Genomic DNA, 576,716 nt, shown 5'->3' with positions numbered 1-576,716 from the left:
GACACGATCACAGGCGGGCGCGGAGCCGATAGCTGCCAGCAATCCAGACCATGCCACCATTTTGCGTGGGCGGGCCAAATAAGGCCCGCCCAGCGCATTTCACACTCCCGTGGAGAGCGGGATTTTAAAAGTTGCAGCAGGCGTGTACAGACTGCTGGTTCCAATGGGGAACTGGCAGTCTGTATAAAGAAAGGCCAGGCAGCCTCCTTTAGGCTGATCACCATGGCCAGCGACAGGTGCAGGGGTCTGCACAGCAGGCTCCGGTGGAGGGAAGACCAGAGAAGGAGGGCAGGCTGCAGGGTAGGCCAGCGGGGGGGCCAATGTGCCCCTCGCTTCTCTGATGCCTGCCTTGCTGCCCTTCTTGAGGAGGTGGCAGCGCGGTGAGAGGTCCTGTTTCCCGGGGATGGGAGGAGGAGGAGGGCCCCCCACGTTACAAAGCGGGCCTGGCAGGAGGTGGCAGAGGTGGCCAGCTCCATGGATGCTGTCTGTTGATCATGGACCCATTGCCGCAAGCGTTTCAATGATTTGTTGCGCTCTGGAAGGGTGAGTACCATGTTGGCCTTGGCCATTTAACTCAGCAGGTAGCCTTAGCCTTTGAGGCGACCCTCCACGTCTTAGTGTCATTACTGCATTGGGCATTTGGCGAATGCTGTGTAGGCAAGCAGATAGTGACCATGCTTACATCAGCCTTAGTGGTTGAGGAAAAGATGGGTTCTCCCCGCAGAATATGTTAGTTTTTGTCGCATTTGAATAGTCTGGGGGCAACCTGCAGGAGAGGCAGCTCGACACATACTCAGAACTCCAACACATGTCTTATTGATGGTGATGAGATGGTGGAAGGGGAGCCTTAAGGTGTCATGGCCAAGAGCCATCTGCTAGCCTTGGCACCGCACCCAGTTGTGCCTCCTTGCCATGGGCGCTAAGACGCGTGTGCTATTGAAAGTGAAAGTGATGGACGCTCAATGTGTCTAAGGTGGCCGTTGGGGGAGGGGGTTGGGAGCAGCCGCACTATATTTTGGTGGCCGATCACCAGTAGTGTGGACAGGAGCCACTGGAGGCCTCAGATGGGCCACTGTGATTGGGGTGCGGCGTGCGCGTGCAGAGTACATGAGCGATCAGCCCCAATAAATGGTGTTCTCTGTTCTGCAGGCGAAAACTGAACACAACACCCAAGAGCGTTTGCGCACTGGTGGTGGCCAGGCCATGCTGCACACACTGACCCACTTCGAAGGACAGGCCATGGTCGACAGGTATCGGTGAGGCTGGGGTGCAGCGGCCAGGTATTTGAGGGCCACAATCTCATCCACTCTCTCTGCCCACCATCCAAAGCACTGATGGTTGCTGCATTCGTTAATGCAGCAACACTGCTCATTCACAGACTGATACAGTCAGACGTGTGGGTCATAAACAAAGGTCCCTCAGCCCCTTGAGGATGCACATCCCTAGCAACTTCAAAAGTCACCTTATCCCATTTCTGACCACTATCCCCATGGCCTAACATGCCATGGCATCACTGCTGCACATTCAAATACTTTTTGCATCTTAGGAGGGTTTGTACCTCCACCACCCTTTCAGCCAGTGCGTCCCACATTACTCTGTCCAAAAGGTCCTCAGCACCTCACCTGTCAACCTCATGGCATTCAACTTAAATAAATGCCACCACGTTAGTCATCCCTACACCAAGGGGAAATGTTGCCTTCTGTGCACCTGGTATATGCCTCTCATAACGGTATGAAGGTCAGTAATGTGACCTGTCAATCTCCTGTGCTCCACGGCAAATGTCACAAGTGTATGCAATGTTTCCTCATAACTCCAACTCTCCAGGCCATCATGCATCCAGGTCAGGAACCTCTGCACTCTCCCCACTCCAATGCCATCCCTCCCATGAAGCGCAGGTCACAACTGGACGCAGAAGTGTAGATGTGGCCTCGACAGCTTTTTCTGCACTTGCAACACGACCTCCCTTTACCTACATTCTATTCCTCGGCTAATAAAGGCAAGTCTGGCTTTTACCTTGTTAAACGCCTTATGTTCCTGTTCTGCTACCTTAACGGGTCTGCCCAGCAAGGTCCCTGTAATCGTCCTTACTTTCCACGGTCCTACTTTTTCTCCTGTATTCCCGTACCTTGTTTGTCTTTCCCAAGTGCATAACCTCACACTTATCCACATAACATTCCATGTGGCATTCCTTAGGCCATCTGACCAACCTGTCTGTACGCACATGTAATGTTTGGGCCTCCTCTTGACTATTTACCACTCCACCAATGTTCGTCTCCTTAGGTTCTTGAAGGTTGAGCACATTATGGGCCTGAGTGGGGGGGAAAGGGATGAACTGTGTTACTGACTGAACGCTAACTGATCCACTGTCCTTGTTGTTAATTTCAGCATCACCACCGCATGGCCGCCAGGGGGACGTCCACAGTTCCCCTTTCACATCTGAGGGGCCTCAATTGGCACGAGCATCACATCATTTCAGCGAGCCAGGCACCAGCGCAGCGACTACCACATCGGTGGTGAATATAACATTGGCTAGTGTCCCAGGACACAGTGGAGAGGGCACTTCACAATCGCTGGAGGAGATGGCACGGACAGAGAGTGCCGACGGTGCCAGCAACCAGAGGACTGCAGGGGACTAGGCACATGCTGAGTCCGGCAGTGATGATTTACCTCTGGAGATGTCAGCCAGGCAGCAGCTGCAGGACAAGCGGCCGGGTGCGCAGGAGCATCTGGCAGGGTTGCATGAGGGTGTGCTTCACTTGGTCTCTGTGGTGGAGGAATCCAGGCAGACTGTCAGTGATGGCATGAACCTCATGTCAGAGCGTCAGGCTTCCTCCATTGAGAGATTGGCGACTCTCATGGAGAAGGGCTTCCAATGGATTGATCAGCATCTGATTGGTTTACGCTCGGACCTGCAAGTCCTCACAGCGCTAATGGCCACAGGTGGTCATTCGCAATGTGGGAGATGTTCTGGGCACCAAGTGTTGCAGCTCGGTGCCCATCCACCTGCGGTGAGCAGGGAGGTCCAAAGTGACCTCACGTCGATGCAGCAGCTGCCTGTCGTCGCTGCGAGCTCCTCTCAGGGCGCTCTGGATGAGGGTAGCAGCTCCTCCGCCCCTCTGCCAGTGACCGTTGCATCCGCTGAGGCTGCGACAACTGGGGAGGTGCCAGTTCTGGAACTGGCCACTCCCTCCCAGGCGGGGCCATCACAGGTTCCACGGGCTAGAGGACGCCCGCCAAGGTCATCGAGGCCAATAGGACAGCAGAGTCAGCAGGCTGTCTCACAAGCCACTCTGAGCGATGGGGCGGCACCAAGACAAAACATCTGCAAACATAAGCATAAGGCACGTTAGGCACTCCACGGGTTTCTCACTGGTGCTTTTCTGTTGCCCCTAGATTAGGGAATTTATATTTGTTAACGTCGGAGCAACGTTTTGTTATGTTTTTGGTGGCACCATCTAATGGATGGGAATAAAGTCCACATTTGTTACCATGGCTGAGGGTGTCTCCTTTGTGCTGCATTTGTCTGTTTCACAGACATATCATAAGTGTTTGAGTGGACATTGATGTTTATGTACTAAGCCCTTAGTTGCAGCTGATGAAGTGGAAGATGTAGCACTTAAGTGCTGTGAATGGAAGTGCCAGGCAATGCTGGTCCTGCTGATCTATTTGTGTGGAGCTAGCTGAGGGTTCATTGGATTAAAGTGTCCCAGATGTCCCTGCCTCCTTGGTGTAGTAGTGGGTCGGCGTGCTGCCCCTCATCATCGCCCTGTGCTTCCTCATCCTCTGAGCCACTGCTGGATTCATCATGTGCAGCCGCATCCACTGCGTCAAGGTCTTCATTGTCAACTGCGTCCCTCCTTTCCAGCGCAAGATTATGCAGAGCGCAGCATGCTACCACTGTCACAGAGACGCGATCTGGGGGGTACTTGAGTGCGCCCCCTGAGCGGTCCAGACATTGGAAGTGCATCTTGAGAAGACCGATGGCTCTCTCCACCACAGCCCTTGGTGGAGCTGTGGCTCCTATTATAGCGCTCCTCAGCTTCTGTTCTTGGATAGCGGAAATGCATCATGAGCCACCTTCTGAGGGGATAGCCCTTGTTACCCAGCAGCCATCCATCCAGCTGGGCTGGAGCACTGAAGAGCCCCGGCACCTGGGAGTGTCTGAGGATGTAGGCGTCGTGGGAGCTGCCTAGGTACCTTGCACAAACTTGCAGAATCTGCATCCTGTGATCACACACTATCTGAACGTTCATGGAGTGGAAGCCCTTCCTGTTGACAAAGGCACCAGGCTGGTGCCTTGATGGCTACATGCGTGCAGTCTATTGCACCCTGGACATGAGGGAAGCTGTGCCTGATTTGCCTGGTCGCAGCAGAAGTGGATGAAGGTCAATGCACGTCTAAAGTTGCAGATCCTGGTTTATCCCTACTGATCCTTTTGAATTAAGTATTATTGCCATTACAGAGGGAAACCTCTGAAAGCACGGTTCAGAGGTCCATACAAGGTATTAACAGGGTTAGTAAAGTAAATTATTTGATAAATACACCAGCTTGTCGGAAAAAGAATTGGCTGTGTCATATCAATATGTTAAAATGATACCATCGTCAGGAGGAAGATAGGAAAGAGCAGGTATGTCATTTTGTAAGCAGGGTGGAGGACGAAAGAGACAGTGAGAATGAGGTAGAAGGAGACTTAAACAGTTCACAAATTGATCCTCCTACTATCCGGTTAGCTAACACTGAAATATTAAACAAAAACAGAATTACCTGGAAAAACTCAGCAGGTCTGGCAGCATCGGCGGAGAAGAAATCAGTTGACGTTTCGAGTCCTCACGACCAAAATATTAAAATGGTTAAATACCATATTTTCATACTCAGAGGTAGGACAATGAGAAGATCTAGTCAGGTTTCTTACAGAATTTAAAAGGATCAGTAGGGATAAACCAGAGTCTACAACTTTAGCCAGACATGATGTGGATGTAGGGGAATTTTCTCCTACAAAGCAACATCCTTATCGATTAAGTTCAGAGAAACAAGCAGAAGTGACAGCAGAAATTCAGTATATGTTCGAAAATCACCTTATTGAGCCTAGTCAAGGCAGTTGGTGTTTTCCAATAGTGTTAGTGCGTCAACCAGATTCTGCATAGCCTATAGAAAGGTTAATGCAGTAACAAAAATGGATTCCTACCCAATCCCTCGCCTAGAAGATTGTATTGGCAGCGTTGGTAGTGCCACATTCCTCACCAAGATAGATTTGTTGAAAGGAAACTGGCAAGTATCTTTAACATCGTGAGCTAAGGAGGTATCAGCTTTTGTCACACCAAATGGGCTATACCAATGACAAGTAATGCCATTTGGACTAAAAAATGCTCCAGCCACTCTCCAAAGACTAATGAATCAGGTATAACATTCTAATATTCCTAACTGTGTAGTTTACTTGGGTGATTAATTGATTTACAGCAACACATGGATAGACCTTTTAAAACAACTGGATGCCTTATTTAAACAATTACAGTCAGCAGATCTAGTAATAAAGCTTGCAAAAAGTGAGTTCGCAAAAGGAACTTATTTAGGGCATATCATAGGGCAGGGACAAGTCTTGCAAAGAACAGTGAAGATACAGGCTTTGATGGAATTCCCTGTCCCTAAAACTAAATGGGAAATAATGAGATCTTTAGGGATATGTGGTCTCTATCATAAATTTGTGCCAAACATCAACACAATAGTGGCTCCACGAACAATTTTATTGCAAAAGAAACCTAAGGTGGCATAGTCAGGAGAGTGCCAAACGGCTTTTGAGAAGCTGATGGTGATTCTAACTAATAAATCAGTATTAGCTGTCCCTAATTTCGCTAAATCCTTCAAGCTGGCAATCGATGCTAGTGACTTAGGGGTGGGTGCAGTCTTATTGCAAGATGATATATCGGGCATTGAGAAGCCAGTGGGGTACTTTTCTAAAAAAATTAAATCAGCATCAATAGAGATACCCTACAGTAGAAATGGAAACCCTGGAATTGTTACTGGCTCCTAAGCATTTTGAGGTATACATCCATCATGGCTGTAAAGAAATATTAATATATACTGACCATAATCCTTTGGCCTTTGGGGAAATATTTAAGACTCAGAATGACAGACTGTTCCGATGGAACTTGCTAATACAACCTTATAACTTGAAGATTGTACCTATTGCTAGAAAAGATAATAACATTGCTGATGCATTATCAAGAATGTAATTTTTTAATAATTGTCTGGAAAGCAATATAGTCAGAAAATTGAACAGTTTCTGTATAAGGAGCAAATGGCTAAGTGAGTACATGTTTGAATTCTGTTTATATGTTATACATATCTTTTTTTCTGTATACTTTGCAATAAAACACATTTGAAAATGGTGTTTCATCCCTTAAGGGTGGAGACACGTTGGAATCACATCTCTCAAGACTGAATTTTTCTTTTACAAAATGGAAGGGTTTGGCATGATCTAGATATGTCGATGCTAACCTTGGGATTTTTTTTTAAAAAGATCATAAGTTCACCTTGGAACTGTCAACAAGCAGGTCTCTTCCAAGAAGTCACCTGGCCTATATGGTACTTGAGAAGGGGTTGTTTGTTTGTATTGAACTGCAAAGCGCATTAATTAATGAAAAGCTGGGAGATAAAAAGGCAATCACATGGGAGAGAGGAAAAAAGCTTAAGCTGTGAACATGTTTGTTTTGAAGGCAGTCTTGTTGGAGAACAAACCGAGAAAGGAAGGCTACCTTGACTGGCTCCCCCTCTCTACCTTGCCTAAAATTCTGTGTGGCTATCAACCTGTAGCCGGGGAACCCTCATCTAACAGTAACCAGTCTGCAATGGGACCTGCGAAGCTGGATCAGTTAGTGAGAATTTCCAGGCATCCACCGGGACCAGCGTCTTCACTCAAGAGAACTCCAGGTCGACAGCGTCAAGATTCTGTGGACGTTATCTTTTATTTTGTAACGTCCATCCTCCAAAGCCCATCTCTGCAGGGCGACTCTATCTATTTGCCCTTTGTTTTCCCTTGTGAGTGTGTCCGTATATGTGCTTGACAAATTCTTTAGGTAGACATAGATAGTTATACTTTTCAATTACAATTGTGTATTAACCAGTACTTACAACTTGTTAAAAGAAGTTCAGTTTTAAAATAAATTAATCATTCGGAGTTTTTGAAAGAAGCCTGGTGAAAGTCTCTTTCCTTCTGGGTACTAGATGTATGTGTACACAATTGGCCAGCTCAGTGAGAAAACTAAACATTTAAATTAATGGTACAGCCTGCAGAGTAGTGGGACTTGATAATTCGTGCATTCCTCCCATCCCAGTCGAAACAATCTGCCAGAGCTACACATTATTGGGGCCTACAAGGAGTCTTTTGATGCAAGCTCCAAGCAGCTCCAGCAATTGGAAGTGTCAGTATAATTTCCAAGGGCAGGTAACTATGTATTTATTTCTTTTAATTCCTGTGGGCCATCTCTTTCCGATGCGAGTCGGAATTTATGGCCAATGCCTTTATTACTTCCTACTTGTCACAAATTCACAGGCTTTCAAATATAGATATATATTTTCTAAAATGAGGAGTTATTCTGAGATGAGAATTTTCTGGCTGAAGATGAACATCTACTTTGGACTGCAGGCAATATAGGAGAAGAGAGAGAGAGCGAGAGCAAGAGAGAAAGAGAGAAAGAGAGAGAGAGAGAGGTGCAATCTTCCTTTACACTTTGCTCCCAAGGCACAAATTGAATTCAGCGACATGTTCAGATAGAACTTCGTCAAGGCCAGGTGTTTTTCAGCCAATCAGCAGGAGCCCACTGCCTAGCAACAGCAGTTTTGCTTTATTTTAACTCAAGTAAGCAAAATAGCTCTTATCTCCCCAGGTGTCTTGCTGGTCACTTAGCTGAAGTCATGTGATTCCTTGGAAAAAGCAGCTTGCTCATAGACCAAAGTGAACTTGTAACCTCTTAGAAAAAAATCTCCGGAGAGTGTCCAAATAATTCAACATCTTTCCAATTTAAAAAAAAAACATAGAGTTCTTGGATTTATGAATTCCTAACTCTCAACCAGGTGCCTTGTCTTGTCCTAGTTCATCTACACAGTGTTACCACAGTAGCTTCAATATGGCTAGTGAAAGCCTGTAAAAATGGTTAGAGATTAGTTTGTGACCCAAATACAGGTAGGACAAGAAATACAGTGAATAAAGTGACATTTATTGAGTAATAATGCAATACTTAACAAAGGCAGTGATTAACAACAATCTTCAGTTCCTGCTCCCTGAATTGTTGTGCCACAGGCAATGTCTTCATTGGCCTCTGCTTCTTCTGTTCTGCTACTTCTGTGTCTTTGATCTGTGTTACCGAAGTCTTTTTAGCTTCCTTCTTTTATCCCTCTTTTTAGAGTCATTCTATACCATATTTGGCCATATTTCAACTTTACTCATTTGATTGGTCAGGTATGAACTCACCTTTCATACCATGTTTCTTCCTTGATTAGTTAAGAGTGTCTCTTTCTTGATTAGTTTAAACAAACTTTATCTCAGCCCCACTTCTGCCAGCTCAGTACATTCCCTGAATGCTTACTTTCACATGATTTGAATAGGGTTAACAGTGAAGCTTTGCCATTTAGCCTTAGCATAAAAGGGATCATTAAAACTTCTAAAAACATCATTAGAAACCACCCACTGTCACCCCCAAAACCCATTAAATCCTACAAAGTGGTTAACCTTCACTGGGGAGACTGCGGTGCCCTTGCAGGGCAAATGTGAGCAGCTCTGCCCCTAGAAAACTGGGCTTCAGGCTCGCCATCTCGGCACATGTAGCAGTAGTCTGGGCTGACTGGTTAACAGGCAGCAGCAAAGGCACTGGCAGAGTGGCGTTGGTGGAAAAATGAAAGCTGTTTTCCTGTGACAGGACAGCAGGTTTGTGCACTAAGGAACTACTGTCACTCCCCTAGTAATCTGTTGGAGGGCTGTTTGCTGGACTGCTGTGAGACCCTTCATGTCCTTTCGAACACAGTTGCGAGAGTTATGTTCCCACGAAATGTTTGCAAACAGAGAAATCATGAACAATGAACATATTTTAAAATGGGAGTCAATTAGATAGGTTCCAGCTATCCTAAATTTGACATGTATAAAGGAATGTAATAAAAATTATGCTTTTAACACATTTATAGAGAAAATTACTGGAGAAGTTGTTCAATAAAACAAGAACAATGTAAAATTTGTCACACTTACAGTACTTGAGAGTGGAGGTGGACTGTGGTCAGGAACTAAATCGCAGCAACAAGGAACACTTATGTTCAAACAATAGCAGATGCACACGCGCAGTGCGCAATTTCTACTGCAGGAAATACGTTATGGACACCCTTTTTTAATTTCATTTAGGTGTTTGTTTTTTTGGCATTTTCTAAAGTTGGCTTCTATTTTTTACTTTTAAAACTGCGGATAAGCAAACATTTGGGCTCACAATGGACAATCTGGTGTACAAAGACTTTTGAGCGGCTAAGTGAATTTGCAAAAGAGGAAGTCACAAATGGTGAGACTTTACTGTACTAATCCATAATCATATGTGCATCCATATTGGAAGCATTCTGAGTTAGTGTTAGAGCAGTTTAGGTTAGTGTGGCAGTAAGCTGATCTAGCATGACTTCAGGCTGAGATTCCACAGAGGCATACAGGTGTTGGATGGCTGCAATGTAAACTGAGACACAACTATCAGATGCTGCATTATGATTGGGGTCTGCAAGTGCTGTCACGGATTTGGACACTGCTTGCATGTTGGAAATGATGGGCTCTAAGGTCTGTGCAAAGCCCTGTGTCAAGTTGGTGCCGGAATCCTCAATGCTCTTCCAAGCTCGTTGACATTTCTCACAGGCTTTCTGGCAGGCTTGCCAATGCACTAAGCATTTCATGATGAATACCCATCAGCGTTCTTCTATAGGTCACCTCATCAATGTCCTCAGCTGAGTCCTCTGTCACAGAACTTATATGTGACCTCATCATCTAGTGAACCAGCAACTGTGTAACCCTTTTCCACAGCCCTGTCCACACAGGTGTCTCACCATGTGAAAATCCTGCCAATTAAATACAAGGTCAGCATCTGAGCTGGTGGCCGTGCGTGAGAGTGACAGCGTTTCTTCTTCATCGCTACCTTCCTAGCCCTTCCACCTCTTACTTTTCTATGAATGCCTGGCTAGGTTGCACCTCTTGGGTATCTGCAATGGGAAAGACACAAGGGTTGTAGTGAGGCAGGTTGGGATGAGGGGATGGTGGGGAAAATTAGAGTTGCACATTTACAATATCTGTAGCTTGAAAATCAGAGAGATTGTACAATAAGGGGAAATTGAGATGCGAGAAGGAAAATTAGGTCTGAGGATACCATCATCATTGATGATTTCAGCCCTGACGCAGGCCAAGGCCTCAATTTTGGCTGCTTCAATGATGGCAATCTCGACCTCCTCCATCAAGTAAAGACATGGAGCCGTGCTTGTCCACCAGCAGTTACTTACCATTGCTTCCAGTATGTGCCGCCTTGTCATACAAAAGAGGGGGAAGCCTGTCAGTGAGTGAGGTGCAATATGTTTGGTTGATGTGGGTGTCATGGTTGAATAACTGGCAGTGTGTGCAAAGTGCAACATGTGAATGTGAGGCTTGTAATGGTGCTAAGTGCGTGAGATCAAAATTCACACAGTACTCTAAATGTGGCCTAACCAAACTTCAATACAGGTTTAGCACAACTTCCCTATATTTCAATTCTATTCCTCCAGAAATAAAGCCAAGTGCTTGGTTCCATTGTTTTATGGCCCTGCTAACCTGTGGTGCTACCTTTAATGGTTGGTTTATAGTACTCCGAGATCCCTTTGTTCCTCTACCTTGCCTAGGCTTGAGCCTTCCAAGTAATAAGTAACCTCCCAATTCTTCCTAACAAAATGTACAACCTCACATTTACCTGTGTTGAACTTCATTTGCCAATTATTTGCCTATTCAGCAAGTCTATTAATGTCCTTCTGGAACTTGTTGCTTTCCTCCTCAGTATTGACTATCTGTCCACGACCACCCCATACCCAACACCCCCCTCCACACCACTCCCCAGCCCCACCCTATTTGGTATCATCTGCAAATTTAAAATTTGTACTTATGATTCAAGTCCAAATCATTGTATATTGTGAACAACAGTGGTCACAGCATGACTTCTTGACACCAACTATCAACTCATTCTGCTACTTGTCCCCTGATTCCAAATTCACTAATCTTATGCATTAGTCTATTAAGAGGCACCTTATCAAAGCCCATTGTGTCACAAATGATATTGCTGAAGAGTAGCACATAGATGAGGAAGAGGATGAAGCCAAGATACAGTCTTAGGAGAATCTGAATGTGACAGTGTGGAGGAGGGAAAAAAATCAATTGCTAGAGATGTGCTGCCTATCTGAGAATGCCAGGCAATATTCCCTTACAGATATTTAAGTATGAAAAACCCAGTAATGTCACACAAGGCAAACTGCTGTAGCTTCAATAGAGGTGTACCACATGACCTTTACCCTATTCCACTCTACTATGGAGTCCACATCAGAATAAAACTTTAAGTGGGGGATTCTGTCATGGTAATGCCATTGGACATCAAGGGGCGATGGTTAGATTCTCTCTTGTTGGAGATGGTCATTGCCTGGCGCTTGTGTGGCACGAATGTTACTTGCCACTTATCAGCCCAAGCCTGGATATTGTCCAGTTCTTGCTTCATTTGGGCATAGACTGCTTCAGTATCTGAGGAGTCGCGAATGGTGCTGAACATTGTGCAATCATCAGCGAACATTCCCACTTCTGGCCTCATGATAGAAGGCGGGTCATTGATGAAGCAGCTGGAGATGGTTAGGCTGAGGACACTACCCTGAGGAACTCCTGCAGTGATGTCCTGGAGCTGAGATGACTGACCTCCAACAACCACAGCCACCTTCCTTTGTGCTAGGTATGACTCCAACCAGTGAAGAGTTTCCTCCTGATTCCCATTGAGTCCACTTTTGCTAGGGCTCCTTGATGCCATACTCAGTCAAATGCGGCCTTGATGTCAGGGGCAGCCACTGTCACCTCACCTCGCGACTTCATCTCTTTTGTCCATGTTTGAACCAAGGCTGTAATGAGGTCAGGAGCTAAGTGGCCCTGGCGGAAACCAAAATGGGCATCAGTGAGCAGGTTATTGCTAAGCAAGTGCCGCTTGATTGCAATTTTGATGACCCCTTCCATTACTTTACTGATGATTGAGAGTAGACTGATGGGGCGGTAACTGGCCAGGTTGGATTTGTCCTGCTTTTTGTGTACAGGATATACCTGGGCAATTTTCCACATTGCCGAGTAGATACCAGTGTTGTAGCTGTTCTGGAACACCTTGGCTAGGGGTGTGGCAAGTTCTGGAGCACAAGTCTTCAGTACTGTTGCCAGACTATTGTCAGGGCCCATAACCTTTGCAGTATCCAGTGCCCTCAGCTGTTTCTTTATATCACATGGGGTGAATCGAATTGGCTGAAGATTGGCATCTGTGATGCTGGGGACCTCCAGAGGAGGCCGGGATGGACCATCCACTCAGCACTTCTGGCTGAAGGTTGTAGCAAATGCTTCAGCCTCATCTTTTGCACTGACGTGCTGGGCTCCTCCATCATTAAGGATGGGGATATTTGTGGAGCCTCCTCCTGCAGTAAGTTGTACAATTGTCCACCACCATTCACGACTGGATGTGACAGGACTGCAGAGTTTAGATCTGACCGGTTGGGTGTTGGATCACTTAGCCCTGTCTATCACCTGCTGCTTATGCTGTTTGGCATGCAAGCAGTCCTTTTTATTATTTGCTATTAGGGACACCCCTAATGAGTCAACAGGGTTCAGTTCTTTTGAGTTAATTTGTGGTCATGAAATGAGGGGACCACACAAACTGATTTAGCAGAAATTAGTGAATCAGAGTTCTGAAACAAATCTCCTGGATTATGTGACACAATTCAGAGAGGGATTGAGTGAATTAGTGAGAAAACATTTAAAGATATCTCAACAATTGATGAAGGCAAAGGCAAACAAGAGGGCAAAGGCCTGTTGTTTTATGGCTGGGGAAAAAGTGTGAGTATTGTTGCCAGTGTCAGGCAAACCATTGAAGGCAATGTTTAGTGGACCATACCAGATTAAAAAGAGACTGAGTGAAGTAAACTATGTAGTAAGTATGCCAGATAGAAGGAAAAGGCAGCTAGCGTGCCCTATAAATATGCTCAAAAAATACTTCAACAGTGAGAATAGACAGGAGGTAGTACTGGTAGTTGTAAGTAAAGAAACAGAGGTAGGAATTAAAGATGCTGAAATTGATCATCCTCTGATTAAATTAGACAATGGGGAGGCACTTAAGAATCTAGATGTAATATTGGATTACCTTTCAGGAAAGGCTCAGAGTGATTTAAAAGAGCTATTGCATCACACAAAGCAATTTGTGGAAATAAACTGGGGAAAATAGATTTAGCTGTATATGATGTTGATGTGGGAATTCAGATTCAATAAGGCAAACCCATATAGATTAAATCCAGTAAAAATTAGCTCAAGGGCAGAAAGAAATTGAATTCATGCTTCAAATGACATCATAGAGCTCAGTTACAGTAATTGGAGTTCGCTTATTGTAATGGTGTTGAAACTGGATGGATCACAAAGACTATTAATTGACTACTGGAAAGTGAATGCAGTAACAAAAGCAGATTCATATCCTATTCCACGATTGGAGAATTGTATTGAAAAAGTGGGACAGTCAATATTTATCACTAAAATTGACATGCTGCGAGGATATTGGCAAGTGCCCTTATCGGAAAGGACAAAAAAGATATCAGCTTTCATATGGATGGTCTACACCAATGCAAAGTAATGCCTTTTGGTATGAAAATGCACCAGCAACATTTCAAAGACTAATAGAGTGACTGAAGGACTGAGCAATTGTGCTGTTTATATTGATGACTTAATAGTATTCTGTCAAACATAGGAAGAACATTTATAACACTTAAAGAAACTGACCAACTGTAGGAAGCCAATCTGACTGTGAATTTGGCTAAAAGTGAATTTTCGAAAGCATATTTAGGCCACATTGCTGGAGATATCTACTTCCTACAGTTGAACAGTCAAGTGGCCCAATGAGACACAAAAGTAAAAGCTATTGGAATTCCCGGTGCCTGAAATAAAATGGGAAGTTTTGAGATTTCTGGGCATGAGTGGATTTTATCGGAAACTCGAGCCAAACTTCAGCAGTGTAGTTGCTCCTCTGACTGAATTATTAAAAAAGAACAGAAAATTCCAATGGGCACAAGAGTGACAGGGTGCATTTGACAGCTTGAAAGCTATACCAACAACTACACTTGTTCTATCAGCACCTGATTTTACAAAGGAGTTTAAGTTGTCCAATGATGCCAATGATATCAGTATTGGTGCTGTATTGTTGCAAGAAGATGAACTAGGAACTGAGAAACCAATAGGATATTTCTCACGGAAATTGAATGTACAGCAGAAGAAATATTCAATTGTAGAGAAAGAGACCTTAAGTTTGGTGTTAGCTTTGCAGTATTTTGAAGTATGTGTTGCAAACAATTCTTCAGAGACAGTTACATATATTGACCACAATCCTTTGAAGCTCCTGGAATAGTTTTGGAACAGAAACACAAGACTGTTTCGGTGGAGTTTATTATTGCAACTGTTCAATTTACAAATTATACATGTGGCTGGATGAGAACATTTGATTGCAGCTGTGTTGTCAAGAGTTTAAAATTCAAAAGAACTTGGATATTGGCAAATGGGGAATGGACTGGAATGAATTCTATTTTTACAAAAGACTTGTGTATATATTTTCATGGTTAACTCATGTACACTATGGAGTAATAGTTTGTTTGTATAGTTAAATGTAGTAAGCAGTAAGAAATGGGTTGAAAAATGAAACCGCCTTTTGAAATAATGATGGTTCATTTTTTTTGTTAAGGAGGGAGATGTGAGAATGGATTTTTTAAAATATTTTGGGAAATATTGTAATATTCTGTAAAATGGCTGTGTGTGTGTGTGTGTGTGTGTGTGTGATTTAATTAAGCTGGGCAGTGTTGATAGGATTCAGGTTGTCTGGGGTTTGGAAACATGAAAAGGATAAAGGTGTTAAGTTTAAGGTACAAGTAAATAGTTTAGATCTAACATTTGCATTTTTAGATAAGTTGAAAGGTTGTTTGAATTTCAAAGGGGAGTCAGAGATAACAAGGAAAATCTTTGCATCTTACAGGAGTCCATAGTTAAATAGTAGTGGGGATATTATAGTTTTTATTGACCCAAAAGCAAACACAAGATGGAAATGTGAAATATCATATATTTGGAAGGGTTTGAGTTTCAAAGGAGTGTGAGAACAATGGGACTGAGATGAAATGGAAAAATGGTATATTAGTGTTACTGTGGATAGCTGGTTTTTAGCTATTGAGCTGTACAGATGGCTGTATAGCTGGTAAGCTGGAGATGGCTGGAGATAGCTGGAGCTATCTGAGCTGTTGAGAAGTCTTGGGTTGCAGCAAGCAGTTTTATTCTGAAGTGAATTCTATAGCAGAGTAGAAGAGGGTAAAGGTAATGTGGTACACCTCTATTGAAGCTACAGCAGTTTGCTTTGTATGATATCACTGGATTTTTCATATTTAAATATCTGTAAGGGAGTATTGCCTGGAAAGTGTTTACTTGGGGGTTTGATCAAGTAGAGAGTGTCAGGGGAATGTTTCGTAAGACTAACCATAATTGTGTAACTGTAACCTTGTATGCTTAAACTTTCTTTTCTTTCTTGTTAATAAAACTATTACTTCTAATTTTTAAAAACCCAAAAGTGTTACTGGATCTCTTACTACTGAGATCGGTGCGCCGCCTTTTCGTTATCGGAATACAAAAAAAGATTGTGGCCTGCAAGCCAAGTTTCTGGGATCAGTTTTGTGCAGCAATTAACACTGTCTGTGGTCATAACACAACCTAAAAAAAAGGAAGTGGAAGAAACTGAGTCAAAATATCAATATGTATCAAAAATCAGCTGGTAAAAATAATATTGCTGTCACTCAAGTCAGAAACATATAAATACGTGACCACAAGGGCAGGTCAGAGGCTAGGAATCATGAGACGAGTAACTCACCTCCTGACTCCCCAAAGCCTGTCCACCATCTACAAGGAACAGGTCAGGAGTGTGATGGAATACTCTCCGCTTGCCTGGATGAGTGCAGCTCCAACAACACTCAAGAAGCTTGACATCATCCAGGCCTGCTTGACTGGCACCCCTTCCACAAACATTCACTCCCTCCACCACTGACACACAGTGGCAGCAGTATGCACCACCTACAAGATGCATTGCAGAAATTCACCAAGCTCCTTAGACAGCACCTTTCAAACCCATGACTGCTACCATCTAAAAGGACAAGGGCAGCAGATACATTGGAACACCACCACCTAGAAGTTCCCCTCCAAGCCACTCAACACTCTGATTTGGAAATATATCGGCGTTCTTTCACTGCTGCTGGGTCAAAATCCTGGAATTCCACCCCCCAACAGCACAGTGGGTATACCTACACAAAAGGGACTGCCGTGATTCAAGAAGGCAGCTCACCACCACCTTCTCAAGGGCAATTAAGGACGGACAATAATTGCTGGCCTAGCCAGTGACGCCCACATCCCGTAAATGAATAATAAAAAGAAAAGTTGTGCAAAGTAATTGTTATTCAGGAAGCAATCAGGTAATAGGATCGTCAACAAATATGATAGGGATAAACATCAATTTCTATTATATAGTGCCTTTAATTGCAAAGCAAGTCACAAAAGCTTTGTCAAACAAAATTTGACCAAGTCTAATAAAGGAAATATTAAGGTAGATGACCAAAAGCTTGGTCAAAGGGATAGGTTTTAAGGAGCATCTTAAAGGAGGAGAGAGAAACAGTGAAGTCTAGGAAGGGAATTTCAGAGCTTAGTGGCTAGGCAGCCAAATGCATGGCTACTAGTGATGGAGCAATGAAAATTTGGGATGCCTGGAGACCAGAATTAGAGAAGTGGATAAAACTCAAAGAGTTGTAGGATTGGAGGGGGTTACAGAGGAAGGGAGGGGCAAAGCCATGGAGGAATTTGAAGACAATGATGAGAATTTTAAAATCAAAGCTTTGTCGGACCAGGAGCCAATTTGAACTAGGGACCATATGGATGATGAATAAACAGTATTTGGTGTGATTTAGGGTATGAGCAGCATAGTTTTGGATGACCTTAAGTTTATGTAGGGTGTAAGATGTGAGTCTGGCCTGCAGAGCATTGGAATGGTCAAGTCTAGAGGTAACAACAGCATGGATGGGTGTTTCAGTAGCAAATGAGCTGAGACAGAGGTAGAGTCAGGTGATGTTAGGAAGTTAGAGGTAGACAGTCTTGGTGGTGCAGCATATATGTGCTTGGAACATCATCTCAGAGTCAAATATCTCACCAAGATTGAGAACAATTTGATTTAGCCTTAGTATTAGATGACAGACAGACGGACAGTGACAAATGACAAAGTGGAGTGTCGAGAAGGAATGGTGAGGTAAAGTTTGGTTTCGCTAGCCTATACATGGAACCTGAAATTGTGTTTTTGGATGATGTCATCAAGGGGCAGCAGATGGATGAGAAACATGAGGGGACCAAGGATGGACCCTTTGAGGGCTCCAGAGGCATTGGTGAGTGAATAGGATGAGGAGCCATCTCAGGTGATTCTCCGGCTATTAATATATGGATAAGAATCAAATCAGGCGAGAGCCATCCCACCAAGCTAAATGATGAAGGAGAGGCATTGGAGGAGGGTGTTGTGGGCAACCCTGTCAAAGACTGCAGAGTTCCAGAAGGAAGAGGGGGGATAGTTTACCATAGTCGTAATTACATAGGACATCATTTGCGACTTTGACAAGGCACATTTCAGCACTGCGGTGGGGCAGAAAGTTGATTGGAGGAATTTGCAAGAAAGAAAGGCATGGATTTGGGAGGTGACAGCATATTCAGGGCTTGGGACAGGAAAGGAAGGTTGCAGATGGGGTAGTAGTTTGCAAGGACAGAGGGGTCAAGGATGTGTTAATTGAGGACAGGAGTGATGATGGCAGATTTTCAGGGCAAGGGATTAGTACCTGAGCAGAGGGAACTGTTAACAGTTAACATGGGAGCCAGGAAGGGAAGCTGGGTGATCAGGAGTTTGTTGGCAATAGGGCCAAAGGAGTAGGAGGTGGGTCTCATGGACAGGTAAGCTCAGAGAGGGTAGAGGGGAGACATTAAATTGCAGATCTCTCATCATGCCAAAATTTATCCTTCCTATTTCTGATCAACCAACTCCACAGGTCACCACCCAGAAAAGCAACAAGTTATTTTTTTTAGGACTGTTCAATTATTTTGTTGTAATATTTTGTAAAACTTATCATTACTATTTTAATCTGTTTATCATAAGTTAAATTAAAAGTCACTAGGTTAGCAAATTGAAAATTCTGTCTATAGTATTTGTAGTAATCATGGTTTTATTTAGTGTGTAATATACATTTAAGAATAATACTTATTAGGAAAGATCACATGATCTGTAGTAACCAATAGGAGAGAAGCATGGGCTACCTCAGCAGACAGTGTAGAGATAGAGTTGGAGTTGAAAGTACACAAATAGTTCCTGCTTGGTATATTGTATATAAACTTACGGTTTCCACATAAGAAGTGTCTGCAGATCAATTCTATTACTAATAGTGCAACTCGGCCACCCTACACCAAACTGGCAATGAGGATAAAACAGGGTTGAACAGAAGAAATCAAGTTAGAGAGAGATCGGCACTGTACCTCGTCCAGTGATTGTAAGTAGCAAGCTCCGTTAGAATTGAAGAAGTTATCCTCTCTCAAAATTACACAATTTGGGAGGATTGATCCTTTTGAACCAGCCACAGACAGCTGGTCTCAATACATAGAACGCCTCACATTCTTTTTTCAAGCGAACCAGATTACGGGGGAAGAGAAGAGACAAGCGATCCTCTTGAGTACTTGGGGGAGCAAAACCTAGTTTGGTTCAAAGTTTGATGGCACCCAGCGCCCCAGATTCGAAGAATTTTGATGAATTAGTGGACCTTGTGAAGGGTCACTTTCAACCCATCCCACAATCACGATGCAAAGGTTCAGGTTTAATTCACAAAACAGAGCCCCAGGTGAGACAATTGCATGCTACGTGACAAATTTAAAGCAGCTAACGGAACATTGTGAGTTCGGTACGACATGCTCAGAGATCGTTTAGTGTGTGGTTTGAAAGAGGACACCATTCAGAAAAGATTATTGTCCGAAGTGAATCTGGATTTCAAGAAGGCCCTAGAGATAGCGCTGGCCATGGAAAGCACAGTAAGAGATTCAAAAGCAATACTCAATGCTCAAAATGGCACCGTCCTCCACATCGGATGGGAAATCTCAAGTGAAAGTGGTGCAAAAGGGCGAGACTCTGTCAAGAAGCAGGAAACAATCCCCGTTAGCCAAAGAATAAAGAAAAATAACTTAGCAGTGAGATCAAAGAATAATTTTAATAGAGGTGGAAACAATCAGTCTTTTAGCAACTGGTAGTTTAAAAAAATCGAATGCTACTATTGTCACAGAAATGGACATATAATGAGGCAGTGCAAGGAAAGATTCAAGCAGGATTGTAAACAAAAGAAGAAGCCCAATGAAATCTACAATGTAGAAGAGCCTGAAACAACAAATTCTGACCTTTACTCATTGTTTAATGTACAAGTTGGAAAGACAGAACCAATATTTGTCACAATGAAAGTAAATGGCAAATTTAGAAGAAGTCTTAAAACGTTCCTTGTAAGCTGGAGTGCATCTAAGAAAAGAAAAGTGCATGTTCCAAGCGAGGGAGGTAATCTATTTGGGTCACCAGGTAGACTCACTGGGCCTCAGTCTGGTTGAGGGGAAAGTGAGAGCCATAAGAGAGGCACCTGCGCCAGAGACGCCTCAGAGCTCAAATTATTTCTAGAAATGATCAATTATTATGGGCAGTTCTTACCCAATTTGTCTACAGCGCTGGCCCCCCCTGCATTCTTTACGCAAAAAGAATCAACGTTGGTCTTGGGAGGCACCCCAGAAAGAAGCTTTCATAAAGATGAAACCATTGTTGCACTCATCCAATCTATTCGTGCATTATGACCAGCCGAAAGAATTGGTGCTGACATGGCATCTCCCTACAGAATGGGAGCAGTGCTCTCTCATCAGATGGATGACAGCACAAAATGGCCAATAGGTTATGTATCAAGGACGCTCACCACAACGGAAAAGGAAAACTCACAGATAGAAATAGAAGTTCTATCCATCATCTTTGGTGTCAAGAAATTTCACCGGTACGTACACAGCTGCCATTTTACAATCATTTCAGACTACAAACCACTGCAAGGATTGTTTAGTGAGGAAAAGGCTATACCACCCATAGCCTCATCAAGAATACAACCATGGGCCTTAATTTTGGCAGCATACGTATACACTTTCGTACAGGGGCCTGACAATCAAACTGTAATAAAAACAAAAAACTGCGGATGCTGGAAATCCAAAACAAAAACAGAAACAGAAATACCTGGAAAAACTCAGCAGGTCTGGCAGCATCGGCGGAGAAGAGCACAGTTGACGTTCCGAGTCCTCATGACCTGTTGAGGAGTCATGAGGACTCGGAACGTCAACTATGCCCTTCTCCGCCAATGCTGCCAGACCTGCTGAGTTTAATCAAACTGTAAACGCTGATGTCCTTAGACATTTGCCTTTACAAGAAAATGATGAGCACGTTCCAGTTCCACAGGAACTTGTTTTACTGTTAAATTTCTTAGATTCCTCCCCAGTATGTGCTTGAAAGATCAGAGACTGGACAAGTCGGGACCCTATCTCCAGTACATGAACAAATGCAACGTGGTTGGCCACAGGAGCCCGTATCTGATGAAATGAAACTGTATTTCAACAGAAGACATGAAATAACCAGTGAGGATGGTACCTTATTGTAGGGAGCACGAGTGATAGTTCCTCCAAAGGGAAGGAAGCCTCTTTTAATTGAATTACACAGTGCCCATCCAGGAATTTCCTGAATGGAGACCATACCACACAACTATCCATAGTGGCCAGGGATGGATGGTGAAATAGAGAGTATGGTAAAGCATTGTGGGAAGTGTCATCAACTGCAAAAGTTGCCAGTGACAAATCCATTACACCCATGGGATTGGCCAGGTAAACTTTGGGTGCATTGACTACGTTGGACCTTTCCTGGGAATAATGTTTCTGCTCATTGTCGATGCCCATTCAAAATGGTTGGACATATATAAGGTGAAGTCACCAATGTCGGGCAGTACAATTGGGAAACTACTTCAAAGTTTTGCCATTTACGGACTACCAGAAGTAGTCGATTCTGATAATAGCACGGCATTTACGAGTGCTGAGTTTCAATGGTTTATCAGCCTCAACAGTATCACTCATGTGAAAACTGCACCTTACCATCCTTCCTCAAATGGACTGGCTAAAAGGGTGGTTTAAATGTTCAAGGCAGCCATGAAAAAGCTAACTGGTGATTCCTTGGCAACCAAACTAGCACACTTTCTTTTTCATTACAGGACTACTCCTCAAATAGCAACAGGTGTCACACCTGCGGAGTTATTGTTGAAACGCTGTCTCAGGATGAGATTGAGCTTAATAATGCCAAATTTAGAGGGAAAGGTTGAAAGGAGTCAGGGAAGCCAGAAAACTAGACACAACTGGCATAGTCGCGAGAGGAAATTTACTATGGGAAAGCGAGTATATGTGAAAACTTCGGGGAGGGACCAAAGTGGTTACTGGGTGAAATAATTGTGATGACTGGACCTCTATTTTACCACATGGAGGTGGAAGGTCAGATCATCTGTAAACATGTGAACCATTTAAGGAAGAGTGAGACAAATCATCAAGATATGTTTCCTCCAGTGACCATGACCAGGTGTGCGTTTTCTGTTGAGGATGCTCAGCCTAGGACTGACATGTCTGATGTTCCTCTAAAAGTTGAGGATACAGAACTGCAAGTGCCCACCGAAGCACCTGATGTTCAGGCAACTCCGGAAAAGGAGGTTCCTGACGAAGAGTCTGAAGTTGTGGAGCTGCGACATTCCATGTGTACCAGGAAACCACCTAAAAGTCTGAACTTGTAAATTCCTTACCCAGTGTAAATATTATATTGTCTTGAAAAATATGTACTTATAAATATAACATGTGTAACTGAGTTAAAGGGGGAGGAATGTAGCAATTATGGTTATATTTAGTGTGTAATGCACCTTTAAGAATAATACTTGTTAGGAAAGATCACATGATCTGTAGTAACCAATAGGAGAGTAGCGCAGGCTACCTAAGCAGTCAGTGTAGAGATAGAGTTGGAGTTGAAAGCACACGTGTAGTTGCTGCTGAGTATATTGTAAATAAACTTAAGTGTCTGCAGATCAACTCTATTACTAATAGTACAACTCGGCCACCCTACAACAGTATTTATCTATAATTTTTCTGCCATTTTATTTCCAAAAATAATCAGTAGCTCCTACTCCTACTTTTTAAATTCATTTAAACAAAAATAGATTGACCTGGTTTTGAAAAGCTAAAACATGTTCAGGTTTTCCACATCTTCCAAATCATCCAGTAAACCTTACTAAATAATTCATGTCATTTCCTATCAAACCTCTTAACAAAAAACTCTCAACTGTACAATAATATCAGAAAAATTTTATTCAGTAGGTTCCCGAACATCAGCGCAAACAGACAGATCTGTGATGAGATCCTTCTACCTTGGGAAATATACAACACCTGAATAGTATGGAGATTCCTAAAATAAACTGTTAAATTTCCTTGAAAACAGAAAATGCTGGATACATTCCGCAGATCTGGCAGAGAAAGAAACACTGGGCAGGATCTCGTGAAGCTCCCAGGAGCAGGAAACAAGGCAGGCTTACTCACTTAATTGTGTAGGAGGTGAAATGTCAGTTTTCTCATGGTGGGATGAAAGTTGGGAAGTAAGTTGGAGACAGATAAAGGTGGATCATGGTTCATAACGGCAAAATGCAGGAGCCTATTTTTAATGCATTAGCATGTCATACATCCTCATCAAAACATATGATCAGCAGATTAAATTGTACCTTTGCGATTAAGTTGGCAGCAAACGAGAAACACATACCTTCAGTTTCACAACTGGTAAAAGGTGGCATACAGCAGGTGAGATAGTCTTCCTGATGGATGTGGACTGAGTAGGAGCTGCTTTTCTTGTATCGGGAACCTTATTGAAACAGGGGAGAGGAGGCTAAGCTATTGCGTTGAGCTTGGGTGGTGGCTGTCCAGGAAGGTCAGGGCATGGCTATCCATGGGAGAGAAGATGACAGCTGCAAATGCTGCTGAGGCAACAACTTCTGAGGGGCGATACTAAACTGAACTGGACTAGCCATATAAATACTGTGGCTACAAGAGCAGGTCAGAGGCTAGGAATGCTGTTATGAGTAACTCATCTCCTGACTCCTCAAAGTCTCTTCATCATCTACAAGGCACAAGTCAGGAGTGTGATGGAATACTGCCCACTTGCCTTGATGAGTGCAGCTCCCACAACACTCAAGAAACTTGACACCGTTCAGGACAAAGCAGCCCGTTTGATTGGTACCACATCCACAAACTTTCACACCCTCCACCACCGATGCACAGTAGCAGCAGTGTGTACTATCTACAAGGTGCACTGCAGGAATTCATCAAGGCTCTTCACACAGCACCTTCCAAATCCACAATCACTACCATCTAGAAGGACAAGGGCAGCAGATAGATGGGAACACCACCACCTGCAAGTTCCCATCCAAGTTACTCACCATCCTGACTTGGAAATATATCACCATTCCTCACTGTTGCTGGGTCAAAATCCTGGAACTCCCTTCCGAACAGCACTGTGGGTGTATCTACACCACAAGGACTGCAGCAGCTCAAGAAGGCAGCTCACCACCACCTTCTCAAGGGCAATTAGGGATGGGCAATAAATGCTGACCCAGCCAGCGAAGCCCATATCCCATGAATGAATTTTTTTTAAAAATAGGGGGCCAGCAACATATGCTGGCTTGCTAGAGAAGTTCCAATGCCCTGACCTTTCAAAGGTTGACAAATAGAGAAACCATCATCTGTGAAGAAGCTCAGATTTGCCTCTACTTCCAAGGCTCAACAATAAATGGTATGTCCATAACATCAGCCATCATAGAGTTTCAATGAAGTGCTATGCCCTCTATGCCTACAATGTCATGGAATGCTTGGACACGCATGCCATCTTTGTGCCATTAAAAGGTTTTTTGCTTATGTTTTCTACCACTATGCCTTGATGCGACTCTGACATCGGCAGCTGAGGTGCAGGCAGCCTGCTGCTGAATTCTATGCCCTGTTACCTGTCACCTTGGCAGCCGTCCTTTGGTTGTCTGAGGCCTAGAGGGCTCTGGTCTACTGAGCATCTCATGCACAGGTGCAGGTGCACCCTCAACAGCCTCATTTACTAGTGGCACTGGGGTCACTGGCAGAGGGGATGGGGTGCAACAGCTCACTCTTGGAGTGCCCTGAGTTGACACCTCTGAGGTTGATTGCTGGAACTCCTCCTCCCTTTTGGTGTGCAATGGCACCACTCTAACTCCAGTAGGAAAAGGGGCACCTCCCTTGCCCTCCTCTCGCCCAGCAACCACTGAGTAGAGCCCCTGGCCAGAGTGACGGAATGCAGGTCTGAGCAGGTATTCAGCAACCACTGACTGTTCTACTGGACCTGGCTCTCCATGGTAGTTGGCAACCTCTCCATAGAGGAAGCTATTCCCTCACATGCTGGAGCCATGACAGAACTCATGGCTTGGATGGACTCTACCATTTGCTCAAGGTTGCACATAGCCTCTGGCATCTCTGCCAGATGTTCCTTGCATGTCTCTGCATCTCCAGCAGGTTTCTGTTTGCAGCTGGATCCAAGGCACGTCATCAGCATGGGGTCAGCATGGGCCTGGTCTCCAGTAGTCCTCTGACTGTCAGGGACCTCAGCGGTCACATCCTCCATCAGCTGCTGTGACAAGCCAATGATGTGGCATACCTCTCCATTCGCACATTTACATTGCTTGCTGCTCTCATGTGTGTCACTTTACAGTGACTATATCATGCCAGTTACCCTTGCAGAGTTGATTCTTTTCTGGCATTGGACCCAGTTTTGTTTGTGGAACGCAGGACTGCTAACCTTGACTGCAATCTCCATTCAGGCCACCTTGGTCAAGCAGGAGAGTCCCCTGTTCATCAATGGGAAACAGGACTTCCCTCCATTCCTGAACAGCCTAGGAGAACCTGCAGGTAGGATTACTAAACTGTGGGGGCACTTGTTCTCTGCGCCCAGACATTTGTCCACTTTCTATGGGGTGAAAGCAGGTGATCGGGATTGACAGGTGAGCAGGGGGTGGCAGCACCTTCATTTCAAATTCCTCCCCTCAGACACGGAGAATGATGCTGCTGGCTTGAAGGGAGTTGATGCCTGTCTGGGCGCCTGGATCTTCAACCCCATGAGGTAAAGGCAGGGCTGGTGACTTCCTGCCTGCCCCTGCTGCAGAATTGGCCAGGCCCCTCGGCTGTGTTTAACTAATTTACTGGTCACCGTGTGATTGGGCATTACCAACTGCCCCACCTCCAAGTCCCACTGCCAGTCCTGCTCACGTCTGGTTCCACTATTGGATTACTCACCACTGCAACAAGATTCCACCCAGAATTAATGATGACCCTTTGTCAGAACTGGGAGTGCTTAGAGATGTAACAGTTTTTAAGCCAGGCAACAAAAAAAGGAAGGGAGGAAAGAATAAAAGGGAAGGTTTGTGTTAGGAGGGAAGGCAGGAGAGATTGAAGGGCAATAGGGGTGATAGTGAAAGGCAAAAAGAGATGGTAATGGAACAAGTATGGAAATGGATAGGCAGAATCACCACCAACAGCTGCTACCCAAAAAAAAGGCGGCAGAGATTATGAAATAGTTGAACTCAGTGTTAAGTCTGGAAGGCTATAAAGTTGAAAGACGAGGTGCTATTGCTTGACCTTATGCTGAGTTTCATTTGAACAGTGTGGGAGGCCGACGACGGTAAGGTAAGAGTGGGAATGCAGTTTAGAATTAAAATGACAGGCAACCAGAAGCTCAGGATCATACTTGGGGACTAAATAGGAGTGTTCCGCAAAGCATCACCCAATCTGTGTTAAAAGCTCATGGGATCTAAGGGAAAATGACAAGTTGGATTGACTCAGTAGCCGGAAGCAAAGGGTTATGGTCAACAGGTGTTTTTGTGATTGCAAGGCTGTTTCCAGTGGGATTCCACAGAGATCAAAACTAGGTGCCTTATTGTTCATGGTATATATCAATGATTTAGACTTAAATGTATGTGGCAAGACAAAGAAGTTTGCAGATGAGGCTTGCTGCAAGTTAAGACAGGAGCAGCAGAGTATTGGATGACCTTAAGTTTAAGAAGGTACAATGTGGGAGACCGGCCTGGAATGCATTGGAATAGTCAAGTCTACATGTAACAAAGACATAGATTAGGGATACAGCAGCAGATGCGCTGAGACAGGTGAGAAGTTGAGTGATGTTACAGTGGTGGAAATAGACGGTCTTATAATGATGGCACGAATATGAGGTCCGAAACTCATCTTGGGATCAAATGTGACGCTAAGGTTTTGGAATGGCTTAATCTCAGCCTGTTGCCAGGAAGAGGGATGGAATTAGTAGCTGGGGAACAGAGTTTGGAGCAAGGACTGAAATTTCTGCTCATTCTATACTAGATGTTGGATAAGCAATCTGATAATTTAGCAACAGTAGAGGAGTCGAGAGGTGGTGGTGACGTAGAGCTGGGCGTTGTTGTTGTCTAGGCATTTGATGGCCTTTTAGAACCAACACTGAGTTCAACAATTTCAGATCAGAACCCCCTCCCCCTTTTGTTTTGCACAGCAATTGTTGGTGGTGCTTCTGCTTTCCCATTGACCTCATCTGGACCCATCTTTCGTTTATTTATTGTCCCATTGCCACCTCTTTTTGCCTTTCACTATCAAGCCTTTTGGCATTTAATCACTTTGTTTTCCACCCAATCACAGGTCTTCCCTTTTGTTCTTTCTTCCTCTCCAACACCGCCTTCCTTTTCCCGAGCGGGGAACAAATACAAAGAACAAAAACACCTGGAAAAACTCAGCAGGTCTGGCAGCATCTGCGGAGAGGGACACAGTTAACGTTTCGAGTCCGAATGACCCTTCAACAGAACTAAGTAAAAATAGAAGAGAGGTGAAATATAAGCTGGTTAAAGGGGAGGGTGGGACAAGTCAGTGGGAACAAGGACAAAGAACCCTGGTGAATACTTCAGGAGCACAGAGGCACCTCCTGTTCGATCAGCTCACTCAATTCAAATAGGGGCCTTGCTGAACCAAAGAACCTTCATAAGTCCAAAACACTGGAGGGTGCTTTCTATTGATTGTCTCTTTTATTTAAATTTTTCAGAGACATTGGGTTGCCCCAATGCTGTCAAACCAGGAATCATATGAAAATGTTCTCTTTTTAGAGGGGCACAACTAATAAAATCCAAATCATTGAAAGAGAAAGGAAATTTAACCATTTAAATAATAATAACTCCGACCCCTGGGTTGAAATACACATACATTCCTAGGGTGCCCAATGGTTGCACAAGTCCTTAATCATGCTCCTTCTGCAGGGCCAGGGCCAGGGCTGCATGCTCCCCGCCCCCGCAGTGGGGCACAGGCAAGGCCAGGGCAGAAAGGCAGCAGACTACCTGGAGCTGTGGCTGGACACCTCCTTATTGAACGTCTGGAGTTAATTCTCTGCAAGATTTACTTCTCTATTTCCCGGCAATGTGAGCCTCCGGTCTCTGGAGGGCAGTCCAATTTTGTTTTTGCTTATTGTCTGGGGCGAGCAAGCCCCTCTTGTTTAAACTTTGGCTGGTGATCAATGTTGTGCGGGGGTGGGGGGGTGTAATGGGTGGTGTTTGAATTTGGCGGAGTGGACGAACTTTGAGTAGCTGATGTCGAAGAGGAAAGCGGAAGATATTCTGTGTTATCGACCTCGTAAGCGATTCGTTTCCCTGTTTGTAGACAGTAAGAGTGTGAGGCCGGCGCTGAGGCGCGACAGCAGCGACAAGAGGAAGCTGCAGGCGGACGGGGAAACGGAGCAACTGCAGGAGCCCGCGTGCAAGAGGCTGGAGAGCGCGCAGCGCGGAGCGGAGCCCGGGGACCGGAGAGCGCGCAGAACGGAGCCCGGGGACCAGAGCGCGAGCCGGGCGGAGCCCGGGGACCGGAGCGCGAACCGAGCGGAGCCCGGGGACCGGAGCGCGAGCTGCGGCGGGGACTGGGCGCGGGGACTTGGTGTCGGGGAGCCATGGGCCATCCGCACCACCACTGGCAACAGCTGCAGCAGCCTGACCGATTCTGCACAGGTAAAGACATTAATCACACTCACACACACACACGCTGCTTTAGAAGGTCACTTTTATAAATAAAAGCAAAATCCTGCGAATGCTGGAAATTTGAAATGAAAACAGAAAATGCTGGAAAAACTCAGCAGGTCTGACAGCATCTGTGGAGAGAGAGAGAAAGTTAACATTTCGAGTCCGTATGACCCTTCAGAGCTAAAGATAAGTGGAAATGTGATGAAATTTATACTGTTTAAAGGGGCGGTGGAGCAGGTGAAGCTGGATAGCAGATCAGCAATAAGTGGGGGCAAAGGAGAGACGGGTCGGACACGGCTGAGAGCACTGTCAACCACAGTGGGTGGGAAACCTCGCTTAAGGAAGAAAGAAGACATATCAGAAGTGCCATTTTGGACAAAAGACGAGGAGCGTTAATGGTAGTCATGAGGGCTGAAGAACGGGCTCATAGTGGCATAAAGGTAAGAAAGCAGAACAAGGGTCAGCACTCTGAAAGAACAACATGGAACATGGGGAGGGATGGGGGCAGGAGTGGTGGTTGTGGATAAAAGAATAGAAATAGGGATAAAAAGGGAATAAATATTAAATAAATAAAAATAATGGAATAAAAAATATTTTTTTTAAAAAGGGGTGAAGATAGAGGAGAGAGTTCATGGTCTGAAGTTGTTGAACTCAGTGTTAAATCCAGAAGGCTGTAAAGTGCCTAATTGGAAGATGAGGTGTTGTTCCTGCAGTTTGTGTTGGGCTTCACTGGAACATTGCAGCAGGCCAAGGATGGGCATGAGGGCCAGGTTGGTGTGTTGAAATGGCAAGCAACAGGAACGTGTGGGTCATGCTTGCAGACTAAGTAAAGGTGTTCTGCAAAGCGGTCACCCATTCTCGTTTTAGTCTCCCCGATGTAGAGGAGATTGCATTGGGAGCAGCGAATGCAGTAGACCAAATTGAAGGAGGTGCAAGTGAAGTGCTGCTTCACCTGAAAAGCTTATTTGGGCTCTTGGACAGGGAGGAGATAAAGGGGTACATGTTGCACCTTCTGCGATTGCATGGGAAGGTGCTGTGGGAAGGGGTTGAGGAGTTGGGGGTGATGGAGAAGTGGATTGGGGTGTCCCGGAGGGAACGGTCCCTACGGAATGCTGACAGGGGGGAGGGGAAGATGTGTTTGGTGTTGGCATCATGTTGGGAGTCGGCAGAAATGGCGGAGGATGATCCTTTGAATGCTGAGGTTGGTGGGGTGAAAAGTGAGGACCTATCATGGTTCTGGGAGGGAGGGGAAGGTGTGAGGGCAGAGGCACGGGAGACGGGTCGGACATGGTTGAGAGCCCTGTCAACCACAGTGGGTGGGAAACCTCGTTTAAGGAAGAAAGAAGACATATCAGAAGTGCCAGTTTGGGAAGTGGCATCATTGGAACAGATGCGCCGGGAGGCAAAGGGACTGAGAGAATGGGATGGAGTCCTTACAGGAAGCGGGGTGTGAGGAGCTGTAGTCGAGGTAGCTGTAGGAGTCGGTGGGCTTGTAATGAATATTGGTGGACAGTCTATCACCAGGGATGGACATACAGAGGTCAAGGAAGGGAAGGGAAGTGTTGGAGATGGACCATGTGAAGGTGATGAAGGGGTGGAAATTGGAAGCAAAATTGATCAATTTTTCCAGGCCCAGATGAGAGCATGAAGCAGCACCAAAACAGTCATCGATGTACCAAAAACGAGTTGTGGGAGGGGGCCCGAGTAGGACTGGAACAAGCAATGTTCCTCATACCCCATAAAGAGACAGGCATAACTGAGGCCCATGTGAGGTACCCATAACCACACATTTTATTTGAAGGAGTGAGACAATTTAAGGAGAAATTGTTCAGTGAGAGAACAAGTTCAGTCAGACACAGGAGAGTGGTGGTGTATGGGGATCGTTCAAGCCTCTGTTCAAGGAAGAAGCGGAGAGCTCTCAGACCATCCTTGTGGGGGATGGAGGCGTAGAGGGATTGGACGTCCATGGTGAAGAGGAGGCGGCTAGGGCCAGAGAACTGGAAATTGTTGATATGCTGTAGGGCATCAGAGGAATTGTGGCTGTAGGTGGGAAGAGACTGGACAAGGGGAGAGAGAATGCAGTCAAGATAGGAAGAAATGAGTGTCATGGGGCAGGAACAGGCTGACACAATCGGCCTACTGGGACAGTCCTGTTTGTGGATTTTGGGAAGCAGGTAGAAGCGGGTTGTCTGGGTTTGGGAGACTTGAGGTTGGAAGCTGCGGGGGCAAGATCTCCAGACGAAATGAGGTCAGTGACAATCTTGGAAACAATGGCTTGATGTTCGGTGGTGGGGACATGGCCCAGGGGTAGGTAGGAGAAAGTGTCTGTGAGCTGGTGCTCAGCTTCTGCGAGGTAGAGGTCAGTGCGCCAGACAACAACAGCACCGCTCTTGTCAGCAGGTTTGACAAAGTCACGGTTGGACCTAAGAGAATGGAGTGCAGCAAATTCAGAAGGCGACAGGTTAGAGTAGGTGAGAGGAGCAGAGAAATTGAGACAGCCAATGTCACACCGACAGTTCTCAATGAAAAGATCAAGGGGGCAGGTGGAGGGAGAATACTGGAGGCAGGTGAGAGAATCTGTTGGACGGGGGGAGGACTCCTGCCCAAAGAAGTGAGCACGGAGACGAAGGCGGCGGAAGAAGAGTTCAGCATCGTGCTGAGCCCGGAGTTCTTTGAGGTGGGGGTGTAAGGTTATGAAACTCAGTCCTTTTCTGAGTACAGAAAATTGAGCATCAGAGAGGGGAAGGTGAATACATGGAAAGGGCTGGGATTAGAAGAACGGATGGGGTCAGAGGGATAGAAAGGGGTGGAGGGTCCTGGATGGGCGTTGGTATTTATTTTTATTTATATTTTATTCATTTATGCATTGTTTTATCTCCTTTTTTACCCCTATTTTTATCCCTATTTTTATCCTTTTTCTCCAACCACTGCTCCCCCCCCCCCCCCACCCCACCCCCAAAGGGCCATCTGTTACTTGCTCCGTGTTGTTCTTTCACTGAGTGATGACCCTTGTTCTGCTATTAACACCTTCTGTTTTCTTACCTTTATGCCACTATCAGCACCTTCTTCAGCCCTTACCACTACCATTAACGCTCCTTGCCTTTTTGTCCATGACATCTTAGTCAATCTCTCCTTAACCCCCACTTATTGCTAACCTTCTATTCAGCCTCACCTGCTCCACCCCACTTAAGCAGTATAAATTTCATCACATTTCTACTTCTCTTTTGCTCTGAAGAAGGGTCATATGGACTCGAAATATTAATCCTGTTTCTCTCTCCACAGATGCTGTCAGACCTGCTGAGTTTTTCCAGCATTTTCTGTTATTATTTCATTTTTATAAATACTTATTCACACACAGTACAAGCATGCAGCACCTACCACACTTCCACTCTGCTTCTTGAGATATTGCTTGATCCAACCAGCAGGTTGCTAATGAAGAGGAATTGGATCTGCTAAAACACTCACAAAAATTAAAAACTTTAATAGGAAATGTAGTCAAATGAAGGTGGCATTTCCAGTGGCGATAATGCACTTAAGCACCCTCTCACCCGGTGGCTGCCAGTAATGGGCGGCCTCGAGGGGAAGTGGAGTAGGAAATACATGGACAGGCAATATAAAATAAGGGGTGAAATTTTGAAAGGGGTGCAGGACCAGAAAGACCTGGTGTATATGTGCATAGATCATTGAAGGTGGCAAAACAGGTGGAGAGAGCACTTAATAAAGCATATAGTATCCTGGGCTTTATTAATAGGGGCATAGAGTACAAGAGCAGGGAGGTTATTTTGAATTTATATAAGACACTTGTTAGACCTCAGCTGGAGTATTGTGTACAGTTCTGGGCGCCACATTATCGGAAGGATGTGAACACATTGGAGACAGTGCATAAGAGTTTTACAAGAATGGTTCCAGGGATGAGAAACTTCAGTTATGAGGATAGAATGGAGAGGTTGTGACTGTTTTCCTTGCAAGAAGAAGACTAAGAGGAGATTTTATAGAGATGTTCAAAATCATGAGGAGGCTGGACAGAGTATATAGGGAGCAACTGTTCCCACTCATAAAAGGATCAAGAACAAGAGGGCACAGATTTAAAGTGATTTGCGAAAGAAGCAAATGTGTTGTGAAAACTTTCGGGCCTGGAGTGCACTGCCCGGAAGTGTGTTGGAGGCAGGTTCAATCGAGGCATTCAAGAGGGCAATAAATGATTATTTGAATGGAAACAAGGTGCAGGGTTACGGGGAAAAGGCAGAGCACTAGGTCATAATGCTCATTTGGAGAGCTGGTGCAGACATGATGGGCCGAACGGCCACCTCCTGTGCCGTTTTAAAAATAAAATAAAAAGAAAAGAGAACGGGCGGACACTGCATGCTCCTTCTTCAGGAAGATCTGGGTGCAGACGTAGCTGTGCAAAAAATGCAGGAGTCCAGTTGAACAACCCTCCCCCCATCTACCACCCGCTGCAGAGTCTTATTGCTGTTAGGGGGCTGATGGAAATAACTTCCTTTGGCGTTACATTGGAATTGGCATATCCTTTTCCTTTTTATTAATGCAGCTTAAAGACAGCAAATTATTGTTACCAGAGTAACATCCACCCAGGCACTAAAATGATAAAGGCACATGCAGCCTTTAGCTCTCCTCATTAACACCTGAGGACCTGTACCCAAAGTTGGGAGAGCTGCCCTGCAGACTTGTCAAACCTGGTGCCATAGTTGTATACAATTGGGAGGGAGTTTCCAAAATTGATTTTGGACCCCATGGCATCAGGTCGAACATAGGCAGAAACTTCCTGATTACCACCCTCTGCCTTCCCTCAACTGATGATTCAGTACTCCTCTATGTTGAATGCTACTTGGAAGAAGCATTTAGGGTAGTAAGGGCACAGAATGGTCTCTAGGTGAAGGACTTCAATGTATATCACCAAGAATAGATTTAATAGCATGACTACTGACTGAGCCCTGAAGGACTTAGCTGCCAGAGTAGGCCTGAGACAGGTGGTGGGAGAACCATCATAGGTTATATGAGCAAGGAGTAGGCCATTTGGCCCCTCAAGCCTGCTCCACCATTCAGCTAGGTTATGGCTGATCTACCTCAATGCCATTTTCCCACACTCCCCATATTCCTTGATGTCTTTACCATCTAGAAATGTATCGATATCTGTCTTGAATATACTCAATGATAGCCTCCACAGCCCTCTTGGGTAGAGAATTCTAAAGATTCACCACCCTCTGAAGGAATTCCTCCTCATCTCAGTCCTAAACAGCCTGCCTTTTATTCTGAGACTGTATCACCTGGTCCTAGACCCCCCAGCCAGAAGAAACATTCTTCCTGAGTCTACCATGTTGAGCCCTGTAAGAATTTTGAATGCTTCAGTGAGATCACCTCTCTTCTAAACTCTGGACAATATGGGCCAGTCTCCTTGACCTCCCTTAGAGGACAATCCCACCATCCCAGGGATCAGTCTGGTGAACCTTTGTTGCATTCCCTCTATGGTAAATATATCCTTCCTTAGGTAAGGAGAGAAACCTGTACACAATTCTACAGGTGCAGTCTCACCAAGGCTGTATGCAATTGTAGCAAGACTTCTTTAATCTTGTACTCAAATCCTATTGCAATAAAGGCCACATACCATTTGCCTTCCTCATTGCTTGCTGAACCTGCATTCTAGCTTTCAAGTGACTTATGAACGAGGACACCCAGGTCCCTCTGGACATCAACACTTGCCAATCTCTCGCCATTTAAGAAATACTCTGCATTTCTGTTTTTCCTACCAAAGTGGATAACTTCACATCTTTCCACATTATATTCCATCTGCCATGTTCTTGCCCACTCACTTCGCCTGTCTAAATCCCCTTGAATCCCCTTTGCATCCTCCTCACAACTCTCATTCCCACCTAGTTTTGTGTCATCGGCAATCTTGGAAATATTACAATTGGTTCCCACATCCAAGTCATTGATATAGATTGTGAATAGCTTGGGTCCACTGAACCATGCAGTACCCCAATAGTCACAGCCTGTGAACCTGAGAGTAACCCATTTATTCCTACACTTTTTTTGTCCTTTCCCCAATCCTCAATCTATGCCAGTATATTACCCCCAATCCCACGTGCTCTAATTTTGCTTCTTAACCTGTGTGGGACCTGATCGAAAGCCTTCTGAAAATCCAAATATACCACGTCCACTGGTTCTCCCTTATCTATTCTGCTAGTTACATCTTCAAAAAAACTCCTAATAGGTTTGTCAAATATGATTTCCCTTTCAGAAAGTAAACCATGATTTAATTCCTTTAAATGTTAGCCATTGCTTGTCTAACAGGAGAGAAAAGCATACTTGACCTTGTCCTCATTAATCTACTTGTCACAGAGGCATCTATCCATGACAGTATTGGTAACAGTGATCACCACACAGCTCCTCAGGGCAGTATCCTAGGCCTTTCCTGCATCATAAGGTCAGAATTGGAGATTTGTGGATGATTGCACAGGGTTCAGTTCTATTTGCAAGTCCTCAGACACTGAAGCAGTTCATGCCTGCATGCAGCAAGACCTGGACAATATCCAGACTTGGGCTGATGACTGACAGTCATGCCACCAAAGTGTGAGGCGATGGCCATCTGCATTTAACCATCTCCCTTTGATGTTTTATGCCCTTCCTAACAGGACTCTGGATGTACCTGTACCACATGGACTGCAGTGGTTCAAGAAGGCAGCTCACCACCAGCTTCTCAAGGGCAATTAGGGATGGACAATAAATGCTGGCCTAGCCAGCAATGTCCACACCCCGTAAATTAATTTTAAAAGAATTCAACGGCATTATAATGATATTTTATTCAAGAAACAAGTTCACCATCTAAAGGCTGAATAGCAGTGTAAATTATATCAACAAATTCATGGCATTAATATATAGAGGGAAGATGGGACAATCATAATAACAAAAATAGGCATTCAAATTCAGCAGGTAACAGGGAAGTGGTTGGCAGGATATTAAAAGAAGGAATATTGAATCAAAATTATATTAAAATTACAAACCAACACACCACTCCTACATTACAGGCATTGAAGTATATACGGATTTCATTACCATTACAGAATCCCCCAGTGGAGGATTGCCATTGTCCAGAAATCCAACTGGACTAGCCATATAAATTCTGGCTACAAGAGCAGGTCAGAGGCTGGGAATACTGTAACGAGTAATTCACCTCCTGACTCCTCAAAGTTTGTTCACTATCATTAATGCACAAGTCAAGGCTGTGATGGAACATTCTTACTTACAGTACCGATAGCACACAAGAAGCTCAACATCATCCAGGACAAAGCAACCCAGTTGGTACTCACACCACCACTGACCCACAGTGGCAGCAGTGTGTACCATCTGCAAGATACACAGCAGCAACTCGCCAAGGCTCCTTCAACAGCACCTTTTTAATCCGTGACCTCTACCACCTAGAGGAACAAGGGGCCATAACTTCCGATGGAGATGCAATTGAGTCAGATTGCCACTCTGTTCGAAAGTGTTTACCTGGAAACCCAGGTGATCCTATCTCGCCCAACCTTCCAATTCAGACCAGGTGAGATCTGTGCAGTGCAGCTCGCTCCCAGGACCTACCACGAGGGCAGTGGGGGTGGGATGGGGGTGAGAGGGAGTCCTGTGGGGGAGGGGGGGAGTAGAGGGGGAACCCTGCAGGGTTGGGGTGGGTGAGCCCCTTGAGGGGTGGAGTAGTCGGATTGATTGGGAGTGTCCTCTGAGGTTGGGGTAGTCCTGTGGGGAGGCGGGTAGTCGGGGCAGTGGGTGAGGGCTGTCCCATTAGGGTTTGGGGGTTGACGGGCTCCGTAGGGGGAAGTCCTGTTGGGGGGGTGGTCTTGGTCTGTAAATAGTTACCCTTCTAACTTTTCCTGGGTAACTTGATGTAACACAGTCATAACCATCTGAAGTTTGCGATTTAAGTCGTATTTCTGGATGGATTCCAGTGCAGGGCAATTGCCCATTGCAAGTTTGCACTTCCTGGGCAATTGACGTGCAACCCTTACCTGGGAACTTCCGGTGGTGGCGGCGGGGGGTGGTGAAGGGATGTTCCCTTCGCCTTTGGGGTACCTCCCACTTACACTGCCCTGGAGCTCAGCAGTTAGGGCCCAAGATCTGCATGCGCATGGGAACACCACCACCTGCAAGCCCCCCACGAGGCACACACCATCCTGAATTGGAACTATGTCAACACCTCCTTCATTGTCGCTGGGTGAAAATCTTGAACTCCCTCCCTAACAGCACTGTGATGTACCTAAACCACATGGACTGCAGCAGTTCAAGGCGGCGACTCACCACCATCACCATCTCAAAGGCAGTCAGGGGTGGGCAATAAATGCCGACCTTGCCAGCAATGCCCATATCCTGGGGAAGTAAATAAAAAATTCTCCACAGGCAAAACTTCAGCTGCCAAGGCCCTAACCATTGGAACTAACCTCCTTAAACCTTTCTAACTCTTTCCTCCTTTAAAACTCCTTTCTAACTCTTTCCTCCTTTAAAACTCTTCTTAAAAGCTACCTCAGTGACCAAGCTTTTCATCATTTGCCCTAGTATTTCCTTATCTGACTCATTGTTAAATTTTGTTTTGATAACGCTTCTGTGAAGTATGGCATGTTTTAAAAGGTGCTGTACAAATGTAATTTGCTGTGTTTATTCATATTTTCAGATATGTTTTGTTTGCCTTTTGAATAGCTAGTGGTTTGCACTCATTCACTGGGATTGTTTTAAAATAACTTTTATTATTTCCCTTCCAGAATGCACCATTGGATGAAGTATCTTGTCAATACAACTCATTTCAGTTTTGGAGAGTTCCTTTGCCTATTGTTGAGTTGGCTGAGATTGAGGATTTTGGACAGCTGAAGATAGCTGAAGAAATGAATTATGAAGACCCAGAAGAGGCAGCAGAAATAGAGATGGAGCTTCAGAACTGAGATTGTCATTAAAAATTTGTTTGCATATTTTGAAATTAATTAATAGGGTTAGGAGTTATCCTGGAGGAAAGGGGAAGATGCAGTAGACATCCTCAGCTTTTGTAAAAATGTTGATTGTTGTGAATGATCTGCATTTCCTGAAATCTTTTTCTTATGGTTTGTCTGGGGTAAACATTAAAGGTGCATAGGCTTTCAAAATAATCAGGCTGTTCAACTATGCAGGGTACAGTTTAATAAAATTGTGATTAAATGTATAAACATTTATCTGATAAGAGTTGAAAAGATCTGGGAAATTCACACACCCCGATTAAATTCTGTTGACCCTGGCCCAGCGAGAACAGAAGTCCAGTGAATGGGCAAACAGCAGTCTTAGTCTGGATTTAGAATTTTGGTAGGATTTGGGTTAAGTTGATCTGATCATTGGTATGTGGCAGTTGATACACTGACAGAACAAATAATATTACGGTAATAAGCTAGCCGGATATCCCAGGCTCTACCTTATTACTGATAAATCTAAACAACAAAAGTATGAAAAATATGGGATTTACATTTTTAAAAAAAGTTTACTCCTCTCCTCCTCTGAAAGTGTTGATCACGGTTGGGTGTGATTTCTCTGGATTGCAGTGGCATCCTGCAGTAACTCATCCAAATGGCCAGGCTTCATGTGTGAATTTTGAGTTTTTATTGGTGGGTCCCTGATCATAAAGCACCACAGCTAAGTATAAATATGAAAATAGAATGCTCTGTTGACCTGCTAATGGGAAAGAAGAAATAATAGTTCATATCATCAGTCTTAATTCTGAGCACCATAGCTGGTTTGAATTCTTTGGGCACTGTTGGGCTTCCAGTGAGTATTTGTTGGCAGAAAACTGCTTTTGAAGTGATTTGTGCATGAAACATTGACCTCTGATGCAATCAGGGCAGCCTTTGCAATCCAAATTTTAAATAAAGGACGAAGAATAGCAGGTGAGAGCAGGAGAAAGGAGGTGACACAAAGAAAGTGTTGTTTGTGCTTAAGGTTTTGAGGGTTATTATACTGCAGTAATATGCCTGCTGAACGTTTGAGTAGCCGTATTATTTCAAATTCTTTATTGCATGAGGTGGAAACAATATAACTGGTTTATGCAGGTATACAGGAGTTTCCCTGAACCTGCTGGCAGTAATGGGATTAAAATTTATCAAAATGTGAGAGGTATTAACTAATGTGAGTTCTTTGTTTTGCTCCGAGAGCTCACCAACAACTGTGGGCTTGAATAATCTCAAATTACCACCAAATGTATTTGTATCTTTGTGTATGTTATCTGATATTAAAGGGGAAAGAAACTCCAGGGAGAGTACTTTTTGTTCAAAGTACTTATTTTTGCTGATTAGTGCAGCCTGGTACTATATCGTTTTAGTGCAATTTCCTTAACTGGGAGTCTGCTGTACTTGCTAAGCTGAAGTGATGTCACCTGCATTCTATAGCAGGCCCATAGAAATCAGGTATCGTGATTTTAGGGCTTCCAAGAACAGATATTAATTTTTTGGATCTCAGGAAACTATGTTATAAGACGGAAATGCAGGCTAGGCCTTGGCTGGAGGTTCCAGTGAAACTTGGACTTGCCTTTAGAGTCACAACCCCAGCTGATGTGCATGGAAGAGCTTCTCATTGGTGATGTCATTAGTATGAGTTAACAGCCAGGAAGCTTCATGTCAAGGGCATCCATCTGGGTAAGAAAATTTGGGTTTAAAAAATGAAATTTTCCTGAAGCTATTACTTTCTAAAATAGGGCATATCAACAAAAACATTTCTCACTAGATGATTCTTTCCTCTCTAAGTTAAATAGTCCAGACATAAAGCAAATCTGGTGATCTTTGAAGGGTATTTTCACCATACATACAGACATACAGCTAGTTATTTTGCCAAAGTGCTTAAGATTATTATTACATATTTGAATTGCAGAATTTATGTCTTGCGCATGAGTCCATTTACCATCAGTTTATTTTCACCTTTCAGCTATTAGAGTCAAATTGTGCTATACAAGGGGTTCTACAAGCTACAAGTTGGACAAATTGAATTCATATTCTAGGAATATTCCTAGCATTGAAAGTATTTTTACTTGCCAAAATATTTCCTTTTTCTACCCTGTTCTCAACCACCTGTTCCACCACCACTTCCCCCCCCCCCCGTAAGGTTTTGTACAGGTAGGGGAGGAGGGATATGGGCATGGACTTCTTGATAATTCTAACCGGTGTTCACAATCTGATTTGTTATTTTTCTTTCTGCTTCTGTCAGTGGGTAAAATGATGTTATCCTCACAAGCCAGAGCACTTTGCATATCCAATCCTGAATCATCAGGACAAATTAGTTAGGTTTAGTTACATTTGTTTTAATGTTAGTTGGCAGAAGGATGGGGTAATGCACACTCTATCACTAACATAAAATTGGACAGTCACAGCTGGTACTTCTGGCAGTTTCTATTTCTGAACAATGTGAAAGTCTTACCTGTTGTGACAACTTGAAATTTTTAGTGGAAGGAAAAAGGTATAAATTTGTGTTGTGCAGTGTGTAAATAAATCATAAGTATGCCAAGGTAAGTTTTTTGGGGGGAGATGAGAAGTTGAACCTAGCTATGAGCAAGCAGTTTTTCTTTCCATGTGTTGATGCCTCTGAGCTTCGATTTTTGTTTTTCCGAACTGTTTTGTTTCTGTTGTAAATGGTACGTGTCATTAGCAGTTTTATTTTTTTGTGTTACCAGGCACAAAATAAATTTCACATTGAAGGAAAAACCCATGGTTCTATATAGAAAATGAATGATGCCAATGCTGCATCTTTTGCTGTTTGTGCAGTCTTCAATACTTTGCTTTATACAAAATTTGAAAGAGTAAAATATTTTCTATATTTGTATTTTAGTATTTTTGCATTCTTTGCTTTACTTCAAAAAGAAGCCTTAGCCTTCTGAAAATTCTCTTCAGTTTTCAATGTTGGAGAACTATAATGAATCTGTCTGTCTAACCTCTTGTGGTGGCAGGTTCCACAGATAAGTATGGGATATACTGTAATCTAATGTGCCTTTCCCTAATTTCTTTAACATTTTGTTATCTAATTTTATCTTTTTAAATCATTGGTAACAACTTTAGTAGCTTTGTAATGTAATGCCTTCCATATTTTGATAGTGCTCTGTGTGGATAAAAATCTTTCTTCTTTCTTCCTTATATTTTTAATATGCCCCTTTATTTCCTGAACCTTTTTGGGGCACTTTGTTATAAAATGTATAATTAAAATGACAATATTTTAAAAATATTATTAGATCCCAGTCCTAGTTTGCTCCTTGAGAATAGGCGTATGTTATTTAGATCTTGTGCCTGTTAACACCATTCAGTCAGATCATGGCTGATTTCTGACCTGATTCCACATACCTATCTTTGCACCACATCCTTTAATATTTCTGCTTAACAAAAATCTTTCAATCTCAGATTTAAAATTAAGAAGTTAGCTATCGTCAATTGCCATTTGCAGAAGACTGTTTCAATTTTCTACTGCCCTCCTTGTGTAGAAGTGTTTCCTGATTTAATTCTTGGAAGGTCTTGCTCTCATTTTTAGACTATGCTCCCTAATCCTAGATTCCCAAACCAGTGGAAATAGTTTCTATGTACCATATATGTTCACAATACCTTGAAAACTTTGATCAAATCAGCCCTTAACCTCCTAATTTCCAGGGAATACAACCCTAGATCCTAGATATTGAAGTAGTTTGTTCTGTCATACAGCAAGATCTGGACAATACTCAGGCTTGTGCTGACAAGAGACAAGTAACATTTGCACAACACCAGTGCCAGGCAATGGCCAATTCTTAACAAGAATCTAATCATCTCCCCTTGGCATTCAACAGCATTATAATCCTTGAATCCCCCTTCATCAACATCCTAGGTGTCACTACTGACCAGAAATATAACTGGACCAGCTGCATAAATGCCATGACTACAAGAGCAGCACAGGTATCTCACCGCGACTCCCCAAAGCCTGTCCACCAACTATAAGGCATGAGTGAAGAGTGTGATAGAATACTCTCTACTTGCCTGAAGGACTGCAGCTCCAACAAAAGAAGCTCTTTTTCAAGACAAAGCAACCTGCTTGATTGGCACCCTAACCTCCATCTAAACATTCACTCCCTCCACCACAGGTGCACCGTGGCTGCACTGTGTACGAACTACAAAATGAACTGCCAAAGCTCCTTCACAGCAATTCCAAACCCCCCAACCTCTGCCATCTGGAAGAATAAGGACAGCATGCATGTGGAAACACCACCAGCTGAAAGTTCCCTGTGTAGTCACACACCATCTTGACTTGGAAAAACCTCATTGGTTCAGTGTCATTGGGTCTAAATCCTAGAACTCCCTCCCTAGGAGCATTGTGGCTGTACCTACACAGCATCAACTGCAATTATTCACAAAGTGGCTTGCCACTACCTTCTGAAGGACAATTAGGGATTGGCAATAAATGCTGGTGATGCAAACATCCAATGATAGAATCCACTATTAAAGAATTAGCTGGACATTTAGGAAATCATATACTGTCAGGCAGAGTTAACATGGTTTTGTGAAAGGTATATTGTATTTGACAAATTTATTAAGAGTTCTTTAAGGATGTTATAAGCAGGGTGGATAAAGGGGAACCGGTAGATGTGGTATATTTGAATTTCCAAAGGCATTTGAAAAGGTGCCACATAAAATGTCACTACACAAGATAAGAGCTTATGATGTTGGAGTGATAGATTTGCAGGATAAGGGACTGGCTAACTAACAGGAAACAGCTGAGATAATGGATCATTTTCAGGATGGTAAAACATAACTAGTGGAGTGCCACTGGGATCAGTGCTGAGCGCTCGACTATTTATGATCTATGTTAATGATTTGGATGAAGGGACTGACTATTGTAGCCAAATTTGCTGATGATATGAAGTAGGTAGGAAAGCATGTTGTGAGGAGGATATAGAGTCTGCAAAGGTGGAATCCTGATTTTTGGATCATGGAATTTTGCCCTTTTAATTTTTTCCTGATGTTTGCCTGGCCTGGGTGAGCCATCACTCAGCCCCTCTCTTCAATCTGCCAGCAATTTGATGGACTTTCTGTCTATGGGAGATGCAGAGGCTGCACCCCAGCAGCTGCTGCTCGAATTTGTAGCATCCAGGGCGCCTTCCTGCATTCGACTGTCTTCCTGGTGTCGCCTCTGTTGCGGGAGTTGCTTCCTCTGGTGCAGAATAACTGAATTTTCTTGCCCAATCCAAGGCCCCATTATCAATGGAGCAACTGCCCTGACCTACTCACAGCCCGTCGCTTGACCTCAGGCTCTGGTTCTGTCTCTGAGATGGAGGGAGATACCAGACTACTGGTTGCAACCACATCCACCCCTGGCAGCAGTCGCTGCGTTTTTCCACCTCTGGCTTGGCCTACTCAAATTAGCAATGTAATTTTCTTCATTGTCTAATCAAGATATTTGCTTAAATTAATTCAGAGCCATTTCCAAGGCAAATGCATTTTACAATACCTCACAGTTAACAAAGAAATGGTATTGTCTTCTAAAGATTGGATAAAACTAGTTCAAGGCAACTGCATTCTACACCTCAGAAAGTTAGCAAAGAAACTTTATTGTCTTATCAAGATTGGATGTAACTAGTTCAAATTATCTCCAAGGCAACTGCATTTTTGACACCTCAGAAACTTAATAGATGTAGTCATCTGATGTGTAATATACCTTTAAGACAAATGTTGTAATGTAAAATCACATGATCTTACTTAATAGACAGAACAAACTTTTTAAAAATTCATTCACGGGATGTGGGCGTCATTGACTCGGCCAGCGAATTTTTAATGTCACTAACTAGGATTTTAAGTTTCAGAAATTACTTTATGTATTCAGATATATACATACTCTGGCTGAATGCATTGAATCATTCCGTTTCTTACGGCACTGATCCACTATCCTAGGCACAATACTGTTTGCATTCAAAATTGCTACAACCTGTTTCCACGCCATGCTCTGAAGTTTCCTTGGAGGTTTAGATTTTCCATGCCCTAGGATGTACATGCACCTTACTTCCACTTCCCTTAACAAAATATTCAATTCATGATCTGTGAAGTTTTGACTCCTCTTCTTCACCACATTATGGCTTTGACAGAGTTGCACTTCGCTGGGCCTGCGAGGAATCACAGAATCTTCAGTACATTGAGTCTGCACCGATACGTGAGAAACACCCGGCCTACCTACCTAATCCCATTTACCAGAACTTTGCCCATAGTCTTGAATGTTATGACATGCCAAGTGCTCATCCAGGTACTCTTTAAAGGATGTGAGGCAACCCGCCTCCACTACTCTCCCAGGCAGTGCATTCCAGACTATCACCACCCTCTGGGTAAAAATGTTATTTCCTCACATCCCTCCTAAACCTCCTGCCCCTCACCTTGAACTTATGTCCCTTGTGACTGACCCTTCAACTAAGGGGAACAGCTGCTCGCTATCCACCCTGTCCATGCCCCTCATAATCTCGTACACCTTGATCAGGTCGCCCCTCAGTCTTCTCTGCTCCAAGGAAAACTGCCAACTACCCTCATCTACACAAAGATAAAAACAAAAAGCTAAAAGCTACTGCGGATGCTGGAAATCCAAAACAAAAACAGAATTACCTGGAAAAACTCAGCAGGTCTGGCAGCATCGGCGGAGAAGAAATCAGTTAACGTTTCGAGCCTTCATTGCCCTTCGGCAGAACTGGAGCATAGTTAGAAGAAGGGAGAAATATAAATTGGTTTAAGGTGGGTGGTGGTGGGGGGGGGGGGGGGGGGGGGGTGGAGGGGGGGAAGGGACACATTGAGGGTGTGGTGTGATTGTGGAGATGAGCAGATAATCAAAAGGTGTCACAGACAAAAGGGTCAAAGAGGTGTTGAAGGTGGTGGTATTTGTCTGAGAAAAGTGCTAATTAAGAATGGAAGACAGGATATTCAAAGTACAGCTCTAGTGGGGGTGGGGTGGAAAGACTAAAGGTTTTAGTTTTAGATTTAAAAATAATGGAAATAGGTGGGGAAAGAAGAATCTATATAAGTTATTGAAAAAAAAAGCTGGGGGGGGGAAAGAAACGGGGTGGGGATGGGGGGAGGGGGAGTTTAAGATCTAAAGTTGTTGAATTCAATATTCAGCCCGGAGGGCTGTAAAGTGCCTAGTCGGAAGATGAGGTGCTGTTCCTCCAGTTTGCGTTGGGCTTCACTGGAACAATGCAGCAAGCCAAGGACAGACATGTTGGCAAGAGAACAGGGTGGAGTGTTAAAATGGCAGGCGACAGGGAGGTTTGGGTCTTTCTTGCGGACAGACCGCAGGTGTTCCGCAAAACGGTCGCCCAGTTTGCGTTTGGTCTCTCCAATGTAGAGGAGACCGCATTGGGAGCAACGAATACAGTAGACTAAGTTAGGGGAAATGCAAGTGAAATGCTGCTTCACTTGAAAGGAGTGTTTGGGCCCTTGGACGGTGAGGAGAGAGGAAGTGAAGGGGCAGATGTTGCATCTTCTGCGTGGGCATAGGGAGGTGCCATAAGTGGGGGTTGAGGAGTAGGGGGTGATGGAGGAGTGGACCAGGGTGTCCCGGAGGGAACGATCCCTACAGAATGCCGTCAGGGGGGGTGAAGGGAAGATGTGTTTGGTGGTGGCATCATGCTGGAGTTGGCGGAAATGGCGGAGGATGATCCTTTGAATGCGGAGGCTGGTGGGGTGATAAGTGAGGACAAGGGGGACCCTATCATGTTTCTGGGAAGGAGGAGAAGGCGTGAGGGAGGATGCGCGGGATATGGGCCGGACACGGTTGAGGGCCCTGTCAACGACCGTGGATGGAAAACCTCGGTTAAGGAAGAAGGAGGACATGTCAGAGGAGCTGTTTTTGAAGGTAGCGTCATCAGAACAGATGCGACGGAGGCGAAGGAACTGAGAGAATGGGATGGAGTCTTTACAGGAAGCGGGGTGTGAAGAGCTGTAGTCGAGGTAGCTGTGGGAGTCGGTAGGCTTGTAATGGATATTGGTGGACAGTCTATCATCAGAAATTGAGACAGAGAGGTCAAGGAAGGGAAGAGAAGTGTCAGAGATGGACCATGTGAAGATGATGGAGGGGTGGAGATTGGAAGCAAAATTAATAAATTTTTCCAGGTCCCGACGAGAGCATGAAGCAGCACTGAAGTAATCATCGATGTACCGGAGAAAGAGTTGTGGGAGGGGGCCGGAGTAGGACTGGAACAAGGAATGTTCCACATACCCTATAAAGAGACAGGCATAGCTGGGGCCCATGCGGGTACCCATAGCCACACCTTTTATTTGGAGGAAGTGAGAGGAGTTAAAGGAGAAATTGTTCAGTGTGAGAACAAGTTCAGCCAGACGGAGGAGAGTAGTGGTGGATGGGGATTGTTGGGGCCTCTGTTCAAGGAAGAAGCTAAGGGCCCTCAGACCATCCTGGTGGGGGATGGAGGTGTAGAGGGATTGGACATCCATGGTGAAGAGGAAGCGGTTGGGGCCAGGGAACTGGAAATTGTTGATGTGACTTAAGGTGTCAGAGGAATCACGGATGTAGGTGGGAAGGGACTGGACAAGGGGAGAGAGAAGGGAGTCAAGATAACGAGAAATGAGTTCCGTGGGGCAGGAACAGGCTGACACGATCGGTCTGCCAGGACAGTTCTGTTTGTGGATTTTGGGTAGGAGGTAGAAGCGGACCCTCATCTACACACCTGGTCACCTCCTCAAAAAATTCAATCAAATTTGTTAGGCATGACCTCCCTCTGACAAAGCCATGCTGACTATCCCTGATTAAACCTTGCCTCTCCAAGTGGAGATAGATTCTTTCCTTCAGAATTTTCTCCAATAGTTTCCATACTACTGATGTGAGACTCACTGGTCTGTAGTTCCCTCGCTTATCTCTACAACCCTTCTTAAATAGCGGAACCACATTAACTGTTCTCCAGTCCTCTGGCACCTCTGCCGTGGCCAGAGAGGAATTAAAAATTTGGGTCAGCGCCCCTGTGATCTCCTCCCTTGCCTCCCTCAGCAGTCTGGGACACAAATCACCCAGACCTGGAGATTTGTCCACTTTTAAGCCTGCCAACACCTCCAATACCTTGTCACACCCTATATCAATTTTCTCAAGAGCCTCGCAGCCTCTCTCTCCGAGTTCCATACCTTCATTCTCATTCCCTTGGGTGAATCCTTCGACGCAGGCCCCAAGCACCTCCCAGGATCGGAAGGGTGGGCGTTAATTTGCAGGGCAAGTAAGTATCTATTTTTTGTTGGATTTGCGGCAGAACGTCTCTTTTTGGCAGCAGTTGGAGGTTACAGCCCAATATCATTTTTACAAAGTGCTTTAAAAACACATTTTATGTATTATTATATGTTGATCTACAACACTCAAACTTTAATAATTATATAATGAATGTTACTATGCTGCTTTATTGCTGTTTTGTTTTTGCTGGTGCCTGGGGTCATGTTAATTTTCAAGGGTTTTATTTTACATGTATAATTTTTCATGGGATGTGGGTATCGCCAGCAAGGCTAGCCTTTGTTGCTCATCCCTAATGTCCCTTGAGAAGGTGATGGTGAGTTAAAATGGAGTCACATTGAAAAATAGTTCGCAAAGCACAATTATAGTCCTTTGCTTTGCTTCACATATACATATTCCAGCAAAGTCATGTTCTATTGTTAGTATGGACGTCATCCTCTATTACATCTACCAACTGCATTGAATGCTGAAGTGCTTTGGTCACTTTGGTGATTTTATATAAATGCATTGGTCCATAGTCTTAATGGTAATAGAAGGTAAACAAAGGGAAAACTAATGTTTCTACCCACTTAAAGTCCAATAATTCCATCCTTTTGAAATGGCTGAGAGGCATTTGCATCTCACTACATATAATACAAAGTGCTAAAATTGCATTATTCCTTGTCACAAAAAATTTTCAGACCTTTTTGTCTTTGGCCACTCTCACCCTTGAAAGGGATATGGATAAGTTAAGTGAGTTGGCAAAAACTTGGCAGATGGAGTATAATGTGGGAAAATGTGAAGTTATCCACTTTGGCAGGAACAATAGAGAAGCGGAATAATATTTAAATGGATGAAAGCAAAAAACTGCGGATGCAATCCAAAACAAAAATAAAAATACCTGGAAAAACTGAGCAGGTCTGGCAGCATCTGCAGAGAGGAATACAGTTAGGATGCTGCCAGACCTGCTGAGTTTTTCCAGGTATTTTTGTTAATATTTAAATGGAGAGAGATTACAGAATGTTGCAGTGCAGAGGGATCTGGGTATCCTTGTACATGAATCAAAAAATATCAGCATGCAGGTACGGCAATTAATTAGGAAGGCAAGCGTAATGGTTGGCCTTTATTGAAAGGGGGATGGAATATAAAGATAGGGAGGTCTTACGACAACTGTACAGGGCATTGGTGAGACCACACCTAGAGTACAGTGTACAGTTTTGATCAACTTACTTAAGGAAGAATGCATTGGAAGCAGTTCAGTGAAGGTTCACTAGGCTGATTCCTGGGCTGACAGCTTTGTCTCATGAGGAAAGGTTGAGCAGGTTGGGCCTGTACTCATTGGAGTTTAGAAAAATGAGAGGTTATCTTATTGAAACGTATCAGATCCTGAGGGGACTTGATAGGGTGGATGCTGAGAGGGTGTTTCCTCTCCAGGAATCTAGAACTAGAGGCACTGTTTAAAAATAAGGGGCCTTTCATTTAAGTTGGAGATGAGGAGGAAATTCTTCTTGCAGAGGACCGTTGATGTTTGGAATTCTCTTTCCCAGAGACCAGTGAAGGCTGAGTCATAGAATATATTCAAGGCAGAGTTAGAAAAAATTTTGACAGACAAGGGAACTAAGCCTTATGGTGGGCAAGCAGGAAAGTGGAGTTAAGGCTACAATTAGATCAGCTATGCTCTTATTGAATGGCAGAGCTGGCCCTAGGGGCCATATAGCTTATTCCTACTCCTATTTCTTATGCTCTTAAGTAATAATAAAAATAATGACTCTCCTTGTTACACACCCTCCAAGGCTAATATATCTTTCCTAATCTGTGGTGCTCAGAATGCTCGCATTACTCTTGGTGTGATCTGACCAGGTTTTTTTAATAGCTTTAGCAAAGCTTCTACCCCAGAACATTCTATTCCTCTAAATGTAAAGGTCAGTGTCCTTTTAACTTTGTTGTTTTTTTCTCTGTACCTTCCATGACATTTTAATGATCTATATACGATCTATTAAGATCTATTAATGATCTATTAAGTCTCTTTGAACCTCCACTGTTTCTAACTTTTTGCCATTTAGAAACTACTCTTTTATCATGTTTAGGCCCAAAGTGGATAATTTCATATTTGGCTACATTCAAATCCATTTGTTACAGTATCACCCATTAACTTAGTCTATTACTATCTTTGCCTATCAGAAGACTGTGGAGGCCAAGCCACTGAATATATTTAAGAAGGGAATAAATAGACTTCTAGACTCTAAAAGCATGGGGAGAGAGCGGGAGGAAGGCATTGAGATAGAAGATCAGCCATGATCATATTGAATGGCAGTGCAGGCGCGAAGAGTCAAATGACCTACTCCTGCTTCTATTTTCTATGTTTCTATTTGTAATTTTGTACTTCTATCTACACTACTTATACTGTCATTGGCAAATCTGGATGTGTCTTTCTATACTAGATTGCAATTGTAGTTCCATATCTTTTATCTTTACGACGTATATTTAAATAATCAGTATTCAAACTGATTAATAAACAAAGAAAGGGTAGGGAAAGGAATAAATGCAGCAATCTACTACCATGGTGTTATTTACTTTACATTTCTTAATGGCAGGTGCAGTTAAAACAGAAATTGTGCGTTCAGCGAAGCACAGGCACCTGTGCTTTTGATGCATTTGCCCTTAGACCGAGTATTAAGAGAGAAATGGAACAAGTTATAGTGTCAAAAGGACCCATTAATTCTTGTAGCTTATTGTGTACTGATTTTATTTTTTAAAAACAGTTCTGTTATTTGGAAATAGGTACCCTGGAAGTCAGTGGATACTAAACAGTCTCCTGGCAATGCTACCTGTACCTGAATAATTATTGACAAAGCAGCCAACTTTAGACATCATAAGAATTTGCCTGAGATCCAGGAAGTGGTCAGAATCTTGTAGGCACCTAAGCTACTACATTTTTTTTAAACCATCAGTTTTGCCACAAAAATGTGGATTCTTTGTTACTTGATTCCGTAATTTAAAAGCACAGCAACCTTCCATTCTTCACAACCGTGTTTTCCTTTAAGTGTGACTTACTGATGAATGATATCAATTGATGGCAGGGAGAGCCGTGCCATAGGGCAGATGGAATGGGAAAGAAATAAGGGTACTGAAGGAGTGTGCGTGGCTTGGATTGCGTGTGTAATGTAAATTGTTAGATTCAAACCCAAATTTTGTTACTTTATGTTGCATTGAGTGTTGTGCACTGAACAATGGTATTATCTATCTGCCTTTCGATTTCACATTTTATACAGTGCCACTGTTGCAAGTTCAGAATGGATGCCATCAAAATATATTTTAAAATTACGATATAATGTACTGTAGTTGGCAGCACTTATATTCGACCTGCAGTGTTCCTGTACTTACATGTGTGCTCTCTCTTTTAGTGCAGTTTATTGTTAGTAACAATAACATTTATCATTTTATTTAGTTCAGCACTGAATGGCATTGGAACTTTCAAAAAAACCTGCTTGATAATAATACCTACAAACATTTAAAACCTTGAAGCCATAATATTATGAAATCAAAATCAAAATAGGCATAACACAACATTTGCATGGAATGATATTAAAATGCAACTTCGCATCTATTCCATTAATTAATTTGTTCCTGAACCAAGAACAGAAGGTTCCCTTAATTTTTCTTTTTAGTGAATTTGGTGATTTTTTTTCCCCCTCACACTCAATTCTGCATATATCATCATGGGTACCTTGAACAAATATGCCAGTTTTACCCTGAAGTCAGCCACGTAGCATTGTCAGCAGCACTCAATGTTCATCCATGTCATGTCTCTAAAGCATGCAGGAACAGGAGCTTACAGGTGGCTGATCTGTACTTCAACTCTATTTATCTGTCCTTGTTTCATATCTTTTGAACATATATTCATCTCTACTTCACTTTCACTTCAATTATACCATGTTCTGTACCAATGGGAGATCTCCTATTCATTCGTTTTCTTACACGGATAAGTTAAAATCAAACACTGGCACCTTTTCTAATTATCAACTCTCCATGCCCGTGTTGGTGCCACAAATCTATTTATTTTCGCTTTAGTTTGTGTAAACAATTGTTGAGCATTTGAAATTCTGTGGATTTCTCCTGGTGTCCCTACTGCTAAGTCAGTCTACTTTTGGTTATACCTGGTTGTTTTCCTGTCAATTATATCTCCTAATTGTATTAGCATGTTGATGGTTGAGGGTTTCTTTGCTAGTATACTTATGTTTTCTTTTTCAAATCTCTGAATTTCAGTTTTCCCATTATTTATTTTCAGGTCCACTTTTGAATTACTGTAGTATTCCACTCCATAGCCTTTCCTCATATGCCATCAATGCAGTACAGTTAGTAGGCTGTATTCCTAACACTACAGGTCCTACTTGTAGATGTCTTGTTCTTGTGATTATACAAATTTTCAGCTGATATTGAAGGGATATGAACAAGGATGATTGACCTGATCTTTGTGGCACATTAAATTCAAGAAGAGTACCACAGAGCAAAGACATGGTGTTCATTGAACTGACCAAGACATTCAACACAGTAAATTGTGAAGGCATATGGAAGGTGCTGTATAAATATGGCTGTCCTGAAAAAGTGATCAGGGTCATCTACTCATTTCATGACAGTGTAATGCCAGTGTGATGCAGAATGGTGCCTCATCAGATGCCTTTCCTGTCACTGATGGCACCTAGCAAGGCACTTAATGGATCCAGCTCTACTTTTTGGTCATGCTCTTCTATGCAATTAAAGATCTCAAAATTGAAGTACACATTCAATTCAGCATAGACAGCAAACTCTTTAATCTTCAAAGGCTCAAGGTTCTCACAAAGATCACAGGACAACTATTGAATGAACGACTGTGCTTTCATAGCACTCACTTGAAAGGACATTCAGATACTTGTTAACCACACTGCATAAGCCTCAGAACACTTTGGTATTACAATAAGTCTGAAAAAGACAGAGACCTTGTACTAACCTGCCCCAACAACAAATTCCAAGAGCCATTTCACAATCAATGATACATCCCTCAACTCAGTTCAGAAGTTCTGCTATCTTGGGAGTATCCTCTCCAACAACACGTTGGATGATGAAATCACCCATTGGCTGGCATAAGCAAGCTGTGTTGAGTAGGTTCATCCACAGGCTTTGGAGTTTGTCTTAAAACAAGGATCAAAATCTACTGGGCAGTGGTTCTCACAATACTACTCTATGGTTGTGAGGCATGGACAAGCTATCGGTGTCACATAAAGCAACCCGATGCATTCCACCTTTGTTGTTTAAGATCGATCTGTAACATCAAGTAGCAGGACAAAATGTCCAAAACCATTGTTCTTACAAGGATTTGCATACCTGTTTTTGAGAGCATGCTCAACAGTGGTTCATGTGGAGGATTCCCACATACCAATGATGGAATTATGCAGCCAGCTGAGCATGAGAACCTGCACCATCCCAAACTTAGCTACAAAGTTATTCTGAAAGCCAATTCTGTACCCCACTACATGGGAAAAACAACCCTGGACAAATTTGAATGGAGAAGTCTCTGTCAGCAAGCAATCTCAACATCCAGGGAGAACAGAGTCAGGTCCCTGCAGGACAGTTGAGCATTCTGCAAAGCCAGTGCCTTCACCCATCCCTCCAACAGTGACTTCATATGTAATACTTGCAATCAGATCTGCAAATCAAGACTTGGCTTAACATCACATATGAGACCACAACAACCTAGAGGGTGAACAACTGGTTTTTTAGCTGAACACACTAATAAGACCATAAGACATAGGAGCAGAAATTAGGCCATTTGGCCCATCGAGTCTGCTCCGCCATTCAATCATGGCTGATAAGTTTCTCAAACCCATTCTCCCGCCTTCTCCCCGTAACCTTTGATCCCCTTACCAATCAAGAACCTATCTATCTCAGTCTTAAATACACTCAATGACCTGGCCTCCACAGCCTTCTGTGGCAATGAATTCCATAGATTCACCACTCTATGGCTAAAGAAGTTTCTCCTCATCTCTGTTCTAGAAGGTCTTCCCTTTATGCTGAGGCTGTGCCCTCGGGTCCTAGTCTCTCCTACTAATGGAAACATCTTCCCCACGTCCACTCTATCTAATCTGTGGAAGTGACGGGAGAATCCATCACAGATCCTATGTTTGACTTGGTGCTGGTGATTATACTAATTTTCAGTATGGTACTGAAAGGATATGGTAGCCACATGTGTCTATGACTGTACTTCCACATCCAACTTGAACCATTCAGTCCCCATTTATGTGATACAGAGGGCTCTTGGTGGGGGGAGGGGGCTCCATTTGATCAGCATGGATTGACCCTCCGACTTAGAAAATATTTTTATTTTGCAAAATTAGTTTGAACAAGTATTTTCCAACTCATAGGCACTTTTTTCTGGATACTTACATGAGCATCCAAAAAGCCAGTTGCTTTTTTAAAGCAATTTTTAAAAAATCTCTTAATAGTAACTTGTATGGAAAGAAATGGGCTATTTGAATATTTACTTGACTTTGCGACCCATGACTTTATTAGCTTAACGAAGGGTAAGCCTTTGGTATGTTTGCACCAATAAATATAGACCGTAGTCTATTAAAAAGCTTTTGCTTTTGAAAATGGGGTGATTCTTGTGATTTTCAAGGTTAGAATCACCCACCATTTCAGATTTAATATCGTTCTGATAACCGAAGAAGCTTATTGCGGAATGTGTACATCAATTTGTCTCAGTGTTCCGCCGATTAATATTGAAAATGCGATTGTAACATTTATATTGGTTCTTGGTGTTGCCAATGATCTTTGATGGCTTTGCATGCTAACTGTTGTACTTTCTGGAAATGTCCATTGTGACTACTGTGTTCAAAACACAGATAAGGTATCTCCATGTAATATTGTTACGAGAAGTAAGGTACGTTTGTCTTTACAATTTATGTACTCCCTTACTATTTGGTTGCTGTTCCATAAGCTTTTCTAAATTGAAATGTACTGCGTGTGTTTCGGGTGATGAGCGAAATTGACACCAATCCGACTTTAGTACATTGTACATTCCAGAATAAAATTACCATTTGGGTGTGATTCTGCAAGCAGGCTCTAGGCGGCATTGAGCAAATGGCATCATGTACAGTATCTTTAAAATTAATCTCGCCACTTTGTAAAATTATGGTTCCTGGAAATGCCTTCGGGCTCTGAACCACAAATCTAAATCACCGCGCCGATGTCATGAAAAACTGCCGTTATATTTTAGAAGTTACAGAGCGCCGCCTTCTTTGTGTTTAAGTTGAAGAAGCGTTTACTTTGTGTTCATTTTAAAATGAATGCTTTATTCTTGCTAATACTGAAATTCCTGCCTTGAAAATTGGCTATGTGGATCAGAGGGGAGCATTAGACTTTCCAGCTTAATGACCAATGCAAATTCATGTTTGAATTTTAGTTTATGCCGTTAAACATGGTAAGTTTTTAACTTTTTGTTCAATTTAATGGTGAAGATCCAGGTTGTTGGTAACAAGAGGTGCTGGAATTTTCTTTTTTGAAATTGGTTTTAACATTTTACGCTGCAATATTGCTTAGATTATCCTACTCTAGTACATAGGTGATTTAATAACAATTTGATGTGACAATCATTTTTATTGAACAAATTGCTGTCATTTAAATGTGGATACTTATAAGGGTATAGACACCCATAATTTGGGTTATTAAAACATTTTTTAGATTAGATTTACAAATTCTTGTATATTTTGGTGATTTAGAAATTTTACATTCTTTGTCACTTTTTAAATTTAAGTTTATATTGACTTGATTATGTAAAGTCAATGTAAACAATGTTACAATTCTCCATTGCAACATCTGAATTATAAATTTTGCATTTGCATTAATCATAATGAGGTGAACATAACAGTGGGAGACCACACACCGATGGAACACACACAAAAGTTCAAACAAGTTTAGAGCTGATTACCAAAATAAACCCTATAGCTTTTTTTAATAGTACATTGTATTCATAAAGTAAAAAGACAAAGGGTTCCCACTGCCCCTTAATATGCTGAAACCATGGTTCCAGTTTCAACTTTGAGAAGAAGAAATGTTTGATTCTCTGTGATAAATTATTTATTCTTCTGCAATGTTACTTGGAACAAGTGCTTCGCGCGCTGTGAAACCAGTGATGTATGATGCAACCAATGATGATGTACTTTCCCAATGCATTCGGGCCACAGTCTACCAGAGCGCTTTGAATTATAAGACATTCCACCCAGAACAGCTTTAAGGTGTAACTGTCTTAAATTGCGAATTAAAACTCCTTCTCCCCACAACTGCCAGCATTCATTTAAGCAAGATTTGCTCACCAAAATACCAGTTATGGCCAGTGCTGTTATGGCCTAAGAAGGAGAAAGGATATGTCTTTTTTATATTCTTTCACTGGCAAGGCAAGCATTTATTGGCCATCCTAATTGCCCTTATCCTACAGATCAGACAGACAGATCAGTGATGGAGTCATATGTAGGCCTAAAGGACATCAGTGAACAAGATGTTTTTTTTATGACAATTAATGATAGTTTCATGGTCACCCTATTACTGAGGTTAGCTTTATATTCCAGATTTAATAATTGAAGTTCACCAACCACAGTGGTGGGATTTGAACCCAAGTTCCCCAAAGCTTGGGTTTTGGAATACTGGTCCAGTGATATTACCATTTCACTATTGTCTCCCCTCAGGTCACCAAGCGGTAGATTCCTAAAACAATTTTACTGCGTTTGTGCCTGATACATAGTGATCAGTTAGTTAGTAAATGGTTGGGAAAATTAACATTATCTAAGCCAAGACACCTAATATTTAGTATCAACAGAAACAGTGATATTGAGTTCCGTTTTTGTTACTGATGTCTTCGGTTACATTTGAAGAAGCTATACATGTCCACAAAGGACCGAAGGTAGAAGCTCTCACACTGTTGCCACCATAATTGCTATTACAACCTGGTTGGCTGGGTCTATTCGTTCTGTATGTAATCAGTTGACAGCGAGAGAAACGGCAGGATAAAAGTTAGCTCTCTCAGTCTAGAAATATGTAATTGTTTAGAAACTTGATTACTGGATTACATGAAAGAGAGAGCTAATTCCAGAAATTACCAGCCTTTTGTAGCTGTGTTCTAGCCAAGGTGATTGACAGATCCAAGGTCCAGGTCCACCTCACAGAGATGAATATTAGTGATAACATTTCACACCGGAGTCTGCATGTATTGAGAAAATAGAAAAAGTTATGAATCTCTTGATATTTTCTACCCAAAGTCTAATACAAAGAATCTTGATTTCTGATTAATGTCTTTTTTATTAGGCTTTTGTAATCTAGAATTTCGGAGGAACGACTGGCTGGCTAGATTACCGGAATGCAGTAAATGAGCTGGGAATACACTTTCAGAATGTGTTTAACAAAACGTTCTGTGATTAAAATGCAGTCATTGCATAAGGAAATGGATCAGCATGGTTTAAAAAAGTTGATTGGTAGATGTGAAACAAGTAGGGCAATTAGGTTTCATTTGGATTGGAGGAGAGATAATTTGGATTTGGGCATAACAAGCACAATTGCAAAGTTGTCGATGATACAGCAGTAGAACATTTGGTAAACAGTGAGGGGTACTACAAGAGATCAGGAGGCTACCGACAAGTTAGCAGAATGAAATAGCAAATAGGAGATGAAACTGAGAGCAGAGACGTATAAAGTAATGCATCTTGGAAGTAAAACAAGAAATTCTACATTCAATAAAAAGTTGGGAAATTATCTCTCCCTCCAACTGATCAGGAATTCCGCTCTGAATCATAGAATTTCAGCATGCCCCAACAGGCTTATGGTGGCTCTCCATAAAACGACGACTTAGTTTCAAACCCTTTCCCGATACTCTATTAATATTTTTCTTTTTCAATTATTCATTCACATGCCATGTATAAATTATTATGGATTCTGCTCCGACCACTGCCAGTTTCTATCAGGCCTCTGTGTAATAAAAAACCTCGAACCCCTCACCTTGCTCTTTTGGAGAAGACTCTAAGTGTAGGCCTCTAAATTGCTGACTTGCCGACCAGTGGAAATAGACTTTAGTAATTAGTAACTTCTCGTTGCTTTCCCTCGTGACATATACTAAAAACGTGCTAGCCATTGTAATATAAAAATCTAGAAGGTTCTTATCCTTTTCCATATTTGGTTTATTGCTTTTATTTTTGGTGGCGAGACTATCCAAACTGGCAACAGCAGCTGATGCTTCTTAGTTACAAGTAATTGGACTGCTTGCTACAAAAAAATTACACTTATTATTTAATATTTCAAGCTACTTGAAGGAATTAACGTGTGATGTGTGTTGGAAATGAAACTATTATACGGGTACACCTTTTTATAAAACTATTCATTCCGGTCATTAAAAAAGCGAAGATGCTGAACAAATTTGTTGATGACTCCAGGAACTCCAGGAGAGTTTTTTTTTTAAAAAAAGTATATGATTTATTGAATCTTGCATCGCGAAATTGGCCAGTAAATTTTTATGAGTCATAACCTGAAAGATACAATTATATTCACATCAGACCAATAACAGTGAATGTGACAGCTCGCCACCGCCGGGGTTCAAGGATCAGTGCGGTGCAGTCAATCCCCACCAGTCTTTAAGTTGTTGTGTTATGGTGGCACTGTGTGGCTCGGGGTCTCTGGAGAGATTTTTCTGTTTGCTAATGCTTTGTAAGTCGACGAGGTTTCATTTTTGCAACAGAGTCATCAGAAGGTGGCTCTTCCCTCTCAAGCAGAAGACGACGAATTAAATGAAGGTTCAGTTTAAGGTACCAAATCTTGTCATGACCTGGAAAGCCAGGTCACATCCGTCTGGCGTTCGAGTAGCAACAATCTTAAACGAACTGGACTGTTAATGTTGAACAGTAGTGCAGTATCGGGGCACTATTCTGTAGTGCAGGGTCGCAATGTTTGTAGAAAATGTGTAGAACTACTGGCGGGTTCTCGTTTAATACTTAACCTGCACGCTGTTCGCCTTCTGTGATTCCAAAGTCCATTTCTTGCCCCGAGACAGCTCGACGGCCCAATTTCTTACCCAGGGAGCACTTAAACACCGCGTTAGGGCGCAATGGACAGGGCGAAACGAAAGATGCACGTGTGTGGAAAAAATACAACAAAACATTATTTTATTTAATTGTAAGCTCAGCGTCGTCATGCGTATGTTTTGATTTGTGGAAAAAATGCATGTACGCAAATAAACTATATTGTACATTCATTTAAAACAAACGGTGTAAATCAGATATTGTTTTATTTGTTATATCCAGACGCATAAATGAGTTAGAATATCATTCCTGAATGGTACCGTTTGTTTCATGTGTACACATTCCACTAAAAGCCCAGAAACCCTTACATTTTAACTGCCGAGTAAAGTTGTTTATGTGCACCATTGCAAGTCAGACCTTTGAAGCAAGTTACAGATTCACTTACTGCTGTTACCTTCAAAGGTTAGACAATGTTCCCAGAAGAGTTGACTCAATGAATAACTTCTTAACACAATCTGGTGATAAGCTGCACCAAGGGCAGCCTAACTCATAAACTTCATTAGAAAAATTGCACAAAAGCTGATAATTAATGCTTATCCATCTTAACATGAGAAGAAAAGGCAGTGTTTGCTTGAACGGGTTATCGGGAAATGTATTGGGGAGTGTTCCTGGGAAATCTAGTCCTGCTCACCTGATGAAGTGCCTGAGGGGAATCACTGTCCCAATGATTGAAATGCTGATGAGCACTTTGCAGGCTGCTTAAAATGGTAATGATAGTTTTGGGGTGGGGGTGAGCTTAGTCTCTGGTTGAGCTGGATATGTAGTGGTATTGTTGCTTGACTAGAGTTCCAGAGACCCAGGGCTAATGCTCTGGAGACCCAGGTTCAAATCTTGCCACAGCAGATGGCGAAATTTGAATTCAGTAAAAATCTGGAGTTACTTTTACGATTGTCATAAAAACCAAATCGGGTTCACTATTGCCCTTTAGGGAAGGAAATCTGCTGTCCATCTGGTCTGGCCTACATGTGACTCAAGACCCACAGCAATGTGTTTGACTCTTAAATGCCCTCTGAACAAGGGCACTTAGGGATGGGTAATAAACGCTGGCCTAGTCAGCGATGCCCACATCCTATGAATGAATAGTTTTTAAAAAAATCTTACAGATAATGCCACTACTGACTGAGCTGGCCGAGCTGCTAGGCTGGGTCTGTGGCATGTAGTGAAGGAACTAACAAGAGGGGAAAAAACATACTTGACCTCATTCTCACCAACCTGCCTGCCGCAGATGCATCTGTCCATGACAGTATTGGTAGAAATGATCACTGCACAGTCCTTGTGGAGATGAAGTCCTGCCTTCTCGTTGAGAATACCCTTCATTGTGTTGTGTGGCACCACCACCATGCTTGAGATTGGGCTTTGGCCATCAGAAGCAGCAGAATTGTACTTGGACCAATCTGTAACCTCATGGCCAGCATATCCCCCACTCTACCATTACCATCAAGCCAGGGGATTAACCCTGGTTCAATGAAGAGTGCTGGAGGGCATGCCAGGAGCAGCACCAGACATACCTAAAATTGAGGTGTCAGCTTGGTGAAGCTATAACACAGGACTACTTGCATGCCAAACAGCATAAGCAGCAGATAGACAGAGCTAAGCGATCCCACAACCAACGAATCAGATCTAAGCTCTGCAGTCCTGCCACATCCAGCCATGAATGGTGGTGGACAATTAAACAACTCACTGGAGGAGGAGGCTCCACAAATATCCCCATCATCAATGATGGAGGAGCATATCAGTGCAAAAATAAGGCTGAAGCATTTGCTACAATCTTCAGCCAGAAGTGCTGAGTGGATGATCCATCTCAGCCTCCTCTTAAGTTCCCCAACATCACAGATATCAGTCTTCAGCCAATTCAATTCACTCCACGTGATATCAAGAAACAGCTGGAGGCACTGGACAGTGCAAAGGCTATGGGCCCTGACAATATTCCGGCAATAGTGCTGTAGACTTGTGCTCCCTAACTTGCTGTGTCCCTAGCCAAGGTGTTCCAGTACAGCTACAACACAGGCATCTGCCCGGCTATGTGGAAAAATGCCCAGGCATGTCTTGCACACAAAAAGCAGGACAAATCCAACAAGGCCCATTACTGCCCCATCAGTCTTCTCTCGATCATCAGTAAAGTAATGGAAGGGGTCATCAATAGTGCTATCAAGCAGCACTTGCTTAGCAATAACTTGCTCACTGATGCCCAGTTTGGGTTCCACCAGGGCCACTCAGCTCCTGACCTCATTACAGCCTTGGTTCAAATATGGACAAAGGAGCTGAACTCCAAAGGTGAGGCGAGAGTGACTGCCCCCGACATCAAGGCCGCATTTGACCGAGTGTGGCATCAAGGAGCCCTAGCAAAACTGGAGCCAATGGGAATAAGGGGGAAAACTCTCCGCTGGTTGGAGTCACACCTAGCACACAGGAAGATGCTTGTGGTTGTTGGAAGTCAGTCATCTCAGCTCCAGGTCACCACTGCAGGAATTCATCAAGGTAGTGTCCTCGGCCCAACCATCTTCAGCTGCTTCATCAATGACAGTAGGGAAATTTGCTGATGATTGCACAATGTTCAGCACCTTTTGTGACTCCTCAGATACTGAAGCAGTCCATGTCCAAATGCAGCAAGACCTGGACCACATCCAGGCTTGGGCTGATAAGTAGCAAGTAACATTTGTGCTACACAAGTGCCTGGCAATGACCATCTCCAACAAGACAGAATCTAACCATTGACCCTTGACGTTCAATGGTATTACCATCACTGAATCCCTCACTATCAACATCCTGGAGGTTACCATTTATCAAGAACTGATCTGGACTAACCATATAAATACTGTGGCTACAACAGCAGGTCAGAGGCTAGGAATCCTGCAATGAGTAACTCACCTCCTGACTCCCCAAAGCCTGTCCACCATCTACAAGGCACAAGTCAGGGGTGTGATGGAATACTCCCCACTTGCCTAGATGAGTGCAGCTCCCACAACACTCAAGAAGGTTGACACCATCCAGGACAAAGCAGCCCATTTGATTGGCATCATGTCCACAAACATTCACTCCCTCCACCACCGACGCACAGTAGCAGCAGTGTGCACCATCTACAAGTTGCATTGCAGAAACTTACCAAAGCTCCTTAGGCACACCTTCCAAACCCATGACAACTACTATCTAGAAGGACAAGGGCAGCAGATACATGGGAATACCACCACGTGCAAGTTCCCCTCCAAGCCACACACCATCCTGACTTGGAAATATATCGCCACTCCTTCACTGTCACTGGGTCAAAGTCCTGGAACTCCCTCCCTAACAACACTGTGGGTGTACCTACACCACAGGGACTGCAACAGTTCAAGAAGGCAGCTCACCACCACCTTCTCAAGGGCAACCAGGGATGGGCAATTAATGCTGGCCCAGCTAGTGAAGCACACATCCCGTGAATAAATAAGAAAAAAGCCCGCATGCCTCTGCCAACAATTTTAATTTTCAACTAGCTAATTTGTAAATCAGAGAAAAATCCGCCTTGTACAGATATTCAGCCAAAGAGTTAAGCCCACCATCATCGAGTTAGCTCCAGCTGTGTGGCTGTCTGTTTTTTTTTAATTCCCCCAGTGGAAAACCTTCACATCTTTCTCTGTGTGCTCCATAGCCAGGTATAATCAAATAACAGCAGAGCAAAGAATAAAAAATATTGATTTTTTTTTGCTCCCCTTTATTATGTTCAACAACAGCATCACAAAGGGACATGTTTGATCTCCATTTTCCATTAGCTTTTACATAGGCCAGAATCTTCGGGTCGGTGTGCGGGGGCGGGCCCTGCTTGCTGACACGTAAAATGACACGCGGTGACGTCGGGCGTGCGTCCCAGTGTCACCGCACGTCATTTCAACTTTCAGTTTGGTGGGCGCGCACCGGAGTCGGCTGCCCACCTGCCAAACTGTCAAAGGCCTATTAAGGCTATTTAAAGTTAAAGGTTATTTAAAAACTAATTAAAATAATTAACGGAGCTGCCCGCCCAACTTTAAGGTTGGCGGGTAGGCGAAGAGCCCAGGCGGCCTTTGCATTTATCATGAAACCTCATCCATGGGCGAGATGAGGTTTCATGAAGTGTTTATACATTGAATAAAATGTTTTATTAAAGTTCATTGACATGTCCCAGCTCATGTGACACTGTCACATGAGGGGACATGTCTTAATTTTTTTTTCTTTATTGAAACTTTTGATAATCAAACTGATCTCCCTGAGGCAGCTCTGTGCCTCAGGGAGATTTCTGTGCTCTTTTGCGTGCACGCCGACTTAGTCTACTCCCCCCGCCTGCACAGGGAGCGCTCAGTGCTTCCGGGTGCGCATCACACTGGGCGGGCCTGAATTGGCCCGCCGACATAAAATGGCGGTACGCAGCCGATCATGGGCGGCGATCGGCTGCGCGCCCGCCTGCGCCCGCTCCCACTCAGCACCCCCCGACGGGGAGAAAATTCTTCCTATACATTTTGCTCCTGTTACCATTTTTAAAAATCTGAAGATATTCCTCATTGATATTTCATTTGTACTTATTATGATCATATTAACATACCTCAAAGATAAAAAGATAACTCATTTCACTATAAGGGAAGCATTGAAAATTTTGCTTGAATTGTTATGACTGCAACAGTAAGAACATAGGAGCAGGAGTAGGCCATTCAGCCCCTCAAGCCTGCTCCAACCAGCTCATGGCTGATATTTTACCTCAACATCATCTTCCCGCACTATCCCCGTATCCCTTGATGTCATTGGTATCTAGAAATCTATTGACCTCTGCTTTGGACATATTCAATGACTGAGCCTCCACAGCCCTCTGGGGTAAAGAATGCCAAAGATTAACTATACTCTGACTGAAGAAATTCCTTTCCTTTCAGTCCTAAATAGCCTTCTCTTATTCTGAGACTGTGTCCCCTGGTTCTAGACCTCCCAGCCAGGGGAAACATCCTTCCAGCATCTACCCTGTCGAGCCCTGCAAAACTTTTGTACACTTCAATGATGTCACTCCTCATTCTTCTAAACTCTAGAGAATATAGACCCAGTCTCCTCAATCTTCCCTCATAGGACAATCCCGCTATCCCAGGAATTAGTCTGGTGAACCTTCATTGTACTCCCTCTATGGCCAGTATATCCCTCCTTAGGTAAGGAGACCAAAACTGCACACAATACACCAGGTGTGGCTTCACCAAGGATCTATACAACTGTAGCAAGACTTCCTTACTCCTGTACTCAAATCCCTTTTGAAATAAAAGCTAACATTCCATTTGCCTTCCTAATTGCTTGTTGCACCTGCATGTTAGCTTTCAGTGTCTTATGAACAAGAACACCGAGGTCCCTTTGGACATCAACATTTCCCAATCTCTCACCATTTAACAAATACTCTGCATTTCTGTTTTTTCTACCAATATGGATAACTTCTCATTTTTCCACATTATATGACTATTAACATGACTACCAATTAATGAGAGATAAATGTTGTTTTGGGACAACAGTTAAAGGTGCCAAAAATGTGTTACAGAATGTATCAAGAAGAAAACACCTGTCTTCAAATCCACTGTACTCGATATAGGTTTTCATTTAGAATCTGTTAGTGTGATATTACAGTCTTCTGCACCCTACCTTTTGCTTACTGGACCTGTTTTATAATAACTTTACTTGATAAGCAAGGTACTTGTTTGAAAAAAAATACTGCCGATGGGCTGTGCTGACAATGTGTGGAAATGTGTTCCCATACAGGCCAGAATTTTCCGACTGAAGTGCGGGTGGCGGAGCCCACACGTCAGCGCTTAAAATGTCGCGCGAGCGTGCCGACGTCAGCGCACGGCATCGTGATATTTCAGTCGGCGGGCACGCTCAGCAGCAGGACACTCGCCCGCCATTAATTGAAGGCCTTGTTAAGGCCCTTAACTTGCCAATTGTCCAGGATTTTGAGGGGCCCGTGCGAACTTGGGGTCGGCGCACGGGCCCAACAGGCAGGCGGGTAGCAGATTTTTTAATAAAACTCATGCACTGGTGAGATATGTGGGCTCAGAGGGGTTGTTCATGTTTTCCACGAAGTTTTAATTGCAAAAAGTGTTTTAAAGTTGCCTGTTTGATTGTTAGCAGTTCTCATCGATTTCCAAGAGCTTTTTGTGTACTTTGAAACCAGTTTGCAGACAGTAATCTTTCTCGGGCCTGCAGCTTTCCGGAGGCCTCCATTTAGCCTGGGGGTATGGGTTCTGACATCTCCACTGGAGGCAGCTCCCGTGAGGAGGAAGGGAGGGATAGAATAAGGAGGAGGCCAGGACAGGACAATCAGCCTCCAGGGGAGCCACCTTTGGGAGGCCAGGCGCAGGCACAAGGGGCGAAGGGCCAAGAGTTTGTCCAAGGTGGAAGGGGCCGCAGAAGAGGCCACTATCCTGCTGCCAGGGTTTACAGGCGGTGAAGCAGCTATCTCGATATGACTGAGGTGCAGTGCCGAAGGAGGCTCCGACTCTCAAGGGAGACAGTCAACTATATCTATCAGATGATTGGCCCTGAGATCTGCGCCAACTGTATGGGTGTACACCCCATGCCAGCGGCTCTGAAGCTCACAGTTGCCCTCCATTTCTATGCCTCTGGCTCCTTCCAGGCATCGGTGGGTGATCTTTGCTGTGTCTCCCAATCAGCTGTCCACACTTGTGTCAAGCAGGTTATTGACGCTCTGTTCCAATGGGTATTGACCTTCATCCATTTCCTTTGCGACCAGGCAAGTCAGGCACAGCGAGCCAGAGGCTTCGCGGCCATTGCTGGCTTCCCCCGTGTCCAGGGTGCTATAGACTGGACACATGTGGCCATCAAGGCACCAGCAGATGAGCCCGGTGCCTTCGTCAACAGGAAGGGCTTCCACTCCATGAACGTGCAGATAGTGTGTGATCGCAGGATGCTGATTCTACACGTCTGTGCAAGGTACCCAGGCAGCTCCCACGACACCTACATCCTCAGACACTCCCAGGTGCCGGGGCTCTTCAGTGCTCCAGCTTGGCTGGATGGATGGCTGCTGGGTGACAAGGCTGCGAAGGTGGCTCATGACGCCAGTACGCTGTCCAAGAACAGAAGCTGAGCAGCGGTACAATAGGAGCCATGGCACCACAAGGGCTGTGGTGGAGAGAGCCATCGGTCTTCTCAAGATGCACTTCTGATGTCTGGACCGCTCAGGGGGCGCACTCCAGTACCCCCCAGATTGCGTCTCTCTGATAGTGATAGCATGCTGCGCTCTGCACAATCTTGTGCTGGAAAGGGGGGATGCAGTTGACGATGAAGACCTTGACGCCCTGGATGAGGCTGCACATGATGAATCCAGCAGTGGCTCAGAGGATGAGGAAGCACAGGGCGATGATGAGGGGCAGCACGCCGACCCGCTACTACACCAAGGAGGCAGGGACACCCGGGACACTTTAATCCAAAGATCCTTCAGCTAGCTCCACACACATGGATCAGCAGGATCAGCATTGCCTGGCGCTTCCGCACGTGGCACTTAGGTGCTACATCTTCCACCTTATCAACTGCAACTAAGGGCTTAGTACAGCAACATCAATGCCCAGTCAAACACTCATGATATGTCTGTGAAACATACAATTGCAGCACAAAGGAAACACCCTCAGCCATGGTCAGAAAAGTGGACTTTATTATGTCCAAAAAAAGTACACATACTTCTCCATTGCAATAAGAAGAATCTTGTTCCCTATTCTAAGGCCAACACAAAATCACCAGTGACATACCCATTGAGTGCCTAACGTGCCTTATGTTTTCGTTTGCGGGTGCTACGTCTAGGTGCCGCTCCATTGGTCAGAGTGGCTTGTGAGACAGCCTGCTGACTCTGCTGTCCTGTTGGTGTTGATGACCTTGGCAGCCATCCTCTGGCCCATGCAGCCTGTGATGGCCCCACCTGGGAGAGAGTGGCCAGTTCCAGAACTGGCACCTCCCCAGTTGTCGCAGCCTCAACGGAAGCAACGTTAACTGGAAGAGGGGCGGAGGAGCTGCTGCCATCATCCGGAGTGCCCTGAGAGGAGCTCGCAGCGACGACAGGCAGCTGCTGCACCGACGTGAGGTCCCTTTTGACCTCCCTGCTCACCGCAGATGCGTGGGCACCGAGCGCCGACACTTGGTGCCCACAACATCTCCCACATTGGGAATGACCACCCATGGCCAGTACCGCTGTGAGGGCTTGCAGGTCAGAGCGTAACCCAATCAGAAGAATTTCCATCCGATTGAACCCCCTCTCCAAGAGAGTCGCCAATCTCTCAGTGGAGGAAGCGTGAAGCTCTGCCCTGAGGTTCATGCCTTCACGTGCATTCTGCCTGGACTCCTCCATTGCAGAGACCAACTGAATCATACCCTCATGCAACCCTGCCAGATGCAAACGCCATTCCTGGCGCTTGTCCTGCAGCTGCTGCATTGGTGACAACTCCAGAGGCACGTCATCAGTGCCGGACTCAGCATGTGCCTCGTCCCCTGCAGCCCTCCAGCTGTTGGCGCCATCGGCACTCTCTGTCCCTACCATCTCCTCCAGCGATTGTGAAGTGCCCTCTCCACTGTGACCCAGGACACTAGGCGACGGAAACTTCCCCACCGAGGTGTTTGTGTCTGCGCTGGTGCCTGGCTGGCTGAAATGATGTGCTGCAAGTTGCACATGTTGGGCCTCAGGTGTGGAGTGGGGGCTGCGGTGCCTATGGGCATGGCCATGCGGTGGTGATGCTGAAATTAACAACAAGGATAGTGCATCAGTCAGCGTACAGTCAGTTCAACCTTTCATCCCTTTCCCCCCCAGCCTCATAAGTTGCTCACCCTTCAAGAACCTAAGGAGACGAACATTGGTGGGGTGGAAAAGAGTCAAGAAGAGCCCCAACCATTAAACGCACATGCAGACAGTCTAGTCAGATGGCCTCAGGAATGCCATACGGCATGTTATTTACCATTGGAGTGGGGAGAGTGCAGAGGTACCTGACCTGGATGCATGCTGGCCTGGATAGTTGTGGTGCTGAGGAAACATCGCGAACAGTAGCAACATTTGCCGTGGATCACAGGAGATTGAGAGGTCACATTATTGACCTTCATTCCATTAGGAGGGGCATAGACCGGGGAGAAGGCAACATTTCCCCTTGGCGCAGGGATGAGTAACGTGGTGGCATTTATCTAAGTTGATTGCCATGAGGTTCACAGCTGAGGTGCTGAGGACCTTTTGGACAGAGTAATGTGGGGCACACTGGCTGAAAGGGTGGTGGAGGTCCCAAACCCCCTAAGATGCAATAAGTCTTTGGCTGTGCAGCAGCGATGCCATGGCATGTTAAGCCATGGGGATGGTGGTCACAAATGGGATAAGGCGACTTTGGAAGGTGGTGGAGACGCGAATCCTCAAGGGGACAAAGGACCTTTGTGTATGACCCACACGTCAGACTGTATCAGTCTGTGAATGAGCAGTGTTGCTGCATTAACGATTGCAGCAATCATCAGTGGTTTAGATGTTGGGCAGACAGAGTGGATGGGACTGTGGACCTCAAATACCTGGCCGCTGGACCCCAGCCTCGCTGCCCCCGGCCGCCCTGGCCTCCTGCCTCCTCCCCAGCTCCATGGCCTGCTCTTCAAATGGTGTCAGGTGCTGGAGGAGGGTGTGCCCACCACCAGTCCTCTGGCGCTCCTGCTGATTGTGTTGACTTTTTGCCTGCAGGACAGAGAAGAGGATTTATTGGGGCTGATCGCTCATGTACTCTGCAGGCGCACACTGCACCCCAACCACAGTGGCCCGTCTGAGGCCTCCAGCGGTTCCTGTCCACACTACTGGTGATTAGTCCTCAGAAAATAGTATGGCTGGTCCTAACCCCTTCCCCCAACGGCCACCTTGGACACATTCGGCGTCCATCACTTTGAATAGCACACGGGTCTTGGCGCCCATGGCAAGGAGGCGCAACTAGGTGCGGCGCCGATGCCAGCAGATGGCACATGGCCACAACACCCTGAGGCACCCCTTGCACCATCTCATCAGCATCAATGTGACATGTGTTGGAGTTCTGAATATGTGTCTTGTGGCCTCCCCTGCAGGTTGTCCCCAAACTACTCAAATGCCACAAACACCAACATATGCTGCGGGGAGAACCCTTCTTCTCCTCAACCACTAAGGCTGATGTAAGCATGGTCAGTACCCATTTGTCCACCCAGCTTGCACCAAATGCCCTATGCAGTAACGACAGCAAGATGTTGGGGGGTTGGTGGGGGGGGCGGGTGTTGAAAGGCTAAGGCTACCTTCTGGGTCAAATGGCCAAGGCCGACATGGTACTCACCCGTCCAGAGCACAGCAAATCATTGAATCTTTTTCGGCACTGGATGCCAGTGCACATCATCATGAGCACTGACAGCGTCACCCACCTCCTCCCATGCCTGGCTGGTAACATGGGGGGCCCTCCTCCTCTAATCCTCTGGATACAGCAGGTGCCGATGGATGGATACCTCTTGGAGGAGGACAGCAAGGCATGCACCAGAGAATTGGGGGGCACAGCCTCTGGTCTCTCCTGCAGCCTGCCCCCCCTCTTCCTGCTCATGCTGCTGTCCACTCGGACCTCCCTCCCTCACTCCCCAGTGGCCATGGTGCACTGCCTCAAGCAGGCTGCCTGGCCACTCTTTATGCAGGCTGCCATTCCCCATTGGAACCGGCAGTCTGAGGCCGCCCACCACGACGATTTTCCCATTCTCCACGGGAGTCGCTAACCTGCTGGGCGGGCCTTAATTTGTCCGCCCATAGAAAATGGCAGCGCGGCCCGTTTCGGCAGCGGCAATCGGCTGCCTGCCCGCTGCCGAGTTGGTGGGGTCCACCCGCCCGTCAAACGGAAAATTCTGCCCATAATCACATACCTTTCCTTGAAAAGCTGTTAAGATTGAGAATTTGGTATAGATTTTACCCAGAAGCATTCATCGAATGCCAGAGAACCTCAGGAAAAACTGTAGAATGAATGTTGAGATTGAGTGCCTTCCTGGCTTCATTGTAGAGTTTCAGTTCTTTGCAAGGCCAAGGGAACTGAAGTTGAAACTTAAAGTTAAATCTGCATTTTGAATATCATGACATTTTAAGTCAGCATGGGCCTGCAGACAGATATTAAGCAAGTTACTTTGTAACACTGAACAGAAGGCCCATAACGCTATATCTTATTGAAAGTCACAATAGTAATTATTCTTTGAGAGGAATATTTTTCTCTGATAAGGGGGAATGGAAGAAACAGTGCGGCATTACTATGACAAAAGTAAAGGCTCATCTTGTTCCGTATTCAAAAACATCTGTATTATATTTGTTTATACAGAAATTTTATGCATTGCAAATTTAAAATTAAGCTCTGTTTGCTATTTTCTGGAAGCAATTATTTTGTTTGTTCATGACATCTTTGTCAATCCCTCCTTTGTCCCAACCTATCGCTGTCCTTCTATCCAGCTCTACCTGCCCCACCCCCCCTTAAACAGTATAAATTTAATCACATTTTCACTTCTCTTCAGTTCTGAAGAAGGGTCATTTGGACTCGAAACGTTAACTCTGTTTTTCTCTCTCCACAGATGCTGTCAGACCTGCTGAGTTTTCCCAGCATTTTGTGTTTGTTTCAGATTTCCAGCATCCGCAGTATTTTGCTTTTATTTTGTTTTTCTGTTTGGTGGGCAGTGAAGAGTATCCCAGTATGTGTCCAGGGACAGACACATGCTTGTGAAAGTTACTAAGTCAGCCAGTTTTGTAATGTAAATAGCCTAAACTGACAAGTTAAATGCATCTTCAACTGCTTCAGGTATTCGTAATATTGAATGAATATGAAGTTTCTGCAGTACATCTGTAGATGGTGTACACTGCTGCTGCTGTGCGTCGGTGGTGGAGGGAGTAAATTTTTAAGGTGGTGGGTGGAGTGCTAATCAAATGGGCTGCTTTGTCCTGAACAGTGTCAAGCTTTTTGAATGTTGTTGGAGCTGCACTCATCCAGGCGAGTAGAGAGTATTCCATCACATTCCTGACTTTTGCCTTGTGTTTGATGTACAGACTTCGGGGAATCAGGAGGTGAGTTACTTGCCACTGAGTTCCCAGTCTCTGACCTGCCCTTGTAGTCACAGTATTTACATGGCTGGTCCAGTTCAGTTTCTGGTCAATGGTAAACCCCAGGATGTTGATAGATATTTCCTGCTGCTTCCGCTTCTGAGCTTTGCGTGAACTGGAAGCTGGCAAGATAGTGGAATCCAACGGAGTGAAGTGGTGTGAGTGGGAACTCCAGGGGTGGTGCACGTTCAGATCATGAGGCCAGAAAATAATGGCCAGTGACACTGAAGCTGCCTCTCTTATAAATGGGGGTGATAGAGGAACATAAGAACAGAAGTAGGCCATTTAGCTGCTTGGGCCTGTTCTCCAATCAATGAGATTATGGCTGATCTACAACCTAACTCCATATACCTGTCATTGCCTTTGTCTGATATTTTATTCACCTTTTCATTGATTACTGTGTTTTTATTCTGGTCCTAATATCTCTTTTCCCACATTGCTGCTGAATGCTGCATCTTATTCTCCCTAAGTGCATGAGCACCGTGGGCTGATATTGGCATGACTCTTTCAGGTAACAATAGAATAAGGTTTAGTGTTTCATCGTGTGAAAGGTGCTTTGCAGTTGGGTGGTGGCTATTGGAACCAGAAGACACCTGGAGGAGTGACAGACACCAAGTAGGATAGAAAACCTGCTGTTTCTTGTAGGGGTGCTTGGAGCATTGGAGGAACAGGCAACCTGGGAAATTAGAATAACAGCAAGACTGAAGAAAGGAGCAGTGAGCTTCAGGGAACCAAGCCTTATGTCCACATAATATAGATATAAAACCAGAGGAATGGCAGTTTAGGGTCTGTGACAGCGATTGGTACTTCCTTGACCCCCAAGATACCCTTACAGTGCAGGGAGAAGTTTCATGACCTCACTTGAATAGCTAAGGTAAACTTCATGGTCACCGTCACTTCCTTATAGTCTCTTTATATGCTTGGCACTCCTTCATTTATTATTCTCACGGCACCACAGGACTCAGAAGCGAAATTATCTGACAGTGGGGAGTAGAAGCTCTATGAAAGCCTGTCCTTGAATCCTGAGCTCATGGACTCAGATTTCTGGGTCCCCACTTTAAAAAGAAGCATGCTGAATGAGTATTGCACTCACATTGCACCACCGAGGACCATCTCAGAGGACCTAAGAAAGGGTGGCAGGGTAACGGAGGAGCATTGGTGCAGATATCCAGGGAGGATATATTGCTACTTGAAGCAAATGATAGCACCAAGAACATTTATATCTGTCCCTCTACTGCCTCCTCAACAGAGAGGCCTCCAGACCAGTCAGTGCATCTAAAGTCAATACTTTGACAACTGGCCTTCTTGCCTTGGGGTATCATTTTTGGGGAACAATAGAAAGTAGCTAATGAGAGCTTTATCACAACATCGCCCAGGGTTTGCAGGATGTAGCTGATTCTGCTATGCTCTCACTGATCTATCAGCAGTCAGTTCCAGGATCCTCTATAAATGGTGTGAATGGAACCTGCCTTCACTTTGCTTTCCTCTCTTTTGATAATATCCCATCTGAAATTTTCAGGCCATATTATTGATCTCCATCAGCCACTGACTGCAGCCAAAGATTTATGCATTTAGCAACTAGCTTTTGCTTTCTACATGGAAATATAGAAAATTTACAGCGCAGAAGGAGGCCGTTTGGCTCATCATGTTTGTGCCAGTTGAAAAACAGCGATTCAAACTAATCCTTTCCAACTTTCCAACACTTGGTCCTGTAGCCCATTAAGCTACAGCATTATTTCGGAATCATTTTTGAATCTGCTCAGCTAATTTCCTATTAATTCAGTTACATTTATTTTACCTGTAATCACACTTGTTGAACTTTATCAGATGCCTTCCAAAAATCTATCAGCAAGCCAATTAGGCATGACATCATTGTGACAATTATAGTCCTAACCTCTAATCCTCCTCAAAGGCTCACCAAATTCTTTTCTTTTAGCAGGAAGTGGCTGATTATAGTTCCATATTGCACAGAATGTATATTATGACAACTTCAAAATTGCAACAGATTTTTTTTTGTAGATTGTCACTTCAATCACATTGTTTCATGTTAAAAGTTATAAATCCTCACGTAACCACACAGTAAGTAATTAAATCATTGTATATGCTGGATTTAAACAATCAGTCTTAGTGATAGTGTGATTCTAATCAGTGCTTAGCTGTCCTATATTTGTAAATTTCATGCAATTCCAATAAAATGCACTAACAAAAACAGGTTTATTCTGGTTAAAGTCAAGACTCAGTTGTGGAATGCAGGTATACCTGTATTTAAGTGGAGGGAGGGAGGTTTAACCTTTTGTATACACAGCACCCTTCGCAGCTTTCAGTTAAAGCACCTTTTCTTTTATGTAAGAACCTCTGTCAAAGTATCTGCTTGTTTGAAATACTGGCTATTACAACAGAGAAATGGGAATCTACATATACATATTGAAGACTGAGCACTGTGATCATGGACTACTTCCTTAACAAACTGGTGCAAGTATTTCTACTGTCCTGTAAGGGTTAAAACATATTACTGGATGTGCCCTTGACACATTCACTTTCGATACAAATCTTACAGATGTGAGGGTATGTAAAGCCTTTCCTCGTTTTTCAGGTACAGCTTTCTGAAGGAAATTTTGTGAAAGGCAAACAAGGAGTAAACAGTCTTTTATAAAATATTTGTTTTTCTATTTCAGACTACATACTTTTGTGTAGATCTGTGCTCATAGGTGCTAAAACTGAGCAAAGTATTTGCTGCTATGCAGCAAAGTTATGGCAGTCTCTTGCTCATGAGCACATGCTAAGCTTACTTTACTTTTTCAAGGAATAGGGAACTTTAATAAAATTGATTTTCTCAATCGTTAAAATATGGTAAGTTACTTTGTTTGAATAAAAAAAAGATACATTTAGTGTTGATAATCAGCTTTTGTTGGTGTCAGTACATATGTATATATTCACTAGTGTGCTTTACTGATACTTCTGTAATTATATTTGTATTCAAATATAGTTATTATAAATATAGTCTTCATGCTGACAGTAAAATGTTAATAGTGGAATATTTGGTGATGTGATATGCAACAGTTTATATTAGTGACTGCCTACTTAATTTAATCATTTCTAACATTTAATCTTCAAGCTTATTACAGTGAAATGTCAATATTCATCTATGTTGGATAAAATACATAATGGCTTTCAAAAGTATTTAGACAGTTCTCTATAGAAAGAACTCCAATTATGTGTTACTTGTATCACTTACTTGATGGCAGTGGAAATAAAAACTGTCTTTCCACAAGATCAGCATCAACCAGAGCAATACAATGATTTGTGCTCTATTAATGCCATTTCCATGGGTTACTCTCTCAGGACTGTCTGTGAGTGAGAAGTTAATGCTCAACTCCAGAGCTTGGACACATAATTCATGTGACACTTCAGTGCAGAGGGAGTGCTGCATTGTTGAAAGGCACTGTCTTTTGGATGAAATGTTAAACCAGGGCTGTTTAGACATTATTCCAAGAGGAACAGAGTGCTCCCCTGGTGCTCTGGTCAAGGTCTTTCTTCAATTTAATCTATAAAGAAACCGGATTATCTGATCATTCAACTCATTTGCTGTTTGTGGGACCTTGTTATGGAACCATTAGCTGCTGTAACAACTCACAGAGCAGCATTTCAAAAATCATTGGTTAAGTAGCACTCCTGTGAATGGGATAAAGTGCTAAATAATGTAAGTTCTTCCTTCTTTCCTTAACTTTTTCTTTCTGTGTTTGTATTCCAAAGGCTTGTTCCTTATTGAGACACTCCCCTTTCTCACCCTTAAGCTCATAACAAAAACAGCAATTTGTGAATTATTTCTCCTTCAATTCCTGCTAAAAGAATGCAATGGACATCAATTAGAAATTGTTACCAATAATGAGGGATGAGATTGAAAAAAAAATGGTTTGCTCATAGTGGCACATAGAGCAGAAATAGGAAGTTAGCATAGTTTGAGGCATGGTACAGGAGGGAGGGCTTCAGATTCTTGGAGCATTGAGACTAGTTTTGGGACAGGAGGCACCTAATCAAAAGGGATGGATTGTGCCTCAACAGGACTGGCATAAGTATCCTCACAAGAAGGTTCACTAATATGGTTGAGGAGTGTTTAAGCTAAATTGGCAGGGGGATGTGTACCCAGTAAAAAAGAGAAATAAGGTGCATAAAGGAGTGAGATGTTGGATAGTGCTGGAGAAGGACATAGTACCATATTGGTTCGGAGCAGACTAAGATGGACTATGAGGAATGCAAAGAAAGGTTAGAATGCATATATGTAAACACACAAAGTGTGGTGAATAAGGCTGGGGAGCTACAAGCACAAATAGGTGGGTAGCGATATGATGTAGTGATAATACAGAAATGTGGCTTAAAAATGGTACAGACTGGACGCTTAATATTCAATGATACAATGTTCAGAGAAGATATGCGTAATGATTGTAAGTTAAACCATTTCTTACTGTTATGAGAATCATGTGACTATATAAACCAATCAGCCCTAAGCGCGGGGAACTGTCGGGGTGGAGCTTTATAGCCTTGGTCTTGGAACAAGCATGTAGCCTCATCTGAAGTCTGTTGATAAAGTTCACTGTTTCTTACAAGGAACCCATCCTGCACCCTCCAAGTTTATTACAACTGGTGATGAGGATAAATAGCATCAATGCAGCACCTCGCCTCGCGACTGTATTCCGATTTTTAAGGGAAGAAAAGAAGTATACTCACCAACAATGCCTCACTTTGGTAGAATTGACTCGTACGACTCATCCGTCGAGGACTGGAGTCAATACATTGATTCGGATTCTACTTTGTAGCTAACGAAATAACGGCAGAGGAGAAACAGAAGGCAATTCCCTTAAGTGTCTGTGGGAGCAAAACATATAACCTGATCCATAGCTTGATGGCTCTGACCGCGCCAAATTCCAGATCCTTTACTGAGCTAGTAGACATCGTGAAAGGACATTTTCAGCCTAAACCCTCAGTTATCATGCAAAGATTCAAGTTTAACTCTCAAGTAAGGGCCCCCTGTGAGTCGATTGCAACATACATCACGAAGTTAAAACAGTTAACGGAGCACTGTGCCTTCGGTCACTCTTTAAACAACATGTTTCGAGATTGTTTAGTTTGTGGCACAAACAACGATGCCATTCAGCGCCATTTGCTTGCAGAAGTTGAGATAGACCTGAAGCGTGTCATGGAGATACCACTAGCAATGGAGAGCGCTGAGAGCGACTCGCAGGCTCTGCAGAGTGTGCAACACGGCGCCGTTCTGTGGCTAGGGTGGGAACCCGCCACTGGGTGTGGTGCGAAGATCAGGAAGGCTACAGTGAAGCAGGACAAGGTCCCTACCGCTAGAGAAACAAAAGGCAATGCTGGAAGCAGCTCACCAGTAACCTAGAAGTTAAACTGTTACTGTTGTGGGGGAAATCATGCACCCAGAGTCTGTAGATTTAAAGAGGCAGAAGGCCACTACTGCCAATAAAAAGGGCACATTGTTAAACAGTGCAGAACTCGATCAAGGCAGCCATTCAGACAGCAGGTCAAGTTAAATGAAGTGTACTGTATAGAAGAGCTGGAAGTTACTGAGGCTGATGTTTATTTCCTACACAATCTGAAGACCAGGAAAACTGAACCAATCACTGTTACACTTCAAATAAATGATAAGCCTCTGCTCATGGAAGGGGACATAGGAGCATCAACCACAGTGATTGGAGAACACATCTTTAAATATCTCAGAGAAGGTACCCAGCCATTGAGTTTGGAGAAAACTGCTACTCAGTTAAAGACATATACAGGAGAAGCAATACAGCTGAAAGGCATCACCTCTGTGCCTGTATCATACAGGCAACAGACGGCTCAGCTGCCAATAATTGTTGTAACAGGAGACGGGCCTAGCCTTCTGGGCCGTGACTGGTTGAAGGAAATCAAGCTAAATTGGTCAGAAATTTTTCAGGTTAGGACTGGAGGGCTCCCAGAGTTGCTGAAAAAGCATGACCGAGTATTCCAGGATGAGTTGGGGAAAATCAAAGGTCTGCAAGCTGAAATATAGGTGGACCCTGAAGCAACACCCCAGTTTTTTAAGCCAAGACCTGTGCCTTATGCTCTGAGAGAAAAGGTTGATGCGGAATTATGCAATTGGAGAAATTAGTAATAATACAGCCAGTCCAGTTTTCAGAATGGACAGCACCCATAGTCCCTGTGCTAAAGCCAGACCAAACCATTTGCATCTGCAGGGATTATAAATTAACAGCAACAAGGCTGCAAAATTAGACACCCAGTCCCAAAAATTGAAGATCTGTATGCTAAACTTGCAGGAGGAAAATCTTATACTAAACTGAACTTGAGCCATGCGTATCAGTGGATAACACATCAAGAAGTTATGTCACCATAAACACACACAGGGGCCTATACCAGTAACATGCCTACCCTTCAGTGTGTCCTCTGCCTGAGCAATTTTCCAGAGAACCAAGGAAAGCTTACTATAAGGACTTCCCTGAGTTATAGTGTACCTGGATAACATCCAAATCACAGGATCCACAGAAGCAGGGCATGTGGCAAACCTGGAAGAGGTTCTGAAGAGATTTTTAGAAGCTGGCATTTGTTTAACAAAACAAAAGTGCACCTTTCAAGCAAAGGAAGTTGCATATCTGGATCATCGAGTGGATGCCCAAGGGTTGTAACCATTAGAGGAGAAAGTCAGGGCAGTCAAGGAAGCGTCGTTTCCTTGTAACGTCACGGAGCTCAAGTCTTTTTTGGGCATGGTAAACTATTACGGTCGATTTTTGCCTAATCTATCTACAGTGTTAGTTACTTTGCATTTATTATTGAAGAAGAACCACAGATGGTCCTGGAAGGCTCAGCAAGAGGAAGCTTTCACAAGAGTCAAGAAGCTTTCACACTTGTCATGTCTGCTAGTGCACTACGATCTGTCTAAGGAATTGTTACTCCCTTGTGACACATCTCCCTATGGAGTGTTATTGTCATCAAAAATGGAGGATGGATCTGAAAGACGGATAGGATATGTATCCAGAACCCTTTCTGTAGCCGAGAAATGTTACTCACAAATTGATAAGAGGGCTTATCTATTGTATTTGGAGTAAAGAGGTTCCATCAATATTTACACGGTCGACACTTCACCATAGTGTCAGATCATGAACCACTGTTAGGATTGTTTACTGAAGATAAGGCAATCCCACCGATAGCCTCTGCTAGAATTCAAAGATGGGCTTTAATTTTGTCAGCATGCAAGTACACTTATATGCACAGTCCGGGTGTGCACACAACAAATGCAGACAGACTCAGGCGTTTCCCTTTGACTGACAGTATTACACATGTTCCAGTACCTCAAGAAGTAGTACTTGCATTGAATTCCCTGGACTCCTCAACAGTCTGCGCAAGACAGATAAAAAATTGTACGAATCGGGATCCAATTTTAGCAAGAGTCCTTGAACAAGGGTTGCAAGGATGGTCAAATGCACAAGTTCCTGAAGAATTAAAACCATTCCTTGTTATGCAGATCCGAACTGAGTTGTCAAGATGGTATCTTGTTATGGGGAGCAAGAGTCTTTGTTACTGTGCAAGGAAGAGAACCATTATTAGAAGAAATTCATAGTGCACATCCTGGTGTTTCGAAAATGAAGATGCTCATACGAAATTATATCTGGTGACCAAGTATAGACAATGATATAGAAAAAATGGTGAAACACTGTCTTCAGTGTCAGCAACAGCAGAAGTTGCCCGTTTCAGCTCCACTGTATCCGTGGGAGTGGCCTGGTGACGCTGGGTTAGACTACATATAGACGACATAGGTCCATTTCTAGGTACCATGTTTCTTGAGATTATCGACGCACATTCCAAATGGATGGACGTGTTTGAAGTGAGATCACCTACTTCGTCTACAGCCATTGAAAAACTGCTCGCGAGTTTCAGTGTTCATGGTTTACCTGCGGTTACCCAATGGTACTGCTTTCACTAGCACTGGATTCCAACCTAAATGGGATGAACCTAAATGGGATTAAACACACCAGAACAGTACCGTATAATCCCTCATTTAATGCCTTGGCAGAAAGAGCAGTACAAACCTTTAAAACGGGTGTGAAGAAACTATCAGAGGCAACATTAGAAACACAAATTTCATGATGCCTGTTCAGCTATCACACAACTCCTCATGCGACCACTGGTTTAACACCTTCAGAATTGTTATTGAAGTGCCGACTTCATACAAGATTGAATCTAGTGTTCCCCAATTTAGAGGGGAAGGTGGAGAGAAACCAGGGGAGTCAGAAAGTAAATCATGACGTTCACAGTAAAGGTTGAGAGTTTACTGTGAGAGAGACAATTTTTCTACGAAATTTTGCAACTGGACTGAGATGGGTCCCTGGTACAATCGTCTCTGAAACAGGACCTTTATCTTATCAAGTAGAAGTGGAAAACAGGATTGTTAGAAAACAAATGGATCATCTCAGAAGTCGAGAAACCCTCCAACAACCAGTTAATCCACTGAAATCTAAGTCAAAACTTTGACACCTAAGGTGTCAGATCGATAAAGATCGACATACCTGATGTCACTGTTGGAGTAATTAATTCTGAACTGCTAGTGTCTAGGGATGTCTCCGAAGCTGCAGATCCTGTTCAAATTGATCCAATGGAAGAACCTTCAGTTGTAGAGTTGCGGCATTCTACCTGATTCCAAAAACCTCCTCAAAGACTAAATTTATAATGGCATGAACTGTATATAATTGCATATAATATGGGTTAAGATGTTTTGTAAATAAGAGGGTAAAACAAAAGTAAAGAGGGAGGAATGTAAGTTAAATTGTAAGTTAAACCATTTCTTACTGTTATGGGGATCGTGTGACTATATAGACCAATCAGCCTTAAGCATGCGGAATCTTAGGGGGCAGAGATTTTTAGCCTTGGGGGAGAATCTTCTCCCCGCTGGGCGGGCCAGTCAGGAGCGGGCGCGGGTGGGTGTGAAGCCGATCGCCACCCACGATCAGCTGCGCGCCACCATATTATGTGGGCGGGCCAATTAATGCACGCGAAAAAGCACAGAAATCTCCCTGAGGCAGGGAACTGCCGTGGAAAAAAAAAAGATGAAATTATTCAGGCATGTCCCCTCTTGTGACAGTGTCACATGAGCTGGGACATGTTTAGGAATTTTCATAAAAATTTATATTTAATTAATGAAACCTTCATGAAAACTCATCCCGCTCCTGGATGAAGTTTCATGAAAAATGCGAAGGCCGCCTGGGCTCTTCGCCTGCCCGCCAACCTTAAGGTTGGAGGGGCAGCTTTCTGAATAGGCTTAATTAGTTCATTATTGGCCTTAACAGGCCTTTGACAGTTCGGCAGGTGCGCAGCCGACTCCGCTCCCCGCCAGCCGAATGGAAGATCAGAATGACGGATGGTGTGAAGTCATCACACGTCATTTTATGTGTCGGCGTGCAAGGCTCACCCCCTCATGACGAACATAAGATTCTGCCCTTGGTCTTGAAACAAACATGTAGCCTCCTCTGAAGTCTGTTACTTAAGTTCACTGTTCCTTACAAGAAACCCATCCTGCACTCTCCAAGTTTATTACAATAGGGCAGGTAAAAAGGGAGGTGTAGTGGCAGTACTGATTAGGGAAGGTATTATAGTGTTGGAAAGCGAGGATGTCCTTGAGCGGGCAAGGGCAGAATCCATTTGGTTAGCGCTGAGGAGAAAAAGGGTATGATTGAGTTATGTGGGGTATTTTAGCAACTTCCAAATAGTGAGAGAGAAATAGAGGAGCAAATCTGCAGGGAAATTGCAAAGATGTACAAAAACAATTAAGCGGTCATATTGGGCAATTTAATTAGAAAGTGGTTATTAAGAGGTGGCATGGGCCTATTAGGGACAAAGAGCGGAATTTTACGCCGGCAGGATTTTACGGTCCTACCGAAGTCAGTGGACTTTTGAACAACTTGCCTCATTTTCAGCCCTGTCCCTGCTGCGACGGGGCCATAAAATTCCACCCATAGAGGGCGATATATACTTAGAGGTGTTGGACAAAGCCAGAATGCCTAATGAGTGCTTTGCGTCGGTGTTTACTTAGGAAGATTATGTTGACAAAATATCAGTAAGACAGAGATGGTAGAGCTAATTAATGGATGGGATGCACTGGAAAGGCTGCCTATGCTTAGAGTGGATAAGTCACCTGGTCCAGATGGCTTGCATGCAGGTTACTAAGGGAAGCAGGGTGAAGGTAGCGGAAAGGCTTGCCTTAATCTGCCAATTTTCCCTAGATACAGGGGAGGTGTTAGAGTAGCGGAGAATGTGGCAAATGGGACACCCTTGTTCAAGAAAGTGTATAAGGACATTTCTAGTTATTTCAGGCCATTCAGTTTAACATCAGTTGATAGGTAAGGTTTTAGAAACAATAATAATGGAAAACATTAACAGACACTTGAGAAGTTTGAGTTAATTCAGGAGACCCGTCATAGGAACATAGGAACAAAGGAGCAGAACTAGGCCATTCAGCCCATTGAGCCTGCTCCACCATTCAATATGATCATGGCTGATCATCCACTTTAATTTCTTTTTCCCACACTATCTCCGTATCCCTTTATGCCATGGGTATTTATAAATCTGTCAATCTCTGCTTTAAACCTACTCACAGCCCTCGGGGGTAGAGAACCCTCCGAGTAAAAAAACGCCTCCTCACCTTGGTCCTAAGTGGCTTCCCTCTTATTTTGAAATTGTGTCCCCTGGTTCTAGACTCCCCAACCAGGAGAAACATCTTGCCTGCATCGACCCTGTCTATCCCTTTAGGTATCTTGTAGATTTCAATGAGATCACCTCTCATTCTTCAAAACTCTGGAGAATACAGGCCTAGTTTCCCCAATCTCTCTTCATAGGACAGTCCCACCATCCCGGGAACAAGTCTGGTGAACCTTCATTGCACTTCCTCTTGGGCAATAATACCCTTCCTGATGTAAGGGGACCAAAACTGCACACAGTACTACAGGTGCAGTCTAACCAACATTCTATACACAGACACATAGCTTTCTATAGCATAGATTTGTGAAAGGCAGATCATGCTTGACTAATTTAATTTTTTGATGAAGTAACAGAGAAGGCTGTTGAAGGGGAAATAATAGATATTACCTATATGGATTTTAAGAAAGTGTTTGACAAAGTGCCACATCAAAGGTTGGTTAACAAAATTGAGGCTCATGGCATAGGAGCATCAGTGTCAGCTTGGATAAAAAATTGGCTTCAGGACAGACAGCAGTGAGTTGTGGTAGATGGTTATTTTTCATACTGGAGGATGATGGACAGTGGTGTTCTCCAAGGGTCAGTGCTGGGATGACAGGTCTTTTTTGGAAATCACTTGGATTTGGAATACAGAGTACAATTGAAAAAAATTGCCGATGGTACCAAACTTGGTGGTGTGACAAACAGTGAGGATAATACCAATCAACTGCGACAGAACATAGATAGGCGAGCAGAATGGACAGAAAAGAGCCATAAATTGAGGTATTGATTACAAAAGTAGGAAAGTTATGCTCTACCTTAATAAAGCTCTGGTTACGCCACAATTAAAGCATTGCGTTCAGTTGTACAGGGATGAGGGATTTTAGCTACAAGGTTAGGTTGGGGAAGCTCAGGTTGTTCTCCTTGAAGCAAAGGAGATTAAGGGGAGATGATAGAGGTGAACAAGATTATAAAATAGGTTTAGATAAGATAGATAAAGAAAAACTGTTCTCATTAGTTGATCGTACAAGGACTGGGGGCACAGATTTAAAGGTTTAGACAAGAGATGAAGTGGAGATGATCATTGATTTCAAAAGGAAATTGGATGGGCACTTGTGACAAATACAGTTCTGAAAAATGCAGCCTTATAACCATAGAAGGCACCAAACAAACACTTGTAGAATCACAACAATAGCCAGAAGAAATCAACCAGCAACCAACCTCCAGGCAGTTGATGATCCCTTTGAGTAAAGCTGGTGGTGGAGCTAGTGTTGTCCTCCCAGCTGCTTAAAACCTATTCAGCTGTTCAAGGTTAAGAGAGGGCATTTGATGAAGTGTTCAGTTCCAAAATTAAACTTCTGGGCCAAGTCAGTGTTGCACACTGATTGACACCATTATCTGCTTACTCTGAATATTTCCGACAGAGGTTTATTACACATATGCTAATGCCCTCACCAATTTAGCATTCAACACGATTCGCCCTACAATTATGCATGTATCCCACAAACACCATTTTGAGACTCTAAGGGTGCTCATAGCACGTAAAAAGCTCGATTTCTTGTCCAAAATTTAAAACATCTATTTGACAACTGCATATAACAAAAACATAAGGAATGACATGCAAGATTGAGGGTGTCTTTCCATTTCTGCATCAAGGCTTTTAGAAACATAGAAACTAGGAGCAGGAATAGGCCATTCAGCCCTTCGAGCCTGCTCCGCCATTCATTATGATCATGGCTGATCATCCAACTCAATAGCCTGCTCCCGCTTTCTCCCCATATCCTTTGATCCCTTTTGCCCCAAGAGCTATATCTAACTCCTTCTTGAAAACATACAATGTTTTGGTCTCAACTACTTTCTGTGGTAACGAATTCCACAGGCTCACCACTCTCTGGGTGAAGAAATTTCTCCTCACCCCAGTCCTAAATGGTCTACCCCATATCTTCAGACTGTGACCCCTGGTTCTGGGCTCCCCCACCATCGGGAACATCCTTCCTGCATCTACCCTGTCTAGTCCTGTTAGAATTTTATCGGTTTCTGTGAGATCCCCCCATATTCTTCTGAACTCCAGCGAATATAATCCTAATCGACTCAATCTCTCCCCATATGTCAGTCCCGCCATCTGAGGAATCAGTCAGGTAAACCTTCGCTTCACTCCCTCTATAGCAAGTACATCCTTCCTCAGATAAGGAGACCAAAACTGCACACAATATTCCAGGTGTGGTCTCACCAAGGCCCTGTACAATTGCAGCAAGACATCCCTGTTCCTGTACTCGAATCCTCTGGCAATGAAGGCCAACATACCATTTGCCTTCTTTACCGCCTGCTGCACCTGCATGCTTACCTTCAGCGACTGGTGTACAAGGACACCCAGGTCTTGTTGCATATTTTGATATCATAATAGCATAAAAAAGCAAAGAGTTTGTAAAAAAAATGAACGGCAGTGAATCATCAACTCATTTTACACCCTACTCGAATTTCCACTAAAGTCAATGGAACAGGGATCAGGTGAGTTGTAAAACAGGCTTCTAATTCATTATCACCCTTTTTATGTTACTGCCAAAGATTAATTTTGCTCCTTTAGATTTGGAGGGGGGGAGACCAGATGGACCAAAGAGCACAAGTAATTAAGTAGAAATGGCAGCAATGCAGACAGGAAAGCCAGCTTAGGACTACCTCCAGAAGCTGAGGTCCAGAAGCAATGCCATCCAGAACCTGCATACAAAATCTAACACAGTTTATTCCTGGAATCAATTGAGAGCGAGAGCCCTCTACCAAGTAGGATGATTACAGTACAGAATACTACTAACTACAATTGTATAGTATTATTTAATTTATTTTATTAAAACTGTAGTCCACTGTGTAGTGTATGGCCCTTTTTAAGCCATGTACAGCAAAGACCCCCGCCCCCCAACCCCCCAGAGATCCTAAGTGTATCTGTAGGTTCTCTCAGGAATGTTCTAACAGATGCTACAGAGACCTTGAGCTGCAGTAGCCATGAGTCTACCAAATCTGGATTCACAATTTTCCCACACAGATCACACTGTAATGTTGAGGAAACACCCAGCAACAGGAGCATTGCAGGAGTGGGCACAGCTGCAGAAAGCGTTTCTCGCAGTGATGTAATCTGCAGTGATCTGCACTTCTAACCACTTCATTCGTCAGCCACTATAGCTGCTAGTGTAGCATCTTGGGCATAAACCTGGCATTTGCAGAATGGCTGACCATTAGAGAAACTATAAGATCTTTGTAATAAGACCATGGAGATGATAAGTTGAAATTTTTTCCCATGTTACAAGTGGATCTGACTTTGCATACCTGTGGCATTCCTCCTTATTCTCTAACTCTTTGAGAACAAAAGGAATGCTCATAAAATGCCTACTCTACCATTATATGGTGCTTAATGAGAAAGTTAAACTCTCCACAATGCCAAGAAGGTGAGAAAAGAAAGAAATAATACCAATTAAAGTCTTCAAAAAAGGCAGAAAATTGAAAAACGAACCAACAACTCTTGAACTTACATAGCACCTTTAATATAGTGAAACATCCCAATCCCCCTCACAGAAATATTATGAAACAAAATTTAACACCAAGCCAAATAAGGAGATATTAGGGCATATGACCAAAGGGCATAGAGGTGGGCTTTAAGGAATGTCTTACCGGAGGAAAGACAGATGGAGAGGTTGAGGGAGGGAATTCCTGAGCTTAGGGCTTTGACAGCTAAAGGTACAACTGCCAATGGTGCAATTAAAATTGTGTCTCATGAGGCTAGAACTGGAAGGTTGCAGATACCTCAGGAGGGTTGTATGCTGTCGGAGATTACAAATAGGGAGGGCAATATCATGGAGGCATTTTTAGAATGAGGATGAGAATTTAAAAATTGAGGCATTGCTTAACTGGGAGCCAGTGTAGGTCAGGGAGCACATGGGTGATTGGGACTTGGTGTGAATTAGGACACGAGCAGCATAATTTGGACCTCAAGTTTACGTAGGGTAGAAAGTGGGAGGCCAGCTAGGAGCAGGTTGAAATAGTCAAGTCTAGAGGTAACAAAGGCATGGTTGGAGGCTTCAGCAGTGGATAAACTGAGGCATGGGCAGAGTTAGGTGGAGTAACAGAGGTGAAAATAGGTAGTCTTAGTGATGGTGCAGATATGAGGTTAGAAGTTCATCTGGTATCAAGTATGACACCAAAATTGTGAATAGCCTATGCAAACCACTGTATCCAATTAAATATAACAAAACAACCCAAAAAACCTATTCAAATCCATTGGAATGCTAAAATACACAATAACTAACTTGCACATTTTCTCATTTCTAGACCCAGCAATCCTGGATTGAAGGAGTTTTCTATAAGCGAGAATGTGGAAAGATTATAACCAGTTCAAAAGATTCACACAGGTCAGTAGAGACAACTTTTATCACATTCATAAAGTTTGCAGGGAATCCCCTGAAATCTAGTTAAGCAATAATCATACAACATCAAACACAACCCATTATTGCAGTTGATTGATAAATAATTGTGATTAATATTTTTAATTACTTTGATAAGTAAACTTTTACAGCTATAAAAACAAAAAGCTAAAAGCTACTGCGGATGCTGGAAATCCAAAACAAAAACAGAATTACCTGGAAAAACTCAGCAGGTCTGGCAGCATCGGTGGAGAAGAAATCAGTTAACGTTTCGAGCCTTCATGGCCCTTCGGCAGAACTGAAGCATAGTTAGGAGAAAGGAGAAATATAAGTTGGTTTAAGGTGGGGGGGGGGGGTGGGGGGGGGGGAAGAGAGAAGTTGAGGGTGTGGTGATTGTGGAGATAAGCAAGCCGTGATAGGAGCAGATAATCAAAAGATGTCACAGACAAAAGGATCAAAGAGGTGTTGAAGGTGGTGATATTTGTCTAAGAAAAGTGCTAATTAAGAATGGAAGACAGGACACTCAAAGTACAACTCCAGTGGGGGTGGGGTGGAAAAGACTAACAAGGTTTTAGTTTTAGATTTAAAAATAATGTAAATAGGTGGGGAAAGAAGAATCTATATAAATTATTGAAAAAAAAGGGGGGGGGTGGAAACGGGATGGGGATGGGGGGAGGGGGAGTTTAAGATCTAAAGTTGTTGAATTCAATATTCAGCCCGGAAGGCTGTAAAGTGCCTAGTCGGAAGATGAGGTGCTGTTCCTCCAGTTTGCGTTGGGCTTCACTGGAACAATGCAGCAAGCCAAGGACAGACATGTTGGCAAGAGAACAGGGTGGAGTGTTAAAATGGCAAGTGACAGGGAGGTTTGGGTCTTTCTTGCGGACAGACCGCAGGTGTTCTGCAAAACGGTTGCCCAGTTTGCGTTTGGTCTCTCCAATGTAGAGGAGACCGCATTGGGAGCAACGAATGCAGTAGACTAAGTTAGGGGAAATGCAAGTGAAATGCTGCTTCACTTGAAAGGAGAACTTTTACAGCTATTGGACTTGATGACAGGAGAGGGTATATTTTCTGGAATCAGCTAAAACCCGGTGCTGAATGCAGAAGAAAGTGTAATGCCCATCAATTTGGAGAAAGGCTGACCTCATGGAATATCCTTTAATTGTCCCTAATTAAATTTTCAAGCAAACTATAAGTCTATATTGGGCCTGGGGTATGGAGAGATATCTAAAAGGAAGAGGATGTGGAAAACTGTAGGACTCATGCTGCTTTAAAAATTTAAATAGCTGTGATTACAAGGTAGGCAGTGGGACAGTGGTAGAACTCTTGTCCGTCAGCCCAGAGGGTTATGAGTTTAATTCCCACTTTGGAAACTTCAGCACATGATCCAAGCTGATGTTTCAGTGTGAGAGTACTGCACTGTTGCAGATGCTGTCTATTAATTGAGACTCTAAACTGAGGCAATGGAAAGGATTTCTCAGCACTATTTTGTAAAAGAGCAGGAGAAGTTCCCTTGGTGTCTGGGACAATATTTAGCCCTCAATCATCATCACCAAAACAAGTCATCTGGTCGTTATCTCATTCTATTTTGAGGACCTTGCTGAGTGCAAATTTGTTGTTACATTTCTTAGATTACAACAGTGAATACACTTCAAAATGTTGATGTAGCTGCTTTATGGAACAAAATTGTCTATGTTGCGACATAAGACCAAGATGGCTCAGAGACTTCCAAAAGACTTTGTTGCCAAAGTTACCAGTTTTCAGTGATTCATCATCAGCGGCCAAAAACAAGTGTATCTATTATGCCATATAGGCAACATGGATGAAATGCGTGTGAATTTTAATATGCACAACAACCAAATTGTGCAGTTGGAAGGTTCAAAAACAGTTCTAGTGAAAACCACAAGACACGAGAAGACAAGATTAATGGTGGTACTAGCCTGCATGCTGACAGAATGAAGTGAAAGTCAATGGTAATTTTCAAATGTAAAACTATGCTGAAAATTAAGTTCTTGGCAAGAGTTTATGTCCATGTCTACGACAACAGTTGGATAGATGAGGACGGAAGGAACTTATGGATTGATGATGTGTAGAATAGGGGTCCCAGTGGCCTTTGTAAAGAATGCAGCTTGTTAGTTCAGGCCATATTCAGATCCCATATAACTGATGAGATCAAGAGGTGCCTGTGAAGCAAAAAACACCCACATTGCGGTTATACTCGGGTCTGACATCCAAAGCTCAATGTTTGGATTTGTGCCTCAACAGCCATTCAAGGATCATGTTTGCACCAAATGGAGTAGATGGTTCAGGGAGAAAAAACTTTCACAAAGAGTGAAACTATGCAAGCTGGCTCGCTTGATGTTTTGTCTTGTTTCATCATCAAATCGTGGGATGCTATCAGTGCACAAACTGACATCAGATCATTCAAAAACTGCAAAATATCCAATCCAATGAAGCGGAGGAAGATGATTTGTTGTAGAGATATGATTCTGAAAGTGAAAATACGACATCTGATCCTGAGTGGGGTCCTTATGATGATGTCATGGCCAAAGTGACTCAGAATGAATCTGGTGAACTCTTTTGCACTGGATGTCGAAGACAATTAATTTGATGGGGTTTAAAACACTTTCATTATGGTTAAAGGTACCTTTGTACAATTAATTTATTCATTAAACCGTGACATTAATTTAATATGAATTACTGATGTTCTGCTTTCTCTTCACTTTTTAAAATGGCAAACACCCACACCTACACAAAGTGGTTCATATTTTGTACTTGCCATATAAATCAACCCCCATTTTTGGAGGCTTCAAAGGTCGACTTATACGCCAACATCTACTGTATATAAATGCAAGTTCTTTCTTTTCAATATGAGGACACAAATTGTTTCAGTCTTTTTTAAAGGTCCAATTCTTTCCTATGCATTTTTCAACCTTTCTGAAGGCTGAAATGGCAAAAGAAGTGGCTGGTAAAAGCCTGGAGAAGGAAAAATAAATGTGAAGGCAGGAAGTGGTGCATGTTGGCAATTGCCAGAGCAACAAATCACCCAAGTTCTCAATTAATTGACAGTGAAGTGGAAATGCTGCCAAGAGAGGTGGGTGTGAAGAGGGCTATTCTGCTTGATATTCCAAGGTACATTGTTACATTGCTGTACAAAAACAGAATTACCTGGAAAAACTCAGCAGGTCTGGCAGCATCGGTGGAGAAGAAAAGAGTTGACGTTTCGAGTCCACATGACCCTTCAACAGAACTGAACAGTTCTTCAACGCTTCTGTTGAAGGGTCATGTGGACTCGAAACGTCAACTCTTTTCTTCTCCACCGATGCTGCCAGACCTGTTGAGTTTTTCCAGGTAATTCTGTTTTTGTTTTGGATTTCCAGCATCCGCAGTAGTTTTTTGTTACATTGCTGCGCTTGGCAAATGGTGGCATAACATGATGAGAGAGGAGGTGACCTTGACTGCCTCATCATCATGGCACAGGCTGGCTGCAAGTGCCCTGGCAACTGCTGGCATAGATCTCACATGGCTCTGTACAAAGCTGCAGCCTATGGAACCTGATTTTCACAATCATTGCCAGGTAGATGTGTGGCCTGCAGATACAGGAAAAGTGATTTTCCTGGATTCTTAAAGACCACAGAAAATCATAACATCTTTCATTTAAATGAAATCATGGCTCCTTTTCATTGGACCACCTTTGGCCCGTTTAAAATGTCTGCTGGAAAATATTTCAGATGCTAAAGTGATGCAGGTTTGGGCATATAAATCTGAACCAGATTTCCCTAACGCCTGGCCCCTTGTACCCGTTCTACTCCAGTGCCTTAGGAACTGAAAATAAATCCCACTAACATCTTTAGCACACAGTTCTGTCTCCTGTGGGCCCCAAGTTTGTATTCAGTCCAGCCTGGTAGGATGAAATACTTTTTCTTCTGCTAGCACAATAGCAATCAGAGAGCCTACAAGGATGGTTAGTGTGGAAAATAGAAATGTGGTAGCGAGGGAATGATTGCTATTCTGAGGTTGGTGCCAAACTCTGTTTGGAACTGTTTGTCTCTATTTGGCTCTGCCAGAGATGTTTGGCTCTGCCAAAGATGTACTTTGTAAAACAATATTTTAACTAATTTAAGTGGTTCTGAGAGCGTTATTGGGAAGGTGTTTTATTCTGGAACGTGGAACACAGATTCACCAATGGAAGAAGCAGAAAGCCAATTTACAACTACCACTGATTTTTAATAGTTTGTGGATAGATTGGGCAGTGCACAAAAATATTAAATGTTAAATAAATCAAATTCTTATTTATGACAGGTGCCTTCCAGGATGTCAGATTTGCCAGAACCTGGTGAGGTAAGGCAACTTTCTAATTTTATTATTTAGCACAGAGTTTTATAAAAAAAATATGAAGTCTGAAAGACAAATGAAGAGCTCAGAAATCTTCTAATGTCTTGCTTTCCTATAAGCCCGGCAGAGTGGAAATGCTGTTCTGCTGCTGGTATTGTTCCTTATTCTAATAGAATATCCAGGGTAAGGATGAGGTTACCTACCTCAAATAGTCTTAGTTGCTCCCCATCCCATTATGGCCATACCTTAGATGCCTGCTTGGGAGGGAGTAGGAGCGTAAGTTGTTGCAAACTGCTGAGTGTGGTGGACGGGCAAAGTGGACACCATTGGCTTCAAATAACTCTTTATAAGTTGGTTAAAATTTCCAGGACGCAATTTTCTTAAGTTATCCAGGCCATTACTTTGTTCTAGAGATTCTGATAAGAAATCCCAATTCTTCTACAATGACCTGCATTCTGGCTTCTTCCCAATGTTCAAATTGGTGGATGGAAAGGAGGCAGGAGCCATGCAAAATCCAATGGAGGAAGCCCTACCACTGGATTCAACTCCTTGTGATATCAGGGATCTTCGATCGGGCAGTGTTATGATCATGTTAAAGACCATTAACATTTAAAGAAGAAATCCAAATACCCAGCAATTAACTGACAGAACTATGCCACAAGTTTTAACAAGAACAAACTTTAGTATATATATAAAAAGAAATTAAACAAAACAAACACCATTAAATTAACACTATAGCTTATAAAGACTAACACTATAAATACAGTTCTACTTTTAACTGTCCCCTCTACCACACCGCAAGAGTCCCTTTATACATTAAGCAAACCTTGAAAATTCATTCACTTCTTCTCTGGGACCAAAGAAAAAGTCATTTCACTGGTCTGTGAAATTTATTTTACTTCTCCTTAGTATCCCAGCTATTCTCCAAGGTACAAGGTTTCATAGGTATCCTTCCAATAACTTTTGGCTAAGTGACCCTTCAATTTTTTTTATTGACCTCATGAATCTGTAAAACGGATGATAGCAAGTCGGCAAGTTGTTTTATATCTTTCCCAATTTTTATTTCCACTGACTTCTGGCCATGCCTCAACTTCCTCCTGACCTTGGGTCATCTTGGCTTGTTTAATCTCTTTATTGCACCTCAGGAACAAAGAAAATTCAAGGCCAAACTGTTTTATTTATATTACCTGATTTTACAGTTAAACTGTTTAATGAGGCAAGCTTATTGTTTTATGCTACAGTATAACCTGAATTAGATAATATTATGATATTCAGCATGCACTCTACTCACAGAAAGCAGTTTGATTAAATAGGAAGGGTGGGTTACCTTAATTTTAAACTCAGCAACTTGGGGGAGGGGTGTTTTCAACATATTCTGATTTTCATTGTCACCAGGGCAGTTCCAGTGTATATACATAGAACATAATTGAAGCAAAGTCTTAAATTATCAAATTATTGTAGCAGTGAAGTGGCACGTCACAAATATCATCATGGAGTGCTGAGATGTGGATTCAGGCTTGCATTTTTTGTACAGGCCTAAGTTACTGATGTTAACTAGATGGGCGTGCTTAGAAGCAAAGACCAGGTACTTTCCAAAGAATCAGAAGGAAAATTGGGGACAGCCTTGGGTAATGGCGGGTATCAAAATTTCTGGACAGATGTGGCGGAATTGTATGAAAGGTACAGCTGAACTGGTGTTTGCGCTTACCTCCCACTGCCCCCACGAACTCTGGCAAAGTTCAGTGTTGGAGGGCACTATGGGGCGCAATTGCCACTGTGATTACAGCCTGTGAAATTATAAGGCCTGAGATTTTTGATGGGGATTGTCTTTAGTAGCTGTAGGTAGCGAGTTCCACATCTCTCCTGACTGAGTACTGAATGAAAAGGTGAGCCTGTATTCTGCTGTAGTCACTTTGATGCAGGGGGAGAATGCAGGTGAACAGGAATGCACAAATACACTCACAAAAGGACACCTGTTTGAAGAGAAGGTAATGAAAGAATATGTTCTTTTCAAAGTACTCCTTCATCTCTCTGCTCAATCAAAATCCCATTTATTGGCTGATTTTATTCTTTTCTCTCAAGAGAAATGAATAAAGTTCAGATATCCAGGTTTTACTGCAAAATTTACAGTCTGTCCCAAACACACAAATTGCCCTGCTGAACATAATAAATTTTAATATAAAATAAAAACATAAAATGCTGGAAAAACTCAGCAGGTCTGGCAGCATCTTTGGAGAGAGAAACAGAGTTAACGTTTCGAGTCCGTATGACTCTTCTTCAGAACTTTCAGCTCTGTTTCTCTCTCCACAGATGCTGCCAGACCTGCTGAGTTTTTCCAGCATTTTATGTTTTTATTTCAGATTTCCAGCATCCGCAGTATTTTGCTTTCATGATACATTTTAAATTGGACTGATTCACCACTTGAATTTTTTCACCTATTTCATACTTAAAAAGGATAAGGTACTTCGGCTAAATATCTGAAGGTACTCTGTTGTAGTATAGGCGTCTGGCACATATAGGGTTAACTTGGGACTGAGTACAGTACCACCCACACAGTGATGTAAGAGTTCACATGACCTGTACCTAGGCGTAAGTCTAGTGTTGGAGACAGCTGTGTGCTAAGCAAGCATGGAGACAGCTCCTAGCTTGAACCCTGTACATAGTTCTTTTGGTTAATAAACACATACAGTTAACTTACTTAATACTATGACAACTTGATTATGACCTACTGGACAGTATCCTACACCCTACAACAACTGTAACCTTTCCCGCCTGGAAATTTATTGCTTGGAAGCACAGGTTGTCCGGAAATTTTTTGAGCAGGTCCAAGCAACGTTTTACTACAGCACTTTGAGAGCAGAAAGACAGAAGGTACAATATTTGGATAAGTAAAACAATCATGTTCCTGCTTTTTTATCACTGGTTCATATTTCAGGTAAATATATGTAACTAGGTTTATTACGTTTTACACGTATTTAGGCATTCTAATGTTATTCTATAATCCAGAAATTTGAGTACTGCTGAAAAAAGACATTTTATCGAAGCTCTTTGTCTTGCACTCATCAGGACAATGTCCCCTGACATTAATATTTTTGTGATTGTCCTGATGAGTGTAAGACGAAAAGCTTCGACAAAATGTCTTTTTTCAGCCAAACTCCAGAAAATTCCAAAATCCAGAAATGACTTGGTCCCAAGCATTCTGGACTGGAGAGGTTACAGTGTATTTTATGCAATAGCTACTATAAGCAGACTTAGGGAACATCTAGTATCTCTGAAGTTGCATCATTCAAAATAAAACTACAGTTTTAATATTGATTTTAATCCTTGTACTTTGAACACAGATGTTGCTGTGGTCGGCTAGTTGGAGATCACCCTGGCTTAGATAACAAGTTACCAGTCTATTTATCAGCTCATGACGATGGGCAGGAGGAGTGGTGTGTTCACAAACACACCATAGCAAGTCCAACTGATGCCTTTGGTACCGTGGACTTCCAGGATGGTGCTTATTCCTATCGTGCTAAGGTTGGTTGCATTTCACAGGTAGTAGATACAGGGGACAGGGAATCAGTCAAGCTGCTAACGTCTCTCCTTTGCATTTAATGTTCCCAGGCAATTGTCTATAACTATGACAATCAGTTGTCCTGATTTAAATTAACCCTACATGGAACAGGCAGGGAGGCAGTTAAAATTAGGGCAGTCAGTTACCCCCTGTAACCCAGCTGCCTACCCACCATATCCCCATGTTAACCTACTCTTTTGTTCAGGCAAGTGAGACAGCCACAGGAAGGATGCAGGGTGCTTTTTTACATATGTAAATCTTGGGTCAGGTCCTAACTGCACTTTTAACTGGAGGCTTAATCTGGCAAGCAATGACAGCTTCCCCATTGGTCCAAACCTGTCAGGAGCTGGACTTTGGGTTAGGAGAGGCCAATGCAGACAAGGTTTAAAGTTTAATTTCATATTTTCTTGTGGGCCAGAAGGAGCAGGAGTGCTCCTCCAGTCCTCATGAAAAGTACTTTTTTAGTGCTGTGCTTTTATCACAGATGTTTTTCAATATTGCTGAGCCTTTTATTAATGGCGTGATAAGTTTAATAATTTAGTTCTTCCAGTGCAGAGTTTTGTGTGACAGAAGCATATATTGGGATTCTGGTGCAGAGGTTAATGTAAGAATCTCCAATTTCCATCCATATGTAAAGTTTAGCTAAATATGAATTGTTGGGATAATGGGGAGGATTTTTCCTATGGTGGGTGGGCTGGGCAGGAGCAGGCTTGGGTGGACACAGAGCCAATTAAGGCCCGTCCAGTGTAACGCGTGGCCAGTAGTGCTCAGCGCTACCTGTGCGGGCAGGGGGAGGAGGGAGAGTTGGGGCCTGCGCTTTTTCACGCATGTGCATGGAAGAGCACAGCAATCTCCCTGAGGCACAGAGCTGCCTCAGGGAGATTGAATAGACAATAAAAAACTTTAATAAATGATGTTAAAATTTATTTAAATATACCCCCTCATGTGACAGTGTCACATGAGTTGGGACATGTTTGTAAAGGTGGGAAAATTATTTTATTGATTTTATAAAAGCTTCAGGAAACCTCATCCCGCCCGTGGATGAGGTTTCCCGAAAAACGCGAAGGCCGCTTGGGCTTTTTGGCTACCTGCCAATCTTACGATTGGACGGGCAGCATTCTTAACTATTTTAATTACGTTCTTAATGGCCTTAATAGGCCGTTGACATCTTGGCGGGCACGCAGCCGACTCTGGCGCACGCCCGCCAAACGAAATATCGAGATGACGTGTGATGACATCGGGACACATGCCCGACGTTATCACGTGTCATTTTACGCATCGGTGTGTCGGGCCTGCCCCCGCACGCCAACTGGAAGATTCAGGCCAATTTTTTTTGTGGGGGCAAATTTTTGCTTACACAAAACAGTAAGTTTATTTTTAAACGTTGCAAAAATAGTCTATTATTATTGCCTAATAGTGTCTAATATTTCCCTATAAGTCACCCAATATTGAAAGATTTACAATACTTCAATAGAGCAAACAAAAAAGGACACTTGAAAAAGACAAAAGCAGTTAAATTCTGATTACCTGAAATGTTGACTCTGTTTCTCTCCACAGATGCTGCCTGACCTGCTGAGTATTTCTAGCATTTTTTGTTTTTATTGCAATTGAAAAAAAGCCTTTCCAGTAGCAATTTTCACAGGAATTTAGGGAACCACAACATCCACAGGAACCTTATATCTTCCCAACTGGCAGAGGTTCCTGCTCCTCCCTTCTACCTCCCACTTACTCTTCCTTGCCTGTACACTGTCACTCACATGGGTGCTGCTTTCATAAGTTCAGTACCAGTATCATCCACAAAGACTAGCTGTGTGTGTTGAAGAAGGATGCAGGGTAATATGTGATGCCATTATATTCCAGGCCAGTGGCAGTTGGCTCAGCAAGTCCTACAAGGACAGAAAAGAATTTTACTGAATCACTTAGGACAAGTTCAGAGATGGGGTGGGTATCAAATGGGAGCAGATGGCATTTGGCTGCAAGTCCGACATCTTTATGTCGCTTCCGGATTTTACCAATGACATGAACAATGAAGGGCGGCCTTCTCACATTGATCTGACAGGACACCGATTAACATAGTTGAAAGGCCAATTCACTGCAAATTTAGCATTCTACTGATGCCGCACAGCATCATGAGGCTTCAACGAGGCGGCAAAGAAGCCATAGGGCTGGCACTCTCAGGAAGCTATCAAGAGAGCCAGTGCATGGTGGCTGAAAGCGTAGCCCACAGAGGGCACTGCCGGATGCTGGCAGAAGGGGTGAGAAGATGCCAGCACTGAGGGAGTGGGCTGCCAGGGCCACATGGGGCAATGGCACTTGCCCAAAGGAAACGACTCAGGGAAAGTTTGTGGGCGAGGGGGGATTGTTACCTGGATAGAAGGCCTAGAAATAATAGAAAAGCTACCTGCAATGGGCCTCATTCACCCAGACCTCAGGGCCCATAGCAGGTAGCTTTTCTATTATTAAGAGGACTGGTCGCTCAGAAGGAGGGCGGTGCAGACACTGGCAAGGCCACCTCAGTACCAGCAAGAGGGCCACCCTGATGTGGCATACCACAGAGTGACGTGCCATCAGCCACCTGCTTGCAGAAGAGCCTATCCTGAGGAGACAGTGTACCCTCAGAAGTTGAACTATTTCAAGATGTTCAAGCAGCAAGTTCAGTGAAGATTACAGCTGACCAGGGAGGCTGTCGCTGATCTCTGTGCTTTGCTGCAGAACAAACTGATTCCCATGGGAGATGGTGGACACCCAGTGCCAGTGGTGCTACAGATCACTGTGGCTCTGAACTTCTATACCTCTACCTCCTTCCAGGGATCCACTGGGAAATGTGTGGGATCTCCCATGTAGCTACCCATTGGTGTATCATGGAGGTAACCAATGTAATGTTCAAGAGGGCTGGTTACTACATGTGCCACAGGATTGATCCGGACAATCAGTCAGAGAAGCCCATTGGGTTCGGGGCCATTGCTGGATTTCCCCAGGTGCAGGGTGTCATCGGCTGCGCACATGAGGCCATCAAGGCTCTCATGAAACAGCCAGTGATCTCCATAAACAGGAAGGACTTCCATTCTATCAATGTCCAACTGGTATGTGACAACCAAAAAGGGATCCTTCAGGTGAGTGCCCAACTCCCAGGAATCATCCACAATACCTAAATACTTTGACAGACCCAGGTGCCACAGCTTTTCTGCCTATTTCCCCATCTCCCATGTGCCTGCAGGGACAAGGGCTACTCAATAAAGACATGGCCACTCATGTCTGTGAGGAACTCACGCACAGATGTAGAGGAAAGATACAATGCCTGTCATGAGTCAGCCAGAAGAACCAAAGCAAGCCTTTGACGATGTGATTCAGGTTCTTCAACCAATCTGGTGGAGCCTTCAGTATGCCCCAGCAAAGGTCTCTTCTATTGTGGTGGTCTCCTCTACACTGCACAACCTGGCAATGCAGAGTGGGGAGCCGTTGAATAATGAGGACATTGTTGACGGTGAGGCTGTGGGGGAGCCAGTTGACCAGGTGATGAATGATGAGGGACCCTTTCAAACACAGACATGGCACAATGAGGTATACACAAGGGAGGGTCAGGATGCCTTAACACCTAATCCCCCATGTTTGCTGTGACCCTTTTGCCTTTTCAGAAAGATTCCGATAAAACCTTCCCTTTAATGAGACCTGCCGTTGCCTCCTTCACTGCACTCCATTGCCTGGCACCCAGTTGTTCAGGGCACAGTGGCAAGGCCGAGGAGCTGAATGGATGCGTCTTAATCCATCACCTCAAGCCCACTGAGGAAGCAAAGGTGTAGATGATGGTTTACAAGAATGGTTTCAGGGATGAGAAACTTCAGTTAAGAAGATAGATTGGAAAGGTTGGCACTATTGTCCTTGGAGAGAAGAAGGCTAAGAGGAGATTTGATAGAGATGTTCAAAATCATGAGGGGTCTGGACAGAGTAGATAAGGAGAAGCTGTACCCGCTCGTAAAAGGATCAAGAACGAGAGGGCACAGATTTAAAGTGATTTGCAAAAGGAGCAAATACGATGTGAGAAAAAACTTTTTCACACAACGAGTGGTTCGGGTCTGGAATGCACTGCTGGAAGTGTGATGGAGGCAGATTCAATCGAGGCATTCAAGAGGGCATTGGATGATTATTTGAATAGAAACAATGTGCAGGGGTACAGGGAAAAGGCAGGGTAATGGCACCAGGTCATAAAGCTCATTTGGAGGGTCAGTGCAGACACGACGGGCCGAATGGCCTCCTTCTGTGCGTTAAAATTCTGTGATTCTTTGATTATAATCAGCCCAAAATGTAATGATGTTAAGTAATAATTGGTAACATTTTCCAAACAACAAATTCACAATGCTTTATTTTGTATTCACTGTGAATTCTCTTCAGTATATTAGAGTCTCATATGACACTGAACTGCACCAGTTGCTTCATTTGATGTTGAAGGAATGGCTGATGGAACTCCCAAAGCTACTCATATCTGTCCATGGAGGTAGCCAGAACTTTGAACTTCCTCCAAAAGTTAAACAAATCTTTGGGAAAGGACTTATCAAAGCAGCTGAGACTACTGGGGCCTGGATAGTGACTGAGGGCATCAACACAGGTAAGTTGAATTTTATTTGTTACAGTTGATGTTCAGATGTTGGAAAGCCAGAACAACTTAATTATTTAACAAATGTGAATTTCTGTAAATACTGTGTTGGTGTGTCACAAGGTAACTATTTTTAATATATCCATGTTACCCCAAAACTTTGCGAGAAATTTATTTTGACTCATTTACACAGTCATATTGACAGAGGAAGCCTTGGCCAGTTGCTTGATTGCATAAATGACTGTGGAAGACATGGACTTATTCAACATGCAGTAGAAGAGAAGTGGTGGTGAGGCAGAACTCTGATAAAAATGGTCCTGTATTGACTGAAACAACAGGATGAACTAGGTGGCCAGAGGGGCCTTTTCTCCTTTCTATAGTCTCAGGCTCTTACAATGGGTGTCCTCTACCCTTTAGTTTGATCCTCTCATATAGACTTCGGCCCTTTTTTGTTTCCCATTTTGGGCCGGAATGTTAGGCATCACTTGGACAGAACATTCTTCTCCATGGGGTGTGGGCATCGCTGGAAAGGCCAGCATTTATTGCCCATCCCTAATTGCCCTTGAGAAGGTGGTGGGAAGCTGCCATCTTGAACTGCTGCAGTCCATGTGATCTAGGTACACCCATAGTGCTGTTACGTAGAGAGTTCCAGGATTTTGACCCAGTGACTGTGAAGGAACGGTGATATAGTTGCAAGTCAGGATGGTGTGTGGCATGGCAGGGAATTTATAGGTGGTGGTGTTCCCATGTGTCTTCTGCCCTCATTCTTGTGCCAGCTACTGGGGACCTCTGACATCCAGAAACAATGACATCATCAAGCAGGCTCAGCAGCCAATCAGGTTAAATAATTCTCCCAGAGAGCAAACCAGGATGTAAAAAGCACTAATCATCAATCACTTTTTCATCATTTTACAGAGAATGAAATAAAGATTGGGACATACACATAGGATTAAAGTAGAAAATGGAATATCTTAAACAAACTTTTTTCAATTTTAATATTCTTTGGAATGTTTATCAAGGCTACTGACCAGGTGCTGGAAAGTGGGATTAAAATGAGCAGCTAGTTTCATTTTTTTTGGCCAGTGCAGACACAATGAGCTGAATGGCCTCTTTCTGCGCCATAACTTTTCTATGGTTCTAAATGGAGAGAATAACCCTCCAGACTTCTAAAGTCAGTTTTTCAGGGTCAGAGAGGTGGTTTAGAAGTAATTTTGGTTTAGCACAATGTTAAAACCTCAGTTACACCTCTCAACAAAGCTTAACGTTTTCAATGGATTTTACAGTGAGAATAGTGTGCAAAGAAGTTGAAGTTTCTACTCTGATCTACATTGCATTTGTGCTTGGGGATCTTCACTATGGCAGCCCAGGTATCTGCCTGAATCAGGCAGGAACTTAACTGATGTATTCAAATTAGAGTCCCATGATAGGACTTGTACCCCAACTCCATTTGCTGTGGCAAAAGTAGCAGATAGTGCTGGACCTGCCCAGTATTACTGATTGTACAGTCATGAAACAACAGTTGGAAGTACTATTTAAAGGGACACTCACCTGCAAGCGCTCAGATCATTGGGTGAAATTTAATGAGTGTGACGAGGGTCTCGCCCACTGGTTGGAGAACTGTGTCACTTCTCTCTGGGAGGCTTGATCCAGCTACTTGGTAACCAGGCACTTACCTGCATAGCCTTTGGCCTCCCATCCAATTAAGGCCCTAGTAAGACGGAATTCCCACACCCGAGAGCTGTCGGCCAATTAAAGAAAGCAAGGGTGAAGAGTGGCTTTCAGCGCTCGCCCTCCCCTTCTCTTCCCTTCCCTTTGCTGGATCCCTCAATCGGGCACAGAGTGCTTGTCAATTAGGGATGTCCCGCTCACCCAACCCCCATAGACACCTGGTAGGCCGCTGGAAAACCGACAGAGTTTGCTTGGTGCCCTCTCCGGAAGGCTCATGCCATGCTCGCCAGTGGTTGAATACCAGTGGTTACTTAGGGGCCTAGATTGGCCTCTGGGTGGTAAGGTCGCCCTGCATCCTTCCTACCCTGAGCTTGATCAGGATGGAGTTGGGAAGGCAGCCACCTTCGCGCCACACCACCCGTCCACCTCCACCTCCAAACTTGCCTCGGCTGCGTCGTTAATTTTCCACCAATTGATAGACTGTGCAATTTTCCTGATTAGACTTCTTCACAAGTTTTTCCACTGAAATTCACTTATTTCAAGTATCCTTTGACTTCAAAACCTTCAAGAGGCTTAGTGTCAAGATGTCTGTCATCCTGGCTACTCCACTCTACTGATTGAAAGGAGAACAGCAGCATCTGAATGGGGTTCTGAGAAAACCCACATGGGGAGGGTTGCTTTACAGTGATCTTACTCACAGGGTCCATGGACCCGGAGTAACTTACTTCCACAAGGGGTGGTGAATCAGGAGGCTGCACTTCTCCAGAAAGACTGTCACAGGGTTATAGGGTAGGATCTCCCCTGCCCTGCAGAAGTGAGTTTGGAGGCTGGACCGAGAGCCTCCCTGACAGATACCCATCTCAAAGGGGTCTTGCCAGAGACAGGGTCAATGTGGTATTGGCAGGTAGCCAAACGGATGGATTGGGGGGTAAGTTGCTGATGCCCCCGAGATCTTCCCAATGTTGGGACAGCCCAGGCCCACTGCCCCCTTGTTGAGTCGGCAGCAGCTTGGAGTTTACCGAGAATGGCCTTCGGGCCTCCAGTCGCTCAGCCTATGAATGAGCCTCTGAAGCACGAAGGCTGTAGTCCTGGCCACAGCCCTTCCTGTGTTTTCCGTTCTTGTGAATATTATTCAGGTTTCCGAAGGTGCCTTCCTTTGAAAGTGCCCTCACACTGTCCTACCTGCCTCTGCTGCACCCATCTGGGGCTGCTGTCCATCCCAGTGCGATGGGACCTCCCATTGCATCTCCCATCTTGGAAATGTGCCTGGCCAAATTCCAGAAGATTCCATCAGTCAGCACAACTCGGACATCTGCAGGGCAGGGGCGCAGACATGATTCAAAGGGCATAATTTCCCATCCATATTGTGCATTCTGAGAGTGGGAAGCAGTAAGTTGCAAGGAAGGGATGTTGATCATCTGCAAGAAAGTGGCTCCAATCTGAAATGTGAAAGTAGTTAGCAGAGGTGAAAATGCTTAGCAGTTGCTACTAGGTAAATGTAGAACACAGTTAGTGCCTGTTGTGAGGGCAGCAGCAACAGGCAAGTGTGTGACTGACTTGATAAGGTGAGATGGTACAGTTCCCCTTTAAATTGGTGAAGAAGCAAGAAAATTAAGAGAGAATTATTTGGAGCCCTGGGGGAAAGTGCAGTGCCTGGGATTAATGCAGAGAAATAGAGAATAGGGGCTTGGATTTTTAACCTCAAGGCAGGTAGGGGGAGTTGGGAAAATTCCCGGCTTGGCCTGCCTGCCTCTGGAGAAAGTGCCCACAAAAGCAGGATCTTAGTTGCTAGGGGAGTGGGTGCAGGCTGGAGTTGGGCTCAGTGACCCAGGAAGAAGTCTGGAGGCAGCCACAAGGGCTGTCGGGTTTGGAGGTGGACTGTTCAAAAGGCCCATCTTGGGACTTTGTCCCAATTAAAATAAAAGCACAAAGGCCCTCCATCCCTCACCCCTCACACTGGCTTCATCCTCCAAACACCCGATGCCTCACCCATGCCTTCTCATGTCCCCCAGTCACCCTCCAAATAGCTCTTCATGTGCCCAGACTAAGTTCTGCCCTTTCACCCACCCCCATGTCTCCTCATGCCTCTCTGCCAAGATCTGTCCTTACCCCCATCCACTATGGACCCTTGTTCCTCCTGTGCCAAGCTATGGCACCTCCATGCCTATTGAGCCACTGTACACTTTCTAGAGCTAATGAACTTTATGGCAGCATTTATATGAAAAAAAGCTTTGATAAAACATAATTCATTGATAACTTTCTCCTATATTTGAAAAAAAGTCTGTGTTACAAGCTAAAAAAAGTGTCAATCATCCAGGCCCTTTAAAGTCTCAAAAACCACAAACCCTTGAAAACACTTAACATGTGTAAACAAACATTGTGAAATTGACAGCAGAGTTCAGAGAGCTTGAGCTGTCATTCAATGTTTCCTCTGGGGAGCAGCCTTTCTAGTCTTCTAATAGTCCTCTTGGCTCTCCTCATTAAGGACCCGCCCACCATTTTTAAAAGGCCCCCGAGCCAACCCAACTCAATGAAGATCCAGACCAGTGTCATTCCCACATTAGCTGTCACTTGCAACACCGAATTCATATCCAGGATAATGCTGTGGTCATTGACATTGTTTAAGGCTTTCTGCTATTCCAGGCTAACAAAACCAAGTGAATAAACCTCAATCAGAAGATCTTCTGATATTAACAACTTGAGATATATGCAATTTAGTAAAGACTTTATCTGTGATCCCCAAGGCTCTCTGATATGCAGCTGCATTGGCCACGGTCAAAAGCTTCAATAGTCTCAATGTGAAACAACTTTCAGAATCTTCTGTTATTAATGGTAAACAGATAAGATCATTAATCTTATGGCACTGAGCAGCATGCAGGGGATCATGGACCTATCACTTAATGCCATGCTCACCTCCTGCCACTGTGCTTGGCTAGGACCTTTAGGTGGCCTTCTTTCAAAATTGGATATCTCTCTCTATCTCTCTCTGTCCCGCTCTCTCCCTCTGTCTCTCATTGTGACTTGTGCCAGCAGTACTTCTATTTTTGCTTCAGAAAATCTTGGAATTATGCACCATAATTTACCATAGTAAACTTGAACCATCAGTTTACAATGTCTCACCCCCTCCTTATCTCTGTAACCTAATCCAGCTCTACAACCCGCCATGATATGTGTGTCCCTCCAAATCTGGCATCTTGTGTAACCCCTATATTTGTAGCGCGGCCATTGATGCCCGGGCTTTCAGCTGCCTAGGTCCTAAATTAGAGAATCATGGAATGGCTTCTGCACAGAAGGAGGCAATTCGACCTGCAAGAGCAATTTAGGTGGTCCCATCCCTGGCCCTTTCCCATAATTCTGCAATTTTTTGAACTTCAGGTGTTTATTCAATTGCCACAATTGAATCTGCTTTCATCACACTCTCAGGCAGTGGATTCCAGATTGTAATCATTTGCTGCATAATTTTTTTTCTCATGTTGCCTTTGGTTCTTTTGTCAATCATCTTAAACCTGTGCCCTCTGGTTCTTGACTGTTCCGCCAAAAGAAACAATTTCTCCCTATTTGCTCTGTCTCGATTCCTCATGATTTTGAACGTCTCTATCAAATCACGTCTCAGCCTTCTCTCCAAGGAAAATCCAGCTTCTCCAATCTATCCACTAACTGAAGTCCCTTATTCCTGGAATAATTTTCATAAACCTTTTCTGCACCCTCTCTAAAGCCTTCACATCTTTCCTGAATTGTGGTGCCCAGAATAAGACACAATAATCCAGTTGATGCTGAACCATTTTTTTAATATAAAGGTTCATCATAACTTCCTTGCTTTTGTACTCTGTGCCTCTATTTATAAAGCCTAGTATCATGTATGCCTTATCATCCACTTGCTCAGCCGGCCCTGCCACCTTCAATGATACTCCCAGGTCTCTCTGTTCCTGCACCCCTATAGAATTTTATCTTTTATTTTATATTACCTCTCATTCTTTCTACAAAATGTATCATTTTACATTTCTCTGCATTAAATTTCATCTGCCACATGTCCACCCATTCCACCAGCATTTCTATGTCCTCTTGAAGTCAATCACTATCCTTCTCACAGTTCAGAATATTTCTAAGCTTTGTGTCTTCTGCAAATATCAAAATTATGTCCTATCCACGCAAGCCCAAGTAATGAATATATATATATATATATATATCAAGAAAAGTAGTTGTCCTAGTACTGACCCCTGGGGGACACCACTGTATACCTTCCTCCAATCCAAAACACAACCAATCCCCCACAACCATTTACTACTAATCTCTGTTTCCTGTAACTCATCCAAATTGTATCCATGCTGCCATTGTCCCTTTTATCCCAATGCCCTCAACTTTGTTGACAAACCCATCATGTGGCACTTTATCCAATGCCTTTTGAATGTCCATGCAGCCCACATCTACCGCATTACCCTCATCAATCCTCTCTTGTCCCTTATCAAAAAACTCCAATCAAATTGGTTAAACCCATTTGCTGGCAGGCTTTCATTATTTCTTCTACAGCTGTACAAGTGACTGTTAATTTGTTGTGGATTATCATTTCTAAAAGCTTTCTAACCTCCAAGGTTAAGCTGACTGGCAGTAGTCGCTGGGTTTGTCCTTACACCTTTATTTGAACAAGGTTGTAACACCAATTCTCCAGTTCTCTGGCACCTCCGCTCTATCAAAGGAGGGTTGGAAAATTACAGCCAGTGCCTCCACAATTTCCATCCCTACTTCTCTCAACATCCTTGGATGCATCCCATCCGGTCCCAGTGACTTGTCAACTTTAAGTACAGTGCGCCATTCTAATACCTCCTTTTTATAAAATCAATTTTTGGCCCATTAGCATCTCAATTACCTCCACCTTCCCTATATCTTTGGCAGTATTTCCTTCCTTGGAAAGACAGATGCAGAGTACTCATTTAGTATCTTAACCATGCTCTCCTCCTCCATACATTGATCACCTTTTTGGTCTCTAATCAGTTCCACCTCTCCTCATATTACCTTTTTACTATTTGTTATTTATTTGTCTGTAGATGACTTTTGAATTCCGCTTTACGTTAATTCCCAGCCTCTTCTCATGCTCTCTCTTTGCCTCTCATTTCCTTTTTCACTGCCCTTCTGAACTTTACATAGCCAGCCTGGTTCTCACTTGTATTATCAATCCAATGTCTGTCATATGCAACCTTTTACTGCTTCCTCTTACTTCCTATCTTTTTCGTCATCCAGGGAGCTCTGGCTTTGATTGTCCCACCATCTCATCACTAAAGGCACCTCATTGTTCTGTTACAGTTTTGCCTGCCAATCTTTCAATCCAATTTACTTGGGACAGATCAGTTCTCAACCCACTGAAATTGGCCCTCCTCCAAGTATTTTTACTCTAGATTGCTCCTTGCCCTTTTCCATGGCTAAACTAAACCTTATTGATCACTGTTCCCTCAATGTTTCCCTACTGAGACTTGACCTATTTCATTCCTCAGAACCAGATCCAGCAATGCCTCCTTCCTTGGTTAGTTGGAAACATACTGATCAAGAAAATTCTCCTTAACATGCTTTAGAAACTTTTTTCCCTCTCTGCCCCTTATACTGTTGCTATCCCAGTTTATATTAAAATAATTAAAGTCCCCTACTATCACTTGTTTTTCCATTTCTCTATAATTTCCCTGCAAATTTGCTACACTACATCTAGTTGGTACCTATAGAACACACCCAGAAGTACAATAGTACCTCTAATGTTTCTTAACTCTAACCAGACAGATCATGTCCTTGACTGCTCCAAAACATCCTCGCTCTCCAACGCTGTAATATTCTCCTTGTTCAGTACGTCCTTCCTTCCTTCCTTCCTTCCGTCCTCTTACCTTCCTTCCTTCCTCTTACCTTCCTTCCTTCCTTCCTTCCTTCCTTCCTTCCTTCCTCTTACCTTCCTTCCTTCCTTCCTTCCTTCCTTCCTTCCTTCCTTCCTTCCTTCCTTCCTTCCTTCCTTCCTTCCTTCCTTCCTTCCTTCCTTTTACCTTCCTTCCTTCGTTCCTTCCTTCCTCCCTTCCTTCCTTCCTTCCTCTTACCTTCCTTCCTTCCTTCCTCTTACCTTCCTTCCTTCCTTCCTCTTACCTTCCTTCCTTCCTTCCTCTTACCTTCCTTCCTTCCTTCCTCTTACCTTCCTTCCTTCCTTCCTCTTACCTTCCTTCCTTCCTTCCTTCCTTCCTCTTACCTTCCTTCCTTCCTTCTTTCCTCTTACCTTCCTTCCTTCCTCTTACCTTCCTTCCTCTTAATACCTTACTATTTCTTACTCTAGTGCTTTCTCTCTCTCTCTCTCTCAATCCTTTGTGCACCTTGTTTATTCTTCCTAATGCAGTATCCCAGTTCCCACCTCACTGCCAAGTTAGTTTAAACCTCCGCTAACAGCAATGGGGAGTGCATAGGTCCCAGTTCTGTTGAGCTGCAACCTATACAGGTTCCTCCCCCACATCCCCCGCCCCCACTTTCCTTTCCAGAACTGGTCCCAGCATCCCAGGAATCTTAAGTCCTTCCCCCTCCATCATTTCCTTAGCCACACATTCATCTGCTCTATCATCGTATTTCCATAATCACAAGCATATGGCACTGGGAATGATCTGAAGATTATTACCTTTAAGGCCTTGATTGCTGGTCTTCCTTGCTCCCTAAAATGTGCCTTAAGGACCTCACCCCTCCTTCTTTGCTACCAGTATGGGCTGAATCTTCCCCTCCCCCCGTCGAGGGGGTTATACCGGGGTGGGCGGGAGCGAGTGCAATCCCAATTGGCGCTCCCGATCGGGTCCGCGATGCCATTTTACATGGGCAGGCCAATTAAGGCTCGCCCAGCGTGATGCTCACCTGGAAGAGCTGAGCACTCCCTCTGTGGGTGGTGGAGGGGGATTCCCTGAGCCAGGGCCTGCGCTCTTTTGCGAAAGAGCACAGAAATCTCCCTGAGGCACAAAGGGAGATCAGTTTAAGGCTTTAAAATTTAAATAAAGGAAAAAATAACTTTCAAAACATATCCCCTCATGTGACAGTGTCACATGAGCTGGGACATGTCAATGAATTTTTAAAATAATTTTTATTGAATTTTAAAACACTTCATGAAACCTCATCCCGCCCGTGCTTGGGCTCTTCGCCTGCCCGCAAACCTTAAGGTTGGATGGGCAGCTCATTTTACTGTTTTAATTAGTTTTTAACAGGCCTTAATAGGCCTTTGACAGTTTGGCGGGCACGCAGCCGACTTGGCTGCATGCCCGCCGAACTGAAAATCTAAATGACGCGCGGTGACGTCGGGACACCCGCCCGACATCACTGCACATCATTTTATGCATCGGCGAGTGGGCCCTGCCCTTGCTCACCAAACAGAAAATTCTTCCCTATGAATCACAATCTCTGGCTATTCACCCTCTCCCCCCAGAATATACTGTAGCAGTTCAGTAACGTCCTTCTTAACCCTGGCTCAGGAGGCAACATACCATCCTGGATTCATGCCTGCCTGTCTCGCTAACAATAGAATCCCCTTTCACTATTATTTTCCCAATCTTCCTTTTGTACTCCTGTCCTCCCATACAGATGAATTGCCCATGGTGGTGCAGTAGACTTGGCTCTGAATGTATTCCCTAGATAAACCATCACTTGTACTGAATGATATTCGGAACTGAATACTGGTTGGAGAGTGAGATGCACTCAGGGGATTCCTGAAGTGCCTGCCTGGTCCTCCTTGACTGTCTCGTGGCTTCCCATTCATTCGCTACCCGCACACTCTTAAGCCGTGGGGTGACCACATCTAGAAACGTATTATCCACATAGCTCTCAGCCTCGTGGAAAGATCATTGGTACTAACTGTTGCACAAGCACCACCAGCTGACAACACATATTGCACATATAGTTTGCCAAGACATGACAAGCTCCTGGAATTCCCACATGGAGCAGGATGCACATTCCACAGGACTGAACCTTTATTTATTAAGTAACTAAACTGAATGGAATTAAACAAAAAAACTTAACTAGTTCATTCATTTAATAAATAATAGTAAGATACAGATTTTTAGCTGTGAGGTTGACACAACAATGCCTCCCTAGCATAAAGAACAAAAATAAAACTTTAATACTCACTAATCCATCATCTATCTGCTGTCTTGTTGTGTCTCTTCTGGATTTTTTTTTGTTAGTTTTAAAGCTCCCAGGTCCCAGGCTTGGCTTTATCTCCTGCCACTCCTCTTGCTTTCCTGCAGGACACCTTTGACCATGTTTTAGGTCATTTGTCCCAATGTTTCCTATGTGGCTGAGTGCCAAATTTTTGTAATGCTCCAGTGCAGCTCTGCTGGTAATTTGTTTAACCTTAAAAGTGCTATATAAATGCAACTAGTTGTGTGGCCAAACATTTTGATTAGATTTAACAAGAACAACTGTGTTCATTTTCTCTCTCTAGTTATGGGATAATTAACATCGAATGTTGTGTTTTTTAAATTAGGAACTTCTAGACATGTTGGGGATGCAGTAAGAGATCACACTTCCCCGTATTTACGAAAGATCTGCATAATAGGAATTACACCCTGGGGAGTCATAGAAAACCATCGAGATTTGATTGGACAAGATGTAAGTGACCTGTGTCTGATTAATCAACCCATTCTATCTGATAATCAAGTAGTGTTTGTTTTTTTTTATTCATTCATGGGATGTGGGCATTGCTGGCAAGGTGAGCATTTATTGCCTATCCCTCATTGCCCTTGAGAAGGTGGTGGTGAGCCGTCACCTTGAGCAGTTGCAGTCTGAGTGGTGTAGGTACATCCATAGTGCTGTTTGAAAGGGAGTTCCAAGATTTTGACCCAGTGACAGTGAAGGAAAGGCAATATAGTTCCAAGTCAGGATGGTGTGTGGCTTGGAGGGGAACTTGAAAGTGATGGTGTTCCCATGCATCTGCTGCCCTAGTTTTCTCGGTAGCAGGGGTCGTGGGTTGGAAGGTGCTGCTGAAGGAAATTTGGTGAGTTGCTGAAGTGTATCTTGTAAATGGTACACTCAGCTGCCACTGTGCATTGACAGTGGAGGGAGTGAATTTTTAAGATGGTAGATGGGCTGCTTTGTCCTGGATGGTGTTGAGCTTCTTGGGTGTTGTTGCAGCTGCACTCATCCAGGCAATTGGAGACTATTCCATCACACTCCTGACTTGTGCCTTGTAGATGCTGGAGAGGCTTTGGGGAGTCAGGAGGTGAGTTACTCCCTGCAGAATTCCCAACCTATGACCTGTTCTTGTAGCCACAGCATTTACGTGGCTCGTCCAGTTCAGTTTCTGGTCAATGGTAATTCACAAGATGTTGATAGTTGGGGAATTAAGCGATAATAATGCCATTGAATGTCAAGGGGAGATGGTTAGATTCTCTCTTGTTAGAGATGGTCATTGTTACTTATTAGCCCAAGCCCGAAAATCTTTTGTGACATAATCCCATTTACCTGTAATTAATACATCTGATATGTTTGTACTGACTGCCTCCAAAAATATGGACCTAAAAATGCATATATATAAAAGTAGAACACTAGAGTGCGTGCTTTTTCAACTAATGCAACTGAGACAGTAAATTTCACTGTAATCTAGGCAGTCTATAGAGGACCACCTGTCCAGTTTCCACTTTGAGTGCAATTGGTTATCTGGGCAGAAAGTCTGCCCAAAATTGCACTAGATTTCAGGAGTGTTTTTTTTCTCAAGTTTCTCCCTAAATTTACTTGCATATCACTGATCTTAAAATCTATCATGAACTTGTGCAATCAGGCAGTGTTTTAGGAAGAAATTTTTAATTTAAAATTTTTGCTAAAAGAGACTTTTTGATATGATTAAAAACATTGACCAGAATTCCGTTTTTGAAACTAAATGCGGTGTCGGGCGGGTTCTGCAGCGCATTTCCTGCCGGTTGGAATGGCGGAAAATCGTGCCTGATTTAGTGCTTGGAAGCTCATTAATTATGCACAGGCACGGATCTCTCTGAATCACCTGGCGGGTCAGGAGCTGATTCGTCTGCCCCAGTGTTACCTGGTGGTGTCAAAGGTCTGGACACCATATTTAAACCCCAGCTGGCATACACATCTCACTCTCTGCAGTCCACCTGTTTTCAGGAGACATGTCGAGATGCCTGGACACCACAAGAAGAAGGCAGCAAACCACAAGAAGAAGGTTGCATCCTGCTTCTGCTCTGATGCCCTCAAGGCATTGATACAAGGGGTGCGTGAGCATAGGGATGTGCTTTATCCCAGGGAAGACTGCATAAAGCATACCAGCCTCACCTCTTCGGCCTGGGAGGCCATTGTAGAGGATGTTAGCGCGACTGGCCACCGCACCTGCAACGCCATACAGTGTAGGAAGACGATGAATGATCTCGCCCACTCCACCAGGGTAAGTCATCCTTCAGCTCCCTCCAATATCAAACTCTCATCATGGCATCACATACTCAAAGGGCTGCCCTCTTCAGGGATCTTGCACAACAATTAACGGAGGACACATATCACCGCCGATTGTCTCATGGAAACTTTCACCTCACCACCGTATCATCTATCGTGCTGCTTACACTCCATACCCAGCCCCTTCTGGGGAGGGCTCACCACAGACAGGGAGCAGGCATGTTTCCCAAACTCTGCTCTATCCCTTCTCATCACGTGCCTTTCTTTTGTCTTCATCCAGGGCAAGCTTTCCTACAAAGACGGGAAAGATGCCAGATCGGGAGAGGGGGCGGCCAACCTGGTTGCCCTCACGCAATTTGAAGAGCATGCCACTCAGCTCACCGGGGAGGACAGGGATTGCTCCTGTGGGGAAGGAGAGATTGGATTGTCCCAGCAACCTAGTACAGATCACACCTCCTTATGTTCATCACATCCTGACATTCACAGTGAATGACATGCAATCATGTAATCTGTCTGCTGAGGAACTAAAAGACTTCTCTCTCTCATAGGCACCAGCAGATCGAGGCCCATAAGGCTGGCCAACATAAGCCCCAGCCCCCAGACCACGCGGATGAGGAAGCTGAGGAAGAACCATGATGCACCCTCCGCCAGCACAGAGATGCACACCTCAGTGGGGCATAGCTCTAAATTAGGCTCAGGCTCACCTACTGGAGAATACCTGACTGACATGTCCCCACAGCAGTCAGAGGCAGGGACAGCCCAAGTCTCCGGCACTCGGAGGATTGCATGAGACCAGCCACCTGCTCGGTCCGAGTCAGATAATGAGCCTCTGGAAGCGGCCGCCAACACAATACAACAACAGGCGGTGGAACAACAGACAGAGATTCGGCAGTCACTCAGCAGACTAGAGTGAAGGATGGAGGAGTCCATCCGAGTTCCGTCTGAGGTCATGGTTCCGACATATGACCACCTCCAGGTCACCATGGGAAGGTTAATGACCACCATGGAGACCATAGTCCAACAGGTTTTGTTGGATTTGCACTCGGCCTTGCACTCCATGGCAACACACACTGGTGGGCACCATCAATGTGTAGGTGACAGGGGGATGAGGCACCTTGACTCCCCCCTCCAAGTGCCCCTCCTCCTCAAAAAGGGCCCTTGGACACTCACAGGGAGGATGAGCATCAGCTGGGCACTCAGGACACTCTACGGGTGTCCAGCCACTCAGAATCCCCTCTGCCTGTGACCCCATCCACTCCAGCTGCTCAGGCTGAGGAGGGTGCATATGCCCCTGAGCAGGAGATGCTTATCAGGCTGGGGCCCTCCAGGCCTCGTGCCACCAGAGGACATCCACCAAGGTCATCACAGACATCAGGGCGCAGTAGTCAGCAGACTGCCTCCACCTTTGCTGCATATGTCGGGGCTGCACCCAGGCTTAGTGGAAGGGTTAGGAAAGTTAAGAAATATTGATATCACTTTTGGGTCACGGGTGTGCAGCCACTGTATAAATTTTGTATTTTGGTTAATACATTTGATGTTTATGTGAATCGCTTGGTCAACAGTAGGCATTGTGATGATGTATATTTGAATCCTCTTATTTCGAGGTTTAGCCATCCTCCCACTCAATGATAGCCTCCCTTTGTGGGATTCACAATCATACCTCACTGAAGGTAGTGTCTGCACCCTAGTGTGATGTCATGGAGATGTGTTAAAATCTTTACTGAAAGTGTGTGATAAAAGCACTTGGGACCCTTTGTCTTCACAAAATACTATTGTGTGAGGGCAGCTTAGCAGCCTTGAGGGGTTGGCGGCAGCCGACTCTCCTCAGTGGTAGTGCCAAAGGACAAAACCTGGACAGGAGGATGATATCCCCAACCATGTCCTCATCTCACTGGCGGCTGTAGTTTCCCATTGATGTGGCGACGGCTGCATCAAGTTCTTTGATGTAGTGTTCTCACTTTCACTGTGTCAACAACAAAGTGTCAACTTTCACTTTGCAGAGCGAGCGCGCCACTGACCTTCTTAGAGATCATGGTCTGCTGAATCAGGAGCCTCAAATGTGCAAGTCTGAATGCTGAACTTGCTCTCAATATGACTGGTTGGACATCCCTTTCAAAGCAGTGGAATGGCATTTAGGGCCAGGAGAAATGTATCCCGTAGCCTTCACTTTACTCCCCCTGGAATCTGGTGGCAATTAAAATGGCACAGGCACATCTTCCATGTTCTGCTTCCTCATGGCATCATCCTGTGGAAGCTGACCCTCATCACCTTCTTGAGGTTCCTGGGCCTTCTACTCTTCATCCTCTGAGGAGCACTCCTCGATTTCACCCTCTGGCAAGGAGTCACCACTTTGCAGTGCCAGGTTGTGAAGGGCGCAACACACAGCGATGATACAGGAAACCTTATCTGGGGTGTACTGCAGTGTCACCTGAGTGGTCCAACCATCAGAATGCCAATGGTCTGCTCGCTTAGGGACCGTGTGGAGCTATGAGCTGTGTTGTACCTCTTCTCCGAAGCACTCTAAGGCTGACGTACGGGTGTCATGAGTCATCGTTTGAATGGGTATCACTTATTCCCAAGCAGCCAACCCTGAAGATGTTCAGGTCCTTCAAATATGTGAGGCACCTGGGAGTGACTCAGGATGTATGAGTCATGGCAACTCCCCGGGTACCTGGCACAAATGTGTATTATGTGCTTCTGATGATTGCACACCAGTTGAACATTGATAGAACGATGGCCTTTATGGTTGTTAAACATTAGGGGCTGCTGCCCTGGAGCCCTTAAGGCCACATTCGTATAGTCTATTGCACCCTGTACTCTTGGGAAGCCTGAGATAGCTGCAAAGCCATTGAATCTCACAGCCTGCTATTTTCACTGAGAGCAAACCTCACATTGTGATGTGCCTTCCTGTAGGGGGCATCTGTGACCTCCTTGCTGCATCTCTGTGTTATGGACTGCCTCACAGATCCCCTGTGGATCTCTGGAAGAACCTGCAGGCAATGAAATTGAACATGGCGGCCACCTTCAAAGCCACTGGCAGGGGATGGCCTCCCATTCCAGGGGCCATTAGGTCTTCATGAATCATGTGGCAGATGTGATCTACCAGAGCTCAGGACAAATGCAGACGTGCACGGCATTGTCTCTCCTCTGTAAGTAGGTGAGTCTTCTTCGATACACCCTAGGTATAGTGAGTCTCGTCCATGGTCTGGATCTATCCCCCTGAACCTCATTTTCTTACTGTCGCTCCCCTGCACCCTGGACCTCAGGTGGGGCCTCCTCTTGAAGCTGTTCTCGGCATTGCCTCTCCCTTCTTCTCCTCCGCCATTGTATTAGAACCCTCAAGAAGGCATAATTGAGCCTTAGATCCATATTGTTTTTTATCCTTCTCTCTGAAATGACAGATTGAATAGATTAATGAATAATGGGTGAACATAGTGAAGCTCACAATCTGAACAAATAGCAACTGCAATGGTCTATAGTGGCTTCTGCCCTACTAGCCCTATCGCTGATGCAGCCTTGTATCTGAGGTGCTAACAGAGACATTGAGGTGACCAAGATGCCATCCCTGAGACTGAACATCTGAATCTCACAGTGCTTGTAGAAGGTTTGAATGACATGAGTGGCCTGACCTAGCCCAGTGCTCCAATCTCAGATCTGGCATACTAATTAGCAAGAAGTTGCTCATGATTAATGACTGGATGCCCTTTAGCCCGTTAGGAATGCCAATTCTGGAAAGCACATGACAGTCCTTCATTGGTGGGATGCCAATATATGCTACACCCGTGCCTCCTTAATGGTTGCCTACATTCCCAAATTTCACATTCCTCTGTGTTAATGTAGAAATGCAGCTACTGATGTTAAGCCAGTGACTCCTACATTTCCCTGTTACACTGCTGCAAAAGGCATGGGTTCCAATGGCTCGTTTCTCAAGGAGGTTTTCCTCCTTGCTCTCAGCTCAGAGTCCCGTTTAATCTTGTGGCATCAGCAAGTTACAGGGTACCCCCAGAAAGGGTCTCTTTGTCCATCAGTATGCTCCTCCCACACTGCCTCAGACCTCTCCCATTCAGATTTTCTTCTACTTTGATTCAAAACTGTGCCTTTGCTTTGACAGTGCGAGATGGTGGTTCTGAGCTATTACTTCGAGACCAACTTTGACACTCCCTCTCTTACTGTCCATGCCCCAGAAGTTCACCTGGAACCTCACGATGTGCAGGTAGATCTCCGTCCTGTTATTCTCCAGCCTTCCCCAGTAATACTGGATCCTATTGTTGTTGTAGTCAACATTCCAATTGTTCCCGAGCCCATCACTGTTGATGTGTCCATGTCCCATGTGCATCTCATCCCTCCCCATCCAGAGGTTGTATGTTCGGTCACCTACAGAGGAGACCACACCCCATGAAAGCTTCACATGCCCACCTCCACCCCCTGTAATGTTTTCCCTAAATACAGGCTGCGGATGCCTCCCATAACCATTACCATCCCATCTGCAGCCCAATACAGAAACAGACATGTCCATGGACACTGACTGTGAAAATGCCCTGCACACCAAGCTATGCATTATTCCCATTGAGCACAAGGCTCTTGCTCCTCCCTGGAGCGGGAGTGCAACGTGCATGCCATGAGTAGCCCTGTAGCATAGCCTGCTGCACCCCATGACTGTCTGAACTTTCTAACTCTTGTCTTTGAGGTCCACAGAGCCCCAGGACTGTTTCTACTCTCTCACTCTGACCTGCTGGCCCCAGACCAAGGACTTTGACTTTGAATGAGTACCCCATTGCCCTCATGCCTGCAGACTACAGTGTCTCCCTTCCCAACCCCCATCCCCCTTATGAGTATCCACATGGCCCATCCCTCTTGTGCTGCACTAACGACCCACTTTTCTTATTCCAGAGTCCACGTGCATCCCCTCCCATTCATACATATTCTATCCCATTCAACCCCTTTTTTTCAGTGTTTCAGTTTCCCATGTTGGGTTGCAGCTTCCCACTCAGTTTCCCCTCAGTCTGCCATTGTTCCCCCTCCTTCTCCATCCCCTTGCAAGCCTTCCCCTGTGTGCTGTCCCTTCCCCCAATCCCTACCAAAGCTTTTCTGCCCCTTTGTCCCCTCCATGAGCTTGTTATCCCTCCCTCCACCTCCCCGGTCGAAATGCTCGCCCCTGAATGTTCAGCCTTGTCTGAGTACTGCTGCGCAGTGGTGTTCTTCTCATTACGGAGGCAGCCACCTGGAGCAGACTCCCAGCAGTGTGGCGTCTCACTGGCATCGCAATGAGACCAGTGCGGCACCGTGGCAGGTAAGCTATGTATGTTGTGCTCACCTCAAAGTCACGAGCAAAGTGAGGTCCGACCAGTGCATGCCACCCTTTTAGAAACGAGACTCAGCTGCAAAATATGTATCACAAAAATAAGAATTTTTAATTAGAGGAGGAGAAATTTGTTTGCGTAGCGTTGCTTCTAGCGGCATTATGCAGACTTACCTCAATTCTCTGGATCAGGCATTACGCGGTGCACTGCAACATGCTTGGCTCACCCGACATTCTTCAATAATATCAATGAAGAAACGCAGCATGAGCAACACAGGTAGTGACTCGTATGCGGCTGCCTGTTCCAGCGAATCAAGGTAAATGCAGCACTACACAAATGAATTTTTTTCTCCCAGGGTGTCTAGTCCACCATTTTAATTGTTTTTACATATGATTTAAAAAAGGCAGACCCATTTGCTAGTTACTGTGTATAGTAGTCAGTTTCTTAGTAAGTCAAAAAAAATCAAAAAAACTTTTCAAAAGGTGCCTATTATGTCATTACATCGCAAAAAATAACTTAATTTTAAGAGCCTTCTTGAAGGCCTGCAAACTGATGCAATTAGTGGAAATTCGCCATGATGATTAGTTTGAGGGAGTGTGGCCAGTATTATAGGCAGGCCAGCTCCTAGCACAATGTTCTTTAAAGTAGTACAAAGATTGCAGGAACCTGATTTACACTGGATGTAATTTGCATTTAAATTTCCACAATTTTGCGCTAGCTTGGCTGATTGTAGGCAAGCTGCGCTAAAAATAACAATGCCACTTCGCAGAAACCACAGCCTGTACCTGCAGTATATATCTGCAGTTTCTGTGAAATGTTTTGCACCCAGCTTGTATAGGTATTGTGGAACCATCTGCACTATGTAGACTCACTCTATTACAGGTTCACACTGACAACAGTGAAATGATTATTGTGCAAGGGTTGATTTCTAAACCTGAAAATTAGTCTTATAAGTGCCCCAGCATCTACCACACTGTATTTTAAGCTTTTGGTTATGTGGACTGGCAGCATCATAGACAGCTCTACACTAATTTTGAAAGCTCCCCATCAACATTGGGGTGCTAGTGAGAGAAGTTCTTTGCATGTATTTAAACTACTTGCAGCATAGCATTGTTTAATGGCGTGTTCTCCAATTTAATGTTTTGTCAACTTACAGTCAGGTATCTCTATATGACAACTTCATAGATATATCAATATAATTCAGCAGCATTGATATGTGTTTAAAAATATTATCTCCGTTTTACAGGTATTTTGGACTGTTTATATGCTGTAAAATACTGAAGTTTTTATAATGTTTTTAAGCAGCTTATGTATATTGTATTTCCTTAGGTAGTATGTCCCTATCAGACACTTGGCAATCCCTTGAGCAAGCTGACCAGTTTAAATAGCAAGCATTCGCACTTCATTCTAGTAGATGATGGGACTATTGGCAAATATGGGAATGAAATGAAGCTGAGAAGGAAGCTGGAAAAATACATTGCACTTCAGAAAATCCATACTCGTAAGTACAGGCAGACAACCACTGTGCTAGTGTTTTGGGTGAAGGTGATCCCCTGCTTCTCCAGCTGCATGAATAGCACTTGCAGCTAAGGACCTATTTCTTGACCTTTGACCCTGAGGAACATCCAATAAAAGCCCATTTTGCCAGGCCCCTGCTAATGTTGCCCCAGGATTTTGCAGGCTTTCCTGAGGCAGTGTGGGGGCAGTAGAGAATGGGTGGGTTGTGGCAAACATTCCTGGCCTCACAACTTCATTTTCCCATGGCAACGATCACTGAGGTCACTGCTGCAAGGATTTGCCGTGAAACATGGCAGCAACATAAATGAGTTGAGATGGAGTGTGGCTAGCCTCCTGCACCATTTACATTGTAGAGTTCATTAAGCATTTGCTGCAAGGGTGTCTTGTGACACTACGGGCTGCCTCCAGACCTACTCTGACAAGAGTGTCTGCCGAGGTTCCAAAGGTATACAATATTTAAGTCAATGTTTTCTTTCAATGCTAATAGCCTTGTAAGATGTCTTAATGCAATTAAGGTTTTCCTTTTTCCCAATATAGGGATGGGCCAAGGTGTCCCTGTAGTGGGGTTGGTGATTGAAGGTGGACCCAATGTTATCCTGACGGTATGGGAATATGTAAGGGATGTTCCCCCTGTGCCTGTTGTTGTGTGTGAGGGAACAGGCAGGGCTGCTGATCTCCTGTCTTTTACTCATAAACACACTGCAGATGGTGGGTATGTTCCTTGTTCATATGTTCTTTTATATATTTATATACAGTAAGTTGCAGGATATATGGGGTTTGTATTATAACAACATTGTTGTTTATGCTATTAATGATTAATATTAGGGCCACTGATTCGCAGTGATTGAATAGGTTAAATCCATTTTTATTAAAATGGTATTCTGAAAATGGTATTGAATTCCATGTGACAGTTCATTCTACCATGAAAATAGTAAGTGGCCTTTATTTTCTATGTAGATATGCTATTTAACATATATGCATTTAATTTTTTGTAATGCTAGTTTTAAAGTTGAGAATGCACAGGAAATTTCCATGCAAGATGTATTAGTTATATATCTGAGATGGGATTTTTGCTTAGCTTCCTATTGCAGTGCTTGAATTATGTGAGTGTTTGTGTTTGTGTGCCTGTGTGTGTAGGGGTGGGGGTGTGAAATGGGGCCAGAAGACACCCTAAGGAAAGGCAAATATCTAGTACAACCCTGGTAATTAGGATGACAGCATGGCTGAAGAAACATGCGTAAAACTTCAGGGTTCTGGACGTGTACCTCCACATTAATAGAGGTATCAAACCGGAAGGATTGGCTGTATGGGGTCAGGGGTCAAGGATTGATATCCACTTCGAGAAAGGGTTGGCTGTGACAATGATGTGATACCTCCTTGAACCCCAGGACTCCTTTGCAGTGCAGAGGTTATGGGCCTCCCCAGTTTAGCCAAGGTAAGTTGCTGCTGCCTCAATCCTTCATTACAGTCTCTTTCTAAGTGTTGCACTCCTTCATTTAGTACCCTCATGATGTCGCAGGAATCAAAGATGAAGATTGAATTTGACAGTGGGGATTGAGGTGCCACACTGATCAGCACCTGGCTCTTGGGTCTTTGGATTCAGATCTCTGAAATACTTCTCTGAAATGAACATGACAATCATTTAGAAGCACTAAGGACCTTCTTGGAGGATTTAGTCTTCATCATGAAAGTAAATAATTAAAATAGGGTGCAACGTATAAAGGTTCTTGGAGAGCAACCAAGTACAAAAATCGATCCACTAATTTGTGTTATAAATAATTAATATGGGTTTTCCTTTTTGAAAATAAATATTACATATGGAGGCTAAGGAGGGTTTAGCAATCAGAGAGAGCAAACAGCTTTTGAAAATAATATTCAAACTTAAAAAATTAAGATGATTAATTTATCTGAGCTAATTAAAAAATGCAAAATGTGTCAAAGAAAGAGATAGCAGGGCAAGTTGTCTCTGCATTGCCATGTGACCAGTAATCCAAAAGCAAAATACTGTGAATGTTGGAAATATTCTGCAGGTCTGGCAGCATCTCTATGAAGAGAGAAACAGAGCATTTCCAGCATTTTCTGTTTTCATGCCTAGTGACCAGAGCTTGGAACTACAGTAGCATGGACTGTCATATTAAGGGGAAAATCCCATTAAAATCTTAAACAAAAACAGAAATACCTGGAAAAACTCAGCAGGTCTGACAGCATCGGCGGAGAAGAACAAAGTTGACGTTTCGAGTCCTCATGACCCTTCAACAGAACAAATAGGAGAGGGGTGAAATATAAGCTGGTTTAAGGTGGGGGTTGGGGGGAGAGAAGTGGGCGGGGGGGTGGTTGTAGGGACAAGCAAGCAGTAATAGGAGCAGATAATCAAAAGATGTCACAGACAAAGGAACAAAGAGGTGTTGAAGGTGGTGATATTATCTAAAAAAATGTGCTAATTAAGGATGGATGGCAGGATACGCAAGGTACAGGTAGCTCTAGTGGAGGTGGAGTGAAATAAGACTAAAAGAGTATAAAAGGTATAGATTTAAAAATAATGGAAATAGGCGGGAAAAGAAAAATCTATATAAATTATTGGAAAAAACAAAAGGGAGGGGGAAGAAACGGAAAGGGGGTGGGGATGGAGGAGGGAGTTCAAGATCTAAAGTTGTTGAACTCAATATTCAGTACAGAAGGCTGTAAAGTGCCTAGTCGGAAGATAAGGTGCTGTTCCTCCAGTTTGCATTGAGCTTCACTGGAACAATGCAGCCAGCCAAGGACAGACATGTGGGCAAGAGAGCAGGGTGGAGTGTTAAAATGGCAAGCGACAGGGAGGTCTGGGTCATTCTTGCGGACAGACCGAAGGTGGTCTGCAAAGCGTTCGCCCAGCCTGCGTTTGGTCTCTCCAATGTAGAGGAGACTGCATTGGGAGCAACGAATGCAGTAGACTAAGTTGGGGAAAATGCGAGTGAAATGCTGCTTCACTTGAAAGGAATGTTTGGGCCCTTGGACGGTGAGGAGAGAGGAAGTGAAGGGGCAGGTGTTGCATATTTTGCGTATGCATGGGGAGGTGCTGTAGGTGGGGGTGAGGAGAAGGGGGTGATGGAGGAGTGGACCGGGGTGTCACGGAGGGAACAATCCCTACGGAATGCTGCCAGGGGGGGTGAAGGGAAGATGTGTTTGGTGGTGGCATCATGCTGGGGTTGACGTAAATGGCAGAGGATGATCCTTTGAATGCGGAGGCTGGTGGGGTGATAAGTGAGGACAAGGGGGACCCTATCATGTTTCTGGGAGGGAGGAGAAGGTATGAGGACGGATGTGCGGGAGATGGGCCGGACACGGTTGAGGGCCCTGTCAACGACCGTGGCTAGAAAACCTCGGTTAAGGAAGAAGGAGGACATGTCAGAGGAACTGTTTTTGAAGGTAGCGTCATCAGAACAGATGCGATGGAGGCGAAGGAACTGAGAGAATGGGATGGAGTCCTTACAGGAAGCGGGGTGTGAGGATCTGTAGTCGAGGTAGCTGTGGGAGTCGGTAGGCTTGTAATGGATATTAGTGGACAGTCTATCACCAGAAATTGAGACAGAGAGGTCAAGGAAGGGAAGGGAAGTGTCAGAGACGGACCATGTGAAAATGATGGAGGGGTGGAGATTGGAAGCAAAATTAATAAATTTTTCCAGGTCCCAACGAGAGCATGAAGCAGCACCGAAGTAATCATCGATGTACCGGAGAAAGAGTTGTGGGAGGGGGCCGGAGTAGGACTGGAACAAGGAAAGTTCCACATACTCCATAAAGAGACAGGCATAACTGGGGCCCATGCGGGTACCCATAGCCACACCTTTTATTTGGAGGAAGTGAGAGGAGTTAAAGGAGAAATTGTTCAGTGTGAGAACAAGTTCAGCCAGACGGAGGAGATAGTGGTGGATGGGGATTGTTTAGGCCTCTGTTCGAGGAAGAAGCGGAGAGCCCTCAGACCATCCCGGTAGGGGATGGAGGTGTAGAGGGATTGGACGTCCATGGTGAAGAGGAGGCGGTTGGGGCCAGGGAACTGGAAATTGTTGATGTGACGTAAGGTGTCGGAGGAATCACGGATGTAGGTGGGAAGCATAAATTTCTGTGGTCTACCTGTCAATTTGCTATGCATGGGCAATGTCCAGTTCATCTGTTTAGCTATCTTCTCAAATGAAATAAAGAATGCTTCAACATCCCTTTCCTCAAATTTTGGAAGAGCTTGCACAAAGATAAACATCTCCCCACTGGGCTCCGATCTGGAAATAAGCCCTGCCACATTTTTAAAAATTCATTCACGGGATGTGGGCTTCGCTGGCTGGGACAGCATTTATTGCCTATCCCTAGTTGCCCTTGAGAAGGTGGTGGTGAGCTGCCTTCTTGAACCGCTGCAGCCCATGTGGTGTAGGTACACCCACAGTGCTGTTGGGAAGGTGTTCTAGGATTTTGACCCAGATACAGTGAAGGAGCGGAGATATGTTTCCAAGTCAGGATGGTGAGTGATTTGGAGGGGAACTTCCATCTGTCTGTTGCCCTTGTCCTTTTGGATGGTAGTGGTTGTAAGTTTGAAAGGTACTGTCTAAGAAGGCTTGGTGAAATTCCTGTAGCGCATCTTGGTAGATGGTACACACTGCTGCTACTGTACGTCAGTGGTGGAGGGGGTCATCTACTTTTGTCTCTTTTTTAACTGACAGCATTTTAAGCTGGAATTCTCTGTCTTTCTCTTTTTCTCTTTCCGTTCGTTCCTGGTCAAGTTTATGTTTCTCCATTTCTAATCTCACCATTTCCAACTCCCTTTGAAATGCTCTCTCTCTTTCCTTTTCTTTTTCTTTCTCTTCCCTTTCTGCCTGTTCCCTTTGGAATGCCCTTTCTCTTCCTTTTTCTTTTTCATCTGCTTTGAGTTCCATTTTTTTTATTTGCAACTGAATTTGAGCCCATTCCAATGACCCACCCCTTGGAGAACTTGATCTCTCATGTATTCCTTCTAATTTCAAATGCTGTGCCATCTCTTTGATTATCTCTGTCTTCCTAGCTTTGGCAGGCAACCCTACTCTTAACGTGCTTGCCAATTCGACTAACCTGGCTTTTGAGATACCTTGTAAAATCGCCAGGGATATCTCTTCTACTTGCAGGAAAGCTTTAGCAGTTTCCAGTGCCATCTTATTAGTGACAGTACAAACCTGGTGTTTCCTTTTAGCTTTTATCACTTACTAAATCTACACCCAAATTGTCGTTGTCTTTTGTTCCAAAATATCCCAGACCTGAGCCCCCAAACTTTGTCACAGCTCACTAGGGATAGTGCGCTGCAATATCAAGCCCCAGTGCCCCCCGAGCTGTGAAAAATGTGAAAAAGCTTGATCAACGCAACTAATTGTTTAATTTTGGTTAACAGAATATGAGCACCAGGTTTGTAAACTTAATAAGTAAATAACTGTTTATTGAACAAATTGTGTTTAACCAGTGGCAAAAGAAAGAAACCTGAACTGCTAATTTCTAACTCTATAACCTAAACTTTACCCCTTCTCAAATCCCTATACACACACATACAAGTTACATAAGACACACAACAACATGGGGCAGGATTTTACGATCGGCATGCGGCTGCGTGCCCGAGCGTAAGATGACACGTGATGATGTCGACCGTGCGTCCCGACGTCATCGCACACTCACGTGATATTTCATTCGGCAGGCACATGCCGGAATCGGCTGCATGCCTGCCGATAATTAAAAGGCCCATTAAGGCCATTAACAAGCTAATTAAATTCAAATTTACTCTGCCCGTCCAACCTTATGTTTGGCAGGCAGGTGAAAAGGCCAAGTGGCCTTTACATTGTTTAGGAAACCTCATCCACGATCATGAAGAGGTTTCCTAAAGCAAATAAACAATAAATAAAAATTTTATGAGGGAGCATGTTTTATTAAGTTTTTACTGTCTTTATTAATTTTTTAAAAAAGCATTTCAGTCTCCCCAAGGCAGCTCCGTGACTCGGAGATTGAAGTGCTCTTTCGCGTGCATGAGTGAACTGTGTACTAGACCCATCTCTCCCTCCTCCCTCCGTCCGCATAGGCAGCGCTCAGCACTGTCACTTAATTGGCCCGCATGCGTGAAATCACGGAGCGGAGCCGATTGTGGGCACCGCCCGCCCCCTCCCGCCCTTGCCAAGCACCTCCGGCAAGGGAAAAATCCTGCTCATGGATTTAAAAGGTGGGATAAAACAGTTCAATAGCACCAATTCTGGAGTACAGGATTTGATGGGTTGATTTTGATCGATGTCTTCCAAACTCCTTTCAGTTCTTTGTTGATGACATGAAGTGGTCTTCCGGCACTTTCAGTCTTTAGTTCATTGGTTGAGCACTTGTCTTTCAATGTCTCTAACAGTGATTCTCCCCTTTGCCTCTTGACAGGGACTTTCAGAGAGAGAGCAGGTTACAGAGATATGAGGAGAAAAAGCCAGCTAGCTATTATTGTAGAATTACTGGAATCTTACATACACAGCAGAGAAAGGTTTTAGGTCTTTTTCCTTTCAGGCTAGGAGCTATTCTGCTGCACTGCCCTCACACAAACCCTGGTCACCTGGTCAGTTGTTGCCAGGCAGTCCCCCATTAGACCAGACTCCTCCTCGGCACCATCCCGTCTTTCATGGCACACTCTGTTCCAGGGCAACAACATTGTATGTATCGCTCACACTGTTCCAATAGACATGTCCTTAAAACTGCAGCCATTGTAATTTTAATCCACAGTCCAACAGAAATAAAAAGATATGTTCTTTATGACAGTCCAACAGAAATAAAAAAACATATTCTTTACAGTATCAAATTCCCTTTTTAAAGATACTATTGCCTTTGTTTAGGTGTCAGCTGTGACTCAGTTGGTAGCACTCTCACCTCTGACTCACAAAGTTCAGGGTTCAAGTCCCACTCTCGAACACAAAATCTAGGCTGACACTGAGGGCGAGTGGATTGTCATAGGTGCAATCTGTTGGATGAGACATTAAATGAAGGCTCTGTCCGCCTTCTAATATCTATGCAAAAAGGCAGTATTTTGAAGAAGAGTAGGGGAGTTATTCCTGCTGTCCTGACCAATTTTCAACCCTCAATATTTATCCCTCAAGCAACGTCACAATGTGCTTCCTACCCTATATTACAACAGTAACCTGATGTCAAAATGTACTTTGTTGGCTATAAAGTGCTTTTCGACATCCTGAGGTCATGAAAGGCATTGCTGTTGTATATAAATGCAAGGTTTTCTTCTTTTTACTACCACCCTTTCAGGCAGTGCATTCCAGGTCACAACATCTCTCCTTTTTAAAGATAATGGAGGAACTTGCAGCACAGGAATTATTTTCATTGGAACTTGGAAGGAGAAGAGGAGGTTAAATAAAATTTTTGAAAATTATGAATGTTTTTGATGGAATGAATAGGCAAAGTCATTTCTCCTGATTGTGGAGTCAGTGATGAGGGATCATTAATTTAAAATTATGACTTCAGAGAGTGCGAAGAAAGGTTAGAAGTAATTTCTTTATGCAGCCTGTTGTTGGATGAGGGAATGGTTTGCCACAGGGCTTGGTTGAGGATGAGATTCCTACATTACTAAAAGGCAAAAATTGCATAAATATTTGAGTGCAGAACGATACAGGTCCTTGGAGAGTGGGCAGGGAAATGGGATTAGTTTAGGATTGCTCTAGCAAAGAGTCAGCAAAGAAATGATGAACTGAATGGTCTCTTTCTGTGCTCAAGCTTCTTTGGTTGGTTGGTTAGCCAGCTCTGTGCTTTCTGTGTCTGCGTTTGATGTCCTCCGGTTTTATTTGCCTGGCTATCTGGAGATTAAACAATCTTTGCCTGTTTGTCTCTGGACCAAAGGTGATGTAGCATTTTACGCACTGTACCCAATTGTTTATTATTTTTAATCATTGTAGTTTTTTGTGCACTCCCAGTGGGGAACCTTGGTGGCCGGTCATGCATATCTGGATATAGTGGGCCTACTGCCTTCAATTCCCCATTCACTATAGGCCACACTTGCGAGCAGCATACCCACAATTTCCAGATATGTGTGGCTGGCAGGTGCTAATATCCCTGGGAGCACATGATGACAGTCAACCCTTGTATGTAGATCATAATGTTTTAAGAGTTCAGCCCTGCTTGCATTTAATTAGATTTCCTCCGTAGATAGTTTTAAAGTTTTTTTCCTAAAGTTCAGACCTAATATTCAGTGGTCACTCAAACAATTAACAGTGACATTCATGGCTTTATTTATCACAGCAAATTGTATCCTGGCTTGGAAGATGAACTAATATTAATGATCCAGAAGACCTTTAATTTTGGCCAGAAGCAATCGGATCATTTGTTTAAAATTCTTATGGAATGCATGGAGCACAGAGAATCTGTGAGTATGTTCAAGCCAGCAGTGAAAATATGGAAAGTTTTTGCAAAGGCTCGATGAAGGTTAGTAATGCAGACAGCTCAATACAGTGGCAGTTTATTTACTTGGTACTTGCAGTAGATCAATTTTGTTAAATTGAGCCTTCAGTTCATAATTTTTTGAGCATATACATAGAAATTTTGTAATCATTGATATAAAGGTCAATAGCAGTGAATGGAATATTTTTCCACCTTGGCATCAATAATCTATTTATTTTGCTGAATCACTTCAGGAAGGAGAGACTGATGTTTTAGGCTGGGGCTGTGGAACCTGTTCTCTTCCACAGGGTGAACTCCACAACCCTGGGGGTACGGAGTAAATATCATTACACATATGCAAACTTGTTGATGCATAGATATTTGAAAGAATAACCCATAACTGAAGGAACTTCTCTAATGGCTGTAGGAGATTTGTAAAGCCCTATGGTTGACAGAGGTGCACCAATGGCCTGTGCAGTTAGAATGAGTATTTAACTTGCCTGCATCAGGATAAGATGCCTGCCTGTTGTTGGAAGCATTGTCCATAGCTACTCCTGGGACAAGTGTATAATCCACCTACTCTTACAAAAGAGTGTTCTCTGACTTGCCCCATGAACAAGTATGGATTTACATTTTTTTAACAGTCCTCAAAGCACTGAAATAAAATTTAAATAAAATCATCAGAGGAGTTAGCTAAGTAAATGGTGGGAGACGGTGGCGATGTGGCAATGTCACTGGAGTAGTAATCAAGAGACCCAGGCTAATGCTCTGGGGACACGAGCTCAAATCCCACCATTTAACATTTAAATTAAATAGATAAATCTGGAATTTAAAAAGTGAGTCTAATGATGACCATGAAACCATTGTCGATCATTGTAAAAGCCCACCCAGTTCACTGATGCCCTTTAGGGAAGGAAATCTGCTCTCCTTACCTGGTCTGGCCTACATGTGACTCGACCCACAGCAATATGGTTGACTCTTAAATGCCCTCTGAAATGGCCGAGCAAGCCACTCAGTCATATCAAACTGCTACAAAGCCTACAAATAGCAATGAAACTGGATGGATCATCTGGCATCAACCTAGGCACCAGAAATGACACACAGCCCTGTTGACCCTGCAAAGTCCTCTTTACTAACATCTGGGGGCTTATGCCAAAATTGAGAGAGCTGCCCCACAGACTAGTCAAGCAATAGCTTGAAATAGTCATATTCATGGAATCATACCTTACAGGCAATGTCTTAGACACCACCATCACCATCCCTGAGGTGGCAGCACAGTGGTATACAGTCGGGAGGGAGTTGCCCAGGGAATACTCAACTCCTACTCTGGACCCCATGAAGTCTCATGGCATCAGGACAAACATGGGCAAGGAAACCTCCTGCTGATTACCATGCACCACCTCAGCCGATTAATCAGTACTCCTCCATGTTGAAGACAACTTGGAGGAAGCACTGAGGGTGGCAAGGACACAGAATGTACTCTGGGTGGGGGACTTCAATGTCCATCACCAAGAGTCGCTCGGTAGCACCATTGCTGGCCGAGTGCTAAAGGACATAGCTGCTGGACTGGGAGCCAACAAGAGGGAAAAACATACTTGACCTTGTCCTCACCAATCTACCTGTCACAGATGCATCTATCCATGACAGTATTGGTAGGAGTGACAACTGCACACTCCTTGTGGAGACAAAGTCTGGTCTTCACGTTGAGGATAATCTCCATTGTGGCTCTACAACCATACGAAATGGGATATATTTTGAACAGACCTAGCAATGCAAAACTGGGCATCCATGAGGCGCTGTCAGCCATCAGCAGCAGCAGAATTGTATTGAACCACAGTCTGTAACTTCATGGCTTGGCATATGCTTCACTGTACCATTACCATCAAGCAGGGTCATCAACCCTGGTTCAATGAAGAGTGCAGGAGGGCATACCAGGAGCAACACCAGGCATACCTAAAATGAGGTGTCATACGAAGATACAAACATACGAATTAGGAGCAGGAATAGGCCACTCGGCCCTTCGATCCTGCTCTGCCATTCGATAAGATCATCGTTGAATCTGATTGTAACCTCAATTCCACATTCCCACCTACCCCCAATAACCTTTCACCCTCTTGCCTATCAAGGATCTATCTACCTCTGTCTTAAAAATATTCAAAGATTTCGCTTCGACTGCCTTTTGAGGAAGAGAGTTCCAAAGGCTTACGACCCTCTGAAAGAATAAAATTTCTCCTCACCTTTGTCTTAAATGGGTGACCCCTTATTTTTAAACAGTGACCTCTGGTTCTAGATTCTTCCACAAGAGGAAACACCCTCTCCACATCCACCTTGTCAAGACCCCTCAGGATCTTATATGTTTCAATCAAGTTGCCTCTTACTCTTCTAAACTCCAGTGGATACAAGCTTAGCCTGTCCAGCCTTTTCTCATAAAACAACCTGCCCATTCCAGGTATTAATCTAGTCAACCTTCTCACTAATGTCCTGTGTAACTGAAGCATAACCTCCCTACTTTTGTATTCAATTCCCCTCGCAATAAACAATAGCATTCTATTAGCTTTCCTAATTTCTTGCTGTGCCTGCATACTAACCTTTTGCAATTCATGCACTAGGACAGCTAGATCCCTCTACATCCCCTAGCTTTGCAATCTCTCACCATTTAGATATTATACTTTTTTATTTTTCCTCCCAAAATGGACAATTTCACATTTTCCCACATTATACTCCATTTGCCAGATCTTTGCTGACTCACTTAACTGATCTATATCCCTTTGTAGCCTACTTATGTCCTCTTCACATCTACCTATAATTTGTGTCATCAGCAAATTTAACAACCAAACGTTTGGTCCCTTTATCCAAGTATTTTACATAAATTGTAAAAAGTTGAGGCCCCAGCACTGATCCCTGTGGCACACCACTTTTTGCATCTTGCAAACTAAAAAAGAACCCATTTATGCCTAACCTGTTTACTGTTAGCTAGCCAATCTTCTATCCATGCCAATGTGTTACCTCCTACACAATGAGCTCTTATTTTTTGTAATAACCTTGATGTGGCACTTTATCAAATGCCTTCTGGAAATCTAAATACAGTACATCCACCTGTTCCCCTTTATCCACAGCATATATTACTTCAAAGAATTCCAATAAATTGGTTAAACATGATTTCTCTTTCACGAAACCATGTTAACTTTGCCTGATTATCCTGAATTTTTTCAAGTGCCCTGCTATTAAGTATTTAATAATAACTTCTAACATTTTCCCTTTAAGGTAACTGGCCTGTAGTTTCCTGCTTTCTGTTTCGCTCCCTTTTTAAATAAAGGAGTTACATTCGCTATTTTCCAATCTAATAGAACCTTCCCCAAATCTAGGGAATTTTGGAAAATTAAAACCAATGCAACAACTATTTCACTAACCACTTCTTTTAGGACCCTTGGATGAAGTCCATCAGGACCCAGGGACTTGTCAGTCCACAGCACCAACAAATAGTCATTGGGTGGTACAGAACTTGAGTATTACTGAAAAAAGAGACATGTCTAATCTTTCCATCTTGAACTCATCAGGATACTTCACAAGAATACCAATATAAGTGGAAAACACCAATTTATACTGTATGTGAAGAGACTGCTGATTGGTTGGCAAGTGGAATCTGATTGGTAGAGACGTTGCCATAGAGAATGCGCCAGTGATGGTTACTGATAGTTAACTGCCAAGCATAGTACCGTGCAGATCTACCAGCATTTTACTTAACGACTGTAAAATTGTCTGTGGTTCCCAACCATGTGGAGTTGGCTAGCCCCTGACTTTTAAGCCAGGAGGCAAAGCCAGCTACCCTGCAAAAAAATGTTGGCCTTAATTTCACTCCTGAAAGATCTGGCTCAAAATTTGACTATGCCCCCTAGTCCTGGACTCCTCATCCAGTAGAAGTAATTTCTCCCAATCCCCCCTATCTGTTCCCCTTTATGTCTTGAAAACTTTGATCAAATCATTGTGTAACCATTTAATTCCAGGGAATACAATCATAGTTTGTTCACAGCTTAACCTTGGGAGATCAGGTATTGTTCTAGTAAATTTAATCTACACTCCCTCTAACTCCAATATATCCTTCCTAAGGTGTGTGCCCAGAACTGCTCTCAGCACTGCAGGTATATTCTAACAAGGGCTGTGTATAACTGAAGAATGACTTCTATCCTTTAGGTATTCCTTTAGATATAAAGGTTAGCATTCCATTACCCTTTTTAGGTTACTTTTTGTATCTGTTCATGACATTTTAATGATCTGTGTACCTGGACTGGATTTAGAGCTGGGCCATTCAGAAGTGACATCTGGAAGCGCATTTTTCCACAAAGTATCATGGAAATGTAGAATTCGCCCCTCCAAAATGCAGTGAATTCTTGGTCAATTGAAATTTTCCACGCTGAGATTATTAAGTACGGTGTCAAGCGACATGTTTCAAAGATGGATAAATGGAGTTGAAGTACAAATCAGCCATGGTCTTATTGAATGGCAGAACAGGCTTGGGAGGCTGAGTAAGCTACTCCCATTTCTATGAGTCAGTCAAGCTGGTTTCTGTACAGCTCACGACTGTAGCTGACTGCTTAGCTGTGATATACCTTTTGTCAAATAATCTGCCAACACTGGCTATGAAACCTCAGACGTGCAGAATGACCACCCAGTTGGTGAAATCATATCCCAAGATGAAGCCCATGTCTTTAAGGGAGAAAGGCAGAAGATTGGTAATAAATGGAGGGAGAAGAAATAGGGGGAATTTAAAATAGCCACAAAATGAGAAAGAAAATAAAGCTGTGGTTCAGAAAAAAACTTGCTTGTTAAGCTTGTGCAAGAATGTATGTGGAAGGATGACGGTTCCATATTCTCTTGTGAACACAGATTACAATTTTTGATGCAGACTCTGAAGAACAGCAGGACATTGATTTGGCAATATTAACGGCTCTCCTCAAAGGTAGTCAGTTCCATATTAAGTAATTATACCTTCCTTTACAAGAATCTTACTTCATTTCAGAATATTTAAATTATTTTTCTTTCTAAAGGCACAAATACTTCTGCATCAGATCAGCTAAGTTTGGCACTGGCATGGGACAGAGTGGACATTGCTAAGAAAAACATTTTGGTTTATGGACAACACTGGAAGGTATTCACTATTTTAATAATATACAGTATTAAGAGGGGGTGTTTAGCTCAGTTGGCCATTTGGCTAGCATGTGCTCTAGAGTAAAGCCAACAGCACAGGGTTCGACTCACTAGTCCAGCTGCGGTAGACTTGGTGCCTGCCTCCTTGCCCTGCCTTGTAGTAAAATCACAGCATAAGCTGATTGGCAACCCTCAAATAATTGAGGATGCTATCTGAAGAAGAAGATTCAGTATTAAAATCTGAAAGACACTTTTGACAATCCATATTTTAAAAACAATGCACTCTGAAATTTGGCTCCTTGTTGTAATGCCAGGAGTCACTGGCAGAATCCCCAGGGAAAAGGCAGAGACTCAGTTGGATAAGTAGCTGAAGGGGAAATATTTACTGGGTTATGGGCCAAAGAGCTGGCGAGTGGGACTAATTGGATAGCTCTTTCAAACTGGCAGAGGCACAGCCACGATGAGCGGAATGGCCTCACTCTGTGCTGTAAGATTCTATGATTATCCAAATCTATACATTATTAAAATCTCCAAGCCTTGTAATGTTTCCATGATTCTATGATAATCTGGGCACTGAGTAACTGTTGCATTGTTGGAGGTGCCACCGTTCAGTTGAGATGTTAAACCAAGTCCTTACCTGCCTCTTCAGGTGGGCATTTAAGGTCCCAAGCACTTTGCAAAGAAAATGAGTTGTCCTGTAAACCGTCTTCCTGTGCCACTGTCATCAAAAGCAGATTAATTGGTCGTTCAACTTAAAATGGGACTGCAGTGTATGTAAAATATTGCTGCATTCTTCTAGCTAACAACATTAACCACAATTCAACAATAATTCATTATCAATGAAGCGCTTTGCGACATCCTAAGATTAACATTAATAAGTAGGCGATGTCAGAAAGCAAGGATTACATTTAATACAGAATTATCTTGAAATACATATCACAAAACTTCATGATAGAGCATTTGGAAGAAAAGCCTCTGAGCATAAAATGAGTGTAACATTCTATTCAAAGTAGCACACCTGCAAATTCTAAAGTAACAAATTTTGTGTAAAATGCCTTCAATGGTAAGAAAATGTCTTGATACTGCTGAGTACAGCCTGTACTATGCTAATTGCCCAGCTCCTAATCTTTGTGGAAGTCTATAACGTGCAGGCAAAAATCATACCATGGATCAGTGGTTTTTGTTTAGTTGTTTCCAAGGTCATACTCGCACAATGAATACCTTCTGGGTGAAATCTGAACAGCTAGTGTGTACAATAGATAGTACCTGTTTTTTTTCCCCAAAAGAAAATCTTTTGCTGTGTTTATTGATTTCTGCACAGAAAGGGAAATTCAACTTCTACAACCTGTTACTTTTAGCTCTGATGTGACAAACCTCTCTGAGACAAACAGTCGCTGGCAATTTCAGCCAAGACCTGTGAGGTGCTTTTTTCTCTCCTCCCTCCCTTCCTGAGAGGGGCCATTAACTACCTAACTGATTAACCTTTATTCCTCGACAACTTATGATGTGAAAATCAAAAGGACTTACAAAATTATGGGGATCCCTGAAATAACTGTGAGTTCAATTTTTCTCCCCACCATTTCCTGCTCCTCTAGAAGGGGTGAACTGGCTCCCCTATATTCAACCTCCTTGGCTGGGCACAACAAAGGTTTCAGTTCCTTTATCACGAGGATGTGCCTTTTCTGAATCCAAATATAGTTAATTATTTAAGCTATAAGCAATAAGGAGCCAATCAGATAAGGTTTTCTTGAGTCAAAGCAAGAGCAAAATTATTAACCACTAAACCCGAGAAAAAAGTAATATAAAAGCAGCGTCAGTTCAACCCTCGGGCAGCCTTCAGACCCACACGCACACATGCACGCACGCACGTATCAGAGAAAAGGGGAGTTAGAGTTCAGTGAAGAATATATGGTTAAGAGTCCTTTGATTGTTCTTGAGGCATAGATTTTAAACTTTGAATTAGGTTTAGGTTAGCTGGTTTCTTGGATGTGGTCATATGTATAAGATGTTGCAGTTATTACGAAATCTCAGTTCGCTGGTAGGTTTCTGGTAACGTTGACTTCTTGAACCAGGTAATACACTTGTTCCAAAAGAGAGAGAGAGAGACTCTTTCAGCCTGTCACTTCTGCTGAAAACTTTCTTGCAAATCTCTCTGCAGTGGCTGCAGCCTGGCCTGTTATACTTCACCCAATGTGTATTTCCAAGGGGTTTTGGGTGGGTTTGTCCGTGGCAACCATTGTCCCAATATCCAGCACTTTGTATTTTAATGTCGCTTCCTTGGACACTGACTAGTTTTGATGAGTCTCTGAATTATAGGAAATGTTAATCTCTTCACGCTCCCCCAAGGGTCACTTGTTTGTTTTTGAACTTCACATTGGAAGGTGGCCTTGCATTTTTAAGTAGTTCTTCTGTCTCATTTCAAATTGCAAATTTTCCAATCAGTTGAAAGTTGAAAAATTATATTTTCAAAATTAAAGGGGCATAACCTCGTGACATACTGAAAGTGCTGAATCTGGCTGGATACTTTTCCACAATTGCCAGAAATCCTTGTTCTTCCTATTGAGCTCCATTTTCATCAGTTGGCTATTTGTAGCAAAAAAAAGATAGAAGTGGGCATAAAGCATTATACTTATGTTTACCTTCTCACTAAAACTTGTGAGGAAAGAAGAATATTCCTTCTAGATAGTGGGTATTAAAAAAGCTATTTGACTATGGAAAGTATCACAGCCAAGCCTGATTCCATCACCATCTGACGGCCACAGAGCAGGCTTTTCAGCAGGAACCATTGAGTAATAAAAGGTGGAAAGTTAAAGCTGTAAATAAAAAGTACAGGTTAACATATAGTGGAGCAGAGTACACATCTGGCCAACCTAAATGCTACAGATCCTTACCCAAGTCTGGGGGAAAAGTCATTTACATGGTTTGAGGTGAGCTGTGCTGCCTGTAGGCTTGGCCAATGCTCGGATCAGAATGACCTATGACTCTCTAATAGGGCATCCTATTCCTGGTCTAAGAAAACATTTGATTTTTGCTCTTCAGCCTCTAAACGAGTCAACATGTTGTTCAACTAGTGTAACGAATTCTGATACTTACTCAAGTTTAAATCAAAGTCGCAGTTCAGGAACTATAGTTCCCCGAGGGCCTTGGGACTTCTGCGCATGAGTTGGCTAGGAAATGGCCGCACATGCGCAGTCCGTGGTTTTTTATGATCTTCAGGCCTTCTGCGCATACGCTGGCTGGAAAAGAGCCGCACATACACAGTTCATTTGTTGTCACGAATTCAAGCTGGGAACCGGCCTTGCGTGCATGCATGGAAGAAAAAGAAATAAAGAAGTGAAGCAGTGCAAAAAGCATATTAGGTGACCTGAACCAGAGCACCATTCCACAGAAGGTTCCCAGGGAGCAGGGGACGGGGACTGGGAGAAGATCACCAACAAGAAGATGGTCCAAACCAGGGAGTGGGACAGAAAGAGGTCCCAGAAGAAAGTCCCAGGCAGGGACAGAGACAGGGATCAGAGATAGATCCCACTGAGTCAAGACAAATGGCAGGAGCAGAGAAAAAGGCTCCAAGTTAAAGAAAGTGCTTCAGGGAACAGACTTGAAGCAAAAACAGAAACAGAAATACCTGGAAAAACTCAGCAGGTCTGGCAGCATCGGTGGAGAAGAGCACAGTTGACATTTCGAGTCCTTCAGGGTCATGAGGACTCAAAACGTCAACTGTGCTCTTCTCCACCGATGCTGCCAGACCTGCTGAGTTTTTCCAGGTATTTCTGTTTCTGTTTTTGTTTTAGATTTCCAGCATCCGCAGTTTTTTGTTTTTAGACTTGAAGCAATGTGTGTTTGAGAGAAGCCCTGAAGATCCGAAGTTTGGTGACTCCGTGCTGAGGGCCATAGGGGCAGAAGTACCTTTTGAAGCAATGGTGTTCTGCTTGGCATGGCCATAGATCTGAAATTGTGCTTGGAAGGCGAAGCTTGAGTATACTCGGAGATCCAGAGGAAAGGAATCTCAGAAGGTGAGAGTGAGACCCTCGAGATGGATCCTTGTTGAAGCCACCCGAGTAGGTGCGACGTTTGAAGAGAATTCCAACATGAGATCTTCAAATGTGGAGATTGGAAACCCTTGTGAGAAAGACAGAGTTTCAGTGAGACCAGTTGACTCATAGTGTGACAAGCATCTGGGTGGGTTGTTGAGAAATCCATAGAATCTGCTTTGGTCGCATTTGTCATTTACTTTGGAGTGTTGTGCATCTGACCACAGTTCACCAGTTCACATATACTGCATACTTACTCTGAATGTTAGAGAATAAGATAGATATGGTAAATTGTTTTATCTTTCAATTTGTATGTGTCTGTAACAATATAGCTAGGGTTAAGGAATAGTGAATTGTTTTCTTGTGTTTGTATTGAGATCTTTCCAACCTTTTGTCTGGTGTAACATAGTTCATTTTTCTTGTTTAATAAATGTTTTATTCTTTGTGTTAAAAGTTCATCAGCAGACTCCTGTGAATTTGTTCAGTAACCCTCCTCCATGGTTTCAAAAGAAAAATTAGGATCTATCAAGCCAGGTTCCCCTCTGGAATCTGATTTTTCCAGCAGTAACATCAACTGGGATCATGATACTAGCATGTGTACTGTCTGCTGCCTTAATGATATCCATGCCAGAACTCTAGATGGCAATAGCTACATTGAAACCTTACAAGTGTGCAATTGGTGCCAATCCTGGGAAAGCCAAGGAATTTCCTCAGACATGATCCAAATTCCAATACCGGAATTTCCTCTGCAGTTTACATGAAATGAAACCCTGTCAGAACAATTCCAGCCCCCAATTAGCAGTGTGACAGAAAAGACCCAAGAAGACAAATTCAGAATTATTTCTCTGAGTTTAGAGGAGCAGGAGTGCTTCTCCACGTTCCACAAGAATACTGTGGGCCGTGTTCAGTCCTGCCATTCCTCTCCGCCTCCTCAGTTCTGTCTGGTTGCTGGCTTGCTCGCCTTACTGGCCAGCTCAGAGTTGGTGAGCTGCTGGTGCTAATAGGTCTGTCGATGGCGTGGCAATGAGGTCTGGCCCCCAAAATGGCTTAGGCTTCTCGTTGGCAGGAATGGGCTGTTGTCCACCTTTTTCTATGTCAGGAGTGAAATTTGCTTCCATGTGATAACTCGGCATAAGCATTAATAAAGTATTAAAGAGGAGAATAGCTTTTGAATTAAAACCACCAACAGTTGTAACCTGATAGAGAGCAAAAGCAAACGTATGAATATTGGAAACTTGAAAAGAAAATTGTGAAAGGCTCAGCAGATTGATCAAGTTAACACTTCAGGTGTGACTTAATTTTCCCTTCCACATCCTTATTGACCTGTTATGCCCTTCAGAACTTTAACTTTTCCTGCTTACACAATTGACAAGCATTTAAAGCACATTGGATTTTATGTATTTGTACTTGAGCTATATGGTAGCTTTGCTTTGGTATAGCTAGTCGATGGTTTTAATTGAAACATGTTAAGGTGCAATTCATGGATTTGGCATTGCATTGAGAGATTCAACTCTTTCAACATGTTTTATTTGATTGTGCTGTAGGTGGGATCCTTGGAGCAGGCCATGCTTGATGCTTTGGTAATGGATCGGGTGGATTTTGTGAAACTGCTCATTGAGAATGGTGTGAGCATCCATCGCTTTCTCACCATCTCCAGGCTTGAGGAACTCTACAACACGGTCTGCACGCCATTTATATACTTTGGATCCATACATACATGTTACCAAATAGATTTATCAGCACAGCATAGCTACAACAAAATGTTGGTAGGGATACCAGAGACTGCTGTACACGCCTGGCTGCCTCAGTCAGAAACTTTTGGACTTGACTTGCTCAAGGCAATTCCCAAGTCTTGAAATAAGTATTTTAAAAACTCAATTCAGTATTCTAAAACTCTCAACTCCCTCTAGCTAAAGATATTGGGACTGATAAATCTGCAAAAAAAAAACAATTTTTCACTCCTCCTTCACCTCTGATTTTTTTTCTTGCAATTTCTTCTCTATCCATGTATTTCTCACTTTTCCCTCACATTCCTGTCTCTCCTCCAAGTTTGCTTCTCACCTCCCTCACTTTTGTCTCCCTCATCCCTTTCATTTCTCTTCCCTATCACTTTTTACTTTCCATTTTTCTTCTCTTAACTTTTCCTCATTTTTGCCTCTTCAACCTCCTTTTCATTATACTCCCTACAGTGGGGGTAGATGAACAGAAGTTTACTCCAATTAAACATTTGGAAGGCCCTGCTACAAATTCTGGATGTTTTAAAAAATATTTTTGGAGAACATTGTGTTATTCTGTAAAGAGGATATGTGTGTGTATGTGTATGATGTAATTAAGAAAGACCCAAACCTCCCTGTCGCTTGCCATTTTAACACTCCACCTTGCTCTCTTGCCCACATGTCTGTCCTTGGCTTGCTGCATTGTTCCAGTGAAGCCCAACGCAAACTGGAGGAACAGCACCTCATCTTCCGACTAGGCACTTTATAGCCTTCCGTACTGAATATTGAATTCAACAACTTTAGATCTTGAACTCCCTCCTCCATCCCCACCCCCTTTCCATTTCTTCCCCCTTCTTTTTGTTTTTTTCCAATAATTTATATGGATTTTTCTTTTCCCACCTATTTCCATTATTTTTAAATCTATACCTTTTATGCCCTGTTAGTCTTTCCACCCCACCCCCACTAGAGCTGTACCTTGAGTGTCCTGTCATCCATTCTTAATTAGCACATCCGTTTAGATAATATCACCACCTTTAACACCTCTTTGTTCTTTTGTCTGTGACATCTTTTGATTATCTGCTCCTATCACTGCTTGCTTGTCCCTACAACCACACACACCGCACCCCCCCCACTTCTCTCCCCTCCCCCGCAACCTTAAACCAGCTTATATTTCACCCCTCTCCTAATATTACTCAGTTCTGTTGAAGGGTCATGAGGACTCGAAACGTCAACTCTTTTATTCTTTGCCGATGCTGCCAGACTTGCTGAGTTTTTCCAGGTAATTCTGTTTTTGTTTTATGATGTAATTAAGTTGGGCAGAGATTAATAGGAGACAGGTTGTTTGGTGGGTGTAAAACACAAAAAGCTTAGAGGTGTTAGGTTTGAGGTACAAGTGAATAGGTTAAATCTAACAGTTGCTTTTTTAGATAAGTGGAGAGTTTGCTTGAATATCAAAGGGGAGTCAGAGGTACAAACAGACATGCTTGCATCTTGCAGGAGTTTCATAGGTAAATAGAAGTGGGGATATTATATTTTATTGACCCGAAAGCAAAGACAAGATTAAAACATGAAAGATCTTTGGAAGGATTTGAGTTTCACAGAGGTGTGAAAACAATGGAATGAAAGGGAAAAGGGTATTTCAGGGCTGTTGAGTTGGAGGTGTGAGATGTAACAGCTGGAGCTATGGCTGACAGAGGATGCAGTTTGAATCAATCATTCATTCAAGCACTTTTTTTCTGAGGTTTGAATTTTCACATCAGAGTGGAAGAGAGTTACAGGTCATGTGGTGTGCCTTTATTGAAGCTACAACAGTATGCCTTGGATAATATTACTGGGTTTTAAAAATTTAAACATCTATAAGTGAGTGTTGCCTAGAAGGTGTTTACTTATGGGTCTGACTACGTAGAGAGTCTTTTTGGGGAAATGTTTTGTAAGACCAAGTTTAACTGTGCATCTTTAATCTTATGTGCTTAAGTTTTCTTTTATTCTTGTTAGTAAAACTTTTACCTTTAATTTTTAAAATCCCAAAAGTATTACTGGGCTTCTTATTGCTGAGATCAGTACGTACCCTTCTCGTTTTCAGAATTCAAAAAGAAGGGTATGGCCCATAAGCCAAGTTTCCCTCTGGGATTTGGTTTGCGCAACAATTAGCACCAGCTGTGGTCATAACACCCTCTTCCTGACAATTGTCTGAGGCTGAACCAGACTGTCCGTAATCTTGGTGTTATATTTGACCCTCAGGTAATCTTCTGATCACATATCCTTCCCATCACTAAGACTACCTAATTCCCCTTTAGCCACATTTCTTGCCTCAGTTCATCTGATACTGAAGCACTCATCCATGTCTTTGTTACCTCTAGACTTGACATTCAAGTGCACTCCCAGCCAGCCTCCCACACTTTTCCCTCCACCAACTTGAGATCATCCAAAATTCTGCTGGTCCTAACTCAAAGCAAGTTCACCCGTCACACCTGTGCTTTCTGGTTAAGCAAGGCCTCGATTTTAAAATTCTCATCTTTCACAGCTTCACTTCTCCTCATCTCTGTAACCCCCCACCCCTCCCCGGCCCCACAATCTTCTGAGACATCTATGCTCATCTAATTCTCATGAGCGTCCCATTTTGATCAGTCCAACATTGGTGGTCATGTCTTCAAATTCCAGGTTCTAAGCTTGGGAATTGTCTTTCTAAGCTTTCTACCTCTCCATCTTCCTTTTCTTTTTTCAGATTCGTTAAACTTATCTCTTTTGACCAAGCCTTTGGTGGTTTGACTTAATATCTTCTTATGTGGCTTGGTGTCAAATTTTGCTTTATGTATCACTTCTGCCATGTACCTTGGGAAGTTTCACTATATCAAAGGCACTACCTAAAAACAGGTTGTTGTGTTTGTTAACAAAATAAGACCAGTTTTTGGCTCTATCTCTGCTGGGTTTTCAAGAATGGGAGACATTTGCTGAATCAGCTGCCCTGTCCCCAATTTTTAAAATTCATTCTCGGATGTGTGGCAATTCTGTTAATGCCACATTTATTTCCAGTCCACAGCTTCTCTGATAATGTAATGGTGGACCTTCTTCTAAACTGCTGTGGTGGTCATGCAGATACTGCCCAAATAATGGTGTTAGGCAAGGAATTCTGTGAATTTGACCCAGTGACAATGAAGGAATGGCAATATGGGCTAAAATTTATCTTGGGCAGTAGTCAATGTAAACTAAATTTAGTGGAGTGTAAAATTACCTGCCAATTCACTATTGTGCATTTTGTAGCCCACTCAAGAGGAGTTTCAACCCCTCTGTGCCCAAGTTGGGATGTTGTATGACTTGGAGGTAATGATGTTCCCATTATCTTACTGCTCTTGCCCTTGGCGATAAAGATCGCAGAGCTGGGAGGAGTGATCTTAAAAAGTTTGCTGAGTTGCTACAGTGTATCTTGTAGACAGTATGTATGTACACCATATTGTGACATAGAGGAGCTGGACATTGAGACCAGTGGCAGTTCCGATCAGGTGAACTGGTCAGTTCTGATTAGTGTCTAGCTGTTGTTGGGGGCTGTGCCCATCTGAGTGAATGTACGTATTCCATCATACTCCTAAGTTAAGCCTTGTAGATGCTGGAGAAACTTTCATCCTGAGACTGCACTGAGGTGATAGTTAATCTTTAATATTATTTTTTATCTGCACATTAATTGAAAATGTATTGACTTATGCATGATTTACTCTACAGAAACAAGGTCCAACTAACCTCCTGTTGCACCACCTGGTTCGAGACATGAAGCAGGTAAAGTGACTGTGCAGTACAAGTAGTGTATGTAAACTGCTGCCAAACTGATTTTCAATTCTGTAGAGATCTACAATTCGAGTTTGAATGGCATGCTTATATGTCCTTAAGGTGTGTGATCATATAAACCCTCTCAGCAATTCCTATCCTTAGTGGTCAGCATTTTCCTCCAGGAATTGCCTTCCTTCCTCCTTTATTGTGAGACAACTAGCTGCATAGGAGCATAGCAACAAGTGTGGGCTACTCAGCTCCTTGGGCCTGTTCCGCTATTCAATTAGATTATGGCTGATCTGTACCTTAACTCCATCTACCTGCCTTGGATTTGTAACCCTTAAAACCCTTCTCCAACAAAAAAACTCATCAATCGTAGTTTTGGAATTTTCAATTCAGCTAGCCTCAACAACTTTTTGGGGAATGAGTTTCAGATTTTCATTGTCCTTTGCTTGAAGAAGTGTTTTCAGACATCGTCCCTAAATGACCCAGCTCTAATTTAAGATTCTTCTTCTGGACTTCCCACCAGAGGAAATAGTTTCTCTTCTCCTACCATATCAAATCCTTTAATCATTTTAAGTATCTAAGTTAGGTAACTTGGTCAGTGAGTTGTGTATGCAGCTGATTTCAGGCTTCCCACATTATGCTATATGACTTTTTGAGGGCTGTTACTTCTAGTTTCTTTTATCTTGATTTTCCTAATTCCTCTGCACATGTGATCATTTGGATGTGTGCAAAATGGAACTAATTTATATTCATCTGCAAACCTCTGCCTTTGCTCTGAAAAACTGAGACATGTCTATTTTCCATGAAAAGATGGTAAACATATGCACTTTTTTGGATTAATTGTAAATTATGGATAGAAGGCTTGGGCTCACCACAAAGTTGTGTCAAGTTACTTTAATGAAAGTTTTACAAAGTGAAGACAGATCTTTGAGCTGCATTCCATATCAAAGGGAAGATCCTAAAGCACTACGAGGGGGATAAAGATTTGAAAGACAGCGTTAGTTAGCTTATCTGGCTGGCACCAACAGTGTTATTCCTGCTTAAGAACATAAAGACATGTGAAATAGAAGCAGGCATAGGCCATTCAGCTCCTTCAAACCTGCTCTGCCATTTAGTAAGATCATGGCTGATCTCCAGTTCAGCTAGACATTCCTGCACTATCACCATATACTTTTATTCCCTTAGTATCCAAAAATTTATAGGTCTCTGACTTGAAAATATTGAATGACTGACTATCAGCTCCCTGGGTTAGAGAATTCCAAAGATACACAGCCCTTTTGAGTGAAGAAATGTCAGTTCCTCTCAGTGTTAAATGACCAATCTCTTATTCTAAGATTGGAACCCCTTGTTCTGGACTCTACATCCAGGGGAAACGATTTCTCAGCATCTACCCTGCCATGCCCTTTAAGAACATTATGAGTTTCAATGAGATTGCCTTTTATTCTTCTTGGGAATATAGGCCTTTTCTGCACAATCTTTCCTCAGAACAATCCCCTTGTCCCAGGAATCAGCTTATTGAACCTTCATTGCACTCTGTCCAAGGGACTTAAAGATCTAATATCCTTCCTAAAGGAGACCAAAACTGTACACAGTGCTCCAGATATGGTCTCAAAACGACCCTATCCAGTTACAGTAAGGCACTTTATGCTTGTACCCCAACCGTCTTGCAATAAAAAAAAAATTCTTTCGAGTTATCAACAGTCACAGATTGCAACTCTTTCGAGTACAATCACAGTTCTTGGTTTCTGGGAGTGGGACATGAACCCACAACCCTCTGATTCAAAGGCGAGGGTGCTATGAACTGAACCACAGCTGACACCTCTCCGTCTTGCAATAAAGGCTAACATACCATTTGCCTTCCTAATTGTTTGCTGCACCCGCATGTTAATTTTCTGTGATTCTTTGATTCAGGACACTCTGACCCTTCTGAATACCAACATTTTCCAGTCTCTCAGCATCATAAAATACTTTGCTTCTTTATTTTTCCTACTGAAGTGGATAACATCACATTTCTCCACGTTACAATCCATTTCCTTTTTGCCTACTCACTTAACCTGTCTAAATTATTTTGCAGTCTCTGTGCAGCCTCTTCACAGCTTAATTTCCCACCTAACTTTGTATTGTCAGCAGGCTTGGATACATTACACTCGGTCCCATTATCTAAGTCATTGATATAGATTGTAAACAGCTGAGGCCCAATCACTGATCCATGCTGTACCCCACCAATTGGGCAGAATTTTATGGCCCCGTTTCAGCAGGGACGGGGCCTTAAAATGTGGCGAGCCATTATAAACCCCATTGACTTCAGCGGGAATGTAAAATCCCGCTGTTGTAAAATTCTGCCCATTAACTCCTGTGAGCCCAAAAATCCCCTGCCTTTTTCTACTCTGTTTTCTGTCCATTAACCAATCCTCAACCCATAGATTTATGTCTCTAGCTAGTTTACTCTCATATCCTATTCTCTCTCTCTATCAATTTTTGGTGATCTTTGCTAAATTTTAAAATGCCCCTAATCCCCAGGTTTACTGCTCTTTCAGGCGACATTATAAGCTTCCTCCTTTAATCTAAAAGTATATTTAACATTTTTTGGCTACAATGTGCAGGTACAGCGTCTCAAACCCGGCTATCCAAAGGCCTGAATCTTTCCTGCATCGGGTAGGCTTGGCGGGAGCGGGCAGGGGCGGTTAGGAACTCGACTGCTGCCTGCGGCCGGGTCCACACCGGCATTTTATGCGGGCAGGCCAATTAATGGCCGCCCAGCATAATGCATGTCTCTGGCATCAGCGTGAAGGGATGGGCAGGGGCAGGGGCTCAATGTCCACCGGGTCCAATGGCGACCTGGTGGCCGATTCAAAAACAGCGCAGTCAGGCAGCCATGTGAAGGCTGCCATTGACTTTACAGTACCGTAACGATGCAGAACATCATTGCAGAACAGGGCAGGCAGGTTGGTGGGGTAGTCAGCCCCGAGGTTTACTGATAACTGTCTCGCTGCCCTCCTGGAGGAGGTGGCAGCACGCTGGGATATACTTGACCCAAAGGACGGGAGGAGGAGGCCCCCCCCACCTCACCAAAAATGCCTGGGAGGAGGTGGCATCCAGGGTGAGCTCCCATGATGTGGTGAGGCACACATGGGTGCAGTGCCGCAAGCGCTTCAATGACCTCCTGCGATTGGGAAGGGTGAGTACCGCGTTGGCATAAGTCACTTAGCACAGCAGGTAGGAGCGGTCCACCCCTCGCTCTCCACCTCCCCCCCCTCCCCCCCACCGTGGATCTCAGAGGTCTTAGAGTGTGAGTGGCAAATGTCAATGAGGCAGCATCTGGGCAAGGGGGTGAGCCCTGGCTGCTTGGAATGAGTGTCTTGCGGCTCCACGGTCACGAATTGGCTAAGCCCTGCAAGGTGTTCCTCAGGTGGGGGTGGCCAGGCTGCAATGGTAATGCAGGTACAGGGTGAACTAATCAATGCTCTTCTCTCCTTTCAGGAGAAGACAGCCCACAATAATGCAGAGAGGTTGCGGACTGGCAGAGGACAACCCCACTTTCTAATCTTGAGTAGATACGAGCAGGAGGCACTGGAGCTGGAGAGGCGCCATGCACCTAGGTCAACTGGCCGTGGTGAGGTTGGGGTGCCACAGGGAGGTAAGAGTGCAGTGTTTGAACGTCAGAATGTCTGTAATAGCAAAAATTCCACTGTTGATAATGGAAAGACGAGGGCACCATGTTCCGGGTGTCAGGCATGCACAGTAACAGTAGTAATGACTTCAACTAATGACATATCCTTGTTCTTCCTTTCAGGCTCACCAGAAGACTGTTGGGGTCAGGAGCCTGAAGGACTGCCGCTCGCCCCAGAGGACACAGAGAATATAAACACACCAGTGTCACACCCTCTCAGCCAGGCAGGCATCAGAGCAGATACCAGCACCTCGGTGGGATTTAGATCATCGGCTATTATCACGGTGTACAATGGTGAGGCCAATTCACACTCACTTGAGGTGCAGGCAGAGGCAGAAGGTGCCCAGGGCGCCGACAGTTGGAGGAATGCCGGAGACCAGGAACATGCTCAGCCGGTGGCTGATGATGAGCCTCTGGAGTCCCTGAAGCAGCAGATGCTGAATGTCCAGCAGGATGTACTGGAGGATCTGGCGGAGATACATGAGGGAATGTGTGCCGTGGTCTCCGTTGTGGAGGAGTCCTTGCGGAGCATGAACAATGTAATGTCCCTCATGGCCGAGCGCACTGCCTCCTCCATTGAGAGAGTGGTGACTCTCATGGAGAGACTCCTCCAGGGACTCAATCGGGGCTTCCTGGGGATGCGCTCGGACCTGCTAGCCCTCACACTGGCATTGACCTCAGCTGGTCAGTGTCAGTGTGGGAGATGGATTGGGCACCCAGTAACCCAGCTCAGTGCCCATCCATCAGTGGTGAGCAGGGAGGTCCAAAGCGACCTGACATTGGCACATGAGCTGCTTGTCGTCTCTGTGGGCTCCTCTCAGGGCACTCTGGGTGAGGGCAGCAGCTCCTCCGCCCCTCTGCCAGTGACCATGGCATCCGATGAGGCTGCAGAGACTGGGGAGATGCCAGCCATGCCATTGACCGCTCCTTCCCAGGCAGGGCCAGCACAGGCTCGTCGGGCCAGAGGACGCCCACCAAGGTCATCAAGGCCAACAGGACAGCAGAGCGAGCAGGCTGTCTCCAATGCTGGTGCCAGCGAAGGGAGAGCACCTAGACATAGCACCCGCTAGCGTAAACGTAAAGCACCTTAGGCACAACACGGCCTTATCACTGGTGTTCTTTTTTTGCCCCACTTTTAAGTTTTTCATAAGTAGGTGTGAAGGAGAACACCTTTACATATAATTTGATTTATGTATGCCAGGCACCACACCATTAAATGTGTTTTATGTTCAACAAGCCTCTGGGTGCTTCATTAGTTCTGCAGGTGCAGGGTAACCCATGATGTTATGAGTGACTTGTTTGTCATTAAGCCATTTTGAAATGGCACATAGTGTATGTTGTTCACCAAGTAAATGTTCCTGTCAGGTATCTAGTATGGAGCCTGTAGTCCTGGCATGTGGTGGTGGTTCATCTTTGGTTGGCTAGCTGAGGGAGAGTTGGATCAAAGCCACCTGGGTGTCCCTGCCTCCCTGGAGGTTGCCCGAGTCGCCGTCTACCCCCTCAGTGTTCTCCTGAGCGTGCTCACCTTCAGACTCACTACTGGACTCATCATTTGCTGCCAGAGCAGCTGCGTCAACATCTTCTTCCTTCACTGTGTCCCCCCTTTCCAGTGCCAGATTGTGGAGAGCGCAGCCTGCAACCACTATCAGTGACACGCGATCTGGGGGGTATTGCAGTGCGCCCCCTGAACGGTCCAGGCATTGGAAGCGTATCTTAAGAAGACTGATGGCTCTCTCTACCACAGCCCTTGTGGAAGCATAGGTCCTATTGTACCACTGCTCGGCCTCTGCTTTTGGATGGTGGAGAGGCATTTTGAGCCACCTTTTGAGTTGATAGCCCTTACCGCCCAGCAGCCATCCATCCAGCCGGGCTGGAGCATTGAAGAGCCCCGGCACCTGGGAGTGGCTGAGGATGTAGGCGTCGTGGGAGCTGCCTGGGTACCTTGCACAGACTTGCAGAATCTGCATCCTGTGATCACACATTATCTGCACGTTCATGGAGTGGAAGCCCTTCCTGTTGACGAAGGCATCGGGCTCACCTACTGGTGCCTTGATAACCACATGTATACAGTCTATAGCACTCTGGACACGGGGGAAGCCAGCAATCTCTGCAAAGCCTCTGGCTTGCCCCACCTGGCTGGCCTTGTCCATGCGGTAGTGAATAAAAGTCAATGCATGCCTGAACAGAGCATCTGTAACCTGCTTGACACAACTGTGGACAGCTGATTGGGAGACTCCACAAAGATCACCGACCCCTGGAAGAGCCGGAGGCATAGAAGTTGAGGGCCACTGTGATCTTCAGAGCCACTGGCATGGGGTGTCCACCCACACAATCGGAGCTGATCTCAGGGCTGATCATCTGACAGATGGAGGTCACGGTCTCCCTTGAGAGACGGAGCCTCCTTTGGCACTGCACCTCGGACACATTGAGGTAGCTGCTTCGCTGCCTGTAAACCCTGGCAGCAGGATAGTGGCGTCTTCTGCGGCCCCTTCTACCTTGGACATCCTGTTGGCCTTGTGGCTCTTGTGCCTGCGCCTGTCTTCCCACAGGTTGCTCCCCTGGAGGCTGAATATGGACTCCTGGCCTCCTCCCCCTTCTGGCCCTCTCTTCCTCCTCAGAGGAGGTGCCTTCAGCGGAGACCACAATCCCCATTCCCAGGGTAAGGGAAGGCTGCCTGAAACCTGAAAGGCCCCAAGTGTTATGACTCCTCCTGAGTCCTGAACTGAAGCCTGTTATTTCTGTCAAAGCAGCTCTGATGTGAAATGAAGTTCACACAAGCAAGTAGCAGTCAGGTATAATCTAAAATACTAACAACTCGCATTAGTGAGCCCAGCAACCCCTCTTACCTCGCCCGTGGATGAGGGTTTTGAAAATGTGGCCTATCCGCCTGCCCTTTGCACCCATGTGACACCCTGAAAATTGCAAAATCAAATTCAATTGGTGCCTCAAGGGCCTTATCTGGCCCATTAATTAATGGCGGGGGGGCCTCCGTCCTCATAGCACACCTGCCTACCGGAATATCGCGATGGTGCTCAGTGATGTCGGGACGCACGCCCGACGTCATCTTGCATCATTTTACATTCCGGCATGTCGGGCTCGCCCCCACACACCAGATGTAAAATTCTGGCCAAAAACCGGAGTTGTCTGCAAACCAGACATTTTTATAAGCTGCCATGCATGAATTTTAATTATTAAATGAGTAAAATTATTTACCGGTTTGTTTGACTAGGTGCTGTGTCAGCGCGGTGGCATGCTGGACTGGTTATTGGATTCATGCACCGGTCTTTTCTTGCACTCTGAGTGGACCCCACCTACCTGACTCAGCCTGGTGTGGCCGACTCGAACTGGCCTGACCTTCCCAACACAAAAACTGGCAAGATCTGAAATGCAGCATGGTCTCGGTCCCGAGGTTGCCAGTTTTGAGACACTACCTGTACTACTTTTCCAGTGGAGTTTTTATTCCCTATGGAAATGTGTAAGATTTGCAAATGATCCACTAATTCTTTGAATGTTTTCCACTACCTATCTATTGTCACACCTTTGAATCCAGTTTCTCCATCTACTTTAGCCAACTTCCCTTCATAATAGCTTAATTTGCTTTGTTTAGGTTTAAGACCCAAATTTCAAACTTAACTAAATCACTCTCGCACCCAAGATAAAATACTAGCTTTTTATGATCACCCTTCCCTGGAGGCTCCTTTACTGAAAGGTTAGTCATAACCCTGCCTCATTGCACAATACTAGATCCAAAATAGGCTGCTCCCTAGTTGGTTACTATAACTAGGGAAGAATTTTCCAGTCAGTGAGCGGGGGTGGGGCTCACTCGCCAATGTGTAAAACGACGTGTGGTGATGTCGGGCGGGTGTCCTGACATCACCGTGTGTCATTTAGATTTTCAGTTCAGCGGGCATGCAGCCGGGTCAGCTGCACGCCCGCCGAACTGTCAAGGGCCTGTTAAGGTCTGTTAAAAACTAATTAAAATAGTTAAATGAGCTGCCCGTCCAACCTTAAGGTTGGCAGGCAGGCGAAGAGCGGTGCAGACCCGATTGGGGGCACTGATCGGGTTCGCACCCGCTCCCACCCGTCCCCACACAACCCCCTCCCCCAATGGGGGGAAAATTCTGTCCCTACAAAAACTATTTTGAATGCATTTGATGAATTTGTCCTCCACACTATTACAGCAAATTTGATTCTCACAGTCTATATGTAGATTAAAATACCCCATGATTACCCTTGTTACATGCACCTCTAATTTCCAGAGTTATACTCTGCCGTACTCCACAATTACTATCAGAGGGCCTATAAAATTAACACAACAATGTGTCCTGTTCCTGGTTTCTTTGCTCCACCCTAAATGATTCTACCTCTTGAGTTTCTGAGCTCAAATTCCTTCCTCTCTACTGTCTTGATCCCATCCTCTATTATCAGGCAACCCCTCCTCCTTTTCAAATTTTTCTATCACTCCTAAAAGCCAAACAGATTAGAGAATCATTTTGTGGGGAATGTTAATCATATATAATGAACCAATCAATTGGCAAAGATGAGGCTTGATTTTCAATCTATGGAAATTATTTCCACATTCCAACCCTGTGCGGCATCTGCTTTGCTGATGCATGCTATTTTAAAATGAAATCCCCTAAGTGGACCAGAGGAGGCAAACTCAGCACCCAATTAGTGGTACTGGGTGACTGACTCAGGAGCGCAATGCTCAAAGGCAGATGGAAACCATGACTGGGCTTGCCATTGCCTTGCAGAATAGGGAAGTTAGGGGATCAGAAGGCCGGCAGCCTCACGATGCTGAGAGGTGGCCAAACAACCAATGAAAAAGTATTAGACCCACTCTGTCTGAATAAGCCTTTTTTTCAACAATTTTATTTCAGCAGAAACATCAGTTAATGGCTCCCTGCATTGTTCCTGACAGCTGTACACTAACAAACAACAGACTTTTCACTTTTCCTGATCAGTGATTTGAAAATTGCCTCCTGGCTTTTCCCAGCCCATTAACAAGCTCGACAAGGAGCTTAGCATACCAATAATTGGAGGTGAATGGGTTCCCAGCTCTCCGCCCCCTGCTCTCGCTTTGAAAATAGCAGCGTGTTCTGGAGGCGTCGAGAGACTGACATGCCATCCAGGAGCACTGTTTTCAAAGTGCTCTCACATCTGACCTCGGCCTTGTGGGTGTTTGAAAATCACGCCTGTGGCCTGGAAGATGAGTTTGTAGAATGCTTCATTGACAGTTTCCTGGAACAATACGTTGCGGAACCAATGAGGGATAAAGCTATTTTAGATCTAGTATTGTGCAATGAGGCAAATTGAATTTGTAGTCACATTGCTAAGGGTCCACTTGAAAAAAGTGTGATCATAATACAATGGGATTCCATATTAAGTTTGAAAGTGACCAGTCCCAAACAAGAATCTTAATATTAAACAGAGCCAATTATATAGGAATAAGTGGAGAACTGGCAAAGATTGTTTGGGTAAATAGACTAAAAGGTATAGCGATAAATGTGCAGTGGAAAACATTTAAGAAAAATATTCAAAATGTTCAACAAATATACATTCCGTTAAAAAGCAAAAATTCAGTAAGAAAGATCCGTTCTCGACTTATTAGGGAAGTTAAAGTTAGTATAAGATTAAAAGAAGAGGCTTACAATGTTACAAAGAATGCTAGTAAGCCTGAGGATTGGGAATGTTGTAGAGAACACAAAAAGATGACCAAAAAGTTGATGAAAAGGGAAAAGATAGAATGTGGGAGTAAATTAGCCAGAATATAAAAAAACAGCTTTTAAAATAAATATAAAAACTAACAGTAAACAAGGTAAATACTGGTCTCTTTGAGGCAGAGATGGGAGAAATTATCATGGGGAACGATGAAATGGCAGATATTTTGTGTCTTCACAATAGAAGACACAAATTACATACCAGAAATAAAGGGTAATGAAGGGGCTAATAAGAATGAGGAACTTAGGATAACTAATATTAGCAGAGAAGAAGAATTGGAGAAACATAAGTCAATAGAATCAACAAATCCCCATGACCTGCTGCACTGATTCAGTGTCAGGTCTCGGCTATTGGCAGGGACCATGGGAACTCCCAATTTAACAAATTTCCACCCATAGCCCTGGTTTGGTTCAACGGAATGGGCTTCTTAGGAGTGGGTGAAAGCTTTATCCCCACAAGACTGTACAGGAGACTTTGCTCTGCTGCCTGGGCTTGATGTATGTGGCTGTGATAGAGTTTGTGGCTGTTTCAGCAGATCTCACTGAAATTCTACCGGAATCTGCAGGTATGGTTCTGCATTTTGTGCCCTGATATGCCATTTCCGCTTCAGTAATTAACTGTAGAAATTAAACTGAAATGAATCACGTCAATAGTGATGGCAGAATTAAAGAGAATTTTACAGCAGAAATGAAACGATACATATTTTACTGAGAATTCTGATACAAGCTTCTGTTTCTAGAGTAACCTTCCTCCTGGTTACAAGGTTACTTTGATTGACATTGGATTGGTGATGGAATACCTGGTAGGAGGTACATACAGAAGTATCTATACTCGGAAATCCTTCAGACTCCTGTATAACAGTCTCTATAGGCAGCACAAGGTAAGAAGCAGGATACTACTCTCATGTCTCATGGGGGTGGTTCTGTTGCTATATTGGTGGTGTCACATTGGATCATGAATTGCTGTTAAGTTAACATTATCTTAAACACTTTCTTTCGATAACTGGATCTCTCAGCTCTGCAATAGAAGAAAGCAGAAAAAGCTAACCTTATTAAGATTATTTCTGAAGTCATGATTTATTGACATGTGAACTGACCTCTGCACAGGGGGCTTTCCTGTATGGGCTGCCGCTGCACACCCTTCAATTCCTTGCCCTCGTCAACTGTCCAGACACGCCGTGGCATTCTGTCCTGTGATCCAAATGTGGTGGGGGTCCTCAGTCGAGGGCTAACTACTTGGGAGTCCTCCCCTTTTCCATCGAGGATCTGGAATGGAGGGTGTTGCACGCAGCAGTCCCATACAATCATAGGTTAAGATAGTTCACGGACTCCCAAGCCACTTGTATTTTCTGTGCGTTCCATGTATACATAGATTGTCAGAGGTTGCAGCCCCTTTTCTGTAGTTGGAAGGGGCTGTTCTTCAGCTTTTGGTTGTCCTTCATCCCCACGCTCCTGATCTTTGGCCACCCGGTATGGAAGGGGGCAGGCAGGGAGGAGGGCCTTCTTGTTAGCCTGCTCCTGGGCCTAGCCAAGGTGGCCATCAACAGGTCCAGGCAGCGGGCAGCTGAGGTAGTCATCTGGCCTGATTGTTTTCCCCTTTTCTGCAATCACGTTCACGCCCAGGTGTCCCTTGAGTGGGAGCAAGTGGTGTCCAATGTAATGCTTGGGACCTTGCGCTACTGGAGGACACTGCTGGAGTGCATCATTAGTCCCCAAAATTACGTTTTTATTTTATCAGATAAGTTTCCTTTAACATTTTGTCTTTTGTTACAGTGCCCTTTAAGGGGCTGTTTCTCTGTTAATTAATTTATTTCATTTGATTTACTGTTGGTAGAGACGCTGAGGGGGGCGGCGGGGGGAGGAAAGCTGCGCAGGAGTCAGAACTTTTGTGGGAGGGTCTGATGTCTGATGTTAAAAGGAGGCTGCTGATGGGGAAGGCAACCCTCACACTTCACGCCTGAGGCCTGAATATGGTTCATTTTCAGGCTTCCTCCACCGCTGAACCTCTCCTGCCAGTCTGAGGCTGGGTGGGAAATGCCTCTTAAGTGGTCAATAATCGGCCACTTAAGGACCTCAATTGATGCAAAGGCAGGCAGCGGGCTGAGGCCTCGCCCAGCCAAGCATAAAATTGCGGAGAGATCAGCCAGGCGGGAACTGGGTGGGAAAACCATCCGAAAAATTGTATGGTCACCCCCCCACCTACAAAACCGCCAGCAGGGGGGAGGTAAAATTCTACCCCTTATATTAGAACTTGTAAAGTTCCCATCTAGTGATTAACTGCACATATCATCTTGTGCCATGTCAGGATATTACCCCACTATTCTTTAATACGTTTCTTCTATGTTAGTTAGAAACTATTGTGAAATACAGAGAGATATACACATGCATACACACACTCACACACAGTCCATATGTACACAATACTGTACACAGATCAGTGTTAGCAAATTACACGTGGAGATAGGGCTTTAATATTTTCCTTTTATAATTGTAACTAAAAATATAATAGATAAAACAAATTGATTTTCAAGAATATTACCAGTATACTTGTAGATATATTACTTATACATGTGGCTAAGAAAGAAATGTCTCTTCAACAGCGAGTTAGACGTCATGGGGTCACCAGTTTCACTCAAAGCTGGAGCAACCATTCCTTACACCAGAACAGAGAACCAGCTCCCAGGGTGGGAAGTGATGAGCAGAGACTACATTCCCAGTTCATTAGAACAGCTCAGCCATACAAACGCAAGGTACAGCATTCTTCTTCTAAGTTTATTAATTATTAACATTAACTTTAAATTTACTTTGCAATATGACATGAAGCATGATGGTGATAAAGATATGAATAAACGGAAATTTTCCCCAATCTTTTAATAAACAGTTTGGTTTGTCAAATTCGGATTATTCAGGACATATGGTCAGTTTGTTGCCTTACAATTGCCAAATTTATATGAAGCATAGCATGGATAAATAAGAACAATGTTAGATCTGTCAATATGCCAAAATAAAATTCCTGCTTGTAATGGCTTCATTAATAATTGGAAAAGGATTTTTAAATGAAATCAAAATTGTGTTTTAGTTGGGTGCATTGCGCTTTGTAAAATTTAAAACATAACTTGTGGATTTGATCATTACCAATTTGAACCATTGCAGTAAGTTTGGTACAAATACCACTTTACCTCATATTTTTTTGCTAAGTGCAATTTCAACCCATGTTTCTTAATACATCACAAAGCACATATATTATTGAATTCTGCTACTAGGTGTTTCTAATATTTTTATTAAATAAAATAAACAAGTTAGAGACACAAAGAAATAGAATGTCACAAATGCACCGACTTTTTCTACATTTTGATTTCTTGAACGCACGTAAATTTGTGCCTTGGATTCATGTAATTTAGACTTGGAAGTTCTGTGTGGAACTTTAATTGGATAATTGTATATCTGAGTGCTTGGGAAACACTGGGAAAATGTAACTGAAAAGCATTGAAGGAAGTTCCAAAATTCAAACCAGGCAAAAGTTAAGGGATTGTGAAGATCAGAATTTGAAGCATTTTTATTTGGAACTTCTATATATTTTATGCTTGTCTATGCTCATGTACAATTTGTGGGCTCTTCCCCTTATGGAAATGGACATTTGTGAAAAAAAATCCTCTTTTTTTCAATCACATACTTTGGCGGTTTAGGTAGGGCATGCATCTGAGTATTTTAGAAATCTAGTCTCTAAGTTTCCTATTACTGATCTGGTGTGGAATGTTGGATGTGTCTAATTTCCTTGGACATTCAGAGGGTGGGACACACAAAGCACAATTTAATGAATGTGTACTTCTAGTGGGAAACTTTGCCTTATAATATACTTTCCCCATAATTCACTGGTAGCTACTCTTGAGGGATGAGGCTCCACACCAGAAATGAGCATTTCTAATACTGGCACCACAGAGTTCCATTTATCAATCTACTTTATGTTAAACTTGCGGATAGTACACACCCAATTTTAAATGGTCTTGAACTTCCACAGACCAATGGAAGAATTCTGACATAAATCAATTGGGGGTGCACCCTGGTCGCAAGGAAATTGGTTGGGATCTAATTATTAGGTACCCATGGAAGTTTCATTTGGGGGCAGGTTAAGGCTGAAGCTCTGACTGCCCCAAGCCTAAAGGCCCCTGGCATCAGAGTAGGAAGGGCTGAGGGAGACAAATTCTCATCCCCATATTTCCATAGCATGGCCTCTCTAAGGTCCACTGACTTAGATGCCTGGATCAACTTGTTTGATTTGAGTGGTGGAAGTGGAACCCCTGCACGGTGGGGTGAGGGGTGGGGGGGGCGATGTATCCAAGCCTGGGTCCTGGTCATAGGCTTCCATACTGGAAAGCTGACAAATTTTAGAAAGGCCAATTGAGCAGCTTATGAGCAGCTGGCCAATGCTGCAATCATAGACATGAGGGACCTCCTTAAACCCAAGTTGTCCAGTAGATTAGAAATGGAGGTAACCAACTGCCAGAGCAGGCCCAAGGACTTTCATTCTCAATGTGTCTGTAACACATGGAAATCTGTCCCACATTTTGATTGGCTCAAATTTCCCAGGAACCAATCAAAAACACTGTCCTACTAAATCTTTTGGTTCACTATCTTTCACAATGGCCTCTGCCTGAACAGCCATATAAATGCAATGGCTTCAAGAGCAGGTCAGAGGCTGGAAATTCTGCAGCAAGTAACCTCACCTTCTCACTCCCAAAGCCTGTCCACCATCTACAAGGCACAAACCAGGAGTGTGATGAAATACTCCCCACTTACCTGGATGAGTGCAGTTACAATAACACTCAAGAGCTCGACATCATCCAGGGCAAATCAGCCCATTGGATTGGCACTCCATACACCACCTTAAAAATTCACTCCCTCCACTCCCTCCACACACAGTAGCAGCAGCGTGTACCATCTACAAGTTGCACTGCAGCAACTAACCAAAGCTCCTTTGACAGCACCTTCCAAACACACGGCCTCTACCTAGAAGGACAATGGCAGCAGAGAGCAGCAGAAGGACAAGAAAACCACCACCTAGAAGTTTCCATCCAAGCCACACATCATCCCAACTTGGAACTATATCACCGTTCCTTCACTGTCGCTGGGTCAAAATCCTTGAACTCCCTCCCTAACAGCACCGTGTGTGTACCTACACCACATGGACTGCAGCGGCTCAAGAAGGTAGGTCACCGCCACCTTCTCAAGGGCAACTAGGGGTGGGCAATAAATGCTGGCCCAGCCAGCGATGCCCATAGCCTGTGAAAGAATAAAAAAATCATGAAGATAGCCACATGAGATCCAGCCTTTTTGATAATCTAAATTAATCTGACATATAAACTCTAGAAGAAAGTTTTAATAATTTAAAAACTTCACCTGAGTATTATTATGGTCTTTAGCTCTCTCACTGAAGTTTAGACAGGATTAAAGAATTCCATCTAGCCACTGACGAGGCTACAGCTTGGCTCTGTGACTATGTACAGTACATGCTAAATAAAATGTAAATAAATTGCAGTTAATGCTGGATATATGATATATGCTACCCATTGGTCCAAATCTTCCTGTCTCTGAATCGCCAGAGATAGGACATGCATTTGGGGATGCACATCACGACCTTGCGGAAGTCCTGACACAAGGACATGCATGAAGTTTAAACTTTCAATGGACTGATTTCCCTGCTGTCTAGGAACCTCTGCGAATGTCTCTGATCCTGAACCTAGGGTGGAGACTTGGGTCAGATACGCAGGACTTATCCTGCATACTTACCTTGGAAATGTTAGACTGTTTAAACTCCACAACCCAACCCTCCAATCTACCCCCCCACTGACCTGACCTGATGGCCCTCCAACCGCCTGACTGTCCCCTGACCTTACCTGACTACCTCTGACTACCTGACAACTCTCTTCACCCACTTACCCACTCACTCACTCATGCATTCATGAACCACAGTCTTTCATTAAAAGACTTGAACCTTTAAAAATGTACCTGAATACGGCAGCTAGTACTGTAAAAAAGGGGTGTGTCCATCCCTTCCCTCCTGACTTTGCTCCACTTGCTGGACATAGACGACAGGTGTCTGGTAAAATCCAGCCCTTGGTATGCAATGAATTTGCTAATTTCTATTCACTTAAAATGGTAATATTTTTCACAGGAGAAATCGGTTTCACTCTGTAAGTCAAAAAGGAAGCAGAAAGAAGATTTAAATTGTACAGAAGAGCATGATTCTGCAGGTTTTATCTATCCCTACAATGACCTGTTGGTGTGGGCTGTGTTGATGAAACGGCAGAGAATGGCCATGTTCTTCTGGCAGCATGGAGAAGAAGCCATGGCTAAAGCAGTGGTGGCCTGCAAACTATACAGGGCAATGGCTCATGAGGCTAAGCAGAGCAACATGATGGATGACACCTCGGAAGAGTTAAAACAGTACTCCAAGTAGGATTACTCACTACTCACTTTCTATTTTTCTCTTCAAGATATTAATATGTTGAAATGGCTAACAATGAAGTTGAAAGCAATCTAGAAGCAAGTTGTGTTACCCTGTGTGTTCAATGAGAAATGTCTATCATAAGATCGAAAGACCATAAGAAATAGGAACAGGAGTTGGTCATTCGGCCCATTGAGCCTGCTCCACCATTCAATAAGATCATGGCAGACCTGATTGTGGCCTTAGCTCCACTTTCCTGCCTGCCCTCGCGCCCCCATAACCCTTGACTCCCTTGTAATCTGTCTAACTAACCGACTAACTAAAAATCTGTCTAACTCAGCCACTGCTGTCTATGGAAGAGAACTTCAAAGACTAATGACCCTCTCAGAGAAGAAATTCTTCCTCATCTCTGTCTTAAATGGGAGTCCTCTTATTTTAAAACTATGCCCCCAGTTCTAAATTCCCCCAGGAGAGGAAACATCCTGTCAGCATCTAGCCTGTCAAGGCCCCTCAGAATCTTATGTTTCAATAAGGTCACCTCTCATGCTTCTAAATTCCAATGATTATCAGCCCAACCTGTTCAACATTTCCTCACAAGACAATCACTTCATCCCAGGAATCAACATAGTGAACTTTCTCTGAACTGCTTCCAATGCAAGTATATCAAAGTATATGCAAGTATAGATAAGGAGACCAAAGTTGTTCACAGTACTCTATGTGCAGTCTCATCAATGCTTTGTACAGCTGTAGCAAGACTTCCCTATTTTCATAAAAGTAAAACACTATGAGTGCTGGAAACCTGAAATAAAAACAGAAAATGCTGGAAAAACTCAGCAGGATCTCTGGAGAGAGAAACAGAGTTAACATCTCAAGTCTGTATGACATCTTCAGAGCTAAAGAGAGATAGAAATGTGATGGATTTTATACTGTTTAAGTGGGGGTGGAGCAGGTGGAGCAAAATAGAAGGTCAGGGATAGGTGGGAGCTTCGGAGCGATTTGACAAAGATATCATGGACACAAGACAAAGGGAGTGTTAATGGTAGTGTTAAAGTCTAAAGAATGTGCTGATAATGACATAAAGGTAAGATAGCAGAATGTGTTAATAGCAGAACAAGGGTCGGTGCTCTGTGAAAGCAAAATGCCAATGGACTGGACAATTTTGCCCTTAGATTCCATTGTCCTGAGCACCTCTTTGAACTCAACTTTTCCCCTGTGGGGGGGAGGGGGGTGTTGGGGAAAAAAATAGATAAAAGTGGGGTCAAGATGGAGGAGAGAGTTCATGATCTGAAGTTGTTGAACTCAATGTTAAGTCCAGAAGGCCTAATCGGAAGATGAGGTGCTGTTCCTCCAGTTTGCATTGAGCTTCACTGGAACATTGCAGCAGGCCAAGGACAGACATGTGGGCATGAGAGCAGGGTGGTGAAATGAAATGGCAAACGACAGGAAGATTTGGGTCATGCTTGCGGACTGAGCTGAGGTGTTCTACAAAGCGTTCACCCAGTCTGCGTTTAGTTTCCCTGTTTTTATTCCCCACTTTTATATTCCATTCCCCTTCCAATAAAGAACAACATTGCATTGCCTTCCTAATTACTTGCTGTACCTGCATGCTAACATTTTGTGATTCATGTACAAGGCCATCCAAATCCCTCTGTACTACACCATTCCTTAGTCTCTCTCTATTTAAATAATATTCTGTTTTTCTTTTCTTCCCACCAAAGTGAACAACCTCACATTTTCCCCCTCAATACTCTATGGTCTAAATTTTTGTCTACACACTTAACTCCTGCATCCCTTTGCAGACTTTTTGGGCGGAATGTAATACTTGCGGCACTGGGCCACTATTTGCTCCCGATCCGATTTATTGTAGAATTAATTCCACTGAACCATTTTAATGTGTCACTTTAAATGTATTCCAGCTGTGCAAATAACTTACTAGATAAAACAAATGAAGTCTGAATGTAGTGTACAGTTGTTAATGCACATTGGCTTTTCTTTATGAAAAAGGCAACATGATTAAATGATACACTTGTTTTACCAGCTCAAAAGAGACTATTTCTCAAATACAATAGCATGTATTTACTTTTGCATTTTGATCGAAAACTAGTGAACATGGCAAAATCAAGCCTTCATATTAGCTACTGGACAAAGTTTTAAGCTATCAGAGAAAATCAGGCACTCACTTGGTTGGCGATAGTGTCCTTGTCATGTTCAGGACAGTTTTCCCACCTCCAAGAACTGCTGACCAATCAAAAGCTGGGAGTTCTCCAGTGCTGGCAGCACCTCTGGGAGTGGTGGCCACAACTGGGATTGCAGGAGGCCCGGGCTATAGGATTGTTGCTGGAGCCTGGAGTATAGGTAAGTGAGGTGGGTTTATCAGGGTCAGTCGTGGAGGCCTTGGTGAGGTGGGGAGGGGGTTTTAAGGGCAACTGGGGTTTCACACAAGGGCAGCTCATTCCTCCAGCAGATCTCTCCATTGGGCATAGGGTTCCCTAGTAAAAGAGCCATTGACATACCCTCCAGCGCTTACTTGGCACGTTGCTCATGGCATTGCCCCTGCCTGCCGCTGGTTAAATACCAGCAGTAGCAGCTTGAGGCCCTTAAGTGGCCCTTAAGGGTTTCAGCTGGTTTCTGGGCAGGAAGGCCATCCTCCAGCCTTCCCCCTGTACTTAATGGGTGGAGTTGGGAAGATGACCCCACAGCTTCCTGAAATGCCTGTTTCCCAGACTCCCAGCCCACCTCCGGGAGGGAGAAATAAATTCCACCCTTTGCACCCTCCTCACAACTTGCTTTCCCAACTATCTTTGGTATATAAATATAGATTAATATAAATTTGATTATAGTACAGTCGATCCCTTCATCCAAGTCATTAATGGGGGTCATAAACACTGATTCCTGTGGCACTCCATGCCCTAGGTGCAGAGCTACATACTCCCATTTGAAATAATTCTTTTACCCCATTGAACGTTCAATATTAAGCAGCTGTCAAATTAAGAAGATAAGGGCATAAGTAATAGAAGCTGGAGCACATCACTTGGCCCTTCCCTTGAGCCTTCCCCGCAATTCAACAAAATCATGGCTGATCTTCTACCTGAACTTCACCTTCCTGCACTTTCCCCATATCTCTTAATTGTCTTAGAACCCAAAAATCTATTGACATCTGTCTTAAATATACTCAATGTTGAGCATCCACAATTCTCTGGGTTAGAGAATTCCAAACGTTTACAACCCCTTTGAGCGAAGAAATGGCTCCTTACCTCATTCCTGAATAGTCAAGGCCTTATTCTAAGTTTGTGACCCCATGTTCTAGGTTCCCCAGCCAGTGGAAACTTTTTCTCAGCATCTACCCTGTCAAGCTCCCAAGAATTTTATATTTTACAACTAGGTCACCTCTCATTCTTCTAAACTTCATGCCTATAGGCCTTGTCTACTCAGTCACTCCTCAAAGGACAATCACCTCATTGCATGAATTGGTCAACTGAACCTTTGTTGTGCTCCCTGTATTGCAAGTACAAGACAAATCCTTAGATAAGGAGACCAAAACTGCACTCAGTTCTCCAGGTGTGACATTACCAATGCCCTGTATAATTATAGTAAGACTTCTTTACTTTATACTCCAATCCCTTTGTAACAAAAGGTAACACACCGTTTGCCTTCCCAATTGCTTGCTGAGCCTGAATATTAACTTCCATGTAATTCATGTATAAGGACACCCAAGTTCCTCTGAATGCAAGCATTTCCCACTCTCTCACTATTTAAAAAATATTTTGCTTTCTGTTTCAGCTTTTTTCAAAATCTTCCTACCAAAGTGGATATTACAACACTTCACCACATTGTATTCCATTTTCCATGTTGTTGCCCATTCACCCAAACTGAAGGGATTGTTGCTGCATCCTGACAGGGAGGCCAGAGGAGTTTTCTGTCCTGCCAACAGAAATCCTGCTAAAGTTATGGGGGCTATGGTTGCAGTCCCTCTTGGGCTTTAACATGACAAAGGGCCAGGGTGTGTTTAAGAAGTACAGTCTGGCTGTAAGATATGTTAACCATGCAAATTGCTGGGTCCCCCTATTGAGCGTTCAGAAAACAGTGGATTTGGCATTGGGCTATCTGCTGAAATCATTGAATTGAAGAGGCAGCATGAGTTTGCGTGCTGCCTGCATCAACAGAACCAGACGCAGACTAATCCTGAATTGCAAGCCTGTGTCTGAAAACAAAGGCAATTGAATATTCCCCCCAAACTGTTGTTGTGTTTCAACAATTTTAGACTTGAAAATCCATTTGTGGAAATTTAGCTCCTCGCTCCTCATAGCCTTTCTCTCAATTCAGCTAAAGTTCATGCAGAGCAAAGTTCATGGAGTTGTGGAGGGTGGAAGGGGTTACAAGGAGTAGGCCTTTGTCACATTAGGCCATCGCTGCAGCACTGAAGAAGCTGGAAAAGCTGGCCTCGGTGGGGGGATGCTGGATCTTCCCCTGGAAAGAGGAGGAGGCTGTCTCTGTGCCAAGTTGCTGGTTGGAATATTGAAATAATAAAATTACTGCTTTTTCTTTAGCAGTACAGGCCTCAAACCCAGTCTGAATCTCAAGGAGGGGCCTAATTCCATTGAGTTCCAGGACTATCTTCAGCGATGCTTTGTGGGGTCCCAAAAGCAAATTGGGGCATGCGAACTCCCAACTTGTGTTTACCTTATATCAGTGGCCTTGTAGAAGCCCTCAGAGGATCCAACCCCACTTGGCCAATTGGTAACTCCACCACATGCTTGGGAGCCAGTAGTGTTTCTAGTTCATGGCCATTGCAGCAGATTTCCAGCAAAGTTACCGTGGGGAGACAACAGAATAGTCACTGAGTTCCCATCTAATTATTCTTTTTCATTCCTGACGTTCCTCACCTGTGTAGCAATAGCTACAGCTTGATATTTTCCTAAACAACATTCACCAAGGGAACTAAAGAAAATATTTATATTAATGCTCCATTAACTTTGCAATGCTGCTGCTCAGGCTTCAGCATCAGGATTAGTTTACAGTGTTTTTGAAATAAACAAAGAGATTACTTTTTCTCATGCCTTTCATGACCCCAGGACATCTCCACATTCTTTAGAGCAAAGGAAATACTTTTTGAAGTCACTGTTGGAATGTAGGAAACACTGCAGCCCAATTGTGCACAGCAAGGTCTGACAAACAGCACTGAGGTAAATAACTAGATAAGTTGTTTGACTCAGGTTGGTTGAACTCTACTTTTCTTTCAATTGTGCTGTGAGACATCTGTGCGTCCAAGAGGATAGACGGGAGCTCAGTTGAACCCAAAGGTTGCACTTCTAATAGTGCATCACTCCCTCAGATAGATTTTTGTTAAACAAGAGTATTCAGGTATATATAGTTAGGTTGCAGATCAGCCATGATTTCATTGACTGGTGCAACAAGCTTGAGAGGCTAAATGGCATACTCCTGTTCCTATGTTCCTATCTTGGTTCTTTGACCTGAACTTTATGTATGGGAAACTCTGATTTCAAAGGCAGAAATAATAACCCTTAAGATTTTTTTGAATCAAATTATGTGTAGGAATCCTGCCTTTCCTCACCCTCACCACCTTGCACCCTTCCACTCTGCCACCATGTATTTGTTGAACATCTTTTGGTAAGTAGCTACGAAGATACATATTGTGAGGCCATAGATGTTAAACAACAGTGTCAAGAACAGTCTACTGGCAGGCTCTTATTTTGCTGCTTGAGATAACTCACCAGCACAAATTATATTCGCAGCTATTTTTAATAGCTCTAAAAAGGCTTTGTGCTGCTTTTTATACAGGTAAAGGTTTTATAGTTGCAACAAAATTATTCATATCCTTCTCTCATGCACGATTGTCTTTGCATCCTAGGGAATTTGGACAACTTGCTGTGGATCTTTTAGACCATGCATTCAAACAGAATGAGAGAATGGCCATGAAACTGCTGACATATGAGCTGAAGAATTGGAGCAACTCCACATGTTTGAAACTGGCAGTGTCATCTGGTCTTCGGTCCTTTGTTTCCCACACATGCACTCAGATGCTCCTAACTGACATCTGGATGGGACGTCTGAACATGAGGAAGAACTCGTGGTTTAAGGTAAAGGGAGACCAGTGAGAACAAGGGAAAGTTATTCACCTCAGATTGTTCTTTCATTCCCAACCTGTTTCAGGACACAATCTTGTAGGGCCCCTTGTCACCTAGATTGCCAACGTTCACCTTGATGTTAGAATCTGCTGATTCTAATACAGCCTCAAATAGCCTCCTTTAGATTAGGCAGATCTCCTATGTTGGTTTGGCATTGTTATCTTTTAAGTGTGTTTAAGTTACTCTCTTTATAATATGTTGCAGTATTTTTCCTGTTGTAAGTATTAAGCTGTCAGAGTGTTGTTTCCAGGATAATGTATCTAACCTTATTCTGGAAAAAAACATTAGTTATTTTCTAACCTTTTGCTTCATCCATGTATTTAATGAATTGTGAAAAATATCATCAACAGCCTCCTATACAGTATTTAGATTCTTATTTTCTTAAGTACCTTTTGATGTGTTCTATATGGTTCATTTGGTTTATAAATATGTAAGCGGATCAATTTTTCATGACTATTTTGTGATAAGTTTTTAGTCCTTTGTGAACCTCAGTTTCTCAACACTGGCTCCAACTAACAAAGGTTCCAGACTCCCAATCCCTATGCTGAAAACTGCAGCAAACAGAGTTCTGCCTTATTATTTCCTTTACTGTGTTGCTTTATTGCTTAGGTGCCTATTTGTTCTTTTAAACATTGCCTGTGGTGAATCATATAATAGTGCCCTTGGGAGAATCAGCAGCTGAAGTGGGAGAAAGGTTAACAAAAAAGCCTGGGGTGTATAATAAATTCCTTAGGCAGCCAGTGAGCTGACTGGAAATAGTGCGAGACACCTCCTACTTTCAGGTACTCTCTAAAGGATAGACATACAACCCTTTGCCATTTTGTATAGCTCAGACTACAAATCAGATTAATTGGAGATAAAATCCAAAGAGAAGAAAATGAAATAAAATGGGCAAATGAACTGATTCACTTAACTTAGCAAATGTACCTCAAAATAACAGAGTAGCTTGAAGTTGTCATAGATCTTGGAAGTAACACTGTTTGTATCCATGTTGCAAACTTTAAATATCAAATTATGTATTGACAGAGTGCTCCACTGGCTAGTTCTTCTACCAGCGAGGCTGCAACTCAGTTAAAATAATGAACCCGAAACAGAATGACAGTTAATAGTCTTCGTTGCTTTGAGGTCTGAGCTGGAATAAAGCAAGATCAAAAGAGATTTCTCTTCAACCAACAAAAATGTCAATTAAAATATATCAAAAACACAAAAATTGCCAGATGAGTTTTGCTCCTGTAACATTTACTCCCAGATCAGCAGCTCTTTTTAAAAGGGTGGCTGCATTTCTTCACATCTGATGGACTGGCCAGCAACCACAATGGCAGACATTGGTGGTACTTTTCAAATTAACCGTCTTATCAGGACACATCTTGTCAGAATTGGCGAAAGGTCCTTGGCCTGAAACGTTAACTCTTTCTCCCTCTCTACAAATGCTGCCAGGCCTGCTGAGTATTTCCAGAATTTTTTGCTTTTATTTCAGGTTTCCGGCATCTGCAGTATTTTTCCCTTGCTATGGGATCAGCTGGATTTAATCCTTCACTTAAAGGCAACTTCGGCAACATTTTTCTCTTTTTAATTTTTTTTTCCTCCTGCCACATTGATTTTCAGAAGCTTTTGTGGTAATTGTTTTTTTAAACCACGAGCACCAATGCTACCTTTGTAAAAAACTCCTATATCTTAGCTCTATGCAGGACAGAGGGGACGACCAACTCAGCAGTGCTAAGCAGCACTGGTGCTCTGTTCCCACTTGCTGGTACATTCACATTTGTATCCACAGATATGCTCTGGTAGAGGAGTAGTGGATACCGAGGCTTCAGTTAACAAGGGAGGCGTGATAGCAAACCCAAAGGTATGTTACTACCTAAATAATGCTGGATGGTGTTTGGAAGCATATATTGCTTTCAGTGACACTACATAAAAGAAAGCATGCCACTGTGATCAACAGCCAGTATAACCTGGCTAGCCACACTTGACAATATGTCACCAAACAGAACTGGCAGTGACAACAGGAGCTGTCTTCACAAAATCCAAGCCAGCAGAGCACCAGATGCAGAGCTGTACCTTCTGCTGCAAGGACACCTTGCAACCTAAGGTTGTCAAAACCAGTGATACTAGCAGTCAGTAGCTGGCCTCCACCTCCTCCAGTCATGCAGCAGTACTGACTGATGGAGATAGTGCGATTGAATGCCAAAACAGTGTCACTTTCCTCACAACCATTTCATACAGCACTAAATCTGTATTTATGGTAGTCATCAAACAGCGGTCTGAGTTCTGGGCTACTGTGTCACTAGCCTCAAGACTTGTTTATGCACATTGGGTTTCTTTTCACTTCTTTTTCACGGTTCAAGAAAGCAGGTGACCACCACCTTCACAAGGGCAATTAGTGATGGGCAATAAATACTGGCCTAGCCAGTGACACCCACATCCTGTAAATGAATTTTAAAAATTTAGCCTATCACTTCTAGCACTCCTCCTATTAAACTTTGGAAGATGCTGCAAATATGTTAAACTTCCCTTTGAGCTTTCCTAAATTTGAACATAAGAACATAAGCAATAAGAGCTGGAGTAGGCCACTTGGCCCTTCGAGCCTACTTCGGCATTCAGAGAGTTCAGGGCTGATCTTCTGTCTGAACACTACCTTCCTGCACTATCCCCATGTCCCTTAATTCCCTTAGTACCCAAAAACCTGGCTTAAATATACTCAACGATTAAGCATCTTAAACACACTGGAGTAGAGAATTGCAAGGATTCATATCCCTTTGAGTGAAGACATTTCTCCTCATCCTAGTCCTAAATGATTGATCCCTTATTCTGAGTCTGTGACTCTATTCTAGATTCCCCAGCCAGGGGAAACATTTGCACCAATTTTTAACCTCTTTACTCTGACAGCTGTCTTTAATTGTCTGCATCCATTTAAACTTTACTTATACCACAATTTTTTGCTTCCACCACTTTCAAATTTGGGGCTATCTGGAGCTAGCAGTAGGGAGGTTTTCTGGAAAATCTTTTGTTAAGTAGTTGCAGTGGAATGTGGTCGGGAATTTCCTCAGATTGGCTTCAGTAATTTCATCAGAGGTGCAGTGGAAATCCTACTTATGTGCATAAACTAAGTTTCCACCACACTTCTGGCACAGTTGCAGATCAGGAACAGCTCCAAGTAATACCTAGCTTTGTGTTTTGTGATGATGTTCTGTGTAAGCAGAGCCAATTCAGGGTTGTCGGAGTGGGTGCAAATGAGTCCAGTTTGGGAATGGAGGTAAGGAATAAGCAAAATGAGAGCTGTGATTTAAAACAAGAGGATATTTCCAGGGAAATCAGTCAGTGCAGCCATTATGAAGAGAGTGCTGTAAACCTTGTGAGGTAGTCACCAGGTTTAGGGACAGGAGGGAAGTTACCAGTGGAAAGTCAATTAGGGAGTAGTTGTAAAGGGAAACTGTCTTCTCATCTGTCCTAATGCTGAGTGGAGCCTCAGTCCTACCTAACTATGAAGGTAAGGGAAAACTAATTATTTGGTGACAATTTACCTTCTATTAAAATATCAGTATTCCCTATTTCTCTGTTACAAGTATTCTCTTCTTGGTGTCCCAGAGTTTATTTTGTGTACCTGTGAATTAATCTTTATGCTTGTTGACAGAATGGTATTTGAAGAGCATTAAAGATATCAGTACTGTCTAGATATTTCCATAACTGTATTTCTATAATTTTAATTCATAAAAAAGCAAGTTTAAAAATCTATGAAGTTTACGTATTATATTCTGGTCAATAGGTTTAACTATTTTTATAAACTATATACAAATGTGGTATCTTTAAAATAAGTGGACCATGGGATTGTTGTAGTGCAAGCAGATTCAGTATAACTTTCAAAAGGTAATTGGACAACTACTTGAAGTGGAAATATTTGTCAGTTTATGGGGAAAGAGCTGGGGAGTGGGGCTAATTAGATAATTCTTCCAAAGAGCTGGTACAGGCACAATGGGCTGTACAGTATCATTCTATGATTCTATGAATTACTACCATCCAACATATTTTCAATGCTGAAATGCTAAATTGCTGTATTTACAGAATTTGTTACAAAAGCCAAATACTGCAGATGTTGGAAATCTGAAATAAAAGCAGAAACTGCTGGAAATACCCCAGTTGGTCAGGCAGCATCTGTGGAAGGAGAAACAGAGTTAACAAGTGGAATTCTCCCATCTGGTACTAAATCCCGTGGTGGGGATGGGGAGTGTTTCCTGCTGTGGAGGCCAACGGGAAATCCCGCAAAACCTTGCGTCCCCGGCATCATTAATTATGCAGTTGTGGTTTTCCCGACATTTAGCGCGGCAGGGCGGGCTGGGTGGCACGTACCCCACCGTCATATCCAGGCGCCATATTTAAATATTCCCCGGTCGAAACAACTTGTGTAAATATAATCACTTTCACTTCAATAATGTCTACTGTCCTGTTCCAGTGTGGTCCTTAAAGCTTACTGAACGCACCCCGCTTTTCTCTCTTCAAACACCCAAATTAATCTGCAGGGGGTCAAGTGAATGTGGCAGGGCCTTTGCGAGCAATGTGCAGCACTCTCCCGTGCCTTCATCCATCAAAGTCTCATATCCCGGGTCCTTAGCACTGCCAATACTGTCTGCTGGAGTTTCTTTTCAGTTTTCCAGCTGAGATGATCTGCATCTCTGCCTACCCACTGACCCAACTCCCATGCAGCTTCTTGGGGCCTCCAGCATGAGGCTGTGCTTAGTTTCGACCAGACCAGCAATGGTGGTTATGACATTTTTCATGAGCTCTGGCACCGACTCTCCTTCCCAGTCACCCACGCCCTTTCCCCCATTACCATTGGAACCCACCACAAATCGCCAGCATTCCATTCAACCTCTCCACCATTATCCCCCAACCTGCTCCTTTTCCCTTTGACAAGTCAACGTACACATTTCCTCCCTCCCGAGAACCCTACCCCCGTAACCATTGAACTGCCCACCCCCCGAGTCCGTGCGTATCTACGTGTCCTCACCAATGAGCCACAACTTCACGCAACACCATCGCACCTCACTCTCTCACCCTACCAGCTTTCTCTGCCCCCTGTAACCCTCACCATTCCATCACACCACGTCTACCCTGAGTTCGCTTGCCCGGAGTCAATAGTTTACTCCATCAACCCCCCTCCCTGTAAACCCCTTAACACCTGGACACCGATTCTTCCCCCCACCACGCCCCTTCACACCTGGACATAACCCCCACCTCTCCCCACCCAGCAACCAACACTCTCCCCCTCCGTTCCCTCTGCTGCCTTGGTACACCTCTGCAATACCCTCTCCAGCATCGCCAACCACCAATGCCACCTTCTAGGCATGGACTTCCCCATCACCTCTTCAGTCCTCTCCTAACCTCCTTTAACCACCACCCCATCAGACCCCCGCCGCCTAACAGAACACCCTGCTACCTTCCACCTGCAGCTCGAGGAACCAAACCCATGGCAAAGCCCCTGGAATAAGGTCTGAACCCATGGCGAAATCCCTGGGAGAAGGTTCAAAGGTTGCGCGATGTCCCTGGGAGAAGGACCAAAGATTGAGCGATGTTGCTGCCTGGAGAATTTCCACCTTCGGGAAACTGCTTCGTGGAGGACCCACATGGATGAAGCACCACCCACCCTGTTACTGCATGTGGTGCTCCAGGGTTCCAGGGTCTGGTAGGTGGAGGCCCCCATCTTCTTCTTGGAGGTCTGCGAGCTGCCCCAGGCCTTCATAAGGTATATCCTGACTTCTACGTGCCATGTTGGTCTAACCGTGTTCTAGACTATTGTCTTTTCCCACTGGCGCCAGGGAGAATTGGGCGTGGGGGGAAGATTCCAGTCAGGCCTTCATCTGTATCCAATCAGCAGGATGCAAATCAATTTCATGCCAACCTCTGGTGAGAATCACAACCCGCCATGGGGGCCAGTATTGGAAGATCCTGCTGTCATTTCACGCGGTGTGAAACCGATTTTTGGACTTCCTGCCAAATTCTCCCACCCCCTCACCCGCCATTGATCCTGCCAACAGGGGCATGGGAGAATTCCACCCAATGTTTAAGATCGATGACCTTAATTCAGCATTTTCTCTTTTTATTACACTGATTTTGTTCCTCCACATGTAATGTTGATTATGTGGCTGCTTTCAGAGGTTCAGAGTATTATGGATCGGACAGTTAAAAAAGCAAACATTGTGTTTAATTGATCTGAAAATTCCAATAACTATCAGTTTTATGGGTACACAGTGCAGGTGTTATGTTCCAGTTGTCTATTTCTAATGTGACTTTTTTGTCATTAGGTCATTTTGAGCATTCTTTTGCCTCCCAGCATTCTGATGCTGGAGTTTAAGAGCAAGGCTGAAATGTCCCACATCCCTCAGTCTCAGGAGTCCCATCAGTTCGCTCGACAGTCCAGTATACAAAACTCCAGTGTTGCCAAGGATGATCAATCTTCTGTAAGTATGAGTTGCCTTAAAGCACCTTGGCATGGAATTTTTGCTAGTTTGTGTTGGCTTTTGCCCAAAATCTGCAAAACTAGCACAAAATATCAGGAACTTCAAGCACAAATTGATTTTGCACAATTCTTCGCACTACTGTAAAAAAAAAAGTGTTAGAAGCCATCCCTGTCTACAAAACTGACATGCCCCATATTTAACTAATCACTGTTGTGAGTTTCTCCTAATTGTGCCTGTTTGCAGGCCTTCAAACAAGCTCTTACAGTTAAACTTTTTTCAATGCAAGGGCATTAAGAGGCATCTTATAAAAGCTTCTAAATATATATAGTTTTTAATTTACACAGAAAGTGACTACTGTGCAGTAATGAAGCTAATAGGTAGTTGTGTATAGTTTTTTAAAGCCGTTTTCAGTTAGCTAAAATTAGGCTATTCAAAAGTAACAGACTAGACACTTAGATTAAAAATGCTTTTTTTTGATAAACCCATTTTCAGTTGTATCAATAAAACTGTCAGGTTACCACTCTTAAATATATATAAAGGAATACTTTAATGCAAGTTTAAAAAAAAAAATTATGTTGTAAAATGCTGCCCATTACACTGGTTCATTGAAGATCACAGAATCACAGTTTATTGTGGTATTGTAGGAGGCCATTCGGCCCATCATGTCTGCACCACCTCTCTGAGCATTTTAACTTAGTGCCAATCTCCTGCCTTTTCCCTGTAAATCACAGGTTTGGCTCCAAATAAATTTTATGCCACTTGGAAGATCGGCTATTACCTCCATTTATTTTCACTTTGGACTGTACTGCACACTCCTATATTTTTATTATCTAGTCAATAGTCTACAACAGTCTTTTCAGCAGTGCTTTCTATTTCTCTAACAATAGATGGAGCTTGACACAGAAAAGGGCCCAGAAAAACCAGCCGACGAGATCGTTGACACAAGACAGAAAGGACTGCCTTGGACGAGAAAGGCTTATGAATTTTACAGTGCCCCGATTGTCAAGTTCTGGTTCCATATGGTTTGTCTTATTTCACAGATACTTAGCAATTAGAATATTCTGCTATGCTAATTGATATGACATGCTGAACTTTCATCAATGATGGGGTGAATATCTGTAGTGCTGTTGCCTGCTAATTGGTTTCAGCTGCCAATTGTCTTCCTGAGTGATCCTGAGAAGAGTTAATAAATAATGTTGCAAGTTACAGAATCATACAGTTATACAGCACAGAAACATCTCGAGGAAAGACTCTCCTATTTTTGAACTAAATACAGAATTTTCTGAATGTGCAATTTTTAGTTTAACAGATGAAATGTTCGCCATTGGATTCCTGCACTTTAATAAATCCATTATTTCTTCCACAGCATTTTGATCTCTAGTTTACCTGATATCATACTGTATATAAGCAATGACTGTACACCAGGAGCAAAGTCCACCTAGAAATTCACAGGATTAGCATTTGTGGGACAAAGATAGATTAATGTGTCCCATGGGACAACTGAACAGAGAGTTCTTCGTCCTCTTGTAACATCAGTGTAGGTGGTGGTCAAAACTTTGGTTTGCAACATGTGAACTTTGGACCTTTAGGAAAATGTTGTACTCATGGTAACCAGTAACCCCAGGATACCTTGAGCTAATTATCACTGTTTCGGTGCATTTGAAAGGGTCCTCACAAAAAAATATTTTTTGGCAGAAACTTCCATTAGCTCAGAAACGCACAAGATAGAGAAATTAATTGTGGCAAAATGCTCCAGCCAATCTCTTTTATCTGAAGTTGGAGTGATAAGAAAAACTTGTGACTTTCCCTCTGCCCCAAAACAAGTAAAAGTCTTGGCAAAAATCTTTTTCTGATAAGATGTTCTTAAAATTCCAGTGCAACACTTCTTTTTCCTTCATTTTATCCTTCACAGATAGCATATTTGGGATTCCTGATGCTATTTACCTACATGGTATTGGTGAAAATGGAACCCCTGCCCAGTATACAAGAATGGATTGTCATCATCTACGTTTTCACTACAGCTGTGGAGAAAGCCAGAGAGGTGAACAAGGACCAGAGTATTTTCTTCAAGAAATTTTCTTCTATGAAAAAATCAAGTAACATATTATAAAGCATTAACAGAATCATACTTGTGTTTAAAATATAGTAGTGTAAAACAATTAGAATTGTGACACCTATCCCAATGGCCTAGTGAGTAAAGGCGTTACCTTCTAGAGAAGAAGATTCTGGATTTGATTTCTAGTCAGACCTGAGTTAGTTAATCTCAACTGAGACATAATTTGGGACACAACGTTTAGCCTCTGCACCCTGGGCTAGAGAGGAAAGAAAATAGCCAAGATTCTCAATCTTCAGCTTTGCTGGTAAAGCTCCTAGATCAGAATCGCTGCTACCTAACGATTTCTGCTAGAAAGTGCAGGTGGATGTTGGGTGATGATACAATTAGACCATCATAGTCTCCATGATTGAAGAGCCATCTGGATGTAGAAATGCATTTGTAACTCTTGTACAGTCAGACTCATATTAATAATTGACTGTCTTTGTTTCAGACTTTTTTGGGACGGAATCGTCCCAGATTTGCACTAATTACAGTAGTAGGCGGGTAAAATGACGTTTTACCTGCCGGTCAAAATGGCGTCTTCTCACTGTATCATCCCAATCCCACCGCACTAATTATGCATTCCTGGGAGACACGCCATTTCGATGGCGGAAAGGCTCTCATTCGACGACCATGCCATCATCTCGCCACTTCATCATGCCGGGCGCCGTATTTAAAGTACAACTGTGTGCACACCTCTCAGTGCTTGCAGCCCATGACTGCTGCAGGGAAGACATGGTCCCGAAAAGCAAAAACACTGCAGCCCCCAGGTTCAGCGACATGTTCCTTGAGCGCCTTTTGGATGCCATGGAGACCCGCTCATGTCCTCTATCCCCGCTCTGGCCAGAGGATGGGCAGCAACATCACCAGTCCGGCTTAGGAGGTGGTGGCAGTGGTGGTCAGTGCCAACGCCCGGCAAAAGAGGACAGCCGCGCAGTGCTGCAAGAGGATGAATGATCTCCTCCGTTCCACCAGGCTAAGTCACTCTTCTCATCACCTTCAACTCACACATTCACAAACCCATCACACGTCCACAGGGCCTCCATTCACTGCCAGTCCAAAGGACATCACCATTCACTCTCTCATGCACACCCTTATTGTCCTCATCCCGTCAATGGGAGCACTCATCATCCACAGATGCCAGGCATAGTTATCATCTGGCCGGGCAGGCATCCTGCTTACACTCTCTCCATCTCTATTCATGCAGGACAAGCTGGCACACAACAGGAGGGAGAGGTCGCAGACTGGTGGAGGAATGCCTGAAATCAAGGTCCTCACAGACTTTGAAAATGGAGGCATCCAGCTGGCTGGCGAGGATCTGGACCGGTCCTGCGCTGACAGTGAGGTCAGTGGTACTCAACCAAGTGAGAATCCAGCAGTGCAACATCCATCAGACAACCATGCTGTGAGTGATGTGTCCTCTTTCACGGGCCAGAGCCATGGACTAATTACCTCTCTTTGCTTTCACAGACGCATCTGGGAAATGGCTGACGGAGTCCACGATCCAGGGCCCCCAATCAAGCCCCAAAGAAACCTCTGAAGAGGAATCTGGAGGCACCCTCTTGAAGTCCCATCACAGCGCTCACCCACACCCTCCACCAATGCAGGGACCCACACCAGGGCCAGGGCTCTCCAGGTCTTGGCGCTCCAGAGGACAGCCGCCAAGATCATCACAGACAGGGCACCGCAGTCAGCAGACTGCCTCCACCTCCGCTGTGGATGCCCGGGGAGTACCATGATGTAGTGGCAGGGTTAGGAAGGTTAAGAAGATGTAGTTGCACAGCCTGGGCATGGGTGTTAATCACTTGTACATACTGTTCACTATTGTAAATAAATTCCCAAGAATGTCACCCTGCCTATGGCTTCTTGTCCTGATGAGCGGTGTTCATGTCACTCAGATGTGAAACATTTCTGTACAAGATAAGGACAGGTGTCTCAGTCCAGCCTTCAGACCAAACTCCCTGGACACATTACTGATGCCTGCACCTCGGTGGTACTGGTCATTGCTGCCAGAAGGTCATGGACAGCCGCCACAGAGTTCCGTCATTCTCTGTCTGCACTTAGCACCTTTAAGGAGGGGCTGGCCCCTATCTCTTCAGCATCTGTGAGCAGTGACACTGTGCTCCTGAAGGGCTCAGGTGCTGAAGGCGGACAAAGTATCAGGTGCTTTTAAAGTTTCACAGCTGTATCTCTATGATATGACCCTGATCACAGAGCGCAAACAATCTACCCTCGGCCCGACATGAGTCAGACATTCTCAGAGGCTATGTGAAGGTTCACGGAGTGTCCTCATTGCATGTCATCATCATCCTCCTGCAACAGAGTGACTATTAGGGCCTCCACTGTGTCTCCATGACAGGAGCATTCTCACAGAGGGTATGTGCGCTTCCATAATCCAGGCTGGAGTCAAATGTTCATAGGTGCAATGTGAGGATCTATGGAGCCTTCTTACTGCATGTTATCATCATCCTCCACAAATCTAGTAGCTATGAGGGCCTCCCAAGTGCGCCTGCCTCGTCCAGCTAGTGCGCCCTCACCGTTGCCTTCAAGGACATCCTCACCCATATCCCCATCAGCATCCTCCTTATTTGAGGAGACCTCCAGCTCCTCCATCTCCTCCTCAGCCAACTCCTCTCCCCGTTGCAGCGCCAGGTTGTGAAGGATGCAGCAGATGACGACAATGCGTGACACCCTCTGTGGACTGTATTGCAGGGCTCCACCAGACTGGTCCAGGCACTGGAACTCCATCTTCAGCATCCCGATGGTTTGTTCCACCGAGTTGTGAGTTGAAGCATGAGCCTCATTATACCTTCGCTCTGCTGCAGTCTGAGGCCGCCCACAGGTACCGTCAGCAATGTCCTCTGCGGGTAGCCCTTGCCCCGAGGAGCCATCCCTGCAGCTGCTGTGGACCCTTGAAGACGTCAGGGATCTGAGACTTACCGAGAATGTAGAAGTCATGGACTCACCATGGAAACCATGCGCAGACTTTCAGAATGCGTTTGTGGTGGTCGCACACCAGCTGAATATTCAGCAAATGGAATCCCTTTTGGCTAACATAGTTGACTACTTGTTGTGACAGATATCTGAGCGCCACGTGAGTGTAGTCGATGGCACCCTGCACCTGTGGGAAACCCAAGATCTGGGCAAATCCAATCGTTCTTGCATCCTGGATTTCCTGACGAAATGCACAAAGGTGTGTGCCCTCGTGAAGATGGCATCCGTGACCTCATGGATGCATTTGTGGGTGGTGGGTTGTGATATCCCACAGAGGTCACCTGTGGGGCCCGAAAAGGAGCCACTGGTGTAGAAATTGAGTGCCGTGGTCACTTTCACGGCCACTGGCAGTGGATGCTCTCCATGTCTCCATGGCACCGAATCCTGGAGCAGCTGGCAGATGTGACCGACCAGTTCCCTAGACATGTACAGTCTTCGGCAACACTGGTTCTCGGTCATCTGAAGGGACAAAAGGCAGCGTTTATAGACGCTGGATCTAGCTAGGCACCAGCCTGCGACGGCTCACTGTGGCTCTTCAGCAGCGTGTGTGGGAACCCCAGCCGTCCCTTCTTCCTTAGGGTGCTGGTCCTCTCTCTGCACAGCCAGGCACCTCCGTCACTCTCTCCTCCATTGACTTCATTCTCTGTACGCCATGAGGCATACAGCTAGTTCACCAGGCTCCATGATCCTGATGTTCTCCTCCTACAGGGTGAAAGGGAGAGATGCGTGGGTTCACTTGGGTGTACTAAGAACCTCTCTTGGTTAAGTCTGAAGTCCCTGAATGCATCCCGGAGAGTGCTGCACAACAATTGGATGGCCAGAGTTTATTGCGCTGCATGGCTGTTCAAAACCCCACCAGCCCGCCAAGTGCACACCTTATATATGCTGTTGTGAAACACGCCGGCCTGGTAATTCCGGTAGGCTGGCCTTATGATGATATGCAGATCTATTACAATGAGGTTCCGACGTCCGATGGCGGGAAATGCAGCCTACCATTGATGGGCTGAGTGGATGATTGCAAACTGGTTTCATTGTGTTGTGAAACCAATTTTTGGCCTACTTGCCATATTGTCTGCTCACGCCACCGAGCATGCCGACACCAGCGGGCACAGAAAATTCTGCCCTTGGCCTTTCATTAAGCATGCAGTAAGCAGCAAATATATTTTCATTTCAACACATTCAAAAAAAGAATAACATGGTGGTTGAGTACAGTTTCTGAGTTTGTACTAATCACCATCATGACAAATGTATTTTACCACAACACAAATGGAAATATATCTCTCTCCCAGTTATGCTTTGTAGCAGAGAATGAATGACCGCAGAAAGATTGACTTAGTTCTGTGTTTCAGAGCAGCCAACTTAATCTTATAATTTTAAGGTGACACTATTTTCAGATATATTTAAGTACGTTTTAAACTTCTGTTCATCTGAGTGGAAAAGGTTACATTTTCTCTGTTTCTGTTAATCTTTTTAAATAGAATCCAAGAAAAACACAACACAGAAGGTGGCCATTTGGGCTATCATGCCTGTACAAGCTCTCTGTAAGAGAATGCCAATTCATTTCACTCCACTGGTTTTTCCCCAGACCGCTGCAATATCTTTTCCTTTTCAATATATCCAGTTTTCTTTGAAAGTTACCGCTGAATCTGCTTCCATTATTCTTTCTGGTAATGCATTCCAGAAGATAACAAATGTACTGAGTAAACAAAATTCTATTTATCTTCCCCCTTGCCTTTTTTGACAATTATCTTAAATCCATGTCCTCTGGTTACCGACCCTCCTGCCAGTGAAAAGGATTCCTCCCCATATCAAAACTCATCATAAGTTCGAACAACTTTATTATATCTTCCCTTAAACTTTTTTGTTCTAAGGAGAGCAATCCCACGTTCTCCAGTCTCCACACAACTGAATTCCTTCATCCCTGAAGCCATTTTGGTAAATCTAGGCCTTGACACACCTTCTAAAATGTGGTGTCCAGAATTGGACACACTAGCTGGAATTTTACACCCCCTTCCCCAACCCCCACAGTGAGCTGGCTAGTGGGGTAAAATTGGGTGGGATGGCGGGGGGCGCAGTGTCGGTCACCTACCCACCTTTGCTGGTATTTTAGCAGCAGTTGGATAGGTGGTGGGTGGCTCACCCACCCTTGGGTCAATTGTGGTTCCTACTGCTGGGTAGTTGACCAGTGGTGGGGGGGGTGAGCATGGGGAGGCTGACAGGTATACCCAGGTATACAGGCAGGCTCAAGGGGGGCGGGGGGGTAGGTGTCCTCCTGTTCAAGCCACCTATGCCCCATGAAGAGGCCCTCCCAGTGGCAAGGGCTGCCTCTGCTTCAAGAACTCCTGCTGGCTTCTTGATCACTCCAACCCCACCTTACCAGGACCTGCCTGACTGGCTCCAGCAAGCTCACCCCAGTTACCTTAATTCTTGAGTCTCCAGTTATGCTCCTGATCTGGGGCTTACTGCAGTCTCAGCAGTGGCCATTGATCCCAAAGACTGTTGGGACTGAAGAGCTGCCAGCCCTCAACTCTTGGAGGTGTGACATCCTACCTCGGGTGGGTGGGTGAGTGAGTGAGATGGTAGCCAGAACTTCAGACAACTAATTGCCTGAGCAACAGAAAATTCAGTCATGGTTTCCAGGGCCAACAGAGGCAGCAGATACATGGGAACACCACCACCTGGAAGTTCCCCTCCAAGTCACTCACCATCCTGACTTGGAAATATATCGCCGTTCCTTCACTGTCACTGGGTCAAAATCCTGGAACTCCCAGCGCTGTGGGTGTACCTACACCACAGGGACTGCTGCGGTTCAAGAAGGCAGCTCACCACCACCTTCTCAAGGGCAATTAGGGATGGGAATAAATGCTGGCCCAGCCAGCGAAGCCCACATCCCATGATGAAAAAAGATGCTGGACCCTAACTTTCCAGCTGATAGTGGGGCCATCTCTCCACATTAAATCCTGGCCAATGCTTGAGCTGAAGTCTAAACAGTGATTTGTAAAGATTTGGCATAACTTTCTTGCTTTTGCCTCCATAAAACCAAGGATAGCACATACTTTTTTAACAGTTTGAACAACTTGTCTTACCACTTGCAAAGATAGTGTATGTCAACTCCCAGGTCTCTCTCTTCCTGTAACTACTTATAAAATTCTACCATTTAGCTTATATTGCCTCATTTTTCATTCCAAAGTGTATCAATTCACACTTCACTGCATTCAATTTCAACTGCCAGTTTCTGCCTATGTGCTCATCTGCTACCATTATCCTCACTGTTGGCTACTTCGTGTCATCCACAAATTTTGAAATTATGCCCTCTGTACCCAAGTCATTACAAAACAAAGTGGTCCTAATACCGACCATTGGGGAACATTGCTGTACACTTGCCCCCTATTCTGAAAAACATGTGTTCACTGCTTGTCTCTACTTCCTGTCAGCCAATTTTTAATCCCATGGGCTTCAGTTTTGCTAAGACATGTTCCCACTGACTTTTTCTGCAGGGAGGAAATGGCTTTAGCGATTGTGCTCTGGAAGGACATTTCTTCTCTCGTGCCTTTCTAAGGTTCTGGAATTTGTACTTCAAGGCACATAGGAATATTTAACTTTGCTAATAAATACAGGAATATTTGACTTTGCTAATAAATACAATGAGCAGAAGAATGCCCTGAGGTCAGTGCACTGGTGCCAGCAGTTGTGTAAGTCTTAAAGTCTGACACGTTTTGTTGAATCATACCTGGTGTTTTTTATGGCCAGCCACACACGGACATCGTCATGTAGATGCTATTAGGTGCATGTGACAACCAAATGCTGTAAAATTTTACACACACATGCTATTTATCACCTTTATCTTGCATGGTGCAGTTAAATTAAGTGTTGTTCATGATGTTTCCAGGGCACATTCGTGACCCATTAATGCACTACACTACATTTGCTCACTGAACCTGAAAATGTTCTCCCAAGGCTTGTGACACTGAAATCTCCTTGGTGTATTTGGAATTGAGGTAGCAATAAGCCTCTGTTGCACTAATGGCCCAATTATACTGAATTTTTTGTATTCATGATGCAGTTTTCACATTGCATTGACTCAGAAGGTGCTGTACAACCCTGACCTCCATGTTGCTTGACATTTCAGTTCTTCATCCCACTCCCATTCTGACCTCTATGACTTTGCTTCTGACTGTTCCAGTGAAGCTCAATGTAAGTTCAAATAACAGCTTCTCACCTTTCTACTTGGCGCTTTGCAACCCTCTGATCCTAACAATGACTTGAACAACTTCAGACCTGAAGTAAAACTCCTATTTTCTCTCTGGCTGTCATTGCCGGTGTGCAATGCTAGTCGTTTTGGGGATGTGGGAGAGGGAAGACATTGAAACTTGGGATAGATTTTCCCTCTCGAAACGCAGTTAGTGGGATGGCCTGATCCCTTGACCTACTTCTTCTTCCACTAGAGTGGAGCCTGTATCCCTTTCTACCCCTATAGCTATTCACGTGCTTTCTGTGTCTTCTGTGACTACTGGTTTTCCAGTGATGCTGCCTGACAGGCTTGAGTGTTTCCGACTTTTTCTGTTTTTCTGTTCAGATTTACAGCAACTGTTGCATTTTGCTTATTGTGTAACAAGGGAGTTTATTAGCAACAAGAAATATGAGACAGCCTCAGGAAACTAAGAAATAAGCATTCAGCTGAAAATGAGTATCTAAGATTAGTAGAACTGCAACAGCTTCAATGAAAACTTTTAAACTTTATCCGTGCACTTTCTAGAGCTAACTAAAAGCTGAGTATCCTTTTAGATAAACATAAAACTGTAATAAACATAAAAACTGTAACCAGCATTAGGATACCAGTGAGTGGACATCAGTCTGATCAGACTCCAAATTTGGGCTGGATTTTAAAGGCCCCCCCAGCGTGTTTTTGGCAGTGGGTCACATAAACTATGACGGCCAGCCCTTCCCTGTCCCATTACCCTGACTTACCAGCATCTAGGATCCACTGGGGCCTTCATCCTGGGACTGCTTGAAATCCTGGCAGTGCCCACTATTGAGCTCTGGTGCTGCCAGGATTGCAAGAGCTGCCGCCAATCAGATTGTCTGGCCACCCGCAGGGTGTTGTTGCAGCATTTTTGCGGCCTTTTTTCTCATCTGTTGGTTTCTAACCAACATTTGAGTCGGTTGGGAGGGGTGGGGAGTGGGTGCGAGCAGTACGCCATCCTGTAAAATCCAACGCACATTTCACCATTCCTACCAAACATCCCCCCTAAAGTTGTTATAAAGCACAGATTTATCCATAACTGCCAAGTGTGTTTATCAATCAGAATCATGGGGCTAGTTTTTACTGGGATGGCTGAAGCCCTGCCATTGAGGCTGAAAGTGGGTGAGCCTGCTTAGGCGTGCAGCATGACCTAGAGAGGTATCTTCCCAGCGGTAGCCAATTAAGTGGCCAAGAACTGTCAGCCCAATCAGAGGCCTAGCAGCTCAACAGCACACTAGTGATTGCTGAGGGCAATTGCAGGATGGTTCAAAGAGGTGTAACGCCCTGGTGGGGAGTGCCAGGCCAGGTAGGCAGTTCCTGGTGATTGGGGATGGGATGTCCATGGAAAGGCAGATCTACTGCCACGGGGTGGCCATGCCAAACAGAGGCCCCTTCATGGGTCCATGTGTGCCCAAAAAGGAAGACCCCCATCACCAGAACATGCTGGGAGGATCGCTAGGTTTCACTACATGGTCTCCCCACGCGACAGCAGGCAAAATGTCCAGGGAGGTGGGAAGTGGCACTCAAATGGCTCAATTTGTCTCCAGTCAGGTGGCTCATCTGCCAGTTTTCCAGATGCTGGCAAAATGGCATGGTAGCTGGAAGATAGGGCATGCCCCTCTATACCTTCCCATGTCTTCCAGCCTCCCACCTGTCACCAAAGGCCTGTTAAATTTCAGGTCACAATCTCTGTGGTGCAATTGCCAGCCTTTTCACAAGATTTCTCAGCGGCTTTTCATTAATTTGTTTTACTCCTTGTAACTAATGAGAATGCGAGTAAACTTTAACGGTGAACAAATGATGTCTTCAATCAATTCATCAGTACAACTTAATAGGCATTGAGGACTAATGAATCCTTTAGAAAAAGAAAACTTCTCTTGTGATAATTCGATCCTTGAACACCGCCATTGTTCAGACAAAGATTTTCAAGTCTTCAGACCTAATGCTGTCTATGAAGTGATCTTCAGTTATTAATGTATTCTCATCCGAAGTAAAGCCCTGTTAGCCTGGAGAGCTGCTTTAAGATAACTTTTTTCCTGTCCTATGTACTGTAAATTGGAACATATTTTAAGACTTTTTGATATATAGCACTGACCTAAGGCTGGTTCTTTGTAATAATTGTGTAATTCCAAATAAACAGATGAACAGCTTGAAAAAAATATCTTTAGGAATATAAGCACAGGAGTGCTCCACTTAGGCCTGGATTTTCACAGAGTTGGAGTGGCTCTGGAGCCATTTAAAATTGATGGGCAGGAGCCAATTCTGGGATTCCCGCCATCATTTCTGGTGCCCCCCATTTGTCGCTGGCACGGAATAAGGGTAATGAGTCTGCACTCCTGACCTGGCTGGCTCTATTTCATGCGTAGGCATCTCCTAGATCCTGCAATTTTCATGGAGTTGGGCCAGGTTCTCCATAACTCATGGTTCAGGGTCCCTCAGAGGAGTGGTGAACCATAGTCTGGATTTGGAACCTTTTAAAAGTTCAAAAGATCTTACCCATGTCCCTTCCCTGCCCCCAAACCTCCCCATTCAAATTCAGTGCCAGCTCACGCCCCCCACTCACCCTGTGCCCCCTTATGCACCCAATGCCACTCATGTTCCCCTACCGACCCCTCTGGACCCATCATACTCTCCATACCAACTCATGGCCCTTCCATGCCCATTCACCCAGTATGCACTATGTACAGAACCAATGAGCCATGTAGTAACAAAGACATGCCTGAAGCTGCTTAGAAAAAAAAAACCATTCAAAAATCATATTTTTGGAAAAAAAATAACGTTTCTGTAACCCTATAAAAGTGTCAATCAGCCAGTCCAATAAAGTATCAATAACTGGGGCTTCAAACACTGCATACCTCTTAACTTTATGCAAATAAACATTGAGACATTGACAAAAGAGGTCACCGAAATATGAACTTACTATAACAACTTAAAGATGTCAATCAAGGAAAGTCAGCAGTTCCCTTCAGTTGTCCAATCAGAATCTCCTGCTGAGATAATCCTTTTATGCGCCTGGGCTCTCAGCTAAGCATGCTTAATGAGGGCACGTGTAAGAACTCTTTTAGTAGAACTGGATGGCCTCATTATGCCTCACCTGGTTCACATGGAGCTCGACCTGACGGTGAAGTTCTTTCCTATCCCAGTACTGGTGCTAGTGTCCTATGAAAGGAAACCCCTACTTTCCCCACCATGCTTTCAACCACATGTTCACCTTCCTAATCTGCTTATCGCTACACCAATTTGTAAGCAGCTGAAGTAAGAATCTAGAGTTTAGAACCCTTGATGTCCTAATATTTAATTGAGCTTCTAGTTCCTGGTACTCTCTAAACAGGACCTCTTGCCTACTCTTTCCAATGTTGGTGGCCTCAACATGGACTACAACAACTGGTCTGCCCCCTCCCTCGCCAATATACTTCCAAGCCAGTTTGAGATGTCCCTCAGGTGGCGCAATCTAGGTAATGTATTATTTGGAACCCCAGGTCCTACTAACAAAGGATGCTTTCTGCCCTTATAATTATTGAATCCATTGAATTATTGAACTTTTCTCAAAGACAATATGGAACTTGGCCTGATTTCAACTTCATTTTAAACTTTGTTGTACAGATCTTCATATCAGAGCCTGGAAAATTCAACCGGAAGGTTAAAGTTTGGGTCCAAGAATACTGGAACTTGAATGATTCGGTGGCTATCGTTCTATTTGCGGTAGGGTTTGGTTTACGTTGGACTGACCAGCCGTTACAGACAGCTGGAAAAATTATATACTCCCTGGACTTTATATTTTGGTTTGTGAGGCTTCTGGATTTCTTCGCAGTGAATCAACATGCAGGGCCATACTTGACAATGATTGGGAGAATGGCAAGTATTTAAAAATACTTCAGTGTACCTTTTCTCCTCAAAAGTTTTCACTATTAAGTAGATGTTATTATTTTATGGATAACTATATTGACATGTATTTCTCACAATCAATTTTCTCAATTAAATTAAAGCTCGCATGTATAAGTTTATGATTTTTTTTTCATGTTGGTGGATGGTGTCAGGCAGAAATCTGAACAAATCACAATTTGATTAGATTGAAAGGGGTGGATTTTATAAAATGAGTGGCAGGGAAAAATTGGCTGCTATTTTTATACCTCTCCTAATGCTGATTTCTGTTCACTTCAATAGAAATAAAAATTCAGAAAGATGTAAGATGAGCTGCTGCTTCACTAGCACACATTTGTACAAAGTCAAAATCTACCCCTTGGGAGGCAAGACCAAGTGAAACCTTCAGTTGAAGGGAACCCTACACACCAGGGTGTGCAAAAGAAAAATAAGATTTGCATTTATATTACACCTTTCATGACCTCAGGATGTCCCAGAACATTTTATAGAAAATAAAGCACTTTTGAAGTGTGGTTACCGGTGTAATGTGTGAGACAGAGATTTGTTATGATGCGGCAGATGATGTGTGCCAGGTGAATCAAATCCATGAGGGAAACTTTATCAAGCAGTCACAATGATTTTGCAATTTGTATTTTATTTTGAGATGCGTGCCCTGAATTAGTTCAGTATTAATAAGTCCACCAAGACTCTAGAGATTTTTTACAAAGCTAAATTAAACATTTATTAACAAAAGAAAAGATTTCAAGCACTTACATAGGTCTACAAATTACTAAACCCCTAATTAATTTGCCTTACAGTTACACCCCCGTTAAGGCAATGGTAAAAAGTATTTAAACAGACCCATGCAAGTCAAACACAATACCCTGGACAGTAGAATTCAAAGTGGCTTTTCCCAGCTTTGGTTTCTGTAGACAGCAGCTTAATGCACAACTACTGGAGGCTTTTCACATTTTTGGCAGATCTTACAATGTCTTTCTCTTTGACACATAGCCTCTTCCACTCTATACATGTTTCTCCCTTTTAATGCAAGTTCCATTGTTCCCATATGTTTTTGGAACTTTACCTTTCTCATAATATAAATCTAATCATGGTGCTAATATTGTCAGTAACCTTTGGAAAAAATAAACACACTGCTTGGCCTAGCTTCTCTAGCTAGGTGTAACATCCTACCATCTCTTTGAAATTCAAACTACCCTGGTTTGCTTAAAAATGCAAATTCTCCTCACCACATTCTAAGACTTCAGCCATGTTTATGTATTTATCATTTCAAACCTAGCTTCTTTTGATGAATCAATGCCTCCAGACTAGTTGTCTCCAATTCAATTAAATCCTACACACACACACACATACACACACAAACTATCCAAACCTTCATTCAAACTATCCAAACCCTTATAGCTTAGTTTGAGGAGCTGGGAGAGGTAAAATGAGGCACCGCAGTGCAACCAGTGACAGGCAGGTATTATTTACCAAGTGATCGTTACATAGATGGTTGCCATTGTCAATGTGGCATAGGAATTTATAACAAAAAGCTGCCACAGAAGTGACAAAAATGTAACAGTAGTCATCTAGGTTTTTTAGTCAGGCAACATATGCAAAGGTAACTTTATAAATTATAGACTATGAAGGGAAGATTGGATGGCACAGGGCATTAGCAAACCATCCTGTTACCTCTGGGACTTCAGTTCACATCGGATATAGAAGGATGTAATGAAAGGCTCCTTTCTCTGACAATTATAAGGTCAGATGTAAAATGAGCTTGGCCTGTCCTAAGTTGTTTGCTATCTATAAAGTTTTTTAAAAATGTGATGCAATAGAATGCATGCTTCTAAAATTCTTGGTGTGGCACACTGATAGAGCAAAGGAAACTTTCTAGTGTATCTATCCCATGTCGTACTTCACCTTGAAAACTGTTATGATGGGGAAATTTGATCTATACAAATGCACACTATCATGCTTAAAACTAAAAGAAATGTCAATAATAAAAATACATAAATAATAATTAAAAGTGAAAGTTTATTTGTAGTTATGGGATACAAATTTCATTATCACCCTGTGGCTCCTGAATATTATGGAGACACCTTTGTGAAGCCCGATTTCTGGCACAAAGTCTCATTCGCAGCAAGCAGAGATTAGAAAATCAGGGCTAGTGTACTTGCCCTTAGTGAGGCGACACACAGAGAGTGGAGGCCCATAAGAATACCTTGACATCTATAATCAAGAAGTTCCTATGCAAAATTTTGCAGAGGATTTTGGGGAAATTGTGCTATTGAAACACCATCAATCCTAACTTGGTAACTAGCTCCTGAAAAAATAACTAGCTCCCTCTCAAACTGTGCAAATTTTTCTTTGAAAGGAAATAATAATGCTTGCATTTATCATACAAAATAGTAGAGGGTTAGAGATGAATTGCATCTCTTGTTAGGTTTGCGCATGTACTAACCTGAAAACCTCTCTAGACATGAAGACATGATGTGCAAATTATTCTATACATACTATAATTCTTGTAGCAGAATAAATCTATTTCCCTCTGTTTTAGACGACAAACATGTTCTATATAGTGATTCTGATGGCAATTGTTCTCTTGAGTTTCGGGGTGTCAAGAAAGGCTATACTTTCTCCAGCAGAAGAACCATCTTGGCGACTTGCTCGAGATATAGTGTTCCAGCCTTACTGGATGATATTTGGTGAAGTCTATGCTTCTGAAATTGATCGTATGTATTCAAATATTTACATTTACTAATGCAATATATGATGTCCATAAATACATTAGTTGGACACTGGATTAGGATAATCTTTTGACAAAAGATATACAAAGTCACGAATAACCCATTACTGCATTTTAATTGGAAAAAAAGTTTGTAATTCTCCATTGCCTGCCATGTGATTGAGGCTGTGTTTTTACTTTCAACAAAACTTGCAGCATGCACTCACTGACATCACTGTTCAGAATGAAGGCAGCTGTGAATATTGCAAATGTTTCCTCTTATTGAGAAATCTTAATGAAGGATCAAGATACAGTATAGAAGAAAGGGAGTAGTAGAAGAGACTTGCAAAAATAATTGAAATATATCTAAGGATGAGGGGGGATCTGATTGAAACTTACAGAATACTGAAAGGCCTGGACAGAGTGGATGTGGGGAAGATGTTTCCATTAGTAGGAGAGATTAGGACCCGAGGGCACAGCCTCAGAGTAAAAGGAAGACCTTTTAGAACAGAGATGAGGAGAAACTTCTTTAGCCAGAGAGTGGTGAATCTATGGAATTCATTGCCACAGAAGGCTGTGGAGGCCAGGTCATTGAGTGTATTTAAGACCGAGATAGATAGGTTCTTGATTGGTAAGGGGATCAAAGGTTACGGGGAGAAGGCGGGAGAATGGGGTTGAGAAACTTATCAGCCATGATTGAATGGCGGAGCAGACTCGATGGGCTGAATGGCCTAATTTCTGCTCCTATGGCTTATGGTCTTATGGTCTATATGTATATATGAGATCCAAAAGTTAGGCAGAGGATGACTACCAAAAGGTGCAGATGATACATAAACAGCATTTTAATTCTATTATTGAGCAAATTTTTGTATTTTTAATTGAACATTTTCACAGAATCTATTTAAAGTGATCAATAATAAGATGAGAAGACAAGTTAGAAGAACATTCTTTATACTAAGGCTTGTTGTGACATGGAATGTTTTGCCACAAGGAATGGTGTTGAGGAAGAGACCATTGCATCTTTAAAAGGAAATTGATTAAATATTTGAAGCAGAGGAAGATACACTGTTATGGGAAGGGGGCAGAAATGTAGAGTCAGTTTTGCTTTGCTCTATAAAAGGGCCAACATAGAAACAATGGGCTAAATCATCTTCTTATGAGCTGTAAACTGTTATGGCTTTTAGAGTTCCATGTTGGCATGATTAGAGACACTGGGATAGATTTTAATTCAGGCCTTAGTACCCTATTTAAGTTAATACACTGGTGTTTGTTGTGTTTTTATAATGACATAAAAGCACCAATCACTCAGAAGGGATTAGGTAAATGCATTGTGGGTTTATTTATCTAAACTAGGCACATAAGAACATATATACATGGATAGAAAGCTTGAAGACATCAGCAGCAGGGCTGCCTCTGCTGTGTTCTGCTCACAGTTTGGGGTAAATCTGAGGCTGGATCACATGACACACTTCCCTTCCAGTGATGGCATGCTGCTATCCCTTAAAGGCATATGACAGTGAGTGTATAGGACTGGTGAATCTATGAGTCTCTAAAGTGTAGAGGTAATCTGCCGGTACACCCAGATCTTGTAATGGTAACCTTGTCTGGAGGTTTCTTTAATTGCTCACAATGATCTGTGGGATTGTCATACTTGATGTTGTTCCTTTGGAATCTTGTCCTCAATGCAATAGGATTGCACATTGGTTGAGGAGCTGGAATAGATCTGATTTATCCACAGTTACACCTCACTGTTGCACCTTTGTGTGTAATGACTTCACAGGACCTTGTTCCAAGCAAATTGTTGTCACCTCAGCTGGTTTCCACGTACCTTCTGTGGGATCCTGGATGCAAACTTGTGGTCCCAATTGAAAACTTGGAAATTCTGTACCTGCATTTTTGTTGTGCACGTTGGTCACCTTCTCTTGCTGCTTTTAAAGTTGCTATCACGTTTTTGAGAGACTAGAATGGGTAAGAGTAGGTAAATTGATACACACTGGTCTGCCAAACACGAGCTCTGCTGGAGATGGAATAGTTGTACTTAAAGGCATCGCTCTCAGGTGTAATATTGCAATGTGTAATCTTGTATGCTCTGTCTACATTTGAAAATTAGGGATTTCACTGTAAAAATCATTTGTTCAGCTAGGCTGTTAGATCTAGGGTAATGAGGAGAAGGGGTAGTATGTTCAATATCATGTGAGCTTGAAAGAGATTCTGGCGAACAGCCCGATAGGAAGTAATTGAAAACAGCGTTGTCTGAATGGGGTATGAAATGTAGTAAATTCTTGGGACTTCTCTGTGTGATGTACTGACCAGTAACCATGCTTGGCATCAAGCTTCAAGCAGAATTTTGTTCACTGTTCTCCGTCTCATCATGCACATCGGCATCATTTTCTGGTTTGTCAGCCACCTCGTGTATATGTTTCTGACGGGGTACCGGATGGTCATTTTTTTGTTTAAAGACCCATTTTGTCTGTTTTGATCAGTGCATGGCTCTTTATAGCTACATCAATCCTTGCTCTAGTGCTCTGCCTCTGCCAATTGCTCTTTCTGCTGCATGCCTTGCAGAATTGATGAAAAGCAGAACATTTCCTTGGTGCATGCAGAAGGCCACACCTGCCACATGTCTTGCTTGTTTTGCATGTTCTTATGAGTCCACCAAGAATTTGGGTTGTGCTCAGGACCTGTAAGCTTTGTTGACCTGTGAGGTTCGCTTCTTACTTATGTCCATCCTTGAGTTGTTCTTCAATGCTATACATTTTGGGCTTGTCTGGCAGATCTTTCTGGATGCTTCCAAGGGAGTGGATGTGATCACCAACTCAACAATTCTGTTTGCTAGCTCTGCGTTTGAAAAATCGCAGTATGCTGACTTTTCACTGCATCTGCTGACAAAGGGGTCCATGGATTCTGCAGGCTGTTGTCGAAGTGACATGAACTCTAATCGGTGAATACAGAAGTTTACCTTGATTCTGAACCAGTCTTTCAATGTAGCCCATATTTTTTGGGGATCCATTAGCTCTGCTGCTGTTAATCCAGACGTGTTCAACCTGTGTAGACGTTCATTCCCAATTGCTAGGCAATGTTTTATGGCTTACCTGTATGGTTCAGACACACCTGAACCAAGAAACTATAGCTCTCTACACTGGGGTTGGGGTGGGGGATGGTGGCGCTCTCCACCAGCTGTAAAATAAGTGGCAACTCTCCACAGCCATTTCCACGAGGCCCGGTGAGATTTAACCCCTGTGAGAGGAATTCCCCTGCCCACCGGAAATTCTGGTGATGGGTGGATGTCCCACCTCCGAGAGCTGCCAACCAATCAGAGGTTGGAGCTCTCCAGTACTGACAGCGCCACCGAGGGCAGTAACCACTGCTGGTGTTGAAGTGCTGCCTACATCATGGATTGTCACTGGATCCATGGTAAAAAGGTGAGTGGAGTGAGTTCACTGGAGCCAGACAGAGAGGCCCCGGCAAAGGGAGGGAGTTGATTTAAAGGGCAGAGGGGCATCTTACTCTGGTCCCTCCATTCCCACTGGCGGGTGCCACTGTCAGGCATAGTACCCAGTAAGGAGGGACCACAACCCCCAACAGGCCTCAGACCTATCCATCAGAGTTTTCCTGGTGGTATGCCCCTGGTCCCAACCCCCCCACCCCCCCCAACCTCGGCTGCTTCTGATAGGATGAGGCCCTTAAGTGACCTTTGAGTAGCAACTTAAGTTCCTCCATTGACGACTGGGAGGGAGGGCTGTCCACAAGCCTCCCTCTGGACTAAATTAGTGGAAGGTGGGAAGGCAAGGGATCTCCACCCTGCAACTTCCCACCCGATCTTCATTACAATAACTTTGCTGGAAGTGTGAGGTAAATTCCTTTCATGTATATGATTAGGATTTCTGCCACATATCCAGTGACATTACAACAATGCAGCAGAGGCAGCCCTGAGAAAATTCCCGGTTAGTGTTTGTATTTGGTCAAAAGTTCATGCCTTTGAGGCTATCAGAACTCAAAGAAAGATATTTGTGGACTTCACTCCATATGTAAATAGTAATAGGAACAAAAGAACAGGGCCAGGTGTAGGCCATTTAGCTCTTAAGCCTACTTCACTGCTCACTCATCTGCATCTAAACTCTGTTTATCTGTCTTGGCTCTATATGCTACCCTTATGTCACAAAAATGTAGAATGTAAACTTACTGAGATGTTGCCAGGTCCTAAAGGAATTAAGTGTTTCATGTGAACATTAACAAAATCATCCTGGATTCAGCAATGGAAGTACCTAAAAGGACAACATCTGTGTGTGAGTTTGTCACAACAGGTTGTGTACAGACACTTGAGGCAAAACGAGAAAACCCTTTAGAATATATGCAAAATACCATTAGAAACATCAACAAACTCAGAGGGTAGAATGTGATCCCCTTAAAATAATCCTCAGTTTAATTGTTCCAATATCCGAAGGTGATATTGCACCAAATGCCAACTGGGACCCTGGAAACCATAAAAAGAGGTTGATAACTGCCATAGGATAATAATGGCAACAAAAACTAATTGAAAGTAATAGAATGTTAGATAAAATATTTCCTCGGATTGAGCCCTCAGATTACAATAGCTTCAGAAAAAGTTGTCCTTAAACATCTCTGCTTCCAAAATAAATACATCTGGTTCTGCATTGTATAAGGCATTAAATATGTCATATGAGATTGTACTTTACTGGGACAGGGAAATGTAGTAATAAGACATGTGGCAGAATTTATCAAAGGCCCTGGTTAATTGCAGAGAGTTTGCATTGCAGTGCAACTAGAATCTGTGGCAAGAGTTGAATGATAGCTTTCCTATCTGAAGGCTGAAATCTGCCTGTTTTCCCTGTTACATGTTACAGGCATATGGGGTCAGTTCTGATTGCCCAATCAACATTGAAGACTTTATATTATATCAACAGAGAAGTGTACAGTATTTATTAATTATTTTAATCTGCTGTTCTCTTATAATTGCAGCTTGTGAAGAAGGTGCAGATTGCCCTCCTGGTTCATTTCTTAATCCATTTCTCCAGGCAGTTTATCTGTTTGCGCAATATATTATACTGGTCAACCTACTCATCGCTTTCTTCAAGTAAGAACTACTTATAAAAAGAGGATGAACTATCTCTCCTTTCTATTGCAAAGTTTATCAACTTGTAGAAATGCATCTTACATAGAAAAAATTTTGAACCTTTGAGACAATCATGGGTTTGAAAAGTAATATTCAGAGTCATTACCTGATAGCTATTACTAAGGCTGAGAGTTCACTGAAATTTGGTTCCTCTATGCTCTTGTATTCAGGAAGCACTCCAGTTCATAATTAAGTTAATTGGGCTGAAAATCTATGATAGCTGCATTCTGGCATGACTGCTGTGGTGCGCACACTTGGAACCTCTGCCGTTCTAGTGTCAAACTTTACAGGTCAGAATTTTAATTAAAAATGCATCAAGGATGGTGATCTACTCCCAGAATCGGGATATCACAACACATATTATTGACTCTGCGGGGAGGTGCCTGTTCCCCGTCAGAAAGTGGAAGACATGTGCCTCTCTCAACTACCTTTATAAGATGACCAATACCACTTAAAACAGATTGGTTAGTCAACAGGTTGTTTTTGAATGTTAATGTGCTTCAATTAGTTGCCATATTTGTCTACATAAATACAGTGGCTACACTTCAAAAGTAATTCATTGGTTATAAAGCACATTCGGATACCCCATGGACAAAACTATTATATAAATAATAATATTTTCTTTATTAAATAATTGTGAGATTTTCTAGAGCAGTAGGTATTAATCTGTTTGATTCCACATTGTCACATACCCTACCCACGTTGAAAGAATAAAATCTCTTTTGGTCATATTGATGGCATCCGTCTGTCTCAGGAGATGATATACTGCACCCAGGGTGTATGACACTTCTGTAATGATGTTCGTCTATGGTGGCTGTAGAGGCTGATTTGTGAGTGGCAGTCCCTTCCACAGCTGGCACAGATGAATAGCGTTGGTCTGAGTTTGGCTGATGTTTTTTCCTTCTGGAGGACTCTCTTTTCCGCCATCTGGTCACTTCTTTTGTCCTCTGCTTTTTCCATGCCCTTCCTGTCAGGCTTGTCTTCAGACACTCCGATCAGCAGCAAGGACTTCCCATGCTTCAACTCTGATTCTGGTCAACCTGAAATCTCACTTGTAGATATCCTTGTATCGCAGACACTTTGGTCTCGGGCTGATAGCAAGCTCGCCATAGAGCATGTCTTTGGGGATGTGGCTGTCATCCATTTGGCTCACATGACCCAGCCAATGGAGTCGCTACTGGCTCAAGAGGGCAAACATGCTGGGGATTCCTGCATGCTGGTGTACTTCCATGTTCAGCACCCTGTCTTGCTAGGAAATGCCCAATATTCATCTGAGACAACAGAGCTGGAAGCTATCATAGATTAGCAATCCATCTATTGAGATAGGGCACAGCTTTGTAAACAGGGATGTGAATGCCAACTTGGGTGTAGCCCTTGGACTCTGGAAATGTCAATAGCCCTGCAGAGCTAGGTTCCCCTCTCATATTGTTGCTGATGTTGGTCAGTCAAGGAAGTTATGAAGTTATTGCTTTAGCTGAATATTGCATCTATGATTGTCTTGCTGCATCTGTAAACAGCAACAAATAAAAGCAGGAAATACTAAAAAAAACAGAGTAGTTCATTCAGCATCTGTGGAGAGAGAAACAGAGTACTGTTTCAGGTTGATGATCCTTCATCGGAATTGTTCGTAGATAGCAACAACTCACAAATCCAGTGCATACAAATTGATAGTCATGATGCCATGAAAGTTAAATATTATGCAGAGGTCTCGAGAAGATGGCTCTCCTGTTGATCCTTGGTCAGCTTTACTTTACTACCAGCTATCTGTGGCTGGTATAGTAGGCCTTGTTGTGTAGCGGTGCTTCAGGAAGTAACTTTGTATATCACTTGAAATCATGAGCTCTTTAAATCCTGTTTTGCCAAGTTCAGTGTTAGTGGAGCATTGACTACAGCCCTGATAATAGGAAAAAAAACCTGACGAGTGAATGATGCATCTGATTTGATAGAGAAAAACGCTTCAACAGAAATACAATTTTGAAGTGAGAGGCTATTCTAACAAGAGAAATTCATTTGGCCTTTATTGTAATTAAATCTGAGTTTAGGCTCAGTGTGTACATTCGTATTGAGTGTAATATCAAGTTTTACTCTTCACTGCTTTAACAGTTCTGATTATGTTTTTCCCTATAGTAATGTGTATTATGAGATGAAATCCATCTCCAACAGACTTTGGAAATACAATCGCTACCGTTACATTATGACCTATCATGAAAAGCCATGGCTGCCACCGCCAATTATTATCTTCAGCCACGTAGCTCTGCTCATGAGTCGAATTTACCAACGTCGAGCAAAAAATGAGGTGGATCAAGAAGATGAGGATGTTGGGTTAAGTAAGTAACACCAATATTAAGACAATGACTAATGTGAATTTTGTTGGTAGAAACATTGTAAACAATGACCCTGTTCTTCATAATGTAGCAATAAATTTGTTCTGCACGGGGTTGTTTCTCCTCTTACAATGTTTTATAAAGTGGACAGTAACAATATTTTTTATTTTGATGCACACAATTCCGTTTTTTTGCATTGGCGCATCAGTGCAAATTAAAGCTTCTATTTACATATTAGTAGCCGGAGTCTTCCTAATCTTTTACTTGCAGTGCAGTGTGAACAATTGTAGGGATCATTATGGAGTTCAAAGCTCCCAGTGTTCTGGTTTGAAGCTAACACTGTGATTTGTAAATGAGCTTAACCAGTAAGAAGGATCAGTGGTGTGAATTAGCTTGATGACACAGCATATTGGAGCCCTAACAAGCTGCAACATGGAATTTTGGGTCATTGGCATCTGCCTGTGATCCTTCAAATGCTGGAAAGCAAAATTGGGTGTGTTGCATAACAGACTGTTAATTCATGGCCACCAGTTTTCATCCAGTGTCCAAAGTGAAAATTATCCCTACAATCTCAACTCCATAGCCTCCATTCCTTGGAGTCTGATTTTAGTTGTTTAAGCCCTTGTGATTTGAGGGCCCAGACCATGATCCCAGTCTGGACACCTAGCTGGTCTCTGTATCTGCTCATGGGACCAGATTTATGCCCTGTCTGTCCAAGTGTCAACCATAAGCTGGGTTTCTTTGACATGGGAACTCATGGCATATCTTCATAAGCAATGGCATGTGGTTCTCTCCCACAAAGCTGGATTCTTCAAAGCAAGGTCAGAACTCAGTCCCAGTCTAGTTTCCAGCCATTCCAGCAGATCCCAATTGAAGTTACATCAGGACTACACTGCAGATTTTTACAGCTGGTTACTTTAACCAATTCAATTCAATTCAATTGACATATAAGATGTTAAAAATGCTATCAGTGATGTTAGTTTGGTGCCCTCTATTGGACACTGAAGGGAACTCTCAGTTGTGATGTGTTTATGAAGAAATCTGTCCTGGAGACAATTTGGGCACTGGGACAAAATAAGTATACATATAAAGCAACACATTGAATATTTAATTCAAGGAGACAGGAGACTGGATGCTCTTGATGAGGCAGATCTTTTCACTGAAGTCTTTTTAAACCATCAATATATGAATGACCTGTCATGAAAGTAAGAGATAGCACTTACTGTGTAAACCAATAGCCCATGTTATGTGGGTGATGAGGTCAACATTAAAGCTACTGTCATAAGCATTTTGGGCATGAGCAGATCCAGTGACTTCAATGGAAAGGAACATCATGCAGGCAGTGTAGCCCCAGTCAATGCGCCCACCCCCAAACTGAAAACTCGAGGAGAAACTATTTGTTGGTCATAGGATGGGGAGGTGGCAGGTATTGTCACTGCAGCTGCCTGTGGAGCAGCATGGTTAGAGACCTGGGAGCAGGCCACCTGGCTGCTATTTAAACAGCAATTCCACAAAATGCCTGGCATTGGAAGACCGCGAGAGAAAGGAAATAATAAATATGTTTTAAAAAACGAATTATCTGCTTGATGCTGAATATTTAACCAGTTTAGAAAACTTCATTTTGAATAGAATTGTATCTGAGTAAGGAGGAGTTGAAAAAGCTTCATGACTTTGAAGAGCTATGTGTGGAGAAATACTTTCATGAGAAGAATGAAAATCATCATTCAAGTGACAATGAAAGAATTAGAGTAACAACTAAAAGGTAAATCTGCAGCAGTTTCCCGATTAAAGTATTATTATTATTAAGTTTTATGCTTGTTAAGATTTGGAATGCCAGTGTCAGCAGGAAATCCTCCAAGGGCACAGTAGATCTCAGAGTAATGCTCAGTCAAATTCTGCTCCAAAAATAGGCCTTGACTTTGACCTCAGAATAGCACCCTCTACAGCACCATTACAATACTTCCATGCTTTATACCAAGCATTCTTAGTGTCTTTGAATGACACTGAAATAGGGGAATTTTGTGCTTTGAACCTGTGTCTGCTATGAACTTGATTGAGACTCTGTAAACTCATTCATTGATGTCTTTATTGATAACATGGGAACGTTTTCATCCATCAGTCTGCATTAGATTAAACCCATGGCTTAAAGGGACCCATTGTAACACCATCACCAACAGCTTTGATTTCTATAATGCCTTTAATGTAGTAAAATATCCCTAGATGCACATGCTAGTTGCTATGTAACAGGTTTAAGTTAACTTGTGGACAAGACTTCTGTATAGTGTGAGACAAAGAGTAAATTTCTATCTAGCGGCTGAGGTTTACTTGTTTTGAAGCTAAAACTTTAAGCAGTTAAAAACCTTTTGTTGATTTTTATTTATTGCAAGTTTTGCGAATGCAGAGCTATCAGCTATACAGCCACTCACTGACTCTACATGTCAACCACTCTGTCAGATGAGTTTAAAGTCTATCCTCTATGTCATTCCTTATGGTATTCTTAAAAGCAGATTGTATGTGTGCCTATTTCACACTCTTATTTTAAATTAAACTCTATTTCAAATTATAGCAGAAAGCATTTTCGCTGAAAAGCTGAGAGCATAAAACTTGTAGGAAACTAAGTTGTCACAATGGATAGAGAAATGATGGTTTTAGCATTAATTGTGTTGTCCTGTCTTGGCTCTTGGGTGAATTATTGAATAATTGCACTGCCTGGTATAAAACTAAACCATAAGAGCGAGCCAGGCATTCAGGATCAAATGCTGCAAAATTCTTCCGGGTTGCAGTTAGGCCTCATTTACAGCCTGGATCTCACGTGGACCCCATGCCTGCTAGTGGGCCAGCAAATATATATGTTCTGATCAGGTGTACCATATGCCAGGTCCCTCTGAAGGAATTCCCGGAGCAGGAAGTTACTGCCTTTGCCGTGCCCCATTGATGGCAATGGTCTCGTAAGGGGCCAGTGAAGTTTTGGCCATCACAAAACTATTACAGAATCACTGCTAGGTCAGGATCTGGTATACCTAATTGCCAACTGTACTCATGTACTCATGTTCACATCACAGTGGGAATATGCTGAAATGGTTGAGGACTTTTATAACCTACAACTTTATTGCTTACTCTCAACCAACCCTCAGTCTGTATAATGCAATAACAGCATACTTTTCAAAGAGTGCCTTAGAGTGAAAAAGCAATATCAAGATGCTTTACAGGAAGAACAAACAGGAAATAGGCAAGGTTTTTTTTATTCATTCACGGGATGTGGGCTTCATAGGCTGGGCCAGCATTTATTGCCCATCCCTAATTGCCATTGAGAAGGTAGTGGTGAGCTGCCTTCTTGAACCGCTGCAGTCTATGTGGAGTAGGTACACCCACAGTGAAGTGAGTTGCAGGATCTTGACCCAGCGACAGTGAAGGAACGGTGATATATTTCCAAGTCAGGATGGTGAGTGACTTGGAGGGGAACTTATAGGTGTAGCCGTTCCCATCTATCTACTGTCCTTGTCCTTCTAGATGGTAGTGGTCGTGGGTTTGGAAGATGCTGTCTAAGGAGCCTTGGTGAATTCCTGCAGTGCATCTTGTAGATGGTACACGCTGCTGCTACTGTGTGTTGGTGGTGGAGGGAGTGAATGTTTGTGGATGTGGTGCCATCAAGCGTGCTGCTTTGTCCTGGATGGTGTCAAGCTTCTTGAGTGTTGTGGGAGCTGCACTCATCCAAGCAAGTAGGGAGTATTCCATCACACTCCTGACTTGTGCCTTGTAGATGGTGGACAGGCTTTGGGGAGTCAGGAGGTGAGTTACTCGTTGCATGATTTCTAGCCTCTGACCTGCTCTTGTAGCCACAGTATTTATATGGCTAGTCCAGTTCAGTTTCTGGTTAATGGTAACCCCCCAGGATGTTGATAGTGAGGGATCCAGTGATGGTAATGCCATTGAACATCAAGGGGCGATGGTTGGATTCTCTCTTGTTGGAGATGGTCATTGCCTGGCACTTGAATGGCGCAAATGTTACTTGCCACTTGTCAGCCCAAATTGAGTATTGTCCAGGTCTTGCTGCATTTGGACATGGACTGCTTCAGTATCTGAGGAGTCGCGAATGGCGCTGAACATTGTGCAATCATCAGCGAACATCCCCACTTCTGACCTTATGATGGAAGGAAGGTAATTGGTGAAGCAGCTGAAGATGATTGGGCTGAGGACACTACACTGATGTCCTGGAGCTGAGATGACTGACCTCCAACAACTACAACCATCTTCCTTTTGTGTTAGGTATGACTGCAACCAGTGGAGAGTTTTCCCTCTGATTCCCATTGACTCCAGTTTTGCTCGGGCTCCTTAATGCCACACTCAGTCAAATGCGGCCTTGATGTCAAGGGCAGTCACTCTCACGTCACCTCAGGAGTTCAGCTCTTTTGTCCATGTTTGAACCAAGGCTGTAATGAGGTCAGGAGGTGAGAGGCCCTGGCAGAACCCAAACTGAACATCAGTGAGCAGGTTATTACTAAGCAAGTGCTGCTTAATAGCATTATTGATGACTCCTTCTATTACTTTACTGATGACCAAGAGTAAACTGATGGGGCGGTAATTGGCCGGTTTGGATTTGTCCTGCTTTTTGTGTACAGGACATACTTGGACAATTTTCCACATAGCCGGGTAGATGCCAGTGTTGTAGCTGTACTGGAACAGCTTGGCTAGGGGCGTGGAAAGTTCTGGAGCACAAGGCTTCAGTTCTATTGCCGGAATGCTGTCAGGGCCCATTGCCTTTGCAGTATCCAGTGCCTTCAGTCGTTTCTTGATATCATGTGGAGTGAATCGAATTGGCTGAAGACTGACATCTGTGATGCTGGGAACATGCGGAGGAGGCCAAGATGGATCATCCACTCGGCACTTCTGGCTGAAGATTGGAGCAAATTCTTCAGCCTTATCTTTTGCACTTATGGACTGCAGTCCTCCATTATTGAGGGTGGGGATATTTGTGGAGCCTCTTCCTCCAGTGAGTTGTTTAATTGTCCACCACCATTCACAACAGGATGTGGCAGCGCTGCAGAGCTTGGATCTGATCCGTTGGTTGTGGGATCGCTTAGCCCTATCACTTGCTGCTTATGTTGTTTGGCACGCCAGTAGTCCTGTGTTAGAGCTTCATCAGGTTGACATCTCATTTTTGGTATGCCAGGTGCTGCTCCTGGCATGCCCTCCTGCACTCTTGATTGAACCAGGGTTGATCCCCTGGCTTGATGGTAATGATAGCGTAAGGATATGCTGGGCCATGTGCTTACAGATTGTGTTCGAGTACAATTCTGCTGCTGCTGATGGCCCACAGCACCTCATGGATGCCTAGTCTTCAGTTGCTAGATCCGTTTGAAATCTATCTCATTTAGCACGGTGGTAGTGCCACACAACACACTGGAGGGTATCCTCAATGTGAAGGCGGGTCACGGTCTCCACAACAACTGTACGGTGGTCAGTCCTACCGATGCTGTCTTGGGACAGGTGTATCTGCAGCAGGCAGGTTGGTGAGGATGAGGTCAAGTATGTTTTTCCCTCTTGTTGGTTCCCTCACCACCAGACCCAATCTAGCAGCTATGTCAGTTAGGATTCGGCCAGCTCAGTCACTAGAGGTACTATCGAGCCACTCTTGGTGATGGACATTGAAGCCCCCCAACCAGAGTACATTCTGTGCCCTTGCCAACCTCAGAGCTTCCTCCAAATGGTGTTCAACATGGGGGAGCATTGATTCATCAGCTGAGGGAGGGCGGTACGTGGTAATCAGCAGGAGGTTTCCTTGCCCGTGTTTGACCTGATGCCATGAGACCTCATGGGTCCGGCGTCAATGTTGAGGATTCCCAGGGCAACCCCCTCATGACTGTATACCGCTGTTCCACCACCTCTCGTGGGCCTGTCCTGCCGGTGGGACAAGACATACGCAGGGATGGTGATGGTGGTGTCTGAGACACTATCTGTAAGGTATGATTCCATGAGCATGACTATGTCAGGCTGTTGCTTAACTAGTCTGTGAGACAGCTCTCCCAATTTTGGCACTAGCCACCAGATGTTAGTAAGGAGGACTTTCCAGGGTTGACAGGACTGCGGTTGCCGTTGTCGTTTCCGGTTCCTAGGTTGATGCCAGGTGGTCCGTCCGGTTTCATGCCTTTTTAGTGTCTTTCTAGCAGTTTGATACAACTGAGTGGCTTGCTAGACCATTTCAGAGGGCATTTAAGAGTCAACCATATTGCTGTGGGTCACCTGTAGGCCAGACCAGGCCAGGTCAGGACGACAGATTTCCTTCTCTAAAGGGCATTAGTGAACCTGATGGGTTTTTACAACAATCGACGATGGTTTCACAGTCATCGTTAGACTTTTAACTTCAGATTTTTATTGAATTCAAATTCCACTACCTGCCGTGACGGGATTTGAACCCATCCCCAGAGCATTACCCTGGGTCCCTGGATTACTAGTCCACTACACCATCACCTGCATATATAGATATTAGAAAATTGTTTGGAACAAAACAAATTGAGATACCATTTGACTGAATTGGTGCTGTCATATCATAAACAGTCAAATCTGTTTTTCCCCTCTGCTTGGGTTGCAACTGGAAAACTCCTGTCATTAGACTAATTATCACAATAAAGAGGATCGGCAGATTCATATCTAAACAATAAAAACTTGCCTTTATATAGTGCCTTTAATGTAGTAAAACATTCCAAGGTGTTTCAGCTGGAGATTCCTAGTTGGCTGTTTCAGAAAATGTGGTAAATTGAAGGAATCAAAATAGCTAAAATGTGTCTTATTTTCTAGAGTTGAAGAAATGGCAATGCATTTGAAAGAAGTAAATGAAAAAGTGCATTATGTCAAGGAATCTTTGCACAGTTTGGACAGCCAGCTTGGACATCTGCAGGACCTCTCAGCCCTGACTGTGGACACTCTCAAAGTGATCTCTGCTGTGGATAGTTTAAAAGTGGACAATGCATTCTTAGGGACAAACACAGAAAACAATGACTTTCGGAAGCTGCCCCATAGCTGGAGCAATGTAACTCACCTGAATCCCTTAGACCATTTTTCAGCTGAAGCGAAGCAAAATTATTATAGCACTCCACCTTCATTACTTCGAAACTTAACAAACAGCCAGAAGCCTTCAATATGCTATCACAATTCAAACATTGTAGCTGAGTCACCTAAATCAGAAAAGCAGAATGAGAACAACCAGGAGTTATATGCTCATCGAACACATCTGAAGCAAAAATGGTTGGAAGGTGACACTATCATGTCAGAGATGTTACTTGAGCCCACATCACCTCATAAATATGAACAGTTATCCCTAGTCCCCTTACCTCTCGAAAGTCCTAAGTGTACAGAACTCCGTTTTAATTTGTCACTTCCAAGCACCCTGACATTGACCAACTTAAACTCAATAGCTCAGAAGCGAGAGAAAAGCCCATGCAGCACACCAGTACAACTCAGCTTTCAAAGGATGCTCTCTGAGCAGAACAAGGCAGAAGACCATGGTAAACAATGGGATGCTATTCATATGTCACCTGTAACAACTGATGGGACAGTAGATCAACTTTCATTGAACCTACTAGCTTCTCCTATGGTTATTGATGCTTCCCTATTGCCCAGCAATTATACTAAAGAGATTGAAGGTGGTTACGTCAACTGGGCATTCAACGAAGATGATGAGCCGGGAATCTTCAGTGCAAGTTTGGAAAATCAAAATAAAAAATGTGTGCATTCTTTATTTAATACTGACTGTAACTGTAGGAATGGTGGATCATGCCACACTCAGGTCAAAAAGTCTCATTCCTTCTCATGCAATTCAGACAGATCTAGACTTACCAGCTTGGAGTCTTTCTCCAAGAACAAATATAACAGCATTTCCTACTGGATAAATCCACTGAGAAGGAACAGCTGGTCTTCTCGAAGAAACAGCTTCAGGTTCAGGATTCAGAAGGATGAAAATCTGTGGGGCAGAAGCAAATTGAAAGGTTATTTTTATTATATTTTGTAATAATACTAATAGGCAAATGTCCATGACCTCAAGAAGCCACAAGCTAAAATTAAAGAGTGATTTCTTAATAATTTGAGTCCTATATATGTAAATGCATATTGCAAACAATGCTTTAACAGAACATTTTAATGGGAGGTGGAGGTGTGTGGCCTTGTGGTGAGAATTTAATTTAATTCCATTTAATCCTCAATAGTCTGGATTTTTACTACCAAAGAAGGTAGCTCAGGTTGGGATATTTTCCGACTCACTGGACCCACCTTGGTAGAAAGACCCCGATTTTCACTCTGGGGAGGGGATGCGAGATAGAGCCGGACCCTCCAACCATGGAAGCAGATCAGAGGCGGCCTTAGGGGTGGCTGAATGCTGAAGCTGGCTAGTTAAAAGATCCACCTCAGTTCTCTGGGCCTTTATCCCAGTTTTTAAAATTACACTTTAGTCCTCACCCCTCACACCCCATTAACCCCCATCCACTCTCCATGCCACCTCACCAAATCATGCCCCCTATCTACCCCATGGCCTCTGATAGCCCGCATGCCAACTCATGCCAACTCATGCTACATGCCAACTCACCAACCACCCATGGTAATTATACTCTTATGCCAACACACTCTGTATCCACTATGAGCAGACCTCAGGAGCCATATTGAGATGAAATCAAACAAAGATCTAAAAATGTAATACAGCCTTCACTATATTGAATAAAACTCCCATTCATGAAAGTCCATTAAAACCTTTTAAATCTCAAGTGCTTAATATCTTATAAAGACAAACAAACTTCTATTCATAAACCCAAATCAAAGACAGCTAACCCTTTAATAGCCTTTTTGGGCTATTAATCAAACCGTGAACTCGGAACCCCTGTGAGATAATTATAGCCTTTGAACCATAGAAACTATAGAACTGTAGAAATGTTACAGCACAGAAAGAAGCCATTCAACCCATCATGTATGTTCTGGCTGAAAAAACTTAGCTGCCCATTCTAATTCCACCTTCTAGCACCCAGTCCATAGCCTCGCAGGTTACAGTGCTTCAGATGCAGATCCAGGCACTTTTTAAATGAGCTCAGGGTCTCTGCCTCAACCATCAGTCCAGGCAGTGAATTTCAGACATCTATCACCCTGTCAAAAAGTTTTCCTAATATCCCCTTTAATCCTTCTACCGATCACCTTAAATCTGTGCCCACTGGTAATTGACCTCTCCACTAGGGGAATCAAGTATTTCCTCTCTACTCTGTCTAGGCCCCTCACAATGTTGTACACCTCAATCAAGTCACCTCTCAGCATCCTTTGTTCTAAGGAAAACAACCCAGGCTACCCAATCTTTTCTGATAGCTACAATTTTCAAGCCCTGGCAACATTTTTGTAAATCTCCTCTTGTACTCTCTGCAGAGCAATTATGTCCTTCCTGTAATGTGGTGACCAGAACTGCACACAGAATTTCAGCTGTGGCCTAACTGGCATTTTATACAGTTCTAGCATTGCATCCCTGCTTTTGTATTCTATACCTCATCTAATAAAGGAAAGCATTCCATATACCTTTTTTGCCACCTTATCTACCTGTCTCACTACCTTCCAGGACCTGTAGGCATGCACTCCAAGGTCTCTCACTTCCTCTACCCCTCTCAATATCCTCCTGTTTATTGTGTATTCCCTTGCTTTGTTTTCCCTCCCAAAATGTATTACCTCACACTTCTCCGGATTTAATTCCAGTTGCTACTTTTCTGCCCACTCAACCAAACCGTTGATATAATTCTGGAGTCGACAGCTATCCTCTTCACTATCAACTACATGGCTGATTTTTGTGTCATCTGAAAATTTCCAAATCATGCCTCCCACGTTTAAGTCCAAATCATTGATTATATACCACAAACAGCAAGGGGCCCAACAGAGTCCTGTGGAACACCACTGGAAACCACTTTCCACTCACAAAAACATCCATTGAAACCCTTTGTTTCCTGACACTGAGCTAATTTTGGATCCAATTCCCCACATTCCTCTGTATCCCATGGACTTTTACTTTTCTGACCAGTATGCCACATGGGATCTTGTCAAATGCCTTACTAAAATCCATGTAGACCCCCCCTATACACTGCACTACCCTCGTCAATTCCCTCTTTGCTACTTCCTCAAAAAAATGACTTAAGCAAGTAAGACACGACTTTCCCTTAACAAAACCATGCTCACTATCCCTGATGAATCCATTCCTTTTTAAGTGACAGTTTATTCCATCTATCAGAATTGATTCCAATGATTTGTCCACCACCAAAGTCAGACTGACTGCCCTATCATTTTCTGGCCTATCCCTCATGCCCTTTTTATACAATGGTACAACATTCGCAGACGTGCAATCCTCTGGTAGCTCGTCTGTACCTAGTGAGGATTGAAAAATGATCCTCAGAGCATCCAGTATTTCCTCCCTGGCTTCCTTTAACAACCTGGGATACAGTCCATCTGGCCTCAGTGACTTATCCACCTTCAAGGATGACAGTCCCTCCTGTACTTCCTCTCTCATGCTTATTGTATCTAATATTTCACACTCCTCCTCATTAACTAGAATGTCTGCATCATCCCTCTCCTTTGAGAAGATAGAGACAAAGTACTTATTTAAGAAGCCTGCCCACATCTTCTGCATCAATGCATAAGTTACCTTGTACATCCGTGATAGGCCCTACTCTTTTCTTAGTTATGTCCTTGCTGTTAATGTACTGATAAAACATCTTTGGGTTTTCCTTGATTTTATCTGCCAATATTTTTTCATATCCTCTCTTTGCTTTCCTAATTTTCTTTTTTACTTCGCCCCTGTATTTTCTATACTCCTCTAGGCTTTCTAACATATTAATTTTTTTGCAATTGTCATAAGCTTTCTTTTTCTGCTTTATCTTACCCTGTATACTGCTAGATAACCAGAGAACTCTAGATTTGGCATTACCACCCATTCTCTTTGTGGGGATATGTCTACAATGCGCTGGTAGAATCTCACTTTTGAATGCCTCCCACTGATTTGTTACTGGTTTCCCTTCAAGCAGCGGTAACCAGTCCACTTTTGACAGATCACTTCTCAGCTTCATAAAATTTGTCTTTCCACAATGTAGAACTCTTAGTCCTGTTCTATATTTATCCTTTTCCATCATTATGCTAAACCTAGCTGTATTATCGTAATTATCTCCAAAATGGCCATCCACTGCTACTTCATCCATTTGCCCAGCTTCATTCCCTAAGACTAAATCTAGAATTGCACCCCCTCTCATTGGGCTTGTTACTTACTAGCTAAAACAGTTCTTTTAAATGCAGTTCAAGAATTTTGTGCCTTCTGTGCCCTCCACACTGTTCGTATGCCATTTGATATTAGGGTTGTTAAAGTCCCCAACTATTATTGTCCTATTGTTTTAACACTGAGAAATGTGCCTACATATTTGCTCTTATCTCCCTCTCACTATTTGGGGGTCTATAGTACGCTTCTAGTAGTGTGGCTGCCCCTTTTTTATTTCTGAGCTCAACCCATGTGGCCTCATTTGATGATTCATTTGGTATATCATCCCTCCTCACAGTTGTAATTGCTTCTTTAACCAATAATGCTATACCTCCACCTTTGTAGCCCCCTCTCTATCCTGCTCTATCCTGTCTGAAAACCACATATCCAGGGATGCTGAGCTGCCATTTTTGCCCCTCTTTAAGCCATGTTTCTGTTATAGCAATGATATCATGCTGCCATATGTCTATCTGTGCCCTCAGCCCATTGACTTTGGAAATCAGCCAAGCATTCATAAAGAGCCCTAAGGGAAATGTCAACAAACAGCTGTTGATGCTGCTAGAACAGTTTTTCTTTAACTCTGACACTGGAAGCTTGTTTCTTATTCATTTATAAAGGGCTGGAACTTAAATAACTTCACATAATGACAGTTATACAGACCATATGCATCCTTTCAACGCCCTTTACATCTACTCTTTTTTTTATTCATTCAGCGGACAAGGGCTTCGCTGGCTGGGCCAGTCCTTGCAACAGGCCCTTATTCCCAGAAGGCATTTGATTTAATGAGGTGCCACATCAAAGATTATTGCTGAAAATAAAAGCTCATGGCTGTAGGGGGTAACACATTAGCATGGATAGAAAATTGGTTGGCTGGCAGAAAACAGAGAGTATGCATAAATGGGTCTCTTTCTGATTGGCAGGATGTGATGAGTGGAATCCCACAGGGGTCCGTGCTGGGGCCTCAACTTATAACAATTTACATCAATGACTTAGATGAGGGGAGTGATGGCATGGTAGCTAAATTTGCAGATGACACAAAGATAGGTAGGAAAGTATGTTGTGAAGAGGACGTAAGGAGGTTGCTGACAGATTTGGTAGGTTGAATGAGTGGGCAAAGATCTGGCAAATGGAGTATAATGTGGGAAAATGTGAAGCTGTTCACTTTGGTAGGAAGAATAAAAAAGCAGAGTATTACTTAATGGAGAACCGCTTCATAATTCTGAGGTGCAAAGGGATCTAGGTGTTCTAGCACAAGTCACAAAAAGTTAGTATGCAGCAACAGCAATTATTTAAGAAGGCTAATGGAATTGTTTCCTTTTTAATGAGAGCAATTGAACATAAAAGTAAGGATGTTATGCTTCAGTTATATAGGGCATTGCTGAGACCACATCTCGAATACGGTGCGCAGTTTTGGTCTCCTTATTTAAGAAAGATATAAAAGTGTTGAAGTTGTGTAGTAACTTAATCTCCTATTGGCTATCAGGGTCACGTGATTGTTCTTGGAGGCACTGAGCAATGAGCCCTAAGCACAGGTAATCCGGGGGGAGGGGGCTTTCCTGTCGAGGACCTAGCATCTAAAAAAGCTCTCTGTAATATAGTTAACTATTTCTTGTTGAAACCTGTCTGGTACGTCAAGCCATTACAAGGTAGTTCAGAGGAGGTTTACTAGATTCATACCTGGAATGAGCGGATTACTTTATGAGGAAATGTAGGGCAGACTGGGCTTGTTTCCACTGGAGTTTAGAAGAGTGAGGGGTGACTTGATTGAAGTACATAAAATCCTGAACCATCTCGACAAGGTGGATATGGAAAGGATGTTTCCTCTTGTTGGTGAGTCCAGAACTAGGGGCACTGCTTTAAAATTAGGGGTGACCCTTTTAGAGCAGAGACGAGGAGAAATTTTTTCTCTCTGAGGGTTGTGCAACTTTGTAGCTCTCTGCCTCAGAAGGCAGTGGAGGCGGGGTCATTGAATATTTTTATGATGGCGTTAGATAGTCTCTTAAGAACATAACATAAGAACGTAAGAACTAGGAGCAGGAGTAGGCAATTCAGCCCCTCGAGCCTGCCCCGCCATTCAATACGATCATGGCTGATCTCATTTCGGCCTCAACTCCAATTTACTGCCCTCTCCCCATAACCTTTCAACCCGTTACTAATTAAAAATCTGTTTATCTCCTTCTTAAATTTATTCAGTGTCCCGGCATCCACTGCACTCTGAGGTAGTGAATTCCACAGATTCATGGCCCTTTGAGAAAAGTAATTCCTCCTCATCTCTGTTTTAAATCTACCACCCCTTAGCCTAAAACTATGGCCTCTCATTCTAGAATGCCCCACAAGAGGAAACATCCATTCCACGTCTACTTTGTCTGTCCCCTTTAGCATATTATATACCTCAGTTAGATATCCTCTCATCCTTCTAAACTCTAGTGAGTATAGGCCTAAACTGTTCAATCTCTCCTCATAAGACAAGCCCCGCATTTCTGGAATCAATCTAGTGAACCTCCTCGGAACCGTCTCCAACGCAACTACATCCTTCCTCAAGTAAGGGGACAAAAACTGTGCACAGTACTCCAGGTGCAGTCTTACCAATGCCTTGTACAGTTGTAACAACACTTCCCTATTTTTATACTCTATTCCTTTAGCAATAAGTGCCAAAACTCCATTTGCCTTCCTTATTACCTGCTGTACCAGCATACTAGCTTTCAGCGATTCATGCATAAGGACGCCCAGATCCCTCTGTACTGAAGCATTCTGAAGTTTCTCTCCATTTAAATAATAAGCTGCCTTTTTATTCTTCCGACCAAAATGGATAACCTCACACTTATCCATGTTAAACTCCATCTGCCAAATTTTGACCCATTCACCTAACCTGCCCATATCCATTTGTAAATTTCTTATTTCTTCATTGCAACTTACTTTCCTACCTATTTTGGTGTCATCTGCAAATTGAGCTACAGTACCTTCTATCCCTGAATCCAAGTCATTAATATAGACTGTAAATAGTTGGGGCCCAAGGACTGAACCCTGTGGCACCCCACTAGTTACAGCTTGCCATCCAGAAAAAGACCCATTTATCCCAACTCTCTGCTTTCTGTTGACAAGGGAATCAAAGGTTATTGGAGTTAGATGGAAATGTGGAATTCGAAACACAAGCAGGCTCAAGGGGCTGAATGGCCCACTCCTGCTCCTATTTCTTATGCTCTAATGTTTTATGTAACAGCCAAAATGGGGTCTGTTTGAACTCGGCACTGAATTCAAATGGCATTACTGAGTTTGTGTGAAATACACCCCACCCACTTTTCCCTTCCAGCAAAAATGGGATCTGACTGAAAAAGGGGCGGGACTTCCACAACTGGGTCCTGGCCACCATTTTGGAAGCTCCACAGAGTCCCCATGATTCTGCAAAAATCTAGCTCTAAGCTTGACTAAGGCAAGGAACATGAATAAGAGATTCTATTTTTTGACCTTATATCTTACATATTTTTAGGGGTATGCGAGCACAACGGTGAGGATATTGGAATAAAAACAGAAAGTGCTGGAAAAACTCAGCAGGTCTGGCAGCACCTGTGGAGAGAGAAACAGAGTTAACATTTCAAGTCCAATATGACTCTTCCTCAGTTAGGATATTGGGTTTGTAATCCAAAAACCTGGGCTAATAATCTTTGAGCATGAATTTAACTCTCACCATGGCATTTGGTGAATTTGAATTCAGTTTAAAAAATAGCGAAATAAAAAGCCTGTCACTAAAAGCTACAAAGCTATTTGATTATTGCAAAAACTTAGCATTCACTAGTGTCCTATAGGAAAACAAACCTGTTACCCTTACCAGGTCTGGCCTTTAATCTCAAGGTGAATGTTAGCCACCCTCTGAAGTGGTCTATCAAGCCACTCAATTGTTAACAATGGGCAATAAAAGACTGACCTTACCAATAACAATCCGTGAATGATTTTTTGAAAAAAGGGCTAGAAATTTAGCTCTGTAACACCTGGGTTTTTGTATTCAGTTTTGTATCCAACATGGTGTTCATATTTCAATATAAGTTCAATTTGTGTGCGTGCAATTCTGGTGCAAGCCCCTCCAGACCCCATGTTGATCAAGGCTAAAGAAAAGGCATCCTGTACCTACACATTAGGCCATTAATATTTGTAGTTAAGGGACTTAATGTTTGCCTCTACTCCCTCTTGCATCTCTAATTTACGTGGGAGGCAAAAAGCACCACCACTGATTGCCTCCGGGAAAATCAACACTAAACAGCATGGAATTAAAAAAGATAAGCACTTACAATAATTACTGCTTGTCCTGGCCCTGAGATCTCCGATCTCACTCCTCATTCCGACCTCCCGGGCCCCGATTTCCTCCTCTCCACCCACCATCCCAGCAACACTTCTGAGCCTTTGCTCCAGTTAACCGTGATCTTCTTCCCAAACACCCCCAGCCCTCCCATTGCACTCTGAGTCCCAAATGTTCCTTCTCTGTGATGCATGGCCATTCAACCAGAATCCACTATGGACAGAACTCCTGAGCCTTATAACACAGGGAAGTCTTTCATATGCTCATGAAACTGTCAGAATAAACAGCCATTCAAAAACACCTTCAAAAACATAATCCTCTTAGGAGCTCATAAAACTGTTAAGCTCAGGGTCCCCTTGACAGCTGTATCACCAACCCCCGCTGAGCTGAATCCATTAATGGGATTCGGAGCTTGGCCAAAACCACATTCATCGTGAGACTCTATTGCACAACTGTCAACAACATCTCCAAAGCTGAATACATTAAAACCTTTGAAGTAGTGGAACAGATGGCCACCTGATCGTCTGTTGCTCTTCTCCATTACTAATCTACACCTTATAATATGATGATCACTCTTACCCAAGTGTTATCCACAGATATTTGGTCCTCTTGGCTCAATTCATTCCCTTTTTCCACCATCAGCAATTTTAAATTTGAGATTGCTGGGTTTTTGTTAAGTACATGTATTCAGGGATATATATGGCTAAGGTAGGTGGATGGAGTTAGGTCACAGATCAACCATGATCTCATTGAATGGTAGAACAATCTCAAGGGGCTAAATGGCCTACTCCTGTTCCTATGTTTGTAGTACACTATATGCATTGCATCATAAAACTGACAAATGACCTTCATGCTTAAATGAACCCTTCTACATCATTTGTGGCATCCATATTTCCCTCAAAAAAATTGGAGTCTTAAACATGTTCACCTGGCCCTATTTTTTGTTGTTCAGACCTTTCCTTTATGCCCTACTTTGAATTTGATATTTTGTGACATAGTTTAGTCAACTCATAAGTTCTCATTTTTTCCTAGCCTTTAATGTAGGTATTTTCCCCCTCTTTAGCCTTTAAAAAACCTTCACAGCTTTGCCACTCAATGAGGTCAAAAACAAAGTCACGAAATAGTAGGATAACATCCTTCAGAGGACAAAAGAATCCTCCAAAGCTGCAAGTACCGGTGAGTAAGTGTGATAAAAATGTATACTTTACTGAGAACTAAAAAGATACTGCAGTATATTTTAAACAGAACTGTTTATTTTTTTAAGATGTATACAGGAGTCCTTACGGGTAGCACTTATACAGGTATTATGGGAGGAATCATCTGTGCCCGCGGGCATCAGGCATGTTCAGTGGCGTGAGTGGACAATAAGGTGAAAAGGCCAAAATACCAGTTTGCGATCGTTCGGTCTGCCCACTGATGGCAGATCGCGTTTCCCACCATTGGAGGTCAGGGACCTCATTGTAATACTCTACACATCATTATAAGCCCAGGCTGGCGGAATCGTTCCCTAGCCCCCACCCTGCCCCCACTGGATTGTCTGCAATCATGTTTCACAACAGCATATAAAAGACGTGCAGTTGGCGAGCTGCACTTTGAGGGGAACTCGGAGGTGAGTGCACAGTACGTTGCAGAGCACTCGCCTGGGTCGCTTGTTGGACTTCAAGGTTGAGGCCAGGGGGGGGATGCAAGGGCTGCCCTCTGGTTGAGGTGCACTGTGGGAGGCGGGGGGGCAGGGAGGCTAGGGCTGCCCTGCAGTTGAGGTGCGTTGGGGTGGGGGTGCAAGAGCTGCCCTGTGGTTGAGGCGACCTGGGCGGGAGGGCAAGGGCTGCCCTGCGGTTGAAGGTAGTGCACAAGCACATGTGGGGTGGGTGGGGGGTGGTGTTGGGCAAAGCATCCACGCATTAGGGAAACCTTGTACAAAGTGACCATTCCTCTGTAGCTGAGACAGTTCAGGCACAGCCACATTGACATGATTGGAGTCGGGTCGCTAGCTTTCCTGCTCACTCAAGCAGCACAGAGGCATCAAAGTGCCACCAAGTGCTCCAGAGCTTTTCACTCCTGGGGCACAGACTACAAAGTAATGAACATTTTAGTGGCCTGCAGAACAGTTGAATGACTGGGCATGTTGTACAAACACCTTGCTAATGCTGGCTATGGATCAGTCACTGGTGGAGGTGCTCACAACCCCTTGTAATGTCATCATCCCAGTTTGGACCAGTCTCCCCCATGGTTCAAGCTAACAGTGCAGCCTTGCAGTGCAGGTTAGGAGAATGCCTGCGCCTGAGCTGAGAGCACAGCATGCAGTCCAGTGGATGAAACTGCTGCTAATCGGTCAAGTGGAGTGGGGCGGAGGTGGTTGGGGTTTCAGGCAGCCATGCAGTGCACTAATCTCTGGCCATCCAAGTGGTGGCCAGCACTCTCTGCGTTGCATTAAGGGCCCCTCAGAATTTACCAAGACAGGTTCTAAGTACACCAAAGCTAACCCACGTGTCTCTCTCTTTCATCCTGCAGGAGGAGTACATCAGGATCATGGAGCCTGGTGACCAAGCTGTATCCCTAGTGGCTTACAGAGAGTGAAGACGACTGAGAAGCGAGTGACTGAGGCACCTGGCTGCGCAGAGGGAGGAGCAGCAACCTCTGGAAGAAGAGGGTGGTTGGGGCTCCCTCACACGCCGCTGAAGAGCCACAGTGAGCCATTGTTGGTTGGTGCCTAGCTAGACCCAGGGTCTATAGACGTGGCCTTACATTCCTGCAGATGAATGAGAACCAGTGTTGCCGAAGACTGCACATGTCTAGGTGCACATGATCGGTCACATCTGCCAGCTACTGCAGGACTTGGCGCCATGTGGACATGGAGGGCATCCACTGCCAGTGACCATGAAAGTGACCTCGGTGCACAATTTCTACACCAGTGGCTCCTTTCAGGGTTCCACAGGTGACCTCTGTGGGATATCACAAGCCTCCATCCACAAATGCATCCATGAGGTCACAGATGCCATCTTCATGAGGGCACACAACTTTGTGCATTTCACCCAGGACCAGGAGAGCCAGGATGCAAAAGTGATTGGATTTGCCCAGATCTCGGGTTTCCCAAAGGTACAGGGTGCCATCGACTGCACTCACGTGGCACTCAGATCTCCATAGCAACACATGGTCAACTACGTCAACTGCAAGGAATTCCATTCGCTGAATGTGCAGCTGGTGTGCGACCACCACAAACACTTCCTGCAGGTCTGCGCATGGTTTCCAGGGAGTGTGCGTGACTCCTACATTCTCAGTTGGTCACAGATCCATGAAGTCTCCTAGAGTCCACAGAGGATGCAGGGTTGGCTCCTCAGGGACAAGGGCTACCCACAGAGGCCGTGGCTGATGAGACCCGTGCGGCAGCCTCAGACTGCAACAGAGCGAAGGTATAATGAGGCTCACGCTGCAACTCGCAACTTGATGGAGCAGATCATTGGGATGCTGAAAATAAGGTTTCAGTGCCTGGACCAGTCTGGTGGAGCCCTGCAATATAGCCCTCAGAGCCTGTCACACGTCATTGTCATCTGCTGTGCCATTTACAACTTTGCACTGCAACGGGGAGAGGAGTTGGCTGAGGAGGAGATGGAGGTCTCTTTCGATGAGGAGAATGCTGACGGGGGTGAGGGTGAGGAGATCCTCTAAGGTGACAATGATGGGATGAGGCCCTCACACTGTCCAGACAAGGCAGGCATGCTCAGGAGGCTCTCACAGATGCTAGATTTGTGGAGGATGATGACGACATGCAGTGAGGAGACACCATAGATCCTTACATTGCATCTATGAATGTTTGACTCCAGTCTAGCTTATGCATCGCACATACCCCCTGTGAGAATGCATCTGTCGTGGAGATGCAGTGGAGATGCTAATAGTCGCTCGATTGTAGGAGGATGATAATGACATGCAGTGAGGATACTCAATAGATCTTCACATAGCCTCCTGTCTGGCCGAGGGCAGCTCACTTGTGCTCTGTGATCGGGGTAATATCATGGAGACACAGCCATGATATTTTAAAAGCACCTGATCCTTTGTCCGCCTTCAGGAGCACAGCGTCACTGGTCATAGATGCTGAAGAGATGGGGCCAGACCCACCTTAAAGGCACTAAGAGCACACAGAGAGAATGACGCAACTCTGTGACACCTGCCCACAACATCCTGGCAGCAATGACAAGCGCTGTCGAGGTGCAGGCTTCATTAATATGTCCAGGGGTGTGAGGTCAGACCATCACTTTGGTCTGAAGGCTGCACAAAGCACAGGAAAGAGGCCCTGGACTTTGACACCGGCCTTTCTCTTGTGCAGAAAGGTTTCACACCTGAGTGACATGAACACTGCTCATCAGAACAAGCAGCCAAAGGCAGGGAGACATTCTTGGGAGTTTATTGACAATAGTGAACAGTATGTACAAGTGATTAACACCCGTGCCCATGGTGTGCAACAACATCTTCTTAACCTTCCTAACTCTGTACTGCATCTTGGTGCTCCTCAGCCATCCACAGCGGAAGTGGAGGCAGCCTGCTCACTACTATACCGTCTCTGTGATGACCTGGGTGGGTGTCCTCTGGAGGGCCCCGGCCTGCTTTCAGCGTTCTGCTCTGTGGCAGTGGCACCCTCCTCGGCCTGTGGAGCTGGAGCTGATGAGGTCACAGGAAGAGGGGATTCGGATGGGACGGGCACTTCCGGAGTCACCTGGGTAGATGGCCCCGGGGTGGGCACCTGCTGATCCCCCTCCCTATGGGTGCTCGATGGCCCCTGGCTGACTTCTTGAGGAGAAAGGGTATCTGGAGTGAGATTGGGCTGCCCTGCACCCCTCACACGTACACACGGCTGGAGGCCAACTATGGAATCAGCAATGGATTTGAGCCTGCACAGCAGTGCAGGAGTGATGTCCTGGACCAAGGTCTGCTGGACCAAGGTCACCATCCTACCAGTGTTAATCTCGGTGCATTGACATGCCAGCACAATCTCCTCAGCCTGAAGGTGGATGACTCCTCCATCGTGCCTTGCGATCCCAGGAGTACAGTGGACACCCCTTCCTGATGTTCCCGAGCTTGCCTTTGCAGCTCCAGCAACTGAGACATGACCGAGTCCAGAGGCTCCTCATCTGATTCAGACTCAGCAAATTTCTGGCCTGCAGCAGTCCTCTGAGTGCCGGGGACCTGGGAAGTCCCTGCCTCCGCCTGCTGTGGATCAGAATGTGCGATGTGCTCACCAGATTGTGATCCCAAGGCTATTTTAAAGCTAGGTCCCACTGAGGTGTGTGTCTCTGCGCTGGTGGAGGGTGTGGGTGAGCGCTGTGACGGGACTTCAGAGAGGGTGCCTCCAGATTCCTCTTCAGAGGTTTCTTTGGGGCTTGATTGGAGGCTCTGGGTCATGGACTCTGTCAGCCATTTCCCAGATGTGCCTGCGAAAGCAAGGAGAGATAATTAGTGCCTGGCAGTGGCCTCTGAAACAGGACACATCACTCACAGTATGGTTGTCTGATGGATGTTGCACCACTGGATCCGTGCGTGGTTGAGCACTGTCAACTCACTGTCAGTACAGGAACGGTCCAGACTCTCACCAGCCAGCTGGATGGCTCTGTTATCAAAGTCCGTGAGGACCTTGATTTCAGGCATTCCTCCACCGACCTGTGGCCTCTCCCTCTTGTTGTGTGCCAGCTTGTCCTGCATGAACAGAGATGGAGAGAGTATAAGCAGGACGCCTGCCAGGCCAGATGATAAGTATGCCTGGCATGTGTGGGTGGAGAGTGGTCCCATGGATGGGATGAGGACAATGAAGGTTTGTGTGAGGGAGTGAATGGTGATGTTCCTTGAACCAGCAGTGAGTGAGATGCCTGTGGATGTGTGATGGGTTTGTGAGTGTGTGAGTTGAGAGCGATGAGAAGAGTGGCTCACCCTGGCGGAACGGAGGAGATCATTCATCCTGTTGCAGCACTGGGTGGCTGTCCTCTTCTGAAGGGCGTTGGCGCTGACCACCGCCTCACAAGCTGGATTAGTGAGGTTGCTGCCCATCCCGTGGCCAGAGCAGGGGTAGAGAACGTTACAGCAGGCCTCCACTGCGTCCAAAAGGTGCTCTAGGGATGCATCATTGAACCTGGGGGCTGCAGTCTTCTTGCCTTTCAGGACCATGTCTTCTTTGCGGCAGTCACAGGATGGAAGCACTGAGAGGTGTACGCGTGGCTGGACTTTAAATATGGTGCCCAGCATGCTGAAGTGGCGAGGTGATTGCATGGCAGGTGAATGAGAGCCCACCCCCCCGCCATGAAAAAGGTGTGTTTCCCTGGAATGCATAATTAATGCAGCAGGTTTGGGATGATAAGGTGTGAAAAGCCACCATTGTGGTCGACTGACAAAATGTTTTTCCTGCCCGCTACCGCACTTAGTGCAAATCTGAGGTGTTTCCACCCTATGTATAGCAGCCGTTCATCACTGTAATGAGCTCAACTACACGACATACATGATAACCCATGTCACCCACAAAATGCACTATCGTCCCTCACTGAAAGATTTGGTTTGGTAAGCTGCTCCCAAGTCCTGCCAATGCTACTGTAACCAGATGTAAGGTGGTGCATGAGAATGGTCTGTTCCATTCATTTTTGGCCACTCCAAAGGAAGACATGTGGCCTCTGGTAAATGCCTCGTTACTGTAGAACTATTATTAGCAGTCTCACTCAGAAAGGTCACAGCGCCAAATTTTTTCCCACTGCAGAATTTGTTATCATTGCACTTTGGCACTGATGTTGAATTTCTACCCCAATGTGTTTTGGCTTGTGTCATAAACCTGCAAGCAAACGAATAAGGATTTTCATGACAATTGTGCCCCTTTAAGTCTTTGAATTATTCCTTAAAAACTATTAAGGCAGATGCATTTCATTTATTTTTTTCAATTTTTTTTAACACCAGCACAAAAGATTTCTTCATCAGCGTAAAGAAGCAATGGAATGGATCATCTCATCTGAGTCATATCATTTCATCATCACCTTTCCTAAAAAATCAGACTCCAGACAGAAATATGAGCTAATCCAAATCTGATTGGGTAAATTGAGATTTCCTGGTATTCCTTGGAAAGTGTTGGGATCCTCAGTTCTTCAAGATCTCTGAAGCAGGACGATCAGAGTTCTTGTGAGATTGACTCACACCGCGATGGAGCTACTTCAGTGCTCTAGTTGGATGGACTGGGTAAAGCTTACATTGTGCTGAACATGCAGCCGGGGGTTGGACACTTCCCTCCTTACATAAACTTTCTGTATTTCACCCAATAAAGTGCACAATCTGGTTTGTTGCAGATAATTACAGTAGACGGGTGCTCTCAGAAGAGTTTGGACTCAGCTCAACAAAGCAATGCTGGAAGTGAGAAGAATGTGGATGAGAAGGAATGTAACAAAAACTGGCTAACTATCTCCACTTTCAACCAAATCAGTACGTTATCTTATAGATCACTTCCATGTTAAAGTGTGAGATTAAGAAAAGATGAAACCTTATGTTATCTGGTGAATAAGAGCGATATTTTTCCATGGTTTGTTTTATAATGAACTTGATAAGGACCTGTTGCCTGGATGTGCTTTCTTTAAATTTTATTTATTACTGTGTGTTTGCATTGCAACTGAGGTCAGTAGCCATTGTTCAAATTTCAGCTATTTTTGCATTGCTAATCCCATGCTTGTCCTGAGTAGGAGAAAACTATGCAAGCATCTATCAGCAAAGACAGAACAGAATGCTACTTTTTTCTCTAGAAAAGAGAAGACTGAGAATTGATCTGATAAAGGTCTTTAAAATTATGAAGTGCTTCCACAGGGTAGACATAAGTGTTTCCACTTCTTTGGGAGTCCAACTCCAAGGGTTATAAGATAGTTATTAATAGAGGGCAACAGATACATGGGAACACCACTACCTGGAAGTTCCCCTATATGTCACACAACTTCCTGACTTGGAAATATATTGCCCTTCCTTCATGTCGCTGGTTCAAAATCCTGGAACTCCCTCTCTAACAGCACTGTGGGTGTACCTACACCACATGGACTGCAGCGGTTGAAGAAGGCAGCTCACCACCACCTTCTCAAGAACAATTAGGGATGGGCAATAAACGCTGGCCTAGCCAGCGGTGACCACATCCCTTAAATGAATTAAAAAAAAACCCAAAAAGCAATTCAGAAGAAACTTCTTTACTCAGAGAGTGGCGAGAATGTGCTTGCTATCACATGGAGTAATTGAGATGAATAACACAAATGCATTACAAAAACAGAAACAGAAATACCTGGAAAAACTCAGCAGGTCTGGCAGCATCAGCGGAGGAGAGCACAGTTGACGTTTTGAGTCCTCATGACCCTTCAACAGAACTAAGTAAAAATAGGAAAGGGGTGAAATATAAGCTGGTTTAAGGGGTGGGGGGAGGGGGGGGGGGGGGGGGCGCGCGGAGGGGGGTGGGGGGGTGGTGGGGGGTGGTTGTTGGGACAAGCAGCCAGTGATAGGTGGAGATAACCAAAAGCTGTCACAGACAAAAGAACAAAGAGGTGTTGAAGGTGGTGATATTATCTAAAGGAATGTGCTAATTAAGAGAAGACAGGACAGATAAGGTACAGATAGCTCTAGTGGGGGTGGGGGAATACTAAAAGGTAGAAATAAACAGTGGGTGGAAATACATTTAAAAATAATGGAAATAGGTGGGAAAAGAAAAATCTATATAAATTATTGGAAAAAACAAAAAGGAGGGGGAAGAAACGGAAAGGGGCTGGGGATGGAGGAGAGAGTTCAAGATCTAAAATTGTTGAACTCAATATTCAGTCCGGAAGGCTGTAAAGTGCCTAGTCAGAAGATGAGGTGCTGTTCCTCCAGTTTGCGTTGAGCTTCACTGGAACAATGCAGCAAGCCAAGGACAGACATGTGGGCAAGACAGCAGGGTGAAGTGTTGAAATGGCAAACGACAGGGAGGACTGGGTAATGCTTGCAGACAGACCGAAGGTGTTCTGCAAAGTGGTCACCCAGTCTGCATTTGGTCTCTCCAATGTAAAGGAAACCGCATTGGGAGCAATGAATGCAGTAGACTAAGTTGAGGGAAGTGCAAGTGAAAAGCTGCTTCACTTGAAAGGAGTGTTTGGGCCCTTTGACGGTGATGAGAGAGGAAGTGAAGGGGCAGGTGTTGCATCCTCTGCGGTCGCATGGGAGGGTGCCGTGGGAGGGGGTTGAGGAGTAGGGGGTGATGGAGGAGTGTCATGGAGGGAACGATCCCTACGGAATGCCGCCAGGGGCGGTGAAGGGAAGATGTGTTTGTATCAGAGGATTCGATTGATTCTTACTGATCTGATATAGTCAGCTTAACCAAGGATGACATTCTGGCCACCTTCAGTCTGGAGCCGGTTCATGTGCCTTCCTGACCTCAATTTCGATCTTCAGTGTTCAGTTTGCAATAACTTTGTCTTTAGAATGATCAATGTGATTAAAGTGAGCCCAGTAGCAACAATTAACAATGGTTTCAATCTTCTGAAAACCAGTTCTTGCAGTTACTTCTGTGCTGCAGAGAAAGGCCTGAATTTTCGCACCTGAATGGGAAGTGCAGAGTTAGGAAAGTTCCCTGCATTGCGAACCCAACTCCGGAAGAACAGCCCTGAAAGTTCCGTTTTCAATCTGGGGTGAGGGGTGAGGGAGAGAGGAAGTGGGATGTAATGGGAATCACAGCCACTGAACACAGAAACAGTTCAGAGGCAGCACAGGTGCTACCCGTTGTGGAGGCAGGCTGGCCTAAAGGCACTTTGTCCTAGCTGCAAAAAAACCCCAATAAAACAAAAAACAACCCTCAAGCCCTCACCCCCACCACACACTCCCTATGCCCCCTCCATGCCAACTAATACCCCTCCACATCCCACTAATGGCCCCTCATATCCTCCATGCCAAGCCATGCCCCTCCACATCCCCTCCCCCCACCCATCATGGCCCTTTATGTCTCCAATCCCCATCCATCCACCTTCTTTGCTTCCTTCTGATCAGAGGGTGCTTTTCAATGGTGTACCACATTCAACCCTCAGTGTCACCTCCTTCATCTCATGGTTTGCTGAGATAGGCTGTAGCTGTTTGCAACTATTCAACTCCAAGATAACAGGGCTATCTGTTTCAGTGACTTAGAACATGCAATTCACATCTTTTCCTTTTTGGGTCCCTCTGATTTGAATTGTTCCCAGCTGTCGAATCTCAGTTCCCATATAAGACATTAGAATGACATTGCTCAGTTTCAGGGTGCCTTTCTTTGGCTACCCATTTTCTTTCAAATTTTCAGGAACGAACTTCTGATATAGCCTGAGCGGGATGATGTTATTCTGTTCACCAATATCAGGCTTCAGATTTATGGTTGTGGGCTTACTTCTCACTTCTCCCTAATTGGAATGGTTGTGTGAATTTCTTTTCTTGCATTTGTATGGCCTCTATGACTATTGTTTCCTCAAACTCAGTATCATCCTACAGACGATGGATATTTTGGTTACTTTTACATCTCGTTCGCCCTGTTGGTCTGTCTATGATAATTTGTTTATCATCTTCTTTCCTTGTTCCGCACACCTTTGATTCATATGCAGGGTATGTCCTTCTTTGAATGAAATCATGAGGTTTTTCACAGCTCTTGCACATCTTTCCCTCTGTCTGGTGTACATTCTTTTGTTGCTGTTTCACTGCATTAAACCTGCGGCCTTTCTCTTAACTTAACTGAAAGCGAGCCGTCTAGGTAGTCAGCATCTTCATCTGTCTACTCGTAGCTTCATGTGGTCTGGTTTTCATGGAATCTGTGGGCAAAGCTTGTATTTTTTTGAGACAGACTCTAATTGAAAAGAGAAACTGAGGAAGAAAACTGACCTCCCAGTTAGCAAGGAAACTAAGACTGAAACTGAGAATTGGAAACCGAAATTTCAAGTTGAAACTATATGAAATATATGTAAATGGTAGCGTAGTGGTATTGTCACTGGACCACTAATCCAGAGACCCAGGGTAATGCTCTGGGGACTCAGGTTCGAATCCCACGAGAGCAGATGGTGGAATTTGAGTTTAATAAACACGCCATTGTCAATTGTTGTAAAAACCCTTCTCGTTCACAAATGTCATTTTGGGAAGGAAATCTGCTGGCCTACCTGTGAATCCAATGTGACTGACTCTTAAATACCCTCTGAAATGGCCTAGCAAATCACTCAGTTGTATCAAACCGCTACAAAGTCCATAAGGAATGAAACTGGATGGATCACCTGGCATCAACCTAGGCACCGGAAATGCCAAACTCAGCCCTGTCGACCCTGCAAAGTCCTCCTTGCTAACATCTGGGGGCTAGTGCCAAAATTGGGAGAGCTGTATCACAGAATAGTCATGCAACAACCTGACATAGTCATATTCATGCAATCATACCTTACAGATAATGCCCCAGACACCACCATCACCATCCCTGGGTATGCCCTGTCCCACCGGCAGGACAGACCCATCAGAGGTGGTGGCACAGTGGTATGCAGTCGGGAGGGAGTTGCCCTGGAAGTCCTAACATTGACTCTGGACCCCACGAAGCCTCATGGCATCAGGTCAAACATGGGCAAGGAAACCTTCTGCTGATTACCACATACCGCCCCCCTCAGCTGATGAATCAGTACTCCTCCATGTTGAACACCACTTGGAGGAAGCACTGAGGGTGGCAAGGGCACAGAATGTTCTCTGGGTGGGGGAATTCAATGTCCATCGCCAAGAGTGGCTCAGTAGCACCACTACTGACCGAGCTGGCCAAATCCTAAATGACATAGTTGCTAGACTGGGTCTGCAAGAGGAACAAGAGGAAGAAACATATTTGACCTCATCCTCACCAACCTGCCTGCCACAGATTCATCTGTCCATGACAGTATCAGTAGGTGTGACCACCACACAGTCCTTGTGGAGACGAATTCTGGCCTTTACACTGAGGATAACCTCCATCCTGTTGTGTTGGAGTACCACAGTGCTAAATGGGATAGATTTCAAACAGATCTAGCAACTCAAGATTGGACATCCATGAGGCACTGTGAGCCATCAGCAGCAGCAGAGTTGTACTCAACCACAATCTGTAACATCATGGCCTGGCATATCCCACACCCTACCATTACCATCAAGCCGGAGGATCAGCCCTGGATCAATGAAGAGTGCAGGAGGGCATGCCAGGAGTAGCACCAGGCATACCTAAACATGAGGTGTCAACCTGGTGAAGCTACAACACAGGATGACTTGCATGCCAAATAGCATAAGCAGCAAGCAGCTGACAAAGCTAAACAATTCTACAACCAACGGATCAGATCTAAGCTCTGCAGTCCTGCCAAATTCAGTCGAGAATGGTGGTGGACAAATATACAACTCACTGATGGTGGAGGCTCCACAAATATCCAAATCCTCAATGATGGGGGAGTGCACATCAGTGCAAAAGATAAGGCTGAAGAATTTGCTACAATCTTCAGCCAGAAGTGCCGAGTGGATGATCGATCTCAGCCTCCTCCAGAGGTCCCCAGCATCACAGATGCCAGTCTTCAGCCAATTTGATTCACTCCATGTGATATAAAGAAACAGCTGAAGGCATTGGATGCTGCAAAGGCTATGGGCCCTGACAATATTCCCGCAATAGTACTGAAGCCAAGCTGTTCTGGTACAGCTACAACAGTAGTATCTACCCGGCAATGTGGAAAATTGCCCAGGTATGTCCTATACACAAAAAGCAGAACAAATCCAACTCGGCCAATTACCGCCCCATCAGTCTACTCTCCATCATCAGTAAAGTGATGGAAGGGGTCATCAATAGTGCTAGCAAGCGGCACCTGCTTAGCAGTAACCTGCTCACTGATGCTCAGTTTGGCTTCCGCCAGGGCCACTCAGTTTCTGACCTCATTATAGCCATGGTTCAAACATGAACAAAAAAGTTGAACTCCCGAGGTGAGGTGAGAGTGACTGCCCTTGACATCAAGGCAGCATGTGATCAAATGTGGCATCAAGGAGCCCTAGCAAAACTGGAGTCAATGGGAATCGGGGGAAAACTCTCCGCTAGTTGGAGTCATACCTAGCACAAAGGAAGATGGTTGTGATTGTTGGAGGTCAAGTATCTCAGCTCCAGGACATCACTGCAGGAGTTCCTCAGGGCAGTGTCATAGGCCCAACCGTCTTCAGCTGCTTCATCAATGACCTTCCCTCCATCATAAGGTCAGAAGTGGAGATATTCGCTGATGATTGCACAATGTTCAGCACCATTCTGACTCCTCAGATACTGAAGCAGTCTATGTCCAAATGCAGCAAGACCTGGACAATATCCAGGTTTGGGCTAACAAATGGCAAGTAACATTCACGCCACACAAGTGTCAGGTAATGACCATCTCCAACAAGAGAGAAACTAACCATTACTCCTTGAGGTTCAATGGCATCACCATCACTGAACCCCCCCACTATCAGCATCCTGGGGGTTACCATTGACCAGAAACTGATCTGGACTAGCCAAATAAATACTGAGGCTACAAGAGCAGGCTGGGAACCCTGTGGTGATTAACTTGCCTCCTGACTCCCCAAAGCCTGTCCACCATCTGCAAGGCACAAATCAGGAGTGTGATGGAATACTCCCCACTTGCCTGGATGAGTGCAGCTCCTACAACACCCAAGAAGCTTGACACCATCCAGGACAAAGCAGTCCACTATATTGGCGCCGCATCCACAAACATTCACTCCCTCCACCACCGACGCACATTGGCTGCAGTGTATACCATCTACAAGATGCACTGCAGGATCTCACCAAGGCTCCCAAGACAGCATGTTCCAGGCCCCTGACCGCTACCATGTAGAAAGACAAGGGCAGCAGACATATAGGAACACCACCACCTGGAATTACTCCTCCAAGCCACTTACCATCCTGACTTGAAAATATATAATCTTTCCTTCACTGTTGCTGAGTCAAAATCCTGGAACTCACTCCCTAAGAGCACTGTGGGTGTACCTACACTACAGGGACTGCAATGGTTCAAGATGGTAGCTCACCACCACTGCCTCAAGGGCAATTAGGGATAGGCAATAAATGTTGGCCTGGGCAGTGATACCCACATCCCATGAATGAATGAAAAATGGGAGACAGAGCCATTAGAGCTCATTGGTAGATGATGAATCCAGTGGTACAGTATAGGCAGGCTGAAGAAGATGGGCTAGATCCAGAAGCTGAGAATAGGCAATGATATCGTTGCTGCAGCTGTTTCTGTTACTTGAAGATAATATTGGTGGTTCTGCACCATCCAGACTTTCATAAGGAGAGTTGAGGAAGCTCTGCAGATGTGTGCCATTTTTTGTGATGACCTTGGCCTGTAGAACTCGGGTGGATTATGTGCTGCAGTCGGCTGAGGATCATGTTAAATCCTAGAACAAGAGGAATTGAAATTCTGTAATTGACCGCAATTTTCCTGTTAACTAATGTTTAACTTATGTTGATTCTGAGTTTTAGAGTATGGTTGGTTAGCTGAGACAGTGTTGGGTTCCTACGACATGAAAAGAAACCCAATATTGTATGTTCAAAACTTTATTCTTAGTGTTTTTTTTTCAAAAAATGAACTTTTTTGATGAATAATTAAGAAGGCTGCTACATGATCACAGGCTTGGCCCTTTGTCTGGGAGCTATCTCCAGGAGTTTCAAAGACAAGCGAGTTCTTTTGTCAGTTTCTGAATTGTCACACCTCATTATTCCTAGAAAGCTACTAATAGATTCATATTACACATGGGACTGTTTAAACAAATTTCAAAGGGAACTACAGGGATGTCATTTGCATTTGATAAACCCACCTTGCTAGTAGAGTCAGTGGGTCTGCCAAGACAATGGCTTCCTAAATGCCAGACCCTCAACATAGATGGTACCTCTTTCAACAACTAATGACTGGGACATTATCAGTCCTGAAATCAAAGCCAATCCTAGATGCTGGATAAACATCCCTTTTGAAGTCATGGTGGAGAAGAAAGGTCACATGACCCAAGCCTCTGGCATTTTGGACAGTTTAATATTACATCTTTGAGCTCCACAGTCAGGCTGCTGTTTTGACATCAACTGGACAAAACTCCAGCAGCCAGGCTAGGTAAGTAGTCTCAACTCCACAAAGCCTACTTGATTTTAAAAGTCTCTGATCAATGCCTGCCAAGCGATCTAAGCACAGAAAACCCATTGTGTAGCAACTTTGTTCTTTTAAAGACTTTTGTATCATTTAACCAACCAGAATCTCATTGGAACTGAACCCCATCATGAAGGAAACAGCCTCTGGACTCTGACTTTGGACTCTAGTACTCATGTGAACTAATATTCATTTTTTTCTGCGGTTCTTGTACTGTAAAACTCCTTTCTCTATCCCCACCCCGCTCCACCTTTACTGTGTGTGTGTATGCGGAGTGGGAAGTGGTGAACACTCCCTTTCCCTGGCTTTGAATGTGTAAAATAACTTAACCCTCTGAGTTAATCCTAACTCGAATTTGCTGTGGATTGTTGGTAAAATTGGATCACAAAAGCCGAGGGATTGGGAAAACATGCCACCACCTATTCTTTTAAAAACTAATTCAAAACACCTTCCATTACGGACACGTGGTAAGGGGAAATCAGCACAGTTTGACTGTCTCTCTCTCTTCCTAACAATAGTATTTAGTGTTTGCATTGCTTGGCTCTTATAGAGTAAAGATTCTTCTGTTTTAAGCCATGGAATCTTGTGGCTTCATTCCTTTAGTAAATAACAGGGATTTTGGATTTCTTTTTAAAAAAATGTTACTGGTCTCCTCTGGGATTGTAACAGTATTTATAGCCTGCAATAGTGTGAGTTTATCATTTCTAATCAATTCTTTATGCACTTCAGGGTGCGCAGAGTCCAAAATGAGCTGTTCTATCATCCTTTCATCTGTGTCCTTAAATGTACATTTTCTGTCTGCATTTTTAAATTTTTTAATGAAATTGTCAACAGGTTCACCTGATTCCTGCCTCAGGCCTTGAAATTCATATCAATAGACCCAATGATTTGACTTTGGCTGAGGTGTGTGCAGAATTTTTCAAAAATTTTGTCTGGGTTTCAGCTGTCAGCTTCACTCAGCTCCCAGCTATTAAACAAATTTAGCTATTTCTCTCCTGCCACAAAGATATGTAGCTGACCATTTCCTTTTCACTAACACCTTTTAAAAAGCCACTGAATGTCAGTCTGCACTTTTGTTTAAATTTCTCAAATGTCTCTATGATATCATCAGTCTCCCAATTCATCATGGGCTGCAGCTGTGTCTTTATTGCTGTGGTGGCCATTTCACTCAATCTCTCTCTCTCTCTGGCATTTTGATTTTTCAATCTAATTCAGCATTAAATTAATTTAAAATGTTTGGGTTTTTTTTACTCACAGGCAACCTGCTGCCACCATGTTATGTCTTCTGGTTCCCATAAGTTAGAAATAATCTCTATGGTAATGCTGGAGTTTCATTGACTAGTTCTTTCTACTCTCCATTTGACTGGTAGACAGGATAGACTGGTACATTGTTACTCAGCACATAGCTACAGTTCAGCAATAAATGTGGCACCCTGGGTTATATATTCACGTAACAATTAGTTCCTAGCTCTTTACAAATAATATAACAATATAACAGTTTGTATTTGATTCCAACTCCAGGATACATTAACTGCAACATAATTGTGCTGTGAACTCCTTTTCACTAACATTGCAGGCTAGAAATTAATTTACCTTGATATTTGGGCATGGGGGTCTGTGATTTGTGACCTGCCTCGCACATTGAAAACAAAGTGGACAGGACATAAAATTTGTGCACCAATTTCATTTCCATGATTGCAACATGGCCACAAGTGACTTCTACCTTGCCCAGGACTCTGTTGTGCTGCCAGAGTTTTCTGAGCACAACAGGGACCAATTAAATTTATGAAGAGATCACGTACACCAGGAAGCTTCACCTTTTTATGGGCACAGTCTCTATAATGGGAAATGTGACACTTTGCACGCCAGACTGCTGGATAATCACTTTGGAGCACTGAGAGAAAAGTAGGATGGCACACCAGGTGAAAGATTTTTATATTATTTTATTTGTTCATGGGATGTGGGTGTCATTGGCAAGGCCAGCATTTGTTGTCCATCCCTAATAACCCTTGAAAAGGTGGTGGTGAGCCACCTTCTTGAAGCCAGTCCATCTGGTGTTAGGAAGTGAGTTCCCTGATTTTGGCCCAGCAATGATGAAGGAACAGCGATACATTTCCAAGTAAGGGTGGTGTGTGGCTTGGAGGGGAGCTTGCAGGTGGTGGTGTTCCCGTGCATCTGCTGCCCTAGTCCTTCTAGGTGGTAGAGATCGCTGATTTGGAAGGTGCTGTCGAAGGAGCCTTGGTGCGTTGCTGTATTGCATCTTGCAGATGGTATACACTGCTGCTCCTGTCCATCGTTGGTGGAGGGAGTGAATGTTTAAGGTGGAGGGTGGGCTGCTGTTCAAGTGGGCTGCTTTGTCTTGGATGGTGTCAACCTTCATGAGAGCTGCATTCATCCAGGCAAGTGGAGAATATTTCATCACACTACCGACTTGTGCCTTGTGGACAGACTTTGGGAAACAGGAGTTGAGTGACTCACTGCAGAATTCCCAGCCTCTGAGGTGCTCTGGGAGCCACAGTATATTTATGGCTTTTCCAGTTAAGCAGGGTCAGTGGTGACCTGCAGTATGTTGATGGGGAATTGGGCTGCACACTTTAGTGACTCTGCCCTGAATGCACTAGTCAGAGAGGTTGGGACCAGTAATGATCTAAGCAGTGAAAGTTTTGCTTTCAGAGGCCAATTGTTTGCTCTGCAGTTTTGCTGGTGGCTTTTGTTGAAGGCCTCTGACCTCATGTAATGGCATGGGGGAGGGGAATCATGAGCCATGTGCTTGTTGCCGAGCAACCGTCCTGTGTTGTCTTTGGAGACCTGAAGGTGATCGGTATTACTGACTTTCACAGGATGAAAACAGTGTGTGTAATGCCTGGATAGAGAGCATTCTCTGAGATAAATTTCTTAGTGTGTTTGCACGCCAGCTGCCCTTGAAGGAGTGATAGCTCTTGGGGTTGCAGTATCTTTCCCCGTTGGTATGCGTGACCTGGAGAGCCACATGCGTGATACACGGTCACAATCAGGAAACCCATTATTCCGGCGAACCCATGTGCCTTTTCTTTCCTACGGGAGAAGAAGCTGAAGCCCCCTCTTCTGTGCAGTGCCTCTGTCTCCTCCCTGATGCTTCTATGGTTGGCAAACTGTGACATGTTGCTGGTGTTGCCTGGACCCATCTGGTGGGATCTGTTGTGTAGAATGTAAAGATGACAGTGATTGTCACCACCATAGGGAGGGCCACTCTCACCCTGGGTAAAGTTCATGTTTTCATGAAGGAGGTGGTACAACTCCATCACTCCCTCCTGAGTGAAGCGTAGTCTCTTCAGGCACTGTTCCTGGCTCATTGTTACCCAGGACTTGTGCTCCCAGAAGGCCCTTTGTGGGAAGTGCCTTCTATGGAAAGCTCTCCTTCTCCTTTCTCTGCAAGGCGTTTCCTTGTAGCTGCCTCCTGCTCTGCATGTCTTACTCATGTTGCAGTGCAAGTGTCACTACAACTACTGCCCCCATATATATGCAAGGAAATGTTTTTTTCTGCCTTCCCATGGTCAGTAAAATTGTCCAAAATCCTCCAGCAACTCACCACAGTCTTCCACAAACTTTGAGCAAAAGTAAGTCAAAAACACCTCAGATCCAACTTGTGGAGTGGCCTTTAAATATCCCCAGAACAGGGCCTATCTGCTTCATAATGGTTATTGCTTCAGGAGTGATTATGGAAGATGCTCCCTGCACATTGTTGCTCAATTTTGATATCCTTAGTGTTGCATCAGCCTGTTCACGTCAATGATATCATGATAACACACTTTCAATAACTGGGTATGTACCAGCAAGTGCCACTCTGTTCATGCAACAAAACATCAGGTAGGCCTTCTTAGCGCTGCTGGTAGTGCTGCACAAATTACTTTCACAGCCTATAACTGTAGTGTAATTTACATTTAAGTGTTTAGAAAGTGGGGACAGGAAAATCATTAAACATTAATTTAAAGTGGTGTTGCAAAGTGATGTCCAATTGACCTGAGAATTTCTCCAATTAACACTACACTGGATGTACCTTCCATGTGGTGGCGGACTGAAATGGTGAGGAAATATTGCCTCCATGGAATTCCACTCCACTTCTCTCCGGAGCCAGGTAAGTTTCTGGATTTATGCTGCCAATGCACAGTGCTGGGCTTTGCCACCAACACTATCCTTGCAATGTAATTACAGTGTCATCCATCCATTGAATATCAGTATATAGACAATTATTCAGCTCATCTGAGCTCACTCAATGCACAACACTCATATATAAGAGTAGATATTTTTTCTCCATGTTTTTCTCCAAATATCTTTTCATGGTTTATATTTTCCTCCGGTTTCCTTCCCCATTTTATATGGGGGACTTGGATTTTTTTTTTTGTTTTGAGCGGATTTTGGGAAGTTGACTTATATACAGGTCGTCTTATATGTAAGTATATATGGTAAATGTATAACATGTGGTATATTGGATGCTTATTTGTTAAAGGCATGTTTATGGGAGCTCTTAGTGAGTTTCATGTCTAGACTGAGTTGGAAAAGTGTGGAGGAGGGGAATGAAATATTGGTAGGGGAAAGTATCCCATCTGCAATCTCCAATTGATATGGATTATTAACCTTAGTTATGGCCAAGACCACATTTTTCTAACTTCTTTCCTGATCCTTGTACTATGTAAATAAAATTTTAATGGTGATAGATATGATTTTTTTTTCCTGCTCAGGCACTAGTTTCTCAATTATACTTCACCAAGCTTTGATCCAGGATAAAATGTAGCTTGCAATGTGTGGAGATCTACAACTCCAAAATCCTTGTCCATGTGCTTTGCTTTAGCAGGTTATGAAGCAGTCGGTTGTTCAAACCAAAATGTTCATGATCAGGATGCCAACACCATATCAAAGCCATGCAGTGACACTTTACGGACACCATTTGAGGTGATGTATTGTTGTATATGGATGATTTAGGTCAGTTGGTTAGACAGCAAGTGTGTGGATCCAATCAATGCCAACAGCATGGGGTTCAATCCTGTTCTGGCTGAGATAGTCTAGGGCCTATCTCCTCACCCTGCCATAGTAACAAATGATTTGGTGAATAATTTCCAAGGACCCTGCCTTCAGGCAGAAAACAGAAGAAGATCATTGTCCATATTTGACTGAACATCAAACCACATGATTTAATGTGGACAGAATAGGTTTGCAGCTTTAGAATTTATTTTATTTGCATTAAAAAGCAGTAAACAAGAATCATCTTAGAAGCGTATACTTCAAATATATGCAAGTATTATGTACAGCAAGTAAAAACACTGGAGAAAATAAAGTGTTGGGTTTTGTTTGCTTCTTAACCTGAATAATAGCACAGAAGTAAAAAAAAAAGGTTACTTTTACAGCATGGGGCTGGAAATAGCCTGGATTTTGTGATCTGTTCAAAGGAAAAGCGCTTGCCATTCATCCCACTGACAGTTGGCCACAAGGTTTTCTCAGGCATTTGAGTGAATACTCACTCTAATCCTGTGTATGATCCAGTGCTGTGCCCTCTACAGGGTTTCCATGGCATTTGTGAGCTGGACAAGAAATGGGGAGTGTCTTCAACTACTAGAAGATTCCCCACTAAGCTAGGTAGAGGCAAACAAGGATGTCTAAAGCAGAAAATATAAATGAGATTTCAAGCATGTTCAAAAAGTGAAATAGAAGTTGCAAAAGACAGATGGTGTTTCAAGAGAGAGAGATAAAAGCTACAGCCAGAAAAAGTAAGATTTAAAAAAAATCTACACCCATTAACTTCTGAAGTAATGAGACTCCACTTGGAGTTGTGGGAGTGTGCTGATTTCCTCTCCCAGTTCACTCTTTCCCCAAGTCCCCAATTTCCCACATAACAGCTATGAGTATTTTTAAAAAATGAATCTTTTCACCTTTGGGTATACAAGCTCCAATTTTGCCCTGGACAGACCTATTCCTGGTGGGGCCTACTTCAGCTCATCAGAAAGTCTTTATGGATGTCACCCTTAGTGTATTGGCCTCCAAACCTGCTCTGAATTCCCGTGAGGCTGAAGACCCAGGAACTTCGAGTGCAGTGACTTTTGCCTCCTGCACATCAGTGGCCATGCTGGAGGAGGGTGGAGGCTTTGTCCTTCAACAAAGCCACTGGAAACTCCTGTGCATGTCCACAATGAAGTGTATTTGGATCCAAGCAGAATTTACGACTATTTCACAGGAGTTATGGCAGAATTCTGCCGGGATAACCAAGGAATTTGAATCCCCACATTTTCAATTGTGAACAAAAGGTCAGTGCAAGTAGATTCTGCATCTAAACAGTTAAATATCATTTGGGAAACAAGGGCATGTGTGACTTATCAGGAAGTAAGGCAACTAACAGTAATTATCTGCCACATTTGGAAGCATATACAAAAAGAAAGTTCCACATATTCTGGTGACAGCTTCTTGTTCATGAGGAAAATCTTTCTGACTTTATTAGGAGTTTTGTCCTGAATCTATTGGGCAGAATTTTGCCGTCAGCGAGCAGGAGGTGGGGCCTGCTCGCCAACACGTGAAATGACGCGGGATGAGGTCGGGCAGAAGCTCCGACATCATCCCGCCCCATTTAAATTTTCAGGAAGGCAGGCCCGCAGCAAAATCGGCTGCGGCCCGCCAACCTGTCAATGGCCAATTGAGGCCATTGACAAGACCATTTAAACAATTAAAGGACCTGCCCGTCCAACCTTAAGGTTGATGGGCAGGCCAGGTGCCCCAGCGGCAAATAGATAAAACATGAAACCTCATGCAGGGTTTTCAAAATTATAATAAAGTTATTATGTAAATTATGAACATGTCCCATCTCATGTGACATTGTCATTTTTCAAAGTGTCAGCGACCTCCCTGAGGCTGCACTTAGCCTCAGGGAGATGTGCGCCTCTTTCGTGCGCATGCGTGAAAGAGCGCACTCTCGCATTTGGGGAATCTCCCCCCCCGCCCGCACAGGAAACGCATAGCGCTTCCCGCCGGGCATCGATTTTATGGCCTGCCCACGTAAAATGGCGGCGGGGATCGGCTCCCCGGAGATTGGGTCGGGTCCAACCGCCCGGCAGGCAGAAAATTCTACCCATTAGGTAGTTCTTGACACAAGACAAAAATTTCCCACATAAAACTATGGCTGCTGAAAATCTGAAATAAAAATTGAAAATAATGGAAATGTTCAGCAGTTCAGGCAGCATCTGTGGAGAAAAAAAAGAGAATTAACGTTTCAGGTCGATGACTTTTCATCAGAAGCCAGTTTGGTGTCCGGATAAAAGGTCACAGACCTGAAACATTAACTCTATTTCTCTCTCCACAGGGGATGCTTGACCTTCTGAGTATCTACAACATTTTGATACACAACATTTCTGAATCTTGCTATTTTATTTTGCTGTGCTGACGGATTTCTGGGATGGCTGCATCCCTTAGTTAGTACTTGGTGCTGTATAAACTGATTTATCCACTATAAGTTCTGAGCAGTAAAGGTTAACAGACTTTAAAAAAGACTTTATGATGTATGAAACAAAATTAATAGAATATTTCTCAATTTTCAGGATCTGACTAAAGGTTCACTTTTGCCAAGTAGAAGTAACCTAAGTAGGAAATCTTCGTAAGTATTTCAATAGTTTTCTTAATTATCAGCCCACTTTTTATAGATAAGGCAAGAATTACTTTGTGTTTTGATGTAGTAATATGATACCGTTATACCTCTGGAGAATTCTGAATTTCCACCTACCAGACTACACTAACCGGCACTGCACATCAACAGTCACTGCTCTCTAATACTTTACTCACATCAAGACTGGTCTTCAAAACAGATTCATTGTATGAACTGATTTGAAATGTTTTCATGTGATTAGGTACCATATCAATAGTCCGTTAAAAAAATTACAAAATGGAGAAATGGCAGCAAATTGCCAAACATAACATAAAAGCTACATTTTTAATATAAATAACATCAGTCTTTTCCATACCATTGTCAGTGGTAGGATCATAAATGTAGATATCTGCTGCCACTAATGCCGGTTTAAGGGACCTGTGTGTACATGCTATTCTGGTTTTCTCTGTTGCTGTTGTAGTTGAATGTCTCCCATCTATAGCTTCCTGGCTTGTTAGCATAAGGATCCGGATTATAAGTGGCAATACTGTTAGTTACAAACCAAGTTAAGTAGAGATGGTAAGCATTTAAAATAAAATATTTGGTGTTTGATTGGGTAACTGAAGATCTAGTTAAAAAGTACTAGTTATGTGTTACGATTTTTTTCCCCCTTGTCTCTGGAGACATTGACTCATGCTGAAGTATTGCTCCACACATGCTAGGCAGTATTCCGGTATTTCAATCGAGCGCCTGTTCTTTATATATAAGCCGAGACAGTGAAGGCAGAATTTTACCAGGGCCAGTAAAATATTGGAGACCTTGTTCTGCTGCTGGGGAATTTTTCCAGTGCCCACTGTGAGATAGATTGGCCACCCACCTCCTTGGAGCGGGCCAATTTGCACAATTAAAGGCGTTCTTAATAACCATTTTACGAGGCTGCTGGCATTTTGCCAATGGTGAGGCATGCCCCAGGAGGCCATCAGCTTGATAGAGGAGGCCTCCATGTGGAGTTTGGGGAGTGAGGGGGGCACCAGAGCTCCACAGCCCAGAGAGGGGGCTATTGGGGAAGGAAAGGGAGCCCCAGTGGCCCTAACTATTCCTCCCAGGGGAGGTTTGCTCTGACCCTCGACCTCTGAATTTTTTATTTTTAAGTTGCCTACCTGGATGCACACTGAGGTCTGCCTCAGCAGCATCAAACCCTCCTAGTAGGACTCCTGTGGCATCAGGGAGCCCTAGCAAATCTGACATCAATGGGAACCAGAGGGAAAACTCTCTGCTGGTTGGAGTCATACCTAGCACAAAGGAAGATGGTTGTGGTTGTTGGAGGTCAATCATCTCAGCTCCAGGACATCACTGCAGGAGTTCCTCAGGGTAGTGTCCTTGGCCCAACCATCTTCACCTGCTTCATCAATGACCTTCCTTCCATCATAAGGTCAGAAATGGAGATGATGCACAATGTTCAGCACCATTCATGACCCCTCAGAGACTGAAGCAGTCCATGCCCATATGCTGCAGGACCTGGGCAATGTTCAGTCTTGGGCTGATAAGGAGAAAGTAACATTCAGACCACACAAGCGTCAGGCAATGACCATCTCCAATAAGGGAGAATCCAATCATCTCCCCTTGACATTCAATGGCATTACCATTTCCAAATCCCCCACTATCAACATCCTGGGGGTTACCATTGACCAGAAACTGAACTGGGCCAGTCATATAAATACCATGGCTACACGAGCAGGTCAGAGGCTGGGAATTCTGCAGAGGGTAACTCACCTCCTGACTCCCCAAAGCCTAGCCACCATCTACAGGGCACAAGGCAGTAGTGTGATGGAATACTCTCCATTTGCCTGGATGAGTGCAGATCTAACAACACTCAAGAAGTTTGACACCATTCAGGCCAAAGCAGCTCGCTTGATTGGCACTCCATCCACTACCTTAAATATTCACTCCCTTCAACACCAACATACAGGGGCAGCAGTGTGCACCATTTATAAGATGCACTGCAGCAACTCACCGAGGCTCCTTCGACAACACCTTCCAAGCCCACGACCTCTACGACCTAGAAGGAAAAGGGCAGCAGATTCATGGGAACACCACCACCTGCAAGATCCCCTCCAAGCCATGCACTTCCCTGACTTGGAACTATATTATTCCTTCATCATCCCTGGGTCAAAATCCTGGAACTCACTTCCTAACAGCACTGTGGGTGTATCTACGTCAGATGGACTGCAGTGGTTCAAGAAGGTGGCTCACCATCACCTTCTCAAGGACAATTAGGGATTGGCATTAAATGCTGGCCTAGCCAGTGATGCCCACGTCCTGTGAATGAATGAATAAAAAAAAGTGTTGATTGAATGGCAATTTCATGCTGGGGCTGTGTCCCTAGTTGCTAGGTTGAAACTAGATTTCACAACATCATCACCTAGCCATATTTCCAAAGGACCAAAGTCATCTTCCTTCATTGGAGAGAAAGAGAATCTTGGCTACTTGTAGCTTGAGGGGTGCCACTGAAAGGCAAAGAGGCAGCACCTCCGTGAAATACCACAGCTGGTATGGGGATTGAACCTACACCATTAGCGTCATTCTGCATCACTCTCTAGCCATCTAAGCTAACCAACCCCCCAGAGTTTACATAAGGTCTTTACAACCAGAGGGAACTTCCACCTTAAAAGTCTGATCGGTATTTAAAAGCCATGTGCAGAGGCATGTGTCAGCTTAAATGTTGCTTCTAATCTCTATAGTTGTGGCTCACTCTGTCAGCTGTGGCTCAGTTAGTAGTATGCTCACCTCTGAATCACAAGGTTTGGTTTCAAACTGCACTCCATGGCATGAACAAAAAAATCAAGGCTGACACTCATGTGCAGTAGTGAGGGAGGTGCTGTCTTTCGGATAGGCATGTTAAACTGAGGCCCCAGCTATCTGCCCACGTTGGGTGATGTAAAAGATCCGATGGCACTATATCGAAGAAGAGCAGGGGAGTTATTCCTGGTGTCCTGGGTAATATTTATCCCTCCATAAATATGACAAAAAACAGATTATCTGGCCATTCTCACATTGGTGTTTGTTGAAGTTTGCTCTATGTAAATTAGCCACTGGGATTCCTATGTTACAACAGTGACTACACTTCAAAGAGTACTTCATTGATGTAAAGCATTTTGAGATGGCTGGTGTTTGTGAAAAGCACTTTATAAATGCACATCTTTCTTTATATGGTGGTAATATTTTTTAAAAGAGGTGAATAGTGGCAATGAAGAAAAGTAGGATTTAAAGAAGTGGCATGCCTTACCTGTGGCTGATGAAATCAGAATCTTGTTGTGGTGTTGGGTGTCTTGCCTGCCTGCTGGAGAGCTGGCGAGAGACCCACGGTGCCTCTTTTCAGGAAGGTCTGCTGAACCACACGCCAATCAGGCAGTGGCCAGGTCACCACCTGGAATCAAGACCATGGGGACGGAAGACCCACCTAACAAGAACTGCCGGCCATTCAGAAGCCAGCAGCTCTTGCGCTCAGCAAGAGGGGGCCATGGTAACTGCTAGAAGGACATCCCCTCCCAAGTTCCAGGACCCAGGCTACAGTTAAGTAATGGTGGGTGGAGGGGTTTTCGTAGTGTGGGTGTCGTGGGGAGAGGGCACAGGAGAATTGGAAGCAAGGGCAGGGGGGTGGCTGTCAGTGCCCTCCCCCCCTTCTTGATGTCAATCCCATGATCAGGCACTGATTACCTTTGATTGAGGGACCCTCCGACACTAAACCGACCCCACCCCGATTGAAGGGCCTCAATTGGCGGCAGGGTAGGAAGGTCGACCATGGACCTTCCCACCCAGAACTTAATTCTGTTGGAGGCAGAAAGGCGACAGGGATCTGGTATGCCACCATCCTGCCTGATTAAATGTCCTTCCCTCCTTCAAGCTCAACACCAGAGAAAGCAAAAGATTCTGCCCTCTCCCCACCCCTCAGGGCTGTAAATCAATAAGTGTTGAATGTTTGAAATAGTAAACAGGTAAAGACATTGGAGTTATTCAAAAAGTGAACTATGTGTTTTAATGGAGAGTTAATATGGTGAAGGGACAGAATGTTGGAATTGAAGTTCAGGTCATGGTTGAACTAAACACCAAAGTAGTGCCCCATTTAATTCAGTCTGAGTGAGCAGCCAGGCACAGGGAGGAGTCAAGAAATTTGATTGGAAGCCAACTAAGTTGGTTGCAGTTGAAAACATACACATAATAATCCACAACTTGATGTTAGATGAACAATCTGGCAACACATATAGTCATGGCATTGAGGCTGGCGGATTAGGTTCGAGAGGCCATATAGCCTACCTACATCCGCTCCTATTTCTTATGTTCTTATGTTCTTATCAGTATTTATGAGTATCAATTCAATGTCTATGGGCGATAACGTTGAGGGTAATATATAAACAAAGAATAGGATGATCCACGGGACACTCCTGAGGTTACAGTGGGGTAAGTAGAGTGGAACCAAGCGATGCCGCTCCTGGAGGGCAGATAGTGTGGTGGTTGGTTATTTTGAATGATGCAGAGAGGGCAAAGATGACAAAGCTGCATGGTATCAATCATTGTTGACTTTCACTAGGGCAATCTTGGTCAGAATAGTCATGGGTGGCATTTGTGAGGATTAGAATGATGACAGTGGTGTGAAGTGGAGTGAAGGGAAACGATAATATCTGCAAGCATTCAGTCAGGAAAATAAGCCACCAAGAGGCACCTGCTGTACAAATCCCAAGTATTGCAGGTGCACACTATTACAGCAGCAGTTTCCTTTTGTGTAAGTCACTGGCATCTGATGTGCTCCCTGTTTACACAACACATTTGATTTGTAGCACTGTTTAAACTGATACAATGTTATATTGTATCTTTAATCTCAGTGCTGAGCACTCACCAATTCACAGAAGTGACTACAAACTAATGCAATTTTATATTGAAATGTTTGTCACAACAGATTGCAGGGCAGACCTATTCAGGGTAGACCTATTCTTCATGTGATCATTCAGATAATCAACTACAAATAAAGTTTAATCACACGCTGAATTGCAGAGTGAGCAGGATCCATCACAAGCTCAGTTATATTGGAGCAGACGGACCATCAATTGTTTTAGTTGATTTTGGCAACGAATGGTCTATAAATTTATTTTCTGATACAAGCTGATGCTATGCAGGCATAGTCTAGAAGTCTAAGGAGGTGGTTCACCTGTCATTATAATGTTTTCACATTTTTGCTTTGGTTATTACTGTTAATAATGAGGTGAGATTAAATCAGAATCAATCATAAAACACAGGAAAAGGTACACAAAAAGCAGGACAAATCCAACCGGGTCAGTTTACTTTCCGTCATCAGTAAAGCGATGGAAGTGGTCATCAACAGTGCTATCAAGCGGCATTTGCTTAGCAATAACCTGCTCACTGATGCGCAGTTTGGGTTCCGCCAGGGTCACATCCTCTGACCTCATTACAGGTTTGGTTCAAACTTGGACAAAAGAGCTGAACTCCAGTGGTGGGGTGAGAGTGACTGCCCTTGACATCAAGGCAGCATTTGACAGAGTGTGGCACCAAGGAGCCCTAGCAAAACTGGAGTCAATGGGAATCAGAGGGAAAAATTCTCCACTGATTGGAGTCATACCTAGCACCTAGTACCTAAAGGAAAATGGTTGTGTTTGTTGGAGGTCAATCATCTCAGCTCTAGGACATCACTACAGGAGTTTCTCAGGATAGTGTCCTAGGTCCAACCATCTTCAGCTGCTTCATCAATGACCCTTCCATCAGAAGGTCAGAAGTGGGGATGTTCGCTGATGATTGCACAATGTTCAGCACTTTTCGTGACTCCTCAGATACTGAAGCAGTCCATGTCCAAATGCAGCAAGACCTGGACAATATCCAGGATTGGGCTGACAAATGGCAAATAAGACTCATGCCACACAAGTTCCAGGCAATGGCCACCTCCAACAAGAGAGAATCTAACCATCGCCCCTAGACATTCAATGGCATTACCATTGCCAAATCCTCCACTATCAACATTCTGGGGGGGTTACCATTGACCAGAAACTGAACTGGACTAGCCATATAGATACTATGGCTACAAGAGCAGGTCAGAGGCTAGGAATCCTGTGGTGATTAACTCACCCCCTGACTACCCCTGACTCCCCAAAGCCTGTCCACCATCTACAAGGCACAAGTCAGGAGTGTGATGGAATACTCTCCACCTGCCTGGATGAGTGCAGCTCCAACAACACTCAAGAAGCTTGACACCATCTAGGACAAAGCAGTCTGCTTGATTGGCACCACATCCACAAACATTCACTCCCTCCACTACCAACAAGCATTAGCAGCAGTGTGTACCACCTACAAGATGCACTGCAGAAACTCATCAAGGCTCCTTAGACAGCACCCTCCAAACCCGTGACCACTAGCACCAAGAAGGATAAGGGCAGCAGATACATGGGAACGCCACCACCTGATGTTCCCCTCCAGGCCACTCACATTCCTGACTTAGAAATATATCGCCGTTCCTTCACTGATGCTGGGTCAAAATCCTGGAACTCCCTTCCTAACAGCACTATGGGTGTACCTACATCACAGGGACTGCAGTGGTTCAAGAAGGCAGCTCACCACCACCTTCTCAAGGGCAATTAGGGATGGGCAATAAATGCTGGCCTAGCCAGTGATGCCCATATGCCGTAAATTAATTTTTAAAAATTGACGTATCGTGCCTGTGTTGGCTCTCTGAAAGAGTTATCCAGTGAGTCCCACTCTGCTATTCTTTCCCCAAAGCCCTGCAAGATGTTCTTTTTAGGTAAGGATCAAGTTCCCTTTTGAATATCACCACATTCCCAATCCTTTCTGGTAATGCCCTTTTCTGGCAGTGCCCTTCCTCAATTTTCAGCCTGCTTCAGTGTCTCAGGACATGACTGTGCTGCATTCAGTGTTATTATGGCCTGAAAATTCCTTGGGCTGCTACCCTATTAGTTTGCCAGAGCTGTAGTGGAAACTGTCTTTTATGTGAGCAAATGTGGCTTCTACCAGATCACACACACAGGGCGGAATCTAGTGGAGGTAACGGGGTCTCAGCTACCAGCCTCCAGCCAACGAAAGCCCCTGTGTCACCTCTTTTTGAGAAGGCCCGCTGCATCTTGTGCCAATCAGGCACTTGAAAAGACGGAAGTGGGCCTTTCCATAGAATCAAGAACCCTGGGGGTGGAAGGCACACCTGCTGAGAGCAGGTAGCCAATCAGAGGAGAGGGCATATAGTGGCTGCCGCCAGTACTACACTCACTCAAGGCCTCAAGTTGAGGACCAGGGCACAGGTGAGTGATGGTGGGAGGGGGGTTGGCGTTGAGGGGCTTTGGCAACTAGGGCAAGGTGGTCTTTCAACGGGGTCCCTGCTTCCCGATGCTAGGCCTCTTAATCAGGCTCTGAGTGCCTTTGAATGAGGTCCCTATCCCCTGCCCACCCCACCGCCTGCAATGGAAGTTGATAAGAAAACACGTCAGGTTATTACAACTTAAGGGTCTCAATTGAAGGTGGGGCAGCAAGGCTGTGCCTGGTATTACGGACAGGGAAGGGAGGCAAAACTGAACTTCTTCATTTTCTCGCCATCTGCCCATAGCAGAGGTGTTTTAATTTTTGAAATAGGGTGTGGCCTGTTTCCCAAAACCCTCTGTTTGTGGAGTCAATTTTTGAAGTGACTTGCAACAAACTCTCTTTAGGGTTAAATCAGAAGTATAGTTTTTTCACACATTCAAACCTGGGGAATAGTCACAACTTCATAGAGACACACACAAGCAAACAGTAAGAGGATAGGAAAGAGGAGTTTTCACAACTATGAATAACTTAAAGAAAAAGCACCCCAGATGTGGATATCAATTCACATGATTACCAAAGTCCAGAAGGTCAGAGTCCAGTGAGGGTTCCTTCATAGAGGAGCTACAGTTCAGCTAGATGAAGCAGAATTTCTTTAAAGTTGATGGTGACACAGCGAGATGCGGTTGGTATACGGAGAAGTGGTCTGCTTGGCAGGGGTTGGCAGGAATCTTCCAAGGAGGCTCAGACTTGATGCAGTCTGTTGGTCAGCCTGGAGTCCTGCTTTGATGTCCTCACAATGAGAGGTGTGAGATTCCACAAGGATAAGAGTCCAGCTTTTATCCTGTAACTGCTGTTGGAAATTTCCAGAAACTGTAGCCAACTAGTGAATCATGTGACCTGTAGCAGCCATCTTTTGGTTCAACAAGGTCCACCTTTTTAAATAAGCAAAAGAGAAAGGTTTGATTTAACAGTTTATGATCGCTTTCATGTCTTAGGGACATTACACTGGGCTTTCCCACCCCAGAGTTAATTGGTTTAGAGGCAGGGTCTCCACCCCTACCCTCCTGTCTAAATGCTCCCCCACCTCCAAATTTACCAAAGAGGGGAGAGGGTACAAGATTCTGCCCAGAGTGGGAACAGCTTGATGTAATCTCATGGCTTGTGATACTTTCAATATCTCATGGTCTGATGTTACTTGCAATGTTTCAGGGTGTCTCTTTGTAATGGTACTTGCAATCTCAGAATGTGGCAGTACATTCAGTGCCTTGAGGTGTGACAGCATGATGTTACTGTCAGTATATCAGTGAAGTGAGACAATTAGCCAAAGTTCACAAAGGGCCATCTCCATTAGAGTGGGACAACTGGTTATATATGGCTTGAGGGGCAGCACTTTGCAAGCATTGGGCAAGGCAAGGATGCAGGTCTGCATGATCTCCCACAGCCAGTTTGGGGATTAGTTGGTGCCATTCTGCATCACATTCTAGCCACCTAGCTAACGGAGGTATCAGACCCCTGTAAACTCAAAGGCACTCTGAAAGCACTTATCTTATGGACCATAAAGTGCTCTAAAAGGTTTTCCAACTATAAAGAACACAATAGACATGTAAGTTGTTGATGTACTTTCAGCATTTCAGTGTGTGACTATGTGCTATTGCTTCCACCCTTTACAGGTCAAATTCATGTGTTATTGATGGTAAGTTGGCCAAAGCCTTTTGAATGTTTAAATGTAAATATACTTAAAGTGAATCTCACTTATGTAATTTTTATACTAATGATTGAGGATAGTGATTTGTTATTTAATATTTTACTCAAAATTACAGGTAGTTGTGTGTCAAACTGGAAAATCATTTCTTCTGAAAACAAGGCCCAAATAGGATTGTGTGACAGACTGGCCTGTAACTTCCGTGCTCCCCAGTGTTGGATTTGGGGGGGTACCCCAAAGATGCACTGGGGAATCCCTCTGGCAAGTTCCCAGATAAGGGTTTGCACAGCAATTGCCCAGAAGTGCACCCTTCCTCTGGACAATTGTGCTGCACTGGGAACCATCTGAAAATGCGATTTAAATTGCAAACTTCGGATAGTTCCGTCCAGGTTATACCAATTGTTACTCAGAAAAAGTTAGAAGAATTAAAACCTCTTCTAACTTATGAGTAACTATTGTAAAGACCCAGCCTGATCTCATGGGACTCCCTCACACCCCTGGCTCCCACCACCCCTACCTCCTCATCCTCCACCCCACCCCCCTCCGAACTCCAACAACCCCACCCCCAACCTCCGATACCCCCCAGCCTCCTGAACTCCGACATCCCCCATCCCCCCGAACTCCGACACCCTCTCCCCACCCAAACTCCAACGCCCTCACCTGAACACCCAGTCCCCATCTCACCCAACCACCGACACAACTCCGGACCACTGACCCACTGCCCTAGACTGCCCTCGGACACGGACGTGGACACGCCCACCCCCAGACACCCCAACCCCGAAATCCTATTCAGTTACTTTAGACACTTACCTTCTCCCTGACCTGTCAATTTCCCTGGCCCTTTAAACTTATCTACTTTACGGCAGCAAGTGCTGTAAAAAAGGGGGCGCGGCCTCATTGAATTCGCTGGAGCTAGACTTCGCTGGGGCCTGCGAGGAGTCTTTTGATGCAGGCCCCAAGCAGCTCCGGCGAACGGAAGTGGCAACGTAATTCTCAATACCAGGTAAGTAGGTATTTATTTCTTCTAATTCCTGCAGGCCAGCACTTTCTGATGCTGGTCGGAGGTTCCGGCCCACTGTCTCTAATGTGCCTGACTACATTACAGCTCCTTCATCTGCAAACCAGTTCAGCAATCAGGCAAAATAGTCAGTTCCCCTCCCCTGGATTGAGTAAGATAACTATTTGAACACAGGACATGTTGCCCTCTCCCTAACTTTAGCCCGAGCTACTCATGTGCCAACTCATCTAATTTTCCCAAGAAGCAATATGATTTTAAAATGTTTGTCATTTCTGGTCAAAATCACCCTTATCACTGAATTACCTCATCAGGTGCATCACTAAAGAGGAGGGGGATTCCTCCTTCAGGTCTCCCCATTACAGCCAAACCTTCCCCTGCACCAGTCACTGCTAGAACCAACCCCACCCACCATCACCCCCTACCCCACCCCACCACCCCCCCCCTTTTCAATTAACTGCTGGGAATTGTTCCCACAGCTTGCATGCACCATACCCATCCACCACTTTAAAATTGTGTCTGATATGTCAGTTGCAAAGAAGATCTTGATATATGCTGTTCCACTAGGAGGTGCTACAGTAATGTTAACAACTGGAATCCATTAAAGGGTGAAGAGACGAATGACATTTATTTAGCAAAACAAATAAATTTAAGATTTTTTAAAAAACCCAAAGAATAATGTTTCTATCTTGATGTTTACCTCTTGATAATCAGATGTATTGTTTTTCAGGGTTTGCTACCTCATTTAAAACTTCTCAGGACCTGAGCTACCATTACTCTGGTAAGGAAAGAGTGAATTAATCAAATCTCTAGTTATCTATTCTGAGTTCACCAAATGAAGTTTTAACTGTTCACTGGTCGCAAAATTTGTGAGATAAGACTGCATGAAATTACACAGTATCTAATATTTCTTTTTTTTATTAATAACCATATACTGCATTACGTATGTGTGTGTGCTGTTATGTAACTGGTTACTATGAGACTGGTGTTTTCACTTGCAAATCACAATCCAGGTAATGCCAAAAGCACTGTATGGGTGAGAATTTAATTCATTCGAATTTCATCCATTTGCAGCTGAGTTAAAATCCATCTTATGTCTGCAAATGGTATTAAGTGCAGATTCTTCAAAAAAGCCACTATTAATGGTATTAAGAATACATCCTGATTATCTGTCTATAATGTATTAAATACTTATATCCGCACATACCTTCTAACTGCACAGCTTAACTTCCTGGTGTCATGTTTTTATCATATTTTGTGTCAATGTTTTCCCATTCTAAATTCCTGTATCCACATATAAAACTGTTTAACTGTTATAAAACTGTTTTTCTCTATGGCAGTTGTAGGTGATCATGTGATCTGGCCACCAGCTTTTTACATATTGCTTTCTAAATCTTTTGCTAATACTGCCATTTTTTCTGTCAGTAAAAAAAAAAATCCAGCCCAATGTATAGTATAAATGAAATATATTCAGACATTGCAGGCAGGATTTTTGCCTCAATATGGGGCAGAGACCGAGGTGAGCAGGCACGTAATTTTGTGCTGCCAAGCCAGTTTACCAGCACCATTCTGCCTTGAATCATTTTCGGGTAGGCCAGATTGGGGCCAGAACCCACAAGAGCCAGGGTAGCTTTGTTAAACTAATTAAAATGCCAATTAAGGCCTTCCCTAGCATCGGCAGCATGACAGCTGCCTGGAAGCAGCCTCCCAGCAGCAGACCGGGGGACAAATATTCCAGGAGCAATTAAACACAGCTCCATTTTAGCATCTAAACATAACAGCCATATTGAGGCTACCTTTAAATAATGCTACTGGAGGGCAATATTTTAAAAGGAAAAGGTTTTCCAGCTCGGAAGTGCTGTCTGATTACAATTTTAAGGATGTGTCAGTGGAAATATGCAGTTGATGGCTTAGTGTTTGTATCAAAGCAGTAAGACAGGGCTGCATTTTACCTATGTCGGGCAACTGGGTGGGAGTGGGTGGGGGTGGGTGTGGAGCTGATCACTGCCCGCAATCGGCTGCATACTGCCATTTTACGGGGGTGGGCCAATTAAGGCCTGGCCAACGTAATGTGCTGCCCGTAGTGCTCAGTGCTACCTGTGCAGGTGGGTGGAGGAGAGGGAGTCGGGGCCTGCGTTCTTTTGCGCATGTGTATGAAAGAACGCAGCAATCTCCCTGAGGCACAGAGCTGCCTCAGGGAGATTAAGTTGATAAAAAAAAATTGTTATAAATAAAGTGAAAAATTATTTACACATGTCCCCTCATGTGACAGTGTCACATGAGCTGGGACATTTTTGTGAGTGTAGCCAAATTTATTGGGGAGAATTTTCTCCCTGTCAGGCAGGCCGGTCGGGAGCGGGCATGGGCGGGCACGGAGCTGATTGCCACCTGCGATCGGCTCCGTGCCACCATTTTACATGGGCAGGTCAATTAAGGCCTGCTCAGCGTGACGCACGGCCGGTAGCGCTCAGCGCCACCTGTATGAGTAGGGGGAAGAGGGAGAGTCGGAGCCTGCATTCTGTCGCATGCGAAAGACCGCAGAAATCTCCCTGATGCATGGAGCTGCCTCAGGGAGATTAAGTTCATATTGAAATATTTAAATAAAGCAAGGTAAAAATTATTTAGACATGTCTCCTCATGTGATAGTGTCACATGAGCTGGGACATGTTTATGAAATGTGAATAAATTATTTATAGGTTTTATTAAACCTTCAGGAAACCTCATCCCGCCCGTGGATGAGGTTTCCTGAAAAATGCAAAGGCCGCTTGGGCTCCTCACCTGCCTGCTAACATTAAGGTTGGACGGGCAGCGTTGTTAATAAGCTTGATTATTTTTTTAATGCCCGTTGACAGTTCTGCAGGCGCACAGCCACCGCTGGCGCGCACCCCCCAAACAAAAGATCTAAATGACGCATGATGACATCAGGACGCATGCCCAACATCATCTCACGTCATTTTGTGCGTCGGCATGTTCGGCCTGCCCCCGCACACTGACGGCAATATGCTGGCCCCTGATTTTTGCAAGACCAATTCCTTGATCTCACCAAGGAGATTAGCTGCAAAATAATTCCTAATAGGGAGGGAAATAAGGTGGCATCATAGAGATGCTGAGGCACCTCTCCTCTCTTTTAGTTAAGGAAATTATATCAGCAGGAAAAATAAATACATTTGAAGAGCTGAAAATAAAACTTTTTATATAGATTATTAACACTATTTAAAATGTTGTTTCTTTTTTCTTGCAGCTGTTGAAAGAAATAATTTAATGAGGCTTTCCCAGACAATACCTTTCACCCCTGTTGATCTCTTTGGTAATATTCATGCTTTCCTAATAGTTTTAATTGAAAATTTTTGTCATGCCTATGGGACAGGGATGGGGAGAACAAGAAGATAGGCAGCAAAGTTGGGGAGTATGTTCTGCCAAATGAAAGCACGGATCTGGTGCTTTCTTACAGCTGTTTCCAAACTGGACAGTGACTGATCAAGACTGTGTAAAGTTCAACATATTGTATTTTGATTTTTGAGACCAGAGTGCAGTGCTTCTGCTGAGTTAAGATTGAGAGGAATCCAGATGTGAAAATTCTACTCCTGAGTCATTTATAATGCTCAAAATTTTCAAAAGAGAATTGGAGGTATACTTGAAAGGAGAACATTTACAATGCTATGGACTAAAACAAGAGAACAGGTAATAATTGGACAACTCTTTCAATCTCTGGCAGAAATACATTGGGCCAAACAGCGTTTTTCTATGTTGTATGATTCAAGATACCCCATTGCCCCAAAAATGCATACATGGTCAGAAGTACCAAGCTATAGTCATCTCACTCCCATTATCTATTCTCTTATTTTTCCTACTGCAATGTTATGATTTTCCACACATTCTGACCTATTCTAACAATGATTTCATTTCTTTCTAAAAACAAAGTTTGAAACTTTTTTTTCTGGTTTGTTTTCTCCTTTCTTCTGGTCCCCCCTTCCATTGTGCAGGGTGAGAGAAATTCTTGAAAAAACTGCTTTTTCATTGACTAGAAATTGGACTTGAAGACTAGTGTTTCAGCCAGTCGACAGCACACACCAGGTGCACTGAGGTTAATCTTCCAATGTGTCTTTATGCACCAGTATCAGAAAAGGGCTTGGAAAAGGGAAAATTCATTGCTGCCCGGGAGTGCCTGGATGAGCAACTGGATTCAGGCTGCTTGAAAGTTTACACTATTTTTGAACATCATTCTTTTGTAAAAGTTATCAGTGCAGATGCTAGTGCAACTTTCAACCATTTGCAGTCATTAACATACTGAAGATACTGCTGTCATTTTGTATTTGCGTGCAGCTGGTGAGGAAGTAACCATCTACAAACTGGAGGAAAGTTCACCGGTGAACCTGGACAAGAGCATGTCCTCCTGGTCCCAGCATGGTTTGGCTGCCATGATTCATGTCCTTTCCAAGGAAGAAATGGATGGGGGACTTCGTAGAGCTATGAAGGTGTATTGCACTTGGTCTGAAGAGGATGTGCTGAAAACTGGGCAGACTTACATCATAAAGTCCTTCCTGCCAGAGGTCGTCAAAACCTGGCAGAAAATCTTTAGTGAAGGAACAGTGCTCCATCTCTGCCTGAGGGTAAGTGATTCATGGAGAATGGGAGGAATTTTCACGCTATTGAGCTCTTGTCAATACCTGGAGGAGCTAAACATTCCCAGTGCTTCTGTTACAGTCCTACTCTAAGTCTAGATAGGCTGGGTCCCAGCCTATCCTCAGAGTTTCTATAGGGCATGTATGGAGTAGAGTTGTATAGCTGACCCTTAGAAGTCCAACCGTGTAAGGGGAGTGCAGCCCAGGGCAGGCACTCCCCATGTTCCTGGCCAGGGAAGTGCTGATGAAAGGATTGGCAGCTGGTATGCCCAGAAGAACAAAGCCTACTAGCCTCAGGAATGGTCCTTGGGGCCTGACCCTGAAAAGGATCTCTGAAGATTCAGGTAAATAGGTTGCTTTTCAGCTCTGCAATAAAGGGGGCAATGATGAGGGCACAAATTCCCTACAATTCCATCCCCAGGAGCCTCCCTTAACTCCCATACTCTGGTTGTGGGCCTGAATTCCTGGGCAGCCTCATCAGGGAACTTATGCCTGGATGTGCCATCCCTGTCCCACAATGATTTTTGGCTCCCTGATATTTTTATTTTTACAGGCCATTGTTCTGCTGACACTTACCTAGTTTGAACCTAATCTTGTCCCCTACAAATATTCTAGAGTATTTATATGATAAATACCCAGCAGTAATCCCTAAACTATAGACAAGTGATTTCTTCAAAATCATATGTATTCATATTAAAATATACGTTTTTAGATTCTGCAATTTCAGTTGCTGTGCTAAGTGAGCCCTTGCTTTTTACAAGATGGAAATTCATGCTGGACTCAAGATGTCAGTAATTCTGATAGTGCATGTGCCTAGAATAATGAACACTAACTCCTTCTTTAAATTTGCTTGATTTGTTGGCAATACGCAGTATCTACAAAGGACCCACTTTGCCTTCGAAAAGTAATCAAACGTCACAAAACCAGATCTTGTTTTTTTAGGTTAAATTATGAGGTGAATTTATTGAACAATTACTGACAAGTGAATAAATTATAGTAATTTTCCCTTTAGTTGGGGAGGATGGTTTGTGCCAGTCTCAGCCAGGGCATGGGAGGAAATCCAAGTCGGACAATGAGGCAGTGGTAGTTTCACTGCCAGATTGTGCCTCATTCTCCAGATTTGCTGATATAAAATTAAGTGGGAAAGTAAGCTTTGAAACACAAAGAGGCTGTGGAAGGATATAGGGCAGAATTTAATGTCGATGGCAGGAGTCTCGCCTACTGGCTGGAGAAATGGCTGGATTCCTTTGTCAACTTTGTTGGGGAAGGCCGGCCAGAATTATGTGCCCTTCAGGCACTTAACTGGCCAGCATTGGGCCTTCCTTGGAATTTAGGACCCCAGGGCAGGAAATCCTGCCTGCTGAGACCTGCCGGCCAATCAGAGGCCAGCAGCTCTCCAAGGCCTGTCAGCACCACTGGGAATGGTGGCTGCTGCTGGTAATGTCCCCACCAGAGACCAAGGAAAGACAAGGGACTCAGGGCACACACAAGTGAGGGTAGAATGGAGGTTGTAGGGAGGGGGTGGGTAGGGGAGTGGAGGGGGATCAGAAGAAAGGGCAGTGGATCGCAGTGGATATCCCCTTCCCAATGCCGTGTCCCTTGATCAGGCATGGAGTGGCTTTGGATAAGAGACCCCCCTTCCATCTCGGAAGCCCGCTAGCACAACCAATAGGGTTTTCTTTTCAGGTTCCCTGAATGGTGACTCTCCCACCTGTTTATGTTTGAATACCAACGGCGGTGTGATGAAGCCCTTAAGTGGGCATTAACTGCCCTCTGTAAAATTTAGGTTAAGTTTGGGAGTCATGAATTACCCAAAATGGGGGTCAAAGTCACAGGTGTTTTAAAAGTAGTTTATTAAGTATTAAGTAATTTATTAAGAAGAAGCATGTTTAATATAAAGCATTAGCTAAATAGAGAGGAAAAGCATATGACCTGTGACAGGTGAGAGCAGTTTACTGATCCTCTAGAATGGGCAGGCGGATGTAACCATTCTCTTCAGATGAAGGTGGCTGTCTTTTGTCTGTCTTTTGCAGCTGCCTCCTCTATTTCTTCTTGGTTTTTACCAACTGAATGAGTTGTTTGAAAGCCCTTTCCTGGTCTTCTTCCGCCTGGGGATAACTGCCCCTTTTCCCTTTGAGCAGCCATTAATATGCTTTATTTCTAGGGGCCAGTTGTTTATCCCAAGTCATTTTGTTCGAGTAGTTCTGGCCAATGACCAAAGGGCAGTAGCTCAAGGTGTCACCTTTCTCTGTCCATCACTTTGGCTGAGGTCATCTTTTAGCTTATCTCAGGCTGGGTATCCTTTGTTAACTCCTGTCTGACACTTGTATAGATAAGAGGGTACACAAGGCACCACAGACTCCCTGAGAGCAGCTTTCTCCTTGGCTACTATCTTTGTTTTACCTCAGTCCTTCACTGCTAGGGACTCTTTATGGGCAGAATTTTCTGCCTGTCGGGCTGGCGGGCCCAACCCAATCTCAGGTGGGCGGGGAGCCGATCCCCGCCGGAGAAGTGGGTCCCGCCGCCATTTTAAGCGGGCGGCCCAGCATGACGTCCGGCGGGAAGCGCTATGCGCTCCCTATGGGAGCGGAAGGGGTGTATTCCCCAAAAGCGAGAGTGCGCTCTTTCGCGTATGCGCGCAGAAGAGCGCACATCTCCCTGAGGCTAAGTGCATCCTCAGAGAGATTGCTTACACTTTTAAAAAGATTAAAAATAGAGAAAAAAAAATTCCCTAACATGTCTCCCTCATGTGACAATGTCACATGAAATGGGACATGTTCATAAATTACAGTAAAACTTTATTAAATTGTTTAGAACCCTGCATGAAACCTCATCCCGCCGGTGGATGAGGTTTCATGTTTTCTCTATTTGCCGCCGGGGATCCTGGCCTGCCCACCAACCTTAAGGTTGGACGGGCAGATCCTTTAATTGTTTAAATGATCCTGTCAATGGTCTCAATTGGCCATTGACAGGTCGGCGGGTGCACAGCTGATTTTGCTGAAGTTTAAATGGAGCAGAATGACATCGGAGGTTCCGCCCGACATCGTCCCACATCATTTTACGCGTCGGCGAGCGTGCCCCGCTCCCTGCTCACCAACGGCAAAATTCTGCCCTATGTGTTTTTCCAGAGAGAGAAGAGAAACAGCCTTCTACCAGATGGTGCCATACTATGCCGCGAATTCTATGATATTCTGAAAAGTATCATTTCTTATACCACTTGAGGGCCTCAGTTAGTGTCCTGAGGTTTGGAGGCCAGGTGGGAAAGTACAATGTGGGGCGGGGTGGATGCATGATTGTAGGGAAGGGTGCCCTGATTCCCAATGCACACAGGGCACAGCCCCAAAACCCCTTCCTTTTCACTAAACCTGGTGAAGAAACAGCCTGCACACTCCAGTCTGTCTTCCGCCAGCCAGCATATTATGACAGTGGAGGCAGATTGAGGGTCTCAAGTGGGCAATAATTAGTCACTTAAGGGCCTCAATTGGCCTAAGGGTGGACAGGCTAGAGGGAGCCTTACCCACCACCCCCATACTGTGGGGACCAAGTTGGGAGTGGGTGGGAAGGTGGTGGGCTAGCCACCTGATATGATTTATGTGCCTCCCGCCAAAAGCATGCCCTGGCATGTAAATTCATTACCATAACGGTGTTGATGTAAAAGGTCAGTCACAATCTTATTGAATGCAGGAGCAGGCCCGTTTTGCCATATGGCCTACTCTTGCTTCTATTACTTAATGTTCTTATGTTATCTTGAAGAAGATACCCAAATTCAAATCCAAGTTCACTGGGAAAATATTCCTCTATACCCTATGTACAATACAGGGGTAATCACATTCTTTGTAGATATATTTACATTTTTGTTACACATAAAGAAATCTCTTGAACATTTTCCTCAACAATTTCCTTTAACAGATTGATCAAAGTATGTCAAAACAAAATACTTAAATACGTATCCATAGGGAGATTCATTTTGGTCCATTTTTGAGCAATTGTTTTTGTCTTGCTGCTTTCTTTCAGGAAATTCAACAGCAAAGGGCTGCACAGAAACTCATTTACACCTTCAATCAAATGAAACCACAAACCATCCCTTACACTCCAAGGTAATAAGCTGGATTTAAAAGATAATTTTTAAAAACTTGATCACACTGTACAACTGTCTGTGTGGTATCAAAGTTATCACAACCATTCGGCAGATTCACCAGCCCCCACCTCTCAGTAGACATTGAGCATCTGGCCAGTTCAGTCCAAAATAGCAGGTAGAGTCTCAGGTATGTCAAAAAACCCTGATCTGCATTTTAAATTTAGCTCTCAGCTGTGGCTCAGCAATGTCAGGTCAGTCCCATTTATACGCATAATCCAGGCTGGCACCCTAGTTTGGCACTAAGGAAATGCTGTTTTTCAGATGTGAAAGAGGCCATAGTGTTATTTGAAGGAGAGCAGGGGAGCTTTCCCCAGCATCCTGGCTAACCCCTTAAACATTTGTTCCTTGCCGTTTATGAGAGGTTGCTGTGTGCAGGTTGGCTGCTGTGTTTCCTACTTTATAACAGCGACTACACATCAGAGGTGTTTAATTGTCTGTAAAGTGATTTGGAACATCCCGAGGTCATGAAAGGTGCTATATAAATGCATGCCTTTATTTTAAATGGGCCTACTGTCTGACTTGGGGTTGCTCTCACCACAGCGACACTGGGCCCAGGTTGTTCAGTCATTTTCAGGGTGGCTCCATCCTGTGGTTTCTACTGAGTAGGAAGCCTGAAAATAGAACTCTGCCTATTTCCAGAAACAAGGGCTCGTTTAGTGTTCTGCTGGTGCTCTTGGACTCCCCCTAAACTCCAAAAGACAAATAGAGCTAAATTTCCACACAGCAGGAGCTGCAACATATCAACAACAAAACTACTGCTATTTGGTGAGGCTCCACATTCAGGAAATTCCTCTTGTAGCAAGGAGAATATGCTGGCCCACTTACAACACAACAATAAAATTACTGTTACAAAATGGGGATTGTAGCAAATGGGAAAAATGAATTAAAGAATATGCTGTTAAATAACATTCCTGTAGAATGTTAACTGGTGGATAATTTCAAATAAAGGTTTTAATTCTCCAATTTTAGATTTAAATGGGAATTGCAAAATGTCATTTCTGTTTTGACAAATGAGTCTGTGGTGAAGTGACAAAGATTATGTGAAAGACACTATTTTTCATACATTATTGTGCTAGACATTAAAACACTGTGCTATACTTTTCAGTTAAAAAGGGCACCTTTGTCTTCACAGCATCAAAAACTATGGAATTTATTGATACATTTTCAGAAAGAAATTTTTTGGTAAATGTGTAGCATCATTACTGCATGCAGCCGTGCTCAGGAACAGGAAGTGTCACATCTTCCTTTGACCTGGAAGTATTTGTGTGTTTGACAGCTCAATTAGTTAAAAATGGCAAAGCAATTAAAAAAAACTCAGCAACAACATTTATATAACACCTTAACATAGTAAAATGTCCTAAGGTGCTTCACAGGAGCATTATCAACCAAAATTTGACATGAGCCACATGAGAAGATATTAGGGCAGGCTTTGTCAAAGAGGTATTAGGAATGTAATAAAGGAGGGAAGAAAGGTAGAGAGGTGCAGAAGTTTAAGAAGGAGATTCCAGAGCAAAGGGCCTGGGCAGCCAAAGCTGAAGGCACAGTCACCAATGGTTTAGTGATTAAAAATGGGGAAGCTCATGAGGTCAGATTGCAGGCGCTCAGATATGCTGGAAGATTGTAGACTGAAAAGGTTGCAGACTTGTTTGTAGATGCTTACTGACTGACCTTCCTGAAACAAAGAGTTGGAAAATGTTGAAACATTTCTCTAAACCTTGATGGTGAAATTCAGGTCCATCATAGTTACTATCCTAAGATGGCTTCCAGATATGTAAATTTCCAGCATTGATCATTTGACCAAGAAAAGAGGGGGGAATTTTAACTTCCTTGACCATCAGGAGCAGGGAGCCTGTTAAATTGCAGGAAACTCAGAAGTTGAAGTGCCCTGCACGCTGTGGAGTTTTAACTTCTTCTCCACGGTGATCCCAGAGTCGGCGGGGCCAACCTCAGGGCTCCAAGGGGTGGGAAGGTGTATATTTCTGGATGTGTAGAGGGGTTCCAGGGCGGGTCTGCTCAAAGAGGTGCGGATGGTGGTGGAGATTGGAGGCCCAAGGAATTGGAGGCTGGTGGGGGTGTAGGTTGAAGGCCTCAAGGGAAATTGGAGGCCTGTGGTGGGAGGAGTCAGAGGACTGAGTGGAGGATGGTTTGAGGCCATGGTGGGATAGGTCAGAGGCCTGGTGGGAGAAATTGGAGGTTTTGTGGGGGAAGATTGGAGGCCTTGCAGTAGTGGGGAGGGGTTGATGGTTAGGTGACTGGTGGAGAAATCAGGGGTCTGGGGGATAGGGAAGGTTGGATGCTGCTGATAGGGGTGGAGAGATCAGAGCCTTTGATCGTGGTGGCAGGGGGAGTATAAGGGGAGGGAGGGGGAGGAAGGGGGAGGGATGATAAGAAGGGCTATGAGTGGGAAAGGTGCCTGATCATGGGGGGTTTGCCCAGGCAGGCACACTAGTTTGATCAGGTAAGTGGAAAGGCACTTATCTGCTGATCCAGCAGCCCCTGGTCATATTGTAGCTTCTGAGGCTCTTTGTCAAACGGTGAATAAAAATGAGACTCACAGCCTCTTACACAATATTTAAATTGCCAACCTGCCTCCTGAGTTGGATGCCCGCCCCCCTGTGCCGCCTCCATCAAAACCAGACATGGGCACATTGGAGACAGGTTTGAGGCAGGATTCAGACTATTAACATTTTAATACTGGGTCTGTCTTTTGGGATTAAGATTTGCTCCATGGAATGGGAATCCTGGCCTCTTTCCCACCTCACTAACCAAGTAAAGCTGAGGCCAAATGTTGGGCCATTATTGACACCCTATCTGAGATCAGCTAATGTAGCAAAAATGGGTATTGAACCTGGGGCCTTCCAGGTCTGTATGGCTCAATAGGACACTGGGCAGAGTCTTTACCAATTTTCAGGAGACCTCTAAAGGATTACTTGAGAAAAGGCACAGGTTTTACTTTAATAGAAATGTCACTTCTTTCTTTTACAAGGTTTCTGGAAGTTTTTCTGGTGTATTGCCATTCTGCTAATCAGTGGTTGACAATGGAGAAGTACATGAATGGCCAGTTCAGAAAGTACAACAACAATAATGGTGATGAGTTAATTCCGACAAATCTTCTGGAAGAGACCATGTTAGCTTTTTCTCACTGGTCATATGAGTACACACGAGGAGAACTACTTGTGCTGGATTTGCAAGGTTAGTGCGTGGAGCTTAACCAAAATTACAATGGTTTGTATCTTTCTATATTTTTGTTGGGACCCTTTCTCCTAAGTCTTTATATAACCTACTGGAGTAAGTGAGGACCACTAGGCCACTTACCCACCCTGGAGCAGACCAATCACAATTTTAGCCTACTCAATTGAGCAGGCAATGTGGAAACTGGCCTATAGTTGATGGGGCCTAATTTTAGACATGCGTTTTGGGCTCTAATAACATTATTGTTACCCAACTGCAATTTTAACTCAACGGTCTGAGTGAGAAGCTGCAATGAATTTCAGTTGTGCAGTGGATCAGGACCAGAAGATGCCCCCAAATATAAGTTGTTTTTTACTTTCTTTATGGGGCCAGAAGGAGTAGCTGCTGCAACAAGGGCCAGGATTTTCCGGCCCTAACGTGGCGGGACCCACCGCGGGGGATGTGGCGGGACCCACCGCGGGGGATGTGGCGGGACCCACCGCGGGGGATGTGGCGGGCCAGCCAAAAGTCCATTGACTTTCAGCAGGACCGGAAGATCCTGATGGCAGGTGAGGGCGGAAAGTCCCAGCCAAAGAATTTTTTCTGTTAATTCTACAGTGTTCAGCTTCATCCATGACTCTTTCAATAATGAAACAGCTCATTTTATCCTACAGAAGAATCTGAAGCAGCATGCATTTTTGACCTGAAAATGCCATATAACTGAGAGGCAATGACCGTCTCCAACATAAAGATGGCCAGATATCTTGCTTCGAGCTTCAGTTGCACTACCTACCACACTGCTGAGGTTGGCTAGAAGGGGGCTGGATTTGGTCGTGAGGGAATGGAGTTCTGGAAGAGAGCTGAAGACAATGGAGGGAATTGCAGTTTATCCAGGCCAGGGTGTTGTACAGCAGTGTGACAACACAGAAATAGCCAGGGTGGAGGGTGGGGGTTTGTCAAGAGTGGTAGTGGAGAAGTAGTTGATCCTGGAAGTGCTGGTTGGATCAACCTTCTTCCAATTGAAAAACTTACTCCAACAGTCTCTAGCCCAACCCATGCACATGCCTGAAAATCAACCTCACCAGCGCTTTAGGTGGGAGAAAAACTAATGTTATAAAAAGACATTTTTTGCAAGGGTGGAGCTGGGTGTCATCAGCATGCATGTGTAACCTAATGCTATGTCTTTGGTTGATATTTCTGAAGGGAAGCATGTAGATGTAGGAACAGGAGCAGGCCTAGGGTAGATCCTTCAGGAATCCAGAGGTAATGGTGAGGGGCTGGAGAAAGAAGACTTTGCTGGAGATTGTCTGGCTATGAGTGGGCAGGTAAGAGTGGAAACATACAAGAGATGAGGAATGGAGGAGAGACATTGGAAGAGAATGGGGTGGTCAACTGTGTCAAAGATGTAGAGAGGTCAAGAATGATGAGAAGAGATGCACTAGATATGTTCAGCTCTGACACTTAGGCCTGAGTTTTCAGCTTGGTGGGTGGTTGCAATCGGCAGGCCCGGGATCGGCTGGGAGACGAACCGTCGACCGCGATCAGCCCCCGACTGCGATTTCACGCTGGCTGGCCAATTAACCGTTCAGCGCTGCCAGGGTGGGGGCAGGAGGAGGGTGGGCAATGATGTCGACGCAGGCATGGGTGAGCGCTGAGAGAAAGCTCTCTGGAGCAGAGAGCTGCCTCAGGAAGCTGCAGACCCAAAAACCATGAAATAAAGTTTTGAAAATCAGAAAAAAATGTCCAAGCATCACAACCAAGCACCCGAACATACAGATGAGAAAAATGCTGTCCACAGATTTTTGTTTTTATTTTATTTAATAACAGAAATTTCATCCCGCCCTCAGATGAGGTTTGATGAAAAATGCAAAGTCCACCTGGCCGAATCGCCCATCTGCCAGCTGGAAGGGCCATGAAAATTTGGAGACAATTGCACCATCAATGGGCTTAATTGCCCTCTTAATTGTCGGCAGGCACGCTTCCGACTTTTGCATGCGGCCGCCAAGCGAAATATCACGCGAGTGTGGGATGACACTGGGACGCTCGCCCGACATCTTCTAGTGTGACTCTATGCCCGATCAGGTTGGGCACTCGCCCAACCGCAGGATGTAAAATTCTGCCCCTGATGCCTATGATGCATCTGGATCAATGTTTGACATAAAAAGGTTGTGAAAACCAGGATATGTTTGCTGCAGATGAATAACTTTGCCTTCAGCAATGTAAGAGTTAACATTAGTACACTTCATATCAATCATGTTGGTCCTTCCACTGAACCTTAGACAGTGTCACCAGGATTCTGAGCCTATCTCACTAAATATGATTCAGTGTCTTGATGTCAAATCACTTTGTACAGCAATTGTCAACTCCCTCATTTCAGTCTGAATCCACTCTATACATCTGGGATATTATAAAAGATGGAAATGGAAATTTCTGTCTTTATTGTTTTTGAAAATAACCTGAGTTCAGAATGCCACAAAATGACAGGGGAAGATTTTATGCATGTCGGGCAGGCTGGTCGGGAGCGGGCGCGGAGCCGATTGCCGCCCACGATCAGCTGCGCACCGCCATTTTACGTGGGCGGGCCAATTAAGGCCCACCCAGCATGGCGCACGGCCGTAGTGCTACCTGTTCGGGCAGGGAAAGGAAGGAGAGCCGGGGCTTGTGCATGAGGTTTCCTGAAAAATGCGAAGGCTGCCTGGGCTCTTCACCTTCCTGCTAACCTTAACATTGGACGGGCAGCGCTGATAACTACTTTAATTGGTTTTTTAATGGCCTTAATAGGCTGTGACAGTTCGGCGGGCGCGCAGCCAACTCTGGCGCACGCCTGCTGAATGTAGTATTTAAATGATGGGCGCTGATGTCAGGACGCATGCCTGGCGTTACCACGTGTCATTTTACGCTCCAGCGTGCTGGGCCCGCTCCCGCATGCCAAAGTCAAAACTTTGGCCATAAAGCAACACTTTAGGGTCAGTTTAAACCATTCCCTTCTGGTGGGTAATGATTAGCCACAGATTGGTTCTCCTTTTTACAGGAATTTCCTTTTCGTTATTGTGAAGGATCTTGTGATTAATTCATGAAGTGTTGAATCTGTTTGCTTCCTTCTGCCAAGTATGGACTGACCTGTTGCACTTTGCTGTAAGTACCCCAGAGTAGCAAAAAGTTCTTTGTGCACCCACTTCATGCTGCACCTTGGGCCCTAAACCTTTGGAAAGATTGAAATACGGGGCAGGATTTTTCCGTCGGCAAGTGGGGGGAACGGGGCCTGCTCGCCAACGTGTAAAATGACGCGCGGTGACATCGGGCGGAACTCCCGACATCACCGCGCCTCATTTAAATTTTCAGGCAGGTGGGGGCTGCAGCAAAATCAGCTGTGTGCCTGCCGACCTGTCAGTGGCCAATTGAGGCCATTGACAGAGTCATTGAACTAATTAATGGACCTGCCCATCCAACCTTAACTTTGGCGGGCAGGCCAGGAGCCCTAGCGGGCTTCAGAAAAGCATAAAACCTCATCCATGGGCAGGATGAGGTTTCATGTAGGTTTTAAAAAATTTAATTAAAGCTTTAAAAAAAATTATGGACATGTCCCAACTCATATGACAGTGTCAGGGATTTTTTTTCTGTTTTTAAGATTTTTTTTACTGTAGAGCCGATCTCCCTGAGGCAGCACTTAGCCTCAAGGAGATGAGTGCGCTCTTTCGTCCGCATGTGCGAAAGAGCGCACTCTTGGATTTAGGGAATTCCGCCCCCACCCCCAGCCGGCACAGGGAGCACACAACACTTCCGTGCAGACGTCACGCTGGGCAGGCATTAACTGGCCTGCCCATGTAAAATGACAGCGCACCCCCGATTGGGGGCGCCAATCAGAGGCGTGCCTCTTGCACGCCCACACTTCAGCTTCCCCCCCGACGGGGATAAATCCTGCCCATGTAGTTGGGATTTTTACCCCATAACTGGCCATTTCCCTTTAACTTGTCACAACCTTTTTAAATTTGAAAGCAGCGATTTTACTTCATCCTTCCCCAGCAAGTTCCCAGTATCAGTCCTAATTTCACTGTGATCCTGGTGTCACTATTATAAATAGTTGACACTGGAAGTGCTGGTTGGATTAACCACTTAACCAATGAAAACCCACTGCCTGATCCATGCACAGACCTGAAAATCAACCTCACAAATGCTTTGCATGGTAGTAAAATATTAAGAAATAACTGTGAGGGTTCCTTTTCTCCCCAGTTGTATATTAACAGGGATATCTACACTAAGTTTTATTTATTTTAAACAGGCATTTGGCATACATGTTCAACAAATGTCTTTTATTTTCTTCTGAAGGTGTTGGGGAAAATCTTACTGATCCATCTGTTATTAAAGCTGAAGAGAAAACGTAAGTTACATTTGTGGGCATTACAAATAACTTTTCATTCAGCACAATCTTCTCGTTTTACCTTGGAGAATTTTACATTCTCAGTGAAAGGCCTATGAATGAAAAAGGTTGAATTTCTCAAAGCATTAATATGGGGTAACCTATTTTAAATCACATGGTACAGATGGGACAGCAAAATGGAATGGCAGGTCAAGTGTCTACACCTTTACAAGTCAATGGACATGTTGAGAAATATACAACTGAAATGGGCATGGATGAAGCTGCTGCTTTTGGGGGCTTGAGCAGCCTATCCCTGTCCCTCCCCACCCCCAATCACTAAAGAAAGTGGGTAAAACCAGATAGTTACCAAAGCATCCAGTGTGACTCCCACTGATACTTAGCAGCAGTCAACTTATAAATTCCTGCCACTGAGGAAATTAGAAGGCTAGGTTGCAGAGCCCAGTGCAAATTCTGAACTATCACCAATGGGATTCAGAGGGGGCAAAATGACTAATTATGTGAAGTTTGGTTGTACAGGTACTTTATTTCATCTGCCTCCAGAGGATTTTCTTCTGGTGATGCAAGATGAGATGTAATTACATCAAAGAATTGGTATTCTTGAATTATTGTGAGGCCAATTGCGTAGGTGCAGAGAAGACTATGGGAACTCCAACCAACTATTTCCATTACAATCACCGACTTTTGTGACTGAAAAAGATGCCAAAGGACTAAATATTGGAAATTTGAAAACCCAATTAGAGCATCAGCTACAGTAATCACAGATATTTAAAATTTAACTAGGTGTTGGCACATTTAACATCGAAAACCCCATATGGAATGTTGAGAGGCACAAGGACACATCATGTTTAATTATGTATTTAAATAATATAGCACCTTTAGCTATAAAATACCTGAAGGCACTTCACAGGAGCATTTTAAGCAAAATTTAACAGAGGCACATAAGGAGACATTAGGCAGATGACCAAAAATTTGGTCAAAGACATAGGTTTTAAGAAGCAACTTAAAGGAAGAAAGAGATAGAGAGAGGTGGAGAGGTTTAGGAAGGGAGTTAAAGTTATGGCAACTGACTCAGAGAACCCTTGAAGAACATAGGGAAGAATTTTCCCCCCGTCGGGGGGGGAGTGCAGGAGTGGGCGCGGGCAGGCACGCCTCCAATCGGCGCCCGTGATTGGGGGTGCACCGCCATCTTATGCGGGCGGGCCAATTAAGGCCCACCCAGTGTGACATCCGCCAGGAAGTGTTGTGCGCTTCCTGTGCGGGGGGGTGGGGGGGGGGGGGGGGGCAGGTGGGGTGGGTGGGGGGGTGGGGAATCCCTCAGCCGAGATTGCTCTCTTTCACACATGTGCACAAAAGAGTGCACTCATCTTCCTGAGGCTAAGTGCTGCCTCGGGGAGATAGGCTCCAAATGTAAAAATGGTAAAGGTACAAAAACAAAATTTCCCTGACATGTCCCTTCACTGTCACATGAGTTGGGACATGTCCATCACTTTAAATCAAACATTTATTACATTTTTAAAAACCCTCATGAAACCTCATTCCGCCAAGGCTCCTGGCCTGCTTGCCAACCCTAAGATTGGATGGGCAGGTCCATTAATGAGGTTAATGACTTTGTCAATGGCCTCAATAGGCCGTTGACAGATCGGCGGGTGCACAGCTGATTCGGCTGCGCCCCCGCCGACTTGAAAATTTACGTCGGGTGTACCGCGCTACGTCATCCCGTGTCAGTGAGCAGGCCCTGCCCCCCCAGCTAGCTGACCTAAAGATCCTGCCCATAAGGTCAAAATATCCCTATACAATTAAAGTACCTCCAGAGAAGACCACTTACGCTATTTGACTGGGGGTTTTGCTGATCTACCAACGTTATCATGAGAGACTGGGAGAAATGTCTTAGAATTTCAAGATCTTTGCTTTTAGTTTGTGGAGAGTTGGAAGAAGGTTTGACATGCATGTCTTGTCCAGCAGACTGTTGATGCATCACCAAATATAGCTCAAATCATGTTTAGTAACTATTAAATGAATCTGATAATTTTCTATTCATCTAGTTTTCTTCACCTAATTTCTCACCCAATTTAATTTGTGTGATGTTTAGGTCACAGGACATGGTATTTGGACCAGCTAACCTTGGAGAAGAAGCAATCAGAAACTTCACAGTGAAACATCACTGTAATACCTGCTGCAGAAAACTAAAACTACAAGGTGAGATTATAATAGGGCATCACAAATAAGCAACAACAACTTCTTTCTATATAGTACCTTTAATATAATAAAACATCCCAAGGCAATTTATAGAAGCATTATTAAGCAAAACTTGACATGGAGCCACAGGAGATAACACAAAAACTATACAAAAACTTAATTTTAATTTTTAAAAAAGATTCTGCAACATCATTTTTTTCTGAGGGAATAAGTTCCATACTTATAAAATTAATTTTTCAGGGCCAGAGATGTTGTTCAACTGTAATTAGAACCCACTGTGTTGTTCAAAGCTCAGTTACTCCTGATTGAACAAGACTAAAATTTTTCATCAGTCGTTAGTGTGATAATAGTGGGTAATCAGCCTACGTTCAGACCAAAAGTAATTTCTTTGCAGATTCCATTGGCAAAGACTATAACAGTGCAGCCTGTGGAGGAGCAGGGTCCCATTTACTTCGCGATTTCTGTGGCCAGAATCTTCGGGTCAGCAAGCGGAGGCAGGGCCCGCTCGTTGACGCGTAAAATGACGCACGGGGACATCGGGTGTGCGTCCCGACGTCACCACGCATCATTCAGGCCTTGAGTTCGGTGGGCGCGCACTGGAGTCGGCTGCACGCCCACCGAACTGTCAAAGGCCTATTAAGGCCTTAAATTAAAATAATTAACTCCAACCTCACCATTATTAATATTGCAAAATCTGGGTTATTATTTATAACCTTATCTGGTTCCCCATGTATTTATTTGTACTTGTAGCTAAATCCCAATATAGATCTAGATTCACCTCTTTCTATCCTAAGGGGGTTGGGTCTGGACTTCCATCTGCCATGGCCGTGATTCATTTGTCTGGGTCCAGAGTCATTATGTATTCCAGTAGGATCCTCGTTAGCAAATAGAAGCCTGCCATTGCATGGCTGGGGACCTTTATCCTTGCTGCAGCAGCACCAGAAGAGGTGGGAGAACATTTAAAGGGTCAGCTCCAAAGACTACATCTAAATTTTTACTGAAGGCCTCAGTGAAAACTAACGAGGAAATGGAAGGGAGAGGAGGCCATTCTTCAAGGGAGCTTGGAGCCGTCACAGTCCAGTGCCGGGGAAAATGTCAGGCTTTACCTGATGCTCTTGGGGAGTGGCAGCAAGGTGAGTAGTTGGGAATTTGGGTTCCACCTGATCATCAAAATTTGCAACTGGCAGTGGAGAAGGGCCAGCAGTGGTTCCGATGGAAGTGGGGGAAGGAGATTGAGATTGGACTGGAGAGGCAGCAGCGGGTCACACTCACTTTCCCTGCTGTTTGCCTTCCTGATATGGGGTGGAACAGAGGAAGTATATGCAGTTCACAATGTCACGTTCCAATGGGTGAGGTATTGCTCTGGTCCCTTTGTAATGATATGGTGACTCCATTCACATTTCCAAGGATTGTATTTCTAGGGAAATTTTTCAGAAGAATAATAAGCAAGAATGTGCTGCTGATATACCTAGAAATACCACGCGAAGAAAAAATTCAGGAATGCCATTGCTATGCCACTGCTCATAGCGAGCTGAGTAATTCTTCATCCATTAGACATTTTCAACTCTTTGTGTAATCTTTTCTGTTTAATTGCAGATCTAAGAAGAAACTTTTATAACCCAGGCAAAGTAAACCCTCCCCTTGAAGATGATCCTTCAGCAGTTAACACAAGATTGTGACTATTGGCTTCTATTTTTTTCACAAGGAAGAAGGCTAGAATCTATTGTTTGGAAACAGAGTATCTCTACATCACATGGAATGTTTAACTTTTTTTTAATAATGCAGAAATGCTGACAATTATTAAATATCTGTTCAGTAATTATGAAGCTGCCGTTGTTAACACTATGCCAATAATGTTTATGCTTAAATTTAGGTTTGTTTCATATTAAAATACACCTGCAAGCATTGCCATTCAAAGAGGTCTGCCAGGGTGGTTCACTAGTGTCAGCATCTATTTTATCAATAGTTTGAACAATCAAGTGTTCAGAATTATTTTGAGTGAAGTTGTAAACCTCGGTGACAGTCCCAGCAGAGAAATTGGCAGGACTCTTCGGGTGTCCTAGCGCACGAATCACAAAAGGTTACAATGCAGGTACAGCAGGCAATGAGAAAACCTAATAGAATGTTATCATTTATTGTGAGGGGAATTGATTACAAAAGTAGGGAGGTTATACTTCAATTGTACAGGGCAATGATGAGATCACAACTGGAGTACTGTGTACAGTACTGGTCTCCTTATCTAAAGAAAGATGCAAATGCATTAGAAACAGTTCAGAGAAGGTTTACTAGACTAATACCAAGAATGGGCGGGTTGTCTTGTGAGGAAAGGCTGGACAGGTTAGGCTTGTATCCACTGGAATTTAGAAGAGTAAGAGGCGACTTAATTGAAACCTTTAAGATCTTGAAGGGTCTTGACAGGTTGGATGTGGAGAGGATGTTTCTCCTTGTAGGAGAATCTAGAGCTAGGAGGCCACTGTTTAAAAATAAGGGGTCGCTCATTTAAAACAGAGATGAGGAGAATTTTTTTCTCTCAGAGGGTTGTGAGCCTTTGGAACTCTGTTCCTCAGAAGGCAGTGGAAGCAGTCTTTGAATATTTTTAAGGCAGAGCAAGATAGATTCTTGATTAGCAAGGGGGTGAAAGGTTATTGGGGGTAGGCAGGAATATGGAGTTGAGGTTGCATTCAGATCAGCCATGATCTTATTGAATGGTGGAGCAGGTTTGAGGGGCCTAGTGGCCTACTGCTGCTTCTAATTCGTATGCTCGTATGTATGTTCGTAAGTTAACATCATTTAATGTTTTCTCATAACTTCCCATCAAAGCACTCAAAAGACAGGTGGAAATTGCTTAAAGATTCATTGCTAGGTAAAATGAGAATTCGGTAGTTTATTCAGTTTATAACATGATTCTGTAAGTTAAATATTGGATATTTTGATCATCACTTACGGGTATATGTTGCTTCTTATATTTTCAATTCTCTTTCTGATTGAGTACAATGAAACTTTGGCCATTACAGTCAACTTTTGACACATGGTCATGTGACCTCAGCTTTGTGTTAACAATTTGCTGATAACCTGTTCAACACTTCCAATTGTGAGGCAAATTGCTTTACCTTTCCACAGTACAATGCCCAGAAAATTACCTCCTGTGATAAAGAATTCTACTGCAACCATTTTATTTCCTTCATTAACAGACTTAATTTAATAAAGGTTCATATTTCAGAAGAAATTCAGTGAGGGATGCTACTGGTCCCTCACTGTCACTCTGGCAGGAGGCTGGTAACCACCTTCTGCATATGGTGTAAACAACTGCTTATTGTGTTTTCCTGTATGTGCTGAATACTTGTTCTCCAGAGATAGCTGCGCCCACAGTCAAGCTGTTCCAGTACAACTACAACACTGGCATCTACCCCACAAAGTGGAACATTGCCCAGGTCCGTCCAAAAAGTAGGACAAATCCAATCCAGTCTACTCTCGATCATCAGCAAAGTGATGGAAGATGTTGTCAACAGTGCTATCAAGTGGCCCTTACTTATCAATAACCTGCTCACTGATGCTCAGTTTGGGTTCCGCCAGGGCCGTTTGCTTCCTTGATCTAAAGGAACAGCCCTCATTACAGCCTTGATCTAAAATGGACAAAAGAGTTTAATTCCAGATGTGAGGTGTGAGTAACTGCCCTTGACATCAAGGCATCATTTGACTGAACATGGCATCAAGGAACCCTAGAAAAATTGAACTCAATGGGAATCAGGGATAAAACTTACCACTGGTTAGAGTCATATCTAAGACAAAGGAAGATGGTTGTGATTACCGATGGTCAATCTCAGTCCCAGGGTACCCCTGCAGGAGTTCCTCATGGCAGCATTCGAAGCCCAACTACCTTCAGGCACTTCATCAATGATGTACCCTCCATCATAAGGTCCGAATGGATACACTGTAGCAACTCTCCAAGGCTCCTTCAACAGCACCTTCACAAGAACAAAGCTAGGAGCGTGAGTAGGCCATCTATCCCATTGAGCCTGCTCTGCCATTTGATATGATCATAGTTGATCTGACTGTGGCCTCAACTCCACTTTCCTGTCTCCCTCCCATAATCCTTGACTCCCTTGTCAATCAAAAATCTAACTCAGCCTTGAATATATTCAATGATCCAACCTCCACTGCTTTCTGGGGAAGAGAATTCTATGCACTGAGAGAAAATAAATTCCCCTTGGGCAGGATCTTCCCCCCACAGGGGGGTTGTGCAGGAGCGGGCGGATTCCTGATTGGGGGTGCCCCGCCATTTTACGTGGGCGGGCCAATTAAGGCCTGCCCAGCGTGACATCCGCCCGGAAACGCTGTGCGCTCCCTGTGCGGGCGGGGAGGGATTCCCTGAGTCGGGAATGCGTTCTTTTGCGCATGCACACAAAAGAGTGCACAGGTCTCCCTGAGGCAAAGTGCTGCCTCAGGGAGATTGCTTTAACTTTTAAAAGGATGAGAAAAATGTTAATGATATGTCTCCTCATGTGACACCGTCATATGAGTTGGGACATGTCAATTACTTTTATTAAAAATGTAACAAATTTTAAAACCCTCATGAAACCTCATCCTGCCCATGGATGAGGTTTCATGTTTTTTCTGAAGGCCATCTGGGCTCTTCGCCTGCCCGCCAACCTTAAGGTTGGACGGGCAGGTCCATTAATCATTTTAATTACTTTTTTAATGGCCTTAATAGGCTGTTGACAGGTCAGCAGGCAGGCGGCCGACTTGACTGCGCGCCTGCCAAGTTGAAAATCTAAATGACGCGTGGTGACATCAGGACGCTCGCCCGACGTCACCCCGCATAATTTTACACGTCAGCAACCAGGCCCCTCCCCGGCTCGCCAACCCGAAAATCCTGCCCCTCATCTTATTAAATGGAAGACCCTAATTTTCAAACTGTGTCCCCTGTTCTAGACTTCCCAAATGGGGAAACATCCTCTCAGCTTCCACCCTGTCAAGTCCCCTCAGGATCTTATATCTTTTAATAAGATCACCTCTCATTCTTCTAAACTCCAATGAGTATAGGCCCAAGCTCATCAACCTTTCCTAATAAGACAATCCATTCATCCCAGGAATCAGTCACGTGAACCTTCTCTGAACTGCCCCAAATGCAATTATAGCCTTTAAGTAAGGAGACCAAATCTGTATGCAGTACTCCAGATGTGTTCTCACGAAAGCCCTGTACAGCTGTAGCAACACTTCCCTATTTTTATACTCTATTCTCCTTACAATAAATGGCAACATTCCATTTGCCTTCCTAATCACTCTACATATTCATTTTTTGCACTTCATGTACATCCAGATCACTCTGTACTGCATGGTTCTGCAGTCTCTCATGATTTAAATGATATAATTATTTTCTATTCTTCCTGCCAAAATTGGCAAGTTCACATTTTCCCACATTATACTCATCCGCCAAACTTTTGCCCATTCACTTAACAAATCTATATTCCTTTGTAGACTCTTTGTCCTCTTCACAACTTACTTTCCTACCTACCTTTGTGCCAATAGCAAATTTAGCAACCATGCATTTGGTGCATTCATCTAAGTCATTGGTATAGATTATAAATAGTTGAGACCCCTGCACTGATTCCTGTGGCATTCCACTAGTTACAGCTTACCAACCCAAAAATGATCCACTTATCCCTATTTTCTGCTTCATGTTAGCTAACTAATCCTCTATCCATGCTAATATGTTACCCCTACACAATGAGCTCTTATCTTGTGTACTAACCTTTGATATGACACCTTATTGAATGCCTTTTGGAAATCCAAGTATATTACATCCACAGGTTCCCTTTTATCCACCTTGCTTGTTACTTAGAGAACTCAAATAATCAAACATGATTTCCGTTTCACAAAACCATGTTTACTCTACCTGATTGCAATATGATTTTTCAAATGTCCTGCCATTACCATTTTAATAATGGATTCTAGCATTTTCCCTATGACAGATGTCAGGCTAACTGGCTTATAGTTTGCTGCTTTCTGCCTCTCTCCTTTCTGAAATAGAGGTGTGACATTTGCGATTTTCCAATCTGTTAGAATCTTTCCAGACTCTAGAAAGTTTTTGATGCATTGGTTGTAATTTTCAGTATCTCTGCACTCCCTTTTTTTATGACCCTAGGATGCAAGTCATCAGATCCATGGGACTTGTTAGCCATTAATTCTAATAATTTTCCCAGAAACTTTTCCCTAGTGATTGTGATTATTCTAAAATCCTTTCTTCCCTTTACTTCTTGATTTTTAATTATTTTGGGGATGTTTTTTGTGTCTTCTACAGTGAAGACAGATATAAAATACCTGTTCAATGCTTCAGTCATTTCCATGTTTCCCATTAAAGTTCCCCAGTTTCACCTCTAAAAGACCGACACTAACTTTAGTTACACTTTTCATTTTTAAATACTTGAATGAACTCTCACTATCTGTTTTTATATTTCTAGCTTGCTGTCTCTCATACACTAATTTCTCCTTTTTTTTATTCATTCTTTGCTGGTTTCTAAAATTTGTCCAATCTTCTGACCTACCTCTAATCTTCGAAACATACCTTCTTAGTTAGCCATTCATCCTTCTCGTCAAGTCTTTCTTAATAGAATATAAATTTGCTGAGAGTTATGAGACATCTCTTTAAATGCAAACCTCCCTAAATCCATCGTGTCTCTTCTGTCCTTCCTTTTAATCAATTTACCCAGTTCATTTTAGCCAACCCTGCTCTCATACCCCTGTAATTGCCTTTATTTAAGTTTAAGGCACTAGTCTTAGACCCAAACTTCTCACCCTCAACCTGAACGTGAAATTCTATCATATTATGATCACTGTTGCCTAAAGGCTCCTTTACCATGAGGTCATTAACTAATTCTGCCTCTTTGCACATTATCAGGCCTAAAATAGCCTGCTCCCTTGGTGGCCTCTATGATCTGGTGTGTCTTGGCTGTACAGATTGCACCCTAACTTCAATAACCTCTACAGAGTTTTAAATTGAATTCTTTCAATATTATTCATTCAAATATGGAAGTTAGAATATCATAAAGAACATTCATCTAACTGGGCAATGATCATAATCATGTTTTCTGTAATATATAAATGTAGAGCCTTATTGTGCAAATGAATACACCCACAGGCTCATGTCTCTGGAGAGATGACTATTGCCTAAAATAATTTGGAAACCAAACATATAAAGTCCAAGTGGAATACTGATGTGTTAATAATTGGTTAAATGAAAACAAAATCTCTGTTACAACACAAGGAGGACAAATGGCAGATTTAAAACAGAATGTATTGGATTGTACAGTTTAGGAATAATTGGAAAATCTTGAGCTTGATATTCCTTTCAGTTGTGGTGAAAGTCAGAATATTTTACAGAAAAATGCGCCAAGGATAGTATGTATAAAATGAACCAAGATTTTATATGTATAAAAACAGCCCAGAGAAAACCAGAAAGAAAGCCTTGTGAAGGTTGGAAGTTGCCAACAAACAGCTAAAATTAATATCATATCAAAATTAATACCCCTGGAGTGCACATCCTATCCCATTTGGGAACTCCAGGACATTTTCGGTATCCTGGGAAACCAGATATGCAGAAAGTGTTGCCAGCTGCAGCAGCTTGATCTCTGGGTTTTGGCACTTGACCAGCAGCTGGCGTCACTGCAGCACACCCGCAGAGGTTGAGCTTTGTAGATAGCATGTTTATAGATGTGGTCACCCCACAGCTTAAGAGTATGCAGGGAGAGAGGGAATTGGGACCACCAGGCAGTCAAGAGGAAACAGGCAGGTCGTGAAGAAATCCCATGAGTGCATCTCACTCTCCAAATGATATCAGCAAAAGGATGGAAAGTGTCAGCGACAGTGCTATCAAGCGGTGCTTACTCAGCAATAACGTGCTCACTGACGCCACAGCCACTTAGCTCCTGACCTCACTACAGCCTTGGTCCAAACATGGACAAAAGAGCTGAACTCGGGGAATGAGGTGAGAGTGACTGCCCTTGACATAAAGGCATCATTTGACTGTATGTGGCATCAGGGTACCCTAGCAAAACTGGAGTCAATAGGAATCGGGGAAAATGCTCCGCTAGTTGGAGTCATAGCCAGTACAAAAGAAGATGGTTGTGGTTGTTGGAGGTCAATCATCTTAGTCCTGGGACATCATTGTAGGAGTTCCTCAGGGTAGTGTCCTAGGCCCAGCCATCTTCAGCTGCTTCATCAATGACCTTCCCTCCATCATAAGGTCAGAAGTAGGGATGATCACTGATGATTGCACAATGTTCAGCACCACTTGCAACTCCTCAGATACTGAAGCAGTCCATATCCAAATGCAGCAAGACCTGGACAATATCCAGGCTTGGGCTGAAAAGTGGCAAATAACATTTGTGCCACACAAGTGCCAGGCAATAGCCATCCACAGCAAGAGAGAATCTAACCTTTGCACCTTGACATTTAATGGCATTACCATCACTGAATCCCCCCACTATCAGCATCCTGGGGTTACCATTGACCAGAAGCTAAACTGGACTAGTCATATAAATACTATGGCTACAAGAGAAGGTCAGAGGCTGGGAATTCTGTGAAGAGTAACTCACCTCCTGACTCCCCAAAAGCTGTCCACCATCTACACGGCACAAGTCAGGAGTGTGATGGAATACGATCCACTTGCCTGGATAAATGCAGCTCCAACAACACTGAAGGACCTCGACACCATTCAGGACAAAAGCAGCCTGCTTGATTGGAACCCCATCCACCACAATGAACATCCACTCCCTCCACCACCCACCGACACACTGTGGCAGCAGTGTGTACCATCTACAAATGGACTGCAGCAACTCACCAAATGTCCTTCAACAGCACCTTCCAAACTCGTGACCTCTACCACCTAGAAGGACAAGGGCAGCAGATGCATGGGAACACCACAATCTGCAAGTTCCCCATTCAAGTCATACACCATCCTGCCTTGGAATTATGTTGCCGTTCCTGCACTGTCGCTGGGTCAAAATCGTGGAGCTCCCTTCCTAACAGCACTGTAGGTGTTCCTGACAGCAGCAGTTCAAGACTCACCACCACCTTCTCAAGGTCAATTGGCAATAAATAAAGTGATTGGCAATAAATTCTGGCCTAGCCAGCGATATCACAGAATCACACAGTGCAGAAGAGGCCCTTCGGCCCATCAAGTCTGATACGTGAGAAACACCTGACCTACCTACCTAATCCCATTTACCAGCACTTGGCCCATAGCCTTGAATGCTATGACATGCCAAGTGCTCATCCAGGTACTTTTTAAAGGATGTGAGGAAACCCGCCTCCACCACCCTCCCAGGCAGTGCATTCCAGACTGTCACCACCCTCTGGGTAAAAAAGTTTTTCCTCACATCCCCCCTAAACCTCCTGCCCCTCACCTTGAACTTATGTCCCCTTGTGACTGACCCTTCAACTAAGGGGAACAGCTACTCCCTATCTACCCTGTCCATACCCCTCATAATCTTGTACACCTCGATCAGGTGGCCCCTCAGTCTTCTCTGCTCCAATGAAAACAACCCAAGTCTATCCAACCTCTCTTCATAACATAAATGTTTCATCCCAGGCAACATCCTGTTGAATCTCCTCTGCACCCCCTCCAGTGCAATCACATCCTTCCTATAATGTGGCGACCAGAACTGTACACATTACTCCAGCTGTGGCCTCACCAACGTTCTATACAACTCCAACATGACCTCCCTATTTTTGGAATCTATGCCTCGATTGATAAAGGCAAGTGTCCCATATGCCTTTTTCACCACCCCACTAACATGCCCCTCCGCCTTCAGAGATCTATGGACACACACACCAAGGTCTCTTTGTTCCTCAGAACTTCCTAGTGTCATGCCATTCACTGAATACTTCCTTGTCAAATTACTCCTTCCAAAGCACCTCTCACTTTTCAGGGTTAAATTCCATCTGCCACTTATCTGCCCATTTGACCATCCCATCTATATCTTCCTGTAGCCCAAGACACTCAACCTCACTATTAACCACCTGGCCAATCTTTGTGTTATCCGCAAACTTACTTATCTTATCCCCAACATAGTCATCTATGTCGTTTATATAAATGACAAATAATAGGGGACCGAGAACAGATCCCTGTGGTACACCACTGGACACTGGCTTCCAGTCACTAAAGCATCCTTCTGTCATCACCCTCTGTCTCCTACAACTAAGCCAATTTTGAATCCACCTTATCAAATTACCCTGTATCCCATGTGCATTTGCCTTCTTTATAAGTCTCCCATTTGGGACCTTGTCAAAGGCTTTGCTGAAATCCATATAAACTACATGAACTGCACTACCCTCATCTACACACCTGGTCACCTCCTCAAATGTCCACATCCCAGGAATGAAAAAAAAATCAGTCCTGAATACTGATGGAAGTGATGGTTCATAGGAGTGCAGCCAGAGCCCAAGTCCGTGGTATCACTGTTGGTTCAGCTGCACATGGGGCATGAAGAGATCTGGAAGAGCAAAAGTGATAGGAGATTTGATAGTTAGGGGAACAGATAGTTGTTCCTTCAGCCACAGATGTGAAACCAGGATGGTATGTTGTTTTCCTGGCGTGAGGGTCAAGGATGTGACTATACGGCTCCAGAGGACACTGAAGGGGGAGGATGAACAGCCGGTGCTCAACATTCACATCGGCACCAATGACATAGGTAGAAAGAGGAATGTGGACGAGCAATCAGGATTTATGGATCTAGGTAGGAAATTAACAAGCAGGATCACAAAAGTAGTAACCTTCGGATTAATCCTGGTAACGCAAGTGGGTGTCGAAATGGAAGGATAGGGTAGGTGAATGCGTGGTTGTAGAAATGGAGCAGGAGGAAGGGCTTTAGATTCTTGGGACATTGGGATCAGTTCTGGGGGAGATGTGATCTGTACAGGCTAGATAAGTTGCACCTGAACAGAGTAAGGACCAATTTCTTTGCGGGACAATATGCTAGTACTGTTGGGGAGGATTGGTACTGCTTGGCAGGGGTGTAAGAAACATGAGGCAATGCAAGAGAGGAAACCAAGATGGGTGGAATATTGTCAGAGACAGATAGTACTAGAGTAGGAAATAATAAGGTATTAGGTGGGTTCAACATAAGCGGGAAAGTAATAAAGTCTAAATTAAATTAACCGGGTTCAACATAAGAGGGAAGGTAATAAAGTCAAAATAAGGTTACTGTGTATGGAGTATGGCAAATAAGATTGGTGAGTTGCAGACACAGATTGCTATCTGGAATAATGATGCTGTGGCACTAACAGAAACCTGGCTTTAAGAAGGGCAGGACTAGGTATTAAATACTTCTGGGTGCAGGGAAAGATAGGAAAGGTAGGAAAAGAGGAAGGGTAGCCGTATTGATTAGGTAGAACATTGCAGTGCTGGAGAGATGATGGTCCAGAGGAGTCTATTTGGCTAGAGCTAAGGAACAAACAAGGTTCAGTTACATTGTTTGGTGTGGTCTGTAGGCCAGCAACTAGTAGGGAAGACGTAGAGGAACAAATTTAAGAGAAAATTAGAGAATTGCAATAATTCTAGATTGTTGTTATGGGGGGCTTTATTATCCAAATCTATACTGGGATAGTAGTAGTGTAAAGGGCAGAGAGGGACAAGAGTTCCAAGTGTGCTTTCAGGAGAATTTTCTACAGCAGTGTATTTCCTGTCAAATGAGAAAGGAGGCATTGCTGGATCTGGTTCTTGGGAAGGAAGTGGGCTAAGTGGACCAAGTGTCAGTAGGGGAACATTTAGGGTCAGTGATAATTGTGCCATAAGGTTTAGGTTAGCCATTAAAAAGGACAAGGAGCAATCGAGAGAAAGCATAATTAACTGGGGAAAAGCCAACTTCAATGGGGTAATAATGGATCTGACCTAGATAAATTGGAATCAAAGATAAGCAGGCAAAACTGTAAATATCAATGGGCTGCCTTTAAAGAAGAGATAGCTCAAGTATAGTCAAGGTATATTTCCACAAAGGGGAAAGGTAGAGCAGACAAATCTATAGTTCCCTGGATGACAAAAGAGTTAGAGATTAAGACAAAGCAATAAAAGTGTGCTTATGGCAGATGTCAGATGGATAATATAATTGAGAACCAGGTTGAATATAGAAGGTTCAGAGAGAAATTGAACAAGCAAATAAGGGAAGCCAAGTGGGGGTTAGAGAAGAGATCAGCAGCTAACATAAAGGGGGATCCCGAGGTCTTAGGCGTATAAATCATAAAAAGGTGGTAAAAGGTGTAGGGTCAATTAGGAACCAAAAAGAAGATTTAGGCAAGGTGTAGGGCTGAGGTATTAAATTAATACTTTGTATCTGACTTTTCCAAGGAAGATGATGCTGCCCAGGTCGTGGTGAAAGAGGAGGTAATTCAGACAGTTGAAAGGTTTAAAATTGACAAGGTGGAGGTATTGGATAGACTGTCTCTACTTAAAGTTGATGAGGCATCAGGACCAGATAAGATGCAGCCAAGGATACTGAAGGAAGTAATTGGTAATTGCGGAGGCACTGGCCATAATTTTCCAATCTTTCTTAGACTCAGGGGTGATGCAGAGGACTGGAGAATTGAAAATGTTGCACCCTTGTTCAAAAAAGGGTGTAAAGTTATGCCCAGCAACTATGGGCCAAGCAGTTTAACTTCAATGGTGGGGAAGCTTTAGAAATGATAATTTGAGGCAAAATGAATAGTTACTTGGGTAAATGTGGATTTATTAAGGAAAGCCGACGTTAATTTGTTAAAGGCAAATCATCTTTAACTAACTCTTTTTGATGAAGTTACAGAAAGGTTTTATGAGGTAATACTGTTGATATGGTAAATATGGACTTCCAAAAGGCATTTGATAAAGTGTCACATAACAGACTTGTAAGCAAAGTTAGAGCTCATGGATTAAAAGGGACAGTAGCAACATGGATATGAAATTGGCAGAGTGACAGGAAACAAAGAGTAGTGGTGAACGGTTGTTTATCAGGCTGGAGGAAGGTTTATAGTGGAGTTCCCCACAAATCGGTTTTAGGAACCTACTGTTCCTTACATGTATTATTGACTAGACCTTGGTGTACAGGGCACAACTTTAAATTTTGTGGATGACATGAAACTTGGAATTATTGTGAACAATGAGGAGGATAGAGTAGGACTTCACTAGGAAATAGACAGGCTGGTGGAATGGGCAGACAAAATTTCATACAGAGAACTGTGAAATGATTCATTTTGGTAAGAAGAACATAGAGAGTCAATGTAAAATAAAGGATACAATCTTAAAGGGGTGCAGGAACCAAGGGACCAGGGTGTAAATGTGCATAAATCAATGAAGATGGCAGGACAGGCTGAGAGAGCAGCAAGTAAAGCATATGTGATCATGGGCTTTGTCAATAGTGGCATAGAGTCAAGGTGTTACTGGTGAGGCCAGCATTTGTTATTCATCCCTAATTGCTCTTGAGGAGGTGGTGATGAGCTGCCTCCTTAAACTGCTGTGGTCCCTGTGGTGTAGGTACACCTACAGTGCTGTTAGGGAGGGAGTTCCAGGATTTTGACCCAGTGACAGTGAAGGAACAGTGATATATTTCCAAGTCAGGATGGTGAGTGACTTGGAGGGGAACTTCTAGGTGGTGGTGTTACCATGTGTCTGCTGCCCTTGTCCTTCTAGATGGTAGCAGTCATAGGTTTGGAAGGTGCTGTCTAAGGAGGCTTGGTGAGTTCTTGCAGTGCATCTTGTAAATGGTACACACTGCTGCTACTGTGCATTCATGCTGGAGAGAGTGAATGTTTGTGGATGGGGTGCCAATCAAGTGGGCTGCTTTGTTCCAGATGGTGTCAAGCTTCTTGAGAGTTGTGGGAGCTGCACTCATCCAGACAAGCGGAGAGTATTGCATCAGACCCCTGACTTGTGCCTTATAGAGTAGACAGACTTTGAGGAGTCAGGAGGTGACTTACTCATTGCATGATTCCTAGCCTCTGACCTGCTCTTGTAGCCACAGTATTTATATGGCTAGTCCAGTTCGGTTTCTGGTCAATGGTGATAGTTGATGGTGGGGGATTCAACCATAGCAATGCCATTGAATGTCAAGGGAAAATGATTAGATTCTCTTGTTGGAGTTGGTCATTGCCTGGCACTTGTATGGTGCAAATGGTACTTGCCACTTATCAGCCCAAGCCTGGATGTTGTCCAGGTCTTACCGCGTTTGGACATGGACAGCTACAGTACCTGAGGATTTGCGAATGGTGCTGAACATCCCTACTTCTGACCTTGTGATGGAAGGAAGGTCATTGATAAAGCAGCTGAAGATGGTTGGGCCTAGGACACTAGCCTGAGGAACTCCTGCAGCGATGTCCTGGAACTAAGATGATTGACATCCAACAATCATAACCATCTTCCTTTGTGCTAGATATGACTCCAAACCATCGGAGTTTTTTCCCTCGATTCCCTTTGATACCAGTTTAACTAGGGCTTCTTGATGCCACACTCGGTCAAATGCGGCCTGGATGTGACTCAAGATTCATAGCAATATGGTTGACTTAACTGCCTCTGAAATGGCCTTGTATGTCATACGGTTCAAGGGTATTTAGGGATGGCCAATGGATGCTGGTCTTACCTATGATGCTCACATTTCATGAAAGAATAAGTATAGGGCAGAATTTTTCGCTGAGTGGGCGGGCGCGCAGCCAACCCGCTTGAGTGTAAAATGATGCACGATGACGTTGGGTGAGCATCCCGATGCCATTGTGCATTTGCGCGATATTTCACTTGACGGGCGCACGCGGGAGTTGGAGCCGTGCCCACCGTTAATTAGTAGGCCAGTTAAGGCTCATAACAACCCAATTGATGGCAATTTAATGGTGCCCATCAATTGTTCACTTGTTGCATGGGCAAAACGGGCAGGCGGGCAGGCCACAATTTGCAAAACCTCATCCAAGGGCACGATAAGAAGGGTCAGCAGCATTGTCAATGTGGGTAGTGAGAAGTTTTGGATGCAACTTGCTGCTGGGGCTTATTGGTACTTGTCTGCTTAATCTCTGATTAGGCTTAATTCTTAGCATTTCCAGGCTTCATTTCTGGACTCATTGGCATATTCCAGGCCCCCTTAGGATTTGGACCGTGTGGACCCTTCCAGGTATCAGACAGCCTTCCCTTACCCTGGTGATGGGGATTGTGGTCTCCACCAGAGGCACCTCCTCTGAGGAGGAAGAGAGGGCCAGAAGGGAGAGGAGGCCCCGTGACCCAATGCAGCTTCCAGGGAGGGACCTGTGGGAGGAGAGGTGCAGGCACAAGGGTCGCAGAGCCAGCGGGAAGTCCAAGGCGGAAGGGGCCGCAGAAGACGCCACTATCCAGCTGCCAGAGTTTACAGGCGGCGATGCAGCTACCTCAATATGTCTGAGGTGCAATGCTGAAGGAGGCTCCATCTCTCCAGGGAGACCATCACGCTCCATTTGTCAGATGTTCAGCCCTGAGGTCAGCTCCGACTGTGTGGATGGATACCACATGCCAGTGGCACTGAAGGTCACAGCGACCCTCAACTTCTATGCCTCTGGCTTTTTCCAGGGGTCAGTGGGAGATCTGTGTAGAGTCTCCTAATCAGCTGTCCACATTTGCGTCAAACTGGTGACAGAAGCTTTGTTCAGGCGGGTATTGACTTTCCTTCATGGACGAGGCCAGCCAGGCTGAGCGAGCCAGAGGCTTTACAGCGATTCATGAGTTCCCCCGTGTCCAGGGCGCCATCGACTGCACACATGTGGCCATCAAGGCGCCAGCGGGTGAGCAGGGTTCCTTCGTCAACAGGAAGGGCTTCCACTCCATGAATGTGCAGATAGTGTGTGACCACAGGATGCAGATTCTGCAAGTCTGTACAAGGTACCCAGGCAGCTCCCATGACGCTTACATTCTGAGACATTTCCAGGGGCTGAGGCCCTTCAGTGCTCCAGCCTGACTGGATGTTTGGCTCCTGGGTGACAAGGGCTCCCCCTTGAAAAGGTGGCTCATGATGCCTCTCCGTCATCCAAGAACAGAGGCAGAGCAGCAGTAAAATAGGAGCCATGCCTCCACAAGGGCAGTGGTAGAGAGAACCATAGGTCTTCTCAAGATGTGCTTCCAATGCCTGGACTGTTCAGGGGGTGCACTACAAATCCCCCCAGTACGCGTGTCATTGATAGTGGTTGCATGCTGCGCTCTCCACAATATGGCACTGGCAAGGGGGATCCCACTGGAGGAAGAGGATCTTGACGCAGCTCCACAGGCCACAGAGGATGAATCCAGTAGTGAGTCAGGAGAGCAGCACGGTGAGGAGAACGCTGAGGGCATGGAGGCAGACCTCGGTAACCTCCAGGGAGGCAGGGACACCATGGATGCCTCGATCCAATATTCCTTCAGCTAGGCTGCCAAATAAGAACAACCACCTCATGCCAGGACTGCTGCCTCCATCCTGGATCGCTGAAATGACCCTTTCCTTTGCTACACTCAATGCCTGTGCAATAAAGTTTCGAGCCACCCATGTCCAGCATTACATACTGGCCTACCCTGCACCTATGAAATAAATGAAGCATACTCAGGCCAATAACATAAAAGCAAGTGTAATTTAATGTTGAAACTCACATAGTCTTTAACAGGAAAAAAATGGTGTTGGTAGTCACACCATTAAAAAAATAAAAACAAAATGGGGCAACAAAACTTCACCCCTGACCAGTCTCTCTTCTGCTAAGATGCTTTAAACTTAGGTTTAAGGGTGCTATGTCCAGGTGCTGCCCCCTCGCTGGCACTGGTATTGGAGACAGCCTGCTGACTCTGCTATCTTGTTGGTCTTGATGACCTTGGCGGTCGTCCTCTGGCCTGTGGAGCCTGTGCTGGCCCCACCTGGGAGGGAGCGGCCAGTGCCATGGATGGCATCTCCCCAGTCACTGCAGCCTCATCAGATGCGATGGTCACTAGCAGAGGGGCGGAAGAGATGCTGCTGTCATCCAGAGTGCCCTGAGAGGAGCCCGCAGAGACGACAAGCAGCTCGTGTGCCAATGTAAGATCGCTGTTGACCTCCCTGCTTGCCACTGATGGACGGGCACCTAGCTGGGATACTGGGTGCCCAATCCATCTCACACATGGACACTGACCAGCTGAGCTCAATGCCTGTGTGAGGGCTTGCAGGTCTGATCATCCCCAGAGACCCATGATTCTGTCTCTAGATCAGTCTCTCCATGAGAGTCGCCATTATCTCCATGGAGAAGGCATTGCAGTTGGCCATGAGGGTCACCGCAGTGCTCACGCTCCGCAGGGACTCCTCCACAATGGAGACCATGGCACGCATTTCCTCATGTATCTCTGCTGGGCATCCAGCATCTGCTGCCTAATGGACGACTCCAGGGGCTCATCATCTGTCTTTGACTGAGCATCACCCTGGTCTCCAGCAGTCTTCCAACTACCAGCACACTGGGCATTCTCTGCCTCTGCCTGCACCTCAAGTGAGTGTGAAGTGCCCCCACCAATGTGCACCGAGATACTAGCTGCCGAACTAATGCCCACTGAGGTTCTGGGATCTGCGCTGGTGCCTGCTTCAGAGAGTGGATGTAACGCAGGTGATTGGGGAGCATGGTGGTTCTCCGGGGTCAGGGGTGGCCCTTCAGGGTCTGGAGAGCGAACGCCTGCTGGTGTATCTAAAAGGGAGAAGAACATGTCATCAGTGAGAGTCATCACACTGTCACTGTGCGTGCCAGGCACTCTGGTGAGACAATGAAGGTCTGCATTATGGTGCCATAGTCTTTCAATGATCAATGGAGACTCCAGGTTTGAGGCTCACATCAATGCAGAGACTACACTAGAATGGTTGCACAAGACGAAACTCTCACCTCAGTGCACTGCACTCTTACCTTCGTCTGACACCCCAGCATCAACACAGCCACTTGACCGAGGTGCATGGTGCCACTCGAGCTCCAAGGCTTCCTGCTCGTACCAGGAGAGGATGAGGAAGTGTGGTGCTCCTCCACCAGGCCGCAACCTCTTAACATTGTTATGGGGTGTCTTCTTCTGAAAGGACAGAGGAGCATTGATTAGTCCACTCTGTACCTGCAGTGCCATTGCAGCCTGGCCAACCCCACCTGAGGAGCCCTCGAGCCGCAAGGCACTCAGTCCAAGCAGCCAGGCCCCCCTTGGCCAGTGTGAGTGACAGTTGGCACTCAGACTCTAACACCACTGAGCTCCACGGGGGGACGGCCAACCCAAGACAATTGAACACACTGACCCATGCTAACATGGTACTCACCCTTTCTGAGTGCAGCGGGTCATTGAAGCGCTTCCGGCACTGCACCATGTACGCCGCACCACGTCGTGGCTGCCCACCAGGGCTGCCACCACCTCCCATGCCTTCTTTGTGAGGTGTGATGGCCTCCTCCTCCTCCCATCTCTGGGGACAAGGGTGTCCCTTCTGGCAGCCACCTCCTCCAGGAGGGCAGCGAGGCACTCATCCGAAAAGCTGGGGGCCAAGTGCCCACCTGACCTGCCTGACGTTTGCTGCTGCACTTGAGTCCATTTTTACAATGGCAGACAGACGTCCTTCCTTGGCAGCCTTTCTGGGGCTGCATGGGCTGTTTTTAAACTGGCCAGTAGGCTGACATTGGTTCCAGTGGCGGTCAGGCCCCGATCGCGGGTGGCGGGCGGCTTCCCGACCGCTCTCGCCCACCCCCTCTGAGCCTGCCTGACGAGGGAAAGTTCTGCCCATAAAGAAAAAAGTTTGTGGCTGTGATGTTGGCAGCATTGGGGTAGTGGGTGTTGGTGGAGAATGCAAATAACAGAAGGTAAGGGGAGCTTAACAACAAAGCTACCTTGGCTGAATCCTAAAGGATGGGATGGAATTGATGGGAGGGATGGGAGTGGCAAGGGAGGGGATTGCATAACATGGGAGGAGCGGGTCCTGACCGCGATTTCACCCTGGTGGGCCAATTAAAGCCCGCCCAGTGTGAAACGCGGCTCGTCACTGACCGGGAAGGGCTGAAGGGGGCGGGGGAATGGGGATGACATGGGAGGCATGGCATGGGAAGGGTGGATGAGATGATGGAACTGGTTAAGTGTGGCAAATTGGTGGGGATAATTATTTGTTACAACTTATTATTCAAAAACTATTCTTTGTTCCAGAAATGAAGATTCATTAGATTTGAATGAAAATGTTTGAGAATAGTTGTAAGGTGAATTAAAGCATACATCAACATTGATTCTATAAATGAAGAAAATGATAACAGTCTCCAGAGTTTCTACATAGTCTTACTCCAATGTGGACTCAAGGAAGGAGCAGTTATAATGTTGCTATGAAATTTGAATCCTAAGCAAGGACTTTGTTGTGAAACAAGATTGGTAGTTAGGTGGCTGTTTTCTTTGATGATAGATGCTGAAAATATAACAGGCAGATTTCAAGGAAATGGAGTGTTGAAAATTGCTGAAAAGAGAGACATGTTGCCGAAACATTTTACCTTGTAAGATCCTGAGGGGTCTTGAAGGGTGGATGTAGAGGGGATGTTTCCTCTTGTGGGAGAATCTAGAGCTAGGGGCCACTGTTTAAAAATAAGGGGTTGCCCATTTGAAACAGAGATGAGGCAATTTTTTTTCCCTCAGAGGGTCATGAGCCTTTGGAACTCTCTTCCTTAAAAGGTGGTGGAAGCAGAGTCTTTGAATATTTTTAAGGCAGAGGCGGATAGATTCTTGGTAAAGGGCGTGATAGGTTATCGGTGGTAGGTGGGATGCAGATTTCAGGTTACTATCAAATCAGCCATGATCTTATTAAATGGTGGAGCAGGCTCGAGGGGCTGAACGGCCTGCTCCTGCTCCCTGTTCATATGTTTGTAAAGGTAAGGAAGTTATGTTAAAACTTCTGAAGGGCAATTAGGGATGGGCAATAAATGCTGGCCAAGCCAGCGATCCCCACATCCCATAAATGAACAAAAAAATCCTGTATTGGTTTGGCCTCAACTGAAATGTTCCTTCCAGTTCTGGTCACCACACTTTAGGAAGAATGTGAAGGCATTAGAAAGGCTGCAGAAAAGATGCACCAGGGATGAGTAACTTCAGTTAGGAAGATAGATTGGAGAAGTTTGGGACCATTTTCCTAGAGAAGGTTAAGAGGAGATTTTATGGAGGTATTCAAACTCATGAGAGGTCTGGACAGAGTAGATAGGGAGAACCTGTACCCATTGGTGGAGGATAAAGAACCAGATGACACAGATTTAAGGTAATTGGCAAGAGAAAGAGTGGCAATATTGGAGGAGAAACCTTTTCACGCAATGATGGTTAAGATCTGGAATGCATGACAATATGGTGGAGATTGGAGCTAAGAGTGCTAACCAGCTCAATTTCTCACCCATGGAACCAAGGTGCATGGAGTTAGGATACAGGTCAGCCATAGTCTCATTGAATGGTGGAACAGCATTGAGAGGCTGAATAGTCTACTCCCATTCCTATGTTCTTGTATAACAGACAGTCTAGATTGAATAAGGCAAATTGTGATGGTGGATGATAAGCTGCAGTTTTGCTCAATTACCTCACAGACATTTTGCAGATATGGTCTTCAAGCTACTAGGTGTCATGGAACTCATTAAATATCAATTATAACCCTCTGTGGAAAGTGTGACCTTTCTGTACAAAATCATCTTTCAATTTCCTCTTCTATTCTTACAACTCCCATTTAAAAAGACACACAAACAGTTTTAGAATGATTTATTATACATTTTATTGTTTTTACTCTCCATTCTTCATTAAAGGAACATAAACATAGATTGTCATTTACAGTAAACATTCAGAAATATTTAATGTGCATTAAAAAGACTTCTACTATTGTTAAACTATTCTCCTTACAGAATTCAAATGTCAATGTTCTCAAATACAAGGTAACTTAAAACTTTTAAGTATTCGCAGGTTACTGAACAGAACAAACAGAAGAATTTTGTTATATACAAGGAAACAGAAGACTGAACTCTTACAGTGCCTTCCCCCAATGCATTAAGAATTCTCTAAAGCCTCTGTATCAAAGGCTTAGAATACAAACTCTTTGATTCCTCCCAATTCATTCTCAATAACCTTTAAGGGCTATGGCAAGGATAAGTTAAATGAACTCTCCTGATTTGGAGACAGTCTTTTTTTTATGAGTATTAAAATGTCACTATCCTTTTCTCTTTATTCTTTATTGAGAAAACTAGGCGAAGTTCAAAGGCCCATAGTGCAATGTCACTAGCATAGCTGAAAAGAGTAGGAAAATATAACATTACTTTTGTTAAACTAGCAAATATTTCAGATTGTCTCAATTTCCTTTAACAGATCCCACAATGTGATTCAGTTTTAATATTAAAGTAGTTCAGCTACCATAAGAAACCCCAAGTATCAATTGATTGCAATATTGTAAATAATTTTAGAAGATTGACAATTTAGCTATTTCCAAAATGGAATATAAATTCTGATTAACTTTAATAATAGTTTGTGTTCCTACCTATCCTGTAACAGTTTATGTAGAATTTTACTATTACAATCAGTGTCCAGTTTATTTAAACACTACATTTATTAATAATTACAAATATTCATGTTTAGATGGTTATTTTTCTGTTAACAGTTACAATAATGGAAACAGGAAATAAAATGTTACTAGTTGAGTGAACCTTCAGGAAAATGGAAAATCTGCAGTCTGGTTTTAATCATGGAGTGGTATTAATGTGCTACCATTGTCCTTTAGAAATTACTAAGTATAATGGGCCACAGCAAATAGTAGTCATGGAAATCAGAGGAGATTGTAAAACATATGAAGGGAGAATTTTAATTAAACAGAATTTGAAATTTCTGCAATGATATGATTGTATTTGTTTGGTCCAAATGGAAACATGTCATAGCTGTACTGAGCATGCTCATTTAGCACAGTGCACCAATGAAATGTCTTTTCTCAAGTGCAACAATGAACCGGACAGATAAATGAATTGCTGTGATTCACTGTCATTTTTTTGGACATGCACAGTATAAACGCAATGCAAGTTTCACTTTATATGAAGATAACAGCACCCTGAGACTGCCTGTCCCTTTTGGGTTTAACATTTGTACCTAAAAGATTCCATGCCACTCAGACATCTTTATTAGTGTGAGTTATGGCACTCGAGATAGAAGAAAGCTCTCAAGGTTATAGGAGACATGCTGCCAATTCCAGAATCTTAATGTTTAATCATAAAAGTAACTAGAGGCTCAGCACTGGGGTGAATGTTGTGAAGAGTTGTAAATATATACAGACTGAACCTCAAAGGACTGAGAAACAACTGCCAGCTTACTCATAATTTTTAGTGATTTCCCAAATCCTTTGCATATTTATTAATAACATTCATTTTCAAACTCTTTGGGAGCTATAAGTTAAGATGGACAGTCCTGTCAGTGGATTTGTTTGTCATTTATTGAAATAAATCCTAATAGTAGAAAAGCCCACAAGATTCTAATTACAATCAGTTCTCCGATACAAAAAAAGTTGATCACACTCAGTTGAGGCAATTGCATCAATATACCTTGCTCTGTCTCTTAATTATTCAGAAAATGTGTTTTTCTTCATAAGAAAATTACAAAGCAGAATGCCAATCTGAACTACTGGCCTATAGTATATACAGAATCTATTAACAGAATGGATAAAGAACAGCAGCAGCAACTTGATGCCATGGTTTTTATCAAATACAAGTTGAACAAATATACAGAAAACAAGGGCCAGTGTTTTAGTATATTGTAAAGGCGCCAGCATGCAAAGCAAACCTTGTGTTTTCTGCAGTTACATAGCAGATATTTTCACAAAACAAATGCCTTGGATTATTGCTACTGTATCTAATGTATGTTTGGAATTCTAAACCTCATCAGAAGCCTTTTTGTCCGTGACACACAAAACAATGGAACATACAACAAACATGATTCGCTAAATTTCAGTTTGCGCATAAGAAATCCTTCTTTGAAGTCACAAGAAGATTTGGAATTAGATTATTTCAGCTGTATCAGCCAAAATTAAAAGGCTGCTTAAAATAAGAACTGGTTTAATCCAGATTCTGATAAGGACATGAACAAAATATAGCGAGTTAATAGATTTATTCCACCCTTTCAATTTATTTTTTTTTGTGACATGTATGTGTTACACCATGTGAAAAGATTGAGATTGCAATGTGGTTGTGGAGTTTCCCTTTCATAACTAAAATCATCAAATATTGTTACTGCCTGCTTGACTGGATGGACAAATCTAAACCGTTTGCACACAGGACCACAGTTGCATGACACTTACTATCAGGTTAAATAATTGTGAATATAAACATTTCCATTTACAGAGTACAAACACGATCAGAGTATAAATGTTGCCAATTATCTCCTTTGTGCTACACATCAAGCAATATGAGTGTGAGGATTCAGGGGCTGAAGTTGTTTCCGAATTTCTCAATTTGGATTCATTTGGATATTTTAGAGGTCTCTTCATCAGATCTATTCAGGTATTCCAATTACACAGCAAGAGCTCTGACAAAAGGCCATCGACCTGAAAGTTGACTCTGTACCTCTCTTCACAGGTTTTACCTGACCTGAGTATTTCCAGCACTTTTGTTTAAATTATGTTAAATTGGTAAGTTAGTAAAAATCAATTTGGTGGCACAGGAATTTTCTCTCAATAATTCTAAATCAATTCCTACAAGAGACTGATAGGATTCTGAATTGAAAAATGGGATTTTGGAATATGAACACTGACTTCATCAGGCTGAAAACTAATTAATAGATAACTCTTGATTGCTAAACATGTCACCATGAGCCTTCTATACCTTGTGACTGAAGATTAGTATTAAGTATGTAACATCTCAGGTGCTCTCTGAGCTTGCTAGCATTGGAACCAGTGTATGAGAATTCACCGGGACAAAAGGTCAGAAAAATCAACCCTAATAACTCTTCTGTAACTTTCCATTATTTAAGGTCTTTAAAATAAAGATAGATTCAGCAAATTGTGGAATTACACCAGGGACAGTAAGGGTCTAAAAGGGAAGATAGATTGATACTGCTGAGGAAAAGTTCCTCTTGAATCATTAATCTATCTTTCAGGTTGCCTGTTTTTTTTTCTCTTTCTATTTTGGGCTTCAAATAATCATTGATACTTTATATCTAAAGTTACATTCATTTGTTTTGAAGGATTTCCATTGCGCAAAACAATACAATGTATCTTAAAATGCAGCCAATATTCCTAATGTCTCACAGAACTGAAAGCCTTGTCCGGGGTATTTTTTTTCACCTCAGTTGTGCATTCCAAACCTTTCCTCTGACGTTCTACTGACCAAGATCCCTGAGTGGCAAACAGTGCAATAACTGCATCCAGCAGTGATTGTCATTAACAGGATGATTAACGTTAAGTCCAAAAAAGATGCATTCTTTTATTTACACACTTAGAATCAAGCCACAAAACAATTTTAACCATAACACCTTCAAAAGATTTTGTACACTTACAATGATGGTTGTGTTGTGCTATTTACTGACATTTGCTTAGATGAGATACTTCTGTGAGCACAGTGTTCTGTTCACTATCCTAAGGAGTCAGTGATATGAGTGTGATGGAGGAGTTACATTGCCACCCCCTGTGTTGCTCTCAGTGACACTTGGGCACTGTATAGCCATGCATGCATGCCTTCTCAGTGCTAATTGAACCTCTGATCTTAGAAGAGAACCAACAGCAGGCGGCTCAGCACTAAATTGAAAGATTTCAAAATCAAGTTTCCTAGATGGTTCAAAATTTGGCTTGCACTGCAATGCAGTGCAGACACTGTGAAGCCTAGGCTGTGTCAACCTCCATCCTACCTTAGTGCAGTACCCAAGTGGATTTGACTTCTAGGTTATACTGCCAGTCTTACAACATAATTTACTCTATCGATGCAAAACTGGCCAATAATTCATCACACTTTTCAAGCACTGCTTAAGGCTGCATTTATACAGTTGATCTAAGTGGGCATGTTATTTAGGGGACAACAAGAATTTGTTTTTTGCTTCAAGCATTCAGCAATTTTTGTTTCCTTATATTAAAAATTGCAAAGTTTCGGGTGATGCATAAGAATACTGCAAGAAACAAACAGCATTCTGTGCTGGTTCACCCCCACAAATAAATTCATGTAACTTTAAAGGAATTAGGGGGGCAACTTTCAAAATTATAATGTGTATGGTATTGCTGTTCCACCTTTGATGCCAAGGAGGGATTCATTTTATAAGACCTTCAATAGTAAACAAGGTCTTAAGCTTTGTGCAGTCCATAAGTTCATGCCTGTTCCTTTAAATCATGAATTCCAGTTCCATGTCTTCTCTATAACAAAACACTACAGCTTTAGGACATTTTATTGTTCTCAGTAAGAATTGGCTGGTTTGAGCCATTGGGGCACACTGGGTAAATTAAACATTAAAGGTTGCTGCTTCTTGGATCAGTACCTTAAAACATAAAATGGTGGCAAATAAAGCTCCTCAATTCCAGAGTAAAATTTCTACCAGGCTAAAATGTCCAAATTCTAGGTTGAACAAGATTTTTTATGTGCAAATCCTATGACATGCATGCTGCTGTTTCCAGATTGCCATATATATGTAGGGTGGACTTTAATGCCCTCCCCTGCAGGAAGTTTGGTGGCTCGTGTGGGGTGAGGGAGGCGATGAGGGGAGCATTTAATCAGGTGGGAGGGTGGCGGGTAGGGACTCTGTAGCCTTCCTGCCTCCACCCCGATTAAGTCCATGACAGGAAGGCAATTAATGCCCACTAAAGAGCCTCATCATGTCACTGCTGGTATTAAACCAGCAGTGGGCAGGGGCTTGACATGTTGGGGGTTGTTTGCGGGATCAGGGCTGGGGGTGGGATGATGTGGGGGGGGGGGTCCCTCATTCAAAGGCACTCAGTGTCTGATCGATGGACTCAGCATTGGGAAGGGGGTGCCAACTGAGAGCCACCCACCTGCCCTCACTGTCAACCACTGTGAACCCCCTCCTGCCATCACTCACCTGGCAGCAGCCACTGCCTCACCGGTGGCACTGCCTCACCGGTGGCACTGCTGTTCAATAGAACCACCAGCCTCTGATTGACTGACAGCTTTGGGTGGGCAGGAATTCCACTCTCAGGGCTCCTAGGTCCCAGGGAAGGCTCGCTGACGGCCTGTCCAGTGTCTGAGTGACACTTAACATGGTGGGCCTTCCCTAAAAGAGGTGACACTGGGCTCTTCCCAGCTCCAGCCAACAGGTGAGACCACCGTCACCTCCATTAAATACCGCCCATAATCTATATGGATTTCTGCACGCAATGGGCAGGTAGTCCTATATGTAGATCTACCAATGATAGGCAATATTTCAGATTGTTCACCACTACCCAGTGTTGTCTAATGGCCCACTTCATCAGCAAAACTCACATCACTAAATCACAAAACAAATGACTGAGGGCCTGGGTGATAAAAAGTGCATCTATTTTTTAAGTGCTAATGATCGTGTGTGCTAAACATAAGGGTACTCTTAAATATGTTGGTTTAAAACTATGCCTAGCTTAAACATTAACTACTCATAGTTGCTGGGTGGGGGAAAAAGCCAATATTTGTTTCTGTTTTAAGTCAAAGCTGTAGCAAAGTTATTAATTTTCTTCTAGTTCACTTATATAATTATAATAATATATAATAAATAAAGATTATTAATATTCTTGCACTACATGATCTCCCAATGGTCTGATAGTAAATTTTTGTCAAATACAAGCTATATTCTGCAGTAAATGTATACTATGTATGTAGATTAAGAACTGAAGGTTCCTGGAGTTTATTAATGTGGTGTTAATGCTTGAGGCTCGGTTGAATAATAGTGTAAAAAGGAATTAAATATTTCTTCTCTCTTTATCCAATGACAGCATCTAGCACTTCGTAAAATTTTTCTATCCAAAAGCAGGCAGGGTGATGTTTGTATCAGGTGAATCCATCTAAGCCTGGGTCCCGATACAAGTGATGCCACCAGATTACTGAAGGCAATTGTGACTTTGGGCAATCATGTAAAATAGGCAATATTGATTCAGCTGCTTATTATACATTTCTTCTCATTTCCACTTGCTCTACTTCAATGAAAATGAAAAGTGGGATAGTTGTATAAAAGTGGTTGAATCAATATTGCCCATTTTACACTAAAGCCCAACGTCACAATCACGCTCATTGCTTTTGTGCATCTGCTAAAAGGCTGAGACAGTCACCATTGGGGAATATTTCCTCTGTACACTATGTCTAATGAAATTGTAAACCAGTTCTTTAGAAATGGTTTTATGATTTTATTATACATAGCACACCAAAATAGAACTCGCCCCACCTTCCCCACCAAGGTGGGGTGTACATCTCAAAAGCAAATGTATACAAGTAACCAGAAAATTGTCAACATTAATTTGGAAAGCTTAACTTTATAATATGCCTTGCTGAATGTGAGACTAATCTATTTGAGTCCTCTATGCTCCCACACAATTTTAAAATAACAAGTATTGGCATAAACTATTTCAAGAATAAAGTGGTTGATGCTCCAAGATAAGTGCTTTAAGGATATACCTTGAGGGTTGCAAATCAGAGTCAATAAAACCCGCCCCCCCCCCCCCCCCACCCCCCCACATCTGTTTGCCATTTCTATCTCCCTTTAACCGTATCAAAAGGAATGGTGGCGATTTTTTGATGAAGTACTCACAATTGAAACGATCCAGTTTTAGAGCACTGTAACTTATTCTATGCATGATCCTTACAGTCAGCAGTGTGAAGAGACGTCCATCCCATTAGCTTGAAGTGAAGGGAAATCACTGAGCCACCCAGCCCCTGGAAGTTCACAACTTGTACAAAAACAATTGAATCTATATTCCTAAAAATGGCTGTAAATCTCTATAAAATTCAATATAAGGAGATGTTTTGAAAAGAGAGAACTTCAAAATGTACAAAACAATAACCTATAAAATGTCGCCATGCTTCCATATAGTTATATGCAAACCACTGGAGGCAAGAGAGAATCACATTGCATGCACCCACCCCCGATAAATATATTTACAATTTTACCCCACAATATCACAGCTATACAATTAAGTGCTAAAAGCTTTTGCAAGGGGAACAAAGAAAACTACCTCACTTTTATGTTAAATGATCTGAAAACAAAATATATTTTCCCTTTAACATAGTTCAGCAATTTACAAATTTCCTACTGTTTCAGTAAGAAGAAAGTTAAACTATTTTTACAAAAATATTTTCCTCCCAAAAGATGCCAAGTGTTACTGTGTCAAATATATCAAAATGTATCTGATGCGTTTCAAAAAATTGTAAAAATTTCAGCACAGGTTGTGTCAGATTTATGTACAAAACATGTTTGAATGCTTGTTTTTGTTATGACTTTGCATCGCTGCCATCATTGGTGTATTTTGGTCCTGCGAGTAAGGAAGTTAAAACAATCAGTTTACTGCTGGTTAATTTTGTTGATAGAGATCTGCCACCCTCTAGTGGCCAAAATGGCAAGATTAAAAAAACTTGTAAACCAAATGGTTACACTTTTTGAGTTCAGGGGGAGGGGAGGTTTAGTTAGAAGATTTACATGCTCTAAAGCTTACTGATCATTAAAACTGGTCACTGTGGTAGATTCTGACTTTATGCTTTAGTGATAAATGGGCAGTAGTGAATCAGCATTTCATTTTACACCTCAATTTTTAATTCCACTGACATTGTTGGAAATAAAAATTGGCCTGCCGACTCGCTATCAGCTGTTTAAAACGATTGCTCAAAGTCAGAATCCATAATCACTGTTTCTACTGCAATCACTTCCTGTGAGAAACTGACTGGAACACCTTGTCAGCAGCGTATAGCTGTTTGTACAAATATTTCAGAGTGCAATTTTCTGAATTCATGCTTTCTGAAGGGGGCCTACATATGAGGCCCTTGGCTGGAACCTTCTGTACTTTGAAAGTTTTTGAGCCAGCAGCCTCCACTGTCTCATCGGCGTGAGTGCTGCTGAAGCCCAAACAGCAGGAGTGGCAGGAACTCAATGGAGGCACTAAGTTCACCAGGAGAGCAGCTGTCACTGTATCAGTCCCAGCACTGTCGAAGACATCAGTCTCCATGAGATCCTGGCGCAATGGCAAGTCTCTGACCCAGGAGGATAGTATCCTTGTCATTTTTAGCAGGTGCACATTTCAAATCTTTCAAATCGATTGCATCTCCGACGTCCCACTGTCCAGCTCCCTCCTCCGAGTTGCCAGGGTTGACACAGCAGGGTGGGGTGAAGTTGGGGGGAGGCTTGTGTGACACTTGACAGATTGCACAACTGTTGTAAAATTGGCACTAACTAGCTCATTAGATGCCTTAATTTGTTTCATGCCACTGCCGGATGGGTTGCTGACACCGCTGCGAACCCGCCTCTGGAAAAGGTGTAAGGAAGCAGGGATACGTCAGGGAGCTGGCCCAATGTATTTTCTCCTGAGCTGATTTTCTCAGCACATCCCTAACAAACCCCATTCCAGGTTCAAAGCTGCCTTTAAGGGGCAGGGAAAATTCTGCCCAAGTTTTCAATGCTTCAAATCAGTTTCTTGTTGACAACTTTGGCCGGGATTTTCCGGCCCTGTTGCAGGTGGGACCCGCTGTGGGCGAGGTGGTGCCCCAGCCAGAAACCCATTGACTCGCGGCAGGACCGGAAGATCCTGGCAGCGGGCGGGTGCGGAAAATCCCTCCCTTTGTTTTGTCTGCTCCGTCCGTTCTCAGACATTCCTGAATAGTAACCTGCATTTGTGCCCCCCAGAGAAAAAAAAGACTTGCATTTATGTCGTACTTTTCACGAATACTGGAATCCTCAAAATGCTTTACAGTCAATAAATTACTTTTGATGCATGGTCAGTGTTGTAAATGTATGAAAAGTGACAGCCAACTTGTGTCCAACTAGCTCCCACAATCAGCAACGTGATAATAATGAGATAATCTGCTTTTGCAATGTTGACCGAGGGACAAATATTGGCCAGGACACTAGGGATAATGTCCCTGTTCTTCTTCGAAATAGCGCTATAGGATCTTTTACATCTACCCAAACAGACGGACGGGGTCTTAGTTTAAATGTCTCATCCAAAAGATGTGACCTTTGATGGTGCAGCCCTTCCCCCAGTGCTACAGTGTCTTGAATTTTGTGCTCTAGCCCTGGATTGGGACTTGAAACCGGAGCATTTTGACTCAGAGGTACCTATAGTTCATAGATGGACTCTTATGGTAGGAATCATTTTTAGATGTATAAATGTGGGTTTTTGTTTTGCTGCCAGAATGTCTAGCTTGTTTTCTTCCCCGGCTCCATGCTACAATTGAATAATGCTTTTGTAGGTTTCTTCACAATGAAACAAGCTGTGATCAGTATTTTCAATAAAGTGTCTGAATAAAAAAAATGCATTTGTTAGCAAAGACATTATCCTACTGGTTGTAATTTCTGTTACTCATTTTAAATATTTTTTTAGTAAAGAAACATTTAAAAATAATGAAGTTTCATGTTAACATGGATTTTGAAGTCGTAATGTGAAGATTTTGCATTGAGCTGCTCTGACCATCAAACTTAGCTCTGTGACAACACAACTGTTCCACTGAGGGATGACTTTCTTCGGTCGCTATGTGTAGTAACACTGTAAATACATTAATATATTTATCATGTTACTATCAGAACAATTCTTCCCTCCTCCCCCAATGCTATACAAAAAAAATATTTTACTGTAGCCAAGCTCTGAAATGTTAGGAAATCAAACTTAAATAAAAATAAGGGCAGCATTATTGCTCAGTACATTGAATTCAGTAGAATTTGTATTTAAAATGCTCCTCATTGTTTTTCTTTTTTTATTCATTGAATGTGGGCATCGCTGTCTAGGCCGGCATTTATTGCTCATCCCTAATTGCCCTTGCTCAGGGGGCATTTAAGAATCAACCACATTATTGTGAGTCACGTGTAGGACCAGGTAAGCTCAGCAGATTTCCTTCCCTAAAGGGCATTAGGGAACCAGATGGGTTTTTGCAACAATCAACATTGGTTTTATGGTCATCATTAGACTTATATAATTTTTATTGAATTCAAATTCCACCATCTGCCATGGTGGGATTTGAACCCAGATCCCCAGAGCATTTCCTTGGGTCTCTAGATTACTAGTGCAGCGACAATACCACTATATCATTGCCTTCCCATTTAAGTTGTTGTAGCCACAGAACCGATGGATTAGTGTTTAGTGGGGTAGGGTAGAGTAGTCAGAGGGTGGTCAGGAGGATGGTGGGAGGTTGGGGGCTAATTGGGGGGTCTGAAGGGTTGGGAGAGAGATTATGGATGGTAGGGGGAGTTGTGATGATAGTCTGGGAAGGTTGGGGTGTCGGGAAGGTATGGAGGGTAGTTATGGGGGGCCCAGTGGGGGGGTGTGGGGGGGGGTGCTGGTGGTGTGGTGGTCAGGGCCACAGTTACCCAGGAGTTAAAAGTGGTTTTAATCCTTCTAATTTTTCCAGGGTAACTGGCTTAGACAGAACCATTCAAAGTCTCCAATTTAAATCAGAATTTCAGATGGTTCCTGGTGTAGGGTAATTGCCCATTGGAAGTTTAAACTTCCCAAGCAATTCCTTGCTTGGGGACTTCCAGGGTGTTCCCAGCGCATCTTCTGGGGTATCTCTGGGGTACGACCACCCAGAGAATGGAAGTACTGGGCCATTGTGAAAGGAAGTCTGGAACATTTGAAATCACTGGTTGTAATTTTTCCATCTTCCTACTTGTGCAAATTAGGATTTAAAAACACAGCCCTCAGAGCAAAGCTGCTATCCCTACCCTTGCAGGAGTCAAATTCTAATAATATGCTTTTGAAATAGTCTGAAGCACTAACTTGGAATTGCAGAAGCTCTGTGGAATTTTAGGTAGAATGCCAAAAGCAACAAAGCGTGGAAACAGAAACTGATAGATGGACTTCAGAAAAAAATGGACTGGTACAGAGGTTTGTTGCAAAACAGTGGAGAGCAGATTTTCCTGTTCTTGACTGTATAGTATTGAATTACTCAGGTGCAATGGATGGAGGGATGTTTGCATGACTGAAAGGGAACCCAGCCTATTTTCTATCCATTTAAATTAATAGACAGAAAGTTGGGCAATTCCCTTCTGGACATTTTATTTTTAATATGTCCAGATGCTGAAACGGGAAAGCCTGTCCCATTATGTTTTATATTTTCAAAAAAACTTTTTTGTCTCTCACAGATTGGATAGCCTTTATGTTGGTCTTACTTTTGGTAGCCAGAGTCAGCAATGAGAACTTCCAAAGCTGGCAGTGGTTAGAATGAGGGAAAATCTCCAATGTGCCAGAACAATGTGCTTAAATCCAACTTCAGAAGAGCACCCTCTTCTTTACCAGCATGATACCTAAATTTTCCAAACTAGCTTTCCTCATGTCTTGCATGAGTGAGATTGTCAAATCACTGCTAATTTATGGACAATTGTGCGCCATTGAACATTGGTTAAACTTATTTTATGTAGGACTCTTAGTCTTCTCCGGTCTTTAGTCTCTTCCAGGAGATTACAGGTGAGCAGGAGAACACCCACTGAGATTCACTCCCCTATTCCTATTAATCTAGAGACTTTCATTGCTGTACTGGTTGCCACATGGGGCAGAATTTTCGCTTGGTGTACGGGCGTGTGCCCGACTCGCTCGAGCGTGAAATAGTCAGGCGAGTGTCCCGCGATATCTCAGTAGGTAGGCGCGCTAAGCTCGGAAGCACGCTCACCAACAATTAAGAGGGTAATTAAGCCAACTAACGGCGCAATTAACGGAGATTTTTCGTCGCCCGTACAACATTACGGTTGGCGGGCAGGCGGATGGGCCAGGTGGCCTTTGCATTTTTCAGGAAACCTCATTCAAGAGCGGGGTAAGATTTCTGCTATTAAATAAAAAAAATGTATGGATGGAATTTTCATCTTGCATATGTTCAGGTGATTGATTCTGATGTGCGGGCATTTTTTTCTGGATTTAAAAGTTTTTTTTTATTGCATTTAAATTCTTCAGCTCCCTGAGGTAGCTCTCTGCCTTCAGGGACCTTTCATTCTGTGCACCCTGTGTCCATGCTGACTTCAATGTTTGCCCTCCTCCTGTTCCCACCCTGGCAGCGCTGAGCTTCTCAGCGTGTGCTTCACACTGGCTGGCTGTTAATTGGCCAGTCAGCGTGAAATCGCGGTCGGGGGCCAATCTCGGTCAGGGGTCAGGTCCAATCACGGGTGCCCGTCAAACTAAAAATCCTAGAACATCCATCATCAGAGCTTTACAAAACGGCGCACAGAATTCTAATTTTGAAATCAGACTGATTTCCTGTAATAATAAAATGAACAGGGAAAGGCTAATCAGAATGCAGAATAGACAAAATAGAGATGGTAGTAAAGTGGGACAGCAGAAAGCAAATAATGGCTGCTATCGAGCTCTAAGGAGATAGTTACACTGCAAGCAAAAGACTCATGTAATAACTAAAACAGAATAAAATGGCTTGGAAAGGTGCCTTGAAACTTAGGTAAAACTGCCAAGCTCATAGTATATGATTCTCAATCCCATACAGGCTGTGTACCAGTAAACATCTAATTAACTCTTAGCTCATATTATAAAGGGGACATGTCAAATGAGTTGCACTTAGAGATTTCAGGACTGTAAAACAATTTTCAAGCTTCCTTTCATCCCAGGAGAGAGCAACAAACAAATAGAAACAGCTATGTTGAGACAACAAGGAACTTTTGCAAATATGAGAGTGGGTTTTCTTGTCATATTGAGAGGGCAAGATATCAAGAACAAGTCATCTTCAAATGCCATGGTACAACACTGGATTTGTGCGTCTTTCTGTACCTGTGAATGGCATTACTCCAGCAAAGGAACAGCCATGTGTTATTTCAAGCTGGCAATTGTCCATCACCCACCTAAATGTTGACACAAAAGTGATGATCATGAAGGTCAATTGAGCTGATGAAGTGTTTCCCTACAATCCTATTCGTAAATTAATTCAGCAGCTTTTTTTGAAAAAATATGGCTCCTAATTACAATGGGGCAATTATTTTGAGTCTAGATGTTTTAGTCCTTCAATTTTCTGCCCATCTCTCCTGAAGGTGCTGATTTGTGCTGGGGCTGCTCTCTAGCCTAAGTGGCTATTCTTTATGTCACTGCCTACGCAGTGAGTATTAGTAGGTTATTAGTGCATGGAAGGTATCGCAATCAAGCCTGACCCATTCCTCACTCAACAACTTCCCATGTGCTTTTCACCTGGTATCACGGGATAGGCAACAGAAATGTGAGTCCTTCAATGTGGGAAGATTTTTTAAAACTGTTTAGCCCAAGAATGTTGGAGCAAATGCAACAACCCCACTGCTGCTCTGACTGAGATCAACTAATTCAGCACAGATTCCAGGGATTGAATCTAAGATATTCACAGTCTGTAAGGCTCAATAAGGCTCAGTATGCACTTCATACTGAATTTACACACTGAACCACCAGGGTCACTTGAGTTAAGTTTTATTGACTAAACTGTAATCACTTTGTCTTGTTTTTAGTTTTGCCATACGTCTGATTATTTGTGTTTATAAATGAAAGCAATTTTATTTCAAGCCGCCATGCAGCTGCGCTGGAAGATGTCATCCAGACAGCTACCGTCCCCTGTGCTTGTGTTTATTCAAAAAAGGTGCAATATTTAGGCATATTGCTTTTGCCTACAGAGGACAGGTCTCTACATTTGAATATATGCAGCTTCTGGCAAGCGTCAGTGAGCTACATTGCAAGCCTGACTGATTATCTTAAATTGGTGTTATTGTAATTCTTAGCACCTCTGCAGGCAAAAGGCATATGTCCAGACATTACACCTTTTTTGAATAAACAAAAGCATGGGTATAATAGGTCCCTGGTGCATTTGCCGTGGCAATGTCCTGACCAATCAGCACCCCTTTTCTCATATAGTATAAATTGTTGTTGCCTTTGAAATTTGGCATTCTTGCATCTGTCCTGCTGAGTGCAAGACAAAAAGCTTCAACAGTATGTCTCTCTTTTTCAGCAATACTCAAGTTCTGTACTACCAAGCGACAATCAATTATCCTTCAAAATATTTTCCTATATTTTGTAGATCTCACAAACATAAAGGACTGCAAATAACACATTATGTTATGCATAAGTCTTCTTAGAGATAAATTACAGAGTCTAATATTTAAATTTACAGCCATAAAATGTAGCGGTACCACCTGGCTGGTTTTGATCCTGCTTGATATACTGACGTTAGTGTTTAAGATGACTAGATTTTCAATAAATTTCCATCATTGGTAGAGCAAATATCAGAATGAAAATCACACTCTCTTTTACTTGTTATGAATTTGGTGAAGGACAAGCAGCAGTTAAAGAAAATACTTTATCCAATAATGCATGTGACCATTTTTACAGGACAAATTGCATAGGCCTGTTTTCTGGTGGCTGCATTACATTTAGAAAGAAAAAGAGCCACTGTTTGCTGAGCAATAAGAACATCCTCAATGCAGGAATCGCAATAATAAAAGTCAATTTCCAACTGAAACATTGTTGCAAGAAAGGACAATTTCTTTTTCTAACATAATAATCATTTGGTTGTTGAAATTAGAATTGGATTAAGAGCAATGGCAGACCTATAAAACAAGCTGAAATAAATTGATATATTTAGAAGAGAATATTAAAATGCAGGGTTCAGCCTAAATAAGCCAATAAATCAGTGTTTCTTGATATTTTAAAATAGTACAATGTTGAGGACAAAAGTAGGGCCTTATATTCAAAACAGCGAGCAAGAGGGAGCTGTAATACCAATGTATGAATGGAGTGATAATGTTAACTACATCTACTGACTGACAACTCTGTCATGGAATGATAAAAATACGGGCTAAAAGCCTTTCCTTGTAGATCAACATCACTTTAATACCAGCTTCTGTCTGAAATACACTGAGACACAAACTGCTACTTAAAAAAATCATTAAAGCTTCCAACACAAGGTTTGGGAACAGGAATTACTTGGTAGTCGCCACTGCAGCTAAAAGGCCAAATACTATCTTTTTTGTTTTGTGTTTTTGTCATTCTGTGCAACTTTATACATAAAAATATAGATTAATGTGGAAAACTAGTGATTTTTTAAATCTAGAATTTACATTTACAACCAACAATTCCCTAAACCCTCTTTAAATATAATATACCAGAATCCACACTCAATTTCTCAGCAATCCAGGCAAGGCTTTTGTTTATATCTTTTTCCTCCCACATCTTTTCCCAATATATATTTTCATCCATATATATATTGGAAACGTCAAATCCTCAAAAACATCAAAAATAAAATTACATGACCCGACAAAAGAAATGGAAAAAATACTCACAGAAACAGGTAAACCTAGTAGGCCAAATTCTCTTAAATTATATCCAAGCCACGAAGAGAAGGAATAATACTGTGAAATCACGGTTCTAATTATAAAACAGCATTAACCAGCATCTGATTGTTAAAACTTACCCCCAAAACAGATAAAATTAGAATGACTTAACTTTGTACATTTTCTGACCGGTTCCACAAAGCTCCGGGTCAGGTGCAGTATTTACATTCTTTAATCGGTAGCGGTGAAAAAGAATCTATTTAAGTGCAGGACATTCCTAGTGTTGCAGTAGTGATTTTTTTTCATTTAGAAGTCTCGAATTTACAACTCTTTTGTCTTTGTCTGAAGAGAGCTTCGTTGCAAGCGCGGTGGCATGTGCCAGCCACCACCGTCACTTGGGAATAGCTGAAGAGTCTGGGTTAAAGAGCTCCTTGTAGAGAGGAGGAAACAGGCTGTTGGCCGTCTCTGGGTGCAGCAGCTTGAATGCTTGGAGCTTGTCAGTGTGCAGGTTGCAAAGTGCAGTTAAAGTTGGTAACCTGGAGATCAACTGAAAGAAGAAACAAAAAAAACACAGCCTTAAACTCCATCACAATTACCCTATTTGATGGTGACAGCATAAATCTTGACAGTAAACCTGGGCTTGCCATTTTTTTTTAAATTGAGGCTCCTATAAGGAAGGAGAGGGCCTATAATGCAGGATGCTTCTTCTTTTTCATCTCCAGGTAGTATTCTCGATTACTAGAGGGTCACTGAACAATGGCTTTATACCATGATTTTACTATGGGGCAGGGCAAGGAGGCAGGCCCCAAGTCTATCTCAGCCCAAATGGGGATGAAATATTAGTGTTACTCTGGGCCACACATTAGCCATCTAGCCAACTGAGCTAATCGACCCCTTGCAGGATGCAACCAAGGGTGAAAAAAGCAGGAGAGAAGACAATAAATTTAGCAATGGATAGATTCAAAATGCAATGTTCTGCTGGATGCCAACAAGCCCAACCATGATGCACATTTATGTTTAAGTTAAACTACATACAGTCAGGCATTGCCTTGCATACATTGGAATCTTTTCTATTGCACCACAGTTTGAGAAAGTAATAAATAGATTTACTTCAAGTATTTGGCATGCTTCCAATTGCAACATTGCCAGGTATGTGATGATATTATTTAGTGGGTTAATCATGCATTGATATTTCCTCCTTGTTCTCTGTTTGCAAGTATCCATCACCTCTGTTTGATCTCACTTAATTTAAGATCATGAAGTCTCTATCTGGGGAACTATGGTTGAGAATGTGTACCCCACTGTCCCATGATAAAACCTGCACAGAATCCTAACAGTGATTTTTAAAGCTTGTTCAAAATTGTAGTAACCAGTGACACTTCAATATTGCATTTATGTACATAACTAGCCATAGAACATTGTTAATAGTGACAAAGCCATAGTTCAATAATCTGTCTGAACTCCTTGGGGCTGAAATAATCCTGTTCATAATTTTATCCCAAAGTTCAGCATGAATACAAAATGAGAATTCCTGTTATACACTTATGCAAATTTAATTGGTGAAATTATTGACAGACAAATTTCATCCACACTGCTTCTCAATATACTGCAGCAATGCACTCAGATAGGTTCATCTTCCTGGGATGTCCATGAAACTCATCAAGTTTTCAATAATGAAGAAAAATGTATTTTGCATTCCTTTAGTCATATTGAGCAACGTCAAACAGTTTCATTTAGGCCAAATCTCTTCCATCTACCAACATATCACATTATTTCTCCTCTATAACTTTCATGCTCCCATTTGACCAATTAGTCAGCTCAAGGAATACCTTTGCTAATGTGTCGTCATCCAGGTGATTTTTATGAATCACATGCTGTAGTGCAAAATAAACCTTCTCCTGTAGCTTTTGAACCTTTCTTGGTTCCATCAACCATGGTCGATCTGAAGGAAGTAGAGAGAATATAGACATATAGTTATAAAACTAATTTTCTTCCTTCTTCAAAAGGCAAATTCTTTTGAATAGTCAGTTAACTGGGCCACTGCATCATAAATTGTCTTTTAATTTCAAAAACAATGATTTGAATAGAACCTGCACATAAAGGCACTAACCTGGTGATATCAGAACAGCAGCTGAAAACAAAGCTATTTCTTCCTCGGTCAGCTGAAGGGAGCACAAACTCTTAGCAAAGTCAAATACAGCACTGACTAGGTCATCACATCCTGCATGGGAAATAAATATCAACTCTAAGATCAACAGCCTAATAATTAGCGAACATCACCATGTTAACTCAAACTATATGTGACTGACATTTATTTCAATTCTATCTATATCCACTTAGAGAAATCAATCATTTCTGTATAAAGTATAACAGCATGGGAAACTAATACTTGAGAAAATAATGGGGGCAGTTTTTGTGTATCAAAGTGGTCGAGGCATGCGCCACCTGCCCACAGCTATTGTTGTTGCGGTTAATTTAAGTGGAATTGGTGAGCAGCCAGCATTAGTTACACTTCCTATTGGGATTTCTTATTAGGAGGACAAGGATTCCAGTAGGTCAACTGCTACTTAAAGGCAGCCTTCAGACCCTGAAAGAAGTGGTGCATTTTTGATAGGGGATAACAAATAGATTGGAGCAGGAGGCAGAATGACTTCAACCAGGGGCCCAGATTCTCAGGTGCAGCAGTGAAGATGCTCACAGGCTGTCAGCAGTAAGAAGGAGATTCGCTTCCTCGTTCATTTAATCGCTCATTAATTTAATCAAGCTTTCCATCCTATCACATTCTTCAAATGATTCAGCAGAAATGGGCAGCGGTGACAGAGCATGTAAATTCAAGAAGAATTGTCCCCAGGACCTAGCTGCAATGCAGGAAAAAATAATGAATGATCTCACTAAGTGTCAAGGTAAGGTTCCTTCTTACATCCCTCTTACTCTCTACACAGCCCTGCATAGCTCTAGTTTTGCCCTAGCACTATCAATCCTTCCCTTACCTGCTTGTAATGTCTCTCCTTAAGACAACATGGAACACTTCTTTCTGTTTATGCTCACATCCAAAAAACTGCTACTACCCTCACAACAATTGCCCAATCTTGGTAAAATTTACTGTTTCTTCCTGTCAACATGTACACTATGCTAAGATACTGCACACAGTTTGAAAGCACCTACAACAATAGGACATACACTAATCTACTTCCACTCTTCTGCAGGAGAAGCTGGCATAAAACAGAAAAGAGGGGTGAGAGCAGCATCATTGTCAACATCATTGGCAGGGAGAGGGAACACAGCACTGGAGATGCCCAAGCCAAAGGCTGGGCACAACTGGATGCTTGGGCATCTTTTTTTATTTTTCTTTGTCTACTAGACTCCCTCACTGACGTATTCACTTGAGTGGTGGATTGTGCTGCCACTCATCTGTTGCTGTTTATTTTTGCCTCTCCATGCTGAACCTTCATTCTCCTTTTTTGATTGGTCCATCAGATGACTTGGGTCTTGCTGCTGCATAGAACATGGAGGAGAACCCTCCCAAAGGTGCATCATCAAGCAGCCTCTCCTTAAGAATCAGCATAGAAAGTGGCACTCTGGTGTAGATGGTGAATTACAGGGGTCTACATTGAGCAATTCACTCAGCATGAGTCAGCAAAATTAGACACTGGTGGAAAGGACTCAACATAGTTCCAAGGTTGGGGGATTTTAGTTACAAGTTTAAGTTGAAAAAGCTGGGGTTGTTCTCCTTGGAGCAAAGGAGATTGAGGGGAGGTTTGATAAAGGTGTACAAGATTTAGATAAGGTAGACAAGAAGAAAACTATTCCCATTTGCTGGTGGTACAAGGACCAGGAGGACACAGATTTAAAGTCTTGAGTAAGCGATGCAGAGAGAATATAAGGAAGAACCTTTTTACACAGCGAGTAGTAATGACCTGGAACTCACTGCCCATGAGGATGATGGAAGCGGAAACGATCAATGAATTCGAAAGGAAATTGCATGGTCACTTGAAGAAAATAAACCTGCAGGGCTATGGGGAGTGGGTTGACTGGATTGCTCCGTGGAGGGGGGGGGGGGGGGGGGGGGGCTGGCATAGACTCGATGGGCTGAATGGCCTTCTTTTGTGCCATAAATGATCTAAAGATTCTAAAGTCCACTGAAGCACAAGCTTATATTTAAGCTCCAGTGAAGAGGGGAGAGGTGTACAATTTACAACAATGATAACAAACATTTATGCAGTGTTGTTAATGTAGGAAAACATTTCAGCCTGTTTCAAAGAGGTGTAATCAGGCAACAGTGGTCACAAATGATGGGTTTAAGGAGGTGGTCTAATCAATGTCTTTACAAATTCAACTACCTTAAAATTACAATATACAATATCCAAATTCTTACTGGCCTTTCTTATGGTCTTTTCCACCTATAATTCCACCTTTTGAGATTTACGGAAGTGAATTTCTATGGGAGTTCCCTTCATAACCTTGATGGAAGAGCCATGGAGACCCCAACAATCTTTGTGGAAATTCATCTCCCACCTCCCATGTAAATATACCCTTAACACTCTTCTTCATTTGGTTAAGAATCCTACCATTTACTTTCATTATTTTTTCCCCCAAAATGTACTATGTAGAAAAGAGATCTTGGTGCAGATCCTGGAAGCACATCACTTCCAACACCCAGTCAGGCTGAGAAACATTTCATCTGCCCCTACTCTCTTAACTGATTCATTGACACTATTTTATCCATGTATTTTTTGAAGATAGGTTTGAAATACCATGGCGTTGTTCTTTGGAAGAGAGAAGATTTAGAGAGCTATAAGACCATAAGATGTAGCAGCATAACTGAGTGTGCTCCACCATTCAATGAGATCATGGTTGATCTGATAATCCTCAACTACACTTTCCTGCCTTTTCCCCATAACCCTCGATTCACTCACTGATTAAAAATCTGTCTATCTCAGCCTTGAATATACTTAATGACCCAGCCTCTACAGCCCTCTTTGGTAAAGAATTCCACAGATTAACTACCCTCTGAGAGAAGAAATTCCTCCTCATCTCTGTCTTAAACGGGTGACCCTTTACTCTGAGATTATGCCCTCTGGTCCTAGACTCTCCCACAAGGGAAAACAACCTCTCAGTATCTACCTTGACAAGCCCTCTAAGAAGCTTATATGTTTCAATAAGGTTGCCTCTCATTCTTCTAAACTCCAATGAGTACAGGCCCAACCTACTCAACCTCTCCTCATAAGAAAATCCCTCCATACCTGGGGTCAATCTAGTGAACCTTCTCTGGATTGCCTCCAATGCCAGTACATCTTTCCTTAGATAAAGGGACCAAAATTGTTCACAGTATTCTAGGTGTGGTCTAACTAATGCCTTGTATAGTTTTAGCAAGACTTCCCTATTTTTATACTCCATTCCCTTTGAAATAAAAGCTAACATTCCGTTTGCATTCCCTATTAGTTGCTGAACTTGCATGCTAGCTTTTTGGGATTCATGCATGAGGACTCCCAAATTCCTCTGTGCTGCAGCTTTCTGCAGTCTTTCTCCATTTAAATAATATTCAGCTCTTCTATTCTTCCTGCCAAAGTGCATAACCTCACATTTTCCCACACTATATTTCATCTGCCAAGTTTTTGCCCACTCACTTAACCTGTCTATATCCCTCTGTAGACTCCTTGCCCAGGATTTTCCCCTCGGCGATTTGGGGGCGGGGCCCGTTCGCCGAGGGGAAAATGACTCGGGATGACGTCGGGAGAAACCCCCGATGTCATCCCGGTCCCTTTAAATATTCACGAAGGCGGGCGGACAGCGAAATCAGTTGTCCGCCCGCCGACCTGTTAATGGCCAATTAAGGCCATTGACAGGCTAATTAACATTATTAAACACCCTGCCCGGCCAACCTTAAGGCTGGTGGGCAGGCCAGGAGCCCCAACGGGCTGCAGATTATTAATGAAACTTGTTTCATGTCCGTTTTTTTAAAAATTTAATAAATTTTATGTGTTTATTATTAACATGTCCCATCTCGTGTGACATTGTCACATGAGGGGAACATGTTAATAATTTTAATATTTATCTACTTTTAGAGTTTACTTACCTCTCACGAATCTCCCTGAGACAGGACTTTGCCTCAGGGAGCAGTGAGCTCTTTTGTGCGCATGCATAAAAGAGCGCACTTTGACAGATGGGGATTCCCTCCACTCCCCCCACCCCCGCACAGGAAGCGCATAGCGCATAGCGTTTCCTGTCGGGCAGGCCGCTGGGTGGGCCTTAATTGGCCCGCCCACTCAAAATGGCGGCGGGCCCCGTTTCGGCGGCGGGGTTCGGCTGCCCAACCGCCGTTGAGCCGGTGCGGCCCTCCCGCCCATCGAGGTAAGAATTCTGCCCTATGTGTCATCCTCACCACTTGCTTTCCCCCCTATTTTTGTGTCATCTGCAAACTTGGTGATAGTACATTCATTTTCTAAAGGGTAAAGATTCTTTCTAATGTTTGACAAACCCAATGTGTTCCCTTTAATATCATATGCCTCAAATTTCTGAAGCATCTTTTAAAAAACTTTTTTGAAAATCTATACATACACTATTCAATGCATTCTCTTCATCTATACACTGATTTCCCTCAAAATAATTGATTGAGTTAGTTAAACCCACCCACCATACAATCATACAAACATATAAACATAGGAAATAGGAGCAGAAGGAAGCTGTTCAGCCCCTTCAGCCTGCTCCACCATTCAATAAGATCATGGCTGGTCTGTTTGTGTTTCAAATTCCACATTCCCATCTACCCCTGATAACCTTTGATTCCCTTGCCTAACAAGAGTCTATCTACCTCTGCCTTAAAAATATTTAATGACCCCACCTTCACTACCTTCTGAGGCAGAGGGCTCCAAAGTTGAACAACCCTCAGAGAAAAAAATTCTCCTTATCTCTGTTCTAAAAGGGTGACCCTAATTTTAAAACAGTGCCCCCTAGTTTTGGACTTACCCACAAGAGGAAACATCCTTTCCACATCCACCTTGTCAAGGCTGTTCAGGATCTTGTACGCTTCAATCAACTCACCCCTCACTCTTCTAAACTCCAGTGCAAACAAGCCCAGTCTGTCCAACCTTTCCTCATAAGACAAACTGCTCATTCCAGGTATCAATCTAGTAAACCTCCTCTGAACCGTCTCGAATGCATTTACATCCTTCCTTAAATAAGGAGACCAACATTGCACACAATATTCGAGATGTGGTCTCACCAATGCCCTGTGTAACTGAAGCATAACGTCCTTACTTTTATAAAAAACTTTTATGTTCAATTCCTCTCATAATAAAGGATAGCATTCCATTAGCCTTCTTAATTACTTGTTGTACCTGCACACTAACTACTTGAGACACATGCACTACAACACCTAGATCCTTCTGCACTTCAGAATTCTGCAGTCATTCTCCATTTAAGTAATACACTGCCTTTTTATTCTTCCTGCCAAAGTGAACAACTTCACATTTTCCCACATTATTAACCATATGCCAGATTTTTGCCCACTCACTCAACTTATCTATCCCTGCCCGCAACTTCCTTATGTCCTGTTCACAGCTTACTTTCCTAACTAGCTTTCTGTCATCTGCAAATTTAGCTACCATGCCTTTGTTTCCCTCATCTAAGTCACTGCTATAAATTGCAAAAAGTTGAGCCCCCAGCACAAACGCTTGTGGGACTCCACTCGTCACATCTTGCCAATCAGAAAAAAACCCATTCATGCATACTCTCTGTTTTCTGCCAACCAACCATCTTGGAGCCATGCTAATATATGTTACCCCTTACACCATGAGCTTTTATTTCCCACCATAACCTTCGATGTGGCACGTTATCAAATGCCTTCTGCAAATCCAAGCACAGTAAGCTCCCATATATCTACAGCGCATATTACTCTTTCAAAGAAATCCAAAATAAATTGGTTAAACATGATATCCCTCTCACAAAACCATGCCAACTCTTTCCGATTACCTTGGGGAGAATTTTCCCCATGTCGGGCGGTCTGAGCAGGAACGGGCATGGGTGGGTCCGCATCGCCATTTTACGCGGGCGGGCCAATTAAGGCCCACCCAGCGTATTTGTCGACTCCCGAGGATAGTGGGAGTGGGTGGGCGAATACGGGCATGCACAGACCGCTGGGTCCAATGGCAACCTGGTGGCCTGTTTAAATGAAGGCCTGGCAGCCTTTGCAAGGCTGCTTACAATGGCCAGCAGAAGAGCACAGAAGAGGGCTACTGTGCAGCATGCAAGTCCGGAGGGTAGGCCAGCGGGGCAGGCCAGGCCGGAGGGTAGGGCAGCGGGGCAGGCCAGGCCGGAGGGTAGGGCAGCGGGGCAGTGTGTCCCTCATTTCTCAGATGAGTGCCTAGCTGCCTCCTGGAGGAGGTGGCAGCACGGCGGGAGGTCCTGCTTCCGAGGGACAGGAGGTGGAGACCTTCCCACCTGACCAAACGTGTGTGGGAAGAGGTGGATTGGGAGGAGGTGGCCAAGAGTGTGAGCTCCTATGATGTGGTGCGACGCACATGGGTCCAGTGCCGTAAAACACTCAACGACCTCCTGCGCTCGGGAAGGGTGAGTACCATGTTGGCTGAGGTCACTTAATGCAGCCATCACCCTTCACCACCACCTCCCGCCCAGCAACTCTGAGTACAGTAACGGCATTGAATCCTTCATGGCATGTACCCCTCGCTGGGTGTGCCAGCAGATATTGCCCATGTCCAGTTCACCCTGAGAGGATTGTGCTGAGATGGGTTCTGCATCCGCAGCATGTGTGACACTGACACCCAGAGCATAGAATGGGGGTGAAACTCAAGGGTCTGTACCTAGGCAGAGTGCTGGAACTGGGAAGCATGTCAAAGTCAGAGTGCTAACATGCTGGGAGGGGAGCTTCCAGGTGGTGGGGCACCAATCCATCTACTGGCCTTTGCGTTCCAAGTACTTGTTCCTCCTTGCTTAGCAAAGTTACACCAAAGTTTCACCGGTACAATGAGCCTCATGGCCGAGCGCCATGCTTCCTCCATGGAGAAAATGGCGACTCTCGTGGAGAGACTCCTCCAGGAGAACAATCAGGTCTTCCTGGGGATGCGCTCGGACCTGCAAGCCCTTGTGGTGCCACATGTGAAGGAGGCAGCATTTGGGCAAGGGGGAGGGTCAGCCCTGGCTTCTTTGTGTGAGTGTGTGGCAGCTGCGGGGAACTGGAGTCCTGCAATGTCCCACTCAGGTTGGGGTGGCAGGGATGCGATGGGAATCCAGGTACAGGCTGGACTAATCAATGCTCCTCTCTCCTTTTCAGGAGAAGACTGCACACAATTCCACAGAACGGATGCAGAATGGCAGAGGCCAGGCCCAGTTGGCCACCTTGACTCCATTCAAACAGCAGGCCGTGGATCTGGAGAGGTGCCATGTGCCTAGGTCCACGGGTAGCGGTGAGGCTGGGGTGCCAAGGGAAGGTATGTTTGCCGAGCACTGAGGTCACCATGTGTGTCCCAGCAGCCATGGCACTGCTGAATGCTCAGTGATTGAAGTTTGCAACATGGGTTGATCATTGATTATGGAAGGATGAGCACATACTGATCCGGGGGACCAGCATGCAAATTGACATTGCCTCCACTTTAACTAATCAAATGTCCTTGTTCTTCCTTTCAGCATCACCGAAGTAGGGCTGGGAGGAGGAGGCAGAGGGCCCCTGAGGGCCCAGAGGAAATCCACTCACCATCTCTGCCAGGCAGGCACCAGCACCGATACTCGCACCTTGGTGGGAATTAGATCTTCGGCTAGTGTCCCAGGGCACAGCGGTGAGGGCACTTTACACTTGATTGAGATGCAGGCAGAAACAGAGAGTGCCCAGGGCGCTGGCAGTCGGAGGACTGCTGGGGACCAGGTACATGCTTGGTCGGTGGCTGATGATGTGCCTCTGGAGTCGTCTGCAACACAGCAATTCCTGGAAGTGCAGCAGGGTGTGCGGGAGGATTTGGCGGGGATACATGAGGCTGTGTGCGGCATGGTGCCCGTGCTTGAGGAGTCCACGCGGAGCATCACTGGTGCAATGAGCCTCATGGCCGAGCGCCATGCCTCCTCCCCATGGAGAGAATGGCGGCGCTCGTGGAGAAGCTCCTCCAGGAGAACAATCAGGGCTTCCTGGGGATGTGCTCGGACCTGCAAGCCCTCACAGTGGCATTGACCTCAGCTGGTCAGTGCAAGTGTGGGAGATGATTTGGGCACCAAGTATCCCAGCTAGGTGCCCATCCATCCACGGTGAGCAGGGAGGTCCGAAGCGACCTCACGTCGACGCTGCAGCTACCTGTCGTCTCTGTGGGCTCTTCTCAGGGTGCTCCGGATGAGGGCAGCAGCTCCTCTGCCAGTGACCGTGGCATCTGATGAGGCTGCAATGACTGGGGAGAAGCCAGCTGTGGAACTGGCCACAGAGTGAGCAGGCTGTCTCAGATGCCAGTGCCAGCAAGGAACAGCACCTAGACTTAGCACCCAAAAGCGTAAATTTAAGGTACCTTAGGCACACCATGGGTTTCTCACTGGTGCTTTTATGTTGGTCCACAGCAGTTCATTGAAGACTTGGTATGATGTGCAACACCTTTTTCTTTTGGTTTATGAAGTTACCTTTGTTATCTCAATAAATTTTGATATGTTGCCATGCCTCAAGGTGATTCCTTACTTCTGCAAGTGGACAGGAACCCACGATGTTATGGGTGAGTTGTTTGATATTGAGCTTTATTGACAAGGGGCTTAGTTAATGTTACTATCCAGGCAGATTTAGCACTCAGGTATCGAGTATGGAGCCTGCAGTCCTGGCGTGTGTTGGAGGTCCAGCTGTGGTGGGATAGCTGAGGGTTCTTTAGATTAAAGCCTCCCGGGTGTCCCTGCCTCCCTGGAATATGCCCGGGTCAGTGTCTACCCCCTCAGTGTTCTCCTGTGTGTGCTCTTCCTTGGACTCACTGCTGGACTCATCGTGTGCATCTGGAGCAGCTGCGTCTATGTCTTCCTCGTCCACAGCGTTGCCCCTTTCCAGTGCTAAATTGTGGAGAGCGCAGCATGCTACCACTATCAGTGACACACGATCTGGGGGGGTACTGAATGGTCCAGGCATCGGAAGCGCATCTTGAGTAGACTGATTGTTCTCTCTACCACAGCCCTTGTGGAGGGATGGCTCCTATTGTACTGCTGTTCAGCCTCTGTTCTTGGATGGCGGCGAGGCGTCATGAGCGACCTTTTGAGGGGATAGCCCTTGTCGCCCAGCAGCCATCCATCCAGCTGGGCTGGAGCACTGAAGAGCCCCGGCACCTGGGAGTGTCTGAATATGTAAGCATCGTGGGAGCTGCCTGGGTACCTTGCACAGACTTGCAGAATCTGCAGCTTGTGATCACACACTATCTGCACGTTCATGGAGTGGAAGCCCTTCCTGTTGACGAAGGCATTGGGCTCACCCATTGGAGGCTTGATGGCCACATGTGTACAGTCGATTGTACCCTGGACACCGGGGGAAGCCAGCAATCGCTGCAAAGCCTTTGGCTCTCTCTGTCTGGCTGGCCTCATCTCAGCGGTAGTGGATGAAAGCCAATGCACGCCTGAACAGAGCATCTGTCACCTGCTTGACACAAGTGTGGACAGCTGATTGGAAGACTCCGCAAAGTTCACTCACCGACTCCTGGAAAGAGCCGGGTGCATAGATGTTGAGGGCAGATGTGACCTTTAGAGCCACTGGCATGGGGTGTGCACCCACACAGTTTGCACAGATCACAGGGCCTATCATCTGACAGATGGAGGTGACTGTCTCCCTTGAGAGACGGAGCGTCCCTTAGCACTGCACCTCAGACATATTGAGGTAGCTGCCTTGCCGCCTGTATACCCTTGCAGCAGGATAGTGGCGTATTCTGCAGCCCCTTCCGCCTTGGACTTCCTCTTGGCCCTGCGCCCCTTGTGCCTGCGCCTCTCTGCCCAAAGGTAACTCCCCTGGTGGCTGAATGTGGGCTCCTGGCCTCCTCCCCCTTCTGGCCTTCCCTTCCCCCTCAGAGGAGGTGCCTCCAGTGGAGAGCACAACTCCCATTCCCAGGCTAAGGGAAGGCTTCCTGAAAGCTGCAGGCCCCCAAAATGATCTTAACTGTGGATCTGAAGGCTATTACTCCTGTCGAAGCAGCTGGCATGAGTTTTGAAGTATTCCTGCTCACCCAGGCAAGTAGCAGTAACGTTCACAATTAAATATCTGACAGATAACACTCGCGGCCCCACTCACCCCTCTTATCCCGCCCATGGATGAGGTTTATACAAATGTGTCCTACCTGCCTGCCTGTTGTGCCCATGCGACGTCCTGAAGATCGCATGAGCCCCGAAAAATTGCAGACAATTGCTGCCTCAAGGGCCTTAACTACATGAATAAATAATGGCGGGCGTGCATCCAAGAACGTCACGCACCCGCCTACCTAAACATCGCGATGGTGCGCAGTCACATCGGCACACTCACCCGACATCACTGTGTGTCATTTTACGCGTGCCAACAGGAAAATTCTGACCCTCGAGTTTTTTTAAAAATTGCCCAGAACTTCCTTAATGATCGATTCTGACTACCCTCTGTTGGCCCATTCTCAGTCTTCACTAACTTCATCTCAATTTATGGACTCTTGGCAGGATGGAGGTTAACTTTATGATCCTGTGCTACTAGGAAGAGCCTTGCCTGTCAGAGCATTAATTGGAAATTCTTGCATGCACTGGCCACATTTTTCTGACTGGTCAAGGCATAGTAAGTGATGTGTACCTAAACCTTGGGAGCAAGCTGCCCTTTGCCAGCAACATGGACTCATCAAATTAACCCGTTGAAATTACTCCCTGGAGATAACCAGAGCTAAGGTGGGAGTAATTGGCCTATAATCACTAAGTTTACCCCTTGCTCTGATTTTGAACTGCAATGAAATATTTGTTACAGTTCAGTCCTTTGGCACAGTTCCTGTTACCAAATATTAGTAAGAAGATTACAATTAGTTCCTCTGTTATCAGTTCTCCACCTTCTTCTAAGTTGCATTCCTGCTGGGCCTGTTTTACTTTCATTCCCATTAACTTTTTAACAGAGCCCTTTTGAATCTTTAGCTCACATTGTTTGAAGTTATGGTGCGTCAGTAAAACCTACATACCGGAATGGTTCAAAACATAATTAGTACAAAAGCCTTTGCTTACCGAGAGCTTTGAATGTTTGCATGCCTCCATATTTTCCTTCAAAGAGCACTGTGTTGTTCAGTGGGTTAAAGGCACGGCACATTCTGACCAACACCACCTCCAAACAACCTAAAATAGAGACAGACCAGTTTGCCAAATTATGCAGTGATTTGACAGCACTGTTGACCTGAAAGCAAAACAGTTATTAAGGAAATGCATAATCTAAATTATTGAGGACTATAACTCAGGTTTAAAGCTGCTACATCTCCAGCAATTTAATGTTAGGTTAATTACCTAAATTGAAAACTAAACTGCTCAAGTTCTGTACTGTGAAAAACATTTCAATTGGAACTGCCATATTGCGATATTATAAAATGTGAATTATTTAGAAAAGAAGTATTGCATAAATTAGCAATGAACATTTAAACAAGGACTGCTGATCAAAGCTGAGAAGGGATATACAACAGTAAGGTAATCATTACTATCTTGCGAGCAGGTTTCACAGTTGGGTTCACATGTAGAAGCATACAAATCTTTTAAGATTTGTCAAACTCCTACTCACCCTTGATGAATTTTATGCACAGTTTGTACAATGAGGCAAATAGTGTGTTGGTAATTTCATAAGACATGGGCCACAAGTGTAGGGTTGTTATAATTGAATATTATGGAAATATGATATGAAGGTTTTGTCATTTTACTTAACATTGCATTAATGGGACATTTAATGTCTAGCCTGAGGACTAAACTTTAAATGTTTTTCATTCACTTGCGCATCTATATCATTTTAATACATTTGTTTAATATTCTAGTTTCCAGAATGTTGGTGAATTGAACCTTTTATTTTCTTCCAATTTACTCTTTCTTTATCTCTTACTGTGACCCTATGCTCCTTAATCCAATTCTTCAAATGTGAAAATGTGAAATGGATGAAGGTATCAAAGTTGAGATAGATCATTTCCTCACCCGGCATACACACTTTACAACAGGTAATGCCACTAGACACAGATTAGGAGCAGGAAGATTTGTCCTTTCTTCAGACCAGGTTCCATAGTTCATTAGTTCATAGTTTATTGCAGCACAAAAGGAGGCCATTTGACTAATCATGCCTGTGCCAGCTCTTTGAAAGAGCAATCCAACTGGTTACACTCCCCTGCTCTTTTCACATAACCCTACGACGTTCAATTCTCTTTTAAAAAGTTACTATTGAATATACTTCTACCAATTTTTAAGGCAGTGCATTCCAGATCATAACTGAAAATAACTATAGTACTTCTACTGTTGATGCTTCAGAGAGCAGCTAATTCAACGCAAACTGGGAAAATAAACCTGGAATCTTCCAGGATGATACAACTCAGGGTCATGACAGTTGTCACATTTATTCACTAAACAATCAGAAAATCCTGACTGAATCTTTTCCGGCGTAATTTAGAATCACATACAACCAAATGCACTGCCTGAAAGGGTGGTGGAAGCAGATTCAATAGTAAATTTCAAAGAGAATTGTACATTTACTTGAAAAGGAAAAGACTGTAAGATTGAAAGGAGGTCAGGACTGGGAACTGAGTAGATCAGGTTATAAGGTCTACAGGAAAGACAGGGAATGTGGGTCAACAGGGAGGAGCAGCATTAGTCAGTAAGGATGAAATTACTTCAATGATAAAAGAGGATATAATGAGAGGACAGCAGGCAGTGGAGACTATGGTTGGAACTAACAAACAGAAAAAGATTTAAGACTGTAGTGGGCGTTTAGATTAGGCCCCCTGATGGCAGCTCTGAAGGGCAGAATATATTATTGCACAGATTAGACAAATGTGTAGTAATGTGGTTTTAATGGGAGATTTCCATCAAATTCTGATAAGCAGCTCATCTCAGAAAGGTAGTAAATTTCCTGAGTGTGTACAGGATAATTTTCTGCAACAATCGATTGAATTTTCCTGGCCCTGTGATGGTTGGCTTGAAGGCTGGGCATCCTGGAAAATAGGGCCAAAAGCATTGGTACAGCGCAACAATGCATTCCCATGTGCTGGGAAATAGATCGGCTGACCGTTCCACTGAGGTGGGCAACTAAATTGCATTGTTAAATCCCCAATGAGGATGGATTCTGTGGCCTCTCTGTCATTTTGCTGGCAATGGAGCAGCCCTCCACTGGGTGCGAAGGCTGCCAGCTCAATTGAGGTGGCCTCCCAGTAGCAGGTCAGGGTGGGTGCCAACAAAGCCAGAGGCTCCATGCCTCAATGATGGGGTGGCGAGCAGCTACAAGCAGCAAAGGCCACACCTGCAGCCAAAACGATTCCACCAGAGGTATTTCCCCTCCGCTCCAAGGGGCCTATCAAATTCACCCCTTATACATCTTTGATTTTTCCCCGATGCCTCCATTTTGAGGTTGTCTCACAGTCTTTGACTTGCCTCAGCGGTGCCCATTTCGCCCAGTGGGGCTGCTGAAGCTCCAGAGCTTCAGGCTCTCTGATTGGCCCTGCCGCATTGAAAGCTGGCCTGCTATCCTTAATAGGATGGTGAGCACGGTGACGGCCAGTTAGGAGGCTGCCTCTGGGAAGATTGCTGAACTGATCTCAATGCCGGCAAGTGAAATCTCCGGACCCACATCTGGCCCCTATGTTGGGCTCCTGAAGCCCATGGTAAAATTCCACCTAATATATCCTAGAATCAACAAAGGGACAGGCCATACTCAGTTTAATGATGAATAATGGAGAGGTCATGTGGTGCAGTTAGAAGCGTCCTTGCCTCTGAGCTAGAAGCTCTGTGTTTGAGCCCCACTCCAGTACCTGATGGCCACAGAAGGTACTTTCATGGTGTAGCCAAACAGGTTGACTATCAACCTGTAAATCCTTCCAATGAGTCTATGGCAGGTGGCAAGAGTGGGGGAATCACCTGGTCAGCCATGCTTGATGTGGAGTTTGCCCCTCAAGCTATAGCCTCTGGAGATAGGCTAGCAACCTCTTCCAAGGAAATACTAGCTATGGGAACAGATGTAAGTGTGTGCTTCATCTGTCTCATGCGTCTGTGCGTGCGGGAAGAGAACAAGGAAGAAGAAGAATGAATAATGAGTCAGATTTAGTTAACAGCCTAACGTTGCGCGAACATTTACCTAATAACAATCAAAATACGATTGAGTTCAAGGTTGTGTTTGAAGAGGAGAAATGTGGGCCAGTTATCAAGGGCAGAATTTACTGCTCTCCACTGTGGCGAGTTTGGTGCCACGGGTTCTTTAAACAGGAAGGAGTGTGATGCATGGGGATCCTGCCAGCTTCCCGCCTCCACCCTGATTAAATCTGTGGTGGGAAGGCCTGCGAACAGCCATCGCGCCCCGCCGCCAATTGAGCCCCTTAAGTGGGCAGTTAATGCCAATTTAAGGGTCTCATCTCACTATCGCTGTTATGAACCAAGCAGTGGATGGGGTGGCCTGCCATGGGGCTAGCATGACAAGCAAGCCTGTGCAGGGTTGCATGCAGGCCCCAGGGAGGGGTCCATTGGTCAAAGGCACATCACCTGATCAAGGAATCCGGATTAGGCAAGGGGGCCTGCTAAGAGCCACCCCCTGCCCTTGCTGCTGCCCCCTCCCCCACCTTGCCACAACCCTCACGTGCCATCACTTACCTGTGACCTGGGATTTAGTGACAATACTAGACCTCGGGTGTGTGTAGTGCCCACAGCAGCTTCCACCTCCCTGGTGGTGCTGCAATTTAATAGAGCTTCAGGCCTCTGATTGGCTAGCAGCTCTCGGTGGGTGGGACTTCTTCCCTTGTAGTCATTGATACTGTGGCTCTTCTCTAAAAGAACTTGCCGCGCCCCTAGCCAAGCAGTTCCAGTACAGCTACAATGCTGGCATCTACCTGGCTATGTGGATAATTGCTCAGGTATGTCCTGTACACAAAAAGGAGGACAAATCCAACCCGGCCAATTACCGCCCCATCAGTCTACTCAACATCATCAGTAAAGCGATGGAATGGGTCATCAATAGTGCTCTCAAGCGGCACTTGCTTAGCAATAACCTGCTCACTGACGCTCAGTTGGGTTTTGCCAGGGCCACTTAGCTCCTGACCTAATTACAGCCTTGGTTCAAATGTGGACAAAGGAGCTGAACTTAGAGGTGAGATAAGAATAACTGCCCTTGACATCAAGGCTGCATTTGACAGAGTGTGGCATCAAGGAGCCCTCGCAAAATTGAAGTCAATGGGAATTGGGGGAAAATTCTCCGCTGTTTAGAGTCATACCTAGTACAAAGGAAAATGGTGGTGGTTGTTGAAGGTCAGCTATCTCAGCTCCAGGGCATCACTGCAGGAGTTCCTCAGGGTAGTGTCCTCGGCCCAACCATCTTCAGCTGCTTCATCAATGACCTTCCTTCCATCATAAGGACAGGAGTGGGAATGTTCGCTGATGATTGTTCAATGTTCAGCACCATTCTTGATTCCTCAGATACTGAAACAGTACATGTCCAAATGCAGCAAGACCTGGACAATATCCAGGCTTGGGCTGACAAGTGGCAAGTAACATTCGTGTCACACAAGTGTCAGGCAATGACCATCTCCAACAAGAGAAAATCCAACCATCGCCCCTTGATGCTCAATGGCATTACCATCGCCAAATCCTCCACTATCAACATCCTGGGGGTTACCATTGAACAGAAACTGAACTGGACTAGCCATATAAATACTGTGGCTACAAGAGCAGGTCAGAGGCTAGGCATCGTGCGATGAGTAACTCACCTCCTGACTCCCCAAAGCCTGTCCACCATCTACAAGGCACAAGTCAGGAGTGTGATGGAATACTCCTCACTTGCCTGGATGAGTGCAGCTCCCACAACATTCAAGAAGCTTGACACCGTCCAGGACAAAGCAGCCTGCCTGATTGGCACCCCATCCACAAACAATTCATTCCCTCCACCACCGATGCACAGTAGCAGCAGTGTGTACCATCTACAAGATGTACTGCAGGAATTCACGACGACTCCTTCCACAGCACCTTCCAAACCCATAACCACTACCATCTAGAAGGACAAGGGCAGCAGATACATGGGAACACCACCAACTGGAAGTTCCCGTCCAAGTCACTCACCATCCTGACTTGGAAATATATTGCTGTTCCTTCACTGTCACTGGGTCAAATTCCTGGAACTCCCTCTGTAACAGCACTGTGGGTGTACCTACACCACATGGACTGCAGCGGTTCAAGAAGGCACCTCACCACCACCTTCTCAAGGGCAATTAGGGATGGGCAATAAATAAAAACAAAAAGCTAAAAGCTACTGCGGATGCTGGAAATCCAAAACAAAAACAAAAACAGAATTACCTGGAAAAACTCAGCAGGTCTGGCAGCATCGATGGAGAAGAAATCAGTTAACGTTTCGCGCCTTCACGGCCCTTCGGCAGAACTGAAGCATAGTTAGGAGAAAGGAGAAATATAAGCTGGTTTAAGGTGGGGGGGCGGGGGGAGAGAGAAGTTGAGGGTGTGGTGATTGTGGAGATAAGCAAGCAGTGATAGGAGCAGGTAATCAAAAGATGTCACAGACAAAAGGATCAAAGAGGTGTTGAAGGTGGTGATATTTGTCTAAGAAAAGTGCTAATTAAGAATGGAAGACAGGACACTCAAAGTACAGCTCTAGTGGGGGTGGGGTGGAAAGACTAACAAGGTTTTAGTTTTAGATTTAAAAATAATGGAAATAGGTGGGGAAAGAAGAATCTATATAAATTATTGAAAAAAAAGGAGGGAGGGGGGAGAAACGGGGTGGGGATGGGGAGTTTAAGATCTAAAGTTGTTGAATTCAATATTCAGCCCGGAAGGCTGTAAAGTGCCTAGTCGGAAGATGAGGTGCTGTTCCTCCAGTTTGCGTTGGGCTTCACTGGAACGATGCAGCAAGCCAAGGACAGACATGTGGACAAGAGAACAGGGTGGAGTGTTAAAATGGCAAGCGACAGGGAGGTTTGGGTCTTTCTTGCGGACAGACCGCAGGTGTTCTGCAAAACGGTCGCCCAGTTTGCATTTGGTCTCTCCAATGTAGAGGAGACCGCATTGGGAGCAATGAATGCAGTAGACTAAGTTAGGGGAAATGCAAGTGAAATGCTGCTTCACTTGAAAGTAGTGTTTGGGCCCTTGGACGGTGAGGAGAGAGGAAGTGAAGGGGCAGGTGTTGCATCTTCTGCGTGGGCATGGGGAGGTGCCATAGGTGGGGGTTGAGGAGTAGGGGGTGATGGGCAATAAATGCTGGCCCAGCCAGTGAAGTTCACATCCAATGAATGAATAAAAGAAAACAGGAAAATAAGGAAATTGCGGACATGTTAAGTAATTACTTTGCCTCAGTCTTTAAAGTAGACGATGAGGATAGCATTAGTTTCCCAGCAGCAGGGATGGTGACTCACCAAAATTAGCATAAGAAAAGTAAAGTAATGAAGAAAATAATGACAATAAGAATAACAAATTCCCAAGACAAGATGGTTTCCATCCCAGTGTTTTACAGGAAGTAGGTAAGAACATTGCAGATGGCAACATTCTCTTGATTCAGGAACCATTGCTTTGGACTGGAAAATTGCCCATGCTATTTAAGTAAGGGGACAGAAGGAAACCAGGGAATTATAGACTAGTTAGCCCTTCATCTGTCGTTGGAAAGTCTATAGTCAAGGGTGGAGCGACTGAACACCTTGAAAATTTTCAGCTGATCAGAGAGCCATGGTGGTTTTGTAAAAGGTAGGTGCTGCCTGAGGAACCCAAATGAATTTTTTTGAAGAGGCAACTGAAATAGCGGACATGCAAATATCTATGGGTTTAACTTATATGGACTTCCAGAAGGCATTTGATTAAATTTCTCATAAGAGACTGCTAGCTGAAGTAGAAGTTCATGGAATAGAGGGAAATTATTGACCTGGTTAGGAGGTTGGCTGAGCGGCAGGAGACAGAGAATAGGGATGATGGGCAAGTACCCTAACTGGTAGGATATAACTAGCAACATCCCACAGGCATCTATATTAGGGATAGGATAGAAGGGGATAAGATTTATCAGAATAGAAAGCCATACATCTAGGTTTGCCGATGATGTAAAGATAGACGGCATTGTAGGCAATGTAGATGGAAGTATAAAATTACAAAACGATATTAATAGATCAAGTGAATGTGCAAAACTGTAGCAAATGGATTTCAAGATAGGCATGTGCACCCTCATCCACTTAGGATAGGATAGGAAAAAGGATAAACAGCGTACTGCTATGGTCCCAGCTGATGTGACCACTGGACAAGCCTGATCCCAGAGTGGAACCCAGCTTGATAGCTTTTATTTGTTTGTTTAGATACGTGGAGAGTGGCTACTGAACAGAGTCACAGAAGTCAGCTGATGAACTTTTAAGAAAAGAATAAAACATTTATTAAACAAGAAAAGATTAACTATATTATATACTCCTTCACTCACAACTATACCTTTACAGATATACACAGATTTGTAAGGATAACACAAGTTACAAAAGCTCTCTTATACTCTAATGTCCACAGTAAGTACACAGTCCGTGTGAACCACTAGGTGACCTGTGGTCAGACACACCACATTCTGAAACCAAGTGACAGATGCCACCCCAAACAGATGCTATGGATCTCTCCTCAACTCTCTCCAGACGCTTGTCACACCGTGAGCCAACCAGTCTCACTAAATTCCGTCTTTCACATGAGGGTTTCCAATCTCCACTCTCCAAGAGCTCGCTTTGGAATCTTCTCCAAAACCGAAGCTTTCTCTCAGACATCTTCCACAAGGGTCCACCTCCAGGGTTGTGAACTCTCCTTCAGGTGTTCCTCACCCCTGGATCACCATATCCATTTGAAATTCCTTCCACGCCTTCTCGCTCACCGACTTAGCCGTCAACAGTACACCACTGCTTCACATGCCCATAGCAAAGAGTTACAGACCTTCAGCCATCTCTTTGGGCCTTCTGACTTCTCACAAGCCATTTCTGTTTTAAATTTGCTTCCTGCAGTTTTTCTATTTAAGCTTGAAGCTTGGAGCCTTCCTCTGCTCCTCATTCTTAACTTCACTTAACAGGACCTTTCCCAGCTTCCTGTCCTTCCTTTGACTAGAAGGTCTTCTTGGGACTTTCTCCTGTTCCACTCCCCTGAATTTGGGGACTTAATTCTTTAGTCTCTTTGGGGAAACCTGCTTCCGCTGGCAACTGCTTCCAACTGAACTCAAAGTACTTTTAGTTTTTTCTCCATGCGTGTGTGTGTGTATGTATGTGTGTAGGGGTGGGTCCTGCCTCTCTGCTCCCCTGTTGCTAGGCAACAGCACAGCTTTTTCTACTCTTGTTTGCTTAACTCCTTTTTAGGAGGCGTAAAACTCATTAGAAATGCAGGCACCTTTTAAGTGAAACTAAAATTCAACTTGACCTTTTCTTAACACACAAATACAGAAATACAAATGAAATTAAACTTTAAAGCTAAAACTCATTCCTGGCATTCCTGGAAATACAAATATAACTTACTTAAGCTATCTCTATTTCCTAACAGTACTTTCTAAATGTTGTAGAAGCATTGGGAGTCTAAACAGACTTGGGGATCCAGATACATAGATCATTCAAAATGTCATGAACAGATACGGAAAATTATCAAGGAGGCTAATGGAATGCTGGTATTTCCACCTTGCTGTGTCAACTGAAGCTCAGCTGGTAGCTTTCTCACTTTGGAGTTAGAAGCTGTGAGTTCAAGTCCCACTCCCGGACTCGAGTACAGAAATCTAGACTGATACACCAGTGCGGTACTAAGGGAGTATTGCATTATTGGAGGTACTGACTTTTGGATGCAACGTTAAATCAGGACCTGGTCTGTCCTTTCAGATGAATGTAAAAGACCCCATGGCACTATTTAAAAGAAGATTAAGGGAGCCGTTTCAAGTGCCCTGACCAATATTTATCCCTCAATCAACAACACAAACAGATTACCTGATCATTATCATGTTTAGACCATAAGACCATAAGACATAGGAGCAGAAATTAGGCCATTCGGCCCATCGAGCGTGCTCCGCCATTCAATCATGACTGATAAGTTTCTCAATCCCATTCTCCCGCCTTCTCCCCGTAACCTTTGATCCCCTTACCAATCAAGAACCTATCTATCTCGGTCTTAAATACACTCAATGACCTGGCCTCCACAGCCTTCTGTGGCAATGAATTCCATAGATTCACCACTCTCTGGCTAAAGAAGTTTCTCCTCATCTCTGTTCTAAAAGGTCTTCCCTTTACTCTGAGGCTGTGCCCTTGGGTCCTAGTCTCTCCTACTAATGGAAACATCTTCCACACGTCCACTCTATCCAGGCCTTTCAGTATTCTGTAAGTTTCAATCAGATCCCCCCTCATCCTTGTAAACTCCATCGCGTATAGACCCAGAGTCCTCAAACGTTCCTCATATGTTAAGCCTTTCATTCCTGGGATCATTCTCGTGAATCTCCTCTGGACCCTCTCCAGGGCCAGCACATCCTTCCTGAGATACAGGGCCAAAAATTGCTCACAATATTCTAAATGTGGTCTGACCAGAGCCTTCTAAAGCCTCAGCAGCACATCCCTGCTTTTATATTCTAGTCCTCTCAAAATAAATGCCACCATTGCATTTGCCTTCCTAACTACCGACTCAACCTGCAAGCTAACCTTTAGAGAATCCTGGACTAGGACTCTCAAGTCCCTTTGCACTCCAGATTTCTGAATTCTCTTCCCATTTAGAAAATAGTCTATGCCTCTATTCTTCCTTCCAAAGTGCATGACCTTACACTTCCCCACATTGTATTCCATCTGCCACTTCTTTGCCCATTCTCCTAACCTGTCCAAATCCTTCTGCAGCTTCCCCGCCTCCTCAATACTACCTGTCCCTCCACCTATCTTTGTATCATCTGCAAACTTAGCCAGGATGCCCTCAGTTCCTTCATCTAGATCATTAATGTATAAAGTGAAAAGTTGTGGTCCCAACACTGACCCCTGCGGAGCTCCACTAGTCACCGGCCGCCATCCTGAGAAGGACTCCCTTATCCCCACTCTCTGCCTCCTGCCAGACAGCCAATCTTCTATCCATGCTAGTACCTTGCCTCTAACACCATGGGCTCTTATCTTGCTGAGCAGCCTCCTGTGCGGCACCTTGTCAAAGGCCTTCTGGAAGTCCAAGTAGATAACATCCATTGGCTCTTTGTCTAACCTACTCGTTACCTCCTCAAAGAATTCTAACAGATTTGTCAGGCATGACCTCCCTTTGATGAAACCATGCTGACTTTGCCCGATTTTACCATGCACTTCCAAGTATTCTGAAATCTCATCCTTAATAATGGACTCTAAAATCTTACCAACGACCGAGGTCAGGCTAATCGGCCTGTAATTTCCCGTCTTTTGCCTCACTCCCTTCTTAAACAGGGGGGTTACATTAGTGATTTTCCAGTCCTCTGGGACCCTCCCTGACTCCAGTGATTTCTGAAAGATCACCACTAACGCCTCCACTATCTCTTCAGCTATCTCCTTCAGAACTCTGGCGTGTAATCCATCTGGTCCAGGTGATTTATCCACCTTCAGACCTTTCAGTTTTCCTAGCACCTTCTCCTTGGTAATGGCCACCATACTCACCTGTTGTGGGGGCTCACTGTGCACATATTGGCTGCCACATTTTCTACATTATAACAGTGACCACACTTCAAAAGTGCTTTGTTGGCTGTGAAGCATTTTATAATATCCTGAGGTCTATAATAAGACACTATATAAAGGCAAGTCTTTCACTTTCTTCCTTATCTAAATTACTAGAACACAAGTGGTTACGAGTCATGTTGCATCCATATTATGCCCCGGTTCAACTACACCAGTCGTACTGTGAGCAACTCTGGGCACCACACCTTAAGAAGGGTATAGTCAGTGTAGATTTACTAGATTGATACCTGAACTTCAAGGGTTAAATTAGGAGGACAGATTACACAACTAGAGCTGGAATTTAGAAGATTAAGGGGCGGTTTAGTCAAAGGTTTCAAGGTATTATAGCAAACTGATCGGGCAGATAAAAATAAATTATTTCTGCTGGCTGAGGAATCTGGAACTAGGGGATAGATATAGCATAAAAGTTACAGTCAAATAAAGGTATTAAGGGATATGGGGCAAAGGTGGGTATGTGGCGTCTGCTTACAGATCAGTCAAGATTGCTTTGAATGGCAAACAGGGTTGAGGGTCTAAATGGTCTCGTCCTGTTCCTATGTTCTTTTAGAGTGAAAGAGTCATTAGTTGTTGCTCAATACCCAAATAGCTTGCTCCAAAATCTTCACTGCCCTGTAACAATGTAGATCACTGGAGAAAATTCATACTAAAACAGCCAAAGATCGTTACCAGCATGAATCTGTTCAATTCAGTCTTGCACTTCTGGCGTAACTTTTATTAAGTTAAAAAAAAATAATTTGACAGTGCAAGACATGGTCATAGTCGAAATAATAGCATTGTGTCATTGACTCCATAATTGTGCTTGGCTGTGAATGTAAACATAGAAAATGGCCTTGCAGCAACTACTACCACGATGGCATTGCCCCTTAAATGTCGGCTTAATTGATAGTTGTGCCATAACCCAACAATTAAATGACAGCCATCTTACTCATTACTGAAGTATATTTGTAACCCATACCTGATTTGAGAAGGAGAATTTGATCATTCTGACACAAGTCCATGAACCCTGTAATGCGTTTGGCAAACTCGACTACATACTGAATTGCGTGCGTGACCTGAATTGCACACTGCTGCCATATGACTTCCCTCACCTTTTAAAAGAAAAAAAATACAGTAATGGGAAGGAAAGAGAAACAAACTGCACAGAATATTTTGGGTGTGTTAGAAACAAATGTCAGAAAGAAGAGCAAAAGCACTTTGAGAAGGATACCAAGGAGAAAGACATGGTATTGTTCCTGAAGTTAACACTGAGCTTTCCTGGAACCATTTATGAGGCCAATTGTAGAAGTGCTGGAATGGGTGGAGGACTTGAAGTGCCTTCATCTTTCTCCTAGGTATTCTGGACTGCTCTGATTTTAATATGGTCTTTAGCAACTCTGGGCTATAGCTGTGTCCTTTGTTCTCTCCATTTCACTTGTCTAGTTTCCATTTCATCAATTTGAACTTATATTTATCTTTCTTCTATTTAAAAAAATACTTTTTCCATAGCCTGATCAAAATTAAACTCTTCTTTTGTGTAGATTTTTTAGCCCAACAATTGCTTCTTTATGACATTAGCTACATAAGTAACCCTATACTTTTAAATCATTCTTCCCCCTCGTTTTCTTCACTTTCAATTCTTATAAAGGATTTGCACCTGAAATGTTAACACTGTTTTGTCTTCACGAACAAAGCATCTGTGTAGTTCTAGGATTTTTTCCAATTTGAACATTTTATATGTACTTTTGCAATGAATGATATATAAAGTGCGATAATTTCTGTCCAGTCATTTTAATTTCAGTTAAAACTATACTGGGCTCTTAACAGTCAATCATGGGTAACCTACTCATTGCTTCCCAATTTATCTTTTCTTCTCTCTGTCGTCTTTTCAACAGTGATGCAATCCTACACCAAAAGTCATGGCCCTTTGCTTCAGTTTCTCAACACAAATGATTTAAAATAAATCTGGCACAATGTTGGCACAAATCACCAGTATAACCCCAAATCTTGGAACTGTATCTGCATGATTTTTTAATGGGTAAGGACAGCAGTAGTGATTCTATGATCTAGCACTCCCAGCACGAGTGTAACTCACATGAAACATATCTCAGGAAATTTCAGGCACCCAGAAAATTTCCATCCATAGACAAAAAAATCATGGTCTGCGCACTAAAAAGTTCCCACCCCTGTGAGCACCAGTCTCTTCTCATAAATGAAAAGAGGGAAACCCAGCAATTAATATTGACAAGAAAGATTAGAAATTACATCTTGGCCATGAAGCTTTCTTCAGAAAACAGAAACAAAAGAACAGGCTGTACATAGTCTGTGGAAGGAAAGAACTTGAAAACCAAATGTATTTTTTCTAATTCCACATGCGCTTACGCTCTTAAAAATCCTTTTCTCCTGCTCTACTGATCCAAGTCTCAGCACAAGAAAGCCTGTAGCTACTACGTTTTCCTTTCAGCACATTTTTACTACCTCTGTTATCATTTGCTGCCCTCATGCTAATACAATCCCTTGTGTTCTCCCCTCCATATCATTTTATTATTTTTTTATTTGAACAGCAATGTAAATATCCTCTGGAGACCATGGTTACCTTGTTTTGGTAAACTTTTATATCTTCATATGTGTGCGTCTGCCATGCCAACTGCTGAAGTTCCTCCACTGTATACTGACATGTCTCCAAGTGGGACTTTATAATATTCTGTGCGATACGATCTGAGGATTACAACATATAAAATTAAGAAATAAATTAATTGATAGACTCATACATTTAAATTCTCCTATTATGATGGCTTGAAGATGTGTACTCTAGACACAATAAAAGTTCCATCTGGCAATTCACAATATTTGCTTTTTAATACTTTGAAGACTAAGGATGACTGCACTGAAAAAGCTATGAAATATAACATTACCAGATTCTGCAATGCTGCTATAATTAGGTCTAGGAGATCCTCCATTGAAAAACATAAGCAATTTACAAACAGAAATAGGCCATTAGGCCAATGAACTTCATGCTTTTCAACTGATTTTGACCCCATCCACCTGCCTTCACAGAATACTTCTTAACCTTTTCTCTCTCCAGTAGCATATCGATGAGACTATTTACACTATTAATTTCAATGGTTCACCCTCAATTTATTTCATAAGTTTTCTTTACTTTCTGTAAAGAGGTTTTGCCTGAATTCCCTCCTTCCCTTTAAATACCTATTTAGTAAATTGTGCTCCCTCTGTTATTTGAACAAATTGGACTAGCTTTTGGTAGCACTCCCTTTACTGACTCAGAGGATTGTGGGTTCAAGTCCCACTCCAGGGATTGAACACAAAAATCGAGGCTGACACCCCAGTGCTGTACTACGGGAGTGTTGCACTGTTGGAGATGCTGTCTTTCAAATGAGAAAGTAAACTGAAGTCCTGTCTGTTCTTTCAGGATGATGTTGATGCTAAATGGGATAGATTCAGAACAGATCTAGTAGCTTAAAACTGGCCTTCCATGAGGCACTGTGCACCATCAGCAGCAGCAGAATTGTGTTCAATCTGTAACCTCATGGCCTGGCATATCTCTCACTCTATCATTAGCTTCAAGCCAAGCAATCAAACCTTTCAATGAAGAGTGCAGAAGGGCATGCCAGGGGCAGCATCAGGCATACCTAAAAATGAAGTGTCAGTCTTGTGAAGCTACAACACAGGACTACTTGCATGCCAAACAGCGCAGGCAACATGCGATGGAGCTTAGCGATCCCACAAACCACAGATCAGATCTATGCACTGAAGTCCTGCCACATCCAGTTGTGAATGGTGGTGGACAATTAAACATCTAACAACTAAATATCCAAATCCTCAAAGATCTTCAGCCAGAAGTGCCAAGTGGATGATTCAGCTCAGCCTCCTCCAGAGTTCTCCAGCATCACAGATGCCAGTCTTTAGCCAGTTTGATTGACTCCACATGATATCAAGAAATGTCTGAAGGCACTGGATGCTGCAAAGGCTATGGGCCCTGACAACATCGTGACAGTAGTACTGAAGACTTGTGCTCCAGAACTAGCTGCATCCCAAGCCAATTGTTCCAGTACAGCTAGAACACTGGTATCTACACGGCTATGTGGAATTTTTCCCAGGTGTGTCCTACCCACATAAAGCAGGACAAATCCAAGCCAACCAATTATTGCCCATCAGCTTCCTCTCGATCATCAGCAAAGTGATGGAAGGTGTCGCCAACAGTGCTATCAAGAGGCACTTACTCAGCAATAACCTGCTCACTGATGCTCAGTTTGGACTCCGCCAGGGTTACTCAGCTCATTACAGCCTTTGTTCAAACAAGGACAAAAGAGCTGAACTCAAGAGAAGGGGTGAGAGTGACTGTCGTTGACATCAAGGCAGCATTTGGCTGAGTGTAGCATCAAGGAGCCCTGGCAAAATTAAGGTCAATGGGAATAGGAGGAAAACTCTCCACTAGTTAGAATCATAGCCAAAACAAAGGAAGATGGTAATGGTTGTTGGAGGCCGATCATCCCAGGACGTCACTGCAGGAGTTCCCCTTCTTGGGGGTCCCTAGCAACACTAGGCACCAAAGACTTGTAGGCAATGCTTGTGCTTGGTGTTGTCCTGGTGTAAATGGAGGGAAGTAAGTCATGGGTTGCACTTTCCTCATTAGCGTGGTGATGGAACATGCCTGTCCATACCTGAGTGGGAATTTTATATGCTAACTTCTAAATGCTACAAAAATTCTGATGGGTAAGGGAAAGCGATAGGGACTTGCCCCATTTCTGCTGCCTGCCAACCAAGATTATGGATTTTTGTACCACTTCAAAGCGGAATTTTGAGGTCAACATAAAATAGTAAAGTTTGTGCTTCTGGCAATTTTCATATTACTCTAACAAGCCTGAGGTATAAGCCCCTGCTATATTGATAGTGATTTATCAGGCAATGTCACACTAGTCACTCCTAAAGATGAACCTTTTGTTTTAAGAGTAGCTAAGGCTATTTTCTTTTATTTGCAGTATTCCAGTCCAAAACTTATTTTCAACTGATCTGTTGATTGTTCCTCTTCTTGCTGGAGTCTAGCTGCTGTAAATATATAATATTAAAACAGAAAATGCGGAAAATACTCAGCAGCTCTGGCAGCTTGTGTGGGGATAGAAACAGGGAGTGCAATATAATTCTTACCCCGGAGGCAGGGATAGGGTGGCGTATAATAGGGTGGGAAGATGTGGGGTGGAGTCCCCGTCACTTTACCGACTCATCCCAATTAAGTCTCAGGCGGGAAGAGTCTAATATGATCTTCCCGCCCAATTCACGTCATGACCTTTCATCAGAGCATAATCTGATTCATCACCTCATGAAAGGTCAGAACCTGAAATGTTAACTCTGTTTTTCTCACCATAGATGCTGCCAGGCCAGTTGAGTATTTGATGCATTTTCTGTTTTATTTCAGATTTCCAGCATCTGTAGTATTTTGCTTTTGAAAATATATGATATTCTAGTTCATACCCCCTATTGTAAGAACAAAGCACACTTTGACTCTGATGTTGACAGGAGCTGGTTTTCTAAGCCGGGGGTGGGGTGGTGGTGTTGTGGGTGGGGGACGGGACGTGATGTGGGCAGAGAATTGGTTGGGAAACCCGGAATGCCTGGTTTTCCCACACACAGTGAGCACTCCAGAATAGGCCACACTTCCAAGGAAGGAGCCTGTAGCTGCTATTGGAAGTGTGGGTGCAGGGATAGGGGTGTATAGGGTCTGATCCCTGACACTGGGGGAGGGAGCAGGTAGGGGCAGTAGAAAGAAGTCTGATCCCTGATCAGTAGAGTGTCTTTGGATGGGAAGTAGGTCTGATGCAGGGTGGGGGTGCGGGGAGGGGGAAATTTCAGGGAAGCATGCAGTTTGGGGTCTGGGATGATCACTCCTTTTCCTCTTGCCTACAGGCGCTGTTGTAAAGGCACATTTTTTCCACAAAGCCGTCTTTGCCTCCCTTGAGCTGCTGCGTTTTCCAAGGCCTAGAAAACCTGGCCAGCCATATTTCAACCTATAAAGGAAGTTAAATGTGAGGCTCTTAGCCTCAGTATAATATTTAAATAGGATTAAATGGGTTGGCTATGCACTTCTTGTCCAATCATTGTTAAACACTGAAGTGGACAGGTTAGAGGTGGGTCGGGGTCGGTTTGAGAACTTTAACATCACATTCCATTCCAACCCACCCATTTTTGGTGGTTAAAATTCAACTTTTGTCTCAGTTAAAACTGGAGAAAATCTGGTATGCAAGATAAGGCTACTCAGCCCATCCTAATTCACCTACCCTGAGAGCTCTTAACATCTCCCCATTGTTATATCCAATAGTTTCTTTTAAATACTTGCAAGGTTTTTGCTCCACTGCTCCATCTGTAAGCATATTTGACACATTGATAACTCTTTGTATGAAGAATTTTCCAATATATGTCCAGAAATTACCATTTGCTAGTTTGAACCTCTCTCCCATACTTACACATTTTAATTTAAAGCAGCATTTTATCTACCCTTAACTATCTTGTATACCTCGATAAGATTATTTCTCATACATCTCCTTTCTAAGACGGAAAGTCTTAAGCTATCCATTCTATCCTCATAACTCCAGATCCTGGGATTGAGGGTCAGTCTTGTGGTGCTTCTCTGTAATTCCTCCATCAGTTGGGTACCTTTGTGTCTTGCTGACCAGAATTGGTGAGACTGGTGTCATCAGGCACATATTCAGGACTTGCCACCCATTGTACAAGAGTAGAATGTCTTTCCACTATTTGTTTTCAGCTTGTTTAACTTGAACAAAACCCAGCTACTGGAGAAATCAGTGATCATCAGGCACTTGAGATCAGAGTGAAACCAGCAGCTTGAACCCAGGGGAAGCTGCACTGTAGACAGTTGGGTTATTCTCAGAGATTTGATTTTTCTAATTTCAATAAAGATTGTATTTTCAGGCTGTCAGATGAAATGTTAAATCAAACTCCCAGCTGCATGCACAGGTTGACATAAAAGAGTCCCTATTACAATTTGAAGAAGAACAGGGAGTTCTCCAAAGGTTGGATTCTTTTTCTTTGCACCTGAACAGGTAGGCCCAAAAAGTACCCACTATTTGATCTCTGGCTGCACTTAAATGGCACCAGAGAGCTGCAGGCACCTATAATGGACATCTCCAGGCAGCTTCCAATATTGGGCCATATGTTGACAGTAGCCTCCAGGTAAACCTGAAAGAGGGAATGATCAGAATTAAAGGGCCAATCTGGAGGAGGCAGGGGCACCGTAACCCGGGGATGAGAGTGATCGGAATAAAGTGGAAGCAGCAATTGATGGGGTGGGGGCGGAGGAAGATGAAGGTGATGCTTGAGCTCGTGTTGATGGTGGAGACAAAGGTGAGAGCTGGCCAGCGGCAGACAGAGGCCTGAACATGGAGCTAGGAGAAGCATCAATGCAGCCCCAGGCTCCACATTCAGGTAAGTATATTTTAAAAATGTACATTTTTCTGGCAGTTTCCAAGGGGTAGGTCACATGTAGTCCTGGTTTTCATGAATGCAGTTGGGCCGCTATAAGTTATGTTCAAGGCAACACAATCTTGCACAGAGGGTTTCCATCAGGGGTGGTAGGCTCCTTATCTACAAATGGTGGAATCATCCCAGATTTACACTAAGTGGGGTAGCTGGCAGGTAAAACAATGTTTTATGCACTAGCCGCGATGGTGGGTTTTCACACTGTATCATCCCAAATTCCCCACATTACTTATGCATTCCCGGGAAACATGCCGTTTCCATGGCAGGCAGGCTCTCATTCGCCCACCATGCTGTCACCTCGCCACTTCATCATGCCACATTTAAAGTACAGCCGCGCTCAGTGCTTCCAGCCCAGTACTGCAGCAAAGAAGGCATGGCCCTGAAAGGCAAGAAGACTGCAGCCCTCAAGCGCCTTTTGGATGCCGTGGAGACCCGCTGTGATGTCCTCTACCCCCGCTCTGGCCGCAGGAGTGGCAGCTACAATACCACTCTGACTTGGTAGGTAATGGCAGTGGTGATCAGTGCCAATGCTGCATAGAAGAGATTGGCCATCCAATGCAGATAGAGGATGAATGATCTCATCTGTGCAGCCAAGGTAAGGCAACCATCTCATCACTCCAAACTCACACACTCAAACCCATCACACATTAACTGGCATCTCACTCACTGCCAGCTCAAGGGACATCACCACCCATTTTTACACACATACCCTCACATGTCCATCTGGCCTCATCTCTTCTATGGTTTGCCTCCTCAGTCCTCACCATCTTGAGTCCACTTGCACAGATCAACATGTGCCCCCATACACACCCTAAGATACCCTCTTTCCTGAGTACAACCCTCGTCCTGCAGCCTCTTCTCTTGCCTGAAGCCACTTCCCCCCCTTTACCAAGCAAGACCTTGCCCTGCAGCCATTGAAAAGCCTCCCACATATGGCTGATCTGTTGGGAAAAGACCTATCTGTGAGCCCCCTCTAAAAGTGACGTGGCGCTGTCTATGAAGCCTGGCGCTGATGACTGCGAGTTCTGACCGAAGCAAGATAGGCAAACAAACCTTGAAGTCCTGAGCGAAGTGCAGCCCACCAAGTGCATGCCGCTTATGTGCTGTTGTGAAACATGTTGGCATGTTTTCCCGCCAACATGGGTGGACAATTCAGCTGAGGGGGGGAGGGGGTGATGAGTCTGGCGGGCTAGCCTTATAATGATGTGCTGATGTGTTATAATGAGATACCTGACATCCAATGGAGGGGAACATGACCCATCATCAACGGGCGGAAAGGTCGATCGCAAACTGGTTTCACAACATCGTAAAACTGATTTTTGGCCTTCTTGCCACATTGTCCGCTGACAGCACCGACCATGCCCAACGCTGGCAAGCACAGAAAATTCCTGCCAAATGCCTGTTTCAGGTTTGAACCACTGAAAGCTTGTTTCCAAAGCTATCCTGACATGGCACTACTGCATTTTCAACTTGTGATTATTGTATGTTTCCTGCTTAATGTATTGGAGGCTTAAATACCCATTCAGTGCCCAAAAACAGGTGTGGCACCATTGAATTTCTAGACCTTGGTCCAACATATATTCTTCAACCATTAGCACCAAAAAGAGGTCAGCCAGTTAATACATTAGCCTATTATATGCGAATTGGTTGTTGGCTTTGGCTACATAATGACAGTGCCCACACTTTGGAAGTAATTAATTCAATGGAACATGACATTGTCAGGACATGAAAGGCACTATAGAAACAGAAACATATTCTTTATTCATCTCAGCTGCAGTGTTTCCAATTTCTGCAACAGTTGGAAAATTTGCTTTATTTCTGAGTTAAAAAGAATCAAAGGCCACCAGGGATTTTCCCCAAAATCAAGCGATGTTTAACTTACAAGGCTGAGGTTCATAATAATAATGATAATTAATAGATGACAGGGACAGCTGTTCCAGTACAGCTACAACACCGACATCTACCAGACAATGTGGAAAATTGCCCAGGTGTGTCCTGTACACAAAAAGCAGGACAAATCCAACCTGGCCAATTTTTGCCCCATCAGTCTACTCTCCATCATCAGTAAAGTGATGGAAGAGGACATCAACAGTGCTATCAAGCAGCACTGACGCTCAGCTTGGTTTCCGCCAGGGCCACTCAGCTCCTGCCCTCATTACAACCTTGGTTCAAACATGGACAAAAGAGCTGAACTCACAGCACTCACTGACACCCTCCACAGTGCAGGGAGACACACCTTGGTGGGACCTAGTTCTAGAGTATCCTCAGGATCACAGTCTGGTGAGCACATCATACTGTCTGATCCACAACAGGCGGAGGCAGGGACTTTCTAGGTTCTAGGTGAGAGAGGAAGTACTGGAGGGACTACTGGTATCCTTGAAGGTGGATGGAAGCCAGAGAGTAGATAATAATTGCTTTGAGGATCATTTCCTGATCCTCACTAAATACAGGTGAGGTCCCAGAGAACTGGAGGCCTGTGGGCATTGTATCATTATTTAAAAGGGGTGCAAGGGATAGGCCAGAAAATTATAGGCCGGTCAGTCTGACTTTGGTGGTGGGAAAATTATTGGAAACAATTCTGAGAGACAGGATAAACTGTCACTTAGAAAGGCACGGATTGATCAGGGATAGTCAGCGTGCGTTTGTTAGGGAAAGATCGTGTTTTACTAAATTAGTAGCATTTTTTGAGGCAGTAACAAGGAGGGTTGATAAGGGTAGTGTAGTGGATGTTGTCTACATGGATTTCAGTAAGGCATTTGACAAGGTCCCACATGGCAGGCTGGTCAGGAAATTGAGACCTTACGGGATACAGGGGAAGGTGGCAGATCAAATCCAAAATTGGCTCAGTGACAGGAAACAAAGGGTAATGGTCGATGGATGTTTTTGCGAATGGAAAATGGTTTCCAATGGTGTTCACAGGGCTCAGCGTTGGGGCCCTTGCTGTTTGTTGTATATATTAATTATTTAGATTTAAATGTGGGAGGCATGATTGGCAAATTTGCAGATGACACAAAAATTGGCCATGTAATTGATAGTGAAGAGGATAGCTGTCGACTCCAGAATGATATCAATGGTTTAGTTGAGTGGGTGGAGAAGTGGCAAATGGAATTCAATCTGGAAAAGTGTGAGGTAATGCATTTGAGGAAGGCAAACAAAGCAAGGAATACTCAATAAATGGGAAGTTATTGAGAGGAGTTGAGGAAGTTAGAGACCTTGGAGTGCATGTCCACGGGTCCTTGAAGGTGGCAGGTGGCAGTACAGGTGGACAAGGTGATCAAAAAAGCATATGGAATGCTTTCCTTTATTGGACCAGGTATTGAATACAAAAGCAGGGATGTAATGATAGAACTGTGTAAAACGCTGGTTAGGCCACAGCTAGAATTTTGTGTACAGTTCTGGTCATCACATTACAGAAAGGACATAATTGCTCTGGAGAGAGTGCAGAGAAGATTTACAAGAATGTTGTCAGGGCTTGAAAATTGCAGCAGTGAGGAGCGTTTGTATGGGCTGGGGTTGTTTTCCTTAGAACAGAGGAAGCTAAGGGGTGACCTAATTGAGGAGTACAAAATTATGAGGGGCCTAGAATAGGGTAGACAGAAAGGCTTGTTTTCCCCTAGCTGAGGGGTCAATTACAAGGGGGCATAAATTTAAGGTGATTGGTAGAGGGATTAGAGGGGACATGAGGAAAAAGTTTTTCACGCAGAGGGTGGTGGGCATTTGGAATTCACTGCCTAAGTTGGTGGTTGAGGCTGAAACGCTCAACTCATTTAAAAGGTACCTGGATCTGCATCTGATGTGCTGTAACCTGTGAGGCTATGGACCAGGTGCTGGAAGGTGAGATTAAAATGAGCGGCTGTTTTTTTTTTTTGGCATTTGTCTGGCACAGACACAATGGGCTGAATGGCCTCTTTCTGCAAAGTAACTTTTCTGTGGTTCAATGGTTCTTTTTCTATGATTCTGGCACTCGATGGATTGCTGGAGGCCAGAAATGTGCTGAATCCGAGTCAGATGACGACCCTCTGGACTTGGTCATACCTCAGTAGCTGGACCTGCAAAGGCAAGCTCGGGAATATCAGCAAGGGATGTCCACTGCACTCCTCAGATTGCAAGGCATGATGAAGGAGTCTGTCTGCCTTCACTCTGAGGTGATAGTGCCGGCATACCAGTGCATCAAGGTCAACACTGGTAGGATGGCAGCCAACATTGAGACCATGGTCCAGGTCATCGGTCCTGCACTGCTGCGCAGGCTGAGCTCCATCACTGATGTCATAATTGGCCTCCAGCTGTGTCAACGTGAGAGGGGTGCGGGGCAGCTTGATCTCACTCCAGGCTCCCTTCTCCCTAAGGAGTCAGCCAGAGGCCCTCAGACACCGATAGGGAGGAGGATCAGCAGGTGCACACTCCAGGCCCATCCACTCAGGTGACTCCCGGAATGTCCGACTCATCCAAATCCCCTCTTCCTGTGACCTAAGCAGCTCCAGCTCCATGGGCTGAGGAGGGTGCCACAGCAGGATTGTGATAGCAGGCCGGGCCCTCGAGAGAACGCCTGCCAAGGTCATCACAGACAGGGCATAGCAGTCAGCAGACTGCCTCTACCTCTACTATGGATGTCAATGGAGCACCAAGCCAGGTTTAGGAAGGTTAAGAAGATGGAGTTGCTCAGCCTGGGCACGGGCGTTAATCACTTGTACTTAATGTTCACTATTGTAAATAAACTCCCAAGAATGTCTCCTTACCAATGGATCCTTGTCATGATGAGCAGTGTTCATGTCACTCAGATGTGAAACCTTGCTTCCAGAACAAGATAAAGGCAGGCGTCTCAGTCCAGGGCCTCTTACCTGTGCAGTGTGTAACCTTCAGACCAAAGTGATGGTCCGGCTTCACACTCATTGGACACTTTAGTGATGCCTGCACCTCGATGGTGCTTGTCATTGCTGCCAGAGTGTAGTGGGCAGTTGTCACAGAGTTCTGTTATTCTCTGTGTGTTCTCAACGCCTTTGAGGTGGGGCTGGCCCCCATCTTTTCAGCATCTGCAACCAGTGAAGCTGTGCTCCTGAAGGGGTCAGATACTGAAGGCTGACAAATGATCAGTTGCATTTAAAGTTTCATGGTTGCGTCTCCATGATATGATCCTGATCACAGAGTGCAAGCGAGCTGCCCTCAGACAGGTAGGAGTCAGACATTTACAGAGATTATGTGAAGATCTATGGAGTCTCCTCACTGCATATCATGATAATCCTCTGGAATTTAGCAACTATTAAGGCATCCACTGTGTCTCCATTAGATGAGCCTGAGTACTGAGGGTATGTGCACTGCCATTAGCCACACAGGAGTCTAGCATCCACAGATGCATGATGAGGATGTCAGGACTGTCCTCACTACATCTTATCATCATCCTCCATGAATCTTGCGGCTATGAGGTCCTCCCGAGCACATCTGCCTCAGCTGGCTAGTGTGATGGCCTCATCACCGGCATCCTCGCCTTGGAGGACCTCATCATCGTCATCCCCTTCAACATCCTCCTCATTGGAGGGGACGTGCAGCTCTTCCATCTCCTCCTCAGCCAGGTCCTCCCCCCATTGCAGCACCAGGTTGTATAGCACGCAGCAAGCTACGATGATGTGCGGCACCCTTGGTGGTCTGTATTGCAATGCTCTACTGCACCTGTCGAGGCACTGGAACCTCATTTTCAAAATATCTATTGTTTGCTCCATCAAAGCCTGGGTTGCGGCATGAGCCTCGTTACACTGTTGCTCTGAGGCACAGCACAGGCATCATCAGCCTTGTCCTCTCAGGGTAGCCATTGTCCCCAATGAGCCAACCCTGCAGCCTCCTTGGACCCTGGAAGTTGTCAGGGATCTGAGACCTGCTAAGGATGTAGGTGTCGTGGACACTCACTGGGAATTTTGCACAGACCTGTAGGGTGCATTTGTGGTGGTCACACACCAGCTGAACATTAAGCGAGTGGAAGCTCTTGCTTGTTGCCATGGAGATCTAAGCACCGCATGCGTGCTGTCGGCGGCACCCTGCACCTGTGGAAAACCTGAGATCTGTGCAAATCTCAGTGCTCTTGCTTCCTGGCTTTCCTGATCCCAGGCGAAATGCAGAAAGTGCTGTGCCTTTGCGAAGGTGGCGTCCATGACCTCCATGGTACACTTGCGCGTGAGGGTTTGCGAGATTCCTTGCGGGTCTCCTGTGGAGCCCTGGAAGGAGCCACTGGTGTAAAAAAACTTACACGGCCATTGGCAGTGGATGCCTTCCATGTCCGCGTGGCACCAAATCCTGCAGCAGGAGGCATTTGTGACTGACCAGTTCCCAAGACATGCGCAGTCTTTGACGACACTGGTTCTCAGTCAACTGCAGGAATGACAAGCATCATCTATAGGCCCAGGGTCTAGCGAGGCGTCTACGAGAAACGGTTCGCTGTGGATCTTCAGCTGTGTGCGCAGCAGACCCTGCGCCCCTTCATCGTGAGGGAAGTGCTCCTTCCTTTGCTGTTCCCTGTAAGCCATGAGGTATACCGCTAAATCGCCAGGCTCCATGATCCTGATGATCTCCTCCTGCAGGGATCAAAGAGAGAAATGCATGGTTTAGCATTGGTGTCCTAAGAACTTCTCTTAGTTAAATCTGAAGGCCCCTTCATGCATGCAGGTGAGTGTGGCCACAGCTTGGACAGCCAGTGTGAAGTGCGCTCATTGGCTGTACGAAGACCCACCCACCTCCACCCCACTCCACTTGACTGGCGGCAGCTTTGGCCATTGGACTGCATGCTGTGCTCTCAGCTCAGGTGCAGGCATTCTCCTAACCCACACTGCAAGGCTGCACTGTTAGCTTGAACCATAATGGATACTGGTCTAAACCTTAATAAAGAGATTGCAAGGGGCTGTGAGCACCTCCACCAGTGACTGTGCCATGGCCACCTTTCACAAGGGGACCTTGCCCAGTCGGCCAATTGCTCTACTGCCCCCTAAAACGCACATTAATTTGCAGCCTGAGCCCGAGGGGTGAAAAGTTCTGGAGCATTTGGTGGCATTTTCATGCTTTTGTGTTGCTTGGGTGGGCAGAAAAGCTTCAGAAGACCGACTCCAAAATGTCAATGGAGCTGCAGGTGAATGGTCTCAAGCTGTGGAAGAATGCTCACTTTTGACAAGCTTTTCCAAGTTTCTGGCAGCTTCCCTCATCACCAGCCCCCACAACACCCAGCATGTGCTTGGGTATTTCCTTCAGTCGGTGCTGCCTTGCACCCACCCTGGCCTGACCCGCACTGGACCTCTTGCCCTGGCACCATACTGAAAGCGGGTAAAAGCGACTTGCCTGTGCCCTCTGCAAATGCTTCCTTGATGTCCTATGGGCGATGCTTGCAAATGCTGTGCAAGGTTGTGTGCACTCACCTTCAAGTTTCCTTTCAAGTTCTGGTCACCAGGTGCATGCATTTTAAATGCAGTCATGAAACACGCCATTCTGAAGACACAATGACGTGGGTGGTAAATTTGAAGTGGGGAGATGATCCCAGCGAGCAGGGCTTAAAATGAGATGCTAAAATATTAAAGTTAGGTTCCCGACATGCGGCGGTGGGAAACTCAGCCTGTCGTCGACAGGCGGAGTGGATGATCGCAAACTGGTTTCACGACAGCATGAAACCGAATTTTTGGCCTTCTCGCCATATTGTTCCCCTTTCCCGCCATGACGCCTGACGCCAACAGGGCCAGAAAGTTCCGATCATAGTGTCATAGAGTCATAATGGCACAGGAGGAGGCCAATTTGCCCATTCAGCCCATACCAGCTCTTTGTAGAGCAACCTCGTCAGTCCCATTCCCCACTCCAGCCCTGTGGCCCTGAATGTTTATTTCCCTCAAGTGCCTGCCCAGTTTCCTTTTAAAATGATTGATCCTCTCCATTTCCACCAGCCTCCTAGACAGTGAGTCCCAGGCCCCTACCACTTGCTGCATTAAAATGTTCTTTCTCACATCTCCCATGTAGCTCTTGTTCAAAACCTTTGTCCCCAAGTCTTTGTATCATCAGATAATCGAACAGGTTTTCTTTGTCCACGTTATCTAGATTTGTCGTCATCTGGTACACTCTTTGTCAAACCTCCCCATAACCTCCTTTGGTCAAAGGAGAACAATCCCAGCTTCTCCACTCTAACTTTGTAGCTAAAATCCCTCATCCCTGGAACCATACTGGTGAATCTCCTCTGCACCCTCTTGAGGGCCCTCACATCCTTCCTAAAGTGTGGTGACTCGAACTGCACATAATTATTTAGTTGTGACCTAACCAGAGATTTATAACAGTTCCTGCTTTTGTCTGCTTTATTTATGAAGCCCAAGATCCCATATGTTTGCCAACTACTTTCTCAATATGTCTTGCCACCTTCAAGGATCTATGCACATGAACTCCCAGGCCTGTTTGTTCCTGCGTACTCTTTGGAACCATGCCATTAAATCTATATTACCTCTCCCTATCCCTTTTGCCAAAATACAGCACCTCATACCTCTCTGTATTTAAATTCCATCTGGCTACCTTGTCTGCCCATTCTGCTAGCCTATATCTTGTTGCAGTTGATTGGTATCATTCTTATTGTTTTCCATGCCTCCAACTTTGGTATCATTGGCAAATATTGAAACTACTATTTTCCAAAGTCTAAATGAAAGAAGCAGCGGTCCTAGCACTGACCCTTGGGGAATGCCACTGTCTGCCAGCCTCCAGGTCTGAAAAACAATCATTTTCTACAATTTGCTGATTTCTGTCCTTAAGCTGATTTTTTATCCAAGCCAACATTGACCCTCCTATTCTATAAGCCTCAATATTGCTGACCAGCATTTTACATGATACTTTGTCAAAGGCTTTCTTAAAATCCATATAGACAACTTCCATTGCATTCCCTTCATCAACCTTCTCATCAAAAAAATCAATTAGATTAGTCAAACACAATCTGCTATTTTCAGATCTTTGCTGGCTCTACTTAATTCACTCACACCTCTCCAATGCCTTTCCTTGATTATTCTTTCTAAAACCTTACCCATCACAGATGTTAAACTGATTGCCTATAGTCACTAGGGCTGGGATTTTCTGTGCCTGCCAACGCTGGACGTATTCGGAGATGTGAGCGGACAATATGGCACGATCTGTTTCACGATGGCGTGAAACCAGGGTGTGATCATCTGCTCAGCCTGTCGATGGTGGGCCGCGTTTCCCGCCATCGGACGTCAGGAACCTCATTGCACCAGCATACATTTGCATATCATTATAAGACCAGCCTGCCAGACACAACCCCCTTGCTGGATGGTCCATGTTTTCCCACCGATGCGTTTCACAACAGCACATAAGCAACGTGCACCTGGAGGGCTGCACTTCACTTCGGACTTCAAGGTTTGTTTGCCTACCTTGCTTCGGTCAGAACTTGCAGTCATCAGCGCCAGGTTTCACAGACAGCACCACATCACTTTTAGTGGGGGCTCAAGGGCAGGTCTCTACCTACCAGATCAGCCTTATGCGGGTGGATTTTCAATGGTTGCAGTGCTGGGGCTTGCTTGGGGAAGGGGGAGAAGTGGTCTTAGGCAAGGGAAGAGGCTGCAGGACGAGAGCTATACTGCGGAAAGAGGGTATCCCAGGGTGTGTGTGGGCACATGTTGGTCTGTGCAAGTGGTCTCAGGATGGTGAAGGCTGAGAAGGCAGTCTCCAGGGGAGATGAGGCCAGATGGACATGCAAGGGTGTGTGTGAGAATGGGTGGTGATGTCCCTTGAGCTGGCAGTGAGTGAGATGCCAGTGAATGTGTGATGGGTTTGAAAATAGCATTCCATGAAATTGTTTAAATATTAGATCCAAACATCACTGCTTACAGTATTTTATAGTTACATGGGGAAGTCAATGAATTGTAAAAGAATTTCAGCAGGAGCTGTTAACACAAAAGCAAAATATTGCAGATGCTAGAAATCTGAAATAAAAAACAGAAAATGCTGGAGATAGGAGGTAAGGCAGCATCTGTGGAAAGAGAAATAGAGTTAACATTTCAGGAATGATCTTTCATTGAAAATGGGAAAGGTTAGAAATTTAATAGCTTTGAAGGGGAAGGTGGTGGCATAGTGGTATCACTGGACTGGTAATCTAGAGACCCAGGTACAAATCCCACCACGGCAGATGGTGGAATTTGAATCCAATAAAATTTAAATCTAATAAAAATCTAGACTTAAAAGTCTAATGAAGAGCGTCCTGAAGGAAATCTGCCACCTTTACCTGGTCTGGCCGACAGGTGACTCCAGATCTACAGTAATGTGGTTGACTCTTAAATGACCTAGCAAGCTGCTCAAGCCGCTTGTATCAAACCATTACAAAGTCAAGAAAAAGGAATGAGACTGGATGGACCACCCAGCATTGACCTAGGCACCAGAAACAACAACAATAAACCCAGCCCTGTTGATCCTGCAAAGTCCTCCTCACTAACATCTGGGGGCTTGTGCCAAAATTGGGAGACCTGTCCCACAGATTAGTCAAGCAACAGCCTGTCATAGTCTTAGTCACGGAATCATACCTTACAGGAGCAGGAGTAGTTAACACAAAAGCAAAATATTGTAGATGCTGGAAATTTGAAATAAAAAACAGAAAATGCAGGCACCACCATCACCATTCCTGGGTATGTCTTCTGTCCTCTGTCTCACTAGCAGGGCAGACCCAGCAGAGGTGGCGGCACAGTCTTATGGTCTACAGTCAGGACGGAGTTCCCCTGGGAGTCCTCAACATCGATTCTGGACCCCATGAAGTTTTATGGCAGCAGGTCAAACATGGGCAAGGAAACCTCCTGCTGATTACCACTTACCACACCCTCTCAGCTGATGAATCATACTAGTCCATGTTGAACACCACTTGAAGGAAGCACTGAGGGTGGCAAGGGTGCAGAATGTACTCTGGGTGGGGGACTTCAATGTCCATCACCAAGAGTGGCTTGATAGCACCAGTATAGGGCATGCTGGCCAAGTCTTAAAGGATATAGCTGCTGACTGGGTCTGCGGCAGATAGTGAGGGAACCAACAAGAAGAAAAAACATACTTGACCTCATCCTCACCAACCTGACCATCACAGATGTATCTGTCCATGACAGTATCGGTAGAGTGACCACCACAAAGTCCTTGTGGAGACAAGGTCCCGTCTTCACATTGAAGATACCCTCTATCGTGTTGTGTGGCAGTACCACCGTGCTAAATGAGATAGATTCTGAACAGATCTAGCAACTCAAGACTGCGCATCCATGAGGCGCTGTGGGCCATCAGCATAGCAGAATTGTATTCAGATGCAATCTGTAACCTCATGGCCCGGCAAATCCCTCACTCTACCATTACTATCAAGTAGGGGATCAACCTGGTTCAATGAAGAGTGCAGGAGGGCACACAAGGAACAGCACCAGGCATAGGTAAAAATGAGGTGTCAACAACGTGGTGAAGCTACAACACAGAATTACTTGCGTGCCAAACAGCATAAGCAGCAAGTGATAGACAGGGCCAAGCGATTCCACAACCAACATGTCAGTTTTAAGCTCTGCAGTCCTGCCACATCTAGTCATGAATGATGGTGGACAATTAAACACCTCACTGGAGGGGTCAGTTCCATAAATATCCCCTTCCTCAATGATAGGGGAACCCAGCACATCAGTGCAAAAGAAGCTTGGCACTTCCAGGACAAAGCAGCCCGGTTGATCGGCACCCCATTCACAAACATTCATTCCCTCCACCACCAACACAGTGGCAGGGGTGTGTACCATCTACAAGGTGCATTGCTGAAACCCATCAAGGCTTCTTAGACAGCACCTTCCAAACCCACAGCCACTACCATCAAGAAGGACAAAGGCGGCAGATACATGGGAACGCGACCATCTGGAAGTTCCCCTCCAAGCCACAAACTACCCTGACTTGGAAATATGTCACTGTTCCTTCACTGTCACTGGATCAAAATCCTGGAACTCCCTCCCTAACAGCAATGTGGGTGTACCTGCACCACATGGACTACAGCGGTTCAAGAAGGCAGCTCACCACACCTTCTCAAGGGCAACTAGGGATGGGCAATAAATGCTAGCCTAACCAGTGACACCGACATCCCATAAATGAATTTAAAAAGTAGGCAAAATGGAGGAGTGTGGAAAATAAATAAAAGGGAAGGTCTCTGATTATGTGCAAGACAGGAGAGGTTAAATGATAAAAGAGCTGATGGTGCAAGGACAAAGGGAGGAGATAATAGGACAAGCAAAAAAACAAAATATGTGCCTAGAGGAGGTGTGAATAGCACAACAGCTGTCATCCAAAAACAAAATAGAAAAATGAAAGACTGATACCTACAAAGAAAACAGGAACAAACGGGGCCAGAGCTTATGGTCTGAAATTGCTGAACTCAATTTGAATCCAAAAGGCTGTAAGGTGCCTGATTGAAAGATAAGGTGTTGCTTTTTGAGCTTACATGGAGCTCCGTTGGAACACTGCAGAAGGCTGAGGACTGAGAGATCAGAGTGAGAGCAAGGTGGAGAGTTAAAATGACAGGTGACTGGAAGCTCAGAATCACACTAATGGATTGAGCGGGAGTTTATAGAATAAAGCAGAACACCATTTCCCTTGCATCATCATTCCTTTTGTCATTTAATCACACTTGCCCTCCATCTTATCACAGACCGTCCTTTTCGTTCTTTCTTTCCGGCCCCCTCCTCCTTTCTTGGGCTCTCTATTTGCTGTAAATTGTGAAATGTCTGACTTCTTTCTGTCTTGAAATGTCATCAATCTGAAATGTTAATTATTTTCCTCTCTCCACAGATGTTGCCTGAGCTGCTGGGTGCTTATAGGATATTTTTAGGTATATTTCAGATTTCCAGTATATGCAGTATTTTGCTTTGTAAAAAAAAATGTACACCAGGTTATGACATTCAACAATAATACATTGATACCTGTACTGGGACATTTTCAGTGTGACTTCTAGACAAACCCCAAATGGACAGAAATAAAAAACGGTGAGGGGGGACACAAACTTCAAAGCCTAACCTTAGCAATGCAGTGCCCCTACTTTTCCCACCCACTTTTCATCCATTTCTTGACAAAAACTCAAACTCACCCTTTCATTGTGGAGGTCAATCAGCATAGGTTGCATGTGTGTTTGTGACCAGAATCCAGATCTTTCTCTGCACTAAATTTCCTGAATGAGGGAGGATTGGAAGGGCAGCCGGGCAAGCTGACACCTCTTGGGACCAGGAGGCAGTCTGGCATTAAGGGATTCCCCACAGCATCACTGGAAACCTCATTTTTTCTCTCCCGCTATGCTCACAGGACAAAAGGGCCAACGATGGCAGGCAGAGATCAAAGACTGAGCGGGGTGGTGTGGGGGGGCAGGCGAGGGGGGTAGAGTGTTGGAGATTCATCCACTGACAGAGACAGAGCTGGAAGCACTGAAGCTGGCAGGGGAACTGGGCAGTGAGTCCATATCTGACACTTGAGTTTGGAATAGTGGTGTGGAAGGTGAGGAGGAATTGCTCTTACCCATTTTCACTGCTTACCATGACAGCCTGCTGCACCTGTGGATAGTCGTGGACCTTTACATCATCACTCCAGCAATTGTGCTCATGCTTCATTCGCAGGGACAACTGTCACACAGAATCTGAAGCAGCCTTCGTGTTCCACCTGACAACTCCACGGAAGATGGCATTTTAAAAAATTCATTCATGGGATGTGGGCTTCGCTGGCTGGGCCAGCATTTATTGCCCATCCCAAATTTCCCTTGAGAAGGTGGTGGTGAACTGCCTTCTTGAACTGCTGCAGTCCGTGTAGTGTAGGTACACCCACAGTGCTGTTAGGAAGGGAGTTGCAGGAACTTGACCCAGCAACAATGAAGGAACAGCGATATATTTCCAAGTCAGGATGGTGAGTGGCTTGGAGGGGAGCTTCCAGGTGATGGTGTTCCCATCTATCTGCTGGCCGAGGCCTTCTAGATGGTAGTGGGCATGGGTTTGGAGGGCACTGTCGAAGGAGCCTTGGCGAATTCCTGCAGTGTATCTTGTAGATGGTACACATTGCTGCTACTGTGGGTCGGTGGCGGAGGGAGTGAATGTTTGTGGATGGGGTGCCAATCAAGTGGGCTGCTTTGTCCTGGATGGTGTCAAGCTTCTTGAGTGTTGTGGGAGTTGCACTCATCCAGGCAAGTGGAGGCTATTCCATCATACTCCTGACTTATGCCTTGTAGGTGGTGGACAGGCTTTGGAGAATCAGAAGTTGGGTTACTCTTTGCATGATTTCTAGCCTCTGGCCTGCTCTTTTGGCCAGAGTATTTATATGGCTATTCCAGTTCAGTTTCTGGTCAATGGTAACCCCCAGGATGTTGATAGTGGGGGATTCAGTGATGGTAATGCCATTGAACATCAAGTGGCTATGGTTGGATTCCCTCTTGTTGGAGATGGTCATTGTCTGACATTTGTGCAGCACGACCATTACTTGCCACTTGTCAGCCCAAGCTTGAATATTGTCCAGGTCTTGCTGCATTTGGACATGGACTGCTTCAGTATCTGAGGAGTCGAGAATGGTGCTGAACATTCTGCAATCTTCAGCGAACAATCCCACTTCTGACCTTATGATGGGAGGTCATTGATGAAGCAGCTGAAGATGATTGGACCGAGGATACTACCCTGAGGAACCCCTGTGGTGATGTCCTGGAGCTGAGGTGACTGACCTCCAACAACCACAACCATCTTCCTTAGTGCTAGGTATGGCTCCAACCAGCGGAGAGTTTTCCCCCTAAACCCCACTGACTCCAGTTTTGTTAGGGCTCCTTGATGCCACACCCGGTCAAATGTGGCCTTGATGTTAATGGCAGTCACTTTCACCTCACCTCAGAAGTTCAGCTCTTTTGTCCATGCTTGAAACAAGGCTGTAATTAGGTCAGGAGCTGAGTGACCCTGGCAGAACCCAAACTCTGCGTCAGTGAGCAGGTTATTGCAAAGCAAGTGCCGCTTGATAGCAATGTTGATGACCTCTTCCATTACTTTACTGATGATGGAGAGTAGACTGATGGGGCGGTAATTGGCCGGGTTGGATTTGTCCTGCTTTTTGTGTCCAGGACATACCTGGGCAATTTTCCACATAGCCAGGTAGATGCCAGTGTTGTAGCTGTAATGGAACAGCTTGGCTAGGGGCATGGCAATTTCTGGAGCACAAGTCTTCAGTACTATTGCCGGAATATTGTCATGCCCCACAGCCTTTGCAGTATCCAGTGCCTTCAGCCATTTCTTGATATCACATGTAGTGAATCGAATTGGCTGAAGACACACATCTGTGATGCTGGGGACCTCCGGAGGGGGCCGAGATGGATCATCCAATCGGCACTTCTGGCTGAAGATTGTAACAAATGCTTCAGCCTTATCTTTTGCACAGATGTCCATGAGGCCGCAGTGCCAAACTAGTCCCCCACAACAGCACCAGCACCGATACATTCACCTCGGTGAGGAGCTGAATGTGTGCAGGCCTGGAGCCGCAATCTGGTGAACAGCGCACAGTCATACAGATACAGAAGGAGGAGGCAGTGACAGGCAAGGCCACTGGGATTTGGTCGACTGATGGAGGGCTGCCCCCTGCTGCACCCTCGGCTGATGAAGGGCTTCTGATGAGGGTTACACTCAACTAGTTGGAGTCGCAGAGGCAGACACGGCAGAATCTGGTGGAGCTGCCTGAGGCTTTGAGCAGACACGTGTGTGTGATGGAGGAGTCCATCCACGGCATGATCTCTGCCATGTCTCAGGTATGAGAGTGCATCACTTCTTCCATGGAGAGGGTGCCAACCATTATAGAGAGGCAAGCCCAGAAGACCAGACACTGGATATCCGGTATCAGCATGGCCCTGTGGACTATTGCTGGCGCCATGAGCTCAGTGCAGCACTGGGCCAGTGAGAGGTTGTTGTTGCCGCTGGACACTCCTCCAGATGCACCTCAGTCACCAGGAAGCAGGGCAATGCCATGTTGCATCTAGAGGCCAGCGGAGATGCAACCTAACACACAGGGAGTTCTTCTTGAGGCATTCCGAATACTATTAGGAGCTTCCCAGCCTCTCTGCGAGGGAGCCAAACTTCTCCAGTGGCAGTGGCCACAGAGGAAACTCCTGCACTGGTGCAGGAGAGCCTTATGTGCTCTGGCCCTTTTAGTCCTAGGGCTGCAAGAGGATGCCACCATGGTCATCAAAGACCACGGGGCAGAGAGAGTAACAGCCTGCTCCCATCATATCTGCAGATGTTGGGGATGTACCTCACTGTGGCATGCGGAAGCATTTTAATAAGTTCACCTTCACACAGGAAGTTAGCTCTGTTGTTTCTGTTATGTTTAAGGAAGAAGTGTTAGTGTCACATTAAAATGTTGTTGTGCTTTATTCAGTTTGTGTTTTTTCCATAAGAGGGCCTGGTGATGTTTCTCCTTCAGAGATGATTATTTTTTAATATCATATGTTTAAGAGTCACTGGCTGCTTTTTCGCAAATTGAGACGTGGGCCACTGAATGATGACTAAGGAAAAGCATTGTGAGTTCTTAGAAACAACAATATGTGCCACCCATGGAGACACATTTTTGTACCTGAAAATACTGCAATGGAGAGATCAATTGATACCAGGGAGTGAGAAAATTCCAGTCATCTCATGACATCGAAATCCTGCAAAGTTCTAATGATTTTTAATCATTATTTGAATCGAGAGACAACATACATCCTTTAAATTCCTCCAGAGTATTTGGTATTCTTAGTATAGTGCAGCATTCTTGGGAGTAGGTTTATCTTGTTGGTCCTTTATTTGCCAACAGTGAGTGCCATAGTGGAGAATAATAGGCATTACCCTCCCTGGGTGGAATTTTACAGCCCCTTTGCAGCGGGGGCAGGCCTGTAAAATGTGGCGAGCTGTACAAAAGTCTATTGACGTCAGCGGAACCATAAAATCTGGCCAGTGTAAAATTTCACCCCCTGTTGCTGATGCATGTTGATGCCTAACCTGAAAGACTTTGGGAGAATCGCCACAAGTTTACAAAGTGAATTAACAGTGATTATTGGGAAGCCTGGTTTTGTCTGTATATGATGTACCAATAATTTCTCAGAATGTACTGACAATCCCACAAAATGAACTGTAAAGTCCTGTCGTTTTAACTTGATGCAACCACAAGATTGCAACTCATGGCATTTAACCAACATTAAATCTGAGTCAGTCATGGGATTATCAATAATACAAGGGCTGAAAGAGCGAACAGCTCTTGCAGAAACCCTTTCACTACAGCACTTCCAGATATATCACAGCCTTCCAATGTTACAGTTGACTGATTAACTATCAATGTCTCTTTATATAGCTTGACATCCTTCATATAACAGTTTTCTTATTATTCCCAGAGGCAGCACTGTACTATTTGTTGAACAGATCTCAGGTACCTGTGCAGAAACAGACTCAGTAAAAATAAGCGGCAAGTCACAATTTTGAATCAGTCTAGATGAGCATAAGGCAATCTTCACTACCGCACTATTCAGAAACATTGGGATCAGATGCACTATTATGAATCGCCAATGTTCATTTCTACTTCAGTTCAATTTCATTTGATGCAAGGCCTTTATGAGCAAACATGGGGTCACTTTTAACTCTACCTATTTGTCAGAAATCAACTGGGTTACTTCCCCACTTGGCAAGTTATGGCATCCCATGCCTGGCCCCCTTCCCTCCCCTGAGACCCTTCCAAAATCCTTATTTGCAAGCTGTTGTTAGCACCTGCTCTGCACCCTTATCCTGCCTGTTCTAGCATGAAGTGCATCGGTGACATATAAGTCAGGTCTTGGAGTTAAAATATTCCAGTTCTGTAACTTAGGCCAGTGAGTGCATCTCATGGTTTCTCCACCGCCAACAACACTACCCCTCCTCCCCACCCCGCCACCACTGGCACCACCAGTCCGAAACCCACTGGGGGTTAAATTTGACCCCATAGAGTAAGTTACAAGACTGCAAGGTTGCTCACTGGCATTGTGGGCTTGTGAAACGACTTTTATAACTGCTGCTGCTAGATTTCAATACCTAAAACAGTATTATTTAGCTCTGAAGTGTACAGCAGAGAAAAGTCCAGCCAGTGTTTGGAATGTAGACAAAATAAAATAGGATGCTTTCTGAATATTCCGACCTTAATAATAAATGTTATTTTAAAATAGGGGCATGAATGAAAGTAGTTTTTTGTTTAAATTGGTAGGCTCTTTAGGCAGCAGATTGATGTATGAAGTAAATGATAGGGCAAGGGTTCAGTGCCCACAGTTCTAGTAGTGCCACTGTAGTATATGGATGTTTGGCATAGCAAGGGTTAGTGTGTGCTAGAGAACTGCACCACCCACAGTCTGATGTTAAGGGTCACATGACAAGGGACCAGGTCAATCTAAGAGTATGCAAGAGACCTGTATAGAAGTAAGCATGGAGTTAGCTCATAGTCTGAGCTATACCTTGTATATATGTAAATAGTTATCTGTTACCAATAAACACTGATGGTCAACCTTACAAGCCTCTGAACCTCTTTTTGGGGCCTACTGAACAGACCAAAACCTTACAACAACCACCTCCTGATATTAGTCCAGTCAATTGAGGAAGAAAATAGTTAATATGAGAGAGAAGATTAAACCACACAGTTCTTAGGCATGTTTTCTTACAGACTACTTTCAGCAGAGGAATGAATGTGAGCATATTTGTTTGCCACTATTTAAGACAATAATCGTGAAAATGAGGGGAAGAAAACAATAATTTTAAAATGGAGGTCGGAAGCGAATTAAGTGGCGCAGTAGGTTAGTGCATTGGCCTTTCACCGCTGGTTCCTGTTCAGGCTGTCTAATCAAATAAATATCTCATGGATCTACAGATTGTAAAGATCACATATGAAATGAGTTTCAACCCAGTTCCTTGGGGTTATAGGCCCACAGCTCTTGCAGAAGGAAGGATGCCGACCAACTGACCTACATATAATACACATTTAAGGATTGGTTGGACTTGCTGCACAAAGGGAATTGTACCCCGAGTTACTGGAATGCAGAAATTGTTCCATTTCTCAGAGCTCCTGTAAGAAATTGAGGTCTTTTCTGCGTAACATAACACCCCCTAAAAAGCTTTCTAAAAGGGCAATAATTTTGAAACTGTGGAAACAGGCAAGAATGTTGTCATTCCTAAGTTAAGATAGTGTCTTCTGTATCCCTTATCTATGCAATTGTTTAAAAAGGACTAGGATATGACCCCTAGCAGGATGCAAACTTAAAACAAAAACAGAATTACCTGGAAAAACTCAGCAGGTCTGGCAGCATCGGCGGAAAAGAAAAGAGTTGACGTTTCGAGTCCTCATGACCCTTCAACAGAACTGAGTAAAATTAGGAGAGGGGTGAAATATAAGCTGGTTTAAGGTGGGGGGGGTGGTGGGGGGAGAGAAGTTGGGGTGGGGGAGGTGGTGGTTGTAGGGACAAGCGAGCAGTGATAGGAGCAGTAATCAAAAGATGTCACAGACAAAGGAACAAAGAGGTGTTGAAGGTGGTGATATTATCTGAACAAATGTGCTAATTAAGAATGGATGGCATTAAAAGCTGACCTCAAGCTGGGTGACGCACAAGGCGAGTGGTAACCACCCTGACGTTTTGAGTACCTGTCCTGTATCCATTGGTCAGAATAGTTAGATAGATGATTCATACTGGATAAGCTACCAGTCCCCAAAAAAGGGTATATAAATTGGTGTCATACTGGTGGCAGGGGATGGTGAAGTGCCTGAGGTGCTGGTGAAGTGGCAGCTGCCTTCTTCAGATGGAAGATGGACCAGAGGAGGAGGAGGGAAATTGAGAGATCGAGGGAAGAGTTTTCTAACACTTCAGCTAGAGAGCGGGAAGCTGTTATCACAAGCTGTTATGGGTGGTATACTTATTTTCCTGTCTTATTAGTTAATGTATCATATCTAAACTGCTGCTTCTTAATAAACTTAACAAACCATCTTAAAATGACTTGTGACTAGTTGACTGCCTATTTAGATACCAGTGGTCCCGAATCCAAAAATCTTACAATTGGTGTGAGAAGTGGGATCCGCAGTATTTGAGATTGGCTTGGAATTTGAAAAGCTATAGTTTTAGATTGTAGTTAAACGTGTGGAGTAGTTATTAAGTGAAGCCAGGAGTCACAATGGCATATGCTAGGGAACGATGGATTGGGAGTTTGAATGTGAAAACAAGTGAGCCTGGAGTGAGGACGATACTGGGATTTGTTGGACTTTCTAAAAAGGCTCAGAAAGGAAAGGTGAAGTTTAGAAAATTTCAGAATAAATTGGTCTATGGTGTACGTGTGTTTGCTTTACAGCTGAATAAAACATACAAGGAGTTAAGGGAACACGTCAGTAAGTTAAAAAAGAGATTGAGCCGTTTGATCAGTTCTGCTGCAAACAGGAAACATACGACAGAGTACGTTACACAAGGTGAAAAATTAGACCAAACGCTGGAACCCACAAGGGTTAAAGTGGCTCCAGAGAAGCCACGTGGATCTTTTTTTCAGAAATAAATAGGGACCTGGAAGGTTCCTGTAGTAATTATAGTTCTGATAAACATAGGACTGTAGCTTTAAGAATAATCCTATGTCGTAAGATCACATGATCTGTGTAAACCAATTGTTTAGCAGCACAGGGAACCTCTAGGAGAGAGTTCTTTAGTTATAGAGTTTGATGCACACATGTAGTTGCTGCTGCTGTCTTGCAAATAAAGTTAAATTTATCCACCAAGAAAAGTTGCCTGGAAAATCAACTTTATAACAAAGTGATGACGAGGATAAATCAGATCCGGTGCTGTACCTTGCCCAGCGATTGTGAGTATCTAAGATAATTAAAAAGAAAGGAAGATATACTCATCCGAGATGCCACAATTTAGCAGAATTGATCCCTTCGAACCAGCCACAGACAACTGGTCTCAATATATAGAATGTCTTGCGTTCTTCTTTCAAGCCAACAAAATCATGGGGAGGAAAAGAGGACAGTGATTCTCCTGAGTATTTGTGGAAGCAAGATCTTCAGTTTAGTTTGAAGCTTGACGGCCCCCAGTGCCGCAGATTCAAAGATTTTCAGTGAATTAGTAGACCTCGTTAAAGGACATTTTCAACCCAAGCCCTCAGTCACAATGCAAAGGTTCAGATTCAATTCATGAAATAGAGCCCTGGGAGAGACTATTGCTACACATGTGGCAAAATTAAAACAACTAATGGAATATTGTGATTTTGGTGAAACCCTGAATGACATGCTCAGGGATTGTTTGGTATGTAGCATACAGGAGGATGCTATTCAGCGAAGATTGCTGGCTGAAGTGGATCTTGATTTTAAGAAAGCGTTAGAAATAGCCCTTGTGATGGAAAGCATCATAAGAGATTCACAAGCAATTCAAGGGTGCAAAAATGGTGCCGTTCTCCTAGTTGGGCAGGAACAGTGAGCTGAAAGTGGTGTGAAAAGCCGGGACTCCGCCGCGAAGTGGGAAACAGCCCCCGCTAACCAAAAATTTAGAGGAAACAACTTAGCAGTAAAGTCAAAAATGAATTTTGATCAACGTGGAAACAATCATACTCCTAACGATTGGCAATTGAAAAAGGTAGAGTGTTATTTTTATCACAAAAGTGGGCACATATTGAAACATTGCAAAGGGAGATTTAAACAGGCTTCCTGGCAACATTCGAATCCAATGAAGTCTATAGTGCAGGAGAGCCAGAAACAACCAATTCTGACATTTAGTCATTCTTCAACATGAAAGTTGGGAAGACAGAACTAATTATTGTCACAGTACAAGTGAATGGTAAACCATTAAAAATGGAAGTCGACACAGGTGCTTCTACCACTGTAGTAGGAGAACACACTTTCAGATATTTAAATAAAGGTGATCAACAATTAAATTTGGAACAAACATCTGCCAAGTTGAAAACATACACAGGCGAAGAAATCCAGGTAAAAGATATCGCCAGAGTAGCTGTTCATTATAGACACCAATCAGCACAGCTACCAGTGATGGTATTAGAAGATGGAGGACCAAGCCTTCTAGGTCGAAATTGGTTGAGGAAAATTATTTGGCCAGTGAGATTTCAAAAGGAAGCTAGAAGAGTTCCTGAGTTGAAAAAGAAACAAGGCAAGGGACTTCAGAAAGAGTCTGGAGAGTCCAAGGACTGCAACAGGATGAAAAAGGAATGTGTAGCCATTCACCAACCTGAAGGAATTAAGACTGTCTTAAACAATGACATGGAAGAACAGCAGAAGAAATTCAAGGAGACCCTGCTGAATGACAGAATTCAAGATGAAGCGAGTGAGCTTCACAAAGAAAAGGAAAACCTGTTGACAGACCTTCACACACTACAAGGATCCCTCCAGTCAAAGTTCGTGCCTCTGAAAAATTACGAAGAGAAACAGGAAGAGTTTAACATCTCTCTGAACAAACTGAAGAACCAGTTGTCAGAGAAGACACAGCAATGTTCAAGTTTCCAGGAGGAAGCCAACAGATACAAGAAGGAAACAGAAAAGCTGAAGAATCAGCTAAATGAAGCTAAAGAGACTTTGAAAGCAAAAGTCGTAGCACTTTCCAAGATGTGAGTAGATAATGAAATCATGGGTAACTCAACTACTGAACTGAGACAAGTTGAGATTGCATCTGAGAGATGTCTGGCTGACAGTGAAGTCAAAACGAAGGCCAAGATTAAATTCTGTGGAAGAAAGAAGAAGACACGTAGAAAGAGGATGCAGAATCACTGATGAGGCACTATCTTCGAACAAGACTAGGCCTGATACTTCCCAATTTGGAGGGGAAAGTGGAGAAAAGTCAAGGGAACCAAAAAGCGACTCATGATTTGCATGGTCGTGAGCGACAATTTACTGTTCGAGCAGTATATGTAAGGAATTTTGGTGGAGGACCAAAGTGGTTACCTGGTAAAGTAAATTCTGTGATTGGGCCATTGTCATACCATGTAGAAGTGGAGGGCCAGATCACCCGTAAGCATGTGGATCATTTAAGAAAAAGGGCGATAGTCCAACAAAATTATGTTCCACCTGTAACAATTGCTGAGCCTGTGGTTCGCGTTGAAGTTGCTCAACCAAGGACAGGCATGTCCGATGTCTCTGTCAGAGTTGAAGACACTGAACTATCTGTGCCTAATGAGGTACCTGATGTTAATGTAGTTCCAGAAAATATAGTTCCTGCCAAAGAATCGGAAGTTGTGGAGCTACAACGTTCCACACGGATCAGGAAACCACCTGAAAGACTGAACTTGTAATTTCATAACCTGTGTTAATATTGAAATGTCATGAGATAAATATCCTTGTAAATACAAAACGTACAGAAAAGTTAAAGGGGGAGGAATGTAGTAATTATAGTTCCGATAAATGTAGGACTGTAGCTTTAAGAATAATCCCGTGTTGTAAGATCACATGATCTGTGTAAACCAATGGGTTAGCAGCACGGAGAACCTCCAGGGGTGAGTTCTTTAGTTATAGAGTTTGATGCACACATGTTGCTGCTGCTGCTGTCTTGTAAATAAAATTCAATGTTTCCACCAAGAAAAGTTGCCTGGAAAATCAACTCTACAACAATTCCAAAACAGCGCTAGAAAGCAATGATTTTAAACAGGTCCTCCTAGCTGCAGGCTCCTGAGAATCAAAACAAGAGATAGACCAGGACCCTGATAGGTCCTAATTAGCATCAAACAGCTTCCTGCCAAAATCCTGTGTGCATTCACAGAGCGATCTGACACTTGTACCGTCATCACTAACGATCCTTACCCTGACATTATTGGGGGGGGGGGGGGGACCTTCAGCTCGGCGAGCAGGGGCGGGGCCCGCTCGCCGAGGCATAAAATGACACGGGTGACGTTGGGCATGTGTCCCGATGTCACTGTGCGTCATTTAGATTTTCAGTTCGGCGAGCGCGCAGCCGACTCGGCTGAGCGCCCGCCGAACTGTCAAAGGCCTATTAAGGCTATTTAACTAACAATTAAAATAATTAATGGAGCTGCCCGTCCAACCTTAAGGTTGGCGGGCAGGCGAAGAGCCAGGCGGCCTTCACATTTTTCATGGAACCTCATCCATGGGCAGGATGAGGTTTCATGAATGATTTTAAATTTTCTCAAAAATTTTCATTGAAATTAATGCAATGTCCCAGTTCACATGACAGTTTCACATGAGGGGACATGTCATAACAACTTTTTTAACACTTTATTGAACTGTTAAAACTTAAAACTAATCTCACAGAGATGCCTCAGGGAGATTTCTGCGCCCTTTCGTGTGCATGCGCGTCCGCCCCTGCACAACCCCCCCCGGATGGGGGGAAAATTCTACCCCATAAGTTGGCAGCAATTTGCCCAGCTGAGAGTATACTGTACATTTGAGTCAAGTCATTGCTAACACAGGGTGTTGGTCCCAAACATCAAAGATTCAAAGAAATTAGTTTGGAGAGGAAGTTAAAAAGTAATTTCAACTACTGTGGGTTTCTGTTTAAAAAGGAAATTCAGGCTGTGCAAGAATACAACTGTGAAGGTCAGGTTGCTCCCAAAATATAAAGATAAGTCTGGAGTTTGGCAGCAATCCAATTTGAACTTGTCAAAATATGAGTTAACTGAACTGCTAAAATTCAAACTAAAAACACATTTTACTGACTATTTTTTTCAAATTTGATTAAGCAGCAAATATGGGGGAAGTTGAAAATTGTTTTAAAGGAGGGAAAGGATAAACAAAAGAGCTAGGAAAGATTCTGTCCAATTTCTACAGCTAACGTATAGGGATATTGATCTTAAAATGCTGGTGGTAAGAAAAATTGGGTGATAAACATCTTACAAAATGCTGAAAGGTTTCAAAAAGACTGGAATTTAATCTATAATTTGGGGGAAGTTGAGGAAAAGAATTTAATAGAGCAAGTTTAAAATCGAGTTTTTTTTGTGCTTGGGGAAGTTTTTTTTTGTATTACGTAAATGACGCCCTTGCGCACCAAGTTTTCTCAGCACCCCCGCTCCCCCAACTCCCCACTGAACAAGCAGCGGAGTTAACTCTATCTGCTGAAAGCTGCTTCTTTTTTCCATATTCATCACATAGCCTTCAGTTGACTAAACGTATTTTGGGCATTATTAGACTTTAAACTTCTAAATTTACAAATATGATTAGACATATTAACCCATTGGGCACTTGGCCAGAGCCACAATGGACTGTTTATGTATTTTTTTAAACAGTTGATGATAGTTTCTATCTCGGAGTGAACGCAGCAGTTTTAAGGCACAGCAAAAAGACTTTACCTTTCAGAAGCTTGGCCTTCATCATTCAGGCCGCTTGTTAATATTTGCTATCTTTCGAGACTAAAAGGAGAATCTTCGGCTCAGTGAGCAGGGGTGGGGCCCGCTCGCCGAGGCGTAAAATGACTTGGGGTGACATCGGGCGTGTGTCCCGATGTCACCGCGCGTCATTTAGATTTTCAGTTTGACAGGCATGCAGCCAACTCGGCTGCGCGCCCACCAAACTGTCAAAGGCCTATTAAGGCCATTTAACTAACAATTAAAATAATTAACGGAGGAGGATGAAGGTCGAGAGATTGAGGGAAGTTTCCTAACACTTCAGCTTAGAGAGTGGAATGCTGTTACCACAAGCTGTTACAGGTCATATACTTGTTTTCCTGTCTAATTAGTTAATGTAGTGTATTTAAACTGTTGTTTCTTAATAAACCATCTTAAAATTACTTATGATTAGTTGACTGCCTATTTAGGTATCTGTGGTCCTGAATCCAAAAATCTTACACTACTACCAATTCACAAAAGCATGAAAATAAATTGGAGGTTGGGGGTTGGGCGGGGAATAATAATGAGCATTGAACTGTGTCAGTTACATATATTGTTCAATTGTTCTGTTTTTGATTATGGGAGTCTGGTTCATATTGATGCTCATTATGCTTTACTGGTTAAACTTGGATGTGGACTCAAAATAGTAAACAAAACTGCAGAAGTTGCTCGAAGCAAAGTGCTGTAAACATGCAGCAGACAGTTTAAAGCATTGTAAATAAAATCTCTACTTGCATAGAAACAGGTGTGTCATCTCTGCATAGCTCTGATATAAAATGTACAACATTACAAGCACTTTATTTTGAACATTATAAGTAGATGTGATTTTCCTTATTTAACTTAAATTGGTCTACATTGGTAAAAATGTCCCCTAGGATTTTCCATACGATTTTTCCAATCTTCTGCCACAATTTTAGCTAAAAATCTGGCCAAAACCCTTCTGCCTGCAGTCTGTGATTATAATGAGCTTCCAATATCGCTAATTTGTCCCCGCTAATCACATGGTACAAATCATATAACTATATTAGCCTGTGCTAACTACATAGCAACACCGTCAGATAGTTGGAAAATACTTCAGTCTTTCTTGCCTGCTATGACAGTTCCTCTTCCATCCTGCTATTTTCTCTATGAATATGCTTTAGAAGCAATTACGTATGACCTCCCTCCACCCTCCCCACCCCCACCGCTCCCAGCAGAGATTAGAAAGCACATTTTGCTCAATCACAGGTGCACAGTCCTTGATTTCCTGCTCATTACAGGCAGTATACCTGGCATTTCCAAATTCCTTGCAAGCGCAGCTTCCCACTGGGAGTGCAGGAGCACAGAACGATCCTATCTTTCAGGTGATTAGCAACAACATAGGTCAGGAAATTCTTTGAAGCTGGTCCTACTCTGCACTGTAATTGCATCGTAAATGTAGCAGAAACCCAATTCATATGCATAAACAGAAGGCGGAATCATCCCAGATTTGCACGAAGTGTGGTAGCTGTATTGTCCCAAACCCACTGCATTAATTATGCACTCCCAGAAAACGCAGGAGGGCTCTCATTCGCCCGCTATGCTATTACCTCACCGCTTCATCACACCGGGTGCTATATTTAAAGTCCAACTGTGCGCACACCTCTCAGTGTTTCCAGCCCACAACTGCTGCACTGAAGACATGGCCCCAAAAGGCAGTCCCAGGTTTAGAGACACATCACTCGAGTGCCTTTTGGACACAGTGAAGGCCCGTCGTGATGTCCTCTACCCCTGTTCTGGCCGCAGGAGGGGCAGCGGCATCACCAATCCAGCATGGGAGGCAGTGGCAATGGTGGTCAGCCCAATGCCCTGCACAAGAGGACAGCCACCCAGTGCCACTACAGGATGATTGGTCTCATCCATTATGCCAGGATAACTCACTCTTCTCATCACTCTCAACTCACACACTTACAATCCCATCACACATCCACAGGGATCTCACACCTCAAGGGACAACACCACTAACTCTCACATACACCCTCACATCTCCATCAGGCTCATATCCTCTGGGGCTTGTGTCCTCACACTGTCCATGGCTCTGCTTACAGATGACCCCCCTGGCATCATCTTTCACCCCGCCTCCGTGACTAGCCACAGCGCTTGTCCTTTGGGGGTGTCCTGGTGAACGTGCATGTTCCCTTCATTTCTGAAGATCGCACCTCCATCCACATTCACCTCCCATACCTCTTCCTTTCCATCTACCTCCGACTCCCCCACAAACTACCCTCACCGTTCCTTCTATCGCTACCGTCGAACCCTCATCCTCCCACCCTACTGCCTCGGTCATTCTCACCATTCCCTCGTACCACGTCCACCCTCAGTTTGCTCCCCAGGAGGCAATGATGGGTGCATCAGACCCTTCCCTTGCCCATTCACCTGGACAACCCCCTCCCGGACCCCTTCCCCCTGGAGCCATTCCCTGCCCGGAACCCCTTCCCCTGTCTGGACCCCTTCTCCTGTTGGAACCCATTCATCGCTACAGAACCCTTCCCCCGGAACCTTTTCCTGCCGGAACACCTCCCCGCTCCGGACCCCTTCACCCCCAGAACCCCTTTACCCCTCTGGACCCCTTCATCCTCCCACTGCCCCCCGCTCCCCGCCCCCCCCCACCCCTCCCACCGGACTCCCCCCCTACTTAGTCCCTCCCCCTTCTTGGCTCCTTCAGACACCCTTACTTCTTCCGCCACCCTTAGTCCTTCCCATTTCCCGACTCCATCTTCCTCCTCCTGGACTTCCTCCCTTTTCCGCTCCCTTTTCACACCCCTGATTCCCTCTCCTCTCTGCATTCCTTCCTCCCCCAGACTCCTTTCCTTCTCTGCACTGCTTCCTATACCCTTACTTCCTCCTCTCTCTGCACTCCTTCCAACCCCCTATAACCTACCTCCTCAGTTGCCATCTTCTCTCCCGTTACCCCTTCCTCCTCCTCCATAACCCCACTCCCCTCCCAACCTCCCCTCTCAACCTCCCCTCTGACACCATCATTCCACCTCCATCCTCACCCCCCCGACATCTTCATTCCCCACTCCCAACCTCACCCCCCCAGCACCTTCATTCCCTCCTCTCAACCTCACCCCCGACACCTTCTTCCCCCCCTCACTCACCCTCCCAACATCTTCATTCATCCCCTCCCAACCTCAACCCCGACCCCTTCATTCCCCCCTCCCAACCCCACCCCCCGACAACTTGTTCTCCTCCCCACCCAACCTCACCCCCCTGACACCTTCATTTCCACTCCTCCTGACCTCATCCACTACCCCGACACCTCTTCCTCTCCCAGTTGACCCTAGACCTTCCTCTTCCACTCCCTCGACCATCGTCCATTGTGAGCATCAACGGTGACTTTCCAACTGCTGTGAGCTGCTTCGTAGTGGAGCCATGTCCATGAGAATCCATCCAGCATGCCATGGATGTTCCTCCAGGGTGCCATTGCTGTTGGGCTCCAGCATCTTCTACTCCTCGGATGTCCGCAATGTGAGCAAGGCCCTGGCGGTAAGTCCCGGCTTCTGCACATCACACTTGTCAAGATGTGTTCTGTTCCTGCCGACCTGGGCGGACGATCCAGTGGCGGGGGGAGGAGGGGGCAGGCGGGAGGTGGTGGAATGAATCCGGCGGGCTGGTCTTCTAATGATATGCTGCTGTATTATAATGAGGTTACCAAAGTCCGATGGCGGGGAAGGTGGCCCGCCATTGATGGGCTGAGCGGATGATCGCGAACTGGTTTCATGATGTAGTGAAACCGATTTTTGGCCTTCTCGCTATATTGCCCACCCACGCCACCGAACACGCCCGATGCTAGGGGGTTTGGAAAATTCCACCCAGAGTTTCCACTGCTTTGGTGCAGAAGTTACAGGAAGTGGAATGGAAGCTGCTCCAAGGAGTTTCTTGGGCATATTTAAAAATAAAATTAAATGACATGTCTTGCCAATAAACTTCCCATGTTTGATTCACTGTAACATCTTCTCCCCTCTGCCACTCATACAAAATCAACAGGCTTGACCTCGGTGCTTCAGGGTCTGACCCAATCCAGGTGTAATGTCTTAAGGACCCTGCTGAAGAATCCTTGTTCACATGTAGTAGTTCATGTTGACATGGCTCCTCCCTGCCTTCCAGTGCACTTTCCTGCCACTCTTTATTTCCCTGTTCAGTCCCTCCAATGGCCTTTGCTTCGAACCAATTTTTAAAACTCTTTCATGGGATGTGGGCATCGCTGGCTAGGCCAGCATTTATTGCCCATCCCAAATTGCCCTTCAGAAGGTGGTGGTGAGCTGCCTTATTGAATCCCTGCACTCCATGTGGTGTAGGTACACCCACAGTGCAGTTAGGGAGGGAGTTCCAGGATTTTGACCCAGTGACAGTGAAGGAACGGCACTATATTTTCAACTCAGGATGGTGTGTGGCTTGGAGAGGAACTTCCAGGTGGTGGTGTTCCCATGTTTCTGTTCCCCTTGTCCTTCTACACAGTAGCACTTATGGGTTTGGAAGGTGCTGTCTAAGGAGCTTTGGTGAGTTCCTGCAGTGTATCTTGTAAATGGTACACACTGCTGCCACTGTGCGTCAATGCTGGAGGGAGTGAATGTTTGTGGATGGGGTGCCAATCAAGTGAGCTGCTTTGTCCTGGATGGTATCGAGCTTCTTGAGTGTTGTTAGAGTTGCACTCATCCAGTCAAGTGGAGAGTATTCCATCACACTCCTGACTGGTGCCTTGTAGATGGTGAGCAGGCTTTGGGGAGTCAGGAGGTGAGTTACTCACCACAGGATTCCTAGTCTCTGGCCTGCTCTTGTAGCCCACATTATTTATATGGCTACCCCAGTTCAGTTTCTAGTCAATGGAAACCCCCAGGATGTTTATAGCTTGATAGCGCTATTGATGAACCCTTCCATCACTTTACTGACGATCAAGAGTAGATTGATGGGGTAGTAATTGAGCAGATTGGATTTGTCCTGCTCTGTGGACAAAACACTGCTGATAGGGTTGGAAAAAGGTGAGTTTTAGACCGGAGAGGAGAGGCCAGTGAGAGCAGTATAAAAGGGTGCGAGAAACAGAGGCCGAGACCGGAGAGGAGAGGCGTATCCTCAGGACCTTCAGGCAGTGGAGCTTGAAGTGACATCATGATTCAAAAAGTGACACGACGCAGGGGAGGCAGCTGATTAGTAAATAGGGTCAGGTGAGTACTTCCACTTCTACTTTTGCTGCTAATTAAACTGCTGTAGTCCATTAGCTTAAACAAAATAAGGTGAGGACTTTGGACTGTAGTGGGAGTGTTTGGAGTGGAATAAGGCCTCTAGCATAGCTAGTATTCTTCAAAGGGAGTAATTAACGAGCTTAACCTAAAGAGAAGTCATGGCAGCAGAGCTCGCACCCATGATATGCTCCTCCTGCACTATGTGGGAAGTCATTGACATTTCCAGTGTCCCTGGCAAACATGTGTGCAGGAAGTGAGACCAGCTGCAGCTACTGCCTAATTGCATTTTGGAGCTGGAGCTGCGGGTGGATTCACTGTGGAGCATCCGCAATGCTGAGATTGTTGTGGACAGCATGTTCAGTGAGGTGGTCATACTGCAGGTAAAGACTGAACAGGCAGAAAGGGGGTGGGTGACTAACAGGCAGAGTAGCAGAAGACAAGTACTGTAGGATTCCCCTGTATCAATCCCCCTCTCTAACAGATATACTGTTTTGGATACTATTAAGGGAGACAATTTCTCAAGTCCATTGCACCATGGGTGGCTCTGCTACACAAGAGGGGAGGAAGAAGAGTGGCAGGGCTATAGTGATAGGTGATTCAATAGTGAGGGGAACAGATAGGTGTTTTTGAGGCTGCAAAAGAGACTCCGGTATGGTTTGTTGCCTCCCTGCTAGGGTCAAGGGTGTATTGGAGAGGCTGCAGGGCATTCTGAAGGGGCGGGGGGGGGGGGGGGTGGGGACGGACAGCTCGTGGTCATGGTACATATTGGTACCAACGCCATAGGTAAAAAAAGGGATCAGGTCCTACAACCTGAATATAGGGAGTTAGGGTATAAATTAAAAAGTAGGACCTCAAAGGTAGTAATCTCAGGATTACTACCTTTCAGATTCCTGGAACATTGGAACCGGTTCTGGGGAGGGTGGGACTAATACAAATAGGACGGGTTGCATCTGGGCAGGATCGGGACCGATGTCCTCGGTTTGGGGATGAGGGGCGGGGGGTGGGGAGGTGTTTGCTAGTACTGTCAGGGAGGGCTTAACCTAGAATGGCAGGGGGATGGGAACCTGAGAAGGGAGACAAAAGAAGGGAAACAAGGATAGAAACGAAAGACAGAAAAGTAAGAAGCAAAAGTGGAAGGCAGAAAAAACAAGAACGAGAAACAAATGGGGTCATAGTGCAAAATAAAGCTAAGATGACTAACAAGGTTAAAAAGACAAGTCTAAAGGCATTGTATCTTAAGGCACGGAGCATTCGCAATAAGGTAGATGAATTAACAGCGTAAATAGATATAAACGGTTGTGATATAGTTGCAATTATGGATACATGGCTACAGGATGACCAAAAATGGGAACTGAACATCCTGGGATATTCAATATTTAAGAAGGACAGACAAATAGGGAAAGGAGGTGGGGCAATACTGTTCATAAAGGAGGAAATCAATGCAATAGTGAGGAAGGATATTGGCTTGGAAAATCATGATGTGGAATCTGTTTGGGTGGAAATAAGAAACACTAAGGAGCAGAAAACATTGGTGGAGGTTGTCTATAGGCCCCCAAACAGTAATGGGGATGTAAGGGAAGGCATTAAACAGGAAATTAGAGACACATGCAATAAGGGTACAACTGTAACCAGGGTGACTTTAATCTACATATAGATTGGACAAACAAAACTAGCAATAATACTGTGGAGGAGGATTTCCTGGAATGTGTACCTGATGGTTTTTTAGACCAATACGTTGAGGAACCAACTAGAGAGCAGGCTCTCCTAGACTGGATATTGTGCAATGAGAAAGGATTAATTAATAATCTTGTTGTATGGGGACCCTTGGGGAAGAGCGAACATAAAATGATAGAATTATTCATTAAGTTGGAGATTGAAGAAGTTGAATCTGAAACTAGGGTCCTGAATCTAAATGAAGGGAACTATGAGGGTATGAGGCACGAGTTGGCAATGATGGATTGGGGAACCTTACTAAAAGGGTTGACAGTGGATAGGCAATGGCTAATATTTAAAACAATAACAAAAAGTGCTGGAAAAACTCAGCAGGTCTGACAGCATCTGTGGAGAGAAAGACAGTTAACATTTTGAGTCCGTATGGCTCTTCTCCAGAACATGAAACGTTAACTCTATCTTTGTCTCCACAGATGCTGTCAGACCTGCTGAGTTTTTCCAGCACTTATTGTTTTTGCTTCAGATTTCCAGCATCTGCAGTATTTTGCCTTTATGCTAATATTTAAGGAACATATGCATGAATTACAACAATTATTCATTCCTGTCTGGCACAAAAATAAAACAGGAAAGGTGGCTCAACCATGGCTTACAAAAGAAATTAGGGATATTAGATCCAAACCGGAGGCATATAGAATTGCCAGAAAAAGCAGCAAGCCTGGGGATTGGGAACAGTTTAGAATTCAGCAAAAGTGGACAAAAAGTTGATCAAGAAGGGGAAAATGGAGTATGAGAGCGAACATGCAGGGAACATAAAAACTGAATGTAGAAGTTTCTATAAATATGTGAAAAGAAAAAGATTAGTGAAGCCAAACGTAAGTCCCTTACGGTTAGAAATGGGGGAAATTACAATATGGAACAAAGAAATGGCAGAAGAATTGAACACATATTTTGGTCCTGTCTTCACAAAAGAGGACACAAATAATTTTCCAGAAATGTTAGGGAATCAAGGGTCTAGTGAGAGGGAGGAATTGAAGAAAATCAGTATTAGTAAAAAAATGGTGCTGAGAAATCAATGGGGTTAAAGGCTGAAAAATCCCCAGGGCCTGATAATCTATATCCCAGAGTACTAAAGGAAGTGGCCCTGAAAATATTGGATGCATTGGTGGTCATCTTCCAAAATTCTATAGACCCTGGAGCAGTTCCTACAGATTGGAGGGTGGCAAATGTACTCCCACTATTTAAAAAAGGAGGAAGAAGTAAAAAAGAGAATTACAGACCAGCTAGCCTAACATCAATAGTGGGGAAAATGCTAGAGTCTATTTTAAAAGAAAAACAGAATTACCTGGAAAAACTCAGCAGGTCTGGCAGCATCGGTGGAGAAGAAAAGAGTCGACGTTTCGGGTCCACACGACCCTTCAACAGAACTGAAGTATAGTTAGGAGAGGGGTGAAATATAAGCTGGTTTAAGGTGGGGGGCGGGGGGAGAGAAGTTGAGGGTGGGGTGGTTGTAGGGACAAGCAAGCAGTGATAGGAGCAGATAATCAAAAGATGTCACAGACAAAAGGATCAAAATGTTGTTGAAGGTGGTGATATTATCTAAGAAAAGTGCTAATTAAGAATGGATGGCAGGACACTCAAGGTACAGCTCTAGTGGGGGTGGGGTGGAAAGATTGACAAGGTATTAGTTGTAGATTTAAAAATAATGGAAATAGGTGGGGAAAGAAAAATCTATATAAATTATTGAAAATATTATCTATTTTATAAATTTTATCTATTTTAAAAGATGTGGTTACAGAATACTTGGAAAGCATTAGCAGGATTAGACAAAGTCAGCATGGGTTTATGAAAGGGAAATAACGCTTAACTAATCTACTGGAGTTTTTTGAGGATGTAACTAGTAGAATAGTTAAGGGAGAACCAGTGGATGTGATGTATTTGGATTTCAAGAAGGCTTTTGATAAGGTCCCACATAAGAGGCTAGTGGGAAAAATTAAAGCACATGGGATCAGTGGTAATATACGAGCATGGATTGAGAATTGGTTGACAGACCAGAAACAGTGGGAATAAATGGATACTTTTCCGGATGGCAGGCAGTGACTAGTGGTGCACCGCTATTTATGGGCCCCAGCTATTTATGATATATATAAATGACTTGTATGAGGAAACCAAATGCAATATTTCCATGTTTTCTGATGACACAAAACTGGGCTGGGTTGTGAGTGTGAGCAGGATGCAAGGAGGCTTCAGGGCGATTTAGACAAGTTGTGTGCGTGCGCACATGGCAGATGTGGTATAACATGGATAAATGTGAAGTTTTACGCTTCAGTGTGAAAAACAGAAAGGGAGAGTATTATTTAAATGGTGATATATTGGGAAATGTGGATGTAGAAAGGGATCTGGATGTCCTTGTACACCAGTCAATGAAAGTATACAGGCAGGTGCAACAAGCAATTAGGAAGGCAAATGGTATGTTGGCCTTCATTGCAAGAGGATTTGAGTTCAGAAGTAGGGATGTCTTACTGCAGTTATACAAGGCCTTAGTGAGACGACACCTGGAGTATTGCATGTAGTTTTGGTCTCTCTGCCTAAGAAAGGAAATGCTTGCCATAGAGGAAATGCAGCGAAGGTTCACTACGCTGATAGCGGGGATGGCTGGACTGTCGTAAGAGGAGAGATTGGTTTGACTGGGCCTGTATTCACTAGAGTTTAGAAAAACGAGAGGGGATCTGATTGAAACATTTAAAATTCTAACAGGGCTAGACAGACTAGATGCAGTGAGGATGTTTCCCCTGGTTGGGGAGTCTAGAACCAGGGGCCACAGTCTCAGGATACGGGGCAGGCCATTTAGGACTGAGATGAGGAAAAATTTCTTCACTCAGAAGGTGGTCAACCTGTGGAATTCTCTACCACAGGGGGCTGTGGAGGCTTGGTCACTGAGTATATTTAAGAAAGAAACTGATAGTTCTTTGGATATTGGGGGCATCAAGGGGTATGGAGAGAAAGCGGGAATATGGCGTTGAGATAGAGGATCAGCTATGATCATATTGAATGGCGGAGGAGGCTCAAAGGGCCGAATGGCCTACTCCTGCTCCTAGTTTCTATGTTTCTGTTTCTATATGGAACACACCTGGGCAATTTTCCACATTGCTGGGTAGATGAAAGTGTTGTAGTTGTCCTGGAACAGCTTGGCTAGGGGCGCAGCAAGTTCTGGAGCCCAAGTCTTCAGTACTATTGCCGGAATTTTATCAGGGCCCATAGCCTTTGCAGTATCCAGTGCTTCGTGATATCACATGAAGTGAATCGAATTGGCTGAAGACCGGCATCTGTGATGCTGGGGACCTCCGGAGGAGGCCAAGATGGATCATTCACTCGTCACTTCTTCTTGAAGATTGTCGCAAATGTGTCAGCCTTATCTTTTGCACTGAAGTGCTGGGCTCCCCCGTCATGAAGAATGGGGATATTTGTGGAGCCTCCTCCTCCAGTGAGTTGTTTATTTGTCCACCACCACTCACGACTGAATATAGCAGGACTGCAGAGTTTAGATCTGATCCATTGGTTGTGGAATCATTTAGCTCTGTCTATCACTTGCTGCTTATGCTGTTTGGCATGCAAGTAGCCCTGTGTTGCAGCTTCACAACTCATTTTTAGGTATGCCTAGTGCTGCTCCTGGCATGCTCTTCTACACTCTCGTTGAATCAGGGTTGATCCCATGACTTGGTGGTAATGGTAGAGCGGGGGATGTGCCAGGCCATGAGGTTACAGATTGTAGTTGAGTACAATTCTGGTGCTGCTGGTGGCCTACAGCGTCTCATGATTGCCCAGTCTTGAGCTGTTAGATCTGTTTGAAATCTATCCCATTTAGCACAGTGGTAGTGCCACACAACATGACAGAGAGTATCCTCAATGTGAAGGCGGGACTTCGTCTCGAAACAAACTGTGTGATGGTCACTCCTACCGATACTGTCTTGGACAGATGCATCTGTGGCAGGCAGGTTGGTGAGGATGAGTTCAAGTGTATTTTTCCCTTGTTGGTTCCCTCACCTTCTGCCCCAGACCCAGTCTAGCAGCTATGTCCTTTAGGACTCGGCCAGTACTGGTACTACCGAGCCACTCTTGGTGATGGACATTTAAGTCCCCCACCCAGAGTAAATTCTGCATCCTTGCCACCCTCTGCTTCCTCCAAGTGGCATTCAACATGGATTAGTATGATTCATCAGCTGAGAGGGGACGGTATATGTAATCAGCAGGAGGTTTCCTTGCTCATGTTTGACCTGGTGCCATGAAATATCATGGGGTCCAGAGTCAATGTTGAGGACTCCCAGGGCAACTTCATCCCAACTGTGTACCACTGTGCTGCCACCTCTGCTGGGTCAGGGCATACCTAGGGTTGGTGATGGTGGTGCCTGGGACATTATCTGTAAGGTATGATTCCGTGAGGATGATCTATTGTCAGGCTGTTGCTTGACTAGTCTGTGAGACAGCTCTCCCAATGTTGGCACTAGCCCCCAGATGTTAGTAAGGAGGACTTTGCAGAGTCAACAGGACTGAGTTTGTCATTGTCGCTTCTGGTGCCTAGGTCAATACCAGGTGGTCTGTGCGGTTTCATTCCTTTTAAACTTTTTTACCAGTTTTGATACGACTGAGTGGCTTCCTAGGTCATTTCAGAGGGCATTTAAGAGTCAACCACATTGCTGTGTGTCTGGAGTCACATGTAGGCCAAACCGAGTAAGGACGGCCGATTTCTTTCCTGAAAGGGCATTAATGAACCAGATGGGTTTTTACAACAATCGATGATAGCTGCCATGGTCACCATTACTGAGGTTTTGTATTCCAGATTTTTTTTTTATTAATTGAATTGAAATTCTACTAGCTGCCATGCTGGGATTTGAACCCCTGTCCCCTGAGCAAAGGCATGGGCACTTACTAGTCCAGCAATATTACCATTACTCCACTGCCTCCCCCTGCTCTCCTACTTGTTCCCTTCAATCGATCTTCACAATGCTGCAGCCCTGGCCATATTGGTAAAATTCACTGGAGGGAAAACCAGCAGATCACAAAAATATTGGAATAATGAAGCAAGTATCAGGATAAAAAGTGAGAGATCAATGCAGAAAGAAAAGGAACAATAACAGACACAGAGGAAGAAAGCAACAGAAAGAGAGAAGGAGAGAGAGAGAGAGACCTAATGAGAGTACAATGAAGAGAAAACCACAGAGCGAAAGGGAAACAGAAACATCATGACCAATTAGCAATGAGAAATATAGAGAAAGGACAGTAACTTGGACATAGGGAAAGTGTAATAGAGATTAATTTTGATGGAATTAATCAATCCTTTGGTTGGGGATCTTTGACAAGGGGGGTCATCAATTTAAAATTGCTAAGAAAGAGAATCTCGGAGAAATTTTGTTACATATGGAGTTCTTGGGGCTTGGAATGCTTTGATAATAGGAAGTTCATGAAGGAGACACCTTAAGATTTTTAAGAGAAAAATGAATATGATTTGAAGCAGAGAAAGATACATAACTATTGGGAGACAACAGGACAGCACAAATAGTTTTATATTGCCAACAGGCAGCACAGATATGATGCAACGCCAATTTCTGTGGTTCCTTGATACCTGCAGAACCAACCAGGCCGGTTGGATGAGGTGGCTGAAGACAGTTAGAAACAGATAAATTGGAAGGTAGCAGTGCAGAACTAATAAATCAGATGCTATAGTAATGAACAAGGGTTCAGTTACAATTTGAATCAGGACAAAATCTGAATAAGAACAAATCTGTCTGAGATATGTCTGGTCACTTTAATTTTATGTTATTATTAGCAAGTTTTCATTTGGTTGCAGAACTAGTCTGGTATGCAAAAAGTCACTTTGAAGGTATCATTTCTGTGCAAATAAGTGTTGATTGCTGAACTCGTAGAAACCACTTAACACAGACTGCTTTGCTCTGATGTTGCTTGGTGATATGTGTAACTGGCTGATTTTCTTGCATCTTGAGGAAGTTCAGGAAGCTAAGTTAATGAACTGCTTTCCACTATGGAAGGTACCTTTTTTTCCTCTTATAATATTCCAGGTTTTAACTTAAAGGATCATGTCTGATAGCTTGAGATGTGTATAAATATATACATATATATTTAGGCCACATTATTCATTAATCTTTCCCTTCTTCAGTTCTCTGCCAGAAGGTAGGTCTTTGGTGATTATTCACGGGATCGTGGCAGAGCGCCGTGAATTTTTACTATGTGTAGGATAGGGAGGTAGGCCCCAAGTCTACCTCAGTCAGAATGGGGATCAAACCCCTTGCAATTGTTGTTAATCTGATCCAGACGCCAGCAATGTGGCCTCCAAATCAGTAGAGTAGCACCCATATTTTCGATGCTATCGGTGCTGATCCATAATGGCATCTACAGAACCATGCCTGTACTTCTGGTGCTGGCAGCCTAGGATGCCATTTTGGCAAGGGCATTAGCATGAGCACAGGGGGGATGTACATGGAAGAATACAGAGTGGGCCGATTGTGACATCAGTCAGTATGCAACGTGGATTTGAAACCACTGGTGGCAGTTTTTACCTGAATGCTCCAGTTAAGGCCCACTCTTAACCTGGCACAGCTAAAAATGCATTCAACAGCAGAAAAGACCACCCATCATTGCTATTTAAAGAGATCATTAACTACTTTCAGGCTAGTTGCTGAATGATTTCCACTGTTTGTTTCGGTGTTTGTAGAAGTGCTTGGCGGTTTGGGATGCTATTTAAAGTTGACAAGGTCTATTGGGAGTGTGACCCATGTGCTGAAGCCCTTGCTTCTGATGTCAAAGGTTCTGCTCAGACCACTTGCTTGAAGACATGGCTGCAGTAGTTTGTATGCCCCTTGGTTTGCAGCAAGAGCAGAGAGGACAAAGAGGAGGACAATCTGCTCAAAGAGGGAGGAGGAGGTGGGGGAGGAAGGCTCTCATAAAGAGATCATATCCACCCAAGTTCTTCTGGAAGCAATTCTACTACCTCAATCTCAGCAAGAAACAGTGGGTGGAATTTAATGCCCTCCCCCTGGCGAGTTTAGTGGCAGGGACCATTTAGTCAAGGCAGGAGGGTGATGGTTGGGGACCCTGCCACTTTCCTGCCTCCACCTCGATTAAAACCATGGCAGAGGGGTGGGTGGGGGGCTTGCCATGTTGGGAACACAGCAAGCATACTTGCATGGGGTAGGCCCTCGTTCAAAGGCACTCAATGCCTGATTGAGTGACTTTGCATTGGGAAGGGGGTGGTCCCACTGAGAGCCACCCCCTGCGCTTGCTTCTGGCTCCTCTCACCTACTTCCCTGTGACCCCCTCCCACCATCACTTATCTCTGGCCTGGGATCCAGCAATGATCCTAGGCCTCAAGTGGGCGCTGTACTGGCAGTAACCACTGCCTCCCCAGTGGCACTGCCATTCAGAACTGGCTGGCAGTGTTTGGTGGGCAGGACTTTAGCCCCTGGAGCCCTTGATCCTGGGGAAAGCGCTTCACTATCCAGTTAAGTGTCTAAGTGACAGTTAATATGGTGGGCCTTCCTTAAGAGGTGATGTGGGGCTCTTGCTGGCTCTCCAGCTGGCTTGTGAGACCCCCATCACCTCATTAAATACCATCCATCATGTCAAATGTCTCTGCTTCACTAAGCATGTCTTCACTGAAACCAATTGCAACCTGAGCTGCACCTCAGAGCAGGGCAAGGATGCCATTACCAGTGGCTGTGAACGCTTATGCGTTGTACTCATTCCAGCTGGAACAGGTGGCATTTTCAACATTTCCCAGTTTTCTGTCCATTGTTGCCAAAGGGAGGCTTTGTTTGCAAAGACAATTGAATACTTTACATCATCTCGCAGGTGGAGCAAGTAGACAGTTTCGATGGGAATGTAAGCTTCCCAACGGTGTTGGGTGCCATTGACGGTACACATGTCGCTTTCTAGTGCTGCCTGAAAACTCAGACGCGGTCTGGAACTCGAAGAGATTTCGCTCCCTCAGTGTCTTGCTGGTGTATGTCTATAATCAGCACAAAACACAGGTCAATGCTCGGTACCCTGGCAGCAGTCATGATGTGCTGATTCTGTGGCAGTCTGCTGAACCATCTGTATTTGAGCCACCACAACAAATCAGAGGGCAACAAGGGCTATCAGCAGGAAATGAGTACATTCTTATCTGAGGTAGGAGGGAAGCTTTCTGAGAAGTGGCTGGCCACAGCAAGCCAGGGAGAAGACAGAGACAATGTGCTCTGCATGACCAAGTGACTCAGTCTGATTAGAAAGCAGATGATTGTCCTAAAGAAAGAATAATTTTCTTTGCTGTTACATGTTACAAAGTGTTCTTGTACAGCCTATAACTCATTTACTGCTGCCCCACCCTAAGCAATTATACGCAGCCCACTAAATGCTCAAAGAATGACCATATTGTCACGTCACAACTACCGACACCAATTTAAAACTGAAAATGTTATCACATTGAATTGTTAAAAGGATCCTGCACAGTAAGTGCTTGTGAGATAAGCAAGTGCATGATGTATATTTACTCACTATTGGACAAATTGAGCTGCGGATGGTTTGCTATTTGTCATCGTGTGTGCTCCTTATACTCACAATATCGTGAGATGACCTATCTGCTTGCAGGACAAAATGACTAACAGAAAAAAAAAAATGTACAATTACAACACAAAGTAGGGAAGTGAACTCATCTGACTGCATTAGAACTTTGCCCAGAGTTGTTTCTAAATTTATGAAAGTAAGGAGCAGTACAGATAATGATGACCAATGATGGGAGCTGAGGAAGTGTGGAAGATAGCGCTGCTTATGTGCACACAGGCGGATTCCTTAAAATGACTTCCTAGACAGTGAACTAAGTGTATCTTGGATGAATGCCTGCTGCAGTCATCCTGACAATACTAGCATTTATACAGTAAGATCCTTAGTCAGTGTTTGTATTGTGCCTTGATTCCAAATTGCACTTTTACTCGTCGTCAAGCTTTTCTGTATATTTATGCAAGACCCTGAGGAAAAGGATGGGCTGTATTGTAAAATATCCCAATCTATCCAGATGTCAAAGGCACTGCTTCAAAATGTCAATAGCATGCTCACTGATGCATGGAACTCATTGTACTTGCACTCTACTTTTGACTATGGCTGTTGCAATGCCCGATAGGCAATTTAGCTCTGTGTAGGGTCACACTTTCAAACTCCCATTTTCATCAATGACCCTAGAACAGATTATTGCAGTGTCTTGAATGTTGCCTGGGAAGTGGACAATGATTTTTATGACACTGCAATGGTGGCCACAGACCAAATCCCCATTGCTAGAGGAGAACCCTTTTCAATTTTTGTAAACTGTAGCCACATGGCATAGCATTTGTTATCTGGCACACTCAGGGTAATGTCCTAGGTCCAGCCATCTTCAGCTGCTTCATTAGTGACCTTCCCTCCATATTAAGGTTAGAAGTGGGGATGTTTGCTGATGATTGAACAATGCTCAGCACCATTCACAGCTCCTCAAATACTGAAGCAGTCTGTGTCCATATGCAGCAGGTTCTGGACAACATTCCAGCTTGGGCTGATGAGTGGCACATTGCCACACAAGATGGAGATGATCATCTCCAACAAGAGAGAATACAACCATTGCCCTTGACATTCAATGGCATTATCATTGCTGAATTGCCCACTATCAACGTCCTGATGGTTAACATTGACCAGAAACTAACTCGACCTGCCATATAAATACTGTGGCTACGAGAGCAGGTCAGAGGTTGGGAATTTTGTGGCGATTAACTCACTTCCTGACTTACCACAGCCTGTCCACTATCTACAAGCCACAAGTCAGGAGTGTGATGGAATACTCTGCAGTTGCCTGGATGAGTACAGCTCCAACAACACTCAAGAAATTGGACATCATCCAGGACAAAGCACCTGCTTGACTGATACCCTATCAACCACGTTAAACATTCATTCCCTCCACCACTGATGCACAGTGGCAGCAGTGCGTACAATCTATAAGTTGCACTGCAGCAACTCACTAAAGCTCCTTCAACAGCATCTTCCAAACCCACAACCTCTACTACCATAAAAGACAAGGGCAGCAGATGCACGGGAACACCATCACCTGCAAGTTTACCTCTTAGCCATTAATCATCCTGATCTGGAGCTATATCGCCGTTCCTTCGCTGTTGCTGGGTGAAAATCCTGGAACTCCCTCCCTGGCAGCGCTGTGGCTGTACCTACACCACATGGACTGTAGTGGTTCAAGGTGGCTCACCACCACCCTCTGAAGGGCAGTTAGGGATGGGCAATAAATGCTGGCCTAGTCATCGATGCCCACATCCCGTGAAAGTAGTACAAAAAAACACACTGTAATTAAGGAGAGTCAGCAAGCTGGTAGAGTTGTTGCAGTGAGGAAGGAGGGAAATATGTTTTCCTGCTGAATTCTGTCAACCTGTTGATACATCTATGGTCAAAGAACTGGCTGATATTGCTGGCCTGGATGGAGCTGGGGGAACATTCATCATGACTGCCATTACCAATGCCATCACTGTACTTGAAATTCATTGTAGGTCTCCTTGAAACAAATGGCATAGCTCTGGAACTACCCCCCTGCTAAACCTGAACATCTGGAAGCTGTGTTTGTTGATCATTGCTGGGTAGCTGTGCCTGTGGGTGTAGGCAAGTGGCATATTGATGAAAGCACCGCTGCTGACCTGGCATTCTTGACAGCCTCTCTCTGCTCCTGCTCAGCTTCCTCCACAGAAATCAATTCCTATATCTGATTTACACTGCTTTCCTTCAGTTCCTTATTCCTCACTTAAGACAACATGGCCTGGTTCTAATGCCCACTTCATAAAAATGAGATTAGCACAAAACATTATGGTGCATGAAGATAAGAATATTGTGGATTTCCTCCTTCAGTAGTAATAATGACTGGGAGTGGTTGCAAAACAACCTCACCACCCACTGAAATTTATGTCAGGCCCTCAGCAATGCAAAACTCACATCCAATAAAGTTGCTGCTCCCTTGTTACACAATTTTGACTGGAGAAATGCCTTGTGCCAACAGCAATTTCCAAGGCTACTGTCTTACCCCTTCTTTCTTTCTTTGACATCTGAAAGACTGAGTATTCACAATGTTCAAACAACCTGTCTACAATAAAGACAAAATAATTACTTATTTCGGGGACTGCTGCTTAATGGCAAGTCAATTATTCTGTTCAAAAGGCAAAAATGAACATTACCATGATTACAGTCTCCTCTGCAATAGGTTAATCATTTGATCCCACTGTGATGGTAAATTACTATTTTTCAATCATCCATTATTTATTCCATTATTAGTAAGGACTGTGTCAGGAATGGACATGGTTTAAAATAATGTAACAATGTAAAAAGAATGAAGCAGCTGCTGTATTATCTCTATTATCTAATTTACTAACCCACTGGCAGCTGCAAATTTCCTCCACTCCCACACAAAATGTTTTTCTATTTACTTCTCCTTCAGGTTTATTGCCTGCATCCTTAGTCGCAAGAAGTCTGATTCAGCATCATGGACCTCTCACACAGAAAACACCAAAAGAAGTTAGGTGCCATATAAAAAAAAGCACCCATCACTTCTAGTTCACCTCATTATGTAGAGTTAGATACACTCAGATTACTTCTACTTCCCTTTGACTTTGTCATTGCGCACATATCTCCCTTTTCTCTAATTGAGTCAGCAATCTGTCCATTTTTCTTTTTAATATTTTCATTGAGTTGACAGTGGCTGTCCCAGTGGCAATATATTTGACAAGTGAAGTGTAAAGCTAAATTAGGTACTCCTTATGTTATACTGAGTTTAAGATTTACTTAGTTTTATAATATTGCTTCTGCTATTGTCTTCCATGTCAACATTAAATGTTTCTCCCTACTTAGCACACACACTTCCTTCCAGATTATAATGTGAATCATATTTGCGATTCTTTTTCCAATGAAAAGACATTTAATTCTCTTAGCTTCACTGTGTTTTCCCTTTTTCTAATGTTCTCTCCTTAATCCATCTTTCTTGAAGGCATGGGTCTACAGGCACCAATGGGTTCACCCAAGTAAGGGTTTGAACAGAGAATACTGGAAGCCTATTCAGCTGTTGAGACCATCACAGCTAAGAATGACATCATATTCACCTATGTCCCCACACAGGTACTGTCAGCATGTAAGTTACTAGATGCTAATTCACAGTGAAAACTGAAATGAGTGAATGCTGGACATGCCAAGGATCAAACCAGAATCTTCTAATGTGTGTGGGCCACAACCCTACACACAGAGCATTTAGCAATTGGGCTAATAGGAATGTTTGGCTTAGCGTCTCATAATTGATTTAAAAACCAAGTAGGAGATGCTGGATCTACCAGTCCAGGATTTAAACTGAAATCTCTATAATGACTTTTTTCTTATTGCTCATTAAAGTCTCCTTCTTTTAGTTGTCGTCCATACTATGTACCAATTCTTGTACTAACACGGTGAGCATATAACACATTTTTGGACTGCTGGCTATGCCATTAGGAGACAGGAGAGCTGTCCAAAGTGAACTTTAATTTTTGTGGCTAAAATCTCCCCTAGGCTTGGTACTCCTCTCTCTCACCTCGACAGGTTAAGCATTCGCTACGTGGAAAAATCAAATACATAGAAGCAAGTAGCAAATCACTAGCTCTATATGCCTGTAGAAATGAGTGGCCTCTATCTGTCTGATTCTTATTACATTGTTAGACAATAGATATAACAATTGAACTGTGACAACTGGTTCCTTAGTTATAGATTATATTTTAATACATTGCTAAACTCAAGCAGAAACATTGCAATGGTTACTTAAAATATGAGTGGAGAAAGAAGACATGTTCATTTCTCTGGTCAACTGTGAATGAGTTTTTTCTTCTCTTGCTGTGGGGAAGTACCTCCTCTGGGTTTGTCACTTCTTGGTTAATACATTCAAGATGGGCAATTACACAGACAAGGAAACATTCAGTAAGGAAGCGAAATGTGGATGTATGTGTGTGCCACTGTAGCAAGTGTGTCAGAGGCAAAATAAGTGACACAAAATGGTCTGCATAATTTGACTTATTGATATGCAAATGAAATTAATTATAGAATATGTAGGAGATATGTGGACAGAAATACCAAATATTGTTACAAGCTGGAATGTAATTGAGGGGCTCAGCTGGCATTATAAACCATAAAAGCAAAGTGCACTCTATTTATTAATGCCATCTGTGTTAAAGCTTTGAACAATCTCTGGGCTTTATTATTTTATCTGATACTATATATATATACACACACACAAAAGATTTTTTAATCTTATAAATAATAAAATGCAGCACCATTGGCTCCCCTATGGCTGAGTTTAAAAGGCATCATGTGTGAATTCTGAGCCATACAGACTAGAGAGGTTCCAGGATCAACCTCTGGTCTCTACTGAAAGAGTTGATTTCAACAGGTGTAGTAGACAGGAGTGACAATTTGCCTCAGTGCCCTTGAACTAGTGAAGGAAAAATCACCAAGGATTCCCATCCTAATTCATTGCCTTTCAGATATTCTTTAGATTGTTTTTTAATGCATTCTACAACTTGGCATCATGGAGAGATTAGATTCCTGGGAGTGTTACAAGCTGTAGCTCAAGTCAGAAGGAACAAATAAGTTCACAAATTGAGAGAGAAAAACTCAGCTAAGCATTCATTATAACATCTGGAAAAACAGATGTCTGGCCATCTATTCAACCTGCTTCTGTTGATAAAGTTGCCAGATGGCTTCATTATGAATGCTTAGCTGAGCTGCAAGAATGGCTAATGGACTTGGCTCAGTACAGGTCTGTTTACTCAGTTGCAAAGGGGAGTGCTCGCTTCTTATGATTGACATCTTTATTATCTTGTAATAACCTTATCTTTCTTTGAAGAGGTTTTTCAACACCTGTGAGTTTATTTGGACAAGATTAAGACGTGTGAAGTAGATTGAAGCTTTCATCAATGGGGCCTTCGCTGCCTGTGTTTGACTGACAACCTTGTGAGAAGGTAAGAGGGGAAATATATTTCAAAAGGAATGTTGAATGGCTGTTTTTTTTTTCTTATGAGCATTTCAAAGACTTGTCAGTGTGATTATACAGTTCATTGGTTGTTTACCTAGTGCATACTGGATGAGTGGAAATGGAGCATGCATGCGTGACATGGAGGAGGCATTGGAGATATGAGGGTGTGTGGCAGATCTGAGGGGGAATGGGGGTAGAGGGGGTGAGGGGTGAGGGCTAGAGGGTCCAACAACCATGAACAGAACTGGTCTGATGTCCCAGTAAACTGAGGTGGCCTTCCAATCTGCCAACCTTGTTAACTGCCTGCATCCATTGCCACCTTGTTCCTGGCTGCAGAAGCAGCAGACCCAGCCCAAGCCTGCCTCTCTGAAACTAAAATAGGGTGGGCTGGCTCCGCCAGGATGGGGATGGGATTGCAGGGTAAGGACAATTCCTGACTCCTGATACCCATTTCCTTGACGAGAAAAGTGGCCCCTTAATTCCAAAATATAAATGATTGAGCTAGTTTCTAGTTTGAAGCAGGGGAATAGATGGCTGGCTGAATACTTTAAAACCCTTTGAAGTAATAGAACAAATGACTCTGTTTCAATGCTTCAAAGGTTTAACAGATGGACGGACTGTCAAGCAAAGAAAAGATTGATTCACAGGGAAATGTTGACACACTAAAATCTTAATCTTAATGATGTTGAATATGGAAATACATTTTATTCACTGGATAGAGTACTTTAATGCATCTGAACTTTTGCAATGCTGGTCAATGTAGTGGTCACTTACCTTTTCTAGACAAAACCCTATCATTAAATACTGTATTAAAAACACATTTATGTTATCATACTCCTTTACATTATGACATGTGAAGTTGTCAACTTACCTGTCAAAAGGTTCCTGGCTCTAGACTATGCTTCCACCAGAGTTCATGATTCCTCATAGGTGCCATGAACCACAACTCATACCAAAATGGGCCCAACTCCATGAAAATTTCTGGGACTCTAAAATGCCAACCCCTGCAATGGAGTAGGCAAAGATGGGATTGCTGCATGCGGGCACGCTGCTGGTGGCTTTATCTCAGGATCATAAAAATCCCACACAATGGGAATGGGGCAGGAATTGCGGAATTGGTTTACGCCCACCATTTTTAAATCCTACCTGCCTCTGTTCCTACATGGACAGGGGCACAAAAATCTGGTCCTAAGACTTCTTAACCAACTGAACGAAAAAGAACAAGGTGATGGAGCAGCAGGATTCTTGTTAAGCTTTTTGTTGATGATGAAAAAAAAACCACAAAATTTTAATCACCATATCATAAATCCATGAAGAACTGGACAAATGGACTGAGGACAGGTTTCCCTCTGTTGCACTCAAATAATTACTGGGTGGTGCACATAGGTGAAAATTGGGTCCGAAGGATTGTGCGCCTGTAATAGAAAGTACCTGATTTGCTACTCAACAGATTTTCCATCCACATGCTCCATTATTGGGGAAACAAAGCTCCCTGCTCAGTTTTCCCCATGACATCCACCCAGGTGATTATTCGTTGCCAACAAACGAAAGACGAAAATCTATGCCTCGTTATTGCCCTAATCAGCATTTTAGGAATTTTGGGACAGTGCACTCAAAAACCAGACCATCTATTCCAAATCAAATCAGGTACTAACCCCAGTACCACCAGTTTTGAGACTATGAACCAAAAGCATCTGCCACATGTATTTTAGATGTAAATTTCTAAAGTAATTACCTCTATTGATTGCTAAATGAATATCAAGCTTCAGAATATCTAACAATTTCTACTGTATCACCATCATTGCCATAAAACAGGTGCTAATAAAAAAAACATATGTCAGAATGGATTGCACTGCCAACAATTGGGATTTTTTAGTAAATGGATATCTTATTTCTTTCCAGACCTACCTATTTCAGTCATTGTTACTCCAGGAGCCAGTTGACCATTTGTAAAAGAGCTATACGTAAACAAGTTTGGTACAGGTGTGAGTTCATAAATAGGCTCTTGTTTTATTTGCTTGATTCCAGCCATGTCTATCCCAGACTGATCTGGTGACGGTTGAGCAGAATCTACACTGTAATATCCATTAGCTCCCTCAGATTGTACTTTTGGCAGATCAATTACATGTCCATTGGAGTAAGTGCCACCAATTTCATTGTTCAGGTCTGTCAAGCCATTGCTGATGCTGTTTGTGTAGACACGGGCAAGGGCCTCTGCCTCGCCACTTTGCTGCTGCCGTTGCTCTTGCAGCCTCTGTTGGTGCTTCTGGACCTCAGCATATAAACTGTCACGCTGCTTCTTGGACATTCTCCCAAATTTTACAGCTGTGAAGAGAGAAAAAAAAACGTTTTTCTTAAGTAAATTGTAATTGAAAGAATCTTCAATATTTCCAGCCAACATAATCTCATCAGGATTTAAGTACTAAGATCACTGACTTTTAGCCCAAAGGGATGAGCTATGTGGCCCAGCGAAGTGTTCTTAAATTTTGCAGCACAAAAACAGACTATTTAGCCTAACTGGTTCATGCTGGTGTTTAAGCTCCTCCCACTCTACTTTACCTAATCCCATCAGCCTAACCTTCTATCCCTTTCTCTCTCATGTACTTATCGAGCTTCCTCCAAAATGTATCTATGCCATTTGCCTCAGCTTCATGTGGTAGTAATTCCACATTCTAGCCACCAGAACTATGGGTCTTTAGCACTGCATGCTAATCCAAGCTTAATTTTAGGTGCATGGCGCTTCTATTGCTTAGACCGTGTTATGTCGGGAGCGAAACCAGGGACACCATTGTTGGGTGTCAGCCATTATAGAAGTTCACACTTTGAGCTACATCACTTTGGACAGAAAGATCCCTTTCGATAATTAGCCACTGGAGGATAGAGAGATCCAGGTACATAAACATGGTGTGGCTTATTACGTGGAGGGGGCTTTCCAGGAGAAAAAACAGTTTAATTATAAAATTGTGCCTCTCCTTCAGTGTTCTGTTCTTGGGATGTGATCAATACTGGGAAGGTCACATTTATTGTCCATCTGAAGTTGTCCACAGGCCTTTTGGAAGTAAGTAATTGTTTGTGGCTTACGAGAGGACTTCAGAGAGCATTAACATTCAACCACAATTTGTTTAGGCCAAACCAGGTAGGGAATGGAAGATTTTCTTAACTGAAGGACATTGGTGAACCAGTTAGATGTTTATGACAATCAAACAGCTTTTCTGGTCCCTCTTTATCCCTTGGGTGTAAGCCCACAAATTACCAAATTTATGAAATACAGTTTGCCATCGTGGGATTTGAACTACTGAGCTGTGGGTTGAAAGCTCAATATCATACCCACTAAATGACTGGACCTGATGTTTCCAACAGTCACTAAGCATATGAAGCATCTTAACGATGCTCACGTACAGTTGGTACACAGTGTTCTAGTGCACTGGGTGCTTCCTAGTTTCATTGCCCTCCATAATCACTATATGTGATGAGGGCCTCAAACCTCCACACCCAAAACCATAGGATCCTGGCACTTGAAATACTGTATCCACGTTCCATTGCATTATTTGCCCTTCAGATTGCATTTAGGGCAACATCTGTCTCCTAGCACAGATCAATTTTCTTCATTTTCAGCTCAGACTGATAATTTTATTCAAACATAGAAGCCCTGTTATGCTCAAGTAAACTCATCGCTTGTATCTGCATTCAAAATTCATCCTGAAGAATAAACTTATTTGTAGATGTCAGAAAGTTAGAATAATCAATAACCATGTACTATGGCAAATTCAGATACTAAAATTAAATACTTTGGGTAAGGATTCTCACTAGTTTGGTTCTTCCTTTCTTGTTCTAATTGCAATATGTCAGTGTTTTATTATATTAGCTCTGCACTATTTTTCCTGATAACATGAAAGTATGTGGAGGAAATTTATCAAAATCATGTTCATTAACACTTGCTCTGAATTCCTGCAAAAACAAAAAAATGCTACAAAATGTCTTACATGGAAAATATTTCTTTATTTACAGCTCATATGGTGAAATGTATAGTACTTAATGCTCAACAAAGGAAGAGATTACTGCACTGGGGACACATTTTCATTCCCTATTTTGATCCTGTAATCATCAGTGGATACCCATAGGTTGGATGACACAAAAGTACAACTCAAAACAGTCCAGCCTTCCCTCTCTAAATTGCACTAACAATGCAGTTTGAATATTAGCCACAGAAAACCATTTTCTTTTTGGTCCAGCATGACTACTCCATTCAATACATTATAATTTCAATCCTCTCCCAGATAGACAGAGGCCAGTGCCAACTTGTGTATATAGAAACATGGAAAATTTATGGCACAGGAGGTCGTCATATATTCCAGCAAGGTTGTGACAGAGGAGAGAGGAAATTTGATGTCCTCTAACTAGGTTGAAATACGATCTTAAATTTTTTTCCTATTCTTACCATCACGAGACATTCCAAGGGCAAGACACTTCTGCAGACGACAATGCTGACAACGATTCCGGTTAGTTCGGTCGATTAAACAGTTTCTTTGTCGAGGACAGGAGTAAGAGGCATTGTTCTGCTGACTCCTCCTAAAGAATCCCTAAAATAATAAGAGTTGCAGGTTATATTGTTTTTTTATGTCAATGTGACTTTTCTTCCTCGAGTATCAGTTTTAATGCATGAATGATTTGTTGAAGCAATCATGTAAACCTGCTTTGGGGTTGAATTCTCTTTGAGTTAAAGTAAATGCTTTAACTAGTAGGTATTCATTATAGCAAGTACCTAGAAATAAGTTTTTATTCCACTGTTACTGATTTATATAAATATTGGGGTGAGATTTTGAGGCTTGCTGCTAGTGGAAACAGGATGGCAGTGATCCGAAGATGGTTGGGTATGAGTTTCTGCCCATTCCCACTGAAGGAGTGGCTGAAGCTATATTTACCTCTGGTAGAAGGAGTGCCTCCTTGATTCTGGCAGTTCTAATATACAAACCGGTATCCTATGATGTATACAAGACACCAACTATCTTTCTCGGACTCAACCGGAGGTGAGAGCACCATGCACGTTCAAGAGTTCCAGCTTCAAAGAAGAACCCAGAAGGTATGTTTTGATTTATTTTTGTGTGGCCAGGAAGAACAGGCATGCTTCTCTAGATTGTATAAAAACGTGGGATATTTCAACACTGGTTTCGTCCACACAGCCCCCACCCCCCTGCTCAAGATCAGGCTTTTTCCTTCACCCTTGCCTCATTCTGGGACAGAGAACCAGGTGGGTAATCAAATACCTCAGTGGCCTGCAGATGGCCATTTTCCCTGGGGGACTTGTCTATTGCTTGCAGCTTACCAGCAATATATTAACAAAACAGACCTTCTAATGGACCTGAGCTCCTGTTGGAGATATCAGGCGACTGGCTGGAACACTTTGCTGACCTGTTGCCCAAACATCACCCAGGGGAAAATCAGCAGAGTAACATTTACGCATACAACATTCCCATTTATTTAATCCTGTGAGGGAGCTCTATACACCATAGATTGCAGCAAAAAAAAAGTCAACTTGGCGTATAAGACGATCCCATTATTCAGCGCCAAAAATCATACATCTGCATATACTTGCCATACTAAGTCGACATCCCCCCCTTACTTGTATTAGTAGTTGTTGTAAGATATTATGTGTAGGCCTCACGAAGAGGTTCCGAGTTTTGTATAGTTTAACATTTAAGTGTTTATTAACTACTCACAACTATGTACATGTACACAGTATAAGGTCTAAACTAGGAGCTGTCTCCTTGCTTGCCTCTACACACGTCCCTGTCCAGACCAAGACTTGGGTCATGTGTTCCTTTACATCACAGTTTGGATGGTACTGTACCCAGTCCCGTGTTAACCCTTTCTATGCCAGAGCCTTATACTACACATCCCCCAAGTTTTTATCCAACGTATTTACGAAGCAATCATGTTTACCCAACATATTTACATTACTTCTGCTACCCCTTCTCCCCCAACTAAGTCTCTGTGTTTGCGGTTCAAGCAGTCTGGAGGTTTTAATATTCTTCCAGATCTGATCTTTATAACAGTTGGAGGAGCGGTAGATTCTGTTGCAGTGGGAAAACCTTGATGAATAGGAGGTTGTTTTGGATGTGGTCGTTCTGCCACTTGGTTGGTCGTCTTTAATTCTGTAGTTGCGATCTCTGGAGTTGAACTGCTCCTTGTCAACTTCCCATCCGGTATGATCAATGGCCATTATTTTATTCAGTTCCTTCCAGGGAGAACAAACTCTCAGCTCGTCTGTAGTGCACATTCTGGGTTTCTTCCTGTGCATGGTTCACCGTGATGCATGTGGGTATTTACGTTTCAAAAATGGAACATGTATTCCCACTTGTTTTACCATTTTACCCAAATAATTTATTACTGTCTTATTTTTCAATTGTTTTTCGAGCTTACGAATCTTTCCATTCAGCTCAGCAAATACTCTGGTAAGTTCAGCTGTCTTTGTTTCAGAGTTAGCTGTGGAACTCTTATGTAAGTTCAACAACATCACCTGGGTATTCCACTCTTTTTGGAATCTTTCTTCCATGGTCCCTGGATTCTTTCAATTCACTGCACATCCCATCTTTCATGTTCTTCAGATTGGATCAAAGCTCAATAATTTCATCAGTTTTGGTTGTTGATTCTGCATTGAAGCAAATGTTCAGACGCATCAGCAATTTTTTTCTCCCGCTCCAGGCATTTTCCACTAATGCTTACTAAGACTCCGATGTTTGAAGTTCATCAAGTTTTAATTGAAGATCTACCTTTGCTGAATTTGTTTCGATAAGATTATCATTTAGGTATTTCAAGTCCCCTTTCAAGTGTTCTACTTCCTGTGAGCGACATTCTAGTGTTCTCATTTTTCCTCATCAAACTCATCTTTCGTACATGAAAGCAAGTTCTCTACACTAATCAGTTTTTTTCTTAGCAGAGCATAAGCCCTTTGCACTATCCTTCAAGCTCTCACGATGTAATTGCACTTCTGCCAATTGTTTCTGAGACCCTTCACGCTCTTTTGGGAGAACCTCTACTTTCTGTTGCTATTATAGATTCTTGATTTTCATTTCAGCCATTTCATTTCTCAATGACTCAATGGTTCTCAATATGTTTGAGATATCCGGTGTTTTTCCTTCTCATTCTTTATCCGCTTACAGTTCGGAACACACTATTACTTTGCCTTCAATCATGGTCAGGTGGTTCAGCACTGCCGCTTGCTGTTGCAGTCCAGGTAGTGTGTCAGAATGTTCAATACGATTTGTTTTCAAGACTTCTGGAATGTTCTCGGCCTCGCTGGTGTCATTGTGTGGTTTGCTTGGGATTTGTCTTTTTGCTTTCATAGATTTACTGAGGGTTTCTAACTCTTTTTTAAGATTTGTGCAGTCCACAATTTGAAGGTTAAAGTATTTGTCAAAGGCTCTTAATATTTCATCAAAGCTAGTTGAGGATTCATCAATGCAGTTCATTAGGATTACTTCATCAGCAAGTTCACCAAACGAGTAACAAAACATATTAATCTGGATTTCTCCAGTAATTTAAAACTTTTCTCCAGGATACCCAATGTTGTATTAGGTTTGGCCCTTGCATTAGCCCAAAATGGTCTGGTAAGGTAAATTTTTGATCCATAGTCATTTAAAATTAAAGGTGTGTACAGCAAGGAAATCCAAGATGGCACTACCACCTGCTTCTTCACAATAAGGTTTCCTGTGCTTGTCAGCTTTGGTGGGCTCCCATAATAATGGTGGTCCCGATTCTTTTGTTTAAACTTTTCAGCAGTGGATCGACTGTTCTGTGTCTTCCCCATAGTATTCAAGTATTTTTGGGTCATGAAACAGTCGATTTCCAGAGTCATTCACAGATGCTGTCAGACCTGCTGAGTTTTTCCAGGTATTTTTGTTTTTGTTCTAGATTTCCAGCTTTTGCTAGATCTTTTAATTTCCAATCATTTGTTATTTACTTTTTTCCTCAATCAGAGTCAGTTCGGCCGCTTCACTTCTGGTGCTTGTCGTCAGGTCAGAAAGCTGGTTTTTCAATTTTCCAGATTTCAAATTTCTTCTCCAGCTTGTGGGAGGTGCCGGATTGTTCCAATAGCTGCCATCATGTTGTAAGATGTATGTAGTTCGGTAAGTGTCGCAAAGAGGTTCTGAGTCTTGTATAGTTTAAGTGTTTATTTATTATTCATAACTTTGTACATATATAAAGTATAAGGTCTAAGCTAGGAGCTGTCTCCTTGCTTGTCTCTACACATGTCTCTGTCCAGTCCGAGACTGCCCTTTAGACTCGGATCATGTGTTCCTTTACACCACAGTGTGGGTGGTACTGCACCCAGTCCCACTTTAACCCTTTCTACTCCAGACACTTATACTACAGTAATCAGCCTCAATCTTTTAACCCAGAAATGCATGTTTTACTTACCTTATACTGTAAGTCGATGCATTAGGATCAGTAGGCTATATGGGCTGTGTTGTGAATAAGATGCGTGGGAGTTTAAGAGCACACCCACACAAAGCAGACCATGCATAATATGGTGAGTGGCGGACAGAAATGGGTCCTCCAGCAAAATGGATGAAGCTGCTTTCAAGCTAAAAGTTGTAAAATTTATGAACTCATCAAACAACTGTAGCGAGGGAATTATGTGTTAGTGGAAAAACTGGTGCCAGAATGGAAAGGAGGAGGAATCTGCCTTGAGGAAGATGCCCAAGGCCAAATGCTCCACGAGACAGGGACCAGCCATTGCCTGATCTTGAGAAGCATGTATCAAAATGGGTCCTCGAAAATCATCAAAATGGTTACATTGTCACCGGAAATGCAATGCACCCATATGCATTTAAGTGGGCCAAAACAAACCCTGAGTCCAGCAAAGATTTCAGACCAACAGCTACCTTGTGTAGGCACTTTATGGAATGAACAGCCTAATGTTGTGGCAAAAGGTCAAGATTCTTCAGCGGCTACCAAAAGACCTCAATGGCAAAATTACCGCTGCAGATAATTTTTGGGGGACATGTTCAGATCCCATATAACTAATGAGACCACCGGTGCCTGCGAAGGAATAACACCACATTGCTGTTATACCAAAGGGGCCTCAACAAGCCATTCAAGGATCATGTTCATGTTGAGTGGAATAGGTGGATAGTTGACAGAGAAAAAGAGTGGAAATTTGCTTGCTGCCCTGTTTGATTTTTTGTGGCATTTCATTATCAAATCATGGGATGCTATTAATGCATGAAGTGTCATCGGATCATTCAAAAAATATAGACCATCGAATTCAATGGATGCAGAGGAAGATGATTTGTTCTGGAGGGATGATTCTGAAAGTGAAAGCACCGCATTTCAAAGTGGCAATCTGCCTTACCCACACCGTTAGTTCACATTTTATACTCAGCGTATAAGTTGACCCTATTTTTGGAAGGATTTTTGGAGACTTCAAAAGGTTGACTTAAACACCGGCATCTACAGTAATTACTACCAAAAATAATCAATAAGACTCATGAATATGCACTCATCTCCACATTTCTACTATTCAGTCCTATCTACTACCCTCCACAGGTGACATTTATTCTCCCAATGCAGCAGTACAAGAACTATTTGATTTGTTGATGCTCTTTTAGCATCTCCACCTGCAGCTACATCTAACTGAGAATTCTATTCTCAGCCAGATCTTAAACAGTGATTAAATACTTCATTTACACAAAGCATCTACATGTGTTACGGCTGCTATTTAGGAACAATTTCACAATCTTCGGACGCAGGCAAAAGGTAGCAATATCCATTTACGTGAACTCCAAACCTGAGGGTGGTAGAACTACACTGAGAAGGAAAGTTATGTCCCAGCAAAACCAATGCCAGGATGCAATAAGACATGAAAATGACAGGTCGATAAAGATCATAAGGTCCATTAAGTCTTTTGCATACAGTTGTGATGCATGAAGTATGATATTCTTGGTTCAAACAGGCATCTTTATTGAGGTCCTAACTGCCTATCTTTTGGTCTCTATTGCCAGGATACTTCAATCTGTTCAACTACTCCCTCACATTTATCTTTGATACTCTTATTTTCAGCAAAACATTTCTTCTCTCTCCTTTTCAATTCCACTGGTATGGCTCCAATTCTTCCTCAAGTCCTAAAGGCACAGACATGAATGTATCTGGTGAATAATTGATTTAGCCATCCATCGCAAAGGATGTTATTGCCCTTCATTCCCCTCTGCCAAAATCAATCACCATTCCAGGATCATCACATCACAGAATCATACAGCATTGGACGAGGCCATTTGGTCCCTTGTGCCAGCATCAGGTCTTTGAAAGGGTTGTCCAATTTAATTCCATATCACAGCTTTTTCTCCATAACCCTGAAAATTAGTCCTCTGTGAGTACATGCCCAATTGCCTTTATAAAATTCCTATGGAATCTAATTCCACCATCCTTTCAGGTAATATGTTCCATGTTTTAACAACCCTCTGCATGAAAAATAGTTCTCCTCATTTCCCCTCCAGTTCCTTTGCCAATTATTTGAAATGTATGACATCCAATTACCAGCTTCTAAGAAGTAACAGTTTCTCTCTACTTGTTCTACCAAAGTCCCATCCATGAGTGCAAGGGTGAGAGTTTTTTTTCCCTCCATCTGTTGTTTACCCTTTTCTTTCCCGCCAGACAATCCCTCTTCCCCAGGTTCTCTCCCCTCACCAATCCCTAATTCTTTATCTGTCTCTAATTTCTGTCCATTCCCCCCAGCCTTCTCTAAGATTGTTTTGTCTATAAGAACTATCTTTTGCTTTCTTGGCCTCATTCCCATTAAAAGGTTTTTTCATCCAACATCCCTTTCTTACCTCATTCCTTGACATTGTAAACAGTACCCATTCGCAGGCACTTTTGTTACGATCCCCGTGGAGACCTGTAACTTTTAAAAAGAGATTCAAACTTCCAGTTACTAGCTGAAAGAATGACACAACAAGATTTCACATTTTAAAACTTTTACTGTAATAAATTACTAAAAGCACTATTTACTGAACACTATTTTCTTTTTGTAGGCAACTTATAGTTTAAACTACAGAGAGCGATATTCCTCTTTTTATAATTTACATACATTGCACTCTCCATGGAATTATAGTTCTTATAGCAAACAGTTCATGGTTGCTCCCAGCTTCTTAGGGGTTCCTGTAATCCATTTCACTGAGTAGTAACTTCAAGTGATCATCTCCTGACGTTTTCCTCAGTTTTCGGAAAGTTTCTTAAATCCACCACCAGCAGTAAGCCTATTCCAATGATTCTTCTTTGCCCTGGCCATGCCAGAACAAATCTCCCAGAATCCGTTGCAGGATGCATCCCTTTGACTAGAGCCCGTCTACCTCCTGCATCCAGCTGTGGTAGCTCGCAAAGTCAAATAGCCTTTTCTCCCTGTTAATCACAAAGAACCCCCTGTCTGTCTATGATATTCATTGATTTATAGGGAAGCCCGTAACTTGATGTCAAAAATGGCTTTCTCTGTACTCTTCGCCATGGGAACATGAAATACATTAGCATTTCTATCTCAATACAAGGCTAAATAGCAATCCTTGGCCCCAACTCCCTTTCATCTTAGAAGTAAAGAGATAGCTGACAGCACAACAACTGTTCATAATCTATTTCCTACAACACCTTCTGAACCTTTGGGAGATTCAGGGTCAACTCATTGTAAACTCAGAGAATGCTGCGATTATCTCCAAGTGTGAATACCTTGCACCTTCTTCTCAGCCAAACAATCTAAGCCCTCCTTTGACCTCTAACAATCAAACCAAGCAGACTTACTGTCAGACAGGCTCCAAAACAGCTCACATTCCCCCTTCGTTTACCTTAAATTTAAAGATACAGTCCCAAAATACAGTCCCAAAATATAATCTTATAAATCTTATAAACCTCATAATTGTAACACCTCTTCCTAAAGAATGAAAAGCTATCATAGTGATGACTTTTCATAAACATTATCCAAAATGTAACAACTATAACATTCTATAGGCTTTAACAACTAAGTTACAATTAACGTGCTCCATATAGTATAAATAATATTCGCCCCACATGCTGTCTCGCCATAAAGAAAATGTGAATTTGTGAACGCTACCACTAAATTCTTGAGGCACATCATCCTCTCCCCATATGCTGTCACATTGTCTATTAAACGGTCCATCTTGACAGCATCATGGTGTTTAACTTGTATCAACCAAATGCTTGTAGCAATTAAAATTTAAAGTCCTTTTACAGCGATTCTTAAAATCTTTGCTCTCAAATGATGGAGAATTGGGTTTGTTGCTGGTAGCTTCTTTCTGCTAACGATCAAAGTTCACACTGTTTCCACGTCCTTGGCTAAAAGATGGCACCATTGATTCAGTCTGGGAAACTCTGTCAAGAACGATTATGCTTACTTCCAATAGTCCCTCTGGCTTTTGAATACCAGCAGGTGTAAATTGTAGACACAAGAAATTCACTGTCATAATGCTTTTTACTCTTTCAAAAGGCTCAGTGATTATAGCTAAATTCGGAACGAAATTACCAACCTGACTGACCATTCCGAGGAACTTCTGGACATCGGTAACACACTGACAGTTGTGGAAAGTTGATTTTGCCCCTTCATTTCATGATATGTCCCAAGAATTTAGTGGTAGTTTTCACAAATATACATTTTTTAAATTTAAGGTGAGACCTGCCTCTTATAATGCTTTCAGAACTTCCCAAACTCTGTGATCACGCTCCGATCTTGTGGCTCTGTGGATGAGGACATCATCCATATGACAAATTGCTCCCTTCTTTCCTTCCAGAATGTTTGACATAGTACACTGGAATATCTCTGGAGCTGATGATATATCGAAGGGAAGGCAGATAAAACAGAATCTCCTGAAAGACGTAATAAATGCTGTTATCAGCTTGGACTCCTGGTTGAGGGGTAATTGCCATAACCTGCTATTAGTGTCAAGTTTAGTGAAGAGCACGCTGTTGGCAAGTTTTACCAAGCTGACATCCATCGAGAACATAGGATTCGTTTCTCCCTGGACTGCTTTGTTTAAATGTGTGAGGTCTACACAAAGTTGGAGTTGGCCATTGGGCTTAGGAATGGTTATGAGCCTCAAACCCCACCTAGTTGGCTCCGTGATGGGTGATATGACACCTCTGTGTAACATTCTGTTGAGTTCCACTTTAATTTTTGTCACCAATGGGTATGGTACCCTCCTGGGAGTGTATGGTCACACAGGCTTTGCATCTTGAAGCAACGTAATATGGTATTCATGCTTCAGCTTACCAAGCCCCTGAAAGAGCTGTGGAAATTCTTGATGGAATTCTGTCCCTTTGTCTTATTGTAGGACTTTGTCTTCCTTTTTCAGAAGACCCTGAGCATTTTTGCTCAGTAAAGATGTGCTTTGATTTCACAAGATATACAGGGTCTCTGTGACTTGTGGTGAAGGATGGTGGCTATCTGACCTATTACTTGAAGATTTGTATTGCCTGGGTTTGCAATTTGATGCTTGATGGCTGGATGTCTACTGCATTAAGCCATTCTAAATGATCAGCCAGTATTTTAACGCCAGCTCCAGTATCAAGTTTGAAAGTCAGTTTTAAAACCTTTAACTTCTAAAGCAACAGATGAAAAATGTTCTTCTTGATCCTTTACTTCTCTTAGGAAATCTGCATTTTCATTTCTTTCCATATTCCTAATTTCCTGAGTTTTCTGTTTTATAGACATTCTCTTGCTTTCTTCCTTTAATGAAATTTTTAGACTTACAGAACTGCTTGAAGTGTCCTGTCTTTCCAAATTGGAAACACTGTGCATCCCCAGTTGGGCAATCTTGCCTTCTGTGCTGATTTTTAGTGCCGCAGCAACGGCATTTTAAGATGGCTGCTGTAGGCTTTCCTGCCCTTTTGTCCATTTTGACGGGCTTTTGAGTGGATGCAGCTGCCGCCCAACTAACCAACTCGTCCGAAGCCTTGGTATTTCCATGGATTATGGCCCGATTTTTCTCCATAAGATCGGCCTGCCTAGTGTATTGAACCGCTTGATTGAGTGTCAGGTCATCTTTTGTCTGTAAAAAATCTGACAGCTTTTTGTCGGGGATTCCGACAACAATGCCGTCGTGAATAAGTTAATCTTTCAATGCACCATACCTGCAACAACTGGCTAGCTTATACAGGTCTGTAAGGAACAATTCAACGGATTCCCTGGCCTTTGGGATCTCTGATTGAATTGTGTTTGCTCGAATAAAAGGTTCTGTTTTGGACTGAAGTATGTGTTGAATACTTTTAGGACAGTTTCAAAGGCTGCAGAGGTCTCTTCTACCCCATCTCAGAGGAACATCATCAGCAATAGGTCCCTCTGCATAGAGGAATAAACTAATCTGGTGCTTCTGCTCTTTCGCATGCAAACCCAATGCTGCTTGATACCTCAGGAAGTGTTTTTTCCACAACTCCCAATGCTAGTCTCTAGGGGCCTTTGAGGTTTGCAAACAGCCGTGGAAGGTGCAGTGACTACTCAACTGGTGCTGACATTGCTACAGATTCTCGGTGTGCCTCTCACAAAGGTAAGTCTTCTGATTCCTCCTTTGAAGAAACCTTCTTCCGATTTTTCCCCATCGGTGTTCTGCCGAAGGCACACTTGCTTGTCTCTTAGGGTAATTTATAGTCTAATCTATATTAGGAAGGTTTCCCTATACTCATGAGTGACTTAGGTCTGATTCAGGTAGGTTTCTTCTAAAACTACTTTATTTACACTATATACATAATAAGTTTTTAGGCAAGTACATCTCTCTTGTGTATACAGACTATTCAATCTTTCTTAGCCTTCTGCAGATGACAGCTGATGTGTATCATGATGTAATGGTGAAATCGTTATCTCATTACCATAACTATTAACCCTTTATTCTACAGAATGTTTGCTTGGCGATAGCTTTTGTTTTTGTATTGGTACCAAGCGATGATGTGATGTCAACAAAAAGGGGAAGGTAAGGTGCGTGACTGTTGGTGAATGGGAATTGGGGTTTTGGTTACTGGTATCACACTCAAGCTAGTTTTTCATAACAGCGAGACTGTGAGGATTCCATGTCCCTTTCTTTTCCTCTCCTCATGCTCCTGCTCCTCAGCTGCTCGCCATATACCAGGTGTCAAGTGCAGTCCCCTCATGATGGCAAGGTTCTGCAGCATGCAGCAGACCACCATGGATCTTGACACTCGCTCTGTTGAGTATAGCAGGGCAGTTCCAGAGCAGCAGAACCATTGAGCTGAAATTTTTTTCTGGGTTCCCGATCCTGCCACTGGGGGGAACTGCAGGTGAGGAATCCACTTATGTTTTGATTCAGAAGGTGATTTTTAAGGAGGCAGCCAATTAAGTGGCCGTCCCCTGGAGCCTCATTCAACTAAAGGACTGAGAGTGGGCTCCTGAGGCTGGAGAGGCAATAGGATGCCCTCCAGCACTGAAAGATTGGAAGTCCCACCATTATTGGTAGGCACTGCCGATGTAGGTAGGAGAAAGAGGGTGCTTCAAGCATCTTCAAAATGTTACAGCTGCCAGATTATCATTGTGGAGTCTGCAGATGCCCTACGGTTACTGCAACTCTGGTGGCACTTAACTGCCCCCAGTGGCAGACCTGGGGAGTGGTGGGGTGGGATGGGGGAGTGCACTCCCAATCCCACCCCACCCCTCCCCCGGTCTGCCACTGGGAGGCCACCTCCATTCATTGGCTGGGTTACGGCCTCAACTGAGGATCCATATGTTGACTGGAAAATTCCAGTCAGCATCAGAAGAGAAGTCTTTTTATTAATTCATTCATGGCATATGGGCGTCACTGCCGAGACCAGCATTTATTGCCCATCCCTAATTGAGCTTGACAAGGCGGTGTTGAGCTGCCTTCTTGAACCGCTGAAGTCCTTGCGGTGTAGGTACACACATAGTGCAGTTAGGGAGGGAGTTCCAGGATTTTGACCAGCGAAGGAACGGCGATATATTTCCAAGTCATGATGGTGAGTGGCTTGGAGGGAAACCTCCAGGTGCTGGTGTTCCCATGTATCTACTGCCCTTGTCCCACTAGATCAGGGATGGGAAATCCCGGGCCCGGTAGCCAGGTCCAGCCCGTTGCACTTTTTCCAACCGGCCCCCGGTGAGATTTCAAACATGTGCACATGACGCAAAGATCTCCGCCATTTTAGGCCTCGCACTTCCCAGCCTATCTCCTGAGAGCTGTCGAAATCCAGCCCAGCCACCTTGAATCTTAGAAACCAAGGAGCTAGAGCTCCAGCCTTTGAGCGGGTTAAAGGTAACAGTGACAAGCCCCAGTCAGAGTACTTTCTCCATTCCGCACAGGGCCATCTGCTCCATTTTAGAAGTGGCTCCTGCTTGCCAGATGCAATGAAGCTCAGCATTGCGGGGAGTGAGTTCATTTTCTGGCTGCGCTTCTCTCGAACAGCACAATCGGGACGTTAGGATATTTCTGCATAATTGTGGAAGGCAGGCAACTAGCAAAAAGCAAAACCCCTTTGATGGTGCAAAAGTCAGCAGAATCAAGATTAGTGCTCCTCTGGGAGCCTGATAGTAATCTGCCAGGAATACTGAGCAATCTTCATACAGGTGGAGCTTCTCAAATGTCCCACTGCTTCTTTCCAGCTATTTTGTCCTGACATTTGTTCCTAAATAATACATGTGCTTGGAGTTTAGTTGCACATGGTGTTCTCTCAGTACTTTTTTAAAAATAAAACACATCTACTGCAAACGAAAGAAGAAAAGTGTATGCAGAATGTCATGTCTTCAATGAAAAATGGACAAACGATTATTTTTTTTGTTAAGGTGAAAGGCAAACCCATGTGTCTAATTTGTGGAGAAGCAATTCCTGTCATGAAAAAGTCAACGTAGAAAGACACTACAGCATGAAGCACATCAAATACAAAGAACGTCAAGGACAAGTGCGAGCGGACAAAATTAAAGCACTTAATAAGAATGTGAGCATGCAGCAAGCAATTTTCACCAGACCAAGAAAGGTGGTCGACAGTATTATGCAAGCCAGTTATGTGGTGAGTGAACTTATCACAAAAAAGCATAGGCCTCATTCAGAAGGCGAGCTTGTAAAGGAGTGCATCGTTGTGACCGCAGCTTTACTGGCTCCAGAGAAAATCAAATTATTTGAGAGTGTGAGATTATCTTACAGGACCATGTCAGATCGATTTAATGAAATGGCTCAAGACATTGAAAAGTCTCTGAAAGATTCTGTGGCTGATTTTGACTTTTACTCTCTGGCTATTGATGAGACAACAGACATAACAAATACATGCCAACTAGCAACGTAACATCGACAGTAGTATTGAGCATCAACTTAATTAAAAGTAAAGTGTTAAACAGCCACCAGTTTAAGTAGTTATTGAAAGAACTTGAATCAGAGTACGGCAAATTAGTTTACTATTGTGAAGTGCGATGGCTCAGCCAGGGGAGTATGCTGATGCAGTTTTACAAACTGAGGAATGAAGTGAAACTTTCCATGGAGGCAAAGGGAAAACCTTTGGCCGAGCTGAGTGACAAGTGGTTGTGTGACTTGGTTCTCATGGTTGATATTACGTAGCATCAGTCTGAGCTCAATGTCAAATTGCAAGGGCCTAACCAGCTTCTTACTTCCTTTCTTTAAAATGTGAAATCATTTGAAGCCAAATTAAAGCTATGGCAACTCGACTGGAAAAGGGCAACACGGTGTATTTTCCTACCCTTCAGTAACAATAGCCTGTAACAACAGTGGAATACACCAAGGAGTGTGTAAATTTACTTCAGAAATTTTGAAGCGATTTCAAGACCTAAAGTGAAGGAACTGGAATTAAACATTTTGGCCACACCGCTCAATATTGAAGCAGTCGATGTGCCTGAAGACCTTCAACATGAAGTTATAGAACTGCAAAGCAACACTGAACTTAAGGCTGATTACAATAACCTGTCTCTGCTGGAATTCTACAGACTCCATATAGGCACCAATCAATTTCCACACTTGAGGAGGCACGTGCTGAAAATTGCATCACTGTTTGGAACTATATGTGCGAGTGGCCCTTGATAAGAAAAAGGGTTCCCCAACCCTGTTCTAGGTGGTAGCGGTCGTGGGTTTGGAAGGTGCTGGCTAAGAAGCCTTGGTGAGTTCCTGCAGTGCATCAGGCCCTTAAAAAGGCTTAAATGGCAGTGTGAAATTGCCATCCCACTTGCTTCCAATACTGCTTTTGCAAATGAATGAACATTTGGCCCATTGTAGCATGCCAATGGTCTGCTCCATCACAATTCAAGTGGCAATATGACTTTCACTGTATGCATGTTCCACGAGTGAGTGAGGATTGCACACCAGAGTCATCAGCCATGTTGCTAGCAGAAAGCCATTGTCATCCAGTAGCCAACCTTTTATTCCAGCTCTAGTTGAGCCATCATGGTAAACCAGTGGACTGCAACAGAATGAAGGCATCATGACTGCTGCCAGGAAAAATGGGTATTGACCAGCAAGATTCATTGCCTTTGGTTGCATGCCAGATGAATTTTGAGAGACTAGAATCACTTTTGTGCTTCCCAAAAGAGATATGTATGCACTCAATGGCATCTTGTACCATGATGAAGCCTGAAATCCTAGCAAGTCATGTGTTCACTCTGCATGCTGGTTTCTGGCAAGAAAGAATGAAATGTAGTTAGCTGTCTTTGTATAGAGAACCTTAGTGACCCTTTATATGCAACAATTCATGGCAAACTGTGAGATGTTGCACATAACTCCAACCCAGCCTTGAAAGAGCCAGGCACATAGAAGTTCATCACAGCAGTCACCTTCACAGCCACCGGTAATGTGATTCTAGTCCTGCTCTGAAATTGTAGGTGTGGCTGCAACATGTGACAAAGCTTAATTAGGACAGCCCTACTGAAGTGCACACATATCACACAATGATCCTTACTGAGGTTCATGCAGAAGAATAGCTCCCTGAATATACTAGACAGATATGATCTCATCCTGAAAGCCCTCCTCTTCCTTCTTACAGCAGTTTTTCCAGCTCTGCATGACCTCTGCTCATTGTCCCAGTCATTCTGTATTCCAAGGGGAATTCCTATTATAGCACCCATGTCTGGGAGCAACTGGTTTATGCAGAAGCCTTGAAGTCAGCAGAAATTCCTTCAACCTTGCCTCGCTAGACCTTTGTAACTTAAAAAAAACTGTGGAAAGCATCAAAAACTCAGAATTGAAGCAACAGATAGAAGACAATAACCGGCAACTAACGTACATGTAGCTGATGATCTCTTTAATTGTGCTGGATGGGGAGTCCTTCCTGCTGCTTAACACACGCTTATCAATGTAAGGTCATGAGACAGTATCAGCTGCAGTGGTGACCTCCAAATTGTCAGTTGAATGTGCACTAATGCCCTCAAAAATATGCGCCTGGCACACTTCACAACAGAAGTGTCCATGTACGTAACGGGTGACATTTTGGTCTCCTAACACTACCCATAGCACCCAAACCATGGACATTACAGAGTCCAATTCTGTGCCCAGTGTTCCTTTGACTTACCTCTTGTGCACCTTCCCTTTGCCCAACCATTGGCAACTCTTACTTTAGCTGCCACGCATCATACTCCAAGGCCAGGATATTTTCCTATGGTGGGCGGGCTGGGCGGGAGCGGGCGCGAAGCTGATCGCCACCCGTAATTGACTCCATGCCACCATTTTATGTGGACGGGTCAATTAAAGCCCGCCCAGTGTAATATGCAGCAGGTAGCGTTCAGTGCTACCTGCGCGGGCAGGGGGGAGGAAGGAGAGTCGGGTCCAGCGCTCTTTCGTGCATGCGCGCGAAAGAGCTCTTCAGTCTCCCTGTGGCACGGAGCTGCCTCAGGGAGACTGAATGGATATTGAAATAATAAAAGAATTTATTTTAAAGTTTATTTAAACATGTCCCCTCATGTCACTGTGCCACATGAGTGTGGACATGTTTTTATATTCATGAAAATTAATAAATTGATTTAACAAAAGTTTCAGGAAACCTCATCCCGCTTGTGGGTGAGGTTTCCTGAAAAACGTGAAGGCCGCTTGGGCTTTCCGTCTGCCTGCCAACCTTAAGGTTGGTTGGGCAGCGTTCTCAAGCGTCTCAATTGATTACTTAATGGCCTTAATAGGCAGTTTACATTTCAGCAGGCACGCAACCAACTCTGGCGTGGGCCCACCAAATGGAATATCGTGATGGCGCACGATGACGTCGGGACACACGCCCGACATCATCGCGCGTCATTTTACGCATCGGCATATCGCGCCTGCCCCCGCACGCTGACCGGAAGATTCTGCCCTAAAAGTCCCACCTTAAATCTCTCCAGCTCCTTTAAAACTATCCTTAAAACACAAATATTTAAGCAAGCTTTTAATATATCCTTTGATGGGTTGCGATCCTTTTTGTTTGATTATAAGGCACTGATATTTTTCTACTTTGAAATGATATAAATGCAAGCTGTTGTTACTGAATTAAACCCCTGTTCTGTTGCAGTACCAGCAAGGGTGTGATTAATTTATTATCGAGGTAATTTAAAAAAAAAAGTAGAAATATTCTCCCACAGCAACCCTCTTGCAACGAGGTTGTGATTTGGTATTAATCCTTTCAAACCAGCTGCTCCAGGTTTGATTTGCGCTCTCTGTTGCATTAGTTGATCTAAGTCCAATGGCAATAGGGTTGCCATAATTGGCATTAGCACTGCTGGGCTAGGGAGGGGAAATAATCAGCCAGGATTCCCATTCTTGATCACTATTTTTTTTTTTGTTTGTGGTATGTGGGCTATTGCTATTCTGTGACTGTCACTGGAAAGTATGTGTATTTGAGAATGCCAGATGAGAATAAAGTCAAGAATGTTGGAACACAATCCATGATCAAATACTGTTATCCATTGAATTTCATTGTCTAAGCTTACACAATAGTCCCACTTTTAAATTAACCCACCCAATGAGAAGGAAACAGGTTCCGGTTGGATGTCCATCTTATATCTCGCCTGATAATAGTCTCCATTGGCGGTAATAGAGCACAAATTTGGATGAGATGTAAAACAGGTGTTTGATCTGGACCTGTCCCTATTCTGCCAAGCGGTTTAGGCTAAAATCAAGGTAACAGAAGCTGAATAAGCATTACCGCCTAAAGATCAGCTCTGGCACTGAGTTACATATTTACAACAAGAGAAAAAGAGTAAATGGAATGTAAAAGAAAACTGATCTGATTGATATAATGATCCTCCCATCACTGATCTCTGAAAATGTCACCTTCTTTGATCAGGTAAAGTGCTCAATCTATGCTGTTTTACCCCTTTCTAATGATCTGTAAGAATCACAACTGTTATTTTCTCAGTGAGGGTAATTAGACTGGTGGTAACTAAAGCTTTATATATTAAAGCAGTAGCTTCAATTATTAGGGCACTTGCCAGACTGCATTGCATAGGTGTGAACAGAACTAAACTAGTCTTAGTTTGTTGGCATCAAGCATAAGATATAAAGAATAGAATAATACCATCTTCCGTAACCGATGATCTGACTGCATAATACATGAACTATGGAGTTATAACTGTTTTATGTCTGGTCAGGGCACAGGTTGTAAGAAAAAACAGTATCAAGCATTTCGAGACTAAAGCATAAATCTGGCTTTGAAATGGACATCTGACTGCCAGTATCCATTAGGTATTCTATTTAAACATGAATACACTGAGAAATGTCAGCACTTTCACTGGGATTAAAGAGAGTTTTTCTCTAAATCCAGTGTTTGGATTGGTAATATGACATTGGTAATATTACTACAGGTGGCAAAATGAGTCTGCGGCACAGGAAAGTGATTTGAGATGAAAAGGGCCAAGCTGCTTGTTAAAGGTGCTGGAAGACAATTAAAATGTAATTAAAGCTCTAAGCATATCAAATAGGGAGTAAGTTAAACTTCAACCCAACATGTTTAATAGAACAGTGTTAAGTTTGCAGGAAAACATGTTCCCTTTTATTAATGCTGCAATATTTATATTCCTTCATATTTTACAGACTTATATTAAAGCCTACTTCAAAATAAAAACAGTGTATACCATCTGTGCTTCTGGAATGATTCCATAATATTTCTTCTGAGAGCTTCTTGCAGCTGTGATCATTTGATAACTAATGATTCTGCTTTCGTTTTGTAACCTTTCTATAAAGATGCCATTGGTTGGTAGATTGTCAGAGAGTTGGACAGAAGAAAACTGATCTGAAATTGAGGAGCAAATCACTGTAGCTAGGATTTGGACAATGTTGTCCAATAGACATTTCTGACCAGTCCCAGCTGTGGCTGTCTGATACCATTTTAGACACTTGCGCGAATTTTAGTAATAAACCCCTTGCACACATTCCCACAATACAGCCAAAAGTAATCCACCCGTATACATTCATTTAACAAACACCTACCATCATTGAGTGACCAAGGAAGCTAAGCACTCAAACAATCAAAAACAACCCTGGCACACAATGCTTTTTATCCTCAATAAACATATGAAAAGGTTAAAGTATACATGTATATAGTGTGTGAACACAAATATGAAGAACACATCCAAGAATAGTGCCCCCTACTCATTGATTTTTATTAATCAATAATGCATTTAGCCACATCTAAATTCCCAATTAACCACAAGTAGCTTGTGCTAACATATTGCACAATGGTGGCTTAAGAAGGGCCGAGTGCCAAACTACATTCAGCAACAACTTATATTTATATAACACCTTTATTTTATAAGGCACCGTTGGATGTTTCCTTATGTTAAAGTATGACACTGAGCCACATTAGGAGATATTCTGTCAGGTGACCAAAAGCTTGGTGAGAGGATAATTTGAAGGAATGTCTTAAAGCAGAAAAGCAAGGTAGAGAGGCTCTGAGGTGTAGCGAGGGAGCTCCAGAGCTTGGGGACAAGGCACCTGAAGGCACGACAACCAATGGTGGAGCAATTATAATTGGGAATGCACAAGTGGCCAGAATTAGGGGATATGTCAGAGGGTGGTAGAGCTGGAAGAGATTACTGAGATAGGGAGAGGCAAGGCCATGGAGGAATTTGAAAGCACAGGTGAGAATTTTAAAGTCAGGATGTGGTTTGACCAGGAGCCAATGTAGATCATGAGTGATAAGGGAACAGGACTTGCTGTGAATTAAGACACGGGCAGTGGAGTTTTGGATGATCTCAAGTTTAGAATGTGGGAGACCTGCCAGGATTGCAATAGAATAGTCAATTCTAGAGGTAAAAAAGGTTTGAATGAGGGCCAAATGGCAGGATTTCCCACCCCATGACCGAAAAAGTGGGCGGAATGCATTCCTGGCGATTACGGCAGCCCCACAGCCATTTAACATTCTATGGAGCATTAATTGGCTGGAGGCAGAACCTCACTTAGGAGGAAGTCCCACCTCAGAGCACAGTTGGCCAATCTGATTGGCAGCAGCTCTGTAGTTCCAGTTGTGCCACCAGGAGCAGTTACAACTACTGGGACTACAAGTAGTTCTATGAATCTATGTGCTGGAGCCCACAGAATCAGGGAAGTGATGGGAGGGAAGCCCCAGGAGGATGGAGGGCAAATGATGAAGTTGGGGTTGTGATTGCAAGGCCAGCTGGGGAGGGATGCACTGACGGCAGGTGCAGGGGGTGGTGGCTCCAGATCTAGAAAGTGATGGCTCGAGGCCCAAACAGGGTAGTCTGCCAGGCTTCCTGAAGGTGGAAATAAACATTCTTAATGGTTGCAAGCATATGATGTCAGAAGCTAATCTCGGGATCAAAGTTGCAAACAGACTCATTTAACCTCAGACTGTTGCCAGAGAGGGTCATCGATGGAGTCAATGGCTAGGGAACAGATTTTGGAGTGGAGACCGAAAACAATAATATAATCTTTAATTGGAGGAAATTTCTACTCATCCAGTATTAGATGTGGGTCAGATAAGCAGTCTGATAATTTAGCAACAGTGAAGGAGTTGAGAAAGATGTGGTGATGAGGCTGAGGTGTGGTAGAGCTGGGGGTTGTTAGCGTACATGTAAACCGACACTGTGCCTTTGGATGATGTCACTGAGGGGCAGCATGTGGATGAGAAATAGGAGGTGGCCATGGATAGACCCTAGGTGACACCAGAGGTAGTGGTCCAGGAACAGGAAGAGAAGCTATTGCAACTGATACTCTGGATAGGATTACACAGGTAAGAATGGAACTGGGTGAGAGCAGCACCACCCAGGTGAATGATAGTGGAGAGGCTTTGGAGGAGGATGGTGTGGTCAACCATGTTAAAGGTTGCAGACAATTCACAAGGACAAGGAGGGAAAGTTCACCTTTGTCATAGTCCCATAAGATGTCATTTATGACTTTGGTGAGAGTCGTTTTGGTACAACGGTGGGGCAGAACCCTAATTGTAGGTATTCAAACATAGCATTCCTGGAAAGATAGGAATGGATTTAGGACATAACAAAGACTTGAGAGGAAAGGGAAGAGGTTAGAGGTGGGATGGTAGTTTGCTAGGACGGTAGGGTCAAAGGTTTTTTTTTTGATGAGAGGGGTGATGACGACAGGTTTAAAAGGAGAGAGGGACAACACCTGAAGAGACAAAACTGTTTACGATATCAACTAACATGGGAACAAGGAGGGGAATTGTGTGGATCAGTAGTTTAATGGGAATAGGATGGAGGGAACAGGAGGTGGGTCTCATGGATAAGATGAGCTCAGAAAGGGCATGAGGGGAGATGAGAGAGAAACTAGAGAAATATGCAAGTTTAGTCTAGGGCAGAGAGGTGGGGGGGGGGGGGGGGGGGGGTGGTGCGAGGGGGACATTAAAGGAAGTTTAGCCATGTGAGCTAGTGGAAGGGAGGGATGTGGCAAAGGCAGCTGATTGGATGGTCTCAGTCTTAGTGACAAAGAAGTCCATGACCTCCTCACACTCATTGTTGGAGGTTAGGGTGGAGGGGACAGGGGTTTAAGAAAACAGTTTGCAATAGAGAAAATAAGACAGGGATTATCACTACATTCCAGGATTATCCTGGAATCCTTAGCAGTTTTAGTAAATGAGAGCATGACCCAATAGTGTTTCAAATGGTCCAGACAGGTCTGGCAGTGGATGGCAAAACCAGTTTTCCACCATATCCATTCAAGTCTCTGTCTCTTGGATTTAAGGATTCTAAAGCTCAACCAACTAAGTTTGACAATTATTTGAATGTGGCCCAATTTGGACATGTTCATTGGTCTGTGCCATAGTGGTATCCCTGTGTAGAGGGGCAAAAGACTGAATAAGTTAATTTACTTAGTATTTATAATAAATATATACCTTTAAAATTTGGTCTTGTGAGTTAACCAACTTTTTGATGGTGATATGCCCAGTTAGTCTGCATGAATGGTTACCATTAACTGCTGTATGTAAATTGTGCAAAGTACCTCCATCCAAATGAAGGAAAACCCAATACAAATGTTAAAAACAAAAGATAAAAACAAAACACTGAGGACATTGGAATTCAGAGCTGCTTTGAAGAAGAGTCATACGGACTCGAAACATTAACTCTGTTCTTTCTCTCCACAGATGCTGTTAGATCTGCTGGGGTTTTCCAGCATTTTCAGTTTTTGTTCCATTACAAATGTTAATCAATTACATCTATTACCGCACGTACAATGGAACTTTTTAGCATTCAATCCACCTTACACAGGGGTAATTCCAAAACTGTGCGCTGCCAGCAGGGAACCTCACATGCAGGCAGCCTGGGTTGAAAAATCGAGCCTACAATGTTGTACTCCTCTGTCAGAACGGAGTTCCCTGTGGGTACAGCCCCGCATTGGGAGAACAGATCACAGACTTACTCCCATTGTGTCACTGCTGTTCAAGGATTTTGAGATAATATTTTTACCCCCTTTGTTTCCTTTTCTATTCTGCCGCTGTTTCTAAATTCCTAGAAAAATTACCCTAGTTTGTTCTCAAAATGTTCAACTGACTTAGATTACTTGAAGAAATGTGACATTTTCCAAACCCATTGTAATGAGCATCCAACAGACTTTTACCCTTAAAGTACAGAATACCTTTTTAGAGCTTTTAGTACGATCTACATCTGAGAAAGAATATTTTCTATTTCTTTGTTGCACAAAATGTTCTTAAATGTTGTTCAGAGATCACTACAGGTTGATGCAAGATGCTAACCCATTTGCAGCTGTTAAGTCCCAATTTTTACACCCTCTTTATATTACATAACTTCTGAGTAGAAGAATAGCTTCTGAGTTTGTGATGGTATAACATCTTCCCTACTTACATTTTGAGTCAAATTCCTTAGCAGTAACACCAACCAATAAACAATTTTGAATTGCACTTCTGCCCAAGCATCTTTCCCAATGACTGGCAAAGTCTGTACAGGTGAGGAGGTGGAAAGCCACATCAGTGTTCTGTACAGACAGACTGAAAACTCTGCCTGTACACCACAAAAAGGCATCATCTACCATCACTGGCAAGAATGCTCACGGTTGCTTCTAAGGTGGTTCTTCACATCTCCAGATGTAGCAACACTACCTCATTTACTTTCTAGCACTGCTCTCCAAGTGAAAGCTATTATCACCATGAACACTGCAATGTTAAGGAGCCAGAATGTCATTTTTTGCTGCATTAGTTTAGACATTTATATTCAGGCATGTCAAAATGCCTGACTCTAAGCAGTAAGACAGCCCATTACTATTGTTAAAATGTTACTGAAAAGTGAGTTGTCACCAAGCCAGTTTACTATTAATATTTTTAAAAATCTCTCTTACCTTACAGCCTTCACAAGTGATGACTCCATAGTGAATCCCAGAGGACTTATCACCACAGATTTTGCAAGGTATGACTTCAATTTGAGCTACAAAAAAAGTATAAATATGTATTAGCATTGCCACAAAACTCATTGGTAGGCTGAGTGGAAAAGACAGTCAGAAGATCTGTGTGCAATTGGATGTTATGGGCTGGATTTTAACTTTTCTGGCTGTGAGGAGCAGGGTGAGCAGTCAGTAGAGTGTGGGGAACATGGACATTGCGGTTCCCCTGCACACTGTAGTGTTCTAACTCCACATTATATGTATGACGTCATTGACAGGTTCTCTGCTTGGAAGCTGGATTGACAGGCTTGGTTTCCAGTCAGATGTGGAGCAGTCCAGCAGAGGTTGCAAGACCAAGTATGTGTGCCTCAGGGGAAGGGGTTTGATCCTGGGGGAGGTGATTGATCACAGGGTACGGGGGAGTCCGATCTCAGGGTCTGGTGGGTGTCAGATGCCAGTGGGGTTGGAAATCTCGGGGGAAGTCAGAAGCCTGGGGGAGGTTGAACACCTGAGGTGGTTGAAAGCCTCAGTCAGGGGTGAAATCAGGGGCCCTCAAGAGGAAAGTTGGAGGAGTGTAAGATTTTGATAATACTACTAATTTTTAGGGCTTCTTGTTGGTTTGACATAACATCTATGTATTTTATTTTTAACACTTTTTAAATGATTCTGTTTGAATTTCTGCTAGTTTGGGAACAGGGAGGCTGTTGCTTGTGAGAAACTACACTTAATGTTTTTATGACTTTAAATTGCCTGAGAGTCTGGATTCAGCAGCTCAATGTTTGAAGAAATGGCTGAAAAGTAGCTTGAATTTAGGATGACACCTTATCTTTAAAGTAAAAGGGTCAGGGTGGTTGTTTTGTGGGGTGGGGCAAAATCTAATTGCAGGCGGTTATCCAGGCAGATATGCTGGATATAGCAGGTAGGTAATTGCTGGATCTGACAGTCTGTGATCAAGTTTAACTGTCGAGATGGGAGGAGGGGGTGTTGTGGGGGTATTGGGGGAGTTGAGTGGGGGGAGGGGGGGTGGTGGTGGGTGGTGTTGTTTCAGGAAACCCAGCTGTCCATGATTAAATTCAAAAATGGTGAATACAAATGAGGTTCATAGCCTCATTAAAACAATTAAAGTGCCAACCCACCCTTTTGGAGGGAGTTGGTTGCCTGTGTCTCCATCCGACATTTTACCATAAGGTTTAAAATAAGCAATTTGAAAAATATAAAACCGGATTGAAAATTTCTAGCAGAGTTCGATTTATTTTTTTTCTGAATCTGACCATGTAATAGCAACTGATTGAAGTTCCTTTTAGACAACAAATTCCTATGATTATGAAAGTAAATTTGCTACCATCATGGCTACAATGCACATGGTGCGGGCAGGGGGTGAATCAAAAATGAGAAGTAACAGTTTAGAGCAGAAAGTGATTTTTCAGAAGTAACTTAAAGATGAGCTAAAGGACGTAGTAGAGGCTGTGAGCTGACAGGGAGATCCTGGTTGTATTTTCTATGTTACGGACAGGGGAGAGATATGGGATCATTTCCTCTTTTCCCACCTCTCAACTGACCGCAACGAGATACAGTTTGGAGAGGAAATGTTTAACCCCCTTGATTAGTGTGACTTTTAACAACAGTCATGAAATAGGCTTTGTTGTAAGATTAAATAAAAAGGATTAAATTATTTCTCACAACAGCCGGAAAAGTTTGCAACAAATACCCGCTCCTCACTCACACAAGCACACATTCAAGAAAAGGTGATTTCCAAAGGATGCATCATACACATAGATTACCTAAAGTTTTGAAAGTCAATGTTATTCTGTTTATCCAAGAAGGTCATTAAAAGCGTTGCAAGCCTGGAAATTCTCTTTCAGTTCACTGAAGAAAATGAAGGTCGGGGGGTTTCCGGTAATGAACCCACAATGGTACTCAGGCAATAGCAGGTTTCTGATTCTTCAGTCAAAGTTGTGGTTGAGCTTCAGTAGTGAAGTATAACCTTGCAGGTAAAATGAATTAGCCTCGCTTATCTGCCTACAGTGGATTCTTCAGACAGGGTCCTCTCTTGTTCTGGGTGAATAGCTTCCCTCAGACCATCTCTCTTTGGGCCGTTCTTAGAATAAATAAGACAATTTCTGTCTCAAGCCAGTTTCTGTCATGTGACAACAGTTTTAATGCTTCCCATTGTTCACACAATGGGCTGATGTCAAATGTAATTGTCACACAATGAGGAACGAATGACACAATTTACACCTGCTTGTGATAAAGTGGCTCCTTCACACCCCTCTTTGTTAGATTTCAAGTTGCAGACACCAACCATTGTATTTGACTTTCTGTAAACTCCAGACAGCACTACATGCACATTCCACAGTGATCTTGCCTCCTGATGTCTCTTCAATGGAAGGTCCTCCACAAGGATATTTACATCTTAAGGACTTGCTAGAGGCATATTCAGACACGAGTTAATCCTTGTCTATATTGAAACTACAAAAGTCACCTGACCCTCTGGAGTCCATTTGTCAAGGTCAGTTATTCCAGGCTGTATTATTCAAGGCTGCCTTTTAAAAGTAGTGTCCGTCTTCCTAATAAACTTTACATGCATCTGATGCAATCATCACATCTGCCATGTGAAAGGCTAGATCACTTGTATTAGTCCTGTTCTTAAAAGGTTTCAGATTGTTTTCTTTAATACTTTGCATTTTGAAAAAAATCCATCTATCCTTGCAAATCTTCACATTATTATCCCAGTGCGCCTATCAATTTTTAATGTAACAAGTCTGTCACAAATAAATCCATTGTTTTTTTAAGTTACATGGCATACTCGCCCATATAGCCAATGCACCCCAAATGATACAAATTACTTATACAGTAAAACATATTATAAATGAAACAGCTACTTATTTTCTCCAATTCCCTTCAGTGGCCTGTCTGTATTTGGGGTATTTGATACTGTCTTCTCTCCCAACAGTTTAACAGCCAGCTTCATAAACAGACACTTTTCCCATATTAGTTTAGTTCTGAAAGTATGCCTTTGTAGGATTATGTACCTGATGAGATAATAATCGTCCAATTTTTGGTAGTGTGCTCACTGGATTTAACTTAGCTTTCACTTTACTTTCAATTATCGTGAAAACATCAACATCAACGCTACTATTAACCATAGTTACAAGGAGCAGTATGAAATGTGATGGATGTAATACAAAAGGTACAACATAATTTAAACAAAAAAAGTATCCATAATAGGTTAATTAATTTCAACAAAATGGCTTCCAATTTAGTTCAAGTGCTGTGAATACGCTTTGCCTCTTCTCCAGTTTGAATCTGGAAAGTTGCTGAAAATTTGATAATCTGTTCTGGTTAACCATTTTGTGATCAACCTGCTTTTAAACCCATAAGTCTTAAAAACAACATGTCTTGAAACTCTTAGATGTTTATTTTCTCCAAGCAAATCAAAGAACAACAACTACATTTATATAGTGCCCCTCTAATATGGAAAAATGTCCCAGGGTGGTCACAGAGAAAAATCAGACAAAAATTGACAGTGACACATAGAATGAGTTATTAGGAGGGGTGACCAAAAGATTGGTGAAAGAGCTGTGCTTTAAAGTGCATCTTAAAGGAACATCCGGATTAGGGGCATAAGTAGGCCATTTGGTCTCTCGAGCCTGCTCCACCATTTGATAAGCTCATGACTGATCAGATTGTGGCCTCTGCTTTCTTATCTACCCACTATACCCTTTGACTTCCTTGTCAGTTAACAATCTAGCCTACTCAGCCTTAAACATATTCAATGACCTGCCTCCACTGTTCTTTGGGGAAGGAAATTCCACAAACTAATGACCCTCTAAGCGAAAACATTCTCCTTATTTCAGTCTTAAATGGGAGACAGACCCCTTATTCTTAAATTGTGTGCCTTAGTTCTAGTCTGTCCCAGAAGGGGAAGAAGGAGAGGTGATCAGTCTTTCTAGCCACAGACTAATGGTCAGGAGCTGGAAACCAAGCCGATTCCCCACTCCACTCCCAAAGCTCAGGGCACTGAGTCAAGTAACTCAGCATATAGCTGGGGTTGAATCTGGGACCTGCTTACACTCTATGGCTCAGAACCATGCCAAATTCTATTACTAGAGACTTCAACAATATTATTTCTATTTGCTTATTTACACACCTTACAGTTAACTCTTCATAAGATCAACTCTTCATAAGATCACATCATTGAGAGGATAAGGTGAAATTGTGATCATCGTAAACATGGGTGGCCTGATTGGGTTTCTCTCGACATTAACCTATTCCACTACAGATAATTAGGACCACTATTGCTTGCAATTATAAATATGTTGGTCTATAAAGAAGATGGTGTTTAGCATTCTAATCACCTGTTACATTCTAAGAACTGCTGTAATATTCAAACATCCTCAGCAGTCTTTCCAAAAGGGCACACAAGGTTAAGGAACTGTTTAGTAAAATTAAAGAATTGGATTTTAAAACCCTGAATCATTATCAATTGCAAGCATTTATTTATACCTGTATATTAGATGTTGGAAGCAAAACTCTATAATTCACAGAAACACTGGCTTCATAAGGAAAGTTTTTAGTAAGCATTTTCTTGCTTCAAATGGGGAGAGAAAAATTGCATCAATTGCAACAAATTATGTGAAGAGACGTGTTTCAATGTTAGTTATACTTTCACATCAAGTGCTTGTGAAAAGTTTGTCAAATACTTTTTCATGCAGACATCTCCCTTTGAAAACATGAACTAAAAGAGGACTTGATAGAAATAATGTGATCCTATCAATTTTTTTACTGTATTAAAAAAGATTGCTTTTTCAATACTATTGCCAATCTATGTATGATACAAACTTAACTAAGAACTGGCCAAAGATTAAAGGAAACTCGATCTCGTTCTGCTGATAGTGCATACTTTTCTTAAATAGATTAAAATCTAATCCTAAATACCATTGTGCAATATAGGGCCACGTCAAAACGCGGCTTAATATGGAACATTTGTCATGAAATTTCTACCTGCTATCATTCAATGTTTAAGTAAGGCATTGTGCATTGACTCCTTACATCTACTTTTATTGAAATAAGTTAGACCTGGGTCATGAGAAACATTGCAGTGAGGGCACTGGAGCTTTATGAACACAATCATTTTTCATCTATTGGGTCTTTATTCACTATCAGCAATGAATGGGAAACCAACAAATAGAACAAAAACAATTGGTAACATGGTGCAATCTGTGCTGAATTCTATTCAGAAAACAACAATCTTTTCAGTTGTACCTTCTACATACTTATTAGAATGTATTAACATTGCACCAAAGATTTACATAGAATTCATGCTAAGTCCTCTACTTACTTATAACTTCAGTTTTCATTTTCTGCTGTGTTTGACACATGCTTTCAGTAAGAACAATGGCACAAAATATTGATGCTGTCTCCTTAACAGACAAAAATGATCCTCTTGACAACCAGCGCAATACTGTAATAGCATTAAAAAGGAAGAATTATTAACGAGATGGGCTGTACCATTCCAACATTAATAAGATAGGGGTGTCCAGAGAACTTTGACGTAATTGTTGCTTTAATTTCCTTTCCTGTGCACTGAGCTGTGATTAGCAGGAAAAGTAGCTTTTGAGGAAAAACTCCTGTAATCTTCAGTTATTTTTTTTCCCAACATAGACATTTCAGTGCTGGTACATTTGTCTGATGAATGCAATGGGTTGCACTGATATCCCTATGAAGTCTTGATACAATGGCTATGCAGTAGAGAGCAAGCCTCTTCAACTGACCCCATGAAGCCAAAACATAGTAGGCTTTTTTTTAACAACACCTGGGCAATTAGGGTACAGGTGCAAACGTTGTGTCAATATTTAAAGAGGCACTGGGTTCAATCGTGCAGGGGAAAAATAGCGAGTGTGTTAACAACAGATGACGTTATTAACGTGCAATTCGGCCAGCAAGCTAAGGGAAATAAGAGTTCATCAGGTGTTGCAATTCTCCAGAACTTGCTAGTCAAGTTACATCACTCTGTATCTCACCCTATGCCTCACCATTAAGAATTTGCTGGATTTGTGCATTAATTACGCATTATATTCAACACATATTGTAAATAAGGATTATCACATGTTGAAAAGATAATGAGTGGAAATTAAGCTCTCTGACCTAAACATTGAATATTTGAAACTACGGCCAGGATTTTCCATTCGTTGGGCAGGCTCGGCGGGAGCGGTCGTAGAGCCAACTGCAATCGGCTCCGCACTGCGATTTCACGAGGCCAGGCCAATTAAGGCCCACCCAGCGTAGGACGTGAGCGGTAGCGCTGAGAGCTCTACCTGTGTGGGCGGGGGGGGGGGAGGAGGGAGAGTCGGGTCCTGTGCTATTTTGCGCATGTGGGAAAAAGAGTGCTTCAATCTCCCTAAGGCACAGAGCTGCATCAGGGAGATTGAAGCGCTTTTGAAAAAAAAATAAAAGCAATAAAAATTTAATGAACATGTCCCCTCATGTGACTGTGTCATGAGATGGGACATGTTTTTATTTTTCAAAAAACATTATTCAATTTGTAAAAGATTTAGGAAACCTCATCCCGCTCATGGATGAGGTTTGCTAAAAAACGTAAAGGCCGCTTGGCCTTTTTGCCTGCCTGCCAACCGTAAGGTTGGACGACAGTGTAAAATTCAGGTTAATTATCTGGTTAATGGCCTTAATAGGTCTATCAATTATCGGCGGGTGTGCAGCCGACTCCGATGCACGCCCACTGAACGAAATATCACGCGACTTCGCGATGATGTTGGGACGCACGCCTGTCGTCATCGCGCGTCATTTAGCGTTCCGGCGCGTTGGGCGCACGCGCAGGCCAAATGGAAAATTCTGCCCTATGGGTGGAATTTTCTGTGCCTGTTGGCTTCGGGCTTCATGGCGGGTGTGAGCCGACAATATGGTGGAAGGCTAAAAATCAGTTTCAAGACGCCATGAAACCAGTTTGCGATTGTCCGCTCTGCCAGTCAATGGGGGGCCACCTTTCCCGCTGCCGGATGTCGGGAACTTCATTTCAATACATCTGCATATCATTATAAGTTCTGCTCGCTGGAATCAGCCCCGCATGCTGGATCATCCAGGCACGTCAGCATGATTGCACGCTGCCGTATTTCACAACTGAACATAAGCGACGTGCACCTGGTGAGCTGCACTTCACTCGGGACTTTGAGGCTTGTTTGCCTATCTTACTTTGGGCAGCACTCGCGGTCATCAGTGCCAGGCTTCGCAGGCAGCCACCGCATCACTTTTAGGGGGGCTCACAGGCAGATCTCTACCTACCAGACCAGTCATAAGGCCAGGGGTCACTATTCAATAGTTGCAGGTCTAGGCCTTGCTTGGGGAAGGGGGATAAGTGGCCTCAGGCAAGGGAAGAGGCTGCAGGGCTTGGGCATTACTAGAAAAGTAGGGTATCCCAGGGTGTGTGTGAGGACACATGTTGATTTGTACAAGTGGCCTCAAGAGGGTAAGGGCTGAAAAGGCAGTCTCCAGAGGAGATATGGCCAGATGGAGATGTGAGAGAGTGAGTGGTGATGTCCCTTGAGCTGGCAGTGAGTGAGATGCCAGTGAATGTGAGATGAGCTTGTGAGTAGGTGAGTTGAGGTTGATGAGGTGGTTGCTTTACCCTGGCGGCACAGATTAGATCATTCATCCTCTTTCCGCCCTGGATGGCGAACCTCCTCTGTGAAGCATTGGCAAAGACCACCACTGCCACCGCCTCCCAAGCCAGTGCGGTGACACTGATGGGCCTCCTGTGGCCAGAGTGGGGGTAGAGGACATCGCAGTGGCTCCTACGGTGTCCAGAAGGCGTCCCAGGGATGCACCACTGAATTGGGGCTCTGCAGTCTTTTTGCCTTTCGGGGCCATGTCTTCTGTGCAGCAGTCCTGGGCTGGAAGAACTGAGAGGTGTACATGCGGTTGCACTTTAAATATGGCACCCAGCGTGAGGAAGCGGCAAGGTGACGGCATGGCAGATAAATCAGAGGCCGCCCACCAGCGAAATGGCGTGTTTCCCGGGAATGCATGATTAAGGAGGCGGATTGGGACGACATGGCGTGAAAACTGGCTATTGCACCCAGTGGGTAAAACATCCTTTCTCCTGCCTGCTACCACACTTAGTGCAAATCTAGGAAAATTCCACCCTCTGGCGTTTCATTCCTTCAGATGGTAAATTGTTCAGTGATACTTTAAAAAGGTTAATTTTTAATTTTTTTCCCCTTAATCTCTTTGTTCTCTTTTTAAACCCAATCTTTCCAACCCATTCTGTATTTCTCTGTACCTGATTTGACTCTGATCCATCCTCCTTCTCTGTCATTCCTCTATTTATTTCTCAATCCTTAATTGCCAATAGTTAAGAATATAAGATATTGGCTGGAATTTTCCAGGCTTGTTGGTGTTGGACGTCATGGGGGGTGACGGGATGGAGTGGGGGGTACATGACAATATGGCGATAAGGCCAAAAATTTGCGATTGTCTGCTCCACCCGTCAATGCCAGGCCACGTTTCCCATTGCCACACGTCAGGAACCTAATTTCAATACTTTAGCATCTCATTATAAGCCCTGCTCACCAGAATCATCCTCCCACACTGGATTAGCCGGGCACGTCAGCGTGATTGCACGCCAACGTGTTTCACAACTGTACATAAGTGACGTGCACCTGGCGAGCTGCACTTCGCTTGGGACTTCGAGGTTTGTTTGCCTACCTTGCTTCAGGCAGCACTCACTGTCATCAGCACCAGGCTTCGCAGGCAGCACCACATCACTTTTAGGGGGCCTCACAGGGAAGTCTCTACCTACCAGACCAACTGTAGGGCGGGGGTGGATTTTCAATGGCTGCGGGGATAGGGCTTGCTTGGGGAACGGGGAGAAGTGGCCTCAGGAAAAGGAAGAGGCTGCAGGGCGAGGGCTGTACTGTGGAAGGAAGGTATCCTGGTGTGTGTGTGGGGGCACATGTTGATTTGTGCAAGTTCCCTCAAAATGGCGAGGGCTGAGGATGCAGTCTCCAGAGGAGATGAGGCCAGATGGAGATATGAGGGTTTGTGTGAGAGAGAGTAATGTCCCTTGAGCTAGCAGTGAGTGAGATGCCTGTTTAATGTGTGTGTTTAAAATGGTTGATATGATGGTTGCCTTACCCTGGCGTCACGGATGAGATCATTCATCTGTTTCCAGCACTTGGATGGCTGACCTCTTGTGTGCAGCATTGGCACTGACCGCCTCTGCCATTGCCTCCCAAGCCAGAGTGGTGAGACTGATAGGTCTCCTGCGGCCAGAGCAGGGTAGAGGACTTCACGGTGGCCCTCCATGCTGTCCAGAAAGCATCCCCGGGATGTGGCACTGAATCAGGGGGCAACATTCTTCTTGGCTTTTGGGCAATCCTGGGCTGTAAGCATTGAGGAGTGTGTGCGCTGCTGAAGTTTAAATATGGCCCCCTACACGAGAAAGTGGTGAGGTACAACGTGGCGGGAAAATCAGAGGCTGCCCGTCAGTGAGACGGCATGTTTCCTGTAGCTGCATAATTAATGAGGCGGAAATAGGATGATACAGTGAGAAAACCCACCATTGCGGCTGGCGGGTAAAATTACTTTTTTCCCACCCACTACCACACTTTATGCAAATCTGGGATGATTCCACCCATTGGTTCTACTGTTGCCAGAAGTACCAGATGTCCCATTTCCCTTGCCATGTTCTTAATCAGACGCAATCCTAGTAAGTTATGGCACAAAAACTTTGAGCTGTAGGGCCCAGATGAAAGTTTAGTTAATGGGGTATGCTACAAGATGCTCCACTCTAGAAATATCTGGCTCAAATTGAATTTTATTTTTATTTGTTCATGGGATGTGGGTGTCACTGGCTAGGCCAGCATTTATTGCCCATCTCTAATTGCCCTTGAGAAGGTGGTGGTGAGCTGCTGCCTTGAACCACTGCACTCCATGTGTTGTAGGTACACCCACAGTGCTCTTAGGGAGAGAGTTCCAGGATTTTGATCCAGCGATGGTGAAGGAACTGCAGTATAGTTCCAAATCAGAATAGTGCATTACGTGGAGGGGAACTTGCAGGTGGTGGTGTACCCATGTGTCTGCTGCTCTTGTCCTTCAAGATGGTAGAGGTCATGGGTTTGGAAGGTACTGTCAAAGGATCCTTGGTGAGTTTCTGCAGTACACCTTGTACATGGTACACACTGCTGCCACTGTGCATCGGTGGTGGAATGTGTGAATGTTTGTGGATGGGGTGCCAATCAAGCGGTTTGCTTTGTCCTGGATGGTGTCGAGCTTCATCTGTTGGAGCTGCACTCATTCAGGTAACTTGAGAGGATTCCATTGCACTCTTGGCTTCTGCCTTGTAGATAGTGGATAGGCTTTGGTGAGTTACTCTCTGCAGAATTCCCAGCCTCTGACCTGCTCTTGTAGCCACAGTATTTATTTGGCTGGTCCACTTCCATTTCTGGTCAATGGTAACCCCCCAGGATGTTGATAGTGGGGGATTCAGCGATGAATGTCAATGGAAGATGGTTAGATTCTCTCTTCTTGGAGATGATCATTGCTTGGCACTTGCGTGGCACAAATGTTACTTGCCACTTACCAGCTCAAGCCTGAATATTGTCCAGGTCTTGCTGCATATGGATACGGATTGCTTCAGTATCTGCTTCAGAATCCTGGCTTAAAAGTGACATACGTGAGACTGCCTCAGTTTTACCACAGAATTACACAATAATGCAGTTGTCACAATAATTGCTAAAACAATTAAACAAACAAAATTGAAGATCTTGAACTGAACAAGTAAAAATTAAGGCTGTTGATGCTGGGGCAATTGAAGCTTTCAAGATTGAGATCGATAGATTTTTGTTTGATAACGTTAGAAAGGGACATTGAGCTATGATCGGGAAATGAAATTGACGTACATATCAGCCTTTATCTAATTGGATAGCAGAGCAGACTTGAGGGGCTGAATGACCAACTCTGTTTCTATACTAAAATTGCACTGCAATGGTTCATGCTTTGGCAGCTGGTGCAATGCTGTTATTCCAAGTAGCTGCAGGCTGGAAGAAACTGCTCATGTGAAACTTTGTTGGAAGTGTGTTGGAACCCTCAGCGAGGTATATAAAAGGGCACTTCCAATGAAGGTACAGTGGCGGAACGATAGCGGAGTGGTAACAACTCCAAGCAAATTCTCCCCATTCTGTGATGGTTCTGAAGCTAAATTTTTGATGGAAGCTCTTGGAAAAGCTGATTCCACAAGGAATTCTTGAAAATCATGATGATTCGCTTTTAATTAGCAGCTGAATATCAAATCCATCTGTTTGACTATTATTTTGAGTGATATAAAATTGTTAATGGCTACACACAATTTGATGAGACATAGGGATAACTGGGATGGCTAATTAGGGAATTGTGGAATCATGATTCTGTCAGAAAGTGTTTGACAGCAGATTGCATACATCTAGATTTGAGTGCACCAGTAACAGGCTGCATTCTAGGCATGTACAGAAGTACCAGCAAATGGAATATTTTCATTATGGCTGCCGGTGATGTGAACTTGCAAAATTATTTAGAATCTGCAATTTTTGTTTAAGTTAAATAAATTACATATCATTACATTTAGAATCATATTGCAGAACGCCACCCCTTTGTTTATCTGCCCATCATGATGCAAAAGATCATTAGCTATGTCTCCAACAACTGTTTGTCTGCATTTAAACCCATGTGCCTATATAACCTTTGAACATGAGCTTGCAGTGTCTACTAGGTCATGGCTCTGGCCCACGGGCCCTCATTATAACTTACACAAATAATCTGAATTGGGACTTGGCCAGTGGCATGTGGGAAGGGCCAAAAGGCACAAGGAAATTTAGCGGTGTTGTGTATTGATTTTGGTAGGGAAAACTGGCACAAATAGTCACCACCTGATTTTGCTGCCAAAATGTTATTTGCTCTGGTCATCGACAAATAATACCAAAAACAGCATGGAATGTCTAGGCCCATATGTCTTTTTAATTTTGATTTTATAAGGCCTGCAAGAGCAGGAAACAAGGTTGGCACGGTGACTTAATTAGGCAGGTGCCAAAATTTCGCTTTCCCAATGGAGGGTTCAAATTCAGAGATCAACTCAGTGGTGTTTGGGGTGGGTCAGGCCTCACACTGTCCCGTAGTGGTGGGGGGGCGGAGGGGGCTGATGGATGTGGAGTGAGGTTGGAGGCATGGAGGAGTGGAAGAGGGATCCAAGGGAGAACAGAGACTGGGGTCAGGGACACAGAGGAGTGAAATGGGAAGGGCCTGGCACCCTAGGTATGGGGGAAGGGGCTGGTGGGAAGAGTCAGTCAAGGTAAGAAAATGAGGAGCCTCTAGAGCGGAGTTAATACTGTCCACCTGTGGGTCCATCTCAGGGTGCTGGCTGGTCGAGTGCTTACAGGGTTTTGAGTTCACCTATGACATTTCAGTTATCCCTGCTGAGAGTGATTTCAGACAATGCCTTTATAAGGCAGAGGAGGGAGGGCCAGCTGAGCCTGCAAGTCCAGCAATGTCCCACAGAGTGGTGAGTACGACACTGGACACTAACATGAACATTTAATAAAGAGTGAACACAAAAACACAACATTGTTTCTTCCACAACAAAGAAATGTTCCCAGAGATAAAAACAAAAAACTGCGGATGCTGGAAATCCAAAACAAAAACAGAAATACCTGGAAAAATTCAGCAGGTCTGGCAACATCGGCGGAGAAGAACAAAGTTGACGTTTCGAGTCCTCATGACCCTTCAACAGAACTAAGTAAAAATAGGACCATGTTCATAGGACCCAGTTTCATTTTATTCTTCGTCTCATCCGACACCTCAACCAGAAACTTTTTCTCTTTCTCTCAAGGGCTAAGGAACGCAAGCTCCAACAACTCATCGACACCAACACCCATCTAGGGCCCTCCACCCCTGCCTGTCCCTCCGTCCCCACCCCATCTTCCAATCCCAGCCCTGGCCGTGTATTCACCATATCCCCTGACCTTCCCCTCTCTGACGCTGAACATTCAGTGCTCAGCAAAGGACTTAGTTTCATACCCTTACGCCCTCATCTCAATGAATTTCGGGCTCGGCACGATGCTGAACTCTTCTTCCGCCGCCTTCGTCTCCGTGCTCACTTCTTTGGGCAGGAGTCCTCTCCCCATTCAACGAATCCTTTTACCCACCTCCAATATTTGCCCTCCACCTGGACCCCTCCCTCTGGATTCTTACCTTCTCTTGATCTTTTCATTGAGAACTGTCGGCGTGACATTAGTCGTCTCAATTTCTCTGCTCCTCTCACCCATTCTAACCTGTCTCTCTCTGAACTTACTGCACTCCATTCTCTCAGGTCCAACCCTAACATTGTCATCAAACCCGCTGACAAGGGTGGTACTGTTGTTGTCTGGCGCACTGACCTCTACCTCGCGGAGGCTGAGCGTCAACTCGCAGACACTTCCTCCTACCTTTCCCTGGACCATGACCCCACCACTGAACATCAAGCCATTGTTTCCAGGACTGTCACTGACCTCATCTCCTCTGGAGATCTTCCTCCCACAGCTTCCAACCTGATAGTCGCCCAACCTCGGGCGGCCCGCTTCTACCTCCTACCCAAAATCCACAAACAGGACTGTCCCGGCAGACCGATCGTGTCAGCCTGTTCCTGCCCCACGGAACTCATTTCTCATTATCTTGACTCCCTTCTCAATCCCCCTGTCCAGTCCCTTCCCACCTACATCCGTGATTCCTCTGACACTTTATGTCACATCAACAATTTCCAGTTCCCTGGCCCCAACCGCCTCCTCTTCACCATGGACGACCAATCCCTCTACACCTCCATCCCCCACCAGGATGTCTGAGGGCTCTCAGCTTCTTCCTCGAACAGAGGCCCGAACAATCCCCATCCACCACCACTCTCCTCCGTCTGGCTGAACTTGTTCTCACACTGAACAATTTCTCCTTTAACTCCTCTCATTTCCTCCAAATAAAAGGTGTGGCTATGGGTACCCGCATGGGCCCCAGTTATGCCTGTCTCTTTATGGGGTATGTGGAACATTCCTTGTTCCAGTCCTACTCTGGCCCCCTCCCACAACTCTTTCTCTGGTACATCGATGATTACTTCGGTGCTGCTTCATGCTCTCGTCGGGACCTGGAAAAATTTATTAATTTTACTTCCAATCTCCACCCCTCCATCATTTTCACGTGGTCCATCTCTGATACTTCCCTTCCCTTCCTTGACCTCTCTGTCTCAATTTCTGGTGATAGACTGTCCACCAATATCCATTACAAGCCTACCGACTCCCACAGCTACCTCGGCTACAGCTCCTCACACCCCACTTCATGTAAGGACTCCATCCCATTCTCTCAATTGCTTCGCCTCCGTCGCATCTGTTCTGATGAAGCTACCTTCAAAAACAGTCGCTCTGACATGTCCTCCTTCTTCCTTAACCGAGGTTTTCCACCCACGGTAGTTGACAGGACCCTCAACCGTGTCCGGCCCATCTCCCGCGCATCCGCCCTCACGCCTTCTCCTCCCTCCCAGAAACATGATAGGGTCCCCCTTGTCCTCACTTATCACCCCACCAGCCTCCGCATTCAAAGGATCTTCCTCCGCCATTTCCTCCAACTCCAGCATGATGCCACCGCCAAACACATCTTCCCTTCATCCCCCCTGGCGGCATTCCGTAGGGATCGTTCCCTCCATGACACCCTGGTCCACTCCTCCATCACCCCCTACTCCTCAACCCCCACCTACGGCACTTCCCCATGCATACGCAAAATATGCAACACCTGGCCCTTCACTTCCTCTCTCCTCACCGTCCAAGGGCCCAAACACTCCTTTCAAGTGAAGCAGCATTTCACTTGCATTTCCCCCAACTTAGTCTACTGCATTCGTTGCTCCCAATGCGGTCTCCTCTACATTGGAGAGACCAAACGCAGACTGGGCGACCGCTTTGCAGAACACCTTCGGTCTGCCCGCAAGAATGACCCAGACCTCCCTGTCGCTTGCCATTTTAACACTCCACCTGCTCTCTTGCCCACATGTCTGTCCTTGGCTTGCTGCATTGTTCCAGTGAAGCTCAACGCAAACTGGAGGAACAGCAGCTCATCTTCTGACTAGGCACTTTACAGCCTTCTGGACTGAATATTGAGTTCAACAACTTTAGATCTTGAACTCCCTCCTCCATCCGCACCCCCTTTCCGTTTCTTCCCCCTCCCTTTTGTTTTTTCCAATAATTTATATAGATTTTTCTTTTCCCACCTATTTCCATTATTTTTAAATCTATACCTTTTATGCCCTTTTAGTCTTATTTCACCCCACCCCCTCTAGAGCTATCTGTACCTTGCGTGTCCTGCTATCCATTCTTAATTAGCACATTCTTTTAGATAATATCACCACCTTCAACACCTCTTTGTTCTTTTGTCTGTGACATCTTTTGGTTATCTGCTCCTATCACTGCTTGCTTGTCCCTACAACCACCGCCACCCGCCCCCCCTCCCCACTTCTCTCCCCCCACCCCCGCCCCCACCTTAAACCAGCTTATATTTCACCCCTCTCTTATTTTTACTTAGTTCTGTTGAGGGGTCATGAGGACTCGAAACATCAACTTTGTTCTTCTCCGCCGATGCTGCCAGACCTGCTGAGTTTTTCCAGGTATTTCTGTTTTTGTTAAAGAAATGTTCCCAATGTTCCTGACACCATCAATGCATGAGGAGTACCAGTATGTTTAGCTCACTGATTAAGGATGATGCACACTAGTGAAACCAATGTAATGTGAAATATTTACAAGTGAAATTTAAATTTGAAAAATACCTGTGCCACTTTTGTGCTCTCAATAAGTCTTATGTTAATGGCAATAGAGTTGGGCAGAAAAGTTGTGGCTACAGTGAAGAACCTCCCTGTTTTCCCAGGAGTCGTACCTGCTGCATTGTTAGCTGATGGCAGCTTTCACCGCCGAAAACTTTTCCCCACCATGTGATCGGGCCATGTGAGAAACTGCCATGCATGTCACCAACACTTAAGTGGGAACCAGCAAAAGCAAAAGAGTGGGAGTGAGGCTTTTCCTATTCTGCCATCAGGAATGGCATGTCACGGTTAAAATTCCGTCCCAGGAGATTTTTTGGAATACCCAAATCCTTCATTCACATGCTTGTATTTACAGTCCTTCAAGTCTAAATCTGGTGGCACTGATACCTCTATTGAAAAATAGACACCCATATCAGCACACCTTGGTTTCAAGTTCATGTTTTAGTGTACAATGTTATATATGAAAGAATACAATGAATATTTTTTGCTTTGGTTTCAACAACTGTGACAATTCACCATGTTACATCTATCTAAAAGAACTGGCAAACATTGTATTTGACAAAGACATTGTTTTTGTGTTCTCTTACTTTTAACATCTGCCCATTCCCTTACATCAATCGTTGAACCAGCCCACTTCCAGTTTACAGCTGAGAGGATGGCCACATTTCTCCATGTTTTTTATCCTGACTACATCTTCCACAGACCTGAATTTCCTGGGACTTTTTGCATATAAGTAGGATTTCCACCTCTGAGGAAGCTATGGCAGTGCATTTACAGAACATGTGAGGAAATTCAGGGGCTATGTTTTTTTAATTGCGGTTTCAGACCCAGAATTCATCCACATTGCATCAAGATACATTGGACTAGATCAATTAGTGTACCACATAATCTTGCCAGTCTTTCATTAACTTTACTGTTGTTTTACATGACTAAGTACAATGTTCAGTTCAGGACTCAACTTTTCAGCTTCTTCACTTGCAATCATATGCTGCCAGATTGACCTTTCATCAGAACTGAACCATCGACCTGAAGTGTTATCTTTGTTTCTCTCTCCACAGATGCTGCTTGGTCTGCTACTTACTTCCAGTATTTTCTGTTGTTATTTAATATTTTCATCATCAGTATTGGTAGCATTTACACAAAGTGTATGCATAACCAGTAACTTTAACAACGTACATATTCCGCCCATTAGACAGTGAGAAATTTCATTTGGGAGATATCAAGCACAGGAATTGGATTTCTATGGGGGTTCTCCTGAATATCCACTGTTAATTCAGGAGGTAGATCCGCAGAAACCCTGAGGTATTTTAAAGATAGGCAGACCAAACATAAAAGTAAAATTTCGCTGGTGTACATACCATCCCCTCCTCTGCTCAGAATTATAGTGGTTAAATATAAAGAATCTTTAACTATCCTTCACACATTGGTAATCATGCCACACGCACGCACGCACACACACACACACAAGTTGCCTTCCAAACTGACTCCTGGATAGTACCTCAAAGAAGCTCAGTTATCCAAACTATGGCAAGTTTTCAGTCATAGCTTTGCTTATGTTACACAAACATTTCAATGTTACTCAGTGATACATACAGACAGATGGATAAGACAGCTTAGTAATGAGTCTTTCCAGGCTTCAATACACAGATGAATACTGTAAGTGACATCAAACAAGATTTACCAATGCTCACTATAAAAATAACCATGCTGGATGCAGGACATGGTCCATCAAGTTGCCCGGTAGCTCAGTTTAGCTTTTGAAGATCCAAGGATTCCCACTATGTACCAATACTTCGATCAAAGACAAAGGAACTCAGAGGGGCATAATGTTTTCAGCTATAAAATGCTATCCAACTGAATTTGATTTTACGTTCAGATTTATGGACCAGAAATTTCGCCCCATCGGGGGGGGGGGGGGGGGGTTGTGCAGGGGCGGGTGCGAGCCCGATCAGCGCCACGCCACCATTTTACGTGGGCAGGCCAATTAAGGCCCCACCAGTGTGATGCTCGGCCGGAAGCACCAAGCATCCCTGTGCGGGCAGGGGGACAGGGGGTAGGATTCCGAGAGGTTCCCTGCATTCTTTCACGCATGCGTGCGAAAGAGCGCAGAGATCTCCCCGAGGCACGGAGGTGCCTCAGGGAGATTTGTTTCAGTGCTAAAGTTTTAAATAAAGGCTTTTAACACTTTTAAAACATGACCCCTCATGTGACCCTATCACATGAGCTGGGACATGTCAAAGAATAAAAGTATAAATTTTTATTAGATTTTAAAACACTTCATGAAACCTCATCTCGCCTGTGGATGAGGTTTCATGAAATACACGAAGGCCGCCTGGGCTGTTCGCCTGCCCACCAACCTTAATGTTGGACGGGCAGCTTATTAAACTGAATTAATTAGGTTTTAAATGGCCTTAATAGGTCTTTGACAATTCGGCGGGCGCGCAGCCAACTTGGCAGTGTGCCCATTGATCTGAAAACCTAAATGACGCGCTGTGACGTGAGCACGCCCACCCGATGTCACCGCGCGTCATTTTATGTGTCGGCGAGCAGGACCCGCCCCCGCTCGCTGACAGGAAAATTCTTCCCATGATTTTCAAGAATACAGAAGTGAAGAATTATGCTCAACATATTTTAGTGCTCATATTATACAATGGATTCCTTTCAAAGCTTCCAAGTTGTTGGGGATTCCAAGTTTGTCACTTTATTTTCAGTCATGCATTATTCTGAAAGTTTAATGTGTAGAGGATATATTATGAAGCCCCATGGGGTATAACTTCTATCCTACACCAAAATGTTATGTTTTGGGGTTACTGCACCAGATATCCTCTCAGGCTTCTCATCATTGGTCATTCATCTAAGTGGATCCCTGGTCCCCCTAAATCCAGAATGCTTTTTTCACTGCCCAATATTCCCGAGATAACAGGAGGAGATTGCTCAAAGAAGCGGGTTTTAAGGTGTGGGGTGGGGAAAGGAGAAGGAGAGAGGTGTAGAGAGGGAATTTCAGAGCATGAGGCCTAGCTAGAGGCATGGCTGCCAGTGGTATGGCGAAGGTGGTTGGGGGTGGGGCGGGGTGGGGGGGGCATACAAGAGTACAGTCAGTACCATAAACATTTTGTCTGCATAAGACTGTATGCTTGTTTAGTTCAGACTGTGGTACAGCAACATCTGCTCTCGTTCTTCAAGTTTATATTGCTGAACCGGCTCCCTTATAACAACAGAATATCAATGGATATTGCTCGCCAAGATCCAAGCCTAAGCACCAGTGTGAAAAGACCCATAATAATATAGACTAGTATGACAGTAGAGAGCAAATTCAGTGTAGAGTTTGAACAAGCCCCCTCAAAAAAAAAATCAGATGATTTGCACTGAAGGTTCAAAAAGAGCAGCAGAAATAAAGGATCAAGTATAAAAGAACAGAAAACTGTGAAGTTATTCAAAAAGCTGAAGCAGAAACAGGGAACCTGGACTGAAGTTGGCAGAAGTGAAAATGAATATAAACAAAAGATGGAACAAGATGACATTTCAGGAAAATAGTTAATTCAATTCTAACAGAGTTGCACTGCCCTTTGCTGGTGTCATTGCATTGTCTGAGTAACAGGGATAAACGTGGACTTGTTGCCAAAAGGAAATGGAATAACATGATTGAAAGGATAATTGACAAACTTACATTAAGTGACAATCAAACACAAGGATGCAAAGAAACAGCCCTGGAGCCTATTGTGTTTTGAAGTTGCTTTTACTGTTTGATTTACATTTCCCTAGTTCTTTTTGAGCATGTTCAGGAAATTTTAAGCAGGAGCTAGGATGGATAGCACTGGAAGTGGCCTTCTTTTATCATTCTGCCAAACAGATGGGATGCTGTTCACACATCAAATGTTTTTTATTTCTTTCTTTTGTTGACTTCAGCCAACCACTCATGAAGCAGGAAGCCAAAGTACTTTGAACAATTTTAACAGTGTTGTTTTTCTGGATACATCTGCTGGACTGCACAGGAAAACAGAACACAATTGTGGAGCAACTGAGAACCAATTTTGGTCAAGTGCAGGCATCTTGGGTGACAATGTATTTAAGGAGGCAAGTAGCGGATGTTTTGACTGCTGGTTTGGGTGTGTTTACAATAATTGATGATTTGCTATATATTAACATTAATAAAATCTTTTCAACTGTGTTCTTGTTTCTGTAGAATTTGGTGTACATCACATACATAACACTCACTGTTCATGAAATCTGTTTGAAATTTTTCCATACGGTGCCTTCTCTTTTATTTTCTGTGTTACCTCACTATGTTCCATTTCTGTGGTCATGTATTATGCAGCCTCATAGAGGCACAATGCTCAGACACTCAGTCAGTACTTCAAAGCAGTCCAGTGGGAGCAGATCTTACACTTGAATTGTTTTTAAAGAATTTTATTTTTAAGACCTCTAGGGAAGTCAGACACTCATCCACTGCTAAATTTCCGCAGAATCAAATGCATATCCCCTTCTCCACCCTCTGCATGCTCTGCAAATTATTAATAATCTAGTGTGTAGCAAAGTTTGGAATGGGAAATGCCAATGAAGCCAAGATTCTGTAGTGGCCATCATGTGTGTGTGCAGACCTTCCACCCGCACTTGCCTGTATCTCTTGCTTGTGAGGGGAGTTCAAATGTGTTGGATAAGCATGCACCCGAGTTAGGTGTGGGGGAAGGAATCTGTTAAGATAATTTGCTACTGTGTAAGTGGGCCTGTGGTGCAGACTGAGCAAGTTCAAAAACCTTAAGAACAAACTCTATTTTAAACATGTCAATTTGGGAGCCTTTAGATGTAATATACTTGGATTTCCGAAAGGCTTTTGATAAGGTGCCACACAAAAGGTTAATATGCAAGATAAAGGCTCATGAAGTTGGGTGTAATCTATTAGCATGGATGAAGGATGAGTTGACAGACAGGAAGCAGAGAGAGAGAGAGTGGGGATAGATTTTCAATTGGAAATCTGTACCTGGTGGAGTGCCGCAAGTATCAGTGCTGAGGCTTCCGCTATTTTCAGTCTATATTCATGATTTAGATGAACAGATTGAATCACTGACTGTGGCTGACAATACAAAGCAGGGGAAATGTAAGCTGTGAGGAGGACACAGAGAAGCTGCAAAGAGAGGTTAAGTGAGTGGGTTGTTGCCCACTCATTATACACCATTATACACATGGTGTATAATGTGCAGAAGCATAAGGTTTTGCACTTTGATACCAAAAATAGAAAAGGAGGCTTTTTTAAAAAAAGGCATGAAACGTTTAAATGTTGATGTTCAGAGACACTTGGATGAACTTGGACAAGGTATGCCAAAAGTTATCATGCAGGTATAGAGAGCAATTAAGGAGGGAAATGGCATGTTAGCCTTTCTTGCAAGGAGACAGGAGCACAAAGAGAATTGCATTGCTACAATTGTATAGCATTTTATTAGATCACATCTGGAGTACTGTGCCCAGTTTTGATCTCCTCATCTAAGGAAGGATTTTAAAAAAAATTCATAGGACGTGGGCATCACTGGCTAGGCTAGCATTTATTACCCATCCCTAATTGCCGTTGAGAAGGTGATGGTAAGCCACATTCTTGAACCGCTATAGTCCATGTGATGTAGGTCCACCTACAGTGATGTCAGGATGATTTGGATCCAGCAACAGTAATGGAACAGCAATATAGTTCCAAGTCAGGATGGTGTGTGGCTTTGAGGGGAACTCGCAGGTGATGGTGTTCCCATGCATCTGCTGCCCTTGTCTTTCTAGATGGTAGAGGTCACAGGTTTGGAAAGTGCTGTTAAAAGAGCCTTGGTGAGTTGCTGCAGTGCCTCTTCTCTATGGTACACATTGCTGCCACTGTGCTTTGATGATGGAGATGTGCCAATCAAGCAGACTGTTTTGTCTTGGAAGGCGTTGAGCTTCTTAAGGTGTTGTTGGATCTGCACTCATCCAGGAAAGTGGAAAGTATTCCACCACATTCCTGACGTGCCATATAGACAGTGGACAGGTTTTGGGAAGCCAGGAGGTGAATTATTCACTACAGGTTTCCTAGCCTCTAACCTGCTCTTGTTGTAGCCAAAATATTTATATGGCTTGGAAGCTGATAGTGGGAGATTCAGCTATGAAAATGTCCATTAAATGTCAAGGGGAGATGGTTAGATTCTGTCTTGTTGGAGGTGGTCATTGCCTGACACACGTGCGGTGCGAATGTTACTTGCCACTTATCAGCCCAAGTCAGAGTGTTGTCCAGGACTTGCTGCACATGGGCACAGGCCCTTTCAGTAGCTGAGTCATGAATGGTGTTGAACATGATGCGATCATCAGCGAACATACCCATTTCTGACCTTATGATGGAGGGAAGGTCATTGATGAAGCAACTGAGGTTGGTTTGGCCTTGGACACTACCCTGAGGAACCCCTGCAGTGATGTCCTTGTACTGAGATGATTGACCTCCAACAACCACAACCACCTTCCTTTGTACTCGGCACAACTGCAATCAGTGGAGAGCTTTCCCTCCCAATTCCCATTGACTCCAGTTTTGCTAGGGCTCCTTGATGCTACGCTTGGTTGAATGCTGCCTTGAAGTCAAGGGCAGTCACTTTCACCTCATTTCTTGAGTTCAGCTGTTTTGTCCAAGTTTGGACCAAGACCGTAATGAGATCAGGAGCTGAGTAGCCCTGGCAAAACCCAAATTGAACGTCAGTGAGCAGGTTATTGTTGACTAAGTGCCACTTGATAGCGCTGTCAAAGACACTTTCCATCACTTTGCTGCTGAGCAAGGGTAGACTGATGGGGCAGGAATTGGCCGGGTTGGACTTGTCCTGTTTTTTGTGGACAGGACATATCTGAGCAATTTTCCATTTTGTTGGGTAGATGCCAGTATTGTAGCTGTATTGAAACAGCTTGGCTAGGGGCACAGCTAACTTTGGAGCACAAGTCTTCAGTACTACTGCTGGGATGTTGTCAGGGCCTATAGCCTTTGCAATGTCTTCAACTTTTTCTTGATATCATGTGCAATGAATTGAATTGGCTGGAGACTCACATTTACGATGCTGGGAACCTCAGAACGAGGCTGAGATGGATCATCTATACGGCACTTCTGGCTGAAGATGTTTACATATGCTTCAGCCTTGTCTTTTGCCCTGATGTGCTGGACTCCCTCATCATTGAGGATGGGGATATTTGTGGACACTCCTCTGGTTAGTTGTTTAATTGTCCACCACCAATCACAACTGGATGTGGCAGGACTGCAGAGCTTAGATCTGATCTGTTGGTTGTGGGGTCGCTTAGCTGTGTCTATCGCATGCTGCTTCTGTGTTCAGGATGCAAGTAGTCCTGTGTTGTAGTTTCACCAGATTAACACCTCATTTTTAGGTATGCGTGGTGCTGCTCCTGACATGCCCTCCTGCACTCTTCATTAAAGCACAATTGATCCGCCAGGTTAGTGGTGATGATAGAATGAGGGATATGCTGGGCCACGAGGTTATAGATTGTGGCTGAATACAGATCTACTGCACTTGATGGCCCACAGCTTCTCATGGATGCCCAGTTTGGAGTTCCTAGAACTGTTCTAGATCCATTCTAATTCTATCCTATTTAGCATGGTGGTAATGCCACACAACATGGAGGATATCCTCAATGTGAAGCTGGGACTTTGACTCCATATGGACCATGCAATATACTTACCTTTGAGGCAGTATAGTAAGGATTCACTAGATTGGTTCCTAGGGTCAGAGTCTTGGACTATCATGACAGGCCAAGTAAATTGGGCTAAAACTTTAATCAATTTTCTAAACTCTTGTAAAATTACAGCAATCTCATTGGAGCATACAAGGTCCCAAAGGGGCTTGATAGGGTAGACATTGAGAAATTGTGTCCCCTGGCTTGGAATTCAAGAACACAGGGGCACGGCCTCAGGATAAAGGATGATCATTTACAACTGGGACGAGGGGAAATTTCTTCACTCTGGTGCTTTGAATCTTTGGAATTCCTCACCCCAGAGAGTTGTGGCTACGCCATCATTGAGTATATTCGAGGCTGGGATAGCTAGATTTTTGATCTCTCAGCAAATCAATGAATATGGGGAGTAGGTGTGAAAATGGAGTTGAGGTTAAGATCAGCCATGATTGTAGTGAATGGTGGAGCAGGCTCACAGGTCCATTTGCTCTACTCCTGCTCCTATTTCTTATGATTTTAATTATAACTGCAGAGCAGTCTAATGCACTTCACTGATTTGGCACAGAAAACCAGCGAACTAGTCAACCTCAATGATTGTAGACTATAACTTTCTATTTTTAATTTTATAAAATATTACATTCAAACCCTCCACCCTCTATAATTACCATATTATCCCCAATCGTCTTTATCTTGCTTCACAAATATATTTCCACCTTTCCCATTATTCCTTGTTCAAAATGCTCCAATATGGCTTCTATTCTGTCCACAGCATTGCGAATGTACTATTGATCAGTCACAAATCACTGACTCTGGCTCACTGTTTCACTGTATCCTCCTTGAACTTTGCTTCCTTTGATATCATTGATCATTCAGCCCCTCCTCTACAGATCTCGGAGGTCTACTCATATGTTGTATTCAAGACATTACACTGCCTCCAGTGGGCACCCATCTTATGCCCTTATTGTTGTCTCCTATATATCCTGAATCGGCAAGTTCAGTTCCCCTCTCATTAATCATTTATATTCGATTTCTTAACAATATCATCTGAAAGCTATGCCAACAACACCCAACTTTACCTCATCATTTCCCCCATCGATCCCAAGCCCATTATTACACTCTCCTAGTGCTGTTCCAGCTTTAAGATTTGAATGACAAGACCTTTCTTCTAGCTTAATGTGGGCAAAACTAATGTCATACTTTAAGCCCTTTCGATCTACCTCTGGTATTGACTCAATTAATAAACCTTAGGTTTAGTTCAATGTTATGAAACATTAGTGTACTATTCACTCCTGATTTGAGTTTCCTGAACATGCTGAATCACAGCGGCAGGACCCACTTGCCTGGACTTTTAATTTGGATTTATACCTCATCCTTCTCAGGACACCGACTGTCATGGACACCAAATGTGAACATCAGTTTCATGAAGCTAATATAGATAAAGAGCTGCTAGCCACTTCATTCAGATAACACTTCCAAGAAGTGCACTGTTAGAGAAGGTACTAAGGTACGCAATGGCACAAAGGGAATGCACTGCGGTGAAAATTGAGGTATATCGATTGACTTATGATATGTGATGATGTAAAAAATGCTACTGACACTATTCTTCACCTTTCAATTCCTTGACCTTCCTGAGGGTTGTGGGAGAGGGATGTAATGGTCCAAGTTGATGTTGCAATGTTGTAAGGAAGGACTGTCAATCACAGTTATTGGAATATCTCCATCAATGTGCAGATGATTTTAAAAATATTTCATTGAACCTTGTCCCTTATCCCAACATTTCGCATATTTCTTTGGCCAGGCATAGAATAACCCTGCAGACGTTCTTCATTTTCCTGCTTTTCAGTATCTGACCACGTCCTCCTCCCTTTCTTACCATAGTCCCTGCTCTTCCAGCAGCTGATCCCTTTCCAGCGCATAGATGGGAGTGCCGCAGTAGACAATGGCTATTTTAAGTACTCGTGCTGGCACATATTGGGTAGAATCAGCGAATGTCCACATTGTTTTGAACCACATGGGCTTCAAGGGATCACTCCTTAGCATTACTGCAAAGAATCTGATCAAAAATGTTAGCCAGGTTATAGAGAGTAATCTTTTACTGTCCAGAAGCCATACTGTGACCTGTTTTTAAACCAGCAAAATATGCTGGTCCAGATAATTGTTTCATTAAAAATGCCTTTTGAAAACTGCCAAAGAACTTCCCATTGACATAGACTTCTCTGCCTGTGGTTGTAACCAACTACATGTTTAGAGAATGACATCCCATTTTCTTAATGTAATCTGCTGTATCTTTTATTGGCTCTCTAATAACAACACAAGTGCAATCCAGAATTCTTGACACCCATGGGAAGCCTACCATTCTGAAAAAGTGTCCTCTCAAGTTGAAGGAGCAGCCCATGGGTAATTAAATAAATTGGTCAGCTCTCATGAATTGATCACTATCCTGGTGCAGAGATGCACTGCTAATTGTGAAACATTGCAGAGATCTCCATGGAAGGATCTGAAACATAACCTGTTAATGTTATGGATACCTCCACTTTGATGGCTAGAGTTTGAAGATAGAAAACATGGAGCATATCTTTTAGAAATCCGAATATCCTCAAGTAATGCTCCTCAGATAGTTAGAGGCAAGACTCATGGGCCAGGATTTTCCCCTCAGTCTCGTGAAATGTGAGTCAGGCCCTTTGTGGCTTCCAAAATGCATGCCCGACGCGTGACTGGCTTTGCCCAGAAGTTTCTTTCCTTTCAATCAAGTGGCAGGTTCCTTGTACAATTTGAAAGCTGCAATTCAGTGCAGTAAGAGTGTGGGTGCAGAGGTCGGCTGGTTAGAAGGCACGCCTCGGTTATCAGGGATAGCAGCCTAGCTCCCAACACTGTTTCTATGCTTCCTAAGCCTCAATTCTCAACCCCCCATTGACCCCCCATACCCCCTTATTCTCTCCATGCCCCCTCATGTCCACATGCTATCCTATTCCCCTTCCATGCCCTCCATAGCCACTTACCCAGTATCCATAATGTATAGCCCTCTAAAACCATGCAATAGGAAGGCCACAGGTGGAAAAAGAAAATAAATCTGTAACAATCTAATAAAATTCTAATTCAAACATCTGTCATTTATACTACAAAAAAAAACTTGTCCTGTAGGAAAAAAGTTTAACCCCTTAAGTAACCATTAATTTGTGCAAGTAACCAACCATATGTTTAGGAACCACAAAGGCAGATTATGTTATTCAGCCTCTTAAAATTGTCACTCACTCCCCTGACCAGCTGTGTCAACAGAACTGAGCACACCATCAGATTCTGGAACTCAGCCAAGCATTCATAATGGTCACAGCCATTGAAATATTAGCTTTGAGCTCCATAACCCCCTGAACCTGTAAGAATAAACTGCGTTTTTCCAAGAAGAGCATCTTTTCAAAGAAGATTGCTTGTGGTCTGAAACAGGTGGTTAGATTTTTTAAAAATGTTCAACAGAAGGGCTTTTTTAAAAAAAAGTAAAAGATATTTGGACATATAAATCTAAGATCAAAACATGACAGGAGGATTTCCCAGCAATTTTTATACACTGTTAATACATTATAGCACTTTCTCCATTGGGAAAAAGTACTGTAATGTATGTCAACATTTACACAATGCTACTCTATGCAATGGTCAACTTACCTTTGCAGGGCAAAATCCTATGATCAATCACTGCATTAAAAACACAATTATATTACAGTACAGTATCTCCTAGTGATATCTGATGGCATCAAAATATTTAACACTTACCTGACAATGTTCCTGACTCCTTAGCAGGCTTCTACCAGTGGTCATGACTCTCCAAGGAGAGTTTTTCTTTTAAGGCTTGCAAAACCTGCACCAGCATATGAAAATAGTGTGAAGAAAAAATTCAATTTTCCTATAGTTCTCACAGTGGCGATCCTGACTTCAGGAGAGGTGCGTGTGCTTTTTGCACCCAAGGCCTTCCTGACCCATGAAAAGACCAGACGTAAATAGTGTGGGGTTGAGAGGTCAGAAGAAATTTGTTTTTGCAGCCAAAAAAAAATCACAATTTCATATTTCCCAACCCAATTCCCACATCCACAGGGAAATAAAAATCTTGACCATTGTCTCTGTACAGCCTGGGTGGATGTACTCCATACCCTCATCAATGCCCTCCAATGCAGTCAGACTCTTCTTGGGTTCTTTTATTCCTTCTGTTCTTCAAGGGAAGCCAAATATAGCCAAATGCTGAGAGTTAACCCTCGATGGCTTCTCGAGTTGGAGTCCCATTTGAGATGACTGAAAGCTCTGTACAGCTTTCTCCCCTGCAATCACAGCTTCAGATCTTACTGATAAAATCCCCTCGAGTTCAAAAGCCCAAGTGACAGTATTTTCTGAAACTAGCTATGAACTATCTAACCTACAAAATGTGACATTTTGATACAAGACAAATTTGAGTTTGCCGTTTCCAGCAGATTCCCCTGAACTTTTAAGACCTGAGAGCTAGACCCATCTATTCTTTGCTGTATGGAAAGGTGGGATAATGGAAAATCCTATTGATTAGTTCATACTGCCATCCTGCCCACATTTGTCCTTCCTTTCCAGAGGGGCCCAGCAACACTCTGCTAGATCTCCCAATCTCTGGGTAGTCTAGAGACTGGACGTGCAACCAAAGATTCACATTGGGCCCTGTGGAGGTCCCGATGTGCTGACCTCCATGGGAATTGCCAGAAAAGTTTAAACAGCCAATGGACAATTCGTCAGCTCCCCAGGACCCTTCGCAAATTTCTCTGGCTCTGAGGGACAGTTGGGCGGTTACTTACCTGTATAGTTACCCAGGATATGGCGGCCAGATTAAAACCTAGTGTAACATTTGAGTAATTACACAACTGACACACCAGACTGCCTCCCAACCAGCCACTACACCCCTGACCCGACCTGACTATCCCTCCAATCTGACCCAACTACTCCCTGACCAACCCCTGACCTGATTACCCCCCAAGTCAACCCAACTACCCCTGCCTTGAACTGACTTCCCCTACCCACTTACCCATCTCACCCCATCTACCCACTCAAACTATTCACTAACATTCAAACTGGACCTTTAAATGTACCATACAGTAAGGACTGCCATAAAAAGGGGATGTGTCCTGTCTTCCCCCAATTCTACTTCACTCCAACAGAGTTCTTTGATGAATGCTGCACATTTCTGTGAAAGCCAGGATTGGAAGAGCCCAGTAGAAATGCACAGCTGCATCGAGTTAGGAGAATTTTCAAGCGCAGTGGCAATCCAATGATCATTGCCACTGCTTGGAAGATCTGGGTCAATACCTCCAATGGGGTGGCGGGGGGGGGAAAGTAGTGCTGGAGCGCTTTATGGGTGGATGTTTGACAGATTGCAGCATTGAGTCAATTTGCACCTACAGTCGTCACATCTGTGATGGCTTTTAGGCAGGTGTCAGGGGTGGAGTATGGAATATTTAGGCCACTGAAGCTAGACATTTATTGAAAGACCCTAAGACTAACACTGTTTCTGTCAAGCAAGTGTACAGCAGTTTGTATTGGGGTAACAGCGAACATTTTACAATGATGCATTGGCCAGCAATTTTTACACTCAATTGGAAAGTAAGTTAAAATATCTTTGTCAAGGTGAGGTTTTAAGAGTGGGGATGGGGGTGAGGAGCTTTTGCTGTTTAGTTGCTAGTCATTACCTCTTCTCCTTAATTTTGAAAACCTAGTGAGAGTGTTCTGTAAACTAAAGATGCTAGTCCACAGCTCCACAAGATATTGTCTTACCACATAATGCAAAACAGCTGCTTAGCTGTACACGTGTTCCTGAAGCCTTTCAAATCACTCTTATCTTCACTCCAGTCTCTAATTAAGAAATATACCACACAATGGGAAAGTAATTCATCATTGAAGGAAATCTCGTCAAAGATCAGCCAGTAATTGCAGGATGATGGGTTGTTTTTTTCAGGGAATGGAACAATATAGTCTTCACTTACAACAGCAGTGCCGACCATCTAATTATTATTTTCTGTGAATAAGAAAGGGAATTTTCCATCAGAATCCTTCAATGATTTGTATGTATTCCAGGTGAATCATTGCGGTAGTGAGGAGAAGAGCTGAATTAAATGTTGACTGTGGGGCTAGAGATAAACACATGTGCTGTCAATGAATATATGGGATAAAAGTGATAACTAACTATTGTTAAGGCTAAAGATAAGTGTTTAAATGTTCAGAACCACCCATACTGACATTAATGTTCACGCATCACAGCAGCATCCCCCTCACCACCGCCCACGCCCTGCCACCCAGGACCCATCCTCTTCTTTCCCTAATGGCACCAAAGTCCAGTTGCCATGATACGAGAATTATGGGCATATAATAGCATTTGCACTTTTTAAAAGATGATCCATATATGCTAGCATTACAGGAAATGCCGAACAGTCTCTGCAAGCTTTTGTATTAACAGTAGACAACTGATGTCTTTGTGAGGAGATGGAGACAGAGTGAAGAGAGACAGAGGAAGAAGAAGAAAGAAAGTTGGAGTGAGATAGAGAAACACATCCACATAACTGGAGATAGTGAAAAAAAGCATAAATAGAGAAAAGTACAAGGGGAGAGGCAGAGAAGCAGTAAGGAGCCTGTGACTGTGGTTAACAATACAACAAAGAAAAGATTTTCAGAACAGAACTTCACTTAACAAATACTGAATTGGATGCATTAGTGTATTATTCCACTCCAATCTCTAAGGAAAATATCACACAATGGAAAAAAGATTCACTATTGAAAGCAATCTCAAAGGCTTCATATGGTAAATGCACCAGTCCTGCACTCTTAGAAAGTCTTGCTTACATGAGGCACAGAATGGACTAAGGCTGCTATTATTGTGCCAATTCTGACATGTGCCCCTTTTAAGCTGGGTTTCCTGCTGGGAGCATGTTATCACTTAAATTAGATTAATATTTCAGAGATTTCATCTATGATACAGATATCGATCAGAAATGTTGAGCTGTATGATTTAAAAATAAAGTTTTAAATCCTTATTTCTCCTCAGTCCTGTAGTTTGCCTTCCTATTCCTCAATATGCCTGGACTGAAGTGGCTGGCAGATAATTTATATCCAGTCCTCTAGCAAAATTATTTTGTCATCACCTGGTAGAAGGAAGTGCAACATCCTTAGGATTCCATGTCTATCCCTATAGGATAGAACTTCCAATCCACTTCCAGAGACAGCCATTTTCTGGCACTTGTGGCTCAAATGTTATTTGCCGCTTATTCGCCTAAGCCTGAATGTTGTCCAGGTCTTGCTGAATGAGGGCACGGACTGCTTCATTATCTGAGGAGTTGCAAATGGTACTGAGAAGTGTGTAATCAACAAACTTCCTAGTTCTCACCTTACAATGGAGGGAAGGTCATTGATGAAACAGTTAAAGATAGTTAGGCCTAGGGCACTAAGCTGAGAAATTCCAGCAGCAATGTCCTGGGGCTGAGATGATGGACCTCCAACAACAAAAAACATTTTTCTCAGTGCTAGGTGTGACTCCTACCAGTGGAAAGATTTTTTTGTGATTCCCATTGATTTCAGGTTTTACTAGGGCTCCTTGATGATAACATCAAGACAGCTTTTAACTGAATGTAAGGACACCTCCTTGACTTCATCTCTGGAACTCAGCTGTTTAGTGAATGTCTGGGCCAAGGCTACAATGAGGTCACAAGCTGTAGTCCTGCCAGAGCCCAAGTCAAGCAATGGTCTGCGGGTTATTGGTGAGTAAGTGCCACTCAATAGCAATGTCAATGACACCATCTATTACTTTGCTGATGATTTACAGTAGACTGATGGGTGATAGTTGATCGGATTGTATTTGTCCTGCTTTTGCAGACAGGAGATATCCAGGCAATTTTCCACTTTGCTGGGTAAATGCGAGAGTTGTGGGTGTACCGGGACATCTTGGCTAGAGGTACAGCTAGTCCTAGAGCACAGGACTTCAGCACTACAGCTGGGATGCAAGATGGAGGCCCAGATGGATCATTCACTTAGCACTTCTGGCTGAAGATGGTTGCAAATGTTTCAGCCTTGTCTTTTGCATTCCTGTGCTGGGCTTTGCCATGATCGAGGATGAGAATGTTCATGGGGTCTTTTCATGCCATTATTTGATTAGCTTTCCACCTCCATTCATGACTGAATGGGACAGGACTCTTGAACTTTGATCTGATCCATTGGTTTTAGCATGCATGTGGTACTGCACCACCACCACATTAGCCCCTCATTTTAAGGTGAGCCTGGTGCTGCTCCTGACATGGTCTCCTGAACTCCTCATTGAGCCATGGTTGGTCTCCTGGCTTGATGGTAATGGTAGCGTCAGGGATATACCAGGCCCTGAAATTACAGATTGTGCTGTTGCTGATAGCCTAAAGCACCTCATGGATACCCAGTTTTGACTTGCTAGATATTTTAGTTGTGCCAGAAGACACGATGGAGATAGCCTCAGCCTGATGACAGGACTTGGGGCCAGATTTTCATGAAGGAGATGTGAAGCACAAGTCACAATAGTTCCCAAGTCTGTAAACCTATCTCTGTTAAGGAGGCCTGTGCCTGCCTTATTTTTATTCCAGGTAGGTGGGGATGAAATGGAGTTGGGCCAGCAGCCTCTGAAGGCAGGACCAAGGTAGCAATGGAGGTGGACAGATGGCAAGGCCGGCAGGCTAGAAGGCCCACTTCTGTTTTCTAGATCAGCCCAGCTGTAATCATGACTGTTAGGCTGTCAAGCTCTCACACCTCTATCCACCCCCCCATGCTGCCCCATATCTCCCGTGCCCCCACCTTGCATCCTCTATTGCCATTCTCCCAGTATCCACCATGTACAGAACCAATGAGCCATTGGCAAGTCCATCAAGTCTTTGAAATGCTCCTGAAACTGACACAATAAGCAAGGAGCCTTTGAAAATCTACTGTGAAAAAAATCGATTGCTTAGCTTACAACTTCAAAAAATGTATCAGAGCCATTCATAGTGTCAATGATAAAAGTTGTTATCCATGTTACACCTCTCAACCTTTGTAAATAAACACACAGGCATTGCAAAATCTCTTCAAGGAAAGATCAGGTTATTACAAGGTAATAAATGTGTCAGTCAAGCAAAGCTATCACTCTCCTGCAAGCTATGTAAACACTGCATGCTGAGAGTTAATTGCATTAGTCATTTTTGAAGCTCAGCCAAGCATTCATAATAAGGTCATCTGAAAAAAGATATCTGGCCATCTGTTCTAACTACTTCTGTGGATGCAGTTGACAGATAGACAAACATTCATAATGGGGCCAAGTTTCATGAATCTCTGATGCACTTGACATTCAACTGGGAATGTTTACACAACTGAAGGAGGCTTTGTTTGATTGACATATTTATTACCTTTTGAGTAAGCTGATCATTCCTTGAAGAGTTTTTCAATGGCTGTATATTTATACAAGATTTAAGAGGTGCGAACTGGAGAATAGCTTTTTGTCATTGACATTATGAATGGCTGTGATTGATTCATTGCCCCTCTTACCTTCTCATAAAGCTCTGTATTTCAAAGGGAATGTTAAATGGTTATGTGTATTTTTTTTGCCCCCGAGTGAAGACTGTGGCTCCTCTGTGGATCATGTCTCCTCTGACAAGCCTTGAATCACATTTACTAACAAAATGGGCAGGCCCCATCAAAATTGTAAGGGGTCTTGAAATGCCCACCCCTGCAATGGAGCTAGCAAGGGTGGGAGTTCTGCATGCAAACTGGCTACTTCCACCCTAATCCCATGCCAGAGATGTAAATGGTGGCTGGAACCTTGGAATTGAGTCACGCCCACCATTTTTAAAAGCCTCCCAACTCAACCTATGAACTTTGTGGTGGCACGAACATACCAATTAGGAGCAGCGGCAGGCCCCTCTAGCCTACTCAGCTATTCAATAAGGTCATAGCTGACCTGACTGTAACTTCCCTCCTACCCCCGATACTCTTTCACCCCCTTGTTTATCAAGAATCTATCTACCCCTGCCTTAAAAATATTCAAAGACTCTGCTTCTACTGCCTTTTCAGGAAGAGTGTTTCAAAGACCCACAACCCTCAAAAATTCTCCTCATCTCAGTATTAAATGGGCAAGCCCATACTTTTAAACAATGGCCCCTAGCTCTAGATTCTCCCACAAGATGAGACATCCTCTCCACATCCGCCTTGTCAAGACCCCTCAGGATCTTAAAGGTTTCAATCAAGTCGCCTCTTACTCTTCTAAATTCCAGTGGATACAACCCTAGCCTGTCCAACCTTTCCTCATTAGGCATGCTACCCATTCCAGGTATGAATCTAGTAGACCTTCTCTGAACTGCTTCTAACACATTTATATCCTTCCTTAAATAAGGAGACCAAAACTATACACAGATGTGGTTTCACTAGTGTTCTGCACAACTGAAGCATAACCTCCCTACTTTAATATTCAATTCCCCCCACAATAAATGATAACATTCTATTAGCTTTCCTAATTACTTGTTGCACTTGCATACTAGCCTTTTGTGATTTATGAGCTAGGACACCCAGATCCCTCTGAACTTCAGAGCTCTGCAATCTCTCACCATTAAGATAAAAAGCTGAATAAAAATAAAATTCCTGCCAAAATGGACAAGTTCACATTTTTCCACATTATACTCCATTTGTCAGGTCTTTTTCCACTCACATAACCTATGTTCCTTTGTAGCCTCCTAAGTCCTCTTCATACCTTACTTTCCTACATATCTTTGAGTCTCCAGAAAATCTAGAAACTCTACCTTCGGTCCTGTTATCCAAGTCATTTCTATAAATTGTAAAATGTTGAGGCCCCAGCACTGATCCCTGTCGCACAACACTATTACATTCTGCCAACCAGAAAAAGACCCATTTATGTCTACTCTGTTTCCTGTTAGCTAGATAATCTTCTATCCATGCCAATATGTTACCCCCTACACCATGAGCTTCTATTTTCTGCAATAACCTTTGATGTGGCACCTTATCAAATGCCTTCTTGAAATCTAAGTACAGTACATCCACTGGTTCTCCTTTATCCACAGCACATGTGACTCCATCAAAGAGCTCCAGTAAATTGGTTAAACATGATTTCTCTTTCACTAAACCACACTGACTCTGCCTGATTGCCTTGAATTGCCATAACATTGTTAACAATAGCATCTAACATTTTCCTGTGACAGATGTTAAGCTAACTGGCCTGTAGTTTCTTGCTTTCTGTCTCCCTCCCTTTTTGAATAAAGGAGTTACATTTGCTATTTTCCAATCTAATGGAACCTTCCCTGAATGTAGGGAATTTTAGAAAATTAAAACCAAAGCATTAACTATCTGACTAGCCACTTTTTTTAGGACCCTAGGATGACATTCAACAGGACCCAGGGATTTGTCAGCCCACAGCTCCAACACTTTGCTAAGTATCACTTCACTGGTGATTGCAGTTTTTCTGAGTTCCTCCCTTCCTTCCAATTCCTGATTAGAAGCTATTTCTGGGATGTTACTTGCACTCTCTATAGTGGAAGCCAATGAAAAATACCTGTTCAATTCATCTGCCATCTCCTTATATTCCATTATTAATTCCCCAGATTCACTTTCTATAGAACCAATGCTAACTTTATTTATTTATTTAAATATCTGTAGAAATTCTCACTTTTTTATATTTCTAGCTATCTTTCTCTCATAGTTTAATTTTTCCCTCATTATTGTTTTAGTCTTTCTTTGCTGTTCTTTATATTCTGTCCAGTCTTCTGACCTGCCACCCATCATAGCATCAAACTTAAACAAGCATTTAATCGTGCAATCTTTAACATTTTTTGTTAACCACAGATAGTAGATCCGCCCTTGGAATTTTTCTTTGATGGAATATATCTATTCTGAGTACTCTGAAATATCCCTTTAAAATGTCTGTCACTGCATCTCTACTGACCTGTCCCTTAACCTCATTTGCCAGTTCACTTTAGCTAGCTCTGCTTTCATGCCCTCATAATTGCCCCTATTTAAGTTTAAAGCACTAGTCTTGGACTGACTCTTCTCTTCCTCATAAGGAATATAAAATTCAACCCTATTATGATCACTGCTACCTAGGGGCGCCTTCACTATGAGATCATGTGGTCACTCTTACCAATACAGTTATGGATAGGTTTGATAGGTAGTTTGTGGAGGATGAGCTCAAGTTGGTTTTTCCCCTCTTTCTTAGTTCTTTCACCACCTGATGTAAGATCAATCCTGAAGCTATGTCCTTCAGGTCATTTCAGATGCTACTGAGCAACTCTTAATGATGGACTTTGTAGTTCCCCACCCTAGGTTCATTTTGTGCCTTTATTATTCTCTGGTCTTCTTTCAAGTTGTGTTTAACTTGAACCTCCTGGACTGTTAAAGCAAAATTCTATATCAAATAATGCCTTGGGATTTTTTCAGAAAGTACAGCAAAGTTTTTCTGGTATCCTCATCAACAATTATTCCTCAAACAGCATCCCAAGGCTACGGGCCAAGCGCTGGAAAATGGGATCAAGGTAGATAGGTGCTTGATGGCCAGCAAGACACGATGGGCTGAAGGGACTGTTTCTGTGTTGCATAACTATGACAAAACAGCTTAACTCATCATTTATCTTGTTGTTGTCTTTCGAAACCTTGTCATCTATGAATTGTTGTGTTTGCTTATATAACAACAGTATCTTCAATTCAACAAGATAATTAAGTGGCTGTGTTTTGCTTTGAGATGTCCTAATTTCATGAAAAAAAGTTATATTAATGTAAAACCCTTCCTCTTTGAAGTAATAACAATTGCAAAATTATCTATTTATACAAATCAAGTACATTATTAATTATATCCAAGAGAGGTAATGGCCTCTTTCAAACCAAACCTCAGTTTTCATTAGATTCAAACATTATTTCCCAAATAAATGATAGAGAAGTTTAAACTCACTTGGATGATTACACCCAATGCCACATTGGAGAATATTCAAAATGAAAGCTGTAGCATATATTGCTGAAAGCTGCATTGCTACACCACAATTTGCACACACTGTCAAGCTGGTCAGGAGAAATAGGAAAATTCAGTCCAAGCATGATCTTGACACAGAGGGCAGTGCAAATTAAAATCAAAGAAACCCAACTGAACACAGTTTGCCCCGACTTTAAACACCATAACCCTTATGCTAACAAAAGTATACTAATGAGATTTGACTTTATAAAATGAATGAATTTCAGAAAGACGTGGAGTCTTGGTTCACATTACCAGAGAAACAAAGTACCTGTGGATTTGATCCATTTTCTTGAAACATTGTGTTAACAATTTCATGATCTATTTAACAATTATAATTGTTTAATTGGAGCTTAAAATGGAGAAACATTTCATTAATCCCAATTTCTCTGCTGTCTAAATAATCGCCTACTAAAACATACAAAATGCTTAAGCTGGCTCATGTGCCTCTATCCATTTGAATCACTGTCTCTAAACACAAAAGTGGCTTAACTCTTTTGAGGCCACTTGGCTTTCTTTTTGCAAATGGTTTCTCTATACTCCATTTAGGATTTTATATTATACATTAAAAACTTCAAATTTTACTTTTGCATGTGGTCAGGATGTACGACTGCTGCCCAGCCCTCCATTATAATTCACCCGATTTGGAAGAGTGCCCATTATATGATCCAGCAGGCACACTCCCTTTATTGTTCAGATTTCCTCCCGTTTGTGGGGCGGGGGGAGCGAGTGCAGGAACGGGCGCGCCTCCGATCGGCGCTGCCATTTTACGTGGCCAATTAAGGCCTGTCCAGTGTGACGTTCGCCAGGAAGTGCAATGCGCTCCCTGTGCGGGCGGGGGGGGGGGGGGGGGAGATACCCTCAGCCGAGAGTGCGCTCTTTCCCGCATGCACGCAAAAGAGCCTCAGGGAGATGAGTGCGCTAAGTGCTGCCTCAGGGAGATCACCGCCAAATTTAAAAATGGTGAAGGGGCAAAAATAAAATTTCCCTGACATGTCCCTCATGTGACACTGCCACATGAGTTGGGACATGTCCATCACTTCAAAGCATACATTTATTAATATTTTAAAAACCCTCATGAAACCTAATCCCGCCCGTGGATGAGGTTTCATGCTTTTTCTGAAGCCCACCAGGGCTCCCAGCCAGCCCGCCAAGGTTGGATGGGCAGGTCCATTAAGTACCTCAATTACTTTTTAAATGGCCTCAATTGGCCATTGACAGGTCGGCAGGCGCACAGCTGATTCGGCTGCACCCCCACCGACCTGAAAATTGAAATGACGCCCGATGTCTTCCTGTGTGGGCGAGCGGGCCCCGCCCCCCGACCTAAAGATCCTGGCCCATGAGCTTAACTACTTCTCCTCATTGTCCCTCCCTCAAGTATGATAGGACAGCATTTGATGAGAAACATATTCCACTTATTAACATTGTTATGATTACAGTGCCGATTTTTACATTGTTTGGAAGACGGTTTCTAGTTTTTGACCATTTTGTTTATAAAAGGTTGCTTTAATTCAGTTTCTTTCAGGACAAAAACTTTTTCAAATATATTTTAATAATTGCTCATTTCACTTAAATCTCAGCTGACTGCTATTACCTTACTACAGGCAATCATTAATTCCTTCAGGCTCTTGAGTATTCCAATCTCACAAGGAAAATCACAGATTATTCGACCTAGATTCAATACATCTTCCTTCCTTGGGATTGTTCTTTGACTAACCCTTTGCATTCATCCAGTAATTGGAAGTGTATTTGGAAACATTTTGATATGCAGTCAGTAACTATGGGTGGAATCTTGCGCCCACCCCCATGGCGAGTTTGGTGACAGGGGCATTTAATCAGGCAGAACAGTGATGGGTGGAGTCTTCACCACCTTCCTGCCTCTACCCCAATTAAGTCCTCGGCTGGAAGGTCTGTGGACAGACTTTCTGCCCCGTCACCAATTGAGATCCTTAAATGGACAATTAATACCCACTTAAGGGCCTCAGCCCTACATGCCACTAGTATTAACCCTACAGCGGCAGGGGGCTTGTCATGCAGGGAGCACAGCAGGAAAAAATACGCGTGGTTGCTTACAGGCTTTCGGGGGTGGGGTTGTGGGTGTGTGGTGGATCCCTTGTTCAAAGGCACTCAGTGCCTGATGACCCACCAGCGGAAAGGGAGGGATGCGGCATTGGAAAGGGAGAAGGGGTTACCAAGAGTCACCTTTTGCCCTTGGTGCTGACCACCCTCCCCTACCTTCCACCGCGGCCTCCAACCCGTAACCACCTTTCTGCCATCACTCATTTCTGGCCTGAGCAATAGTCCTAGGCCTCGAGTGGGTGCCGTACTGGGCAGCAGCTACCCCCTCCCACTGGTGCTGCTGCTCAATAGAGTTGCCAGCCTCTCAGTGGCTGGCAGCCATCGATGAGTGGTACTTTCATCCCCAGGGTTCTTGATCCCAGGGCAAGGCCCACTGCTGGCCTGTCAAGTGTCTGAGTGGAACAATATACAGCATCCTTCCCTAAAAGAGGTGATGAGGGGCTCTCGCCGGCTCTCCAGCTAGCGGCTGAGACCCCCAACACCTCCACAAGATTCTGCCCTAAATTGTTCCAGTTCAACTGAAAGCTAAAAACAGATAGTAGGGGAATGAGCTTTGAGAGGCTGAATGGCCTTACCTTGTCCTTGACTTCTTTGTTCTAACTACAGGTAGCTACCGAGGACAGGTTTCAATCTTTCCTATTAACCAAGGTATTTTATTTCAGCTGCTTCTAATAGCCTGCAGGGAAAACTTTAAATTTCCCTTATAGTTAGCCACTTAGTGGAGATTACTTGTATTTGGGAGATGATCCACTGGGATGATAAAAAAATAAGATTCTATGAAGTACTGTAGCTTAAAGGACTATGAATGATTGAGTTCTTCATCCCAATTTCTCCAATACATGTTTCAAAAATATAACCCATGCAATGAAACTTTTTACAATTCTAATGAAAAACACAGAGACCAACTCTCCTCTCCCTGCAAACACCAGCAAGTTAAAATGGTTTGTTCTGTTGACACTTCCTGCCAGAAGTGATGTTGGGTGCACAGCACATCCATCTGGATATGGCTAGAGTATTGCCATGAACTGCAATTGACAGAAATACACTATATAGCATAATTCTCATCATTTGTGCCTTTGTAAACCTGGGCAGTATGAAACCTGTGTCACTGATGTACAGCATTCTTTCAACATGCAGCAGGGGATGGAAGGGAGTATAGTTAATCTTGGGGTGATCTATTACTTTATTCTGTTCCAATTTTTTAATAACATAAGGACCAATTTTCCAAGCCCAAGTACCCCGACACTGAATAGGAAGAGTACAGCTGAAGTTAACACCTGTCCAAGCCCACGAATGCCAGTATTTTCTGTCCTGGCCCATTTACATACTTGAGAAATAGTCCCACAATATGCTTGCTTCTTGGCAAGATCCAGGATCAGGAGAACATTTAAATGCAGCTGCAGTCCTCTCAAACATCCAGCTACCTGTTAGATCTCTAAGATCATGCCTTTAATTTCTGATATAGATCAAATGTCAGCAGGCCCCAACTACCTTTAAACTCCTGTGATGGCCGCGGAGGGAGGGGTCAAGATGACAATTAAAATGTCAACTTATTTACCTGCCTTACTTTACCAAGTGTACGGCCTCAGAGTAAGAGAATTTAGTGAGCTGAGGGGGTTCAGTGAGGTGAGGGAGGTGCTCCTTCGCTTTTCTAATTTTTTCACCCTGTAGGAACTGGTTCTTGCTTGACTACAGGGAAAGAAGCTAGCTGTTTGGTGAGTATCTGTTAAGTGGTTGAGGTCTACTCTATTCCTAAGGTTTAAAGTGGTACAGAAATGTGTGATAAGATTAATAAATATATAAATGAAAATAAACAATTGAATAATATAATTAGATAATTAATTAAAGTACATAAGTATGGCAGGGCAGGCGATTTGTCATGGCTGCAGCCTGTGGGAGCTACTGGATACCAGTGTGATCCAAGGCAAACATGTCTGCAGTAAGTGTCTGCAGCATGAAGAGCTTCAGCTCAGAGTCATTGAGCTGGAGGTTGAGCTGTGGACACTGCTACACATCAGGGAGGGGAGGAGTTACCTGGATGCTTTGTACCAGGAGGCAGTCACACCTGTTAGGATAGGGCCATCTGATTTGGAAGGTGGTCAGGGACAGGAGGGTGTGTCTGTAGCTGAGGCAGGTAAGGGGGCCCAGAGGGCGGGAGAATCAGCCTCTACAATTGTCCAACAAGTTTGAGGTTATCTCAGCTTACTTGGATGAGAGTGGGGCTGCAGGGTGGATGAACTGACTGGCCATGGCACTGTGCTACAGGAAACCATTCAAATGGGGGGAGCACAAATGAATGCAGTGGTAGCAGGGCACAGCATATAAGCAGGGTTGACACTGTTCTCTGTAGCAGAGTCCAGACAGCTACATTGCCTGCCTAGTGCCAGAGTTTGTGACATTTGCTCAGGGCTGGAGAGGAACTTGCAGTGGGAGAGGGAGGATCCAGTGGGCATGGTCCATGTAGGTACGATTGACATAGGCAGGATAAGAAAGGAGGTCCTGCATAGTCAGTATGAAGAGCTAGGTACCAAATTAAGAAGCACCAAATTATTACCTCAAAGGCAATACTTTTTGGATTATTGCCTGAGCTGCATGCAAATTGGCATAGGACACATAAGATTAGAGAAATGAATGTGTGGCTCAAAGCCTGGTGTGGAGAAGTGGGTTCTGGTTCAGGGAGCACTGGTTCCAGTATTGGGGAGGTGGGATCTGTACTGTTGGAACAGTCTACACCTGAACCACGCTAGGGCTGGTGCCCTCGTGAGCCGCAAAACTAAGGCAGTAGAGAGAGTTTTAAACTGAATAATGGTGGCAAGGTATCAAATTTGGGAAGATGTGGTAAACCAAAGAGTAGAGACAAGGTAAGAGAGAAAGGTATTAATGTGGGAAATTATAAACAATCCGTGACGGGAAGGGACAGACAGCACAATTCTAAGAGTAAATCAGCAAATAAGGCTAGATGCTACAAGAATAATATGAAGACAAAGCTAAAGGCTCTGTATCTAAACACATGTAGTATTCAAAACAAAACAGATGAACTGATAGCACAAAAATAAATAAATAAGTATGATCTGACAGCCATTACAGAGACATGGCTCCAGAATAACAGATTGGGACCTGAATATTGAAGGGTCCATGATATTTAGGAAGGATAGGAAGTTAGGAAAAGACTCTGTTCATTAATGACGGTATTATCACATTAGAGAGGGATAACCTAAGTTCAGAAAACCAGGATGTAGAAGCGGTTTGCATTGAGATGAGAAATGATAAAGGCAAGAAGCCACTTGGTGGAGTGGTATACAGGCTCCCTAGTTGTAACTACACAGAAAATGAAGAGAGAGATAATGGGAGCTTGTCAGAAAGGTACAGCAATAATCATGGGGGATTTTAATCTACATACAGACTGGAAAAATCAGATGGGCAAAGGTAGCGTGGATGAGGAGTTCATAGAATGTTTTTGGGATAGTTTCTTAGAACAGCACAATCTGGAGCCAACCAGAGAGCAGGCTGTACTAGACCTGGTACTGTACAACAAGATAGGATTATTTGAAAACCTCAGTGAAAGCACCCCTAAGTAGCAGCAATTGTAATATGATTGACTTTTGCATTCATTTTGAGGGAGAGATGAGTGCGTCCAAGACTAGTATTTTAAACTTAAATATGGGCAATTATGAGGGCATGAAAGCGGAGCTGGCTAAAGTGAACTGGCAAATGAGATTAGGGGATGTGTCAATAAATGGGCAATAAATACTGGCCTAGCCAGCGATGCCCACATCCTGTAAATGGATTTTTAAAAAGGAAGTTTAGTGGCAGACATTTAAACAGATATTTCAGAATGCACAGAATATACATTCCAATGAGAAAGAAAGATTCCAAGGAGAGGGCCCACCATCCATGATTAACTAGAAAAGTTACTATGTCATTGGTGCCACTGGATCCTCCCCCTCTCACTTCAAGTATCAAACTTAGAGAAAAAGCATAAAATTGTGCAAAGATGGGTGGCAGGTCAGAAGATTGGAAAGAATATAAAGAACAGCAAAGAATGACAAAAAGATCAATAAGGAGAGAAAAATTAGAGTGTGAGAGAAAGCTAGCTAGTAATATAAAGACAGTAAGAGTTTCAATAAATTTTTAAATAAGAAAAATGTTAACAAAGAGAGTGTTGGCCCTATAGAAAGTGTGTCTGGGGAACTGATAATGGTAGGGAGATGGCTGATGAATTAAACAGATATTTTGTATCTATCTTCATTATAGAGGACACAAGTAGCATCCCAGAAATAGCAGTAAATCAGGAAATGGAAAGAGGGAGGAACTCGGGAAAATTATAATCATGAGGGAAGTGGTATTGAGCAAATTGTTGGGGCTGCGGGCTGACAAATACCCAGGTCCGGAATGACTTCACCCTCAGATCTTGAAAGAAGTGGCTAGTGAGATAGTTGATGCACTGGTTTTAATTTTCCAAAATTTCCTACATTCAGGGCAGGTTCCATTAGATTGGAAAATAGCAAATGTAACTCCTTTATTCAAAAAGGGAGGGAGACAGAAAGCAGGAAACTACAGGCCAGTTAGCTTAACATCTGTCATAGGGAAAATGTTAAGAGTTTTTATTAAAGATGTTATGGCAGGACAGTTAGAAAAATTCAAACCAATCTGGCATAGTCAACATAGTTTTCTGAAAGGGAAATCATGTTTAACCAATTTATTGGCGTTCTTTGAAGGAGTCACATGTGTTGTGGTTAAAGGGGATCCGGTGGATGTACTGTATTTGGATTTCCAGAAGGGTTGATAAGGTGAGCAATCCTAGGATATTGCAGAAAATAAAAGCTCATGTTGTCGGGGGTGGGGGGGGGGGGGTAACATATTGGCATGGATAAAAGATTGGCTGGCTAACAGGAAGCAGAGAGTAGGCATAAATGGGTCTTTTTCTGGTTGGCAGGATGTAACGAGTGGTGTGTGATAGGGACCAGTGCTGGGACCTCAACATTTTACAATTTATATTGTCTCACTGGGATTAGTGCACTATAATATCAAGCTCCACTGTTCCCTGAGCCACAACAAATGTGAAAAGTTTGATCAAACCACCAGACTGCCCTAATTCTACCTAACTGTTTAATTTCTGTTAACAGAATAGGAGCACCCAATAAGTAAATAACTGTTTATTGAACAAACTGTCTTAACTAGTGGCAAAAGAAAGAAATATAAACTGTTAACTTCTTACACTATGGGCAGGATTTCCCCCCCATCGGGGCGAAGTTGAATGTTGGGTGCGCACAGGCGCCCCCGATCCATTTCACGTGGGCGGACCAATTAAGGCCTGCCCAGCGCGACATCTGCACGGAGGCGCTATGCGCACCCTGTGCCAGCTGGAGGGGGGATTCCCTAAATCGAGAGTGCATTCCTTTGTGTGCATGCGCACAAAAGAGCGCACTCATCTCCCTGAGGCTAAGTGCTGCCTCAGGGAGATCGGCTGTTCTGTGACAAAAATTAAAAATAGAGAAAAAAAAATTCCTGACGTCCCCTCATGTGACAATGTCACATGAGTTGCGACATGTCCATAATTTTTACAAAAACTTTAATAAAATTTTTTAAAACCTACATGAAACCTCATCCCGCCCGTGGCCGGGGCTCCTGGCCTGCCTGCCAACCTTAAAGTTGGACGGGCAGGTCTACTAATTAACTAAATGACTCTGTCAATGGCCTCAATTGCTGATTTTGCTGCGCCCCTGCCTACTGGAAAATTTAAATGGGGCGCGGTGATGTCAGGAGTTCTTCCCGCCATCACCGCGCATCATTTTACATGTCGGCGAGTGGGCCCCGCCTCCCGCTCGCCGACGGGAAAATCCTGCCCTATAACTTAAACTCTACTCCACACACACACACACAATTTTGACGTCGGCGTGCGAGGGCAGACCCAGCACGCTGATGCGTAAAATGACACAGTGACGTCGGGCGTGCGTTCCAACGTCATCACGCATCATTTAAATCTTTTGTTCGGTGGGCGTGGCGGCCTTCACATTTTCAGGAATCCTCATCCACTGGCAGGATGAGGTTTCATGAAGGTTTAATAATATCAATAAATAAATTCTGATAAATTGACAAACATGTCCCAGCTCATGTCACACTGTCACATGAGAGGACACATGTAAGTAATTTTTATAATCCTTTATTTAAAAATTTCAATATGAACTTAATCTCCCTGAGGCAGCTCTGTGCCTCAGCGAGATTTCTGCGCTCTCACGCGCATGCGTGAAAGAGCGCAAGCCCAGACTCTCCCTCCTCCTCCTCCCGCCTGCACAGGCAGTGCCACTACCGGCCATGCATCACACTGGGTGGGCCTTATTTTGGCCCGCCCACGTAAAATGGCGGCGTGCAGCCGATCGTGGATGGCTATCGGCTCCGTGCCCGACTGTGTCCGCTCCTGACCAGCCTGCCTGACAGACAGAAAATTCTGCCCCATGGATTTTAGGGGTGGGATAAAATAGTTCAATAGCACCAATCTGGAGTACAGGATTTGATGGGTTGATTTTGATCGACCTATTGCAAATTCCTTTCGGTTCTTGCTGATAACACGAGGTGGTCTTCCAGCACTTTCGGTATTTAGTTCACTGGTTGAGAACTTGCTTTTCAATGCCTCTGACAGTGGTTTTCCCCTTTTCCACTTTAAAGGGGTTTCCTCAGAGGGAGAGCAGGCTATAGAGATATGAGGAAAAGCAATTTAAGATGTTTTGTCTTTGCAAGCCAGGAGCCTTTTGTTGCCCTGCTCTTCATACAAAACCTTGGTCACCTGGTCAAGAGCCAATTGAAATGCTATTGTCAGGCAGCTCCCTTGGTCCAGGATTCCTTTCCGGCACCATTCTGTCTTTCATGGCAAACTGTTCCAAGACTGCAACACTGTATATATCTATCATCCTGTTCCACTGGACATGTCCTTTAACTGCAGCCATTGTAATTTTAATTCACAGTCCAACAGAACTAAAAAGATATGTTCCTTACAATATAAGTGACTTGGATGAAGGGGTTGAAGGTATGGTTGCTAAATTTGCTGACGACACAAAGATAGGTAGGGAATTAAATTGTGAAGAGGACATAAGGAGGATACAAAGGGACATAGAGAGGTTAAATGAATGCACAAAGATCTGGCAAATGGAGGATAATTTGGGCATATGTGAAAATATCCATTTTGGCAGGAAGAATAAAAAAAACTTACTATCTAAATGGTGAGATTGCAGAGCTTTGAGATTCAGAGGCATCTAGATGTCCTGGTGCATGAATCACAAAAGGCTAGTGTGCAGGTACAGCAAGTAATTAGGAAAGCTAATAGAATGTTATCATTTGTTGTGAGGGGAATTGAATACAAAAGTAGAGGGGTTATACTTCAGTTGTACAGGACACTGGTGAGACCACATCTGGGAGTATTGTGTACAGTACTGGTTTCCTTATTTAAGGAAAGATCTTGAATGCGTTAGAAGCAGTTCAGAGAAGGTTTACTAGGCTAATACCAGGAATGGGCGGGTTGTCTTATGGAGGAAAGGTTGGACAGGTTAGGCTTGTATCCACTGGAGTTCAAAAGAGAAAGAGGCGACTTGATTGAAACCTTTAAAATCATGAGGGGTCTTGACCGGGTGGATGTACAGAGGATTTTTCCTCTTGTGGGAGAATCTAGAACTAGGTGTCACTGTTTAAAAATAAGGGGTCACTCATTTAAGACAGGAAAATGAGGAGAAATTTTTTCCTCAGAGGGTTGTGAGTCTTTTGAACTCTCTTCTACAAAAGGTGGCGGAAGCAGAGTCTTTGAATGTTTTTAAGGCAGAGCTAGATGGATTCTTGATTAACAAGTGGGTGAAAGGTTATTGGGGGTGAGCAGGAATGTGGGGTTGAGGTTACAATCAGATCAGCCACAATCTTATTGAATGGTGGAGAGGGCTCAAGGGGCTGAGTGCTTGGCTCCTGCTCCCAATTCGTATGTATGTTCGAGTGACTATAGCCTGTACCAAAGATAATCTCAGGCTCTCCAGACAGTGAAGAGCTGGAGGCAATCCATAGCGCCAGAGAAAATCATGATTGAGCTGTGAAGGGTGATGGCTCAGACCCACTTTAATAACTGTGTCCAGTTCCATTTGTCAGGAAACACAGAATCAGAAAACTGTTATAACATGGAAGGACCCAGTTGGTCCGTTGTGTCCATACCAGCTCTCTGCAAGAGCAACTCAGCTAGTTGCATTCCACCTATTTACACAGACCTGTTATTTTTTCCTTTTCACAAATGAATCGTCTCTACCATGCTCTCAGGCAATGCATTAGAGATACTAACCACCTGCTGTATAAAAAATATTTTCCTCATGGCGCCTTTGGTTCTTTTGTCATTCACCTTAAACTGGTGACATCTGGTTCTCAGCCCTTCCACCAATGGAACAGTTTCTCCCTATCTAATCTGTCCAGACACCTGATTTTGAACACTTCATTCAAATCTCCTCTCAACCTTCTCTTCTCTAAGGAGAACAGCCCCTGCTTCTCCATACATCCTAGTAACTGAAGTCTCTTATTCTTGGAACCATTGTAAATATTTTCTGCACCCTCTCTTATACCTTCATATCCTTCCTGAAGTGCAGTGCCAATCAAACCAGTGTTTTGTAAAAATATCACCATAACTTCCATGCTTTTGTACTCTATGCCTCTATTCATAAAGCCCAGGATCCTGCATGCCTTTTTAACCTGCCCTTCCACCTTCAACAATTTGTACATATATACCCCCAAATAGAAACAATGATTCTAGCACTGGAGGCAGTAAAGAGAGGATGCATAAGGTCTGAGTTGTATGCATAGACTGGAAACATTTGGCCTTCTTCCACCTGGAAAGGAGATTTCTCAGAGGTGATTTTATAAAGATATTTAAAATAGTAAACATCATAGCAATAGTAAATCTGTAAAACTATTTCAAGTTAAATTGTGGGAATGAGAGAAGTGGGTAGACATTCAACTGTTTAAGTGGTAATTTGATACAGAAACAAAGAGAAATTTAAGGTCTCCTACTCATTGTCTTATGGAATTTTGAATGCTTAATAGCAGTGGATCTCAACCAGGTGACCCACAGCTATGTTAGGGTCCATAAGAAGGTTTCAAGGGGTCTGCTAAAAACTAACAATGATCAATACTTTCCCTAGCAAGTTGGACCTGAGCGATTTACAGTAAGTCCCCACCTCACGTCGACTCACTTACTATTGTTTTACATCAGCATTTTTAATAACTTAGTGTCAATATATCTGTTTAACGTTGCCTGTTTCACATTAATGTCGCTTGTCACAACAACTTCTGCAGTCTGTCTGCTCAAATAACTTCTCCTGCAGTGCTTCCACCTTCGCCCTCAATCCCTCTTCCTCCCACTCCTGTCCTTGCCGACCCCCGACCATGCCGACTCCCAACCTCGATTCTTACCTTAGATTCCTCGGAATCTGTTTTTCAATGGCTCCCGACTTCTGGCTGCCCTGCTGGCTTCGCTCCTGGCTTTGCTTCTGAACTCACACTGAAGTCCTGGGCTCCATCTAGTGCCAGATATTGGTCAGTGCAGGTAGCTTTGGGATATCAGCTGCTACCTGCCATGACCAACCTCTAGGTGAACCTCCTGCCACTAGATGAAGCCAGGTCAATCTAAAAGTATTGTACTGAGGTGAGTACTGTAATTTTAAACAAATTAATTATGTTATGTTGTATCTTCTATATTTAGTGATTATCTTTGCAAGTTATTTCAGGTAGGAATGCACAGTGCCATAGCGATATGGTACAGTATTTCAACTTGTACCTCCCTACTATATATTCAATTCCCCTTGCAATAAACGATAACATTCTATCAGCTTTCTTAAATACCTGCTGTACCTGCATACTAGCCTTTTGTGATTCATGCATTAGGACCCCCAGATCCCTCTGAATCTCAGCTCGGCAATTTCGCACCATTTAGATAATATGCTTTGTTAATCTTCCTGCCAAAATGAACAATTTCACATTTGCCCACATTATACTCCATTTGCCAGACCTTTTCCCACTCACTTAAGGAGGCTACACAGTGACATAGGTTATGTCCTGTTCACAACTTACTTTCCTATCTTTTTGTCATCAGCAAATTTAGCAACCATACCTTGGCTCCCTTCATCCAAGAATATAAATTGTAAAAAGTGGAGGCCCCAGCACTGATCCCTGTCGCACACCATTCATTACATCCTGCCAACCAGAAAAAGACCCATTTATGCCTACCCTGCTTCTTGTTAGCTAGCCAATCTTCTATCCAGGCTAATATGTTACCCCCTACACCATGAGCTTATATTTTCTGTAATAACCTTTGATGTGGCACCTTATCAAATGCCTTCTGGAAATCTAAGTACGTCACATCCACTGGTTCTGTGTTATCCACAGCACATGTTATTCCTTCAAAGAACTCCAAAAAATTGGTTTAACATCATTTTCCTTTCACATAACCACGCTGACTCTGCCTGATTGCTTTGCATTTTTCTAAATGCCCTGCCACAACATCTTTAATAATAGCTTCTAACATTTTCCCAATGACAGATGCAAAGCTAACTGATCTGTAGTTTCCTGTCTCCCTCCCTTTTTGAATAAAGGGGTAACATTTGCTATTTTCCAAACAAATGGAACCCTCCCTGAATGTAGGGAGTTTTGGAAAATTAAAACCAATGCATCAGCTATCTCACTAGCCACTTCTTCTAAGACCCTAGGATGAAGTCCATCAGGATCCAGGAATTTGTCAGCCACAGCTCCAACAATTTGCTCAAAACCATTTCCCTGGTGACTGTAATTTTCCTAAGTTCCTCCCTCCAATCCATTTCCTCATTTACTGCTATTTCTGCGATATTACTTGTATCCTGCATAGTGAAGACTGATGCAAGATACCTGTTCAATTCATCTGCTTATTTTCCATTAATTCCCCAGACTCACTTTCTATAGGATCAACATTCACTTTGTTAATTGTTTTCTTGTTTAAATATTTATTGGGCAAAATTTTACAGCAGCAGGATTTTACGTTCCCGCCGAAGCCAATGCAATTGTCAGCAGATAATGACCACATGGTGTAGGGAGTACATCTGCACTATGGATTTACTCATAAAACAACACCATGGATGTACAGAATTCAAACTTTTTGCCTTAAAGGCTTTGGGCTCTAATGTGTAAAGGGGCTATCTGTTCTTGGACAAGCTTGTGGCTCAGATGGAGAGAGCCATTAGTTGGGGTTTCACCATTCTCATAGATGCAATCAGGCCTGCTGTATACAAATCAGTGGACATGCTGAGACAATGTGCAATAGCAAGAGCATGGTTGAAATGGACAAAGGTGATTGGACTATCACCCCTGCTATCCCTTGCTCTAATTAATGTACATATACTAGAAAGAAAGGGTGGGGGCAGCGGCACTGAGGTCACTTGCTACTACTAGCTCGGCAATCTCACATGCTCCTGCCACTACAGCAGAACAGAGTAGTAGTATTTGGTTAAAATGAATGCTAGTCACACATTGTCATCAAGCAGATGTAAGCACACTAGACAGCCATACATATTCACTATAGGAAAGTACAATTGCCCTTTATTTGTATGATGTTCAGAGACTATTCTTTGAATAATGCACATTTAGCCAGAACAAAATCTTTGATAGATGAGTGGGAACAAAACAGTGTAGGTTAAGTACTGGTGTTAGGAAGGCTGTTAAGATTCATAGAACCATAGAAGTTTTTACAGCATAGAAGGAAGCTATTTGCTAGACCAATGCAAAACTAACACCACTGCCTTATTATCCACATAGCCCCATGTTTTCCTCAGAAGAAATAGGCTGGAACATTTGGCCCCATAAACCCTTTAGTGCCACAAGTGTCATTTTGGATGAAAAACGGGTGTGTGTTGCTGCACACACTTCTCGTATAGGCTGTGGTGGCCCTCATTTTGGTAAGGACATTAGGCGTGTGCAGCAGAAAGATGCAGAGTAGGCAGATTGTCATGTCAGTCAAGATGTCATGTCAATTTGACTCCAGTGGTTCCATTTTCACTGTCATCACACCAGCTAATGCCCTCTCAACCTCCCACAACTAAACATGCATTCAGCAGCATGAAGGTTGCCCTATGAGTGCTGTTTAATAGAATCATCAACTACTTCCAGGTTGGTTGCTACTAAATTTGGTGAGGTTCTGGAGTTAGCTACTGCAATAAAGTTGGTGAAGTCTCCAGGAACTGGTGCTGTAGGTGGAGAAGGCTTTGGTCCTCAGTTCAAATTTTCTGTTCAGACCTCTTGCTCCCAGTCATGGGTCTGTAATGACCATTCCCCTTGACTTGCAGTGTGATGGAGAGAATGAGCAGAAGTGACACAAAGGACAACAAGCTGCTCAGGAGGGAGGAGAAGGAAGGGGAAAAAGGGCTCTGAGCAGAGTACTATATCCACCCAGGCTCTGCAGTCAACAATTCCCTTACCTCTCAGCAAGAAACGGTATGTGCATCAGCTCCATTTTACAAAAGAGGTTTTTACTGAAATCTATCAGCTGCTGCAGGCAGACCTGCAGCCTTGGAGCAGGGCAAGGATGCTAGTGCCTGTGGTTGTAAAAGGTGATCATAGTCATGAGCTTCTTCACATCAGGATTCTTCCAGGTTGGAGCAGGTGACATTTCTAACATCTCACAGTTCACCATCCACTTCTGTGGAGGAGACGACTAATGCACTGTATGCCAGGAGAGGGGAATACATTGCATTCTCTCATTCCAGAGAGGTAGAATATCCATCTCGCTTCGCCAGATAGAGGGCTTCTAGTGTGCAGGGTACCATTGACTGCATGTTTCTTTGTGGGTGTTGCATTTAAATGCAGAGATATACCACAAACACAAAGGGTTCTATTCCCTCAATGTGCAGTTGGTTTGTGACCATGCTCAGCACATGTACAGGTGACAGCCTGCAATCCTGGCAGCAATCATGATGCCATCATTTTGTGCCAACTGTCATGAAAGTATAATAATTTTCATAATATTTTTCTGGTTTATTGTGAAGTGGCTTTACGAGGGTAAACATAGTTGGGTGTGTGTGTGATTTAGTTACATTTGTAGTCAAATAGGCTGCAAATTTAAATTATCGAAAGCAGCCAGGTGCTTGACATGCTAATGAGTAAACATGGATGCTGGCTTAGCATGTAAGGTATGAAGGGAATTTGCATTTTTAGATAAATGAAGGGATATTTGGATTTCAAAGGGCTCTTAGTCTGTTTACAACTAGCCAGATAAGCAATGCCAAGGAATGTGTTTATTTTTCCCCAAAGGTTACTGGCAATATTGGCACCATGAATGTTCTTATGTTACAAGAAATATATAGTTTTAAAGACATATGGAACAATAAAACTTACATATTAAAAGGAGAGAAATATATATAAGGGAGAATCAAAGGTTATGTGCCAGAAGGCCATGTAATATCTAACAGGAGTATGTGAAATAGCCTGCATGAAGCCTCCAGAATGTGTGCATAAGTCTGCTGTCTAACTAAACTGAAGCTGGAGTAAAGTCATTTGGAATTCTACTGTCCAGGGTAGTGTGTTAACCTGATGAGTTTGTTTTAAATCTAAAATCTATTTTTGGACTGTTGCCTTAAAGGGAGTGTAACTGGGGTCAGGTTAATTAGGAATTTTACGAGTTATTATAGTAGTAATTGTGGTCTTATACATGTGCTTGCAATCTTTTATTTTATTCATATATATTTTCATTTAATTTTTAAAATCTCTAAAGGTCTTGGTGGACTTATTACTTCTGAATTCAGTGCACACATCTTGTAATAAATACAAATTGCAAAACTTTTGTGATAGTGCGACCAAGTTTCCCTCGTGGATATAGTCCACCTGGCGTACATCATCTACCATGTCACAACACAGTCCACTGTAACATCAGTACTTGTGCCACCATGACAAACCAGGAGGTGTTTACTGAAACCCCACCTGATTTATGACTGCAGTGTGAAACCCACACACAGGTAGGCAGTGTGCATATATGAGAGCCATGCTGCCATTTGAAATGTCAGAGCAGACCATTGGGACGCTTAACCAACTCTTCAGCTGCCTGAATTGCTCTATAGGAGCCCTGCCAGTACTTGCCAGAATGGTGTCAAGATTTGTAATGATCTGCCATATCCTGCACAACCTCGCCATCATGAGGGCACAGCCTTTGCAACCAGGTACACAACAAGCAACTAGGGAGCAGGGGGAACAGGTAATCAATGCATCCCTTTCCATCCACGATTGGCTCATCTGACTGTGGCACTAGTGAAAACAACCCTAATTCCCCATTCACCAATAGTCCCACACCTCCCCTTCTCTCTGTTACTGACCATCACAGTGTCCTCTTGGCCACAATGTTGAAATAAAAACTGCCACAAAACAAACATTTCAAACCAAATTTTTCAAGCAAACCATCCAATATTCCATACAAGAGTCAACTAATCACCCTTATCCATTCCCTTAGCACCTGTCTTGTGTGGCTTTGCTTGTCCTAGTATTCCTACGCAGTGCTGCCCCAGAGGTTACAGTGTGGCCAGTGAAAAGCTGCTGACATTCAGAGAGGGAGACTGCAGATGGCCTTGCAAGGTGACCTTGAGCAGCTCTGGCCCTAGAAAGCCCAGCTTTAGATTCAGCAACTCAACATGTGCAGCAACAGTCTGGCTGACATGCAACAGCAAGGACACAGGCAAAGTGGTGGTGGTGGGAGCATGAATGTGGTCATTCCAAGGCTGGACAGCAGGTTCATGTTCCTTTGAGTCCTGGTATCTTCAGCTATGATGGCAGCATCATAACTCGGCATGGCATCAAGCCGCAGTTGCATGGCAACAAGTTGAGCTTGCATGGCCTCAGTCTGAGCTTCCACTACTGCACTCAGATAGATTGGCTTCTGCTTGTGCTGCAATAGAAGCTGAGACATTAGCCATCAGATGCTAGATCATGGTCCCTTCCGTCTGAAACTGTTCTCATGGAGCCGGCCACCACTTACACACTGGAAAGGTGGACTCCAAGCTCTGCGCAAAGTTGGTGCTGGACTCCTCCACACCCCTTGACAGAGACCACAGGCTTTTTGGAAAATCTGCTAATGCACCAACCTTTACTGTGTGCATGCTCATCAGCCTTTTCATGTCCACCATTTCCTCAATGCCTCCACCTGCGGCAGAACTCGTCTGTGACCTCACCCTCTGGCGAGTTGGTACCTGCACTGCCCTTTCCTCCCCTGCCCTAACTATAGGCTATGCTATGACCAATGACTCACCAAATGCTAATTCTGCTCTCTAACGTATACCTGACCAGGTGCTTGGCCAGGGCAGTTCTTGGGAAAGGAGAATGGTATGAGGTTGGGGGAAGGAAAACAGGAGGTATATACTTACACAATGCACAGTTTGGAAATCAAGATAGATAGTGGGGTGTGATAAGGAGGATTAGATAGAAGCATGTTTTCATCATCATCATATAATGGGAGAGGGGAGGGCGGTAAATCAGGTTCTTTGGTCACAGAACATCAAAGTAAATTAAGTGCCAGCAGATGAGACATTCCAGGTAGCATTCCTGTTAATTACATTCAAACTCAGCCAATCACAGACCTTACCAAGTTTGGGCTCAATCTGCAAGCAAGTACTCTGCACCCACCCCACCAAAAAATGGTTGGTTAATTCCAGTGAATGGTGCTGATGTGAATTCCCATCGAAAATGAGGTTTTAAGAGGAGCTGTCCATGCACCAGCTTCACTGGTTCTCCTCTTCCTTCTACTTTGCCACTCGGAGCCTTGCCAGCTGATGGAATCAATGTGCTGCACCTCCACCAGAGAGTCAGCAGTCGCAGCCATTCAGAACCATTATGTGCCAAACTGTTCACTGATTCTACCCTTTCAAAATTCAATCCAAAACTCTGCCCATGTAGACCACTCTTGTTTCTCACTGCACTCTGTTTTCTTTTCTTATGTGATTTTGCAAAATGACAAGAACTTTATTTCTCTTTCCACTTCCAACTCTATTCCATCAATTCTTTTGTGTGTGTTGCTAATTGTATAAATTGTTCAGATTCAATTCCACCAGGGAAAGTATTGCTCATTGCTTCTTTTTGGTGGATCCCTTGAAACCTCCTCGCAGACCCTTGGTTGTTGCCATCCCACAGATGAAGATAGATTTTTCACTAGAATTCAGTAATCCTTGCTGAGGCATGAGCACTGAAGTGTCTACATCAGATTGTAGGTTACCTTTAAAGGTAATTCTGTATTTCTGCTTGCTAGCTAAGCAGCTACATTTCTTTGCACAAGCTTGTATTCTGTAAGTGGAAAACTGTCAGTATTGGGAACCCTGGTGTCAACTTGTTTATAGGAAAATAAAGAGATCAGCTGAAGGATCTAATGGGAATGAAACATGCTCTATATCTTGTAATAATTACAAAAGCAGGGCGGCTCAGCTCATGGCAGCCCAGAGGATGCAATAATCATACACATCTTCTTACAAATCATAGTCAATACAACAGGGCCTGTAAATGTGTTGTACATACAATAAGTAGAAATCCTTGGTTAACACCTCCTGTACATTAAACATTTAGTTAAAGAGCTACCGCTTTACCAAGCCCCATTGTCATAACATTGATTAAGGCAAATTCTCTCCTAGTTTGGGTATAGGCTACCAGAATTATACAATACCGTGCTGCATTAGTCCACGGGCTCTTTGCTATGTTAAGGAATTGGAGAACTACATTCTTAACAGAGCACAAGTGCTTTCTAATAATACTATCAATCAACCCTCCATAAAGTGATTCACTCCTTCAGAGTGCTTGATTTTCCTAGACTTCCTGGTACTGTTGTCATCTTGCCGATCTTCAAAATCAATTCCTTTTTCTTTGCTGCTGACTACTTCTGCCGCTGAAAATGTGAGATTTTCAAACTACAATTATGTATAGTTACCATTCTGTTTATTTAAAATAAATGTGCTTCTAATCTTGCTTTCAACCATCTGCACTGACAAATGGGGCTTCTGATTATTCATGACTGTGTTAACACTTTACAATACACTATACGAGCTATAAATATTCTTTTGTACCAATCAGGAAATTTCCATCTTTGTCCTCATCATACATTAACGAGCACTTAAGTAGTACATTAATTCAATGTAGCTAGGTTCACAGTCAGTGAGAAGCTTTTGGACCAAACATCGGTAATGAATTGGGATGAGGGGTAGGGGATCTCAGATCTTAAAAATTAATTTACAGAATTGACAGTATTTACATGGTACCCACATCTATAATTGAAATAATGAATTGGCAAGATAACGACTAGCTTAGTGGAAAAAAAATTAGCATTTAAACCATTATAAAAATTCCAAAAGGAAATATGACCCATATAAATGGATTCAGTTTGCCCTATTTACTATTTTCATATTTTTAGTGCAAGGTACTACATTGGGGATTTATAAAGTGAACCAAGACCTGCTCTAGAAACCTCCATCTACAGGACCCGCAGCAACCAACACCACAAAATATACATCAATCATCGTGGTGAAAAGAATGTCATCTGAGACTCTCGTTCTTATTCAAGGAAATTGAATATACATCAGAATGGAACTATTTTCAAAATGGATATCTTGGAATTCATAATGTAAAATGTCCCCATTTATTTATAGAAAGCTGAATCTTAAAACAGAAGTTTTATGTTTATATCTTGTGTTAGCGGAACCATGTAGATGCAAAATTATATTATACAGGGAGCAAGAATAAATAATTAAATCAGTTTATGATTATCAATTTGTAACATGGCAGACTGCCATTGTCTCCCTTCCTTTCACTGTCTCCAACCTTCTCTGTGGACACGAAACAAAGAAAAAATATTCACAATCTCCACCAACTAATGTGGCAAGTGCGAGGAGCCTGTGTAAAGAATGGCTTTGCTTTTATGCAGCCAGTTTAGTGCTGTTCAAGGAAGAATGTGTTAACTATCGAGTTCTGATTCTTTATCAGTCCCGGGAAGTTGAGAGTGCACTTAGTCTCCCACGTCAAAAAGTCTCTCAAAGCATTTACAAGCACTCAAATGTTGCATTAATTATTGAGTTTCTGTGATATGTTGAAAAAAACAGAAATACAATGTCATCATTGTCCTGGGTAAAACAGCCCGTGAAACTGTGCACTTTGCCTGCACTGTATCAAATTTCTTCCCCTTCTATTGACAAGTGTTAAATAACTAGTCTGTTAAAAGTTCAATAGCTTCTCACTGTATCCCTATCAGCTATCAGAACTGTAGAACAACAGGACTATAGTGCAGGGTAGAATGGAATGGGAAGCACCCAGCCCAGGAACACATCCGCGATATGAGTGAATTATAAAATAAAGAGCTTCTCATACAATTTGATTTTATCTTCCATACAATGAGATGTCATATTTTAGTGCAACCAGATATGTTTAAATGTTATTAATATAAGGTACAGTTCATTGTTACTGAAAAATGTTCAGGGTAGATACTTTTCCTGCTATCAATTGCACTGAATCTGTGTGACCCTCTTCAAGGAAAGACTGGGGTCATTTTAAAGGATTTACTAAAACATTGAATATCATCCAGCCACCATAACCACGACCCTCTTTTATAGTAATTATATGGATAGAAGAAAGTCTGATAGCACTCTACACAAACAGTTAGCATTAGTCTGTTTGATAATACATTTCAAACAAGAAGTGGCATATTTTTACGTTGTTCATTTTCCACAGGATTTCAAAATGGTTTGCGATTGTGGTAGACTGAGTTTCTGCACTAGTAACATTTTTTCATTAGCAAGCTGCTGCCAGAATAATTGACTGCTGAATGGGTTGAGTAACCACCACCATTGCATTAAACAGAAGGAGGCCCAACACTACTTTGCAGGCAATCAGGACTGGACAATAAATGTCAGCTTTGCCAGGGACACCGTAGCCCAAGGTTGAATAATAAAATAAACTCTTCTAATGGTAAATGTCAACAGGACCTGATGCAGAAAAGTGCCTTTGGATCGATGTTGTAATATTCTGGTTGCAATATGGTGTTTGCACCAAATTCCTTTTCTGCACAACTTCAATATCAGGTGACTTCCTCAATATTTTGAATATCAGCATTTATTAAAGTATATATTCCTGTACTCTGCCAGAGAAAACGTTGGATTTCCAATAGCAATATTCTCATATGCATTTATTTTCAGTTCCTACGATGGCCATTTTTATTATTCTTTTGATCAGGCTATACAGTATCATATAAAGCACTTTGCCTACAAACAAAAAGTGAAAAGCATAAAGTTAACTTTATAAACATGTAAATTTATGTCATTTTTAGACTTTACATTGCTGATGGAGTTAGATGTGCCATAACAATGCTTCTCTAGTGTTAACAAATCAATCTGGGTGGGTCTTGGTGGGTGTTAATCAATGAAATAAATACACAATTCAGTGGGTGAGGAGCAGCATTACACAATGGAGCAAAGCAGGCCCAGGCTCTATGCAAGAACCCCTCCATAAAGTGCCCTCCCCATAGAACATACTGGCAATACAGACCGCTTGACAGTCTGAGAAGCTGTGCATAAGAGTACACTTTACCTCAAAGACAATTGACCAATTCTATCTTTTACTGCATTGAGGAACTACAGCCACATTCATCCAACCATCCTGCTTTCTGAGGCTTGGAAATTGAAAAATGTATTCGATTATAATGGCACATTTCAGGCAGCCATGGTAGACTCTAATTACAGACAGACTGCCGTGGAGATGTGCTTTCCTCAGCTCACTGCTGTCCTTTACAGTGGAGCTAGAAAATTCATGGGTAGAATCTTACCTATGTCGGGCGGGCTGGGCGGGAGCGGGTGCGGAGTTGATCGCCATCCACGATTGGCTGCACCCCGCCATTTACGTGGGCGGGCTATTTAAGGGCCACCCAGCGTAATGCGTGGCCGGTAGCGCTCAGCGCTACTTGTGCGGGTGGGGGGAGGAGGGAGAGTCGGGGCCTGTGCTCTTTCGTGCGTGTGCAGCAGTCTAAGACATGGAGCTGCCTCAAGGAGATTAAGTAGATAATAAAAGTTTTTAAATAATAAAGTAAAAAATTATTTAAACATGTCCCCTCATGTGAAAGTGTCACATGAGCTGGAACATGTTTGTGAAGTCAAGAAAAAATGTATTTATTTATTTTATACAAGGTTCAGGAAATCTCATCCCGCCCGTGGATGAGGTTTCCTGAAAAAACGTGAAGGCCACTTGGGCTCTTCGCCTGCCTGCCAACCTTAAGGTAGGACGGGCAGCGTTGTTAACAACTTTAATTGCTTTTTTAATGGCCTTAGTAGGCCTTTGGCAGTTTGGCAGGCGCACAGCCATCTCTAGTGCGCGCCCGCCAAACGAAATATCAAAATGACACGTGATGACGTCAGGACGCACGCCTGACGTCATCACGCATCATTTTACGCGTTGGCGTGTCGGGCCCCCCCCTACATGAAGTTGGAGCTTCTCCTCCTTCCGGATCTCTCTTACTTCCTAGTCATGTGATCTGACATCGTTATCAGAACCATAGAACACTACAGCACAGAAAATAGGCCATTCGGTCCCTCTAGTCTGTGCCGAAATATTATTCCGCTAGTCCCAGTGACCTGCACCTAGTCCATAACCCTCCAGACCTCTCCCATCTATGTATCTATCCAATTTATTCTTAAAACTTAAGAGTGAGCCTGCATTTACCACGTCAGATGGTAGCTCGTTCCACACTCTCACCACTCTCTGAGTGAAGAAGTTCCCCCTAATGTTCCCCCTAAACCTTTCCCCTTTCACCCTAAAGCCATATCCTCTCATGTTTATCTCTCCTATTCTAAGTGGAAAGAGCCTACTCGCATTTACTCTGTCTATACCCCTCATAATTTTGTAAACTTCTATAAAATCTCCCCTCATTCTTCTACGCTCCAAGGAATAAAGTCCTAACCTGTTTAATCTTTCCCTGTAACTCAACTCCTTAAGACCCGGCAACATCCTAGCAAATCTTCTCTGCACTCTCTCAATCTTACTGATATCCTTCCTGTAGTTAGGCAACCAGAACTGCACACAATACTCCAAAGTTGGCCTCACCAATGTCTTATACAACCTCACCATAACATCCCAACTCCTATACTCATTACTTTGATTTATGAAGGCCAGTGTGCCAAAAGCTTTCTTTACAACCTTGTCTACCTGTGACGCCACTTTCAGGGAATTATGTATCTGAACTCCCAGATCCCTTTGTTCCTCCGCACTCCTCAGTGCCCTACCATTTACTGTGTATGTCCTACCTTGGTTTGACCTTCCAAAATGTAACACCTCACACTTTTCCGCATTAAATTCCATCTGCTATTTTCTGGCCCATTTTTCCAGTTGGTCCAGATCTCTCTGCAAGCTTTGAAAGCCTTCCTCGCTGTCCACAACGCCTCCAATCTTAGTGTCATCAGCAAACTTGCTGATCCAATTCACCACATTATCATCCAAATCATTGATATAGACAACAAATAACAATGGTCCCAGCACAGATCCCTGAGGCACACCACTAGTCACAGACTTCCAGTCTGAGAAGCAATCATCCACTACCACTCTCTGTCTTCTCCCACACAGCCAATTTCGAATCCAGTTTACAACCTCTCCATGGATATCAAGTGTCTGAACCTTCTGAACTAACCTCCCATGTGGGACCTTGTCAAAGGCCTTACAAAGTCCATGTAGACAACATCCACAGCCTTTCCTTCATCTACTTTCTTGGTAACCTCCTCGAAAAACTCTACAAGGTTCGTTAAACATGACCTACCACGCACAAAGCCATGCTGACTATCCTTAATCAGCCCTTGGCTGTCCAAATAATTATATATCTGATCTCTCAGAACACCTTCCAATAATTTACCTACTAATGACGTCAGGCTCACTGGCCTGTAATTACCTGGTTTACTTTTGGAGCCTTTTTTGAACAAAGGAACAACATGAAAGTTGTGATAGTAGGAGATTTTAACTTTCCACATATTGACTGGGACTCCCATACTGTAAAAGGGCTGGATGGCTTGGAGTTTGTCAAATGTGTTCAGGAAAGTTTTCTAAATCAATATATAGAGGTACCAATCCTCCGGCACCTCACCCGTGGCTAAGGACATTTTAAATATTTCTGCCAGGGCCCCTGCAATTTCTACACTAGTCTCCCTCAAGGTCCGAGGGAATATCATGTAAGGGCCGGGGGATTTATCTACCTTTATTCGCTGTAAGGCAGCAAGCACCTCCTCCTCTTTAATCTCTATATGTTCCATTACACTACTGCTTGTTTCTCTTCCTTCCTTATACACTATGCCAGTTTCCTGAGTAAATACTGATGCAAAAAAACTGTTTAAGATCTCCCCCATCTTGTGAGGCTCCACACATAGACAACCACTCTGATCTTCAAGGGGACCAATTGTGTCCCTTACTATCCTTTTACTCTTAATATACTTGTAGAAACCCTTCGGGTTTACCTTCACATTATCTGCCAAAGCAACCTCATGTCTTCTTTTTGCCTTCCTGATTTCCTTTTTTAGTATTTTCTTACATTTTCTATACTCTACAAGTACCTCATTTGCTCCTTATTGCCTAAACCTGCTATACACCTCTCTCTTCTTCTTAACTAGATCGCCAATATCCCTTGAAAACCAAGGTTCCCTATGCCTGTTAACTTTGCCTTTACTCCTGACAGGAACATGCAAACTCTGCACTCTCAAAATTTCGCCTTTGAATGCCTTCCACTTACTGAACACATCCTTGCCAGAAAACAACTTATCCCAATCCACTCTTCCTAGATCCTTTCTCATTTCCACAAAATTGGCCTTTCTCCAATTTAGAATCTCAACTCGAGGACCAGACCTATCCTTATCCATAATTAGCTTAAAACTAATGACATTGTGGTCATTGGACTCAAAATGTTCGCCTACACATACTTCTGTCACCTGACCTGTCTGGTTCCCTAATAGGAGATCAAGTATTGCATCCTCTCTCGTTGGTACCTCTATATATTGATTTAGAAAACTTGCCTGAACACATTTGACAAACTCCAAGCCATCCAGCCCTTTTACAGTATGGGAGTCCCAGTCAATATGTGGAAAGTTAAAATCTCCTACTATCACAACTCTCTGTTTCTTACATCGGTCTGCCATCTCTCTACAGATTTGCTCCTCCAATTCTCTCTGACTATTAGGCGGTCTATAAAACAACCCTATTAGTGTGGTCACACCTTTCCCATTCCTCAGCTCCACCCATATGGCCTCTGTAGACGAGCCCTCTGGGCAGTCCTGCTTATGCACAGCTGTGATATTTTCCCTGACTAGTAATGCCACTCCTCCCCCTTTCATCCCTCCCCCTCTATCACATCTGAAACAACGGAACCCTGGAACATTGAGCTGCCAGTCCTGCCCTTCCTGCAACCAAGTCTCACTAATAGCAATAATGTCGTAATCCCACATGCCAATCCACGCCCTAAGCTCATCTGCCTTTCCGACAATACTCCTTGCATTGAAATAGATGCACCTGAGAACATTTCTATCAAGTACAGACCCTTGATTTCTGTCTATACATGCATTCCTCGCTTGACCTTTATCCTCCTCCACCTCACTATCTGCTCTAACACTCTGGTTCCCCTCCCCCTGCAAATCTAGTTTAAACGCCCCGGAGCAGCACTAGCAAACCTACCCGCAAGGATGTTAGTCCCCCTCCAGTTCAGGTGCAAACCATCCCGTCGGAACAGGTCCCACCTTCCCTGGAACAGAGCCCAATTGTCCAGAAACATGAAGCCCTCCCTCCTGCACCAACTCCTTAGCCACATGTTTAGCTGCATTATCCTCCTATTTCTAGCCTCACTAGCACGTGGCACGGGTAGCACTCCTGAGATCGCAACCCTGGAGGTCCTGTCCTTCAACTTTGCACCTAACTCCCTAAACTTTCTTTGCAGGACCTCCCCCTCCTTCCTATCCACGTCATTGGTCCCTACATGGACCACGACATCTGGTTGCTCACCCTCCCTCCTGAGAATACTGAGAACTCGATCCGAGATATCACGGACCCTGGCACCAGGGAGGCAACAGATCATCCGGGATTCTCGATCTCTCCCACAGAACCTCCTATCTGTCCCCTCAACTATCGAATCCCCTATCACTACTGCTCTCCTCTTTTCCCTCCCTCCTTTCTGAGCTGAGGGTCCAGCCTCGGTGCCAGAGACACGACCACTACAACTTGTCCCTGTATGCTTCTGATGTTAACCATTTACTCTACAGTCGATGGTACCCATGTTGTTTTGCAATCTCCTGCAGAACCTTCTTCCAACGACCTCAACAGGAAAAAGTTCCAGTCCCTCAATGTACAAACTGTGTAACAATAAGGTGAGAATCTTCCAAGACAACATCAGAGACACTGAAAATTGTCACATTTTCATCCTTCAAAATTTGGCCTTCCCTGACCTCTTCAGGGAAGAAAAACATATCAATTGATGGTTTATGGATGACAAAACCACCCCCTGCCCCCATTTCATAAATAAAGATCCCAGTCAAATTGGCCCGAACAAGAGTAGAGGGGCACTTGAAGCAACAGTCTTTATGTGGATGGTCATTGAGTGCACATTTTGTATTGCCTGGAGAATGCTTCAACTATATTAATTACGTGAATTCCAGAGGTTCTAAACTCTGGAATTCCCTCCCTTCCCCCCACCGCACACCCTTGCCACTCCCAGAAATCGCTGTGAAGCCTCTGGCTCGCTCTGCCTGTCTGGCCTTGTCTGTACGGTAATGAATGAAAGTCATTGCATGCCTGAACAGAGCTTCTGTCACCAGCTTGATGCAACTGTGGACAGCTGATTGGGAGACTCCACACAGATCCCCCACTGAGCCCTGGAATGAGCCGGAGGCAGAGAAGTTAAGAGCCAGTGTGACCTTCAGCGCCACTGGCATGGGGTATCCACCCACACAGTTGGAGCTGATCTCAGGCCCGATCCTCTGACAGATGGAGGTCTCCCTTGAGAGACGGAGCCTCATCAGACACATTGAGGTAGTTACATTGCCGCCTGTAAAACCTGGCAGCGGGATAAAGCCATCTTCTGTGGCCCCTTCCACCTTGGACTTCCTGTTGGTCCTGCCTCCCTTGTGCCTGCGCCTTTCCTCCCACAGGTCACTCCCCTGAAGCTGCACTGGGACGCTTGGCCTCTTCTCCCTTCTGCCCCTCTCTTCCTCATCAGAGGAGGTGCTTCCAGTGGAGACCACAATCCCCATTACCAGGGTTATGGAAGGCTGTCTGATATCTGGGAAGGCCCACGCGGTCTGAATCCTCCGGGGGCCTGGAAGACAACAATGAGTCCTTAAATGAAGCCTAGAAATGCTGAGAATGCAGCTCTGAAGCGAGATGAAGCTGTCCAGTTCACAGAAGCAACCAGCAGCAAGTTAGATCCAAAACTCGTCACTACTCGCATTGTCAAGGCCACTGACCCTTCTTATCCTGCCCGTGGATGAGCTTTTGTTAATTGTGACCTGCCCGCCTGCCCGTTTTGCCCATGCAATGGTCGAAAAATCACACGGGCTTCATGAAGTCAGAGAAAATTGGTGTCTCAAGGGCCTTAACTGGCCTCTTAATTAATGGCTGATGTCATTGTGCGTTATTTCACGCTCGAGTGGGTCGGGCGCGCACGCGCCCACTGAGCGAAAAATTCTGCCCTTGGGGTTGTTAACTATATCAAATGGCTACTTAACTACAAACTGTTGTTGTTATCGTCACTGTGCTTTTCACAACTTTGCAACTCAAGAAGACTGTGTTGACATTGCTGGCAAAGAGGCCCTGGCTTCATTAGAGATCTAGAACTAAATAGAAAAGAGCACCATGGTAAATCAAATGAGATGACCCAAGGAAATCCCTGTGTAATTATCTCTCCAAACCATTAGTGGGTACTAATCTTTTCTCTTTGACAAAATAGTGATGCAACACAAGTGAGAGAATTCATTGGCAGCAATTCAACTACTGTACAAAAATGCCTGAATACTCAATTAGCTCCAAAATACTGTCAAAAGAAGGACCAATCAACCGCAGGAGGGTTGAAGTTTAACGTGGAGCTCAGGTCCACCTGGTTTCTGCTCTGTGCATTATTCATCCCAGATCTTTATTGGGGGAATGTGCGAAAACCTTTCTCCCAACCTTTCTAAGTCTGCTAACAAATGTGTCTGGAAAAATCTTCCCAGTAGGATTGAGTGGGGCATAAACACTGCCACTATGCTATCACTAGGTATACCATTGTTAGCTGAAAGCTGATACTCATGTATTGGATCTTACAAAAGCCCCAAAAGAATCACTGGCAAACGGATCAAATGACTGGCCTTTTTTTCCCTCTTTGGGAAATCAAAGAAATTTTTAAAAGGTTGCAATTTGGATATTTCCTCTTAATGACTTCTGGCTCTACCATGGGAGCAATTTTTTTTTTTTTTTAATTCATTCAAGAGACTTGGACATTACTGGTCATCATATTGCCCATCCCTAATTATCCTCAGGAATGTGAGCCACCCTCTTAAGCAACTGAGTGATCTGCCCAGCAATTTCATAGCGAAAAGTCAACCATACGTGGGTCTGGAGTCACATATAGGCCATCCTGCAGCAGTTCAAGAAGGCAGCTCACCATCACCTTCTCAAGGGCAGTTAGGGATGGGCAATAAATGCTAGTCTAGTCAGCGGTATCCCGTAAATGAATGAAAAAAAATCCCAGGTAAGGATAGCATGGCATGTTCCGATTTCCCTCAGGGCAATTATGGCATCTGCACAAGCTGCCGCCTGATTATGTGATTAATCACACGTTTTAGGATGGATTTCTATGGAATTGGCTGTTGATGACTAGGAATCCCACTTTGTCACAATTTGTCGGAATTTTAGAGTCATGAATTTTGGCTGAATTTACACAGCTAACTGTGTAGTCTCCCTTCATTCATTACAATAGGGAGCGGAGTTTTTTCTGATAATTGACACTTAGTTGTATTGGTGAAAAAGTTGTAAGGTAAACTCTTGTACACAAAATACCTTGAAACTCAAAATAGCTTTATTTATATTTTAAAAATTGGTTTGCTTACCTGAGCAGTAATTGGTAAAAGGATGAAAATTGTACATATAGCTATTGTGCCTGGCTTCTTCTCTCTGTTTCAAGTTTCTCTTTGAACTGTCCATAATGAATGAATAGAATATTCTTGTTTGCAAGACTATTTGAAACAACTTAATTTGCTAGGTTTTAGTACAGGTCTCCAGTTTACCCTAGACAGAGCACATGTCAATGGCTGTATACTTACATAATTATCATGCTCAAAACTTGTCTGCAATTTCTCTCCAACTGCCGCACTTGATGGTACAGGTTGGCTGACGTGAACCCAGGTTTTGATATGTAGATGGAGTTTAGTTGTAAACACATGGCCCCGTGACACTTATCATGAGAATCTATTCCACAATTACACATTATCCAACTGAGCATGCTGGCTTGGTTTGTGATTAAAGCAGATGTATGAGCCCCTGCAGTAAGGGTAGTATATTAATGTGCAGACATGCTGTGCAATTTGGTGGTAGTATGCAGGTCCCTCATTGTGATTCCCTGTTCAGTGATTGCTGCCCATAAACCAGTCCGAGTGAATAAATAGCAGAATGAGGCAGGGTTGGGGGTGGGGGTGGGGGTGTGTGTGTGGGGGTGGTCAGAGGGGAAAAGAGGGTGCCTCAATAGGTCACCCACTCACCCTATGAATGAATGGCCTAAAGACTGTAGAATGGAAAAGAAGAAGCTATCCCAGGAGAACTAGAATGTTTTCTAGCAGATCAGATACCCCATTAAAGAAATCAACATAAAATAATTGGTATGCATAACTATAATTGTTAAATGCATACAGAGCATCTTATTCCATCCAGCATTGAGACATATTTTTACCATTGACAAGCGCTCTGTAAGTCTGTTGACTACTGTAAGTGGTATAAATGACAAAAAAATGCTAATGCACCTTATGTTTACAACATCATTTTATACCAGGTACTCTTAATGCACATTCAATCCGAACTTTTTCCTGAATCACTCGGCAATATGTTTTAATGGTGAAAATTGTACACTGAAAATCAGGTAGTATTGATCACATTTGGAACTGGCTGTGTGTGGTATCTAAGGATTATATCCAAATGCAGCTTTGAGCCAATGGCTCTACCCTACTGTGGCTCACTGCAAGAGGGAGATGACTGAATGCAGTGTTTGAATAGGCCACTGTACAATGCTATGCATTGTAAATTGGATTGGAAGAGGATTACCAAACACCTGTAGGAGGGCCCATCATCTAAGGATTGCTTTCTTGGCTTTGACTGGCAGTGTCAGAAGTAGTTTCAATTATCTGGAGATAACCTTGCCAACAATTGCCAAATGATGACCAAATGCAGCCTATTATTGATGCTGGGGCAGGCAAGGCCTCAAATGGGAAGCCCACTCCAATTCCAGTTGAGGTCCTTAAGTGGCCAATTATTGGCCACTTAAGGGCTGTTTCCCGCCCAGACTCAATTTTTAGGCTGACAGGAGAATTGAAGTTGCCTCGGGGCTGCGCGAAAATCAACAGAGTTATATCTTGGATGGGAAGGGGGAACCTCGATCAGAAGCCCCCTTCTGAAGTCAGATGCCACCCCCCCACCACCACCACCCCTTAAGGTCCAGTGGCCTCTGGACCTCCCTCCCCCACTGGCCTCTCTCCCGAGACCCCGATCTCCTCCTTCACACCCCACAGCCTTCCCTATCCTCCCCGTCCTGAAACTCTTTGAACTTACCTGGGCCCCCAGTGCCTGGACGCTGCAGGGACTGGAGCACTGCCGGCCAACCTGATTGGCCAGCAGCTCTAAAGTGGGACCTTCTCCTGAGTGAGGGGCGTAAGTCTCGCCTGCAGCCACTTAACACACGTTTGAGCGTGGAATGGCTGTGGGCACTCGGGGAGGTGTTCCCCACCGACTCTTTGCATGGCGAGAAGCGAGACCCATCCATCCGAAAAATTCAGGCCATGAAATCTTCCTCGTGATGATTGATTTCCTAGCTTTAACTCACCATTTCTTTATTATGTGTTACCAAGGTTTAGGGTCTTAGAATCACAGAATGGTTACAGCACAGAAGGGGCCATTCAGCCCATCGTGACTCTGCAAGAGCAACTCTGATAGTACTATTCGCCTGCACTTTCCCCATTAGTCCAGCAACTATTTTCTCTTTAGATGCTTATTCAATTTTCTTTTGAAATTCACAATTTAATCTGTCTCGACACGCTCTCAGGCAATGCATTCCAGATCCTAACCACTCAGTGTAAAAATAATTCCTCAAGTCGCCATTGCTTCTGTTGCCAATCATGTTAAATCAGTGTCCTCTGGTTTGTGACCCTCCTACAAAGAGTAACAGTTTTTCCCTATTTCTTCTACTTAGGCTGCGAATTATTTTGAACACTTCTATCATATATCTTCTCAACTTCATCTTGTCTAAGCAGAACAATAACAGCTTCTTCAATCCACGCACCTAACTGAAGTCCCTGGAACTATGCATGTAAACCTTGCCTACACCTTTCCAAAGGGTTCGCATCCTTCTTAAAAAACGTGGTGCCGAGATTTGGACAATACTCCAGTTGAGGCTGAACCAGTGTCTTATGGTTCGTCATAACTTCCTTGCTTTTGTACTTGATGACTCAGTCCAGGATTGCATATGCCTTTTTAACCACTTTCTCAATCTGCCACGCACCTTCAACAACTGGTGCACGATCACCCCAGTTCTCTGTGTTCCTGTAGCCCGTTTACAGCTGTACCCTTAGTTTTTATTGCCTCTCTTTGCCCTTCTTATCAAAATGTATCACTTCACACTTCCCTACATTAAATTTAAACTGCCCAATCCACCTGCCTATCGATGTCCTCCTGAAGTCTATCACTCTCCTCCTCACCATTCACAATGCTTAAAGCTCTGCAATTTTGAAATTGTGCCTTGTGCACCTAAAACTTGGTCATTAATATTTATCAGCAGTCCTTGTACTGGCCCTTGGGTAGCTCCACTGATTCCTTCCCCCAGTCCGAAAAACAATCATTCTTTTCACTACTACTCTCATTTCCAGTCACTCAGCTAACTTTGTATCCATGCTAGGATATCCTTTTTACTCCACTGACTTCAACTCTCCTGCTCTTCTTCAAAATAATCCCGTGGGATCACCCTAGCAGACACATAGGGCCTTGGTTTAATGTCTCAACCAAAAGACAGCACCTTCGACAGTGCAGTGCTTCCTCAGTAGTGTGGAGTGTCAGCCTAGATTTTTATGCTCAAGCCCTGGAATGGGACGTGAATCCAGAACCTTGTGATTTTGAGGCGTGTGCGCTACCAATTGAGCCATGGCTGACACTAGGAGTGAATGCAATGAATGGATGATTCCTAGGAATTGTGGTTACAAATTAAGAACAAATGTTTTGACATTCCCCCACTAGATTTAAATGCAGGAAGAGCACAGGTATAGCGAGCTTATTGAAGAAAATAAAGGAAAATAAAAGGAATTTTTGATATCCTGAATCAAAGATCCGTAGTGTAGATTTCTCAGTGGGTTTCCTCAATATAATCTAACAAATCATTTACAGGGAATTGTGTAACCTAGTCATATGGAAGGTTTTACTGTAGATAATCCTGAACAGAAGGGGAGTTGACAATATGCTGATGCCTGTGCTTGTACTGTGGATTCCTAGAAGTTGCAGTTCATGCTAGCAGCGGAACATGTGCAAAGCTGATCGCCACATTTGAAAAGTCTGGAAGGCTATATAACACCTTTACATATACATTTGACAGAAAAACCTCACAATGGTAGTTTGTGTTTGTTCAGGTGCAGTAGTGTTCCTACAAGGTCTGATAGGATCCTAAAATTTTAAAAGCTATTTATTCAAAAAGCTGGGGGTTTACTTTCATCTGAAAGGCTCGTCTCCCTGCACACACATAAACCAGAAATAGAACATACTGTATAAAATGCACGCTTTTGCTGTGAAAGATGCCATCTCAACTTAAACACCATGGGCAGAATTTTGCCCTTGGCGGGTGGGCTCGGTGGGAGCAGTCGGGAAGCCGAGCACCACCCGTAATCGGCACCACACCGTGATTTCACGCTGGTGGGCCAATTAAGGACCGCCCAGTGTGAAACGCAAGCGGCAGCGCTGCCTATGCAGGAGAGGGAGGAGGGCAAGTGGGCCAAGCGCAAACTTCGCATATGCACGCGAGTGAGTGCTTGAAAATCTCCCTGAGGCACAGAGCTGCCTCAGGGAGAAGAAGTGCTTTTAAAAAAGCAAATAAAAATGTAATAAAACACGTCCCCTCCTGTGGCTCTGTCACATGAGCAGGGACATGTTATTAATTAAATTTTAATAAACTTTTATTTTATTTTTATTTGCTTTTGGAAACCTCATCCCACCCGCGGAGGAGGTTTCCAAAAAAATGCAATGTCCACTTGGCCTTTTTCCCTGCCTGCCAATTGTTAGGTTGGACGTGCAGCAAAAAAGTTAAGTTAATTGATTATTTAATGACCTTAACAAGCCTTTTAATTAATTGTCAGTGGGTGCGCTGCCGACTCCAGCGCACGTCCACCCGCCAGCCAAACTATTGTGCGACTGCGCGTTGACGTCGGCACACTCGGCCGATGTCAACACGTATCATTTCATGCTCGAGCGGGTCAGGTGCGCGCCCACCCGGCAAGCAAAATTTCTTCCCCATATCTAAAAAACGTTACAGGATCTACAAAATCACTTGTGACTAAACTCTCCAGAAATTCTGGCTACAAAAATATAATACACATCAAAACCAAATCAACATCTGCTCCTAGATTTGTTTATCTTTTTCTTTATAATTGAGCCTGTACACAGACTAAGCCCCATCAAATGAAAGTGAAGTGAGCATTGTGAACTGCATATGGCACAACATTGCCTCATGATGTGACTACGAGAGAATACTCTTGAAGCATGAAATAAATTGGAACACTAGAGAACAGAATGCGAGGTGGTGGGAAAGATCCAGAGGCATTAAGCTGTAAAATGTAAAAATGTTTTTGCAATGACGATTTTTAAATTGTTTTAAACTTAGATGAAGAGAGCACCTTCAAATAAAAATTGTTTATACTGGGAGCTCTCTCTCAAGAGATGTTACACTGCACTGAGGAGAAGTAACACTGAGGAGCACTATCCTGACTACTGGGTTGGGAAAAAGCAAGAATAGGTCAGTGTTGTTTTCCTTGCCATGACTTTGGTTCTGTCTTCACAAAGGAGGACACAAATAACACACCAGAAATGTTGGGGAACACAGGGTTTAGTGAGAGAGAGGAACTGAAAGAAACCCATATTAGTAGAGAAATGGTGTTGGGGAAGTTGATGGAATTGAAGGCCGATAAATCCCCAGGGCCTGATAATCGACATCCCAGAGTACTTAAGGAAGTGGCCCTAGAAATAGTGGATGCATTGGTGGTCATTTTCCGAGATTCTATGGACTCTGGAACAGTTCCTACAGATTGGAGGGTAGCTAATGCAACCCCACTATTTAAAAAGGGAGGTAGAGAGAAAACAGAGAATTATAGACCAGTCAGTCTGACATCAGTAGTGGGGAAAATGCTAAAGTCCATTATAAAAGAAATAACATGGAAAACAGGGGCAGAATCGGACAGAGTCAGCATGGAAGGGAAATTGTGCTTGACAAATCTACTGGAATTTTTGGAGGATGTAACTAGTAGAGTTGATAAGGGAGAGCCAGTGGATGTGGTTTATTTGGACTTTCAGAAGGTTTTCGACAAAGTCCCACATAAGAGATTGGCGTGTAAAATTAAAGCGCATGGGAACGGGGGTAGAGACGGATAGAAAACTGGTTGGCAGACAGGAAACAAACATTAGGAATAAACAAGTCTTTTTCCAAATGGCAGGCAGTGACTAGTGGGGTACCACAGGGATCGGTGCTGGGACCCCAGTTATTCACAATATATATTAATGATTTAGATGAGAGAAGTAAATGTAATATCTCCAAATTTGCAGATGACACAAAGCTGGGTGAGAAGGTGAGCTGTGAGAAGGATGCAGAGATGCTTCAGTGCGATTTGGACAAACTGAGTGAGTGGGCAAATGCATGGCAGATGCAGTATAATGTGGATAAATGCGAGGTTATCCACTTTGGTAGCAAAAACAGGAAGGCAGATTATTATCTGAATGGCTATAAATTGAGAGAGGGGGATGTGCAATGAGACCTGGGTGTCCTCGTACACCAGTCGCTGAAGGTAAGCATGCAGGTGCAGCAGGCGGTAAAGAAGGCAAATGGTATGTTGGCCTTCATAGCGAGAGGATTCGAGTACAGGAACAGGGATGTCTTGCTGCAATTGTACAGGGCCTTGGTGAGACCACACCTGGAATATTGTGTGCAGTTTTGGTCTCCTTATCTGAGGAAGAATGTACTTACTATAGAGAGGGAGTGCAGCGAAGGTTTACCAGACTGATTCCTGGGATGGTGGGACTGACATATGAGGAGAGATTGAGTTGGTTAGGATTATATTCGCTGGAGTTCAGAAGAATGAGGGGGGATCTCATAGAAACCTATAAAATTCTAAAAAAAAACTAGACAGGGCAGATGCAGGATGTTCCTGATGGTGGGGGAGTCCAGAACCAGGGGTCACAGACTGGAGGATAGAGGTAGACCATTTAGGACTGAGATGAGGAGAAATTTCTTCACCCAGAGAGAGGTGAGCCTGTGGAATTTGTTACCACAGATAGTAGTTGAGGCCAAAACATTGTATGTTTAAGAGGGAGTTAGATATAGCTCTAGGGGTGAAAGGGATCAAAGGATTTGGGGAGAAAGCGGGAGCAGGGTATTGAGTTGGATGATCAGCCATGATCATAATGAATGGCGGAGCAGGCTCGAAGGGCCGAGTGACCTACTCCTGCTCCTAGTTTCTATGTTTCTATGTTATGGTGACAGGGTGACAGGATTCTAATGTGAATTGTATCACAGCATTTTGCAGAAAAGAAAAACATCAAACAATTAATAACAAAGACTGTTTACCTTTAACAGATAATTATACTCTTCCTGCATCATTACAAATAACATTGCACTAATGCTTAACAAAGGCAGAAGGGACCGATAGAATATAAGATTTATCTCTTCCTGTCTAGTCTGGATTCAAACCTGATTATGGAGGTGAAAGCAGCACTCTAACATATTCTGCCACTCAGTCTTAGATTGACATGTACCTTGGAAATCACACAAGACAGATTTCTATACCCAAGTTTATATGTTACATGTATAGTTTTCCACACACATCAAATATAGCATAAAACATTTAAGCCTCTCCTTATCAGTAGGCACAATACAAATGTTAGCTCATAGTTCTTACCTCCTATGTTCACAAATCTAATTTAAGTATTGTAAATATTTTAAATTTAATAGTTACTTTAAAAATAACTATGGTAAGATACTTGACATGTCAACTGTGCCAATTTTATAGTGTCACTACAACCAACCCTTATCTAATTAGGAACTGCCTATGGTCAAGAGATTGTATTTCTTTTAATATGCCAATACTGAATGCTGCTGAATAAATTGTTAAAGGTGAATGACCCAAATCAAAATGAAATGCATCACTGCCACATTTGTGTATGGTGACATTCAGATGGAAATGGTACATGCCTATTCTGGTTCTTCCTTATCCAAAACACGAGCGCTTAAAATAAGAGTAGTTGTTTTTAAAACTATTTTCAGCTGCAAATGATCTTTACAATAATTATTGCAGCCACATGAATATCGGGATCTATTAAAATATGTCAAAGATTGGAAATAATTGATTGTCCCTCTTGTCATTTACATCTTTAACCCATTTGTGATTCCAACATTTCAGAGGTGTGAAGTTAATTTGGAATTCATCAAATTTACCAAATTAATAGAATAGAGAAGGGGTGAAGAGTGGTCTGAATGAAGAAGGGATGGGAGGTGAAAAATGGTCTGAATGGTGATGGTCCATAGATCGGGAAATATCATTTTTGTGCACTGGCAGTTTGAAGCCCTTCCTGTATTTCGTATATGCTGTTGAGAGCCACAAGGTGGCAGTATCATCTCCTGCTTTCCTTAAAAAAATTATTCCTCCCAGGTAAAAGAATCCTTTCTTTTTATTTGGTGTTTACAGGAACAAATATCAGTGAAACTGTAGAGGCAAGTAGGCTTATGAATTTATTTGGAAATGCAATATGTAATGTAAAAGTCTTCACATTTAAAAAAAATTGTTTAGACTTACAATAGGTCTTGGTGTAGCTTGTGAAAAGGATGACAGACTCCAGCAGAAATCTGACATGACGCTTATACTTCATAAGCATGGTTTGATATTGATTACCTCATTGCAACTGTTACCAACATTTCTTTACTAAGCCACTGAAGCCATTCACTGGGTGTTTGTTCTCATTTAAACCTTGAAAAGGACAGACCTACAAATGCATTTAGCTGAAATGCATTTGATGTATAACAGCTAAATAAAGCACAAAAGCAGCTTTAGAGGAACACATTTAAATGCCACAAATGCATAGTTAGTTAAATATTCAGGACTAAATTATAATGTGCAATTCAATGCATATATCGCACCTCTGAAGGATTTTACAATTTCCAAATCTTGGTGTGCAATTCACAATGATACAAAGAATAGTACAGATATTTCATGATGTCCTTTTTTTATTTGTATATGCAGTATTGTTTTCAAAAATATACTACTACCAGTCAATTTCTCCCTATTCTCTTTAATCTGTCTGAGACCAGCTTGGTCAGTGTCGTCACAAAATCCTCGGTGACCATGGTACGTTATCCCTCCTCAAGTTCTCTGACAGGGTTGACCATATCATTCCCCATCAACGCCTCTCTGTAGTGAACAATGTCCATAACATTGCTCCCACAAGGCCCAATCCACACCTGGACCATTGTGGGGGCTGTATTTTACAGCTTCCCAACAGACATATTTTTGGTAGAGGTCACATAAAATATGTCGGCTGGTTAGCCCACCACCTACCCACCTACCTCCAACCCGGCCCCCGTAATATGGGGGTGGGTAAGGTGCCCACTAGACCACCTGCCCTTAGGCCTATTGAGGGTCTTAAGTTGCCAATTATTGTCCACTTAAGGCCCTCAATCTGTCTCCTCTGCCATAATGCACTGGGCAGTGGCAGACAGATGAAAGTGAGAAGGCAGTTATTAAAAAAAACACAACCATAGTTAAAAGCGGGAAGGGAGGGGTACATCCTTCTGCGGGTGGCTGTGCGCATCAGGGTACCTCCCCCACAAAGATGTTACCCCCTCCCCCCGCCCCCACCGACTTTTGTGCCTCCCCAGCTGGCCACCAATTCCCACCCCCTCCCTAGGGTACCCAATACTTCTCGCCCTAAAAGCTCAGGACTTACCTCAGTCCAGTCCCCATTGATCTCCTTCGGAGAACTGCTTGCAGTCCCAGCAGCTCTCCAGGGCAGGACCTCCTTCCACTGAGGGGTGTAAGTCTGACCCTCACCTCATTAAGGTTACCTGGAGCGTGTTTTGGCTGCAGGACAGCCTTGTTTAATGTCGGTGGGTTTGGGACCGACTTTTCTTCCTCTGGGGGAGGGGGGGGGTACATTTCCTCTAACGACTACCCTTGCTACTCACATGGTCACCTCTGGTGTGTCCCAGTGTTCCATCTCAGCCCTCAGCTATACCATTCACCACATGACAGGCACTGCACAGTGAAATACTTTTGAATGTTGGAGAGATGTGATAAAGTTGTGTATAACTGCAAGTTCTTTCTCCTTACATTTTGCTCTTCAGTGATAATACCCATTATTATGGACAAAGCCCAGTTTTGACACCTATTCATGATGCTGTCTGACTACCTGTGTGATATCAAGTTGTGGGTGCAGCAGACAGGCTGCTGTGTTTGCCTATAGAACAAAAGTGGCTGCACTTCAAAAATAAATCACTGGTTGTGAAATGCTTTTGGGTGGATCTGGCAGTGGGATTTGATGGCCCTTTATAGAAGTTTTCATTCTCATTCATAAAACTGGAGACCAAGCTTGCCACACCCCCTTTCTCCTCTAGAAAGAAGACACGCAGACCATCATGCTAAGGGGATATGACATCACGTCTGAGCCAACTGACAATGCTACAGGAGAAGTCACACAGGTTTCTTTATTCACTTTTTTTCCTTCAGACTTACCTTACTCAAAACATTCTGCATGACTAATCTGCAGCTGCTTTCAGCAGGCACTTTTTCCTTTGCTTGTCCTTCAATCTAAAGGCTCATCCATGTCCCCCTCTTTCATTTCAGGAGCTATCGGTGCCCCATGTCCCTTTTGGAAGAGGAGACGACTAATCTTTCTGAAGAGGCACAGTTGTTTGATCTCATCCTCAAGCTCCAGCTCAGATTCTGGCACCACCCATGCGTTAGAGGGTAGGCTAGAGGAGGGTCTTTGCACAGTGAATCACTGAGCAGAAGTGTGTAGGAGCTAGGGCAGGGGGAGGGGTGGTGGGCAGGTAGGACACCTCAGGTGCCAGATCACATACAATTTCTGCTGCAAAGGACACAGGTACTTATTTGAGGACCCAGCTTGCCGAGAAAGACTGGTGGGCATACACCAGGAAGTGAGATGTTCACTTGGCAGCCTGCTAGTGAACTTATGTGCGGTAGTTCAGAATATGGATGAATCCAGTTCCCCCAGCCCACTGCATGAATCAGCGATTCTTAAAATGCCAAGTAAATAAAATATGCAAACTCTTTAGTCATTGATGCACTATTTAATAATTTGAAAAATAAAAAATGTAATAAACAACCAAAGATGCTGCAGGTCTGTTAGAATATGAAGAAGATAAAGGAAGATTAATGAGGTGTGATAATCCGCAGAAGTGGATTGCAGACCCTTAATAGAGCCTGCACTGAAAATCAATGGAATGAAAATCAGGCAGGTTGTGTAATGTGATCCACTCCACCTGATTAACACCTAAGCAGTGAAAGTGAAAATCTACCTGAATGTTTTAGGGACAGACCCTGCACCATCTCTGCTGGGGAGTTTACATCCAAATCAGTAACCTCTTTCTAGGTGATGGCAGGCCTGCTATGCGCCTGCGATGCTTACAGTATTTTTTCTTCCTATTCCCAAAAACTGTACTTTGCAGATGAAGGAAATAATTTGGGAGTGTTAGGAGATATACTTGTTCACACTGTACTAATCTGATGGTCAATCAAAGGCAAGATTGGAAAGGTTGATCTGAGCTGGACTGCTGTGTGAAAACATTGTCAGGAGCTCTGTAGTAAACAAGTCCTAAGCGTTACTCTCAGGGCTAAAAGTGCACAAGTAAAGGGGAGTAGCCAATTGGAGCTGAGTCATGCTTAAAGTAAACCACGGCCATTCCATTTAATACACTTGCATCTTCTGTTCTTTTTAAAACAGAGCTATTACAGATTAAATCTGTAGTTTTTACCACAATGTGAACATATTAATAAAACAGGCTGGCATCTGGATTAGTCTAATATATGTACATTTGAAATGCAGATTCATTCAATTAAAACCAAGGTGCAATTTGCCAAAAAGAAAAGCATTACCAAAGCTCTTAAGTGATAGAGACTTAAAAAGAAAATCAAGTGGGATGAAACAATTCTTAGCTGAATTTATTAACCAGTATGCACTATGTTGAAAAAAAAACTGTCAACCGCTTAAAAACAAATGCATTAATAAATGATTTTTGCATAAACTTACTGTACAAATGAAACACTTCAATTAAAAGCTTTTTAAACTAAGGGCAGACTGCATTTTTAAACAGTTCAAATGAATCGCAGATTTCAGCTTGGTTCAGCATTCTCACCTCTGAGGTCTGAACCCCACTCCAGGGGTGGAATTTTACAGCAACGGGATTTTACGTTCCCGCTGAAGTCAATGGAATTTAGAGTGGCTAGCCGCATTTTACGGCCCCGTCCCCGCTGCAACGGGACCATAAAATTCTGGCCCAGAATTTAAGAACATAATAATCTGAAGTGGCTCTCCAATGTGGAACCAAAGGAGATGAGCTCCCAGCCATATTTCTGTGTCATCAGTAAGACCGCCTATTCCCACCTCGGTAACATTATTTGACTCACCTCTGAATTTTGTCTTTTCCAACGCACTCCTGGATAGCCTCCCATCTTCCATACCCCATAAACCTGAGGTCATCCAAAACTCTGCTGCCCATGTCCTAATTCACTCTAAGTTTTGTTCATCCATCATCCCTGCGCTTGCTGACAATGACTTGTATTTATAATTGCACCTTCATTTTAATGAAATGTTCCTAGGCACTTCACAGAGGCAGTATATACAGCAAAATTATTTTTGCAAATTCTCATTTTGTTTTTAAATCCACACACTTTATCTTTACCACTCTCTCTAGCCCTACCCCCTCCGAGATCAATACACTCCTCCAATTCTGGTTTAATGCTCCACTGCTGGCAGCTATGTCTTCAGGTGCTTGGACTCTAAACTCAGGAATTATTTCCTTAAACGTCTCAATCTCTTTACTCCTTTACAACACTCTACCACTTTGAGCAAGTTTTCACTCCACAGCATGCATTTTTTTGGCCCTAATAGGTTTGACTTCCAGTCAGTTGGGGAATATCCTGGAGCAGGTCACAGGGCCAAATATGACTGATCCCAGACTCTGGGAGTGGCTGATCCAGGGGAGGGTTTGATGTTGGACCCCGGTGGTCTTTATATAGGAAAGCTGTTGGAGGGGCTGGGGGGCAATACTTCTGCTCCTCTAAGCCCACAAGCAGCACTATAAAAGGTACTTACCGTTCCTCTGAAGCTTTCCTTCCTTTAGATGCTTGATTTCCCAAGGTCGAGGAAACATGACTACCTACTGTAAAACCAGCAAATAAATCTGGAATAAAATGCTAGTCTCAGTATCAGTGACCATGAAGCTACCAAACTGTTTTAAAAACCTTATCTGGTTACTAATGTCCTTTAGGCAAGGCATGTGACTACAGAACCACAGCAATATGGTTGACTCTTAACTGACCTCTGAAATTGCCTAGCAAGCCAGACAGATGTATCATATCACTACAGAAGAGTTAACTAAGAATAAAACTGGTCAGAGCACCTGGCACAGACCTAGGCACCGGAAACTACAAAGGCAGACCATCAACCCGGCAAAGTCTTCCTCACTAAACTCTAGGGACTTGTGTCAAAATTGGGAGAGTTGACCCTGCTCGTCAAGCAACAGCCTGACATAGTCAAACTCACCGATTCATACCTTATAGCCAATGTCTCAAGACTCCTACATCGCCATCCTTGAGTATAGCCTATCCCACAGGCAGAATAGATCCACCAGAGGCGGTGGCACAGTGGTATACAGTTGAGAAGGAGCGGCCCTGGAATTGCTCAACATTGACTCCTGAACCCATGAAGCATCAGGTCAAACGTGAACACGGTAACCTTCTGTTGATTACCATCTACCATCCTCTCGCAACTGATGAATCAGTGTCCCTCCATGTTGAACACCACTTGGAAGAGGCACTGAGGGTAGCAAGGACACACAATGTACTGTGTGGGGACCAATGCCCACCGCTAAGAGTGCTTCAGTAGCACCACTACTGACCAAGCTCTGAAGTACATATCTGGCAGTCTGAGCCTGCCATTGGTGGTGGGAAAACCAACATGAAGGGAAAAAACCTACCTGACCCTCATCCTGATTAATCTACATGTTGCCAATGCATCTGTCCATGACACCATTGTCCATGACCTTGGAGAGATGTAGTCACGTCTTCACTCTGAGGATACTTATGTTGTGTGGCACTACCACTGTGCTAGATGGGATAGATTCAGAATAGATTTAGCAGCTCAAAACTGTGCATTCTTGAGACTCTGCGGGCCATCAGCAGCAACAGAATTGTATTCAACCACAATCTGTAACCTCATGGCCTGGCATATCCCTGACTCTACCATTACCATCAAGCCAGGGGATCAACCCTGGTCCAAAGAACAGTGGAGGAGAGCATGCCAGGAGCAGCACCAGAACTAACTAAAAATTAACTGCCAACCAAATGAAGCTACAACACAGGGCTACGTGTATGCAAAAAAAGTTGAAGCAACATGTAACAGACAACAAACACAATCCCATAACCAATGGATCAGATCAAAATTCTGCAGTCCTGCCATGTCCAGGTACGATGGTGGTGGACAATCAAATAACCAACCAGAAGAGGTGACTCCAATAATATCTGCATACTGAAAGATGGGTAAACCGAGCACAATGTAAAAGACAAGGCTGAACCGTTTGCAGCTGCCTTCAGCCAGAAACGCCGAATGAATAATCCATCTCGGCCTCCTCCTGAGGTCTCCAGCATCACAATGATCAGTCTTCAGCCACTTCAATTCACTCCTTGTGATATGAAGAAAAGGCTAATGGCACAGGATACAGGAAAGGCCCTGACATCATCCTGGCTATAGTACTAATGACTTGTGCTCCAGAACTAGCCACACCTTTAACCAAGCTGTTCCAGTACAGCTACAACACTGACATTTACAGGCAATATAGAAAACTGCTCAGGTATGTCCTGTCCCCAAAAAACAGGGCAAATCCAACCTGGCCAATTACTGCCCCATCAGCCCACTCCCAATCATAAGCAAAGTGATAGAAGGTGTTGTTGACTATCAAGCGGCAGTTACATAGCAATAACCTGCGCGCCGATGCCCAGTTTGGGTTCTGCCTGGGCCACCTGGCTCCTGACCTTATTACAGCCTTGATCCAAACACAGACCGGCAAAAAAGCCAAACTCCAAGAAATGAGGCAAGAGTGATTCCCTTGCCATCAAGGCAGCATTTGACCAAGTGTGGCAGTAAGGAACCGTGGCAAAATTAGAGTCAATGGGAACTGAAGGAAAATTCTCCACTGGCTAGAGTCATACCTAGCACAAAAGGGAAGATGGTTGTGGTTATTGGAGGCCCAGGACATCACGGCAGGGGTTCCTCAGGGTAGTGTCCTAGGTACAACCATCTTCAGCTGTTTCATCAATGATTTTCCTTCAATCATAAGGTCAGAAGTTGGGATCATCGCTGGTGATTGCACAGTGCTCTGTAGCATTTGCAACTCAGATACTGGAACAATTTGTGTCTGCATGTAGCAAGATCTGGACAACATTCAGGCTTGGTCTGATAAGTGGCATATAACATTCATGCCGTACAAGGTCCAGGCAATGTCCATCTCCAACAAGAAAGAATCTAGCCGTCTCCTTCACATTCAATGGCATTACCATTGCTGAATCCCACACCACCAACGTCCTTGGAGTTACCATTGATCAGAAACCTAACTGGACCAGCCAAATAAATTCTGTGGCAAGCAACCTGACTCCCCAAAGCCCAGCCTCATTAACATATTTCAAATACAAAACTGTCTCCTGGGACTGGGCTGGCTGCCCACTCCTTGTCCTGCCTCCATCAAACCCAGAAGACGACAGGTTGGAGCCGGCTTCCTGACCACTCAAAATTTTTCCCCTATTTAATACCCATACACGCACAGTCGCATATACTCACCCACATGTTACATATTTTAATTCCCTCCATTGGATCCTGGGATTTATTTCAAACCAGATTCAGAAAATAAAGGAATAATAGGAGTACTTCCTCAAATTTGGCACTCCATTCAGTGAATAGGGATGACCGGGTGGGCATTTTGGGATCTGGGAAACTTGCAACCGACCACTTTTCTGCCCAGTTATGTCAACGGTTCAAATAATCAGAGCCTGCTTGACTGTAAATTTCTGTGATCTAGCTGTGCAAACAGAATCATGGTATTACCTTCTGATCTAATCCAATGTAACATCCAAAGCTAGGTTTAATGGAGGTTTTCAGGGCAGTTCTGGGAGCTTGGAATTGATAGCAGACATTGAATACCTCTGTCTAAATTTGTATCTCTGCACTTCTGGTATTTCTAAGGCACAGCGAGCAAGGGAATTAAAATTTAAAAAGACTACATTGCCTTGTGCAATTGATAGCAGAGTGCACAGGACAAAGTGGGAAATTTCAAAATAAGTGCAAGAAAAATAAATACTTTTCTCACTTGAAATTGCATCACTAGCTATGCCTCAGGGCAAGAGGTGTCATAGCCACTTTCTTCTCTCCCACCAACTGCAACAAGTGACCCAGAGGCAGTGGAATGACTGCTGGAAGCCGGACACATATCCGCATAGGGAACCGGCAGGTTTCCCTGATTCAATAAACCCAGACCTCAGAGTCGCTACTTCCAATGACTTGATGCTAAAAAGAACTGGAAAAGCTTGTCCCATAAAAGCATGTTCTTTCTCTCCTTGTTGTAGTTGCGCGTGCTTTTCTACTCTAACAACTTACTTTACAATGTTAAACGGCGCTATGGAAATGCGTCTCAAGGTGCAACACAGCAGCATAAATCAGACAAAAATGGACACAAGGAGATATTAGGGCATAACCAAAAACCGGCTCAAAGAAGTAGGTTGAGAGAAGTGTCTTAAGAAGGAAAGGCAGCAAGATGGAACAATTTTAGGAAGGGAACTCTAGCACTTAATGTCCAGACAGCTGAAAGCATGACTGCCATTGGTGGAGTGAAGGGAGTTGGGGATGCTCCAGAGGCTAGAATTGGAGGAATGCAGTCTTCGGAAGGTTGCAGGTTGGACAAGTTTACAGAAAGAGGGAGGGGGGAGAATGTGGAAGGGTTTGAACATAAGGATGCTGATTTGAAATTTGAGGCATTAGTGGACCTGGAGCCAATGTAGGACTGCACAAAGATGTATTTCATTATATATTTATATAGATTAAACTCAAAGTATATTCAGTAATTGTTACCAGTCATGGTTCTGGAACAGCCTGTGACCTTAACCATCTTCGAATATTGCAGAATACTTCATATAAAATTATTTGTTTATTGATGTGATCTAATAATATTCTGGAGGTTAGTTTCAAACCCTACAGCACTGAATGTTCTATTTTGCTGCAATTTGTGTAATAAGGTTCAGCCTCTCTCACTGAGTTTCAATGCAAGCCTAATGGGAAATTAAAGATTAATTTGCTCTGCACTAAATTAGATCTAGAAAACAGACATTGCTGGCTCTGGCTGGTTTGGCTAAACCACAGGAGAATTGAAACTTTGCTTTTTGCGGGCTTTTAGAAAAATGTCCTAGTTAAAAAAAAATAGGAATATTTAACTTTATGACTAGTAAAATTAGAATTTGAATATTTTTAGTAACATGCATTGATGAGTGTTAAAGACAAAACATTAAGAATCCATTAGTTTATTGAATACTGTGTAGAATATGGTGGAAGGCAGGAGATGAAGTAGAGGTCAATAGAAAGTGGAGTTGGGAGGGCCAATAATGGGCAGCTAACCACAAACACCCATTAATGTCGCCACTGAAGCTGACTTTTATCCCCAATGTTTCTGGAATTACTGAGACCGTGGAGAAGCCATGACAAGGGAGATAGCTGTTCCTGTCTCAGCAATATACGGTAATGTTTTATCCATTTGCACAGTTGGAATGTTGAAAACAGGAGCTGTCAGTTATGCACCAGCATCCATTGTTCTAATGCAAGTAGAGAGGCCCTCAGCATCAAGCCAAGAAGGGCTTGATGCCTTGAGGCACCAACCCCACCCACCACTCTTGAGGGCTTTTAGGGGACAGCTGTGGACAGGCATAATTATAAAAGGTAACAGAATTTCTTTAGGCAGCTCACCATCTCCATGTCTCAATACCAGGCTTTCAAACCCACTGCAATAAATCTCTGGCACCCATACTGGCTTCACTCCCATTTGAAAATGACCCTCGGACAGGGGTTAAAAGCAGTAGCCAAACACCTAGGCCTAAATGTCTGTGAGCAAATGTTAGAAGTGTTGGATTATTTGTATTAGTTCTGCATAAAAGGTACATTGAGAATTTGCAAGGGAATTGTGGTCTGTGGAGGAGGGGAAGCCCGGGCGAGCTGGGGCGTTTTTGTTAGGCTCAGAGTAACTGCTCTGGTCCACATAGAATCAAATAAAAAGTTTTAAAAACTTCCCTTTTAGACCTAGCTGGGAAACTACCGCTCCCTCATTCAGGCTTCATATTGGTAAATGGGCTGTATTGTAGGGCAGAATCTTGTTGCCTCAACAGGGGTCTCGGCCGGCAGCTGCAACACTGGTGACAGCTCCACGTCACCTCTTTGAGAAGGCCCACTGTATATTGTTCCATTTAGGCACTTGACAGGCCAGCGGTGGACATTTCTCTGGGATTAAGGACCCCAGGGACAGAAGTCCTGCCCACAGAAAGTTGCTTGCCAATTAGAGGCCGGCAACTCTATTGACTGGCAACACCACCAGGAAAGCTGTGGCTGGTGTCAGCACAATATCCACCCTAGGATCATCGCTAGATCCATGGCTAGAGGAGAATGATGGCAGGAGGGGTTTGTGGGAGAGGATGGCAGGGCAGGGGGTGGGTGGCTCTCAGCAAACTAACCCCCCCACCCCTTTCCTGATGCTTGGTCCCTCGATCAGGCACTGAATACTTTTGAATGAGGTATTCCACGCACCCCCCCACCCCCAGGTGCCCATAACACTGCACAGGTTTGCTTGTTGTTTCAATGGCGAATCCCCTCCCGTTGCTGGGTTAATATCAGGATGAAGCCCTTCTGTGAATATTAATTTCCCACTTAAGGGCCTCAATTGGAGGCAGGATGGGAAGGCCATCACTTGTCCTTGAAACGATGAATGGTTTTGTGTGATTGACAGCTTTATGAGAAGTGGTGCAATGTATTACAAAGGAAATGTTAAATAGCTGTTTATTTTGGTTCCTGCCTCAAGAACTTGGGTCCCCCACCATGGGTCACGACTACTGGGTGCCATGAACCACATCTACTAATAAACAGGCCCAGTTTCACCAAAATATTGGGGGGTAGGGGGTGTGGTTAGAATGTTCACCTCCACAATGGAACTGGCAAGAGCACGAGTGTTGCATGTATGCACCCTAATCCCACACTGGCAAAAATTGCTGGAAATGGGAATGGGGCAGAAATCCTGGAATCAGTTCCTGCCCACTGTTTTTGAAGGCCTCCAGCCTGCATCCGCCTGCCCGACACAAAAATAGAGTTGGCGGGATCCTCCCGACTCCTGATTCCTGTCTCCTTGATGAAAATCCAGCCTCTAATTTTTCCCTGATACTGGTTAAAAAGATCTATTACTGTGCTATCCTCCCAAGATATTCTTGATCAATCCAGAAAACTAAACATTTAATGTAATTCAGCCCAACACCTAATTTTAGCACCAGGAAGAAACAGTATTTTTTTTGTATAGCGCTGAAAGGCCTTTCTTTTCAAAGTCCATTTTTCGGTTTCTTAGCCAGTAGCATTTCAAAGTACTCTTAAACTGTCAATTGTTAGACCACACAAAGTGGTTGAAGCAACACTGCCAAAAACAAATCTGAGCTCTCTAAAGCACTTCAGTCCTAAGGGTACAAGACTCTGCGATTTAAGTATCGGGGAGTTGTGGGGGGAGGGGTGGGGGAGAAACATGCAGTGTATATAATAGGTGCAGAGCAACGGCAAAGCTAAGAAGATATTCACACTAGAAATTCCACAAAGTTGTTCTCTAAGCTGATTGACAGGTGTATGTAAATATACATTTTAGTGCTTAATAAGACCAAGTGTCCTCATTTTCATGACCGCAAGTTATCACTCTCACTAGCTCATTAAGCTTTCTGTATGCGGACTGAGTTATCATGTTGTAATCTGCATTATATTATGGGACTCTATTGTAAATGTGTGTGCACTAAATACACATTTTATGAAATGACAGGACAATTTTGACCATTGCTAGAAGGCAATGCTTTTTATTAAAGAAATGCTAACATACACTTTTTAAAAAATATCAGGATTTTAACCCTGCCAGCCCAGAAAGAATGGGGCAGGTGGGTGGGTATTTGAAATAGCAGTTGGGCACTTTTTGCTGAGACATGTGTCTGCCACCATTTTAAATGCCAGGTTTTCAGTAGCATTGGGGTTGCCTATTCCAGGCAGGTGGGAACTTCATTAAAACTTAAAAGTTGGGATCACATGAGGTTTGGATCCTGATGCAATTTTAACTCCTAATGGCAATAGTGAAATTCCGTGCTGGGTCCGTCAATGAGAGCAGGCAGGTTTGTGCCCACAAAGACTCAGCTATGTTTAATACATTTTCCACTAGAGTGCGCCTCCAGGCCCCACAAGAAAACTTTGGGCCTCATCTCCTCCGAGCACCCATTTCATTCTCCCAGCTGAGATTGCCTCCGGGTCCCCTATCCGTTCACTACAAACCGTTCCCTTGGGTCCCAGGCCATGGTCTCCTGCCATGCAAGATTCAGCTTGTACCTATTTCCACCAGGTTCAGGCAGGAGTCAGCACTGGAACATACAAATGAAAGCCAAGGGTTGAATTTACCAGGCCTCTTGCAGCGGGGGATGAAAGAGGATATAGGAGGGGTTGAGGTTATATGTTCTGCTGCTCACCTCGACACCTACACAGATGGAGTTAAAATCCAGACTTATTATCTGAATAATCGAATGTATCAAAATTTTAAAATATTTTATACTTCCACAAAATTCAGCAGGACACGTAGAAGCTTCATCTCTTTTTATATAAAAAAACAGTTGGCAACTAGGACTGCAAAATTGCTTTTTTATTGCACAACGTCAAAACCTTGGGCCACGGTGGATACTGTACAAAGGTCCCCTGCATGCCCCTGGAATGCGAAACAGGAGATTTTCCCAGTCATATGCTATGCAAACTAATGTCTGCCAAAAAAATGACTGGAACTGACACAGGCCAGAGTAAACAATCCAGCATATCCGATTTCAGGGTTATGTAAGAATCAGAGACTAGCTGCACTGCACCCTTCAGCTCGTAAAGACAACAGGGCCTCTCAATTGTGTATTATTGAACAGCAGCTTTATTAACACTTTAAATTCTGTCTTGGGTCACAAAACCTGAATTCACACAGTTGCAAGTTGAGAATGAATAAAAACCCATCTTGTTCACTAATGTTCTTCAGAGAAGAAAACATGCTAGCCTTACCTGGTCTGGTATGTATGTGACTTCAGACCCTCAGTAATTTGTTTGATTCTTAACTGCCCTCTGAAATGGCCCAGGACGTCACTCATTTCTACTAAACCACTACAAAAACTTCTAATAAGGATAAAATTAGACAGGCCATCTGAAATTGAATTAGGCACCAGAAATGAAAAGGGCACACCCAGCTCCGTCAATCCTGCAAAGTGCTCCTTACTAACATCTGAGGACTTGTGCCAACATTGGGAGAGCTGTCCCACAGGCTAGTCAAGCAACAGCCTGACAGTCATACTCACAGGAGTCTAGCTTTCAGCCATTGTCCCAGAAACCCCCAACAACATTCCTGGGTTTGTACTGTTCCACTAGCAGGACAGACACAGAGATGACAGCACAGTGGTGTACAGTCAGGTCTGACATTGGCCGGGATTTTCTGGTTCACCTGCAGCAGGTTCCCCCGTGACAAATGCAGCCAGCCATTCAAACTTCCATTCACTTCATCAAGACTGAAAGATCCTGCTGGCGGGAGGGGCCGAAAAACCCTGTCCATTGTCTTTGATCCCATGAGGATTCAAGGCCATCAGGTCAAAAATGGGCAAGGAAATGACTTGCTAATTACCATCTACATCCCTCCCTCAGTTAATGAATCAGCATTCCTCAATGCTGAAAATGACTTGTAAGAAGCACTGAGGATAGCAAAGGCACAAAATGTATTCTGCTTGGGAGACTTCAGTGCCCTTCACCAAGAGTGGCTCAGTAGCACCACTACTGACCAAGTAGGCCAAATCCTGAAGTACATATCCGCCAGACTGACTGAACCTGTGGCAGGTGAGGAGAAAACCTGCTTAACTTCATCCTCACCAATCTATCTGCCACAGCTGCATCTGCCCAAGACAGTCCTGATAGGAATGGCCATTGTACAGTCCTTGTGGAAGCAAACTTCATCTTCACACTGAGGACATCCTCCATTGTGTTATGTGACATTACCATACTAAATAAAATAGATCCAGAACATATCAGCAGCTCAAAATTGGGTATCCATGTAGTGCTGTGGACCATCAGCAGCAGAATTGCATTCAACCACAATCTGTAAACTCATAGCCTGGCATATTCCTCATTTTGCCATTACCATCAAGCCAAGGGACCAACCTTAGTACAACAGGGCATGTAGGAGAGCAAGCCAAGAGCAGCACCAATTATACCTAAAAATGAGGTGTCAACCTGGTGAAGCTACAACACAGGGATTACATCCATGCTAAACAGCAGAAGTAACATGTTATAGATGGAAGAGATGTCATAACAATGGATCAGATCAAAACTCTGGAGTGGTGGACAATTAACAATGAATGGGAGAAGGCAGTTCCATAAATATCCCCATCCTGAATGATGGCAGAGTCCAGCACATCAGTGCAAAAGACAAGGCCAAAGCATTTGCAACTATCTTCAGCTAAAAGTGCCAAGGCTTAATCCATCTTGGCCTCCTCCAGAGGTCCCTTGCAAGACAGATGCCAGTCTTTAGCCAATTCAATTCAATCCATGAGATTTAAGAAATGTCTAAAGGCACTGGAGACAATGAAGTCTATGGGGCCTGACAACATTCTGGCAGTGGTACAGAAGACTTGTGCTCCCGTACTTGCCTCACCCCTAGCTCCGGCATAGTCACAAATACTGGCATTTACTCAACAATGTGGAAAATTTCCCAGGTATGTCCTGTCCACAAAAAGCAAGACAAATGCAATCCGAATAATTACCACCCCATCAGTCTACTCTCAATGTCAGCCAAGTGACGGAAGGTGTCATCAACACTGCTGACAAGCGAAACTTGCTCACCAATAACCTGCTAACTGATGCTCAGTTTGGGTTCCACCTGGCCACTCAGCTTCAGATCTCATTTCAGCCTTGGGCAAAGCATGGACAAAAGAGATTATTTCAAGAATTGAGGTGATTGAGACTGCTACTGACATCAAGACAGCATTTGACCATGTATGGCATCATGTAAGTCAATGGGAACCAAGGGTTAACTCTCCACTGGCTAAAGTCATACCAGCACAAAAGGAAGATGGTTGTGGTTGTTGGAGGCCAATCATCTCAACCTCAGGACAGAGATGGATGAATTCCTCAAAGTAGTGTCCTGGGCCCAGCCATCTTCAGCTTCTTCAATGATTTTTCCTCTCTAATAGAAGGTCAGAAGTGGGGATGTTTGCTGATGAATACAAAATCTTCAATTCTATCCACAACACTTTAGATTCTGAAGCGATCATGTCCGCATGCAGCAAGCGTGGATGGACAATATTCAGGCTTGGGCTGTTAAGTGGCAAGTAACATTCATGCAACACAAGTGCCAGGTAATGACCACCTCCAACAAGAGTGAATCTAACCATCTCCTCTTAATATTCAACCGCATTCCTGCCAGAGTCTCCCACCAGCAACATTCTGGGGTCACCATTGACCAGAAACTTAATTGGACCAGCCACATAAATACTTTGATCACATGAGCAGGTCAGAGACTGAGAATTCTATAGCAAATAACTCACCCAAATCCTTTCCACAATCTACAAGACATGTTAGATGTACAATGAAATACTCTCTATTTGCGTGGATAAATGCAGTTCCAACAATACTCGAAGCCCAATACCATCCAGGGCAAAGTAGTTTGCTGGAATGGCACTCCATCTACCACTCCTTCCACCAGTGCACAGTGGCAGCAGTGTATACCATGTACAAGATGCACTGCAGCAATTCGCCAAGGCTTCTTTAACAGAATCTTCCAAACCCAAATCCTCTACCAGCTAGAAGAATAAGGCAGCTAGCTCGTGGGAACGCTATCAATTGCAATTTCCCCTCCGTGCCATACACCATATTGACTTGGAACTATAATCACCATTCCTTTATTGTTGCTGGGTCAAAATCCTGGGACTCCCTTACTAACAGCACAATATCTACACCACAATAACTGTAGCAATTCAAAAAAGCAGCTCACCACCAACTTCTCAAGGGCAATTAGGGATGGGCAACAAATACTGGCATTGCCATTGATGCTCACATCCCATAAATAAAAATAAAACAATAACAGGTTTCAGCTTCAAGGTGTCTGTCTTGTGACTATTGTTCCACATTGTAGAATTGTGTAAATTTTCTGCTCAGGTTCATCAAAACATGTTGTTTCTCGAGGTTCTAACAGCATCATCAAAACAAAATACATGGAAATGAGGAACTGAATGGTCAAGGAGCATGGTGATAATTTCAACATTTGCTGATAACATGCAATGGGTGATATCGGATCAGTTACCTGTTATAAATTGGTTCCAAGTTTGCTTTCCATTGAAATCAGTAGAAATGAAAATTGGGCAAGACGTATGATGGGTGACCAGTCTGTTATTGTCCATTGTATACTACTGGCTAAAGTTAAAATTACTCCCATATCTTGTATAAGTTACATGAGTAAGATTCCACAATCTTTCTGGTACATTATTGGCAACTGTACTGAACAAATTGCAGATTCTTAGCAGATTCATACTAATTATTTTCTGACAGACAAGTTTCTTGAATAAGGAGGAAGGGATTGGATTTATGCTGCACGGTATTACATGTCACAGAACTATCTCAAAAGCACTTTGCATATAGCAAACTGTAACTTGCTAATTTTATAGCAGATAATAAATGTTACATATCATTGTAGGGAGGTGCAGAGTGGAGGCCAGACATTCCCCCACAGGGAGGGAGGGGAAGCTAATGTGTTACTTCTGGGCAACTCTTGTGTATTTTAATGATTGGAGACACCACAACATTGGTATAGTCCTAGAAGTAGGTGTACTACCCTTTATAGTCTAGGATTGTGCACACCAATGTGTAGACTTTCAGGGAAGTGGAGGGAAATGTAAAGATATACAAAGTGCAGCTTTGATATCATTTCAGCATTTCTGTTATACATATATAACACACACAGTCAAACAGACACACATCATTTATTTGGGTGGATTTAATGTTTTGTGTCAGACATTATGCCAATAAGTTATCAGCACCAACTTAGACTGGCAGCTAAGGAGAACAGTTCTAATTTTCAGAATCCAGTACATGGGCAGAATTTTTCACTGAGTTGGTGGACGTGTGCCCGACCCGCTCAAGTGTAAAATAGCACGTGAATATGTCGGTTAAGCGTCACAACGTCATCGCGCATGCACACGATATTTAGGTCGGCGGGTGCGTGCGGGAGTCAAAGCCGCGCCCGCCATCAATTACAAGGCCAGTTAAGGGAAGGCCATTAAAAAGGCAATTAAGCTGGATATTACGTTGCCTGTACGATTTTGCACACATCACTGGGCAAAACAGGCAGGCGGGCAGCCGATAATTTGATAAACCTCATCCAAGGGTGGGATAAAAAGGGTCAGCAGCATTGCCAGTGTGAGTAGTGAGGAGTTTTGAGATAGTTTGCTGCTGGTTGTTTATTGGTACTTGGCAGCTTCATCTCTGCTCGGGGCTTCATTGTTAGCATTTCCAGGCTTCATTTCAGGACTCATTGGTGTCTCCAAGGCCCCCTTGGGATTCAGACCGTGTGGACCCTTCCAGGTATCAGACAGCCTTCCATTATCCTGGTAATGGGGACTGTGGTCTCTGCTAGCGGCACCTCCTCCTCTGAGAAAGAGAAGGGCAGAAGGGAGAGGAGGCCAGGTGTCCCAATGCAGATTCCAGGGGAGGGACCTGTGGGAGAAGAGGTGCAGGCACAAGGGGCACAGGGTCAGCAGGAAGTTCAAGACGGAAGGGGCTGCAGAAGATGCTATTATCCTGCTGCCAAGTTTTACAGGCAGCGATGCAGCTACCTCAATATGTCTGAGGTGCAATGCCGAAGGAGGCTCCGTCTCTCAAGGGAGACCGTGGCCTCCATTTTCCAGATGATTTGGAGCTGATCTTAGGCCCACTGTGTTGGTGGATACCCCATGCCAGTGATTCTTAAGGTCTCAGCGGCCCTAAACTTCTATGCCTCTGGCTCTTTCCAGGGGTCAGTGGGGGATCTGTGTGGAGTCTCCCAATCAGCTGTCCACAGTTGCATCAAGCTAGTGATGGAAGCTCTGTTCAGGCAGGTACTGATCTTTATTCTTTACCATATGGACGAGGCCAGCCAAGCTGAGTGAGCCAGAGGCTTTGCACGTCCAGGATGCCTTCGACTGCACACGTGTGGCCATCAAGGCGCCAGCAGGTCAGCTGGGTGCCTTCGTCAACAGGAAGGGCTTCCACTCCATGAACGTGCAGATAGTGTGTGACCACAGGATGCTGATTCTGCAAGTCTGTGCAAGGTACCCTGACAGCTCCCATGACGCTTACATCCTGAGGCACTCCCAGGAGCTGAGGCTCTTCAGTGCTCCAGCCCGACTGGATGGGTGGCTGCTGGGGGACATAGGCTATCCGTTGAAGAGGTGGCCTCTCTGCCACCCCAGAACAGAGGCAGCGCAGCGTTACAATAGGAGTCATGCCTCCACAAGGGCGGTGGGAGAGGGGACCATAGGTCTTCTCAAGATGCGCTTCAGATGCCTGGACAATTGAAGGGGTGCACTACAATACGCCCAGAGCGAGTGTCACTGATAGTGGTTGCATGCTGCGCTCTCCACAATCTGGCACTGGGAAGGAGGGACCCACTGGAGGAAGAGGATCTTGACACAGCTGCACAGGCCACAGGTGATCCAGTAGTGAGTCAGAGGAGGAGCATAGTGAGGGGAACGATGAGGGCATGGAGGCAGACTTGGGTAACCTCCAGGGAGACAACGACACCAGGTACGCCTTGATCCAACGATCCTTTAGCTAGGCTGCCAAAGGTCTGCTTCCACCTCATGCCAGGGCTGCTGCCTCCATCCCGGATGTCTGAAATGACCCTTTCATTTGCACCCAAAGTCCACTCAATGCCTGTGCAATAAAGTATCCAGCCACTCAGGTCCAGCATTACATACTAGCATACCCTGCACCAGAAAGAAAAATGGTGAAGCATACTCAGACCATCAGAACCAAAGCAAATTTAAATGTTATTGTCACATTGAATGCATAATGTCATTATCATTACTTGTGTTGATGTCCACACCAGCAGGCATATAAACCAATCATAAATGAACAGAAAATCACCTGTGAACTGTCCCTATTGTGCCCATGGTGTCTTTAACTTATATTTGCGAGTGCTACGTCTTGGTGCTCCCCACTCCCTGGCACTGGCATTGGAGACACCCTGTTGACTCTGCTGTCTTGTTGGCCTTGATGACCTTGGCGGTCGTCCTCTGGCCAGTGGAGCCTGTGCTGCCCTGCCTGAGGGAGCGGCCAGTGCCACATCTGGCATCTCCTCAGTCATCGCAGCCTCATCAGATGCGATGGTCGCTGGCAGAGGGGCTGCTGCCGTCATCCAGAGCACCCTGAAAGGAGCCTGCAGAGATGACAAGCAACTCCTGTGCCATTGTGAGGTCGCTCTGGACCTCTCTGCCACCATTGATGGTCAGGCACCTTGCTGGGATACTGGGTGCCTCATCCATCTCCCACACTGGCACTGACCACCTGAGCTCATTGCCTGTATGAGGGTTTGCAGGTTCGAGTGCAAGCCCAGGAACCTCTGATTCTGTTCCTGGAGCTGCCTCTCCATGTGAGTCGCCACTCTCTCAATGGAGGAGGCAGTGCGCTTGGCCACGAGGGTCAACGCAGTCCTCATGCTCCACGTGGACTCCTCCACAAGGAGGCCTGGGCACGCAGACCCTCATGGATCTCCACCAGATCCTCCCGAACATCCCGCTGGACATCCAGCATCTGCCACCTAATGGACGGCTCCAGAGGCTCTTCATCTGACTGAGCATCGTTCTGGTCTCCAACAGCCCTCCGACTGTCGGCGCCCTGGGCACTCACTGCCTCCACCTGCACATCAAGCGAGTGCAAGTGCCCTCACCAATGTGCATCGGCATTCTTGCCACTGATCTAATGCCCACCGAGGTGCTGGTATCTGCGCTGGTGCCTGGTTCAGAAAGCGGGTGTGATGCAGGTGCAAATGAAGCCTGGCAGTCCTCCAGCATCATGGTGGCCCCTCGGGATCCAGAGAGCGAGTGCGTGCTGGTGAATCTAAGAACAAGGACATGTCACGTCATTAGTCAAAGTTATCACTCTGTCACTGTGCACGCCAGGCACCATGGTGAGACAATGGACATCTGCATCATGGTGCCATAGTCTTTCAACGATCAATGGGGACTCCAGGTTTGAGGCTCCCATCATTGAAGAGACTATACTAGATTGGTGCACAGTCCAAAACTCTCAGCTCTGTGAACTGAGCTCTTACTTTTATCTGGCACCCTCTTCTGGGTTCTCCAGATCAAGGGCGTCCTGCTCAAACCTGATCAACAACAGCTCGTTGGGCAGGCCCCGCCTGTACGTGAACTCTCTGCTTGGTTATGGCTCTTCTCTCCTGAAAGGACAGAGGAGTATTGATTAGTCCACTCTCTATCTGCCTCGCCATTGTAGCCTGGCCAACCCCAGCTGAGGAACACCTCACAGGGCACATCTGGGTCGTGGCCCTTGAGCTGCAAGGCAACCAGTCCAAGCAGCCGGGCTCACCCCCTTCGCCAGCTCCGGCGTCATTGACAGTTGGCACTCAGACCTGAGGTCCACGGGGGGAGGGCCACACCTTAATATTTCTGCACACTGACCCATGCCAACATGGTATTCACCCTTCTCGAGCACAGCAGGTCATTGAACCTCTTCCAGCAACACACCCATGTGTGCCGCACCACATCATGGCTGCTAACCAGTGCTGCAACCTCCTCACATGCCCTCTTTGTGAGGTGTGGTGGCCTCCACCTCCCATCTCTGGGGATAAGGGTGTCCCTCCTAGCAGCCACCTCCTCCAGGCACTCATCCAAAAAGCAGAGTGCACGCCCGACCTGCCCTCCCGCCTGCCAAGTCCAGCTGCACTTGACTCCATAAACTTAAATATTGAAAATGTAGAGGAGGAGATGTTCTTCCGTGGCAGCGTGCGTCATTTTTAAACCACCCGACAGGCACCCGCCCTGCCCGCTCCTTCCTGACCATTGGGGAACCGCGTTTCATGCTGGGTGGGCCTCAATTGGCCCGCCAGCATAAAATCGCAGTTGTGGGCCAATCGCGGGCGGTGGCCCATTTCCCGGCCAATCCCAAGCCCGCCAATTGTGCCTGCCCGCCGACCTGAAGATTCTGTCCTTTGAACTTTTTCTGTGAGAGATTGTTTTGCCATAGGGTGGAAATATCTCCACAAATTAATAATCTAAGGAGGTCATATGATCCATCTGGTAAATAAGCATGCTTCTTGTTTCACTACGTAAAGATACAGCATTTCATTGCCCAGTTTCTAACTGGTTCTGTCCAGTAGTAACTTTAACCCCTCCAAGAAGAGAGGAAAACTGGTTTGCTGATGTTTGATGATATTTTAAGTTTCATCACAGGGTCATTTTAAATACTTGAAACTTTTAACCTGCCGAGAATAACAATGAGTATTATGCATTAAAACAATTATTAATTTCATAAAACGGTAGAGTTTTTTTTTGGTATCCCACAACTCTGGTTCTGTTTCCACTTTTAGTTGGTATTCAGTAGCAATCATTTCTGGCTAGTCATTTTTACAGATCTTGTATAATATACAATATGCCTGTGTATTCTGGTTGTGGCTGGATTCACTTCAGTTTGTACACATTTCATATCTAAATAAAGGGGAAAATGTAAGCCAACTATTCGCTTACTCTGTAGATCCCAAATCCAAAAAACTACAATGAAAAACAAAATATGTTTCGCATAAGTGCCAAAGTGGTGAACCCTTTGTTAGAAGCTGTTGTTGTGTCAAAACAGCCTTCCTGCAACTGCAAACAAGCATCTGTCAGTTGCCCCATGTATGAGGTAAGATTATTTTCTGTTTTGATAATAAAAGATATGCTGTGAACAGCATAGAGAGGAGGGCAGTATTGAGAAATGGAACATGTTGTCTTTTTGTACCCAGAATCTGCATTAAGTACTTGCGGATCAGGAATAGAATATGTTTGATTCAGGACGCACCTATGTTGCCAATAAAATGAGGCAGAACCTTACTAACAAGGTGCAACACCACCACTGAGCTAGGATGTCATTTCTATTAATTACATAATAAGAAGCTAAAGTAATGACACCAAAACACCATTGACCTGATTGCAACTTACAACCCCTAATTTCCTGTATAGCAATGGTATAAGGTTTTCTTTGCTATGTGCAAATTTCTTCAATTTCTTACCTGTTTTTGTTCCTCAATTACTTCCCTGACTAATGTCACAAAGCTTTGAATTGATCTGCTCTTGTGCAAATGACATAAGTTCTCTACATTGAGTCATGTTCTGAACAGTCATAAATTTATGCCACAAATTTAAGGCACAGCAAAACCCTAAGTTGCTATTTCCAGTGTTTCACAGAGATTTTTCTGTATTTCTACTTAATGTGACCACCATTGTATTTTCTATTTCTTCCAATTTGTTTTATGGCATCAAAATCTGTTAAGTTAAAAAGAGAAAAACTTCTTAAACATGTAGTGTTGAATGTACATAGATAATTTGGTAGCTTCAAATTTTAATTTTCATAACATCAATAAGATAATGCATGAAGGTTGTTTATGTTCAGCGCTTTCCTTTGGCCCCAGTTGTTTGCTCTGGCTTCCAGTTGTATGATGTTGTTTTTGTTTTACACCCCGACACATGCTAATAAGAATCTCAAACCTTTGGCGTAAGTTGCTGATGCCAGATTGGTGTAGATTTTAGCACAATATTGGCTTTAGTCAGTTCAAGCAAATTTCAAACTCTAAATCACTGCACACAGTTAGCTTAGTTCCTTCTTCCTCTGTCTTTGCACCAAGCTTTACCTATGTAATCCCTATTCCATCAGGAATATTTAACAAATTCCCCTGACTGTTTCAATGACTGGGGACACCATGTTAGAGGGGGTTGGGTGGGGTGGGGAGTTGATGTTGTGGACGACTCACCCCTATGGAAGCAAAGTCAGCATAGAGTCAACTCGTTCCACGCCACCCAGCCCCCACCCACCCCGCAGCCATAATGTGTTGCAGGTGGGCTAAATTGGCACAGTATGGGACTTCTGCCCCTCATTGGGGAGGAAATCCCACCCTTGGGAGCTGCCAGCCAATCGGATTAGCTGACAGCTCCAACAGTACTGACAGCATTAAGAGCACATTAGTGGGCACTGCCAGGGCTGTGAGCAGGTTCAAGAAGATGGCCCATGAATCCAGGAGTAATGCAAGCTCCAGGTATTGGGTGGGGAGGGTTTGGGCAGTTTAGGGAGGGGGGCTGTCTCCTGATGTGCAAAGGGCACCTCCCCAAAGATAGTACCCCCCTTCTTTACTGCCTTTTTAAAAACTTCTTAAAAAAAGCCTGCCCACTCCCAGCTGACTGCCCACACCAACAGTATTATAGCATGGCTGGCATATTATCTGGGTCAATTGGCTTGTTCACAACCTCAATTGACCCTTAAATGTTTAAATATAGCAGGCAGGCTGCCAATTTCAGGGTCCACCCCTCCCCCCCCCCCCCAACCCCATATTACGGGGGTGAGCAGGGTGTTGGGCTGGGCACCCGCCCTACTTTACATACCCTCCCCCCCACCCCCAGCTGAGAACACACCTGGCAGTGGCATGTAAAATCCAGCCGTAGGATTATGTTTTCTCTTCTTAGTTCAGATTTGGTTCTTGCAGCATGTCTTTATACTTGATCTATTTAAGATCCTGTACCATCTCTGTTGCCGTTTTTTGAGCTCTTCTGTGCTTATGTATTGTCATATCTAGAACTGTTAAGAATACTTCAAATGTAGCTTCATCAAGCCTTTATGATGACAGTGTTACCCACTTTGATTTAAATGCTAGGGATCTATTACACATTGTTTGCTTTGGCAATTGCTGCCAAGTAGCGTAACACTTCTAATAATTGGCCCAATAGTAAATTCAAACTTTTTCTTATTGCCCTCTATTTAATGATATATTAGGAATGAAATTGTATTTATTTTAATAATATATACATTCTTAAATATTTCAGCATTAATAGCTATTTGCTATTCTTCTGTGCAGTCATGTCTGTAAACTCTCAAGATATCAAGCTTCACAGGAGCCCAGTTTTTCCTTCCAATTTTATGTCATTTGCAAACTTAGACCTGGTACTTGCAATACATCAAAGTCATTAATATTATGAACAGCATGGGCTTTTGGATGACAAAGTCACCTAACTAGAGCTACCAGTCTGGATTTTCCACAGCATTTCACCAATTGGGGACAGTAAAGGAGGCATAAATCCATTGCACGGAATCCCCATTTATTTTTGAAGCTGTCCGCTCCCGGCCGTTATGGCTGGCGGTCAACAGAAGTGTGCAAAAGCCATAATCACGTGTTGATGGCCCAAGTCCCTTTTCCCATCATTTCCATCTCATTTGTGCTGTCATAATCACATGTTTCGTGGTAAAGTGTCCAAGTTTGGTAAGCACTACATTCAAGACAGGAGTAACTTAAAGTGACAAACCAACAGCTGTCAGTTTTTTGGGCTGGATTTAACCGAGGCGAGCTCCCGACGGCAGAAAGTGAATCGTGCAGCCTGCATACTCCCACCCAATGCTCCATTTCCGGAGCAATGAAGTGTCGGTCGGCCAATTAAAGGTCGCCCGGCGAGACTGCCGGCCAATTATTGAGGGGGAGGTGCTGATCCTGCCAAGTTGCGTCCCGAGGGCAGCTCGGTGGTGTCATGTCCAGAAAGGAGGGCCGTAGATTTAAAGGGCCGGCAACAAAGAAAAGAGAAGTCCAGTGGGTCGATCTGACTAGTAGAAAACTTTTTTTTCAAATGAGCTGAGGGTGTGATTGATATCAGGCTTTCCTGCTTTCACAAATCTTTCACAAATCTGTGGCAGTTAAACTCCGCCAATAGTTAGCAGTGCAGGGAAAAAGGTACGGCTCTACAGGGCACTCCACCCATCAGGTCATTTGCTGCCAGGGCACCCAGAAATAATGGAGGAGGCAGAAGTCAGATGGCTCCATGGTTCAATGATGAATTCCTATGTGCCCTCCTCCAGGCTGTCACCAAGCGATGTTCTAATGCCGCAAGATGGAAAAGGAGACCCCTCAACAGACCAAGGAAGCCTGAATGGAGGTGGTACAGGAGGTCATCAGCTGCAGGGTCATCGGGTGGAGGTAACCTTCGTTCTGCGAGAATGAGTAATTAACATTGTGCACACACACACACATTTTAGAAGACTATGTGGTTGAAAGGCATGATGACTGGGAAATGGGTCAATGTGAATCTGTCACATTGCATAATCAAGGAGCCTCCACACCCAGCATGATGGATTTGGGAACTGGGAGTTAGTGTTGGGAAAAGAAGATTGCAGAGAATGGAATCATGCCAGCTACTGTAGGAAGGCAGCTCAGTTTCTGGTGTCAAATCTGGAGGGCTTGGTACTATCTGAAAGAATTCTCATTTTTCCATCGTCTTCCCAGGAGAAGGGGGCCCATAACGCCAGAGTGTTGGGGTGAGGGTTTGTGCAGCTTGGCATTTCTTTCACTGATGGGAGGAGGACATACTACAGCTGCACAGTAACCAGGGTTGCAGATCAGTTCATTGTGGAGAGGCTGGAGTTCATGCTGGGGATTTGGGACAGGGTGGGGCTGGTGATAGAATGATTAAGTGTGCAACAGATAATGGCATGCCAGTAATCAAGGTCTAACAGTGACATTGGGAGTTATGGAGGTTGTGGAGAGTGCAAAACACCACTACAATGAGAGGGAACCTTGCTGCTGCATACTGCAGTGTGCCGCCAACTCTTTCAAGGCAATGGAATATAATTTTGAGCAGACCAATGATAAGCTCAAAAGTGGCCCTGGTGATTACATCACTCTTATTACATCTGTGCTCTGTCTCTGTTTGTAGGTTCCTCGCAGGGATCATATGAGCTCTCTCCTGAATGGATAGCTCTTGTCGCCCAGAATCCAGCCACCTGGGGCGAAGAGCCTTGGCACCCACGAGTGTCTCAGGATGCAAGAGTCATGACTACTCCCAGGGTACTGCATACAGACCTGCAGAATCCTTTGCCGGTGGTCACACACTAGCTGAACATTTAAAGGAATGGGAACATCTTGCAGTTCATGAACATCTCTGGGTGGCCCATGGATGTCTTAATGGCCACATGCATACAGTCTCTGGCCCTGTGGGAAAATGGCTAGGACACCAAAGCCTCTGGTTCTATCGGCCTAATTAACCTTTTCTGTAGCAAAGATGATGCATTAGTTACCACCTTATTACCAGTGGTTTTACACTCTGCAAGAAGCCACACTGAGCCCCACCAGTTGTTTGGAAGGAGCTCATGGAGTAAAAATTCAGGGCTACAGTCATCTTCAGGGCGACCAGTGTCAGGTGGCCTCCAGTGCAATTGGAGCTAATCTCCCCTGCCAACAATCGCACAGAGATGTCACTGTCTGACAAGATAAATGCAGTCTTCCAAGTCACTGATGCACCGACAGCCACAGGTACTTGAGCATCTACCTGTACACTCATCCTGCAGGGTAAGTCGTCTCCATCCTTGCCCTTGGGCTGCCTTCAACTCCAACTTCCTTATCCGCCGGTTTGCAGGTTGTAGCTGGCCCTGGCCAGCTGCCCTCCTCTGCCTCCTTTGATTTTCTCCTCATGGGAGAGGCATCCTCCAGAGTGGACAATTCCCTGAGGGTCTTCACCTTAAATTGATCAGTTTAAACCGAGGCTTACAAAGGCTCACCCCTGGCTAAGAGGTTAAGGATCCTTCCCTTCCAATAGTGACCCTTGTGATAGGATGTGATATGAAAAGTTTCTTAAATAGCAAAGCTCCACTATCCCAAACTATTGCTGCCGTGCCAACCACGGTCTCCAACTTCTCTCCATTTATGAAACATTGAAATTTCAGGCCTTGCAAAGAACGCAAATTAGAAATGGCCACAAAATTGTGTGTGAATTGGCTTTTAAATTGCCTCAATAAGGTTATAATTGATCAATTCAAAATGTGAACAGGCTCCCGACTTTGGGGTCACTTGCCTTCCGTAAAATGGCCAAAACGGCATGGTGGCATGAGATTCTGATTGGACATCCATGACGCTGCATTCTACAGATAGGCAGGGGTGGGCACACATCTGATCTGACATTGCTAAATTCAGCCCCATACATTTTGTTTTTTTGCTGTTGTTACCTACTCTGTCTTTCTGCCTACGGCTGAAAGGCTACCATTTGCCTATCCCCTTTTTAAAAAAAGCACAATTGTTGCCATATTGGAATTCTGTCTGCAGCTGCTTCTTGGAAGAAGCAAGAATGTAATGGATGGTGTACCAGGGTATACAGAAAGAGACACTTCTACCTACAGAAAGTGTCTGCAGAGGCTTTATTTTCCAAAAGAAGTGTTGCAAGCAGATTTGAAGACCATCTACACATGCGCAGACACAAACACTGGCACAGCTCTGTCAATGGCTATTAGCACCACAACTACCCTTAATTTATTTTGCCAAGGAGTCATTCTGGAATGTCACTGGAGACATTATAAGAAAGCAAACAGCTGTGCACAGATGTAGCAAGCAGGTCATGGATGCATTACTCTTCAGAGCTAGAAAATTCATTAGGTTCCCCATGGAAAATTTGCAGCAACATAACAGGACACTGCCACTGTACTGAGCAACATGATTCCAGAAGGTGCAAAGATTCAAAGATTGCAACCACGTGGTCAACCATGTGCCTCCTTGATCAACAGCCATATATATGATATGCGAACATGAAAGAACATCAGTCACTCAGTGTGCAGCTTGTTTGAGATCAGTAGAATTTCATCATTCAAGAGAATATTTGCTTCCCTAGGAATTGCCGTAATGCCTTTTTGTTAAGAAACTTAATTGTGTCAATACACTTTCACCCAGAACGGGTAGATGCTTGGAGATCAAAAATGACACTTGAGTACTTTCCAAATGTCCCAGTTTCACAAAGTACAAGGAAGTCCAGTCAGTAAAATTGTCATAGAACATGTTATAGGTACATCGAAGGGGGCATCAGATACCTGGATCAATCTGAGGGAATTAGGTAATGGAGTGTGGGAAAATTCAAGGAACATGGTGGAGCTTTGGTTGCATACTGCTTATGGAGGCTGCAGAGGATGAATGCTCTAATGAAAAACAAGGGTTTCAGCAGGAGGCCGGCAGGTGAAGATGATACAAAGGATATACCACTGGTTGTAAGAGGCATTTATGCCATTTGTTTTGGGAGACTTACACTTGGCTACCACATCTGCCAAGTGTATCAATAGCCCAATCTACATCTTCATCCTTCTCACCACAAGAATGTCACCATCTACAGAACCTTCTCTGTGTGCATTAATTCACAAAGCTGCAATTTATGCTCTCCCCTCAAAGCCTTTACCAAAACTTGGTGAGAACAACGTTTGCATGCATAGCAATTAAAGCACTAACTTAATTTTATTCATAATCCATTCTATATGAATTTGCCTACTCTCAGTCTTGTGCTTCCCCATGCTGCCAATGTGTGGTTTATGAACTCTTATCCTAATCTAGTAATTCTCCCAAGACAGTTCATTGAGCGACAGAAGTGGATGAGCTTGTTGCATACTTATATACGAGTTTCTTAGGATCAGACACAGATCTGCTGCAGGCTGCTTCTCCTGTGCTGCCGCATGGGCAACTTGGCTTTGCATCCCTTTGGTCACATATACAGAATTGGAGCAGAGTGGGGACAGTACCTGAATACACTGCCACCAAGTTATAATCGTATCTGGGGTCTCCATTCATGTAATGCTATTAATATTTGTACTATTGGCCAGTGATCTGCTGGAAACTAAACCTTATGATAACAATGAGATCCTTTACACCACTAAAGTACTTATCTGAAACTGTGCTCTTATTGCCCGGACTCTGCATTAGACAACTCTGTCCTATCTGGTAACTCAGGCCTCTATGGCATACATTGGGAGAAGTGCGGAATATATCACAAAAGTCTCTACTGCAAATCTGACTGGGAGTTGTCCCACATATGGTGCACATGCAGGTAGTAGACTCCTGCTATCTGTAGCAAATTATTCTACATGTTCTAGTGCCTCCACATGCACTTTATGCTCTGCAAGTATCCTGGCTTTAAAAACAGGATCCATAAGATCCAGATCCTTAGATTTTTCAGTTGAAGGGCATTTTTCCTAACCCTTCAGTCAGCCATGTCTGCCTCCTCATGGTAACAGTCACTCTTAACTCTCTGCTCAAATATGTGCATCACCCGGTGCACTCCACTGAATGACTCCCTAATTTTCCTTGGATGAATATGTTGGGGTTTGTGAGGCAGAGTGAGTGCTGGTTGCATGTTAAAGCCCTGATTGTTTCTCTTCCTTTGCTTCTTCTTTGACCACATCTAGAAGATAGAAGAAATAAGAGTTAAAATTGGTTGCTGGGGAGCAGAGTCCATGTGCGAAAGAGTGACATGAGGGTTATAAATCCAGTTTGCTGACTTTAAAATAGTGCAGGGTGTAGTAGGGTGAAAAAGGAGGAGAAATTAGAATCCTGATTTTAACTTTAGATGAAAATAGAGTATGGGGACTGAAGTGGGTGGCGGAGTGTAAGGCCCAGGAGCTTTTAACTTTAAACATCCTTTCCACATTCACCCTGTCAAGTTCCCTCAATCTTCTATGTTTCAATCAAGTCGCCTCTTACTCTTCTAAACTCCAGCAGATACAAGTATAACCTGTCCAGCCTTTTCTCATAAGATAACCCACCTATTTCAGGTATTAATCTAGTAAACCCTCTCTGGATTGCTTCAAATGCATTTAGATCTTTCCTTAAATAAGGAGACCAATACTGCACACAGTGCTCCAGATGTGGTCTTCCCAATGCCCTGTATATCTGAAGTACAACCTCCCTACTCTTGTATTCAATTCCCCTTGCCATAAATTATAACATTGTATTAGCTTTGCTAATTACTTGATGTACCTGCATACTAACTTTTTGTGATTTGTGCACTAGGACATCCAGATCCCTCTGCATCTCAGAGCTCTGTAATCTCTCAACATTTAAATATGCCTTTTTTATTCGTCCTGCCAAAATGGACAAGCTCACATTTTCTTACATTATACTCCATTTGTCAGATCTTTGCCCACTAACCTAACCTATCTGTATCCTTGTATAGCCTCCTTACGTCCTCTTCACAACTTACTTTCCTACTTACCTTTGTGTCATCAGCAAATTTAGCAACCATACCATCGGTCCCTTCACCTAAATTATTTATATAAATTGTAAAGAGTTGAGGCCCCAGCACTGATCCCACTTGTCACATCCTGCTAACCAGAAAATAGCAGTTTATGCCTAATGTTTCCTGTTAGCTAGCCAATCTTCTATCTATGCCAATATATGTTATCCCCTACAACATGAGCTTTCATTTTCTGCAATAATTTTTGATGAGGCACCTTATCAAATGCCTTCTGAAAATCTAAGCACAGTACATCCACTCTTTGTCCACAGCACCTGTTACTTCTTCGAGGAACTCCAATGAATTGATTAAACATGATTTCCCTTTCACAAAGCCGTGTTGGCTCTGCCCGATTACCTTGAATTTATCTAAGTGCCCTGTTATAAATGTCTTTAATGATAGCTTCTAACATTTTCCCAATGACAGATGTTAAGATGGGAGAGCCCATCTGTGATAGGTTGCAAGACATGAGAAATTCAATAACAAAAGGGATGATGTTGAAAAGCAGAAGGATATGTATATGAAACAAGTAAAGAAACAGGAGATGGGAGAGCCCATCTCCCATGCTTTTTGAATAAAGGAGTTACTTTTGCTATTTTAAATTCTAATGGAACCTTCCCTAAATCTAGTAAATTTTGGAAAATTAAACCCAAAGCATCAACTATCTCACTAGCCACTTCTTTTAAGACCAGAGGATGCAATCCATCAGGACCCAGGAACTTTGAAAATTGTTGGAACTGTGGGTTGACACTCACTTTGTTAACTTTTATAAAAAAATCTATAGAACCTTTTACCATTTGTCTTTATATTTCTAGCTAGCTTTCTCTCGTACACTAAATTTTCCCTCCTTATTAATCTTTTAGTCATTCTTTGCTTTTTTATATTCTGTCCAATTTTCTGACCTGCCACTCATCTTTGCATAATTATATGCTTTTTCTTTAAGTTTGATACTATCTTTAACTTTTTTAAGTGAACTACGGATGGTGGATCCTCCCCTTGAAATGTTTCTTTGTTGGAATGTATCTATTGTGCGTATTCTAAAATATCTCCTTAAATGTCTGCCACTGGATCTCTATTAGCCTATCCCTTAACCTAAAATTACCAGTTCACTTTAGCTAGCTGTGCTTTCATGCCCTCATAATTGCTCTTATTCAAGTTTAAAATACTAGTGTCAGACCCAGTCTTACCTCCCTCAAATTGAATGTAAAATTCAATCATATTATGATCACTACTATCTAGGGGTGGCTTCACTAGGAGGTCATTAATTAATCCTATCTTATTGCACAACTCCAGGTCCAGTGTAGCCTGCTCCCTCGTTGGCTCCAGAATGTGCTAATCTAAGAAATTATCCCGAAAACATTCTATAAATTCATGCTACCTTTGCCCATCTGCTTGTTCCAGTCTATAAGTAGATTAAAGTCCCCATGATAATCACCATACCTTTCCGACAAGCTCCCACTATTTCTTCTTTGATACCTCATCCTACTGTGTGATTACTGTTAGGGGGCATGTACACCACTCCCACAAGTGACCTCTTGCCTTTATCATTCCTCATCTCTTCCCAAACTGCTAATATATTCTGGTTTCCTCCACTTAGGCCATCCCTTTCTATTGTGTTAATGTTGTCTTCAATTAACAGGGCTACCCCTCCACCTTTTCCTAACTTCCTATCCTTCGTAGAAGTAACATACCCTTCAATGTTCAGGTCCCAATCTATGTTACCCTGTAGCCATGTCTCTGTAATGACTATTTTTTAAAAATATATCTTATTCTCCCTCTCTTGTAGTAGATGGCAATTTGTCCTGTAGCTACTGTCTCTAGGACCAGAATATTGCTGTCAGTGTGTGGGGGCGGGCTCGACATGCTGACGTGCAAAATGACGCGGGATGACATTGACCATGCATCTCGACATCATTGCGTGTCATTTAGATATTTCGATCGGCGGGCATACACTGGAGGCGGCTGCGTGCCCGCTGAACTGTCAAAGGCCTATTAAGGCCATTAGGAAACTAATTGAGCTAATTAACAGCACTGCCTGTCCAACCTTAAGGTTGGCGGGCAGACAAAGAACCCTAGTGGCCTTCGCATTTTTCAGGAAACCTCACCCACGAGTGGGATGAGGTTTTCTGAAAGTTTAATAAAATAATTAAATAAAATTTGCGAGATGCACAAATGTGTCCTAGTTCATGTGACAGTGTCACATGAGGGGACATGTTTAAACAATTTTTCCGATCATTTATTAAAAAGTTGTTCTATCAACTTAATCTCCGAGGCAGCAGGAGATTCCTGCGCTCTTTCGTGATACGCGAAAGAGCGCAGGCCCCAACTCTCCCTCCTCCGCCTACCTGCACAGGTAGCGCTGAGCACTACCAGCATTGCGTCACACCAATTAAGGCCCCCCACGTTAAATGGCGGCACGCAGCCAATCGCGGGTGGCGATTGGCTCCGTGCCCACTCCTGCCCAGGCAAGTTTCTGGCCTAGTTATAAATCGTACTTATTTAGCTCTATTTGCACTATTAGTTCATTTGTTTTGTTTCGAATGCTACGTGCATTCAGATACAGAGCCTTAAGTTTTGTCCTTTTATTATTTTTGTAACTTCTAGCCTCATCTATTGGTTTACTCTTAGGACGAGATTTTCCACACTCACCCGCCGCCGGTCTTGCCACAAGTCAATGGATTTCTGCCTGGGGCGCCGCCTCGCCTACAGCAGGTCCCACCGACGACAGGGCCAGAAAATCCCGGCCTTAGACTTGTACTCTGTGTCCTTTCCCGTCATGGTCTGTTTATCATTTCCCAAATTAATACCTTCCACTTTTACTTTGTCACGACTCTTTAATTTACCCACATCTTCCCACATTTGATCTCTTGCCCCCCTAAATTACATCACCTTGTAACATGCAACCTTTAATGGAAGAGATTGATGATGATGGGTGCAAGCACCAATAAATTAGATTCCATGTGAGATTTTTAGTGGGTGAACGAATGCGAAGATGTAGGATTTTTTTCAATTGAAGGTTAAAGATGTAAAAAAAAAAGTGGCCTGGGTGTTGATCATAAGCAATTTAAGCATTTTAACAGAGCACAAGGGAGTGTTGAAGTGCTGTTTAGAATGCTATCTTCGAAGGTCTGACTGGCTTATCTTGCCTTGCTTGACCCTGTAAAGACATTAATCTTGTTCCAGCACTGAGTTGCAATGCATGGGGTGGCTGAGTTGGCACTGACTACATCGCTTGCCACTGCTCCTTGAGCCATTATTGCTCCATACAAAACAATGCCTCCTTCCTCTGCCTGACTTTATGCCAAAAAAATTGTAAGCCTTCATCTGTGAGACTTGGCTTGGGGCCCTCCTCCAAACCTTGCAGACCTCACAGATATTCTTCAAGTGAGCAAACGTTATTCTGCATCAGAAATGATTTTCTGTGCTTATGGCTCATTTAAGCAGCTTCATATTTTCAAATCCTGCAAAAACATGTGAGCTCTCTCACCCGCAAAGTGCAAACTCCCAATGGCTGTAGTTCTTAAAGCTGGAAGCTCACAGATATTACATTAATTAGGCTGACCCCAGAAACTACAGCATGCACATCAGCCTACTTATTGTGGGTGTGTGCAAATTGAGACATTTATTTTCAGTACAAAAAAAAAACTAGGCTTCTATTTACCCATGTACTCAGTTAATAATCTAGAGCCATAACCTCCGTGGATCGTCACTCAGTCCCTATTTGCTGACACTGAAATGCAGCCACACCTTTCTTGTCCAACCTTCTGACTCGGGCTGGGTGACAATGGTGCAATGTAGCAGGTTCCTGAAGCCTTCAGTCGAGTCCAATAGAGTCAGTTGAAAGGAAGACATGTCCCCTTTTAAATGGCACTAAATGTACCTGCTGTACAGCAGCTAAAGGTCCCAGTCACTTTGTGAAACCAGGGAGAAGCTATGTGTATAAGGTAAGTGGGTAGGATGTTGGAAAAATAAGAATTTTGGGTTGTGTATTGACATTCACTACAGATTGGATTGAGACTGGCCAAACTCATTTTGGTTCGGAGTATTGCAACTTGAAGTACATGGAAAAGAAAGGTTCGACTTAAATGAATCCAGGATCCTGAATTCAAATGCATTATTCTGTTTCACTTTGCTACAAAGCTGTCAATTTTTCCCAGCCATTTTTATTTGATGTTTATGTCTGATACCAGGAGCCGGATTTTCACTACTGAGATGGGTAGCTTATTCAGGAAATTTTCCAACTTGGCAGACATGCCTTGGTTTGAGGGCCCCCTTTAGGCCCAACTTTCACTCCAGGATGGCAGGGGAGGGATGGAGTCAGGCCCACTGACCCCAGAGGCAGGTCTTTGATGGCCATGAAGGCTGGCGAGTGCTGAGGCAAGCTGGTTAGAAGTCTCACCTCTGTTTCCTGGGATTTCACTCCTCAAACCCCCTTCATCCATCCTCCATGGCCCCTCTATGCCAAGTCATGCCCCCATATCCACTCACCCCATATCTACCACTGGAAGACCTCTGGAGTTATGTGGAGAGGAAAAAAAAACTTGTAACAATCTAATATAGTTCTCACTCGTATACTCTTGATAGTGAAAAAAACTCCCATTCATGAAGCCCATTCATATCTTTTATATCTCAAGTGTTTAATCTCTTAAAAAAGCAAACAGACATCTATTCCGACCCACATCAAAGACATCTAATCCTTTAATAGCCACTGTCAATCTGTCCATCAAACTGTGAACTCAGAACCCCCCGTTAAGATAATTGTAGCTTTTGAAACTCAGTCAAGCATTCACAATGACATAGTAATTGCCCTTGAAAAACAAAGGATTATGTTGAAACTTCATGACCAGATGGTAATTTTTTTCTAACCTACACCAGATGGGCTGTCAATCAAAGCAGATTTTATTTTAAACTCACTGACAGCTGCAGCCTGTTTTATTTTTAAATTCAAAGGGCAGGAGATTTAAAAACTTCAGCTCATGACACTTAAAACAGATCTTATCCAAATTTCAAAAGCATTTATGGCTACTCCATCAATTTTTGACTCCTGCACTACAATTAAGGCCCACGGATCAGCAAAAATGGGGTCTGTTTAAACTAGTATAAAGTTCAAATTGCCCTTCTGAGTTCAGATTTCCTTCCTGTGTGTTTCATACCCCGCCCCTTTCACCTTGCCAGCAAAAATTAGCAAAAACCAGAACTAACAGTTTGACTTCTGCATCTAGTCCCGCCCGTTCGTTTTAAAGGTCCGTGAAGTCTTCCCAACTCAGCGAAAATCCGGCCTGGAGATTTAATGTCGGTTGTACAACTTATTTTAGTTTGCGTCAATCATAGCTCATTTAATAGCACTCCAGTCTTTGTGTCAGAAGGCTGTTGGTTCAAGTCCCACTCTAGGGCTCAAGCACAAAAATCTAGGTTGGCCCTCCAGTGCGGTACTGAAGGAGCCCTGCCCATTAGAAGTACTGTTTATCAGATGATGCATTAAATCTGGTCATTTTCACATTGTTGTTTGGGAGCTTGTTGTGTGCTTACTGGCTGTCATGTATCCTGTATTACAGCAGTGACGACACTTCAAACATACTTCATTGGCTGTAAAAAGCCTTGGGATGAACTGATGTCATAAAAGCACTATATAAATGAAAGTGTTTTTCCTCAATATTTTCCTTTGGGAATATAGTGTCATTAAATTATGAGTTGTGGATTTCATGCATTCTCCAGCTTTGAAAACATAAATGGTTCATGTTTTTTCAAAAATGCACTAACATCCTACTTAATTCCTTATTTTCTTTTACACATTTAAAACTCCCATTCTCTATTTTCTCCGTTTATCTTAAAATGGCTAGAACAAATTCATAGATTAATCTCTCGTTACACTTCTCATGTGAAGGTCCAGGAATCCAGCCTACTAAAGAAGCAGCATTTCATTGAAAACCCTAGGTGTGCTACATTTTGAATCAATCCAACATCATACAATTCCATAATGACATAATATTTTTGTTCTGGTGAGCAGCCATGTCCTGTGAACTCCTTTTATAAACACTGATTTTCTCTCTTTTTCTGCTTCAGGGAAGCAAAGGGTCACTTCCCTGACAGTTCTGCTACAGCAGAAAAAAAGTAGCACAATTAACAGCACATGGTATTTTGTTCCAAGTTACTGTATGTGCAGAGAATACAAATCTTTGCTTTAATGTGATTTTTTGACCTCCTGGAGGTTTGTTTGCAGTCAAATACATCCTGATCTGAAAATTCTAAAAAAACCTCAAATCCCAAGAATACAATCAAATTGAAACAAATAATTCATTCACAGATAAGTAGCAAATTTTCAGAGAAACTTAAAATTTGACAGATATTTCTTCTTTTGCAGGTCTATCATATGCCACACAGGATAACAGTTTAGCCACACAGAGTAAAGCATCTCAAAGTCTATTATAGTGAACTTCTAGAAGTCATCTACAGCAGTTCTAGTGCTCAATGTAATTATTTATGTCAAGCTGCTGAAAAAGTCTGTGGTACTGACAGTGGCATCTGCTGCTTCCTCATGGACCTGTTAATGTTAGCTAGTTACTGGTTTTGTATGCAGAAAGCAGACATTTGTATTACACAGATATTAGATTTACAAATAATAATCAACTCTACGCACCTTCCAAACCCATTTTTTTGAAGATATGGCAGGTGAAATTCTACATCAGAATATTTTTATTGGAAGCAGAGGTTGCATGTTTCTAAAATCAGTTTCTGATAACATCAGCCTGAATCCTATCTTGCCAAGTCGTGCTCGTTCAATATCCCTGTCCTCCCCAACCTACATTAACTGCTCGCTTTCCAAAGCCCCAAATTTAAAATGTGCATCCTTGGCTTTGAATTCACAACCTTGTCTCTCCCAACCTCTGTAACCCCCCCTCCAGCTATACAATTCACCCTCAAATATAATTCATCTCCAAATCCTTTCATTCTTCTCATGCCAACGTCTTGAGTATCACCTCTCACTCCACATCACTATTGGATACTGTGCCTTCAGCCCTAAGTTCCACTCTGTGGCATTTCCTGCCTAAAGTCTTCTGCCTCTGTACCACTTTCCTTCCTTCAGGCTGTCCTTAAAATCCAACTCTCCCTATTAGGCTCACATTCAATTTTTCCCTCAAGCCTCTATGAAGCAATGAGATTTTTTCCCCCCTAATATTAAAGGGTCCATAAAAATGCATGTTCTTATTTAAAGGAGGCTACAGGCTTGCTAGCCACATGTTCAGCTAAGAGATGAATTCTGCATCAAGTCTAGCAGCAACACTGCAATACTCAGGTGGGTGATTTTATGGGACCTGCAAAAGCGGGAAGTGCGTGAACTGGGTGACTTTAATTAGACAGGAGCTGAAATTTCACTTTCCCGACAACAGGGATTTTACCCTGTAAATTTGAGGGATTGTGCCCACCTCCCAGTTTGCTTCTGGGTGGGGTTCTGGGTGAGATTCTAGCCATAGTGCCTGAAGAAATGGGATCTACTCAATTGAATTTTGGGCCTAGTCATGTAAAATAAAGCAATATAGTGGATCAATACTTGCATTTACGCATGCCCTGAAGTTTTTACTTCATGCAACTGTTGGTCATCTGTCCTCTAAAATAGAGATCATCAGTTTAGGTGTAGAAATCACTGCAATAGATGTTTCCAGTCTGCCCAATTTCTCTTTCACCATGAAAATGGTTTCTGTGACTCTCAGCTTGAAGTTTGGCCCTAGTGACACTAGATTCTAGCGATCAGGCCTTTAGTTTTAGCCTCAAGTCTCTGGACTGGATTTTAACTTCCCTGCACTGCTGGGAGTGGGTATGCTCAGTAAAGACGCAACTAGAAATTGTTAACAAAAACAAAAATACCTGGAAAAACTCAGCAGGCCTGGCAGCATCGGTGGAGAAGAGCACAGTTGACGTTTCGAGTCCGCATGACTCTTCAACAGAACTAATTAAAAATAGAGAAGGGGTGAAATATAAGCTAGTTTAAGGGGTGGGGGGGGGGGGGTGTGTTGGGACAAGAAGAGCTAGGTAGAGGGCCAGTGATAGGTGGAGATAACCAAAATATGTCACAGACAAAAGGACAGAGGTGTTGAAGGTGGTGATATTATCAAAAGGAATGTGCTAATTAAGGGTAGAAAGCAGGACAAGCAAGGTACAGATAGCCCTAGTGGGGGTGGGGTGGGGGGAAGGAATCGAAAAAGGCTGAAAGGTAGAGATAAACCAATGGATGGAAATACATTTAAAAATAATGGAAATAGGTGGGAAAAAAAAAATCTATATAAATTATTGGAAAAAGCAAAAAGGAGGGGGAAAATCAGAAAGGGGGTGGGGCTAGAGGAGAGAGTTCATGATCTAAAGTTGTTGAACTCAATATTCAGTCCGGAAGGCTGTAAAGTGCCTAGTCGGAAGATGAGGTGCTGTTCCTCCAGTTTGTGTTGAGCTTCACTGGAACAATGCGGCAAGCCAAGGACGGACATGTGGGCATGAGAACAGGGTGGAGTGTTGAAATGCAAGCGACAGGAAGGTCTGGGTAATGCTTGCGGACAGACCGAAGGTGTTCTGCAAAGCGGTCACCCAGTCTGCGTTTGGTCTCTCCAAAGTAGAGGAAACCGCATTGGGAGCAACGAATGCAGTAGACTAAGTTGAGGGAAGTGCAAGTGAAATGCTGCTTCACTTGAAATGAGTGTTTGGGCCCTTGGACGGTGAGGAGTGGGGAAGTGAAGGGGCAGGTGTTGCATCTTCTGCGGTTGCATGGGAAGGTGCCGTGGGAGGGGAATGAACTCTCTCCTCTATCCCCACCCCATTTCCGATTTTCCCCCTCCCTCCTTTTTGTTTTTTCCAATAATTTATATAGATTTTTCTTTTCCCACCTATTTCCATTATTTTTAAATGTATTTCCATCCATTGGTTTATCTCTACCTTTTAGCCTTTTTCGATTCCTTCCCCCCACCCCACCCCCACTAGGGCTATCTGTACCTTGCTTGTCCTGCTTTCTATCCTTAATTAGCACATTCCTTTAGATAATATCACCACCTTCAACACCTCTTTGCCCTTTTGTTTGTGACATCTTTTGGTTATCTCCACCTATCAGTGGCCCTCTACCTAGCTCTTCTTGTCCCAACCCCCCCACCACCCCCCCCCCCACCAACCCTCTTAAACCAGCTTATATTTCACCCCTTCTCTATTTTTAATTAGTTCTGTTGAAGAGTCATGCAGACTCGAAACGTCAACTGTGCTCTTCTCCACCGATGCTGCCAGACCTGCTGAGTTTTTCCAGGTATTTTTGTTTTTATTTTTGTTTTGGATTTCCAGCATCCGCAGTTCTTTGCTTTTACAACTAGAAATTGTTGTTCCCTTGCATGCTGTGAAATTTTAACTCCACTGTGCATGTGTGATATCAACGAACAGTTTCCTGTCTGAAAGCCAAGCTGATTGACAGACTTGGCTTCCAGTTAGGCAGAGAGAATTTCAGTGAAGGTTGCAGAGCAAGGTACATCTGTGCCCCAGGGGTCAAGGGTGGTATGATAGATAGGGACATAGTCACATCCAGGGTCCAGTGTGGGGGGTGGGGGGGGGTATATTGGGGGGCTCAGAGGGGAATTCAGACGTAAGACTGGAGGCCTTAGGTGGAAATTGGAAAGATAATGGGAATTTTCCTGGCAGGTATGCTGGATTCAGCAGGTAAGTGAATTCCATGGTTTTTGCCAGGAGTCCCTGCCAACCAACATTAAAATTTCAAATGGAGAAGAATAAGGCTTTCAGCCTCACTACAGGAGCCAACTTGTCTCCTCAGAATGGGTTGGTCGCCAGTGCAATGTCCTGCCACCATTATAAGCAAAAGTGGGCATAAGTCAAGATCCAGGTTTTTAACACTTCAACCTCCCACACAACTCAAAATTCCTCCACCAACCCATTCTGGGAGGTGGGAACTCCCTTTCGTGTCTGTATCAGCTCAATCACCTTTCAAACCACCTGGGTCACCTGGTTCTAGCTCTTCCATATTCTATATGTGTTTCTGTCTCGGGTCTAATTTAGCTGTGGAGATGTAGGTGCCTTTATTTTTAGATTGAGGATGGTTGTGCAGGACTTTTAGACGGTGGTTTGTGATTCAGCTGGACTCTGGAAATTGAACAATCTAGTCTGTTTGTTGGAGATAACAAAAGGTTAGGTAGAGGTAGAGAATATTATGCCTCGAGTGGGTCAGCATTCAAATTATAGAGTACAATTTTGGCTAATGAGGAAAAGTATTAAATAACAAAAAAGTAGTTACTTACGAAGCAAGATGCACCCATTTTAGCTCACTCCAAACAAACAATTTCAGAGCAGCTTCTTTGGGTAGTGATCCACCACTTGTAGCCCTGCATGCCAGATGATTAAAAAAGCTATATTTTGTTTTGTCTCTTGGCCTCTTTTCACCCCAGGTACATGTGTCATGGACCTCACAGGTAATCTTCCCAAGCTTACTTTCTTGTTCCGCGTATGCAGTACTACCAAATGTTGCAACCCTTCAGACCAGAACCTTTTGCAAAGCTCAACACATGACTGAGCAAGTGAAACAATGATGTCTGCTTGAATTTCCCATCCTGGCTGCATGTTTCACATAGCACATGTGCAGTGGTGAAAACTTCTTATAAGGGGTGTATTTCCTGCTTCTTGAGATCTTAAACTGTGATATTAACTGCTTTCCTGTGTCCTGTTCATTCTAAATGAGCAACATGAGGTTTCTGAAAGAAATTTCAGCATTTGATTATCAATTCGATTTTACATCAGGCTGGTATATTGGAAAGTTCTATTTCTGGCAAATTTGAACCCATCTGTTGTCCAGGGAGCTCAAGAAACTTCCTGAAATTTCTATTTGATATTTTTGGGGTAAATTCCCTTTTAGCTTTGCTTCACACATAAATAGGGTTTCTGCTAATGTTATGGTGGTGGAATTAGTGAAATTCTGAACCCGTTGACTCATACTGTATTTGCTACTTATTATAAACAGGAATGAAGGGAGTGATGAGACTGCCATAAAGGAAGAATTTTAATATAAAATCAGCCTCTCTTGGTCACTTTTGTTATATTACCTGAAAATGGTTGAAATAGGTTTATTGAACACGCCACACAGAAATCAGGGAACAAGTCACCTGCATGCTCTCGAGAGGGATATCTAAAAAAGGAAATTCTAAAACAGTAGCTAGTTTTTCTTTGGATGTCATGTAAGTTTAAGATCCACTTCAGAATTTTAGGTCATATGTGAATTGACACTCCAATGTAGCAATGACAGAATCTCTGTCAATGCAACATTCTATCTGTGAGATGAATCGATAAGCTCGGGTCTCTCTTTCCTGACCTGGTAGTTCAGGTATATGTTAAAGATCCAGGCTTGAATTTTTTTCTGAATTACCACTCCTTTTGGCATGCAAACAAAGTGAAATGAATTGGGAAAGGCCTTAAATCCAATACAAAATACTGCACCTATATTCTGCTCACCCAAAAATGTCATTTCCCTTGAAGCTCTGCTAGAAATCTGCTCTACCATATTTAAATATAGTCAAAGGGTGTAGCTATTCCCTCCACATGATTCCACTGCACATTATTAGCACCATATCAGTGACAATAAACAGCTGCAAGGAAGGTGGCTACCACACTGAGGAGGCCATTTTGTGTGCTGTTACTGAAGGTTCCAATTCATTGCTGATATGGTAATAGCTTTGTCACCAGCAATTGAAATTGTGAAAGTTGCTGTAGTCCTGGAGGACCATAGGATCTCATTAGAGAGAGACGACTGGTGGTGAGTTTAACCTGGGGGTCACCACACCTCAGGCAAGGGGAGAGGTTGAGAAGGCAGGGCTTTCATTGATGACCTCAGTTGGTATGGGAATTGAACCAGTGGTGTTGTCGCCACTCTGCATCACAAACCAGCCATCCAGTCAGCTGAGCTAACTGACGCCCCCCCCCCCACCAACTTGCTCATGGACTTTCAGTTTGGGTTCTGCCAGGGCCACTCAGCTCCCACCCTCATTACAGTCTCGGTCCAAACATGGGCAAAAGAGCTGAACTCCAGAAGTGAAATGAGTGACAGCCCTTGACATCCAGGCAGCACTTGACCGGGTGTGGCATCAAGGAGCCCTAGCAAAACTGGAATCATTTGGAATTGGGTGATAGCTCTCCACTGGTTAGAGTCATACCTAGCATAAAGGAAGATGGTTGTGGTTGTTGTAGGTCAATCACCTCAGTCCCAGGACATCGTTGCAGGAGCTCCTTGGGGGTAGTGTCCAAGACCCAATCATCATCAGCTACTTCATCAATGACCTTCCGTCCAGCATAAGGTCAGAAGTGGTGATGTTTGCACCATGTTCAGTACCATTCATGACTCCTCAGATACTGAACAGTCAGTATCCATTTACAACAAGACCTGGACAATTTTTAGGCTTGGGCTGACAAGTAACATTTGCGCCACACAAGTGCCAGGCAATGACCATCTACAACTGGAGAGAATCTAACCATCACCCCTTGACATTCAATGGCATTACTATCACTGAATCCCCCACTAACAACATCCTGGGGATTACCATTGACCAAAAACTGAATTGAACCAGCCATAAATACTGTGGCTACAAAAGGAGGTCAGAGGCTGGGAATTCTGTGTCGAGTAACTCACGTCCTGACTCCCCAAATTCTGTCCACCATTTACAAAGGCACACGTCAGGAGTGAGATTTATTTTCCCCTTGCTCTTTTCATGCGATGTGTCACTGACAAGGCCAGCATTTGTTGTCCATCCCCAATTGCCCTTGAATTGGAGTGGCTTACTAGGCCATTTCAGAGGGCAGTTAAGAGTCAACCACATTGCTGTGAAGTCACATGTAGGCCAGACTGGACACGGACAGCAGATTTCCTTCCCGAAAGGACATCTGTGAAACATAAGGGCTTTTACAATAATCGATTTGATTTATTTTCAAGATCACCATTACTGAGACTGCTAGAGTTTATTAATTGAATTTAAATTCCACCAGCTGCCATGGTAGGATTTGAACACATGACCCCAGAAAAATAGCACAAAATATAAAAACTGATAGCAAAAGCTTCTACAAGTATATAAAAGAGTAGCTAAAGTGAATAAAAGCAAAACACTGCGGATGCTGGAAATCCAAAACAAAAACAAAAATACCTGGAAAAACTCAGCAGGTCTGGCAGCATCTGCGGAGAGGAACACAGTTAACGTTTCGAGTCTGAATGACTCTTCAACAGAACTAAGTAAAAATAGAAGAGGTGAAATATTTCACCTCTCTTCTATTTTTACTTAGTTCTGTTGAAGAGTCATATGGACTCAAATCGTTAACTGTGTTCCTCTCCGTAGATGCTGCCAGACCTGCTGAGTTTTTCCAGGTATTTTTGTTTTTGTTTTAGCTAAAGTGAATGTTGGTTCCTTGGAGAATGAGACTGGGGAGTTAATAGTGGGGAACACAGAAATGGCAGAGACGCTTAATCAATATTTTGCCTCAGTTTTCATGGTGTAGGACACTAGTACCACCCCAATAGTAACAGGTAGTGCAGAGGGTATAGAGAAGGAGGAACTTAGAACAATCACCATCACTAGAGAAAAAGTACTGAGCAAACTATTGGGATTAAAGGGTGGCAAGTCCCCAGGACCTGATGGCCTACACCCCAGGGTCTTAAAGGAAGTAGCAGCGGAGATAGTAGATGCATTGGTAATAATATTCCAAAATTCTCTGGATTCTGGAAAGGTTCCAGTCGATTGGAAAAATGCTTATTCAGAAAGGGGGAGGTGTGGGGGAGGCAGAAAGTAGGAAACTATAGACCAGTTAGTTTAACATCTGTCGTTGGGAAATTGTTGGAATCCATTATTGAGGAAGTAGTAATGGGGCATTTGTAAAGTCAAAATGCAATCCATCAGAGTCAGCATGGTTTTATGAAGAGTAAATCGTGTTTGACAAATTTTCTTGAGTTCTTTGAAGATGTGACAAGCAAAGCTGATAATAGGGATCCTGTAGATGTAGTACATCTGGACTTCCAGAAGGCTTTTGATAAGGTGCCGCACAAAAGATTAATACACAAGATAAGATCACATGGAGTTAGGGGTAATATATTAGCTTGGATAGAGGATTGGCTAACCAACAGAAAGCAGAGAGTCAGGATAAATGGGTCTTTTTCTGGATGGCAAGCTGTAACTAGTGGGGTGCCACAGTGTTCAGTCCTTGGGCCTCAACCATTTACAATCTATATTAATGACTTGTTTTCAGATATAGAAGGTACTATAGCTAAATTTGCAGACGACACCAAAATAGGTAAGTTTCAATGAAGAAATAAGAAATTACAAATGGATATGGACAGGTTAGGTGAATGGGCCAAAATTTGGCAGATGGAGTTTAACGTGGATAAGTGTGAGGTTATCCATTTTGGTCGGAAGAATAAAAAGTCGACTTATTATTTAAATGGAGAGAAACTTCAGAATGCTTCAGTGCAGAAGGATCTGGTTGTCCTCGTGCATGAATCCCTGAAGGCTAGTATGCAGGTATAGCAGGTAATAAGGAAGGCAAATGGAATTTTGGCATTTATTGCTAAAGGAATAAAGTGTTGTTGCAACTGTACAAGGCATTGGTGAGACCGCACCTGGAGTATTGTGCACAGTTTTGGTCCCCTTACTTGAGGAAGGATGTATTTACATTGGAGGCGTTACAGAGGAGGTTTACTAGGTTGATTCCAGAGATGCGGGCCTTGTCTTATGAGGAGATTGAGCAGTTTAGGCCTACACTCACTAGAGTCTAGAAGGATGAGAGGAGATCTAATTGAGGTATAAGATGCTAAAGGGGATAGACAAAGTTGACATGGAGTGGATGTTTCCCCTTGTGGGGCATTCTGGAACAAGAGGCCATAGTTTTAGGCTAAGGGGTGGTATATTTAAATCAGAGATGAGGAGGAATTACTTTTCTCAAAGGGTCATGAATCTGTGGAATTCACTACCTCAGTGCAGTGGATGCCGGGACGCTGAATAAATTTAAGGAGGAGATAGATAGATTTTTAATTAATTGAAAGGTTATGAGGAGAGGGCAGGAAATTGGAGTTGAGGCCAAAATGAGATCAGCCATGATCATATTGAATGGTGGGGCAGGCTCGAGGGGCTGGATTGCCTACTCCTGCTCCTAGTTCTTACGTTCTTATTAGCCTGGGCCTCTGGCTTACTTGTCCAGCGACTTCAACCACACCATCTCCAGAGATGAGCAATGAGGTAAATACCTTTAAAAATGTATTGAATAACCTAAATAAAAAGGAGTATTTAAAAAAAAAACACCTGGTCTGGATGGATTGCATCCACATATTTTAAACAAGTCTAGGGGAGATAGCAGAAGCATTACTACACACACACACACTTAATAATTGATTAGAAAAAGGCATACTGCCAGATAGTTATCTTGAAGAGCGACAGAATATGTCCAGGAAATGATACCACCAATGTTAAGCTGACTGGTCTAAGAAAATTAATGAAACCTCTACTAAAGGAGAGAATAGAAGATCATCATCATATTTCTCATTTTTAGATAGTCAGTATGGATTTCAAAAGGTAAAAATCTTGCTTGACCAATTTTATTGAATTTTCTTTTGAGGTGGTAGGAGAGACAGTAGACAATGGTAATGTAGTAGATGTAATTTATCTAGATTTTCAAAAGGTCTTCAGTAAGGTGCCACATAATAGACTAATGAATACTGTCAGAGAATGTGGAATCAGGTGAAAAGTGGTTGGGTGAATTGTGAGCTGGCTTCAAGACAGAGGGCAGAGAGTGGCAGAAGATGAGAAGTGGTGTTTCACAAGGATCAGTGCTGAGATCACTGGTTGTTCATAATATACGTTAATGATCTGGACTTTGGAATCAAAAGCAAAATTTCTAAATTTGCTGATGACACCACATGAAGTGGGAGGGGGAAGGATAATCAATATTATTGCTGGATTATAGAAAGGATGTAGAGGCACTGGAGAGGGTGCAAAGAAGGTTTCCAAGGATGATGCCAGAAATGTGAGGGTAATCACGATCAGGAAAGGATTGACAGGCTGGGAATCTTTTCTCTGGAGAAAAAAAAATGGCCGAGTGGTGGCCTAATAAATGTATTTATAATTATTGACGGTGTTGATCGAGTGGACAGAATGCGAGAGCCTAATAAGGAATTCAGAAGAAATTTCTTTACTCAGAGTGGTGAGAATATGGCACTCACTGCCACAGGGAATGGTTGAAGTGAATAGTATTGACGCATTTAAGGGGAACCTAGACAAGCATGAGGGAGAAGGGAATAGATTGTTACAATGAAAGATTCAAAATAGGAAGGAACTCTAGTACAGCATAAACACTGGCATAGGCTGGTTGGCCACTTCGTGCCATATATCCTATATAATCCTGTATAAGTGTTGCTTTATATGCCAAACATGGATTTCTTAATGGGAATGCATTTATTTTAGAGTTATGAATAGAAGAATGGAGATATAGATGGAGTTCTTAGAGTCAAACATCACCAAAGGTATCTTTTCCTTATATCTAAATACTCCTGACTGGGTATACAGATCAATGTAGTATGCTCAGAAAGTGGAACCGGTGAACAAGCAGCCATTAGCCAGGGCAAAGGTAGTACAAACGACAGCCCAGTGCTTTCAAATTATAAAAAGATTGACTCACTAAATAAAAAAAGGTACTTCACGCCTATCTGTTATCTCTGCCCTGCAACACTCTACCCCCTTCCCAACACCCTCACAAATTTTTTCACTTCTGCCAAGACCCTACATAAGGCAGAAGTATACTGTTTCTTTGCAGTGATCAACTTCCAAAAGGTTAAAATAGACAAAATAAGTTCAGGAATCCACATGATTGAGCTGTCACAATAACCGTCAGAAATTACCAGCAAAATCATTTTTTTGTTTCTACAACTACTTCTTTAATAAATGTGACTCCCTTTGGTGCTAACTTATAGTTATTATCCCTTCAAAGCACTCCTATGGATAACTGGGATGGTTCTCTTGGCGCCTTAAGAGTTTGGAAGTAGCTTTTGCCTAAAGGCAGCTGATGGCCCAGTGGGACCACTTCTGACAGCCTGGTGCTCACCGTAGCAAGGTGTGTTATACTTTGTCTGTAACTCCTATATATGAAGGCATTGGAGAGAGTGAAGGTGCTGAAGAAGTAGATTCATTGTCACTCTATGAAGACATCTGAGCTCACTCCTTGCAGCCTGGTGCAGGAGTGTTACAGGCCAAATAGTCCCAAATGAGGTCTTGAAAGTCCTGTGCTACTATGGTGTCCAGGCTGATCCACAAAGCCTTTATTGAAGCAGTCATAGCTGCCATTCCAGAAGCAACCAATATCCTTAGAAGCTCATCCTGGAGTCTTGATGGTACAAAGTTTCTCAGGATGTTCTCCAGGTCATGAGAAACCCCTGCAATGTATTGAAGATGCGGATAGTGGACTATTTTCTCTTATTCATCATTTCAGCCACATGAATAGAAACATTCTACACTGCCTACTCACCAGATTAATATTTCCAAATCAGTGAAGATAGAACATCCAAAATCTGGGTCTCTAAGCCCCTCAGCCAAGTGTAGTAGCATCTCCTCCCTACTTCCATAAAATAATTACTCCTTCTCTTCCACTTCAAGGCCCTCATTCTTACTAGTGCTCAATGATTTACCTGATGACAAATCTTGCTAACCAGCTAACTAATTCTCAGGGATGGATGTCTATGGTGCTGGTGGTTGTGCAGACAAGATGCCAAGTCAAAAATTGGTGAGGATGTGGCAATAGCTGTTAAACTGAAAGTGTTTAGGCAGTCAAAGTGGCTGGCCTCTTGTTCCAGGTCAGAGGAGTTGGTTTACCTGTGCCCTTGAAGAAATAGTCAGCACATGTAAAGACACTGCTTTACTTTGAAAAAACACAAAGCTTAAACTACATATGATGAATCATTGTCAACTTTCTCCCTTCAGCTTGCCTTCAACTTGTCACTTAGAGCCAACTGTATATCTGTTTATTATATCTAATGTTTCCTTGTTGTCAGATTCAGGGTTTTGTGTGACTTCTGTCTTCACTTCTCCTGACTGTCCTTCATATGAAGCTAGTTATACACCATAGCTTCCTTTGGAGCGACAGAAAACAGGCTTCTAAGTGTGATTGAGATTTGTTGCATGAGGTTAGGAATGTCAGAATGATGAGAAGTAAAACTGCCTTGTGAAGTCTTGAAAGCTATTCAGAAGTCCTGTGGCAGACACAAAGAACCCGATTTAAACACTGTGCAAGTGGATGGCTTTTAAAATGGGTTAAAATTGGGTCCAGTGAGTTTGACAGCATGGTTTTAAGTAAAAAAAAATGCTTTAGTGTTGAGATGTTGCATTTTTCACAAGTTTTCTGGATACCCTGGTACTGAGAGACCAAAAGTTCAATACGGAAGATAATGAGTGAGCTGCAGGAATGTTAGACGATATGAACTAGCACATAGTCTTGACTTATCATGGCCACTGTGAAGCATTAAACTTCATTGGGTATTGCGTGGAAGTCCTTGGAGTGGTGAGGTCACACAGTGCCAGACATCCTGCACCACTACCAAATATGGCCTGCTGCTCATCATGCCTATTAGACATTTACCTCCTAGCCCTCACTTCTTGCAACCACAACTCCATGGGCCAGGATTTCCCTGTCGGCGAGCGGGAGGCGGGGCCCGCTCGCCGACACGTAAAATGATGCGGGCGGAACTCCCGACATCACCCTGCCCCATTTCAATTTTCAGGTAGGCGGGGGCTCAGCAGAATCAGCTGTGCGCCTGCCGACCTGTCAATGGCTAATTGAGGCCATTGACAAAGTCATTAAAGTAATTAATGGACCTGCTCATCCAACCTTAAGGTTGGCGGGCAGGCCAGGAGCCTTGGCAGGCATTAGAAAAAGCATGAAACCTCATCCATGGGTGGGATGAGGTCTCATGTAGGTTTTAAAAAATGTAATTAAATCGTATTTAAAAGTGATGGACATGTCCCAACTCATGTGACAGTGTCACATGAGTGCTCATGTCAGAGAAATTTTTTTTTCTAATTTTCAGATTTTTTATTGTGGAGCCGATCTCCCTGAGGCAGCACTTAGCCTCAGAGAGATGAGTGTGCTCTTTTGCACGCACTCTCGGCTCAGGGAATCCCCCTCCCACCCGCACAGGGAGCGCATAGCACTTCCTTGCGGACGTCACACTGGGTGGGCCTTAATTGGCCCGCCCACGTAAAATGGCGGCGTGGGGGGCGCTGATCGGAGAAGCATTTCCACACATCCGCTCCTAAACTTTCCCCTCCAGAAAATTCTGCCCATGGACACATTGCAAAATGTGGAGGCCCTTCCAGCCATTAACAGCACTGAAGCACTTGTTTAATCCACCATTTCGCCAAGGTGCTGTAGACTTTTACAGTATACTTAAAAATTGTATTTCCCTCCCTCTCATCAATTTACCAACAACGAATGGTGGTGTTCTGGTCTGCAAACTGCCCTACATGGTTAATGTATTTGTGTCATAATATTATGGAGGTTTAGGCACTTGGGCCACTCCAAAGTGTCACAGGGAAGAGCATCCACATCCCAATGTCACTATTTGAAGAAAAGCAGCAAGTTCTCATGCATTCTGGCTAGCATTTTACCCACAAACATCAGACCCAATGGCAAATTAACTTTCATTTATATTTCATTGTTGTGGGATTTTGCTGTGTTCAAAATGGCTGCCACATCTGCCTACGTATATTTCATTATATGCAAAGTGCTTTAGAATATTTCTGAGGCGTAAGATACTAAATGGGAGTAAACAATTTATAATTTGAACAGAAGGTCAGTAAATTTCAACCATATTACAATGGGAATTACTGTTTCATACAAATGTTACAAAAGGCAATAGTTATGTTAATGGGCTTCAGATTGATGAAATATTCAAGATTATTTTAGTTTAAAGGTCTTATAACCTTGCAAAATCATATTTAATAATTATTACAAATAATGTATTTTTATCCCCTCTGTTTTGTATTTTCCTACTGTGCTGGCAGCGATGCTGGTCTCATATTCATCAGTCTTTCTTAGAAAGCACCTAACCTCTGTTTCGATCTCCTAACAGCCCAAATCTTTAAATGGAGAATTGCCAATGTGAACTCTTCTCCTTGCACACAGTAGTATAAATTCTAATTTAGTAGAATTAGTTAAGTGTTGTAATATGCCTTTAAGATACAACAGCATGGCATCACTAAAAAGGGAAGTGTGTCATGTGATCTAGTTTTACTTCCATGCTTGCTTTTGAGCAGGGCACAGCACAGACAGCTCTGCTGCTTATGTCTTCAAGCTTTAAATCCATGTATATCTGTTTTCATGTGCCTAGTCTTAATAAATGAGCCCACAATGTGTTTACCCAATCCCTAATGACTGATTGGCGCCTTTATATCATTATAACACAATAACCTTTTGACCTTTTCTTTCTACAAGATGCAATTGTTAAGAAGGACAGCTGTTTGAAGGTATGGATGCTCAGACATTGTACAGTATTTTCTGAAATAGGAACAACATTGGAGAATCATTTTTATCAAGAGGCTGCCAGTTTTACCGAATGGCACAGTCTTGTGTACAGATATGTCCAATCATGCAAAAATAGGTTGAGTTTGTAACCGTGCGGGTACCACCTCACTATGTTTAATATGGTGATTGTCTTCTCTCAATTTTCAAAAAGTAGCTTCTCTGTAAAATGACTCCTATAGAGAAAGCTCCCAGTTTCAGCTGTGCAGTCAGATGGAAAAGCTCAAGTGGTAAATTACTGCAGGCACTTCCTCGTTGCCTATTATAGATCTGCATTAGACGTCCAGGAGCAGACAGTCTGATTATTGTCTGGGCTGGGAGCACAATGTTCACAGAAGGTGGCCTTCAAATTAAAACGGGGGACTGGGTGTGGGTGATTCCTATAATTACATCAGTACATTTTTCACATGGCTTTAAGTGAACATAGGTGAGAAGCAATACATTTGATTTATCAAAGTAAATGATAAATAACTGCACTAATTTAATCCAAATGCTAAACTTGAATCACCCAGTAGAAGTCCACAGTTATAAACTGCACCCATTAGTGCATTAAGCTGCATGGGAATACGCTATTCCCAATGAAAATTGCTATAGCTCATTTTTATAAAAGTACCAAAATTTAAAAATTGCATACACAGAGATCCTGATCTCAGCTAGTCCCCCACCAATTGTGATGGGAGGGTGGGGGGGAGGGCGGGGTGGTGATGAGAGGGACAGGATTAGCAGAGGGGGTTAAGTTGTTTCCCTAGAGGTGAGAAGAAGTGAAAGGTCATTTCCTTCTTAGAAAATGATGTGTGGACTGGAGAGATGTACAGAAAATAAGTCAAACATATAAAGTAAGGAAAAATATTTCACAACAACTTCATGGCAGGATCTGCTATGGGAGTTTTGGCGGCCCAGCCAAATGTTCATGGACTTTGGTGGGACTGGACACTCCCAGTGGCGGATGGGGCCAGAAAATCCCGGCAAATGACTGGATATAAATATTTATCTGAAGAGGTCTCTTTAGGATTGACTTCAGATCATCTTAGACAGCGGTCTCCAATATATATTAAAGTATACATTTGCAGTTAGCATTGACAGTAAGCAGCCATTCCACACAGCTTTAAAACCTGAACCTATAGCATGGCCTGAATTTTTCGCTCGTCGGACACGTGCGATCGATGGGCCTGGGGCCGGATGGGAAACAGGTTCCCTGACCACGACTGCCCCCCAGACCAGTGATTTCATGCTGGCAATTAACGTCCAGCCAGTGTGAAACGCGTGCTGAGAAAGGCTCAGCACTGCCAGTGGGGGCGGGAAGAGGGCGGGCGCCGACGTCACCACGGTGGGTGAGCGCTTCCAGTGAGCTCCCTGAAGGCAGACAATTGCCTCAGGGATCTGCAGGCCGACATAGAATAAACAAACAACAAAAATGCAGCACAATCAAACACCTGAAAGCATACCTCAAAAAAAAACAGCCCCCCGATATCTCTTTTTATTTTATTTCCCCACAGATTTCATCCCACCCTGGATTGAGGTTTGAGCAAAAAGGCAAAGGCTGCCTGGCCCGTCCGCCAACCGTAAAAGTGGACGGGCCACAAAGAATTGCGTTCAAGTGCCTCCTTAATGGGCTTAATTGTTAGTGGGCGCATGTGGCAGTCGGAAGCACTGGGGTAGCACGCTGCACTCCAATTTCATGGCTAAGGTATCAGATCAGCCACCATTACATGCTCCACCTGATTTCCCTTTCAATGAAGGGAAAAGTTGGGAGGCATCTAATCTGATACTGATCATTTTGCGCTTTGCCAAAGTTAAAGTTGGTAATTGGTTTAATTGGTAACATTCTTGCCTCCAAGGCCCAACAGTTGAGTACAAAATCAAGGCTAGCAATACAATGCAGTAATGAGGAAGTAATACATGGGCCAGAATTTTTAGCTCAGCGGGTGGGCGCATGCCCGAACCGACCGAGCATGAAATGACACTCGATGTCGGCCGAGCGTGCCAACGTCAACGCGTAGTCGCGCGATAGTTCGGTTGGGAGATGCGTGCTGGATAAAGGGCCTATTAAGGCCATTAAGTTAAATTGCCTTGAATTTTTCACTGCCCGTTCAACCTAATGGTTGACTGGCAAGCGAAAAGGCCAAGTGGCCTTTGCATTTTTTTGGAAACCTCATCCACGAGTGGGATGAGGTTTCCAAAAGCAAATACCAATGAAATAAAAACATGTCCCTGTTCATGTGACAGAGTCACATGAGGGGACACGTTTTATTAAATTTTTCTGATGTTTAATAACGTTTTCAATATTTTCTTCATCTCCCCGAGGCAGCTCCATTATTCAGCACTCTTTCACACGCATGCGCCAAGAGCACTAGGCCGACTCACACTCGTCTCCCTGTCCACTCAGGCAGCGCTCAGCGCTGCCGCTCACCTATCATGTTGGGTGGGCCTTAATTGGCCCACCGGTGTAAAACTGCAGTATGCTCTGGATCAGGGGCGGCAGTCGGCTTCCCAACTGCCCCCGCCCGCCCACCCACCCCTATCCTGCACGCCAAGGGCAAAATTGTGCCCATGGGATCAAATGTTGAGGTCAGCAACAAATCAAGGGCACCTGCTGCTTATGAATTAAACCTTGGCCACAGATAGTGGTCTCTCTGGTGAGAATTTCACCTTTAAATCATTGTGCAATAATACTGCAACTAATTGTAGCAATTTAAAAAAAAACTGGGCATTCACAGCATGGAGCTGGAGTGGAGTGATGCCAGACTGTTCAAGCAGCCAATCACATTAAAGAATTTTCACAGACACGCAAAACAGGAAAAACACAGTAAAATAGAGTCACTTTTATTTTATTTTATGTAAAAACATTTTTAAAGATTGGGGCATACATGAGGTAAAGGTAGAAATTAAAATATTCTTAATAAATAAGTTAAAAAAATTAGTTTAAATATGCCATGTCACCAAAGAATATAAAATTATTTCTTCAGTGTCAATTTTTTTTATTTGTTCATGGGATGTGGTCATCGCTGGCTAGGCCAGCATTTTTTGCCCATCCCCACTTGCCCTTGTATAGAGGGCATTTAAGGTCCAGCCACGTTGCTGTTGGTCTGGAGTCACATGTAGGCCAGACCAGCTAAGGATGGCAGATTTCCTTCCCTAAAAAGGACAGTAGTAAACCAGATGGATTTTTAACAAACAACAATGGTTTCATGGTCATCATTAGACTTTTAATTCCACCATCTGCTGTGGTGGGATTTGAACGCAGGTCCCCAGACCATTACCCTGGCGTTGCTGGATTACCAGTCCAGTGACAATACCGCTACACCACTACCTCCTCCAATGCTGTTCATTAGCATTAAACATAGTTAAATCCATCCAATTTAACAAGGTTCAAAATTATGTTTTTTTTAAAAAAACAGCAACATGGGAGTGGAACAGTACACCTAGAAACAGGAATGGGCCATTTAGCCTCTTCACCATTCAATGAGCTCATGGCTGATCTATAACCTAACTCCACAGACTCACCTTTGTCTCATATTCCTCAATAACTTTCACCAACAAAAAAATTTATTAACTGTGTTTTAAAAATCAACAATTAATCTGACTTCAATTGCCATTTGCAGAAGAGAGTTCCAAACTTCTACCACCCTTTGTGCAAATAAATATTTCCTAATTTCACTTCTATAAGTCTGGATCGAATTTTAAACCATGCCCCATAGTCCTAGACACCCCAACTGCATGAAACAGTTTCTTCCAATCTGATCTCTGGTCTCCTTAATATCCCAAGACTTTGATCAAATCACCCCTTAACTTCTAAATTTCAGGGATTTAACCCTCGTTTGTTTAATCTCTGCTCATAGCCCGTGGAATGAAGGTCTAAATTTTAGTCGAGCAATGCTGCATTCCCGCCAAGGCCAATATATCCTTCCTAAGTTAAGGTGCCCAGAATAGCCCACAGCACTCCAGGTGTGGCCTAATCAGTCAGTGTTTTTTATGACTCCTATCCCCTTGTATTCCATTCCTCTAAATATTGAGACCAGCATTCCAATAAGCGTTTGATTATTTTCTCCACCTGTTCATGATGTTAGAATGGTATGTGTACCTGGAGCCCCCAAGTCTCTTTGGACCCCCACCGTTTCTAGCTTTGCACTTACACTTTGCAAGTACTCTGCTCTGATTGTCACACCATCCAAAGCTTTTGCCAAAATTCAAATTATCTACCCTAAGAAAGTTGGCAACTATTAATTATTGGCCAATATTAACATGAGGCAAATGCCAACATCCTACCTTTGCGGGTTCTAAAAGACATGTATCCACAGACATGGAAGGCCGTGGCGAGCCCTGATACTGTGCAACTTTCAGCATTCAACGGTTCATTAATTCCATGTGCCGGAGTGCAAGTACAATCTATCCTCACGGGTGTCACAGATGTTCTACATCAGGAAGACAAAATGCCCAGCGACCGTAGGTACTACCGGCATGCCATGACCTCACACTAGTGACAATCCATGGAAGCAGTCAGACCTCATACAGCAGATCAACCTCAGAGTGCTCCTATCACCTCAGTTCACATCCTAAAATCAAAAATATTCAGACAAAATCGGCAGTTTCAAGGGCGCTGCAATATTACGCTGCAGGAGAATGCAAGTCTGTCAATTGATCTAGTACATTTTGTGCAATGCAAATGCCAGCAGCTACAAGAAACGGCAACAGATTCTACACTACAGAAACACTAAAGAATGGCCTGATTCAATTCAGCATGTCCACAGGCACGAGACCATTTTGGCCTTACCAGGATAAGCTAAACATCACCTGGAGAGTCATTTTTAAAAGGCAGGCAGGTCATCATATCAGAATCTTTGTGACCTGATATTCATCAGCAATTTCATCGCTCACATGAGCATAGATCAGATGAGAAGACTCAGAAGAGAGACATACCGCTTTAGGCCAGATATGAACAATTACATTGAACTCTTCATCAAGAAGTGTGTGGCATGTCAAGAGCATATGCCAAGTCAGCACAAAGAACCATTGATTCCACATGAAGTTCTGACCTATCCTTGGTCCAAAATTGCATCCGATCTCTTTCATGTCCATGGCATTAATTTCATTGTCATCATTGACTACTAACCAAGTACCCCATTATTCAACAGTTATACAATACATCAAGCACAATTGTCGTGCACACTCCACGTGCCACTTAGTTTCTGGTGTGCCTAGACAGCATTATGGATAAACAAACAAACAGTCTATGAATTTATTGGTAAGCCATTTCAGGATGCGAGGGAAGTGGAATATCAATCACACTACTTCTCCTCATTACCCTAGATCTAAAAATAGTGTAGCTGAAAGAATGATTCACAAGGTGAATTATTCTCAACGTAGACAGAACAAGCAAGATCTAAACATTGCAATGTTACATCTGAAACTGACACCTTTAAGTGCAACTATTCCATCACCGGCAGAGCTCATGTTTGGCAGATCAGTGCGTACCAGTTTCTCTTACCCATTCTGCTCTTTCAGAACCTAGAGCAACTTCTAAAACTGTAAAAGATGACAATAAATGCACATGACAAAAATATGGGCACAGAATTGCCAAGTTTATAGTTGGGACAACAGGTTCGCATCCAGGATCCCACAGAAGATACTTGGCAACCAGCCAAAGTGACAGGATTTGTTCGGGGCCAAGGGCCTATGAAGTCAATACACACAAAGGCTCAATGGGGAGGCATAACAGGGAACAAATCAGATCCATTCCAACTCTTCAACCACCACAGAGTCCTATTGCATCTAAGACAAGATCCCAAATGCAACCAGGAACAACAATAACAACAACAACATTAAAGAGTGACAATCCCACAGATCACTCAGCAATTAAAGAAGCCTCCAGACAAAAGCAAAATACTATGGATGTTGGAAATCTGAAACAAAAAACAGAAAATGCTGGAAAAACTCAGGTCTAACAGCTTCTTGGAGAGAAAAAAAAAGTTAACGCTTTGAGTCCATATTACTCATCAGAAGAGTCTCTGAAAAGTCTCTGAAGAATCATATGGACTCGAAACATTAACTGTTTTTTTTCTCTCCAAGATGCTGTTAGACCTGCTGAGTTTTTCCCAGCATTTTCTGTTTTTGTTTCAACCCCCAGACAAGGTTACCATTACAAGATCTGGGTGTACCAGCAGATTACCTTTACACTTTAGAGACTCAGATTCACCAGTCCTATTCACTAATGTAATGGTAACTAAATATGAACATGTATTGTAAATAGTTATATTTCTTTGGAAGGGGTGAAAGTATCTTTAAAAAGAAAGGGGGATGTTGTAATATGCCTTTAAGGGATATCAGCATGATATCTCTAGAAGGGAAGTATGTCACATGATCAAGTTTCAGTTTCACTTTGGCATGAGCAGAACTTGCAGCACACACAGCTCTGCTGCTTACATCTTCAAACTTTATGGCCATGTAAATCCACTCTCACATGTCTAGTCTGAATACATGAACCCACAATATGTTTGTCCAATCCCTTCGTGATTGGTGCCTTTATATCATCATTTGACAGTGCAAGCTGGATAAACTCAATTCCCTACATTTAAATCCATTTGCCAGAGTTTTTTGATTCTCACCAAGCGGATTACCTTACGCAACTTGCAGAATTAAGGGGTGAATTTTATACTTCAAGAGACTGGAAGAGACCAACCCGAAAGTGCATGGATCATTGACTCCTGCTCCCGACTTTTAAAGACGCCGGATGAAGCATCTTGCAGCCAATTAACAATCCACCAGTGAGAAGCCAGCCACCCTGTTTGAGCTCTGGTGCCCAGAGTCAATGCGAGAGGGGGACATGAAGCCTGGGGTCACAGCCAAGTCCTAGCTCCTCTCAGGAGAGCAGGGAGGGCCAAATGGACTTCATGGAGGTGGATGGGAAGCTGCCGACACCATCAGCAGGCACTCCTGATGAAGATAGCCTCTCCTCCACCCCTCTGCCGTTGGCACAAATGCCTCAGTGGCGCAACAACAAATGAGCCTTCATTGCCTTAGGTGACCAGAGGATGCCCACCAAGGTCATCCCAGGCAAAGGGGCATCAGGGTCAGCAGCCTGTCTCCAGCTCAGCTGTCAGCAAGGGAGAAGCACGACATCATAGTGTGGTATTTTAAAAAATCGTTTCTGGTTGCTAAGTCACACATGAGTTCACAAGGGTGAAATGCCTAGTTTTGTTAGATCGGAAATTCGATTCATTTTGTCAATAAATAACCGCTCTTTGCACTTGTGGATCGAGGTGTATCAGTGTTTCTGGTTTGGGATGTGCTGGTTTTGATTTGGATTGACTGCATGCTCTTCTGAAGTTTGTGCCAGTGTGGGCCCCTCAGATCAGCCTAATTTGGTACCTCTACATTGGCACATGCACAGACAGCCTTGGTGTTGATGAGTGGGAAATACCAAGAGAAGGTGAAAGCAAGATGATCTCAGATTGCTTGATAAATCTTCACTTTATTAGCAAATCTCCCATCTCCTTGGTATTCAAAGAATTCTGTGCACCAGCTTGCGCAGCTGGCTGTCGTGGCTCACCCTCTTCACAATCAGACTCATCCTTCGAGGATGGGGCTCACTCCAGTAGATACTCCTCCACTAGGGCTTCCTCTCTGGAGCGCCAGGTTGTGCAGCCACAGCATACCATGACCATCAGTGAGACTTGAGCAAAGAGTGAAGAGTGGCACCTGACTGGTCCAAACAACATCGAAGTCTCACTTTGATGGTCCACTCGATAATGACCCTAGTGGAAGCATGGCTCTCATATCTCCTCTCCAGTTTAGTATGCAGATTTTGGACTGGGGTCATCATCTATCTCTCAACGGGGTATCCTTTGTCACCCAGAGGCCAATCATGAGGATTCTGGTCCAGAGAATATCCCTGGCACCTGGGAATGTCCAAGTATGTAGGCATGACTGCTGCCAGGATAGCATGCGCACACCTGCATTATCCTTTGCCTATGGTCACATACAAGCTGCACATTGATGGAATGGTAGTCTTTTTTGTTAGTGAATGGCCCTGGCTGTCCTAAAGGCACTTTAATTGCTACATGTGTGCAATCTATTACCCTTTGCACTTTTTGAAATCCTGCAATGTTAACAAAGCCTCTGGCTCTATCCACCTGACTGGCATTGTCATTACTAAATGATAAGAAATTAACTCAGGGGATTGCGTGAGCATAGCATCTGTAAAAACCTTTGTGCAGAATGAGCAGATTAGCTTGGACATCCCATAAAAGGTGTCTTGATGATGCCTGGAAGGACCCTGAAGCATATTACCCAGTAATGTGACTGTCTCTCCCTGGAGAGAGTCTGTTAGGAACTGGCACTGTGACATTTGGAGGCATGTCATCCTTTGCCGGTATAGTCTTTTGGCAGGATAGCGTCCTCAAGTTCATGGTCCACAGGGCTGCAGTGCTACCTGCCCTCCTGTATGCAGAGACAGTGGACAATATATAGCAGACACCTTAGATCACTGGAGAAATATCATCAATGATGCCTCTGCAAATTCAATAGGTGCTGCAATATCTGAGTCCTGTCAGGCCAACATCCCCAGTCCTGAGGCACTGGTTACGGTTAAATCAGCTACGTTGCTTGTATGCCTGACACAAGACTCCCAAAACAAGCTCGCTACTCGAGCTCCGTCACAGCTAGCAGTTACCAGGAGGACAGAGGAAACGTTTCAGGGATGTCTTCAAAGCCTTCCTGAAAAATACATCATCCCCACCGATTTGTGGGAATCTCTTGCTCGAAGCCACCCAAACTGGAGAAGCATCTGCGAAGGTGCCAACCATTTTGAACATCTTTGGCAGGCCCAGGTGGAGGCCAAGTGCGAACAGCGGAAGGAGCGTACTAAAATCCGAGCATCCCATCCACCCGCCTCTTCAAACACTACCTGCCCACCTGTGGCAGAGTATGCAGATCCAGCATTGAGCTTCAGTCACCTCAGAACCCGCAAATCCGGAGTTGAAGAAAGTAATTCCTGGTCCCGAGGAACTGCCTAACAAAAAGGAGTCTTCACCTACCTCTGCCTGCCCACTGCTGTTGTCTCCCCTCCAGAGGCCCTCTCAGCAAGGTTCCACAACTTCATGGACCACAGGGCACAACCTGTCCTTGTCCAGCTTCTCTCCTCCTCCTTACTGGAATGTACAATGCCCATTGGGATACTGATCACAAGGTCCAATACTGGGGTGCAGCCCACCTATCCTAGGTGCCCTTTGCTGACAAATATCTCCCAGTGAAAGCTGAAAATGATTATTAAAGCAAACTAGCAAACTCTCCCACCTTCCCCAGCTAAAGTCAGCCATAGTCCCACTTGCAATCTTTTTATCCACCTTTGTAACGACTCCACATACCTGCCATGACGCCCGCCGAATGTTTTCACGTGCACCCATTGAAATATAATGTGGGCAACGTAAAGTACCAGTCTATTGGCTTGTTAACAAGCTTAATTGTCCTTCAGTTAGTTTTTAAAAAAGTGGAGGTGGGCTGCCGATTCAGCTCCTGCCCAACATGCGTATTATCGGAGACCGACGTGATGATGTCAGGTTAGCAACCCAATGTCATCACGCCTGAGTTTACACATGCACAGAATGACAGCGGTCATGATTTCTCACTGTAAAATTCATCCCCATATCTCTGCAACATGTCCTACAGCCCCAGGCAGGATTTCTCTCCATGCAGCCTCCTTTAGTTTTAACCTTCCTGAAGGAGTTTGCTGCCTGGCTGAGTGTGCAAGCCTATTCCCAATAGTCAGGCTGCCTTTCCTGTGTCTGTGCCTCTTCTCTTAAGTGCCTGACTGCAACAGTCCCTGCTGACTGCCAATGAACTGGATTGTCATAACAGCAATGAGTGTGAATAGTTAGTGGAATGACAAATCATCTTTCTTTGTCTCTAGGATTTCAGGTTTCAACTGCTCCATTCTGAGAGCTAATACACACCTGCCAGCTCTGTTGTCCTGCAAGTTTAACACCTTTAAAGAATACTTCAATTTAAAACACATTGTACGATAACTCATATTGATCCTCTGTGTGCAAAGAAATGATACATATTTTCTGTCACCTTTTCACATGCTGATTAGGTCTCAACTACAGCATTGTGCTCATTTCTAGACACCACAATTCAGATCAGACCTTAAGAGGGGGTACAGAAGAGATTTAATAGAATGGTACCAGGGATGAGGGACTTCAGTTAGGTGGACAGACTGAAGAAACTGGGGTTGTTCGCCTTAGAGCAGAGCAGGAGAAGAGGAGATTTGATTCAATTGTTCAAAATCATGGACGGTTTTGATGAGTTTATATGGAGAAATCATTTCTAGTGGTAGAAGTGTCAGTTTTTATTTTATTTGTATGGCTGGGGAAGCAATTATATTTTGATGTTGCGTTTAACAATCCATTCAATGGCCGCAGCTGACTCTGTGAGTGGTCATGGTGCCACCAAGATTGGATCTCTCATGGCAGAAGCTTAGTATATGGGCCAATGTATTTTGGTGTCAGTAGCCAAAGGACACAGATTTAAAGGTGATTTGCAAAAAGAAGCAGGAGGTGACTCGAGGAAAATTTGTTAAACACAGCAAGTTGTTGTAACCTAGAATGCACTGCCTGAAAGTATGATGGAAACCGATGCATCAGTAAAAAGGGAATTAGATAGATACTTTAAAAATGCAAAAAAATTAGAATGCTATGCAAAGTAAAAAAATGGAGCATGGGAATAATTGGATAGCTCTACCAAAGAGAGTTGGTGCATGTACAAAGGCTAAGTGACCTCTTTTTGTACTATAACATTCTATGTTCATATGGATCACAAGTTCATTCCTCCACACCAGAAACAGTCTTACAGCAATTCATACTTTCCTGTAGTGTACAATGACAATAGGTCATGCTTCACTGAGTCAGTTAAAGAAACTGCTTGCAGTTCACATATCCATGCAGATCTGAGCATTTTTGGGTAGTCAGTCAGTCACAAACAAACTGGCACTATTATGCAAAGGGGTAGTTCAGAAACCTATATTTTGAATTGAATTGATAAGCTACAAAAGCACAACTAGAAAACACCAAATGGCAGCATTTGGATAAGAAATGGGACGCAAAAGAAGAATGCAAGACATTACTTGATCTCGATTTCCTTTCTGTCAAGCCATACTGTTACATCCATCCCCTTTCTTATGTTCCTTACAGAAGGGTAACAGTATTTGACAGAGTAACTGCTGTTTCAGACCTAGCTACTTTAAAATTAAATGTGGCTTTATTCCTATATAGATATATCATTAAAAAGAGCACATTTTGTTCCTGCCAAAATTTTTACATATTTTGCAAATAGAGTTGAGAAAAATGGCTGTTTTATTTTTGTGGTTTGCTTAATGGAAATGGAGTCACTGCCGCTGCTCACTGTGTCACTACAGATACTGATAATTGGAATGATGGAAAGAAGATTAGTGATGAGTTAGTCCTGTGCGCAATCTTGTGCTGCTGGACCAGATTTGTCCTGTAGGGAATAGGTTATCTCATTTTAGTTTTCATTTTCATTAAGTTGAGTTGCCAAGAACAGGAGGTGAGATAATGGCTAGATTCTGTTTCCCACCAGCAAGAAAAATCAGCACAGTTCTAGATCAGGAAGCAAAAGAGAAAGAAGAACAGATAAAAAGAAATAAACACATGCACAGAGTCAGGTAATCATAAAATGTAGCCCTAGAAAGTGCAGTTGGAATGTTATTGAGGTTTGATGAATTGTTAAATTAAATTATTCTAGGGTAGAAAATCCAGCTTGTACATGAGTCTAGCTAGAAATTCACAATTTAATAATTTTTTTTATTCTTGGCTCCCTCCCATGCTGTGACCCATTTGAGGCACATGCTGAACTGGAATTTTAAAACACTGCCGTAACTATTTACAAGACTGTAACACCCTTTTAAAGGTCATACAGATAAAATGAACAGAATGGAAGGGGTTTGATGCTGTGCACTATCACTGTATTGTGAAGGATTCCAAACATCATCTCACCGGTCATATTTATGGATTCTGCCTTTGGAGTTGTTGCTGCATGTTGTTCAATAAAGAAATGTTGTTCTCAGTCCAGAAGTATCATTCCCAGAAAGGAAGAACTTCCATTTGTACAATTACTTCTATGCCTTTGGGATGCCTTAATGCTTTAGAAGGGTCATTACTGTTGTCAGATAGGCAAATATGGAAGCAACTGTCACACAGCAAGGTTCCACAAACAGTAGTAAGATAAATGATCACTTAATCCATGTTGATAGTGACAGTTGAGGAATAAATATTGGCCTGGACTCGAGGTACTCTTTGCTCCTCTTCAGATAGTTCCAGGGGATCATACATATCCACCTGAACAGACAGATGAGGCCTCAGTTTAAACTCACAGCTGAAAGACAGCATCTCTGGCATTGCAGCACTTCCCCAGTAGTAAACTGATGTAAATGTTGACTCCATTTTCTGCTGTTTCCCTGGTGCTTTCACTGAGGTTATGGCAGATTTGCGGGCGAGTCTCTGTCATAATTTACTGTCAATGTGTTAAGTCCTGGGGCAGATGGGGCCAGGGGAATAACTTATACTCTGGGTGCAAGAAGAAAACTAATGGTTCCAGGTCAGTCTCCTGTTATACAGCCATTCTGATTTTCTTTTCCAGAGGTTGGGCAGGAAGTATAATGGGAGGCCAGTCCACAATTCAGTTTTCCTCCACATCCAAAATGAAAATTAACAGTAGAATAAGGCTTGCCCCACAATCTCTGGCTCAAAAAGATATTATAATTGAGCCACACGACACCAAAGAACCATACTTGAGGAAAGATGCCAAAAATCAATGCTGCCCAGTTTTATTTTAGTATCTGTTTTACCTGTACATGGCTCAAAATAAGCCTTCAGAACTTGTGATGCTTTCAAAACTTGCATGCAATCTTGCAGTCCTTTAAATGCTTAGCTTACCTGGCCTACAACAACAAGGCACACAGAGGAGGCAACTCACCCATGAAATGGATTACCATTATCGTACCACTCTGCCAATGCCATATCTTGTCCTCAGTTACTCATGTATAGGCATAGAAATAACAACAAAAAATTACACTCAGTATTTTGCACTCCTGCTCTGGTTAAAGGTGCTTCTTGAAGCCAGATTTCTAGCATGCTCTTCATTCATATAGTCTTGGAAGAGTATTCACCCAGCAAGGCTGGTGTTCCTGAGCAAGCCAGCATTTCTCAACAGCCTAAATCAGTCTTAATGTTTGCAATCAATGGCACAGCTACACACACTCGGGAACTTACAGTTAGTGAGCTAGAGGAAATAACAATATTGTTGAAGAGGCTATTGATACCAGAGAAATATCAGGAACCTGCTACCTATAAATGCTACAGGGATGCCAATGACTCCATGTACTTCTGAAAAATGGGTAATTGGTCATGCTACTGTTGCTATGCAGCAGGAAAGGAATACAAAGTGCTGGCCCTGCTGCACCATGCATTGATCTTCTGTCAGTTACATTTGTGAGCAGCAAATTAGCTTGTATTGGAAATGTTGCATGTGTTAGCCTGGAAGGAGGCAGAGGCACTATAATTAAAGGTTAGAGGAGATCTTGACTTCTGCCGTGGAGGAGGTTGGGTGCAGGTCACCTTGCAGAAAATTGCATAACCTGAACTTGTAGAGACATGTCTCCTCTGTAATTCCAGACCTGTATGTGTGGTAGATGGCATAATGGATCTGTTTCCTTAGCATGCATATTTTGTTCATTTTCTCCTGGTGCAAAATCAATCCCTGACCCTTGCAATGAAATGTGTGCATCCTTAAGTGTTATCTTTGCAAGAAGTGATAACCTTGCTGGGCATTATGACCATTTTAAAATTGGTGAACAAAGATGAGAATGGTTTAGAAACCAGGTAAAATTGGCTGAAGCTCTTTTCAGCATAAACTCAGAGCATGGCACCAATGACTATTACTTAGCAAACCCTGGAAATAACATAAGAAATAGAAGCAACAGAAGACCATTCAGCTCTCTGAGCCTGCTTCACCATTCAATGAGATCTTGGCTGATCATCAACTTCAACACAAATTTCCTGCAATATCCCGTGATCGTTTTTAATATGCAGAAACCTATCGACCTCAGTCTTGAACATACTTAATGGCTGAGTCTCCACTGCTCTCTGGGGCAGTGAATTCCAAAAATTTACCACCCCAAGTGAAGATATTCTTCGCCATCTCAGTCCTAAATGGCCTGTCCCTTATTCTGATACTGTGTCCCCTGGTTCTAGACCACCCCCCCCCACCAAGGGAAGCATCCTTCCTGCATCTACTCTGTCGAGTTCTGTAAGAATTTTGTTTGTTTGAAGGAGATCATCTCTCCTTCTAAACTCCAGAGAATAAAGGCCCAGTCTATTTAATCTTTCCTCATAGCTCAATCCCTCCATCCAGGAATTAATTTAGTGAACCTTCATTGCACTTCCTTTATGGCACAAATATCTTTCCTTAGGTAAGGAGACCAAAACTGCACACAATACTCCAGGTGTGGTCTCCCCAAGGCTCTATACAATTGCAGTAAGACATCTTTACTCCTATACTCAAATCCACTTGTAATAAAGAGGTCAACATACCATTTATCTTAATTGCTTGCTGTATCTGCATGTTACAGTAAAAAAAAATTGGAAAGCTAAGGTTCATTCTGATTGGTCCAGACATGTGTTGCTTCAAGGCAATGCTATGTTTGATAGTAATTGTAACATGAGCTCCATTGCGACTGTGTACTAGGTGACATGACTCAGGGCTGCTAACAGTAGCCTGATGACATCCTTCCATTGTTACTTTTTCCCCCCCAAATAAGGATGGCACAAGAAAATTGCCTTAAAATGAAGGCAAGAGCATTGGGCGGGGGGGGGCAGGGTACGCAGCAGTGAAGAAGCAGGAATTGCCCTGCATGGTTCCATAATAGTAGCTGCATGTCATGTATAGAAAAATCCCTTTTGGATCAAGAATTTAGCATCACGCACAGGGACTTGAATGGCAACATGGGCACAGATGATTATCCTAGGGATTCTGGAAAGGCTGGCAGTTCTGTAGGCTGCATGTTCTCTCATATTGCTGCTGTTAGTCTTTGGGTCAGTGAAAAAGTCAGCAGGTCTGCTGAATAATGCATCTGGAAACTCCTTGATGTATCTGTCAGCCTGGGAGCAGCAAGATGCATAAAAACTGCAAGCTATGCTGACTTTGATGGCCTCTGGCTGTGCTACATGGATGTTGTAAAGTACAGAAATCTTCCTGAAATAGATGGCACAGCTTTGGCAGTGCCTGCTTTGTTTCTAGCCTCCTCAGGTGCATTTTTACTAACATTAGCTGGTAGTTGTGCTTGGCACTGGAGACAATGTACAGTGAAATTATGAGACTTGATACATCAAAATGTGCCATCCAACATTTTGGACGTTTCAATATGGCTTTTATTAAACCTTTTCTGCAAAGTGCAGCACTAAATGGAGCACTGAATGCAGTTTCTATAAAGTGGCCAAAAATCTAGAGTCAGAGTTTGTAGGTTCAAACCCTACTCAGGGCACAAGCACATAACTTAGGTGAACACTACAGTGCAGTACTGCATTGTTAGAGGTATTATTGTCCTAATGAGATGTTATTATTTGAAGTAGAGGAGAGAAGTTAAGTTCTCTTCGAGTTCTGGCCAACTGTTATCTATCTCGCAAGCAGCTCTTTCAAAAATAGATTACTGTAGCTGGTCATTTACCGCTTGTGAGACCTTGTAATGCCTGCATTACACTTTGAAGCTACTTCATTGCTTGCAAAGCACTCAGGGTCATTTGAGCTTGAAAAGCAATATGGAAATATGTTTTACTTTACCCATTACCATGAAGCTTCGTCTCATTTAATTTCTCCTGATCCACACCATCACAGATCTTCCCTTGAATCCTTCCTGCCACCCCCAATACCGCCTTTCACTTGCTCAAAACCTATTACATTTTCATCTTTCCTCAGTTCTGATGGAGTCATCATCTACCCAAAGTGTTAAATCTGTTTCACTTCACAAATGCTAACTGACCTGCTGAGTATTCCCAGCATTTTTTTCTTTTAATTATATACACTATATAAATATTTGTTTTATATTACATAAATATTTGACTTTCCTCTGTTAAGCCTCTTCCTTTGTCTCCTCCCATACCAGTACTATTACTATGGTGCAGAGAGTACTCCTTAAATATACAAGTTGGCCCCTTAACTGATGTTCCACATGACTGAATGCATTAGCAGTCTATTTTCACCTTCCAGTAATTTTGTTAGGTCAGGAAACATATGGCAAGTGTGTGTTGTAGTCAACTCCTGACATTGCTGTCCCCTATATGGGGTGGTGCTAGCAGTTTCTGGGCTATAATATAGGGATTAGGAAGAGGAGTGTGAAAAAAAGATTAATAAAAGGGAGACCTACAAAGTGCATTTAGTTTGTATCCTTTCTAAGTCTGTTAAATAAACCTTCTATCCTTTACCCTGATAAACAATGAGGAAACCAAAAGTTGTTAATTTGTGACAGACTCACTGCTAAATGGAGAAAGAGGATGTTAATCTTTAAACAGTGTCTAATCAAGAAGTTTGAAAGATCAGCAGCATTTATTTTTCATGATAAATTAAACTTGCATGTGAGCACTTGTTGCTCAGAGAGGCCCCGAAGAATTTGAGAATGGATAAATATACTCAATTTTAACTTGAAAACTTTGATCCCCTTATAAGCATTTGACTGATTGAAAGGCTGGAGTAATAGTCACATAACTGAAATGAAACAACAAAAAAAATCTTTGAGAGGTAATACACATTTTCCATCTGAACCTGTCAAAAACTCATTGAAAGTTAGAAATCAAACTCATGAAACACCAAAAGTTAATGCCACCTGAAGAAAGGAAAGCTTTGCTTTCTGTATCAAAACTGATCTCGTCAAGGAAAAATACTACTTGAACAGCTTAAAAATATATTTTAAATAATCTGCAATACTTTTGTTTTGTATGAACTGCAGAACTTCCTAACTTACATGATTACTCAGTGGAAAATAAAATACACCTCACCTGATTGAAAAAATATAAGCAATACATTGTCATGTCAATAGTTCATGCAATGAGTGTGTTTGGAATTCAGAAGATTTTTGTTTACATTTGAGCAAACATAGCCATACATCATTAGAAATCTCAGACAGCAATAAAATGAGTGATCAACTGTGCTTTTTTTGAATGATATTGGTTGAGGGAGCAATATTTGACCAGCACATCTTTGCATGCTGCCAAGGGAGTATGTTTAGCATTTTCTGCAAAGGCAGCACCTCTGATATATTCAGCAATGGGGACGTATACTTAAGTCCTGTGTGGGGACTTGTACCCATGACCTTTGGGTCTGAAAGGGAAGTTCCACCAAATGAGCCAGGCTGACAACATCGGGGTATGATTTGGCATTGGAAAATTTCAGGACGTACTGTTTATAATTTTTACAGCTATACATTACTATTGTATGTTAGTTTGGCTCGGTCAGCAAAGGCGTGACAACATTTTAGAAAAAGGACTGCATGTGCCCAAATTGTTTTGCTCCATGTCAGCTGCGCCTATTCTAAATTATCCCCATGGAGTGTAAATGCAAATTAAATCATTACCTCAATATTTAGACTCATACTGAGAATAAAATGCCATCAGCGAGTGGACTTTTGACATAATTACTGGATTATAGAGCTGATATAATACAGTTTTATTTTGCAGTATTCCTAGGTTTATTTATATCTAACATGTGGTGACGAGCAATGTAGTTGTAGAAGCAAATACTCGGCTCACTGTCAAAACATGCAGCCCCTCATTAGGATTAATAAACTTCACATCTGAAACAAGCCAGGGAGATCCAGGCAAATAAATTCCAGTGTGATGCAAACCAACAGGAAAGAAATAGACATATTGTAACATTTCTTAATTCTAGAAATTCGTGGAACATTGTCATTTCTCTTCTCATCAGTTGCAATGGGAGCAAGCCTGTCTCAAGATCCTCTCAAGGGGTACATTTGAAATGTAATCTCCTATCCTCTTTACCCCTTGAGTGCATATCCCCAACCCTTTGATCAGAGTGCATCTCCCCAGTTTTACACAGATGTAGATGTACAAAGATTATATTAGGGACATTTTGATGATACTAGAGACCCTTCCTGGGACTACCTAAACAATTAGAGTTTGGAATTTCTGCAATGTGTTGTTATAGGCTAAAATTAATTTGAAATGGTGTCATGGGATGTGGTAATCTGTATGTTACAACTGAATATTGCATATGTTGAAGTCAATCTTATGAAAAGGTAAATTTGATTGACTTTAACAGAACCTCAGCTGAGACCGTTATCATAGCAGTAGACCATATTACATGTACAGTTAGACAGTTCTGTTGCTGAAAGAGCTGCATTTACAGTAATAGTCAACTTAATAAGAGGGAAGTTTTGTTACTGAATGGCTATTTATTCATCCACAAATCCAGTGAATTTTACATTATTAGCTGTGTGGGCAGAATTTCATGGAGAGGGAAACGTGAAGAGGTAAGTATACTTTATGCACAATGGTCATTACGACACAGTAATTGTGATCTACCTACCAATATGGTACACTGACACCAGTGTTATATAAAACCCTCAGCTCCAATAAATTGGGTATTACCTAGGATTGCCAACTCAGCCTATTGCTGGAGATCTCATCACATGACCTCCGACCGCCAGTCACCCGATCAGTCAGTCAGCCTTTTGTCATTATTTTTATATCTAACTAATAAAACAAAATTGTTCAAAGAAAATGAAATGATTAAAAAAAAGATACACAATTCTGTCAAGTGCATCTATGATTTTTCTCCTGAGTTGCTGGGAACAGCATTCAGATTAATCGTTAATTCCCGGACACTCAAGGTCAATCCTGGAGAATTGGCAACCCTACTACTTTACTGTGTTACATTTGTTTCACCAAATCAGTTCATTCATCCTTAGTTTCCACATCACCCAACACATTTCACATCTAGAGTAAGGTAACTAGTAATTAAGTTGATACATCAGGTTCTCAGTTGAGGAGCCCAGGTATAAATCCAATTCTTCCACTGGGAGTTAAAGTGAGGGCAGCATGACATCAATGAGGCTTTTACTGGATATGAGTCAGCAGTATAAAACTGTACTTCAGCTCTGCATAATAAACATTGGTTTGCAATTTTCATCCAACCACATACAGCTAGTGAAATGGAAATGTCATAGGCCTGAATTTCATGTTGCCTGCCAGCAGGTTTTTAGGCAGGGGCAGGGGGGGGGGGGGCGGGTGGAAGGGTGTGAAATTCAAGGAACAGGATTCCTTCTGGGATCCCACTCACCCCGGCCTCAATGATTTTATGTTGGGGCGGTGAAGGCCTTGGATGGGATGCCTGCCCTTGCCCCAATTGAGGCCCTTAAGATTTTTCTTTTCCCACCTACTTCCATTATTTTTAAATGTATTTCCATCCATTGTTTTATCTCTACCTTTTAGCCTATTTCGATCCCTTCCCCCCACCTCACCCCCACTAGAGCTATCTGTACCTTGCTCGTCCTGCTTTCTACCCTTAATTAGCACATTCCTTTAGATACTATCACCACCTTCAACACCTCTTTGTCCTTTTGTCTGTGACATCTTTTGGTTATCTCCACCTATCACTGGCCCTCTATCCAGCTCTTCTTGTCCCACCACCCCCCCACCCCCCCCTTAAACCAGATTATATTTCACTTCTCTTCTATTTTTACTTAGTTCTGTTGAAGGGTCATTCGGACTCGAAACATTAACTGTGCTCCTATCCGCAGATGCTGCCAGACCTGCTGAGTTTTTCCAAGTATTTTTGTTTTTGTTTTGGATTTCCAGCATCCACAGTTTTTTGCTTTTACCTTAAAATTCCCACCCAGCTTCAATTTTTAGGTTGGCCAGAGGATTCACTGTGCGCTGGGTTGAGGGGACTGCAGGGGGGGGGTTGGCGCCCAAAATGAACTGGCTTAGATCTTAGGTGGGAGTCGCCCCCTTTGGACCCACAACTTCACCACCCCCCACCACCTCCCCCCTCCCCCCCCCCTCCCCTCCCCCCAGGCCTTCCTTAACTGGGACCCCTTAAAACAAACTTAACTTGCCCTTTGGTCCCAGGACTTAGACTCAGGCATCTTGCTGAAGTTCCTCTTCAGTCCATTGCAGCTCTTGCTGCTGCAGAGACTGGAGAGCTGCTGGCCAATCAAATTGGCCGGCAGCTCTAAGGCAGGACTTCCTACCGAGCGCGGGACAGGAGTCCCGCCTGCAGCCAGTTGATGCTCATTCGAGCGTGGAATGGCTGCGGGACACTGCGGAGTTGACAGAGTTGGGGGTGGGGAGGAAGGGAAACCCCACCAATTGAAAAATTCAGGCCATACTGATACTGTTCCAACATGAAGGTTCAGACGTATGGGGCTGAATTTTCACTGAATCAGGATGACTCGGGAGCCATTTAAAAAAAAAATGGCAGGCAGTTCCCAATTCTGGGATTCCTGACCCCATTCCCAGGCTGTTTGATTTCCGGAGTGCCTTTAGAGGGTGCAGTCTGGTTCCTGTTATAAGCCTGCATTCAGCACACCCACCCTGGCTCGATTCATTGTGGAGATAGGCATTTCCTACTCCTCCACGATTTTCACGGAGTCAGGCCAAGTTTTTAAAGCGCCGTGGTTCATGGCCTCTCAAGAGGAGTCATGAATGCTAGTCTGCATGAGGGAACCTTTAGAGAAGGGCAATTCCAAAGGACTTCCTCATGCCCCATTGCTAAACTATGGCACTATCATATCCATTGACATACTATATATTGTATAGAACCAATGAACCCTATAGCAGCAGTAGGATGTGTAAAACTAAAAGCAATTCATTCATTCCTTTCCACTATGATTGAAAATGGCCATTTCACTACAAGGCAATTAAAGGGTCTAAATGGTGATTGATACTTAGAAGTGCCAGTAACAGAAACCATAAACCCATGAACCCACTTAACATGTTGACCTCAGAGATCAGAGAGCTAGAGACGAGAATCAAGCAATGTTTTTCTGGGGTGCAGCTGTTTCAACAAGAGTAATGGATGTCTGGGCTCTCAGGCAAGCCAGTATATGCTTGGCTCAAAGCCCATACATCCATTACTCTCCTTGATACAGCTACACCCCAGAGAAATTATTGCTTGATTGACAGCTCTGGCTCTCTGATCTTTGTGGTCAATTTCACAATGTTTATTTACACAAGGCTAAGTGGTTAAGGGTTTATAGTTTCTGATATTGATACTTTAAAGTGCCTAGATGATTGGCACCTTCACTGCCTTGTCATGAAATGACTTTAAAAACTGTAAAGAAATGAATTAATGACTTAAAGCTGCTTTGAAAAAAAACACATCCTACTGTCACTATAAGGTTCATTTGTTCTTTGCAGTGTATAGTGGTCAATAGGCATGAAAGTGCCATAGCTTGGCATAGGAGGCATGAGGGGCCAGAGGGTGGGTGGAGTTCTATTGCTTAGTATAGGGATATTTGGGACCATAGGGGATAGATAGAGGGGCATAGCATGGCATTGGGGGCATGAGAGGCCATTGAGGACGGGTGGAGTGCATTAGCTTGGCATTGGAGCATGAGGATTGTTTGGGAGTGAGGGAGTGTGAGCCTGTTTTTGCGTTTATTTTAATTGGGGTGAAGTCCCACAGCACCAAGACGGGCTTATAAAACAGCTCGCTGCCACACCAGCCAGCCCTGTGGCTGCCTCTGAACTTCTTCCCGAGGTCAGCTAGCCCAACTCCAGCCGAACCTGACCCCCTCCTTGGCAATGAAGATTCTGCATTTGTAGGCACTTTCTCCTGAGGTGGATGTGCTGAGCTGGGAGTTATCCTGACTTCCACTACCTGCCTCGAGGATAAAAATTCAGGCCATGGGTAGGGTTAGTGAGGGGAGATTTATATTAATTTCAATGGGAAATCTGGAAAAGTTACATTTCACAGGTAGCATGATCATTTTATAGTTTAGTTAACATTTACAGAAACATACGGAAAACCTGTTATATTTGGGACCAACATGTTTTAATGAAATATTTCACAACCTCAGAAATGTTTAAAGAGTGGCAGAGATGGCATTAAAAAGGAGAGTCAGGAGGTAGGACACTTCTTAAAAAAAAACATGCTCATCACTGTATATTGAGTGCTTCATCAGAAAGATTTGAGGCAAATGTCTTTTTGCAAAGTGCAAGAGCAAGATCAGCCAACTCGGGAGGAGGAGTATGGTTCTCAGAGCGGACTATTTATCAACTATGTACGAGTCAGGCAGTGCTGTATGTCAGTGAAAGGACATGTAGAAGGTGAAGATAGCTTAAAAAGAAAAAGATTGTTTTATATTATTGTACATGAAAGCACAAGAAAGTCTCTTTTTTGGTGTGGACATTATTGTAAACATTTTTCAAAATGATCCAAAGAAGAGTCATATTGGACTTGAAACGTTAACTCTGTCTCTCTCCACAGATGCTGCCAGACCTGCTGAGTTTTTCCAGCGCTTTGTTTTTATTTTTAAACTGATGCCTTGTTAACCACCAACAAAATAACAGTTGTCACTCACCATCATTTTACCTGTACACTGAATGCAATAAAAGTAACATAGTAAATGTTTTACAATTTCTGTTAACTAGGGTAACAAAGGATTATAAATATATGCTCTAGAGACTATAATGAATATTTATAAAGACAATTAAGTTCCAAGACAATCAATACTTAAATGAATTGCCTGCGGTCATGTTGAAACTCACTGTCGTGCAGACATCATCACTTCAGCAGATAAACAGGGAATATCCCCAGAGCAGACAGGGCTGTAAAAGATTATCTCACAGGCTGACCAGTGAACAAATAATTTATGAAGTCATGGCCATAAAGGAGTGTCAATTCCAGGCTACCAAATATTAATAGTTTTTTCTATTCCAAGAAGGTAGCATGTTGGCCATTTGATAAAGTCTGCAGCATGACAATTGCTAAACCTTTCTAAAAAGCAGGAAGGTTGAGAGATCAAGTAAAAATGTGCATTTACCTCGTAGGCAAATTATTAATTATTGCTGGAATTTTTGATTTCCTCTCTAAATGGATATTGAAAATTAAGAATTCTCTTTCTAGTGGTGATACAAATCACTCTTTTGTCAACTTGTTGTATTTCTTTTTCTATAATCTTTGAGTAATGCTGTAAATGAGTGTCCTGGCAGATGACCTGGTTCCAGGTCTTTTCCCAATGCTGCTATAAATGCTATGATCCTGTCAGATCACAAATGCTGTGATCCTTATTTTCCTTTCCTTGTGAGGAAGTGTTGCCCTGCCTAGTGCTAGCACCAACAGCAACCCACCCGAGATTGAAAACTCAAGGTACAGTTGATCACCAGTGCAAATTCACATTGCTCCACTCTGTGGCGCTACACATTGAGGCACCAACATGCTGCACCACTGAACTTTGTAACTTTTCAGTTGTAGCAATCCAAAATTTAGTTCAAGAAATGACTCATTTGTTTGGTATTTGGGCGTTTGTAATAGATGCTACAAAATGTAAGTATAGTAGGCTCCTATAGAAAACTGGTTAAAACTAATTGAAAATGCAAGAGGCAAGGAAGATTTTGCAGTCCACTAAATGTTCACTTTTAGTTGTTACTGTGTCAGTGAATATCTATTTTGCAAATCGCTTGACAAACATACAGAATGGATTGCACATTTATTAACTGTCTCCAGGAGCAAACATTCCCTAACAATGATTTAGATTTCATAAAATATTCTGTGAAAACACTAGAAATGTCTGTTATAGATCGGTTTTGCAAATAGGAAAGCTAGGCTGAAGTGTTTGAAGCCTGTAACACAACTGAGAGGCACTTCACATTTGCTGCTTATTTTGTCATTTAACCAGAGTTTTTGTCATAGTGCTTTCATGCAGTATATACATTGAATATATTTTGTCATCTAATTTAAAACAATTTTTTAACTTCCAAATGGCTCCTGATCAGAACAAGTGTCAGCCCTAGGTCATTAACTGTTCCTTTTCCTGGTTGATTAGATTCAAAAGTGCATGTTCATTATGTTTCAGAGACCAACTGTTTTGTTTATTATCATTTGACGAGAGGTGATAATTCTTTGAGGACGATGGAAGTTCTATTGCATAATAAAGAGGTAGTACAGTGATCGTGACACTCATGAGAGATTTCTTTTAATGCTTTACTGATAAACAGTTATATTAAATTTATTAGAATGTTCATGTTCCATTTTACTCAGACACACTGATTTTTGCCTACATCATTTAGTGGAACCTGTGTTGTAGGTAAATTAGGCATTAATGCACAAGATGGTGTGCACATTCAGGATTTATTTGACATGTGCAATTACATGTATCTTCCAAATCAAGAACTGAGATTCTAATAGCAATGCAGCCATAATCAGCCCGATTGAAACCATTTCATAATTTGTGAAAGCATTTAAAATGAAAGCCAGATTAATGCAAAGTTTTATTCCTATAAGAAAAATCTTAATCTTGAATTGAATAAGGTATAATCAAACTGCATAAAAAATCTACAATGAAACTTCATGAATCCACCAAGTGGATGCACATAAAACAAACCTACATTAATCTGGATTTAACAAGTGCAGATGCTATTTAATTATGGAGAGGGCAAGGGAGTGAGAAATAAGGTATACATTATGTTAGGTTTTACATGGAAAGATACAACAGTGACAACACCTCAAAGTACTTCATTGTTTGTAAAGTGATTTGGGGCATCCAGTAGTTATGGCAGGAGCTATATAAATGCAAGTCTATTTTTAAAATATACATTCCCAATATGTTTTTAAAGCAATGGCTTTTATTCAAGAGGTAATAAGCAGTCAATTCAGGCTTTCCTTATGAGTAATTCATAAAAAGGTCACAGGCTTCTCTAGGGTGGGGCGAATCATGAAACATCTATAATATATTTATTGATCTTCACATAATAGGACATGTTTCAGAGAACCTAAGATGCAAAAGGTGGATACTGAATACAAAACAAAAAAGAATAATTTAGGAGGAGGCGGGACAAGTACAAAAAGGTGATGCTAGATGACCTCTAAAACCAGGGAGGGATTTAACAAGGTGAAGTGATTTGAAGAGAAAATTCCAGAGGATGCTGAATAATTGTTACCAATCGTGGAGCAGGAGGAGTGTAGGGAATGAGCAATAATCTACAGAGGAGTTGAGTTTGTACATGTGGGATGGACAACCAGTGTGGAGCAAGACCATGAGAGAGAGACTCCAAAACAAAGAAAAAAAATGGGTAAAACTGCAGAAGCTAGGGGTTGGGCAATGATGTCCATTATTTCACTTCATGAAGCTGATGTTCCATTTAGATGTCAAATCCACTTTACTCATCCACTATTTTAACTTATGTTCCCGCCTAGCATCCAAAATTACTGCATTGTCGTGAAAAGGAAAAATAAATGTAGCCTTGTGATAGTTACCTTAACTGCTGTGAAGCATCGTTATTCACATAATCTAGTGATAGTCATAGAAGTTTGAAAAATATTCAATTTCTAATAATTTTGCAGAATGATGCCATAACAGAGCCCATTCAGTATCATACTGTTTTCTGTCAGCCATGGCTAACCTGGGTTTAATAAGCAAACACTGCTGGTCTTGAAGCAATTTACTCAATCATTAGAACCCTGGATATATTAACATGTGAATAACCCTGACAATGAACTATTTCTTCAGCCTTTTCACACCTGTTTTATGATATCTTGCCCTCCCTCTGACTGTTTTATCTCCTGATAGCACATTTTTGGTCTAAATGTCCTTTCCATTACAATTTGAATTTGTTTTATTTAACAAGCATGCTCGAAAGTAGTGTGGTTAATACCATTCATTAAACTGGCAAAATGGTCTAATAATGAAAGGACTCCACTTTGTTAATGATTACTTTCTCACAGCAATTATCAAATGTTACTCCTGCATTATCTCCCACGACTCCATGAGTGTAGGAAGAAATGACAGTAGATTACCTATAATACCTTCTATTTCTTCTAATAGTGCAAGTCTATTAGTGAACTCATAACCTTTTTTCTGCTGCCTTATCATTGGGGTTATTGGCTTCTCAAATTTGCCCCTTTTTTCAGGTCATTCTCTTCCGACTTTCCATTAGAGATGCGAATACCCTTTTCCTCATTTTCTATTGACTGGGAATATGGCCCTTTTTCTTTTCATTACTGAAACTGTCCTCTCTCACTCCTCTGTTATTGGGTTCAGAACCTTCTTTCAGCAGATTATAATTGGGATCTGATTTTTCTCTTTTATTGTGGAGGACATTGGCCTTTACTCTACCTTCACTTCTTATTGTAGGCTTATCACATCTTTTAAAATCAGTTCGATCATTGCCTCCTTCACCACTTTGAATTTTTTTTTGAAAACCACTTTCACATAGTGATGTTATCACTTTTGCCACTACACCCTACCACCATTATAATACAGTCTTTGACACCCATGCATGTTATAATGGGGGCACATTATGTCATTGGAATGTCACTTTCACAAAATGAAATATGAAAAATTGTTGAGAGTTATGACCTGACTGCCTTTTAACTGTTAGTGCTACAAAAAAGGAGCCAAAAGCCATTTAATGAAGCTGGGGTGTAATTGAAGAGATCATTATTTCACATTTTGCTGTCATCTTGATTTTGCTGGTCATATCACTGACACCCACCCACCCCCCACACACCTTGCGCCTGCAACCCCCAAACACACTCATTATATGCTTGTTCATTTCATTTCTTTACTGCCTCTGGTGCAAGTTGATATATAGCACATCTGGCTTCGACGCCACATTTTCTGCTAATTATCCGAGCTGTTCAGCAAAAAAAAACTGCTGCCAAATGCTGTTAAAAGAATCAACTTGGAGGTTTGCTTGCTCCTTTACTTTAGCGGGGACATAATCTTTTGTGATCAAATGGCACAATCAGTTCATAAACATCTTATTGCCACAACACACGGAACAGTACAATTGTGTACTGAAGTACTGCACACAAATTGTTGGCCAAATTCACTTTGGAGTCACAACTACCATTTTAAAGTTGAATGTCATTTTTTGTGTTTTGTTGCACTTTTCTATTGTATTTTCTATAAGCAAGGCAATTTTAATTTGCAAGTATTAGTTTTTTGCTTTCATTTACAAATGAATTAAAATGGAAGGACACTTCTCATAGTCCAAATTAAACATTTAACTAAAAGGTGCACGCATTGATTGACTGATTTTGTTATTTGCCGAATTTGCTGTTAAATCATTGACAAAAAAGTTAACTCATTAATCAGCAATATTTTTCCCTATTGTAAAAAGTTTTTAAATATCACCAATATCACTTTAGGTACCACTCAAAGGTGTCCATTTTCTTGACTTGTACTCGATTTTAAATATAGAAAAACTAACGAGAAGATTAATTCTAATCGCCTGCATATACATAGTATGTTGGTAACAGGAAAGATAAGCAGTGTGAAAACCTCAAAAACGAACAGATAAGCGAACACCTGAAAAATTAACACATTAGCAAAAAAAACACAAACTTTCAAATTTTAGAAACACATATTTGAAGGCGTGATGTATCGGTATTGCGTGTATTTTAATAATACAGTAAATCAACACAACTTGAAAAGGAACAAGCTTCATACGGAAAAAGCGAAGCGCAGCAGATACGGCTGCGAGACAGATAGGTTTATCTCGCCACACAGACCAGACCCAAGTTGCTGCTTGTAGTTATTAAGGAAAAAAAACGATTGCAAATTACAAAATAACTAGTCTTCTTGCAATGTAGCCTTGATCCAAATGCAGATGGCGTGTATCAGATTATGACTACATGTCCCCTACCCATTCCGAGCCTCGTAACTTAACACAAATGTACTCCGATGCAGTTTATGACAATAGTTAACACTGGAGATACTTGTATCTCTCGCTCTAAGGACATAGCCCATATGACGACAAATGCAAACTGATCTTAGTGCTGTTGGCTTCTCTTTCTGTAACCACGATACCCTTGTTCAAATAACACACTTTGCTGATAGTATTTTAAATACTGCTAATATACTGTTGGCGATAAAGCTCTGATCCGATCCACATGACAGGACATACACGACTAGAGCCGGGGCTGAGCCGAGTGCGATGCGTCTGTGTGTATATAATGTGTGAAGAGGTTGGATTGCTATTTTTTGTTTGTTTTGGGGACACCGGCTTACAGCAGCATCTTGGCGGATAGAAGTAGGTCAGTGGAACACATGACACCGACTGATTGTGTCCACAGCCCCTACCAGCACCTTTAACACACTATCGAGGGCCCAACAACATCTTCTGTACTTGACCGTCCATTGAAACACAAGGTGCTACAATTCAGTGTGGAGGCAGCGGATTGGGTATTTATATAAAAGTTCGCCGACTGTGTTACCAAAAAAGAAATAAAGGCACACCGACACATGCCAACAAACCAAAACACCCATCGCGATATGTTTACCATCTGCTACTTTGATGCATCCACCCTATACTATTCAGTTGTGTTTACAATTGGATCCAAGCTGCCAAATGTATCGGCTGACATAATTTCATTATAAAAGTGAATTTTCTCTCATCTGGCAGCAATTGAAACAGACCTCAAAGCTGAGATTGCATAAAGTTCATTGCTCAGAGAGAGAGAGGGAGAATACAGCAAATGCTGCTCTAACAGGCTAAAGAGTGAAAGGCGCTGTAAGGATGCCTGGAAGCCTTGCACTAGGTTCGTTCAAAAGTAACCTACTGTAGTAAACAAAACTGATGTGACAGCTTGTCCAGCTCCCGCCTGCTGGACTCGGCAGATCTCAGATAAAATTGAGCACATTATCAGCGAGCATCAAAGTTTATGTTTACAGAAAAACACGTATCGAGAGCGCAGCCGCTCAGATCATGGCACCGAAAAGCCAGGAAATAAAAGTTTGAAGTAACCGTCCATGCAAGAGACATTTTTAAATGTAGATTCACACGCACCCCCAACCCCACAATCCCCCTTCCCTAAAGTCGCTGTATATTGCGTGGTCGCCCTCCTCCATCCCCCATATCTCTCAGCTGTCACAAACATTTGCCCAGCAGCTTCCAGGCGATCTCTTACCTCGCATGGTGGCGACTTCAAATGCAAAACGATCATGAATATATATCAAAACCCAATCCTCCGCGAGAAAAGAAGCGACGGCTAGAAGGCGACAAGCAGACTGTCAGTAGGTTGCTCTCCCACCATTGCTGATTCTTCCCTTCAGTCTGTTATTACTGTTCCGTTAGCGCTCTGAGTCTGAATGGAGCATGTGGCCTTTCACATGACATCTGCGCCGTTCATCCGTATGTGAATTTCACTGGCACCAGGAGAGAGTGAGGCTTCTTATAGCAGCCAGGACTATTCTGTCACTTCCAGCTCCTCCTACTGACCATCGTCCGCCAATCATTGCCAAGAGCACACAGGGAAAATCGACAGTAAATAAATAACATTGAATATAAAAGACCCCTCTTGCAACAGAATTATTTTCATCAAGGTAACCTTAAACAACAATAACAATTTAGCAAATTATTTCGTCATGCCCACGCTTGGATATTCAGTTTATTATAACTATTATTTATTTTGAACACATTTTAAAGGCGTTTTATTCTAACTAATAAAGACATTGTTCAGTCCTTTCACTAGTTGTGTAATATAAATGATCAAAAACTTCCAATCCAGGCTATAAGAGTCCAAAAAAGGACGTTATCTTTTCAAACTATTAGTTTACTTAATCCTTCGGTTTGCAAAACTGAGAAATAATTAAATGGGTTTGCAGTTGTTAGCGTGTGACGTGCAACTGCCTTGGGACTTGATTTAAATAGTTGGAATGGCAGGTGTTTTAGTGCACCTGTGTCCTCACAACATGATAACATATGAAGTGCACCAAGTAGGAACTAAACTTAATTCTTCATATTGGTGGATAAACTAGAGACAACATTAAACAACTAGAAGACTACGAAGTGAAAATATTGGAATTAAATTATATTTAAATAATGGAGCTTTGAATACGGGCATGGATCCAAATTTGCATGTAACCAGATGAGGCAATATAACTACATTAGAAAGAAACTGCAAATGTCGAAATGAAAATATTATAAAAACTATGACTGTTAAAATGGATCATCGATAGAAATTATATTTCCTTATAATAACATGGTTATATTTTCGCATGTATATTGGGAACACTGCATTTTTATTTAATTACAGATAAGGTTATATCCCCAACCTTAATGTTTACCATTCATTGAACATGTTCGATTTGCACATACAAATAAATCTTATTCACTGATTAGAAAAGAAATCACTTGCATTTATATAGTGTCTTTCACAATCTCAGGATGTTCCAAAGTGCTTTGCAGCCAACGAAGTACTTTTGGAGTGTAGTCACTGTTGTAATGTAGAAAACATGCCACTAGTTTTCTAGGTTCCACAAGCAGTAATGTGAGAGTGACCAGACAATCTGCATAACTGGTGTTGGGTGCGGGATAAATATTGGCCAGAGCCCTGGGGATAACTCCCCAGACTCTTCTCCAAAATAGTACCATAGAATCTTTTACATCCACCTGAGTGGGCAGGTGGGCCTTGAGTTAACAGGTCATCCACTTAAATAGCAATATTCAAGCTTCTTCACACATATGGTCATATAAAGATTTACAAAAAAGTCCAGTGGTGCTGCATTAAAATGCATGCACATAGAACTATGAATAAGTGATATAAATTTTAGTTTCCAAAAATGTAGAATGTAAAAAAACTTGTGACTGCACTTGGATTTTCAAGGTATCTATACGTATCACAAAAAATGTTTTTTCTGTGTTTTTTTAGTATATATCGTAGAGAAGTAGAGTGTTAAAGTAATGTACTTTTATTATGATTCAATATACTGGTCAAAAACAAGATCTATTACGGGACGGATTGTTCATCCTTTCTATCTGATTGATGAAAAGCAATCATTAATGCTGAGTGAAACCTGCGCTTGTAACATTCAGAATATCTAATCAACTGTCACAATTCTTCAATTGTGATGTAACCACTGTCACTAGTATAGAAAATTGTGTTTATTTAATTTTATTGCTTATGGAACATGATTTTAAATTGCAGAGTCTAGAAGGAGTGAATATAATGTATCTTTAGTCTGGAATTCAAAGACTGGGCCAGAGTTTCCTCCAGGTTGTGCTATTTTTTCCAGCACAATTCACCCAAAATCAGCCAAAGTACAAACGACTGCAGAATTTAAGTACAAATTACTTTCAAGTTCAAACTGAGTTTCTTTGACCTTTTATCTTAGTTTAAAACAAGGTGAGCTAGAAGCCAGAACTGCCCACAAACTGGCCACACTGCCATATCGAATGAATTATCAATTTGAGTTTCTGCTAATTACACCTGTTTTCAGGCCTTCAAGGAGGCTCTTAAAATTAAGCTTTTACTTTAGGTGGAAGGGCACTAATAGACTCCCTTAAAACACTTTTAAATATTAACTCTTTTTTAAATTACTAAGAAACCGGTTATTATACACAATGTAACTAGTAAATGGCATTGTATAGTTTTTAAAGTCATTGTCAGTTAATTAAAATTGAGTCACTCACAGACACTTAAAAAAGCTATTTTTTGTGATAGATCCATTTTCAGCTGGAGTAATAAAACTGCATAAGGATACCAGGCTTAAACACATCAGCAATATTTTTAATATAAATCCAAATAAAAAATGTACATCTAAAACACTGCTCAATTCCGCTGGTTCATGACTGAATTTCCATTTGGTGATATACAAATGAGTTTGAGAGGGAACTTGAAAACAAAAATTCTGAAAACTAGCACAATTTTGAGCCCAATTTACATCCAGTTACATTTTTTGGATATCTTTTACCTTTCTTTTAATCTCTTGATGTTTTGTGCTTTTTTCAGGTGAGGCCTAGTTCCCTAAGTCCTAAACTGTTTTCTTTTGCCCAAGTATCTAGTGTACTCAGGAAATGAACAGAGAACCCACCTCAGATTATTTCAGCTATTGCTTCCATCCCATACATTTATTTACAAATTATCTTTGTCTTTGGAAGCTACAGAACAGATAACAATAGACTTTGACAGCTAAAAAATTTGGTAAGCAGTAAATAATAATGCGAAACAGTAAAAGATGTATGATAAATACAGCAGGAGTGCAACATATATTTTAAAATAGCTGTTACCATTATCCAGTTTCTCTTATAATTAAAATGCAATGGCCGCATTAAACTAGAATATAACTAATTTGCAATGTGGTCGTTCCTTTTTTATTCCCTGTATCTACAGAAGCTGCAAAATCTCTTTTCCAAAGTTCCAGACTGACTCACTGAGCAGTTCAGTGGTGGGCGGGGGTGGGAGAATTTGGCGGGAGGTCCAAAAATTGGTTTCACATTGGCGTGAAATGATGACAGGATCTTCTGCTCCTGCCCGCCATGGCAGGCTTCAATTTCTGCCAGAGGTTGGCATGAAACCAATATGCATCCCACTAATCGGATTCAGATGAAGACCTGACCAGAATCGCCTCCCTCCACCCCCCACACCTGGTCGAATGCCACACCAGCGGGAAAATACGCCGGTCCAGAACACCTCTGGACCACCGTGGTGTGCAAGAGTCGGGACTTACCTTAAGAAGGTCTTGGACAACTCTTAGAGATCAAGAGAAAATGGTGGTCTCCAGTGACCACACGCAGGAGCACCATGTGCATCAATCAGAGGATCTTCTCTGTGAAGCAGCATCCAGAAGGTGGGAGATCTTGGTGCAGCAACTTCGCCAGGGGTCCAGACTTTCATCCAGGGACTTCGTCAAAGGGTCTGACCCTTATCCAGGGACTTCGCCAAAGGGTCTGACCCTTATCCAGGGACTTCGCCAAAGGGTTGGTTCATTCAGCTGCAGGTGGAAAGCAGTAGGAGGTACTGTAGGGCAGTGAGGGACTGTTGGGGGTGGGGGGGGGTGTTGCAAGAAGGGTGAGAGAGGCATGACGAGGTGCGCAGGATTAAGGCCTAGAGTGGGGCCTGGGCATTTGGGGGTGCTGGGGAAAGAGGGTATCAGAGGGGTCCTTCAAGCGTCAGATGTAATGAAGTGGGGGGGATGGGAAGGGCCTTCGTGTGTGTGGACAGGGGTTAGGGGGTCTTCAGCAGGTGTTAAGGTGCATGAAGGGGTCTTGAGTTCTGAGGGACCATGCGGGGGCTGTTGAGGTGTGAAATGATTCTCAGGGAGGGGTCAGTGGAGTTGATGCTAGATACCTGGGGCACAAACTGAGTCTAGCCATGGTAGGAGGAAATAGTGATGGCAACAGGGGCCAGAGGGAGCTGGTAAGGTAGGTGGGTGAGATTGCAACATGCTGCATGAAGGGGCGCTGAGGGTGGTTGGTGGGGATGTGGATATACACACGGATTCAGGGGGTGGGCAGCATGAAGGAGGGCAAGCCTATAGTAATGGGGATAGGATTCTTGGAGAGGAAGGGGACTTCGACATTGATCTGTACTTTGTTGAAGATGATGGGAGAGGGTTGAAGGGTAACAGTGGGGCGGTCAAAAGTAATGCTGGAGTTGTTAATAGTTATGAGGGATAGGGCGTGGATGACTGGGGGAGGGGAGAAGGCCTCGGAGCGCAGAAAAATACATGACTATCACCATTGCAAGACTTCAAGCAACTATGCAGAGCCTCATGGTGGTGATCTCGAGATGCTGCACGGCGGTTGGGTCATCAGAGGTGGGCTGAGATGCAGGTCATCTCAACTGGACAATTGAAAGGGAAACTCAACATGTAGTATTTGCTGTGCTAGGGCCCTGGGACATATAAAGGCTCAGTGTGCGTGAGAGACTGCTTGTCGGTGGCTTGCAAGGGCCCTGGGATATACCTTTGCCTCTCGGCAGATACCTCAATCCAGGGGATGGGGTGTCTGCAGGAAGGAAGTGGGGTGGGGTAGAGGGAACACCACGTTAAATACTGCAGTTAAAAGAAGACAGTAGACATAATTAAGTATTGCTGAAAAAAGATACTTTTTTTGTCAAAGCTTTTCATCTTACACTTATCAGAACAATTTGCAAGAAAATGCCAATGTCAGGGGAGACAACACATTTATGCTGCATGAGAAGAGAGTGTTGATTTGTTGGCAAGTGGATTCTGATTGGTAGAGCCATTACCATGGAGAATGCACCAGTGGGTGCTGACTAACAGTTAATTGCCAAGCACTATTTGAAATTTAAACCAGGCAGCTTGACTATGATTGGTCAAGACATTGCCCTGGGGAATGAACCAGCAAATAGCTGTCCCTTATTTTGTTTAGCTGAAACAGGTGCAATGTGTGTACGTTTTCTTTCTTTCTGCAATGAACAGGGCCCTGTGTATTAATATATGTAGCTTCCAGTACAGGCAAATGCACCACACTGCGAGCCTGATTGACAATCTTAAATTGGTTGTCAGGGTAATTCTTAGCACACTGAGGATTATTTAGCAAATGTTGTCTAATCGTGGAATCACATCTAATGTTGAATACTGTGTTTTGAGTTTTGCAAGAACAGGCGGGTTGGTTACGGTCCATACTTTACCTGTTGCGAACAGCAGAAGGGGCATGCTGTTTGATACAAGTGATAAGATTGTCAGTTTTGGAACTAAACTTGTTTGAGGCACAGGCTAGCTTTGGATTCATTCTTTCTCAACATATAATTATTGGAATTAACAACCTTGACGTTGCCACTGAGGCCCATGTCCATGACATTCATTCATTGTGATAACTGTGAGCAGTTGAAGCTTACTTACCCTGGTGGAGTGGATGAGGTCATTTGTTCCCTTTCGGCATTGGATGGCTGACTTTGCTGGATACCATGGGCACTGACAGCGGTGGCGACCTTCTGCCATGAAGGGTTGGTCTTCCTGCTCGGCCTCCTCCTCCCATCAGCTGGGTACAGGACATCACTTCTGGTTTTTATCTGGTCAAGGAGGATTACTGTACTTATGGGCAGGAGGTCCCTGTACCCTTCCTGCCATCTCTACGGGCCTTGTCAGTTAGTAGCTGTCTGGGTACCTTTTAAGTATGGTGCCCAGATATGATAGTGAGGCATGCGCCATTCAGCCCACCCAGCCAGACAATTTGTTGGAAAACCCCTGACTGGATCATTAATGAGGCCGGGGTTGCAAGATATTGCAAGAATTCCCATCGGCCTCCATGGCGGGAAACACTCCCCATCTCCACCCCCATCACGGGACTTATCCCACATGGGAAGATTTTTCCTACTGTTTTGGAAGAGACAGGCTAATAAATACCTTCAAACAGTGACCAAGATCTAATGAATTTAAATAATTGTTCAACACAAATAGTCTAAACCAAATCACACACAGGGCTAGAAATTGTTTTTGATCTATTTTCAGAAGCAGAAGGTTGGTGTGTTCCCTTCATTCATCAGAAGGCCAAAACTTGAGACCCATCTGAAACTGGGCCTCAGGCCTCATTTTCTTAATTGTGGTGAGCTGTGCTTGTCTATGATGATGTTCAAAAGCAGTTTTCCTGTTTGTGACTGTCCAATTTGAGCTGGTTACCTTGCTGGTAACAGCCTCAGGTAAGTCCTGGGAAGGAGGAGGAGAATGAGAGGAAGGTTAACATGGACCAGTATTACTGTGGAGCCAGGGGAGAATCCTGTGCTACTCTTGCTTCCATTTGAAGATAAGTTTAAAGAAAAAAAACTTCCCTGTTTGGTTTAACTTTGTAAACTTGGGTTCATCCGAAACTCTTCTGTTTTTGTCCTAACTTGCACCAATTACCATTCACGCCGTGCTCACTGACCTACATTGCTTAACCAGGAGCCAATCTTGATTTTAAAATTCTCATCCTTGTTTTCAAAGGCCTCCATGACCTTGTCCTTCCCTATTTCTGTCATCTTCTTTGGCCCTACAACCCTCTGAGATGACAATGCTCCTCCAGTTCTGGCCTCTTGAATATCCCTGATTTTAGTTGCTTTGCAATTACTGCTCATGCCTTCAGTTGCCAATGCCCTAAGCTTGGACAATCCCCCACTAAACCTCTCTGACTTTTTACATCTAATTTCCCCTTTAAGACTGTCCTTGAAATCTCTTTGACTAAGCTTTGGGTCATCTGGCCTGATCTCTCCTCATGTGGCTTGGTGTTAAATTTTGATATCACTACTTTGAAGCACTTTTTGATGTTTGATTAATTTAAAGGTGCTATATAAATACAAGTTTTTGTATGGGAGCTTGCTCTATTTAGTGGTAATCAACTCCTGAAAAATATCCTGAAAAAGGCATTGGGTCCCTTTTTAAAGTATACAAGGGCCTAATGCCTGTTTTATATGACTGCCACAGAAGCCTGAAGGTCACCTGATCCACCAGAAGGTTGGATGCATTTCAGGTGCTCTTTGCCACGGGAGACAGCATCATGAAAACGACGCTTTTTGCCTCCATTCGGCACTTGACAAACAAATAAAGCAGGATGCAATTTTTTACCTTGTTGCCTCGTTTCTTTGGTTCCTCCATTGGTCATACATCAATAACCTCAGCAGATTCACCAACAAATTTAAGGAAAATTAACTATGAATTAAGCTCATTTTAATAAAAGCAAAGTACTGCAGATGCTGGAAATCTAAAATTAAAAACAGAAAGTGCTGGAAATACTCAACAGGTCGAGTAGCATCTGGGAATGAAACAGAGTGAAGAAGAGTCATATTTGACCTGGAACTTTGTTTTTCTCTCCACAGATGCTGTCAGATCTGCTGAGTATTTCCAGCACTTTTTGGTTTTATGTAAACTGATTTTAACCATAGTTTGCAATGATGCATTAAAGAAAATTTGTCAAAGAAACAAAATCTTAGACAAAAATACTTCATTTTTATCATAGCAGCAGTTCACTACTTATTCATGTTTTGCATCTTAACAAAAATTCTGTCCCTAGTGGCCAAAATAGAAACAAAGATTTTGTGATGACTTGCACTTAAATTTGTTAACTCAAGCAGAGTCACACTAAGTTCCACAGTCTTACACTTTCCACGAAACAGGGGTAAATTGTAGGAGGATGTGTACATAGCATGTAGAGATAAAGGCTCGGAGTGGGGGGGATCTAGAGTAAAGGGTTAACTCTAACACTAACTAACAATAGCTACTGAGCATGTGCGTAAGGAGCTATGTAATAATGATATCACACAGAAGGGAATGAAGAGAATCAGAGACGAGCAGTGGCTCTGTCCTAGCGCTTTTTAATCCTGTACATAGTTAAAATGTCAATAAAGGTTACTTTGATAAAGATCTTTGCTTCCTGCCAGATCTCTTGCTAAGAATATGACACCTAACATCTTCCAAGATGACACAACAACAGATGGTGCCAGCAGTGACCAGCCCCACAGAAATAGTGCAAAATGGTGGGAAACAGCCTGAGGAGAAACCCAGCAGCAGCAGAAGGTTGTGGACCAAGAACAAGAAGATAAAAATTTTGTCGTGGAATTTGAGGCCTTTACGATTTTAACCACTCAATATTTGCTAGCAACAGCACGGAAGTTGCAAGAATTTTGGGAGGCTCAAATGCGAGATGAGGAACGTGTGCAGATTCGCACATACTGCCTTGATGGATAGCCAGAGTATGTCCCCAGTAATCCCATCCTGAGGAAGTACTTTGAACAACATCGCCACATCAACACCATTGATGACCTCCTGGTCTATGATGAGTGCTTGGTGGTTCCATAAGCTCTCAGCCTGGTAGTCCTCCAGAAGATTCACCAAGGACATCTTAGTATTTCCAAGTGTTGGGCCAAGGAACAACAATCAGTATGGTGACTAGGTATCTCACGCTCTCTCAAAGACATGGTCTCCAACTGTGTGATCTGTGCCATTCAAAGACAGGAGCAGAAAGAGCTCTTTTCCATCCAGGCCATGAGAACTCCTTGGCATGGGGCTATCTGAATTCAAAGGGAAAGTAGTTCACATCGTTGTGGATTATTTTTCCTGCTAGATTGAGGTGCAAATGCTACATGAGCTCTTACCTGTAGCCATTATAGCTTCTCTGAAGGGGATATTTTTTACACACGGGATTCCGGACATTGTTGTCTCTGACAATGGGCCACAATTCACTAACGAGTGTTTCCAATCCTTTGCAGCATTATATAGATTTGTCCACATGACAATTCTGCTGAGGTGCCCTCAGGCCAATGAAGAGTCTGAGAGAGCAGTAGATGCCATTAAAGGCCTCCTCAGATAAAACAAAGATTTTGTGTTAGCCCTGGTCAGCTACTGCTCTACACTGTTGCGGAACAGCTTCACCCCATGCAAACTTTTGAAAGGCCGCAGGCTAAGAACCCAACTCCCTTCCCTTCCTCACACATTGATGCCAAATGTCACATTAGAGAACCACGACCATGCCCAACAGAAGGAAGAAGGTTATAGAGCAGCCCAAATCTATATTTTCAACCAACGACACAGGGCTCATGACCTGCCCACACTTGAAAGGGAAGAGATGTTGTGGATTAGGGACCAACAGTGAGAAGGTACCGTAATGGAGATCATATCTTGTCCAGACAGAAACCAGTATCATCCAAAGAAAAAGGAGTGCTGTGATTTTGATGAACAAGAAGCCATTAGTTGGATGGGCTGCATACTCTGACCCTCAAGATGAAACTACAACTACAGAGCCAATAACAATCGAAACAAGAAATGACAACCCTCAGAGAATGAGTTTGGAGTAAACGGATCCTCAACAAACTCAAAAAGAACTCCTTACACATTTGGGGAGATTGGTGAAACCATAACAAAGATCATCCCTGTAAAGACAGAGACTTTGGAGGGACATATAGGAGGATGTTACATAGCATGTAGAGATAAAGACTTGGGGGGAGATGTAAAGTAAAGAGTTAACTCTAACACTACCTAACAATAGCTGCTGAGCATGTGCATAAGGAGCTATGTAATAATGATGTCACCAGAAGAAAATGAGGAGAATCTGAGACGAGCAGTGGCTCTGTCCTAGTGTGTTGTAATCCTGTACATAGTTAAGTATGTAAGTACAGGTTACTTTGTAAAGGGATCTTTGCCTCCAGCCAGATCTCTTGCTAAGAGTAAGACATCCAACATCTTCCAAGATGACCCAACAACAACAACAAATAAATCACTTGTCCCCAACTATAATTAGAGTATGGAATGGAACATGAAAGTGTTGAAGCTGAATAGAAAAAAATACAATTAAATTGTGGGACAGCAAGGAAATGGAAATAAACACATAGAATTATTGTAATATGCCTTTTGGGGATAGCAGCATGCCATCTGGAAAGGAAATGTGTCATGTGATCCAGTCTCAGTTTTACTTTGGCCTGTGAGCAGAACATGGAAAACACAGCCCTGCCGCTCTCTATACATGCACATATGTTCTCAAGTGCCTAATCTCAATAAATTTACCCACAACATGTGTACTCCATCCCCTGTGATTGGTGCCTTTATATCATTCCAAAAAACATAACAAGGATAAAACAAAAACGTAGGCCATCTTGATGGAAAAATATCACAAACATATCAAATGGGCTGTGGGGAATTTTCAAGGAAGAACAGAGGAGGTCTCTCCAGTTCACTGGCCACTATTTATCACACAATCAACATCACTAAAATCTAAGAACAGATAGCCTGGCCATTATTGCATTGCTTTTTATGGGACCTAGCTGTGTGAAAATGAACTGCCACATTTCCTACATTACAAAGTACAAAGATCAAAGAACAAAGAAAAGTACAGCACATGAACAGGCCCTTCGGCCCTCCAAGCCTGCGCCGATCATATTGCCTGTCAAACTCAAACATTTTGCACTTCCGGGGTCCGTATCCTTCCATTCCCATCCTATTCATGTATTTGTCAAGCTGCCTCTTAAACACCACTATTGTACCTGCTTCCACCACCTCCTCTGGCAGCGAATTCCAGACACTCACTACCCTCTGCATAAAAAACTTGCCCCGCACATCTCCTCTAAAGTTTTCTCCTCTCACCTTAAATCTATGTCCCTTGTAATTGACTCTTCCACCCTGGGAAAAAGCTTCTGACTACCTACTCTGTCCATGCCAACCATAATTTTGTAAACTTCTATCAAGTCGCCCCTCAATCTCCGTCGCTCTAGTGAAAACAATCCAAGTTTCTCCAACCTCTCCTCATAGCTAATAACCTCCAGACCAGGCAGCATCCTGGTAAACCTCCTCTGCACCCTCTCCCACACCTCCATATCCTTCTGGTAATGTGGCGACCAGAATTGCACACAATATTCCAAGTGTGGCCTAACCAAGGTTCTATACCGCTGCAGCATGACTTCCCAGCTTTTATACTCAATACCCCTGCTGATGAAGGCAAGCATGCCATATGCCTTCCTGACTACCATATCCACCTGCGTTGCCACTTTCAGTGACCTGTGGACCTGTACACCCAGATCCCTCTGCCCGTCGATGCACTTAAGGGTTCTGCCATTTACAGTGTAATTCCTACCTGTATTAGACATTCCAAAATGCATTACCTCGCATTTGTCCAGATTAAACTCCATCTACCATTTCTCCGCCCAAGTCTCTAACCAATCTATATCCCGTTGTATCCTTTGACAATCCTCTTCACTATCTGCAACTCCTCCAACATTAGTGTCGTCTGCAAACTTACTAATTAATCCAGTTACATTTTCCTCCAAATCATTTACATATACTACAAACAGCAAAGGTCCCAGCACTGATCCCTAGTCACAGTTCTCCATTCAGAAAAGCACCCTTCCACTGCTACCCTCTGTCTTCTATGACCAAGCCAATTCTGTATCCATCTTGCCAGCTCACCTCTGATCCCGTGCGACTTTACTTTCTGTACCAGTCTGCCATGAGGAACCTTATCAAAGGCCTTACTGAAATCCATGTAGATAATATCCAGTGCCCTTCTATCGTCGATCATCTTTGTCACTTCCTTGAAAAACTCGATCAAGTTAGTGAGACACAACCACCCCTTCACAAAACCATGCTGCCTCTCACTAATACGCCTATTTGCTTCGAAATGGTAGTAAATCCTGTCACGATTACAATAGTGTCTACACTTCAAAAGTGCTTAATTAACTGTAAAGCATTTTGGAACATCTTGAGGGTGTGAAAGGTATTATACAAGTTCAAGTAATTCTTTCTTTCACCTGTTACAGCTATCACCAAACCCATTAGGTATGTTTTTTTGTGATACTACAGATTTTCACACTAGAATATAGAACTGAAGAGTAGTATAGCACATACTCATACAATGCTCTGAATGATTATGTACATAAGTTACTAGCAGAACTGCTGAAATATACTAAAACTGTTACCATTTAACGTGTTATAATCTGGCACAATTGTCACTTACATTTTCACAAAAAGCAGGCATTCAAAGTCAGTACTCAACAAAGTCAGTATTACATGTGACGTGTTTTGGATGCACGTTGTGATGCATAGAAATGACTTTTTCTGAAATGAACTCAAGAACGGCTGTTGCTGGCATAATTAGCCATAAACCAGTTACTGAAGTAATAAAAAGTGGCTTGGCACTGCCTTGGTAAACAACATACTGGTAGTGTTCTGCAGCACCAACAGATGTTTAAGTGACTGATGGAATCTTATGTTCATTTTCGATTAAATTGGATGTATGAAAGTGTTAAGTTCTAGGTCTTAACTAAGAATATTCTTAACTTCAAGGGAGTGAGGCAAAAGACAGGAAATTACAGGCCGATTAGCCTGACCTCAGTCATTGGTAAGATTTTAGAGTCCATTATTAAGGATGAGATTTCAGAATACTTGGAAGTGCATGGTAAAATAGGGCAAAGTCAGCATGGTTTCATCAAGGGGAGGTCATGCCTGACAAATCTGTTAGAATTCTTTGAGGAGGTAACGAGTAGGTTAGACAAAGGAGAGCCAATCTACTTGGACTTCCAGAAGGCCTTTGACAAGGTGCCGCACAGGAGGCTGCTCAGTAAGATGGTGTTAGAGGCAAGGTATTGGCAAGGATAGAAGATTGGCTGTCTGGCAGGAGGCAGAGAGTTGGGATAAGGGGGTCCTTCTCAGGATGGCGGCCGGTGACTATTGGAGTTCCACAGGGGTCAGTGTTGGGACCACAACTTTTCACTTTATACATTAATGATCTAGATGAAGGAACTGAGGGCATCCTGGCTTAGTTTGCAGATGATACAAAGATAGGTGGAGGGACAGGTAGTATTGAGGAGGCGGGGAGGCTGCAGAAGGATTTGGACAGGTTAGGAGAATGGGCAAAGAAGTGGCAGATGGAATACAACGTGGGGAAGTGTGAGGTCATGCACTTTGGTAGGAAGAGAGGCATAGACTATTTTCTAAATGGGGAGAGAATTCAGAAATCTGGAGTGCAAAGGGACCTGGGAGTCCTAGTCCAGGATTCTCTTAAGGTTAACTTGCAGGTTGACGCGGTAGTTAGGAAGGCAAATGCAATGTTGGCATTTATTTTGAGAGGACTAGAATATAAAAGCAGGGATGTGCTGCTGAGGCTTTATGAGGCTCTGGTCAGACCACATTTAGAATATTGTGAACAATTTTGGGCCCCGTATCTCAGGAAGGATGTGCTGGCCCTGGAGAGGGTCCAGAGGAGGTTCACGAGAACGATCCCAGGAATGAAAAGCTTAACATATGAGGAACGTTTGAGGACTCTGGGTCTATACGCGATGGAGTTTACAAGGATGAGGGGGGATCTGATTGAAACTTACAGAATACTGAAAGGCCTGGATAGAGTGAATGTGGGGAAGATGTTTCCATTAGTAGGAGAGACTAGGACCCGAGGGTACAGCCTCAGAGTAAAGGGAAGACCTTTTAGAACAGTGATGAGGAGAAACTTCTTTAGCCAGAGAATGGTGAATCTATGGGATTCATTGCCACAGAAGGCTGTGGAGGCCAGGTCATTGAGGGTATTTAAGACCGAGATAAATAGGTTCTCGATTGGTAAGGGGATCAAAAGTTACGGGGAGAAGGCGGGAGAATGGGGTTGAGAAACTTATCAGCCATGATTGAATGGCGGAGCAGACTCGATGGGCCGATTGGCCTAATTTCTGCTCCTATGTCTTATGATCTTATGATCTTCAGTGAAAGTTCAAATAAAATAGTGAGGTATGCTAGAAGCTGCAAAACTTATTTTGTTCTCTTTCATGTTCTGTTCTAAATGGTTCCAAATGACTGCATAAGATTTTTGGAAAAAAGGCAAACAAATGCATGATTATTCCTCTCACATTACATGTTCCATTCAGGTACAGAAATGCTTGAAAGCTTTGTTTTTTTAATACTTACAGTGCAAAATGGATAATTTTGAGATATCATGAAAGGGACCCTGGTTTTTAAATCATCCACAATCTCATAGGCACAACTGAACCTACGTTTACTCCTGTATTATAGGACAACAACTTGCACTGCTAACAGAAGATCCCTCTTGAGGCATGTGAAATGATTTTCTCCTCACACTTTTACAAAAATATACTAAACTGTTTTGAAATTGAATGGACAATACAATTAAATCCAATTGAATGAATCTGGTCTTACATAACAAACATTGTATATAACTAGAAATATCACGGGACGGTAGTATTGGAGTGTGGTACCAATTTGTTAATACTATGAATATGCTTATCAAAACATTGTATATATTAATTCTATACTTCTCTACTTAAGAGTGAATTAAATACATATAGATTCTGTATTAATTTAGACTCACAAATGGAATTGGCTACTTTCTTTTCAATATTACACTTTTAATTCTTATTTCATATTTTGTTTTCATATACATTGGCATTCATACTCACTTTTGTCCTGTAAATTTACTATTAATCATCCCCTCTTGATTTATAATCAAAAAAAGCCTCAGAATTTGTTGAAAACATATTTTGAAAAGATAAAAATACTGTGCCTGTCTACTTCAGGAAATTTGCTCGATATACCCAAAATTTCACCTCATCATCATCTGCCTTATTTTTTAAATGAACTGTACTGGAGACTAAGTAATGTAGTGGGTCAAGCTTGCAGGACCCAGGTTCAAATCCAGTCTAGGCAGATGTAATGTAATATTCTTCTTGCTGTCAGCTACAAAATTCCTAATGAAATGAGTTTGACCGAGTTCTGAGCAGGCATAAGTCTGCAAGCCATAACTTGACAGTAAATTGTCAATCTCACTAAGAAAGGCAATAAACATGGTTGGTATGGGAAATAGAAATGTCAAACCGATGCAGCATGGAGTGTTCTTCTGATGTTGAATTTAAGGTGGGGCAGTTTTGAGGGAGTTTTAACCTATATCTGAATGTGGTATCAGGGATGGCTCAGTGGCAGCCAACATGCGTTTGAGTCACAAATTGCAGTTTCAAGTCTCACTTTACAACTTGAGCCTGACCTTTCAGTGCTGCACTATTGAAGGTGCAGCCTTTCAGATGTAATGTTAAACTAAGGTCCTGTCTGCTCTCCCAGGTGGGCATAAAAGATCCTGTGGCATGTGAAAGATGACTTGAACATTTCTGGCAGACAATTGGCTTAGTTATTCATTGCTGGAGCACTCAAAGTATTATTGAGTCTTGCTCTCCTCATCCAAAACTGATCACTATTCCAGGATCATCCTGGAATTAAAGATAACCCCTTGATTTCTTCTCTACTCCAAACCATCTGCTTAAACCTCTCCCCTCTGCCCCTTCCACCTTCACATCCAACAACAAATGCGAGGAGTTTGTGGATTACTTTGTCACTAAGATTGAAACCATCTGTTCAGAGGCATCTGCAGCTTCTGTAACCGCCAAGCTAAGCTTCCCCTAAGGTTGCTTACAGCCCTAGTCCTGAACTCACAACTTTCTTCAGTTTCTCTCATGTCCTCATGCCTTCTCTGAGCTCATCCTGTCCACGAGGCCCACTTCCTGCTGCCTTGATCCTATTCCCGCCAAACTGTTGATCACACAACTTCTCTTCCTGGCCCCCCGATATTGATATTGATATCGGTAACAATTCCCTTTCTTCAGATACTCTTCTTCTCCTCTTCAAATCTGCTGTCACCACTTCCCACTCATTAAAAAACCTAAAGCAAAAACAAAAATAAAAATACCTGGAAAAACTCAGCAGGTCTGACAGCATCTGCGGAGAGGAACAGTTAACGTTTTGAGTCTGTATGACCCTTCAACAGAACAGCCTGGCTGAGGGATCTAGAACACGGGTACAGAATCTCAGGATAAGGGGCCGATCATTTAGAACTGAGATGAGGAGAGATTTCTTCACTCTAATGGTTGTGAATCTTTGGAATTCCCTACCCAAAAGGGTTGCGGTTGTTCCATCATTGAGTACACTTAGGGCAGGATTTTTCGCTCGACCCGCTCAAGTGTAAAATGACACGCGATATATTCAATTGAATTAAATTTTTTGCTGCCCGCCCAACCTTGCAGTTGGCAAGCAGGCAAAAAGGCCAAGCAGCCTTTGGATTTTTGAGAAAACCTCATCCATGGACGGAATGAGGTTTCCAACAGCAATAAAAATTAAATAAAAATTTTAAAATTTCATTCATAACATGTCCTTGCTCATGTGACAGAGTCACAAGAATAAAAAAAATTACCAGTTAAAAACTTGTCCTCTCATGTGACTTCAGGGGGCAAGTTTTTAACAGTGGTAACTTTTTTTATTTTCGAGGTTTTACATCGTCAGCCCCCTGAGGCAGCTCTGTGCCTCAGGGAGCGTTCATTGCGCTCACCCACGTGCATGCACAAACTCCGCGCTCGCCCTCCTCCCACCCCCACCCTGGCAGCGCTGAACGTGGCAGCACGCGTTTCATGCTGGCTGGCCAATTAACGGTGTTGGGGCCTGCGCCCACTCCCAGGATCACCCGCCGCACCCAACCAACAAGGTAAAAATCCGGCTCTTAGGGCTGAGACAGACAGAATTTTGGCCTTTCAGGGAATCAAAGGATATGCTCAGTGGACAGGAAAGTGGAGTTAAGGCTGGTGATGATCAGCCATCAATGCATTGAATGGCGGAGGAGGCTCAGGAGCCATATAGCCTATTCCTGCTCCTATTTCTTTGGATCTTATGTTCTTGACCACTGTATCCTTTAAAAAAATACCAGCCCATCAATACAATCCTCTCCAAAGTCTTTGAAAGTGTTGTCAATTCTGAAATTCATGTACATCTTTCCCCCATGTTTGAATCTGTCCATTCAGGTGTTTGCCATGGCACTGAAATGGTCCTTATGAATGTCACAAATGATAACATATGTCACTGTGACCATGGTAACCTATTCCTCCTTACCCGGCATGATCTGTCTGCAACCTTTGATATGGTTGACCACACCATTCTCCTCCAGCACCTTTCCTGTCATGGGATTGGCCTTGCCTGGTTGCATTTCTAAAATGCATTTGTAGCCAAAGAATCACTTGCAATGCTGCATTTTATTAAAATTTATTTTTTCATGGGTAGTGAGCATCACTGGCAAGGCCAGCATTTAATGCCTAACCCTAATTGCCTTTGAGAAGGTGAGCTGCCTTCTTGAACCTCTGCAGTCCATGTGGTGTAGTTACACTCACAGTGCTGTTAGGGAGGGAGTCCCAGGATTTTGACTGAGCGACAATGAAGGAACATCGATATATTTCCAAATCAGGATGGTGTGTGGCTTAGAATGGAAATTACAGGTGATGGTGTTCTCCTGCACCTGCTGCTCCTGTCCCTCTAGATGGTAGTGGTTGTGGGTTTGGAAGGTGCTGTTGAAGGAGTCTTGGTGAGTTCCTGCAGTGCATCTTGTAGATGGTACACACTGCTGCTACTGTGCGTCGGTGGTGGAGGGAGTGAATGTTTAACATGCTGGGTGAGATGCCAATCAAGCAAGTTGCTTTGTCCTGGATGGTGTTGAGCATCTTGAGTGTTGTTGGAGCTGCGCTCATTCAGATAAGTGGAGAGTATTACATCACACTCCTGACTTGTGCCTTCTGGTGGACAGGCTTTGGGGAATCAGGACCTGACTTGTGCCTCTGGTGGACAGGCTTTGGGGAATCAGGAGCTGAGTTACTTGCTGCAGAATTCCCAGCCTCTAATCTGCTTTTGTAATCACAGTATTTATATAGCTGGCCCAGTTCACCCAGGAGTTGATAGCGGGGGATTCAATGAAGGTAATAACATTGAATGTCAAGAGGCAATGGTTAGATTTCCTTTTGTTGGAGATGGTCATTGCCCAGCACTTGTGTGGCATGAATGTCTTGCCACTTGTCAGCCCTGGGCTGAGTGTTGTCCAGGTCTTGCTGCATATCAACACAGACTTCTTCAGTACCCGAGGAGTCGTGAATGGTGCTGAACACGGTATAATCATCAGTGAACATTTCACTTTTGATCTTATAGGAACATAGGAATAAAGGAGTAGGCCTTTTGGCTCTTACAGCCTGCTCTGTCATTCGATAAGATTATGGCTGATCTGGTTGTGGTCTGAACTCCACCTTCCTCTCTGCCCTCCATAACCCTTGACTTCCTTGTTTATCAAAAATCTATCTAGCACAGCCTTGAATAAATTCAATGACCCAGCTTATTCTGCTTTCTGGGGAAGAAAATTCCACAGACTAATGACCCTCTGAAAGAAAAAAATTCTCCTCCTCTCCATCTTAAAAGGGAGACCTCTTATTCTTAAACTGTGTCCCCCAGTTCTAGCCTACTCCACAAGAAGAAACATCCTCTCGGTATCCACCTTATCAAATCCCCTCAGGATCTTACGGGGAGAATTTTCTCCCTGTTGGGCGGGCCGGTTGGGAGTGGCACGGGCGGGTGCGGAGACGATCGCCGCCCGCAATTGGCTGCCTGCCGCCATTTTACATGGGTGGGCCAATTAAGGGCGTAACGCACGTGCGCGAAAGAGCGCAGAAACCTCTCTGACGCATGGAGCTGTTTGAAAAAATAAAAAAACAAAATTATTCAGACATGGCTCCTCATGTAACAGTGTCACATGAGCTGAGACATGTTTATGAATTTTCATAAAATTTTTTATTTAATTAATAAAACCTTCATGAGGCCTCATCCCACCCGTGGATGAGGTTTCATGAAAAATGCGAAGACCGCCTGGGCTCTTCGCCTGCCTGCCAACCTTAAGATTGGATGGGCAGCTTTCTCAATTGGGTTAATTATTTTATTAATGGCCTTCACAGGCCTTTGACAGTTCGGCGCCCGCCGAGCGGAAGATCAGAATGATGCGCGATGAAGTTAGGACGCAAGCCCGACGTCACTGTGCATCATTTTACGTATCATCGTGGGGGGCACGCCCCCACATTCTGAACAGAAGATTCTGCCCTATATGTTTCAATAAGGTCACTTCTCATTCTTCTAAGCTCCAATTCGTGTACACCCAACTTGTTCAACTTTTTTTTCATAAGGTACGCCCTTCAGCCCAGGAATGAATCGAGTGAGCCTTCTCTGAACTGCTTCTAATGCAATTATATAATGTTTCAAATAAGGAAACCAAAAATGTACACTGTAATCCAGATGTGGTCTCATCAAGGCCTTATACAGATGCAATAAAGCTTCCCTACTTTTATATTCCATTCACCTTGCAATAAATGCCAACATTTTTGCCTTCCTGATCACTTGCTGTACGTATATACTAACATTTTGTGACTCAGTACCAAAACACTCAGATCACACTGTACCACTTTGTTTTGAAATCTTTCTCCATTTAAATGATGAAGCGGAGGTCATTGATGAAGTAGCGATGTCCTGGAATTGAGATAATTGGTCTCCAACAACCACAACCATCTTCCTTTGAGCTATGGATGACTCTAACCAGTGAAGAGTTTCCATCCTGATTCCCATTGTCTTTAGTTTTGTGAGGAGTGTTTGATAACGTTTGATAAGTGTGAAAACGTTGCCTTGATGTCAAGAGCAGTCACTCTCACCTTTCCTCTTGAGTTCAGCACTTTTGGCCCATGTTTGGGCAAAGGCTGCAATGAGGCAGGAGCCAAGTGGACCTGGTCAAACACAAACTGAGCGCCAGTGAGCAGGTTATTGTTATGTAAGTGCCACTTGATAGCACTGTCGATGACACCTTGCTTTTAGTTGACAGAACATACGTGAACAATTTTCCACATTGTCAGAATGTGAATGTTGTAGCTGTACTGGAACAGCTTGGCTAGGGGTGTGGCTAGTTCTGGAGCATAAGTCTCCAGTACTACTGTCGAAATATTGTCAGGGCCCATAGCCTTTGCAGAATCCAGTGCCTTCAGTCGTATTGTGATATCACATGAAGTGAATTGAATTGGCTGAAGACCGACATCTGTGTTGCTGGGAACCTCAAGAGGAGGCTGAGATGGATCACCCACTTGGCACATCTGGTTGAGGGTTGTTGCAAATGCTTCAGCCTTGTGTTTTGCACTGATGTGTTGGGCTCCCCCAACATTGAGGATGGGGATATTTGTGAAGCCATTTGTGGAGTGAGTTGTTTAGTTGTCCACCACCATTCACAACTAGATGTGTCAGGACTGCAGAGCTTAGATTTGATCTGTTGGTTATGGGATCGCTCAGCTCTGTCTATTGCATGCTGCTTCTGCTGTTTGGCATGCAAGCAGTCCTGAGTTGTAGCTTTGCCAGGTTGACACCTCATTTTCAGTAATGCCTTGTGTTGTTCCTGGCATGCTCTCCTACACTCTTCATTGAACCAGGGTTGATCACTTGGCTTGATGGTAAAGGCAAATTGAGGGATATGTTGGGGCATGAGGTTACAGATTGTGGTTGAATATGTCTGCTGCTGCTAATGTCCCACAGCGCCTCATGGAGTTGAGTTGCTGGATTTGTTCTAGCACAGTGGTAGTGCCACACAACACGATGGACGGTATCCTCAATGTGAAGATGGCACTTTGTCTCCACTTGGACTGTGCCGTGGTCATTCCTGCCAATACCGTCATGGACAAATGCATCTGCAATAGGTAGATTGATGAAGACAATGTCAGGTAGGTTTTTCCCTCTCGTTTGCTCCCTCACCACCTGCCACAGGCCCAGTCTAGCAGCTATGTCCTTTAGGACTCAGATAGCTTGGTCAGTAGTGGTCCTACCAAGCCACTCTTGATGATGAACATTGAAATTCCCCATCCAGAGTACATTTTCTGCCCTTGCCACCCTCACTACTTCTTCCAATTGGTTTTCAACATTGAGGAGTACTGATTTATCAACTGAGGAGTGTAGTGGGGGTGGGGGGTGGTGGATGGGGGTGGTAGGTAATAATCAGCAGGAGGTTTCCTTGTCCATGGTGCCATGAGACTTCATGGGTTCCGGAGTCAATGTTGAGGACTCCCAGGGCAACTTCCTCCCAACTATATACTGCTGTGCCACCATCTCTGGTGGGTCTGTCCTGCTAGTGGTACAGGAAATACCCAGTGATGGTGATGATGATGTCTGGGACATTGTCGATGAGTATGACTTTTTCAGGCTATTCCTTGACTAGTCTGTGGGACAGCTCTCCCAATTTTGGCACAAGCCCCTGTAAGTCAGTAAGGAGGACTTTGCAGGGACAATAGGTCTGTGTGTGCCATTGTTGTTTCCAGTGCCTAGGTTAATGCCAAGTGGTCCGTCTGGTTTCACTCCTATTTGACCTTTCTGTTGCGGTTTTGGTACAACTAATTGGCTTGCTTGGCCATTTCAGGGGCCGGATAAGAGGGAACCACATTGCTGTGGGTCTGGAGTAAGGACGGCAGATTTCCCTAAAAAAAAGTGAACAAGATGGGTTTTTACAACAATCAGCAATAGTTTAATGGTTACCGTTACCAGGATGAGCTTAAATTCTAGATGTTTATTAATTAATTGAACTTAAATTCCAGCAGCTGCCGTGGTGGCATTTGACTCATGTCCCCAGAGCACAAGCCTGGGCCTCTGGATTACCAATCCAGTGACATTACAACTATGCCTCATCCTTACCTTAGGCCCTAGGTTAGGCCCCCAGCTCTGGAATTCCTTCTCTAAACCTCTCCACTTCTCTCTCTCTTCTTTAAGATGCTCCTTAACTGCTACCTTGGTCACCTGTCCTAAAAACTCCTTATGTGGCTCGGTGTCAGATTTTGTTTGATAATACTACTGTGAAGTGCCTTTTGATGTTTTACTACATTAAAGGTAAGTTGCTATTATATAGGTTTTTCTTTCTTTAGTACGTACCTGATTTGGAAAGGATTAATGCTGCAAAAAGTGAAAAAAATAAGTCCTGTTCTCAAATATTGTCACCTATCATCCAGTGGCTACAGATATGTATCCATTATAAATTAAATTTAATGTGCGCCCGTTTCGTAGAAAATCTTCACTTGTGAAGTTTGCGTCTATTAAAACCCATTATAATAACTGCAGTATCTGTTCTGCCTATAGGTGGCAATGTATTAGGAGTCATGCCTTACTTGCCATAGATTTTCAGCCTAATGACCACACAGGAGGCTCTATTTTGTCCTCAGATTACATGGTAAAATACTTTAACTGCTTTATTTTAGTTTTTTATTAACCCATTTTAGATAACCTTGATATTTGTTTCAAATATTTAATTACTTTTTTCTCTTTTGATCCTGTTTTTGCTCATCTCACTGCCTTCCACCCTGCCTCTTTTAAATATATATGTTTCAACCAATATTTCTGGTGGTGTCCTGTACCCCGCCCCAATGGAGAAATAGAAGATATGAGCAAGAGAGATAAGTAGAAATGAAGGAGAAGAGTGAGAATGATGGCAAGGTTAACTTTTGCAAACGTATTTTGTAAATTTAGTGGTAACAGTTTGCCCTGTTAAGTCTTTATTGAAAATATGCAGGACTTCAGGAAATGACTTCTGATATCAAGATAAATTCAAAATTTAAAGTCCAGAGTTTAAAATGTTTGTACATAGTTACTTAGTACCACAAACTATTTCAATGGATTTGTGGTAGAAGATTGATTACTTCTAAGATCATTTTGACTACCTATTTATTGGAAGTGGTTGGTAAGGAGCATTAATGGAAATAAGAAAGTTTCTTGGCCTTTGCTTTAATTCCTTGTCAGCTAGGTGTTATTTTCTAAATATGTTTAGTGCCATTGTTAATTCTGTTCTGGGCTGTGAAACGGCATGTTGCGTGAAAACATATCGTCACTTGTAATCTCGTAAGGTGCCATCATTTATCAACATCATAACAGGTCTTTGGACAAGGTGTTTCCTTGTTACAATGTTTTGTCATTTTCTTAGACTAATTCCTGTTTAAGTTGGTATAATGTTCACTGGCAATTTGAATGTGTTCTCCAAATTAGCTAAATCATGACTTCATTTAGTGTGTGCTATGAATTATGGGCATATAGCTTAAAATTCGGTTTTCCTCGTTCATTACAAAGATGTGATTTGATCATAAAATCACTGACAAAATTAATAAATCTATGAATGTTATAGCCTGTAATTGTAATGCTTTAGCTGAAAATGCATTTTGACTGTTAATATGATTAAATTATTTCATAAAGTAGCTTACTAAATTTTCATATATTGAAAATCAGTATTACTGTATTAAATACCATTGATAAACTTTTTTGCATGTAGATTAGGCATTCTTCAGAAATGTTATACTGAGGAAAAAGCTATTTTGCGTATGTTGACATTCATAAACTATTTTGTTTTATAAATGTGAACTAATCCTTCATTGAAAAAACATTAACAAATGTCATGTCTCTGCTTGAAGCGATTACCAGTTACCTCGTTTGCCAACAAGATTGCAAAAGTTACTTTGAAACACTGAGATAACATAACTAGCCTAAATAGCTCTTCAAAAAGGAATGGTGGGAGATGAGGGAAGTAGTGAAATTACTGAGCATTTGATTTTTAGCTTTGAGTGACCGTCCCCAGCCACTTTCGTCAGTTTTAGGAGAGTTTCTTAGTGAAAGTGAAAGTCGCCGTAGTCCCAGAGGACCATAGGCTGCTCTCTCATTAGGGAGAGACGGCTGGTGGTGAGTTTAACCAGTGTTTCTTAAATCTACTACCAGCAATGATGCCGGTCCCAATGATTTTTCTTCCCCCATACCATGCCAGAGCAAATCTTCCAGAATCCTTAGTTGGTTACAGGATGCATCTCTCTGACTGGAGATCGTCTCCCTCCTGCATCCGCCTGTGGTAGCTTGCAAAGCCAAGTGGCCTCTCTCTGCTGACAACACAGAACTGCAGGCTGTCGGAGATATTCATTGATTTGTAGGAAGCCTGTATCCTGATCTTAAAAATGGCTCTCTCTGCCCACTTCTCATGGCAATGTGAAACACGTTGCATCCAGGCAGAACTGATGATCAGCTATTCTTGACTCCCATTCCATTTCATTAGTGGGCAGTAACAGTGCAACTGCTTGCAACCTGATACCTACAACACCATTCTGAAACTTTGGGAGACTAAGAGTCTACTCATGGGGCAAAACTTTGCCCTCGTTGGGTGGGCATGGTGGGTGGGCCCGGGAGCGGTCACGAAGCCGACCGCCGCCCACGATTGGGCCCCAACATGGACTTCACGCTGGCTGGCCAATTAACGGCCAACCAGTGTGAAACGTGTGCTGCAGTGCTGCCCGAGTGGGGGCGGGAGGAGTGCGAGCACAGAGGTGTGCGCATGCATTGGGGTGCGCGCAGTAAAAGCTCCCTGAGGCACAGAGCTGC

The 576,716-nt window shown here is 43.5% G+C and overlaps 3 protein-coding genes across 5 annotated transcripts; 2 read left to right on the top strand and 1 right to left on the bottom strand.

Annotated features, from left to right (window-relative positions):
- Positions 1-28,002: 28,002 nt before the first annotated feature.
- Positions 28,003-38,761, top strand: mllt11 (MLLT11 transcription factor 7 cofactor). Its single transcript, XM_078567201.1, has 2 exons — positions 28,003-28,470; positions 37,248-38,761. Exons 1-2 carry the CDS (start codon positions 28,060-28,062, stop codon positions 37,422-37,424), a joined length of 588 nt encoding a protein of 195 aa, XP_078423327.1. The 5' UTR covers positions 28,003-28,059; the 3' UTR covers positions 37,425-38,761.
- A 35,521-nt stretch (positions 38,762-74,282) lies between these two features.
- trpm6 (transient receptor potential cation channel, subfamily M, member 6) lies at positions 74,283-261,161 on the top strand. The gene is made up of 36 exons (XM_078559318.1): positions 74,283-74,288; positions 84,883-84,962; positions 89,274-89,312; positions 92,648-92,828; positions 97,255-97,468; positions 107,601-107,725; positions 116,146-116,317; positions 116,872-117,046; positions 124,585-124,708; positions 129,607-129,679; positions 129,768-129,868; positions 135,443-135,577; positions 139,331-139,384; positions 149,512-149,651; positions 151,428-151,521; positions 154,944-155,224; positions 161,086-161,314; positions 167,659-167,814; positions 168,702-168,836; positions 169,727-169,855; positions 180,750-181,001; positions 183,568-183,742; positions 188,716-188,830; positions 190,997-191,196; positions 192,823-192,955; positions 197,989-199,175; positions 207,802-207,914; positions 214,046-214,178; positions 240,222-240,272; positions 242,733-242,798; positions 243,815-244,101; positions 248,128-248,210; positions 251,238-251,443; positions 255,749-255,800; positions 257,890-257,996; positions 259,593-261,161. The coding sequence occupies exons 1-36, from the start codon at positions 74,283-74,285 to the stop codon at positions 259,673-259,675; spliced, it is 5,886 nt and encodes a 1,961-aa protein (XP_078415444.1). The 3' UTR covers positions 259,676-261,161.
- Positions 261,162-293,347: 32,186 nt separating this feature from the next.
- Positions 293,348-552,464, bottom strand: rorb (RAR-related orphan receptor B). 3 transcript variants are annotated; one of them, XM_078567181.1, is made up of 10 exons: positions 552,215-552,464; positions 398,605-398,690; positions 376,308-376,449; positions 373,778-374,194; positions 320,728-320,849; positions 319,111-319,243; positions 307,513-307,620; positions 296,447-296,557; positions 296,166-296,278; positions 293,348-294,883 (listed from the first exon to the last, which is right to left on the bottom strand). In XM_078567181.1, exons 1-10 carry the CDS (start codon positions 552,219-552,221, stop codon positions 294,728-294,730), a joined length of 1,395 nt encoding a protein of 464 aa, XP_078423307.1. In that variant the 5' UTR covers positions 552,222-552,464; the 3' UTR covers positions 293,348-294,727. The 3 variants fall into 3 exon arrangements, with proteins under 3 accessions (XP_078423307.1, XP_078423316.1, XP_078423299.1); XM_078567190.1 differs by lacking the exon at positions 552,215-552,464 and adding an exon at positions 512,773-512,909; XM_078567173.1 differs by lacking the exon at positions 552,215-552,464 and adding an exon at positions 403,988-404,036.
- Positions 552,465-576,716: the final 24,252 nt, after the last annotated feature.

Source organism: Cetorhinus maximus, chromosome 2 (assembly GCF_964194155.1).
Source record: "Cetorhinus maximus chromosome 2, sCetMax3.hap1.1, whole genome shotgun sequence".
NCBI classification, from domain to species: domain Eukaryota; kingdom Metazoa; phylum Chordata; class Chondrichthyes; order Lamniformes; family Cetorhinidae; genus Cetorhinus; species Cetorhinus maximus.
The sequence above is the reverse complement of the archived record's forward strand: the minus strand, read 5'-3'. Positions and strand labels throughout refer to the sequence as shown.

Excerpts from the sequence above, each read along its gene's own strand:
- mllt11 (XM_078567201.1), top strand. The coding sequence starts at position 28,060 with ATGTCGAAGAGGAAAGCGGAAGATATTCTGTGTTATCGACCTCGTAAG. Across the intron at positions 28,471-37,247 it reads GCCTGACCGATTCTGCACAG|AATGCACCATTGGATGAAGT; the intron begins GTAAAGACATTA and ends TTTCCCTTCCAG.
- trpm6 (XM_078559318.1), top strand. Across the intron at positions 135,578-139,330 it reads TTGAGGAACTCTACAACACG|AAACAAGGTCCAACTAACCT; the intron begins GTCTGCACGCCA and ends TTTACTCTACAG. Across the intron at positions 181,002-183,567 it reads TGACAATGATTGGGAGAATG|ACGACAAACATGTTCTATAT; the intron begins GCAAGTATTTAA and ends CCTCTGTTTTAG.
- rorb (XM_078567173.1), bottom strand. The coding sequence starts at position 404,027 with ATGTGTCAAACACAGCAGAAAATGAAAACTGAAGTTATAA. Across the intron at positions 374,195-376,307 it reads CCTTGGAATGTCTCGTGATG|CTGTAAAATTTGGGAGAATG; the intron begins GTAAGAATAGGA and ends CTCTCTTCACAG. Across the intron at positions 320,850-373,777 it reads AGTAACAATGACTGAAATAG|ATCGTATCGCACAGAATATT; the intron begins GTAGGTCTGGAA and ends TGTAATCCTCAG.